Here is a 534,146-nt window from a genome sequence, read left to right as displayed (position 1 = left end):
GTGGTTTATGGTTAGCATTAGGTTTAGAGTTAGGGTTAGGATGAATGTTAGGGTTATGTTTAGGGTTAGGGTTAAGGTGAGGGTGAGGGTTAGGGTTAGGTTTAGGGTTAGGGTTAGTTTTAGGGTGAGGGCAAGGGTGAGGGTGAGGTTAAGGGTGAGGGTGAGGGTTAGGGTGAGGTTTTCATTTAAGTAAGTGTTAGGGTTAGAGTTAGGGTGAGGTGTACGGTGAGGGTGTGGGTTGGGGTTAGGGTTAGGGTTAGGGTGAGGCTGAGGGTCAAGGTTAGTTTTAGGATGAGGATTAGGGTTAGGGTTAGGGTGAGGGTGAGGGTAAGGTTTAGGGTTAGGGTTAGTGTGAGATTTAGGGTTACGGTGAGGGTTAGGGTTAGGGTGAGGAGTAGGGTTTGGGTTACGGTGAGGGTTAGGGTTGGGTGATGTTTAGTGTGAGGGTGACGGTTAGGGTGAGGGTGAGTGTTCTGTTGAGAATTAGGGTTAGTGTTAGGGATTGGGTTAGTGTGAGGGTAAGTGTTAGGGTGAGGGTTAGGGTGAGGGTAAGGTTTAGGGTTAGGGTGAGTGTTCGGTTTAGGGTTATGATGAGGGTGAGGGTTAGGGTGAGCCGTAGGTTTAGGGTTAGGGTTAGTTTTCGGGTTAGGATGAGGGTAAGGGTTAGGGTGAGGTTAAGGGTGAGGGTGAGTTTTAGGGTTAGGGAGAGATTAAGGTTTAGGGTGAGGGTTAGGGTGAGGGTTAGGGTTAGGGTTAGTGATAGGGTTAGGATTAGTGTTAGTGTGAGAGTTAGGGTGAGGGTTAGGATTAGTGTTAGTGTGAGGATAAGTGTTAGGGTGAGGGTTAGGGTGAGGGTGAGGGTTAAGGTTAGGGTGATTGTTAGGGTTAGGGTTATGCTTAAGGCGAGGGTTAGGGTGAGCTGTAGGTTTACCGTTAGGCTTATTTTGCGAGTTAGGGCGAGGGTAAGGATGAGGGTGAATTTTAGGTTTAGGGTGAGGGTTATGGTTAGGGTGAGGGTAAGGGTTAGGGTGAGGGTTAGGGTGAGGTTTCGGGTCTGCGTTAGGGATACGGTGAGGATTAGGGTTAGTGTGAGGGTTAGGATTAAGTTTATTGTGAGGATAAGGGTTAGGGTGAGGGTTAGAGTGAGGGTGTGGTGTTGGGTTAGTGTTAGGGATAGGGTGAGCTTAAGGGTGAGGGTTAGGTTTAGGGTGAGGGTTATGGTTAGGTTTAGGGTGAGGGTCAGGGTGAGGTTCAGCATTAGGGTTAGGGTTAGGGTTAGGGTGAGGGTCGGTTTAGGGTTAGGGTTAGGATTAGTGTTAGAGTTAGGGTGAGGGCTAGGGTGAGTGTGAGGTTTGCGTGAGGGTGAGGGTGAGTGTTTCAGTTATGTAAGTGTTAGGGTTAGTGTGAGGATTAGGGTGAGGGTGAGGGTTAACCTGAGGTTAGGTTTAGCCTGATGGTTAGGGTTAGGGTGAGGGTGAGGGTTAGGGTTAGGGTGATGGTTAGGGTGAGGGTGAGGCTGAGAGTCAGGATTAGGAATAGGGTTAGTGTTAGGGTCAGGCTGAGGTGAGGGTCAGGGTGAGGGTGAAGGTTCGAGTTAGGGTTATAGTTAGAGTGAGGGTTAAGCTTAGTGTGTGGGTTAGGGTTAGGTTTATGTTTCGGGTGAGGGTTAGGATTTTATTTAGGGTTAGCATAAGGGTTAGGCTGAGGGTTAAGGTTAGGGTTAGTCTGAGGGTTAGGTGTAGGGTAAGTCTAATGTTTAGGGTGAGAGTTAGGGTGAGTGTGAGGGTTAGGGTTAGGGTGAGGGTTAGGGTGAAGGTTAGGTTTACGGTTAGGGTTAGGGTGAAGGTTAGAGTGTGGGTTAGTGTAAGGGTGAGGGTTAGGGTGAGGGTTAGGATTAGGGTTAGCATTAAGTTTAGGGTGAGGGTGAGGGTTAGGGTGAGGGTTTGGGTTAAGTTTAAAGATAGGGTGAGGATTAGCTTTAGAGTTAGGTTTAAGTTGAGGGTTAGGAGGAGGGGTAGGATTAGGGTTAGGGTGAAGGTTAGGTTTAGTGTGAGAGTTAGGGTTAGGGTTAGGGTGATGGTAAGGTTTATTGTGAGGGTTAGGGTGAGTGTGAGGTTTAGGGTTAGCATTAGCTTTAGCCTTAGGTTTAGGATGAGTGTTAGGGTTAGGTTTAGGGTTAGGATGAGGGTGAAGGGGAAGGTTAGATTTAGGATGAGGGTAGGGGTTAGGGGTAGGGTGAGGGTTAGGGTTAGGGTTACTGTGAGGGTTAGGATTATGGTGAGGTTTAGGGTGAGGGTGAGGGTTAAGTTTAGCATTAGGGTGAGGGTTAGCTTTAGGGTGATGTTTAGTGTTCGGGTGAGCGTTAGGATGAGGGTGAGTGTTCTGCTGAGAGTTAGGATTAGGGTTAGGGTCAGGGATAAGTTTAGTGTGAGGGTAAGGTTTAGGGTGTGTGTTAGGGTGAGGGTCAAGTTTAGGGTTAGGGTGATCGTTAGGGTTAGGGTTAGGGTTATGTTTAGGGTGAGGTTTAGGGTGAGCGGTAGGTTTAGGGTTAGGTTTACTTTACGGGTTATGGTTTGGATAAGGGTTAGGGTGAGGTTTAGGTTGAGGATGAGGGTTAGGGTTAGGGTAAGTGTAAGGGTTAGGTTGAGAGTGAGTGTGAAGGTGAGGGTTAAGGTTAGCATTGGAGTTAGGGTGAGGGTGAGGGTTAAGGTGAGGTTTAGTTTGAGGATGAGGATTAGGGTTAGTGTGAGGGTTAGGGTGAGTGTTAGGGTGAGGGTTAGGGTTAGGGTTTGGGTTAGGGTGAGGGTGAGGTATAGGGTGAGGGTTAGTGTTAGGGTGAGGGTTTGGGATAGGGTTAGAGTTAGGGTGAGGATGAGGGTGAGTGTTAGGGTTTGGTTTAGGGTGAGTTTGAGGGTGAGAGTTAGGATTAGGAATAGGGTTAGGGTTAGGGTTAGGCTGAGAGTGAGGGTCAGGGTTAGGGTGAGGGTTAGGGTTTGGGTGATGTTTAGAGTGAGGATGAGGGTTAGGGTGAGGATGAGGATTTGGGTGAGGGTGAGGGATCGGGTTAGGGTGTGGGTGGGATTAGGGTTATGGTGAGGGTTAGCATTAGGTTTAGGTTTAGTGTGACAGTGAGGGTGAGGTGTAGGGGTAGGGTTAGATTGAGTGTTAGGGTTAGGTTTAGGGTGATGGTTAGGGAGAGGGGTAATGTTAGGTTTAGGGTGAGGTTTAGGATGAGTGTGAGGGTTAGAGTTAGGTTGAGTGTTAGGTTTAGGGTTAGGGTTATGGTGAGGTTTAGGGTTAGATTTAGGGGTAAGGTGAGTTTGAGGGTGAGGGTTAGGTTTAGGTTTAGGCTTAGGGTTAAGGTTATGGTGAGGGTAAGTGTTAGGGTGAGGTTTAGTGTGTGGATGAGGGTTAGGGTTATTATTAGGGCTAGGGTGAGGGTTAGGGTGAGGGTTAGCGTTAGGGTGAGGGTGAGGTATAGGGTGAGGTTTAGGGTTAGGGTGAGGGTTAGGAATAGTGTTAGGTTAGGGTGAGGGTTTGGGTGAGTGTTAGGTTTAGGTTTAGGTTTAGAGTTAGGGTGAGGGTGAGGGTGAGGGATAGGATTAGTGTTAGGGTTAGGGTTAGGATGACGGTTAGGCAGAGGGGTATGGTTAGGGTTAGGGTTAGCATAATGTTTAGGCTGAGGGTTAGGGTTAGGCTTAGGGATAGGGTTAGGGTGAGGGTTAGGCTGACGGTAAGTGTTAGGGTGAGGTTTAGGGTGAGGTTGAGTATTAGGCTTAGCATCATTCTTAGGGTGAGGTTTAGGTTTAGGTATAGCATTAGGGTTAGGGTTAGGATTAGGGTGAGGGTAAGGATTAGGGCTAAGTTGAGGGTTAGGTTTAGGGTTAGCATTAGGTTTAGGGTTAGGGTGAAGGTTAGGTTTAGTGTGAGAGTTAGGGTTAGGGTTAGGGTGATGGTAAGGGTTAGTGTGAGTTTTAGGGTGAGTGTGAGGTTTAGGGTTAGCATTAGTTTTAGCGTTAGGTTTAGGATGGGTGTTAGGGTTAGGTTTAGGGTTAGGGTGAGGGTGAGGGTGAAGGTTAGAGTTAGGATGAGGGTAGGGGTTAGGGGTAGGGTGAGCGTTAGGGTTAGGGTTACTGTGAGGGTTAGGATTATGGTGAGGTTTAGGGTGAGGTTGAGGTTTAGCATTAGGGTGAGGGTTAGCTTTAGGGTGATATTTAGTGTCCGGGTGAGGGTTAGGATGAGGGAGAGTGTTCTGCTGAGAGTTAGGATTAGGGTTAGGGTCAGGGATAAGTTTAGTGTGAGGGTAAGTGTTAGGATGAGTGTTAGGGTGAGGGTCAAATTTAGGGTTAGGGTGATCGTTAGGGTTAGGGTTAGGGTTATGTTTAGGGTGAGGGTTAGGGTGAGAGGTAGGTTTAGCGTTAGGGTTAGTTTGCGGGTTATGGTGAGAGTAAAGGTTAGGGTGAGGTTTAGGTTGAAGATGAGGGTTAGTATTAGAGTAAGGGTAAGGGTTAGGTTGAGAGTGAGTGTGAAGGTGAGGGTTAGGGTTAGCATTAGAGTTAGGGTGAGGGTGAGGATTAAGGTGAGGTTTAGTTTGAGGATGAGGATTAGGGTTAGTGTGAGGGTTAGGGTGAGTGTTAGGGTGAGGGTTAGGGTTAGGGTTTGGGTTAGGGTGAGGGTGAGGTATAGGGTGAGGGTTAGTGTTAGGGTGAGGGTTAGGGATAGGGTTAGAGTTAGGGTGAGGATGAGGGTGAGTGTTACGGTTAGGTTTAGGGTGAGTGTGAGGGTGAGAGTTAGGATTAGGAATAGGGTTAGGGTTAGGATTAGGCTGAGAGTGAGGGTCAGGGTTAGGGTGAGGGTTAGGGTTTGGGTGATGTTTAGGGTGAGGATGAGGGTTAGGGTGAGGATGAGGATTTGGGTGAGGGTGAGGGATCAGGTTAGGGTGTGGGTGGGATTAGGTTATGGTGAGGGTTAGCATTAGGTTTAGGGTTATTGTGACAGTGAGGGTGAGGGGTAGGGGTAGCGTTAGGTTGAATGTTAGGGTTAGGTTTAGGGTGATGGTTAGGGAGAGGGGTAATGTTAGGGATAGGTTGAGGTTTAGGATGAGTGTGAGGGTTAGGGTTAGGTTGAGTGTTAGGTTTAGGGTTAGGGTTAGGGTGAGGTTTAGGGTTAGAGTTAGGGGTAAGGTGAGTTTGACGGTGAGGGTTAGGTTTAGGTTTAGGCTTAGGGTTAAGGTTATGGTGAGGGTAAGTGTTAGGGTGAGGTTTAGTGTGTGGATGAGGGTTAGGGTTATTATTAGGGCTAGGGTGAGGGTTAGGGTGAGGGTTAGCATTAGGGTGAGGGTGAGGTTTAGGGTTAGGGTGAGGGTTAGGGATAGTGTTAGGTGAGGGTGAGTGTTAGGTTTAGGTTTAGGTTTAGAGTTAGGGTGAGGGTGAGTGTGAGGGTTAGGATTAGTGTTAGGGTTAGGGTTAGGCTGAGGGTTAGGGTTAGGGTTAGGGTTAGCATAATGTTTAGGCTGAGGGTTAGGTTTAGGCTTAGGGATAGTGTTAGGGTGAGGGTTAGGCTGACGGTAAGTGTTAGGGTGAGGTTTAGGGTGAGGTTGAGTATTAGGCTTAGCATCATTCTTAGGGTGAGGTTTAGGTTTAGTTATAGCATTAGGGTTAGGGTGAGGGTTAGGATTATGGCTAAGGTGAGGGTTAGGTTTATGGTGAGCATTAGGTTTAGGGTTAGGGTGATGGTTTGGGTTACGGTGAGGGTTACCTTTCATGTGAGGGTTAGGTTTAGGTTGAGGGTTAGGGTTGGTGAGAGCGTTAGGGTGAGGGTACAGGTTAGGGTTAGCGTCAGCGTTAGGGTGAGGGTGAGGGTTAGGGTTAGGTTAGGATGAGGGTCAGGGTGAGGGTGAGGGTTAGGGCTGGTGTTAGTGTTAGTGTTAAGGTTAGGGTTAGGGTTAGGTTTAGGGTTAGCATTAGGGTTAGGGTTAGGGTTAGGGTGAGCGATCGGGATAGGGTTAGGGTTAGGGTTAGGGTGAGGGTGAGTGTTATGTTGAGGCTGAGGGTGAGGTTGAGGGTTAGGGATAGGGTTGGGGTGAGGGTGATGGTGTGGGTGAGGGTTAGGGTTAGGATTAATGTTAGGGTTGGGGTTCCCTTATGGTGAGCTTGAGGGTGAGGGATAGGGTTAGGTTTAGATTTAGGGTGAGGGTTAGGGTTAGTGTGAGTGTTAGGATTAGGGTGAGGGTTAGGTTTATGGTTAGGGTGCTTGTTAGTGTGAGGTTTAGGGTTAGGGTTAGGTTTAGGTGAGGGATAGGGTGAGGGTTAGGTTTAATGTTAGGGTTAGGTTGAGGGAGAGGGTTAGGGTGATGGTCAGAGTTAAGGTTAGGTTTTAGGGTTAGGGTTAGTTATAGGGTGAGGCTTAGGGTGAGGGGTAGGGTTAGGAAGAGGGTTAGGGTTAGTGTGAGGGTTAGAGTTAGGGTTAGGGTTAGGGTGAGGGTATGGATTAGGGTGAGGTTTAGTGTGAGGGTGAGGGTTAGTGTGAAGGTTTTTGTTAGGTTTAGTGTAAGGTTTATGGTGAGGTCTAATATGAGGTTGCGGGTTAGGGAGAGCGAGAGGGTGAGGGAGAGCGTGCCAGTTAGGTAAGTGTTAGGATTCGGGTCAGGGTGAGGATTAGGGTGAGAGTTAGGGATAGGATGAAATTTAGGGTTAGGCTGATGGTTAGGGTTAGTGTGAGGTTTAGGGTTAGGGTTAGGGTTAGAGTGAGGTTTAGGGTTCGGGTTTGCATTAGGGTTAGGGTGAGGTTTAGGGTGTTTTTGAGGGTTAGGGATAGGGTTAGGGTTAGTGTTAGGGTGAGGGTTAGGGTTAGGATTAGGTTTAGGATGAGGGTTAGGGTAAGGGGTAGGTTTAGGGGTAGGGTGAATGTTAGGATTAGGGAGAGGGTTAGGGAAAGGGTAAGGGTTAGGGTTAGGGTGAGGTTAAGGATTAGGGTGAGGGTGAGGGTTAGTGTTAGTTTTAGGGTGATGGTGAGCATGAGGGTTAGGGTTAGGTTTAGGCTTAGTTTGAGGGATAGGATGAGGGTTTTGTTTAGTGTTAGTGTTAGGGTTAGGGTGAGGTTTAATATTAGTTGTGAGGGTTAGGGTGAGTGTGAGGGTGAGAGTAAGGGTTTAGGTGAGGGTTAGGGTGAGTTTTAACGTTCTGGTTAGGGCTAGGGTGAGGCTAACGGTGAGGGTCAGGGTTAATGTTATGTTTAAGGTGAGGTTTAGGGTTAGAGTTAGGGTTAGGGTGAGGATTAGGGTGAGGGTGAGGGTTAGGATGAAGGTTAGGGTTAGAGTGAGTATTAGGGTTTGGGTTAGGGTTAGATTAAGGTTTAGGGTGAGGGTTAGGGTAAGGGTTAGGGTTAGGGTAAGGGTGAGTATGAGGGTTAAAGTTAGGGTTAGGGTGAGGGTTAGGGTTGGGGTGAGGGTTAGCGTTAGGTTTAGGGTGAGGCTTAGGGTGAGGTTTCCAGTGAGTGTGAGTGTTAGGTTGTGGGTGACGGTTAGGGTTAGGGTGAGGGTTAAGGTGACGTTGAGTGTTAGGTTGAGGGTGAGGTTTAGGGTTAGGGTGAGCGATAGCATGAGGGTTAGGGTTAGGGTGAGTGTGAGGATTAGGATTAGGGTTACCCTTAGGGTTAAGGTTAGGTTATGCGTTAGGGTGAGGTTTAGGGTGAGGGTGAGGTTTAGGGTTAGTGTTACCCTTAGGTTTATGGTGAGGGTATAGGTTAGTTTGAGGTTTAGGGTGAGGGTGAGGGTTAGGATTAGCGTTAGGGTTAATGTGAGGGTTAGGGTTAGGGTTAGGCTGAGGGTTAGGTTTAGGTTGATGATTAGGGTGAGGGTAAGTGTGAGGGTGAGGGTGAGGGTTAGGGTAGAGGTGAGGGTTAGGTTTAGGGTGAGGGTTAGCGTGACGGTGAGGGTTAGGGTGAGGGTGTGGAAAAAGGTTGGGTTCGGTTCAGGGTGAGGGTTAGGTTTAGGTTTAGGGTGAGGGTTTGAGTTAGTGTACAGGTTAGGTTTAGGGTTAGTGTGAGGAAAAGGGTTAGGGTGAGGATTAGGATGAGAGTAAGATTTAGGGTTAGGTTTAGCTTTAGGGTTAGGGTGAGGTTTAGGTTTAGGGTTCAGGTTAGGGTTAAGTTGAGGGTGAGGGTTAGAGTTAGGGTTTGGATGAGGGTTAGGTTTGGGGTGAGTGTTAGGGCTACGGTTAGGGTGAGGGTGATGGTGAGGGTTGGGATTCGGGTGAGGGTTAGGGTGTGGGTGACGGTTAGTGTTAGGGTGAGGTTCAAGGTGACAGTGAGGGTTAGGATGAGGGTGATGGTTAGAGTTAGTGTGAGTATTAGCTTTAGGGTTAGGGTTAAGGTTATGGAGAGGGTAAGTATCAGGGTGAGGTTTAGGGTGAGGGTGAGAGTTAGAGTTAGCGTTAGGGTTACGGTGAGGGATAGGGTTAGGGTTAGGGTTAGGGTGAAGTTGAGGTTTAGGATTAGGGTTAGGATGAGGTTTAGGGTTAGGGTGAGGGTTAGGGATAGGGTTAGGGTTATGGTGAGGGTTAGGGTTAGGGTTACGTTTTGAGTTGGGTGAGTATGAGGGTGAGCTTTAGGGTTAGGATTAGGGTTAGGGTTAGTGTTAGGCAGAGGGTGAGGGTGAGGGTGAGGGTGAGGTTTAGGGATAGGGTCAGGTTTAGGGTTAGGGTGAGGGTGAGGGGTAGGGTTAGGGTTAGGGAGAGGAATAGGGTTAAGGTGAGGGATAGGGTGAGGGTTAGGGTCACGGGTAGGTTTAGGATTAGGTTGAGGATTAGGGTTAGTGTAAGGGTTAGGGTTAGTGTTAGGGTGAGGGTAAGGGTTACTGTGAGGTTTAGGGTGAGGTTGACAGGGTTAGCTTTAGGTTGAGGGTGAGGTGAGGTTTCGAGTTTGCATTAGGGTTAGGGTGAGGGTTATGGTGAGGGTTAGGGTTAGGGTTAGGGTGAAGGTGAGGGTGAGGGTTAGGATTAGGGTGAGGGTGAGGGTGAGGGTGAGGTTTAGCGTGAGGGTGAGTTTGAGGTTTAGGTTTAGGTTTAGGTTTAGGGTTAGGGTTAGATTTAGGGTGAGGGTGAGGGTGAGAGTTAAGATTAGGGTGAGGGTGAGAGTGAGGTTTAGTGTTAGGGTTAGTATCAGATTGAGGGTTAAGGTTAATGTGAGGTTTAGGGTGAGGGTGAGGGTAAGGGTTAGTGTGAGGGTTAGGGTTAGGGTTAAGTTTAGGGTGAGGGGTAGAGATAGTGTTAGGGTTAGGTTTAGCGTTAGGATTAGGCTGAAGATGAGAGTGAGGTTTAGGGTGAGGTTAAGGTTGAGGGTGAGAGTGAGGGTTAGGGCTAGGTTTAGGGTGAGGGTGAGGGTGAAAGTAAGGGTTAGGGTGAGGGTGAGGGTTAGGGTTGGGGTTAGTGTTAGTTTGAGGGTTAGGGTTAATGTGAGTTTAGGGTGAGGGTGTGGGTAGGGTTAGTGTGAGGGTTAGGGTGAGGGTGAGGGTTAGGGTTAGCGTCATGGTTAGCGTTAGGATTAGTTTGAGGATTAGGGTGACGTTTTGGATTAGGGTGGCCGTTAGGTATAGGCTGAGTGTTAGGTTTAGGGTTAGGGTGAGGGTTAGGGTTAGTGTGATATTTAGGCTGAGGGTGAGAGTTCGGGTTCTCATGAGGGTTAGCTTTTGTGTGACGGTTAGGGTTAGGGTTAGGGTTAGGGTGAGGTTGAAAGGGTGAGGGTGAGGGGTAGGGTTAGGGTAAGGGTGATTTTTAGGTTTAGGGTTAGTGTTAGGTGAGGGTTATGGGGAGGGTTAGGGTGAGGGTTAGGGTTAGGTTTAGGGTTAAGTTTAGGGTGAGGGTTACGGTGAGGTTTAGGGATAGGGTTATGGTGAGGGTAAGGTTTAGAATGAGGGTTAGATTGAGGGTGAGGCTTAGGTTAGGGTTTGGGTGAGGGAAAGGGTGAGGGTTAGGGTTAGGTTGATGGTGAGGTTAGGGTGAGAATTTTGGTTAGTGTTAGGGTTTAGGGTTAGTGTTAGTGTGAGGGTGATGGTTATGGTTAGGGTTAGTATTAGGGTGAGGTCTAGGGTGAAGGTGAGGTTTAGTGTTAGTGTTAGGGTTAGGTATAGGGTGAGTATTAGTGTTATGCTTTGTGTGAGGGTTAGGCTGAGCGGTAGGGTTAGGGTTAGGTTTAGTGTGAGGATTCGGATTAGGGTTAGGATTAGGGTTAAGGTGAGGGTTAGGGTTAGGTTGAGGGTTAGGGTGCGGGTGAAGTTTAGGGTTAGCATTAGGGATAGGGTGAGGGGTAGGGTGTGGGTAAGGGTCTGGGTAAGGGTTAGAGTGAGGGTGAGGTGTAGGGTTAGGGTTAGGTAGAAGGATAGTGTTAGGGTGAGGGTTTGGGTTAGTTTGAGGGTTAGGGTGAAGGTGAGTTTGAGGTTGAGAGTTAGGGTGAGGGTGAGGGTGACGATAAGGTTTAGGGATAGCATACGGATTAGGGTTAGGGTTAGGTTTAGGGTTAGGGTGAGGTTGAGGGTGAGGGTGAGGGTTAGGGTTAGGGTTAGGTTTAGGATTAAGGTGAGGTTTAGGGTAAGGGATAGAGTTAGGGTGAGGGTTAGGTTTAGGGTTACGGTGAGTGTTAGGGTTAGTTTTAGGTTTAGGTGAGGGTTAGTGTTAGGATAAGGGTGAGGATGAGGGTTAGGTTGAGGGGCAGGGTTAGGGATAGGGTAAGGGTTAGTGTTAGGGTGAGGGTTAGGGTAAAGATTAGGGTTAGGGTGAGGGTGAGGGTGAGGGTTAGGGAGAGGGGTAATGTTAGGGTTCGGGTGAGGTTTAGGGTGAGTGTGATGGTTAGGGTTATGTTGAGGTTTAGGGTTAGGGTTAGAGTTAGGGGTGGGTTGAGTTTGAGGGTGAGGGTTAGGTTTAGGTTTAGGCTTAGGGTTAAGATTATGTTGAGGGTAAGTGTTAGGGTGAGGTTTAGTGTGTGGATGAGTGTTAGGGTTATTGTTAGGGTTAGGGTGAGGGTTAGGTTGAGGGTTAGAGTTAGGGTTAGCGTTAGGGTGAGTGTGAGGTATAGGGTGAGTTTTAAGGTTAGGGTATGGGTTAGGGATAATTTTAGGATAGGGTGAGGTTGAGGGTGAGTGTTAGGTTTAGGTTTAGGTTTAGAGTTAGGGTGAGGGTGAGGGTGAGGGTTAGGGTTAGAATTAGGATTAGGGTTAGGGTTAGGATGAGGGTTAGGATTAGGGTTAGGATGAGGTTTAGGGTTAGAATGAGGTTTAGGGATAGGGTTAGGGTTATTGTGAGGTTTAGGGTTAGGGTTACGGTTTGAGTTAGGGTGAGTATTAGGGTGAGTTTTAGGGTTAGGATTAGGGTTATGGTTAGTGGTAGGCAGATGGTGAGTGTGAGGGTTAGGTTTAGGGTGAGGTTTAGGGTTAGGTTTAGGGTGAGGGTTAGGGTTAGGTTTAGGGAGAGGGATAGGGTAAGGGTGAGGGATAGGGTGAGGGTTAGGGTCACAGATAGGTTTAGGGTTAGGTTGAACGTTAGGGTTAGTGTGAGGGTTAGGGTTAGAGTTAGGGTGAGGGTAAGGGTTACTGTTAGGTTTAGGGTGAGGGTGACAGTTTGGGTTAGCTTTTGTTTTAGGGTGAGGTGAGGTTTCGGGTTTGCATTAGGGTTAGGGTGAGGGTTATGGTGAGGGTTATGGTTAGGGCTAGGGTGAGGGTGAGGGTGAGGGTTAGGTTTAGGGTTATGTTGAGTGTTAGGTTTAGAGTGAGGGTTAGGGTTAGGGTTAGGATTAGGGTGAGGGTGAGGGTGAGGGTGAGGGTGAGGTTTAGGGTGAGGGTGAGGGTGAGGGTGAGGGTTAGGGTTAGGTTTAGGGTGAGGGTGAGAGTGAGGTTTAGGTTTAGGTTTAGGTTTAGGGTTAGGGTAAGGGTTAGGGTTAGGGTTAGGGTGAGGGTGTGGGTGATGGTTAGGGTTAGGGTGAGGGTGAGGGTTAGGGTTAGGGTTAGGGTTAGGGTTAGTTTTTGTGTTAGGATTAATGTGAGGTTTAGGGTGAGTGTGAGGTTAAGGGTTAGTTTGAGGGTTAGGTTGAGAGTTAGGGTTAGGGTGAGGGATAGAGGTAGGGTTAGGGTTAAGTTTAGGGTTAGGTTTAGGCTGAGGGTGAGGGTGAGGGTGAGGGTGAAGATGAGGTTTAGAGTTAGGGTTAGGGTGAGGGTGAGGGTGAGGGTTAGGTTTAGGGTTATGGTGAGTGTTAGGTTTAGGTTGAGGTTTAGGTTTAGGGGTAGGTTTAGGTTGAGGGTGAGGGTGAGGGTGAGGGTCAGGGTTAGGGTTAGGGTGAGGGTGAGGTTGAAGTTTAGGGTTAGGGTGAGGGTGAAGGTTATGGTTAGGGTTAGGGTTAGTTTGAGTATTAGGGTGAAGTTTTGGGTTAGGGTGACCGTTAGGTATAGGCTGAGTGTTAGGTTTAGGGTTAGGGTGAAGGTTAGGGTTAGTGTGATGTTTAGGTTGAGGGTGAGGCTAAGGGTCAGGGTTCGGTTTCTCATGAGAGTTAACGATTGTGTGACGGTTAGGGTTAGGGTGCGGGTTAGGGTGAGGTTGAAGGTTAGGGTGAGGGTGAGGGGTAGGGTTAGGTTGAGGTTTAGGTTTAGGGTTAGTGTTAGGTGAGGGTTATGGGGAGGGTTAGGGTTAGGGTTAGGGTTAAGTTTAGGGTGAGGGTTATGGTGAGGGTTAGGGTTAGGGTTAGGGTGAGGGTAAGGTTTAGAGTGAGGGTTAGAGTGAGGGTGAGGGTTAGGATTAGGGTTTGGGTGAGGGAAAGGGTGACGGTTAGGGTTAGGGTGAGGGTAAGGGTTAGGGTGAGAGTTTAGGTTAGTGTTAGGTTTAGGGTTAGTGTGAGTGTTAGTGTGAGGGTGATGGTTAGGGTTAGGGTTAGTATTAGGGTGAGGTCTAGGGTGAGGGTGAGTGTTAGGGTTAGGGTTAGGGATAGGGTGAGGTTTAGTGTTATGATTTGGGTGAGAGTTAGGCTGAGCGGTAGTGTTAGGGTTAGGTTTAGTGTGAGGATTAGGGTTAGGCTTAGGGTTAGGGTTAAGGTGAGGTTAAGGGTTGGGTGAGGGTTAAGGTTAGATTTAGCATTAGGGATAGGGTGAGGGTTAGGGTGTGGGTAAGGGTCTGGGTAAGGTTTAGGGTGAGGGTGAGGGGTTGAGTTAGGGTTAGGACGAAGGTTAGTGTTAGGGTGAGGGTTTGGGTTAGTTTGAGGGTTAGGGTGAAGGTGAGTTTGAGGTTGAGAGTTAGGGTGAGGGTGATGGTGACGGTAAGGTTTAGGGATAACATACGGGTTAGGGTTAGGGTGAGGGTTAGGGTTAGGTTTAGGGTTAGGGTGAGGGTGAGGGTGAGGGTTAGGGTTAGGGTTAGGTTTAGGATTAGAGTTAGGTTTAGGGTAAGGGTTAGGGTTAGGTTGAGGTTTAGGTTTAGGGTTAGGATGAGGGTTAGGGTTAGGGTTAGGTTTAAGGTGAGGGTTAGTGTTAGGATTAGGGTGAGGATGAGGGTTAGTTTGAGGGGCAGGGTTAGAGTTAGGGTAAGGGTTAGGGTTAGGGTTAGGGTTAGGGTGAGTGTGAGGGATAATTTTAGGGTGAGGGTTAGTGTGAGGGTTAGTGTGATGTTTAGATTTAGGGTTAGGGTAAGGGTTAGGTTTATGTTGAGCGATAGTTTTACGTTTAGGAATAGGTTGAAGTTAATGCTGAAGGTTATGGTTAGGTTTTGTGTGAGGATAAGGGTTAGGGTGAGGATTAGGGTGAGGATGATGGTTAGGGTTAGCATAAGTTTTAGTGTGAGACTTAGGGTTAGGGTTAAGTTTAGGGTAAGGGTTAGGGTTAAGGTAAGGATTAGGGTTCGGCTTAGGGAAAGGGTTAGGGTTAGGGTTAGTGTGATGTTTAGGCTTAGGGTTAGAGTTAGGTTGAGGTTTAGGGTTAATTTTAGGGTTAGGGTAAGGGTTAGGGTTAGTGTGAGGTTTAGGGTTAGGGTGATGTTTAGGGTGACGGTGAGGTTTAGGGTGAGTGTGAATTTGAGAGTGAGGGTTAGGGTAAGGTTGAGGGTGAGTGGGATGGTGACAGTGAGGGTTAGGGTTAGGTTTAGGTTTAGGGTAAGGGTAAGCGTTAGGGTTAGGATTAGGGTTAGGGTAAGGGTTAGGCTGAGGGTGAGGGAGAGGGTGCGGTTGAGGGTGAGGTTTTTGGATAGGTAAGCGTTAGGATTAGGTTTAGGGTGAGGATTAGGGTGACGTTAGGGTTAGGGTTAGGTTGAGTGTTAGGGTTAGGGTTAGGGTTAGGGTGAGGGTTAGGGTGTGAGGTAGGGTTAGGGTTACGATGAGGATTATGTTGAGGGTGAGGAATAGGGTTTTGGTGAGGGTAAGAATTAGGGTTATGGTGAGAGTGAGGGTGAGGGTAAGAGTAAGGGTTAGGGTCAGGGTTAGGGTGAGGGTGAGGGTTAGGGTTAGCATTAGAGTTAGGGTTAGGGTAAGGTTAAGTGTTAGGATTATGGTTAGGGTTAAGGTTAGGGTCCAGGTTAGGGTTAGGGTTACGCTGAGAGTGAGGTTCAGAGTTAGGGATAGGATTAGGTTTAGGGTTAGTTGGAGGCTGAGGGTGAGGGTGAGAATGAGGATTAAGTTTTGGGTTAGGTTTAGGGTGAGGGCTAGGATGAGGGTGATATTTTTGGTTAGGAAAGGTTTAGGGTTAGGTTTAGGGTGAGGATTAGGGTGAGGGTGAGGTTTAAGGTGAAGTTTAGGGTTAGGGTTAGGGATAGGGTGAGGGTTACGGTGAGGGTTGGGATGTGGGTAAGTGTTAGCGTGAGGGTTAGAATGAGGGTGAGGGTTAGGGTTAGGGTGAGTTTAAGGGTTATTGTGAGGGTTAGGATGAGGGTGATGGTTAGGGTTAGCTTTCGGGTTAATGTGAGGGTGAGGTTTAGGGTTTGCATTAGGGTTCGGTTGAGGGTTAAGGTGAGGTTTAGGTTTAGGGTGACGGTGAGGGTGAGGGTTATGGTTAGGGTTATGGTGAGTGTTAGGGTTAGGGTTAGAGTGAAGGTTAGGGTTAGGGTGAGTGTGAGGGTGAGGGTGATGGTGAGGTTGTGGGTTAGGTTTAGGTGTAGGGTGAGGGTGAGTGTTTGGTTTAGCGTGAGGGTGAGGATTGGAGTTAATGTGAGGTTTAGGGTGAGGGTGAGGTAAGGGTGAGGGTGAGGGTGAGGGTTAGGGTTAGGGGTAGGGGTAGATGTAGGTTTAATGTTAGGTTTAGGGTTAGTATTAGGGTTAGGGTTAGAATTAGGCTTAGGGTGAGGGTGAGGGTGAGGGTGAAGGTGAGGTTTAGAGTTAGGGTTAGGTTAGAGTTATGGTTAGGTTGAGTGCTAGGATGAGGGTTATGGTTAGGGTGAGGGTGAGGTTGAGGGTATGATTGAGACTCACCCTAGCTTTCATGGCTATGGTTAGGGTGAGGGTTAGGGGGACAGTTAGATTTAGTGTTAGATTTAGGGTGAGGGTTAGGTTTAGTGTGAGAGTTAGGGTTAGGGATAGGGTTAGGGTGATGTTAAGTGTTAGAGTGAGGGTTAGGGTGAGAGTGAGGGTTAGGGTGATGTTTAAGGTGAAGGTGAAATTTCGAGAGAGTGAGAGGTTTCCGGTGACGGTGAGGGTTAGGGTGTGGGTGAGGGTGAGGGTTAGGGTGAGGGTAAGGGTTAGGGTGATGTTTAGAGTGAGGGTGAGGTTTAGGGTGAGAGTTAGGGTTCAGGGTAGAGGAATTGTTAGGGTGTAGGTGAGGGTTAGGGTAAGGGTGAGGCTTAGGGTGACGTGAGTGTTAGGGTTCAGGTGAGGATTAGGGTTAGGGTTAGGGCTTGGGTTGGGGTTAGGGTTAGGGTTAGGGTGAGTGTTAGGGTGAGAGGTAGGGTTAGGTTTAGTATGAGGGTTAGGCTTAGTGTGAGGGTTTCGGGTTAGGGTTAGTATTAGTGGGAGGATAAGTCTTAGGGTGAGGGTTAGGGTGAGACTGAGGGTTAGGGTTACCCTTAGGGTTAGGGTGAAGTTTAGGGTGGGGGTTAGTGTGAGGGTTAGGGTTAGGGTTACGGTTGGGTGAGGGTTAGGGTGAGCGAAAGGGTTAGGGTGAGGGTTAGGTTGAGGTTGAGCGATAGGGTTATGGTGAGGGTAAGGGTTAAGGAAACGGTTAGGGTGAGGTTGAGGATTAGGGTTAGCATTAGTGTTAGGGTGAGGGTGAAGTTTAGGGTGAAGGTGAGGGGTAGGCTGAGGGGTAGGGTTATTGTTAGGGTCAGGGTTAGGGTGAGGGTGAGGGTTAGGGTTAGCATTAGGGTTAGGGTTAGGTTTAGGTTGAGTGTTAGGGTTAGGGTTAGGGTAAGGTTGAGGGTAAGGTTTAGCATTAGGGTTAGGTTTAGGGTTAGGTTGCAGGTTAGGGTAGGATTAGAGTGAGGGTAAGGGTCCGGGTTAGGGTTAGGTTTAGGTTTAGGGTTATGGTGAGGCTGAGGGTGAGGGTGAGCGTGAAGGTGAGGGTTAAGTTTAGCATTAGGTTAAGGGTGAGGTCTAGGGTTAGGGGGAGGGCTAGGGTGAAAGTTAGGGTGAAGGTGAGGTTTTCGGTTAGGAAAGGGTTAGGGTTAGTTTTAGGGTGAGGAATAGGGTGAGGGTGAGGTTTAAGGTTATAGTTAGGGTTAGGGTGAGGGTTAGGGTTAGGGTGAGGGTGATGTTTAGGGTGAGGGTGAGGGTGAGGGTGAGGGTTCGTGTGAGTGTTTGGGTTAGGTTGTTGGTGAGGGTTAGGGTGAGGGTGAGGGTGAGAGTGAGGGTTAGGATGTTGGTGAGGTTTCAGGTTAGTGTGAGGTTTAACGTGAGTGTTATGGTTAGAGTTAGGGTGAGGGATAGGGTTAGTGTGAGGGTTACAGTTAGGCTTAGTGTAAGGATAAGTGTTAGGTTGAGGATTAGGGTGAGAGTGAGGGTTAGGGTTAGATTAAGGGTTAGAGTTAGGGTAAGGGTTAAGGATAGGGTTAGGGTTAGGGTGAGTGTGAGGCTTAAAGGTAAGGTTAGGGTGAGGGTTAGGGTTGGGGTGAGTGATAGGGTTAGGGTTAGGGTGAGGGTGAGGGTGAGGTTTCGGGTGAGTGTGAGTGTTAGGGTGTGGGTGAAGGTTAGGGTTAGGGTGAGGGTTAGGGTGACGGTGAGGGTTAGGGTGAGGGTGAGGGTTAGGGTTAAGGTGAGTGATAGGGTGATGGTTAGGGTTAGGGTGAGTGTGAATATTAGGTTTAGGGTTACCCTTAGGGTTATGGTGAGGTTATGGGTTAGGGTGAGTTTTAGCGTGAGGGTGAGGGTTAGGGTTATCGTTAGGGTTAAGGTAAGAGTTAGGGTGAGGGTTATGGTTAGGGTGAGAGTGAGGGTTAGGGTTAGGGTTAGGGTGATGTTTAGGGTTAGGGTGTGGGTTAGGGTTAGTTTTATGGTTAGGGTGTGGGTTAGGTTTACGATTAGAGTTCGAGTTAGGGTGAGTGTGAGGGTGAGTGTTAGGGTTAGGATTAGGGTTAGGGTTATTGTTAGGCTGAGGGTGAAGGTGAGGGTTAGGGTTAGTGTTAATGTAATGTTTATGGTTAGGGTTAGGTTGAGGGTTAGGGTTAGGCTTAGGATGAGGGTTAAGGTGAGGACTATGGTTAGGTTTAGGGTGACGGTTAGGTATAGTGTCACGGTTAGGTTTATTGTGAGAGTAAGTGTTAGGGTGAGGGTTAGGGTGAGGGTGAGGGTCAGGGTTAGGGTTAGGATTAGGTTTAGTGTTATTGTGAGGCTGAGGGTGAGGCTGAGGGTGAGGGTGAGTGTGAGGGTTAAGGTTAGGGTTAGGTTTAGGGTGAAGGCTAGGGTGAGGGTAATATTTTTGGTTAGGGTTAGGTTTAGGGTGAGGATTAGGGTGAGCATGAGGTTTGAGGTGAGGGAAAGTTTTAGGGTGAGGGTTAGGGTTAGGTTTAGGGTGAGGGTTAGGGTTAGGGTGATGTTTAGGGTGAGGGTGCAGGTGAGAGTGAGGGTTCTGGTGAATGTTAGGGTTAGGGTGAGGGTTAGGGTTTGGGTTAGGGTTAGGGTGAGAGTAAGGATTAGGATGACAGTTGGGGTGAGGGTGAGGGTTAGGGTTAGGTTTAGGCTGAGTATGAGGTTTAGGGTGAGGGTTAGGTTTAGGGTCAGGGTGAGGGTTAGGGTGAGGGTTAGGGTTAGGGTTAAGGTTCGGGTTAGGGTAAAAGTTAGGGTTAGGGTGAGTGTTACGGTGAGTGTTAAGCTTAGGGTTAGGATGAGGGTTAGGCCTATTGTGAAGTTTATGGTTACGGTTAGGGTTAGTGTGAGCATAAGGGTTAGGGTGATGGTTAGGATGAGACTGAGGGTTAGGGTTAGCCATAGGGTTATGGTGAAGGTTAGGGTGGGGGTTAGGGTGAAGGTTAGGGTTAGGGTTAGGGTTGGATGAGGGTTAGAGTGAGTGTAAGGTTTACGGTGAGGGTTAGGTTGAGGCGGGATAGGGTTATGGTGAGGGTAAGGGTTAGAGCGACGGTTAGGGTGAGTTTGATGGTTAGGGTTAGCATTAATGTTAGTGATAGGGTGAGAATTAGTGTGAGTGTTAGGGTTAGGGATAGAGTGAGGGTGAGGGTTAGGGTAAGGGTTATGGTTAGGGTTATGGTGAGGGTGAGGGTTAGGGTTAGCATTAGGGTTAGGATTAGGTTTAGGTTGAGTGTTATGGTTAGGGTTAGGGTGAGGTTGAGGGTTGAGGTAAGCATTAGGGTTAGGTTTAGGCTTAGGGTGCAGGTTAAGGTTAGGTTTAGAGTGAGAGTGAGGGTCAGGGTTAGGGATAGGATTAGGTTTAGGGTTAGGGTGAGACTGAGAGTGAGGGTGAGTGTGAGGGTGAGCATGAGGGTGAGGGTTAAGTTTAGCGTTAGGTTTAGGGTGAGGGCTAGGGTGAGGGTGAGGGATAGGGTGAGGGTTAGGGTGAAGGTGAGGTTTTCGGTTAGGAATGGTTTAGGATTAGGTTTAGGGTGTGGGTGAGGTTTAAGTTGAGGGTTAGGTTTAGGGTGCGGTTTAGGATTAGGGTTAAGTTGAAGGTTTGGGTTAGGGTGATGTTTAGGGTGAGAGTGAGAGTGAGCATTCGGTTGAGTGTGTGGCTTAGGTTGTTGGTGAGGGTCAGGGTGAGAGTGAAGGTTAGGGTGAGGATTAGAGTTAGGGTGCTGGTGAGGATTAGGTTTAGGGTGAGAGTTAGGTTGAAGGTGAGGGTTAGGGTGAGGGTGAGGGTTAGGTTTAGGGATAGGATTAGGGTGAGGGTTAGGGTTAGGGTAAGGGTGAGGGTTATGGTTATGGTTAGGGTGAGGATTTGGTTTAGTGTGAGTGTTAGGGTTAGGGTTAGTGTAAGGATAAGGGTTAGGTTGAGGATTAGGGTGAGAGTGAGGGTTAAGGTTAGATTAAGGGTTAGGGTGAGGGTTAGGGTAAGGGTTAGGCTTAGGGTAGGGTGAGGCTGAGGGTTCGGGTTCGGGTGAGTGTGAGTGTTAGGGTGTGGGTCACGATTAGGTTTAGGGTGAGGGATAAGGTGACGGTGAGGTTAAGAGTGAGGGTGAGTGTTATGGTTAGGGTGAGGGTGAGGGTTAGGGATAGGTTTAGGGTGATGTTTAGGGTTAGGGTGTGGGTTAGGGATAGGTTTATCATTAAGTTGAGGGTTAGGTTTACGGTTAGGGTTGTAGTTAGGGTGAGTGTGAGGGTGAGTGTTAGGGTTAGGATTAGTTTTAGGGGTAGTGTTAGGCTTAGGGTGAGGGTAAAGGGTGAGGGTTAGGGTGAGGGTGAGGGATACGGTTAGTGTTGGGGTTAGGGTGAGCGTTTGGATGAGGGTTAGGTTTAGGGTTAGGGTGAGGGTTAGGGTTAGGGTTTAGTTTAGGGTAAGAATTAGGATGATGTGTCGGGTAAGGGTTAGGGTTAGTGTGAGGAAAAGGGATATGGTGAGTGTTAGGGTGAGGGTGAGGAATAGGGTTAGTGTAAGGGTTAGGGTGAGTGTTTGGGTGAGCGTTAAGTTTATGTTTAGGGTTAAGGTGAGGGTTAGGATGAGGGTAAGTGTTAGGGTGAGATTTAGGTTGTGGTTGCGTATTAAGGTCAGCATTAGTCTTAGGGTGAGGGTTAGGTTTAGGTATAGCATTAGGGATAGGATTAGGGTTCGGGTGTGGGTTAGGATTAGTGTTAAGGTGAGGGTGAGTTTTAGGGTTAGCATTAGGTTTAGGCTTAGGATTAGTGTGAGGGTGAGGGTGAGGGTTAGGGTTAGGATTAGGTTTAGTGTTAGGGTGAGGCTGCGGTTGAGGATAAGGTTGAAGGTGAGGGTTAGGGTTTGGCTTAGGCTTAGGGTTAGGGTGAGGGCTAGGGTGAGGGCAAGGGTGCGGTTTTCTGTTAGGAAGGGTTAGGGTTAGGTTTAGGGTGAAGATTAGGCTGAGGGTGAGGTTGAAGGTGAGGTTTAGGGTTAAGGTGAGGGTTAGGGTTAGCGTTAGGCTGAGCGTTAGGGTTTGGGTGATGTTTAGGGTGATGTTTAGGGTGAGGGTGAGGGTGAAGGTGAAGGTTAGGGTGTAGGTGAGGGTTAGGGTGAGGGTGAGGGGTTAGGGTGATGGTGAGGTTTAGGTTTAGGTTTAGTGTGAGGAAAAGGCTTAGGGTGAGGATTAGGATGAGATTAAGTGTTAGGGTTACGTTTAGAGTTAGGTTTAGGGTGAGGTATAGGGTTAGAGTTCGGGTTAGGGTTCAGTTGAGGGTGAGGGTTAGAGTTAGGGTTAGGGTGAGGGTTAGGGTTGGGGTGAGGGTTAGCGTAAGGTTTAGGGTGAGGGTGAGGGTGAGGGTTCAGGTGAGGGTTAGGGTGTGGGTTAGGATTAAGGTTATGGTGAGAGTAAAGGCTAGGGTTAGGTTTAGGGTGAGGCTTAGGGTTAGGGTTAGGGTTAGGGTTAGGATGAGCAATAGGCTGAGGGTTCGGTTTAGGTTTAGTGTGAGGGTTAGTGTTAAGGTTAATGTTAGGGTTAGGATTTGGTTAGGGTAAAGGTTAGTTTTAGGTTTAGGATAAGGTTTCGGCTGATGGTTAGGTTTAGAGTTAGTGTGAGGGTTACGTTTAGCGTTAAGGTTGGGTGTGGGCTAGGGTGAGGGTGAGGGTTAGGTTGAGGGTTTAGTTTAGGTAAGAGTTAAGGTTAGGTTAGGGTGCGGATTAGGGTGAGATTGAGGGTTAAGTTGATTGTTAGGGTTAGGGTGAGACTTAGGGTTACGATTAGGGTGAGGGTTAATGTTAGGGTGATGTTTAGGGTGAGGGTGAGGGTGAAGGTTCGGGTGAGGGGGAGGGTTAGGTTTAGGGTTATTGTGAGGGTTAGGGTTAGGTTTAGGGTTATACTTAGGGTGAGCATGAGGGTTAGGGTGAGGGGTAGGGTTAGGGTTACGGTGAGGGTGAGGGTTAGGTTTAGTGTGAGGGTTACGGTTAGGGTGAGGGTGAGGGTTAGGGTTAGGTTAAGGGTGAGGATGAGGATGAAGGTGATGGTTAGGGCTAAGTTTAGAGTTAGGGTTAGGCTTAGGTTTAGGATGAGGGTTAGGATAAGGGTGAGTGTGAGGGTTACGGTTAGGATTAATTTTAGGGTGAGGGTGAGGGTTAGGTTTAGGATTAGGGTTAGGGTCAAGGTGAGGGTGAGGGTTAGGTATAGGGTGAGGGTTAGGGTTATGGTTAGGGTTAGGGTGAGGGTTAGGGTTAGGGTTAGGTTTAGGAGGAACGTTAGGCTTAGGATTAGGGTTAGGGTTAGTATGAGGTTAGTTTTGGGGTTGGGTTAGGGTGAGGGTGAGGGTTTACCTTAGGTAAGGGTTAGGGTAAGTTTAGGGTGAGGATTAGGATGAGGTTGAGGGCTGAGGTGAGGGTTAGGGTTAGGGTGAGTGTTAGGGTTAGGATTAAGGTGATGGTTATTGTTAGGGTGAGGGTGAGGCTGAAGTTTCAGGTTAGGAGAGGGGTTAGGTTTAGGGTTAGCGTAAGGTTTATACTTAGGCTTAGGGTTAGGGTGATGGTGAGGGTTAGGGTGAGTGTGAGGTTGATGGTGAGTGTGAGGTTTAAGGTTAGTGTGAGGGTTAGGGATAGGGTTAGGGTTAGGGTGAGGGTGAGCATTAGGGTGAGAGTGAGAGTTCTGGTGAGGGGGAAGGGGAGGGGGAGGGTTATGGTTAGTGTTCGGGATAGAGTTAGGGTGAGTGTGTGGGTGAGGTTTAGGTTTAGGATTAGGGTTAGGGTTAAGTTTAGGCTGAGGGTGTGTGTGAGGGTGAGGGTGAGGGTTAGGGTTAGTGTGAGAGTTAGGCTTAATGTTAGGGTTAGGGTTAGGGTGAGGGATAGGTTTAGGATTAGTTTTAGGATGAGGGTTAGGCTGTGGTGTAGGGTTAGTGTTAGGGTGAGGGTTAGGGTTAGTGTGAGATTTAGGGTTAAGATTTGGGTCAGGGTTAGTATTAGGGTGAGGGTAAGGGTTAGTGTGAGGGTTAGGATGAGGGTGAGGTTTATGGTTAGGGATATGGTTAGGCTGAGGTTAGGGTGAGGGCTAGGGTTAGTGTGAGGGTTAGGATTAGGGTTAGGGATAGGGTGAGGGTAAGTGTTTGGGTTACTATTAGAGTTATGGTAAGGGTTAGGTTGATTGTGAGGTTGAGGGTGAGGGTGAGGGTGAGGGTCTCGGTTACGTAAGTGTTAGGGTTACGTTTAGGTTGATACTGAGGGTTAGGGTTAGCGTTAGGGTTAGGGTGAAGGTTAGGATGGGGGTTAAGGTTCGGGTTAGGGTTCGGGTTAGGTTTGGGTGAGGGTAAGGGTGAGCATAAGGTTTAGGGTAAGGGTTAGGTTGAAGGTGAGGGATAGGTTTATCGTGAGGGTAAGGGTTAGGGTTAGGTTGAGAGTGAGAGTGAAGGTAAGGGTAAGTGTTAGGGTCAGAATTAGGGTGAGGGTGAGGGTTAGGGTTAACATTAGGGTTAGGTTTAGGATTAGGTTGAGTGTTAGGTTTAGGGTTAGGGTTAGGGTTAGGACTAAGGTGCAGGTTAGGGTTACGGTTAGAGTGAGGGTGAGGTTCATGGTTAGGGTTAGGATTAGGTTTAGGGTTAGGGTGAGGGTGAGGCTGAGGCTGAGGGTGAAGGTGAGGGTGAGGGTGAGGATTAAAGTTAGGGTTAGGTTTAGGGTGAGGAATAATGTGAGGGTGATGTTTTTGTTTAGGAAAAGTTTAGGGTTAGGTTTAGGGTGAGGATTAGGGTGAGGGTGAGGTTTAAGGTGAGGGTTAGGGATAGGGTCAGTGTTAGGATTAGGGTTCGGGTGAGGGTTAGGGTTAAGTTGATGTTTAGCGTGACGGTGAAGGTGAGACTGAGGGTTCGGGTGAGGGTTAGGGTTAGGGTGAGGGTTAGGGTTAGGGTTAGGTTTAGGTTTAGGGTGAGGGTAAGTGTTATGATGATGACAGGTAGGGTGAGGGTGAGGGTTAGGGTTAGGGTTAGGGTTAGGGTGAGGGTTGGGGTGAGGTTTGGGGTGAGGTTTAGGTTTAGGTTTAGGGTGAGGGTTAGGGTGAGGGTTAGGGTGAAGGTTAGGGTTAGGGTTAGGGTTTGGGGTAGGGTAAGGGTTAGGGGGAGGGGAAGGGGTAGGGTGAGGGTTAAGGAGAGGGTGAGGGATAGGGTTATGCTGAGGGTAAGGGTTAATCTAAAGGTTAGATTGAGAGTGAGCATTTGTGTTAGCATCAGAGTTGGGTTGAGGGGTAGGGTTAGTGTTAGGCTGAGGGGTAGTTTTAGGGTTATGTTGAGGGTTAGGTTTAGGGTTAGGGTGAGGGTAAAAGTTAGGATGACAGCTAGGGTGAGGGTCAGGGTTAGGGTTAGGTTTAGGGTTAGGGTGAGGGTTAGGGTGAGGGTTAGGTTTAGGGTTAGGGTGAGGGTTAGGGTGAAGTTTAGGGTTAGGGTTAGGGTTTGGGGTAGGGTGAGGTTTAGGGGGAGGGGCGGGGTAGAGTGAGGGTTAAGGAGAGGGTGAGGGACAGGGTTATGTTGAGGGTAAAGGTTAATCTAAGGGTTAGGTTGAGAGTGAGCATTTGTGTTAGCATTATGGTTGGGTTGAGGGTTAGTTTTAGTGTTAGTTTGAGGGGTAGTTTTAGGGTTAGGGTGAGGGTTAGGGTTAGGGTTAAGGTGAGGTTAAGGGTTTTGATGAGGTTGAGGTTGAGGGTTAGTGTTGGCCTTAGGGTGAGGGTGAATGTTAGGGTTAGGGATAGGGTGAGTGTGAGTGTGAGGATTAGGTTTAGGATTAGGGTTAGGGTTAGTGTTAGGCTGAGGTTTAGGCTGATGGGTAGGGTTACAGTTAGGGTTAGGGTTAGTTTTAGTGGGAGTGTTAGGGTTAGGTTTAGGGTTAGGGTTAGGGTGAGGGTTCGGTTGAGGGTTCGGGTTATGGTGTGGATGAGGGTTAGGGTTAGTGTGAGGACTAGCTTTAGGGTTAGGGTTACTGTTAGGGTTAGGATTAGGGTGAGGGTAAGGGATAGGGTTAGTTTTATGTTTAGGATGAGGGATCGGGTTAGTGTGCGGATTAGGGTTAGGGTTAGGTGAAGGATCGGGTAAGGGTTAGGGTGAGAGTTAGGGTGAGGGTGAGTATTATGATTAGGTTAAGGACTAGGGTTAGGCTGAGGGTTAGGGTGAGGTTGAGGTTTATGATTAGGGTTAGAGTGAGGGTTAGGTTTAGGGTGATGTTTAGGGTGAGGGTTAGGGTGAGGATGAGGGTTCGGGTGAGGGTGAGGATTAGGGTGCGGATGAGGGTTAGCATGAGTGTGAGGGTTACAGTTAGGTTTAGGGTGTGGGTTAGGGTTAGGGTTTGGATTAGGGTGAGGTTTAGGGTAAGTGTAAGGTTTAGGGTTAGGTTTAGGGTAAGTGTGAGGATAAGGGTTAGTGTGAGGGATAGGGTTCTTGTTAGGGTTAGGGTGAGGGTGAGGGTGAGGGTTATGGTTAGGGTTACGGTGAGGGTTAGGGTTAGGCTAAGGCTTAGGGTTGGGGATAGCTTAAGGGTGAGTGTGAGGGTGATGTTTAGAGGTAGGTTTAGGGTGAAGGTGAGGGTTCGGTTTAGGATTAGGGTTAGGGTTAGGGTTAGGGTGAGGGTGAGGGTTAGTTTTAGGATTAGGGTTAGGGTTAGGCTTAAGGTGAGGGTGAGGTTGAGGGTTAGGGAGAGGATTAGGGTTAGGTTTACGGTTAGGGTGAGAGTGAGGGTTAGGTTGAGGTGAGGGTTCATGTTTGGGTGAGGGTTAGGTTGATGGTGGGGGTTAGGGTGAGGGTGAGGTTTAGGTTTAGTGTTAGCTTTAGGGTGAGTGTTAGGATCAGGGTTAGGATTAGGGTAGGGGTGAGGGCTAGGTTGAGGGTGAGGGGTAGGGTGAGGGGTAGGGTTAAGGTTAGGGTGAGGGTGAGGGTTACGTTTAGTGTGAGGGTTAGGGTTAGTGTGAGTTTGAGGGTGAGGGTGAGTGTTAGGGTTAGGGTGAGGGTTATGGTTAGGGGTAGGGGTAGGTTGAGGGTTAGCATTACGTTTAGATTGAGGGTTAGGGTGAGGGTAAGGTTACGGTAAGGGTGAGGGTGAGGCTTAGGTTTAGTGTGAGGGTTAGGGTTAGTGTAAGGTTAAGGGTTAGGGTGAGGTTTATGGTAACAGTGAGGCTTAGTGTTAGCGTGAGTTTGAGTTCGAGGGTGAGGTTTAGGGTTATGTTGAGGGTTAGGGTTGGGGTTAAGGTGAGGGTGAGCCGTAGGGTGACAGTGAGGGTTCAGGTGAGGGTTTAGGTGAAGGGGGAGGTTTATGGTTAGGGTTGGGTTTAGAGTTAGGGTGAGGCTGTGGGTGAGGGTTAGGTTTAGGATTAGGGTTAGTGTTAGGATTAGGCTGAGGGTGAGTGTGAGGGTGAGGGTAAGGGTTAGGTTTTGGGGAGGGTTCGGGTTAATGTTAGGGTTAGGGTTAGGTTGAGGGATAGGATTAGGGTTAGTATTAGGATGAGTGATAGGCTGTGGGGTAGGGTTAGGGTTAGGGTGAGGGTTAGGGTTAGTGTGAGTTTTAGGGTTAAGGTTAGGGTCAGGGATAGGATTAGGTTAGGGGTAAGGGTTAGGGTGAGGGTTAGGATGAGGGTGAGGTTTAAGTTTAGGGATAGGGTTAGGATGAGGTTAGGGTGAGGGCTAGGGTGAGTGTGTGGGTTAGGTTTAGGGTTAGGGATAGGGTGAGGATTAGGTTTAGGGTTAGGGTTAGGGTTAGGGTCAGTCTTAGGCTGAGGTGAAGGGTTAGGGATAGGGTGAGGGTTAGGTTTAGTGTGAGGATTAGGGTTTGGGGTAGTGTTAGGGTGAGGGCTAGGGTGAGTGTGAGGGTTAGGGTTTTATTTAGGGATAGGGTAAGGATTAGCGTTAGGGTTAGTGTTAGGGTGAGGTTTAGGCTGATGTGTAGGGTTACAGTTAGGGAGAGGGTTAGGTTTAGTGAGAGTGTTAGGATTAGGTTTAGGGTTAGGGTTAGGGTGAGGGTTCGGGTGAGCGTTTGGGTTAATGTGTGGGTGAGGGTTAGGTTTAGTGTGAGGACTAGGTTTAGGTTTAGGGTTACTGTTAGGATTATGGTTAGGGTGAGGGTAAGGGTTAGGGTTAGTGGTATGGTTAGGGTGAGGGTGAGGGTTATTGTGAGGGTTAGGGTTTGGGTTAGGTAAAAGTGAGGTTAAGGGTTAGGGTGAGGGTTAGGGTGAGGGTGAGGGTTAGGATTAGAGTTAGGGTTAGGATTAGGGATAGGGTGAGGGTGAGGTTGAGGTTCAGTGTTAGGGTGAGGGTTAGGGTTATTGTTAGTGTTAGGTTGCGGGTGAGGGTGAGGGTGAGGGTGAGGGTTAGGGTTAGGGTAGGGTTAGGTTTGGCTGAGTGTGAGGGTGAGAGTGAGGGTGAGGGTTAAGTTTAGGGTTAGGTTTAGGGTGAGGGCTAGGGTGAGGGTTATATTTTTGGTTAGGAAAGGTTTATTGTTAGGTTTAGGGTGAGGATTTGGGTGAGGGTGAGGTTTAAGATGAGGGTTAGAGTTAGGGTGAGGGTTAGGGTTAGGGTTAGCGTGAGGTTTAGGGTTAGGGTTAGCGTGAGGTTTAGGGTTAGGGTGATGCTTAGGGTGAGGGTGAAGGTGAGAGTGAGGGTTCAGGTGAGGGTTAGGGTTAGGGTGAGGGTTAGGGTTAGGGTTAGGGTTAGGGTGAGGATAAGGGTTAGGATGACAGTTAGGGTGAGGGTGAGGGGTAGGGTTAGGTTTGGGGTAGGGTGATGTTTATGGTGAGGGTGAGGGTGAGAGTGAGGATTCGGTTGAGAGTGTGGCTTAGGGTGTTGGTGAGGGTTAGGTTGAGATTGAGGGTTCGGGTGAGGGTGAGAGTTAGTGTGTTGGTGAGGGTTAGGGTGATGGTGAATGTTAGGGTTAAGGGTAGGATTAGGATGAGGGTTAGGGTTAGGGTTAGGGTGAGGGTTAAGGTGAGGGTTATGGTTAGGGATAGTGTGAGGATTAGGGTTAGTGTGAGTGTTAGGTTAGGGTTGGTGTAAGGATAAGGGTTAGGTTGAGGTTTAGGGTGAGAGTGAGGGTAAGGGTTAGATTAAGGGTTAGGATGAGGGTTAGGGTAAGGGGTTAGGGTTAGGGTTAGGGTGAGTGTGAGGGTTAAAGTTAGGGTTAGGGTGAGGGTTAGGGTTGGGGTGAGGGTTACGGTTAGGGGTTGGGTGAGGGTTTGGGTGAGTGTGAGTGTTAGGGTGTGGGTGTCGGTTAGGGTTAGGTTGAGGGATAAGGTGACTGTGAGGGTTAGGGTGAGGGTTAGGTTTAGGGTGAGGGTAGGGTTAGGGTTAGGCTGAGGGTTAGGGTTAGTTTGATATTTATGGTGAAGGTGAGTGTTAGGGTGAGGGTTAGGGTGAAGGTTAGGTTAAGGGTTAGGGTTAAGGTGAGGGTGAGCGTGAGGATGAGGGTTAGGTTTATGATTAGGGTTAGGATTTTGCTTAGTGTGAATGTTAGGGTCAGGATGTGGGTTCAGGTGATGATGAGGGTTAAGGTGTGTGTGAGGGTTAGGGTTAGGCTGAGGATTAGTGTTAGGGTTAGGATTAAGGTGAAGGTTAGGGTGAGAGGTAGGCTTAGGGTTAGGATGAGGGTTAGGCTTACTGTGAGGGTTACGGTGAAGATGATGGTTAGGGTTAGCATTAGAGGTAGGATGATGGTTAGGGTGAGGGTTAGGTTTAGGGTTAGGGTTAGGGTGAATTTGAAGGTGAGGGTGAGATTTAGTGTTAGGATTAGTGTTAGGGTTATTGTTAGAGTGAGGTTGAGGGTTTTGGTTAGGGTGAGGGTTAGGGTTAGGGTGAGGGTTATGGTTAGGGTGAAGTTTAGCGTTAGGGTGATGTTTATTGTGAGGGTGAGTGTTAGGGTGAGGGTGAGTTTCAGGGTGAGGGTGAGGGTTTGGTTGATCGTGAGGGTTAAGCTGTGGTTGAGAGTTAGGGTTAGAGTGAGTTAGGGTGACGGTGAGTGTTAGGTTGCGGGTTAGATTTAGTGTTAGGGTTAGTGTGATGCTGAGGGTGAGCGTGAGGGTGACGGTTAAGGTGAGTGTGATTGTGAGGGTTAGGTTTAGGATTAGGGTTAGGGTGAGTTTTATGGTTATGGTTAGGGTTAGGGTGTGGGTGAGGCATTACGGTTAGGGTTAGGGTTATTTTTAGGGTTAGAGTTAGGGTTAGGGTGAGGGTGATGGTGAGGTTCAGCATTAGCGTTAGTGTTAGGGTTACGGTGAGGATGGGGGTGAGGGTTAGGGTTAGGATTAGGGTTAGGTTTAGGGTTAGGCTGAGTGGGAGGGGGAGATTTAGGGTGAGGGTTAGGGTTATGGTTAGGTTAAGGCCTAGGGTGAGGGTGAGGGTTAGGCTGAGGGTGAGGGTAAGAGTTTCGGTTAGGTAAGGTTTAGGGTTAATTTTAGGGTGAGGATTAGGTTGAGTTTGAGGGTTAGTGTGAGTGTTAGTGTTAGGTTGAGGGTTAGGGTTAGGATTTGGGTGAGTGTTGGTGTTAGGGTTATGTTTAGAGTGATGTTTAGAGTTAGGGTGGGGTTAGGGGTCCGGTGAGGGTGAGGGTTAGGGTGTGGGTGAGGGTTAGGTTTAAGTTGAGTGTTAAGGTGACGGTGAGGGTTAGGTTGAATGTGAGGTTTAGGGTTAGGTTGAGGGTGAGGTTTAGGGTTAGGGTGAGGGTTAGGGTGAGGGTTAGTGTGAGGGGATAGGGTTAGGGTTAGGGTGAGCGTTAGGATTAGTGTGAGGGTTAGGGTTTTGGTGAGGGTAAGTGTTAAGGTTGAGGGGTACGGTTAGGGATAGGGTGAGGGCTAGGGTGAGGGTGAGGTTTAGGTTGAGTGTGAGGGTGAGTGTTTCGGTAGGCAAGGGATAGGGTTAGGGTTAGGGTGAGGATTAGGGGAGGGGGAGGGTTAGGTAGAGGGTTAGTGTCAGGGTGAGTGTCAGGGTTAGGGTTAGGGTGAGGGGTAGGGTTAGGGTTAGGGTGAGGTTTAGGTTTAGTGTGAGGGTTAGGGTTAGCGTTAGGGTTAGGGTTAGTGTGAGGATAAGGGTTAGGATGAGGGTTAGGTTGTGGGTGAGGTTTAGGCTTTTCGTTTGTTTTAGGTTGGGTTAGGGTGAGGTTTAGGGTCAGGGTTAGGGTAAGGGTTAGGGTTAGGGTTAGGGTTAGTGTGAGTGTTAGTTTTAGGGTTAGGGTTTGTGTGAGGATAAGGGTTAGGGTGACGGTTAGGGTGAGAATGAGGGGTAGGGCTAGCGTTAGGTTTATGGTAATGGTCAGGGTAAGGGTTAGGGTTAGGGTTAGGGTTAGGGTGAGGGTGTGGGTTAGAGTTAGGGTTAGGGTTGGGTGAGGGTACGGGTTAGGCTTAGGGTGAGAGTGAGGGTTCGGGTGAAGGTTCGGGTGAGGGTGAGGGTGAGTGTGTGGGTGATGGTTAGGTTTAGGGTTTAAGTGATGGTAAGGTTTAGGATGAGGGTGAAGATTACTGTTACGGTGACGGTGAGGGTGCCGGTTAGTGTTAGGGTTAGTGTTAGATTTAAAGTTAGGGTTAGGGTTATTGTTATGGTGAGGGTAAGTGCTAGGGTAAGGTTTAGGGTGAGTGTGAGTGTTAGTGTTCGAGTTAGGGTGAGGGTTAGGGTTAGGGTGAGGGTTAGTGTTAGGGTGAGGGTGAGGGTAAGGTTTAGGTTTAGGTTTAGGGTTAGTGTGAGTGTTAGGATTAGGGTGAGGGTTAGGGATAGGGTGAGGGTTAGGGTGAGATTTAGGGCTGGACTTAGGTTTAGAGTCAGGGTATGGATAAGGCTTAGGGTGAGGGTTAGGTTCAGGTTGAGGGTTAAGGTTAGGTTGAGGGTGAGGGTAAGTTTTAGGGTTTGGGCTAGGGTTAGGTTTAGGGTTAGAGAGAGAGTTAGGGTTATGGTGAGGGTGAGGGTGATGGTTAGGTTTAGGATTAGGGTTAGGGTTAGGGTGAGGTTTAGGGAAAGGCTTAGGGTTAGGGTTAGGGTTAGATTTAGAGTTAGGGTGAGGTTCAGTGTGAAGGTTAGTGTTTGGATTAGAGTTAGAGATAGGGTTAAGGTGAAGCTTGGATTGAGGGGTAGGATTAGTGTTAGAGTGAGGGAAAGGGGGATGGTAAAGGTTACGGTGAGGGTTAGGGTGAGGGTGAGGTTTAGGGATAGCATTAGGTTTAGTGTTAGGGTTAAGGTGAGGGTTAGTGTTAGAGTGAGGTTGAGGGTGACATTTAGAGTTAGCATTAGGGTTACGGTTAGGTTTAGTTAGAGGGTTAGGATTAGGGTAGGGTTAGGATTATGGTTAAGGTTAGGGTTAGGCTGATTATGGGGATGAGGGTGAGGGTTAGGGTTAGGGTTAGGTTTTAGGTTAGGAAAGGCTTAGGGTTCGGTTTACGGTGAGGGTGAGGTTTAAGGCGAGGATTAGGGTTAGGGTGAGGATTAGGGTTAGGTTTAGGGTGAGGTTCAGGTTTAGGGTGATGTTTAGGGTGAGGGTGAGGGTAAGGGTGAGGGTGAGGGTGAGGGTGAGGTTGTTGCTGAGGATTAGGGTTAGGGTTAGGGGACAGTGAGGTTTAAAGTGAAGGTGAGGATTACGGTTAGGTTTAGGGTGAGGGTTAGGGAAAGAATTAGGGTGAGAGGGAGGGTTAGGGTTAGGGTGAGGGTTAGGTTTAATGTGACGTTAGGGTTAGGGTTAGGGTTAGTGTGAGGATAAGGGTTCGGGTGAGGGTTAGGGTGGGACTGAAGGTTAGGGTTAGCGTTACGGTTAAGGTGAGATTTAGGGTTAGGGTTAGGGTGAGGGTTAGGGTGAGGGTGAGGGTGAGTGTGTGTTTTACAATGTGGGTGAAGTTTAGGGTTAGGGTGATCGTTAAGGTGATGTTGAGTGTTAGGTTGAGAGTGAGTGTTAGGTTTAGGGTTAGGGTTAGGCGAAATGTGAGGATTAGGGTTAGAGTTATGGTTATGGTGAGTGTACGGGTTAGGGTGAGGTTTATGGTGAGGGTGAAGGTTAGGGTTAGCGTTAGGGTTAGGGTGAGGTTTAGGGTGGGGGTTAGGGTTAGGGTGAGGGTGCCTGTTAGGGTTAGGGTTAGGGTGAGGTTTAGGGTTAGGGTGAGGTCTAGGGATAAGGTTAGGGTTTGGGTGAGGGTCAGAGTTAGGGATAGGGTTAGAGTTAGGGAGAGGGTGAGGGTTTGAGTTAGGTTTAGGATTAGGTATATGGTTAGGCTGAGGGTGAGGGTTAGGTTTAGCGTGAGGGTTAGGGTTAGGTTTAGGGTTAGGGTTATGTTGATTGTTAGGGTTAGGTTTAGGATGAGGGTTTGGCTGAGGGTTAGGTTTAGGGTTAGGGTGAGGCTTAGTGTTAGTGTGATGGTTAGGGTTAGGGTTTTGTTTACGGTGAGAGTGAGGGTTAGGGTTAGGTTTAGGGTGAGGTGAGCGATTGGTTGAGGGTTTGGGTTAGGTTTAGTATTAGGATGATGTTTACGGTGAGGGTTAGTGTTAGGGTTAGGGTTTGAGTGAGGGTTAGGGTTAGGGTTAGAGTTAGGATGAGGGTGAGGTTGAGGGTTAGCGTTTGAATTAGGGTTAGGTTTATGGATATGCTGAGGGTGAGGTTGAGGGTGAGGGTGAGTTTTAGGGTTTGGGTGAGGGTTAGGGTTATGGTTAGGGTTAAGGTGAGGGTGAGGTTTAGGGTTAGGGTTAGGGTTAGGATGAGGGGTAGGCTGAGTGTTAGTTTTAGGCTTAGGGTGAGGGTAAGGGTTAGCGTGATGGTGAGGGATAGGTTTAGGCTTCAGTTTAGGGTTAGTGTGATGGTTAGTGTTAGGTTTATGCTGAGGGTGAAGGTTAAGGTGAGGGGTAGGGTTAGGGTTAATGTTAGGGTGAGGATTAGGGTTAGAGTGAGGGTAAGGGTGAGGGGTAGGTTTAGGTTTAGGGTTAGTGGGAGGGTAAGGGTTAGGGAGAAGGTTAAGGTGAGGGTGAGGATGAGGGTGAGGGTTAGTGTGAGGGTGATGGTTAGGGTTAGGTATAGAGTTAAGATGAGAGTGAGGGTGAGTATTAGGTTTTGGATTAGGGTTATGTTTAGGTTTACTCTGAGGTTGAGGATAAGGGTGAGGGTGAGTTTGAGAGTTAGGGGTAGGGTTAGGGTTAATGTTAGGGTGAGGGATAGGGTTAGGGTTAGGGTTTGGTTCAGGATTAGGCTGAGGGTTAGGATTAGTGTTAGGGTGAGGATAAGGGTTAGGGTGAGGGTTATGGTGAGGGTGAGGGTTAGGGTTAGCTTAGGGATAGGGTGAGGGTTAGGGTTAGGGATAAGGTTGGGTGAGGGAAAGTGTTAGGGTGAGGGTTAGTGTGGGGATGAAGGATATGGTTATGGTAAGGGTAAGGGATAGGGCTAGGGTTAGGGTGAGGGTTTTGGTTAGGGTTAGGTTTAGAGTGAGGGTGAGGGTGAGGGTAAGGGATAGGTTTTGTATTAGGGTTAGGTTTAGGGTTAGGCTGAGGGTGAGGTTGAGGGTGAGGGTGACGGTTAGGGTGATGGTTAGGTTTAGGGTTAGGATGAGGGTTAGGCTGAGGTTTAGGTTTAGGGTTCGGTAAGGGTAAGGGTTAGGGTGAGAGTGAGGGTTAGGCTTAGGCTTAGAGTTAGGGTGCCGGTTAGGGTGAGGTTTAGTGTTAGTGTTAGGGTTAGGGTTAGAGTGAGGGTTAGGGTTACGGTAAGGGTTAGGGTTAGGGTTAGGTTGATGGTGATGGATAATATTAAAGTGAGGGTAAGGGTTAGGGCGAGGTTTAGGGTGAGGCTGAGGGTTAATGTTAGCATTAGGGGTATGGTGAGGGTGAGGGTTAGGGTGAGGGTTAGAGTTAGGGTTAGGGATAGGGTGAAGATTAAGGTTAGGGATAGGTTTAGAGTGAGAGTTAGGCTGAGGGGTAGGGTTAGGGTTAGTGTTAGGGTGAGTGTTAGGGAGTGGGTTAATGTTAGGGTTAGGGTTAGGGTGAGGTTCAGGGTGAGGGTTAGGGTTAATGTGAGGGTTATTGAGAGGTTGAGGTTTAGGGTTAGCATTAGGGTTAGGCTTAGGATTAGGGTTAGGGTGAGGGTGAGGTCTAGTGTTAGTATTAGGGTTAGGGTTTGGGTTAGGGTGAGGATGAGGTTTAGAGTGAGGGTAAGGTTTAGGGCGAGGATTAGGGTGAGGTTGTGGAATAATGTTAGCATTAGGGTTACTGGGAGGGTGAGGGTTAGGGTGAGTGTTATGGTTATGCTTAGGGATACAGTTTGGATTAGGGTTAGGGTTAGGTTTAGGGTGAGGGTAAGGCTGAGGTCTAGGGTTAGGTTTAGCGTTACGGTGAGGGTTAGGGTTAGTGTGAGGGTTAGGATTAGAGTTAGGTTCAGGTTGAGGTTGATAGTGAGGGTAACGTTTATGTTGAGGGTTAGAGTGAGGTTGAGGTTTAGGGTTAGCATCAGGGTTAGGGTGAGGGTTAGGGTTAGGCTTACGGTTAGGGTAAGGGTTAGGGTTAGGGTGAGGGTTAGGGTTAGGGTGATTTTTAGGGTGACGGTGAGGGTTAGGGTGAGGGTGAGGTTGAGCGTGAGGGTTAGGTTGAGGGTGAGGGTGAGTGTGAGGGTGACGGTGAGGGTTACCGCTAGGGTTAGGTTTAGGGTGAGGGTAAGGGTTAGGGTTAGCTTAGGGTTAGTGTAAGTGTTAGGCTGAGGGTGAGGGTGAGGGTGAGGGTTAGGGTTAGGTTTAGGGTGAGGGTTAGGGGTAGTGTGAGGGTTAGGGTGAGGTTGAGGGTCAGCGTGAGGTTGAGAATGACGTTGAGGGGGAGGGTTAGGGTTACGGTTATATTTAGGGTGAGGTGAGGGTGAGGGTTAGGGTTAGGGTGAGGGTTAGGGTGAGGTTTAGGGTTAATGTTTCAGTTAGGGTAAGGGTGAGGGTAAGGATTACAGTGAGAGTTATTTTGAGGGTGAGTGTTAGGGTTAGGGTGAGGGTAAGGGTTAGGGTGAGGGTTATTGTGAGAGTTTGGGTTCGGGTTAGCATTAGGGTTAGTTTGAGGGTGAGGGTTTTGGTGAGGGTTAGGGTTACGGTTAGGGATAGGTTGAGGATTAGGATTAGTGTGAGGGTTAGGGTCTGGGTAAGGGTTAGGGTTAGATTTAGGGCGAGGGTGAGGGTGAGCATTAGAATTAAGATTAGAGTTAGGGTTAGAGTAAGGTGAGATTGAGGGTGAGGGTTAGGGTTTGGGATAGAATTAGGGTGAGGGTGAGCGTGAGGTTTAGGTTTAAGATTAGGGTTAGGGTTATGGTGAGGGTTACGGTGAGGGTGAGAGTGAGGCTTAGGCTTAGAGTTAGGATGAAGGTTAGGTTTACGGTGAGGGCTACGGTGCAGGTGAGTTTTAGGGTGAGTGTGCGGGTGAGGTTGAGGGTTTTGGTTAGGTAAGGGTTATGTTTAGGTTTAGGGTGAGGATTAGGGTGAGGGTGAGGGTTAGGGTGAGGCTCAGGGTTGGGGTGAGAGTTAGGGTTACGGTGAGGGTTACGGTTAGGGTTAGGTTGAGGCTGAGGGTTAGGTATAGGGTAAGGGTTAGGGTTAGTTTGAGGCTAAGGGTTAGGTATAGTGTAAGGGTTATGGTTAGTTGAGGCTGAGGGTTAGGTATAGGGTAAGGGTTAGGGTTATGGTGAGGGTTAGGTTTAGGGTAAGTGTTAGGGTGAGGGTGAGGTTTAGGGTTAGGGTTAGGGTTAGTGTAAGGGTTAGTGTTACGGTGAAGTTTAGGGTTAGAGTTAGGATTAGGGTTAGGGTGAAGTTGAGGGTTAGGGTTAGGGTAAGGGTGAGGTTCAGGGTGAGGGTTAGGGTGAGTGTGAGTGTGAGGGTTTCGGTTATGTAAGGGTTAGGGTTAGGGTTAGGGTGAGGATTAGGGTGAGGGTGAGGGTTATGGTTAGGGTCAGGTTTAGGGTGAGGTTAAGTGTTAGGGGGAGGGTGAGTGTTAGTGTGAGTGTGAGGATGAAGGTGAGGGTTTCGGTTAGGTAAGGTTTAGGGTTATGGATAGGGTGAGGATTAGGGTGAGAGTGAGGTTTAGGGTGAGGTTAGTTGAGACTGAGGGTTAGGGTGTGGGTGAGGATTCAGGTGAGGGTGAGGGTTCGGGTGAGGGTGAGAGTTAAAGATAGGTTTAGGGTGAGGGTTAGGGTTGAGGTGAGGGTTAGGGTTAGGGTTAGGGTGAGGATGAGGATTCGGGTTCGGGTGAGTGTGAATGTTAGGGTGTTGGTGACGTTTAGGGATAGGGTGAGGGTGATGCTGAGGGTTAGGGTTAGGGTTAGTTTGAGGATAAGGGTTAGGGTGAGGATTAGGATGAGTGTGAGGGTTAGGGTTAGCATAAGGTTTAGGGTGAGGGTTAGGGTTAGGGTTAGGGTAAGGATTAGGGTTAGGTAAGGGTTAGGGTTAGGGTTAGGGTTAGTGTTAGGTTGAGTGTTAGTCTTAGGGTTAGGGTTAGTGTGAGGGTTAGGGTTAAGTTTAGGGTTAGGGTAAGGTTAGGGTTAGCATCAGGTTTAGGGTTAGGGTGATGTTTAGGGTGATGTTGAGGGTTAGGGTGATGTTGAGGTTGAGCTTGAGGGTTAGGGTGAGGGTGAGGGTTAGGTGTAGGTTGAGGGTAAGATTTAGGGTTAGGATTAGGGTTAGAGAAAGGGTTAGGCTGAGGGTGAGGGTGAGGTTAGGTAAGTGTTAGGGTTAGCTTTAGGGTGAGGATTAGGGTGAGGGTGAGGGTTAGTGTTAGGTTGAGGTTTAGGGTTAGGGTGAGGGTGAGGGTTAGGGTGAGAGTTAGGGTTAAGGTTAGGATGAGGGTTAGGCTTAGTGTGAGTGTTCTGGTTAGGTTTAGGGTTAGTGTGATGATAAGGGTTAGGGTGAGTGTTAGGTTGAGACTGATTGTTAGGGTTAGCGTTAGGGTTAGTTTGAAGGTTAGAATGGGTGTTAGGGTGAGGGTTAGGGTTTCGGGTTAGGGTTGGGTGAGGTTTAGGATGAGGGTAAGGGTTAGGGATAGGGTGAGAGTGAGGGTGAGGGTAAGGGTTAGGGTTAGGGTCAGGGTTAGGGTGAGGGTGAGGTTTAGGGTTTGCATTAGGGTTAGGGTTAGGGTTAGGTTGAGTGTTAAGTTTAGGGTTAGGGTGCAGGTTAAGGTTAGGGTTAGAGTGAGGGTGAGGGTCAGGGTTAGGGTTTGGATTAGGTTTAGTGTTAGGGTGAGGCTGAAGGTGAGGCTGAGGGTGAGGGTAATGGTGAGGGTTAAGTTTAGGGTTAGATTTAGGGTGAGGGCTAGGGTGAGGGTGATGTTTTTGTTTAGGATAGGTCTAGGGTTAGGTTTAGCATGAGGATTAGTGTGGGGGTGAGGTTTAAGGTGAGGGTTAGGTTTAGGGTTAGGGTGAGGGTTAGGGTTTGGGTGAGGGTTAGGGTTAGGGTGATGTTTAGGTTGAGGGTGAAGGTGAGAGTGAGGGTTCGGGTGAGGGTTAGGGTTAGGGTGATGGTTAGTGTTAGGGTAACGGTTAGGTTTAGGGGGAGCGTAAGTGTTAGGATGACAGTTAGGGTGAGGGTGAGGGTTAAGTTTAGGTTTAGGATTAGGGTGAGTGTTAGGGTGAGGGTTAGTTTTAAGGTTAGGGTGAGGGTTAGGGTGAAGGTTAGGGTGAAGTTTAGGTTTAGGGTTTGGGTTAGGGTGAGGGTTAGGTGAGAAGGAGTAGGGTGACGGTTAGGGAGAAGGTGAGGGATAGGGTTATGGTGAGGGTAAGATTTAAGCTGAGGCTTAGGTTGAGAATGAGCATTTGTGTTAGCATCAGGGTTGGGTTGAGGGTGAGGGTTAGTTTTAGGCTGAGGGGTAGTTTTAGGGTTAGGGTGAGGGTTAGGGTTAGGGTTAGGGTTAGGGTGAGGTTAAGGGTTAGGGTGTGGGTGAGGGTGAGGGTTAAGGCTAGACTTAGGGTGAGGATGAGGGTTAGGTTTAGGGTTAGGGTGAGTGTGAGTGTGAGGGTTAGGTTTAGGATTAGGGTTAGGGTTAGGGTTAGGCTGAGGTTGAGGTTATGAGTGAGGGTGAGGTCTAGGGTTAGGGGTAGAGGTAAAGTTAGGGTTAGATTTAGGGTTAGGGTTCGGATTAGGCTGAGGTTGAGGGTGAGAGTGAGGGTGAAGGTGATGTTTAGGGTTAGGGTTAGGGGTAGAGTTAGGGTTAGGTTGAGCGGTAGGATGAGGGTGAGGGTTAGGGTTAGTGTTATTTTTAGGGTGAGGTTTAGGGTGAGAGTTGAGTGTTAGGGTTAGGGTTAGGGTGAGCGTGTGGGTTAGGGTTAGTGTGAGGTTGAGGATCTGTGTTAGGGTAAGGGTTAGGCTTAGATTTAGGATGAGGGTGATGGTGAGGGTTAGAATTAGGATTAGGGTTAGGGTTAGTGTTAGGTGAGAGTGAGGATGAGGGTTAGGGTTTGGGTTAGAATTAGGGTGAGGGTGAGCATAAGGGTTAGGGTTAGGATTAGGGTTAGAATTATGGTTAGGGTTAGGGTGAGAGTGAGGGTGAGGCTTAGGGTTAGGATTAGGGTTAGGGTTAGTGTGAGGATCAGGTTTAGGGTGAGAATTAGGGTGAGGATGAGAAGGAGGTTGAGGGTTAGGGTGAGCTTTAAGGTTAGGGTTAGGGTGAGGGTTAGGGTGAGTTTTAGGGTTACGGTGAGGGTTAGGGTTAGGGTTAGGTTGAGGCTAAGGTTTAGGCTGAGGGTTAGGGTAGGTTTAGGGTGAGGTTTAAGTTTAGGGTGAGGGCTTTGGTGAGGGTGAGTGCTAAGGTGAGTGTGAGCGTGAGGTTGAGGGTTTTGGTTAGGTAAGGGTTAAGGTTAGGTTTAGGGTGAGGATTAGGGTGAGGATGAGGTTTAGGTTGAGTGTTAGGTTGACGGTGAGGGTTAGGGTGAGGGTGAGGGTGAGGGAGAGCATGAGGGTTCGGGTGAGCGTGAGAGTGTGGGTGAGGTTGAGGGTTGGGGTGTGGGTCAGGTTTAGGTTTAGGGTGAGGGATAGGGTGACGGTGAGGGTTAGGGTGAGGGTGAGGTTTAGGATTGGGGTTAGGATGAGGGATAGATTTAGGGTGAGTGTTAGGGTGAGGGGTAGGGTTAGGGTTAGGAAGAGGGTTACGGTGAGGGTGAAGGTTAGGGTTAGTTTGAGGGTTAGGGTGAAGGTGAGTTTGAGGTTGAGGGTTAGGGTGAGTGTGATGGTGACGGTGAGGGTTAGGGTTAGGATTCGGGTTAGGGTTAGGTTGAGAGTTAGGGTTAGGTTAGGTTTAGGATGAGGGTAAGGGTGAGGGTGAGGGTTAAGGTTAGGGTTAGGTTTAGGATTAGGTTTACGTTTAGGGTAAGGGTTAGGGTTAGGGTTAGGGTGAGGGTTAGGTTTAGGGTTAGGGTGAGGGTTAGGGTTAGGGTTAGGGTTATGTTTAGAGCGAGGGTTAGGCTTTGGATTAGGACGAGGGTGAGGGTTAGGTTGAGGGGTAGGGTTAGGGATAGGGTAAGGTTTAGGGTTAGGGTGAGTGTTAGGTTTAGGGTTAGGGTTAGTGTGAGGGTGAGGGTGAGGGTTAGGGTGAGGGTTAGGGTAAGGTTTAGGTTTAGGGTGAGGATTAGTTTTAGGTTTAGGTTTAGGGTGAGGGTGATGCTGAGGGTTAGGGTTAGGGTTAGTGTGAGGATAAGGGTTAGGGTGATGATTAGGGTGAGGGTGAGGGTTAGATTAGCATAAGGTTTAGGGTGAGGGTTAGGGTTAGTGTTAGGGTTAGGGTTAGGGTAAGGGTTAGTGTTAGGCTTAGGGTTAGGGTTATGGTTAGGGTTAGGGTCAGGGTTAGGCTTAGGGTTAGAGTTAGGGTGAGGGTTAGGGTTAAGTTTAGGGTTAGGGTACGTTTAGGCTTAGCGTTAGGGTTAGTGTTAGGGTGATGTTTAGGATGATGTTGAGGGTTAGGGTGAGGGTGAGGTTGAGCGTGAGAGTTAGTGTGAGGGTGAGTTGGAGGGTGACAGTGAGGGTTAGGGTTAGGTTTAGGGTGAGAATAAGAGTTATTGTTAGGATTAGGTTTAGGGTAAGGGTTAGGCTGAGTGTAGGGTGAGGGTGAGGTTTTCGGTTAGGGACGGGTTAGGGTTAGGTTTAGGGTGTGGATTAGGGTGAGGGTTAGGGTTAGAGTTAGGGTTAGAGTGAGGGTTAAGCTTAGGGTTAGGATGAGGGTTAGGCTTACTGTGAGAGTTACGGTTAGGGTTAGGGTTAGTGTGAGGGTAAGTGTTAGGATGAGTGTTAGGTTGAGACTGAGGGTTAGGGTTAGAGTTAGGGTTAGGGTGAAGGTTAAGTTGGGGGTTAGGGTTCTGGTTAGGTTTGGGTGAGGGTTAGAGTGAGCGTAAGGGTTAGTGTGAGGGTTAGGTTGAGGGAGAGGGATAGGGTTATGGTGAGGGTAAGGGTTAGGGTTAGGGTGAGGGTGAGGGTGGGGGTAAGGTAAGGGTTAGGGTCAGGGTTAGGGTTAGGCTGAGGCTTATGTTGCGAATGAGGATTTGTGTTAGCATCAGTGTTGGGGTGAGGGTGAGGGTTAGGGTTAGGCTGAGGGGTAGTTTTAGGGTTGGGTGAGGGTTAGGTTTAGGGTTAGGGTTAGGGTGAGATTAATGGTTAGGGTGTGGGTGAGTGTGAGGGTTAGGGTTAGCCTTAGGGTGAGTGTGAGGTTTAGGGTTAGTATTAGAGTGAGTGTGAGTGTGAGGGTTAGGTTTAGCATTAGGGTTAGGTTTAGGATTAGGCTGAGGTTGAGGGTGAGGGTGAGGGTGAAGTTGAGGTTTAGGGTTAGGGTTAGGGTTAGAGTTAGATTTAGGTTGTGCGCTAGGATGAGGATGAGGGTTAGGGCTAGTGTTAGGGTGAGGATTTTGGTGAGGGTTGAGTGTTAGGGTTAGGGTTAGGGTGAGGGTGAGGGTTAGGGTTAGGGTGAGGGTGAGGATTAGGAATAGGGTGGGGGTTAGAGTTACAGTGAGGGTGAGGGTGAGGGTGAAGGTTAGGATTATGTTTAGGGTTAGGGATAGGGTGAGGGTGAGGGTTAGAGTGTTTTTGAGGGTTAGGGATAGGGTTAGGATTAGTTTTAGGGTGAGGGTTAGGGTTAGGATTAGGGTTAGGATGAGGGTTAGGGTAAGGGATAGGGTTAGTGTTAGGCTGAATGTTAGGATTAGGGTGAGGGTTAGGGTAAGGGTAAAGGATAGGGTTAGGGTGAGGTTAAGAATTAGGGAGACGGTGAGGGTTAGCGTTAGGGTTAGGTTGAGGGTTAGGGTGTGGCTTAGGGTTATGGTTAGGGTTAGGGTGAGGGTTAGGGTTAGGGTTAGTGTGAGGTTTAGGTTAAGGGTGAGGGTGAGGATGAGGGTAAAATTTAGGTTGTGGGTTAGGGTTTGGTTTAGGGTGAGGGTTAGTGTTAAGGTGAGGGTTAGTGTGAGGGTGAGATTTAGGTTATGGTTTAGGCTGAGGGTTAGGGTTAGGGTGAGGGTTATGTTGAGGGGTAGGTTTAGGGTTAGGGAGAGGTTTAGGGTTTGTGTGAGGGTTAGGGTTACGGTTAGAGTTAGGTTTAGTATGAGGATAAAATTTAGGGTGAGGTTTAGTGTTAGGGTTAGGGTTAGGGTTAAGGTTAGGGTTAGGGTTAGGGTTAGGGTTAGGGTAAGTGTTAGGGTTAGGGTGAATGTGAGGTTTAGGGTGAGGGATAGGGTTAGGGTTAGGGTAAGGGTTAAGTTTAGGGTGAGTATTAGGTTTAGGGTTAGGGTTAGGGTGAGGGTGAGGATTAGGGTTAGGGTGAGGGTGAGGGTGAGTTTTAGGGTTAGGGTTACAGTTAGGGTGAGGATTAGGTTTAGGTTTATAGTTGGGGTAAGAGTTAGGATTAGGTTGAGGTTTAGGTTTAGGGTTACGGTTAGGGTGAGGGTGAGTCTGGGGGTTAGGGTTAGTGTGAGGATAAGGGTTCGGGTGAGGATTAGTGTGAGGTTGAGGGTTAGGGTTAGCATTAGGGTTAGGGTGAAGGTTAGGGTTAGTTTTAGTTTAAGGGTTAGGGTTAGGGTTAGGGTAAGTGTTAGGTTTAGGCTTAGGGTTAGGGTTAGCATTAGGGTGAGGGTGAGGCTTAGGGATAGTGTTAGGTGAGGGTTAGGTTTAGGCTTAGGGTTAGGGTAAGGGTTAGGGTTAGGGTGAGGCTGATTTTTAGGGTGACGGTGAGGGTTAGGGTGAGGGTGAGCTTGAGCATGAGGGTTAGTTTGAGTGTGAGTGTGAGTGTGAGGGTGACGATGAGGGTTATGTTTAAGGTTAGGTTTAGGGTGAGGGTAAGGTTTAGGGTTAGGATTAAGGTTAGTGTAAGGGTTAGGCTGAGGGTGAGGGTTAGGGTTAGGGTGATTTTTCGGTTGACGGTGAGGGTTAGGGTGAGGGAGAGCTTGAGCATGAGGGTTAGGTTGACTGTGAGTGTGAGGGTGAGGGTGACGATGAGGGTTAGGTTTAAGGTTAAGTTTAGGGTGAGGGTAAGGGTTAGGGTTAGTATTAGGGTTAGTTTAAGGGTTAGGCTGAGGGTGAGGCTGAGGGTTAGGGTTAGGGTTAGGGTGAGGGTTAGGGGTAGTGTGAGGGTTAGGTTGAGGGTGAGGTTGAGGGTCAGGGTGAGGTTGAGGGTGACGTTGAGGGTGAGGGATAGGGTTAGGGTTATGGTTAGGGTGAGGGTGAGGGTGAGGTTAAGGGTTAGGGTTAGTGTTATTGTTATGGTTAGGGTTTTAGGGTTAGGATTAGTGTGAGAGCGAGGGTGATGGTTAAGTTTAGAGTTACGGTTAGGGTGAGGGTTAGGGTTAGGGTTATGGTGAGGGGTAGGGTGAGGGGTAGGATTAGGGTTAGGGTGAGGGTTAGCATTAATGTGAGGATTAGGGTTAGGGTTATGGTTAGTGTGAGGATAAGTGTTAGGGTGAGGTTTAGGGTGGGAGTGAGAGTTAGGGTTAGCTTTAGGGTTAGGGTGAGGGTTAGGGTGAGGTTTAAGGTGAGGGTTTGGGTTAGTATGAGGGTGAGGTTTATAGTTCAGATTAGGGTGAAGGTTAGGGTTAGGGTGAGGTTTAGGGTATGGTTAAGGTGAGGGTTCGGGTTGAGGAGAGGTTGAGTTTTAGGGTGAGAGTGATGGTTCGGGTTCGGGTAAGGGTTAAGGTGACAGTGATGGTTAGGGTGATGTTCAGGCTTAGGGTTACTGTGAGGATTAGGGTGAGTGTTATTGTAGGGTTAGGGTGAGTGTAAGTTTTAGGGTGAGGCTTAGGGTGAGGTTGTGGTTTATGTTTAGGTTGAGGGTTAGGTTGAGCTTTAGCGTGAGGGTTAGGTTTAGGTTTAGGGATAGGGTGAGGGTTAGGTTGAGGTTTAGTGTTAGTGTTAGGGTTAGGGTTAGGGTGAGGGTTAGGGTTATGGTAAGGGTTACAGTGCGGTTTAGGGTGAGAGTGAGGGTTACATATAGTATTAGGGTTAAGGTTAGGTTTAGGGTGAGGCTTAAGGTTAGGGTTATGTTGAGGGTGAGTGTTAGGGTTAGCATTAGAGATAGGGTTAATGTGAGGGTGAGGGTTAGGGTTAGGGTTAGGGTTAGGATTAGGTGAGGGCTAGGATTATGGTTAAGGTAAGCTTTAGGTTTAGGGTGAGGGTAAGGGTGAGGGTTAGGTGTAGGATTAGGCTTAGGTATAGGGTTAGGCTTAAGGTGATGGTGAGGGTGAATGTCAGCGGTAGGTTTAGGGTGAGGGTTAAGGTAATGGTTAGGGTTAGGGTGAGGGTGAGGGTGAAGGTTAGGGTGAGGTTGAGGGTGAGGTTGAGGGTGAGGGTTCGGGTTAGGGTTTGGGTGACAGTTAGGGTTAGGTTTAATGTTAGGGTGAGGTTTAGGGTTAGGGTTAGGTTTAGGAAGAGGGTTATCCTGAGGGTTAGGGTTAGGGTTAGAGTGAGCATAAGGTTTATGATGATGGTGAGGGTTAGGTTTAGGATTAGGTTTAGGGTTAGCATGAGGGTTAGGGATAGGGTTAGGATTAGGGTGAGGGTTTTGGTTAGGGTTAGGTTTAGAGCTAAGATGAGGTTGAGGGTGAGGGTTAGGGTTTAAATTAGGGTTAGGGATAAGGTTAGGATGAGGGTGAGTTTGAGGGTGAGGGTGAGGGTTAGGGTTAATATGAGGGTTAGGTTTATACTTAGTGTTAAGGTTAGGGTGAGGGGTAGGGTTAGGGTTAGAGTCAGGATGAGGGTTAGGCTGAGAGTTAGGGTTCATGTGAGGGTAAGAGTTAGGGTGAGGGTTAGGATTATTGTTATTGTTAGGTTTAGTGTTATGTTGAGTGTGAGGGTGCGGGTGAGGGTTAGGGTTAGGGTTAGGGTGAGGTTTAGGGTTAGGGTAAGAATTAGGGTAAGGGTGAGGGTGAGGTTTAGGGTTAGAGTTAGGGTTAGTGTTAGGTTTAGGCTTAGCGTTAGGCTAAGGATGAAGGTGGGGGTGAGGATTAGGGTTAGGTTTAGGGTTAGGATTAGAGTTAGGGTTAGGGTTAGGGTTAGGGTTATTGTTAGTGTTATGGTTAGGGTTAAGTTTGCGGTGAGGGTGACGCTGAGGATGGTTTATGGTTAAGGTTAGGTTTAGGGTTAGGGTTAGGGTTAGTGTTATGTTTAGGGTTAGGTTTAGAGTTACAGTGAGGGTGAGGGTGAGTGTTAGGTTTAGGGTGGGGTTTACGGTGCGGTTTAGGTTTAGGGTTAGGTTGAGTTTGAGGTTGAGGTTTAGGGTTAGAGTAAGGGTTAGTGGGAGGGTTAGGGTGAGGGTTAGGTTTAGGGTTAGTGTTAGACTTAGGGTGAGTTTGAGGTTAAGTTGGGGTTTAGGGATAGGTTTAGGGTTAGGCATAGGCTTAGGGTTAGGCTGAGGGTGAGTGTGGGGGTGAGGGTTAGTGTTACAGTGAGGGTGAGGATTAGGATTAGGGTTAGGGTTAGGATGAGGCTTAGGTATAGGGTTACGGTTAGGGTTTGGTTTAGGGTGAGTGTTAGTGTTAGGGTGAGGTTTAGGGTGAGGGTTAGGGTTAGGGTTAGGGTGAGGGTGAGTGTTAGATTGAGGGATAGGGTTATGTTGAGGGTTATGGTTAGGGTGAGGGTTAGTGTTAGGGTTATTTTTAGAATAAGGGTTAGGGATACGGTTACGGTGAAGGTGAGGTGTAGGGTTAGGGGTAGGGTGAGGTTTAGGTTTAGGGTTAGAGTTAGGGTGAGGGTGTGGTTTAGGGTTAGAGTTAAGGTTAGTGTTAGGTTTAGGTTTAGGCTTAGGCTTCGGGTTAGGCTGATGGTGAGGGTGGGGATGAGGTTTATGTTTAGAGTGATGGTTAGGGTTAAGGTTACGTTGAGGGTTAGGATGAGGGTTTGGGTTAGGATTAGGGTTAGGATGTGGGCGAAGGTGAGGGTGAGGGTTAGGGTTAGGTTTAGGCTTAGGATTAGGGTTAGGTTGAGTCTGAGGGTGAGGGTGAGGATTAGGGTTAGGTTGATGGTTAGGGTTATGGTTAGGGTGAGGGTTAGGATGAGGGTTAGGGTTAGGGTGAGTGTTTGGTGAGGGTGAAGGTAAGTGTAAAGGTGAGGGTTAGGGATAGGGTGAGGGTTAGCATTAGATTGAGGGTCAGGGTTATGTTGAGGTTTATATTTAGGGTGAGGGTTAGGTTTAGGGTTAGAGTTATTGTTAGGGTTATGTTTACGGTGAGGGTGAGGGTTAGGGTTAGGGTTACGGTGAGGTTTAGGATTAGGGTTAGTGTTAGAGTTAGGCTTAGGGTGAGGGTTAGTTGTAGGGTTAGTTAGGTTTAGTGTTAGGGATAGGGTTAGGGTGAGGGTTATGGTGGGTGTTAGAGTTCGATTTAGGCTTAGGATTAGGGTTAAGCTGAGTGTGAGGGTGAGGGATCGGGTTAGGGTTAGGGTGAGGGTTAGGGTTAGGTTTAGGGTGAGGGTTAGGATGAGGTTTAGGGTTAGGGTTAGGGTTAGGGTTAGGTTTATGTTTAGCGTTAGGGTTAGGTTTAGGATTAGGTTAGAGTTAGGGTGAGGATTAAGTTTAGGGTTTGGGTTGGGGTGAGGGTGAGGGTGAGGATTATGGTTGGGGTTAATTTTAGGGTTAGGTTTAGGTTTAGGTTTAGGGTTAGGGTTACATTGAGGGCTAGGGTGAGGGTTATTGTTACTGTTTTGGTTAGGGTTAAGTTTGCGGTGAGGGTGAGGCTGAGGGTGAGGGTAATGGTTAATGTTAGGGTTAGGGTTAGGGTTAGTGTTATTGTTAGGTTTAGGGTTAGAGTTACGGATAGGGTGAGAGTGAGGGTGAGGGTGAGGGTTAGGGTGAGGTTTAGGGTTAGGGTTAGGGTAAGGGTTAGGGTGCTGTTTAGGTTTCAGATTAGATTTAAGGTTAGGGGGAGGGTTAGGGGGAGGGCTAGGGTTAGGTTTAGTGTTAGCATTAGGGTGAGGGTGAGTGTTAGGTTGAGGTTTAGGGATAGGGTTAGGATTAGGGTTAGGGTGAGGGTGAGTGTGAGGGTTAGGGTTAGGGTTAGGCTTAGGCTTAGGGTTAGGCTGAGGGTGAAGGTGGGGGTGAGTATTAGGGTTAGGGTGATGGTTAGGGTTAAGGTTAGTGTTATTGTTAGGGTTAGGGTTAGATTTACAGTGAGGGTGAGGGTGCGGGTGCGGGTTAGGTTTAGGGTTAGGTTGAGGTTTAGGATTAGGGTTAGACAAAGGTTTAGGGTGAGGGTGAGGTTTAGGATTAGAGTTAGTGTTAGTGTTAGGGTTAGGCTGAGTGTGTGTGAGGGGATGAGGATTAGAGTTTGGGTTTGGTTTTGGGTTAGAGATAGGGTTAGGTTTAGGGTTATTATTAGTGTTATGGTTAGGGTTAAGTTTGCAATGAGGGTGAGGCTGAGGGTGAGGTTTATGATTAGGGTTAGGTTTAGGGTCCGTGTTATTGTTAGGGTTAGGGTTAGAGTTACGGTGAGGGTGAGGGTGAGGGTGAGGGTGCAGGTTAGGGTTAGGGTGAGGAATAGGGTTAGGTTAAGTGTTAGGGTTAGGTTGAGGGTGAAGTTTAGGGGTAGAGTGACGGTTAGTGGGAGGGTTAGCTTGAGGGTTAGTTTTAGGGTTTGTGTTTGTCTTAGGGTGAGGCTGAGTATTAGGTTAAGGTTTAGGGATAGGGTTAGGGTTAGGATTAGGGTTAGGGTGAGGGTGAGTGTGAGGGTTAGTCTTAGGTTTAGGCTTAGGCTTAGGTTTAGGCTGAGGGTGAGGGTGAGGATTAATATTAGGGTGATGTTTAGGATTATGGTTAGGGTGAGGGTTAAGATGATGGTTAGTGTTAGGGTTATTAGGGTGAGGGTGACGGTAAGTATAAAGGTGAGTGGTAGGGTTAGGTTGAGGGTTACGCCAAGGGTGAGTGTTAGGGTTAGGGTGAGTGTTAGGGTAAGGGTGAGGGTGAGGGTTAGATTTAGGGTTAGGATTATGTTGAGGGTTATGGTTAGGGTGAGGGTTAGGTTTAGGGTTAGGCTCATTGTTAGGGTTAGGATTAGGGTTAGAGTTAGGGTGAGGGTTAGAGTTCGGCTTAGGTTTAGGCTTAGGCTTAGGCCAAGCGTGAGGGTGAGTGTGAGGGTTAGGGTTAGGGTGAGGGTTAGGGTTAGGTTTAGGGTGAGAGTTAGGATAAGTTTTAGGGTTAGGGTTAGGCTTAGGTTTAGGGTCACCGTGAGGGTTAGGGTTAGGATTAGGGAAAGGGTTAGGGTTATTGTTATTGTTATTGTTATGGTTAGAGTTAAGTTTGGGGTGAGGTTGAGGATGAGGGTGAGGGTTATGGTTAGTGTTAGGGTTGTGGTTAGGGTTAGGGTTAGTGTTATTGTTAGGGTTAGGGTTAGAGTTATGTTGAGTGTGAGGGTGAGGGTTAGAGTGAGTTTTAGGGTGAGGTTTAGGGTTAGGGTTAGGTTTAGAGTGATGGTGAGGTTTAGGGTTAGATTTAGTGTTAGGAGAACGGTTAGGGTGAGGGTTAGGTTTAGGGTTAGTGTTAGTCTTAGGGTGAGGGTTAGGTTGCGGTTTAGGGATATGGTTAGGGTGGGATTAGGGTTAGGGTGAGGGTGAGTGTGAGGGTTAGGGTGAGGGTTAGGGTTAGGGTTAGCGTAAGGTTTAGGGTGAGGCTGAGGGTGAGTGTCAGCATTAGGTTTAGGGTGAGGTTTACGGTAATGGTTAGGGTTAGGTTGAGGGTGAGGGTGAAGGTTAGGGTGAGAGTGAGGGTGAGGTTTTGTGTGAGGGTGAGGGTTAGGTTTTGGGTTAGGTTTAGGGATAAGTTTAGGGTGAGGGTTATTGTAAGTGTTAGGGTTAGGATGAGGGTTAGGGTGAGGGTTAGGGTAAGGTTAAGGGTTAGGGTGAGGGTGAGGGTTAGTTTTAGGATTAGGGTACGGTTTAGGGTGAGGGTTAGGGATAGGGTTAGGATTATTGTGAGGGTTTTGGTTAGGGATAGGTTTAGAGTTAGGGTGAGGATGAGGGTGAGGGTTAGTGTTTAGATTAGGTTTAGGGTTAGGGTTAGGCTGAGGGTGAGGTTGAGGCTGAGAGTGAGGGTTAGGATTAATGTGAGTGTTAGCGTGATGGTTAGGGTGAGGGTTAGGGTTAGGGTTAGGATGAGGGTTAGGTTGAGGGTTAGCGTTAGGGTTCGGGTGAGGGTAAGGTTTAGGGTGAGGTTTAAGGTGAAGGTTAGGCTTATTGTTAGGCTTAGGTTTAGGGTGAGGGTTAGGGTGAGGGTTAGTGTTAGGGTTAGTGTTAGCGTTAGGGTGAGGGTTATGGTGTTGGTAAGGGTTAGAGTGATGGTTAGGGTTAGGGTGAGGGTTAGGAATAGCATTAGGGTTAGCGTTAGGGTGAGGGTTAGGGAGTTGGTAAGGGTTAGAGTGATGGTTAGGGTGAGGGTGTAGGTTAGGGATAGCATTAGGGTTAGGGTTAGGGTTAGGGTGAGGTTTAGGGTTAGGGTTAGGGATAGCATGAGGGTTAGGATTAGGGATAGGGTGAGGGTTAGGCTTAGGGTGAGGGTGAGGGTTAGGGTTAATGTGAGAATTAGGGTTAGACTTAGGGTTAGTGTGAGGATAAGGGTAAGGGTGAGGGTTAGGGTGAGAGTGAGGTTTAGGGTTAGCATTAGTGTTAGGGTTATGGTTAGGGTGAGGTTTAGGATCAGGGTTATGGTTAGGTTGAGGGTTAGAGTCAGGTTTAGGGTGAGAGTTAGGGTTAGGATGAGGGTTAGGGTAGGGTTAGGGTGAGGGGTAGGTTTCGGGTGAGGGTGAGTTTTAGGGTGTGGTTGACGGTTAGGGTTAGGGTGAGGTTTTAGGTGAGGGTGAGGGTTAGGGTGAGGTTGAGGGTTAGGGTTACGGTGAGGATTAGTGTTAGGGTTAGGGTTAGGGTTATGGTGAGGGTAAGGGTTAGGATGAGGTTTAGGGTGAAGGTGAAGTTTAGGGATAGCGTGATATTTAGGGTTCGGGTTACTGTGAGGGTTAGGATCCAGGTTAGGTTAGGTGAGGGTGAAGGTTAGTGTTAGGATTAGGGTTACGTTTAGGATGAGGGTATGTTTTAGGGTGAGCGTTAGGGTGATGGTGAGGGTTAGGGTTAGGTTATGGGTTAGGGTGAGCATTAGGGTGAGGGTTAGGTTTAGGTTTAATGTTAGGGTGAGGGTTAGGGTGAGGTTTAGGGTTAGTGTTAAGATTAGGGTTAGCGTGAGGTTTAGGGTAAGGGTTAGAGTGAGGTTTAGGCTGAGGGTGAGAATTAGGGATAGCATTATGGTTAATGGTATGTTTAGAGTGAGGGTTAGGGTTAGGCTTAGTGTTACGGTTATGGTGAGGTTTAGGGTTATGGTTATGGTGAGGGTTAGGTTTAGAGTTAGGGTAAGGTTTAAGTTTAGAGTGAGGGTGAGAGTGAGAGTTAGGTTTAGGATTACGCTTTAGTGTAGGGTTAGGCATAGGGTGAGGGTGAGTGTCAGAGTTAGGTTTAGTGTGAGGGTTAGGTTTATGATTATGGTTAGGGTGAGGGTGAGGGTGAGGGTTAGGGTGAGGGTGAGGGTGAGGTTGAGGATGAGGTTGAGGGTTAGGGTATGGTTGAGGGTTAGGTTTAGGGTTAAAAATAGGGTGTGGGTTAAGGTTAGGATTAGTGTTAGGATGAAGATTAGGCTGAGGGTTAGGTTTAGGGTTAGGATGAGGGTTAGGGTTAGGGTTAGGGTTAGGGTTAGGGTGAGTCTGAGGGTTAGGGTTAGCATTAGGGTGAGGTTGAGGGTGAGGGTTAAGTTTAGGTTTAGGGTTAGGGTTAGGATTAGGGTGAGGGTGAGGTTTAGGTTTAGAGTTAGGTTTACGGTTAGGTTTACTGGGAGTGTTAGGGTTAGGTTTAGTGTTACAGTTAGGGTTATGGTGAGGGCAATTGTGAGGGTGAGGTTTAGGGTTAGGGTTAGGCTTAGGTTTCAGCTGAGGTTAGGGTGAGTGTTAGGGTTAGGTTAAGGATTAGTGTTAAGATTAGAGTTAGGGTGAGGGTTATGTTTAGGGTTAGTTTAGTGTTAGGTTGAGGATTAGGGTTAGGATTAGGGTTAGGGTGAGGACAAGTGTTAGGGTGAGGGTGAGGGTGAAGATGAGGGTTAGGGTTATGGTGAGGGTGAGGGTTAGGGTTAGGGTGAGTATTAGGGGTAGGATGAGTGTTAGGGTGAGCGTGAGGATTAGGATGAGGGTTACGGTTACAATTATTTTTACTGTTATGGTTATGTTTACGTTTGCAGTGAGGGTGAGACTGAGCGTGAGGTTAGGGCTAGGATTAGTGTTAGGGTTAGGTTTAGGGTTAGGATTAGTGTTATTGTTAGGGTTAGGGTTAGAGTAACAGTGAGGGTGTGGGTGAGGGTACAGTTGAGGTTAGGCTTACGGTTAGGGTGAGGTGAGGTTTAGGGTTAGGATGAGTGTGAGGTTTAGGGTTAGAGTTAGTGTTAGTGGGAGCGTTAGGGTTAGGGTTAGTGTTAGGGTTAGGGATAGGGTGAGGGTTAGATTGAGGTTAAGGGTTATGGTTAGGGTTAGGGTTAGGATTAGGGTTAGGGTGACGGTGAGTGTGAGGTTTAGTTTTAGGGTTAAGGCTTAGGCTTATGTTAGGCTGAGGGTGAGGTTGGGTGTGAGGATTAGGGTTTGGGTGATGGTTAGGGTTAGGGTTAGGTTGAGGGTTAGGATGAGGGTTAGGGTTAGGATTAGGATTAGGGTGAGGTCTAGGGTGATGTTGAGGGTTAGGCTTAGGCTTATTGTTAGTCTGAGGGTGAGGTTGAGGGTGAGGGTTAGGGTTAGTGTGATGGGTGGGGTTAAGTTTAGGGTGAGGTTTAGGATGAGGGTTAGGGTTAGGCTTAGTGTTACGGTGAAGGTGATGTTAAGCGTAAAGGTGAAGTTTAGGCTGTGGGTGAGGGTTAAGATAAGGGTAAGGGTTAGGGTTAAGTGTTTGGGTTAGGGTTAATGTTAGAATTAGGATTAGGGTGAGGGCTAGAGTGAGGGTGAGGGTTAGGGTTAGGGTGAGGTTTAGGGTTTGGTTGAGGGTTAAGATTAATGTGAGGGTTAATGTTAGGGTTAGGGTTAGTGTAAGGGTGAGGGTAACTTTTAGGGAGAGCGTTAGGGTTAGGGTGAGTATTTTGATTAGGGTGAGTGTTAGAGTTAGGGTTAGGGTTATTGTTAGGGTTTGGGTTAGGGTTACTCTTACAGTGAATGTGAGGGTTAGTGTTAGAGTTAGGGTTAGTATTAGGGTTAGGGTGATGGTGAGTGTGTGGTTTAGGGTTATGTATATGGTTAGGGTTATGTATAGGGTTAGGCTTAGGGTTAGGCTAAGGGTGAGGTTGAGGGTGAAGGTTAGGGTTAGGGTGAGGGTTAGGTTTAGGGTTAGGTTGAGGGTGAGTGTATGGGTTAGTTTTAGGTTTAGGTTTAGGCTTAGGGTTAGGCTAAGGGTGAGGTTAAGGTTGAGAGTTAGGGTTAGGGTGAGGGTTAGGTTTAGGTTTAGATTGAGGGTTAGGATGTGGGTTAAGGATAGGATTAGGGTTAGAGTGAGTGCTAGTGTGAGGGTGAGTGTTAGGGTTAGGGTTAGGGCGAGGTTTAGCGTTAGGGTTAGGTTTAGGGATAGGTTGAGGGATAGGGTTAGAGTTATGGTGAGGGTGAGGTTTAGGGTTAGGTTGAGGGTTTGGATTAGGGTTAGGTTGAGGGTGAGGGTTAGTGTTAGGGTTAGGTTGAGGGTTATCATGAGGGTTACAGTTAGGATTAGGGTTAGGATGAGGGCTAGGGTGAGGGTGAGGGTTAGGGTTAGGGTTACGCTGAGGTTTAGGGTTCGGGTTAGGTTTAGGGTTAGGGTTAGGGTGAGGGTTAGGGTTCACGTTAGGTTTAGGGTTATGATTAGGTTTAGGTTGAGGGTGAGTGTGTGGGTTAGGGTTATGTATAGGGTTAGGCTTAGGGTTAGGCTAAGGGTGAGTTTGATGGTGAGGGTTAGGGTTAGGGTAAGGGTTAGATTTAGGGTTAGGTTGAGGGAGAGTGTGTGGCTTAGGATTAGTTTTAGGGTTAGGCGAAGGGTGAGGTTAAGGGTGAATGATAGGGTTAGGGTGGGGGTTAGGTTTAAGGTTATGGTGAGGGTTAGGATGAGGGTTAAGTTTAGGATTAGGTTAAGTGTGAGGGCTAAGGTGAGGGTGATGTTTAGGGTTAGGGTTAGGGGGAGGGGGAGGAGGTTTAGCGTTACAGTTATGGTTAGGGTGAGGGATAGGGTGAGGTTTAAGGTTAGGGTTAGTGTTAGGGTTAGGGTTAGGGTGAGGGTTAAGTTTAGGGTGAGGGTTAGGTTTAGGGTTAGGATTAGGATTAGGGTTAGGGTGAGGGTGAGTGTGAGTGTTAGGGTTAGGGTTAGGATTAGGCTTAGGGATAGGCTGAGGGTGAGGGTGAGGGTGAGTGTTAGGGTGAGGGTGAGGGTGAGGTTTAGGGTTAGAGTTAATGTTAAGGTGAGGGTTAGGGTTAGGGTGAGCTTGAGGGTGAGTGTTAGAATGAGGATTAGTGTTAGGGTTAGTGTGAGGTTTATGGTGAGGATGAGGGTTATGGTTAGGTTGAGGGCTAGGTTGAAGTTGAGGATTAGTGTTAAGGTTAGGGTGAGGTTTAGGTTTATGGGGATGGTTAGTGTTAGTGTTAGTGTTAGGGTTAGTATGTGGGTTAGGGTGAGGGTTAGTGTTAGGTATAGGGTTAGGTTTAAGATTAGGGTTTGTGTGAGGGTGAGTGTGAGGGTTATGGTTAGGGTTAGGCTTAGGGTTAGGCTGAGGGTGAAGGTGAGGGTTAGGGTTAGAATGAGGGTTAGGGTGAGGGTTAGGATGAGGGTTAGGTTTAGGATTAGGTTTAGCGTGAGGACTAGCATGCTGGTGAGGGTTAGGGTTAGGGTTAGGGTGAGGTTTAGGTTTAGTGTTAGGTTGAGATTTAAGATTAGGGTTGGTATAGAGTAAGGGTTAGGGTTAGGTTGAGGGTTAGGTTGAGGGTTAGCATGAGGGTTAGGGTTAGGATTAGGGTTAGGATGAGGGTGAGTGTTAGGGTTGGGGTTATGGTGAGATTTAGGTTTCGGGTTAGGTTTAGGGTTAGGGTGAGGGTTAGGTTTAGGGTTATGGTGAGGGTCAGGGATAAGGTTTGGTTGAGGGTTAGAATTAGTTTTAGGGTTAGTGTGAGGGTTAGCGTTAGGATTATGATGAAGTTTAGGATGAGGGTTAGGGTTACAATTTGGATTAGGGTGAGAGCTAGGGTGAGGGGGAGTGTTAGTGTTAGGGTTAGGGTGAGGTTTAGGGTTAGGGGTAGGGGTAGGGTTAGGGTGAGATTTAGGGTTCGGGTTACAGAGAGGGTGAGGGTTAAGTTGGGGGTGAGGTTTTGGGTGAGGACTAAGGTGAGGTTGAGGGTTAGTGTTAGGGTTAGGGTTAGGGTGAGGGTTAGGTTGAGGTTTAGGTTTAGGTTTAGGGTTAGGGTTAGGATTAGGATTAGGGTGAGGGTTAGTGTGAGGATTAGGGTTAGGGTTAGGCTTAGGCTTAGGTTAGGCTGAGGGTGAGGGTGGGGATGAGGATTAGGTTTAGAGTGATGATTCCGGTTATGGTTAGGTTGAGATTTAGCATGAAGCTTTGGGTTAGGATTAGGTTTAGGCTTGAGGGCTAGGATGAGTGTGAAGTTTAGGGTTAGGTTTAGGCTTAGGATTAGGCTGAGGCTGAAGTTGAGGGTGAGCATTAGGGTTAGGGTGATGGTTAGGATTATGGTTAGGGTGAGGGTTAGGATGTGGGTTAGGATTAGGGTGAGGTTTAGAATGAGTGTGACAATAAGAGTAAAGGTGAGGGTTAGGCTGAGGGTGAGGGTTATGTTAAGGGTGAGGGTTCGGATTAGGGTTAGGGTGAGGGTGAGGGTTAGATTGAGGGTTAGTGTTTGGTTTAGTGTGAGGTTTAGGATGAGGATGAGGGTTAGGGTTTGGGTGAGGGCTAGGGTGAAGTTGAGGGTTAGGGTTAGGGTTACTGTTAGGGTTAGGGTTAGTGTGAGGTTTAGTGTGGGGGTGAGGCTTAGTGTTAGGGTTAGGATTAGGCTTAGGGTTAAGGTGAGGGTTAGTGTGAGGTTCACAGTTAGGGTGAGTCTTGATGTTAGGGTTAGAGTGAAGGTTAGGGTGAGGGTTAGGCTTAGGCTTAGGGTTTGGGTATTGGCTTGGGTGAAGGTGAGGTTTAGGGTTAGGGTTATGGTGAGATTTTGGGTTAGTGTTAGGGTTAGGGTTGGTGTTAGGGTTAGGCTTAATGTTAGTCGGAGGGGGAGGGGGAGGGGGAGGGTTAGGGTTAGGGTGAGGATGAAGTTTAGGCTTAGAGTTAGCATTAGGGTGAGGGTTAGTGTGAGAGTTAGGGTTAGGGTTAGTATTATGGTTAGGGTTAGGGTGAGGGTGAGTGTGAGGGTCAGGATCAGTCTTAGGCTTAGGCTTAGGCTTAGGCCGAGCAAGAGGGTGAGGGTGAGGGTGAGGGTTAGGGTTATGCTTAGGATGAGGCAGATGTTTAGGGTTAGAGTTACGGTTATTGGGAGGGTTAGGGCGAGGGTTAGGGTTAGGGTTAGTGTTAGGGTTAGTGCTAGTCTTATGGTGAGGGTGAGGGTTAAGTTGAGGTTTAGGGAAAGCTTAGGGTTAGGATTAGGGTTAGGATGAGGGTAAGTGTGAGGGTTAGGGTTAGGATTAGGTTTAGGGTTAGGGTGAGTATTAGGGTTAGTGTGAGGGTGAGGTTTAGGGTTAGAGTTAGGGTTAGAGGGAGGGTTAGGGGGAGGATTAGGGTTAGGGTGAGTGTTAGGTTGAGGTTTAGGGTTAGGGTTAATGTTAGGTTTAGGATTAGGGTTAGGGTGAGGGTGAGTGTGAAGTTTAGGTTTAGGCTTAGGCTTAGGTTCAGGGTTAGGCTGAGGGTGATGGTGGGGGTGAGGATAAGGGTTCGGGTGATGGTTAGGGTTATTATTAGGGTGAGGATTAGGATGAGGATTAGGTTGAGGGTGAGGGTTAGGGTTTGGGTGATGTTTAGGTTGACGGTTAGGTTGAAGGTTAGCCTGAGGTTTAGGGATAGGGTGAGGGTTAGGGTGAGGATGATGGTAAGGGTAAAGTTGAGGGTTAGGCTAAGTGTGAGGGTTAAGTTAAGGTTGAGGGTTAGGGTTAGGGTGAGGGTTAGGGTAAGGGGGAGGGTTAGGTGTTAGGGTGAGGGTGAGGGTTAGATTGTTTATGAGGGTTAGGGTTAGGGTGAGGGAAAGGGTTAGAATTAAGGTTTAGGGTGAGGGCCAGGATGAGAGTGAGGGTTAGGTTTAGGGTTAGGGTGAGCTTAAGTGTTCGGGTGAGGGTTAGGGTTAGTGTTAGGGTTATTGTTATTGTTAGCTTTAGGTTTACGTTTAGGATGAAGGTGAGGGTGAGGTTTAGGGTTACAGTTAGGCTTAGGTTGAGGGTTAGTGTGAGGGTTAGGTTTAGGGATAGGGTTAGGTTTAGGATTAGGTTTAGCTTGAGAGTGAGTGTGAGGGTTAAAATTAGGGCGAGGCTTATGTTTAGGGTGAGGGTGAGGTTTAGGTTTAGGGTTAGTGTTAGTGTTAGGGTTAGGGTTAAAGTGATGGTTAGGGTTAGGGTTAGGTTTAGGCTTAGGCTTAGGTTTAGGCTGATGATGAGGGTGGAGATGAAGATTAGGTTTAAAGAGATGGTTAGTGTTATAGTTACCTTGAGGGTTAGGATGTGGTTTAGGGTTAGGATTAGGGTTAGGCTGAGGTGGAGGTTGAGGGTGAGGTTTAGGGTTAGGGTGATGGTTAGGGTTACGTTTAGGGTGAGGGTTAGCATGAAGGTTAGGGTTAGGGTGAGGGTGACGGTAAGGGTAAAGGTGAGGGTTAATGTTAGGGTGATGTTTATGGTAAGGGTGAGGATTAGGGTTAGGGTGAGGGTTAGGGTGAGGGTTAGGGTTAGGGTTAGGGTGAGTGTGAGGGTTAGATTGAGGGTTAGGTTTATGTTGAGCGTTATGGTTAGGGTGAGGTTTAGGTTTAGGGTTAGGGTTATTGTCACGGTTATGTTTAGGGTTACGGTTACGGTGAGGATGAGGGTGAGGGTTAGGCTTAGGGTTAAGGTGAGGTTTAGGTTTAAAGTTAGGGTTAGAGTTAGGCTTAGTGTGAGGGTGAGGTTTAGGGTTAGAGTTAGAGTTAGTGTTATGGTTAGGGTTAGGGTGAGGGTTAGGGTGAGTGTTAGAGTTCGGTAAGGCTTAGGCTTAGGCTTCTGCCGAGATTGAGGGTGAGGGAAAGGGTTAGGTTGAGGTTTATGGATAGGGTTAGAGTTAGGATTAGGGTTAGGGTGAGGGTTCGGGTTCGGGTAAGGGTTACGCTTAGGCTCTGGGTAAACTTTGGGTGAAGGTGAGTGTGAGGATTAGGGTTAGGGTGATGGTTAGGGTTAGGGTTAGTGTTATTGTTAGGGTTAGGGTTAGAGTTAAGGTGAGGGTGAGGGTGAGGGTGAGGGTTAGGGTTAGGGTGAGGTTTAGGGTTAGGGTTAGAGATAGGGTTAGGGTGAGGGTGAGATTTAGGGTTAGAGTTAGGGTTAGTGTTAGGGTTAGGCTTAGGTTGAGGCTGAGGGTTAGGCTGAGGGTGAGTGTGGGGATGAGGATTAGGGTTACGATTAGGGTTAGGGTGAGGTTTAGGTTTAGGGTGAGCGTTAGGTTTAGGGTTAGTTTTAGCCTTAGGGTGAGGGTGAGGGTTAGGTTGAGGTTTAGGGATAGAGTTAGGGTTAGGATTAGGGTTAGTGTGACTGTGAATGTGAGGTTTAGGGTTACGGTTTGGCTTAGGCTTAGGGTTAGGTTTAGGGTGAGGGTTAGGGTGAGGGTGAGGGTGAGAGTTAGAGTTAGGGTTAAGATGAAGTTTAGGGTTAGAATAAGTGTGAGTGTTGGTGTTAGGGTTAGGGTTAGGGTTAGTGTTAGGGATAGGGGGAGGGTTAGGGTTAGGGTTAAGGTTAGGGTTAGTCTTGGGGTTAGGATTAGGGTGAGGGTTAGTTTGAGGTTCAGGTTTAGGGTTAGTATTAGGTTTATGAATAGTTTTAGTCTGATGGTGAGGTTGAGGGTGAGGGTTAGTTTTAGGGTGATGGTTAGGGTTAGGGTTAGAATGAGGTTTAGGATGATGGTTAGGGTTAGGATTAGGATTAGGGTGAGGGCTAGGGTGAGGGTGAGGGTGAGGGTTAGGTTTAGGGTGATGGTTAGGGTTACGGTTAGCTTGAAAGTTAGGATGAGGTTTAGGGATAGAGTGAGGATTAGGGTGAGGTGATGGTAAGTTTAAAGTTGAGGGTTAGGCTGAGGGTGAGGGTTAAGATAAGGGAGAGTGTTACAGTTTGGGTGAGGGTTAGGGCAAGGGTGTGGGTTAGGGATTAGGGTGAGGCTGAGGGTTAGATATTGGATTAGGATTAGGGTTAGTGTGAGCTTTAGGTTGAGGATGAGTGTTAGGGTTATGTGAAGGTAAGGGTTAGAATTAGAGTTAGAGTGAGAGCTAGGGTGAGGGTGAGGGTTAGGGTTAGTGTTAGGGTTAGGGTGAGGTTAAGGCTTAGGGTGAGGTTTAGGGTTAGTGTGAGGGTTAGTGTTAGGGTTAGGGTTAGTGTTAGGGTGAGGATTAGGGTTAGGGTGAGATTTATAGTTACAGTGCGGGTTAGGGTTAGGTTTAGGGTGAGGTTCAGGGTTAAGATTAGGGTTAGAGTTAGGTTTAGGGTGAGGGTGAGGTTTATGGTTAGATTTAGGCTTAGGGTGAGGGTTACAGTTAGGGTTCGGTTTAGAGTTAGTGTTAGGGTGAGGGTTAGTGTGAGTGTTAGGGTTAGAGTTAGGGTTAGGGTTAGGATTAGGGTAAGGTTGAGGGTGAGCGTGTGGGTTAGGGTTAGGTTTAGGGTTAGGCTTAGTGTTAGGATGAGAGTGAGGTTGAGGGTTAGGTTTAAGGTTAGGGGGAGAGTTAGGATTAGGTTTAGGTTGAGGGTTAGGATGAGGGTTAGGGTTAGTATTAGTGTTAGGGTGGGCCCTAACGTGAGGGTGAAATATAGGGTTAGGGTTAGGGTGAGCTTTAGGGTTAGGATTAGGGTGAAGGTGAGGTTTAGTGTTAGAGTTAGTGTTAGGGTGAGGGTTAGGGTTAGGTTTAGGGTTAGGGTGAGTGTTAGGGTAAGGGTTAGGGTTATGGTTATGTTTAGGATTAGGATTAGGGTTAGGGTTAGGCTGAGGGTGATGTTTACGGTTAGAGTTAGTGTTACTGTGAGGGTTAGTGTTATGGTGAAGGTGTGTGTGAGGGTTAGAGTTAGGGTGATGCTTAAGGTTATGGTCAGGGTGAGGGTTAGGATGAGGGTTAGGGTTAGTGTGAGGGTTAGCGTGAGGGCGATAGTAAGTGTAAAGTTGAGGGTTAGGCTGAGAATGAGGATTACGGTAAATGTGAGGGTTAGGGTTAGAGTGAGGGTTAGAGTTAGGGTTATGGTGAGGGTGTGGTTTAGATTGAGGATTAGTTTTAGGGTTAGTGTGAGGTTTAGGGTGAGGATGATAGTTAAGGTTGGGTGAGGGCTAGGCTGAGGGTGAGGTTTAGGTTTAGGGTTAGGGTGAGTGCTAGGGTTAGGGTGAGTGTTAGGGTTAGTGTGAGGGTTAGTGTTAGGGTTAGCGTTAGTGTTAGGGTTTGGGTAAGTTTTAGGGTGAGGGTTAGGGTTACAGTTAGGGTTATGGTTAGAATGAGGGTTAGGTTTAGGTTTAGGGTTATTGTTAGGATTGGGTTTAGGGATAGGATGAGGGTTAGGGTTAGGATTAGGGTTAGGGTGAGGGCTAGGGTGAGGGTGAGTGTTATAGTTAGGCTTAGGCTTAGGTTTAGGATGAGGTTGAGGGTGATGTTGAGGGTTAGGGTTAGCGTGATGGTTAGGGTTACGGTTAGGCTGAGGGTTAGGATGAGGTTTTGGGTTAGGGTGAGGGTTAGGGTGAGGGTGACAGTAAGGGTAAATGTGAGGGTTAGGGTTAGGGTGAGGATTAGGGTTAGGGTTAAGGTGAGGGTGAGGGTTAGACTGAGTATTAGTATTAGGGTTAGTGTGAGGTTTAGGGTGAGGATGAGTGGTAGGGTTAGGATGAGGCCTAGGGTGAGGTTGAGGGTTAGGGATAGGGTTAGGTTGAGGTTTAGGGTTAAGGTGATGGTTAGGGTTAGTGTGAGGGTTAGCGTTAGGATTAGGGTAAGTTTTAGGGTGAGGGTAAGTGTTAGGGTGACGGTTAGGGTTAGGGTGAGAGTTATAGTTAGGATTAGGATTAGTATTTGGGTTAGTGTTATTTTTAGGTTTAGGGAGAGGGGGAGGGTTAGTGTTAGGGTTAGCGTGAAGTTTAGTTTTAGGGTTATGGTTAGAGTTAGGGTTAGGTTGAGGGTGAGGTTTAGGTTTAGATTTAGGGTTAGGGGAGGGTTAGGGTGAGGGTTAGTGTTAGAGTTAGGGTTAGTGTTAGGATTAGGGTTAGGGTGAGGGCGAGTGTGAGGGTTAGGGTTAGGGTTAGGCTTAGGCATAGGGTTAGGCAGAGGGTGAGGGTGAGGGTGAGGGTTAGAGTTAGGGTGAGGGTTAGGGTTAGGTTTTGGGTGAGGGTTAGGATGAGGTTTAGAGTTAGGATTAGGGTAAGGATGAGGGCAAGGGTGAGGGTGAGGTTTAGAGTTAGCATAATGGCGAAGTTAAGGATTAGGATTAGGTTTAGGGTTAGGGTGAGGATCAGGGTTCTGGTTACTGTGAGGATTAGGGTTAGGGTTAGTGTGAGGGTAAGGGTTAGAATTAGGCTTAGGGTTATTTTTAGTGTTAAGGTTAAGGTTAAGTTCACAGTGAGGGTGAGGCTGAGGGTGAGGTATAGGTTTAGGGTTAGGGTGTGGTTTAGTGTTAGGTTTAGGTTTAGGGTAAGGGTGAGGGCTTGGGTTTAGGTCAGGGTTACGGTGAGGGTGAGCGTTAGGGTTAGGGTTAGGGTTAGTGTTATTGTTAGGGTTAGGGTTAGAGTTACGGTGAGTGTGAGGGTGAGGGTGAGGTTTAGGTTTAGGGTGAGGGTGAGGTTTAGGGTTAGAGTTAGGTTCAGGGGGAGGGTTAGGGTGAGGGTTAGGGTTAGAGTTAGTGTTAGGCTTATGGTTAGGGTGAGGGTTAGGTTGTGGTTTAGGGTTGGGGTTAGGTTTAGGATTAGGGTTTTGGTGAGTGTGAGTGTGAGGGTTAGGGTTAGGCTTAGGATTAGGCTTAGGGTTAGGCTGAGGGTGAGTGTGGGGATGAGGATTAGGTTTAGGTTGATGGTTAGGGTTATGGTTAGGTTTAGGGTTAAGATTAAGGTTAGAGTTAGGATTAGGTTTAGGGTGAGGGCTAGGGTGAGGGTGAGGATTAGGGTTAGGGTTAGGCTTAGGGTCAGGGTAAGCGTTAGTTTTAGGGTGAGGGTAAGTGTTAGGGTGAGGGTTAGGTTTAGGCTTAGGGTTAGGGCTAGGGTTAGGGTGAGTGTTAGGGTTAGGGTGATGGTTAGGGTTAGTGTGAGGGTTAGTGTTAGGGTTAGCGTTAGTGTTATGGTGAGGGTAAATGTTAGGGTGAGGGTTAAGGGTAGGGTGAGGCTTATGGTTAGAATGAGGGTTAGGGTTAGGATTAGGGTTATTGTTTGTGTTAGGGTTAGGGTTAGGATGAGGGTTAGGGTTAGGATTAGGATGAGGGTGAGGGCTAGGGTGAGGGTGAGGGTTAGGGTTAGGCCTAGGCTTAGGCTTAGGTTAGGGCTGATGCTGAGGGTGAGGTTGAGGTTTAGGGTTAGCGTGATGGTTCGGTTATGGTTAGGCTGAGGGTTAGGATGAGGGTTAGGGTTAGGGTTAGGGATAGTTTGAGGGTGACAGTAAGGTTAAAATTGAGGGTTAGGTTTAGCACTAGGGTTAGGGTGAGGGCTAGGGTTAGGGTGAGGGTTTGGGTTACGGTTAGAGTTACGGTGAGGGTTAAAGTTTAGGTTTAGGATTATTGTTCTTCTTAGGGTTAGGGTTAAGGTTAAGGTAAGGGTGAGGGTGAGGGTGAGGTTGAGGGTTAGGGTTAGGGTTAGGATGAGGTTTAGAGTTAGGGTTAGTGTTAGGGTGAGGGTGAGGTTTAGGGTTATTGTTAGGGTTAGGGTTAGGGTTAGTGTGAGTGTTAGGGTTAGGTTTAATATTATGGTTTGGTTTATGGTGAGGGCTAGTGTGAGGGTGAGGGTTAGGGTTAGGCTTAGGCTTAGGCTTAGTGTTAAGCTGAGGGTGGGGGTGAGGGTTAGGTTTAGGCTTAGGCTTAGGGTTAGGCTGAGGGTGAGGGTGAAGGATAGGTTTAGGGTGAGGGTGAGGTTTAGGGGTAGGGTTAGCGTTAGGGTGCGGGTTAGTGTGAGGGTTAGCGTTAGGGTTAGTGTTACAGTTACAGTGAGGGTGAGGGTGACTGTGATGGTTAAGCGTAGCCTTAGGCTTAGGCTTATGCTTAGGCCGAGCGTGAGAGTGAAGGTGAGGGTAAGGGTTAGGGTGATTGTTAGAGTTTTAGGGTTAGGGTGAGGTTTAGGTTTAAGATTAGGGGTAGGGTCAGTGCTAGGGTGAGGGTGAGGGTTAGGGTTAGAGTTAGGGTGAGGTTTAGGGTTAGGGTTAGGGTGAGTGTTAGGGTGAGGATTACGGTGAGGGTGAGGGTTAGGCTTAGGGTGAGGGTTAGGGTTAGGGTGAGGGTGATGGTGAGGGTTAGATTAGGGTTAGGGTTAGTGTTATTGTTAGTGTTATGGTTAGTTTTAAGTTCACAGTGAGGGTGAGGCTGAGGTGAGTGTTAGGTTTAGGGTTAGGGTGAGGTTTAGATTAAGGTTAGGGTAAAGGTTAGGGTGAGGGTTTGGGTAGGGTTAGGATTAAGGTGAGGGTGAGTGTTAGGGTTAAGGTGATGGTTAGTGTTATTGTTAATGTTAGGGTTAGAGTTATGGCGAGGGTGAGGGTGAGTGTGAGGGTTAGGGTTAGGGTGAGGTTTAGGGTTAGGGTTAGCTTTAGGTTGAGGGTGAGGGTGAGGTTTACGGTTAGATTTAGGGTGAGGGTGAGGTTTAGGGTGAGGTTTAGGGTTAGGGTTAGTGTTAGGGTTAGGGTTAGGGTGAGGGTTAGGATGAGGGTGAGGGTTAGGGTGAAGGTTAGAGTTGGGGTTAGGATTAGGATTAGGGTTAGTGTTAGGGTGAGTGTTTGGGTTAGGCTTAGGGTTAGGGTTAGGCTTAGCGTTAAGCTGAGGGTGAGGGTGAGGGTGAGGTTTAGGGTTAGGGTTTGGGTTAGGGTTAGCGTTTGAGTGAGAGTTAGGGTTAGGGTGAGAGGATGAGGATTAGGGTTAGGATTAGTGTTAGGGTTAGGGATAGGGTGAGGGTTAGGATGAGGTGATGTTTCAGATTAGGGTTAGGTTGAGGGTGAGGGTGAGTTTGAGGGTTAGGGTAAGGGATAGGGAGAGGTTTAGGGTTAGGGTTAGTGTTAGGTTTAGGGTTAGGGTGAGGGTAAGTGGTAGGGTGAGGGTTAGGGTTATGGTGACGCTTATGGTTACAATGAGGGTTAGGGTTAGGTTTAGGGTTATTGTTAGGGTTAGGGTTATGGTTAATGTGAGGGTTAGTGTTAGGTTTAGGGTGAGGTTTATATTAAGGGTTAGGGTTAGAGTTAGTGTTAGGGTGAGGGTGAGGTTTAGAATTAAAGTTAACGTTAGTTTTAATGTTAGGGTTAGGGTGAGGGTTAGTGTGTGGGTTAGGGTTAGGGTTAGGGTGAGTGTTAGGATGAGGTGTAGGGTTAGGATTAGGGTTAGGGTGAGCGCTAGAGTGATGGTTAATGTGAGGGTTAGTGTTAGGGATAGGGTTAGGTTTAAGATTAGGTTTAGATTGAGGGTGAGTGTGAGGTTTAGGGTTAGGTTTAGGGTTAGAGTGAGTGTTAGGGTTAAGATTTGGTTTAGGGTTAGGGAGAGGGTTAGGGTTAGGGTTAGGGTGAGGGTGAGGTTTAGGGTTAGGGTTAGGGTTAGTGTGAAAGTTAGGGTTATGGTGAGGGTTATGTTTAGGGTGAGGGTTAGGGTTAGGGTTAGGGTTAGGGTGAGGGCTAGGGTGAGGGCTAGGGTTAGAGTGAGGTTTAGGGTTAGGGTTAGGGTGAGTTTTATGGTGAGGGTGAGATTTTGGGTTAGGGTTAGGATGAGTTTTAGGGTTATGGTTAGGGTTCCGGTTAAGGCGAAGGTGAGGGTAAGGTTTAGATTTAGGGTTAATGTTAGGTTTAGGGTGAGGTTTATCGTTAGCCTTAGGGTCAGGGTTAGGGTTAGGGTGAGGGTTTGGTTTAGGGTTAGAGTTACGGTGAGGGTGAATTTTAAGTTTAGGTTTTAGGTCATGGTTATTCTTAGGGTTAGAGTTAAGGTTAAGTTTAAGCTAAGTGTGAGGGTGAGGGTGATGTTGAGGGTTAGGTTTAGGGTTAGGATGAGGTTTAGAGTTAGGGTTAGTGTTAGGGTGAGGGTGAGGTTTAGGGTTATTGTTAGGGTTAGGGTTAGGGATAGTGTGAGTGTTAGGGTTAGGTTTAGTGTTATGGTTTGGGTTATGGTGAGGGCTAGTTTGAGGGTGAGGGTTAGGGTTAGGTTTAGTTTTAGGCTTAGTGTTAAGCTGAGGGTGAGGGTGAGGGTTAGGGTTAACCTTAGGCCTAGGCTTATGCTTAGGCTGAGCTTGAGGGTGAAGGTGAGGGTTAGGGTTAGGGTGATTGTTAGAGTTTTAGGGTTAGGGTGAGGGTTAGGGTTAGGGTTAGGGTGAGGCTTAGGGTGAGGTTTAGGTTTAAGATTAGGGCATGTCAAAACCAGCTTTACAATTTCGGTGTGGGGGGGTAGGAGGTATAATTGGGTGGGGGGAGGAGGGAGGCTGGGAAGGGAGGTGAAGGGTAAACAAAAGAAGAGGCTGCAATGCTTGGTAAGAAATATATGCATTATCCTGCCCATGTAATTGTAGCCCCTCTGTACAGTATGTTCTCAAATAAAATAAAATTAAATTAAAAAAAAAAGAAAAACCAAAAAAAAAAAAGATTAGGGCTAGGGTGAGTGCTAGGGTGAGGGTGAGGGTTAGGGTTGGAGTTAGGGTGTGGTTTAGGGATAGGTTTAGGTTTAGTGTTAGGGTGAGTGTTAGGGTAGTGTTACATTGAGGGTGAGGGTTAGGGTTAGGGTGAGGGTTAGGGTTAGTGTGAGGGTGAGGGTAAGATTAGGGTAGGGTTATTGTTATTGTTAGTGTTATGGTTAGGTTTAATTTTACAGTGAGGGTGAGGCTGAGGGTGAGGGTTAGATTTAGGGTTAGGGTTAGGTTTAGGTTAGGATTAGGGTAAGGTTAGGGTGAGGGTTTGGGTCAGGTTTACGATTATGGTGAGGGTGAGTGTTAGGATTGGGGTGAGGGTAGTGTTATTGTTAGGGTTAGGGTTAGAGTTACGGTGAAGGTGAGGGTGAGAGTGAGGGTTAGGGTTAGGGTGAGGTTTAGGGTTAGGGTTAGGTTTAGGGTGAGGGTGAGGGTGAGGTTTAGGGTTATATTTAGGGTTAGATTTATGGTTAGGGTGAGGTTTAGGTTTATGGTTAGTGTTAGGGTTAGTGTTAGGGTGAGGGTTAGGATGAGGGTGAGAGTTAGGGTGAGCTTTAGAGTTAGGGTTAGGATTAGGATTAGGGTTAGTGTTAGGGTGAGTGTTTGGTTTAGGCTCAGGGTTAGGGTTAGGCTTAGCGTTAAGCTGAGGGTGAGGGTGAGGGTGAGGATTAGGGTTAGGGTTTGGGTTAGGGTTAGTGTTTGGGTGAGAGTTAGTGTTAGGTTTAGGATGAGGATTAGGGTTAGGATTAGTGTTAGGGTTAGGGTTAGGGTGAGGTTTAGGATTAGGGTTAGGGTGAGGGTGAGGGTGAGTTTTAGGGTTAGAGTTAGGGTTAGTATAAGGGATAGGGTGAGGTTTAGGGTTAGGGTTAGTGTTAGGGTTAGGGTTAGGGTGAGGGTTAGTGTTAGGGTGAGGGTTAGGTTTAGGGTTAGGATTAGGATTAGAGTTAGTGTGAGGGTGAGTATGAGGGTTAGGGTTAGGGTTAGGTTTAGGCTTAGGGATAGGTTGAGGGTGAAGGTGAGGGTGAGGGTTAGCATTAGGGTGAGGATGAGGTTTAGGGTTAGAGTTAGTGTTATGTTGAGGTTTATTGTGAGGGTTAGTGTTAGGGTTAGTGTTAGGGTTAGGGTTAGGGTGAGGTTTAGGGTTAGGGTGAGGGTTAGGGTTAGGGATAGCGTTAGGTTTAGGATTAGGTTTTAGGTGAGGTTGAGTGTAAGGGTTATGATTAGGGTTATGAATATGCTTAGGGTTAGGCTGAGGGTGAGGTTGAGGGTTAGGGTTAGGGTGAGGGTTATTATGAGTGTTAGATTTAGGATTAGGATTAGGGTGAGGGCTAGAATGAGGGTGAGGTTTAGGGTTAGGGTTAGCGAGAGGTTTAGGGTTAGGATTAAGATTAAGAATAGGGTGAGGGTTAGGGTTAAGGTTATGATGAAGGTGAGGGTTAGGGTAAGGTTGAGGGTTAGGATTAGGTCTAGGTTTAGGGTGAGTGTTAGGGTTAGGGTGAGGGCTAGGGTGAGGGTGAGGTTTAGGGTTAGGGTGAGGTTTAGGGTTAGAGTGATGGATAGGGTTAGTGTGACGATTAGTGTTAGGGTTGGGGTTAGTGTTAGGGTGAGGTAAGTGTTATGGTGAGATTTAGGGTTATGTTGACATTTATGGTTACAATGAGGGTTAGGGCTAGATTTAGGGTTATTGTTCGGGTTAGGGTTAGGGTTTCGGTTATTGTTAGGGTGAGGGTTAGGTTGAGGTTTATATTAAGGGTTAGGGTTAGAGTTAGGGTTAGGGTGAGGGTGTGGTTTAAGGTTAGAGTTAGCGTTAGTGTTAGTGTTAGAGTTAAGGTGAGGGTTAGAGTGAGGTTTAGGGTTAGGCTTAATCTTAGGGTTAGGCTTAGGCTTAGGCCAAGACTGAGGGTGAGGGTTAGGGTTAGGGTTAGGTTGAGGGTTAGGGTTAGGGTTAGGGTGAGTGTTAGGATGTGGTGTAGTGTTAGGATTAGGGTTAGGGTGAGCGCTAGGGTGATGGTTAATGTGAGGGTTAGGGTTAGGGATAGGGTTAGGTGTAGGATTAGGTTTAGATTGAGGGTGAGTGTGAGGGTTAGGGTGAGGGTTAGGCTCAGGCTTAGGGTTAGAGTGAGTGTTAGCGTTAGGATTTGGTTTAGGGTGAGGGTGAGGGTTAGGGTTAGGTTTAGTGTGAAAGTTAGGGTTATGGTGAGGGTTAGGGTTAGGGTTAGGGTGAGGGTGAGGGTGAGGGTTAGGGTTAGGTTTAGTGTGAAATTTAGGGTTATGGTGAGGGTTAGGGTTAGGTTTAGGTTTAGGGTGTGGGCTAGGGTGAGAGTGAGGTTTAGGGTTAGGGTTAGGGTGAGGTTTAGGGTGAGGGTGAGGTTTAGGGTTAGGTTTAGGGTGAGGTTTAGGGTTATGGTTAGGGTTACGGTTAAGGCGAGGTTGAGGGTTAGGATTAGAATTAGGGTTAGCGTGAGAGTTAGGGTGAGGGTTAGTGTTAGTGTTAGTGTTAGGGGTAGGGTTAGGAAGAGGGTTAGGGTGAGGGTGAGGGTTAGGGTAAGGCTTAGGTTTAGGATTAGGGTTAAGGTGAGGGTGAGGGTGAGGGTTAGTGTTAGTGTTAGGGTTAGGGTTAGCATTAGGGTTAGGGTGAGGGTGAGGTTTAGCTTTAGGGTTAGGTTTAGAGTGAGGGTTAGGGTGAAGGTTATGGTGAGGGTTAGGTATAGGATTAGCGTTAGGGTATGTGCTAGAACCAGCAACACTGTTAGGGTTAGGGTTAGAGTGAGGGTTAGGGTGAGTGTTAGATTTAGGGTTAGTGTTAGTGTTAGGATTAGGATTAGGGTTATGGTGACTGTGAGTGTGACAGTTAAGTTTAGGGTTAGTGTTAGGCTTAGGGTTAGGCTGAGGCTGAGGGTGAGGGTGAGGGTTAGATTTAGGGTGAGGGTTTGGTTTAGGGTTAGAGTGAGGGTTAGGGTGAGGGTTAGGGTTGGATTAGGGTTAGGGTATGTCCTAGGGTGAGGATTAGGATTAGTTTTAGGTTTAGGGTGAGGTTAAGCATTAGGGTTAGGGTCAGGGTTAGGGTTAGGGTGACGGTTTGGATTAGGGTTAGAGTTACGGTGAGGGTGAGTTTTAAGTTTAGGTTTCGGGTTATGGTTATTCTTAGGGTTAGGGTTAAGGTTAAGGTTAAGGTAAGCGTGAGGGTGAGGGTGATGTTGAGGGTCAGGGTTAGGGTTAGGATGAGGTTTAGTGTTAGTTTTAGTTTAAGGTGAGGGTGAGGTTTAGGTTTGTTTTTAGGGTTAGGGTTAGGGATAGTGTGAGTGTTAGGGTTAGGTTTAGTGTTATGGTTAGGGTTATGGTGTCGGCTAGTGTGAGTGTGAGGGTTAGGGTTAGGGTTAGGCTTAGGCTTAGTGTTAAGCTGAGGGTGAGGATGAGGGTTAGGTTAAGGCTGAGGGTGAGGTTTAGGGTTAGGGTTAGCGTTAGGGTGCGTGTTAGTGTGAGGGTTAGGCGTAGGGTTAGTGTTACGGTTACGGTGAGGGTGAGGGTGAGTGTCAGGGTTAGGCTTAGCCTTAGGCTTAGGCTTATGCTTAGGCCGAGCTTGAGGGTGAAGGTGAGGGTTAGGTTTAGGGTGATTTTTAGGGTTTTAGGGTTAGGGTGAGGGTTAGCTTTAGGGTTAGGGTGCGGTTTAGGGTGAGGTTTAGATTTAAGACTAGGGCTAGGTTGAGTGCTAGGTTGAGGGTGAGGGTTAGGGTTAGAGTTAGGGTGAGGTTCAGGGATAGGGTTAGGTTTAGGGTTAGGGTGAGTGTTATGGTGAGGGTTACAGTGAGGGTGAGTGATAGGTTTAGGGTGAGGGTTAGGGTTAGTGTGAGGTTGAGGGTAAGTTTAGGGTTACGGTTATTGTTATTGTTAGTGTTATGGTTAGGTTTAAGTTTACAGTGAGGGTGAGGCTGAGGGTGAGGGTTAGGTTTAGGTTTAGGGTTAGGGTTAGCTTAGGGTTAGGGTAAGGGTTAGGGTGAGGTTTTGGTTTAGTTTTATGATTACGGTGAGGGTGAGTGTTAGGTTTAGGGTGAGGGTTAGTGTTATTGTTAGGGTTAGGGTGAGTTACGGTGAAGGTGAGGGTGAGTGTGAGGGTTAGGGTTAGGGTGAGGTTTAGGGTTAGGGTTAGGTTTAGGGTGAGGGTGAGGGTGAGGTTTAGGGTTAGATTTAGGCTTAGGGTGAGTTTTAGATTGAGATTTAGGGTTAGGGTTAGTTTTAGGGTTAGTGTTAGGGTGAGGGTTAGGATGAGGGTGAGGGTTAGGTTGAGGTTTAGAGTTAGGGCTAGGATTAGGGTTAGCATTAGGGTGAGTGTTTGGGTTAGACTTAGGGTTAGGGTTTGGCTTAGCATTAAGCTGAGGGTGAGGGTGAGGGTGAGGATTAGGGTTTGGGTTTTGGTTAGGGTTAGCGTTTGGGTGAGAGTTAGGGTTAGGGTTAGGGTGAGAGTTAGGATGAGGATTAGTGTTAGGATTAGTGTTAGGGTTAGGGGTAGGGTGAGGGTTGGGATGATGGTGATGTTTAGGATTAGGATTAGGGTGAGGTTGAGGGTGAGTTCTAGGGTTAGAGTTAGGGTTAGAGTAAGGGATAGGGTGAGGTTTAGGGTTAGGGTTAGTGTTAGGGTTAGGGTTAGGGTGAGGATTAGTGTTATGGTGAGGGTTAGTTTTAGGGTTAGGATTAGGATTAGGGTTAGTGTGAGGGTGAGTATGAGGGTTAGGGTTAGGGTTAGGTTTAGGCTTAGCTATAGGCTGAGGTTGAGGGTGAGGGCGAGGTTTAGGGTTAGGGTGACGGTGAGATTTAGGGTTAGAGTTAGTGTTAAGTTGAGGTTTAGTTTGAGGGTTAGTGTTAGGGTTAGTGTTAGGGATAGGGTTAGGTTTAGGATTAGATTTTGGGTGAGGTTGAGTGTGAGGGTTATGGTTAGGATTATGATTAGGCTTAGGGTTAGGCTGAGGGTGAGGGTGAGGTTTAGGGTTTGGGTGAGTGTTAGGTTTATGGTTAGGGTGAGGGTTAGGATGAGGATTAGGTTTTGGATTAGGATTAGGGTGAGGGCTAGCATGAGGTTGAGGGTTAGGGTTAGGGTTAGGGTGAGGTTTAGGGTTAGGATTAAGTTTAAGCATAGGGTGGGGGTTATGGTTACGGTTATGATGAGGGTGAGGTTTAGGGTAAGTTTGATGGTTAGGATTAGGTCTAGGTTTAGGGTGAGGGTTAGGGTTAGGTTGAGGGCAAGGGTGAGGGTCAGGTTTAGGGTTAGGGTGAGGTTTAGGGTTAGGATGATGGTTAGTGTTACAGTGAGGATTAGTGTTAGGGTTAGGATTAGTGTTAATGTGAGGGTAAGTGTTAGGGTGAGGGTTAGGCTTATGGTGACGGTTATGGTTACAATGAAGGTTAGATTTAGTTTTAGTGTTATTGTTAGGGTTAGGGTTAGGGTTGCGGTTACTGTGAGTGTGAGGGTTAGGGTTCTGTTTAGGTTGAGGTTTATATTAAGGGTTAGGGTTAGAGTTTGGGTTAGGGTGAGGGTAAGGTTTAGGGTTAGAGTTAGCGTTAGTGTTAGTGTTAGGGTTAGGATGAGGCTTAGTGTGAGGGTTAGGGTTAGGCTTAAGCTTAGGGTTAGGTTTAGGCTTAGGCCGAGTTTGAGGGTTTCGTTTAGGGGTAGGGTGAGGGCTAGGGTGAGAGTGAGATTTAGGGTTAGGGTTAGGGTGAGGTTTAGGGTGAGGGTGAGGTTTAGGGTTAGGGTTAGGGTGAGTTTTAGGGTTATGGTTAGGGTTACGGTTAAGGCGAGGGTGAGGGTTAGGGTTAGAGTTAGGGTTAGGGTGAGGGTTAGGGGGAGGGTTAGTGTTAGTGTTAGTGTTGGGTGTAGGGTTAGGATGAGAGTTAGGGTGAGCGTGAGGGTTAGGGTAAGGGTTAGGATTAGGATTAGGGATAAGGTGAGGGTGAGTGTGAGGGTTAGTGTTAGTGTTAGGGTTAGTGTTAGCATTAGTTTTAGGGTGAGGTTGAGGGTTAACTTTAGGGTTAGGTTTAGAGTGAGGGTACGGGTGAGGGTTATGGTGAGGGTTAGGGATAGGATTAGCGTTAGGGTATGTGCTAGGATGAGCAATAGTGTTCAGGTTAGGGTTAGAGTGAGGGTTAGGTGCAGGTTTAGGTTTAGGTTTAGTGTTAGGGTTAGGGTTGGTGTTAGGTTTAGGAGTAGGGTTACGGTTACTGTGAGTGTGACAGTTAGGGTTAGGGTTAGGGTTAGGCTTAGGGTTAAGCTGAGGCTGAGGGTGAGGTTGAGGGTTAGATTTAGGGTGAGGGTTTTTTTTAGGGTTAGATTAAGGGTTAGTGTGAGGGTTAGGGTTAGATTAGGGTTAGGGTATGTCCTAGGTTGAGGATTAGGGTTAGTGTTAGGTTTATCGTGAGGGTGAGGGTGAGGTTTAGGGTTAGATGTAGGGTTAAGGTGAGGTTGAGGGTGAGGTTTAGGGTTAGGGTTAGTGTTAGGTTTAGGGTTAGGGTGAGGGTTAGGATGAGGGTGAGGATTAGGGTGAGGTTTAGTGTTAGGGCTAGGATTAGGATTAGGGTTAGCATTAGGGTGAGTGTTTGGATTAGGCTTAGGGTTAGGGTTAGGCTTAGCATTAATCTGAGGGTGAGGGTGAGGGTGAGGGTGAGGATTAGGTTAGGGTTAGTGTTTGGGTGAGAGTTACTGTTAGGGTTAGGGTGAGAGTTAGGATGAGGATTAGGGTTAGGATTAGTGTTAGGGTTAGGTTTAGTGTGAGGGTTAGGATGAGGGTGATGTTTAGGGTTAGGGTTAGGGTGAGAGTGAGGGTGAGGTTTAGGATTAGAGTTAGGGTTAGGGTGAGGGATAGGGTGAGGTTTAGGGTTAGGGTTAGTGATAGGGTTAGGGTTATGGTGAGGGTTAGTGTTAGGGTGAGGGTTATGTTTAGGGTTAGGATTAGGATTAGGGTTAGTGTGAGGGTGAGTATGAGGTTTAGGGTTAGGGTTAGGTTTAGGCTTAGGGATAGGCTGAGGGTGAGGGTGAGGGTGAGGGTTAGAGTTAGGGTGAGGGTGAGTTTTAGGGTTAGAGTTAGTGTTAAGTTGAGATTTACTGTGAGGGTTAGTGTTAGGTTTAGTGTTAGGGTTAGGGTTAGGGTGAGGTTTAGGGTGAGGGTTAGGGTTAGGGATAGGGTTAGGTTTAGGATGAGGTTTTGGGTGAGTTTGAGTGTGAGGGTTATGTTTAGGGTTATGATTATGCTTAAGGTTAGGCTGAGGGTGAGGGTGAGGTTTAGGTTTAGGGTGAGGTTTAGGTTTAGGGTTACGGTGAGGGTTAGGATGAGGGTTAGGTTTAGCATTCGGATTAGGGTGAGGGCTAGCATGAGGGTGAGGTTTAGGGTTAGGGTTAGGGTGAAGTTAAGGGTTAGGATTATTTTTAGGCATAGGGTGGGTGTTAGGGTTAAAGTTATGATGAGGGTGAGGGTGAGGGTAAGTTTGAGGGTTAGGATTAGGTCTAGGTTTAGGGTGAGGGTTAGGTTGAGGGCTAGGGTGAGGGTGAGGTTTAGGGTTAGGTTGAGGTTTAGGGTTAGGGTGATGGTTAGGGTTAGTTTGAGGATTAGTGTTAGGGTTAGGGTTAGTGTTAGGGTGAGGGTAAGTGTTAGGGTGAGGGTTATGTTTATGGTGACGGTTATGATTACAATGAGGGTTAGGTTTAGGTTTAGTGTTATTGTTAGGGTTAGGGTTAGGGTTACGGTTACTGTGAGAGTGAGGGTTAGGTTTCGGTTTAGGGAGAGGTTTATATTAAGGGTTAGGGTTAGAGTTAGGGTTACGGTGAGGTTTAGGGCTAGAGTTAGCTTTAGTGTTAATGTTAGGATTAGAGTGAGGGTTAGTGTGAGGGTTAGGGTTAGGCTTAAGCTTAGGGTTAGGCTTAGGCTTAGGCCAAGAGTGAGGGTGAGGGTTAGGGTTAGAGTTAGGGCAAGGGTTAGGGTTAGTGTTAGGCTGAGTGTTAGGATGAGGTGTAGGGTTAGAATTAGGGTTAGGGTGAGCGCTAGGGTGATGGTTAATGTGAGGGTTAGGCTTAGGGATAGGGTTACATTTAGGATTAGGTTTAGATTGAGGGTAAGTGTGAGGGTTAGGTTTAGGGTTAGACTTAGGGTTAGAGTCAGTGTTAGGGTTAGGGTTTGGTTTAGGGTGAGGGTGAGGGTTAGGGTTAGGGTTAGGTTGAGGTTGAGGGTTAGGGTTAAGGTTAGTGTGAAATTTAGGGTTATGGTGAGGGTTAGGGTTAGGGTTAGGGTGATGGCTTGGGTGAGAGTGAGGTTTTGGGTTAGGTTTAGGGTGAGGTTTAGGGTGAGGGTGAGGTTTAGGGTTAGGGTTAGCGTTACGGTGAGGGTGAGTGTTAGGGTTAGGGTGAGGGTTAGTGTTATTGTTAGGTTTAGGGTTAGAGTTACTGCGAATGTGAGGGTGACTGTGAGGGTTATGGTTAGGGTGAGGTTTAGGGTTAGTGTTAGATTTAGGGTGAGGGTGAGGGTGAGGTTTAGTGTTCGTTTTAGGGTTAAGGTGAGGGTTAGGGTAAGGTTTAGGATTAGGGTTAGAGTTAGGGTTTGGGTTAGTGTGAGGGTTAGGATGAGGGTGAGGGTTTTAGGTGAGGGTTTGGGTTAGGGTTAGGATTAGGATAAAGGTTAGTGTTAGGGTGAGTGTTTCGGTTAGGCTTAGGTTAAGTTTAGGCTTAGGGTTAAGATGAGGGTGAGGGTGAGGTTGAGGGTTAGGGTTAGGGTTTGTGTTAGGGTTATCGTTTGAGTGAGAGTTAGGGTTAGGGTTAGGGTGAGCGTTAGGATGAGGATTAAGTGTAGGATTAGTGTTAGGGTTAGTGTTAGGGTGAGGGTTAGGATGAGGGTGATGTTTAGGATTAGGGTTAGGATGAGGTTGACGGTGAGGTTTAGGGTTAGAGTTAGGGTTAGATTGAGGGATAGGGTGAGGTTTAGGGTTAGAGTTAGTGTTAAGTTGAGATTTACTGTGAGGGTTAGTGTTAGGTTTAGTGTCAGGGTTAGGTTTAGGGTGAGGGTTAGGGTGAGGGTTAGGGTTAGGGATAGGGTTAGGTTTAGGATTAGGTTTTGGGTGAGGTTGAGTGTGAGGGTTATGGTTAGGGTTATGTTTAGGCTTAGGGTTAGGCTGAGGGTGAGGGTGAGGTTTAGGTTTAGGGTGAGGTTTAGGTTTTGGATTAGGGTGAGTGTTAGGATGAGGGTTAGGTTTAGGTTTATGGTTAGGGTGTGGGCTATCATGAGGGTGAGGGTTAGGGTTACAGTTCGGGTGAGGTTTAGGGTTATGATTAGGTTTAGGCATAGGGTGGGGATTAGGGTTAAGGTTATGATGAGAGTGAGGTTTAGGGTAAGGTTGAGGGTTATGATTAGGTCTAGGTTTAGGGTGAGGTTTATGGTTAGGGTGATGTTTAGGGTTAGTGTGAGAATTAGTGTTAGGGTTAGGGTTAGTGTTAACGTGAGGGGAAGTGTTAGGGTGAGGGTTAGGTTTATGGTGATGCTAAGGGTTACAATGAAGGTTAGGGTTAGGTTTAGAGTTATTGTTAGAGTTATGGTTAGGGTTACGGTTACTGTGAGGGTGAGTGTTAGGGTTCGGTTTAGGGTGAGGTTTATATTAAGGGTTACGGTTAGAATTAGGGTTTGGGTGAGAGTGAAGTTTAGGGTTAGAGTTAGCGTTAGTGTTACTGTTAGTGTTAGGGTGAGGGTTATTGTGAGGGTTAGTTTGAGGGTTAGGGTTAGGATTAAGCTTAGGGTTAGGTTTAGGCTTAGGCTGAGATTGAGGGTTAGGGTTAGGGTTAGGGTGAGGGCTAGGGTGAGAGTGAGGTTTAGGGTTAGGGTTAGGGTGAGGTTTAGGGTGAGAGTGAGGTTTATGGTTAGGGTTAGGGTGAGGTTTAGGGTTAGGGTTAGGGTTACAGTTAAGGCGAGGGTGAGGGATAGGATTAGAGCTACGGTTAGGGTGAGGATTAGTGTTAGTGTTAGGGGTAGGGGTAGGGTTAGGCTGAGAGTTAGGGTGAGGGTGAGGGTTAGGGTAAGGTTTAGGATTAGGATTAGGGATAAGGTGAGGGTGAGTGTGAGGTTAGTGTTTGTGCTAGGGTTAGGGTTAGCATTAGGGTTAGGGTGAAGGTGAGGGTTAGCTTTAGGTTTAGGTTTAGAGTGAGTGTAAGGTTGAGGCTTATGGTGAGGGTTAGGGATAGGATTAGCGTTAGGTTATGTGCTAGGATGAGCAATAGGGTTAGGGTTAGCTTTAGAGTGAGGGTTAGGGTGAGGGTTAGGTTTAGTTTTAGTGTTAGGGTTAGGGTTAGTGTTAGGGTTAGGATTAGGGTTACGGTAACTGTGAGTGTGACAGTTGTTGTTAGGGGTAGTGTTTTGCTTAGGGTTAGGCTGAGGCTAAGGGTGAGGGTGAGGGTTTGGTTTAGGGTTAGAGTGAGGGTTAGGATGAGGGTTAGGGTTGGATTAGAGATAGGGTATGTCCTAGGGTGAAGATTAGGGTTAGTGTTAGGTTTATGGTGAGGTTTGTCGTTAAGGCTAGCGTCAGGGTTAGGGTTAGGGTGAGGGTTTGGGTTAGGGTTAGAGTTACGGTGAGGGTGAAATTTAAGTTTAGGTTTAGGGTTATGGTTATTCTTAGGGTTAGGGTTAAGGTTATGATGAACGTGAGGGTTAGGTTAAGGTAGAGGGTTAGGATTAGGTCTAGGTTTAGGGTGAGGTTTAGGGTTAGGGTGAGGGCTAGGGTGACGGTGAGGTTTAGGGTTAGGGTGCGGTTTAGGTTAGGGTGATGGTTAGGGTTAGTGTGAGGATTAGTGTTAGGGTTGGGGTTAGTGTTAGGGTGAGGGTAAGTGTTAGGGTGAGGGTTAGGGTTATGGTGACGGTTATGGTTACAATGAGGGTTAGGTTTACTTTTAGTGTTATTGTTAGGGTTAGGGTTAGGCTTACGGTTACTATGAGGGTGAGGGTTAGGTTTCGGTTTAGGGTGAGGTTTATATTAAGGGTTAGGGTTAGAATTAGGGTGAGGGTGAGGGTGAGGTTTAGGGTTAGAGTTAGCGTTAGTGTTACTGTTAGGGTTAGGGTAAGGGTTAGTGTGAGGGTTAGGTTAGGGTTAGGTTGAGTGTTAGGATGAGGTGAAGTTTTAGGATTAGGGTTAGGGTGAGCACTAGGGTGATGGTTCATGTGAGGCTTAGGTATAGGGATAGGTTTAGGATTAGGTTTAGATTGAGGGTGAGTGTGAGGGTTAGGGTTAGGGTTAGGCTTAGGGTTAGAGTCAGTGTTAGGGTTAGCGTTTGGTTTAGGGTGAGGGTGAGGTTTAGGTAAGGGTTAGGGTGATGGTGAGGGTGAGGGTTAGGGTTAGGTTTAGTGTGAAAGTCAGAGTTATGGTGAGGGTTATGGTTAGGGTGAGGGTTAGGGTTAAGGTTAGGGTTAGGGTGAGGGCTATGGTGAGAGTGAGGTTTAGGGTTAGGGTTAGGGTAAGGTTTAGGGTTATGGTTAGGGTTACGGTTAAGGCGAGGGTGAGGGTTAGGATTAGAATTAGGGTTAGGTTGAGGGTGAGGGTGAGGGTTTGTGTTAGTGTTAGTGTTAGGGGTTGGATTAGGATGAGGGATAGGGTGAGGGTTAGGGTTAGGGATAGGGTTAGTTTTAGGATTAGGTTTAGGGTGAGGGTGAGTGTGAGCGTTAGGGTTATGGTTAGGCTTAGGCTTAGGGTTAGGGTGTGGGTTAGGGTGAGGGTGCGTCTGATGATTAGTGTTAGGTTTAGGGTTAGGTTTAGGGTTAGGGTTAATGTTGTGTTTAGGGTCACAATCAGGATTAGTGTTACGCCTAGGGTTAGGCTTAGGGTTAGGCTGAGGGTGTGGGTGGGGGTTAGGATTAGGGTTAGGTTTCGGGTTAAAATTAGTGTTATTTTCAGCGTTATGGTTTTGGTTATGTTTGCGGTGAGGGTGAGGCTGAGGGTGAGGGTTATGGTTAAGTTTAGGCTTAGGCTTAGGGTTAGGCTGAGGGTGAGATTGGGGGTGAGGAATAGGTTTTGGGTGATGGTTAGTGTGCGGGTTAGGGTGAGGTTTAGGATGAGGGATAGGGTTAGGATTAGGTTTAGGGTGAGGGCTAGGGTGAGGTTGAGTGTTAGTGTTAGGGTTAAGCTTAAACATAGGTTTAGGCTGAGGGTGAGGCTGAGGGTGAGTGTTAGGGTTAGGGTGATGGATAGGGTTAGGGTTAGGATGAGTATTAGAATGAGGGTTAGGGTTAGGGTGACTGTTAGGGTGAGCGTGAAGGTCAGAGTAAAGATGAGGGTTAGGCTGAGGTTGAATGTTGCCCTAAGGGTAAGGGTTAGGATTAGGGTGATTGTTAGGGTAAGGATTAGGGTTAGGATGAAGGATAGATTGAAGATTAGGGTTAGGGTTAGTGTGAGGTTTAGGGTGAGGGTTAGGGTTAGAATTAAGATTAGGGTGGGGGCTAGGGTGACACTGAGGGTTAGGGTTAGGGTTAGGGTGAGGTTTAGGGTTAGGGTGAGATTTAGGGTTACTGTGAGGGTTAGTGTGAGAGTTAGGGTTAGTGTTAGGGTGAGGGTAAGTGTTAGGGTGAGGGATAAGGTTAGGTTAAGGCTTAGGTTTAGGGTTAGGGGTAGGGTTAGGGTTTGGGTTAGGGTGTGGTTGAGGCTGAGGATTAGGGTTAAGTTTAGGGTTAGGGTTAGGGTTATGTTTAGGGTTAAGGTTAGTATTATGGTGAGGGTTAGGCTTAGGCTAAGGGTTAGACTGAAGGTGAGGGTGAGGGTGGGGTTGCGGATTAGGTTTAGGGTTATGGTTAGGTTTAGGTTTATTGTTAGTGTTATGGTTCGGGTTAAGTTTGCGGTGAGGGTGAGGTTGAGGGTGAGGGTTATGGTTATGGTTAGGGTCAGGGTTAGGGTTAGGGTTAGGGTTAGTTTTATTGTTAGGGTTAGGGTTAGAGTTACGGTGAGGTTGAGGGTGAGAGTGAGGGTTTTGTTTAGGGTCAGGGTGATGTTTAGGGTTAGAGTTAGGGTGAGGGTGAGGGTTAGGGTGAGGGTTAGGTTTAGGTTTAGTTTTAGGGTTAGGGGAGGGAGGAGGGTTAGGTTGAGGTTTAGGGATAGGGTTAGGTTTAGCTTTAGGGTTAGGGTGAGGGTGAGTATGAGGGTTAGTGTGAGGGTTAGGCTTAGGCTTAGGGTTAGGCTGGGGGTGAGGTTGGGGGTGAGGATTAGGGTTATGGTGATGGTTCAGGTTAGGGTTAGTGTTATTGTTAGGGTTAGGTTTAGAGTTATGGTGAGGGTGTGGGTGCGGGTGAGGATTAGGGTTAGGGTTAGGGTGAGGGTTAGGATGGTGATTAGGGTTAGGATTAGAGTTAGGGTGAGTGCTAGGGTTTGGGTGAGGGTTAGGGTTAGTGTTAGGGTGAAGTTTAGGGTTAGGATTAGGGTTAGGGTGTGGGTGAGTGTTAGGATTAGAGTTGGGCTTAGGGTTAGGGTTAGGTTTAGGGTTAGTATTAGTGTTATTGTTAGGGTTAGGGTTAGAATTATGGTGATAGTGAGGGTACGGGTGAGGAATTTGGTTAGGGTTATGGTGGGGTATAGGGTTAGGGTTAGGGTTAGGGTTAAGGTGAGAGTGAAGTTTAGGGTTAGATCCAGTTTTAGTGGGAGGGTTAGGGTGAGGGTTAAGTTTAGGGTTAGTGTTAGGTTTAGTGTGAGGGTGAGAGTTAGGTTGAGGTTTAGGGTTGGGATTAGGGTTAGTGTGAGGCTTAGTGTTAGGGCTAGGGTTAGTGTTAAGTTGAGGGTATTTGTTAGGGTGAGGGTTTGGTTTAGGGTGAGGGTTATGGTTCAGGTGAGGGTTAGGGTTAGGGTTAGGGTTATTGTTAGGGTTAGGGTTAGAGTTACAATTACGGTGAGGGTGAGAGTGAGGGTTATATTTTGGGTTAGGATGAGGTTTAGGTTTAGGGTTAGGGTTAGAGTTAAGGTTAGGGTGAGAATGAGGTTTAGGGTTAGAGTTAGCCTTAGTGTTAGAGTTAGGGTTATGGTGAGGGTTAGGGTTAGGATTAGGCTTAGGCTAAGGCTTAGGCCGAGCATGAAGTTGAGGGTTAAGGTTAGGGTTAGGGTTAGGATTAGGGTTAGGGTGAGGGTTAGGGTGAGGGTTAGGATTAGAGATAGGGTTAGGGTTAAGAATAGGTTTAAGGTGAGGGTGAGGGTGAGGGTTAGTGTTAGGTTAAGGATTAGGCTTAGGTTTAGGGTGAGGGTTAAGTTTAGGGTTTGGGTTAGGGTGAGGGTGAGGATGAGGATTAGGATAAGTTTTAGGTTTAGGGTTAGGGTGAGGTTTAGGTTTAGGTTTAGGGTTAGGGTTAGGTTAGGCTTTCATTGAGAGGGTCAGGTTTAAGATTAGGCTTAGGCTTAGGTTAAGGGTGAGGGTGGGGGTGAAGATTAGTTTTAGGGTTAGATTTCGGGTTATTGTTAATGTTGTGGTTAGGGTTAAATTTGTGATGAGGGTGAGGCTGAGGGTGAGGGTTATGGTTATGGTTAGGGTTAGGGTTAGTGTTATTGTTAGGGTTATGGTTAGAGTTACGGTGAGTTTGAGGGTGAGGTTGAGGATTTTCGTTAGGGTGAGGTTTAGGGTGAAGTTTAGGGTTAGGGTTAGGGTTAAGGTTAGGGTGAGTGTTAGGTTTAGGGTTAGAGTTAGGGTTAGGGGGCAGTTTATGTTGAGGGTTAGGGTTAGACTTAGGGTTAGGGTAAGGGCTAGGATGAGGGTGAGTTTTAGGGTTAGGGTTAGGTTGAGGTTTAGGGTTAGGGTTAGGGTTAGGGTGAGGGTGAGGTTTAGGGTTATAGTTAGGGTTAGCATGAGGCAGAGGGTGAGGATTAGGGTTAGGGTGAGTGTTAGGGTTAGGGTTAGGGTGAGGGTTTAGCTGAGGGTGAGGGTTAGGGTTAGGGTTAAGGTGAAGGTGAGGGTTAGATTGAGGATTAGTGTTAAGGTTAGTGTGAGGTTTAGGGTGAGGATGAGAGTTAGAGTTAGTGTGAGGGCTAGGGTGAGGGTGAGGTTTAGGGTTAGTGTTAGGGTGAGGTTTAGGGTTAGGGTGATGGTTAGGGTTAGTGTGAGGGTTAGGTTTAGGGTTAGGCTTAGTGTTAGGTTGAGGGTTAGGTTTAGGGTGAGGGTTATGGTTATGGTTATGGTTAGGGTGAGGGTTAGGGTTAGAGTTAGGGTTATTGTTAGTGTTAGTGTTAGGGTTATGTTTACCGTGAGGGTAAGGGTGGGGGTTAGGGTTGGGTTTAGGATGAGGTTTAGGTTTAGGATTAGGTTTAGAGTTTGAGTTAGGGTGAGCGTGAGGATTAGGGTTAGAGTTAGGGTTAGTGTTAGGGTCAGGGTTAGGGTGAGAGTTAGGGTTAGGATTAGGTTGACGGTTAGGGTTACGGTTAGGTTTACGCTTAGGCTTAACTTAGGCTTAGGCTTAGCATGAGTGTGAGGGTTAGGGTTAGGGTTAGGATGAGGTTTAGGTTTAGGATTAGGGTTAGGGTGAGGACTTCTGGTTAGGGTGAGGCTTAGTGTTAGGGATAGGGTTAGTTTTCGGATTAGGGTTAGGGTGAGGTTGAGTGTGAGCATTAGGCTTAGGGTTAGGGTTAGGCTGAGGGTGATCTTGGGAGTGAGGAATAGGTTTTCGGTGATGGTTATGATTAGGGTTAGTGTGAGGGTTAGGGTCAGGATTAGGTTTAGGGTGAGGGCTAGGGTGAGGGTGAGTGTTAGGGTTAGGGTTAGGCTTAGGCTTAGGTTTAGGCTGAGGGTGAGGGTGAGGGTGAGGTTAGGGTTAGAGTGATTGATAGGTTTAGGATTAGGGTGAGTGTTTAGATGAGGGTTAGGGTTAGGGTGAGTGTTAGGGTGAGGGTGAGGGATAGATTGTGGATTACGTTTAGGGTTAGTGTGAGGATTAGGGTGAGGATGAGGGTTAGTGTTTGGGTGAGTGTTAGGGTGAGAATTAAGTTTAGGGTGGGGGCTAGGGTGTAGTCGATGGTTAAGGTTAGGGTGAGGGTGAGGTTTAGGGTTATTGTGAGAGTTTGGGTTACTGTGAGCGTTAGTGTTAGAGTTAGGGTTAGTGTTAGGGTGAGGGTAAGTGTTAGCTTGAGGGTTAGTGTTAGGTTGAGCGTTATGGTTAGGGTGAGGTTTAGGGTTAGTTTTAGGGTTATTGTGAGGTTTAGGGTTAGGGGAAGGGTGAGGGTGAGGATGAGGGTTAGAGTTAGGGGAGGTTTAGGGTTAGGGTTAGGGTTATAGTTAGGGTTAGGGTGAGTGTGAGGTTTAGGGTTAGAGTTAGGGTTCAGGTGAGGGTTAGGATGAGGATTAGGGTTAGGGTTAGTTTTAGGTTTAGGTTTAGGGTGAGGTTAAGTGTTACGGTTATGGTTAGGATTAGGGTTAGGGTGAGTGTGAGTGTGTGGGTTAGGGTTAGGTTTAGGTTTAGCCTTAGGGTTAGGCTGAGGGTTAGGTTGAGGGGGAGGGTTAGGTGTCGGGTGAGGGTTACGGTTAGGGTTAGTGTGAGGGCTAGGATGAAGTTTAAGTTTAGGATTAGGTTTAGGGTGAGGGCTAGGGTGAAGTTGAGGTTTAGGGTTAGGGTTAGGGTGAGGTTTAGGGTTAGGGTTAGGGTCAGTGTTAGTTTGAGGTTTAGGGTTAGAGATTGGTTTAGGGTGAGTGTTAGGGTGAGGGTTTGGCTTAGTGTTAGTGTTATAGTTAGGGTTAGGGTGAGGTTTAGGATGAGGGGGTGTGTTAGGGTTACGGTTAGGTTTAGGATTAGTGTTAGGGAGAGGGGGAGTGTGAGGGTTAGAGTTAGCCTTAGGTTTAGGCTGAGGGTGAGGTTGAGGGTGAGTGTTAGGGTTAGTTTGAGGGTTAGTGTTAGGGTTAGGGTGTGGTTTCGTGTTAGGGTTAGTGTTAGAGTTAGGATTAGGTTGAGGGTGAGGTTTAGGGGTAGAGTTAGGGTTAGGATGAGTGTTTTGTTGAGTGTTAGGGTTAGGGTGATTTTTAGGGTGGGGGTGACGATAAGGGTAAACGTGAGGGTTAGGCTAAGGGTGAGGGTTAGGGTTAGGGTTAGGGTTATGGTTAGGGTGAGATTTAGGGTTCGGGTTAAGTTTACGGTTAGGTTGAGGGTTACGGTAAGGGTTAGGATGAGGGCTAGGGTGAGGGTGAGGTTTTGGTTTAGAGTTAGGGTGAGGTTTAGGGTTAGGGTTAGGGTTAGGGTTAGGATGAGTGTGACTTTTAAGGTTAGATTTAGGTTTAGGTTGAGACTGAGGTTGATTGTTAGTGTTTGGGTTAGTATTAGAGTTAGGGTTAGGGTGAGGGTTAGGTAGAGTGTGAGGGTTAGGCTTAGTGTTAGGATTAGGATTATGGTAAAGGTTATTGTGAGTGTGAGTGTTAGGGTTAGGGTTAGGGTTAGGCTTAGATTTAAGCTGATGGTAAGGGTGAGGGTGAGGTTTAGGGTAAGTGTGAGGGTTAATGTTAGGATTAGGGTGAGAGTTAGGGTTCGGTTACGTTTAGGGTTAGGGTGAGGGTAAGGGTTACGGTTAGTATGAGGTTTAGGTTTAGATTTAGGGTTGGGGTGAGGGCTAGGGTGAGGCTGAGGGTGAGGGTTAGGGTTAGGGATAGGGTTAGGTTTAGGATTAGGTTTAGGGTGAGGGTGAGTTTGAGCGTTAGGTTTTGGGTTAGGGTTAGGCTTAGGGCTAGGGTGAGGGTTAGGGTTAGTATTTGGGTTAGGGTGAGGGTGCGGCTGAGGATTAGGGTTAGGTTTAGGGTTAGGGTTACAGTTACAGTGAGGATTAGGGTTAGGTTAAAAATGAGGGTTATGCTTAGGGTTTGGGTGAGGGTTAGGGTTAGGATTAGGGTTACAGTTACATTGAGGGTGAGGGTTAGGGTTAGGGTTAGAATGAGGTTTAGTTTTTGGGTTAGGTTTAGAGTTAGGTTTTGGATGAGGGTGAGATTTAGGGTTAGAGTTAGGGTTAGTGTTAGGGTTAGGTTTAGGTTGAGGGTTAATGTTAGGGTTAGGCTTAGGATTAGGCTTAAGCCGAGCATGAGGGTGAGGGTTAGGCTTCGGGGTATGGTGAGGGTTGGAGTTAGGATTAGGGTGAGGTTTAGGATGAGATTTAGGGTTTGGATTAGGGTAAGGGTGAGGGCTAGGGTGAGGGTTATGGTGAGACTAGGGATAGGGGTAGGGTTAGGTTTAGGAATAGGGTTAGGGTGAGTGTGAGTGTGACAGTTAGGGTTAGGTTTAGGATTAGGCTTAGAGTTAGGGTGAGGGTTAGGGTTAGGTTTAGGGTTAGGGTGAGGGTGAGGCTGAGGATTAAGGTTAGGTTTAGGGTTACGTTTAGGGTTATGTTTCGGTTTTGGGTTAGTGTTAGGGTTAGGGTTAGGGTTAGGGTTACGGTGAGGGTTAGGGTTATGGGTAGGGTAAGGGTTAGAATTAGGCTTAGGTTTAGGCTGAGGGTGAGGGTGAGGGTAAGGGTTAGGGTTAGGTTTATTGTGAGGGTTAGGTTTAGTTTTAGGGTTAGGGTAAGGGTTAGGATTAGGGTTAGGGTTAGGGTGAGGTTTAGGGTTTGGGTTAGGGTTAGAGTTAGGTTTAGGGTGAGCGTGAGGTTTAGGGTTAGGGTTAGGGTTAGGGTTAGAGTCACGGTTAGGTTGAGGGTTAGGTTTAGTGCTAGGGTTAGGGTTACAGTGAGAGTTAGGTGGAGGGTTAGTGTTTGGGTTAGGTTTAGGTTTAGGATTAGTTTTAGGGTGAGGGTTCCTGTGTGTGTTAGGGTTAGGTTTACATTTAGGCTTATGGTTAGGCTGAGCGTGAGGTTGAGGTTGAGGGTTAGGTTTAGGGTGAGGGGTAGGGTTTGGATTCAGTTTAGGGATAGGGTGATGGTTAGGGTAAGGGTTATGGTGAAGTTGAGGGTTAGGGTTAATTTGAGGGTTAGGGTTAAAATTAGGGTGATGGTGAGGGTGAGGTTTAGCGTTAGGTTAAGAGTGAGGGTTAGAATGATTGTTAGGGTTAGGATTAGGTTATGGTGAGGGCTATAGTGAGGGTGAGGTTTAGGGTTAAGGTTAGTGTGAGGTTTAGGTTTAGGGTTAGGGTTAGGGTGAGGGTGAGGTTTAGGGTTAGAATTAGGGTTAGGGTGAGGCTGAGGGTGAGGGTTAGGGTTAGGGTTAGGATTAGGGTAAGGGTTAGGGTGAGTGTGAAGGTTAGGTTTAGGATTATGGTTAGGCTAGTTTTAGACTGAGGGTGAGGGTGAGGGTGAGGGTTAGGGTTAGCGAGAGGGTTAGGTTTAGTGTTAGGGTGAGACTTAGGGTTCGGGTTAAGTTGAGGGTTAGGGTGAGGGTTAAGGTTTGGCTTAGTGTGAGGGTTAGGATGAGGATTAGGGTTAGGATTAGGGTTAGGGTGAGGGCTAGGGTGAGGGTGAGGGTGAGGGTTAGTGTTAGGATGGGGTTTAGGTTTAGGGTTAGGGTTAGGGTGAGGGTTAGGATGAGAGTTAGGCTTACGGTGATGTGAGTGTTAGGGTTAGGGTGAGGTTTAGGGTTAGTGTTAGGGTTAGGTTGATGGTGAGTGTTAGGATTAAGGTTAGGGTTAGGGTTAGGGTTAGGGTTAGGTTTAGGGTTAGGATTAGTGTTATTTTTAGGTTTATGGTTATAGTAACAGTGAGGGTGAGGGTGAGGGTGAGGGTGTGGGTTAGGGTGAGGGTTAGGGTGAGGTTTATGGTTATGTTTAGGATTAGGGTTAGGGTGAGGGTGAGGTTTAGGGTTAGATTTAGGGTTAGGGGCAGTGTTAGGTCGAGGGTTAGGGTTAGGGTTAGGGTTAGGGTTAAGGTTAGGGTGAGGGTTAGGTTGAGGTTTAGGGTTAGGGTTATGGTTAGTGTTAGTATTAGGGTGAGGGTTAGGGTTAGGTTACAACTTAGGCTTAGGGTTAGGCTGAGGGTGAGGGTAGGGGTGAGGATTAGGGTTAGGGTGATTGTTAGGATTAGGGTAAGGGTGAGGGCTCAGGTGAGGGTGAGGGTTGGGGTAAGGCTTAGGCTAAGGCTTAGGTTTAGGCTGAGGGTGAGGGTGAGGGTGAGGGTTAGGGTTAGGATGATGGTTAGGTTTACCCTTAGGGTGAGGGTTGGGATGAGGTTTAGGGTTAGGGTGAGGTTAGGGTGACATTGATGGTAAGGGTAAAGGTGAGGTTTACGCTGAGGGTGAGTATTAAGATAAGGGTGAGTGTTAGGGTTAGGTTTAGGGTTAGTGTAAGGGTTAGGGTTAGCGATAGGATGAGGGTTAGATTGAGGATTAGTGTTAGGGTTAGTGTGAGGTTTAGTGCGAGGATGAGGGTCAGGTTTAGGGTGAGGGTGAAGGTTAGAATTAGGGTTAGGGTGAGGGCTAGGGTGAGGGTGAGGATTAGGGTTAGTGTGAGGGTTCGTGTTAGGGTTAGGGTTAGTGTTATGGTGATGTAAGTGGTAGGGTGAGGGTTAGGGTTAGGGTGAGGGTTATGGTTAGGGTGAGGGTGAGGGTTTGGTTGAGGGTGAGGGTGAGTGTGAGAGTGAGGGTTAAGGTTAGGCTTAGGGTTAGGGTGAGGGTTAGGGTTAGGATTTGGTTTAGGGTAGGGTTCCGCTTAGGGTTCGCGGAAGGGTGAAGGTTAGATTGAGTTTTATGGTTAGGGTTAGGGTGAGGGCTAGGGTTAGGGATAGGTTTAGGTTTAGGATTAGGGTTAGGGTGAGGGTGTCGGTAAGGTTAAAGGTGAGGGTTAGCCTGAACGTGAGGGTTAAGGTAAGGGTGAGGGTTAGGCTTAGGGTGAGGGTTAGGTTTAGGGTTGGGGTGAGAGTTAGGTTTCAGGTTCAATTTAGGGTTAGGTTGAGGGTTAGGGTAAGGGTTACGGTGACGGTGAGGGTTAAGGTTAGGTTCAGGGTTAGTGTTAGGATTAGGGTTAGTGTGAGGTGAAGTTTAAGGTTAGTGTTAGGGTGAGGGTTAGGATGAGGGTTAGGGATAGGATTAGGGTTAGGGTGAGGGCTAGTTTGAGTTTGAGGTTTAGGGTTAGCGTTAGGGTGAGCTTTAGGGTTAGGGTTAGGGTTCGGGTTAGGATGAGGTTGAGGTTTACGGTTAGAGTTATGGTTAGGGTGAGGCTGAAATTGAGGGTTAGAGTTAGGGTTAGTGTTAGAGTTAGGGTTAAGTTGAGGGTTAGGTTGAGGCTAAGGGTTAGGCTAAAGGTTAGGATTAGGATTAGCATAAGGGTTAGGGTGAGTATGAGGGTTAGGGTTAGGGTTAGGCTTAGGGTTAGGCTGAGGGTGAGGTTGAGAGTGAGGGTTAGGGTTAGGTTTACGGTGAGAGTTAGGGTTCGGGTAAATTTAGGGTTAGGGTGAGGGTTAGGGTTAGGTTTATGGTGAGCTTGAATTTTAGGGTAAGGTTGAGGCTTAGGGTTAGGATTATGGTTAGGGTAAGGGTTAAGGTTAGGGTTAGGGTAAAGTTAAGATTGAAGATTAGGGATAGGGTGAGGGCTAGGTTGAGGGTGAGGTTTAGTGTTAGTGTTAGATTAAGGTTTAGGGTTAGAGTTAGGGTTAGGGTGAGGGTTAGGTTGAGGGTTAGGTTTATGGTGAGGGTGAGGGTTAGGGTTAGGGTGAGGGTTAGGGTGAGGATGATGGTAAGGGTAAAGGTGAGGTTTAGGCTGAGTTTGAGTGTTAGGGTGAGGGTTAGGGTTAGGTTCAGGGTGAGTGTTAGATTGAGGATTAGGGTTAGGGTTAGTGTGAGGTTTAGGGTGAGGATGAGGGTTAGGGTGAAGGTGAGGGTTAAAATTAGGGTTATGATGAGGGCTAGGGTGAGGGTGAGTGTTAGGGTTCGGGATAGGGTTATGGTGAGGTTTAGGATTAGGTTGAGGGTTAGGGTTAGTGTGAGGGTTAGTGTTCGGCTTAGGGTCAGTGTTAGGGTGAGGGTAAGTGTTAGGGTGAGTGTTAGGTTTTGAGTGAGGGTTATGGTTGGGTGAGGTTAGGGTTAGGGTTATTGTTAGGGTTAGGTTTAGAGATACGTTTATGGTGAGTGTGAGGGTGAGAGTTAGGGTTAGGTTTAGGGTGAAGTTTAGTGTTAGTGTTAGTGTTAGGGTTAGGGTTAAAGTGAGGGTGAGGTTTAGGAGTAGAGTTAGGTTTAGGGTGAAGGTTAGGGTAAAGGTTAGGGTTAGGGTGCGGGTTAGGGTGGGGTTGAGGGTAAGGGTAAATTTGAGGGTTTGGCTGAGGGTGAGGGTTACAGTAATGGTGAGGGTTAGGGTTAGGGTGAGGGTTAGTGTTAGGGTTAGGATGAGGATGAGGGTTAGATTGAGGATTAGTGCTAGGGTTAGTGTGAGTTTTAGGGTGAGATTGAGGGTTAGGGTTAGTGTTAGGATGAGGTTTACTGTTAGGGTGATGCTTAGGGTTAGTGTGAGCGTTAGTGTTAGCGTTAGGGTTTATGTTAAGGTGAAGGTAAGTGTTTGGGTGAGGGTTAGTTTTAGGGTTAGAGTTATGGTTAGGGTGAGTGTGAAGGTTAGGGTTAGGGTTATTGTTAGGGTTAGGTTTAGGGTTATGGTTAGTGTTAGTGTTAGGGTTAGGGTTAGGGTTAGGGTTAGGATGAGGTTTAGTTTTAGTCTTAGGATTAGAGTTAAGCTTAGGGTGAAGGTGAGATTTAGGGATAGAGTTAGCTTTAGTGTTAGCGTTAGTGTTAGGGTGAGGGTTAAGGTTAGGTTTAGGCTTAGGCTTAGGCTTAGCCATGGGCTTAGGCCAAGCATGAGGGTGAGGGTTAGGGTTCGGGTTAGGGTTCGGGTTAGTGTGAAGTTTAGATTGAGGTATAGGGTTAGGATTAGGGTAAGGGTGAGGGCTAGGGTTAGGGTTAGGGTTTGGGCTAGGGTTAGGGATAGGGTTAGGTTTAGGATTAGGGTTAGGGTGAGGGTGAGTTTGAAGTTTATGGTTAGGGTTAGGCTTAGAATTAGGGTGAGGGTTACGGTTAGGGTTTGGGTTAGTGTGAGGGTGAGGTGAGGATTAGGGTTAGTTTTAGGGTTAGGTTTAGGGTTAGAGTTATGGTAAGGCTTAGGCTTAGGATGAGGGTGAGGGTGGGGTTGAGGATTAGAGTTAGGGTTTGGGTTAGGCTTAGCGTTAGGTTTATTGTTATTGTTATGATTAGGGTTAAGTTTGCGGTGAGCATGAGGCTGAAGGTGAGGCTTATGGGTAGGGTTAGGGTTAGGGGGAGGGATAGGGGGAGGTTTAGGGTTAGGGTTAGTGTTAGGGTAAGTGTGAGGGTGAGGGTTAGGTCGAGGTTTAGGGATAGGGTTAGGTTTAGGAATAGGGTTAGGGTGAGACTGAGTGTGAGGTTTAGGGTGAGGATTAGGCTTAGGCTTATGGTTAGGCTAAGAGTGAGGGTGGGCTTGAGGATTAGGGTTAGGGCTAGGCTTGGGCTTATGGTTAGGCTGAGTGTGAGGATGGAGGTGAGTATTAGAGTTAGTGTGATCGTTTGGATTAGGGTAAGGGTGAGGGCTCGGGTAAGGGTAAGGGTTAGGGTAAGGCTTAGGCTTAGGCTTCCAGTTAGGCTGAGGGTGAGTTTGAGGGTGAGGGTTAGGGTTAGCGTGATGGCTAGGTTTATTGTTAGGGTGAGGGTTAGGATGAGGTTTAGGGTTCGGGTGAGGTTAGGGTGAGGATGATGGTAAGGGTAAAGAGGTTTACACTGAGGGTAAGGGTTAAGATGAGGGTGAGGGTTAAGGTGAGGGTGAGGGTTAAGTTAAGGGTGAGGGTTAGGTTTAGGGTGAGGCTGAGTGTGAGGTTTAGGCTGAGGATTAGGCTTAGGCTTACAGTTAGGCTAAGGGTGAGGGTGGGGTGAGGGTGGGGGTGAGGATTAGGGTTAGGGTGATGGTTAGGGTTAGTGTTATTGTTAGGGTTTGGGTTAGAGTTACGATGAGTGTGAGGGTGCGGGTGAGGGTTAGCATTAGGGTTAGGGTGGGGTTTAGGGTTGGGTTAGGATTATGGTTAGGGTGAGGGTGAGGTTTAGGGTTAGATACAGTGTTAAGGGGATAGTTAGTGTGAGGGTCATGGATAGGGTTATTGTTAGGGTTAGGGTGAGGGTGAGGGTTAGGTTGAGGTTTAGGGTTAGGGTTAGGATTATAGGGTTAGTGTGAGGGTTAATGTTATGGTTAGGGTTAGTTTTATGGTGAGGGTTGTTAGGGTTTTGGTTATTGTGAGGGTTATCGTTGGGATGAGGGTTAGGATAAGGGTTAGGGTTATTGTTAGGGTTAGGTTTAGCGTTTCGGTTACGGTGAGAGTGAGGGTTAGGGTTAGGGTTAGGGCGAGGTTTAGGGTTTGGTTTAGGGTTAGAGTGAGGGTTAGGGTGAGTGTGAGGATTAGGGTTAGAGTTAGGGTTAGGGTGAAGATTACTTTGACGTTTAGGGTTAGGGTTAGTGTTATGGTTAGGGTTAGGCTGAGAGTTAGGGAGAGGGTTAGGATTACAGTTAGGGTTAGTTTTATGGTTAGGGTTAGCCTAAGTGTTAGGGTGAGGGTGAGGTTTAGAGTTAGAATTAGGGTTAGGGTGAGGCTGAGGGTGAGAGTGAGGGTTAGGATTATTGTTAGCATTAGGATTAGGGTTTGGGTTAGGGTGAGATTGAGGGTTAGGGTTAGGGTTAGGGTTAGCCTTAGGTTTAGGCTGAGGGTGACGGTGAGGGTGAGGGTGAGGGTTAGGGTTAGTTTAAGGGTTAGGGTTAGGGTTAGGGTGAGGTTTAGTGCTAGGGTTAATGTTAGAGTTAGGGTTAGAGTGAGGGTGAGGTTTAGGGGTAGAGTTAGGGTTAGGGTGAGGGTTAGGTTGAGAGTTAGGGTTAGGGTTAGGGTTAGGGTTGTTGTGAAGGTAAGGGTAAACGTGAGAGTTAGGCTGAGTGTGAGGGTTATGGCAAGGGTGAGGATTAGGGTTAGGGTGAGAGTTAGGGTTAGGGTTAGTGTGAGAGTTAGGATTCGGGTTAAGTTTAGGGTTAGGGTTAGGGTTAGGCTAAGAGTTTCGGTGAGGGTGAGGGTTAGTGTGAGTTTGAGAGTTAGGGTTAGAATTAGGGATAGGGTGAGGGTTAGTGTTAAGGTTAGTGTTAGGGTGAAGGTTAGGATGAGGGTTAGGGTTAGGATTAGGGTTAGGGTGTGGGCTAGTGGCAGGTGAGGTTTACGGTGAGGGTTAGGGTGAGTTTTACGGTTAGGTTAGGGTTAAGGTTAGGGGGAAGTTGAGTTTAGGGTTAGAGTTAGGGTTAGGGTGAGGCTGAGGTTGAGGGTTAGGGTTAGGGTGAGGTTTAGTGTTAGGATTAGTGTTAGAGTTAGGGTTAGAGCAAGGGTTAGTTTGTGGGTGAGGGTTAGGCTTAGCATTAGGATTAGGTTTAGGCTGAGGGTGAAGGTTAGTTTGAGGGTTAGGGTTAGGTTGAGGGTTAGGGTTAGGTTGAGGGTTAGGTTTAGGATTAGGGTTAGGGTGAGGGTTAAGTTTAGGGTTAGGGTGAGGGTAAGGATGAGGATTAGGGTTAGGATTAGGGTTATGGGGAGGGCTAGTATGAGTGTGAGGGTTAGGGTTAGTGTTAGATTGAGGTTTAGGGTTAGGGATAGCTTTAGGTTGAGGGTTAAGTTGAGGTTAGGGTTACAGTGAGTGTGAGGGTTAATGTTAGGGTGAGGGTTAGGGTTAGGATTTTGGTTAGGGTGAGAGTGAGTGTTAGGATTAGGGTTAGGTTTAGGGTTAGGTTTAGGTTTAGGGTTAGGGTGAGGGTTAGGGTGAGGATGATGGTAAGGGTAAAGGTGAGGTTTAGGGTGAGGGTGAGGGTTAAGATAAGCGTGAGGGTTAGGTTTAGGCTTAGGTTTAGAGTAAGGGGTAGTATTAGGGTCAGGGGGATTGTTAGATTGAGGATTAGGGTTAGCGTTAGTGTGAGGTTTAGAGTGAGGATGAGGGTTAGGGTTAGGGTGAGGGTGAAGGTTAGAATTAGGGTTAGGGTGAGGGCTAGGGTGAAGGTGAGGGTGAGGGTAAGGGTTAGGCTTAGGCTTAGGATTAGGCTGAGCATGAGATTGAGGGTGAGTGTTAAGGTTAGTGTGATGGTTAGGTTTACAGTTAGGGTGAGGGTTAGGATGAGGTTTAGGGTTAGGGTGAGGGTTAGGTTGAGGTTTAGAGTTAGGGTTAGGTGACGATGATGTTCAGGGGTACAGTTAGGGTTAGGATGAGGGTTAGGGTTAGGGTGCAGGTTAGCCTAGGGGTGACGGTAAGGGTAAAGGTGAGGGTTAGGCTGAGGGTGAGGGTTCCGGTAAGGGTGAAGGTTAAGGTTAGGGTGCGGGTTAGTGTTAACATTAGGGTGAGGGTGAGGGTTAGATTGAGGATTAGTGTTAGGTTTAGAGTGAGATTTAGGGTGAGGCTGAGGGTGAGGGTTAGGGTTAGGGTTAGTGTTAGGTTTACGGTTAGGGTTAGGGTGAGGGTTAGGGTCAGGGTTAGGCTTAGGTTTAGGGTTAGGTTTAGGCTGAGGGTGAGGGTGAGGGTTAGGGTGAGGATGAGGGTTAGGGTTAGGGTGAGGGCTAGGGTTGGGTGAGGGTTAAGGATAGGGTTATCGTAAGGTTTAGGGTTAGGGTGATGTTTAGGGTTAGTGTGAGGGTTAGTGTTAGGTTTAGGGTTATTGTTAGGGTTGGGGTAAGTGTTAGGGTGAGGTTTAGGGTTAGGGTGAGGGTTATAGTTAGGGTGAGGGTTAGAGTTATGGTTAAGGTTATTGTTAGGGTTAGGCTTAGGGTTATGGTGAGGGTGAGGGTGAGGGTTACGGTTAGGGTTAGGATGAGGTTTAGTTTTATGGTTAAGGATAGGATTAGGGTTCGGGTGACAGTGAGGTTTAGGGTTAGAGTTAGTGTTTGTGATAGGGTTAGGGTTAGGGTGAGGGTTAGGGTTACTCTTATGCTTAGGCTTAGGCTGAGCATGAGGGTGAGGGTTAGGGTTAGGGTGATGGTTCTGGTTAGGATTAGTGTTATTGTTAGGGTTAGGGTTAGAGTTACAGTGAGGGTGAGGGTGCCGGTGAGGGTTAGGGTTAGGGTTAGGGTGGGGTTTACCGTTAGAGTTAGGGTTAGTGTTAGGTTGAGGGTGAGGTTTAGGGTTAGATTTAGGGTTAGTTTTAGGGTGAAGTTTAGAGTTAGAGTTAGGGTTAGCGTGCGTCTGAGGGTGAGGGTTATGGTTCGGATTAGGGGTTGGGTGAGGGTGACGGTGAGGGTTAAGTTTAGTGTTAGGGTGAGGATTAGGTTGAGGGTTAGGGTTAGGATTAGTGTTAGGGTGAGGGCTAGGGTGAGGTTGAGGTTTAGGGTTAGAGTTATGGTGAGGTTTAGGGTTAGGGTTAGTGTTAGGGTTAGGGTGAGTGTAAGGTTTAGGGTTAGTGTTAGGGTTAGGGGGAGGCTGAGTTTGAGGTTTAGGGTTAGTGTTAGTGTTAGATTTAGGGTTAGGGTGAGGGTTAAGTTAAGTGTGAGGGTTAGGCTTAGGGTTAGGATTAGGTTTAGGGTAAGGGTTAGGGTGAGTGTGAGCGATATGGTTAGGGTTAGGGTTAGGCTTAGGGTTAGACTGAGAGTGAGGGCTGGGGTGAGGGTTAGGTTAAGGGTGAGTGTGAGGGTTAGGGTTAGGGTGAGGGTTAGGGTTAGGGTTACAGTGAGCGTGAGGGTTAAGGTTAGGTTGAGAGTTAGTGTTAGTCTTAGGGTTAGGGTGAGGGTTAAGGTTAGCATTAGGGTGAGGGTAAGGATGAGGATTAGGGTTAGGATGAGGGTTAGGGTGAGGGCTAGGGTGAGGTTGAGGGTTAGGGTTCGTGTAAGATTAAGTTTTAGGGTTAGGGTTAGGGTTAGGGTGAGGATTAGTTTGAGGATTAGGGTTACAGTGAGGGTGAGGATTAGGGTTAGGGTTAGGGTTATGATTAAGGTTAGCTTGAGGGTGATTATTAGCATTAGTTTTAGGGTGAGGGTTAGGTTTAGGTTTAGGGTTAGGATTAGTGTTGTTAGGGTTAGGGTTAGAGTTATTGTGAGTGTGAGGGTGAGGGTGAGGGTTAGGGTTAGGGTTAGGTTTATTGTTAGGTTTAGGGGTAGGGTTACGGTTACTGTGAGGGTGAGGGTGAGGATTAGGGTTAGGGTTAGGATGAGGTTTAGGTTTAGGGTTAGGGTTAGAGTTAGGGTTAGATTCAGGGTTAGGGTTAGGCTTAGGCTTAGGCTTAGGCTTCGGCCGAGCATGAGGGTGAGGGTTCGTGTTCGTGTTCGGGTGAGGTTAGGGTTAGGTTTAGGGGTAGGTTGGGAGTTAGGTTGAGGTTTACTGTTAGGATAAGTTTAAGGGTTAGGGCTAGGCTGAGGGTTAGGGTGAGGGTTTGGGTTAGGGATAGGGTTAGGTTTAGGATTAGGGTTAGGGTGAGGGTGACTGTGAGGGTTAGGATTAGGGTTAGGGTTAGGCTTAGAGTTAGGATGAGGGTTAGGGTTAGGGTGATGTTGAGGCTGAGGATTAGTGTTAGGTTTAGGGTTAGGTTTAGGGTTAGTGTTATTGTTAGGGTTAAGGTTAGGGTTAGGTTTAGGGTAAGGGAGAGGTTTAGATATAGGGTTAGGGTGAGGGTTAGTGTGAGGGTTAGTGTTAGGGTTAGTGTTAGGTTTAGGTTGAGTGTGAGGGTTAGGGTGAGGGTTATGTTTAGATTTAGGATTAGGTTTAGGCTGAAGGTTAGGGTGAGGCTGAGGGTTAGGGTGAGGATGAGGGTTAGGTTTAGGGTTAGGGCTAGTGTTTGGTGAGGGTTAGGGATAGGGTTAGCGTGAGGTTTAGGGTTAGGGTAATGGTTAGGGCTAGTGTGAGGGTTACTGTTAGGGTTAGGATTATTGTTACGTTTAGGCTAAGTGTTAGGGTGAGGGTTAGGGTTAGGGTGAGGTTTATGGTTAGGGTGAGGGTTAGGGTTATGGTTAAGTTTATTGTTAGGGTTAGCGTTAGGGTTATGGTTACGGTGAGGGTGAGGGTGGGGTTGACGTTTAGGGTTAGGGTTAGGGTTAGGTTGAAGGTGAGGTTTAGGGTTAGATTTAGGGTTAATGTTAGGGTGAGGTTTAGTGTTAGAGTTAGGGTTAGGGTGAGGCTGAGGGTGAGGTTTAGCGTTAGGATAAATGTTAGGGTTATGCTTAAGGTGAGGGTTAGGTTGAGGGTGAGGGTTAGGGTTAGTTTTAGGAGTAGGATTAGTGTTAGGTTTATGGTGAGTGTGAGGGTTAGGGTTAGGGATAGGCTTAGGGTTAGGCTGAGGTTGAGGATTAGGGTTGGGGTTAGGGTGAGTTATAGGGTTAGGGTTAGGGTGAGTGTGAGGGTTTGGTTTAGGGTTAGGATTAGGATTAGGCTGAGCATGAGGGTGTGGGTTAGGGTTAGGATGAGGGTTAGGGTTATGTTGAGGGTTAGGATGAGGGTTAGGGTTAGGATTAGGGTTAGGGTGAGGGTGAGTGTGTGTGTTAGTGTTAGGTTTAGGATTAGGCTTAGGGTTAGGCTGAGAGTGAGTTTGAGGGTTAGGGTTAGGGTTAGGGTGAACGTTAGGGTAAGAGTTAGGGGGAGGGTTAGGAAGAGGGTTATGGTTAGGTTTAGGGTTGGGTGAGGGCTAGGGTGAGGGTGAGGTTTAGGTTTAGGTTTGGGGGGAGGGTAGGGTAAGAGTGAGAGTTAGGGTTCAGCTTAAGTTTTGGGTTAGGTTGAGGGTTAGGGTAAGGGTTACGGTGAGGGTGAGGGTTAGCTTTAGGTTGAGGGTTAGGGTTCGGAATAGGTTTAGGGTGAGAGTGACGGTGAGGGTTAGGTTTAGTGTTAGGTTGAGGGTTAGGATGAGGGTTAGGGTTAGGATTAGGGTTAGGTTGAAGGCTAGGGTGAGGGTGAGGTTTAGGGTTAGGGTTAGGTTGAAGTTTAGGGTTAGGGTTAGTGTTAGGGTTAGGGAGAGGGAGAGGTTTAGGGTTAGAGTTAGGGCTAGGGTGAGCCTGAGTTTGAGGGTTAGGTTTAGTGTTAGTGTTAGATTTAGGGATAGGTTGAGGGTAAGTTTGAGTGTGAGGGTTAGGCTTAGGGTTAGGATTAAGTTTAGGGTAAGGATTAGGGTGAGTGTGAGCGATATGGTTAGGGTTAGGTTTAGGGTTAGGGTTAGACTGAGGGTGAGGGTGGGGGTGAGGGTTAGGTATAGGGTGAGTGTGAGGGTTAGGGTTAGGGTCAGGGTTAGGGTTAGGGTTATGGTGAGCGTGAGGGTTAAGGTTAGGTTGAGAGTTAGGGTTAGTGTTAAGGTTAAGGTGAGGGTTAAGGTTAGGGCTAGGGTGAGGGTAAGTATGAGGATTAGGGTTAGGATTATGGTTAGGATGAGGGCTAGGGTGAGAGTGAGGGTTAGGGTTAGTATTAGATTAAGGTTTAGGGTTAGGGTTAGGATAAGGGTGAGAATTAGGTTGAGGGTTAGGGTTATAGTGAGGGTGAGGATTAGGGTTAGGATGAGGGTTTGGGTTAGGATTAGGGTTAGTTTGAGGGTGAGTGTTAGCATTAGGGTTAGGGATAGGGTTAGGTTTAGGGTTAGGATTAGTGTTATTGTTAGCGTTAGGGTTAGAGTTATGGTGAGGGTGAGGGTTAGGGTTAGGGTTATGGTGAGGTTTATAGTTAGGTTTAGGAGTAGGGTTAGGAGGAGGGTGCGGTTTAGGGTTAGATTTAGGGTTAGTTGGAGGGTTAGGCCTAGGTTGAGGTTTAGGGTTACTTTTAGGTTTAAGGTTAGGGTGAGGGTTAGGTTGAGGTTTAGGCTTTTGGTTAGGGTTAGTGTTAGGATTAGGGTGAGGGTGAGGTTGAGTGTGAGGGATAGGATTAGGGTTAGGCTTAGGCTTAGGGTTAGGCTGAGAGTGAGGGTGGGGTTGAGGATTAGGTTTAGGGTGATGGTTAAGGTTAGGGTTAGGGTGAGGTTTAGGATGATGGTTAGGATTAGGATTAATGTTAGGGTGAGGGCTAGGGTGAGGGTGAGGGTTAGGTAAGGGTTAGGATTAGGCTTAGGATTAGGCTGAGCATGAGGTTGAGAGTGAGGGTTAGGGTTGGGGTGATGGTTAGGTTTACAGTTAGGGTGAGGGTTAGGATGAGCTTTAGGTTTAGGGTGAGGGGTAGGGTGAGGTTTAGTTTTAGGGTTAGGGTTAGACTTAGGCTTATGGTGAGGGTGAGGTTCAGGGGTACATTTAGGGTTAGGATGAGAGTTAAGGTTATGGTGCAGGTTAGCCTGGGGGTGACGGTAAGGGTAAAGGTGAGGGTTAGACTGAGGGTGAAGTTTCCTGTAAGGGTGAAGGTTAGGGTTAGGGTTAGGGTTAGTGTTAGCGTTAAGGTGAGGTTGAGGGTTAGATTGAGGATTCATGTTAGGGTTAGTATGAGGTTTAGGGTGAGGATGAGGGTTAGGGTTAGGATGAAAGCTAGGGTGAGTGTGAGGGTTCCTAGGGTTAGGGTTAGGGTGAGGGTAAGTGTTAGGGTGAGAGTTAAGGTTAGGGTGAGGGTTATGGTTAGGGTGAGGGTTAGTGTTAGGGTTAGGTTTATTATTAGGTTTAGGGGTAGGGTTACGGTTACTGTGAGGGTGAGCGCGAGGATTAGGGTTAGGGTTAGGATGAGGTTTAGGTTTAGGGTTAGGGTTAGAGTTAGGGTTAGTTTGAGGGTTAGGGTTAGGGTTAGGCTTAGCCTTAGGCCGAGCATGAGGGTGAGGGTGAGGGTGAGGGTTCCGGTGAGGGTTAGGGTTAGGTTTAGGGTGAGGTTGAGAGTTAGGTTGAGGTTTAGGGTTAGGATAAGTCTAAGGGTGAGGGATAGGCTGAGGGTTAGGGTGAGGGTTAGGATTAGAGATAGGGTTAGGTTTAGGATTAGGGTTAGAGTGAGGGTGAGTGTGAGGTTTAGGATTAGGGTTAGCATTAGGGTTAGGGTGAGGTTTAGGTTTAGGGTTTCGGTTAGGGTGAGGATTAATGTTAAGTGAAGGTTATTTTTAGGGTTAGGCAAAGTGTTAGGGTGAGAGTTAGGGTTAGGTTGAGGGTTATGGTTAGGGTGAGGGTTAGGGTTATGGTTAAGGTTATTGTTAGGGTTAGGGTTAGGCTTAGGGTTAAGGTGAGGGTGAGGGTGAGGGTTACGGTTATGGTTAGGTTGAGGTTAAGGTTTAGGGTTAGGCTTAGAATTAGGGTTAGGGGGACAGTGAGTTTTAGGACTAGAGTTAGGGTTTGTGATAGGGTTAGGGTTAGGGTGAGGTTTAGGGTTAGGGTTAGGCTTAGGCTTAGGCTTAGGCAGAGCATGAGGGTGAGGTTTAGGCTTAGGGTGATGGTTCTGGTTAGGATTAGTGTTATTGTTAGGGTTAGGTTTAGAGTTACAGTGAGGTTGAGGGTGCAGGTGAGGGTTAGGGTTAGGGTTAGAGTGGGGTTTACGGTTAGGGTTAGGGTTAGTGTTAGGTTGAGGGTGAAGTTTAGGGTTAGATTTAGGGTTAGTGTTAGGTTGAGGGTTAGTGTTAGCGTTAGGTTTAGTTTTAGGGTGAGGCTAAGGGTTATGGTGAGGGTTTGGGTTTGGGTGAGGGTTATGGTTAAGCTGAGGTTTAGGAATTGGTTTAGAGTTATTGTTAGGGTTCGGTTTAATTTTACGGTTACAGTGAGGGTGAGGATGAGGGTTAGGTTTAGGCTTAGGGTGAGGTTTAGTGTGAGGGTGAGGTTTAGGGTTAGAATCAGTGTGAGGGTTAGGTTGAGGGTTTGGGTTAGGGTTAGTGTTAGTGTTAGGGTTAGGGTGAGAGTTAGGGGGAGGTTTAGGGTTAGGGTTAAGTTTAAGATTAGGTTTAGGATGAGGGTGAGTGTGTGTGTTAGGGTTTGGTTTAGGGTTAGGCTTAGGGTTAGGCTGAGGGTGAGGTTGAGGGTGAGGGTTAGGGTTAGGGTTAGGGTTAGGATTAGGTTTAGAGAGAGGGTTAGGATGAGGGTTAAGGTTAGGATTAGGATTAGGGTGAGGGCTAGGGTGAGGGTAAGGTTTAGGGTTAGGGTAAGGGTGAGGGTTAGGGTTTTGTTTAGGGTGAGCCTTAAGGTTTGGGTTAAGTATAGGGTTAGGGTGAGCGTTACGGTAAGGGTTACACTGAGGGTGAGGTTTAGGATTAGGTTGAGCGTTAGGGTTAGGATTAGGGTTAGTGTGAGGGTGTGGATGAGGGTTAGGGTTAGGTTTAGGGTGATGGTTAGGATGAGGTTTAGGGTTAAGATTAGGGTTAGGGTTAGGGCTAGGTTGAGGGTGAGGGTTAGGGTAAGTGTAAGGCTTAGTCTTAGTGTTAGGCTGAGTGTGAGGTTGAGAGTGAGGGTTAGGGTTAGGGTGATGGTTAGGTTTACAGTTAGTGTTAGAGTTAGTATGAGGTTTAGTGTTTGGAGGATTTTTAGGTTGAGGATGATGGTAAGGCTAATGGTGAGGTTTAGGCTGAGGGTGAGGGTTAAGATAAGGGTGAGCGTTAGTGTTAGGTTTAGGGTTAGATTAAGGGCTAGAGTTAGGGTTAGGGTGAGGGTTAGATTGAGGATTAGGGTTAGGGTTAGTGTGAGGTTTAGAGTGAGGATGAGGGTTAGGGTGAGGGTGAGGGTTAGGGTGAGAGTTATTGTTAGGTTGAGGGTTAGGGTTAAGGTTAGGGTGAGGTTCAGTATTAGGGTTAGGGTTAGAGTTAGGGTTAAGGTGAGGTTGAGGTTTAGGGTGGAGTTAGGGTTAGGGTGAGGGTTAGGATGAGGGTTAGTGTTAGTGTTAGGGTTAGGGTGAAAGTTAGGGGGAGGGTTAGGGTTAGGGTTAAGTTTAAGATTAGGGTTAGGATGAGGGTGAGTGTGTGTGTTAGGGTTTGGTTTAGGGTTAGGCTTAGGGTTAGGCTGAGGGTCAGGTTGAGGGTGAGGGTTAATGTTAGGATTAGGGTTAGGGGGAGGGTTAGGATGAGGGTTAATTTTAGGATTAGGTTTATGGTGAGGGTTATGGTGAGGGTAAGGTTTAGGGTTAGGGTTAGGGTGAGGGTTAGGGTTTTGTTTAGGGTGAGCGTTAGGGTTCGTGTTAAGTTTAGGGTTAGGGTGAGCGTTAGGGTAAGGGTTACAGTGAGGGTGAGGTTTAGGGTTAAGTTGAGGGTTAGGGTTAGGATTAGGGTTAGTGTGCGGTTGTGGGTGAGGGTTAGTGTTAGGGTTAGGGTGAGGGTTTGGATGAGGGTTAGGGTTAAGATTAGGGTTTGGGGGAGGGCTAGGGTGAGGGTTAGGGTAAGTGTAAGGCTTAGTCTTAGTGTTAGGCTGAGTGTGAGGTTGAGGGTGAGTGTTAGGGTTAGGGTGATGGTTAGGTTTACAAGTAATGGTAGAGTTAGTATGAGGTTTAGGGTTAGGGGGATTTTTAGGGTGAGGATGATGTATGGGTAATGGTGAAGTTTAGGCTGAGGGTGAGGGTTAAGATAAGGGTGAGCGTTAGTGTTAGGTTTAGGGTTATATTAAGGGCTAGAGTTAGGGTTAGGGTGAGGGTTAGATTGAGGATTAGGGTTAGGGTTAGTGTGAGGTTTAGAGTGAGGATGAGGGTTAGGGTGAGGGTTAGGGTTAGGGTGAGAGTTATTGTTAGGTTGAGGGTTAGGGTTAGGGTTAGGGTGAGGTTCAGTATTAGGGTTAGGGTTAGAGTTAGGGTTAGGGTGAGGGTGAGGTTTAGGGTGGAGTTAGGGTTAGGGTGAGGGTTAGGATGAGGGTTAGTGTTAGAGTTAGGGTTACCGTGAGGTTTAGGGTTAGAGTTAGTGTTAGTGTTAGGTTGAGAGTTAGGGGGAGGTTAGAGTTAGGGTTAGGGTTAGGGTTAGGTTTAGGTTTTCGGTGAGGGTGAGGGTGAGGGTTAGGATTAGGGTTAGGGTGAAGATGAGGTTTAGGGTTAGAATTAGGGTTAGAGTGAGGCTGAGGGTGAGGGTGAGGGTTAGGGTTAGGGTTAGGATTAGGATTAGGGTTAGGGTTAGGGTGAGTGTGAGGGTTAAGTTTAGGGTTAGGGTTAGCATTAGGTTTAGGCTGAGGGTTTGGTTGAGGGTGAAGGTTAGGGTTACTTTGAGGGTTAGAGTTAGGGTTAAGGTGAGGTTTAGTGTTAGGGTTAGGGTTAGAGTTATGGTTTGGGTGAGGGTGAGGTTTAGGCGTAGAGTTAGTTTTAGGGTGAGGGTTAGGGTGAGTGTTTGGGTTAGGGTGAGGGTTAGGGTAGGGGTGACGGTAAGGCTAAAAGTGAGGGTTTGGCTGAAGGTGATGGTTACGGTAATGTTGAAGGTTAGGGTTAGGGTGTGGTTTAATGTTAGGGTTAGGGTTAGAGTTAAGGTTCGGGTTAAGTTTAGGGTTAGGGTGAGGGTTAGAGTAAGGGTTACGGTGAGGGTGATGGTTAGGTTTAGGTTGATGGTTAGGGTTAGGATTATGGTTAGGGTGATGGTGGGGTTTAGGATTAGTGTTAGGGTGAGGGCTAGGAAGAGGTTTAGGGTTAGGATTAGGGTTAAGGTGAGGGCTAGGGTGAGGGTGAGGTTTAGGGTTAGGATTAGCGTGAGGTTTAGGGTTAGGGTTAGGGTTAGGGTGAGGGTGAGATTTAGGGTTAGATTTAGGGTTAGGGTTAGGCTGACGTTGAGGGTTAGAGTTAGGGTTAGTGTTAGAATTAGGGTTAGGGTGAGGGTTAGGATGAGTTTTAGGGTTAGGATTAGGGTAAGGGTGAGGGCTAGGGTGAGGGTTAGGGAGAGGGCTAGGGTTATGGATAGGGTTAGTTTTAGGATTAGGGTTATGGTGAGGGTGAGTGTGAGGGTTAGGGTTAGGCTTAGGTTTAGGCTTAGAGTTAGGGTGAGGGTTAGGGTTAGGGTTTGGTATATGGTGAGGCTGAGGCTCCGGATTATGGTTAGGTTTAGGGTTAGGGTTAGTGTTAGGGTTAGGGTTAGGGTTAGGGTGAGGGTTACGATTAGGGTGAGGGTTAGGGTTAGGACTAGGATTAGGGTTAGGGTTAGGCTGAGGGTGAGAGTGAGGGTGAGGGTTAGGGTGAGGATGAGGGTTAGGGTTAGAGTGAGGGCTAGGGTGAAGTTGAGGGTTAGGGATAGGGTTAGCTTGAGGTTTGGCATTAGGGTGATGATTAGGGTTAGTGTGAGTGTTAGTGTTAGGGTTAGGGTTAGTGTTAGGGTTAGGGTAAGTTTTAGGGTGAGGGTTAGGTTTAGGGTGAGTGTTAGGGTTAGGATGAGGGTTAGGGTTAGGGTGAGGGTGAGGTTTAGATATAAGGTTAGGTGGAGGGTTAGAGTGACGGTTAGGTTTAGGGGTAGTGTTAGGGTTAGGTTGAGGGTGAGGGTTATGTTGAGGTATAGGGTTAGTGTTAGGGTTAGTGTGAGGGTTAGTGTTAGGGTTAGGGTTAGTGTTAGGGTGAGAGTAAGTGTTAGGGTGCGGGTATGGGTTAGGGTGCGAGTTATGTTTAGGGTGAGGGTTAGGGTTAGGAATAGGGTTATTGTTAGGTTTAGGTTTAGGGTTACGGTTACGGTAAAGGTGAGGTTGAGGGTTAGGCTTAGGGTTAGGGTTAGAGTTACGGTTAGGCTGAGAGTGAGGTTTAGGTTTAGAGTTAGGGTTAGGGTAAGGGATAGGGTTAGTGTTAGTTTGAGAGTTAGGGGGAGGGTTATGGTTATGATTAGGTTTAGGGATAGGATTAGGGTTAGTGTGAAGATGAGTATGTGTGTTAGGGTTAGGTCTAGGGTTAGGCTTAGGGTTAGGCAGAGGGTGAAGTTGAGGGTGAGGTTTAGGGTTAGGGTAAGGGTTAGGGTTAGGATGAGGGATAGGGTTAGCATTAGGGTTAGGGCAAGGGCTAGGTTGAGGGTGAGTTTTAGGGTGACGTTTAGGGTGAGGTTTATGGTTACGGTTAGGGTGAGAGTGAAGTTTAGGGTTAGATTTAGGGTTAGGGTGAGGCTGAGCTTGAGGGTTATTGTTCGGGTTAGTGTTAGGTTTAGGGTTAGGGTTAGGGTGAGGGTTAGGTTTAGGGTTAGTGTTACGTTAAGGATTACGGTTAGGGTGAGGTTTAAGGTTAGGGTGAGGATTATGCTTAGGATTAGGATTAGGGTTAAGGTTAGGCTGAGGGTGAGGGTGAGGGTGAGAGTGAGGGTTAGGGTGAGGATGAGGGTTAGGGTGAGGGTGATAGCTAGGTTGAGGGTGAGGTTTAGGGATACGGTTAGCGTGAGGTTTGGGTTTAGGCTGATGGTTAGGGTTAGTTTGAGGTTTAGTGTTAGGGTTAGGGTAAGTTTTAGGGTGAGGGTTAGGGTTTGGTTTATGGTTAGGATTAGGGTTAGGGTTTAGGTTTTAGTGAGGATGAGGGTGAAGTTTAGGGTTAGGTTTAGGATGAGGTTTAGGTTTAGGTTTATGGTTAGAATTAGGGTTAGGTTGATAGTGATGTTTAGGGTTAGAGTTAGGGTTTGTGATAGGGTTAGGGTTAGGGTGGGGTTTACAGTTAGGCTTAGGATTAGGGTTAGGTTGAGGGAGAGGTTTAGGGTTATATTTAAGGTATGTGTTAGGTGAGGGTTAGTGTTAGGGTTAGGGTTAGTGTTAGGGTTAGGTTAAGAGTTAGGGTGAGGGTTTGGGTTAGGGTGAGGGTTATGGTTAGGGTGAGGGTTAGGATGAAGTTTAGGGTTATTGTTAGGGTTCGGGTTAAGGTTAAGTTTACTGTGAGGGTGAGGCTGAGGGTGAGGGTTAGGGTTAGGATTAATGTTAGGGTTAGGCTTAAGGTGAGGGTTAGGTTGAGGGTGAGGGTTAGGGTTAGGCTTAGGAGTAGGATTAGGGTTAATGTTAGGGTAAGCCTGAGTGTTAGGTTTAGGGACAGGCTTAGGGATAAGCTGAGGTTGAGGGTCAGGGTTAGGGTTAGGGTGAGGTTTAGGCTTAGGGTTAGGGTGAGTGTGAGGGTTAGCGTTAGGGTTGGGCTTAGGATTAGGCTGAGAGTTAGGGTGTGGATTAGGGTTAGGGTTAGTGTTAGGGTGAGGTTTAGGGTTTGGGTTAGGGTTAGAGTTAGGGTTAGGGTGAGGGTGAGTTTTAGGGTTAGAGTTAGGGTTAGGGTGAGGTTTAGGTTGAGGGTTATGGTAAGGGTTAGTTTTAGGGTTAGGGTTAGGGTGAGAGTTAAGGGAAGAGTTAGGGTTAGGGTTAGGGTTAGGGATAGGATTAGGGTTAGAGTGAGGGGGAGTTGTGTGTTAGGTTTTGGTTTAGGGATAGGCTTAGTGTTAGGCTGAGGGTGAGGTTGAGTGTGAGGGTTAGGGTTAGGGGGAGGGTTAGGATGAGGGTTAGGGTTAGGATTAGGGTTAGGGTAAGGTCTAGGGTGAGTGTGAGGGTGAAGTTTAAGGTTATGGTTAGGGTTAGGGTGAGGGTGAGGGTGAGGTTTAGGGTTAATTTTATGGTTAGGGTGAGGCTGAGGGTGAGAGTTAGAGTTAGGGTTAGGATTAGGTTTAGGGTAAGGGTTAGGGTGAGTGTGAGGGTTACGGTTATGCTTTGGGTCAGGCTGAGGGTGAGGGTGATGGTGAGGTTTAGGGTTAGAGTTAGAATGAGAGTTAGGGTTCGTTTATGTTTAGGGTTAGGGTGAGGGTTAGAGTTACGGGGAGCATGAGGTTTAGGGTTTGGTTGAGGGATATTGTTAGGGGTAGGGTGAGGGTTAGGGTTAGAATTAGGGTTAGCAAGAGGGTGAGTGTTAGGATTACAGTTGGAGTTAGTGTTAGGGTTAGGTTTAGGTTTAGGATTAGTGTTATTGTTAGGGTTAGGGTTAGAGTTATGGTGAGGGTGAGGTTGAGGGTGAGGGTGAGGGTTAGGGTTAGGGTTAGGGTGAGGTTTAGGGTTAGGGTTAGGATTAGGGTTAGGGTGAGATTGAGGTTTAGGGTTAGATTTAGTGTTAGTTGGAGGGTTAAGTCGAGGGTTATGGTTAGGGTTAGTTTTAGGCTTAAGGTTAGAATGAGGGTTAGGTTGAGGTTTAGGGTTAGGGTTAGGATTAGGGTTAGGATCAGGGTGAGATTGAGGGTTAGGGTTAGGCTTAGGCTTAGGCTTAGGGTTAGGCTGAGCATGAGGTTGAGGGTGAGTGTTAGTGTTAGGGTGATGGTTAGGTTTACAGTTAGGGTGAGGGTTAGGATGAGGTTTAGCGTTAGGGTGAGGGTTAGGGTGATGATAATGGTAAGGGTAAAGATGAGGTTTAGGCTGAGGTTGAGGGTTAAGATAAGGGTGAGGGTTAGGGTTAGGTTTAGGGTTAGGGAAAGGAATAGGGTTAGGTTAGGGTTAGGATGAGGGTTAGATTGAGGATTAGGGTTAGGGTTAGTGTGAGGTTTAGGATGAGGATGAGGGTTAGGGTTAGGGTTAGGGTGAGGTTTAGGATTAGGGTGAGGGTTAGGGTTAGTGCGAGGGTTAGTGTTAGGGTTAGGGTTAGTGTTAGCGTGAGGGTAAGTGTTAGGGTGATGGTTAGGGTTAGGGTGAGGGTTATGGTTAGGGTGAGGGTAAGGGTTAGGATTAGGGTTAGAGTGAGGTTTAGTGTTAGAGTTAGGGTTAGATTTAGGGTTAGGGAGAGGGTGAGGTTTAGGGGTACATTTAGGGTTAGGGTGAGGGTTAGGGTTATGGTGCGGGTTAACGTGGGCGTGACGGTAAGGGTAAAGATGTGGGTTAGGCTGAGGGTGAGGGTTAGGATTAGGGTTAGGAGTAGGATTAGGGTTAGGGTGAACGTGAGTGTGAGGATGAGGATTAGGGTTAGATTTAGGGTGAGTGTGAGGGTTCGGGTTAGGGTGTGGTTTAGGCTTAGGGTTAGGATGAGGGTGAGGGTGAGGGTTAGGGTTTAGGTGAGGGTTAGGGTTAGGATTACCATGAGGGTTAGATTTAGGGTTAGGGTGAGGGTTAGGTTGAGGATTAGGGTTAGAATTAGGGTTAGGGTGAGGGCTAGGGTGAGGGTGATGGTTAGGGTTAGTGTTTGGGTGAGCTTTAGGGTTAGGGTTAGGGTGAGGGTGAGGGTTAGGATGAAGGTTAGGTTTAAGTTGAGGGTAGGATTAGGGTTAGGGTGAGGATTAGGGTTAGGATTAGAGTTAGGGTGAGGTTGAGGGTTAGCATTAGTGTTAGGGTTATGGTTAGGGTTAGGTTGAGGGTTAGGATTAATGTTATTGTTAGGTTTAGGATTAGAGTTATGGTGAGGGTGAAGGTGAGGGTGAGTGTTACGGTTAGGGTGAGGGTTATGTTTAGGTTGAAGTTTAGGCTTAGTGTTAGGGTTATTGTTAGTGTTAGGGTTAGGGTTAAGGTTATGGTGAGGGTGAGGATGAGGGTTAGGTTTAGGTCTAGGATGAGGTTTAAGGATAGGGTTTTGGTTAAGCTTAGGGTTAGGGTGAGGTTTAGTGTTAGTGTTAGGGTTAGGGTGAGGCTGCGGGTGAGGGTTAGGGTTAGGATTAATGTTAGGGTTAGGCTTAAGGTGAGGGTTAGGTTGAGAATGAGGGTTAAGGTTAGGATTAGGAGTAGAATTAGGTTTAGTGTTAAGGTGACGGTTAGGGTTAGGGTTAGGGTTAGGCTTAGGGACAGGCTTAGGGTCAAGCTGAGTTTGAGGGTGAGGGTTAGGGTTAGGGTGAGGTTTAGGGTTAGGGTTAGGTTGAGTGTGAGGATTAGGGTTAGGGTTAGGCTTAGGATTAAGTTTAGTGTTAGGGTGTGGATTAGGGTTAGGCTTAGTGTTATGGTAAGGTTTACGGTTTGGATTAGGGTTAGAGTTAGGGTTAGGGTGAGGGTGAGTTTTAGGGTTAGAGTTAGGGTTAGGGTGAGGTTTAGGTTGAGGGTTATGGTAAGGGTTAGTTTTAGGGTTAGGGTTAGGGTGAGAGTTAGGGGAAGGGTTAGGACTATTATTAGGGTTAGGTATAGGATTAAGATTAGAGTGAGGGGGAGTGTGTGTGTTAGGTTTAGGTTTAGGGATAGGCTTAGTGTTAGGCTGAGGGTGAGGTTGAGGTTGAGGGTTAGGGTTAGGGGGAGGGTTAGGATGAGGGTTAGCGTTAGGAATAGGGTTAGGGTAAAGTCTAGGGTGAGGGTGAGGGTGAGGTTTAAGGTTATGGTTAGGGTTAGGGTTAGGGTGAGGGTGAGGTTTAGGTTAGAGTTAGGGTTACAGTGAGGCTGAGGGTGAGGGTTAGAGTTAGGGTTAGGATTAGGTTTAGGGTAAGGGTTAGGGTGAGTGTGAGGGTTACGGTTACACTTAGGGTCAGGCTGAGGGTGAGGGTGAGGGTGAGACTTAGGGTTAGGGGGAGGGTTAGGGTTAGGGTTATGGAGAGAGTTTGGGTTCGTTTATGTTTAGGGTTAGGGTGAGGGTTAGAGTTACGGTGTGGGTGAGGTTTAGGGTTTGGTTGAGGGTCAGGGTTAGGGTTAGGGTTAGGGTGAGGCTTAAGGTTAGGGTTAGGGTGAGCGTAAGGATGAGGAGAAGGTTTAGCATTATGGTTAGGGTGAGGGCTAGGTTGAGGGTGAGGGTTAGGGTTAGTGTTAGGTTAAGGTTTAGGGGTAGGGTTAGGGTTAGGGTGAGGGTTACGTTGAGGGTTAGGGTTACAGTGAGGGTGAGGATTAGGGTTAGGGTGAGGGTTTGGGTTAGGATTAGGGTAAACATGAGGGTGAGTGTTAGGATTACAGTTATGGTTAGGTTTAGGGTTAGGTTGAGGGTTAGGAGTAGTGTTATTGTTAGGGTTATGGTTAAAGATATGGTGAGGGTGAGGGTGAGGGTGAGGGTTAGGTTTACAGTTAGGGTGAGGTTTATGGTTAGGGTTAGGTTTAGGGTGAGGGTGAGGGTGAGGTTTAGGGTTAGATTTAGGGTTAGTTGGAGGGTTAGATCGAGGGATAGGTTTAGGATTAGTTTTAGGGTTTAGGTTAGAGTGAGGTTGAGGTTGAGGTTTAGGGTTATGGTTAGGGTTAGTGTTAGGATTAGGGTGAGGGTGAGGGTGAGGTTGAGGGTTAGGCTTAGGCTTAGGCTTAGGCTTAGGGTTAGGCTGAGCGTGAGGTTGAGGGTGAGGGTTAGGCTTAGGGTGATGTTTAAGTTTACGGTTAGGGTGAGTGTTAGGATGAGGTTTAGCGTTACGGTGAGGGTTAGGGTGATGATGATGGTAAGGGTAAAGATGAGGTTTAGGCTGAGGTTGAGGTTAAGATAAGGGTGAGGGTTAGGGTTAGGTTTAGGGTTAGGGTAAGGGTTAGGGTTACGGTTAGAGTTAGGGTGAGGTTTAGATTGAGGATTAGGGTTAGTGTGAGGTTTAGGGTGAGGATGAGGGTTAGGGTTAGGGTTAGGGTGAGGTTTAGGATTAGGGTTAGGATGAGGGCTAGGGTGAGGGTTAGTGTTAGGGTTATGGTTAGTGTTAGAGTGAGGTTAAATGTTAGGTTGAGTGTTAGGGTTAGGGTGAGGGTTATTGTTAAGGTGAGGGTGAGGGTTAGGATTAGGATTAGAGTGAGGTTTAGTGTTAGGATTAGGGTAAATGTTAGGGTTACGGAGAGGGTGAGGTATAGGGGTCCATTTAGGGTTAGGGTGAGGGTTAGGGTTTGGGTGCCGGTTAACGTGGGGGTGACGGTAAAGGTAAAGGTGAGGGTTAGGCTGATGCTGAGGGTTACGGTAACGGTGAGTGTTAGGGTTAGGGTGAGGGTCAGTGCTAGCGTTAATGTGAGGTTGGGAGTTTGATTGAGGATTAGTGTTAGGGTTAGTGTGAGATTTATGGAGAGGATGAGGGTTGGGGTTACCCTGAAGTCTAGTGTGAGTGTGAGGGTTAGGTTTAGTGTTAGGGTGGGGTTTAGGTTTAGGGTGATATTTAGGGTTAGCTTGAGAGTTAGTGTTAGGATTAGGGTTAGTGTAAGGGTGAGGGTAAGTGTTAGGGTGAGGTTTAGGGTTAGTATAAGGTTAAGGGTGAGGACTAGGCTAAGGGTTAGGCTGATGGTTAGGGTTAGGGATAGGGATAGGTTTAGGATTAGGGTTAGGGTGAGGGTTAGGACTAGGGTTATGGTTAGGCTTAGAGTTAGGATGAGGTTTAGGCTTAGAGTTTGGGTTAGGGTGAGGGTGAGGCTGAGGATTAGGGTTAGGTTTAGTGTTAGGTTTGGGTTAGGTTTAGCGTCAGTGTTAGTGTTAGGGTTAGTGTTAGGGATCCAGTGAGGGTTGGGATTAGGGTTAAGATTAGGTTTAGGCTTAGAGTTAGGGTGAAGGTTAGAATGAAGATTAGGCTTACAATTAGGGTTAGGGTCAGGGCTAGGGTGAAGGTGAGGATTAGGGTTAGTGTTAGGGTAAGATTTAGGGTTAGTGTTAGAGTTAGGGTGAGGGTTAGGATGAGCGTTAGGGTTACAGTGAGGATGAGGGTTAGGGTGAGGGTGAGGATTAGGGTTAGGTTTAGGGTTAGGGTGAGGTTGAGTGTTAGCATTAGGGTTAGGGTTTTGGTTAGGGTTAGGTTTAGGGTTAGGATTACTGTTATTGTTAGGGTTAGGGTTAGAGTTATGGTGAGGGTGAGGGTGAGTGTTAAGGTTAGGGTGAGGTTTAGGGTTAGGGTTAGGATTAGGGTTAGGGTGAGGGTGAGGTTTATGATTAGATTTAGCTTTTGTTGGAGGCTTAGTTGGAGAGTTAGTGTTATGGTAAGTGTTAGGGTTAAGTTTAGGTTGAGGGTTAGGTTGAGGTTTAGGGTTAGGTTTAGAATTAGGTTTAGAATAAGGGTAAGGGTGAGGGTGAGGTTTAGCGTTAGGCTTAGGCTTAGGCTTAGGTTTAGGCTGAGGGTGAGGGTGGGGGTGAGGATTAGGGTTAGGGTGATGGTTAGTGTTAGGGTTAGGTTTAGAGTTAGGGTTAGGGTGAGGGTTAGGGTTAGGATTAGGGTTAGTGTGAGGTTGAGTGTTAGCATTAGGGTTACGGTTAGGGATACGGTCAAGTTTAGGGTTAGGATTATTGTTATTGTTAGGGTTAGGGTTAGAGTTATGGTGAGGGTGAGGGTTGGGATGAGGGTTAGGGTTAGGGTTAGGGTGAGGTTTAGGGTTAGGGTTAAGATTAGGGTGAGGGTGAGGGTGAGGTTTAGGTTAGATTTAGGTTTAGTTGGAGGGTTAGGTCGAGGGTTAGGGTTAGGGTTAGTGTTAGGTTTAAGTTAGGGTCACGGTAGGTTGAGGATTAGGGTTAGGGTTAGGTTTAGGGTTAGGATTAGGGTTAGGGTGAGGTTGAGTGTGAGGTTTAGGGTTAGGGTTAGGCTTAGGCTTATGGTTAGGCTGAGGGTGAGGGTTGGTGTGAGGATTATGGTTAGGGTGATGGTTAGGGTTAGGGTTATATTGAGGGTTAGTGTTAGGGTTAGGATTAGAGTTAGTTTTAGGGTGTGGGTGAGGTTTAGGGGTAGAGTTAGGGTTAGGGTGAGGGTTAGCGTTAGAGTGAGGGTTAGGGTGGGGGTGACGGTAAGGGTAAAGGTGAGTGTTAGGCTGAGGGTGAGGGGTACAGTAAGGGTGAGGATGAGGGTTAGGGTGAGCGTTAGGGTGAGGGTTAGGGTTAGCGTTAGGGTGAGGGTTAGGGTGAGGGTGAGGGTTAGATTGAGGATTACTGTTAGGGTTAGTGTGAAGTTTAGGGTGAGTATGAGGGTGAGGGCTAGGGAGAGGGTGACGTTTAGGGTTCAGGTTAGAGTGAGGTTTAAGGTTAGGTTGATGGTTAGGGTTAGTGTTAGGGTTAGGGTTAGTGTAAGGATGAGGGTAAGTCTTAGGGTGAGGGTTAGCGTTAGGGTGAAAGTAAATGTTAGGTGGAGGGTTAGGGTTAGGGTGAGGGTTATGCTTAGGGTGAGGGTTAGGGTTAGGGTTAGGATTATTGATAGCATTAGGGTTAGGGTTAAGATTATGGTGAGGGTGAGGGTGAAGGTTAGGTTTAGGGCTAGGAAGAAGTTTAGGGATAGGGTTCTGGTTAGGGTTAGGGTCAGGGTGAGGATTAGTGTTAGATTTAGGGGTAGGGTGAGGCTGAGGGTGAGGGTTAGGGTTAGGATTAATGTTAGGGTTAGGCTTAAGGTGAGGGTTAGGTTGAGGGTGAGGGTTAGAGTTAGGGTGAGGAGTAGGATTAGGGTTAGGGTTAGGGTGAGTGTGACGGTTAAGGTTAGGGTTAGGTATAGGCTTAGGGTTAGGCTAAGGTTGAGGGTTAGGTTTAGGGTTAGGGTGACTTTTAGGGTTAGGTTTAGGGTGAGTGAGAGGGTTAGGGTTAGGCTTAGGTTTAGGATTAGCCTGAGGGTGAGGGTGTGGGTTAGTGTTAGGGTGAGGGTGAGGGTTAGTTTGACAGTTAGGGTTAGGGTTAGGGTGAGGTTTAGGGTTAGGTTTAGGATTAAGTTTAGGGTGAGGGTGAGGTTTATGATTAGATTTAGGTTTAGATGGAGGCTTAGGTCGAGGGTTAGGGTTAGGGTTAATATTAGGGTGAGGTTTATGGTTTGGATTAGGGTTAGAGTTAGGGTTAGGGTGAGGGTGATGTTTAGGGTTAGAGTTAGTGTTAGGGTGAGGTTTAGGTAGAAGGTTATGATAAGGGTTAGTTTTAGGGTTAGTGTTACAGTAAGAGTTAGGGGGACCGTTAGGATTAGGGTTAGGTTTAGGGATAGGATTAGGGCTAGAGTGCTGGGGAGGGTGTGTGTTAGGTTTAGGTTTAGGGTTAGGCTTAGGATTAGTCAGAGGTTGAGGTTGAAGCTGAGCCTTAGGGTTATGGGGAGGGTTAGGATGAGGGTTAGGGTTAGGATTAGGGTTAGGATAAGGGCTAGGGTGAATGTGAGGGTGAGGTTTAAGGTTATGGTTTTAGTTAGGGTTAGGGAGATTGTGAGGTTTAGGGTTAGAGTTAGGGTTAGGGTGAAGCTGAGGGTGAGGGTTAGGGTTAGGGTTAGGATTAGGATTAGCGTAAGGTTTAGGGTGAGTGTGAGGGTTACAGTTAGGCTTAGGGTTAGGCTGAGTGTGAGGGTGAGGGTGAGGGTTAGGGTTACGGTGAGCGTGAGGATTAGGGTTAGGTTGAGGGTTAGGTTTAGGGTTAGGGTTAGGGTGAGGGTTAAGGTTAGGGATAGGGTGTGGGTAAGCATAAGGATTAGGGTAAGGATTAGGGTTAAGTTGAGGGCAAGGTTGAGGGTGAGGGTTAGGGTTAGTGTTAGATTAAGGTTTAGGGTTGGGGTTAGGGTTAGGGTGAGGGTTAGGTTGAGGGTTAGGGTTACGGTGAGGGTGAGGATTAGGGGTAGGGTGAGGGTTAGCGTTAGGATTAGGGTTAGCATGAGCGTGAGTGTTAGCATTACAGTTAGGGTTATGGTTAGGGTTAGGTTTAGGGTTATTATTAGTGTTATTGTTAGGGTTAGCGTTAGAGTTATGATGAGGGTGAGGGTGAGGGTGAGGGTTAGGCTTAGTGTTAGGGTGAGGTTTAGGTTAGGATTAGGATTAGGGTTAGGGTGAGGGTGAAGTTTAGGTTAGATTTAGGGTTAGTTGCAGGGTGAGGTTGAGGGTTAGGGTTAGGGTTAGTTTTAGGGTCAAGGTTAGAGTGAGAGTTAGGTTGAGGTTTAGGGTTATGGTTAGGGTTAGGGTTAAGAGTAGGGTGAGGTTGAAGGTGAAGTTGAGTGTGCGGGTTAGGCTTAAGCTTAGGCTTAGGGTTAGGCTGAGGGTGACAGTGGGGTTGAAGATTAGGTTTAGGGTGATGGTTAGGGTTGGAGCTAGGGTGAGGGTTAGGATGAGGGTTAGGTTTAGGATTAGTGTTAGGGTGAGGGCTAGGTTGAGGGTCAGGGTTAGGGTAAGGATTAGGCTTAGTTTTAGGGTTAGGCTGAGCATGAGGTTGAGATGAGTGTTAGGGTTAGGGTGATGGTTAGGTTTACAGTTAGGGTGAGGATTAGGATGAGGTTTAGGGTTAGGGTGAGTGTTAGGGTGAGGATGTTGGTAAGGGTAAAGGTTAGGTTTAGGCTGAGGGTGAGGGTTAAGATAAGGGTGAGGGTTAGGGTTAGGGTTAGGGTTAGGGTACGTGTTAGGGTTAGGGTTAGGGTGAGCGTGAGGGTTAGATTGAGTATTAGGGTTAGGGTTAGTTTGAGGCTTAGGGTGAGGATGAGTGTTAGGGTTAGCGTGAGGGTTAGGGTTAGAATTAGGGTTAGGGTGAGGGCTAGTGTGAGTATGAGGATTAGGGTTAGGCTTAGAGTTAGGGTGAGGGTTAGGATGAGGGTTAGGGTTAGGATTAGGGTTAGGGTGAGGGATAGGGTGAGGGTGAGGTTTAGGGTTAGGGTTAGGATTAGGGTTAGGGTGAGGGTCAGGTTTATAGTTACATTTAGGTTTAGTTGGAAAGTTAAGTCGAGGGTTAGGGTTAGGATAAGTGTTAGGGTTAAGGTTAGGTTGAGGGTGAGGTTGAGGTTTAGGGTTAGGTTTAGGGTTAGGATTAGGGTTAGGGTGAGGGTGAGTGTGAGGTTTAGTGTTAGGGTTAGGCTTAGGCTTAGGCTTAGGCTGAGGGTGAGGGTGGGGGTGAGGATAAGGGTTAAGGTGATGGTTTGGGTTAGGGTTAGGGTGAGGGATAGTGTTAGGGTTAGGTTTAGAGTTAGGGTTAGTGTGAGGGTTAAGTTGAGGATTAGGGTTAGAGTGAGGGTTAGGGTGGGGGTGACCGTAAGGTTAAATGTGAGGGTTAGGCTGAGTGTGAGGGTTACGGTGAGAGTGAGGGTTAGGGTTAGGGTGAGGGTTAGGGTGAGGGTTATGTTTAGGGTGAGGGTTAGGGTTAGGGTTAGCGTTATTGTTAGCGTTAGTGTTAGGGTTAAGGTTATGGTGAGGGTGAGGGTGAGGGTTAGGTTTAGGGCTAGGATGAGGTTTAGGGATAGGGTTAGGGTTAGGGTTAGGGTCAGGGTGAGGTTTAGTGTTAGAGTTAGTGTTAGGGTGAGGCTGAAGGTGAGGGTTAGGGTTATGATTAATGTTAGGGTTAGGCTTAAGGTGAGGGTTAGTTTGAGGGTGAGGGTTAGGGTAAGGGTTAGGAGTTGGATTAGGGTTAGTGTTAGGGTGAGTGTACGAGTTATTTTTAGGTTTAGGGATAGGCTTAGTGTTAGGCTAAGGTTGATGGTGAGGGTTAGGGTTAGGGTGAGATTGAGGGTTAGGGTTAGGGTGAGTGTGAGGTTTAGGGTTAGGGTTATGCTTAGGATTAGGCTGAGGGTGAGGGTGTGGTTTAAGTTTAGGGTGACGGTTAGGGTTATGGGGAGGGTTAGGATGAATGTTCGCGTTAGGATTAGGGTTAGGGTGAGGGTGAGTGTGTGTGTTATGGTTATGTTTAGGGTTAGGCTTAGGTTTAGGCTGAGGGAGAGGTTGAGGATGAAGGCTAGGGTGAGGGTGAGGTTTAGGGTTAGGGTTAGGGTGAGGGTTAGGGTTAGGTTAAGGGTGAGAGTTAGGGTTTGGTTTATGTTTAGGGTTAGGTTGAGGGTTTGGGTTCAGATTAGGGTTAGGGTGCGGGTGAGGGTGTGGGTTAGGTTTAGTGTTAGGGTGAGCTTTAGGGTTAGGATTAGTGTTCGGGTTAGGGCTATTGTGAGGGTGAGGTTGAGTTAGGGTTAGGGTGAGGTTTAGGGTTAGGGTTAGGGTTAGTGTTAGATTTAGGGTTAAGTTGAAGGTGATGGTTAGGCTTAGTGTAAGGATTAGTTTTAGGGTAAGGTTTAGGGTGGGTGTGAGCGTTAGGATTAGGGTTAGGCTTAGTGTTAGGCTGAGCTTGAGGTTTAGGGTTAGCTTGAGAATTAGAGTTAGGGTTAGGGTTTGGGTGAGGTTTAAGGTTAGGGTTAGGGTGAGGGTAAGGATGATGATTAGGGTTAGGATTACGGTTAGGGTGAGGGCTAGGGTGAGGCTGAGGGTTAGGGTTAGTGTTAGATTAAGGTTTAGGGTTAGGGTTAGTGTTAGGGTGAGGGTTAGGTTGAGGGTTAGGTTTACAGTGAGGGTGAGGATTAGGGTTAGTGTGAGGGTTAGGGTTAGGATTAGGGTTAGCATGAGGTTGTGTGCTAGGATTAGGGTTAGGGTTAGGGTTAGGTTTCCGGTTAGGGTTAGTGTTATTGTTAGGGGTATGGTTAGAGTTATGGTGAGGGTGAGGGTGAGGGTTAGGGTTAGGATTAGGGTGAGGTGTAGAGTTAGGGTTAAGATTAGGGTTAGGGTGTGGGTGAGGATTAGGGTTAGATTCAGGTTAGTTGGATGGTTAGGTCGAGGGTTAGGGTTAGGGTTAGTTTTAGGGTTAAGGATAGGGTGAGGGTTAGGGTGAGGTTTAGGGTTATGGTTAGGATTAGTGTTAGGATTGGGGTGAGGGTGAGTTTGAGGGTTATGGTTAGGATTAGGGTTAGCATGAGGGTGTGTGCTAGGATTAGGGGTAGGGTTAGGGTTAGGTTTCGGGTTAGAGTTAGTGTTATTGTTAGTGGTATGGTTAGAGTTATGGTGAGGGTGAGGGTTAGGGTTAGGGTTAGGATTAGGGTTAGGGTGTGGGTGAGGATTAGGGTTAGATTTAAGTTAGTTGGATGGTTAGGTCGAGGGTTAGGGTTAGGGTTAGTTTTAGGGTTAAGGATAGGGTGAGGGTTAGGGTGAGGTTTAGGGTTATGGTTAGGATTAGGGTTAGGATTGGGGTGAGGGTGAGTTTGAGGGTTATGGTTATGGTTAGGTTTAGGTTTAGGGTAAGGCTGAGGGTGAGGGTGGGAGTGAGGTTTACGTTTAAGGTGATGGTTAGGGTTAGGGTTAGTTTGAGTTTAGGATGAGGTTTAGGATTTGGATTAGGGTTAGGGTGAGGGCTAGGGTGAGGGTGAGGTTTAGGGTTAGGGTGATGGTTAGGTTTACGGTTGGGGTGAGGGTTAGGATGAGGTTTAGTGTTAGGGTGAGGGTTAGGGTGAGGATGATGGTAAGGGTAATGGTGAGGTTTCGGCTGAGGGTGAGGGTTAAGATAAGGGTGAGTGTTAGAGTTAGGTATAGGGTTAGGGTAAAGGTTAGGGTTAGGATTAGTGTAAGGGTTAGATTGAGGTTTAGGGTTAGGGTTAGTCTGAGGTATATGGTGAGGATGAGGGTTAGGATTAGGGTAAGGGTGAGGGTTAGGATGAGGGTGAGGATTAGGGTTAGGGTTAGGTTTAGGGTGACTTTTAGGATTAGTGTGAGGATTAGGGTTAGTTTGAGGGTTAGTGTTAGGGTTAGGGTTAGTGTTAGGGTGAGGGTAAGTGTTAGGGTGAGGGTTAGGTTTAGGGTGAGTGTTATGTTTAGGGTGAGGGTTTGGGTTAGGTTTAGGGTTAGGGTTACGGTTACGGTGAGGGTGAGCGTTAGGTTTAGGGTTACAGTGAGGTTTAGTGTTAGTGTTAGGGTAAGAGTAAGGATTAGGTTGAGGGTGAGGTTTAGGTGTACAGTTTTAGTTAAGGTGAGGGTTAGGGTTAGGGTGCAGGTTATCGTCGGGGTGACTGTAAGGGTAAAGTTGACGGTTAGGCTGATTTTGAGGGTTACGGTAAGGGTGAGGGTTAGGGTTAGGGTGAGGGTTAGTGTTAGCGTTAGGCTGAGTTTGAGGGTTAGATTGAGGATTAGTGTTAGGGTTAGTGGGAGGTTTATGGTGGGGATGAGGGTTAGGGTTAGGCTGAAGGCTAGGGTGAGGTTGAGGTTTAGGGTTAGTGTTAGGGTGAGGTTTAGGGTTAGGGTGATGTTTAGGGTTAGTGTTAGGGTTAATGTTAGGATTAGGGTTAGTGTTAGGTTGAGGGTGTTAGGGTGAGTTTTAGGGTTAGGGTGAGGGTTATGGTTAGGGTGAGGATTAGGGTTAGGATAAGTGTAAGGGTGAGGGCTAGGCTAAGGGTTAGGGTGAGGGTTAGGGTTAGGGATAGGGTGAGGTTTAGGATTAGGTTTAGGGTGAGGGTGAGTGTGAGGGTTAGGATTCGGGTTAGCATTAGGCATAGAGTTAGGATGAGGGTTAGGGTGAGGGTTTGGGTGAGGGTGAGGCTGAGGCTGAGGATTAGGGTTAGGTTAAGGTTTAGTGTTAGTGTTAGGGTTAGTGTTAGCGTTACAGTGAGGGTTGGGGTTAGGGTTAGGTTTAGGGTTAGGCTTAGAGTTAGGGACAGGGTTAGAATGAGGATTAGGTTTATGATTAGGGTTAAGGTGAGGGCTAGGGTGAAGTTGAGGATTAGGGTTAGTGTTAGGGTAAGGTTTAGGGTTAGGGTTAGGGTTAGGGTAAGGGTTAGGATGAGGGATAGGGTTATGGTGAGGGTGATGGTTAGGGTTAGGGTGAGGGTTAGGGTTAGGATTAGGGTTAGGGTGAGGTTGAGTGTTAGCTTTATGGTTAGGGTTAGGGTTAGGTTTAGGGTTAGGATTACTGTTATTGTTAGGGTTAGGGTTATAGTTATGGTGAGGGTGAGGGTGAGGGTGAGTGTTAGGGTTAGGGTGAGGTTTAGGGTTAGGATGAGGTTTAGGGTTAGGGTTAGGGTGAGGGTGAGGTTTATGGCTAGATTTAGGTTATTTGGAGGTTTAAGTCGAGAGTTAGGGTTAGGGTAAGTGTTAGGGTTAAGGTTAGATTGAGGGTTAGGTTGTGGTTTAGGGTTAGGTTAGGCTTAGGGTGAGGGTAAGGTTTATGGTTTAGGGTTAGGATTAGGGTTAGGGTGAGGGTGAGTGTGAGGTTTAGGGTTAGGGTTAGGCTAAGGCTTAGGGTTAGGCTGAGGGTGAGTGTGGGGGTGAGGATTAGGGTTAGGGTGATTGTTAGGTTTAGGGTTAGGTTGAGGGTTAGTGTTAGAGTTATGGTTAGAGTTAGGGTTAGGCTGAGGGTGAGGTTTCGGGGTAGAGTTAGGGTTAGGGTGAGGGTTAGGGTTAGAGTGAGGGTTATCGTGGAGGTGACGGTAAGGGTAAAGTTGAGGTTTAGGCTGAGGGTGAGGGTTACAGTAAGGGTGAGGGTAAGGGTTAGGGTGAGGGTTAGTGTTAGTGTTAGGGTGAGGTTGACGGTTAGATTGAGGATTAGTGTTAGGGTTAGTGTGAGGTTTATGGTGAGGATGAGAATTAGGGTTAGTGTGAAGGCTATGGTGAGGGTGAGGGTTAGGTTTAGTGTTAGGGTGAGGGTTAGGTTTAGGGTGATGTTTAGGGTTAGTGTGAGTGTTAGTGTTAAGGTTAGTGTTAGTGTTAGGTTGAGGGTAAGCGTTAATGTGAGGGTTAGAGTTAAGGTGAGGTTTATGGTTAGTGTGAGGGTTAGGGTTAGGATAAGTGTAAGGGTGAGGGCTTGGCTGAGGGTTAGGGTGAGTGTTAGGGTTAGGGATAGGCTTAAGTTTAGGATTAGGTTTAGGTTGAGGGTGAGTGTGAGGGTTAGGATTAGGGTTAAAGTTAGGCTTAGAGTTAAGAGGAGGGTTAGGGTTAGGGTTTGAGTTAGGGTGAGGGTGAGGCTGAGGATTAGGGTTAGGTTTAGTTTTAGGTTTAGGGTTAGTGTTAGTGTTAGGGTTAGTGTTAGTGTTACAGTGAGGGTTGGGCTTAGGGTTAGGGTTAGGGTTAGGCTTAGAGTTAGGGTGATTGTGAGGATGAGAATTAGGTTACAATTAGGGTTAGGGTGAGGGCTAGGGTGAAGGTGAGGTTTAGGGTAAGTGTTAGGCTAAGGTTTAGGGTTAGGGTTAGGGTGAGGGTGATGGTTAGGGTTAGGATTAGGGTTAGGGTTAGGATTAGGGTTAGGGTGAGGTTGAGTGTTAGCATTAGGTTTAGGGTTAGGGTTAAGGTTTGGTTTAGGGTTAGGATTACTGTTATTGTTAGGGTTAGGGTAAGAGTTATGGTGAGGGTGAGGGTGAGGGTGAGTGTTTGGGTTAGGATGAGGTTGAGGTTTAGGGTTAAGTTTAGGAGTAGGATTAGGATTAGTGTAAGTGTGAGTGTGAGGGTTAGGGTTAGGTTTAGGAATAGGCATAGGTTTTTGCTGAGGTTGAGGGTGAGGGTTAGGGTTAGGGTGAGGTTTAGGGTTAGGGATTGGGTGAGTGTGAGGGTTAGGTTTAGGGTTAGGCTGAGGAAGAAGGTGTGTGTTAGGTTTAGGGTTAGTGTTAGGGTGAGGTTTAGGTTTTGGGTTAGGGTTAGAGTTAGGGTTAGGGTGAGGTTGAGGTTTAGGGTTAGAGTTAGGGTTAGGGTGAGGTTTAGGTTGAGGGTTAGGGTAAGGGTTAGTTTTAGGGTTGGGGTTGGGGTCAGAGTTAGGGGGAGTGTTAGGGTTAGACTTAGGTTTAGGGACAGGATTATGGTTAGAGTGAGCGCGAGTGTGTGTGTGGGAGGTTTAAGTTTAGGGTTAGGATGAGGGTTAGGCTAAGGGTGAGGTTGAGGGTGAGGGTTAGGGTTAGGGGGAGTGTTAGTGTGAGGGTTAGGTTTAGGGTAAGGGCTAGGTTGAGTGTGAGGGTGAAGTTTAATGTTAGGCTTAGGGTTAGAGTTAGGGTGAGGGTGAGGTTTAGGGTTAGTGTTAGGGTTAGGGGGAGGGTTAGCGTTAGGGTTATTGTTAGGTTTAGGGTTTGGTTTAGGGTGAGGGTTAGGGTGAGGGTGAGGGTTAGGATTAGGATTAGGGTTAGGGTTAGGCTGAGGTTGAGGATGAGGGTGAGGGTTAGGGTTAGGGTGAAGGCTAGGGTGAGGTTGAGGGTTAGGGTTAGTGTTAGGGTGAGTGTTAGGGTTAGGGTGACGTTTAGGGTTAGTGTGAGAGTTAGTGTTAGGGTTAGGCTTAGTAATAGTGTGAGGGTAAGTGTTAGGGTGAGGGTTAGGGTTAGGGTGAGGTTTATGGTTATGGTGAGGGTAAGGGTTAGGATAAGTGTAAGTTTGAGGGCTAGCCTGAGGGTTAGGGTGAGGTTTAGGGTTACTTATAGGGTTAGGTTTAGGATTATCGTTAGGGTTAGAGTGAGTGTGAGGGTTAGGATTAGGGTTAGGGTTAATCTTACTGTTAGGATGTGGGTTAGGGTTACCGTTTCTATTAGGGTGAGGGTGAGGCTGAGGATTAGGATTAGGGCGACCCTGAAGTCACCTCCTCTAGATCCCTGACACCTTTAGCACTAAATTCCCTACAAAAGGTTGAGGCAGCTTTGTCTAGGGCTCAACTTTCACGGGTTGATTTAAAATTACCTATTGATTTATGTATATTAAAAACAAAAAATTATCCCACGGGGGTTCTTTGGCAAAATGGCCCCTTATTGTGGCTCCACGGCAATTCTGTGGGAGCAAAAACTGTTCAATATTTTCCTGAATTAGTGGCTAAACAGGCAATTTTGGGTATAAAGTATTGTTTAATGCATTTTGCAAAAATTCCAGATAAATTAATTATTCCATACACCCGTGAGCAAGTTGAAATTTTAGCAGCCACAATGGATATGTGGGCAATTCTTGTTTGCTCATTTCCAAATGTAATTGATAATCATTATCCTAAGCATCCTCTGCTTGCCATAGTTAACAAAAATTTAGTGTATTTTCCTGTTGTCACTTCAAAGGAGCCCTTGGTTGATGCTCTGACCATCTTTACGGATGGATCAAAATCTGGACAAGGTGCCTTTTTTGTTCAAGGACACAAACAGCCGGTAGTTTTTAATTTTCGGCCGAATGTCCCACAGGCTGTTGAATGTTTAATTGTGCTTGAAGTTTTTAAAAGATTTGACCAACCTTTTAATTTATTTTCTGATTCATTATATGTTGTAAATGCCGTTGCTTCTCTTGAAGTTGCTGCTTCAATTAAGCAGGCCAGTACAATTTCTAATGTTTTGTTACAGATTCAATCCCTTATCTTAAACAGAAAACATCCTTTTTATATTGGACATATTCGTGCCCACTCTATGTTGCCGGGCCCGATGGCAAAGTGTAATGATTTGGTGGACCAGGCAACTCGGGCTATGGCTCTGGTTGCTGCTGATCCTGTAGAATTGGCAAAAGACTTTCATAGATTGTATCATGTACCTGCTAATACCCTTAGGAAAAGATATAATTTGTCCAGGCATGTGGCAAGAGATATTGTTAAAGCCTGTAAATCTTGTGTTACCTTTCTTCATCCTCCCCATGTGGGGGTAAACCCCAGGGGGTTGAGACCAAATGCCCTATGGCAAATGGATGTTACTCATCTGACGGAATTGGGTAAGTTGAAATATTTACATGTGTCTGTGGACACCTTTTCCGGTGTCATTCATGCCACACCTTTGGCAGGAGAAAAGGTGTCTCACGTCAGAATACACTGCTTAGAAGCTTGGGCAGCTTGGGGAAAGCCCCTTAGACTCAAGACGGATAATGGCCCTGCTTATACTTCCCATGGTTTTCGCGCCTTTTGCGCACAAATGCAGGTTGCCCACACCACCGGATTGCCCTACAATCCTCAAGGACAAGGTATAGTGGAAAGAGCTAATAGAAGCATAAAAGAAATGCTTCAAAAACAAAAAGGGGGAGTTGCTGAGTCCGCATCCCCCAGGGAAAGACTTTCTCTTGCGCTCTTTACCCTTAATTTTTTAATTCTAAATGACAACGATCAGTCTGCCGCAGATCGGCATATGACAAGAGACTCCATGGATACTAAAGACATGGTTATGTGGAAGGATGTTATTAATAATAAATGGTATGGACCGGATCCGGTAATAACGAGATCCAGGGGAGCTGTTTGTGTTTTTCCACAGAGTCAAGAAGTACCTCACTGGGTGCCAACGAGACTGACCAGGCCAGTGGAGACTGCAGAAGAACCCCATCTTGAAGATGCCATCCACTCGTCTCCTGATACAGCTGATCTTCCTGCTGTTAGCAACAGTGCTAATAGCAATCCCTGTGTTAGCTAAACCGATGATGCTGTGGGCTGTCACAATTTACTGACTGGATTGCCTCTGCGGTGTCCTTTGTCAAAGAGCGGGTGGGAGTCGGAATGTTTTTAGCCTGCTGCTTGGGAGGATGCGTGGTCTGCCTATGGTTGGTCTGTCGCCTTCGAGCCCAAACCAGAAGGGACAAGGTTGTTATCTCACAAGCATTAGCCGCTTTGGAGAGTGGATCCTCACCCCAGATCTGGCTGTCGGCCCTAAGAGGCAGTTAAGCCTTACCATCCTGCATAGCCTTAGCACCCCGAGGGATCAGGGGATCCCATTGCACCGGGACAGGTATGCAATTTGCAATTTGGGACAGGGTGCCAGGCAAGTGCACTGCACTTGAGGGTACCATCTCCTCAAGAAGAGCATGCTGGGTTGCAAGTGGGTTGATGCCCAAGATCCCACCTCTGCAAAAAAGGCATCGGACGGGCCTGGTCATCACTGGGGAAGGCGCGCCCCTCAGGCGAAGGCCAGTGCAAGGTCCTCTCATTAATGTCTTAGACAGAGGCCCAACCTCTACTCTTACCTGTTGCCATAAAACAAAGAAGGGGGAACTGTAGGGAGCCGAGGCGAGACTCCGCCCACTCCCTTGCAGTTTTGAGGATTACCACTCCAGACGGTGCTTGGCGGGACGCCTGGGCTGTGCGCGTGCGCGAGCCCGGTAGTGTCCCCAGCCAATCCCATGACACCTGGTGACGGTAAAAGGCAGGCGACCAACAATAGAAAAGACCCGTGTTCGAATTCCCTATATAAGCGGCTGTATTACGGGTGCACGCTCTCTCGCGCCCAAGCTCTCCTACAACTAAAAGGCTCTCCAATAAAGCGTGATCTGAGAAGACTCCTGGAGTGGTGGTCGTTTTTCCTCGCTGGTCGAGTAGACGGTCGTTACAAGGTTGAGGGTTTGGTTTAGGATTAGGGTTAGCTTGAGGGTGAGTGTTAGGATTAGGGTTAGGGTTAGGATTAGGTTAGGCTAGAGTGAGGGTGAGGTTTAGGTTTAGGGTCAGGGTTAGTGTCAGGGTATGGATTGGGGTTAGGGTGAGGGTGAGGGTTAGGGTTAGGGTGAGTGTTAGTGTTAGGGTTAGGGTGAGAGTTAGGGTTCGGTTATGTTTAGGGTTAGGGTGAGGGTTAGGGTTAGGGTTACAGTGAGCATGAGGTTTAGGGTTATGTTGAGGATTAGACTTAGGGTTAGGGCTAGGGTGAGGGTTAAGGTTACTGTTAGGGTGAGGGTAAGGATGAGGATTAGGTTTAGGATTAGGGTTAGGGTGAGGGCTAGGCTGAGGGTGAGGGTTAGGGTTAGTGTTAGATTAAGGTTTAGGGTTATGGTTTGGGTTAGGGTGAGGATTAGGTTGAGGGTTAGGGTTATAGTGAGGGTGAGGATTAGGGTTAGGATTAGGGTTAGGGTTAGGATTAGGGTTAGTTTGAGTGTGAGTGTTAGCATTAGGGTTAGGGATAGGGTTAGGTTTAGGGTTAGGATTAGGGTTAGCATGAGAGGGAGTGTTAGGATTACAGTTAAGGTTAGGATTAGGATTAGGATTAGTGTTATTGTTAGGTTTAGATTTTGAGTTATGGTGAGGGGGAGAGTGAGGGTGAGGTTTAGGGTTAGGTTTAGGGTGAGGTTTAGGGTTAGGGTTAGGATTAGAGTTAGGGTGAGGGTGAGGATGAGGGTTATTGTTAGGGTGAGGGTTAGGGTTAGGGTTAGGGGCAGGGTTAGGATGAGGGTTAGGGTAAGGATTAGGGTTAGGGTGATGGCTAGTGTGAGGGTGAGGTTTAGGGTTAGGGTTAGGGTTAGGGTGAGGGTGAGGTTTAGGGTTAGAATTAGGGTTAAGCTGAGGCTGAGGGTGAGGGTTAGGTTTAGGTTTAGGATTAGGATTAGGGTAAGGGTTAGGGTGAGTGTGAGGTTAGGTTTAGGATTAGGGTTAGGCTTAGGGTTACACTGAGGATGAGGGTGAGGGTGAGGTTTAGGGTTAGGATTAGGGTTATGGTGAGGTGTGTGTGTTAGAGTTAGGTTTAGGGTTAGGCTTAGGGTTAGGCTGATGTTGATGTTGAGGGTAAGGGTTAGGGTTAGGGTGAGGGTTATGGTAAGGGTTGGGGGAGGGTTAGGATGAGGTTTAGTGTTAGGATTAAGGTTATGGTGAGGGCTAGAGTGAGGGTGAGGTTTAGGTTTAGGGTCAGGGTGAGGTTTAGTGTTAGAGTTAGTGTTAGGGTGAGGCTGACGGTGAAGGTTATGGTTAGGATTAATGGTAGGGTTATGCTTAAGCTGAGGTTTAGGTTGAGGGTTAGGATTAGGGTTAGGAGTAGGGAAAGGCTTAGGGTTAGGCTGAGGTTGAGGGTGAGGGTTAGGGTTAGAGTGAGGTTTAGGGTTAGGGTTAGGGTAAGTGTGAGGGTTAGGGTTAGGCTTAAGCTTAGGATTATGCTGAGGGTGAGAGTGAGGTTTAGTGTTAGGATTAGTGTTAGTTTTATGGGGAGGGTTAGGATGAGGGTTAGGTTTAGGTTGAGGGTGAATGTGTGTGTTAGGCTTACATTTAAGATTATGCTTAGGGTTAGGCTGAAGGTGAGCTTGAGGCTGAGGTTTAGTTTTAGGGTGAGGGTTAGGATAAGGTTTAGGGGGAGGGTTAGGAAAAGGGATAGGGTTAGGATTAGGGTTGGGTGAGGCTAGGGTGAGAATGAGGTTTAGGGTTAGGGTTAGCTTGAGGGTTCGGATTATGGTATGTGTGAGAGTTAGTGTTCGGGTTAAGTTTAGGGTTAGGTTGAGGGTTAAGGTAAGGGTTACGGTGAGTGTGGGGGCTAAGGTTAGGTTGAGGGTGAGGGTTCGGATTAGGGTTAGGGTTAGGGTTATGGTTAGTGTTAGGGTGAGGGTTAGGATGAGGGTTAGGGTTAGGATTAGTGTTAGGGTGAGGGCTAGGGTGAGGGTGCGTTTTAGGGTTAGGTTTAGGGTTAGGGTGAGTTTTAGGGTTAGTGTTAGATTTAGGGTTAGGCTGAGGGTTAAGTTGAGGGTAAGGGTTAGGGTAAGTTTAGGATTAAGGTTAGGGTAAGGGTTAGGGTGAGTGTGAGCATTAGCGCTAGGGTTAGGGTTTCGCTTAGGATTAGGCTGAGGGTGATGGTGAGGATGAGAGTTAGGGTTAGTGTTAGATTAAGGTTTAGGGTTAGGGTTAGGGTTAGGGTGAGAGTCAGTGTACTGTTATGTTTTGGGTTAGGGTGAGTGTTAGGGTTAGGGTTAAGGTGAGCATGAGGTTTAGGGTTACGTTGAGGATTAGGCTTAGGGTTAGGGCTAGGGTGAGGGTTAAGTTTAGGTTAGGGTGAGGGTAAGGATGAGGACTAGGGTTAGGATTAGGTTTAGGGTGTGGCCTAGGGTGAGGGTGAGGGTTAGGGTTAGTGTTAGATTAAGGTTTAGGGTTAGAGGTATTGGGTGAGTGTTAGGGTATGGCTAGGTTTAGGGTTAGGGTGAGGGTTACGGTGAGCATGAGGTTTAGGGTTACGTTGAGGATTCGGCTTAGGTTTAGGGCTAGGGTGAGGGTTAAGGTTAGGGTTAGGGTGAGGGTAAGGATGAGGATTAGGGTTAGGATTAGGGTTAGGGTGAGGGCTAAGGAGAGGGTGAGGGTTAGGGTTACTGTTAGATTAAGGTTTAGGGTTAGGGTTAGGGTAAGTGTTAGGTTGAGGGTAGGTTTACAGTAAGGGTGAGGATTCGGGTTAGGTGAGGGTTAGGGTTAGGATTAGGGTTAGCATGAGGGTGAGTGTTAGGATTACAGTTAGGGTTAGGGTTCGGGTTAGGTTTATGGTTAGGATTAGTGTTATTGTTAGGGTTAGGGTTAGAGTAATTGGAAGGGTGAGGGTGAGCTTGAGGGTTAGGTGAAGTTTACGGTTTGGGTTAGGATTAGGGTTAGTGTGATGGGTGAGGTTTAGGGTTAGATTTAGGGTTAGTTGGAGAGTTAGGTCGAGGTTTAGGGTTAGGATTAGTTTTAGGGTTAAGGTTAGGGTGAGGGTTAGGTTGAGGTTTAGGGTTATGGTTAGGGTTAGGGTTAGGATCAGGATGAGGGTGAGGGTGAGTGTGAGGGTTAAGATTAGGGTTAGCCTTAGGCTTAGGGTTAGGCTGAGGGTGAGGGTGGGGGTGAAGATTAAGTTTAGGGTGATGGTTAGGTTTGGGGATAGGGTGAGTGTTAGGATGAGGGTTAGGATTAGGATTAGGGTTAGGGTGAGGGCTAGGGGGAGGGCTAGGGTAAGGATTAAGCTTAGGCTTAGGGTTATGCTGAGCAAGTGGTTGAGGGTGAGAGTTAGGGTGAGGTTGATGGTTAGGTTTACGGTTATGGTGAAGGTTAGGATGAGGTTTAGGGTTAGGGTGAAGGTTAGGGTGAGGATGATGGTAAGGATAAGGTGAGGTTTAGTCTGAGGGTGAGGGTTAAGATAAGGGTGAGGGTTAGGTTTTAGTTTAGGGTTATGGTAGGGGTTAGGGTTAGGGTTAGGTTGAGGGTTAGATTGAGTATTAGGGTTAGGGTTAGTGTAGGCTAGGGTGAGGGTGAGGTTTACAGTTTGGTTTAGGGTGAGGTTTAGGGTTAGGATTAGGTTTAGGGTTGGGGTGAGGGTGAGGTTTAGGGTTAGAGTAAGGTTTAGGGGGATGGTTAGGGTGAGGTTTATGGTTATTGTTATTTTTAGGTTTATGGGATGGTGAGGGTTAGGTTGAGGTTTAGGGAGAGGGTTAGGTTTAGTATTAGGGTTAGGGTGAGGGTGAGGGTGACCATTAGGGTGAGGGCTAGGCTTAGGCTTAGGCTTAGGCTGAGGGTGAGGGTGGGGGTGAGAATTAGGGTTAGGGTGATGGTTTGGGTTAGGGTTAGTGTTATTTTAGGGTTAGGGTTAGAGTTTCGGTGAGGGTGAGGGTGCCGGTGAGGCTTAGGGTTCGGATTAGGGTGTGGTTTATGGTTAGGGTTAGTGTTAGTGTTAGGGTGAGGTTTAGGGTTAGATACAGGGTTAGGGTAAGGGTTAGGGTTAGGGTTAGGGATAGGGTTAGTGTTAGAATTATGGTGAGAGTGAGGGTTAGGTTGAGGTTTAGGGTTAGGGTTATGGTGAGGGTTAGTGTGAGGGTTAGTGTTAGGGTTAGGGCTATTGTTAGGGTGAGGGTAAGTTTTAGGGTGAGTGTTTGGGTTAGGGTGAGGGTTACGGTTATGGTGAGTGTTAGGATTAGCGTTAGGGTTATTTTTAGGGTTAGGTGTAGGGTTTTGGTTACAGTGAGGGTGAGTTATAGGGTTAGTGTTACGGTGAGGTTTAGGGTTTGGGTTAGGGTTAGAATGAGGGTTAGGATGAAGGTGAGGTTTGCTGTTAGAGTTAGGGTGATGGTGAGGGTTAAGGTTAGGATTTGGGTTAGGGTGAGGGTGAGTGTGTGTGTTAGGGTTAGGTTTAGTTTTCGGCTAAGAGTTAAGCAAAGGGTGAGGTTGAGGGTGAAGTTTAGGGTTAGGATTAGGGTTAGTGTGAGAGTGAGGGCGACGGTTTGGTTTAGTGTTAGGGTGAGGGTTAGGGTGTGTGTTAGGATTAGAGTTAGGGTTATGGTGAACGATAGGGTTAGGGTTAGGTTGAGGGTTTGGGTTAGGGTAAGATTTAGGGTTCGGTTAAGTTCAGGGTTAGGGTGAGGGTTTGGGTTAGGGTTATGGTGAGCATTAGGGTTAGGGTTAGGTTGAGGGTTTGAGTTAGGTTAAGGATGAGGGTTAGTTTTAGGGTTAGGGTGAGGGTTAGGATGAGGACTAGGGTTACGGTTAGTGTTAGGGTGAGGGATAGGGATAGGGTGAGAACTAGGGTTTGTGTTAGGTTAAGGTTGAGGTTAAGGGATAGGCTTAAGGTGAGGGTTATTATGAGGGTTAGGGTTACGGTGAGGGTGAGGGTTAGGGTTAAGGTGAGGGTTAGGGTTAGGATTAGGGTTAGGGTTAGGGTGAGGGTGAGGTTTACGGTTAGATTTAGGGTTAGGGTGGAGCTGAGGGTGAGTGTTAGGGTTCCAGTTAGTGTTAGGTTTAGGATTAGTGAAAGGGTCAGGGTTAGAGTGAAGGTAAGTGTAAGGGTTAGGGTTAGGGTGAGGATTAGGGTTAAGGTTAGGGGGAGGGTTAGGATGAGGGTTAGTATTAGGATTAGGGTTAGGGTGAGGCTAGGGTGAGGGTGAGGTTTAGGGTTAAGGTTAGGGCGAGCTTTAGGGTTAGGATTAGTGTTAGGGTTAGGGTAAGGGTTAGGGTGAGTGTGAGAGTTAGGGTTAGGGTTAGGGTTAGGATCAAGCTGAGCTTGAGCTTTAGGGTTACGTTAAGGATTAGGGTTAGGGTTAGGGCTAGGGTGAAGTTTAAGTTTAGGGTTAGGGTGAGGGTAAGGATGAGGATTAGGGTTAGGATTAGGGTTATGGTGAGGGCTAGCATGAGGTTGAGGGTTGGGTTACTGTTAGATTAAGGTTTAGGTTTAGGGTTAGGGTTAGGGTGAGGGTTAGGTTGAGGGTTAGGGTTACGGTGAGGGTGATGATTAGGGTTAGGGTGAGGGTTTGGTTTAGGATTAGGGTTAGCATGAGGGTGAGTGTTAGCATTAGCATTAGGGTTAGGGTTAGGGTTAGGTTTCGGGTTAGGATTAGTGTTATTGTTAGGGTTAGGGTTAGAGTTATGGTGAGGGTAAGTGTGAGGGTGAGGTTTACGGTTAGGGTGAGGTTTAGGTTGAGGGTTAAGATTAGGGTTAGTTTCAGGGTGAGGGTTAGGTTTATGGTGAGGGTTAGGGTAAGGGTTAGGGTGAGAGTTAGTGTTCGATTATGTTTAGGGATAGGGTGAGGGTTAGGGTTAAGGTTACGTTGAACATGAGGTTTAGGGTTATGTTGAGGATTAGGGTTAGAGTTAGGGCTAGGGTGAGGGTTTAGGTTAGGGTTAGGGTGAGGGTAAGGATGAGGATTAGGGTTAGGGTTAGAGTTAGATTAAAGTTTAGGGTTAGGGTTGCGGTTAGGGTGAGGGTTAGGTTGAGTGTTAGGGTTTCGGTGAGAGTGAGGATTATGGATAGTGTGAGGGTTAGGGTTAGGATTAGGGTTAGCATGAGAGTGAGTGTTTGGATTAGGGTTAGGGTTTGGGTTAGGTTTAGGGTTAGGATTATTGTTATTGTTAGGGTTAGGGTTAGAGTTGTGGTGAGGGTGACGGTGAGGGTTAGGCTTACGGATAGGGTTAGGGGGAGGTTTAGGATTAGGTTTAGGATTAGGGTTAGGGTGAGGGTGTGGTTTAGGGTTAGATTTAGGGTTATAGGAGGGTTAGGTCGAGGGTTAAGTTTAGGGTTAGTTTTAGGGTTAAGGTTAGGGAGAAGGTTAGGTTGAGGTTTAGGGTTATGGTTAAGGTTAGGGTTAGGATTAGGATGAGGGTGAAGGTGAGTGTGAGGGTTAGGGTTAGGGTTAGTCTTAGGCTTAAGGTTAGGCTGAGTGTGAGGGTGGAGGTGAAGATTAGGTTTAGGGTGATGTTTAGTATTAGGGCTAGGATGAGTTTTAAGATGAGGGTTTGGATTACTATTATGATTAGGGCGAGGTCTAGGGTTAGGGTGAGGGTTAGGGTAAGGTTTAGGCTTAGGCTTAGGGTTAGGCTGAGCATGAGGTTGAGGATGAGGTTTAGGGTTAGGGTGATGGTTAGGTTTACGGTTAGGGTGAGGGTTGGGATGAAGTTTAGGGTTAGGGTGAGAGTTAGGGTGAGGATGATGGTTAGGGTAAGGGTGATGTTTACGTTGAGGTTGAGTGTTAATGTAAGGGTGAGGGTTAGGGTAAAGTTTAGGGTTAGGGGTAGGGTTAAGGTTAGGGTTAGGGTGAGGGTTAGGGTTAGGATTAGGGTTAGGGTGAGGTTGAGTGTTAGCATTAGGGTAAGGGTTAGGGTTAGGGTTAGGATTAGTGTTCTTGTTAGGGTTAGGGTTAGAGTTATGGTGACGGTGAGGGTTAGGGTTAGTGTTAGGGTTAAGGTTAGGGTGAGGATTAGGTTGAGGTTTAGGGTTAGGGTTAGGTTTAGGGTTAGGATTAGGGTTAGGGTGAGCGTGAGTGTGAGTTTTAGGGTTAGGGTTAGGCTGAGGGTGAGGGTGGGGGTGAGGATTAGGGTTAGGTTGATGTTTAGGGTTAGGGTTATAGTGAAGGATAGTGTTAGGGTTAGGGTTACAGTTAGGATTAGGGTGACGATGAGGTTTAGGGGTAGAGTTAGGGTTAGGGTGAGGGTTAGCATTAGAGTGAGGGTTAGGGTGGCGTTGACGGTAAGGATAAAGATGAGGGTTAGGCTGAAGTTGAGGGTTAGAGTAAGGGTGAGGGTTAGGGTTAGGGTGAGGGTTAGGGTGAGGGTTCAGGTGATGGTGAGGGTTAGATTGAGGATTAGTGTTAAGGTTAGTGTGAAGTTTAGGGTGAGGATGAGGGTTAGGATTAGGGTGAGGGCTTGGAGAGCGTCAGGTTTAGGGTTAGTGTTAGGGTGAGGTTTAGGGTTAGGATGATGGTTAGTGTTAGTGTGAGGGTTAGTGTTAGGGTTAGGGTTAGTGTTAGGGTGAGGGTAAGTGTTAGGGTGAGGGTTAGGGTTAGGGTGAGTTTTATGTTTAGGGTGAGGGTTACAGTTAGGGTTAGGATTATTGTTATCTTTAGGGTTAGGGTTTCGGTTATGGTGAGCATGAAGATTACATTTAGGGCAAGGATGAGTTTTAGAGATAGGGTTATGGTTAGGGTTAGGGTCAGGTTGAGGTTTAGTGTTAGAGTTACAGTTTGGGTGAGGCTGAGGGTGAGGGTTAGGGTTAGGATTAATGTTAGGGATAGGCTTAAGGTGAGGGTTAAGTTGAGGGTGAGGGTTAGAGTTAGGGTTAGGAGTAGGATTTGGGTTACTGTTAGGGTGAGTGTGAAGGTTAGGGTTAGGGTTAGGGATAGGCTTAGGGTTAGGCTGAGGTTGAGTGTAAGGTTTAGGGTTAGGGTTAGGGTTAGGATGAGTGTGAGGGTTATTGTTAGGATTAGGGTTAGGGTGAGGGTGAATGTGTGTGTTAGTTTTAGGGTTAGGGTTAGGGTTAGGTTTAGGCTGAGTGTGAGGTTTAGTGTTAAGGTGAGGTTTAGGGTTAGGTTTAGGTTGAGGTTTGAGGTTTGGTTTAGGGTTACAGTTAGGTTTATGGTGAGGGTGAGGTTTAGGGTTAGGCTGAGGGTGAGGGTGGGTTTGAAGATTAGAGTTAGGTTTAGGATTAGGCTTAGGGTTAGGGATATTGTTAGTGTTATGTTTAGGGTTAAGTTTGTGGTGAGGGTGAGGCTGAGGTTGCAGGTGAGGGTGAGGGTTAGGGTTAGAGTTAGGGTGAGGTTTAGGGTGAGGGAGATGTTTAGGGTTAGAGTTAGGGTTAGGGTGATGGTTAGGTTGAGGTTTATGGTTAGTGTTAGTGTTAGAGGTAGGGTTAGCGTGAGAGTTAGGGGGAGGTTTAGGGTTAGGGTTAGGGTGAAGGATAGGATTAGGGTTAGGGTGCAGGTGAGTGTGTGTTTTAGGGTCAGGTTTAGGGTTAGGCTTAGGGTTAGGTTGATGGTGAGGTTGAGGGTGAGGGTTAGGGTTCGGTTTGGGGTGAGGGTTAGGGTTAGGGTTAGGGGTAGGTTGAGGGTTAGGATGAGGTTTATGGTTAGGATTTGGATAAGGCTGAGGCCTAGGCTGAGGGTTAGGTTGAGGGTTAGGGTTAGAGATAGGGTTAGGTTTAGGATTAAGGTTAAGGTGAGGTTGAGTGTGAGGGTTAGTGTTAAGGTTAGGGTTAGGCTTATAGTTAGTGTGAGGGTTAGGGTTAGGTTTTGGTTTAGCGTGAGGGTGAGGCTGAGGAATAGGTTTAGGGTTAGGATTAGGGTTAGGGTTAGTGTTAGGGTTAGGGTTAGTGTTAGGGTTAGGAATAGGATTAGGGTTAGGGTTAGACTTAGGGTTAGGCTGAGGGTGAGGGTGGGTGTGATGATTAGAGTTAGGGTTAGGGTTAGGCTTAGGGTTACGGTTATTGTTAGTGTTATGGTTAGGGTTAAGTTTGTGGTGAGGGTGAGGCTGAGGGTGAGGGTTATGTTTATGGATAGGGTTAGGGTTACGGTTACTGTTAGGGTTATTATTATTGTTAGGGTTAGAGTTAGATTTACGGTGAGGGTGAGGATGCGGGTGAGGGTTAGGTTTAGGGTTAGGGTGGGGTTTATGGTTAGGGTTAGGATTAGGGTTCAGGTGAGGTTGATGTTTAGGGTTAGATTTAGGGTTAGTGTTAGTGTGAGGGTTAGTGTTAGCGTTAGGGTTAGTGTTACAGTGAGGGTAAGGCTTAGGGTGAGGGTTTGGGTTAAGGTGACGTTTATGTTTAGGGTGAGTTTTAGCATTAGGGTTAGGGTTGTTGTTAGGTTTCGGTTTAAGGTTACTGTTATGGTGCAGGTGAGGGTGAGGTTTAGGGTTAGGGTTAGGGTGAGGTTTAGGGTGAGGGTGAGGTTTAGGGTTAGAGTTAGGGTTAGGGTAAGGGTTAGGTTGAGGGTTAGGGTTAGGGTTAGGGTTAGGGTGAGATTAGGGCTAGGTTTAGGGTTAGGGTTAGGGTGAGGGTTAGGATTAGGTTTAGCATGCGGGTGAGTGTGTGTGTTAGGGTTAGGTTTAGGGTTAAGCTTAGGATTAGTCTGAAGGTGAGGTTGAGGGTGAGGGTTAGGATTAGGGTTAGGGTGAGGGTGAGGTTGAGGTTAAGGGTTAAGTTTAGGGTGATGGTGAGTGTTAGGGTTAGGGTTATAGTTAGGGTGAGGGGTAGGGTGAGGGGTAGGGTTAGAGTTAAGTTTAGAGTTAGTGTGAGGGTTAGGGTGAGGATAAGGTAAGGGTGAGGGTAGGGTGAGGGTGAGGGTTAGGGTTACTCTTAGTGTGAGGGTTAGGTTTACGGTTATGGTGAGGGTTAGGGTTAGGCTTATGTTTAGGGTGAGGGTGGGCGTTAGAGTGAGGATGAGTGTTCTGGAGAGTGTGACGGTTAGGGTTTCGTTGAGGGTTAGGGTTAGGGTGAGGTTTAGTGTTAGGGTTAGGGTTAGGTTTAGGGTGAGGGTGAGGTTTGGGGTTAGAGGTAGGGTTAGGGGGACTCTTAGGGTGACGTTTAGGGTTAGGGTTAGTGTTAGGGTTATGGTTAGGGTGAGGATGAGGTTGAGGTTTAGGGTTAGGGTTAGTGTCAGAGTTAGGGTTAGGGTGAGGGTTAGGGTGAGTGTGAGGGTTAGGCCAAGGTTTAGGTTTATGATTAGGGTAAGGGTTAGGGTGAGTGTGAGGGTTAGGGTTAGGGTTAGGCTTAGTCTTAGGGTTAGGCTGAGGGTGAAGCTGAGGGTGAGGGTTAGTGTCAGGGATAGGGTTAGGATTAGGGTTAGGATTAGGGTTAGCTTGAGGGCTTGGGTGAGGGTGAGGGTTAGGGTTAGTGTTATGGTAAGGTTTAGGATTAGGGTTAGGGTTAGGGTGAGGGTTAGGATGAGGGTTAGGTTTACAGTGAGGATGAGGTTAGGTTTAGGTTTAGGATTAGTGTTATTGTTACGGTTAGCGTTAGAGTTATGGTGAGGGTGAGTGTGAGGGTGAGGTATAGGGTTAGGTTTAGGGTGAGGATTAGGGTTAGGGCTAGGATTAGGGTTAGGACGACGATGAGGTTTAGGGTTAGATTTAGGGTTAGGTGGAGGGTTAATGTTAGGGTTAGTGTTCATTTTAAGGTTAGGGTGAGGGTTAGGTTGAGGTTTAGGGTCAGGGTTAGGGTTAGGATTAAGTTTAAGGTGAGGGTGAGGGTCAGGGTCAGGGTTAGGCTTAGGCTTAAGGATAGGCTCAGGGTGAGGGTGGGGGTGAGGATTAGGGTTAGTGTTATGGTTATGGTTAGGTTTAGGGGGAGAGTTAGGATGAGGGTTAGGGTTAGGATTAGGGTTAGGTTAAGGGCTAGGGTGAGGTTTAGGGTTAGGGTTAGGGTTAGGATTAATTTTAGGTTTGGGCTTAAGGTGAGTGTTATGGTGAGGGTGAGGGTTAAGTTAGGGTTAGGGTTAGGATTAGGGTTAGTGTTAGGGTGAGTGTGAGGGTTAGGGTTAGGGTTAGGCTTAGGGTTAGGTTGAGGGCTAGGGTGAGGGGGAGGTTTAGGGTTAGTGTTTGGATGAGGTTTAGGGTTAGGGTTAGGGTTTGGGTGAGGGTTAGGATTATGGTTATTGTTAGGGTTAGTGTGAGGGTTAGGGTTAGGCTTAGGCTTAGGTTTAGGCTGAGCGTGAGGGTGATGGTGAGGGTTAGGTTTAGGTTGAGGGTTAGGGTTAGGGTTAGCGTTAGAGCTAGGGTTCGGTTTAAGTTTAGGGTTAGCGTGAGGGTTAGGGTAAGGGTTACAGTGAGGTTGTGGTTTAGGTTTAGGTTGAGGGTTAGGGTTAGGTTTAGAGTTAGGGTGAAGGTGATGGTGAGTGTTAGGGTTAGTGTTAGGGTGAGGGTTAGGATGAGGGTTAGGGTTAGGATTAGGATTAGTGTGAGGGCTAGGGTGAGGTTGAGGTTTAGGGTTAGGGTTAGGGTGAGGTTTAGGGTTAGGGTTAGGGTTAGTGTTAGGGTTTGTGTTATGTTTCGGGTTAGCTTGAGGTTTAGGGTTAGGGTTACGGTCAGCCTGAGGGTTAAGGTTAGGGTTAGAGTGAGGTTTTGGATGATTATTAGGGTTAGGATTAGGGTTAGGTTGAGGGCTAGGGTGAGGGTGAGGGTTAGGGTTAGTGTTTGGATGAGGTTTAGGTTTAGGGTTAGGGTTTGGGTGAGGGTTAGGATGTGGGTTAGAGTTACGGTGAGGGTGAGGGTTTGGGTTAGGTTGAGGGTTAGGGTTAGGATTTGGGTTAGGGTGAGGCGTTAGTTTTAGGGTTAGATTTACGGTTAGGGGGAGGGTTAGGTTGAGGTTTAGGCTTAGGGTTATGGTTAGTGTTAGGGTTAAGGTTAGGGTGAGGGTGAGTGTGAGGGTTAGGGTTAGGGTTAGGATTAGGCTTACGGTTAGGCTCAGGGTGAGGTTGGGGGTGAGTATTAGGGTTAGGGTTATGGTTAGGGTTATGGTTAGGATGAGGGTTAGGTTTAGGGTTAGGTTGAGGGTGAGGTTTAGGGGTAGAGTTAGGGTTAGAATCAGGGTTTGGGTCAGGCTGAGGGTTAGGGTGGGGGTGATGGTAATGGTAAAGTTGAGGTTAAGGATGAAGGTGAGGATTAAGGTAAGGGTTAGTGTTAGGGTGATGGTTAGGGTTAGGGTTAGGGTGAGGGTGAGGTTTAGACTGAGGATTAGTGTTAGGGTTATCGTGAGGTTTAGGGTGAGTATGAGTTTTAGGGTTAGGGATAGGGATAGGGTGAGGTTGAGGTTTAGGGTTAGTTTTAGGGTGAGGTTTAGGGTTAGGGTGATGGTTAGGGTTAGTGTTAGGGTGAGGTTTAGGTTTAGGGTTAAGGTTAGGGTGAGGGCTAGGGTGAGGGTGAGGGTTAGGATTAGGGTGATGGTTAGGTTTATGGTTAGGGTGAGTGTTAAGATGAGGCTTAGGTTTAGGGTGAGGGTTAGGTTGAGGATGATGGTAAGAGTAAATGTGAGGTTTAGGCTGAGGGTGAGGGTTAAGATAAGGGTGAGAGTTAGGATTAGGTTTAGTGTGAGGGCTAGATTGAGGGTTAGGCTGAGTTTTAAGCTTAGGGATAGGGTTAGGTTTAGGATTTGGGTTAGGGTGAGTGAGTGTGAGCATTAGGGTTAGTGTTAGGGTTAGGCTTAGGGATAAGGGAGGGTTAGGGTTAGGGTTTGTGTTAGAGTGAGGGTGAGGGTGAGGATTAGGGTTAGGTTTAGGGTTTGGTTTAGGGTTAGGGTTAGTGTTAGGGTTTGGGTTAGGGTTAGGGTTACGGTGAGGGTTAGGGTTAGTGTTAGGGTTAAGCTGAGGGTGATGGTGGGGGTGAGGATTAGGGTTAAGATTAGTGTTATTGTTTGGGTTAGGGTTAGAGTTACCTTGAGGTTGAGGGTGAGGGTTAGGGTTAGGGTTAGGGTGGGGTTTGGGTTAGGGTTAGGGTTAGGGTGAGGTTGAGGTTTAGGGGTAGATATAGGTTTAGGGGGAGGTTTAAGATGAGGGTTAGGGTTAGGGTGAGAGTTACGGTTAGGGTGAGGTTTAGGGTTAGGGTTATGTTTAAGTTTAGACTTATGATGAGGGTGAGTGTGCGGATGAGTGTGAGGGTTAGGGATAGGTTAGGGTTAGGCTTAGGGTTAGGCTTAGGTTTAGGTTGAGGGTGAGGTTTAGGGTTAGGGTGAGTGTTAGTGTTAGGATTATGGTGAGGGTTAGATTGAGGGTAGGGATAGGATTAGGGTTAGGGTGAGGTCTACGGTGAGGGTGATGTTTAGGATTAGGGTTAGGGTAATGGCTATGGTGAGGGTGTGTTTTAGGGTTAGGGTTTGGCTGAGGTTTAGTGTTAGGATTAGGGTTAGGGTTGGGGTGTGGGTGAGGTTTCGGTTAAGGTTAGGGTTAAGTTGAGGCTGAGGGTGAGGGTTAGTGTTAGGGTTAGGCATATTATTAGTTTAAGGTTTAGGGTGAGTGTGAGTGTTAGGGTTAGGTTTAGTGTTAATCTTAGGGTTACACTGAGGGTGAGGGTGAGAGTTAGGGTGAGAGTTAGTGTTCATGTTAAGTTAAGGGTGAGGGTGAGTGTTAGGGTTACATTGAGCGTGAGGTTTAGGGTTAGTTTGAGGGTTAGGGTTTGGGTTAGGGTTAGTTAGGGTGAGGTTTAGCATGAGGATTAGCGTTAGGATTAGGGTTAGGGTGAGGGATAGGGTGAGGGTGAGGGTTAGGGTGAGTGTTAGGGTGAGGTTTAGGTTTAGGGTGAGGATTAGGATGAGGGTTAGGGTTACGGTAAGGGTGAGGGTTAGGGTTAGGGTGAGGATTAGGGTTAGGATTTGCCTTAGGGTGAGGGTTAGTTTTAGGGTTAAATTTAGGGTTAGGGTGAGGGTTAAGTTGAGGTTAAGGGTTAGGGTTAGGGTTAGTGTTAGGGCTAAGGTTAGGGTGAGAGTTAGTGTTCTGGTTAAGTTTAGGGTGAGGGTGAGGGTTAGGTTGAGGGTTAGGGTTAGGGTGAGGGTTAGGGTGAGGTTTAGGGTGAGGATTAGGGTGATGATTAGTGTTAGGGTGAGGGCTAGGTTGAGGGATAGTGTGAGGTTGTGTTTTAGGGTTAGTGTTAGGGTGAGTTTTAGGGTTAGGGTGAGGGTTAGGATGAGGGTTAGGGTTACGGTAAGGGTGAGGGTTAGGGTTAGGGTGAGGGTTAGGGTTAAGATTAGTTTAAGGGTCAGGGTGAGGGTTGGGATTAGGGTTAGGGTTAGGGTTATTGTTAGGGTTAGGGTTAGGGTTACGGTTACTGAGAGGGTGAGGGTGAAGTTTAGGGTTAGGGGTAAGGTGAGGTTTTTAATTTTAGGGTTAGGGTTAGACTTAGGGTTAGGTTGAGGTTAGGGTTAGGGTTAGTGTGAGGTTTAGTGTTAGGGTTAGGGTTAGGGTGTGGCTGAGGAGGAGTGTTAGGGTTAGGGTTAGTGTTAGAGTTAGGGTTACATTGAGGGTTAGAGTGAGGTTGAGGGTTAGGCTTAGTGTTAGGATTAATATTAGTGTAAGGGTTAGGGTGAGTTTGAGGGTCAGGGTTAGGTTTAGGCTTAGGGTTAGGCTGATGGTGAGGATGAGGGTGAGGGTGAGGGTTAGGGTTAGGGTTTGGGTGATAGTTAGTGTTCGGGTTAAATTTATGGTTAGGGTGAATGTTAGGGTTAGGGTTATGGTGAGCGTGAGGGTTAGGGTTAGGTTGAGGATTAGGGTTAGGCTTAGGATTAGGGTGAGGGTTATGGTTAGGGTTAGGGTGAGGTTTAGGATGAGGATTAGGGTTAGGATTAGGGTTAGGGTGAGGACTAGGGTGAGGGTGAGGTTTAGGGTTAGAGTTTGGGTGAGGTTTAGGGTTAGGGTTAGAGTTTGGGTGAGGGTTATGATGAGGGTTAGAGTTATGGTGAGGTTGATGATTAGGGTTAGGTTGAGGGTTAGGGTTAGGATTTGGGTTAGAGTGAGGGTTAGTTTCAGGGTTATATTTAGGGTTAGTGGGAGGGTTAGGTCCAGGGTTAGGGTTAGGGTTAGGGTTAGTGTTAGGGTATAGTTTAGGGTGAGGGTTAGGTTGAGGTTTAGAGTTAGGGTTAAGGTTAGAGTTAGGATTAGGGTTAGGGTGAGGGTTAGTTTGAGGGTTAGGGTTAGCGTTAGGGTTAGGGTGAGGGTTAGGGTTAGGGTTAGGGTTATTGTTAGTGTTATGGTTATGGTTAAATTTGCAGTGAGGGTGAGGCGGAGGGTGAGGGTTATGGTTCGGGTTTGGGTTAGGGTTAGTGTTAGGGTTAGTGTTATTGTTAGGGTTAGGGTTAGCGTTAGGGTGAGGTTGAGGGTGAAGGAGAGGATTAGGGTTAAGGTGAGGTTTAAGTTTAGGGTTAGGGTTAGGGTTAGGGTGAGGGTGAGGGTTAGATTGTGGATTAGTGTTAGGGTTAGTGTGAGGTTTAGAGTGAGGATGAGGGTTAGGGTTAGGGTGAGGGCTAGGGTGAGGTTGAGGATTAGGGTTAGTGTTAGGGTAATGTTAGGGTTAGGGTGAGGGTTATGGTTAGGGTTAGGGTTAGGGTTAGGTTTAGTGTTAGTGTTAGGGGTAGGGTTGGGGTATGTTTAAGGTTAGGGTTAGGGTTATTATTAGGGTTAGGGATAGGATGAGGTCTAGGTTTAGGGTTAGGGTTAGGCTTAGGGTTTCGCTGAGGGAGAGGATGAGCATGAGGGTTAGGGTTAGGGTTATTTTTAGGGTTAGGGTTTGGTCGAGGGTTAGTGTTATTGTTAAGTTTAGTGTTAGAGTTGCGGTGAGGTTGTGGGTGAGGGTGAGGGTTAGGGTTCGGGTGAGGTTTAGCGTTAGGGTTAGGGTGAGGGTGAGGTTTAGTGTTAGAGTTAGGGTTAGGGCGACGGTTAGCGTGAGGTTTTGGGTGAGGGTTAGTGTTAGAGTTAGGGATAGGGTGAGTGTTATGGTGAGGGTGAGGCTTAGGCTTAGGGTTTGGATTAGGAGTAGGGTAAGGTTTAGAGTTAGTGTGAGGGTTAGGGTTAGGGTTCTGGTTAGGCTTAGGGTTTCGCTGAGGGAGAGGGTGAGAATGAGGGTTAGGGTTAGGGTCAGGTTTAGGTTTAGGGTTAGGGTTAGGCTTAGGGTTTCGCTGAGGGAGAGGGTGAGCATGAGGGTTAGGGTTAGGGTGAGGTTTAGGAGTAGAGTTAAGGTAGTGCGAGGATTAGGGTGAGGGTTAGGTTTAAGGTGAGTGTGAGGCTTTGGGTTAGAGTTAGGGTTGGGGTGAGTTTTAGGGTGAGGGTTAGGTTTAGAGTGAGGGTTAGGGTTAGGTTTAGGATGAGAGTGATGTTTAGATTGAGGATTAGTGTTCGGTTAGTGTGAGGTTTATGGTGAGGATGAGGGTTAGGGTTAGGATGAAGGTTAGGGTTAGGATTAGGGTGAGGTTAAGGGTTAGCGTGTTGGTTAGGGTTAGTGTGAGTGTTTGTGTTATGTGTAGGTTTAGTGTTAGGGTGAAGGTAAGTGTTAGGGTGAGGGTTAGTGTTATGGTGAGGGTTATGTTAAGGGTGAGGATTAGGGTTAGGCTTATTCTTAGGGTTAGGTTTAGGGTTACGGTTACGGTGAGGGTGAGTGTTAGGGTTAGGAAGAGGTTTTGGTTTAGGGTTAGGGTTAAAGTTAGGGTTAGGGTGAGAGTGAGGTTTACGGATAATGTTAGGGTTAGTGTTAGGGTTAGGGTTAAGGTGCGGGTTAGGGTTCGGGTAAGGCTTAGGCTTAGGCTTAGGCTTAGGATGAGCATGAGGGTGAGGGTTAGGGTTAGGGTTAAGGTGACGGTTAGGGTTAGGGTTAGGGTGAGAGTTACCATGAGGTTTAGGGTTACGGTTAGTGTTAGGCTAAAGGCTAGGGTGAGGCTTAGGGTGAGGGTTAGGGTTAGGGATAGTGTTAGGTTTAGGATTAGGGTTAGGGTGAGGGTGAGTGTGAGGGTTAGGGTTAGGGTTAGGTTAGGCTTAAGGTTAGGGTGAGCGTTAGAGTTAGGGTTAGTTTTCGGGTGAGGGTATGGCTGAGGATTAGGGTTAGGTTTAGGGTTAGGGTTAGGGTTATTGTTATTGTTAGGGTTAGGGTTAGAGTTAAGGTGAGGGTGAGGGTGAGGTTGAGTGTTAGGATTAGGGTTATATTGGGGTTTAGGGTTAGGGTTAAGGTTAATGTTAGTGTGAGGGTGAGTTTTAGGATTAGATATAGGTTTAGGGGGAGGGCTAGGGTGAGGGTTAGGGTGAGGGTCAGTGTTAGGATTAGAGTGAGGGTGAGGGTTAGGTTGAGGTTTAGGGTTAGGTTAGGGTTAGGATTAGTGTGATGGTTAGTGTTAGGGTTAGGGTTAGTTTTAGGGTGAGTGTAAGTGTTAGGGTGATGGTTTGGGTTAGGGTGAGGTTTATGGTTAGGGTGAGGGTTAGGATTACTGTTAGGGTTAGTGTTAGGTTTAGGTTTAGGGTTTGGGTTGCGGTGAGGGTGAGGGTGAAGGTCAGGGTTACGGTTAGTGTGTAGTTTAGGGTTTGGGTGTGGGTCAGAGTTAGGTTTTGGGTGAGGGTGTGGTTTAGTGTTAGACATAGGGTTAGCGGGAGGTTTAGATTGAGGATTAGGGTTAGGGTTAGTTTTAGGGTTAGGTTTAGGTTGAGAGTTAGGGAAAGTGTTAGGGTTATGGATAGGGTTAGGAATAGGTTTAGGGTGAGGTTTAGGTTTAGATTTAGGTTTAGGGGTAGGGTTATTTCAAGGGTTAGGATTAGGGTTAGTGTTAGGGTTAAGGTTAGGGTGAGGGTTAGGTTGAGGCTTAGGTTTAGGGTTAGTGTTAGGGTTGGGATAAGGCTTAGGGTGAGGGTGAGTGTGTGGGTTAGGGTTAGGGTTAGGCTTAGGCTTAGGGTTAGGCTGAGGGTGAGTTTGGGTGATGATTAGGGTGAGGGTGATGGTTAGGGTTTGGGTTACGGTGAGGAATAGAATATGGTTTATGGTTCGGATTAGGGTTAGGGTGAGGGCTAGGGTGAGGGTGAGGGTTAGGCTACGGCTTAGGCTTAGGTTTCGGCTGAGCGTGAGTTTGAGGGTGAGGGTTAGGGTTATGGTCCTGGGTAGGTTTACGGTTAGGGTGAGGGTTAGCATGAGATTTAGTGTTAGGGTGAGGGTTAGGGTGATTATGATGGTAAGGGTAAAGGTGAGATTTAGGCTGAGGGTGAGGGTTAAGATAAGTGTGAGGGTTTGGTTAAGTTTAGGGTTAGGTTAAGGTTTAGGGTTAGGGTTAGGGTTAGTGTGAAGATTAGGGTGAGGATGAGGGTTAGTGTTAGGGTGAGGGTGAGGGTTAGAATTAGGGTTAGGGTGAGGGCTAGGGTGAGGGTGAGGTTTAGGGTTAGGGTTTGGATGAGGGCTAGGGTGAGGGTTAGGTTGAGGTTTAGGGTTAGTGATAGGGATAGGTTAAGGATTAGGGTTAGGGTGAGGGTGAGGGTGAGGGTTAGGTTTAGGTTTAGGCTTACGGTAAGGGTGAGAATTAGGTTTATAGTTTGGGTTACGGTGAGGGTGAGGCTGAGGAATAGGGTTAGGTTTAGCGTTAGGGTTAGGGTTAGGGTTAGGGTTAGGATTACCGTGAGGGTTAGGGTTAGGGTTAGGCTTAGGGTAAGGCTGAGGGTGAGGGTGGGGGTGAGGATTAGGGTTAGGTTTAGTTTTAGGTTTGTCGTTAGTGCTATGGTTAGGGTTAAGTTTGCCGAGAAGGTGAGGCTGAGGATGAGGGTTATGGTTAGGTTTAGGGTTAGGGTTTGTGTTATTGTTAGGGTTAGGGTTAGAATTATGGTTAGGTTGAGGGTGAGGGTGAGGGTTAGGGTAGGGTGAGGTTTAGGGTTAGGTTTAGGGTTAGGGTTAGGATTAGGGTTAGGGTATGGGTGAGGTTTAGGGTTAGAGTTAGGGTTAGGGGGAGGGTTAAGGTGAGGTTTAGGGTTAGGGTTAGTGTTAATGTCAGGGTGAGGGTGAGGGTTAGGTTGAGGTTTAGGGATAGAGTTAGGTTTAGGTTTAGGGTTTGGGTGAGGGTGAGTGTGAGGGATAGGGTCAGGGTTAGGTTTAGACTTAGGGTTACGCTGAGACTTAGGGTTAGGCTGAGGGTGAGGGTTAGGTTTAGGATTGGGGTTAGGTTGATGGTTAGGGTTATGGTTAGTGTTATTGTTAGGGTAAGGGTTAGAGTGAGGGTTAGGTTGAGGTTTAGGGTTAGGGTTAGGGTTAGGGTTAGTGTGAGGGTTAGTGTTAGGTTTAGGGTTAGTGTTAGTGTGAGGGTAAGCGTTATGGTGAGGCTTTGGGTTACGGTGAGGGTTATGGTTAGGCTGAGGTTTAGGGATATGTTTATTGTTAGGGTTATGGTTACAGTTTCGGTGAGGGTGAGGGTTAGGGTTAGGTTTAGGATGAGGTTTAGGGTTAGGGTTATGGTTAGAGTTAGGGATAGTGTTAGGGTTAGGGTTAGGGTAAGGTTTAGGGTAAAGATTCGGTTTATGGTTAGGGTGAGGCTTATATTGAAGATTAATGTTAGGCTCAGTGTGAGGTTTAGGGTGAGGATTAGTATTAGGGTTAGGCTGAGGGTGAGTGTTAAGATAAGGGTGAGGGTTCGGGTTAGGGTGAGGGTTAGGGTAAGGTTTTGAGTTATGGTTAGGGTGAGGGTTAGATTGAGGATTAGGGTTATGGTTAGTGTGAGGTTTAGGGTGAGGATGAGGATTAGGGTTAGGGTTAGGGTGAGGGTTAGAATTAGCGTTAGGGTGAGGGTCAGGGTTAGGGTTAGGGTTAGGGTTAGAGTGAGGTTTAGGATTAGGGTGAGGGCTAGGGTTAGTGTGAGGGTTAGTGTTAGGGTTAGGGTTAGTGTTAGGGTGAGGGTAAGTTTTAGGTTGAGGGTTAGGTTTAGGGTGAGGGTTATTGTTAGGGTTAGGGTTAGGGTTTCGGTTACTGTGAGGGTGAGGGGGATGGTTAGGGTTAGGGTGAGCTTAAGTGTTAGGGTTATGGTTAGAATTAGGGTTAGTGTGAGAGTGAGGTTTAGCGGTAGAATTATGTTTAGCGTGAGGTTTAGGGTGAGGTTTAGGGTCAGGGTGAAGTTTAGGGTGGGGGTGATGGTAAGGGTAAAGGTGAGTGTTAGGCCAAGGGTGAGGGTTACGGTAAGGGTGAGGGTTAGTGTTAGGGTGAGGGTTAGGGTAAGTGTTAGGGTGAGGGTCAGGGTTAGATTGAGGATTAGTGTTAGGGTTAGTGTGAGGTTTAGGGTGAGGATGAGGGTTAGGCTTAGGGTGAGGGCTAGGAAGAGGGTGAGGGTTAAGGTTAGTGTTAGGGTGAGGTTTAGGGTTAGGGTGATGGTTAGGGTTAGTGTGAGGGTTAGTGTTAGGGTTAGGGTGAGTGTTAGGGTTAGGGTTATTGTTAGGGTTAGGGTTAGGGTTACAGTTCGGTGAAGGTAAGTGTGAGCTTTAGGGTTGGGGTTAGGATGAGGTTTAGGTTTAGGTTTTGGGTTAGAGTTAGGGTTAGGGCTAGGGTGAGGGTGAGGTTTAGGGTTGGGGTTAGGATGAGGTTTAGGTTTAGGGTTTGGTTTAGAGTTACGGTTAGGGTTAGGGTGAGGGTGAGCGTTAGGGTTAGAGTTAGGATTAGTGTTAGGGTTAGGTTTAGGGTGAGGGTTAGGTTTAGGCTTAGGGTGAGGGTTAGGATGATGTTTAGGGTTAGGATTAGTGTTAGGGTGAGGGCTATGGTGAGTGTTAGGGTGAGGGTTAGGGTTAAGGATAGGGTTATGTTTAGGATTTGGGTTAGGTTGAGTGTGAGTGTGAGCATTAGGTTTAGACTTTTGGTTAGGGTGACGGTTAGGGCTAGGGTTTGGGTTAGGGTGAGGGTGTGGCTGAATATTAGGGTTAGGTTTAGGATTAGGGTTAGGGTTAGGGTTAGGTTTACGGTGAGGGTTAGGGTTAAGCCTAGGTTAGGCTTAGTGTTAGGCTGAGGGTGAGGGTGGGGGTGAGGATTACTTTTAGGGATAGTGTTAAAATTCGGGTTATTGTTAGTGTTTTGGTTTGGATTAAGTTTGTGGTGAGGGTGAGGCTGAGGTTGAGGGTCAAGTTTAGGGTTAGGTTTAGTGTGAGGTTTAGGGTTTGGGTTAGTTTTAGGGTTAGGGTGAGGGTTAGGGTTAGGGTTACTGTATGGGTGAGGGTTAGGGTTAGGTTGAGGGTTAGGGGTAGGGTTAGGCTGAGGGTTAGTTTGGGGGTGAGGAATAGGTTTTGGGTTATGGTTAGTGTTTGGGTTAGGATGAGGGTTAGGATGAGGATTAGGGTTAGGATTAGGTTTAGGGTGAGGGCTAGGGTGAGGGTGAGGTTTAGGGTTAGGCTCAGGCTTAGGCTTAGGGTTAGGCTGAGGGTGAGGGTGAGGGTGAGGGTTAGTGTTTGGTTGATGGATAGGATTAGGGTTAGGGTGAGTGTTAGGATGAGGGTTAGGGTTAGGGTGAGGGTTAGGGTGAGCGAGATGGTAAGAGTTAAGGTGAGGGTTAGGCTGAGTGTGAGTGTTCCCCTCAGGGTCAGGGTTACTATTAGTGTGAGGGTTAGGATAAGGGTTATGGTGAGGCTTAGGGTGAGGGTGAGGGTTATATTGAGGATTATGGTTATGTTTAGTGTGAGGTTTAGGGTGAGGATGAGGGTTAGGGTTAGGGTGAGGGTTAGGGTTTGAATTAGGGTTAGGGTGAGGGCTAGGGTGAGGGTGAGGGTTAGGGGTAGGGTGACGTTTAGGGTTAGGGTGAGAGTTAGGGTTACTGTTAGGGTTAGTGTTAGAGTTAGGTTTAGGGTAAGCTTGAGGGTAAGTGTTAGGGTGAGTGTTAGGTTTAGGGTGAGGGTCATGGTTAGGGTGAGAGTTAGGTTTAGTTTTAGGGTTATTGTTAGGTTTCAGGTTAGGGTTACAGTGAGGGTGAGGGTGAGGGTTATGGTTAGGGTGAGGTTTAGGGTTAGGTTTAGGGTTTGAATTAGGGTTAGGTTGAGTGTGAGGTTTAGGTTTAGAGTTAGGGTTAGGGTGAGGCTGAGGGTGAGGGTGTGGGTTAGGGTAAGGATTATGTTTAGGATTAGGATTAGTTTTATTGTAAGGGTTAGGGTTATGGTTACAGTTAAGGTAAGGGTTAGGGTTAAGGTGAAGGTTAGGGTGAGGGTTAGGTTTAGGTTTAGGGTGAGGGTTAGGTGAGGGTGAGGGTTAAGGTTAGGTTGAGGGTTAGGTTTCGGGTTAGGGTTAGGGTTAGGATTAGTGTTAGGCTGAGGGCTAGGGTGAGGTTTAGGTTTAGTGTGAGGTTTAGTGTTAGGGTTAGGCTTAGTGTTAGGTTGAGGGTAAAGATTAGGTTGAGGGTTAGGGATAGGTTTAGGTTTAGGGTGATGTTAAGGGTTAAAGTGAGGGTTATGGTCAGGGTGAGTGTTAGGGTTAGCATTATCATTAGTGTGAGGGTTATTGTGAGGGTTAGGGTAAGGTTAGGGTGAGAATTAGGGTTAGGGTGAGGGTTAGGTAGAGTGTGAGGGTAAGGGTATGTGTGAGGGTTAGGGTGAGTGTAAGGATTATGGTAAGGGTGTGGGTTAGGGTGAGGGTTAGGTTTAGGTTTACATTAAGGGTGAGGGTTAGGGTGAGTGTTAAGTTTGGGGTTAGGGTTAGGGTGACGGTGAGATTGAGGTTTGGAATCAGGGTGAGGGTTAGGTTTAGGGTGAGGTTAAGGATTAGGATTAGGGTTAGGGTGAGGGCTAGGGTGAGGGTGAGGGTTAGGGTTAGGGATAGGGTTAGGGTGAGGGTTAGGGTTAGGCTGAGGATTAAGGTTAGTGTAACGCTTAGTTTTAGTGTTAGGGTTAGTGTTAAGGTGAGCATAAATTTTAGGGTTAGGATTAGGGTTAAGTTGAGGGTGAGGGTTAGTTAAGGGTGAGGGCTAGTTTTAGGGTGTGGGTGAAGGTGAGGGTTAGGATAAGGGTTAGGATTAGGGTTATTTTTTGGTGTAGGGTTAGGTTTATGGTTACGTTGATGGTGAGGGTGAGGGTGAGGGTTAGGGTTAGGGTGATGTTTAGGGTTTGGGTTAGGTTTAGGTTTAGGGTTAGGATGAGATTTATGGTGAGGGGTAGGGTTAAGGTTAGGTTTAGGGTAAGGATTTGTGTGAAAGTTAGGGTTAGGGTGAGGGTTAGGTTGAGGATTAAGGTTTGGATTAGGGTTAGGGTGAGAGTGAGTGTTAGGGTGAGTTTAAGGGTTAGCTTAGGGTTAGGGTTCTGGTGAGGGTTAGTGTGAGGGTAAGGGTTAGGTTGAGGTTTAGGCTTAGTGTGAGGTTTAGGGTGAGGTTGAGGGTTAGGGTTAGGATTAGGGTGAGGTTAAGGTTTAGGGTGAGGTTTAGGGTGAGGGTGAGTGTTAGGGTTAGCATTAGGGTTAGGGTGAGTTTTAGTGTGAGTGTTTTGGTTAGTTAGGGTGAGGTTTTGGGTTAGTGTGAGGGTTAAGGTCAGGGTAAGGTCAGGGTAAGGGTGAGGTTTTTGGTGAGGGTGAGGGTTACGGAAAGGGAGATGTTTAGGGTTAGGTTGAGGATTAGAGTTAGGGTTAGGAAAAGGGTTAGTGTGAGGGGTATGGTGAGGGTGAGGATTAGGATTAGGGTCAGGTTTATTTTAAGGGTGACATTTAGACTGAGGGATAGGGTTAGTGTGAGGGTTGGTATTAGGGTTAGGCTTAGTGTTAGGGTGAGGTTAAGGATTACGGTGAAGGTTAGGTTTAGGGTGTGCGTTAGGTTTAGGGTGAGGGTTAGGGTTAGGGTTAGGGTAAGGGTAAGGGTTAGGTTTAGGGCTAGTTTTAGGGTTATTCAGGGTTTTGGTGAGGTTTAGGGTTAGGGATAGTGTAAGGGTTAGGGTTAGGGTTAGTTTGAGGATTAGGTTGAGGGTTAGCGTGAGGGTTAGGGTTAGTGTGAGGGTTAGGGTTAGGCTGAGGGTGAGGGTGAGGGTGAGAGATAGGGTTAGGGTTAGTGTTAGCGTTAGAGTTATGATGAGGGTGAGGGTTAGGGTTAGGATTAGGGTTAGAGAGAGGCTTTGGGTTAGGTTTACGGTTAGGATGAGTTTTAGGGTGAGGGGTAAGTTTAGGTTTAGGGTTAAGTTTAGGTTAAGATGAGGGTGAGGATAAGGTTTAGGCTGAGGGTTAGGGTGAGGGTTAGGGTTAGGAATAGGGTTAGGGATAGGGTGACTGTTAGCTTGAGGGTTAGGTTTAGGGTTAGGGTTAAGGTTTCGTTTGAGGGTTAGGGTTCAGTTTAGGGGTAGGTTAAAGGTTTCGTGTTTAGGTGAGGGTTAGGGTTAGGGTGAGGATCAAGGTGAGGGTGAGGGTTAGGGTTAGGTTTAGGTTTATGGTGTGTTTAAGTGATATCATGAGGTTTAGGGTGAGTGTTAGAGTTATTACTAGGTTTTGTGTGAGGGTGAGGGCGAGGGTTAGGGTTAGGGTTAGGGTGAGTTTTAGGGTTAGGGTGAGGGTTAGGGTTAGGTTTAGCATGAGGGTGAGGGTGACGGTGAGGGTTAGGGTTATTGTTAGGTTGAGGGTTAGGTTTAGTGTGAGGTTTAGGGTGAGGATGAGATTAAGGGTTAGGGTGAGGGTTAAAGTAAAGGTGAGGGTTAGGTTTAGGGTTAGTATTAGGATGAGGGTTAGGCTGAGGGTTAGGTTTAGGTTTAGGGTTAGGGTGAGGGTGAGGGTTAGGGTTAGGGTGAGGGTGAGGGGGAGGGTTAGGGTAAGGGTTAGGGTGAGGGCTAGGGTGCGTATTAGGGTTAGGGTGAGGTTTAGGGTTAGGGTGAGGCTTAGGGTTAGGGTTACTTTGAGGTTGGTATGAAGGTGAAGTTTAGGATGAGGGATAGGATTAGGTTGAGGGTTAGGGTTAGCCTTAGGGTGAGGGTTAGGGTTAGGTTTAGGTTGAGGTTTGGGGTGAGGGGTAGGTTTAGGTTTGGGTTAGGGTTAGGTTTAGTGAGAGGGTTACAGTTAGGGTTAGGGTGAGTGTGAGGTTAAGGGTTATAGTGAGGGTTATGATGAGGTTGATCGTTAGGGTTAGGATTAGGGGTAGGGTTAGGGTAAGTCTGAGCATGAGGGTGTGGGTGCGGTCAGGTTTACAGTTAGGGTTACGTTTAGGGTGAGGGCTAGGGTGAGGGTGAGGGTTAATGTGAAGGTGAGGGTGAGGGTGAGGGTCTTTGTTAGATAATCATTAGGGTTAGGGTGAGGATTAGGTGAGGGTGAGGGTGAGGGTGAGAGTGAGCTTTCTGGTTAGGGTGTGGGTGAGTGAGGGTTAGGGTGAGGTTTCAGGTGATGGTGAGAGTTAGGGTAAGGTTGAGAGTTAGGGTTAGGTTTAGGGTTAGAGTTAGGTTTAGGGTTAGAGTTAAGGTGAGGGTTCGGGTGAGGGGTACTGTTAAGGTTAGGGTGATCATTAGGGTTAATGTGATGGTTAGGGTTAGGGTGAGGATAAAGTAATGGTGACGGTTAGGGTGAGGGTGAGTGTTAGGGTTACTGTTAGGATGAGGGTTAGGCTTAGCTTTAGTGTTAATGTGAGGGTGAGGGTGAGGGTTAGTGTTAGGCTTAGGGTTAAGGGGAGGGTGAGGGTGAGGATGAGGTTTAGCTTGAGGGTTAGGTTTAGGGTGAGGGTTAGTTTTAGGGTTCGGGTTATTGTTAGGGTTAGGTTCAGGGTCAGGGTGAGGATGAGGGTGAGGGTGAGGGTGTGGGTTAGTGTTAGGGTTAGGTTTAGGGTGAGGGTGAGGGTTAGAGTTAGGGTGAGGGGTAGGGATAAAGTTAGGGTGAGGGTTAGGGTTAGTGTGAAGGTTAGGGTTAGGGTTAGGGTTAGGGTGATGGATAGGTTGAGGGTTAGGGTTTGGATTAGGGTTAGGGTGATAGTGTGGGTTAGGGTGAGGTTAAGGGTTAGCTTAGGGTTAGGGTTAGGGTGAGGGTTAGGGTGTGGGTAAGGGTTAGGTTGAGAGTTAGGCTTAGGGTGGGGTTTAGGGTGAGATTGAGGGTTAGGGTTAGGGTGAGGTTAAGGTTTAGGGTGAGTTTTAGTGTGAGGGTGAATGTTAGGGTTAGCTTTAGGGTTAGGGTGAGGTTTAGTGTGAGTGTTTTGGTTAGGTTAGGGTGAGGTTTTGGGTTAGTGTGAGGGTAAGGGTGAGGGAAAGGTAAGGGTAAGGGTGAGGTTTTTGGTCAAGGTGAGGGTTACAGAAAGTGAGAGGGTTAGGGTTAGGGTGAGGGTTTGGTTTAGGGTTAGGAAAAGAGTTAGTGTGAGGGTTAAGTGAGGGTGAGGATTAGGGTTAGGGTTAGGTTTAGGTTGAGGGTTAGGTTTAGGCTGAGCGTTAGGGTTAGTGTGAGGGTTGGTGTTAGGGTTAGGCTTAGTAATAGGGTCAGGGTAAGGTTTAGGGTGAGGGTTAGATTTAGGGTGAGGTTTAGGGTTAGGGTGAGGGTTAGGGTTAGCATTAGGGTAAGGGTAAGGGTTAGGGTGAGGTCTAGGTTTAGGGTTATTGAGAGTTTTGGTGAGGTTTAGCGTTAGTTTTAGTTTAAGGGTTAGGGTTATGGTTAGTGTGAGGATTAGGTTGAGGGTTATCGTGAGGGTTAGTTTTAGTGTGAGGGTTAGTGTTAGGCTGAGGGTGAGGGTGAGGTTGAGAGTTAGGGTTAGGGTTAGGGTTAGAGTTATGATGAGGGTGAGGGTTAGGTTTAGGATTAGGGTTAGTGAGAGGTTTTGGGTTAGGTTAAGGATTAGGATGAGGGTTAGGGTGAGGGCTAAGGTTAGGTTTAGGGTGAGGTTAGATTTATTGTGAGGTTTAGCATTAGGTTTAGGGTTAGGGTGACGGTGAGGATAAGGTTTAGTTTGAGGGTTAGGGTGAGGATTAGGGTTAGTGATAGGGTTAGGGTTAGGGTGACTGTTAGCTTGAGGGTTAGGTTTAGGGTTAGGGTTAAGGTTTCTGGTGAGGGTTAGGGTTCAGTTTAGGTTTAGGTTAAGGGTTTCGTGTTTGGGTTAGGGTTAGGGTTAGGGTGAGGTTTAGGGTGAGGGTGAGGGTTAGGTTTAGGTTTATGGTGTGGGTAAGTGATAGTGTGAAGTTTAGGGTGAGTGTTAGAGTTAGCAGTAGGGTTGGGGTGAGGATGAGGGTTAGGGTTAGGGTTAGCGTGTTTTAGGTTTAGGGTGAGGGTTAGGGTTAGGGTGAGCGTTAAGGTTAATGTGAGGGTTATGTTTAGGGTGAGGATAAAGTAAGGGTGAGGGTTAGGGTGAGGGTGAGGGTTAGTGTTACTGTTAGTCTGAGGTTTAGTTTTAGGTTTAGTGTTAAGGTGAGGGTAAGTGTGAGGGTTAGGGTTAGGCTTAGGGTTAAGTTGAGGTTGAGGGTGAGGGGCAGGGCTAGCCGTGAGGGTTAGGGTTAGGGTGAGGGTTAGGTTTAAGTTTAAGGTTAGGGTTATTGTTAGGGTAAGGGTTAGGGAGAAGATGAGGATAAGGGTGAGTGTGAAGTTTAGGGTTAGGATTAGGGTTAGAGTGAGCCTCTGGGTGAGGGTGAGGGTGAGGGTTAGGGTCAGGGTTAGGCTAATGGTTGGGGTGAGGCTTAGGTTTAGGGTGATGTTTAAGGTGAGGGTGAGGGTAAGGGTGAGGGTGAGGGTTTGGTTGAACGTTTGGATTAGGGTTAGGGTGAGGTTGAGTGTTAGGTTGAGTGTTAGGGTTAGGTTTAGGGTGAGGGTGAGTGTGAGGGTTAGGGTTAGGGTTAATGTTAGGCTTAGGTTAAACTGAGGGTGAGGGAGAGTGTGAGGGTTAGGGTTAAGGTGAGTGTGAGGTTTAGGTTTAGGGTTAGTGTGAGGTGTAAGGTGAGGGTTAGGGTTAGAATTAGGGTTAGGGTTAGAATTAGAGTTCGGGTTAGGCTGAGTGTGAGTGTGAGGGTTAGGGTTAGGGTTAGGCTTATGCTTAGGTTTAGGCTGAAGTTGAGGGTGAGGGTAAGACTGAGAGTTAAGGTGTGTGCTAGGGTTAGGTTTAATGTAAGGGTTAGGGTGAAAGTGAGTGGTAGGGTGCGGTTGAGGGTTAATGTTATGGTTAGAGTTAGGGTCAGGTTTAGATTAAGGGTTAGGTTGAGACTTAGGATGATGGGTAGGGTTAGGGTTAGGGTGAGGTTTAGGGTTAGTTTGAGGGTTAGGGTTAGGGATAGGGTGAGGGTTAGGATGAGGGTTAGGGTGAGGGTAAGGTTTAGGGTGAGGGTTAGTGTGAGTGTCAGAGTTAGGGTTAAGGTTAGTGTTAGGGTGAGGGTGAGGTTTAGGTTTACTGTTAGGGTTTGGTATAGGGTTAGGTTTAGGGTTCGGGAGACGGTTAGGAAGAGGGTTAGGATGAGGGTTAGGGTTAGGGTAAGGGTTAGGTTTAGGGTGAAGATAAGTGTGAGGTTGAGGTTTAGGGTTAGGGTTAGGGCTAGTGGTAGGATGAGGGTTATTGTTAGTGTTAGGATTAGGTTTAGAGAGAGGGTTAGGATGAGGGTTAGGGTAAAGGTTAGGGTTAGGGTTAAAGTTTAGGGTGAGGGTTAGGGTCAGGGTGAGCGTTAGGGAGAGTGTGAGGGTTAGAGTTAGCATTAGGTTTAGGGTTAGGTTTAGGGTGAGGTATAGGGTTAGGATTAGGTTTAGGGTGAATGCTAGGGTGTCGGTGAGGGTTAGGGTTAGGCTGAAGGTGAGGGTTAGGTTTAGGGTTAAGCTGAGGGTTTGGGTGAGGTATAGGGTTAGGAGTAGTGTTAGGTTTAGAGTTAGGTGACTGATAGGGTTAGGTTTAGGGTGAGGGATATTGTGAGGATGAGGGTGAGTGTTAGGGTGAGGGTGAGGATTTGGGAAAGTATGAGGTTTAGGGTTTGGGTGAGGGTTAGGGTTGGGTGAGTGTTAGGGTGACATTGAGGGTTAGGGTTAGGGTTGGGTTTAGGGTTAGGTGAGGGGTAGGGTGAGGGGTAGGGTTAGGGTTAGGGTGAGGGATAGGGTTAGTGTGAGGGTTAGGGTTAGGGTGAGGTTTAGGGTTACATTGAGGGTTCATGTTAGGTTTAGGCTCAGTGTTAGGGTGAGGGTAAGTTTTAGGTTGAGGATTAGGTTTAGGGTGAGGTTTAGGGTTAGTATGAGGGTTAGGGCTAGATTGAGGTTAAGGGTGGTGGTTAGGGTTAGGGTGATGTTTAGGGTGAGGATGAGTGTTAGGGTGAGGGTGCGGGTTCACTTGAGGGTTTTGGTTAGGGTTAGGGTGAGGTTGAGGGTGAGGGTGAGACTTTGGGTTAGGTTTAGGGTGACAGTGAGTGTGAGGATTAGGGATAGTGTTAGGCTTAGGTTTAGGGTTAGGCTGAGGGTGACTGTGAGCATGATGGTTAGGGTTAGGGTAAGGCTTAGGGTTAGGGTGAGGGTTAGCGTTAGGGTTAGGGTTAGGTTTAGGTTGGAGGTTAGGTTTAGGGTGATAGTTAGCATTAGGGGTAGGGTTAGTTTGAGGGGGAGGGTGAGGTTTAGGTTTAGGATGAGCCTGTGGGTGAGGGTGAGGTTTAGGGTTAGGGTGAGGGTTAGGCTAAGGTTTAGGGTGAGGGTTAGTTTTAGGTTGATGTTTAGGTTGAGGGTTTGGGTTAGGGTTAGGGTGAGTGAGAGGGTTAGGATTAGTGTTTGGGTTAGGTTTAAGGTGAGGGTGAGTGTGAGCGTTAGGTTTAGGGTTATTGGTAGGCTTAGGTTTAAGCTGAGGGTGAGGGTGAGTGTGAGGGTTAGGGTTATGTTGAGTGTGAGCATTAGGGTTAGGTTTTGTGTGAGGTTGAGAATGAGAGTTAGGGTGAGGGTTAGGGTTTGGGTTAGCGTGAGGGTTAGATGAGGTTGAGGGTTAGGGTTAGGGTGTGGGTTAGGGTTAGGGTGTGGGTGAGTGTTAGCGTTAGGGTGAGCGTCAGGGTTTGAGTGCGGATTAGGGTGAGGGTTAGGGTTAGGGTGATGTTTAGGGTGAGGTTGAGGGTTGGATTTAGGATTTGCGTTAGGTTTAGGGTGAGGTTGAGGGTGAGGATGAGGCTTAGGGTTAGAGTTAGGGTGAGCGTGACTGTGAGGGTTAGGGTTAGGGTTAGGCTTTAGGCTAAGTGTTAGGCTGAGGTTGAGGGTGAGGGTGATGGTTAGGGTTATGGTGAGAGTTAGGGTTAGAGTTAGGGTGAGGGATCGGGATAGTGTGAGGGTTAAGGTTAGGGTGACCCTTAGGGTTACTGTGAGGGTTCATGTTAGTTTTAGGCTTAGTGTTAGGGTGAGAGTAAGTGTTAGGTTGAGTGTTAGGTTTAGGGTGAGGTTTAGGGTTAGTATGAGGGTTAGGGATAGTGTGAGGGTAAGCTTCAGGGTTAGGGTTAGGGTGATGTTTAGGGTGAGGGTGAGGGTTAGGGTGAGGGTGAGGGTGAGGATTCAGTTGAGGGTTTAGGTTAGGGTTAGGGTTTGGTTGAGACTTAGGGTTAGGTTTAGGGTCAGGGTGAGTGTGAGGTTTAGGGTTAGGGTTAGGCTTAGGTTTAGGGTTAGGCTGAGTCTGACTGTGAGCTTCAGGGTAAGGGTTACGTTGAGCATTAGTGTTAGGCTTAGGGTGAGGGTAAGGGTTGGGGTGAGTGTTAGGGTTTGGGTGAGTTTTAGCGTTAGGTTTAGGGTTTGGGTTAGGTTGGAGGTTAGTGTTAGAGTGAGGGTTAGCATTAGGGGTAGGGTTAGGTTGAGGGTAAGGGTGAGGGTTTGGGTTAGGATTAGGTTTAAAGTGAGCCTGAGTGTGAGGGTCAGGGTGAGGGTTAGGGTTAGGGTGAGGGTTAGGCTAAGGGTTCGGGTGAGTGTTAGGTTTAGGGTGATGTTTAGGTTGAGGGTGAGGGTTAGAGTTAGGGTGAGGGTGAGGCTTCGGTTGAGGGTTTGGGTTAGGGTTAGGTTGAGGTTGAGGGTGAGTGAGAGGGTTAAGTTAAGGGTTAGGATTAGGTTTAGGGTGAGGGTGAGTGTGGGAGTTAGGGTTAGTTTTATTGTTAGGCTTAGGTTTAAGCTGAGGGTGAGGGTGATTGTCAGGGTTAGGGTTATGTTGAGTGAGAGCATTAGGGTTAGTTTTAGGGTGAGGTTGTGGTTGAGGGTTAGGGCGAGGCTTAGGGTTTGAGTCAGGGTGAGGGTTAGATGAGGGTGAGGGTTAGAGTTAGGGTGAGGGTTAGGGTTAGGGTGAGGGTGAGGTTTAGCTTTAGGGTGAGGGTAGGGTTATCGTGTGGAATAGGGTTAGTGTTAGGGTTATGGTGATGTTTATGGTGAGGGCAAGGGTTGATTTGAGGGTTTGCGTTAGGTTTAGAGTGAGGTTGAGGGTGAGGGTCAGGCTTAGGGTTAGGGTTAGGGTGAGGGTGACTCTGAGGGTTAGGGTTAGGGTTAGGCTTTAGGCTGAGGGTTAGGCTGAGGGTGAGGGTGAGGGTTAGGGTTAGGGTGAGGGTTAGGGTTAGGGTTAATGATAGGGTGATATTTAGGGTGAGGGTTAGTGTGAGAGTTAGTGTTGGGTTTAGGCTTAGTGTTAGAGTGAGTGTAAGGGTTAGGTTGAGGGTTAGGGTTAGCGATAGGTTGAGGGTTGGGATGAGGGGTAGGGTGAGGGTAAGGTTTACTGTGAGGGTTATGGTGAGTGTGAGGGTTAGGGTTAGGGATAGGGTTAGAGTGAGGGTGAGGTTTAGGGTTACGGTAAGGGTTACGGTTAGGGTTAGCTTGAGGGTTAGGGAAAGGGTGAGGATGAGTGTTAGGGTGAGGGTTCGGGTTAGGGTTCGTGTTAGGGTTATGGTGAGGGTGGGGGTGAGGGTGAGAATGAAGGTTAGGGTTAGATTTAGGATGAGGGTGAGGATTAGGGTTAGGAGTAGGGTTAGGGTTATGTTTAGGCTGAGGATGAGTTTGAGGGTGTGGGTGAGGATTAGGGTTAGGTTGAGTGTTAGAGTTAGGGTTAGGGTGAGGGTTTGGGTAAGTGTTCAGTTTAGGATAAGAATTAGTTTGAGGGGTACAGTTAAGGTTAGGATGAGCGTTAGGTTTAGCGTTAGGGTTAGGAATAGGGTTGGTTTACGGTGAGGTTTAGGATGAAGGTTAGGGTTAGGTTTAGGTTTTTAGTGAGGGTTAGGGCGCAGGTTATGGTTAGAGTTAGGGTTAGGGTGAGGGTTAGGGTCAGGGTGAGGGTTATTGTTAGGGTTAGATTTCCGGTGAGAGTAAGAGTTAGCGTGAGGTTAAGGGTGAGTGTGAGGGTTGGAGTTAGCATTAGGGTTAGGGTGAGGTTTAGGGTGAGGGTTAGGGTTAGGTTTAGGGTTAGGGTGAGGTGAGGGTGAGGGTGATTGTGAGGTTTATGGTTAGGGTGAGAGATAGGTTTAGCGTGAGGATTAGGGTTAGGGTTTGGGTGAGGGTTAGCATGAGGGTGACAGTGAAGCTTAGGTTTTGGGTGAGGGTGAGTGTGAGGGTTAGGCTAAGGGTTAGGGTTAGGGTTAGTGTGAGGGTGAAGTTGAGGGTTAGTGTTAGGAATCGCGTTAGGTTTAAAGTTAGGCTGAGGGTGAGCGTGACGGTGAGAGTGACGGTTAGGGTTAGGGTTAGCGTGAGGGTTAGGGTTAGTGTGAGGGTTAGGGTGAGGGTAAGGCTAAAGGTTAGGGAGAGGGTCAGGGTTAGGTTTAGGGTTTGGGTAAGGGTTAGGGTGAGGTTTAGGGTTAGGGTTATGGTTAGGGTTAAGGTGAGGGTGAGGGTGAGGGTTAGTGTGAGGGTTAGTGTTAGGGTGAGGGTTATTGTGAGTGTTATGGTTAAGGTGAGGTTGCGGGTTATGTGAGGTTTAGCATTAGGGTCAGGGTTAGGATATGAGTTAGGCTGAGGGTAAGTGTTTGGGGGAGGGTTAGGGTTAGGGTGAGGTTTACGATGAGGTTTAGGGGTAGTGTTAGGGTTAGAGTTAGGGAGAGTTTAAGGGTTAGGTTGAGGGTTAGTGTGAGGGTGAGTGTTAGTGTTAGCATTAGGGTTAGTGTGAGGGTTAGGGTGAGTGTTAGGGTTAGGTTAGGGTCAGGGTTAGGTTTAGGGTGAGGGTTAGGGTTGGGTTAGGGTGAGGGTTAGATGCGGGTTAGGGTTAGGGTTAAGTTGAGGGTTAGGTTTAGGGTGAGGGTTATGGTTAGGATTAGGGTTAGGGTGAGGGCTAGGGTGAGGGTGAGGGTTAGGGTTAGGGTGAGGCTTAGGGTTAGGTTGAGGGTTAGGTTTAGTGTGAGGGTTAGGGTGAGGGTAAGGTTAGAGGATAGGGTGAGGTTGAGTGTTAGAGTTACGCTTAGGGTGAGGGTTAGGGTGAGGTTTAGGTTTATGTTTATGGTTAGGGTTAGCATGAGGGTGAGCGTGAGGGTGACAGTGAGGCTGAGGGTGAGTGTGAGGGTGAGTGTGAGGGTTAGGCTTAGGGTTAATGTGAGGGTGAAGGTGAAGGTTAGTGTTAGGAGTAGGGTTAGGTTTACATTTAGGCTGAGGGTGGTCGTCAGGGTGAGGGTGAGTGTTAGGGTTAGGGTTAGGTTGAGGTTTAGGGTTACTGTGAGGGTTAGGGTGAGGGTAAGGTTAAAGGTTAGGGTGAGGGTTAGGCTTAGGGTTAGGGTGAGGGTTAGGTTGAGGATGAGGGTGAGTGTTAGAGTGAGTGGTAGGGTGAGGTGTAGGGTTAGGGTTAGGGTTAGGATGAGGGTTAGGGTTAGTGTGAGGCTTAGGGTTAAGGTGAGGTTTAGGGTTACTGTGAGGGTTCATATTAGGTTTAGGCTTAGTGTTAGGGTGAGGGTACGGGGTAGGTTGAGGGTTAGGTTTAGGGTGAGGTTTAGGGTTAGAATGAGGGTTAGGGCTAGGGTGAGGGTTAGGGTGAGCGTTCGGGTTGGGTGATGTTTAGGGTGTGGGTGAGGGTTAGGGTGAGTGTGAGAGTGAGGGTGAGTGTTCAGTTGAGGGTTTGAGTTAGCGTTAGGGCGAGGTTGATGATGAGGGTGAGACTTAGGGTTAGGTTTAGTGTGAGGGTGAGTGTGAGGGTTAGCGATAGGGTTAGGCTTAGGTTTAGAGTTATGCTGAGGGTGACTGTGAGCGTGAGGGTTATGGTTAGGATGAGGGTTAGTGTTAGGGTGAAGGTAAGGGTTGGGGTGAGTGTTAGGGGTAGGGTGAGGGTTATCGTTAGGTTTAGGGTGAGGGTTAGGGTTAGGTTGGAGGTTAGGGTTAGGGTGAGGGTTAGCGTTAGGGTTAGGGTTAGGGTTAGGTTGGAGGTTAGGGATAGGATGTGGGTTAGCATTAGGGGTAGGGGTAGGGGTAGGTTGAGGGTGAGGTTGAGGGTTAGGGTTAGGGTTTGGGTTAGGGTTAGGATGAGGGTTAGCGTGAGGAGTATGGTTAGGGTTAGAGTGAGGGTGAGGGTTAGGTTTAGCTTTAGGGTTAGGGTTAGGGTTAGGCTGAGGGTGAGGGTGAGGGTTAGGTTTAGGGTTAGGATGAGGGATAGGGTTAGGGTTAGGGTGAGGGTGAGGGTGAGGTTTAGGGTTATGGTTTTTTTTAGGCTGAGGGTGATGGTGAGGATAAGGGTTAAGGTGAGGGTTAGGTTGAGGTTGAGGGTTAGGGTAAGGGTGAGCTTTAGGTTGAGTGTTAGGGTTAGGGTTAGGGTTAGGATTAGGTTGTGGGATAGGGTGAGGGTTAGGGTTAATATTAGGGTTAGGGTTAGGTTTAGTGTTAGGTTTAGGTTTAGGGTTAGGGTTAGGGTTAGGTTGTGGGTAAGTGTTAGAGTGAGGGTTAGGATGAGGGTTAAGGTTAGTTTGAGGGTTAGAGTTAGGGTTAGGTTAGGGTGAGGGTAAGGATTAGGGTGAGCTTTAGGGTGAGGGTGAGGGTTAGGGTTAGGATGAGGGTTACGGATAGTGTGAGGGTTAGAGTTAGGGTTAGGGTTAGGGTGAGGCTAAAGCTTAGGGTTAGGTTTAGGTTGACGGTGAGGGTTAGTGTGAGGTTATTGTTAGGTTTAAGGTTTAAGGTGTAAGGTTTATGGTGAGGTCTAATGTGAGGTTGAGGGTTAGGGTGAGGGTGAGGGTGAGGGTGAGTGTTCCGGTTAGGTAAGGGTTAAGATTAGAGTTAGGGTGAGGATTAGGGTGAGAGTCAGGGATAGGATGAAGTTTAGGGTTAGAGTGATGGTTAGGGTTAGTGTGAGGTTTAGGGATAGGGTTAGGGTTAGGGTGAGGTTTAGGGTTCAGGTTTCCATTAGGGTTAGGGTCAGGGTTAGGGTGTTTTTGAGGGTTAGCGGTAGGGTTAGGGTTAGTGTTAGGGTGAGGGTTAGGGTTAGGGTTAGGATGAGGGTTAGGGTAAGCGGTAGAGTTAGGGTTAATGTTAGGATTAGGGTGAGGGTTAGGGTGAGGTTAAGGATTAGGGTGAGGGTGATGGTTAGTGTTATGTATAGGGTGATGGTGAGGGTGAGGGTTAGGGTTAGGGTAATGGTTAGTGTTAGGGTTAGTTTGAGGTTTTGGGTTAAGGTGACCATTAGGTTTAGACTGAGTGTTAAGTTTAGGGTTAGGGTGAGGGTTAGGGTTAGTGGGATGTTTAGGGTGAGGGTGAGGCTGAGGGTGAGAGTTCGGGTTTTCGTGAGGGTTAGGGTTTGGGTGAGGGTTAGGGTTAGGCTGAGGGTTAGTGTGAGGTTGAAGGTTAGGGTGAGCATGAGGGGTAGTGATAGGGTTAGGGTGAGGTTTAGGTTTAGGGTTAGTGTTAGGTGAGGGTTACAGGGAAGGATAGGGTTAGGGTTAGGGTGAGAGTTAGGATTACTGTGTGGGTTAGGGTTATGGTTAGAGTGAGGGTAAGGTTTAGGGTTAGGTTTAGGGTGAGGGTGAGGATTAGGGTTAGGTTTAGGGTTATGGGGAGAGTTAGGGTGAATGTTAGGGTTAGGTTTAGGGTTAAGTTTAAGGTGAGGGTTTCGGTGAGGGTTAGGGTTAGGGCTAGGGTGAGGGTAAGGTTTAGAGTGAGGGTGAGGGTTAGGGTTAAGGTTAGGGTGTGGGATAGGGTGAAGGTTACGGTTAGGTTTAGGGTGAGGGTAAGTGTTAAGGTGAGGGTTAGGGTGAGGTTGAGTGTTAGGGTTAGGGTTAGGGGTAGGGTGAGGGTTAGAGTTATGGTGAGGGTTAGTGTGAGGGTTTTGGTTAGTGTTAGAGTTAGGTCTAGGGTAAGTTTTAGGGTAAGGTTGAGGGTTAGTGTTAGGGTAAGTGTTACGGTAAGGGTAAGGGTTAGGGTTAGGGTAAGGTTTAGGCTGAGGGTTAGGGTGAGTGATAGGGTGAGGGTTAGTTTGAGGGTAAGAGTTGTGGTGAGGTTTAGGGTGAGGGTGCGGGTTAGTGTTAGGGTTAAGATGAGGTTTAGTGTGAGGGTGAGGATTAGTATTAGGGTTAGGGTTAGGGTGAGGTTAGGGTGAGGGTTTTGGTTAGTGTTAGGGTTAGGGTGTGGGTTAGGGTGAGGGTGAGGGTTAGTATTAGGGTAGGGTTTAGGGTTACGGTGAGGCTTAGGGTTTGATTTAGGGTTAGAGCGAGCGCTAGGGTGAAGGTGAGGGTTAGCGTTAGGGTTAGGGTGAGAATTGGGGTTAGGGATAGGATTAGGGTTAGGGTAAAATTTACAGTGAGGGCTAGGGTGAGGGTTAGGCTTAAGGTTAGGGTGAATGTTAGGGTTAGGGGGTAGGTGAGGGATAGGTTTAGTGTGGGGTTTAGGGTTAGGTTTAGTTTTAGGGTTAACCTGAGGGTAAGGGTCAGGGTGAGGGTTAGGGTGAGGGTTATGGTTAGGGTTAGGGTGAATGTTAGGGTTAGGGGTAGGCTGAGTGATAGGTTTTTTTGTGAGGTTTAGGGTCAGGATTAGGGTTAGGGTTAAGGTGAGTATAAGGGTTAGGGTGAGGCTTAGGGTGAGGGTGATGGGTAGGGTTAGCATTAGTGTTAGGGTGAGGGTTAGGGTTAGGTTTAGTGTTAGGGATTGGGTTAGGGTGATGGTGAGGGTTAGGGTTAATATTAGGGTTAGTTTGAGGCTTAGCATGAAGTTTAGGTTTAATATTAGGGTTAGGGAAAGGGTGAGGGTTAGGGTTAGGGTTAGTGTGAGGGTTAAAGTTAGAGTTAGGGTTAGGTTTAGGGTGAGGGTAAGTGTTAAGGTGAGGGTTAGGGTGAGGGTGATAGATAGGGTTAGAATAAGGGTTAGGGTGAGGTTGAGGTTTATGATTAGCATTAGAGTTAGGGTGAGGGTTCGGGTGACTATTAGGGTTAGGGTTACGGTGAGTGTGAGTGTGAGGGTTAGGGTGAGAGTGAGGGATAGGGTTGGGTTAGGGATAGAGTGAGGGTTAGGGTGAGGGCTAGGCTGAGGGTGAGGGTTAGGGTGTGGGTTAGGTTGAGGGTGAGGTTTTCTCTTACATAATTTTTAGGGTTAGGTTTAGGGTTAGGGTTAGGTTTAGGGTTAGGGTGAGGGTTAATATTAGGGTTAGGGATAGGATGAGTATTAGCATGAGGGTTCGGTTAGGGGTTGGGTGAGTGTTAGGATTAGTGTGAGGGTTAGGGTAAGGGTTAGGCTTAGGGTTGGGGTGAGGGTAAGTGTTAGGGTGATGTTTAGAGTGAGGGTGAGGATTAGGGTTAGGGTTAGGGTTAAAGTGTGAGTTAGGGTGAGGGTTAGGGTTAGGGTTAGTGTTAGGGTGTGGGTGAGTGTGAGGTTGAGGGTTAGGGTTAGGGTTAGGGTTAGGGTGAGGGTTAGGGTTAGGATTATGGTTAGGGTTAGGGTTAGGTTGAGGATGAGGGTGAGGGTGAGGGTTAGTATTTGGGTGAGTGTGAGGTTTAGATTTAGGGATAGGATGAGGTTTAGGGTAAGGGGTGGAGTTAGGTTTACGGTGAGGGTTAGGTTTAGTGTGAGGTTTAGGTTAATGGTTAGGTTTAGAGTTAGAATTGGGTTAAGGGTTAGGGTGAGAGTTAGGGTGAGGGTGAGGGTTAGGTTTAGGGTTAGAGTTGGGGTGAGGGTTAAGGTGAGGCTTATAGGGTTTGGGTTTGGGTTAGGGTGAGGGTGAGTGTTAGGGTCAGGTATAGGGTGAGGTTTAGGTTGAGGGTTAGTGTAAGGGGTAGGGTTAGGGTTAGGGTGAATGTTAGGATTAGGGTGACGGTTAGGGCAAGGGTAAGGGTTAGGGTTATGGTGAGGGTTAGGTTTAGGGTTAGGGTTAGGGTGAGAGTGAGGGTTAGGGTTTGGGTTAGGGTTAGGGTGAGGTTTAGGGTTAGGGTTAGGGTTAGTGTAAGGGATAGATTTAGGGTGAAGGTTAGGGTTAGGGTTAGGATTAGGGTTAGGGTGAGGCTTAGGGTTAGGTTTAGGATGAAGGTTAGGGTTAGTTTTAGGGTGAGGTTTAGGTTTAGGGTGAGGTCTACGATGAGGATGGGGTTAGGATGAGTGTGAGGGTGAGGTTGAGGGTTTTGGTTAGGTAAGGGTTAGGGTTAGGGTTAGGGTGAGGATTAGGGTGAGGGTGAGGTTTAGCTTGAGGGTTATGGTTAGGGTGAGGGTTAGCATGAGGCTGAGGTTTAGGTTGAGGTTTAGGGTGAGGGTGAGCGTGAGGGTTCAGCTGAGGTTCAGGGTTCGGGTGTCGGCTAGGGTTAAGTTTAGGGTGAGGATTAGGGTGACGGTGAGAGTTAGGATTAAGGTTAGGGTGAGGGTTAGGTTTAGGGTGAGGCTTAGGATGAGGTGTAGGTTTAGGGTTAGGGTTAGGGTTAGGGTTAGGGTTAGGGTTAGGTTTAGGGTGAAGGTTAGTGTTAGTTTGAGGGTTAGGGTGAAGGTGAGTTTGAGGTTGATGGTTAGGGTGAGGGTGATGGTGATGGTGAGGGTTAGGGTTAGGATTCATGTTAGGTTTAGGGTGAGAGTTAGGGTTAGGGTTTGGGTTAGGGTGAGGGTGAGGGTGAGGGTGAGGGTTAGTGTTAGGGTTAGGGTGAGGGTTAATGTGAGTGTTAGTTTTAGGGTTAGGGTAAGGGTTAGGTTTAGGTTGAGCGTTAGTTTTAGGTTTAGGGTTAGGGTGAGGGTGATGCTCAGGATTAAGGTTAGGGTTAGTGTGAGGATAAGGGTTAGGGTGAGGATTAGGATGAGGGTTTAGGTTAGAATAAGGTTTAGGGTGAGGGTTAGGATTAGGGTTAGAGTTATGGTAAGGGTTAGGGTTAGGGTAAGGGTTAGGGTGAGGCTTAGGGTTAGCGTTAGGGTTAGGGTGAGGGTTAGGCTTAGGGTTAGGGTTAGGGTAAGGGTTAGGGTTAAGTTTAAGGTTAGGTTATGTTTAGGGTTAGTGTGAGGTTTAGGGTTAGGGTGGTGTTTAGGGAGACAGTGAGGGTTAGGGTGAGGGTGAGATTGAGCGTGAGGTTTAGTGTGAGGGTGAGGGTGAGTGGCAGGATGACGGTGAGGGTTAGGGTTAGGGTTAGGTTTAGGGTGAAGGTTAGGGTGAGAGTTAGGTTTAGGGTTAGGATGAGGGTTAGGGTTAGGTTTAGGGTTAGGGTGAAGGTTAGGGTGAGAGTTAGGTTTAGGGTTAGGATGAGGGTTAGGCTTACTGTGAGGGTTACGATTAGGGTTTGGGTTAGTGTGTGGATAACGTTTAGGGTGAGTGTTAGGTTGAGACTGAGGGTTAGGGTTAGTGTTAGGGTTAGGGTGAGGGTTAGGGTGGGGGTTAGGGTTCTTGTTAGGGTTGGGTGAGGGTTAGGTTGAGTGTAAGGATTAGGGTGAGGGTTAGTTTGATGGGGAGGGATAGGGTAATGATGAGGGTAAGGGTTAGGGTTAGGGTGAGAGTGAGGCTTAGGTTAAGTGTAAGGGTTAGGGTCAGGGTTAGGTTAAGGGTGAGCGTTAGGGTTAGCATTGGGGTTAGCGTTAGGATGATTGTTAGGTTTGGGGTTAGGGTGCAGGTTAGTGTTAGGGTTAGAGTGAGGGTAAGGGTCAGGTTTAGGGTTAGGATTAGGTTTAGTGTTAGGGTGAGGCTGAGGGTGAGGGTGAGTGTGAGTGTGAAGTTTAAGGTTAGGGTTAGGTTTAGGGTGAGGGTGATGTTTTTGTTTAGGAAAGGTTAAGGTTAGGTTTAGGGTGAGGATTAGGGTGGGGGTGAGGTTTAATTTGAGGGTTATGGTTAGGGTGAGGGTTAGGGTTATGTTTAGGCTGAGGGTTAGGGTTACGGTGATGTTTAGTGTGACGGTGAAGGTGAGAGTGAGGGTTCGGGTGAGGGTTAGGGTTACGGTAAGGGTTAGGGTTAGGGTTACGGTTAGGATTAGGGTGAGGGTAAGGGTTTTATTGACATTTAGGTTGAGGGTGAGTGTTAGGGTTAGGTTTAGGCTTAGGGTGAGGGTTAGGTTGAGGGTTAGGGTTAGGGTTAGGGTGAGGGTTAGGGTGAGGATTAGGGTGAAGTTTAGGGTTAGGATTAGGGTTTGGCTTAGGGTGAGAAGGGGTTGGGTGAGGGTTAGGGAGAGGGTGAGGGATAGGTTATTGTGAGGGTAAGGTTTAGGCTGAGGCTTAGGATGAGAATGAGCATTTGTGTTAGCACAGGGTTGGGTTGAGCATGAGGGTTAGGGTTAGCCTGAGGTGTAGTTTTAGGGTTAGGGTTAGGGTTAGGGTGAGGTTAAGGTTTAGGGTGTGGGTGAGGTGAGGGTTAGGGTTAGCCTTAGGGCGAGGGTGAGTGTTTGGGTTAGGGTTAGGGTGAATGTGAGTTTGAGGGTTAGGTTTAGGATTAGGGTTAGGGTAACAGTTAGCTGAGGTTGAGGGTATGAGTGAGAGTGAGGGCTAGGTTTAGGGTTAGAGAAAGGGTTAGGGTTAGGTTTAGGGTTAGTATTAGAGTTAGGGTTAGGATTAGGCTGAGGTTGAGTGTGAGGGTGAGGGTGAAGGTGAAGTTTTAGTTTTAGGGTTAGAGTTACGGTTAGGTTGAGCACTAGGATGAGGGTGAATGTTAGGATTAGCATTAGGGTTAGGGTGAGGCTTAGGGTGAGGGTTGAGTGTTAGGTTTAGTGTTAGGTTGAGGGTGAGGGTTAGGGTTAGTGTGAGGATGAGGGTCTGGGTTAGGTTTAGGGTTAGGGTTACATTTAGGGTTAGGGTGATGGTGAGGATTAGAATTAAGATTAGGGTTAGGGTTAGAGTTAGGTGAGAGTGAGGGTGAGGGTTAGGGTTTGGGTTAGAATTATAGTGAGGGTGAGCAGGAGGGTTAGAGTTAGGATTAGGAATATAATTATGGTTAAGGATAGGGTGAGTGTGAGTGTGAGGCTTAGGGTTAGGATTAGGGTTAGTTTTAGTGTGAGGATCAGGGTGAGGGTGAGGGTTAGGGTGAGGGTGAGAATGACGGTGAGGGTTAGGGTGAGCTTTAGAGTTAGGGTTAGGGTGAGGATTAGGGTTAGGGTTAGGTTATGGCTGAGGTTTAGGTATAGGGCAAGTGTTAGCGTTACGGTGAGGGTGAGGGTTAGGGTTAGGGTTAGGTTTAGGGTTAGAGTTAGGGTTAGTGTAAGGTTTAGAATTAGGGTGAAGGGTAGGATTAGGGTTAGGATTAGGGTTAGGATGAGGGTGAGGGTGAGGGTTATGGTAAGGGTTAGGTTTAGGGTGAGGGTTAGGGTTAGGGTAAGGCTTAGGGTTGGGGTTAGCATAAGGGTGAGTGTGAGGGTGATGATTAGGGTTAGGTTTAGGGTGAAGGTGAGGGTTAGGGTTAGGGTTAGGGTTAGGGTGAGGGTGAGGGTTAGGGTTAGGATTAGGTTTAGGGTTAGGTTTAGGATGAGGGATAGGATGAGGGTTAGAGGTAGGGTTAGTGTGAGGGTTACGGTTACGGTTAGGGTGAGGGTAAGGTTTAGGGTGAGGGTTAGATTGAGTTTGAGGGTTAGGGTTAAGGTGAGGTTTAGGGTGAGTTTTAGGATTAATGTAAGGTTTAGGGTTAGGGTGAGGGTAAGGGTTATAGTGAGAGTTATTGTGAGGGTGAGCGTTAGGGTTAGGGTTAGGGTAAGGGTTAGGGTGAGCGTTAGGGTGAGGGTTTGGGTTCGGGTTAACATTAGGGTTAGGTTGAGGGTGAGGGTAAGGGTGTAGGTTAGGGTTAGGGTTAGGGATAGGGTGAGGATTAGGTTTAGTGTGAGGGTGAGGTTCTGGGTTAGGGTTAGGTTTATGGTTAGATTTAGGATGAGGGTGATGTTGAGGGTTAGATTTAGGATTAGCGTTAGGGTTATGGTTAGGGTTAGGGTGAGGGTGAGGGTGAGGCTTAGGGTTATGGTTAGGGTGAGGTTTAGGTTTAGGGTGAAGGCTATGGTGAGTGTGAGGGTTAAAGTGAGTGTGACGGTGAGGGTGAGGGTTTTGGTTAGGTAAGGGTTAGGGTTAGGTTTAGGGTGAGGATTAGGGTGAGAGTGAGGTTTAGGTTGATTGTTAGGATTAGGGTGAGGGTTAGGGTGAGGCTAAGGGTAAAGGTGATTATTCGGGTTCGGGTGAGGGTGAGGGTTTGGGTGAGGTTGAGGGTTCTTGTGTGGGTTAGGTTTAGGTTTAGGGTGAGGGATAGGGTGACATTGAGGGTTAGGGAGAGGGTGAGGTTTAGGATTAGGGTTAGGGTGAGGGTTAGGATTAGGGTTCGGGTTAGGGTGAGGGGTAGGGTTATGTTTTGGGAGAAGTTTAGGGTTACGGTGAGGGTTTGGGTTAGTTTGAGTGTTAGGGTGAAGGTGAGTTTGAGGTTGAGGGTTAGGTTGAAGGTGATGGTGACAGTGAGGGTTAGATTTAGGATTCGGGTTAAGGTTAGGGTGAGGGTTAGGGTTATGGTTAGGGTTAGGGTGAGGGTGAGGGTCAGGCTTAGTGTTTGGGTTAAGGTTAGGTTTATGTTTAGGGTGAGGGCTACGGTGAGGGTGAGGGTTAGGGTGAGTGTGAAGGTGATGTTGAGGGTTATGGTTAGGGTGAGTATTAGGGTTAGGTTTAGGGTGAGGCTTATTGTTAGGGTGATGTTTAGGGTGAGGGTGAATGTGAGAGTGAGGCGGGTGAGGGTTTGGGTTAGGGTGAAGGTTAAGGTTAGGGTTAGCATTAGGGTTAGGGTGAGACTTAGGGTGAGGGTTTAGTGTTAGGGTTAGGGTGAGGGTGAGGGTGAGGTTTTCGGTTAGGGTGGGGGTTAGAGTTACAGTGAGGGTGAGGGTGAGGGTGAAGGTTAGGATTAGGGTTAGCGTTAGCAATAGGATGAGGATGAGGTTCAGGGTTAGTGTGTTTTTGAGGGTTAGGGATACCGTTAGGGTTAGTGTTAGGGTGAGGGTTAGGGTTAGGGTTAGGGTTAGGATGAGGGTTAGGGTAAGGGGTAGGGTTAGGGTTAGGCTGAATGTTAGGATTAGGGTGAGAGTTATGGTAAGGGAAAGGGTTAGGGTTAGGGTGAGGTTAAGGATTAGAATGAGTGTGAGGGTTAGGTTTAGTGTTAGTAGGTTAGGGTGGGGTTTAGGGTTATGGTTAGGTTTAGGGTGAGGGTTAGGGTGACGGTGAGCGTTAGGGTGAGGGTGATGGTTAGGATAAGGGTTTGGGTGAGGTTTAGGGTTAGAGTGAGAATTAGGGTGAGGGGTAGGGTTAAGGTTAGGGAGAGGGTTAGGGTTTGTGTGAGGTTTAGGGGTAGGGTTAGAGTTAGGTTTAGTATGAGGATAAAAGTTAGGGTTAGCGTTAGGGTAAGGGTTAGGTTTAGGGTGAGGGTCAGGGTTAGGGTTTGGGTGAGGGTGAGTTTTAGGGTGAGCGGTAGGTTTAGAGTTAGGGTAAGGTTTAGGGTTAGGATGAGGGTTACGTTTAGGGTTAGGGTGAGGGTTTGGCTGAGGGTTAGGTTTAGTGTGAGGATAAGGGTTAGGGTGAGGATTAGGGTTAGGGTTAGAGTTAGGGTAAGGGTTAGGTTTAGGCTTAGGGTTAGGGTTAAGGTTAGGGTGAGTGTGAGGCTTAGGGATAGGGTTAGGGTGAAGGTTAGGGTTAGGTTGATTTTTAGGGTGTCAGTGAGTGTTAGGGTGAGAGTGAGGTTCAGCGTGAGGGTTAGGGTTAGGGTGAGGGTGAGTGTGAGGGTGACGGTTAGGGTTAGGTTTAGGGTGAGGGTAAGGTTTAGGGTTAGGATTACGGTTAGTTTAAGGGTTAGGCTGAGCGAGAGGGTGAGGTTGAGGGTGAGGGTGAGGGTTAGGGTGAGTGTTAGGGTTAGACTGAGGGTTAGGGTGAGGGTGAGTTTGAGGGTCAGGGTGAGGTTGAGGGTGAGGTTGAGGGTGAGAGTTAGGTTTAGGGTTCCGGTTAGGGTGAGGGTGAGGGTGAGGGTGAGGTTTAGGGTTAGGTTTAGGGTTAGTGTTATTGTCAGGGTTATGGTTATGATTTGGATTAGGGTGAGAATGAGGGTGAGTGTTAGCATGAGGATTAGAGTTAGGGTTATAGTTAGGGTGAGGGTGAGGGTGAGGGTTAGGTTTAGGGTTAGGGTTAGGGTTAGGATGAGGGTTAGGCTGAGGGTTAGAGTTAGGGTTAGTGTGAGGCTTAGGGTTAGGGTTACGGTTAGGGTGAGGGCAAGGATTAGGCTGAGGTTTAGGTTGAGTTTGAGGGTTGATGTTAGGGTGAGGTTTAGGGTGAGTTTTAGTGTTAATGTTAGGCTTAGGGTTAGGGTGAGGGTAAGGGTTATAGTGAGAGTTATTTTGAGGGTGAGGGTTAGGTTTAGGGTGAGGGTTAGGGTAAGGGTTTGGGTTCGGGTTAGCATTAGGGTTAGGTTGAGGGTGAGTGTTAGGGTGAGGCTTAGGGTTAGGGTGAGGGATAGGGTTAGTTTAAGGGTTAGTGTGAGTGTTTGGGTGAGGGTTTGGTTTAGGTTTAGGGTTAGGGTGAGGGTTAGGATGAGGGTAAGATTTAGGGTGAGGATTAGGGTGAAGTTGAGTATTAGGGTTAGCATTAGCCTTAGTGTGATGGTTAGGGTTAGGTGTGGCATTAGGGTTAGTGTTAGGATTAGGTTGAGGTTTAAGATTAGGGTTAAGGTGAGGGTGATGTTTAGGGTTAGCATTAGGTTTATGGTTAGGGTTAGAGTGAGGGTGAGGGTGATGGTTAAGTTTAGGATTAGGTTTAGTGTTAAGGTGAGGCTGAGGTTGAGGATGAGGTTGATGATGAGGGTTGGGTTAGGGTTAGGCTTAGGGTGAGGGCTAGGCTGAGGGAGAGGGTTAGGGTGAGGGTTAGGGTGAGGGTGGGGTTTTAAGTTAGGAAAGGGTTACGGTTAGGTTTAGGGTGAGGATTAGGCTGAGGGTGAGGTTGAAGGTGAGGTTTAGGGTTAAGGTGAGGGTTAGGGTTAGAGTTAGGCTGAGGGTTAGGGTTAGGATTAGGGTTAGGGTTAGGCTGAGGGTGAGAGTGAGGGTGAGGGTGAGGGTTAGGTTGTAGGTGAGGGTTAGGCTTAGGGTGAGGGTTAGGGTGACGGTGTGGGTTAGGTTGAGGGTTAGGATTAGTGTGAGGGTTAGGATTAGGGTTAGTGTGAGGAAAAGGGTTAGGGTGAGGATTAGGATGAGTGTAAGAGTTAGTGTAAGGTTTAGCCTTAGGGTTAGGGTGAGGTATAGGGTTAGAGTTCCGGTTAGGGTTAGGATGAGGTTTATGGTTTGGGTGAGTGTTAGGGTTACAGTTAGGATGAGTGTGAGGGTGAGGTTTCGGGTTCGGGTTCGGGTTAGGGTATGGATTAGGGTTAATTTTATGGTGAGGGTAAGGGTTAGGGTGAGGTTTAGGGTGAGGTTTAGGATTACGGTGAGGGTTAGGGTGACGTTGAGGGTTAGGGTGACAGTGAGGGTTAGAGAGGGTTAGGTTTAGGTTTAGTGTTAGCGTTAGGGCGATGGTTAGGGTCAAGTTTGGATTTGGGTGACGGTTAAAGTGAGGATTAGTGTTAGGTTTAGGTTTAGGGTTAGTGTCAGGATTTGGGTTACTGTTAGGTTTATACTGAGATTAAGGTTTAAGGTGAGTGTTTGGCTGATGGGTAGGTTTAAGGTAAGGGTGAGGGAGAGGGTGAGGGTAAGGATTAGGGTGAGGGTTAGGGTGAGGGTGAGGCTCAGGGTTAGCATTAGTGTTAGGGTTTGTGTTAGAGTGAGGGGTAGGGTTAGGGTTCAGGTGAGGATGAGGGTTAGGGTTAGCATTAGGTTTAGGGTTAGGGTGAGGATGAGGGATAGGGCTAGTTTTAGGGTGAGTGTGAGGGTGAGGGTTAGGGTTAGGGGTAGGGTGAGGGTTAAGGTTAAGGTGTGGGTTCCAGTCAGGATGAGGGTGAGGCAACGGATTAGGGTGAGGTTTAGGGTGTGAGTGAGGGTTAGGGTTTGAATTAGAGTTAGTGTTAGGGTTAGGGTGAGGGTGAGGGTGAGGTTTAGGGTTAGGGTTAGGGTTAGGGTTTGGATGAGGGTCAGGATGAGGGTGAGGGTGAGGGTTAGTTTTAAGGATAGGGTTAGGGTTAGGGATAGGATTAGTGTAAGGGTGAGTGCTAGGGAGAGGGTGAGGGTTAGGGTTTGGTTAGGGTGAGGGTAATTGTTAGGGTGAGGGGGAGTGTGAGGGTTAGGTTTAGGGTGAGGGTGAGGGTTAGGTTTAGTGTGAGGGAGGGGGTTAGGGTTACGGTTAGTGTTAGGGTAAGGTTAAGGGTTACAGTGAGGGTTAGATTGAGAGTGAGGTTTAGGTTTAGCGTGAGTGTGAGGGTGAGGGTCAGAGTGAGGGTTCGTATTAGAGTTAGGATTACAGTTGGGGTGAGGGTGAGGGTTATGTTTAGCGTTAGGGTGAGGGTTAGGTTTAGGGTGATGTTTAGGGTGAGGGTGAGTGTAAGGCTGAGGGTGATGGTTCGGGTGAGGTTGAGGATTAGGGTGTGGATGAGGGTTAGGGTGAGGGTGAGGGTTAGGGTTAGGTTTAGGCTGTGGGTTAGGGTTAGGATTAGGGTGAGATATAGGGTCAGGGTTAGGGTGAGGTTTAGGGTTAGTGTGAGGTTTAGGGTTAGGTTTAGGGTAAGTGTGAGGATAAGTGTTATGGTGAGGGATAGGGTTATTGTTAGGGTTAGGGTTAGGGTGAGGGTTATTGTTAGGGTTAGGGTTAGGGTTAGGATGAGGGTTAGGGTTAGGGTAAGGGTTAGGGTTGGTGTTAGGGTAATGGTGAGTGTGAGGGTGATGGTTAGGGTTAGGTTTAGGGTGAAGTTGAGGGTTCGGTTTAGGATTAGATTTAGGGTTAGGCTTAAGGTGAGGGTGAGCGTGAGGGTGAGGGTTAGGGAGAGGTTTAGCGTTAGGTTTAGGGTTAGGGTGAGAGTGAAGATTAGGTTGAGGTGAGGGTTCGGGTTTGGGTGAGGGTTAGGGTGATGGTGAGGGTCAGGGTGAGGGTGAGGTTTAGGTTTAGTGTTAGCTTTAGAGTGAGGGTTAGGATCAGGGATAGGATTAGAGTGAGTGTTAAGGTGAGGGTTAGGGTTAGGGTTAGGGTGAGGCTGAGGGTTAGGGTTTATGGTTCGGGTTAGGGTAAGGGTTAGGATTATGGTAAGTGTGAGGGCTATGGTGAGGATGAGGGTTAGGGTTAAGTTTAGGGTGATGGTTAGGGTTACGGTGAGGGATAGGGTTAGGGTTAGTGTGAGGGTGAGGGTTAGTTTTCGTGTGAGGGTTAGGGTTTGTGTTAGGTTTAGGGTAAGATTAAGTTTTAGGATGAGGTTTAGGGTAAGAGTGAGGGTTAGGGTTAGCGTGAGTTTAAGGGTGAGGGTTAGGGTTATTGTTAGGGTTAGGGTGAAGGTGAGGGTTATGTTTAGGGTTAGGGTGAGGGTTAGGGTTAGGGTGATGTTTAGAGTGAGGGTGAGGGTTAGGGTGAGATTGAGGTTTCATGTGAGGGTGAAGGTTAGGGTGAGTGTGAGGTTTAGGGTTAGGGTTAGATTTAGGGTGTAGGTTAGGGTTAGGGTTCGGGTTAGGATGATGGTTAAGTTTGCATTTAGGGTAAGGGTGAGGGTGACGGTGAGGATGAGGGTTAGGTTTAGGGTGAGTGTGAGAGTTAGGTTTAGGATTAGTGTTAGTATGATGGTGAGGGTGAAGTTTACAGTTAGTGTTAGCTTTCTGGCGAGGGTGAGGTTTAGGTTTAGGATTAGGGTTAGGGTTAGGTTTCGGCTTAGGTTGAGAGTAAGGGTGGGGGTGAGATTTAGGGTGTGGTTGAGGGTTAGGTTTAGGGTGAGGTTTAGGGTGACGGTGAGCATTAGGTGAGAGTGAGATTTAGGTTTAGTGTTAGAGATAGGCTGAGGGTTAAGATCAGGGTCAGGATTAAGGTGAGGGTTAGGGTTAGGGTTATGTTTAGGTTTAGAGTTAGTGTGAGGATTAGGTTTAGGGTGAGAGTAAGCGTTAGGGTGAGGGTTAGACTGAGGGTGAGGGATAGTTTTAGTGTTAGTGTTAGGGTGAGCATGTGGGTGAGGGTTAGGTTTAGGGTTAAGGTTAGGGTGAGGATTAGGGTGAGGGCAAGTGTTAGGGTTAGGTTTAGGTTGAGGGTGAGGGATAGGGTTGTGGTGAGGTGAGGGTGAGGGTGAGTGTGAGGGTTAGGGTTAGGGTTAGCTTTAGGGTGAGGGTGAGGTTTAGGTTTAGGGTGAGGGTGAGGGTTTAGTTTAGGTAAGGGTTAGGGTAAGATTACGGTGAGAATTTGGATGAGGTTGAGGGTTAAGGTGAGCGTTAGGGTTAGGGTGAGCGTTAGGGTTAGGATTAGGGTGAGGGTTATTGTTAGGGTGATGTTTAGGGTGAGGGTGAGGGTGAAGGTTCGGGTGAGGGGGAGGGTTAGGTTTAGGGTTAGTGTGAGTGTTATAGTTAGGGTTAGGGTTAGGGTGATGGTGAGGGTTAGGGTTAGGGTGAGTGTGAGGTTGAGGGTGAGGGTGAGGCTTAGGGTTAGGGTGAGGGTTAGTGTTAGGGTTAGGGTTAGGGTGAGGGTGAGCGTTAGGGTGAGAGTGAGGGTTCGGGTGAGGTGGAGAGGGAGTGGGAGCCTTATGGTTAGGGTTCTGGTTGGAGTTATGGTGAGAGTGTGGATGAGGGTTAGGTTTAGGATAAGGGTTAGGGTTAGTCTGAGGGTGAGTGTGAGGGTGAGGGTGAGGGTTAGCGTTAGGGTGAGGGTTAGGTTTAATGTTAGGGTAGGGTTAGCATGAGCGATAGGGTTAGTGTTAGGTTTAGGATGAGGGTTAGGCTGTGGGTTAGGGTTAGCGTTAGGGTGAGGGTTAGGGTTAGTGTGACTTTTAGGGTTAAGTTTAGGGTCAGGGTTAGGATTAGGATTAGGGTGAAGGTTAGGGTTTGGCTTAGGGTGAGGGTGAGGTTTAGGGTTAGGAATAGGGTTAGGGTGAGGTTCGGGTGAGGGCTAGGGTGAGTGTGAGGGTTAGGATTAGGGTTAGGGATAGGATGAGAATTAGGTTTAGAATTAGGGTTAGGGTTTGGGGTAGGGTTAGGGTGAGGGCTAGTGTGAGTGTGAGGGTTAAGGATAGGTTTAGGGATAGGGTGAGGATTAGGGTTAGGGTTTACGTTAGGGTGAGGTTTAGGCTGATGTGTAGGGTTATAGTTAGGGTGAGGGTTAGGTTTAGTGGGAGTGTTCGGGTTAGTTTTAGGGTTAGGGTTCGTGTGAGGTTTCGGGTGAGGGTTCGGGGTAAGGTGTGGGTGACAGTTAGGGTTAGTGTGAGGACTAGGTTTAGGTTTAGGGGTACTGTTAGGGTTAGGGTTAGGGTGAGGGTAAGGGTTAGATTTAGGGTGATTGTGAGGGTAAGGGTTAGGGTTAGTGTTAAAGTTAGGGTGAGGGTTCGGGTTAGTGTGAGGGTTAGGGTTAGGGTTAGGGTGAGGGTGAGGGTTAGGATTAGAGTTAGGGTTAGGATTAGGTTTAGGGTGAGGTTGAGGTTTAGTGTTAGGGTGAGGGTTAGATTTATTGTTAGGGTTAGGGTTCGGTTGAGGATGAGGGTGAGGTTGAGGGGTAGGGTTAGGTTAGGGTGAGGATGAGGTTGATGTTTAGTGTTAGGGTTAGGGTGAGTGTGAGGGCTAGGGTGAGGGTGAGGGCTAGGGTGAGGGTGAGGTTGAGGGTGTCGTTTACTTCAGGGTTAGGGTTAAGCTGAGATTATCGTTAGGGTGAGGGTTATGGTTAGGGTTAGGGTGTGGGTTAAGGTTAAGGTGATGTTTAGGGTGAGGGTTAGGGTGAGAGTTAGGGTGAGGTTTACGGTTTGTGTTAGGATTTGGGTTAATGTGAGGGTGAGGTTTAGGGTTAGAGTTAGGGTTATGGGGAGGGTGAAATTGAAGGTCAGGTTTAGGGTTAGTGTTAGTGTTAGGGTTAGCATGAGGGTTAGGTTGAGATTTAGGGTTAGGGTTAGGGTTAGGGTTAGGATGAGCATTAGGCTGAGGGTTAGGGTTAAGGTTAGTGTGTGGGTTAGGGTTAGGTTATGGTTAGGGTTAGGGGTCGGTTAGGGTGAAGGTTAGTTTTAGGTTTAGGGTTAGGATAAGGTTTAGGGTGAGGGTTAGGGTTAGGGTTAGTGTGAGGGTTAGGTTTAGGGTTAGGGTTAGGTTGTGGACTATAGTGAGGGTGAGGGTTAGGGTGAGGGTTAGGATTAGGGTCAGGTGTAGGTTGAGTGTTAGGATTAGGGTAAGGACTAGGGTTAGGCTGAGGGTGAGAGTGAGGTTGAGGGTGAGGGTTAGGGTTAGAGTGAGAATTAGAGTGAGGGGGAGGGGGAGGGGGAGAGTTTGGTTTAGGGTTAGATTTAGTTTTAGAGTGAGGGTTAGGATTAGGGTAGCACTAGCTTTAGGCTGAGGGTGAGGGTGAGCTTGAGGTTGAGGTTGAGCTTTAGGGTTAGAGTGAGGGTTAGGTTTAGGGGTAGGTTTAGGGTGACAGTTAGGGTTAGGGTTAGGGTTAGGATGAGCATTAGGCTTAGGGTAAGGTTTAGGGGTAGTGTGAGGTTTAGTGTGAGGGTTAGGTTTAGGGTTAGGGTTAGGGTGTGGGCTAGGGTGAGGGTGAGGTTTAGGGTGAGAGTGAGGTTGAGGGTTTAGTTTAGGTAAGGCTTAAGGTAAGGTTAGGTTGAGGATTAGGGTGAGGTTGAGGGTTAAGTTGCGGTTTAGGGTTAGGGTGGATGTTAGGGTTACTGTGAGGTTTAGGGTTACGCTAAGGGTGAGGTTGAGGGTAAGTTTTTCGGTGAGGGTTATGGTGAGCTTGAGGGTTAGTATTAGAGTTAAGGTTAGGATTAGGGTGAGGGTGAGAGTTAGTGATAGGGTGAGGGTTAGGGATGGGGTGAGGGTTAGGGTTAGGTTTAGGGTTGGGGTGAGGATGAGGGTGAGGGTGAGGGTTAGGGTTATGGTTAGGGGTAGGGTGAGGTTTAGGCTGAGGTTTAGGGTGAGGGTGAGGGTGAGGTTGTGGGTTAGAGTTAGGGTTAGGGTGAGGTTGAGGGTGAGAGTTAGGGTGAGGGTGAGAGTGAGGTTAGTTTAGGATTACTGTTAGAGTTAGGGTGAGGCTGACGCTGAGAGGGAAAGTGAGGGTGAAAGTTAGGGTTAGGGCTAGGGTGAGGGTTAAGTTTAGTGTGAGGGTTAGTGTGATGGTGAGGGTCAGCGTGAGGGTGAGTGTTAGAATGAGGGTGAGGGTGTGCTTGAGGGTTAGGGTGAGGATTAGGCTTAGGGTGAGTTTAAGGGTTAGGGTTAGGGTTAGAGTTATTGTTAGGGTTAGTGTTAGGGTTAGGATGAGGGTAAGGGTTATTGTTAGGGTTAGGGTTAGGTGTAGGGTGAGGGTGGGGTTAAGGGTTAGGGTTAGGATTAGGGTTAATGTTAGGGTAAGCCTGAGGGGGAAGAGGAGGTTGAGGTTGAGGGTTATGGTTAAGGTTAGGGTTAGGTTGAGGGCTTGGGTGAGGGTGAGGGTTAGGCTGAGGTTGACGGTGAGGGTTTTGATTAGGTAAAGTTTAGGGTTAGGGTGAGGATTAGGGTGAGGGTGAGGATTAAGCTGAGGTTAGGTTCAGGGTGAGGGTTATTGTTAGGGTTAGGGTGAGGGTTAAGGTTTGGATGAGGTTTAGGGTTAGGGTGATGTTTAGGGTGAGGGTTAGGTTTAGGTTGAGGGTGAGGTTTAGGATTAGGAATAGGATTAGTGTTATGGTTAAACTGAGGGTGAGGGTCAGGGTGACGGTGAAGGCATTGGTCAGGTTAAGCTTTAGGGTTAGAGTGAGGGTTTTGGTTAGTGTGCGGGTTATGGTTATGGTTAGGGTGAGGTTAAGGTTTAGGGTGAGGGTAAGGGTAGGGTGAGGGTTAGGGTCAGTGTGAGGGTTTGGATTAGGTTTGTGTTAGGGTTAGGGTGAGGGTTAGGTTTTGGGTGATGTTTAGAGTGAGGGTGAGGGTTAGGGTGAGGATTAGGGTTAGGGTGAGGTTTAGTGTTAGGGTTAGGGTTAGGGATAGGTTGAGGGTTAGGGTTAGCATTAGGGTTAGGGTGAGGAGTAGGGAGAGGGGTAGGGTTAGGTTTAGGGTGAGGTTTAGGGTGAGTGTGAAGGTTAGGTTGAGGGTGAGGGTGAGGGTTAGGGTTAGGGTGTGGGTTAGATTTAGGGTAAGTTTGAGGGTGAGGGTTAGGTTTAGGATTAGGGTGAGGGTTAGGGTTAAGTTGAGGATTAGGGATAGTGTTAGGGTTAGGGTGAGGGTGAGTGTTAGGGTTAGGTTTAGGGTTAGAGTTAGGGTGAGGGTGAGCAGTAGGATTAGGTTAGGATTATGGTTAGGCTGAGGGTGATGGGGAGGGTGAGGGTCAGGGTTAGGTTTAGGCTGAGGTTTAGGTTAGTGTTAGGGTTAGGGTTAGGGTGAGGGTTAAGATTAGGGTAAGGGTTAGGATGAGGGTTATGCTGAGGGTTAGGGTTAGGGTTAGGGTGAGATTTAGGGCTAGGTTTAGGGTTAGGATAAGGGTTAGCCTGAGGGTTAGTGTTAGGGTTAGTGTGAGGGTTAGGAGTAGGGTTAGGGTGAGGGTAAAGTTTAGGGTGACGGTTAGGGTGAGTGTGAGGGTTAGGGTTAGGGTGACTGTTAGGGTGAAGGTTAGGTTTAGGGTTAGGCTTAGGGTGAAGGTTAGGTTGTGGGTAGGTTTTAGGGTGATGGTTAGGGTGAGGGTGAGGGTTAGGGTTATCATTAAGGTTATGGTGAGGGTGAGGGTTAGGGTGAGGGTTTGGGTTAAGTTTTAAGACAGGGTGCGGACTAGGTTTAGGGTTAGGTTTAGTGTGAGTGTTAGGAGGAAGGGTAGCCTTAGGGTTAGGGTGAGGGTTAGGTTTAGTGTGAGGGTTAGGGTTAGGGTTAGGGTGATGGTAAGGGTTAGGGTGAGGGATAGGGTGAGGGTGAGATTTACGGTTAGCATTAGGTTTAGCTTTAGGGTTAGGAAGAGTGTTAGGGTTAGGTTTAGGGTTAGGGTGAAAGGGAGGGTGAAGGTTAGTGTTAGGGTGAGGCTTAGGGTTAGGGTTAGGGTGAGGGTGAGTGTTAGGGTGAGGGTAAGTGTCAGGGTGAGGGTTAGGTTGAGTCTGAGGTTTAGGGTTAGCATTAGGGTGAGGGTGAGGGTGAGGGTTAGGGTGAAGTTTTGGGTTAAGTTTAAGGATAGGGTGAGGATAAGTGTTAGGGTTAGGTTGAGGGTTAGGGTTAGGGTGAGGGGTAACATTAGAATTTGGGTGAGGGTTAGGTTTAGTCCGAGGGTTAGGGTTAGGGTTAGGGTGATGGTAAGAGTTAGTGTTATGGTTAGGGTGAGTGTGAGGTAGGGTGAGGGTTAGGGTTAGGGTGAGGGTTAGGGATAGGTTTAGGGTTAGGGTGAGGGTTAGGGTTATGTTTAGAATTAGAGTTAGGGTGTGGGTAAGGCTTAGGGTGAGGGTTAGGGTGAGGTTGAGGGTTAGGGTTAGGTTCAGTATTAGGGTTAGGGTTAGTGTGAGGGTTCGTGATAGGGTTAGGGTTATTGTGAGGTTTAGAGTTAGGGCTAAGGTGAGGGTTAGTCTGAGAGGTAGGGTTACGGTTAGGGTGAGGGTTAAGCTTAGTGTGAGGATTAGGGTTAGGGTGAGCGTTAGGGTTAGGTTTAGGGTTAGGGTGAGTGTGATTGTGAGGGGGAGGGTTAGGTTGAGGATTAGGGTTAGGGTGAGGGTGAGGGTGAGGGTTAGTGTTAGGATGAGGGTTAGGGTTAGGGTTAGGGTGAGGATGAGGGTGAAGGTTAGGCTTAAGGTTATTGTGAGGGTTAGGTTTACGGTGACGGTTATGGTTAGGGTGAGGGATAGTGTTAGGTTTAGGGTAATGTTTAGTGTGAGGGTGAGGGTTAGGGGAGGGTTCGGGTGAGAATTTGGGTTAGGGTAAGCTTTAGGAATTGGGTTAGGGTGAGGGTAAGGTTTAGGGTGAGTGTGAGAGTGAGGGTGAGATTTAGGGTTAGCGAGAGGTTTAGGGTTAGGGTTAGGTTTAGGTTTAGTTTGAGGGTTTAGGTTAGGATGAGGGTTAGGGTTAGGTTAAGGTTAGTATAAAGTATAGGGTGAGGGTTAGGGTTACAGTTAGTGTGATTGTTAGGTTTAGGGTTAGGGTTTGGGTTAGGTTGAGGGTAAAGTTTAGGGTGAGGGTTAGGGTGAGGCTGAGAGCTAGGGTTAGGGTGAGGTTTAGGTTGAGGGTTAGGATTAGGGTTATGGTTAGGGTAAGGCTGAGGGGGAAGGTTGAGGGTGAGGGTTAGGGTTAAAGTTAGGGATAGGGTAAGGATTTCGGTTACAGTTAGATTTAGGGTTAGGGTTAGGCTGAGGGGGAGGGTTAGGGTTAGGGTTGAGTGTTAGGTTTAGTGTGAGGTTTAGGTTTAGGGTTAGTGTGAGGATTAGGTTTAGTGTGTTGGTTAGGGTTAGGGTTAGGCTGAGGGTAAGGGTTACTGTGAGGGTGAGGTTTAGGGTTAGCATTAGGTTTAAGATTAGGGTTAAGATGAGTATTAGGGTTAGGGAGAGGGTGAGGGTGAGAGTTAGGGTTAGGATGAGGGTTAGGGTTAGTGTGAGGGTTAGGGTTAGGTTTAGGGTGAGGGTTAGGGTTAGGGTAAGGGTTAGGGTGAGGTTTAGAGTGAGGTTTAGGGTTCGGGTTAGGGTATTATTTATTGTGAGGGTGAGTGTTAGGGTGAGGGTGGGTGTTCGGGTGAGGGTGAGGGTTCTTGTGAGGGTGAGGATTAGGGTATGGTTGAGGGATAGGGTTAGGTGAGAGTCAGGGTGAGGTGTAGGGATAGAGTTAGGGTGAGGGTTAGGGTTAGTGTGAAGGTTAGGGTTACGGTTAAGGTTAGTGTGAGGATAAGATTTAGGTTGTGGGTTAGTGTGAGGGTGAGCGTTAGGGTTAGCGTTAGGGTTAGGGTGAGGGTTAGGATGATGTTTAGGGTTAGGGTGAGGGTTAGGATTAGGTTTAGTGTGAGGGTGAGGGATAGGGTGATGTTTAGGGTGAGATTGAGGATTAATGTGAGGCAGAGGGTGAGGGTGAGGGTTAGGGTGCGGGTTCAGGTGAGGGTGAGGGTGAGGGTGAGGGTTAGGTTTAGGTTTAGGGTGAGGGTGAGGGTTAGGGTTAGGATTAGGGTTATGGTTGCTGAGGGTGATAATGAAATTGAGGGTGAGGGTTAGGTTTAGGATTAGGGTGAGGTTTCAGGTTAGTGTGAGGGTTAGTGTGATGGTGAGCATCAGGGTGAGGGTGAATGTTAGAATGAGGGTGAGGGTGAGGGTGAGGGTTAGGGTTAGGATTAGGTTAGGGTGAGTTTTACGGTTAGGGTTAGGGTTATTGTTAGGTTTATGGTTAGGGTAAGGTGAGAGTGAGTGTGAGTGTTAGCATTTGGTTTAGGGTTAGGGTTAGGGTGAAGGTGTGGTTGAGGGTTAGGATTAGGATTACGGTTAGGGTTAGGTGAAGGCGGAAGGGGCGGTTGAGTGTGAGGTTTAGGGTTAGGGTTTGGGTGAGGGTTACTGTTAGGTTTAGTGTTAGTATAAGGGTTAGCCTGAGGGTAAGGGTTAGGGTTAGTGTGAGTGTTAGGTTTAGGGTTAGGGTTTGGGTTAGGTTGAGAGTAAAGGTTAAGGTGAAGGTTAGGGAGAGGGTGAGGATTATTGTTATGGTGAGCGTTCAGGTGAGGGTTAGGGTTATGGTTAGGTTTAGCGTGAGGTTTAGAGTGAAGGTTAGGTTTAGGTTTAGGGTGAGGGTGAGGTTTAGGGAGAGGGTGAGGTTTAGGGTGAGGGTGAGGCTTAGGTTTAGGATGAGGGTTAGGGTTAGGGTGAGGGTTCGGGTTAGGTTTAGGGTGAGGGTTAGGGTCAGGGTAATTGTTAGGGTGAGGGTTAGGGTTATGGTTAGGTTTAGTGTGAGGGTCAGGGTGAGGGTTAAAGGGAGGTTGAAGGTTATTGTTAGCATTAGGCTTAGGATGAGGGTTAGGGTTAAGGTTACGGATAGGGTGAGGATTAGGGTTAGGTATACAGAGAGGGTTAGGCTGAGGATTAGGGTTAGGTTTAGGGTGAGGGTTAGGTTTAGTGTGAGGATTAGTTTTAGATTTAGGGTGAGGGTAAGTGTTTGGGTGAGGGTTAGGGAGAGGGTTAGGGTGAGTTTTAGGTTTAGGGTTTGGGTTAGGTTAATTCTTAGGTTTAGGGTTAGGGTTAGGGTGAGGTTGATGGTGAGGGTTAGCGTTAGGGTTAGGGTTAGGGTGAGGGTGGGATTGAAGGTTAGGGTTAGGATTAGGGTTAGGGTTAGTGTAATGCTGAGGGGGAAGGGGAGGTTGAGGGTGAGGGTAAGGGTCTGGTTTAGGGTTAAGGTGAGAGCTAGGTTGAGGGTCAGGTTTAGGGTGAGGGTGAGGGTGAGCGTTTCGTTTAGGTAAGTGTTAGGGTTAGGGTGAGGATTAGGGGGAGGGTGAAGGTCAAGCTGAGGTTAGGTTTAGGGTGAGGGTTTGGGTTAGGGTTAGGGTGAGGGTTAGGGTTAGGGTGATGGTTTGTGTCAGGGTGAAGTTTAGGGTAAAGGTGAGAGATAGGGAGAGGGTGAGGGTGAGGGTGAGCTTTAGGGTTAGGGTTAGGTTTAGGGTGAGTGTGAGGGTGAGATTTAGGATTAGGAATAGGGTTAGGGTTAGGGTTAGGCTGAGGGGGAGCGTCAGGGTGAGGGTGAAGGTTAAGTTTAGTGTTAGGGTTAGGGTTAGGGTGAGGGTAAGTTTTAGGGTGAGTTTAAGGGTGAGAGTTAGGGTTAGTGTCAGGGTTAGCGTGAGGGTTAGGGTTTGGGTGATGTTTAGGGTGAGGTGGAGGGTTAGGGTGAGGATGAGGGTTCGGTTGAGAGTGAGGGTTCGCGTGAGGTGTCGGGTTAGGTTGTGGGTGAGGATTAGGGTTAGGCTGAAGGTTAGCATTGGGTTTAGGGTTAGTGTGACTGTGAGGGTGAGGGGTAGGGTAAGAGTTAGGTTGAGGGTTAGGGTTAGGGTTAGGGTGATGGTTAGGAGGAGGGGTAATGTTAGGTTTAGGTTGAAGTTTAGGGTGAGTGTGAGGGTTAGTGTTAGGGGTAGGTTTAGGTTGAGGGTTAGGGTTAGGGTTAGCATTAGGGTGAAGTTGAGGGTTAGGGTGAGAGTTTTGGTTAGGGTGAGTTTGAGGGTGAGGGTTAGGTTTAGGATTAGGATTAGGGTTAGGGTTAGGGTGAGTGTTAGGATGAGGGTGAGGGTTAGTATGTGGGTGAGGGTTAGGTTTAGGGTGAGTATTAGTTTTAGGCTTAGGGTTAAGGTTATGATGAGGGTAAGGGTTAGGGTGATGTTTAATGTGAGGATGAGGGTTAGGGTTATTGTTAGGGTTAGGGTGAGGTTTAGGGATAGGGTTAGTGTTAGGGTAAGGGTGAGGTTTAGGGTCAGGTTTAGGGTTAGGGTGAGGGTTAGGGATAGTTTTAGGTTAGGGTGAGGCTGAGGCTGAGTGTTAGGTTTGGTTTAGGTTTACAGTTAGTGTGAGTGTTAGTTTGAGGGTTAGGATTAGGGTTAGGGTTAGGGTTAGATTGAGGGTTAGGCTGAGGGTTAGGGTTAGGGTAAAGGTTAGGTTTAGGTTTAGGGTTAGGGTGAGGGTTAGGGTGTGGGTAAGTGTTAGAGTGAGGGTTAGGGTGAGGGAGAGGAATAGGGGGAGGGGGAGGGTTAGTGTTAGCATTAGGGTTAGGGTGAGGGTAAGGGTTAGGGTTAATGTTAGGGATAGGGTGAGGATTAGGGTTAGGGTTAGGCAGAGGGTGAGGGTTAGGGTGAGGAGCAGGGTTAGGTTTAGGGTGAGGGTTAGGTTTAGTGTGAGGATTAGGCTTAGGGTTAGGGTGAGGTTTAGGTTTAGTGTGAGGGTAAGGGTTAGGGTTAGGGTGAGGGTTAGGGTTAGGGTGAGGTTTAGGGTGAGGGTGAGGTTTAGGGTTAGCATTAGTTTTAGATTTAAGGTTAGGATGAGGGTTACGGTTAGGGTGAGGGTGAGGATTAGGTTTACGGTCAGGTTTAGGGTTAGGGTGAGGGTTAGGGTCAGGTTAAGTGTTAGGGTGATGGTTAGGGTTATGGTAAGTTTTAGTGTGAAGGTCAGTGTGAGGGTTAGGGTTAGGTTGAGGGTTAAGCTTAGGATGAGGTTTAGGGTTAGGGTTAGGGTTAGATTTACGGTGAGGGTGATGGTGAGGGTTAAGTTTAGGGTTAGGGTTAGGGTGAGGGTTAGGGTTAGTGTGAGTGTTAGTGTGATGGTGAGGGTCAGGGTGAAAGTGAGGGTTAGAATGAAGCTGAAGGTGAGGGTGAATGTTATGGTTAGGATTAGGGTTAGGGTGAGTTTTAGGGTAAGGTTTAGGGTTAGGGTTATTGTTAGGTTCAGGGTTAGGGTTAGGGTGAGAGTGAAGGTGAGGTTTTGCATTAGGATTAGGTTTAGGGTTAGAGTGAGGGTGGGGTTGAGGGTTAGGGTTAGGATTAGGGTTAGGGTTTGGGTAAGGCTGAGGGGGAAGATGAGGTTGAGGGTGAGGGTTAGGATTAGGTTTAGGGTTAGGGTGAGGGCTAGCGTCAGTGTGAGGGTTTGGGTGAGGGTGAGGGTTTGGTTTAGGTTTAGGATTAAGGTTAGGTTTAGGGTGAGGGTGATGGTGAGGGATAGGTTTAGGGTTAGGGTTAGGGTGAGTGTTAGGGTTCGTGTCAGGGTTAGTGTGATGGTGAGGGTCAGTGTGAGGGTGAGGATTTGAATGAGGCCTAAGGTGAGGGTGAGGGTTAGGGTTAGGATTAGGGTTAGGGTGAGTTTTAGGTTTAGGGTTAGGGTTAGGGTTATTGTTAGGGTTAGGGTTAGGGTTAGGGTTAGGGTGAGATTGAGGGTTAGGTTTAGCATTAGGGTTAGGTTTAGTGTTAGGGTGATGGTGAGGTTGAGGGTTAGGGTTAGGAATAGGGTTAGGGTTAGGGTAAGGCTGAGGGGGAAGGGGAAGTTGAGGGTGAGTGTTAGGGTTAGTGTGAGGACTAGGGTGAGTGTGAGGGTTTGGGTGAGGGTGAGGGTGAGGGTTTCGGTTATGTAAGTGTTAGGGTGAGGGTGACGATTAAGCTGAGGTTAGGTTTAGCATGATGGTTAGGGTTAGGGTTAGGGTGAGGGTTAGTTTTAGGGTGATGCTTAGGGTGAGGGTGAGGGTGAGACTTAGGATTAGGAATAGGGTTAGTGTTAGGGTTAGGCTGAGGTGAGGGTCAGGGTGAGGGTGAAGGATAGGGTTAGGATTATGGTTAGGGTGAGGGTTAAGGTTAGTGTGAGGATTATGGTTATGGTTATGGTTAGGGTTATGGTGAGGGTAAGGGTTATGGTGAGGGTGAGGGTTGGGGTGAAAGTTAGGGTTAGGGTTAGGTTAGGGGAGGGTTCGGGTTAGGGTGATGTTTAGGGTGAGGGTGAGGTTTAGTGTGAGGATGAGAATTTGGGTGTGGCTGTGGGTCCAGGTGAGGTTTCGGGTTAGGGTGTGGGTGAGGATTAGGGTTAGGGTGAGGGTTATCATTAGAATTAGGTTTAGTGTGAGGGTGAGGGTGAGGGGTAGGTTTAGGGTTCAGTTGAGGGTTAGTGTTAGGGTAACGGTTAAGGTGAGGGTCAGGGAGGGGTAGGTTTAGGGTTAGTGTGAGGTTTAGGGTGAGTGTGAGGGTTAGGGGTAGGGTTAGGGTTAGGGTTAGGATAAGCGTTAGGCTGCGGGTTAGGGTTAGGGTGAGGTTTAGGGTTAGCATTAAGGTTAGGGTGAGGGTGAGGGTTAGGGTGACGGTTTGGGTTAAGTTTAAGCATAGGGTGAGGATTAGGTTTAGGGTTAAGTTTAGGGTGAGTGTTAGGCGGAAGGGTAGGCTTAGGGTTAGTGTCAGGGTTAGGTTTAGTGTGAGGGATAGGGTTGAGTTTAGGGTGATGGCAAGGGTTAGGGTGAGGGATAGGTTGAGGGTGAGTTTTAGGGTTAGCATTTGGTTTAGCTTTAGGGTTAGGATGAGAGTTAGGGTTAGGCTTAGTGTTAGGGTGAGGGTGAGGGTGAAGGTTAGTGTTAGGATGAGGGTTATGGTTAAGGTTAGGGTGAGGGTGAGGGTGAGGTTTAGGGTTAGGGTTAGTGTGAGGGTGAGAGTTAGGATTAGGAATAGTGTTAGGGTTTGGGTTAGGCTGAGGCTGAGGGTCAGGGTGAGGGAAAAGGTTAGCGTTAAGTGAGGGTGAGGGTAAGGGTGAGGATGAGGGTTATGGTTAAGGTTAGGGTGAGGGTGAGGGTGAGGTTTAGGGTTAGGGTTAGTGTGAGGGTGAGAGTTAGGATTAGGAATAGTGTTAGGGTTTGGGTTAGGCTGAGGCTGAGGGTCAGGGTGAGGGAAAAGGTTAGCGTTAAGTGAGGGTGAGGGTAAGGGTGAGGGTTAGGGTTAGAGTCAGGTTTAAGGTGAGGGTTAGGGTTTAGGAGATGTTTAGGGTGAGGGTGAGGGTGAGGATGAGGTTTCGGGTGAAGGTTCGGGATCAGGTACAGGTTCGGGTTTGGGTGTGGCTGAGGATTAGGGTTAGGGTGAGGGTTAGCATTAGGTTTAGGGTTAGTGTGACAGTGAGGGTGAGGGGTAGGGTTAGGGTTTGGTTGAGGGTTAGGGTTAGGGTTAGGGTTTGGATAATTTTTGGGAAGAGGGATAATGTTAGGGTTAGTGTGAGGTTTAGGGTGTGTGAGGGTTAGGGTTAGGTTGAGGGTTAGGGTTAGGGTGAGGGTGAGGGTTAGGGTTAGAGTTAGGTTTAGGGTGAGTTTGAGGGTGAGAGTTAGGTTTAGGTTTAGAATTAGGGTTAGTTTCAGCGTGAGTTTTAGGGTGAGAGTGAGGTTTCGGTTGAGACTGAGGGTTAGTGTATGGGTGATGGTTAGGTTTCGGGTCAGGATTACGTTTAGTCTTAGGATCAAGGTTATGGTGAGGCTAAGGGTTAGGGTGAGGTTTAGTGTGAGGATGAGGGTTAAGGTTAGTGTTAGGGTTAGGGTGACGTTTAGGGTGAGGGTTATAGTTAGGGTTAGGGTTAGGGTGAGCGTGAGGGTGAGGTATAGGGTGAGGTTTAGGGTTAGGGTGAGGGTTAGGGATAGTGTTAGTTTAGGGTGAGGGTGAGCGGGAGTGTTAGATTTAGGTTTAGAGTTAGGGTGAGGGTGAGGTTGAGGGTTAGGATTAGGGTTAGGCTGAGGGTTAGGCTGAGGGTTAGGTTTAGGGTTAGGCTGAGGGTGAGGGTGAGGGTGTGGGTAAGTGTTAGGGTGAAGGTTAGGGTGAGGGTTAGGCTGAGGGTGAGGGTTAGGGTTAGAGTGAGCGTTAGGGTGAAGGTTAAGTTTAGGGTTAGGGTTAGGGTGAGTGTGAGGGTGTGGGTCAGTGTTAGGGTGAGAGTTAGGATGAGGGTGAGGTTTAGGTTTAGGGTGAGTGTTAGGGTGAGGATGAGGGTTAGGCTGCGGGTTAGAGTTAGGGTTAGTGTGAGTGTTAGGGTTAGGGTTAGTGTGAGCGTTAGGGTTAGGGTTAGGTTTATGGTTAGGGTGAGGGTTATTGTTAGATTTAGGGTTAGCATAAGGGTTAGGCTGAGGGTTAGGTTTAGTGTTAGTTTGAGGGTTAGGTGTAGGGTTATGGTTAGGGTTAAGGTGAGGGTAATGTTTAGGGTGAGGTTTAGGGTGAGGGTGAGGGTTAGGGTTAACATTAATGTTAGGGTGAGGTTGAGGGTTTTTGTAAAGGTTAAGGATAGGGTGAGGAGTAGGTTTAGGGTTAGTTTTAGGGTGAGCGTTAGGCGGAGGGGTATTCTTAAGGTCAGGGTGAGGGTTAGGTTTTGTGAGAGGGTTAGGGTTAGGGTTAGGGTTATGGTAAGGGTTAGGGTGAGGTTGAGGGTGAGGGTGAGGTTTAGGGTTAGCATTAGGTTTAGCATTAGGGTTAGGATGAGTGTTAGGGTTATGGTGAGGGTGAGGGTAAAGGTTAGTGTTAGGATAAGGTTTAGGGTTAGGGTTAGGGTGAGGGTGAGTGTGAGGGTGAGGGTTAGGGTTAGGGTTAGTGTGAAGTTTAGGATTACAGTGAGGTTTAGTGTTAGGGTGAGGGTTAGGGTTAGCCTTAGGGTGATGGTTAGGGTTAGGGTTATGTTTAGTGTCCGGGTGAGGGTTAGGATGAGGGTGAGTGTTCTGATGAGAGTTAGGCTTAGGGTTAGGGTAAGGGATATGTTTAGTGTGAGGGTAAGGGTTAGGGTGAGTGTTATGGTGAGGGTGAGGTTTAGGGTAAGGTTGAGCGTTAGGGTTATGGTTAGGGTTATGGTTAGGGTGAGGTTTAGGTTGAGGGTGAGGGTTAGGGTTAGGGTGAGGGTGGGTGTTAGGTGGAGGGTTAAGGTGAAGGTGAGGGTTAGAGTTAGCATTAGAGTTATGGTGAGGGTGAGGGTTAGGGTTCGGGTTCGGGTTAGGGTGAGGTTTAGGGTTAGGTTTAGGGTTAGTATAATGTTTAGGGTGCACGTTAGTGTTAGCGTTAGTGTGAGTGTTAGGTTTAGGGTTAGGGTTTGGGTTAGGTGGAGTGTAAAGGTTAGGGTGAGGGTTAGGGTGAGGGTGAGTGTTAGGGTTAGGGTGAGGGTGAGCATGAGGGTTGGGGTTAGGGTTAGAGTGAGGGTGAGGGTGAGGTTTAGGTTTAAATTTAGGTTTAGGGTTAAGGTGAGTGTTAGGGTGTGGGTAAGTGTTAGGGTGAGGGTTAAGGTGATGGTAAGGGTTAGGGTGAGTGTTAGGGTGAGGGTGAGGGTTAGGGTGAGTGTGATGGTAAGGGTTAGGCTGAGTGTTAGGGTGAGGGTGAGGGTTAGGGTGAGGGTTAGGGTGAGTGTTAGGGTTAGGGTTAGGGTTAGTGTGTGGGTGAGGTATAGGGTGAGGGTTATTAGGGTTAGGATTAGGGTTAGGCTGAGGGTGATGGGGAAGGTGAGGGTTAGAGTTACGTTTAGGGTTAGGATGAGGGTTAGGTTTAGGGTTAGGGTCAGCGTAAGGGTTACGGTGAGGGTTAGTGTGAAGGACAGGGTTAGGGTTAGGGTGACGGTAAGGGTTAAGGAGAGTGTTAGGGTGAGGGTGAGGGAGAATTTTAGTGTTAGGATTACGGTGAGGGTTAGGGTTAGGGCGAAGTTTAGGGTTAGGTTTAGGTTTAGGGTGATGTTTAGTGTCAGGGTGAGGGTTAGGATGAGTTTGAGTGTTCTGGTGAGAGTTAGGGTTAGGGTTAGGGTTAGGGATACGGTTAGTGTGAGGCTAATGGTTAGGGTGAGTGAAAGGGTGAGGGTTAGGCTCAGGGTAAGGATGAGCATTAAGGTTAGGGTTAGGTTTATGGTTAGGATGAGGGTTAGGGTGAGCGGTAGGTTTAGGGTTAGGGTTAGTTTGCAGGTTAGGGTGAGGTTAGGAGTTAGGGTGATGTTAGGGTGAGGGTGAAGGTTAGGGTTAGCATTAGAGTTAGGGTGAGGTTGAGGGTTAGGGTTTGGGTTAGGGATAGCGTAAGGATTAGCGTTATTGTGAGGGTTAGGTTTAGGGTTAGTTGAGGATAAAGTAAGGGTGAGGGTTAGGGTGAGGGTGAGGTGTTACATTAGCATTAGGGATAGGTTTAGCTTTAGGGTGAGGGTTAGATTTAGGGTGAGGGTTAGTTTTAGTTTGAGGTTGAGGGTTAGGGTTGGGGTGATGTTTAGTGTGAGGGTGAGGGTTAGGGTGAGGTTGAGTGTTCAGGTGAGAGTTAGAGTTAGGTTTAGAGTTAGGGATAAGGTTAGGGTGAGGGTATTGGTTAGGGTGAGTGTTAGGGTAAGGGTGAGTGTTAGGCATAGGGTGAGGGTTAGGGTTAGGGTTAATTTTAGGGTTAGGTTGAGGGTGAGCATTAGGATTAGGGTTAGGATGAGGGTGAGGCTGAGGATTAGGGTTAGGGTTAGTGTGAGGGTTAGGGTTAGGATTAGGTTTAGGGTAAGGGTTAGGGTTATATTTAGGTTTAGTTTAAGGGTTAGGGTGAGGCTTAGGGTTAGAGTTAGTGTGATTGTTAGGTTTAGGGTTAGGGTTTGGGTTAGGTTGAGTTTAAAGGTTAGGGTGAGGTTTAGGGTGAGGGTGAGGGTAGGGGTTAGGGTGAGGGTTAGTGTGAGGGTTAGGGTTAGGTTTATGGTTAGTGTGAGGGTGAGGGTTAGGGTGAGGGTTATGTTTAGGTTTAGGTTTAGGGTGAAAGTTAGGGTGTGGATAATTGTTAGGGTGAGGGTTAGGGTGAGGTGAGCATTAGGGTTAGGTTGACAGTAAGGGTTATGGTGAGGGTTATGGTGAGTGTGAGGGTTAGGGTTAGCATTAGGGTTAGGGTGAGTGTGAGGGTTAGGGTGAGGGTGAGGGTTAGTTTTAGGGTCAGGATTAGGGTTAGGATGAGGGTTAGGGTTAGGGTGAGGTTGAGGGTTAGGGTTAGGTTGATGATTAGGGTTAGGTTGAGGTTTAGGGTTAGGGTTAGTTTGAGAGTTTGGGTTAGGGTGATGTTTATTGTGAAGGTGAGGGTTAGGGTGAGGGTGAGTGTTAGTGTGAGGATGAGGGTTCGGGTAAGGGTGAGGCTTAGGGTGTGGTTGAGGGTTAGGGTTACGGTGAGAGTCAGAGTGAGGTGTAGGGATAGGGTTAGGGGTAGGGTTTGTGTGAGGGTAAGGGTTAGGGTGAGGGTTAGGGTGAGGCTGAGGTTTAGTGTTAGCCTTAGGGTTAGGGTGAGTGTTAGAGTTAGGGTGATGTTTAGGGTGAGGTTGAGGGTTGTTGTGAGGGTGAGGGTGAGTCTAAGGGTTAGTGTTAGGATTAGGGTTAGGCTGAGGATGAGGGTGAAATTGAGGGTGACGGTTAGGGTTAGGATTAGGATGAGGCTTCTGGTTATTGTGAGGGTTAGTGTGATGCTGAGGGTCAGGGTGAGAGTGAGTGTTAGAATGAGGGTGATGGTGAGGGTTAGGCTTGGGATTTGGGTTAGGGTGAATTTTAGGGTTAGGATTATGTTAGGGTTAGGGTTATTGCTAGGCTTAGGGTGAGGGTGAGGGTTAGGGTGAGGGTTAGCCTTAGGGTTAGGGTTAGGGTGAGAGTGGGGTTGAGGGTTAGGGTTAGGATTAGGGTGAGGGTTAGGGTAAGGCTGAGGGGGAAGGGGAGATTGAGGTTGAGGGTTAGGTTTAGGTTTAGGGTTAGTGTGAGTGTTAGGTTTAGGGTTAGGGTTTGGGTTAGGTTGAGGGTAAATTTAGGGTGAGGTTTAGGCTTAGGGTGAGGTTTAGGATTAGGGTGAGGGTTAGGGTGAAGTTTATGTTTAGTTTTAGGGTTAGGGTGAGGGTTAGGTTTATTGTGAGGTTTAGGCTTAAGGTTAGGGTGACGGTAAGGGTTAAGTTGAGGGTTAGGGTGAGGGTGAGGTTTAGTGTTAGCATTAGGTTTAGCTTTAGTGTTAGGATGAGGGTTAGGGTTAGGGTTAGGGTAAGGGTGAGGGTGAGGTTTAGGGTTAGGATTAGTGTGAGGGTGAGAGTTAGGATTAGGAATAGTGTTAGGGTTAGGGTTAGGCTGAGGGTGAGGGTCAGGGTGAGGGAAAAGGTTAGGGTTAGGTTGAGGGTAAGGGTAAGTGTTAGGGTGAGGGTAAGTGTGAGGGTTAGGGTTAGAGTCTGGGTTAAGGTGAAGTTTAGGGTTTGGGTGATGTTTATGTTGAGGGTGAGGGTTAGGCTGAGGATGAGGTTTCGTGTGAGGCTTCGGGTTCGGGTTCGAGTTCGGGTTAGGGTGTGGCTGAGGATTAGGGTTAGGGTGAGGTTTAGCATTAGGTTTAGGCTTAGTGTGACGGTGAGGGTGAGGGGAAGTGTTAGGGTTTGGTTCATGGTTAGGGTTAGAGTTAGGGTTTGGATGATTGTTAGGGAGAGGGTTAATGTTATGTTTAGGGTGAGGTTTATGGTGAGTGTGAAGGTTAGGGTTAGGTTGAGGGTTAGGGTTAGGTTTAGCTTGAGAGTTAGGGTTAGAGTTATGGTTAGGGTGAGTTTGAGGGTGATGTTTAGGTTTAGGATTAGGATTAGGTTTAGGGTCAGGGTGAGTGTGAGGGTGAGAGTGAGGGTTCGGGTGAGAGTGAGGGTTAGTGTGTGGGTTTAGGTTAGGGTTAGGGTCAGGATTAAGTTTAGGCTTAGGGTCAAGGTTATGGTGAGGGTCAGGTTGAGGGTGAGGTTTAGTTTGAGGATGAGGGTTAGGGTTAGTGTTAGGGTTAGGGTGACGTTTAGGGTGAGGGTTATCGTTAGGGTTAGGGTGTGGTTGAGGGTGAGGTATAGGGTGAGGTTTAGGGTTAGGGTGAGGGTTAGGGATAGTGTTCGGTTTGCATGAGGGTGGGGGTGATTGTTAGGTTTAGGTTTCGAGTTAAGTTGAGGGTGAGTGTGAGGGTTAGGATTAGGGTTAGGATGAGGGTTAGGCTGAGGGTTAGGTTTAGGGTTAGTGTGAGGGTTAGGGTTAGGTTTAGATTTAGGATGAGGGTTAAGTTTAGATTTAGGGTTAGCATAAGGTTTAGGCTGAGGGTTAGGGTTAGGGTTAGAGTGAGGGTTAGGTTTAGGTTTAGGGTAAGGTTTAGGGTGAGGGTAATGGTGAGGGTGAGGGTTAGGCTGAGGGTGAGGGTTAGGGTTAGAGTGAGTGTTAGGGTGAAGGTTAGGTTTAGGGTTAGGGTTAGGGTGAGGGTGAGGGTGTGGGTAAGTGTTATGGTCAGGGTTAGGGTGAGGGTGAGGTTAAGGTTTAGGGTGAGGTTTAGTGTTAGGGTGAGTGTTAGGGTGAGGGTGAGGTTTACGGTTAGCATTAGGGTTAGGGTTAGGGTGAGGGTTAGAGTGAGGTTTTGCGTTAAGGTTAAGGATAGTGTGAGTATTAGAGTTAGGTTTACTGTGTGGGTTAGGCTGAGGGGAAGGGTTAGGGTTAGGGTGAGGGTTGGGTTTAGTGTGAGGGTTAGGGTTAGGGTTAGGGTAAGGTAAGGGTGAGGGTGAAGTTTAGGGTGAGTGTGAGGTTTAGGGTTAGCATTAGGTTTAGAGTTAGGGTTAGAATGAGTGTTAGGGTTTGGTTTAGGGTGAGGGTTAGGATGAGGGTGAGTGTTAAGTTTAGGCTTAGGGTGAGGGTTAGTTTTAGGGCGAGGGCTAGGGTGAGGGTGAGGATTAGGTTGAGGGTGAGGTTTTCATTTAGGTAAGGGTTATGGTTAGGGTTATGGTGAGGTTTAGTAATGAGGGTGTGTGTTGGGGTTAAGTTTAGGATTAGGGTGAGGGTGAGGGTGAAGTTTAGTGTTAGGATGAGGGTTAGGGTTAGGGTTAGGGTGAGAGTGAGGGTGAAGGTGAGGGTTCGGGATAGGGTTAGGGTGTGGTTTAGGTTTACGGGGAGGGTTAGAGTTAGGGTGAGGTTTAGGGTTAGGCTTACGGTGAGGGTTAGGGTTAGGCTGATGTTAGTGTGAGGGTGAGGGTTAGGGTGAGGGTGAGTGTTCTGTTGAGAATTAGGGTTAGGGTTAGGGTTAGGGAATGGGTTAGTGTGAGGGAAAGGGTTAGGGTGAGGGTTTGGGTGAGGGTGAGGTTTAGGGTGAGGGTGAGGGTTAGGTTTAGGGTTAGGGTTATGATGAGGGTGAGGGTTAGGGTGAGCCCTAGTTATAGGGTTAGGTTTAGATTGCGGGTAAGGGTGAGGGTAAGGGTTAGGGTGAGGTTTAGGGTGAGGGTGAGTTTTAGGTTTAGGGTGAGGGTAAGGGTTAGGTTGAGGGTTAGGGTTAGGGTTAGGGATCGGCTGAGGATTAGGGTTAGGGTGAGGGTTAGGGTGAGGGTTAGGATTAGGGTTAGTGTGAGGATAAGGGTTAGGGTGAGGGTTAGGGTGAGGGTGAGGTTTAGGGTTAGGGTTAGGGTGAAGGTTAGGGTGTGGGTAAGTGTTAGGTTTAGGGTTAGGGTGACGGTAGAGGTTAAGTTTAAGTATAGGGTGAGGATTAGGTTTAGGGTTAGGTTTAGGGTGAGTGTTAGGCGGAAGGGTAGGCTTAGGGTAAGGGTGAGTGTTAGGTTTATTGTGAGGGTTAGGGTTAAGGTTAGGGTGATGGTAAGGGTTAGGGTGAGGGATAGGGTGAGGGTGAGTTTTAGGGTTAGCATCAGGTTTAGCTTTAGGGTTAGGATGAGAGTTAGGGTTAGGCTTAGGGTTAGGGTGAGGGTGAGGGTGAAGGTTAGTGTTAGGATGAGGGTTAGGGTTAGGGTTAGGGTGAGGGTGAGGGTGAGGTTTAGGGTTAGGGTTAGTGTGAGTTTGAGTGTTAGGATTAGGAATAATGTTAGGGTTAGGGTTAGGCTGAGGGTGAGTGTCAGGGTGAGGGAAAAGGTTAGTGTTAGGGTTAGGGTGAGGGTAAATGTTGGGGTGAGGGTAAGGGTGAGGGTTAGGGTTAGAGTCAGGGTTAAGGTGAGGGTTAAGGTTTGGGTGATGTTTAGGGTGAGGGTGAGGGTTAGGTTTTGGATTAGGGTTAGAGATTGGGTTAGGTTGAGGGTGAGGTTGACGGTGAGGGTTAGGATTAATGTGAGTGTTAGGGTTAGGGTTAGTGTTATTGTTAGGGAGGGTTAGGGTTAGGGTTAGGATGAGGTTTAGGCTGAGGGTTAGCGTTAGGGTTCGGGTGAGGGTAAGCGTTAGGGTGAGGGTTAGGCTTAGGGTTAGTATGAAGGTTAGAATGAGAGTTAGTGTTTCTGTGAGGGTTAGGCTGTGGGTAAGGGTTAGAGTCAAGGTTTGGGTGATGGTGAGGGTTAGGGATAGCATTAGGTTTAAGGTTAGGTTTAGTGTGAGGGTTAGAGTTAGGTTTAGGGTTACGGTGAGGGTGAGGGTTATGGTAAGCATTAGGATCAGGGTTAGGTTTAGGGTGAGATTTAGGGTTAGGGTTAGAATTATAGTGAAGTTGACTGTGAGGGTTAATGTGAACGTGAGTGTTAGGTTGAGGGTGAGGGTGAGGGTTAGGGTTTAGGTGAGGGTCAGGTTTAGGGTTAGGGTTAAGGTTAGGGTGAGGGTTAGAGTTAGGGTTAGGGTTACGATGAGGATGAGGGTGAGGGTTAAGTTTAAGGTTAGGGTGAGGGTAAGGTTTAGGGTGAGGGTCAGGGTTAGGTTTTGTATTAGGGTTAGGGTTAGGGTGAGGGTTAGGGATAGGGTTAGGATTAGGGTGAGGGTTTTGTTAGGGTTAGGTTTTGACTTAGGGTGAGTTTTAGGGTTCGTGTTTGCATTAGGGTTAGGGTTAGGGTTAGGCTGAGGGTGAGGTTGAGGGTGAGGGTGAGGGTTAGGGTTAATATGAGTGTTAGAGTTAGCTTTAGCGTTAGGATGAGGGTTAGGCTGAGGGTTAGGGTTAGGGTTCGGGTAAGAGTAAGGGTTAGGTGAAATGAACCTACAGACCTATAGCCATCTAATATTCGATAAGGAAGCTAAAACAATAGAATGGACGAAAGACAGCCTCTTCAGTAAATGGTGCTGGCAAAATTGGTTAACTACATGTAGAAAACTAAAGCTAGATCCTTATATATCACCCTGCACCAGAATCAACTCCAAATGGATCAAAGACCTTGAACTCAAAGCAGACACTCTGAAAATATTACAGGATGGAATAGGAGAAACCCTAGGTCTCCTTGGCTCAGGCCGAAATTTTCTGAATAGAGACCCGGAAGCACAACAAATCAAAGAAAGGTTGGACAAATGGGATTGCATAAGGTTGCAGAGCTTCTGCAGGACAAATGACATAGCTAGCAAGATCAATAGAAAGCCCACCGATTGGGAGAAGATCTTTACTAGCCATACAACGGACAAGGGTCTCATATCTAAAATATACTTGGAACTCAAAAAATTAAACCACCCAACAACAAATCCTCAAAGAAACAACTGCCCAATAAATAAGTGGGCGAAAGACTTAAAGAGAAGCTTCTCTGAAGAAGAAAGAAGGATGGCCAATAGACACATGAAGAAATGTTCAACATCCCTAGCCATAAAAGAAATGCAAATCAAAACAACATTGAGATATCACCTCACTCCAGTTAGAACAGCAAAAATCAAGAACTCTAACAACAACAGATGCTGGAGGGGATGTGGACAGAAAGGAACCTTACTTCATTGTTGGTGGGAATGTAAACTTGTTCAACCACTTTGGAAAGCAGTATGGAGGTTCCTCAAAAGACTTCACATAGATCTCCCCTATGATCCAGCAATCCCACTTTTGGGCATTTACCCAAATGTTTACAAACAAGACCACAATAAAGCTACCAGCACAACTATGTTTATTGCAGCATTATTTACCATAGCTAAGATATGGAACCAACCCAGATGCCCCTCAGTAGATGAATGGATCAAGAAAATGTGGTATATATACACAATGGAATTCTATGCCTCCATCAGAAAGAATGACATTTCTCCATTTGTTAGGAAATGGAAAGGTTTGGAAAAAATTATATTAAGTGAAGTAAGCCAGGCCCAAAGAAGCATAGGTCCCATGGTTTCCCTTATTTGCAATATCTAGTATAGGTATGAGTCAAGCGGAAAAGGTCAGATAATGTGATGTTAGGAAAATGAACCCTTAAATATGTATTTTAATGTTTTCGTTTCTTTCATGCATGTGTTTCTAACGCATTTATAAGATTATTTCTTTGTTGCTTTGTATGTCCCTCCCCCACAGTGTAACCCCCGCTTTCACTATATTTGATGTCAGTATAACATGTGGAGGAGATGGGGACAAACAAGTCGTTTAAGGATTCAGGTGGACCTGTTGCAACAATGAGAAGTACAAAATGTCATGTCAAAACCAACTTTACAATGTCGGTGTGGGGGGGAAGGGGGGTATAATTGGTTGGGGGGAGGGGGGAGGATGGGAAGGGAGGTGAAGGGTAAACAAAGGAGGAGGCTGCAATGCTTGGTAAGAAATGTATGCATTATCCTGCCCATGTAATTGTAGCCCCTCTGTACAGTATGTTCTCAAATAAAATAAAATAAAATAAAATAAAAAAGAAAACAAAAAAAAGAGTAAGGGTTAGGGTGAGGTTTAGGTTGAGGGTGAGGGTTAAGTTTATGCTTAGGGTTAGGGTGAGGTTTATGGTTAGGGTGAGGGTGAGGGTTAGGGTTAGGGTTTGGGTGAGGGTTAGGGTTAGGGTTAGGGTGAGGGGTAGGGTGAGGGTAGGGTTAGGGTTAGGGTTAGGGTAAGGGCTAGGGGAGGGTGAGTTTTAGGGTTAGGTTTAGGTTGCGGTTTATGGTTAGGTTTAGTGTTAGGGTGAGGGTGAGGTTTAGGGATAGAGTTAGGGTTAGCATGAGGCTGAGGGTGAGGGTTAGGGTTAGAGTGCGTGTTAGGGTTAAAGTTATTGTGAGGGTTAAGCTCAGGGTGAGGTTGAGGGTTAGGGTTAGGATTAGGATTAGGGTTAGGGTTTCGGTGATTGTGTGGGTTAGGAATAGTATTAGGTTGAGGGTTAGGATTAGGGTGAGGTTTATGTTTAGTGCTAGGATTACGGTTTCGGTGAGGGTGAGTGTGAGGGTTAGTGTTAGGGTGAAGTTTAGTGTTAGGGTTAGGGTTAGAGTTAGGCTTAGGTTGAGGGTGAGGTTTAGGGGTAGAGTTAGGGTTAGGGAGGAGGGTTAGGGCAAGGGTTATGGTTAGGGTGAGGATTAGGATGGGGGTGACGGTAAGGCTAAAAATGAGGGTTATGCTGAGGGTGAGGGTTACGGTAAGGGTTAGGGTTAGGGTTAAGGTGAGTGTTAGGTTTAGTGTTAGGGTGCAGCTGAGGGTTAGATTGAGGATTAGTGTTAGGGTTAGTGTGAGCTTTAGGGTGAGGATGGGCGTTAGGGTTAGGTGAGGGCTAGGGTGAGGGTGAGGGTTAGGGTTAGTGTTAGGTTGAGCGTTAGGATTAGGCTTAGCCATAAGCTTAGGCTTAGGCTGAGCATGAGTGTGAGGGTTAGGGTTAAGGGTAGGGTGAGTGTTAGGGTTAGGGTTAGGATGAGGTTTAGGTTTAGGTTTAGGCTTAGGGTGAGGGTTAGGGTTAGGTTTAGGGTTAGGGTGAGGTTTAGGGTTTGGGTTAGGGTTAGAGTTCGTTTTAGGCCGAGCAGGAGGTTTAGGGTTAGAGTTAGGGTTAGGGTGACGGTTAGGTTGAGGGTTAGGGTTAGTGTTAGGTTTAGGATTACGTTGAGAGTTAGGGGGAGGGTTAGGGTTAGGGTTAGGCTTAGGCTTAGGCTTAGGTCGAGCATGAGTGTGAGGGTTAGGGTTCGGGTTAGCTTGAGGGTTAGGGTAACCGTTAGGGTGAAGGTTAAGATGAGGTTTATTATTAGGATTAGGGGAAGGGTGAGGGCTAGGGTGAGGGTTAGGGTGAGGGCTAGTTTTAGGGATAGGGTTAGGTTTAGGATTACGGTTAGAGTGAGGGTGAGTGTGAGGGTTAGGTTTAGGCTTAGGGTTAGGCTTAGAGTTAGGGTGAGGGTTAGGGTTAGGGCTTGGGTTATGGTGAGGTTGAGGCTGGGGATTAGGGTTAGGTTTAGGGTTAGGGTTAGTGTTAGTGTTAGAGTTAGGGTTATGGTGAGGATTAGGGTTAGGATTAGGTTTAGGTTTAGGCTTAGGTTTAGGCTGAGGGTGAGTTTGGGTGTGAGGATTAGAGTTAAGGTTAGGGTTAGGCTCAAGGTTAGGCTTATTGTTAGTGTTATGGTTAGGATTAAGTTTGCAATGAGGGTGAGGCTGAGGGTAAAGTTTATGGTTAATGTTATGTTTAGGGTTAGGATTAGTGTTATATTTAGGGTTAGGGTTAGAGATACTGTGAGGTTGAGGGTGAGGGTGAGGGTTAGGGTTTGGGTGAGGTTTAGGGTTAGGTTTAGTGTTAGGGTTAGGGTGATTGTGAGGGTTAGGGTTAGGGTTAGGTTTAGGCTTATATTTGGGCTGAGCATGAGGGTGAGGATAAGGGTGAGGGTTAGGGTGAAGTTGAGGGTTCGTGTTAGGGTGAGAGTTAGGGTTAGGTTAAGTTTAGGTTTAGGGTGAGGGTTAGAGTTAGGTTTAGGGTGAGCATTATGGTTAGGGTTAGGTTGAGGCTTAGGGTTAGGGTAAGGATGAGGTTAAGGGTTAGGGTTAGGGTGAGGGTTTGGATGAGGATTAGGGTTAAGATTAGGGTTAGGGTTAGGGCTCAGGTGAGGGTGAGGATTAGGCTTAGTGTTAGGTTAAGGTTTAGGTTTAGGGTTAGGGTTAGGGTGAGGGTTACGCTGAAGGTTAGGGTTTCGGTGAGGGTGAGGGTTAGGGTTAGGGTGAGGGTTAGGGTTAGGATTATTGTTAGGGTGAGGTTGAATGTTAGCATTAGTGTTAGGGTTAGGTTTAGGGTTAGGATTAGTGTTATTGTTAGGGTTAGGGTTAGAGTTATGGTGAGGTTGAGGTTTAGCGTGGGCGTAAGGGTCAGGTTTAGGGTGAGGTTTAGTGTTAGAGTTAGGATTAGGGTTAGGGTGAGGGTGAGGTATATGGTTAGATTTAGGTTTAGTTGGAGGCTTAGGTCGAGGGTTAGGGTCACGGTTAGTGTTAGGGTTAAGGTTAGGGTGAGGGTTAGGTTGAGGTTTAGGGTTAGGGTTAGGTTTATTGTTAGGATTAGTGTTAGGGTGAGGGTGAGTGTGAGGTTTAGGGTTAGAGTTAGGCTTTGGCTTAGGATTAGGCTGAGGGTGAGGGTGGGAGTGAGGATTAGGGTTAGGGTGAGGGTGGGAGTGAGGATTAGGGTTAGGGTGAGGGTTAGGATTATGGTTATATTGAGGGTTAGTGTTAAAGTTAGGTTTAGAGTTACAGTTAGGGTGAGGGTGAGGTTTAGGGGTAGAGTTAGGGTTAGGGTGAGGGTTAGCGTTAGAGTGAGGGTTAGTGTTAGAGTTAGTGTGAAGTTTAGGGTGAGGACGAGGGTTTGGGTTAGGGTGAGGGCTAGTGACAGGGTGAGGTTTAGGGTTAGTGTTAGGGTGTGTGTAAGTGTTAGGGTGAGGGTTAGGATTATGGGTAGGGTTAGGATGAGGGATAGAGTTCGGATTAGGGTTAGGGTGAGGGTGAGTGTGGGTGTTAGGTTTAGGTTTAGGGTTAGGCTTAGGTTTTGGCTGAGGGTGAGTTTGAGGTTGAGGGTTAGGGTTAGGTTGAGGGTTAGGGTAAAGTTTAGGGGAGGGTTAGGAAGAGGGTTAGGGTTAGGATTAGGGTTGGGTGAGGGCTAGGTTGAGGGTGAGGTTTAGGTTAGGGTTATGGTGAGGTTTATGGTTAGGGTAAGGTTGAGAGTTAGGGTTCATGTTAACTTTAGGGTTAGGTTGAGGGTTAGGGTAAGGGTTACAGTGAGGGTGAGGGTTACGTTTAGGTTGAGGGTTAGGGTTAGGATTATGGTTAGGGTGAGGGTGAGGTATAGGGTTAGTGTTTGGGTGAGGTTTAGCAAGAGGTTTAGGGTTAGGATTAGGGTTACGGTGAGGTCTAGTGTGAGGGTGAGTTTTAGGATTAGGGTTAGGATGAGGGATAGGGTTAGGGTTAGGGTTAGGGTTAAGGTGAGGGTGAGGTTTAGGGTTAGATTTAGGGTTAGGGTGAGGCTGAGTTTGATGGTTAGGATTAGGGTTAGTGTTAGAATTAGGGTGAGGGTTAGGATGAGGTTTAGGGTTAGGATTTGGGTAAGGTTGAGCGCTAGGGTGAGGGCTAGGGTTATGGATAGGGTTAGGTTTAGGATTAGGGTTAGGGTGAGGGTGAGTGTGAGGGTTAGGGTTAGGCTTAGGCTTAGGCTTAGAGTTCGGGTGAGGGTGAGGTTTAGGGTTTGGGTTTTGGTGAGGCTGTGGCTGAGTATTAGGGTTAGTTTTAGGGTTAGGCTTAGTGTTAGTGTTAGGGTTAGGGTTATGGTGAGGGTTAGGTTAGGCTTAGGATTAGGCTTAGGGTGAGGGTGTGGGTGACGATTAGAGTTAGGGTTAGGCTTAGGCTTAGGGTTAGGGTTATTGTTATTGTTATTGTTAGGGTTAAGATTGCAGTGAGGGTGAGGCTGAGGGTGAGGGTTATGGTTAGGGTTAGGGTTAGTGTTATTCTTAGGGTTAGAGTTTGAGATATGGTGAGGGTGAGGGTGAGGGTGAGGGTGAGGGTGAGGGTTTGGGTGAGGTTTAGGGTTAGGTTTAGGGTTAGGGTTTGGGTGAGGGTGAGGTTTCGGGCTAGAGTTAGGTTTAGGGGATGGTTAGGGTGAGGTTTAGGGTTAGGGTTAGTGTTATGGTTAGTGTGAGGTTGAGGGTTAGGTTGAGGTTTAGGGATAGGGTTAGGTTTAGGATTAGGGTTAGGGTAAGGATGAGTGTGAGGGTTAGGTTGATGGTTAGGATTAGGCTTAGGGTTAGGCTGAGGGTGAGTGTGGGGGTGAGGATTAGGGATAGGGTGATGGTTCGTGTTTGGGTTAGTGTTATTGTTAGGGTTAGGGTTAGAATCACAGTGAGGGTGAGGGTGCGGGTGAGTGTTTGGGTTGGGGTTAGGGTGGGGTTTAGGGTTAAGGTTAGGATTAGGGTGAGGGTGAGATTTCGGGTTAGAGTTAGGGTTAGGGTGAGGGTGAGGTTTAGATATAGGGTTAAGGGGAGGGTTAGGGTGAGGGTTAGGTTTAGGGTTAGTGTTAGGGTTAGGTTGAGTGTGAGGGTTAGGTTGAGGTTTTGGGTTAGGCTTAGTGTGATGTTTAGTGTTAGTGTTAGGATTAGTGTTAGGGTGAGGGTAAGTGTTAGGGGGAGGGTATGGGTTAGGGTGAGTGTTATGGTTAGGTTGAAGGTTAGGGTTAGGGTTAGAGTTATTGTTAGGTTTAAGTTTAGGGTTACGGTTACATTGAGGGTGAGGGTGAGGGTTAGGGTTAAGGTTAGGTTGAGGTTTAGGGTTTGGGTTAGGGTTCGATTTAGGGTTAGGGTGAGGTTGAGGTTTAGGATTAGAGTTAGGGTTAGGGTGAGTGTTATGGTTAGTATTAGTTTGAGAGGTAGGGGGAAGGTTAGGGTTAGGGTTAGGTTTATGGATAGGATTAGGGTTAGGGTGAGGGTGAGTGTGTTAGGGTTAGGTCTAGGGTTAGGCTTAGGTTTAGGCTGAGGGTGAGGATTAGGGTGAGGGTTACGGTTACTGTGAGGGTTAGGGTGAGGGTGATGTTTAGGGTTAGGATTAGGATTAGGGTTAGGGTTAGTCTGAGGGTGAGGGTGAGGGAGAGTGTTAAGGTGAGGATGAGGGTGAGGGTGTGGGTGAGGGCCAGGGTGAATGTGAGGGTTAGGGGTAGGTTTAGCGTGAGGTTTGGGGTTAGGGTGATGGTTAGGGTTAGTGTGAGTGTTAATGTTAGGGATAGGGTTAGTGTTAGGTTTAGGGTAAGTGTTAGGGTGAGGTTTATGGTTAGGATGAGGTTTATGGTTAGGGTAAGGTTTAGGGTTAGGGTTAGGGTTATTGATAGGGTTAGGTTTAGGTTTACGGTTATGGTGAGGGTGAGGGTGAGGGTTAGGTTTAGGGTTAGGATGAGGTTTAGGTTTAGGGTTAGGTTTAGCATAAGGGTTAGGGTGATAGTGAGGTTTCGGGTTAGAATTAGGGTTTGTGACAGGGTTAGGGTTAGGGTGGGTTTTTGGTTAGGGTTAGGGTTAGGGTTAGGGTGAGGGAGAGGTTTAGGGTTAGATTTAGGGTTAGTGTTATGGTGAGGTTTAGTGTTAAGGTTAGGGTTAGTTTTAGGGTGAGTGTATGTGTTAGGGTGAGCGTTTGGGTTAGGTTGAGGGTTATCATTAGGGTGAGGGTTAGGATTAGGTTTAGGGTTATTGTTAGGGTTCGGTTTAAGGTTAAGGTTACGGTGAGGGTGATGGTGAGGGTTAGGCTTAGGTTTAGGGTGAGGTTTAGGGTGAGGTTTAGGGTTAGATTTAGGGTTAGCATGAGGGTTACATTGAGGGTTCGGGGTAGGGTTAGTGTTAGGGTTAGGGTCAGGGTGAGAGTTAGGGGGTGGGTTAGGGTTAAAGTTAGGTTTAGTATTAGGGTTAGGTTGAGGGTATGTGTGTTAGGGATCGGTTTAGGGTTAGTCTTAGGGTTAGTCTGAGGGTGAGGTTGAGGGTGAGTGTTAGGGTTAGGGTAAGGGTTAGGGTTAGGGTTAGGTGAGGACTAGGGTGAGGGTTAGGTTTAGGGAAAGGGTTAGGTTTAGGGTTAGGCTTAGGGTGAGGGTTAGGGTTAGATTTCGAGTGAGAGTTAGGGTTCGGGTTAAGTTTAGGGTTAGGCTTAGGGTTAGGGTGAGGTTTAGGGTTAGGTTTTGGGTTAGGGTGAGGGTGAGACAGGATTAGTGTTAGCTTTAGGGTTAGGGTTAGGGTTAGGTTTAGTGTCAGGGTTAGGGTTAGGGTTACAGTGAGGGTTAGGTTTAGGGTTAGGGTAGTTTAGGCTTAGGGTTAGGCTGAGGGTGAGGGTGGGGGTGAGGATTAGGGTTAAGGGTTAGGGTTAGGGTTAAGTTTGCGGTGGGGGTGAGGCTGAGGGTGAGGGTTATGGTTAGGGTTAGTATTAGGTTTAGGGATAGGGTTAGTCTTATTGTTATGGTTAGGTTTAGAGTTATGGTGAGGTTGCGTGTAAGGGTGAGGTTTAGGGTTACGGTGAGGTTTACTGTGAGGTTTAGGTTTAGGGTTAGGATTAGAGTTAGAGTTAGTGTTAGGGTTAGGATTAGAGTAATTGTGAGGTTGAAGGTGAGGGTCAGGTTTAGGGTGGTTTTAGGGTGCGGTTTAGTGTTAAGGTTAGGGTTAGGGTGAGGGTCAGGTTTAGGGTTAGGGTTAGGGTCAGGCGGAGGTTTAGGGTGAGGTTTAGTGTTAGCGTTAGGGTGAGGGTGAGGGTTAGGTTGAAGTTTAGGGATAGCGTTAGGTTTTGGAATAGGGTTAGGGTGAGAGTGAGTATGAGGGTTAGTGTGAGGATTAGGTTTAGGCTTAGGTTTAGGCTGAGGGTGAGGGTGGGGGTGAGGATTAGTATGAGGGTGATGGTTTGGGTTTGGTTTAGTGTTCTTGTTAGGGTTAGCGTTAGAGTTACAGTGAGGGTGAGGGTGCAGGTAAGGGTAAGGCATAGGATTAGAGTGGGGTTTAGGGTTAGGCTTAGAGTAAGGGTGAGGGTGAGGGTGAGGATTATGGTTAGATAAGGTTTAGGGGGAGGGTTAGGGGGAGGGTTAGGATTAAGGTTAGTGTTAGGGTTAGGTTGAGTGTGAGGGTTAGGTTGAGGGTGAGGGTTAGGTTGAGGTTTAGGTTTAGGGTTAGTGTGAGGGTTAGTGTTAGGGTTAGGGTTAGTGTTAGGGTGAGGGTAAGTGTTAGGGTGAGGGTATGGGTTAAGGTGAGGTTTATGTTTAGGGTGAGGTTTAGGATTAGTTTAGGATGAGGGCTAGGGTGAGGGTGAGGTTTAGTGTTAGGGGTAGGGTGAGGTTTGGGGCTAGGGTTAGGGTTAGGGTTAGGTTTAGTGTGAGTGTGAGGTATAGGGTTAGAGTTAGGGTTAATGTGAGGCTAAGGGTAAGTTTTAGGGTTAGGGTTAGGATTAATATTAGGGTAAGGGTTAGGTTTAGGGTGAGGGTTAGGGTGAGGGTGAGGGTTAGGGTTAGGATTAGTATTAGGGTTAGGGTTAGGTTGAGTGTGGGGGTTAGGGTTAGGGTTAGCCTTAGGTTTAGGCTGAGGGTGAGGGTGAGGGTTATGGTTAGGGTGAGGTTTAGGGTTAGGGTTACGGTTAGGATTAGTGTTAGGGTTAGTTTGAGGGTTTGGGTTAGGGTAAGGATGAGGGTTAAGTTTAGGGTTAGGGTGAGGGTTAGGATGAGGATTAGGGTTATGATTAGGGTTAGGGTGAGGTCTAGGGTGAGGGTGAGGACTAGGGTTAGTGTTAGGGTAAGGTTTAGGGTTCGGGTTAGGGTTAGGGTTCGGGTTAAGCTGAGGGTTAGTGTTACAGTGATGTTGAGGTTAAGGGTTATTGTGAGGGTTAGGTTTAAGATTAGGGTTAGGGTGAGGGTGAGGTTTAGGGTTAGATTTAGGGTTTGGGTGAAGCTGAGGGTGAGTGATAGGTTTACAGTTAGTGTTAGGTTTAGGGTTAGGGTAAGGTTGAGTGTTAGGGTGTAGGTTAGGGTGAGGGTTAGGTTTAGGGTGAGGGTTAGGTTTAGGGTTAGGGGGAGGGTTCAGATGAGGGTTAGGGTTAGGATTAGGGTTAGGGTTAAGCTGAGGGTTAGTGTTACAGTGATGTTGAGGTTAAGGGTTATTGTGAGGGTTAGGTTTAGGATTAGGGTTAAGGTGATGGTGAGGTTTAGGGTTAGATTTAGGGTTCGGGTGAACCTGAGGGTGAGTGATAGGTTTACAGTTAGTGTTAGGTTTAGGGTTAGGGTAAGGTTGAGTGTTAGGGTGAATGTTAGGGTGAGGGTTAGGTTTAGGGTGAGGGTTAGGGTTAGGGTTAGGGGGAGGGTTAGGGTTAGAATTAAGGTTAGGTTGAGGGCTAGGGTGAAGGTGAGGTTTAGGGTTAGAAATAGGGTAAGGTTTAGGGTTAGGGTTACTGTTAGGGTTAGGGTGAGGGTGAGGTTTATGGTTAGAGTTATGGTAAAGGTGAGGCTGAGGTTGAGGGTTAGGATTAGGGTTAGGATTAGGATTAGGGTAAGGGTTAGGACTAGTGTGAAAGTTAGGGTAGGGTTAGGGTTAGGCTTAGGGTTACACTGAGGGTTAGGGTGAGGGTGTGGGTTAGGGTTAGTCTTAGGGTTACAGTGAGGGTGAATGTGTGTGTTAGAGTTAAGTTTAGGGTTAGGCTTAGGTTTAGGCTGAGGGTGAGTTTGAGGGTGAGGGTTAGGGTTAGGGGGAGGGTTAGGGTAAGGGTTAGGGGGAGGGATGGGATTAGGGTTACGGTTAGGTTTAGGGTTAGGGTGAGGACTAGGGTGAGGGTTAGGTTTAGGGTTAGGGTCAGGGGGAGGTTTAGTGTTAGGGTTAGGGTGAGAGTGAGGCTGAGGATGAGGGTTAGGGTTAGGATTAATGTTAGGCTTTGGCTTAAGCTAAGCGTTAGGTTGAGGGTGAGGTTTAGTATTAGGGTTAGGTTTAGTATTAGGGTTAGGGTGAGGGTGAGGGTGAGGTTTAGGGTTAGGCTTAGTGTAAGGGATAGGCTTAGGGTTAGGCTGAGGTTGAGGGTGAGGGTTAGGGTTAGGGTGAGGTTTACCGTTAGGGTTAGGATGAGTGTGAGGGTTAGGTTTAGGGTTAGGCTTAGGATTAGGCTGAGGGTGACTGTGTGGGTTAGGGTTAGGGTGAGGTTTAGGGTTCTGGGAAGGGTTAGGATGAGGCTTAGGGTTAGGGTGAGGTTTAGGGTGAGCATGAGTGTGTGTGTTAGGGTTGGCTTTAGGGTTAGACTTAGGATTAGTCTGAGGGTGAGGGTGAGGTTGAGGTTTAGGGTTAGCGTGAGGGTTAGGGGGAGATTTAGGAAGAAGGTTAGGGTTAGGTTTAGGGTTGGGTGAGGGCTAGTGTGAGGGTGAGGGTTACGTTTAGGTTAAGGGATACGCTTATGGTTAGGCTGAGGTTGAGGGTAAGTGTTAGGGTTAGGGTGAGGTTTAGGGTTAGGTTTAAGATGAGGATTAGGGTTAGGGTTAGGCTTAGGATTAGGCTTAGGATTAGCCTGAGGGTGAGGGTTTGGGTTAGGTTTAGGGTGGGGATTAGGGTTATGTGGAGGGTTAGGATGAGGGTTAGGGTTATGGTGAGGTTTAGGTTGAGGGTGAGTATGTGTGTTAGGGTTAGCTTTAGGGTTAGGCTTAGGGTTAGGCTGAGGTTGAGATTGAGACTGAGGGTTATGGTTAGGGTAAGTGTTAGGAGGAGGGTTATGAAGAGGGTTAGGGTTAGGATTAGGGTTGGGTGAGGGCTAGGGTGAGGGTGAGGTTTAGGTTTAGCGTTAGGGTGAGGGTTAGGTTGAGGATGAGGGTTAGGATTCGGTTTAGGGTAAGGGTTAGGGTGAATGTGAGAGTTAGGGTTATGGCTAGGGTTTATGTTAGGGTGAGGCTGAGGATTAGGGTTAGGTTTAGGGTTAGGTTTAGGGTTAGTGTTAGGGTTAGGGTTCCTGTTAGAGTGAGGGTTGGGGTTAGGGTTAGGGTTAGGTTAAGGCTTAGAGTTAGGGTGAGGGTTAGGATGAGGATTAGGTTTAAGATTAGGGTTAGGGTGAGGGCTAGAGTGAAGGTGAGGGTTAGGGTGAGGGTTAGGATGAGGGTTAGGGTTAGGGTGAGGGTTAGGGTAGGTTTAGGGTTTGGGTTAGGATTAGGGTTAGGGTGAGGTTGAGTGTTAGCACTAGGGTTAGGGTTAGGGTTAGGGTTAGGTTTAGGGTTAGGATTACTGCTATTGTTAGGATTAGGGTAAGATTTATGGTGAGGGTTAGGGTGAGTGTTAGGGTTAGGGCGAGGTTGAGGTTTAGGGTTAGGATTAGGGTTAGGGTGACGGTGAGGTTTATGGTTAGATTTAGGTTTAGTTGGAGGGTTAGGTCAAGGATTAGGGTTAGGTTAAGTTTTAGGGTTAAGGTTAGGTTAGGGGTTAGGTTGAGGTTTATGGTTAGGGTTAGGATTAGGGTTAGGGTGAGGGTGAGTGTGAGGTTTAGGGTTAGGGTTAGGCTTAGGCTTAGGCTTTGGGTTAGGCTGAGGGTGAGGGTAGGGGCGAGGATTAGGGTTAGGGTGATGGTTAGGGTTAGGGTGAGGGTGAGAGTTAGTGTTAGGTTTAGGTTTAGAGTTAGGATTAGGGTGAGAGTGAGGTTTAGTGGTAGAGATAGGGTGAGGGTCAGTGTTAGGGTTAGCGTGAGGTTTAGGGTGGGGGTAATGGTAAGGGTTAAGGTGTGAGTTAGGCTGAGGGTGAGGGTTACAGTAAGGGTGAGTGTTAGGGTTAGGGTGAGGGTTAGGGTTAGGGTTAGGGTGAGAGTGAGGGTTAGATTGAGGATTAGTGTTAGGGTAGTGTGAAGTTTAGGGTGAAGATGAGGGCTAGGGTTAGGGCGAGGTCTAGGGAGAGTGTGAGGTTTAGGGTTAGTGTTGGGGTGAGGTTTAGGGTTAGGGTGATGTTTACGGTTAGTGTGAGGTTTAGTGTTAGGTTTAGGGTTAGTGTTAGGGTGAGGGTAAGTTTTAGGTTGAGGGTTAGGGTTAGGGAGAGGGTTATCTTTAGGGTGAGGAATAGGGTTAGGGTTAGGGTTATTGTTAGCATTAGGGTTAGGGTTAAAGTTATGGTGAGGTTGAGGGTGAGGGTTAGGATTAGGGCTAGAATGGGGTTTAGGGATAGGGTTAGGGTTAGGGTCAGGTTGAGGTTTAGTGTTAGATTTAGGGTTAGGGTGAGGCTGAGGGTGAGGGTTAGGGTTAGGATTAATGTTAGGGTTAGGCTTAAGGTGAGGGTTAGGTTGAGGATGAGGGTTAGGGTTAGGATTAGGAGTAGGATTAGGGTTAGTGTTAGGGTGAGCGTGAGGGTTAGGGTTAGGGATTTGCTTAGGGTCAGGCTGAGGTTGAAGGTGAGGGTTAGTGTTAGGGTGAGATTTAGGGTTAGGGTTAGGGTGAGTGTGAGGGTTAGGGTTAGGCTTAGGGTTAGGATTCGGCTGAGGGTGAGGGTGTGGGTTAGGTTTAGGGTTAGTGTTAGGGTGAGTTTTAGTTTTTGGGTTAGGGTTAGATTTAGGGTTAGGGTGAGGGTGAGATTTAGGGTGAGAGTTAGGTTTAGGGTGAGGTTTAGGTTGAGGATTACGGTAAGGGTTAGTTTTAGGGTTAGGGTTAGGATGAGAGTTAGTGGGAGGGTTAGGGTTAGGGTTAGGGTTAGGCTGAGGGTGAGGGTGAGGGTGAGGGTTAGGGTTAGGTGGAGGGTTAGGGTTTGGCTTAGGGTGAGAGTTATGGTTCGGTTATGTTTAGGGTTAGTGTGAGGGTTAGGTTTAAGGTGAGCATGAGGTTTAGGGTTTGGGTGAAGGTTAGGGTTAGGGTTAGGGTTAGGGTAAGAGTTAAGGTTAGGGTTAGGGTGAGGGTAAGGATGAGGATTAGGGTTAGGGTTACAGTTAGGGTGAGGGCTAGGTTGAGGGTGAGGGTTAGGGTTAGTGTTAGATTAAGGTTTAGGATTAGGGTTAGGGTTACGGTGAGGGTTAGATTGAGGGTTAGGGTTACGGTGAGGGCGAGTTGTAGCATTGGGGTTAGGGTTAGGGTTAGGTTAGGGTTAGGTTTTGGGTTAGGATTAGTGTTATTGTTAGGGTTAGGGTTAGAGTTGTGGTGAGGGTGAGGGTGAGGGTGAGGGTTAGGGTTTGGGTGAGGATTAGGGTTAGTGTTAGGTTTAGGGTTCGGGTGTGAGTGAGGTTTAGGGTTAGATTTAGGGTAAGTTTGAGGGTTAGATCGAGTGTTAGGGTTAGGGTTAATTTTATGGTTAAGGTTAGAGTGAGGGATAGGTTGAGGTTTAGGGTTATTGTTAGGGTTTGGGTTAGGATTAGGTTGAGGGTGAGGGTTAGGGTGAGGGTTAGGCTTATGCTTAGGCTTAGGTTTAGAGTAAGGGTGAGGGTGGGGGTGAAGATTCGGTTTAGGGTGATGGTTAGGGTTAGGGCTAGGGTGAGGGTTTGGATAAGGGTTAGGATTAGGAGTAGAGTTAGGGTGAGGGCTAGGTTGAGGGTGAGGGTTAGGGTTAGTTTAGATTAAGGTTTAGGATTAGGGTTAGTGTTAGCATGAGGGTTAGGTTGAGGGTTAGTGTTACGGTGAGGGTGAGGATTAGGGTTAGGTTGAGGGTTAGGGATAGGATGAGGGTGAGCCTGAGGGTGTTAGGATTACTTTTAGGGTTAGGGTTAGGTTTAGGGTTAGGGTTAGGATTAGTGTTATTGTAAGAGTTAGGTTTAGACTTGTGGTGATTGTGACAGAGAAGGTGAGGGTTAGGGTTAGGGTTAGGGTGAGGTTTAGTGTTAGGGTTAGGATTAGCGTTAGGGTGAGGTTGAAGTTAAGGGTTAGAGTTAGGGTTAGGGTGAGGGTGAACGTGAGGGTGAAGCTTATGTTTAGTGTGGTGGTTAAGGTTAGAGCTAGGGTGAGGGTTTGGATGAGGGTTAGGATTAGGAGTAGAGTTAGGGTGAGGTCTAGGGTGAGGGTGATGGTTAGGGTAACGTTTAGGCTTAGGTTTAGGGTTAGGCTGAGTATGATGTTGAGGGTGAGCATGAGGGTTAGGGTGGTGGTTAGGTTTACGGTTAGGGTGAGGGTTAGGATGAGGTTTAGGGTTAGGGTGAGGATTAGGGTGAGGATGATGGTAATGGTAAAGGTGAGGTCTAGGCTGAGGGTGAGGGTTAAGGTAAGGGTGAGGGTTAGGGTTAGGTTTAGGGTTAGGGTAAGGTTTAGGGTTAGGATGAGGGTTAGATTGAGGATTAGGGTTAGGGTTAGTGTGCGGTTTAGGGTGAGGATGAGGGTTAGAATTAGGGTTAGGGTGAGGGGTAGGGTTAGAGTGAGGATTAGGGTTAGGGTTAGGGTTAGGGTGAGGTTTAGGAATAGTGTGAGGGTTAGGGTTTGTGTGAGGGTTAGTTTTAGGGTTAGTGTTACGGTGAGGGTAAGTGTTAGGGTGAGGGTTATGGTTAGGGTGAGGTTTAGGGTTAGGGTTAGGAGTCCATTAGGGTTAATGTTAGGGTGAGTGTGGGGGTTAGGCTTAGGGTTAGGGATAGGCTTAGGGTTAGGCTGAGGTTGAGGGTGAGGGTTAGGGTTAGGGTGAGGTTTAGGTTAGGGTTAGTGTGAGTGTGAGGGTTAGGGTTAGGGTTAGGCTTAGTAATAGGCAGAGGGTGAGGGTGTGGTTTAGGGTTAGGGTTAGTGTTAGGGTGAGGTTTATGGTTTGGTTTAGGGTTAGATTTATGTTTACGATGAGGGTAAGGCTTAGCGTTAGATTTAGTGTTAGGGTGAGGTTTAGGTTGAGGGTTAGGGTAATGGTTAGTGTTTGGGTTAGGGTTAGGGTGAGAGTTAGAGGGAGTGTTAGGGTTAGGGTTAGGGTTAGGGACAGGATTAAGGTTAGAGTGAGGGTGAGTGTGTGTGTTAGGTTGAGGTTTAGGGTTAGGCTTAGGGTTAGGCTGAGGGTGAGGTTGAGGGTAAGGGTTAAAGTTACGGGGACGGTTAGGATGAGGGTTAGTGTTAGGATTAGGGTTAGGGTAAGTGCTACAGTGAGTTTGCGGGTGAGGTTTAAGGTTAGGGTTAGGGTTAGGTTTAGGGTGATGTTTAGGGTTAGAGTTAATGTAGGGTGAGGCTTAGGGTGAGGGTTAGGGTTAGGGTTAGTTTTAGGTTGAGGGTTAGGTTTAGGGTGAGGGTTAGGGTGAGGGTGAGGTTTAGGGTTATGTTTAGGATTAGGATTAAGGTTAGGGTTAGTGTGAGTGTGAGGGTTAGGTTTAGGGTTAGGGTTGGGTTAGGGTTAGGCTGAGGGTGAAGGTGAGTGTGAGGGTTAGGGTTAGGTTTAGGGTTAGGGTTAGGGATATGGGGAGGGTTATGATGAGGGTTAGGGTTAGAATTAGGGTTAGTGTGAGGGATAGGGAGAGGTTAAAATTTAGGGTTAGTGTTAGGGTGAGTTTTAGGGTTAGGGTTAGGGTGAGTGTGAGGTATAGGGTTAGAGTTAGGGTTAAGGTGAGGCTGAGGGTGACGCTTAGGGTCAGGGATAGGATTAGGAATAGGTTAAGTGTGAGGGTGAGTGTATGGGTTAGGGTTAGTGTTCGCTTAGGGTTACACTGAGGGTGAGGGTGAGGGTGAGGTTTAGGGTTAGGATTTGGGTTTGGGTGAGGGTGACTGAGTGTGTTAGGGTGAGGTTTAGGTTTAGGCTAAGGGTTAGGCTAAGGGTGAGGGATAAGGTGAGTTAGAGATTTAGTGTAAGGGTTAGGGGGAGGGTTAGGATTAGGGTTAGGCTTAGAGTTAGGATGAGGGTTAGGGTTAGGGTTTGGGATAGGGTGAGGGTGAGGCTGAGGATTAGGGTTAGGTTTAGGGTTAGGTTTATGGTTAGTGTTAGTGTTAGTGTTAGGGTTACAGTGAGGGTTGGGGTTAGGGTTAGGGTTAGGTTTAGGCTTAGAGTTAGGGTGAGGGTTAGGATGAGGATTAGGTTTACGATTAGGGTTAGGGTGAGGGCTAGGGTGAAGGTGAGGATTAGGGTTAGTGTTCGGGTATGGTTTAGGGTTAGGGTTATGGTTAGGGTGAGGGTTAGGATGAGGGTGAGGGTTAGGATGAGGGTTAGGGTTAGGGTGAGGTTTAGGGTTAGGATTAGGTTTAGGCTGAGGTTGAGTATTAGCATTAGGGTTAGGGTTAGTGTTAGGCTTAGGTTTAGGGTTAGGATTACTGTTATTGTTAGGGTTAGGTTTAGAGTTATGGTGAGGGTGAGGGTGAGGGTGAATGTTAGGGTTATAGTTAGGGTAAGGATGAGGCTGTGGTTGAGGTTTATATTTAGTTTTAGTGTTAGAGTTACGGTTAGCATGAGGTTTAGGGTGAGGGTGAGGATTAGGGTTAGGTTTAGGATTAGGATTAGAGTCATGGTTAGGGTGAGTGTAAGGGTTAGGGTTAGGGTGAGGTTCAGGATTAGGGTTAGGCTGAGGATGAGGGTGAGTGTGAGGGTTAGGGTTAGGGTGAGGGTTAGGGTTAGGGTTAGGGTGAGAGTTAGGATTCGGTTAATTTTAGGGTCAGGGTGAGGGTTAGGGTTAGGGTTAGGGTGAGCTTTAGGGTTATGGTTAGGTTGAGGGTTAGGGTTAGGGTAAGGAAGAGGTTTAGGGTTAGGGTAAGCGTGACGGTTAGGATGAGGTTTAGGGTTATGATTAGGTTTAGGGTGAGGGCTAGGTTGAGGGTGAGGATTAGGGTTTGTGTTAGGGTAAGGTTTAGGTTTAGGGTTAGAATTAGGGTGAGGATTTGGATGAGGGTTAGGGTTACGGTGAGGGTGAGGTTTAGGGTTGAGGTGACGGTTAGGGTTAGGATTAGTGTTAGGGTGAGGTTGAGTTTTAGCATTAGGGTTAGGCTTAGGGTTACCTTTAGGGTTAGGAGTAGTGTTATTGTTAGGTTTATGGTTAGAGTTATGGTGAGGGTGAGGTTTAGGGTGACAGTTAGGGTTAGGGTTAGGGTGAGGTTTAGGGTTAGGGTTAGGATTAGGGTTAAGGTGGGGTTGAGGTTTAGGGTTAGAGTTAGGGTTAGGGTGAGGCTGAGGTTGAGAGTTAGGGTTAGGGTTATTGTTAGGTTTAGGGTGAGGTATAGGGTCAGTGTGAGGGTTAGTGTTAGGGTTAGGATTAGGATTAGTGTTAGGGTTAGGGTGAGTGTGAGGCTTAGGATTGGGTCTAGGGTTAGGCTTAGGTTTAGGCTGAGGGTGAGGGTGAGTGTGAGGGTTAGGGTTAGTGTGAGAGTTAGGGTTAGGTTTATGGGGAGGGTTAGGATGAGAGTTAGGGTTAGGATTAGGGTTAGGGTGAGGGCTAGGGTGAGGTTGAGGTTTAGGGTTAGTGTTAGGGTGAGGTTTAGGGTTAGGATTAGGTTTAGGGTTAGGGTGAGTGTGAGGTATAGGGTTAGAGTTAGGGTTAAGGTGAGCTTGAGGATGAGGCTTAGGATTAGGGTTAGGATTAGGATTAGGGTAAAGGTTAGGGTGAGTGTGAGTGTTAGGGTTAGGGTTAGGCTTAGGTTTAGGCTGAGGGTGAGCGTGAGGGTGAGTTTTAGGGTTAGGATGTGGGTTAGGGTGAGGGTGAGTGAGTGTGTTAGGGTTAGGTTTCGGTTTAGGCTAAGGGTTAGTCTAAGGGTGAGGTTGAGTTTGAGGTTTAGGTTTAGGGTGAGGTTTGGGGAAAGGATTAGGGGGAGGGTTAGAATGAGGGTTAGGGTTAGGATTAGGGTTAGGGTGAGAGTGAGGGTGAGGGTTAGGGTTAGTGTTAGGTTGAGGGTTAGGATGACGGTTAGGATTAGGGTTAGGGTTAGGGTGAGGTTTAGGGTTAGAGTTAGCGTAAGGGTGAGGCTGAGGTTGAGGGTTATATTTAGGGTTAGTGTTAGATTTAGTGTTAGGGTGAGGATTAGTTTGAGGGTGAGGATTAGGTTTAGGGTTAGGATTAGGATTAGAGTAAGGGTTAGGGTGAGTGTGAGGGCTAGGATTAGGGTTAGGTTTAGGCTTAGGGTTAGGCGGAGGATGACGGTGAGGTTGAGAGTTAGGGATAGGGTGAGGGTTAGGGTTAGGGTTAGGGTAAGAGTTAGGGTTCTGTTAAGTTTAGGGTTAGAGTGAGGGTTAGGGTTAGGGTTAGAGTGAGGGTTAGTGTTATTTTTAGGTTGAGGATTAGGGTTAGGGTAAGGATGAGGGTTAAGGTTAGGGTTAGTGTGAGGGTTAGCATGAGGATTAGGGTTATGATTAGGATTAGGGTGAGGGCTAGGGTGAGGGTGAGGAGTAGGGTTAGTGTTAGGGTAAGGTTTAGGGTTAGGGTTAGAGTTAGGGTTAGGGTTAGGGTTAGGTTTAGGGTTAGTGTTAGGGTTATGGTGAGGGTGAGGGTTAGGGTGAGGGTTTGGATGAGGGTTAGTGTTACAGTGAGGGTGAGGGTTAGGGTTAGGGTGAGGGTTAGGTTTAGGATAAGGGTTAGGGTGAGGTTGAGTGTTAGCATTAGGGTTAGGGTTAGGGATAGGTTTAGTGTTATGATTAGTGTTATTGATAGGTTTAGGTTTAGAGTTATGGTGAGGGTGAGGTTTAGGTTTAGGTTTAGGGTGAGGTTAAGGTTGAGGGTTAGGATTAGGGTTAGGGTGAGGGGGAGGTTTACGGTTAGGTTTAGGTTTAGTTGGAAGGTTAGGTCGAGGGTTAGGGTTAGGGTTAGTGTTAGGTTTAACGTTCGGGTCAGGGATAGGTTGAGGTTTAGGGTTGAGGTTAGGTTTAGGTTTAGGGTTTGGGTGAATGTGAGGTTTAGGGGTAGGGTTAGGCATAGGCTTAGGGTTATGCTGAGGGTGAGGTGGGGGTCAGGATTAGGGTTAGGGTGATGGTTAGGGTTAGGGTTATGGTGAGGGTTAGTGTTAATGTTAGGGTTAGAGTTAGGATTAAGGTGAGGGTGAGGTTTTGGGGGTAGAGTTAGGGTTAGGGTGAGGGTTCGCCTTAGAGTGAGGGTTAGGGTGGAGTTGATGTTAAGGGTAAAGGTGAGGGTTAGGCTGAGGGTGAGGGTTACATTAAGGGTGAGAGTTAGGGCTAGGGTGAGGGTTAGGGTGAGGGTTAGGGTGAGGGTGAGGGTTAGGGTGAGGGTGAGGGTTAGGTTGAGGATTAGTGTTAGGTTTAGTGTGAAGTTTAGGGTGAGGATGAGGGTTAGGGTTAGGGTGAGGGCTAGAGAGAGGGTGAGGTTTAGGGTTAGGGTTAGGGTGAGGTTTAGGGTTAGGGTGATGGTTAGGGTTAAATGTTATGGTTAGTGTAAGTGTTAGGGTGAGGGTAAGTGTTAGGGTGAGGGTTAGGTTTAGGGTGCGGGTAAGTTTTAAGGTGAGGTTTAGGGTTAGGGTGAGGGTTATCTTTAGGGTGAGGGTGAGGGTTAGGGTTAGGGCTAGGTTGAGGTTTAGGGATAGGGTTAGGTTTAGGGTTAGGGTCAGGGTGAGATTTAGTGTTAGAGTTAGGGTTAGGTTGAAGCTGAGGATGAGGATTAGCGTTAAGATTAATGTTAGGGTTAGGCTTAAGGTGAGGGTTAGATTGAGGGTGAGGGTTAGGGTTAGGTTTAGAAGTAGGATTAGGGTTAGTGTTATTGTGAGTGTGAGGGTTAGGGTTAGGGTTAGGGTAAGGGCTAGGGTGAGTGTGAGGGTGAGTTTTAAGGTTAGGGTTAGGGTTAGGGTTAGGATGAGGGTAAGGTTGAGGGTTAGAGTTAGTTTTAGGGTGAAGCTGAGGGTGAGGGTTAGGGTTAATGTTAGTGTTAGGTTTAGGGTGAGGTTTAGGGTGAGGATTAGGGTGAGGTTGAGGCTTAGGTTTAGGGTTAGGATTAGGATTAGGTTTAGGGTTTGAGTGTGTATGAGGGTTAGGGTTAGGTTTTGGGCTAGGCTTAGGTTTAGGCTGAGGGAGATGGTGGGTGTGAGGATTAAGGTTAGGGTGATGGTTTGGGTTAGGGTTAGTGTTATTATTAGGGTTCGGTTTGAATTAGGGTGAGGGTGAGTGTGCGGGTGAGGGTTAGGATTAGGGTTAGGGTGGGTTTTAGGGTTAGGGTTAGGGCTAGTGTGAGGGTGAGGTTTAGGGTTAGATATTGGGTTAGAGGGAGGGTTAGGGTGAGAGTTAGGCATAGGGTTAGTGTTAGGGTGTGGGTGAGGGTTAGGGTTAGGGTGAGGTTTATGGTTAGGGTGAGGGTTAGGGTTAGAATTAGGGTTATTGTTATGTTTAGGGTTAGGGTTACAGTTAAGGTGAGGGTGAGTGTTAGGGTTAGGGTGAGGGTGAGGTTTATTGTTAGGTTTAGGGTTAGAGTTAGGGTTAGGTTGAGGGTGAGGTTTAGGGGTACATTTAGGTTTAGGGTGATCATTAGGATTAAGGTGCGGGTTAGCGTGGGTGTGATGGTAAGGTTAAAGTTGCGGGTAAGGCTGAGGGTGAGGGTTACGGTAAGGGTGAGGGTTAGGGTTAGAGTGAGGGTTAGGGTTAGCATTAGGGTGAGGAGGAGGGTTAGATTGAGGATTAGTGTTAGGGTTAGTGTGAGGTTTATGGTGAGGATAAGGGTTAGGGTTAGGGTGAAGGCTAGGGTGAGGGTGAGGTTTAGGATTAGTGTTAGGGTGAAGTTTAGGTTTAGGGTGATGTTTAGGGTTAGTGTGAGGGTTAGTGTTAGTGTTAGGGTTTGTGTTAGGTTGAGGGTATGTGTTAGGGTGAGGGTTAGGGTTAGGCTGAGGGTTATGGTTATGGTGAGGGTTAGTGTTAGGATAAGTGTAAGGGTGAGGGCTAGTCTGAGGGTTAGGGTGAGGGTTAGGGTTAGGGATAGGGTTAGGTTTAGGATTAGGGTTAGGGTGAGGGTGAATGTGAGAGTTAGGATCAGGGTTAGGGTTAGGCTTAGAGTTAGGATGAGGTTTAGGGTTAGGGTTTGGGATAGGGTGAGGGTGAGGCTGAGGATTAGGGTTAGGTTTAGCTTTAGTTTTATGGTTAGTTTTAGTGTTAGGGTTAGTGTTAGGGTTACAGTGAGTGCTGGGGTTAGGGTTAAAGTTAGGGTTAGGCTTAGAGTTAGGGTGAGGGTTAGGATGAGGATTAGGTTTACTATTAGGGTTAGGGTGAGGGCTAGGGTGAAGGTTAGGATTAGGGTTAATGTTTGGGTAAGGTTTAGGGTTAAGGTTAGGGTGAGGGTGAGGGTTAGGATGAGGGTTAGGTTTATGGTGAGGGTGAGGGTTAGGTTTAGGGTGAGGGTGAGGGTTAGGGTTAGGATTGGGGTGTGGGTGAGTGTGTGTGTTAGGGTTAGGGTGAGGTTTAGGGTTAGGGCTAGGATTAGGGTTAGGGTGAGGGTTTATGTTTAGATTTAGTTTTAGATTTATGTTTAGATTTATATTTAGATTTATGTGAGGTTTATGTTTAGATTTAGTTTTAGTTGGAGGGTTAGGTCGAGGGTTAGGGTTAGGCTAAGTATTCGGGTTAAGTTTAGGTTGAGGGTTAGGTTGAGGTTTAGGGTTAGGGTTATGGTTAGAGTTAGGATTAGGGTTAGGGTGAGGGTCAGGATGAGGGTTAGTGTTATGGTGAGGGTGAGGGTTAGGGTTAGCATGAGTGTTAGGGTTAGGATTAGGGTTAGGGTAAGGTTGACTGTTAGCACTATGGTTAGGGTTAGGGTTAGGTTTACGCTTAGGATTACTGTTATTGTTAGGGTTAGGGTTAGAGTTATGGTGAGGGTGAGGGTGAGGGTGAGTGTTAGGTTTGGGGTTAGGGTTAGTATTAGGGTTAGGGTGAGGGTGAAGTTTATGGTTAGATTTAGTTTTAGTTGGAGGGTTAGGTCGAGGGTTAGGGTTAGGCTAAGTGTTAGGGTTAAGGTTAGGTTGAGGGTTAGGTTGAGGTTTAGGGTTAGGGTTAGGGATATGTTTAGGATTAGGGTTAGGGTGAGTGTGAGGTTTAGGGTTAGGGTTAGGCTTAGGCTTAGGGTTAGGCTGAGGGTGAGGGTGGGGGTGAGGATTAGGGTTACAGTGATGGTTAAGGTTAGGTTTAGGGTAAGGGTTAGTGTTAGGGTTAGTGTTAGAGTTAGGGTTAGGGTGAGGGTGAGGTTTAGGGCTAGAGTTAGGGTTAGGGTGAGGGTTAGCATTAGAGTAAGGGTTAGGGTGGGGGTGACTGTAAGGGTAAATGTGAGGGTTAGGCTGAGCGTGAGGGTTAAGGTAAGGGTGAGAGTTAGGGTTAGGGTGAGATTTAGGGTTAGGTTTAGTGTGAGGGTGAGGTTAGATTGAGGATTAGTGTAAGGGTTAGGGTGAAGTTTAGAGTGAGGATGAGGGTTAGGGTTAGGGCGAGGTCTAGGGACAGGGTGAGGTTTAGGGTTAGTGTTAAGGTGAGGTTTAGGGTTACGTTGATGGTTAGGGTTAGTGTGAGGTTTAGTGATAGTGTTAGGGTTAGTGTTAAATTGAGGGTAAGTGTTAGGGTGAGGGTTAGGGTTAGGGTGAGGGTTATGTTTAGGGTGAGGTTTAGGGTTAGAGTTAGGGTTATTCTTAGCGTTAGGGTTAGGGTTAAGTTCATGGTGAGGGTGAGGATGAGGTTTAGGGTTAGGTCTAGGATGAGGTTTAAGGATAGGTTGAGGGTTAGGGTTAGGGTCAGGGTGAGGTTTAGTGTTAGAGTTAGGGTTATGGTGAGGCTGAGGGTGAGGATTAGGGTTAGTATTAATGTTAGGGTTAGGCTTAAGGTGAGGGTTAGGTTGAGGGTGTGGGTTAGGGTTTGATTAGTTGTACATTAGGCTTAGTGTTAGGGTGAGTGTGAGGGTTAGGGTTAAGGTTAGGGATAGGCTTAGGATTGGGCTGAGGTTGAGGGTGAGGTTTAGGTTGAGGGTGAGGTTTAGGGTTAGGGTTAGGTTGAGCGTGAGTGTTAGGGTTAGGGTTAGGCTTAGGATTAGGCTGAGGGTGAGGGTGTGGTTTAGGGTTAAGGTTAGTGTTAGGGTGTGGTTTAGGGTTTGGGTTAGGGTTAGAGTTAGGTTTAGGATGAGGGTGAGGTTTAGGGATAGATTTAGGGTTAGGGTCAGGTTTAGGTTGAGGGTTAATGTTTGGGTTAGTGTTATGGTGAGAGTTAGAGGGAGGGTTAGGCTTAGGGTTAGGGTAGGGACAGCATCAGGGTTAGAGTGAGGGTGAGTGCGTGTGTTAGGTTTAGGTTTAGGGTTAGGCTTAGGGTTAGGCTGAGGGTGAGGTTGAGGGTGAGGTTTAGGTTTATGGGAAGGGTTAGGATGAGAGTTAGGTTTAGGATTAGGCTTAGGGTAAGGGGTAGGGTGAGTTTGAGGGTGAGGTTTAAGGTTAGGGTTAGCTTCAGGTTTAGGGTGAGGTTTAGGGTTAGAGTTAGGGTTAGGGTGAGGCTGAGGGTGAGGGTTAGGTTTAGGGTTAGTGTTAGGTTTAGGGTTAAATTTAGGGGGAGGGTTAGGGTGAGGGTTAGGTTTAGGATTAGGATTAGGGTTTTGGTTAGTGTGAGTGTGAGGGTTAGGTTTAGGTTTAGGGTTAGGCTTAGGGTTAGGCTGAGAGTGAGGGTGAGTTTTAGATTGAGGATTAGGGTTAGGGTTAGTGTGAGGTTTATGGTGAGGATGAGGGTTAAGGTTAGGCTGAAGGCTAGGGTGAGGTGAGGGTTAGGGATAGTTTAGGGTGAGGTTTAAGGTTAGGGTGAGGTTTAGGGTTAGTGTGAGGGTTATTATTAGGTTTAGGATTAGTGTTAGGGTGAGGGTAAATTTTAGGGTGAGGTTTAGGTTTAGGGTGAGGGTTATGGTTAGGGTGAGAGTTAGGGTTAGGATAAGTGTAAGGGTGATGGCTAGGCAGAGGGTTAGGGTGAGGGTTAGGGTTAGGTATGGGGTCAGGTTTAGGATTAAGGTTAGGGTGAGGGTGAATATGAGGGTTACGATTAAGGTTAGGGTTAGGCTTAGAGTTAGGATGAGGCTTAGGGTTAGGGTTTGTGTTAGGGTGAGGGTGAGGCTGAAGATTAGGTTTAGGTTTAGGTTTAGGTTTATGGTGAGAGTTAGTGTTAGGGTCAGTGCTAGGGTTACAGTGAGGGTTGGGGTTAGGGTTAGGGTTAGGTTTAGGCTTAGAGTTAGGGTGAGGGTTAGGATGAGGATTAGGTTTACGATTAGGGTTAGGGTGAGGGCTAGGGTGAAGGTGATGGTTAGGGTTAGTGTTAGGGTAAGGTTTAGGGTTGGGGTGAGGGTTAGGGTGAGGGTAAGGATGAGGGTGAGGGTTACGTTGAGGGTGAGGGTTAGGGTTAGGGTGAGGGTTAGGGTTAGGATTAGGGTTAGGGTGAGGTTGAGTGTGAGCATTAGGGTTAGGGTTAGGGTTAGGGTTAGTTTTAGGGTGTGGATTACTCTTTTTGTTGGGGTTAGGGTTAGAGTTATGTTGAGGGTGAGGGTGAGTGTTAGGGTTAGGGTGAGGTTTAGGGTTACGGTTAGGATTAGGGGGAGGGTGAGGGTGAGGTTTATGGATAGATTTAGGTTTAGTTGGAGGGTTAGGTCAAGGGTTAGTTTAGGTTAAGTGTTAGGGTTCAGGTTAGGTTGAGGGTTAGATTGAGGTTTAGGGTTACGGTTAGGGTTAGTTTTAAGATTAGGGTTAGGGTGAGGGTCAGTGTGAGGTTTCGGGTTAGGGTTAGGTTTAGGCTTAGTGTTATGCTAATGGTGAGCATAGGCGTGAGGATTAGGTTTAGAGTGATCGTTAGGGTTAGGGTTAGGGTGAGGGTTAGTGTTAGGGTTAGGGTTAGAGTTAGTGTGAGGGTTATGGCTAGGTTTTGGGTTAGGGTGCGGTTGAGGCTGAGGATTAGGGTTAGGTTTAGGGTTAGGTTTAGGTTTTGGGTTAGTGTTAGGTACAGTGTTAGGGTTAGGGTAATGGTGAGGTTTAGGGTTAGGGTTAGGGTTAGGCTGAGGTTGAGCTTGGGGGTGAAGAATAGATTTAGAGTTAGGGTAAGGCTTAGGGTTATGGTTATTGTTAGTGTTATGGTTAGGGTTAAGTTGGGGGTGAGGGTGAGGCTTAGGGTTATTTTTAGGGTTAGTGTTAGCGTGAGGTTTAGATTTAGGGTTATAGGGACGGTTAGGATGAGGTTTACGGTTAGCAATAGGGTTAGGGTGATTGCTAGGGTGAGGGTGAGGTTTAGGGTTAGGTTTAGGGTTATGGTTAGTGTTAGGGTTAAGATTAGGGTTAGGGTTTTGGTGAGGATTAGGGTTACGGTAGGCTTAGGACTAGGCTGAAGTTGAGGTTGGGGGTGAGGATTAGAGTTAGGTTTAGGGTTAGGGTTAGGGTTAGCGTTATTGTTAGTGTTATGGTTAGGATTAAGTTTGCTGTGAGGGTGAGGCTGAGGATGAGGGTTATCGTTAGGGTTAGGGTTAGGGTTAGTGTTATTGTTAGTGTTACGGTTACAGTAATGGTGAGGTTGAATGTGAGGGTCAGGATTAGGGTGAGGTTTAGGTTGAGGTTTAAGGTTAGGGTTAGGGTTAGTGTGAGGGTGAGGTTTAGGGTTAGGGTTAGGGTTAGGCGGAGGATTAGGCTGAGCTTTAGGGATAGGTTTAGTGTTAGGGTTAGGGTGAGGGTTAGGGTTAGGTTGAGGTTTAGGGATAAGGTTAGGTTGAGGATTAGGGTTAGGGTGAGGGTGAGTATGAGGGTTAGTGTGAGGGTTAGGCTTAGGCTTAGGGTAAGGCTAAGGGTGAGGGTGGTGTTGAGGATTAGGCTTAGGGGAATGGTTTGAGTTAGGTTTAGTGTTCTTGTTAGGGTTAGGGTTATAGTTACGGTGAGGGTGAGGGTGCGGGTGAGGGTTATTGTTATGGTTAGGGTGGGGTTTAGGGTTACGGTTAGGGTTAGGGTGAGGGTGAGGGTGAGTTTTAGGGTTAGATATAGGGTTAGGGGGAGGGTTAGGGGGAGGGTTAGGGTTAGGGTTAGTGTTAGGCTTAGGTTGAGGATGAGGGTGAGGCTGAGCGTGAGGCTTAGTGTTAGGGTTAGGGTTAGTGTTATTGTTAGGGTTACGGTTAGAGTAATGGTGAGGTTGAATGTGAGGGTCAGGTTTAGGGTGAGGTTTAGGTTGAGGTTTAGTGTTAGAGTTAGGGTGTGGGTGAGGTTTAGGGTTAGGTTTACGGTTAGGCGGAGTATTAGGCTGAGGTTTAGGGATAGGTTTAGTGTTAGTGTTAGTGTGAGGGTGAGGGTTAGGTTGAGGATTAGGGATAGGTTTAGGTTTAGGATTACGGTTAGGGTGAGGGTGAGTATGAGGGTTAGTGTGAGGGTTAGGCTTAGGCTTAGGTTTAGGCTGAGGGTGTGTGTGGGGGTGAGGATTAGGCTTGGGGTAATGGTTCGAGTTAGGTTTAGTGTTCTTGTTAGGCTTAGGGTTAGAGTTACAGTGAGGGTGAGGGTGCGGGTGAGGGTTATGGTTATGGTTAGGGTGGGGTTTAGGGTTAGGGTTAGGGTTAGGGTGAGGGTGAGGGTGAGGTTTAGGGTTACATATAGAGTTAGGGGGAGGGTTATGGTTGGGGTTAGGTTCAGTGTGAGGGTCAGTGCTAGGGTTAGTGTTAGGGTGAGGGTTATGGTTACTGTGAGGCTGAGGGTGAGTGTTAGGGTTAGGGTTAGGTATAGGGTGAGGTTTAGGTTTTGGGTTAGGGTCAGAGTTAGGGTTAGGGTGAGGGTTAGGTTGAGGGTTAGGGTAAGGGTTACTTTTAGGGATAGGGGTAGGGTGAGAGTTAGGGGGAGGGTTAGGTTTAGGATTAGGATTAGGGATAGAATGAGGGTGAGTGTGTGTGTTAGGTTTAGGTTTAGGGTTAGGCTGAGGGTGAGGTTAGGGTGAGAGTTAGGGTTAGGGGGAGGGTTAGAATGAAGATTAGGTTTAGGTTTAGGGTGAGGATTAAGGTTAGGGTTAGGATTAGGGTGAGGGTGAGGTTTAGGGTTAGTATTAGGGTTAGGGTGAGGCTGATGGTGAGGGTCAGGGTTAAGGTTAGTGTTAGGTTTAGGGTTAGGTGTAGGGTGAGGGTTATTGTGAGGCTGAAGGTTAGGGTTAGTGGTAGGATTAGGATTAGGTTTAGTGTTACAGTGAATTTGAGAGTAAGGGTTAGGCTTAGGGTTAGGCTGAGGGTGAAGGTGAGAATGAGGGTTAGGGCCAGGGTGAGGGTTAGGGTTAGGGTTATGGGGAGGGTTAGGATGAGGGTTAGGGTTAGGGTTAGGGTTAGGATGAGGGCAGGGGTGAGGGTGAGGTTTAGGGTTCGGGTCCGGGTGAGGTTTAGGGTTAGGTTTAGTGTTAGGGTTATAGTGATTGTGAGGTTTAGGGTTAGAGTTAGGCTTAAGGTGAGGCTGAGGGTTAGACTAAGGGTTAGTGTTAAGATTAAGATTAGGGTGAGTGTGAGGGTTAGGGTTAGGGTTAGGGTTACACTGAGGGTGAGGGTGAGATTGAGGGTTAGGGTTAGGATTAGGGTTAGGGTGAGGGTGACTGTGTTTGTTAAGGTTAGGTTTAGGTTTAGGGTAAGGGTTAGGCTAAAGGTCAGGTTGAGGTGAAGATTTGGTTTAGGGTGAGGGTTAGGGTAAGGGTTAGGGTGAGGGTTAGGATGAGGGTTAGAGTTAGGATTAGGGTTAGGGTAAGAGTGAGGTTGAGGGTTAGGGGTAGTGTTAGGGTGAGGGTTAGGATGAGGGTTAGGATTAGGGTTAGGGTGAGGGCTAGGGTGAGGGTGAGGTTTAGGGTTAGGGTTAGGGTGAGCTTTAGGGTTGGGGTGATGGTTAGGGTTAGTGTGAGGGTTAGTGTTAGGGTTAGGGTTAGGTTAGGGTGAGGGTAAATGTTAGGGTGAGGGTTAGAGTTAGGGTGAGGGTTATGGTTACGTTGAGGTTTAGGGTTAGGTTTAGTGTTATTGTTAGGGTTAGGGTTACGGTTACGGTGAGGGTGAGGGTGAGGTTTAGAGATAGGGTTAGGATGAGGTTTAGGGTTAGGGTTAGAGTTTGGGTTAGGGTGAGAGTGAGGTTTCCGTTTAGAGTTAGGGTTAGTGTTAGTGTTAGGGTTAGAGTCATGGTTAGGGTAAGGGTTAGGCTTAGGCTAAGGCTCAGGCTTAGGCTGAGCATGAGGGTGAGGTTTAGGGTTAGGGTTAGGATTAGGATTCGGGTAAGGGTTAGGGTGAGTGTGAGGGTTCGGGTTAGGGTTAGGGTTAGGCTTAGGGTTACACTGAGTTTGAGGGTGAAGGTGAGGGTTAGGGTTAGGATTAAGGTTAGGGTAAGGGTGAGTGTGTGTGTTAGGGATAGGTTTAGGGATAGGTTTAGGGTTATGCTGAGGTTGAGGTTGAGGGTGAGGGTTAGGGTTAGGGTTAGGGTTAGGGTAAGGGTTAGGGGGAGGTTTAGGAAGAGGGTTAGGTTTAGGATTAGTGTTAGGACAAGGGCTTGGTTGAGGGTGAGGTTTAGGGGTAGGATTAGGGTGAGGTTTAGGGTTAGGTTTAGGGTGAGAGTTAGGGTTTGGTTTAAGTTTAGGGTTAGGGTGTGTGTTAGGGTAAGGGTTACGGTGAGGGTGAGGGTTAGGGTTAGGTTGAGGGTTAGGTTTCGTATTGGGTTAGGGTTAGGGTGTGGGTTAGGGTTAGTGTTATATTGAGGGTTAGGATGAGGGTTATGATTAGGGTTAGGGTGAGGGTTAGGGTGAGGTGATGTTTACGGTTAGGTTTAGGGTGAGGTTTAGCTTTTGGGTTAGGGTTAGTTTTAGGGTGAGATTTAGGGTTAGAGTTAGGGTTAGTGTTAGCGTTAGGGTTAGGGTGAGGGTTAGGGTTAGGGTTAGGCTTAGGCTTAGGCTTAGGCTTAGGCCGAGCATGCCTGAGAGTGTTAGGGATAGGGTTAGGGTGAGGTTAGGCTTAGATTTAGGCTTAGGCTTATGCTTAGGCCGAACAAGCATGTGAGTGTTAGGGTTAGGCTTAGGGTGAGGGTTAGGATGAGCTTTAGGGTTAGGATTAGTGTTAGTGTGAGGGCTAGGATGAGGGTTATGGTGAGGGGTAGGGTTAGGGATAGGGTGAGGTTTAGGATTAGGTTTAGGGTGAGGGTGAGTGTGAATTTTAGGGTTAGTGTTAGGCTTAGAGTTAGGGTGAGGGTTAGGGTTAGGGTTCGGGTTAAGGTGAGGGTGAGGCTGAGAGGTTTAGGGTTAGTTTTAGGGTTAGGTTTAGGGTTAGTTTTAGTGTTAGGGTTAGGGTTAGGTTTAGGGTGAGGGTGAGGGTGAGTGTGAGGTTTAGGGTTAGGCTTAGGCTTAGGCTTAGGGTTAGGCTAAAGGTGAGGGTGGGGGTGAGGATTAGGGATCGGGTGGTGTTTTGGGTTAGGGTTAGGGTGAGGGTTAGTGTTAGGGTTAAGGTTAGGGTTAGGGTGAGGGTGAGGTTGAGGGTTAGCGTTATGGTTAGGAGGAGGATTAGGCTGAGATTTAGGGATAGGTTTAGTGTTAGGGTTAAGGTGAGGGTGAGGGTTAGGTTGAGGTTTAGGATAGGGTTAGGTTTAGGATTAGGGTTAGGGTGAGGGTGAGTATGAGGTTTAGTGTGAGGGTTAGGCTTAGGCTTAGGGTAAGGCTGAGGGTGAGCGTGGGTGTGAGGATTAGGCTTAGGGTAATGGTTCGAGTTAGGTTTAGTGTTCTTGTTAGGGTTAGGGTTAGAGTTACGGTGAGGGTGAGGGTGTGGGTGAGGGTTATGGTTATTGTTAGGGTGGGTTTTAGGGTTAGTGTTAGGATTAGGGTGAGGGTGAGGGTGAGGTTTAGGGTTAGATATAGGGTTAGGGTTAGGGTTAGGGTTAGGGTTAGTGTTATTGTTAGGGTTACGGTTAGAGTAATGGTGAGGTTGAATATGAGGGTCAGGTTTAGGGTGAGGTTTAGGTTGAGGTTTAGGGTAAGCGTTAGGGTTAGGGTGAGGGTGAGGTTTAGTGTTAGGTTTAGGGTTAGGTGGAGTATTAGGCTGAGGTTTAGATATAGGTTTAGTGTTAGGGTTAGGGTGAGGGTGAGAGTTAGGTTGAGGTTTAGGGATAGGGTTAGGTTTAGGATTAGGGTTAGGGTGAGGGTGAGGATGAGGGTTAGTGTGAGGGTTAGGCTTAGGCTTAAGTTTAGGCTGAGGGTGAGGGTGGGGGTGAGGATTAGGCTTAGGTTAATTGTTCGAGTTAGGTTTAGTGTTCTTGTTAGGCTTAGGGTTAGAGTTACAGTGAGGGTGAGGGTGCGGGTGAGGGTTATGGTTATGGTTAGGGTGGGGTTTAGGGTTAGGGTTAGGGTTAGGGTGAGGGTGAGGGTGAGGTTTAGGGTTAGATATAGAGTTAGGGGGAGGGTTATGGTTGGGATTAGGGTCAGTGTGAAGGTCAGTGTTAGGGTTAGTGTTAGTGTTAGGGTGAGGGTTATGGTTACTGTGAGGGTGAGGGTGAGGGTTAGTGTTAGGTTTAGGGATAGGGTGAGGTTTAGGGTTTGGGTTAGTGTCAGAGTTAGGTTTAGGGTGAGGGTGAGTTTTAGGTTTAGAGTTAGGGTTAGGGTGAGAATTAGGTTGAGGGTTAGGGTAAGGGTTATTTTAGGGGTAGGGATAGGGTGAGAGTTAGGGGGAGGGTTCGGTTTAGGGATAGGATTAGGGTTAGAATGAGGGTGAGTGTGTGTGTTAGGTTTAGGGTTAGGCTGAGTTTGAGGTTAGGGTGAGTGTTAGGATTAGGGGGAGGGTTAGCATGAGGATTATTTTTAGGTTTAGGGTGAGATTTAATGTTGGGGTTAGGGTTAGAATTAGGGTGAGGGTGAGGTTTAGGGATAGATTTAGGGTTAGGGTGAGGCTGAGGATGAGGATTAGGGTTAGGGTTATTGTTAGCCTTAGGTTTAAACTGAGGGTGAGGGTGAGATTGAGGGTTAGGGTTAGGATTAGGGTTAGGGTGAGGGTGAGTTTGTGTGTTAGGGTTAAGTTTAGGTTTAGCTTAAGTGTTAGGCTAAGGGTGAGGGTTAAGGTAAGGGTTATGGTGAGGGCTAGGATGAGGGTTAGGGTTAGGATTAGGGTTCGGGTAAGAGTGAGGGTGAGGGTTAGGGGTAGTGTTAGGGTGAGGGTTAGGATGAGGGTTAGGATTAGGGTTTGGGTGAGGGCTACGGTGAGGGTGAGGTTTAGGGTTAGGGTGATGGTTAGGGTTAGTGGTAGGGTTAGGGTTAGGTTAGGGTGAGGGTAAATGTTAGGGTGAGGGTTAGAGGTAGGCTGAGGGTTATGGTTAGGTTGAGGGTTAGGGTTAGGTTTAGGAATATTGTTAGGCTTAAGGTTAGGGTTACAGTTACGGTGAGGGTGAGGGTGAGGGTTAGGATTAGGGTTAGGATGAGATTTAGGGTTAGGGTTAGATTTAATGTTAGGGTGAGAATGAGGTTTTCGTTTAGAGTTAGGATTAGTGTTAATGTTAGGGTTATGGTGATGGTTAGGGTTAGGCTTAGGCTTATGCTTAGGCTTAGGCTGAGCATGAGGGTGAGGGTTAGGGTTAGGGTTAGGGTGAGGGTATGGGTTAGCGTTAGGGTGAGGGTTAGAATGAGGTTTTGGGTTAGTATTAGGGTTAGGGTGAGGACTACGGTGTGGGATAGGGTGAGGGTTAGATTTAGGGAAAGCGTTAGGTTTAGTATTAGGGTTAGGGAGAGGGTGAGTGTGAGGGTTAGATTTGGGGTTAGGCTTAGGGTTAGGGTGAGGGTTAGAGTTAGGGTTTGGTTTAGGGTGAGGGTGAGGCTGAGGATTAGTGTTAGCTTTAGGTTTAATGTTGGGGTTAGATTTAAGGTTATGATTAGGGTTACAGTGAGGGTTAGGGTTAGGGTTCGGGTTAGGTATAGGCTTCGGGTTAGGCTGAGGGTGAGGGTGGGGATGAGGATTGGGGTTAGGTTTAGGGTCATATTTGCGTTGAGTGTGAGGCTGAGGGTGACATTTATTGTTAGGGTTAGGATTAGGGTTAGGGTTAGGGTTAGTGTTATTGTTAGTGTTAGGGTTAGAGTTACGCTGAGGTTGAGGGTAATGGTGAGGTTTATGGTTAGGGTGAGGTTTACTGTGAGATTTAGGGTTAGATTTAGGTTTAGTGTGAGAGAGAGTTTTAGGGTTGGAGTTAGGGTTAGGGAGAGGTTGAGGGTTAGGGTTAGTGGTAAGGTTAGGGTGAGGGTGAGGGTTAGGTTGAGGTTTAAGGATAGGGTTATGTTTAGGATTAGGGTTAGGGTGAGGGTGAGTATGAAATTTAGTGTGAGGGTTAGGCTTAGGGTTAGGCTGAGGGTGACTGTGGGGGTGAGGATTAGGGTGAGGGTGATGGTTCAGTTTAGGGTTAGTGTTATTTTTAGGGTTAGGGTTAGATTTACGGTGAGGATGAGGGTGTGGGTGAAGGTTACGGTTACAGTTAGGGTGGGCTTTAGGGTTAGGGTTAGGGTTAGGTTGAGGGTGAGTTTTAGGGTTAGAAATAGGCTTAGGGTGAGGGTTAGGGATAGGGTTAGTGTTAGGGTTAGGGTGAGGGTAAGGGTTAAGTTGAGGTTTAGGTTTAGGCTTAGGGTAAGTGTTAGTGTGAGGGTTTGTGTTAGGGTTAGGGTTAGGGTTTGGGTGAGGGTAAGTGTTAGGGTGAGGGTTTGGGTTAGGGTGAGGGTTACGGTTAGGGTAAGGGTTAGGATTAGGGTTAGGTTTATTGATAGGGTTAGGTTTACGGTTACAGTTTTGGTGAGGGTGAGGGTGAGTGTTAGTGTTAGGTTTAGGTTTTGGGTTAGGTTGAGGGTTAGGTTTATGGTTAGTGTAAGGGTTAGGGTTAGGTTGAGAGTTAAGCGGAGGGTTAGGGTTAGGGTTAGGTTTAAGGATAGGATTAGGGTTAGGTTGAGGGTGAGTGTGTGTGTTAGGGTTAGGTTTAGGGTTAGGCTTAGGGTTAGGCTGAGGGTTCGGTTTAGGGGGAGGGTTAGAATGAGGGTTAGGATTAGGGTTCGGGTAAGGGCTAGGGTGAGGGTGAGGTTTAGGGTTAGGGTTAGGCTGAGGTTAAGGGTTAGGGTTAGGGTTAGGGTGAGGGTGAGGTTTAGGGTTAGAGGAAAGGTTAGTGTGAAACTGAGGGTGAGTGTTAGGGTAACAGTTAGTGTTGGGTTTAAGGTTGGGGTAAAGGTGAGGGTTAGGGTGAGGGTGAGGGTTTCGTTTAGGATTAGGATTAGAATTAGTTTTAGGGTTAGGGTGAGTGTGAGGGTTAGGGTTAGGTTTACGCTTAGGGTTAGGCTGAGGTTGAGGGTGAAGTTGAGGGTTAGGGTTAGGGTGAGGATTAGGCTTAGGGTTATGGGGAGTGTTAAGCTGACGGTTAGGGTTACAATTAGTGTTAGGGTGAGGGCTAGGATGAGAGTGATGTTTAGCCTTAGGGTTAGGGTGAGGTTTAGGGTTTGGGTTAGGGTGAGGTTGAGTTTTAGAGTTAGAGTTAGGGTTAAGGTGAGTCTGAGGGTGAGGGTTAGGGTTAGGGTTAGGATTAGGAATCGGGTAAGTGTTAGGGTGAGTGTGAGGGTTAGGTTTAGGGTTAGGGTTGGGCTTAGGGTTACACTGAGTTTGAGGGTGAAGTTGAGGGTTAGGGTTAGGATTAAGGTTAGGGTAAGGGTGAGTGTGTGTGTTAGGGATAGGTTTAGGGTTAGGTTTAGGTTTATGCTGAGGGTGAGTTTGAAGGTGAGGGTTAGGGTTAGGGTGAGGGTTAGGGTAAGGGTTAGGGGGTGGTTTAGGAACAGGGTTAGGTTTAGGATTAGGGTTAGGGAAAGGGCTCGTATGAGGGTGAGGTTTAGAGTTAGGATTAGGGTGAGGGCTAGGGTTAGGGTTAGGGTGAGAGTCAGGGTTTGGGTTAAGTTTAGGCTTAGGGTCAGTTTTTATGTAAGGGTTATGGTGAGGGTGAGGGTTAGGGTTAGGTTGAGGGTTAGGTTTCGTATTAGTTTTAGGGTGAGGGTGAGGATGAGGGTTATGGTTAGTGTTATGTTGAGGGTTAGGGTGAGGGTTATGATTAGTGTTAGGGTGAGGGCTAGGGTGAGGTGAGGTTTAGGGTTAGGTTTAGGGTGAGGTTAAGCCTTAGGGTTAGGGTTAGGGTTAGGGTGAGATTTATGGTTAGAGTTAGGGTTAGTATTAACGTTAGGGTTAGGGTGAGGGTTAGGTTTAGGCTTAGGCTTAGGCTTAGGCCGAGCATGCGTGTGAGGGGTAGGGTTAGGGTTAGGATGAGGTTTAGGGTTAGGATTAGTGTTAGGGTGAGGTCTAGGATGAGGGTTATGGTGAGGGGTAGGGTTAGGGATAGGGTAAGGTTTAGGATTAGGGTTAGGGTGAGGGTGAGTGTGAAGGTTAGGGATAGGGTTAGGCTTAGTGTTAGGGTGAGGGTTAGTGGCAGGGTTTGGGTTAAGGTGAGGTTGAGGCTGAGGATTAGGGTTAGGTTTAGGGTTAGATTTAGGGTTAGTTTTAGTGTTAGTGTTAGGGTTAGGGTTAGAGTGAGGGTGATGGTGAATGAGAGATTTAGGGTTAGGCTTAGGCTTAAGCTTAGGGTTAGGCTAAGGGCGAGGTTGGGGGTGAGGATTAGGGTTCGGGTGGTGGTTAGGGTTAGGGTTAGGGTGACGGTTAGTGTTAGGGTTAGGGTTAGAGTTAGGGTGAGTTTTAGGGTTAGGTTTTCGGTTAGTGTGAAGTTGAGGCTGAGGATTAGGGTTAGGTTTAGGGTTAGGTTTAGGTTTAGGGATAGTGTTAGGATTAGGGTTAGCGTTATGGTTATGGTGAGGTTTAGGGTTACAGTTAGGGTTAGGCTGAGTGTGAGCTCGGGGGTGAGGGTTAGAGTTAGGGTTAGGGTTAGGCTTAGGGTTATGGTTATTGTTCGTGTTATGGTTAGTGTTAAGTTTGCGGTGAGGGTGAGGCTGAGACTTAGGGTTATGTTTAGTGTTGGGGTTAGGGTGAGGTTTAGGTTTAGGATTCTGGGGAGGGTTAGGATGAGGTTTAGGGTTAGGAATAGGGTTAGAGTGATTTGTAGGGTAAGGGTGAGGTTTAGGATTAGGTTTAGGGTTATCGTTAGTGTTAGTGTTAGGGTTAAGGTTATGCTGAGGGTTAGGGTTAGGGTTAGGCTTAGGGTTAGGCTGAGGGTGAGGGTGGGGGTGAGGATTAGAGTTAGGGTTAGGGTTAGGCTTAGGGTTAGGGTTGTTGTTAGTGTTATGGTTAGGATTAAGTTTGCTGTGAGGTTGAGTCTGAGGGTGAGGGTTATGGTTAGGGTTAAGGATAGGGTTAGTGTTATTGTTAGGGTAAGGTTTAGAGTAATAGTGAGGTTGAAGGTGAGGTTCAGGTTTACGTTGAGGTTTAGGGTGAGGTTTAGGGTTAGGGTTAGAGTTAGGTTGAGGGTGAGGTTTAGGGTTAGGGTTAGGGTTAGGTGGAGGATTAGGCTGAGGTTTAGGGACAGGTTTTGTGTTAGGGTTAGTGTGAGGATGATTGTTAGGTTGAGGTTTAGGGATAGGGTTTGGTTTAGGATTAGGGTTAGGGTGAGGGTGAGTATGAGGGTTAGTGTGAGGGTTAGGCTTAAGCTTAGGGTTAGGCTGAGGGTGAGGGTGGTGGTGAGGATTAGGCTTAGGGTAATGGTTCGAGTTAGGTTTAGTGTTCTTGTTAGGGTTAGGGTTATAGTTACGGTGAGGGTGAGGGTGCGGGTGAGGGTTATGGTTATGGTTAGGGTGGGGTTTAGGGTTATTGTTTGGGTGAGGGTGAGGGTGAGGTTTAGGGTTAGATATAGAGTTAGGGGGAGGGTTAGGGTTAGGGATAGGATTATGGTTAGAATGAGGGTGAGTGTGTGTGTTAGTTTTAGGTTTAGGGTTAGGCTTAGGGTTAGGCTGAGGGTGAGGTTGGGGGTGAGGATTAGGGTTAGGGTGATGGTTACGGTTAGGGTAAGTGTAAGGGTTAGTGTTAGGATTAGGGTTAGAGTTAGTGTTAGGGTGGGGTTGACGTTAAGAGTAAATGTGAGGGTTAGGCTGAGCATGAGGGTTAAGGTAAGGGTGAGGGTTAGGGTTAGGGTGAGGGTTAGGGTTATGTTTAAGGTGAGGGTGAGGGTTAAATTGAGGATTAGTTTTATTGTTCATGTGAAGTTTAGGGTGAGGATGAGGGTTAGCTTTAGGGCGAGGTCTAGGGATAGGGTCAGGTTTAGGGTTAGTGTTAGGGTGAGATTTAGGATTACATTGATGCTTAGGGTTAGTGTGAGGTTTAGTGTTAGGGTTAGGGTTAGTGTTAAGGTGAGCGTAAGTGTTAGGGTTAGGGTTTTTGTTAGCATTGGGGTTAGGGTTGTTTATTTTGACGGTGAGGGTGAGGTTTAGGGTTAGGTCTAGGATGAGGTTTAGGATAGGGTTGGGGTTAGGGTTAGGTTCAGGGTGAGGTTTAATGTTAGAGTTAGGGTTAGGGTGAGGCTGAGGGTGAGGGTTAGTGTTAGTATTAATGTTAGGGTTATAATTAAGTTGAGGGTTAGGTTGAGGGTGAGGGTTAGGGTTTGAGTTAGGAGTACATTAGGGTTAGTGTTAGGGTAAGTGTGAGGTTTAGAGTTAAGGTTAGGGATACAATTAGGGTTAGGCTGAGGTTGAGGGTGAGGGTTAGGTTTAGGGTTAGGGTTAGGGTGAGTGTGAGAGGTAGGGTTAGGGTTAGGCTTAGCATTAGGCTGAGGGTGAGTGTGAGGTTTAGGTTTAGGGTTAGGCTTAGGATTAGGCTGAGGGTGAGTGTGTGGGTTAGGTTTAGGGCTAGTGTTATGGTGAGGTTTAGGGTTTGGGTTAGGGTTAGATTTAGGTTTAGGGTGAGGGTGAGGTTTAGGGTTAGATTTAGGGTTATGGTGAGCTTTAGGTTGAGGGTTATGGTAAAGGTTAGGGTTTGGGTTATTGTTAGGGTGAGTGTTAGAGGGAAGGTTAGGGTTAGGGTTAGGGTTAGGGACAGGAGTAGGGTTGGACTGAGGGTGAGTGTGTTTGTTAGGTTTAGGTTTAGGGTTAGGCTTAGGGTTAGGCTTAGGGTGAGTTTGAGGGTTAGGGTTAGGGTTAGGGGGAGGGTTAGGATGAGGGTTAGGGTTAGGGTTAGGGTTAGGGTAAGGGCTAGGCTAAGTTTGAGGGTGAGGTTTAAGGTTAGGGTTAGGGTTAGGGTTAGGGTGAGGTTTAGGGTTAGAGTTAGGTTTAGGGTGAGGCTGAGCGTGAATGTTAGGGTTAGGGTTAGTGTTAGGTTTAGGGTTAGGTTTAAGGTGAGGTTTATTGTTAGGGTGAGGGTTAGGGTTAGGTTTAGGATTAGGATTAGGGTTAGGGTTAGGGTGAGGTGAGTGTGAGGGTTAGGTTTAGGTTTAGGGTTAGGCTTAGGTTTAGGCTGAGGGTGAGTGTGAGGGTTAGGGTGAGTGTTAGGTTTAGGGATATGGGGAGGGTTAGGATGAGGGTTAGGGTTAGGGTGAGGGCAAGGGAGAGGTTGAGGTTTAGGTTTAGTGTTAGGGTGAGGTTTAGGGTTAGGGTTATGGTTAGGGTTAGGTTGAGTGTGAGGTATAGGGTTACAGTTAGGGTTAAGGTGAGGGTGAGGATGAGGGTTAGGGTTAGGTTTTGGGTTATGGTGAGGGTGAGTGAGTGTGTTAGGGTGAGGTTTAGGTTTAGGCAAAGGGTTAGGCTAATGGTGAGGTTGAAGTTGAGGGTTAGGGTTAGTGTGAGGTTTAGGGTAAAGGTTAGGGGGAGGGTTAGGATGAGGATTAGGGTTAGGACTAGGTTAGTGTGAGAGTGAGGGTGAGGGTTAGGGTTAGTGTTAGGGTGAGGGTTAGGATTTGGGTTAGGATTAGTGTTTGGGTGAGGGCTAGGGTGAGGGTGAGGTTTAGGGTTAGGATTAGGGTTAGGTTTAGGGTTAGGTTTAGGGTGAGGGTGAGTTTTAGGTTTAGAGTTAGGGTAAGGGTGAGGCTGAGTTTGAGGGTTAGGTTTAGGGTTAGTGTTAGATTTAGTGTTAGGGTGAGGGTTAGGGTGAGGTTGAGGATTAGGGTTAGGGTTAGGATTAGTATTAGAGTCAGGGTTAGGGTGAGTGTGAGGGTTAGGGTTAGGGTTAGGTTTAGCATTAGGGTTAGGCTGAGGATGAGGGTGAGATTGGGGGTTAGGGTTAGGGTGAGGGGTAGGGTTAATGTTAGGGTGAGAGTTAGGGTTCTGTTAAGTTTAGGGTTAGGGTGAGGGTTAAGGTTAGGTTTAGGGTGAGCTTTAGGGTTAGGGTTAGGTTGAGGGTTAGGGTTAAGGTAAGGATGAGGGTTAGGGTTATTTTTAGTGTGAGGGTTAGGATGAGGATTAGGGTTATGATTAGGGTTAGGGTGAGGGCTAGGGTGAGGGTGAGGATTAGGGTTAGTGTTAGTGTAAGGTTTAGTTTTACAGTTAGGGTTAGGGTGAGGGTTAAGATGAGGAATAGGTTTATGGTGAGCGTGAGTGTTAGGGTTGGGATTAGGGTTAGGGTGAGGTTGAGTTTTAGAATTAGGGTTAGGGTTCAGGTTAGGTTTAGGGTTAGGATTAGTGTTATTGTTAGGGTTAGGGTTAGAGTTATGGTGAAGGTGAGGTTTGGGGTGATGGTTAGGTTTAGGGTAGGGTGAGGTTTAGGGTTAGGTTTAGGATTAGGGTTTGGGTGAGTTTGTGGTTAAGTGTTAGATTTAAGGTTAGGGTGAGGCTGAGTTTGAGGGTGAGGGTTAGGGTTAGGTTTAGGTTTAGGGTTATTGTTAGTATTAGGGTTAGGGTTACAGTTATTGTGAGGGCGAGGGTGAGTTTTAGGGTTAGGGCTAGGATGAGGTTTAGGGATATGGTTAGGGTTAGGGTTAGGGTCAGGGTGAGGTTTAGTGTTAGAGTTAGGGTTAGGGTGAAGCTGAGGGTTAGGGTTAGGGTTCGGATTAATGTTAGGGTTAGGCTTAAGGAGAGGGTCAGGTTGAGGTTAGGGTTAGTAGTAGGATTAGTGTTAGTATTAGTTTGAGTGTGAGGGTTAGGGTTAGGGATAGGCTTAGGGTTAGGCTGACTTTCAGGGTGATGGATAGGGATAGGGTGAGTTTTAGGCCTAAGGTTAGGGTGAGTGTGAGGGTTAGGTTTATTGTTAGGGTCCGGATAAGGTTGAGGGTGAGGGTGTGGGTTAGGGTTAGGGTAAGGGTTAGGGTTAGGGTGAAGGTGAGGGTTAGGGTGACAGGGTTAGTGTTAGGGTTAGGTTTAGGGTTAGGCTTATGATTAGTGTTAGGGTGAGTTTTAGGGTTTGGGTTAGGTCTAGAGTCAAGGTTAGGGTGACGGTGAGTTTTAGGGTTAGAGTTAGGTTTAGGGTGAGGTTTAGGTTGAGGGTTATGGTAAGTGTTAGTTTTATGGTTAGGGTGAGAGTCAGGAGGAGGTTTAGGTTTAGGGTCAGGGTTAGGGATAGTATTAGGTTTAGAGTGAGGGTGTGTGTGTTAGGTTTAGGTTTAGGTTTAGGCTAATGGTTAGGCTGAGAATGAGGTTGAGGGTGAGGATTATTGTTAGTGGGAGGGTTAGGGTTAGGGTTAGGTTGAGAGTTAGGGTTCGGTTAAGTTTAGGGTTAGGGTGAGGTTTAGGGTTAGGGTTAGGGTGAGGGTTAGGTTTCTTGTTAGGTTGAGGATTAGGTTTCGGGTAAGGATGAGGGTTAGGGTTAGGGTTAGTGTGAGGGTTAGGATGAGGCTTAGGGTTATAAATAGGGTTAGGATGAGGGCTAGGGTAAGGGTAAGGATTAGGGTTAGTGTTAGGGTAAAGCTTAGGTTTGGGTTAGGGTTAGGGTGAGTTTTAGGTTGAGGGTTATGGTAAGGGTTAGTTTTAGGGTTAGGGTGAGAGTTAGGGGAAGGTTTAGTGTTAGGGTTAGGGTTAGGGATAGCATTAGGGTTAGAGTGAGGGTGAGTGTGTGTGTTAGGTTTACGTTTAGGTTTAGGCTAATGGCTCGGCTGAGGGTGAGGTTGAGGGTGAGGGTTAGGGTTAGGGGGAGGGTTAGGATGAGGGTTAGGGTTAGGATTAGAGTTAGTTAAGGGCTAGGGTGATTGTGAGGGTTAGGGTGAGGATGATGGTAAGGGTAAAGGTAAGGTTTAGGCTGAGGGTTAGGGTTAAGATAAGGGTGAGGGTTAGGGTTAGGTTTAGGGTTAGGCTAAGGGATAGGGTTAGGGTTAGGGTGAGGGTTAGATTGAGGATTAGAGTTAGGGTTAGTGTGAGGTTTAGGGTGAGGATGAGGGTTAGGGATAGGTTGAGGGTAAGGGTTAGAATTAGGGTTAGAGTGAGGGCTAGGGTGAGGGTGAGGATTAGGGTTAGGGTTAGGGTTAGGGTTAGGGTGAGGTTTAGAATTAGGGTGAGGGTTTGGGTTAATGTGAGTGTTAGTGTTAAGGTTAGGGTTAGTGTTGGGGTGAGGGTAAGCGTTACGTTGTGGGTTACGGTTAGTGTGAGGTTTATGGTTAGGGTGAGGGTGAGGGTTAGGGTTAGGGTTAGGGTGAGGTTTACTGTTAGGGTTGGGGTTAGAGTTAGGGTTAGGGAGAGGGTGAGGTTTCGGTGTACATTTAGGGTTATCGTGAGGGTTAGGGTTAGTGTGCGGGTTAGCGTGGGGCTGATTGTAAGGGTAAAGGTGAGGGTGAGGCTGAGGGTGAGGGTTATGGTAAGGGTGAGTGTTATGGTTATGGTGAGGGTTAGTTTTAGCGCTAGGGTGAGGTTGAGGGTTAGATTGAGGATTACTGTTAGGGTTAGTGTGAGGTTTATGGTGAGGATGAGGGTTAGGGTTAGGGTGAAGGCTAGGGTGAGGGTGAGGGTTAGGGTTAGTGTTAGGGTGAGGTTTAGGGTTAGGGTGATGTTTGGGGTTAGTGGGAGGGTTAGTATTACGGTTATTGTTAGGGTGAGGGTATGTTTTAGTGTGAGGGTTAGGTTTAGGGCGAGGGTTATGGTTAGGGTGAGGGTGAGGGTTAGGATAAGTGCAAGGGTGAGGGCTAGGCTGAGGGTTAGGGTGAGGGTTAGGGTTAGGTATGGGGTTAGGTTTAGGATTAGGGTTAGGGTGAGGGTGAATATGAGGGTTAGGATTAGGGTTCGGGTTAGGCTTAGAGTTAGGATGAGGGTTAGGGTTAGGGTTTGGCTTAGGGTGAGGGTGAGGCTGAGGTTTAGGGTTAGGTTTAAAGTTAGGTTTATGGTTAGTGTTAGTGTTAGTGTCAGTGTTATGGTTAGAGTGAGGGTTGGGGTTAGGGTTAAGTTTAGACTTAGAGTTAGGGTGAGGGTTATGATAAGGATTAGGTTTTCGATTAGGGTTAGGGTGAGGGCTAGGGTGAAGGTGAGGTTTAGTGTTAGTGTTAGGGTAAGGTTTAGGGTTAGGGTTAGGGTTAGGGTGAGGGTTAGGATGAGGGTGAGGGTTACGGTGAGGGTGAGGGTTAGGGTTAGGGTGAGGGTTAGGGTTAGGGTTAGGGTTAGGGTTAGGTTGAGTTTTAGCATTAGGGTTAGGGTAAATTTTAGGGTTAGGATTATTCTTATTGTTGGTCTTAGAGTTAGAGTTATGGTGAGGGTGAGGGTGAGGATGAGTGTTAGGGTTAGGGTGAGGTTTAGGGTTAGGGTTATCATTAGGGTTAGGGTGAGGGTGAGGTTTACGGTTAGATTTAGGTTCAGTTGAAGTGTTAGGTCGAGGGTTAGGCTTAGGTTAAGTGTTAGGGTTAAGGTTAGGTTGAGGGTTTGGTTGAGTTTTAGGGTTAGGTTTAGGGTTAGGGTTAGGATTAGGGTTAGGGTGAGGGTAAGTGTGAGGTTTAGCGTTAGGGTTAGGCTTAGGCTTAGGGTTAGGCTAAGGGTGAGGTTGGGGGCGAGGATTAGGGTTAGGGTGAGGGTTAGTGTTAGGGTTAGGGTGAGTTGAGGGTTAGATTGAGGATTAGTGTTAGGTTTAGTGTGAAGTTTCGGGTGAGGATGAGGGTTAGGGTTACGGCGAGGTCTAGGGATAGGGTGAGGTTTAGGGTTAGTGTTAGGGTGAGGTTTAGGCTAAAGGTGATGGTAAGGGTTAGTGTGAGGTTTAGTGTCAGGGTTAGGCTTAGTGTTAGGGTAAGGGTAAGTGTTAGGGTGAGGGTTAGGGTTAGGGTGAGGGTTATGTTTAGGGTGAGGTTCGGGTTGGGGTTAGGGTTATTATTAGCGTTAGGGTTAGGGTTAATTTTATGGTGAGGGTGAGGGTGAGGGTTAGGGTTAGGGCTAGGATGAGGTTTAGGCATAGGGTTAGGGTTAGGGTTAGGTTCAGGGTGAGGTTTAGTGTTAGAGTTAGTGTTAGGGTGAGGCTGAGGGTGATGGTTAGGGTTAGGATTAATGTTAGGGTTAAGCTTAAGATGAGGGTTAGGTTGAGGGTGAGGGTTAGGGTTAGGGTTATGAGTAGGATTAGGTTGGTGTTAGGGTGAGTGTGAGGGTTAGGTTTAGGGTTAGGGATAGGCTTAGGGTTAGGCTGTGTTTGAGGGTTAGGGTTACGGTTAGGGTGAGGTTTAGGTTTAGGGTTAGGGTGAGTGTGAGCGTTAGGGTTAGGGTTAGGCTTAGGATTCAGCTGAGGGTGAGGGTATGGGTTAGGGTTAGGGTTAGGGTTAGGGTTAGGGTTTGGGTTAGGGTTAGATTTAGGGTTAGGGTGAGGTTGAGGTTTAGGGTTAGATTTAGGGTTAGGGTGTGGTTTAGGTTGAGGGTTAGTTTAAGGGTTAGTGTTAGGGTTAGGGTTAGGGTGAGAGTTAGGGGGAGGGTTAGGATTAGGGTTAGGGTTAAGGATAGGATTAGGGTTAGAGTCTGGGTGAGTTTGTGTGTTAGGTTTAGGTTTAGGGTTAGGCTTAGTGTTAGGCTGAGTGTGAGGTTGAGGTTAACGGTTTGGCTTAGGGTTAGGGTTAGGATGAGTGTTAGGTATAGGATTAGGGTAAGAGTAAGGTCTAGGGTGAGTGTGAAGGTGAGCTTTAACGTTAGGGTTAGGGTTAAGTGTATTGTGAGGGTGAGGTTTAGTGTTAGAGTTAGGGTTAGGGTGAGGCTGAGGGTGAGTTTTAGGGTTAGGGTTAGTGTTAGGTTTAGGGTGAGGGTTAGGGTGAGGGTGAGGGTTAGGGTTAGGTTTAGGGTTAGGCTTAGGGTTAGGCTGAGGTTGAGAGTGGGGGTGAGGATTAGGGTTAGGGTGATGGCTTGGGTTAGTGTTAGTGTTATTGTTAGGGTTAGGGTTTGAATTACTGTGAGGGTGATGGTTCGGGTGAGGGTTAGGGTTAGGGTTAGGGTTAGGGTTTAGGTTAGGTTGAGGGTTCGGTTTAGGTTTAGTGTAAGGGTTAGGGTTAGGGTGAGAGTTAGGGGGAGGGTTAGTGTTAGGGTCAGGTTTAGGGATAGGATTAGGGTTAGGTTGAGGGTGAGTGTGTGTGTTAGGGTTAGGTTTATTGTTAGGCTTAGGTTTAGGCTGAGGATTCAGTTTAGGGGGAGGGTTTGAATGAAGTATAGGTTTAGGATTAGGGTTAGGGTGAGGGCTAGGATGAGGGTTATGGTGAGTGGTAGGGTTAAGGATAGGGTTAGGTTTAGGATTAGGGTTAGGGTGATGATCAGTGTGAAGGTTAGGTTTAGGTTTAGGCTTAGAGTTAGGGTGAGGTTTTGGGTTAGGGTTTGGGTTAAGGTGAGGGTGAGTCTGAAGATTAGGGTTAGGTTTAGGGTCAAGTTTAGCATTAGGGTTAGGGTTAGGGTTAGGTTTATTACAGTGTGGGATAGGTTTAGGGTTAGGCTTAGGGTTAAGCTGAGGGTGAGGGTGAGTGTGAGGATTAGAGTTAGGTTTAGGGTTAGGCTTAGGGTTTCAGTTTTTGTTAATGTTATGGTTAGGGTTAAGTTTGCGTTGAGGGTGAGGGTGAGGGTTAGGGTTAGGATTAGGGTGGGGTTTAGGGTTAGGGTTAGGGTGAGGCTGAGGGTGAGGGTGATGTTTAGGGTTAGATACAGGGTTGGGGGGAGTGTTAGGGGGAGGATCAGAATTCGGGTTAGTGTTAGGGTTAAGTTGAGGGTGAGGGTTAGGTTGAGATATAGGGTTAGGGTTAGGTTTAGGGTTTGTGTGAGGGTTAATGTTAGGGTTAGGGTTAGTGTTAGGGTGAAGGTAAGTGTTACAGTGAGGGTATGGGTTAGGGTGTGGGTTATGGTTAGGGTGAGGGTTAGGATTAGGGTTAGGGTTATTGTTAGGGTTAGGGCGAGTGTGAGGTTTAGGGTTAGGGTAAGGGTTAGTGTTAGTGTTAGGGTTAGCATGAGAGTTAGGGGGAGGGTTAGGGTTAGGATTAGGGATAGGATTAGGGTTAGAGTGAGGGTGAGTTTGTGTGTTAGGGTTAGCTTTAGGGTTAGGCTGAGGGTTAGGCTGACGGTGAGGTTGAGGGTGCGGGTTAGGGTTAAGGGGAGGTTTAGGATGAGGTTTAGGGTTAGGATTAGGGTCAGGGTAAGGGCTAGGTTGTGGGTGAGGTTTAGGTTTAGGGTTAGGGTGAGGTTTAAGGTTAGGGATAGGGTTAGGATTAGTGTGATTGTGAAGTTTAGGTTTAGAGTTATTGTTAGGGTTTGGCTGAGGGTGAGGGTTAGGGTTAGGGTTAGTGTTAGGTTTAGGGTGAGGGTTATGGTGAGGGTGAGGGTTAGGGTTAGGTTTAGGTTTAGTGTTAGTGTGAGTGTGAGGGTTAGGTTTAGGGTTAGGGTTAGGCTTAGGGTTAGGCTGAGGGTGAGGTTGAGGGTGAGGGTTAGGGTTAGGGTTATAGGGAGGTTTAGGACGTGGGTTTGTGTTAGGATTAGGGTTAGGATGAGGGCTAGGGTGAGATTTAGGTTTAGGATTAGGGTTAGGGTGAGGTTTAGGGTTAGGTTTAGGGTTAGGGTGAGTGTGAGGTATAGGGTTAGATTTAGGTTTAATAAGAGGCTGCGGGTGAGGCTTACGGTTAGGGTTAGGATTAATATTAGGGTAAGGGTTAGTTTTAGGGTGAGGGTTAGGGTTAGGCTTAGGGTTAGATTTAGTGTTAGGGTGAAGCTGAGGATGAGGGTTAGGTTAGTGTTACAGCTAGTATTAGCTTTAAGGTTAGGGTAAGGGTGAGGTTTAGGGTGAGGGTGAGGGTGAGGGTGCGGGTTAGGGTTAGGGTTAGGGGGAGGGTTAAGATGAGGGATAGGGTTAGGATTAGAGTTAGGGTGAGACCTAGGGTGAGGGTAAGTTTTCGGGTTAGGGTTAGGGAGAGGTTTAGGGTTATGGTTACTGTTAGGGTTAGGGTGAGGTTTAGGTTTAGGTTTAGAGTTAGGGTTAAGGTGAGGCTGAGGTTGAGGGGTAGGGTTAGGGTTAGGATTAGGATTAGTGTAAGGATTAGTTTGAGTGTGAGGGTTAAGGTTAGGTTAGGCTTAAGGTTACACAGAGGGTGAGGGTGAGCGTGAGGGTTAGGGTTAGTCTTTGGGTTATGGTGAAAGTGAATGTGTGTGTTAGAGATAGTTTTAGGGTTAGGCTTAGGGTTAGGCTTAGGGTGAGGTTGATGGTTAGGTTTAGCGTTAGGATGAGGCTTAGGGTAAGGGTCAGGGGGAGGGTTTGGATGAGGGATAGGGTTAGTATTAGGGTTAGGGTGAGGGCTAGGGTGAGGGTGAGGTTTAGGTTTAGGGTCAGGGTGAGGTTTAGTGTTTGAGTTAGGTTTAGGGTGAGGCTGAGGGTGAGGATTATGTTTAGGATTAATGTTAGGCTTAGGCTTAAGGTGAGGGTTAGGATTAGGGTTAGGAGTAGGATTAGGGTTAGGGTGAGGATGAGGGTTAGTGTTAGGGTTAGGAAAAGGGATAGGCTTAGGGTTAGGCTGAGGTTGAGGGTGAGGGTTAGGGTTAGGGTGATGTTTTGGGTTAGGGTTAAGGTGAGTTTGGTGGTTAGGGTTAGGGTTAGGCTTAGGATTAGGCTGAGGGTGAGGGTGTGGGTTAGGGTTAGGGTGAGGTTTAGGGATATGGGGAGGGTTAGGATGAGGGTTAGGGTTAGGGTGAGGTTTAGGGTGAGGGTGAGTGTGTGTGTTATTGTTAGTTTTATGGTTAGGCTTAGGGTTAGGCTGAGGGTGAGGTTGAGGTTGAGGGTTAGGGTTAGGGTGAGGGTTAGGGTAAGGGTTAGGGGGAGAGTTAGGAAGAGGGTAAGGATTAGGGTTAGGGTTGGGTATGCTAGGGTGAGGATGAGGTTTAGTGTTAGGGTTAGGTTGAAGGTAACGTTTAGGGTAAGGGTAAGAGTTAGGGTTCTGGGTTTGTTTAGGGGTAGGTTGTGGATTAGTGTAAGGGTTAGTGTGAGGGTGAGGGTTATGGTTAGGTTGAATGTGAGGGTTCAGATTAGGGTTAGGGTGAGGTTGTGGGTTATGGTTAGTGTTAGGGTGAGGTTTAGGGTTAGGGTTAGGGTTAGGGTAAAGATTAGGTTTAGGGTAAGGTTATGGTGAGTGTGAGAGTTAGGGTTAGGATTAGGGTTAGGCTTAGGGTTAGGCTGAGGGTGAGGGTGAGGGTTAGGGTTAGGGTTAGGGTGAGGGTTAGGTTTAGGGTTAGGGGGACAGATAGGGTTCGGTTATGTTTAGGGTTAGGGTGAGGGTTAGTGTTAGGTTATGGTGAGCGTGAGGTTTAGGGTTAGGGTGAGGGTTAGGGTTAGGTTTAGGGTTAGGGTGGGGGTAAGGATGAGGATTAGGGTTAGGATTAGGGTTAGGGTGAGGGTTAGTGTGAGGGTGAGAGTTAGTGTTAGTGTCAGATTAAGGTTTAGGGTTAGGGTTAGGGTGAGGGTGAGGGTAAGGTTACGGGTTAGGGTTACAGTGAGGGTGAGGATTAGGGTTAGGGCTAAGGATAGACTTAGGATTAGGGTTAGATTGAGGGTGAGTGTCAGGATTAGTGTTAGGGTTCAGGTTAGGTTTATTGTTAGAATTAATGTTATTGTTAGGGTTAGGGTTAGAGTTATGGTAAGGGTTAGGGTTAGGGTTAGTGTGAGGTTTAGGGTTAGGATTAGGATTAGGGTTAGTGTGAGGGTGAGGATTAGGGTAAGATTTATGGTTGGTTGGAGGGTTAGGTCGAGAATTAGGTTTAGGGTAAGTTTTAGGTTTAAGGTTAGGGTGGGGGTTAGGTTGAGGTTTAGGGTTTGGGTTAGGGTTAGGGTTAGGATTATGGTGAGGGTTAGGGTTAGTGTTGGGGTGAGGGTTAGGATGAGAGGTTTATGGTTGTGGTGAGGGTTAAGGTTAGGGTGAGGGTTAGGGATTGTGTTAGATTAAGGTTTAGGTTTAGGGTTAGGGTTGGGTGAGGGTAAGGTTGAGGGTTAGGGTTACAGTGAGGGTGAGGATTAGGGTTAGGGTGAAGTTTAGGGTTAGGATTAGGGTTAGCGTGAGGGTGAATGTTAGGATTAGGGTTAGGGTTAGGGTTAGGTTTATTGTTAGAATTAATTTTATTGTTAGAGTTAGGGTTAGAGTTATGGTGAGGGTGAGGGTGAGGGTAAGGGTTAGGGTTAGGGTTAGGGTGAGGTTTAGGGTTAGGGTTAGGATTAGGGTTAGTGTGAGGGTGAGGATTAGGGTAAGAATTAGGGTTATTTGGAGGGTTAGGTCGAGAGTTAGGGTTAGGGTATGTTTTTGGGTTAAGGTTAGGGTGAGGGTTAGGTTGAGGTTTAGGGTTATGGTTAGGGTTAGGGTTAGGATTATGGTGAGGGTGAGGGTTAGGGTGAGGGTTAGGGTGAGGGTTAGGATGAGGGTTAGGGTTACGGTTGCGGTGAAGGTTAGGGTTAGGTTGAGTGTTAGGATTAGGATTAGGGTTAAGGTGAGGTTTAGTTAGCATTAGGGTTAGGGTTTTTGTTAGGTTTAGGATTAGGTTTTGGATTACTGTTATTGTTAGGGTGAGGGTTAGATTTATGGTGAGGGTGAGGGTGAGGGTGAGTGTTAGGGTTAGGAAGAGGTTTAGGGTTAGATTTAGGTTTGGTTGGAGGATTAGGTCGAGGGTTAGGGTTAGGGTAAGTGTTAGGGTTAAGGTTCTGTTGAGGGTTAGGTTGAGGTTTAGGGTTATGGTTATGGTTAGGATTAGGGTTAAGTTGAGGATGAGTGTGAGCATTAGGTTTAGGGTTAGGCTTAGGCTTAGGGTTCAGCTGAGGGTGAGGCTGGGGGTGAGGATTAGTGTTAAGGTGATGGTTAGGGTTAGGGTTAGTGTGAGTGTTAGTGTTAGGGTTAGGGTTAGAATTAGGGTTAGGGTTAGAATTAGGGTTAGGGTGAGGGTTAGGTTGGGGGTGACGGTAATGGTAAAGGTGAGAGTTAGGCTGAGGGTGATGGTTACGTTAAGGCTGAGGGTTAGGGTTAGGGTGAGGGTGAGGATGAGGGTTAGATTGAGGATTAGTGTTAGTGTTAGTGTGAAGTTTAGGGTGAGAATGAGGGTTAGGTTTAGGGCGAGGTCTAGGGTGAGGGTGAGGTTTAGGGTTATTGTTAGGGTGATGTTTAGGGTTAGGGTGATGGTTAGGGTTAATGTGAGGTTTAGTGTTAGGGTTAGGGTTATTGTTGGGGTGAGAGTAAGTGTTAGGGTGAGGGTTAAGGTTAGGGTGAGGGTTATGGTTAGGGTGAGGGTTAGGGTTAGGTTTAGGATTATTGTTAGCATTATGGTTAGTGTTACAGTTATCGTGAGGGTGAGGGTGAGGATTATGGTTAGGGATAGGATGAGGTTTAGGGATAGGGTTAGGGTTAGGGTTTGGGTCAGGGTGAGGTTTAGTGTTAGATTTAGGGTTAGGGTGGTGCTGAGGGTGAAGGTTAGGTTTAGGATTAAAATTAGGTTTAGGCTTAAGGTGAGTGTTAGTTTGAGGGTGAGGGTTAGAGTTAGGGTTAGGAGTAGGGTTAGGGTTTTTGTTAGGATGAGTGTGAGGGTTAGGGTTAGGGTTAGGTATAGGCTTAGTGTTAGGCTGAGGTTGATAGTGAGGGTTAAGGTTAGGGTGAGGTTTAGGTTTCGGTTTAGGGTTAGTGTTAGGCTTACGATTAGGCTGATGGTGAATGTTGTGGGTAATGGTTAGTGTGAGGGTTAGGGTTATGGAGAGGGTTAGGATGAGGACTAGGGTTAGGATTAAGGTTAGGTTGAGGGTGAGTGTGTGTGTTAGTTTTAGGTTTAGGGTTAGGCTTAAGGTTAGGCTGAGAGTGAGGTTGAGGGTGAGGGCTAGGGTGAGGTTGAGGTTTATTATTAGGGTTAGGGTGAGGTTTATGGTTAGGGTAAGGGTGAGAGTTAGGGTTCGGTTTAAGTTTAGGGTTAGGTTGAGTGTTAGTGTAAGGGTTATGGTGAGGGTGAGGGTTAGGTTTAGGTTGAGGGTTAGGGTTCGGATTAGGGTTAGGGTGAGGGTGAGGTTTAGGGTTAGGTTTAGTGTTAGGGTGAGGGTTAGGTGGAGGGTTAGGGTTAGGGTTAGTGTTAGTGTGAGGTTTAGGGTTAGGATTAGGGTTATGATGAGGGTGAGGGTGAAGTTTAGGGTTAGAGTTAGGGTTAGGGTGAGGCTGAGGTTGTTGGTTAGGGTTAGGGTTAGTGTTAGATTTAGGTTTAGGTTGAGGGTGAAGTGTAGGCTTAGGGTTAGGATTAGTTTTAGGGTAAGGTTTAGGGTGATTGTGAGCATTAGGGTTAGTGTTAGGCTTAGGGTTAGGCTGAGAGTGAGAGTGAGGGTGAAGGTTAGGGTTAGGGTGAGGGCTAGGGTTAGGTTTAGGATGAGAGTTAGTGTTAGGGTTTGGGTGAGGGTTAAGTTTAGGTTTAGGGTGAGAGTAAAGATGTGGATTAGGGTTATGATTAGGGTTAGGATGAGGTCTAGGGTGAGGGTGAGGGTTAGGGTTAGTGTGAGGGTGAGGTTTAGGTTTTGGGTTAGGGTTAGGGTGAGGGTTAGGTTGAGGCTTAGGGTTACAGTGAGGGTGAGGATTAGGTTTAGGGTGAGGGTTACTGTTAGGATTAGGGTTAGCATGAGGGTGAGTGTTAGGATTAAGGTTAGGGTTAGGGTTATGGTTATGGTTAGGGTTAGGATTAATGTTATTGTTAGGGTTGGGGTTAGAGTTATGATGAGTGTGAGGGTGAGGTGAGAGTTCGGGTTAGAGTTAGAGTTAGGGTGAGGTTTAGGGTTAGGGTTAGGGTGAGCGTGAGGTTTAGGGTTATATTTAGGGTTAGTTGGAGGGTTAGGTCAAGAGTTAGGGTTCGGGTTACTTTTAGGGTTAAGGATACGGTTAGGTTTAGGTTGAGGTTTAGGGTTATGGTTAGGGTTAGGGTTAGGATTAGAGTGAGGGTGAGTGTGAGCGTTAGGGTTAGGGTTAGTCAGGCATAGGGTTAGGCTGAGGGTGGGGGTGGGAGTGAGGATTAGGTTTAGGGTGATGGTTAGGGATTGGGTTAGGGTGAGGGTTAGGATGAGGGTTAGGATTAGGATTAGTTTTAGGGTGAGGTTTAGGGTGAGGGTGAGTGTTAGGGTTAGGGTGATGGTTAGTTTTACGAATAGGGTAAGGGTTAGGATGAGGTTTAGGGTTACGGTGAGGGTTAGGGAGGGGATTGTGGTAAGGGTAAAGTTGAGGTTTAGGCTGAGGGTGAGGGTTAAGATAAGGGTGAGTGTTAGGGTTAGGTTTAGGTTTAGGGTAAGGGTTAGGGTTAGGTTTAGAGTGAGGGTTAGATTGAGGATTAGTGTTAGGGTTAGTGTGAGGTTTAGGGTGAGGATGAGGGTTAGGGTTAGTGTTAAGGTGAGAGTAAGTGTTAGGGTGAGGGATAGGGTTCGAGTGAGGTTTTTGGTTAGGGTGAGGCTGAGGGTTAGTGTTAGGGTTATTGTTAGGGTTAAGGTTAGGTTTACCGTTACGGGGAGGGTTAGGGTTGGGGTTAGAGTGAGGTTTAGGCTTAGAGTTAGTGTGAGGGTTAGGATGAGGATTAGGGTTAGGGTTAGCGTGAGGTTTAGGGTTAGGGTTAGGATTAGGGTTAGGGTGAGTTTGAGGTTTATGGTTAGATTTAGGTTTAGTTGGAGGGTTAGGTTGAGGTTTAGGGTTAGTTTTAGTGTTAGGGTGAGTTTAGGTTTTGGGTTAGGGTTAGAGTTAGGGTTAGGGTTAGGGTGAGGTTTAGGGTTAGAGTTAGTGTTAGGGTGATGTTTAGGTTAAGGTTTATGGTAAGGGTTAGGTTTAGGGTTATGATTAGGGTGAGATTTAGGGGGAGGTTTAGGGTTAGGGTTAGGGATAGCATTAAGGTGAGAGTGAGGGTGAGTGTGTGTGTTAGGTTTATTTTTCTGGTTAGGCTTAGGGTTATGCTGAGGGTGAGGTTGAGGGTGAGATTTAGGGTTAGGATGAGGGTTAGGGTTAGGATTTGGGTTAGGGTAAGGGCTAGGGTGAGTGTGAGGGTGAGGTTTAAGGTTATGGTTATGGTTAGAGTTAGGGAGAGGGTGAGGTTTAGGGTTCGATTTAGGGTTTGGGTGAGGCTGAAGGTGAGGGTTAGGGTTAGGGGTAGGATTAGGATTAGGGTAAGTGTTAGGGTGAGTGTGAGGATTATAGTTAGGCTTAGGGTTAGGCTGAGGGTGAGGGTGAGGGTGAGGGTTAGGGTTAGGGGGAGGGTTAGGATGAGGGTTAGGGTGAGAGTTAAGTTTCGGTTATGTTTAGGGTTAGGGTGAGGTTTAGGGTTATGGCGAGCGTGAGGTTTAGGGTTAGGTTGAGGTTTAGGTTTAGCGTTAGTGTTAGGGTGAGGGTTACGGTTAGGGTTACGGTGAGGGCTAGGTTGAGGGTGATTGGTAAGGTTAGTGTTAGATTAAGGTTTCGGGTTAGGGTTAGGGTTAAGGTGAATGTTAGGTTGAGGGTTAGGGTTACAGTGAGGGTGAGGATTAGGGTTAGGATGAGGGTTAGGATTAGGATTAGGATTAGGGTGAGGGTGAGTGTTAGGATTACAGTTAGGGTTAAGGTTAGGTTTAGAGTTAGGATTAGTGTTATTGTTAGGGTTAGGGTTAGAGTTATGGTGAGGGTGAGGTTGAGGGTGAGGGTTAGGTTTTGGGTTAGGGTGAGGTTGAGGGTTAGGGTTAGGAATAGTGTTAGGGTGAGGTTGAGGTTGAGGTTTAGGGTTAGATTTAGGGTTAGTTGGAGGATTAGGTCGAGGGTTAGAGTTAGGGTTATTTTTAGGGTTAAGGTTAGGGTGAGGTTTATGTTGAGGTTTAGGGTTATGGTTATGGTTAGTGTTAGGAGAAGGGTGAAGTTGAGGGTGAGTGTGAGGGTTCAGCTTAGGCTTAGGCTTAGGGTTAGGCTGAAGGCGAGACTGGGGGTGAAGATAAGGTTTAGGGTGATGGTTAGGGATAGGGCTAGGGTGAGTGCTAGGATGAGGGTTAGCATTAGGATTAGGGTTAGGGTGAGGGCTAGGGTGAGGGTGAGGGTTAGATTAAGGGTTAGGCTTAGGTTTATGTTTAGGCTGAATGTGAAGCTGAGGGTGAGGGTTAGAATTAGTGTGATGGTTAGGTTTACGGTTATGGTGAGGGTTAGGATGAGGTTTAGGATTACAGTGAGGTTAGGGTGAGGATGATGTTAAGAGCAAAGGTGAGGTTTAGGCTGAGGGTGAGGGTTAAGGTAAGGGTGAGTGTTAGGTTTAGGTTTACGTTTAGGGTAAGGGTTAGTGTTAGGTTTAGGGTTAGGGTGAGGGTTAGATTTAGGATTAGGTTTAGGGTTAGTGTGAGGTTTAGGGTGAGGATGAGGGTTAGGGTTAGGGTGAAGGTGAGGGTTAGAATTAGGGTTAGGGTGAGGGCTAGGCTGAGGGTTAGGATTAGGGATAGGGATAGGGTTAGGGAGAGGTTTAGGATTAGGGTGAGGGTTAGGGTTAGTGTGAGGGTTAGTGTTAGGTTTAGGGTTAGTGTTAGGGTGAGGGTAAGTGGTAGCGTGAGGGTTAGGGTTAGGCTGAGGGTTATGGTTAGGATGAGGGTGAGGTTTAGGGTTAGGGTTAGGGTGAGGTTTAGTGTTAGGGTTAGGGTTAGAGTTAGGGTTAGGGAGAGGGTGAGGTTTAGGGTTACATTAAGGGTCAGTGTGAGGCTTAGGGTTAGGGTCCGCGTTAGCGTGGGGGTGAAGGTAAGGGTAAAGGTGAGGGTTAGGGTTAGGGTGAGGTTTAGTGTCAGTGTTAGGGTGAGGTGGAATGTTAGATTGAGTATTATTGTTAGGGTTAGTGTGAGGTTTATGGTGAGGATGAGTTTTAGGGTTAGGATGAAGTCTAGGGTGAGGGTGAGGGTTAGGGTTAGTGTTAGGGTGAGGTATGGGGTTAGGGTGATGTTTAGGGTTAGTGTGAGGGTTACTGTTATGGTTAGGGTTAGTGTTAGGGTGAGGGTAAATGTTAAGGTGAGGGTTAGGGTTATGATGAGGGTTATGGTTAGTGTGAGGGTTAGAGTTAGGATAAGTGTAAGGGTGAGGGCTAGGCTGAGGGTTAGGGTGAGGGTTAGGGTTAGGGATAGGGTTAGGTTTAGGATTAGGGTTAGGGTGAGGGTGAATGTGAGGGATAGGATTAGGTTAGGTTTAAGCTTGGTGTTAGGATGAGGGTTAGGGTTAGGGTTTGGGTTAGGGTGAGGGTGAGGCTGAAGGTTAGGGTTAGGTTTATGTTTAGGTTTAGTGTTAGGTTTAGGGTTAGTGTTACGGTTAGTGTTAGGGTTACATTGAGGGTTGGGGTTAGGTTTAGGGTTAGGTTTAGGCTTAGAGTTTGGGTGAGTGTTAGGATAAGGATTAGGTTTATGATTAGGGTTAGGGTGAGGGCTAGGGTGAAGGTGAGGATGACGGTTAGTGAGATGGTAATGTTTAGGTTTAGGGTTAGGGTTAGGGTGAGCGTTAGGATGAGGGTAAATGTTATGATGAGGGTGCGGATTAGGCTTAGGGTGAGGCTTAGGGTTAGGATTAGGGTTAGGGTGAGGTTGAGAGTTAGCATTAGGGTTAGGGTTAGAATTAGGGTTAGGTTTAGAGTTTGGATTACTGTTATTGTTACGGTTTGGATTAGAGTTATGGTGAGGGTGAGGGTGAGAGTGAGTGTTAGGTTTAGGGTGAGGTTTAGGGTTAGAGTTAGGATAAAGGTTAGGGTGAGGGTGAGGTTTATGGTTAGATTTAGGTTTAGTTGGAGGGTTAGGTCGAAGGTTAGGGTTAGCTTAAGTGTTACGGTTAAGGTTAGGTTGAGGGTTAGGTTGACGTTTAGGGTTAGGGTAAGGTTTAGGGTTAGGATTATGGTTAGGGTGAGGGTGAGTTTGAGGTTTAGGGTTAGGGTTAGGCTTAGGCTTAGGTTTAGGCTGAGGGTAAGTGTGGGGGTGAGAATTAGGGTTAGGGTGATGGTCAGGGTTAGGGTTAGTGTGAGGTTTAGTGTTAGGGGTAGTGTTAGTGTTAGGGTGAGGGTAAGTGTTAGGGTGAGGGTTAGGGTTAGGGTGAGGGTTATGTTTAGGTTGAGGTTTAGGGTTAGGGTTAGGTTTATTGTTATTGTTAGGGTTAGGGTTAAGGTTATGGTGAGGGTGAGGGTGAGGTTTAGGTTTAGGGCTAGGATGAGGTTTAGGGATAGGGTTAGGGTTAGTAACCCTAGTGTTAGATTTAGGGTTCAGGTGAGGCAGAGGGTGAGGGTTAGGCTTAGGATTAATGTTAGGGTTAGGCTTAAGGTGAGGGGTAAGTTGACGATGAGGGTTACGGTTAGGGTTAGGAGTAGAATTAGGGTTAGTGTTAGGGTGAGAGTGAGGGTTAGGGTTAGGATTAGGGATAGGCTTAGGCTTAGGCTGAGGTTGAGGGTGAGGGTTAGGGTTAGGGTGAGGTTTAGGGTTAGGGTTAGGTTGAGTGTGAGTGTTGGGGTTTGGGATAGGCTTAGGATTAGTCTGAGGGTGAGGATGTGGGTTAGGGTTAGTGTTAGTGTTAGGGTGAGATTTAGGGTTTGGGTTAGGGTTAGAGTTAGGTTTAGGGTGAGGGTGAGGTTTAGTGTTAGTTTGGGTTAGGGTGAGGTTTAGGTTTAGGGTTAGGGTAAGGGTTAGTGTTAGGGTTAGGGTTAGGTTGAGAGTTAGGGGGAGATTTAAGTTTAGGGTTAGGGTTAGTGATAGGATTAGGGTTAGAGTGAGGGTGAGTGTGTGTCTTAGGTTTAGGTTTAGGGTTTGGCTTACGGTTAGGCTGAGGGTGAGTTTGACAGTGAGGGTTAGGGTTAGGGGGAGTGTTAGGATGAGGGTTAGGGTTAGGATATGGGTTAGGGTAAGGGCTAAGGTGAGTGTGAGGGTGAGGTTTAAGGTTAGGGTTAGATTTAGGGTTAGGGTTAGGGTGAGGGAGAGGTTTACGTTTAGAGTTAGGTTTAGGGTGAGGCTGAGTGTGAGGGTTAGTGTTAGCATTAGTGTTAGGTTTAGGGTTAGGTTTAGGGGGAGGGTTAGTGTGAGGGTGAGGGTTAAGATTAGGATTAGGGTTAGGGTTAGGGTGAGTGTGAGGGTTAGGGTTAGGTTTAGGGTTAGGCTTAGGGTTAAGCTGAGGCTGAGGGCGAGGGTGAGGTTTAGGGTTAGGGTGAGGGTTAGGGTTAGGGTTATGGGGAGGGTTAGGATGAGGGTTAGGGTTAGGTTTAGGGTTAGGGTGAGGGCTGGGGTGAGGTTGAGTTTTAGGGTTAGGGTTAGGGTGAGGTTTAGGGTTAGGGATAGGGTTAGGATCAGGGTGAGTGTGAAGTATAGGGTTAGAGTTAAGGTTAAGGTGCTTTTGAGGATGAGGCTTAGGATTAGGGTTAGGATTAGGGTTAGGTGGAGGGTGAGTGTGAGGTTTAGGTTTAGGGTTAGGCTTAGGCTTAGGTTTAGGCTGAGGATGAGGGTGGGGTGAGGATTAGGGTTAGGGTGAGGGTAAGGGTTAGGTTTAGAGTGAGGGTTAGTGTTAGGGATAGAGTTAGGGTTAGGGTGAGGGTGAGGTTTAGGGGTAGAGTTAGGGTTAGTGTGAGAGTTAATGTTAGAGTGAGGGTTATGGTGCGGGTCACAGTAAGGGTAAAGGTGAGGTTTAGGCTGAGGTTGAGGTTTACAGTAAGGGTGAGGGTTATGGTTAGGGTGAGGTTAGGGTTAGGGTTAGGAGTAGGATTAGGATTAGTGTTAGGGTCAATGTGAGGGTTAAGGTTAGGGTGAGGTTTAGGGTTAGGATTAGGGTGAGTGTGAGGGTTAGGGTTAGGGTTAGGCTTAGAATTAGGCTGAGGGTGAAAGTGTGGGTTAGGGTTAAGGTTAGTGTTAGGGTGAAGTTTAGGGTTTGGTTTAGGGTTAGAGTTTGGGTTAGGGTGAGGGTGAGGTTTAGGGTTAGTGTTAGGGTTAGGGTGAGGCTGAGAATGAGGGTTACGGTTAGGGTTAGTGTTATGTTTAGGGTTAAGTTTAGGGGGAGGATAAGGGTGAGGGTGAGGGTTAAGATTAGGATTAGGGTTAAGGTTAGAGTGAGTGTGACGGTTAGGGTTAGGTTTAGGGTTAGGCTTAGGTTTAGGCTGAGGGTGAGGGTGAGGGTGAGGTTTAGGGTTAGGGTGAGGGTTAGGGTTAGGGTTATGGGGAGGGTTGGGATGAGTTTTAGGGTTAGGATTTGCATTACGGTGAGGGCTAGGGTGAGGTTGAGGTTTAGGGTTAGTGTTAGGGTGAGGTTCCGGGTTAGGGTTAGGGTTAGTGTGAGTGTGAGGTACAGGGTTAGAGTGAAAGTTAAGCTGAGGCTGAGGGTGAGGCTTAGGTTTAGGGTTAGGATTAGGATTAGGTTAAGGGTTAGGGTGAGTGTGAGTGTTTGGGTTAGGTTTAGGCTTAGGGTTACACTGAGGGTGAGGGTTAGGATGAGGGTTAGGGTTAGGATGAGGATTAGAGTGAGGGTTAGGATTAGTGTGAGGGTTTGTTTTAGGGTTAGGGTTAGTGTTTGGATTAGTGTTAGGGTGAGGGTGTTGTTTATGGTTAGATTTAGGTTTAGCTGGAGGGTTACGTCGAGGGTTAGGGTTAGGGTTAATGTTAGGTTTAAGGTTAGGGTTAGGTTTAGGTTGAGGTTTTGGGTTTAGGTTAGGTTTAGGGTTAGGATTAGGATTAGACTGAGGGTGAGTGTGAGGTTTAGGGTTTTGGTTAGGCTTAAGCTTAGGATTAGGCTGAGGGTGAGGGTGGGGGTGAGGATTAGGGTTAGGGTGATGGTTATGGTTAGGGTTATGGTGAGGGTAGTGTTAGGATTAGGGTTAGAGTTAGGGTTAGGCTGAGGGTGAGGTTTAGGGGTAGAGTTATGGTTAGGGTGAGGGTTAGCGTTAGAGTGAGGGTTAGGGTGAGGGTGACGGTAAGGGTAAAGTTGAGGGTTAGGCTGAGGGTGAGGGTTACAGTAAGGGTAAGGGTTAGGGTTAGGGTGAGGGTTAGGGTGAGGGTGAGAGTTAGATTGAGTATTAGTGTTAGGGTTAGTGTGAAGTTAGGGTGAGGATGAGGGTTAGCGTTAGGGTCAGTTCTAGGGCGAGGTTGAGGTTTAGGGTTAGGGTTAGGGTGAGGTTTAGGTATCGTTTGATGTTTAGGGTTAGTGTTAGGGTTAGGGTTAATGTTAAGGTGAGGGTCAGTGTTAGTGTGAGGGTTAGGGTTAGGGTTAGGGTAAATGTTAGGGTCAGGGTTAGGGTTAGGGTGAGGGTTATGGTTAGGGTGAGGGTTGGGGTTAGGTTTAGGATTATTGTTAGCATTAGGGTTAGGGTTCCGTTTATTGTGAGGGTGAGGGTGAGGGTTAGGCTTAGGGCTAGGATGAGGTTTAGGGATAGGGTTAGGTTGAGTGTGCGGTTTAGGGTTAGGGTTAGGTTTACGATTAGGCTGAGGGTGAGGGTGAGGTTTAGGTTGAGGGTTAGGGTAATTAGGAGGGTTAGGATGAGAGTTAGGGTTAGGATTAGGTTTAGGGTGAGGGTGAGTGTGTGTGTTAGCGTAAGGTTTAGGTTTAGGGTTAGGATTAGGCTGAGGGTGAGGTTGAGAGTAAGGGCTAGGGTGAGGGTGAAGTTTAGGCTTAGGGTTAGGGTGAGGGTTATCGTTAGGGTAAGGGTGAGAGTTAGGGTTTGGTTTAAGTTTAGGGTTAGGTTGAGTATTAGGGTAAGGGTTATGGTGAAGGTGATGGTTAGGGTGAGATTGAGGGTTAGGGTTCGGATTAAGGTTAGGGTGAGGGTGAGGTTGAGGGTTAGGTTTAGTGTTTGGGTGAGGGATAGGTTGAGGGTTAGGGTAAGGATTAGGGTGAGGGTGAGGGCTAGGGTGAGGGTGAGGTTTAGGGTTAGGTTTAGGGTTAGGCTTAGGCTTAGGGTTAGGCTGAGGGTCAGGGTGGGGGTGAGGATTATGTTTAGGTTTGATCGTTATGGTTAGGGTTAAGGTGAGGTTTAGGATGAGGGTTAGGATTAGGATTAGGGTTAGGTTGAGGGCTAGGGTGAGGGTGATGGTTAGGTTTAGGATGATGGTTAGGTTTATGCTTAGGGCGAGGGTTAGGATGAGGTATAGGGTTAGGGTGAGGATGAAAGTAAGGGTAAAGGTGAGGTTTAGGCTGACGGTGAGGGTTAAGATAAGGGTGAGGGTTAGGGTTAGTTTTAGGGTGAGGGTTAAGGTTAGGGTACGTGTTTTGTTTAGGGTGAGGGTTAGGGTTAGGGTTAGGGTTATTGTTAGGTTTAGGGTTAGGGTTACGTTTAAAGTGTGGGTAAGGGTTTGGTTTAGGGTTCCAACAAGGTTTAGTGTTAGGGTTAGGGTTACAGTTAGGGTTAGGGTGAGGGTGAGGTTTAGGGGTACATTTAGGGTTAGGGTGAGGGTTAGGGTTAGGGAGAGGTTGAGTGGTAGCATTAGGGTTAGGGTTCGGGTTAGGTTTAGGGTTAGGATTAGTGTTATTGTTAGGGGTAGAGTTAGGGTTAGTGTGAGGGTTAGGTTTAGAGTGAGGTTTATGGTGAGGATGAGCGTTAGGTTTAGGGTGAAGGATAGGGTGAGGGTGAGGGTTAGGGTTAGACTTAGGGTGAGTGTTAGTGTTAGGGTGATGTTTAGGGTTAGTGTGAGGGTTAGTATTAGGGTTAGGGTTAGGGTTAGGGTGAGGGTAAGTCTTAGGGAGAGGGTTAGGGTTAGGGTGAGGGTTATGGTTAGGGTGAGGATTAGGTTTAGGATAAGTGTAAGAGTGAGGGCTAGGCTGAGGGTTAGGGTGAGGGTTAGGGTTAGGGATAGGGTTAGGTTTAGGATTAGGGTTAGGGTGAGGGTGAGTGTGAGGGTTAGGATTAGGGTTATGGTTAGGCTTAGTGTTAGGATGACTGTTAGGGTTAGGGTTTGGGTTAGGGTGTCGGTGAGGCTGAGGATTAGGGTTAGGTTTAGGGTTAGGTTTACGGTTAGGTTTAGGGTTAGTGTTAGTGGTAGGGTTAGTGTTAGGGTTAGAGTGAGTTTTGGGGTTAGGGTTAGGGTTAGAGTTAGGCTTAGAGTTAGGGTGAGGGTTAGGATGAGGATTAGGTTTACGAGTAGGGTTAGGGTGAGGGCTAGGGTGAAGGTGAAGATTAGGGTTAGTTTTATGGTAATGTTTAGGGTTAGGGTTAGGGTGAGGGTTAAGGTTACGGTGAGGGTGAGGGTAAGGTTTAGGGTGAGGGTTAGGGTTAGGATTAGGGTGAGGTGAGGGTGAGTGTTAGGGTTAGGGTGAGGTTTAGGTTTAGGCCTAGGATTACTGTTATGGTGAGGGTTAGGTTTATGGTTAGACTTAGGTTTAGTTGGAGGGTTTGGTGGAGGGTTAGGTTTAGGGTAAGTGTTAGGGTTAAGGTTAGGTTGAGGGTTAGGTTGAGGTTTAGGATTAGGGTTAGGGTTAGGGTTAGGGTGAGGGTGAGTGTGAGGTTTAGGGTTAGGGTTAAGCTTAGGCTTAGGGTTAGGCTGAGGGTGAGGGTGGTGGTGAGGATTAGGGTTAGGGTGATGGTTAGTGTTAGGGTTAGGGTGAGGGTTAGTGTTAGAGTTAGGGTTAGAGTTAGGGTTAGGGTGAGTGTGAGGTTTCGGGGTAGAGTTAGGGTTAGGGTGAGTGTTAGAGTTAGAGTGAGGGTTAGGGTGGGATTGACGATAAGTGTAAAGTTCAGGGTTAGGCTGAGGTTGAGGGTAATGGTAATGGTGAGGGTTAGGGTGAGGGTGAGGTTTAGGCTTAGTTTTAGATTTACGGTTAGGTTGAAGGTGAGGGTTAGGCTTAGGGTTAGGCTTAGGTTGAGGGTAAGGGTTAGGGTTAGTGTGAGCGTTAGGGTTAGGGTTAGGCTTAGGGTAAGGCTGAGGGTGAGGGTGAGGTTGAGGTTTAGGGTTAGGGTTAGATTTAGGGTTAGGTTGAAGGTGAGGGTTAGGCTTAGGGTTAGGCTTAGGTTTAGGGTAAGGGTTAGGGTTAGTGTGAGTGTTAGGGTTAGGGTTAGTCTTAGGGTAAGGCTGAGGGTGAGGTTGAGGTTGAGGGTTAGGGTTAGGGTGAGGGTTAGTTTTAGGGTTAGGGTTATTTTAGCTTTATGGTTAGGGTTAAGGTTATGGTGAGGGTGAGGGTTAGGGTTAGGCCTGGATGAGGTTTAGGGATAGGGTTAGGGTTAGGGTTAAGGTTAGGGTCAGGGTGAGGTTTAGTGTTAGAGTTAGATTTAGGGTGAGGCTGAGGGTGAGGGTTAGGGTTAGGATTAATTTTAGGGTTAGGCTTCAGGTGAGGGTTAGGTTGAGGGTGAGGCTTGTCGTTAGGGATAGGAGTAGGATTAGTGTTAGGCTGAGGTTGAGGGTGAGGGTGAGGGTTAGGTTGAGGTTTAGGGTTAGGTTTAGGGTGAGTGTGAGGGATAGGGTTAGGGTTAGGCTTGAATTAGAATGAGGGAGAGGGTGTGTGTTAGTGTTAGGGTTAGGGTTAGGGTGAGGTTTAGGGTTTGGGTTATGGTTAGAGTTAGGGTTAGAATGAGGGTGAGGTTTAGGGTTAGAGTTAGGGTTAGGGTGAGGTTTAGGTTGAGGGTTAGGGTAAGGGTTAGTTTTAGTGTTAGGTTTAGGGTGATAGTTAGGGGGAGGGTTAGGGTTAGGGTTAGGGTTAGGGACAGGATCAGGGTTAGAGTGAGGGTGAGTGTGTGTGTTAGGTTTAGGTTTAGGGTTAGGCTTAGGGTTAGGCTGAGGGTGACGTTGAGGGTGAGGGTTAGATTTTGGAGGAGGGTTAGGATGAGGTTTAGGGTTAGGATTAGGGTTACGGTAAGGGCAAGGGTGAGTGTGAGTGTGAGGTTTAAGGTTAGGGTTAGGGCTAGGGTTACTGTGAGTTTGAGGTTTAGGGTTAGAGTTAGGTTTAGGGTGAGACTGAGGGTGCGGTTTAGGGTTAGGGTTATTGTTAGGTTTAGGTTTAGGTTTAGGGTGAGGGTTAGGGTGAGTGTGAGGGATACGGTTAGGATTAGGATTATGGTTAGGGTTAGTGTGAGGGTTAGTGTTAGGTATAGTGTTAGGCTTAGGTTTAGGCTGAGGTTCAGGGTGAGTTTTAGGGTTAGGGTTAGGGTTAGGGTTATGGGAGGGTTAGGATGAGGGTTAGGGTTATGATTAGGGTTAGGATGAGGGCTAGGCTCAGGTTGAGTTTTAGGGTTAGTGTTAGAGTGAGGTTTAGGGTTAGGGTTAGCGTTATGGTTATGGTGAGTGTTAGGTATACAGTTAGAGTTAGGGTAAAGGTGAGGCTGAGGGTGAGGCTTAGGGTTAGGGTTAGGATTAGGATTAAGGTACTGGTTAGGTTGAGTGTGATGGTTAGGGTTAGGGTTAGACTTAGGTTTATACTGATGGTGAGGGTGAATGTTAGGGTTAGGATTAGGGTTAGATTGAAGGTGAGTGAGTGTGTTAGGTTTAGTTTTAGGTTTAGACTTAGGTTTAGGCTGAGGTTGAGGGTGAGTTTGAGGGTTAGGCTTAGGTTGAGGGTTAGGGTTAGGATTATGGGGAGGGTTAGGATGAGGTTTAGGGTTAGGGTTAGGGTTAAGGTGAGTGTGAAATATAGGGTTAGAGTTAGGGTAAAGGTGAGGGTGAGGGTGAGGCTTAGGGTTAGGGTTAGGATTAGGATTTGGGTAAGGGTTAGGTTTGTGTTATGTTTAGGGTTAGGGTTAGGCTTAGGTTTACACTGACGGTGAGGGTGAGGGGGAAGGTTAGGGTTAGGATTAGGGTTAGGGTGAGGTTGAGTGTGTGTGTTAGGTTTAGTTTTAGGTTTAGGCTAATGTTTAGGCTAAGGGTGAGGTTGAGTTTGAGGGTTAGGGTTAGGGTGAGGTTTAGTGTAAGGGTTAGGGGGAGGGTTAGGATGAGGGTTAGGGATAGGATTAGGGTTAGGGTGAGAGTGAGGCTGAGGGTTAAGGTTAGTGTTAGGGTTAGGGTTAGGGTGAGAGTTACGGGGAGTGTAAGGGTTAGGGTTAGGGTTACGATTAGGTTCAGGGTGAGGGTGCGTTTGTGTGTTAGGGTTAGGTTTAGGGTTAGGCTTAGTGTTAGGCTGAGGGTGAGGTTGAGGTTGAGGGTTATGGTTATGGTGAGGGTTATTTTTACTGTTAGGGTGAGGGTTAGGATGAGGTTTAGGGTTAGGGTGAGGGTTAAGGTGAGGATGATGGTAAGGGTAAAGCTGAGGTTTAGGCTGAGGTTGAGGGTTAAGATAAGGGTGAGGGTTAGGGTTAGTTTTAGGTTTGGGGTGAGGGTAGATTGAGGATTAGGGTTAGCGTTAGTGTGAGGTTTAGGGTGAGGGTGAGGGTTAGAGTTAGGGTTAGGTTGAGGTTTAGGTTTTGGGTTAGGGTTAGAGTTAGGTTTAGGATTAGGATGAGGTTGAGGGTTAGGGTTAGGTTTAGTGTTAGGGTGAGAGTTACCAGGAGGGTTAGGGTTAGAGTTAGGGTTAGGATTAGTGTCAAGGTGATTGTGCGTGTATGTGTTAGGGTTAGGTTTATGTTTAGGCTTAGGTTTATGCTGAGGGTGTGGTTGAGTGTGAGTGTTAGGGTTACAGTGAGGGTTAGAGTAAGGGTTAAGGGGAGGGTTAGGATGAGTGTTAGGGTTAGGATTAGGGTTAGGGTGAGAGCTAGGGTGAGGGTGAGGTTTAGGTTTAGGGTTAGGGTGAGGGTTATGGTTAGGGTGAGGGTTAAGATTAGGGTTAGGGTTATTGTTAGGGTTCGGTTTAAGGTTACGGTTATGGTGCGGGTGAGGGTGAGGGTTAGGGTTAGGGTTAGGGTGAGGTTTAGGGTGAGGGTGAGGTTTAGAGTTAGAGTTAGGGTTAGGGTGAGGGTTAGGTGGAGGGTTAGGGTTAGGGTTAGTGTTAGTGTTAGGGTGAGAGTTAGGGGGAGGTTTAGGGTTAGGGTTAGGGTGAGGATTAGGATTAGTGTTAGGGTGAGGGTGAAGTTTTGGGTAAGGGATAAGCTTAGGCTTAGGTTTAGATTTAGGTTTGGGATAAGTGTCTGTGTTAGGGTTAGGTTTAGGGTTAGGCTTAGGGTTAGGCTGAGGGTGAGGTTGAGGGTGAGTGTTAGGGTTAGGGTGAGGGTTAGGTTTAGGGTTAGGAGGATGGTTAGGATGAGGGTTAGGTTTAGGATTATGGTTAGGGTGAGTGGTAGGGTGAGGATGAAGTTTAGGGTTAGGGTTAGGGTGAGGGTTAGTGTTTGGTTTAGGGTGAGAATTCGGTTTCGGGTTAAGTTTAGGGTTACGGTGAGTGTCAGGAAAAGAGTTACTGTGAGGGTGAGGGTTAGGATTAGGTTGAGGCTTAGGGTTAGGATGAGGGTAAGGGTGAGGGTGATGATGAGGGTTAGGATTAGGTTTAGGGTGAGGGCTAGGATGAGGGTTAGGGTTTGGATTAGGGTTAGAGTGAGGGCTAGGGTGAGGGTGGCGATTATGGTAAGGTTTAGGCTTAGGCTTAGGGTTAGGCTGAGGGTGAGGTTGACGTTGAGGGTTAGCGTTAGGGTGATGGTTAGTTTTATGGTTAGGGTGAGGGTTACGATGAGGTTTAGGGTAGGGGGAGGTTTAGGGTGAGGATGATAGTAAGGGTAAAGGTGAGGTTTAGGCTGAGGGTGAGGATTAAGATAATGGTGAGTGTTAGGGTTAGGTTTAGGGTTAGGGTTAGGGTTAGGATTAGGGTCAGTGTGAGAGTTAAATTGAGGTTTAGGGTTAGGGTTAGTGTGAGGTTTAGGGTTAGGATGAGGGTTAGGGTTAAGGTTAGGTTTAGGGTTAGAGTTAGGGTGAGCATGAGGTTTGGGGGTGGAATTAGGGTTATGGTGAGGATTAGGGTGAGGGTTAGGTTTAGGGTAAGTTTTAGCATGGGGGTGATGGTAAGGGTAAACTTGAGGTTTAGGCTGAGGGTGAGGGTTACAGTGGGGTGAGGGTTAGGGTTAGAGTGACGGTTAGGGTTAGGGGAAGGGTGTGGGTGAGGGTTAGCTTGAGGATTAGTGTTAGAGTTAGTGTGAGGTTTAGGGTGAGGATGAGGATTAGGGATATTGTGAGGGCTAGGATGAAGGTGAGGGTTAGGTTTAGGTTTAGGGTGAGGTTTAGAGTCAGGGTGATGGTTAGGGTTAGTGTGAGGGTTAGTGTTAGAGTTAGTGTTAGTGTTAGGGTGAGGGTAAGTGTTAGGGTGAGGGTTAGGGTTAGGGTTAGAGTTAGGTTGAGGGTTAGGGTTAGGATTAGGGTTATTGGTAGGGTTAGGGTTTGGGTTACGGTTACGGTGAGGGTGAGGGTGAGGTTTAGGATTAGTGTTAGGATGACGTTTAGATTTAGGGTAAGGGTTAGAGTTAGGGTTAGTGTGAGAGTGAGGTTTAGGCTTAGAGTTAGGGTTAGCGTTATGTTGAATATTTGGGTTAGATTTAGGCTTAGGCTTAGGCTTAGGCCAAGCATGAGGTTGAGGGTTAGGTTTAGGATAAGGGTGAGGGTTAGGGTTAGGGTTAGGGTGAGGGTTAGGATGAGGTTTAGGGTTAGGATTAGTGTTAGGGTGAGGGTTAAGTTTAGGGATATGGTTAGGTTTAGGGTTAGGGTTAAGTTGAGGGTGAGTGTGAGGGTCAGGGTTATGGTTAGGCTTAGGGTTAGGGTGAGGGTTTGGGTTAGGGTTTTGGTTAGGTTTAGGGTTAGGTTGAGGGTGAGTGTGAGGGTCAGGGTTATGGTTAGGCTTAGGGTTAGGGTGAGGGATAGGGTTAGGGTTTTGGTTAGGGTGAGGGTGAGGCTGAGGATTAGGGTTAGGTTTAGGGTTAGGTTTAGGGTTACAGTTAGGGTTAGGGTTAGGTTTAGGCTTAGGGTTAGGCTTAGGATTCGGCTGAGGGTGAGGGTGGGGTTGAGGATTAGTGTTAGGTTTAGGATTAAGGTTATTGTTAGTGTTATGGTTAGGGTTAAGTTGGAGCTGAGGGTGATTCTGAAGGTGAGGGTTATGGTTATGTTTATGGTTAGGGTTAGGGTTAGTGTTAGATTTAGGGTTAGGTTTAGAGTTATGGTGAGATTGAGGGTGAGGGTGAGGGTTAGGGTTAGGGTGAGATTTAGGTTGAGGTTTAGTGTTAGGGTTACGGGGAGGGTGAGGGTTAGGTTGAGGTTTAGGGATAAGGTTAGATTTAGTATTAGGGGTAGGGTGAGGGTGAGTGTGACAGTTACGGTGAGCGTGAGGCTTAGACTTAGGGTTAGGCTGAGGGTGAGGGTGGAGGTGAGGATTAGGGTTAGGGTGATGGTTTGGGTTAGGGTTAGTGTTACTGTTAAGGTTAGGGTTAGAGTTACGGTGAGGGTGAGGGTGCGGGTGAGGGGTAGTGTTGGGGTTAGGGTATGGTTTAGGGTTAGGGTTAGGGTTAGTGTGAGGGTGAGGTTTAGGGTTAGATATAGGGTTAGGAGGAGGGTTAGGGATAGGGTTAGTGTTAGAGTTAGGCTGAGGGTGAGGGTTACTTTGAGTTTTATGGTTAGGGTTATGGTTGGGGTTAGTGTGAGGGTTAGTTTTAGGGTTAGGGTTAGTGTTAGGGTGAGGGTAAGTTTTAGGGTGAGTGTTTGGGTTAGGATGAGGGTTATGGTTAGGGGGAGGGTTAGGATTAGGGTTAGGGTTATTGTTAGGGTTAGGTTTAGGGTTTTGGTTACAGTGAGGTGAGGGTGACTTTTAGGGTTAGGGTTAGGGTAAGGTTTAGTGTTTGGGTTAGGGTTAGAGTGATGGTTAGGATGATGGTGAGGTTTACGGTTAGTGTTAGAGTTAGGGTGAGGTTTAGGGTTAGGGTTAGTGTTAGTGTTAGGGTTAGGGTGAGATTTAGGGGTAGGGTTAGGGCTAGGGTTAGGGATAAGTTTAGGGTTAGGTTTAGGGTTTCGGTTACAGTGAGGGTCAGTTTTAGGATTAGGGTTAGGGTCAGTGTGAGGTTTAGGGTTAGAATTAGGGTTAGGGTGAGGTTGAGCGTGAGGGTTCGGGTTAGGTTTAGGGTTATGATTAGAATTATGGTTCTGGTTAGGGTTAGTGTGAGGCTTAATGTTATGGTTAGGGTTAGCCTTAGGTTTAGGCTGAGGGTTTGCGTGAGGTTGAGGGTTAGGGTTATTCTGAGGGGTAGGGTTACGGTTAGGGTGAGGTTTAGTGTTAGGGTTAGGGTTGGAGTTATGGTTAGGGTGAGCGTGAGGCTTAGGGGTAGAGTTAGTTTTAGGGTGAGGGTTAGGGTGAGTGTGAGGGTTATGGTGAGGGTTAAGATAGGGGTGACGGTAAGGGCAAACATGAGGGTTAGGCAGAGGGTGAGGGTTACGGTAAGTTTGATGGTTAGGGTTAGGGTTAGTGTTAGGGTTAGGGTTAGGGTGAGAGTTAGGGTTTGAGTTAAGTTTAGGGTTAGAGTGAGGGTTAGGGTAAGGGTTAAGGTGAGTGTGAGGTTTAGGGTTAGGTTGAGGGCTAGGTTGAGGGTGAGTGTTAGGGTTAGGGTTAGGGTGAGCGCTAGGGTGAGGGTTAGGGTGAGGGTTAGGATTAGGGATTGGGTTAGGTTTAGGATTAGGGTTAGTTTGAGGGTGAGTGTGAGGGTTAGGGTTAGGTTTAGGCATTGAGTTAGGGTGAGTGTTAGGTTTAGGGTTTGGGTTAGGTTGAGGCTGAGGCTGAAGATTAGGGTTAGGTTTAGGGTTAGGTTTAGGCTTAGTGTTAGGCTGAGGCTGAGGGTGGGGGTTAGGATTAGATTTAGAGTTAGGTTAGGCTTAGGGTTAGGGTAATTTTTAGTGTTATAGTTAGGGTTAAGTTTGCAGTGAGGGTGAGGCTGAATGTGAGGGTTATGGTTAGAGTTAGCCTTAGGGTTAGGGTTAGTGTTATTGTTAGGGTTAGGGTAAGAGTTACGGTGAGTTTGAGGGTGAGGGTGAGGTTAGGATTAGGGTGAGGTTTAGGCTGAGGGTTTTGGTTAGGGTTAGGGTGAGGATGATATTTAGGGTTAGAGGTAGGGTTAGGGGGAGGGTTAGGGTGAGGTTTAGTGTTAGGGTTAGTGTTAGGGTTAGGGTGAGGTTGAGGGTTAGTTTGAGGTTTAGGGACAGGGTTAGGTTTAGGATTAGGGTTAGGGTGAGGGGGAGTGTGAGGGATTGGGTGAGGGTTTGGCTTAGGCTTATGGTTAGGCTTAGGGTGAGGGTGGGGGTGAGGATTAGAGTTAGGGTGACTGTTTGGGTTATTGTTAGGTGGAGGGTTCGGGTGAGGGTTAGGGTTAGGTTTAGTGTTAGGGTTAGGGTAAGGATGAGGGTTAGGGTTTGGGATAGGGTTAGGGTTAGGGTAGGGGTGAGGTTTAGGGTTTAGGTTAGGGTTAGGGTTAGAGTTACGGTGAGGTTGAGGGTGCAGATGAGTGTGAGGTTTCGGGTTAGGTTTAGGGTTAGGCTTACGTTTAGGCATAGGGTTAGGCTAAGGGTGAGGTTGAGGTTTATGGTTAGGGTGACTGTTAGAGTTAGGTTTATGTGGAGGGATAGGATGTGTGTTAATATTTGGATTAGGGTTAGGGTGATGGCTAGTGTGAGGGTGAGGTTTAGGGTTAGGTTAGGGTGAGGTTTAGGGTTAGGGTTAGTGTTAGGATTAAGGTGAGGTTAAGGTTTAGGGTTAGAGTTAGGGTTAAGGTGAGGCTGAGGGTGAGGGTTAGGGTTAGGGTTAGGATTAGGATTAGGGTAAGTGTTAGGGTTAGTGTGAGTGTTAGGGTTAGGGTTAGGATTATGGTTAGGGATACACTGAGGGTGAGGGTGAGGGTGAGGTTTAGATTTAGGATGAGAGTTAGGGTTCAGGTTAAGTTTAGGGTTAGGTTGAGGGTTAGGATTAGGTTTACATTGAGTGTGAGGGTTAGAGTTAGGTTGAGGGTTAGGGTTAGGGTGAGGTTTAGGGCTAGGGTTAGGGTGAGGGTTAGGATGAGGATTAGGGTTAGAGTTAGGGTGAGGGTTAGGATGAGGGTAAGGGTTAAAGTAAGGGTGAGGGTTAGGGTTAGGGTCAGGGTTAGGGTTATGTTTAGGGTTAGGATGATGGTTATGGTCAAGGTTAGGGTGAGGGTTAGGATTAGGATTAGGGTTACGATTAGGGTCAGGGTGAGGGCCAGTGTGAGGGTGAGGGTTTGGGTTAGTGTTAGGGTGAGGTTTAGGGTTAGGGTTACATTTAGATTGAGGGTTAGGATGAGGGTTAGGTTTACTGTAAGGGTGAGGGTTAGGGTTAGGGTGAGGGTTAGGGTTAGGTTTAGGGTTAGGGTGAGGGTGAGGGTTAGGATTAGGGTTAGGGTTAGGGTTATTTTTAGGGTTACAGTTACGGTGAGGTGAGGGTGAGGGTTAGGGTTAGGGTTAGGTTGAGGTTTTTTGTGTTAGGGTTAGGGTTAGAGTTAGGTTTAGGGTGAGGTTAGGGTTAGTGTTACTGTGAGGGTTAGTGTTTGGGTTAGGGTATGGGTTACGGTGAGTGCTGTGGTTAGGGTGAGGGTTAGGATTAGGGTTAGGGTTATTGTTAGGGTTAGGTTTTGGGTTAAGGTAACGAGAGTAAGGGTGAGCATTAGGGTTTAGGGTTAGGGTCAAGTTTAGGTTTTGTGTTAGGTTTAGAATTAGGGTTAGGGTTAGGGTGAGGTTTAGAGTTAGAGTTAGGGTTAGGGTGAGAGTTAGGTTGAGGGTGAGGTTTAGGGTTAGGGTTATGGGAAGGTTTAGTGTGAGGGTTAGGGTTAGGGTTTGGGTAAGTTTGAGGTTTAGGTTTAGAGTTAGGTTAAGGGTGAGGCTGAGGTTTAGGGTTAGGGTTAGTGTTAGAGTTAGGTTTAGGGTGAGGGTTAGGATTAGGGTGAGGGTGAGGGTGAGGGTTAGGCTTAGGTTTAGGATTCGGATTAGGGTAAGGGTTAGGGTCAGTGTGATCGTTAGGGTTAGGGTTAGGCTTAGGCTTAGGGTTAAGCTGAGAGTGAGGGTGAGGGTAAGGTTTAGGGTTAGGGTGAATGTTAGGGTTAGGGTTAGGGTGAGAGTTAGGGTTCGATTATGTTTAGGGTTAGGGTGAGGGTTAGGGTTAGGATTAATGTTAGAGTGAGGGCTAGGGTGAGGGTGATGGTTAGGGTTAGTGTTAAGGTAAGGTTTAGGTTTAGGGTTAGGATTTGTGTTAGGGTTAGGATGAGGGTTAGGGTTACTGTGAGGGTGAGGGTTAGGGTTAGGTTGAGGGTTAGGGTTAAGATTATGTTTAGGGTGAGGGTGAGTGTTAGGTTTAGGGTTAGGGTTAGGGTTAGCTTTAGGGTTAGGATTAGTGTTATTGTTAGGGTTAGGGTTAGAGTTATGGTGAGGGTGAGGGTTTGTTTGAGGGTGAGGTTTAGAGTTAGAGTGATTTTTAGGGCTGGGGTTAGGATTAGGGTTAGGATGAGGGGGCGGTTTAGGGTTAGATTTCGGGTTGGTTGTAGGGTTAGGTCGAGTGTTAATGTTAGGGTTAGTGTTAGGGTTAAGTTTAGGGTGAGGGTTCAGTTGAGGATTAGTGTGAGGGTTAGTGTGAGGTTTAGGGTTTAGGATGACGTTTAGGGTTAGGGTTAGGGTTAGGATTAATGTTAGTGTTAGGCTTAAGTTGAGGGTTAGGGTGAGGGTGAGGTTTAGGGTTAGGGTTAGGATTAGGATTAGGGTTAGTGTTAGGGTGAGGGATAGGATGAGGGTTAGGGTTAAGGATAGGTTTAGGCTTAGGTTTAGGCTGAGGGTGATGGTGAGGTTGAGGGTTAGGGTTAGGGTGACGTTAGGGTCAGGGTTAGGGTGAGAGTTAGAGCTCGGGTTATGTTTAGGGTTAGCATGAGGGTTAGGGTAATGGTTACAGTGAGAGTGAGGGTTAGGGTTAGGTTGAGGGTTAGGGTTATGGTTAGTGTGAGGGTGAGGGTGAGAGTTAGGGTTACGGTTAGTCTGAGGGTTTGGATGAGTATTAGGTTTAGGATTAGGGTTAGGGTAGGGCTAGGTTGAAGGTGAGGTTTAGGGTTAAGGATATGGGGAGGGTTAGGATGAGGGTTAGTGTTAGGATTAGGGTTAGGGTAATGGCTAGGGTATGGGTGAGGTTTAGGGTTAGGTTAGGGTGAGGTTTAGGGTTAGGTTTAGGGTTAGGGTTAGGGTGAGGTTGAGGTTTAGGGTTAGAGTTAGGGTTAAGGTGAGGCTGAGGGTGAGGTTGAGGGTTAGGGTTAGGATTGGCATTAGGGTAAGGGTTAGGGTGAGTGTGAGTGTTAGGTTTAGGGTTAGGGTTATTGTTAGGGTTACGGTTATGGTGAGGTTGAGGGTGAGGATTAGGGTTAGGGTTAGGTTGAGTTTTTAGTGTTAGGGTTAAGGTTAGAACTATGGTTAGGGTGAGGTTAGGGTTAGGGTTAGTGTGAGGGTTAGTGTTTGGGTTAGGTAATAGGTTACGGTGAGGGTTGTGGTTAGGGTGAGGGTTAGGATTAGGGTTATGGTTATTGTTAGGGTTAGGTTTAGTGTTACGGTTATAGTGAAGCTAAGGGTGAGGGTTAGGGTTTAGGGTTAAAGTGAGGTTTAGGGTTTGGGTAAGGGTTAGAGTTAGGGTTAGGGTGAGGGTGAGGTTTAGGGTTAGAGTTAGGGTTAGGGTGATGGTTAGGTTGAGGGTTAGGATTATGGTTAGTGTTAGGGTTAGGGTGAGGGTTAGGTTGAGGGTGAGGGTTAGGTTTAGGTTATGGGGAGGGTTAGGATGAGGGTTAGGGTTAGGATTAGTGTTAGGGTGAGGGCTAGGTTGAGGGTGAGGTTTATGGTTACGGTTAGGGTGAGGTTTAGGTTTAGGGTTAGTGTTAGTGTTAGTGTTAGGGTTAGGGTTAGGCTTATGGTGAGGGGTAGGGTTAGGGTTAGGTTTAGGCTGAGGGTGCGTGTGGGGTTGAGGATTAGGGCTAGGGTTAGGTTTAGCGTTAGGGTTAGTTTTTTGTTAGGGTTAGGGTTAGAGTTACGGTGAGGTTGAGGTTGTGGGTTTGGGTTAGGGTTAGGGTGAGGTTTAGAGTAAGGGTTAGGGTTAGGTTTATGGTGAGGTTGAGCTTTAGGGTTAGAGTTATGGTTAGCGGGAGGGTTAGGGTGAGGTTTAGTTTTAGGGTTAGTGTTAGTTTTAGGGTGAGGGTGAGGGTTAGGTTGAGGTTTAGGGATAGGATAGGTTTAGGATTAGGGTTAGGGTGAGCATGAGTGTGAGGGTTAGGGTAAAGGTTAGGCTTAGGCTTAGGGATAGGCTGAGGGTGAGGGTGGGGTGAGGATTAGGGTTAGGGTGATGGTTAGGGTTAGGGGTAGTGTTATTTATAGGGTTAGCATTAGAGTTACGGTGAGGGTGAGGGTGCGGGTGAGGTTTAGGGTTATGGTTAGGGTGGGGTTTAGGGTTAGGGTTGGGGTTAGGATGAGGGTGAGGGTGAGGTTTAGGGTTAGATATAAGGTTAGGGTGACGGTTAGGGTGAGGGTTAGGGTTAGGTTTAGTTTTAGTGTTAGGGTGAGGATGAGGGTTAGGATTAGGGTTAGGTATAGGGTAAGGGTGTGTTTTAGGGTTAGGGTTAGGGTTCGGGTTAGAGTAAAGGTGAGGGTTAGGGTGCAGAATGAGTGTGAGTGTTGTGGTTAGGTTTAGGGTTATGCTTAGGCTTAGGCTTAGGTTTGGGCTAAGGGTGAGCTTGAGCTTTAGGGTTATTGTTTGGGTTAAGGTGAGGGTTATGGAGTGGGTTAGGATGAGGGTTAATGTTAGGATTAGGGATAGGGTAATGGCTAGTGTGCGGGTGATGTTTAGGGTTAGGTTAAGGTGAGGTTTATGGTTAGGGTTAAGGTTAGGGTTAGGGTGAGTGTGAGGGTTATGGTTAGTGTTAGCGTTAGGCTTAAGGTTACATTGAGTGTGAGCGTGACGGTGAGGATTAGGGTGGGAGTTAGGGTTCAGGATAAGTTTCGAGTTAGGGTGAGGGTTAGGGTTAGGTTTACGTTGAGTGTGAGGATTAGGGTTAGGTTGAGGGTTAGGGGTAGGTTTAGGGTTAGGGTTAGATTTAGGGTTAGGGTTAGGGTGAGTGTTAAAATGTGGGTTAGGGTTACGGTAAGGGTGAGGGCTAGGGTTAGGGTGAGTGTTAGGTTTAGGTTTAGGCTTAGGGTGAGGGTGAGGGTTAGGATTAGGGTTAGGGTTAGGTTTATTTTTAGGGTTACGATTATATTGAAGGTGAGGGTGAGGGTTAGGGTTAAGGTTAGGTTGAGGTTTTTAGTGTTAGGGTTAGGGTTAGAGTTAGGGATAGGGTGAGGTTAGGGTTAGGGTTACTGTGAGGGTTAGTGTTTGGGTTAGGGTATGGGTTACGGTGAGGTTTTTGGTTAGGGTGAGGGTTAGGATTAGGGTTAGGGTTATTGTTAGGGTTAGGTTTTGGGTTAAGGTAACGTTGAGAGTAAGGGTGAGCATTAGGGTTTAGGGTTAGGGTCAGGTTTAGGTTTTGGGTTAGGGTTAGAGTTAGGGTTAGGGTGAGCGTGAGGTTTAGAGTTAGGGTTAGGGTGAGGGTTATGTGGAGGGTTAGGGTTAGGGTTAGGGTTAGTGTTAGGGTTAGGGTGAAGTTTAGGGTGAGGGTTAGGATTAGGGTTATGGGGAGGGTTAGGATGAGGGTTAGTGTTAGGATTAGGGTTAGGGTGAGTGCTAGGTTGAGGGTGAGGTTTAGTGTTAGGGTTAGGGTCAAGTTTAGGGTTAGGGTTAGAGTTAGGGTGAGGGTGAGGTTTAGGTTTAGAGTTAGGGTAAGGGTGGGGCTGAGTTTGAGGTTTAGGGTTAGGGTTAGTGTTTGAGTTAAAGTTAGGGTGAGGGTTAGGATTAGGGTGAGTTTGAGCATGAAGGTTAGGCTTAGGCTTAGTGTTAGGATTCGGATTAGGGTAAGGGTTAGGTAGAGTGTGATGTTTATGGTTAGGGTTAGGCTTAGGATTAGGGTTAGACTGAGAGTGAGGGTGAGGGTGAGGGTTAGGGTTACGGTGAAGGTTAGGGTTAGTGTTAGGGTGAGAGTTAAGGTTTTATTATGTTTAGGGTTAGGGTGAGGTTTAGGTTTTGGATTAGTGTTAGAGTGAGGGCTAGGGTGAGGGTGAGGGTTAGGGTTAGTGTTAGGGTAAGGTTTATCGTTAGGGTTAGGGTTTGGGTTAGGGTTAGGATGAGGGTTAGGGTTATGGTGAGAGTGAGGTTTAGGGTTAGGTTGAGGGTTAGGGTTAAGATTATCATTAGGGTGAGGGTGAGTGTTAGGATTAGGGTTAGGGTAAGGGTTAGGTTTAGGGTTAGGATTTGTGTTATTGTTAGGGTTAGGGTTAGAGTTATGGTGAGGGTGAGGTTGAGGGTGAGGTTTAGGGTTAGGGTGAGGTTTAGTGTTAAGTTTAGGATTAGGGTTAGTGTGAGGGGGAGGTTTAGGGTTACATTTAGGGTTAGTTGTAGGGTTAGGTCGAGCGATAATGTTAGGGTTAGTGTTAGGGTTAATGTTAGGTTGAGGGTTAGGTTGAGGATTAGTGTGAGGGTTAGTGTGATTTTTAGGGTTTAGGCTGAGGTTTAGGGTTAGGGTTAGGGTTAGGATTAATGTTAGTATTAGGCTTAAGTTGAGGGTTAGGTGAGTGTGAGGTTTAGGGTTAGGGTTAACATTAGGATTAGGGTTAGGTTTAGGGTGAGCGATATGATGAGGCTTAGGGTTAGGGATTGAGTTAGGCTTAGTGTTAGGCTGAGGGTGAGGGTTAGGGTGAGGATTAGGTTCAGGCTTAGGGTGAGAGTTAGGTTTCGGGTTAAGTTTTGGGTTAGGGTTAGGTTTAGGGTAACTGTTATAGTGAGGGTGAGGGTTAGGGATAGGTTGAGGTTTAGTGTTAGGTTTAAGGTTAGTGTGAGGGTGAGGGTGAGGGTTAGGGTTAGAGTTAATGTTAGGGTGAGGGTTTGGATAAGGGTTAGGATTAGGATTAGGATTAGGGTGAGGGCTAGGGTGAGGATGAGGTTTAGGATTAGGGTTTGGGTGAGGTTTAGGGTTAGGTTTTGGGTTAGGGTAAGGCTTAGGGTGAGGGTTAGATTGATGATTAGGTTTAGGGTTAGGGTTTATGTGAGGTATAGGGTGAGGATGAGGGTTGGGGTTAGGGTGAGACTGAGGGTTAGAATTAGGTTTAGGGTGAAGGCTAGGGTCAGGGTGAGGGTTAGAGTTAGGTTTAGCATTAGGGTGAGGTTTAGGATTAGGGTGAGGGTTAGGGTTAGTGGGAGATTTAGTGTTAGAGTTAGGGTTAGTGTTAGGTTGAGGGTAAGTGTTAGGGTGAGGGTTAATGTTAGGGTGAGGGCTATGGTTAGGGTGAGGGTTAGTATTAGGGTTAGGGTTAGGGTTACTGCTAGTGTGAGGGTGATGGTTAGGGTTAGGGTTAGGGTGAGGTTTAGTGTTAGGGTTAGGGTTAGAGTTAGGGTTAGGGTGAGGGTGAGGTTTAGGGTTAGAGTTAGGGTAAGGGTGAGGCTGAAGTTGAGGGTTAAGTTTAGGGTTAGTGTTAGAGTTAGGGTTTGGGTGAGGGTTGGGGTGAGGGTGAGAGTGAGGTTGAGGGTTAGGCTTAGGGTTAGGATTAGGATTAGTGTAATTTTTCGGGTGAGTGTGAGGGTTAGGTTTAGGGTTCCCCTTAGGCTTAGGGTTATTCTGAGAGTGAGGGTGAGTGTGAGGGTTAGGGTTAAGGTGAGGGTTAGGTTTAGGTTTAGGTTGAGATTTAGGGTTCGGTTATGTTTATGGTTAGGGTGAGGTTTAGGGTTAGGATTAGGGTTAGGGTGAGGGCTAGGGTGATGGTGAGGATTAGAGTTAGTGTTAGGGTAAGGTTTAGGGTTAGGGTTAGGGTTTCGGTTTGGGTTAGGTTGAGGGTTATGGTAACAGTGAGGCTGAGGGTTAGGGTTAGGTTTAGGATTTGGGTTACGGTGAGGGTGAGTTTTAGGGTTAGGTTTAGGGTTAGGGGGAGGGTTAGGTCGAGGGTTAGTGTTAGGTTCAGTGTTAGGTTTAAGGTTAGGGTGAGGGTTAGGTTGAGTTTTAGGGTTAGGCTTAGGCTTAGGGTTAGGCTTAGGCTTAGGGTTAGGCTGAGGGTGAGGTTGGGGGTGAGGATTAGGGTTAGGGTGATGGTTAGGGTTAGGGTTAGGGTAAGGGTTAGGATGAGGAAAAGGTTTAGGATTAGGTTTACGGTGAGGTCTATGGTGGGGGTGAGGGTTAGAGTAAGGGTTAGGCTTAGGTTTAGGTTGAGCGTGAGTGTGAGGGTTGGGGTTAGGATTAGGGTGAGGTTTAGTGTTAGGGTCACGGTTAGAGTTAGGGATAGGGTAAAAGTGAGGTTTAGGGTTAGAATTAAGGTAAGGTTGAGGCTGAGGTTGAGGGGTAGGTTTAGGGTTAGTCTTAGAGTTAGGGTTAGGGTGAATGTTAGAGTGAGGGTGAGGGTGTGGGTGAGGTTTAGGCTTAGGTTGGGGATTAGGATTAGTGTAAGGTTTTGGGTGAGTGTGAGGGTTGCGTTATGGTTAGGCTTAGGCTTAGGGTTAGGCTGAGAGTGAGGGTAAGGGTGAGGGTTAGGGTTAGGGTTAGGGTTAGGGTGAGAGTTAGGGTTCGGGTTAAGTTTAGGGTTACTGTGAGGGTTAGGGTAACGGTTACAGTGAGGGTGAGGGTTAGGGTTAGGTGGAGTGTTAGGGTTAGGTTTAGGGTTAGGGTGAGGGTGAGGATGAGTGTTATGGTTAGTGTAAGGGTGAGGGTTAGGATGAGGGTTAGGTTTAGCATTAGGTTTAGTGTGAGGGCTAGGGTGAGGGTGAGGTTTAGGGTTTGGGTTAGGTTGAGGTTTAGGGTTAGGTTTAGGGTTGGGGTTAGGATGAGGGTGAGGTTTAGGGTTAGAGTTAGGGTTAGGTTGAGGCTGAGGGTGAGGGTTAGGGTTAGGGTTAGTGTTAGAGTTAGGGTTACAGTGAGGGTTAGTGTGAGGGTGAGGGTTACGTTTAGTGTTAGGATTAGGATTCGAGTAAGGGTTAGGGTGAGTGTGAGGGTTAGGGTTAGGGCCAGGCTTAGGCTTAGGGTTAGGCTGAGCAAGAGGTTGAGGGTGAGTTTTAGGGTTAGGTTGATGGTTAGGATTACGTTTAGGGTGAGGGTTAGGATGAGGTTTAGGATTAGGGTGAGGGTTAGGGGGAGGGTGTTGGTAAGGGTAAAGTTGAGGTTTAGGATGAGGGTGAGGGTTAAGATAAAGGTGAGGGTTAGGGTTAGGTTTAGGGTTAGGTTTAGCCTTAGGGTGAGGGTTAGATTGAGGATTAGGGTTAGGGTTAGGGTTAGTGTGAGGTTAAGGGTGAGGATGAGGGTTAGGGTTAGGGTGAGGGTGAGGGTTAGTGTTAGGTCAGTATTACCGTAAGGTTTAAGGTGTGGGTAAGGGTTAGCCTTAGTGTTAGGATTACGTTTAGGGTAAGGGTTAGGGTGAGTGTGAGGTTAGGTTTTGGTTTAGGCTTAGGATTATGGTTAGGCTGAGGGTGAGGGTGAGTGTGAGTGTTAGTGTTAGGGTGAGAGTTTGGGGTAGGGTTAGGGTGAGGGTTAGGGTTCAGGTTATGTTTAAGGTTATGATGAGGGTTACGGTTAGGGTTACGGTGAGCGTGAGGTTAGGGTTAGGTTGAGGGTTAGGGTTAGGCTTAAGATTATGGTGAAGGTTAGGGTTAGGGTTAGGGTGAGGGTTAGGATGAGGATTAGGGTCAGAATTAGGGTTAGGGTGAGGGCTAGGGTGAGGGTGAGGGTTAGGGTTGGTGTTTGGGTGAGATTTAGGTCTAAGGTTAGGTTTAGGGTGAGGGTTAGGATAAGGGTTAGGTTTAGAGTGAGGGTGAGGGTTAGGGTGAGCGTTAGGGTTAGGATTAGGGTTAAGGTGATGGTGAGTTTAGGATGAGATTTAGGGTTGGGGGAGGGTTAGGTCGAGAGTTAGGGTTAGGATTAGTGTTAGGGTTAGGGTTAGGTTGATGTTTAGCGTTAGGGTTAAGGTTAGGATTAGGATTAAGGTTATGGTGATGGTATGTGAGAATTAGGGTTTCGGGTTAGGCTTAGGGTTAGGGTTATGCTGAGGGTGAGATTGGGGGTGAGGATTAGTGTTAAGTGATTGTTAGGGTTAGGGTTAGGGGAGGGTTAGCATGAGGGATCGGGTTAGGATTAGGGTTAGGGTGAGGGCTAGGGTGAGGATGAGTGTTAGAATGAGCGTTAGGCTTAGGCTTAGGGTTAGGCTGAGCATGAGGTTGACGGTGAGGGTTAGGGTTAGGGTGATGGTTAGGTTTAAGTTTAAGTTGAGGGTTAGGATGAGGTTTAGGGTTAGGGTGACGTTTAGGGTGAGGATGATGGTACGGGTAAAGGTGAGTTTTGGGCTGAGGTTGAGGTTTAAGATAAGGGTGAGAGTGAGGGTTAGAATTACGGTTAGGGTGAGGGCTAGGGTGAGGGTGAGGGTTAGAGTTAAGGTTAGGGTTATTGTTAGGGTTAGGTTACAGTTACTGTGATGGTGAGGGATAGGGTTAGGGTTAGGGTGAGTTTTAGTGTTAGGGTTAGTGTTAGAGTTAGGGTAAGGTTGAGGGTTACGTTTAGGGTTAGTGCTAGAGTTAGGGTTACGGTGAGGGTTATGGTGAGGGTGAGGTTTAGAATAAGGGTTAGGATTAGTATTAGTGTAAGGGTTCGGATGAGTGTGAAGGTTAGGGTTAGGCTTAGGCTTAGGCTTAGGGTTAGGCTGAGGGTGAGGATGAGGGTGAGGTTTAGGGTTAGGGTGACGGTTAGGGTTAGGGTTAGGGTGAGATTTAAGGTTCGGTTAAGTATGGTGTTAGGGTGAGGGTGAGGGTTAGGATTAGGGTGAGGGTGAGGGCTAGGGTGAGTGTGAGGTTTAGTGTTAGGGTGAGGGTGAGGTTTAGGGTTAGGGATAGGGTTAGGTTTAGGATGAGGCTGAGGTTTAGTGTTAGAGTTAGGGTTAGGGTGAGGCTGAGGATGAAGGTTAGGGTTAGGGATAATCTTAGAGTTAGGGTTATGGTGAGGGTTAGGGTGAGGGTGAGGGTAAGGCTTAGTGTTAGGATTAGATATAGGGAACGGGTTAGGGTGAGTGTGAGGGTTAGGGTTAGGTTTAGGGTTAGGCTTAGGTTTAGGCTTACTGTGAGGGTGAGGGTGATCGTTAGGGTTAGGGTGAGAGTTAGGGGTAGGGTTAGGGTGAGATTTAGGGTTCGGGTAAGTTTAGGGTTAGGGAGAGGGTTAGGGTTAGGGTTACAGTGTGGGTTAGGGTTAGGTTTAGGTTGAGGGTTAGGATGAGGATTAGGGTTAGTATTAGGGTTACGGTGAGGGCTAGGGTGAGGGTGAGAGTTAGGGTTAGGGTTAGGGTGAGGTTTAGGGTTAGGGTTAGGGTGAGATTTAGGTTTAGAGTTAGGGTAAGGGTGAGGCTGAGGTTAAGGGTTGGGTTTAGGTTTAGTGTTAGAATTAGGGTTAGGGTGAGGATTAGGGTGAGGGTGAGGGTGAGGGTGAGGGTTAGGCTTAGGGTTAGGATTAGGATTAGGGTAAGGGTTAGGGTGAGTCTTAGGCTTAGGGTTAGGTTTAGGCTTAGGCTTAGGGTTAGGCTGAGAATGAGGGTGAGTTTGAGGTTAAGGGTTAAGTTGAGGGTTATGGTTAGGGTTAGGGTGAGAGTTAGGGTTCGGATAAGTTTAGGGTTACGGTGAGGGTTTGGGTTAGAATTAGAGTTAGAGTGAGGGCTATGGTGAGGGTGAGTGTTAGGGTTAGTTTTACGTAAGGTTTAGGGTTTGGGTTAGGGTTAGGATGAGGGTTATGTTTAAGATTATGTTTAGGGTGAGGGTGAGTGTTAGAATTAGGGTTAGGGTTAGGGTTACCTTTAGGGTTAGGATTAGTGTTATTAGGGTTAGGGTTAGAGTTATGGTGAGGGTGAGGGTGAGTGTGAGGGTGTAGGTTAGGGTTAGGGTTAGGATTAGGTTTAGGGTTAGGGTTAGGATTAGAGTTAGGGTGAGCGTGAGGTTTAGGGTTAGATTTAGGGTTAGTTGGAGGGTTAGGTCGAGCGTTAATGTTAGGTTTAGTGTTAGGGTTAAGGTTAAGGTGAGGTTTAGGTTGATGTTCAGGATTAGGGTTAGGATTAGGGTGAGGGTGAGGGTGAGTGTGAGGGTTAGGTTTAGGGTTAGGCTTAGGCTTAGGTTTAGGCTGAGGGTGAGGGTGGAGGTGAGGATTAGGGTTAGGTTATTGGTTAGGTTTAGGGTTAGGGTGAGGTTAAGGATGGGGGTTAGGGTTAGGATTAGGGTTAGGGTGAGGGCTAGGGTGAGTGTGAGGGTTAGAGTAAGGGTTAGGCTAGGCTTAGGGTTAGGCTGAGCATGATGTTGAGGGTGAGTGTTAGGGTTATGGATAGGGTGAGTTTTAGTGTTAGGGTTATGGTTAGGGTTAGGATTAGGGTGAGGGTGAGGTTTAGGAGTAGGTTTAGTGTCAGGGTGAGGGGTAGGTTTAGGGTGAGTATTAGGGTAGGGTTGAGTGTAAGGGTAAAGGTGATGGTTAGGCTGAGGGTGAGGGTTATGGTAAGGGTGAGAGTTAGGTTTAGGGTGAGGGTTAGAGTTAGGGTTATGGTGAGAGTGAGGGTTAGATTGAGGATTAGTGTTAGGGTTAGTGTGAGGTTTAGGGTGAGGATGAGGGTTAGGGTTAGGGTGATTGCTAGGGTGAGGGTGAGGTTGAGGATTAGACTGAGGATTTGTTTTAGGGTTAGTGTGAGTTTTAGGGTGAGGATGAGGTTTAGGGTTAGGGTTTGTGTTAGGTTTAGGGTTAGGGTTAGGTTTAGGGTTAGGGTTACGGTGAGGGTTAGGGTTACTGTTAGGTTTAGGGTTTGGCTTTGGTTTAGGCTGAGGGTGAGGGTGGGGGTGAGGATTAGGGTTAGTGTTAGGTTTAGGGTTATTGTTAGTGTTATGGTTAGGGTTAAGTTTGCGGTGTGGGTGAGGCTGAGCGTGAGGTTTATGGTTAGGATTAGGGTTAGAGTTAGTGTTATTGTTAGGTTTAGCGTTAGAGTTACTTTGAGGTTTTGGGTGAGGGTGAGGGTTAGGGTTAGGGTGAGGTTTAGGGATAGGGTTAGGATTAGGGTGAGGGTGAGGTTTAGGGTTAGAGTTAGGGTTAGGGGGACAGTTAGGATGAGGTTCATGGTTAGGGTTAGTGTTAGGTTTAGCGTGAGGGGGAGGTTTAGGTTGAGGTTTAGGGATAGGGTTAGCTTTAGGATTAGGGTTAGGGAGAGGTTGACTGTGAGGGTTATGGTGAGGGTTAGGTTTAGGCTTAGGGTTAGGCTGAGGGTGAGGGAGATTTTGAGGTTTAGGGTTAGGGCTAGGGTTAGGGTTATGGGGAGGGTTTGGATGAGTGTTAGGGTTAGGATTAGGGTTAGGGTGAGGGCTAGGGTGAGGGTGAGTTTTAGGGTTAGGGTTAGGGTGAGGTTTAGCGTTAGGTTTAGGGTTAGGAATAGGATAAGGTTGAGGTTTACGGTTAGAGTTAGGGTTAGGGTGAAGCTGAGGGTGAGGGTTAGGGTTAGGGTTAGTGTTAGAGTTAGGGTTAGTGTGAGGTTTAGGGTGTGGGTGAGGGTTAGGCTTAGTGAAAGTATTAGGATTAGGGTAAGGGTTAGGGTGAGTGTGAGGGTTAGGTTTAGGATGAGGTTTAGTTTCAGGGTTAGGGTTAGAGTTAGGTTTAGGGTGAGGGTGAGGTTAAGGGTTAGAGTTAGGTTTAAGGTTAGGGTTATGGTGAAGGTGAGGGTTCGGGTTAGGGTTAGGCTTAGCTTTAGGATTAGGAGTAGGCTTTGGCTGAGCATGAAGATGAGGGTTATGGTTAGGGTTAGGGTGAGGGTTAGGGTTAGGGTTATTGTGAAGGTTATGATGAGGTTTAGGGTTAGGATTAGGGTTAGGGTGAGGGGTAGGTTGAGGCTGAATGTGAGGGTTGGGGTTAGGGATAGGTTTAGGTTTATGATTAGGGTTAGGGTGAGGGTGAGTGTGAGGTTTAGGGTTAGGGTTAGGCTTAGGGTTAGGGTTAGGGTTAGGGTTAGGGTATGGGTTAGGGTGAGGGTGAGGCTGAGGATTAGGGTTAGGTTTAGGCTTAAGGTTAGAGTTAGGGTTAGAATTACAGTGAGGGCTATGGTTAGGGTTAGGGTTAGGATTAGGGTTAGGTTTAGGGTTAGGGTTACGGTTAGGGTTAGAGTTACAATGAGGGTTATGATTACGGTTATGCTTAGGTTTAGGTTTAGGGTTAGGTTGGGGGTTAGGGTTAGGGTTTGGTTTAAGTTGAGGGTGAGGCTGAGGATTAGGGTTAGGTTTAGGGTTAAGGTTTGGGTTAGGTTTAGGGTTAGGTTTATGTTTAGTGTTAGGGTTAGGGTGAGGGTTAGGTTTAGGATAATGGGTAGGGAGAGGGTGAGTGTGACGGTTAAGTTTAGGGTTAGGTTTAGGATTAGGTTTAGGGTGACGGTTAGGTTTAGGTTTTGGGGTAGGGTGAGGGTGAGCCTGAGGATTAGGGTTAGGTTTAGTGTTAGTGTTAGTGTTAGCGTTAGAGTTACAGTGAGAGCTATGGTTAGGGTTAGGGTTAGGGTTAGGGTTAGGTTTAGGGTTAGGGTTAGAGTTAGGGTTAGAGTTACAATGAGGTTTATGATTATGGTTATGGTTAGGTTTAGGTTTAGGCTTAGGGTGGGGGTTAGGGTTAGGGTTTGGTTTAAGTTGAGGGTGAGGCTGAGGATTAGGGTTAGGTTTAGGGTTAGGGTTTGGGTTAGGGTTAGAGTTACAGTGAGGGTTATGGTTAGGTTTAGGGTTAGGTTTAGGGTTAGGCTGAGGGTGAGTTTGGGTGTGTGTATTAGGGTTAGGGTTAGGGTTAGGGTTATTGTTTGTGGTATGGTTAGCGTTAAGTTAGTGGTGAGGGTGAGGCTGAGGGTGAGGGTTATGGTTATGGTTAGGGTTAGGATTAGTGTTATTGTTAGGGTTAGGGTTAGAGTTACGGTGAGGTTGAGGATGGGTGTGAGGGTTACGGTTAGGGTGAGGTTTGGGGAGAGGTTTAGCGTTAGGGTTAGGGTCAGGATGAGGGTCAGTGTGACGTTTATGGTTAGAGTTAGCTTTAAAGGGAGAGTTAGGGTGAGGTTTAGGGTTAAGGTTAGTGTTAGGGTTAGGGTGAGGGTGAAGTTTAGGTTGAGGTTTCTGGATAGGGCTAGGTTTAGGATTAGAGTTAGGGTGAGTGTGAATGTGGGGGTGAGCATTAGGGTTAGGGTGATGGTTGGGGTTAGGGTTAGTGTTATTGTTAGTGTTAGGGTTAGAGTTACGGTGAGGGTGAGGGTGCGGGTGAGGTTTAAATTTAGGGTTAGGATGGGGTTTAGTGTTAGGTTTAGGGTTAGGATGAGGGTGAGGTTTAGGGTTAGATATATGGTTAGGGGGAGTGTAGGGGGAGGGTGAATGTGAGGGTTAGGGTTAGGGTTACGGTTAGGCTTAGGGTTAGGCTGAGGGTTAGGGTTAGTGTGAGGGTTAGGGTTAGGGTTAGTGTTAGGGTGAGAGTTAGGATTCGGGTTAAGTTTATGGTTAGTGTGAGGGATAGGGTTAGGGTTAGGGGGAGGGTGAGAGTTAGGCTTAGGGTTAGGGTTAGGGTTAGGGTTATTGTTAGTGTTATGGTTATGGTTAAGTTTGTGGTGAGGGTGAGGATGATGGTGAGGTTTATGGTTTTAGAGTTAGAGTTACTTTGAGGTTGAGGGTGAGGGTGAGGTTTAGGGTTAGAGTTAGGTTTAGGAGGACTGTTAGGGTGAGGTTAAGGGTTAGGGTTAGTGTTAGGTTTAGGGTGAGGGTGTGGTTTAGGTTGAGATTTAGGGATAGGGTTAGGTTTAGGATTAGGTTTACTGTTAGGGTGAATGTGAGGGTTAGGGAGAAGGTTAGTGTTAGGCTGAGGGTGAGATTGATGGTGAGGGTTAGGTTTAGGGTGAGGGTTAGTGTTAGGGTTATGGGGACGTTTTGGATGAGCTTTAAGTTTAGGATTAGTTTTAGGGTGAGGGCTAGGATGAGGGTGAGGTTTAGGGTTATGTTTAGGGTGAGGGTTAGGATGAGGGTTATGGTTAGGATTAGGGTTAGGATTAGGGCTAGTGTGAGGGTTAGGGTGAGGGTTAGGGTTAGAGTTAGGGTGAGGGTGAGTGTGAGGCTTAGGGTGAGGATTAGGCTTAGGGTTAGGGTGAGGTTTAAGTTTAGGGATTGTGCTAGGGTGAGTGTGAGGATGAGGATTAGAGTTAGGTTTAGGGTTAGGGTTATGTTTAGGTTTAAGTTTAGGTTTAGGGTTAGGGTTAGGGTGAGAGTGAGTGTAAGGGTTAGGTTGAGGGTTAAGCTTAGGCTTATAGTTAGGCTGAGGGTGAGGGTGGGGGTGAGGATTAGGGGTAGGGTGATTGTTCTGGTTAGGGTTAGTGTTATTGTTATGGTTAGGTTTAGAGTTACAGTGAGGGTGCAGGTGCGGGTGAGGGTTAGTGTTAGGGTGAGGTTTAGGTTTGGGTTAGGGTTAGAGTTAGGTTTAGGGTGAGGGTGAGGTTTAGGGTTAGAATTACGGTTCAGGTGAGGGTTAGGTTGAGGTTTAGGGTTAGTGTTAGTGTTAAGGTTAGGTTTAAGGTGAGAGTTAGGGGGAGGGTTAGGGTTAGGATTAGAGTTAGGGTGAGGGTGAGGGTGTGTGTTAGGGTTAGGTTTAGGGTTAGGCTTAGGGTTAGGCTGAGGGTGAGGTTGAGGGTGAGGGTTAGGATTAGGTTGAGGGTTAGGGTTCGGGTTACTTTTAGGGTTAGGGTGTGGGTTAGGGTAAGGGTTATGTTGAGGGTGAGGTTTAGGATTAGGTTGACGGTTAGGTTTAGGTTTAGGGTGAGGGTGAGGATGAGTGTTAGGCTTATGGTGAGGGTTAGGATGAGGGTTAGTTTTAGGATTAGGGTTAGGGTGAGGGCGATAGTGAGGGTGAGTTTTAGGGTTAGGGTTAGGATGAGTGTGAGGTTTAGGCTTAGAGTTAGGGTTAGGGTGAGGTTGAGGATGAGGGTTAGGTTTAGGGTTAGTGTTAGATTAAGGGTTAGGGTGAGGGTGAGGGTTAGGCTAAGGGTTAGGATTAGGATTAGGGTAAGTGTTAGGGTGAGTCTGAGGGTTAGGGTTAGGCTTAGGTTTAGGCTTAGGTTTAGGCCGAGGGTGAGGGTGAGTGTGAAGGTTAGGGTTAGGTTGAGGTTTAGGGTTAGGGTTAGGGTGAGATTTAGGGTTCAGCTTAAGTTTAGGGTTAGGGTGAGGGTTACGGTTAGTCTTACAGTGAGCATGAGAGTTAGGGTTAGTTTGAGGGTTAGGATTAGGGTTAGGTTTATTGTGAAGGTTAGGGTTAGAGTTAGGGTGAGGTTTAGGATGAGGATTAGGGTTAGGATTAGTGTTAGGGTGAGGATTAGGGTTATGGTTAGGTTTAGGGTGAGGGTTAGGATGAGGGTTAGGGTTATGGTGACATGAGGGTTAGGGTTAGGGTTTAGGTTAGGGTTAGAATTAGTGTTAGGGTGAGGGTGAGTGTTAGGATTAAGGTTAGGGTTAGGGTTAGGTTTAGGTTTAGGGTTAGGATTAGTGTTAATTTTAGTGTTAGAGTTACAGTTAGGGTGAGGCTGAGGGTGAGATTGAGGGATAGGTTTGGGGTGACGTTTATGGTTATGGTTAGGATTATGGTTATGTTGAGGGTGAGGTTTAGGGTTAGATTTAGGGTTAGGGTGCGGGTTATGTGGAGGGTTAGGATTAGGGTTAGTGTGAGTGTTAAGGTTAGGGTGAGGGTTAGGTTGAGTTTTAGGGTTAGGGTTATTTTTAGGGTTTGGATTTGGGTTAGGGTGAGGGTGAGTGTGAGGGTTATGGTTAGGTTTAGGCTTAGGCTGAGGGTGAGGGTGGGGTGAAGGATTAGGTTTAGGGTGATGGTTAGGATTAGGGTTAGTGTTGGATAGGGTGAGGGTGAGGATTAGGGTAAGGCTTAAGATTAAGCTTATGGTTAGACTGAGTGTAAGGTTGAGTGTGAGGGTTAGAGTTAGGGTGATGTTTAGGTTTACGGTTACGGTGAGGGTTAGGATGAGTTTTAGGGTTACAGTAAGGGTTAGGGTGAGGATGACAGTAAGGGTTAAGGTGAGGTTGAGACTGAGGGTGAGGGTTAAGATAAGGGTGAGGGTTAGTGTTAGGATTAGGGTGGGGTTTAGGGTTAGGTTTAAGGATAGGGTTAGGTGGAGGGGGAAGTTTAGGGTTAGATACAGGGTTAGGGGGAGGGTTAGGGGGAGGGTTAGGGTTATTGTTTGTTTTAGGGTTAGGGTGAGGGTGAGGGTTAGTGTTAGGGTTAGGGTTAGGGTGAGGTTTAGGGTTAGGGTTAGGGTTTGGTTTAGAGTTATGGTGAGGGTGAGGGTGCGGGTGAGTGTGAGGGTTAAGGTTAGGTTTCAGGTAAGGCTTGTGGTTAGGCTTAGGGTTAGGCTGAGTGTGAGGGTGGGTTTGAGGGTTAGGGTTAGGTTGAGGTTTTCATATAGGGTTATAGGGAGGGTTAGGATGAGGGCTAGGGTTAGGATTAGGGTTAGGGTTAGGGCTAGGGTGAAGGTGAGGTTTAGGGTTATGGTTAGGTTGAGGTTTAGGTTTAGGGTTAGGGTTAGGGTTAGGGTGAGCATGGGGTTTAGGGTTAGAGTTAGGGTTAAGGTGAGGCGGAGGTTGAGGGTTAGGGTTAGGGTTAGGATTAGGATTAGGGTAAGGGTAGGGTGAGTGTGAGGGTTAGGGTTAGGGTGAGGGTTAGGGTTAGGGTTAAGTTGAAAGTTAGGGTTCAGGTAAAGTTTAGGGTTAGGGTGAGGGTTAGGGTTAGCTTTAAGTTGAGCGTGAGGATTAGGGTTAGGTTGAGGGTTAGGTTTAGGGTTAGGGTTAGGGTGAGTGTTAGGATGAGAAGTACGGTTAGAATTAGGGTTAGGATGAGGGCTAGGTTGAGGGTGAGGGTTAGGTTTAGTGTTAGGGTGACTTTTAGTGTTAGGGTTAGGGTTAGGGTGAGGGTGAGCGTTAGGATGAGGGATAGGGTTAGAGTAAGTGTGAGGGTTAGGGTTAGGTTGAGGGTTATGTTTAGGATTAGGGTTAGTGTGAGGTTGAGGATTAGGGTTAGGGTTAGGGTTATTGTTAGGGATAGGGGTTGGGTTACGATTATGGTGAGGTTGAGGTTTAGAATTAGGGTTAGGGTGAGGTTTTTAGTGTTACGGTTAGGGTTAGAGTTAGGGTTAGCGTGAGGTTCGGGTTATTGTGAGGGTTAGTGTCAGGGTTAAGTTTTGGGTTGCGGTGAGGGTTATGGTTAGGGTAAGGGTTAGAATTAGGGTTTGGGTTATTGTTATGGTTAGGTTTAGGGTTACGGTTAGGTTGAGGGTAAGTGTGAGGTTTAGGCTTAGTGTTAGGTTTAGGCCTAAGGTTAGGGTTCGGGTTAGGATTACGGTTGGGGTTAGGGTGAGGTTTAGGTTTTGGTTTACTTTATAGTTAGGTTTAGGGTGAAGGTGGGATTTAGGGTTAGAGTTAGGGTTAGGGTGAGGGTTAGAGTCGGGGTTAGGGTTAGGGTTCGGATTAGGCTGAGGGTTAAGGTGGGGGTCACGGTAAGGTTAAAGGTGAGGGTTAGGCCTAGGGTGAGGGTTATGGTAAGGGTCAGGGTTAGGGTTAGGGTGAGGGTTAGGCTGAGGGTTAGGCTGAGGCTGAGGGTTAGACTGAGGATTAGTGTAAGTGTTAGTGTGAAATTTATGGTGAGGGTGAGGGTTAGGGTTAGGATGTGGGCTAGGGTGAGGGTGAGGATTAGGGTTAGTGTTAGGATTAGGCTGAGGGTGAGGTTGAGGGTAAGGGTTAGGGTTAGGGTGAGCATTAGGGTTAGGGTTAGGGGGACGGTTCGGATGAGGATTAGGGTTAGGATTAGGGTTAGGGTAATTGCTAGGGTAAGGGTAGGTTTAGAGTTAGGGTTATGGTCAGGTTTAGGGTTAGGGTTAGGCTAAGGGTTATGGTGAGGGTGAGGTTTAGGGTTTGAGTTAAGTTTAAGGTGAGGCTGAGGGTGAGGTTTAGGGTTAGGCTTAGTGTTAGGGTTAGGGTTAGGGTAAGGGTGAGGGTTAAGGTGAGATTGAGGGTTAAGGTTAGTGTTAGGGTTAGGCTTAGGATTAGGCTGAGTGTGAGGTTGAAGCTGAGTGTTAGGGTTAGGGTGAGGGTTAGGGTTAGGGTTATGAGGATGGTTAGGATCAGGGTTAGGGTTAGGATTAGGGCTAGGGTGAGGGCTAAGGTGAGGGTGTGGTTTAGTGTTAGGTTTAGGTTGAGGTTTAGTGTTAGGGATAGAGGGAGGGTTAGGATGAGTGTTAGGTTTAGGATTAGGGTTAGCCTGAGGGCTAGGGTGAGGTTCATGGTTAGGGTAAGCATTAGGCTTAGGCTTAGGTTTAGGCTGAGCATGTGGTTGAGGGTGAGGATTAGCTTTAGGGTTGGGTTGAGGTTTAGTGTTAGGGTTAGGGATAGAGTTCAGGTTAGGGTGAGGGTGAGGTTTAGGGGTAGAGTTAGGGTTAGGATGAGGGTTAGGTTTAGGGTGAGGGTTAGTGTGGGGGTCACGATAAGGGTAAATGTGAAGTTTAGGCTGAGGATGAGGGTTACGGTAAGGGTGAGGGTTAGGTTTAGGGTGAGGGTTAGGGTTAGGTTTAGGGTGAGGTTTAGGGTTAAGGTGATGGTTAGGGTTAGTGTTAGTGTGAGGTTTAGGGTTAGGGTTAGGGTTAGGATTAATGTTAGGTTTAGGCTTAAGGTGAGGCTTAGGGTGAGGGTGAGAGTCAGGGTTAGGGTTTGATTGGGATTTGGGTTAGGATGAATGTGAGGGTTAGGGTTAGGGATAGGGATAGGCTTAGGTTTAGGCTGAGGGTGAGGGTGAGTGTGAGGATTAGAGTTAGGGTGAGGGATAGGGTTAGGGTGAGAGTTAGGGTTTGGGTTAAGTTTAGGGTTAGGGTGAGTGTTAGGGTAGGGGTTACAGTGAGGGTGAGGGTTAGGTATAAGCTTAGGTTTAGGCTGAGGGTGAGGGTGATTTTGAGGATTAGTGTTAGGGTGAGGGATAAGGTTAGGGTGAGAGTTAGGGTTTGGGTTAAGTTTAGGGTTAGGGTGAGTGTTAGGGTAGGGGTTACAGTGAGGGTGAGGGTTAGGTTTAGGTTGAGGTTTAGGGTTAGGTTTATGGTTACGGTGAAGGTGAGGGTTAGGATTAGGGTTATTTTTAGGATGAGGTTTAGGATGAGTGATAGGGTTAGGATTAGGGTTAGGGTGAGGGCTAGCTTGAGGGTGAGTTTTAGGGTTAAGTTTAGGGTGAGGTTTAGGGTTAGGATTAGGGTTAGGGTTAGGGTGAGGGTGAGGTTTAGGTTTAGAGGTAGGGTTAAGGTGAGGCTGAGGGTGAGGGTTGGGTTAGGGTTAGGGTTAGGTTGACGGTGAGTGTTAGGATTAGGGTTAGGATTAGGGTTAGGTTTAGGGTTAGGATTACTGTTATTGTTAGGGTTAGAGTTAAGGTGAGGTTGAGGGTGAGGGTGAGGGTGAGGGTAGGTTTATTGTTAGGGTGAGTTTTAGGGTTAGGGTTAGTGTTAGGGTGAGGGTTAGGATGAGGGTTAGGGTTATGGTAAGTGTGAGGGTTAGGGTTAGAGTGAGGATTAGGGTAAGGATTAGGGTTAATGTGAGGTTGAGGGTTAGGATTAGGGTTAGGGTTAGGGTTATTGTTAGGGTTAGGGTTACGGTTTCAATGAGGTTGAGGGTTAGAGTTAGAGTTGGGGTGAGGTTTTTAGTGTTAGGGTTAGGGTTAGAGACAGGGTTAGGGTGAGTGTGAGGTTTAGGGGTAGAGTTAGGGTTAGGGAGAAGGTTAAGGTGAGGGTTAGGTTTAGGGTGATTGTTAAGGTGGGTGTGACGGTAAGGGTAAAGTTGAGGGTTAGGCCTAGGGTGAGGGTTACAGTAGGGTGAGGGTTAGGTTTACGGTGAGGGTTAGGGTTAGGGTGAGGGTGATGGTGACGGTTAGATTGAGGATTTGTGTTAAGGTTTGTGTGAGTTTGAGGGTGAGGATGAGGGTTAGGCTTAGGGTGAGGGCTAGGGTGAGGGTGAGGATTAGGTTTAGTGTTAGGGTGAATTTAGGGTTAGGGTGAGGGTTATGGTTAGCGTTAGGGTTAGGTTTAAGTGTAGGTTTAGTGTTAGGGTTAGGGTTTGGGTTAGGGTAGGGTTAGGGTAAGTGTTTTTGTTAGGGTTATTATTAGGGTTAGGGTTAGGATGAGGTTTAAGTTTAGGTTTCGGTTTAGAGTTAGGGTTAGTGTGAGGGTGAGGTTTAGGGTTAGAGTTAGGGTGAGTGTTAGGGTTAGAGTTAGGGTGAGCGTTAGGGTTAGGGTTAGGCTTAGGCTTTGGCTTAGACTTAGGCCCAGCATGTGCGTGAGTGTTAGGGTTAGGATTAGGGTGAGGGTTTAGGTTAGGGTTAGGGTGAGGATTAGGATGAGGTTTAGGGTTAGGATTAGGGTTAGGCTGAGGGCTAGGGTGAGGGTTATGGTGAGGGTTAGGCTTAGGGATAGGTTTAGGATTAGGATTAGGTTTAGGGTGAGGGTGAATGTGAGGGTTAGAATTAGGGTTAGGTTTAGGCTTACGGTTAGGGTGAAGGTTAGGGTTTGGGTTTTGTTAGGGTGAGGGTGAGGCTGCGAATTAGGGTTAGGTTGAGGGTTAGGTTTAGGTTTAGGGTTAGTGTTAGTGTTAGGGTTAGGGTTCCAGTGATGATTAGAGTTAGGGTTAGGGTTATTGTTAAGGTTAGGGTTAGGTTTACAGTTACAATGAGGGCGAGGGTGAGGATTAGCGTTAGCATTATGGTTAGATTTAGTGTTAGGGTTAGGGTTAGAGTTAGGGTTAGGGTGAGGGTGAGGTTTAGGGGTAGAGTCAGTGTTAGGGTGAGTTTTAGGTTGAGGGTTAGGGTTAGGGTGAGGGTTAGGGAGGGAGTGATGGTACGGGTAAACGTGAGGGTTAGGCTGAGGGTGTGGGTTATTTTAAGTGTGAGGGTTAGTGTTAGCGTGAGAGTTAGGGTTAGGGGTAGTGTGAGGGTGAGGGTTAGATTGAGGATTATTGTTATGGTTAGTGTGAGGTTTAGGGTGAGGATGGGTGTTAGGGTTAGGGTGAGGGCTAGGGTGAGGGTGAGGGCTAGAGTTAGGTTTAGGGTGAGGTTTAGAGTTAGGGTGATTGTTAGATTTAGTGTGAGGGTTAGTGTTAGGGTTAGGGTGAGTGTTCGGTTGAGGGTAAATGTTAGGGTGAGGCTTAAGGTAAGGGTGAGGGTTAGGGTTAGGGTTATTGTTAGGGTTAGGTTTAGGGTTATGATTAAGTTGAGGGTGAGAGTGAAGTGTAGGTTTAGGGTTGAGGATGAGGTTTAGGTTTAGGGTTAGGTTTAGAGTTAGGGTTAGGGTGAGAGTGAGGTTTAGGGTTAGAGTTAGTGTTAGGGTTAGGTTTAGGGTCAGGGTGAGGGTTAGGGTTAGGGCTAGGCTTAGGCTTAGGCTTAGGCTTAGGCCGAGCATGAGGGTGAGGGTTAGGGTTAGGGTTAGAGTGAGGGTTAGGGTGAGGGTTAGGATGAGGTTTAGGGTTAGGACTAGGGTTAGGCTGAGGGCTAGGGTGAGGGTTAGGGTAAGGTATAGGGTTACATTTAGGATTAGGGTTAGGTTGAGGGTGAGGGTGAATGTCAGGTTTAGGGTTAGGGTTAGTGTTATTGTTAGGGTTAGGGTTAGCGCTATGGAGAGGGTGAGGGTGCAGGTGAGGGTTAGGTTTAGTTTTAGGGTGGGGTTTAGGGTTAGGGTTAGGGTTAGGGTTAGTGTGAGGGTGAGGTTTAGGGTTAGATATAGGGTTAGGGGGAGGGTTAAGGTGAGGGTTAGGGTGAGGCTTAGTGTTAGGGTTAGGGTGAGGGTGAGGGTTATGTTAAGTTTTAGGGTTAGGCTTAGGGTTAGTGTGAGGGTTAGTGTTAAGTTTAGGGTTAGTGTTTGAGTGAGGTTAAATTTTAGGGTGAGGGTTTGGGTTAGGGTGAGGTTTATGCTTTTGGTGAGGTTTAGTGTTAGTTTTAGGGTTAGGGTTAGGGTGAGGCTGAGGGTGAGGGTGAGGGTTAGGGTTAGGGTTATTGTTAGGGTTAAGGTTAATGTGATCTTTAGGTTGACGGTTAGGTTTAGTGTTAGGGTTAGGATTAGGATTAGGCTTAGGGTTAGAATGAGTTAGGTTTAGGGTTAGGGTTAGAGTTAGGCTTAGGGTTAGGCTGAGGGTGAGGGTGAGGGTTAGGGTTAGGGTGAGGTTTAGGATTAGGGTTAGGGTGAGAGTTAGGGTTCGGGTTAAGTTTAGGTTTAGGGTTAGGGATAGGGTACGGGTGAAGGTTAGGGTGAGCGTTAGGTTTAGGTTGAGCTTTAGGGTTAGGTTAGGATTAGGGTGAGGGTGAGGGAGAGGGTTAGGGTTAGTGTTAGGGTGAGGGTTAGGATGAGGGTTAGGGTTAAGATTAGGGTGATGGTGAGGTTTAGGTTTAGGTTGAGTTTTAGGGTTAGGGTTAGGGATAGGGTGAGGGTGAGGTTTAGGATTAGAGTTAGGGTTAGGGTGAGGCTGAGGGTGAGGGTTGGGGTTTTGGTTAGTGTTAGAGTTAGGGTTAGGGTGAGGGTTAGGGTGAGATTGAAGTTTGGGCTTAGAGTTAGGTTTAGGATTAGGGTAAGGGTTAGGGTGAGTGTGAGGGTTATGGTTAGGGTTAGGCTTCAGCTTAGGGTTACGCTGAGGGTGAGGGTTAGGTTTAGCGTGAGTGTTAGGGTTAGGGTTAGGCTGAGGGTTAGTCTGAGGGTGAGGGTTAGGCTTAGGTTTAGGATTAGGATTAGGTTAAGCGTTAGGGTAAGTGTGAGGGTTAGGTTTAGGGTTAGGCTTTGGCTTAGGGTTAGGCTGAGGTTGAGGGTGAGGGTGAGGGTTAGGGTTAGGGTGATGATTAGTTTTAGGTTTAGGGTGAGAGTATGGGTTAAGCTAAAGTTTAGGGTTAGGGTGAGGGTTAGGGTTAGGTTTAGGGTTAGGTTTATGGATAGTGTGATGGTTAGGGTTAGGGTTAGGTTTAGGGTTAGGATGAGGATTAGGGTTAAACTTAATTTTAGGGTGAGGACTAGGGTGAGTTTGAGGGTTAGTGTTAGTGTTAGGGTTTGGTTTAGGGTTAGGGTTAGGGTTAGGGTGAGGGTTTGGATGAGGGTTATGTTTACAGTGAGGTTGAGGATTAGGGTTAGGTGTAGGGTTAGGGTTAGGATTAGCGTTAGGGTGAGGGTGAGTGTTAGGATTAGGGTTAGGCTTAGGTTTAGGGTTAGGTTTAGGGTTAGGATTAGTTTTATTGTTAGGGTTAGGGTTAGATTTATGGTAACGGTGAGGGTGAGGGTGAGGGTGAAGTTTAGGGTTAGGGTTAGGGTGAGGTTTATGATTAGTGTTAGGATTATGGTTAGGGTGAGTGTGAGGTTTAGGGTTAGATTTAGGTTTAGGGTGAGGATTAGGGTTAGGATTAGGGTGAGAGTTTGGGTTCTGCTTAAGTTTAGGGTTTGTGTGAAGGTTAGGGTTAGGTTGAGGGTTACGTTTAAGGATAGTGTGATGTTTAGAGTTAGGGTTAGGGTTAGGGTTAAGATGAAGATTAGGGTTAGGATTAAGGTTAGGGTGATGACTAGGGTGAAGTTGAGGGTTAGGGTTAGAGTTAGGGTGAGGGTTTGGATGAGGGTTAGGGTTACAGTGAGGGTGAGGATTAGAGTTAGGTTGAGGATGAGTGTTAGGTTTAGGGTTAGGCTTAGGGTTAGGTTTAGGTTTAGGGTTAGGAATAGTGTTATTGTTAGGGTTAGGGTTAGATTTATGGTAAGGTGAGGGTGAGGGTGAGGGTGAAGGTTAGGGTTAGGGTTAGGGTGAGGTTTTTGTTTAGGGTTAGGATTAGGGTTAGGGTGAGGGTGAGGTTTAGGGTTAGATTTTGGGTTAGGGGGAGTGTTAGTTCGAGGGTTTGGGTTAGGGTTAAGTTTAGGTTGATGGTTATGTTGAGGTTTTTTTGTTAGGATTAGAGTTAGGGTTAGGATTAGGGTTAGGGTGAGGGTGAGTGTGAGGGTTAGGGTTAGGGTTAGGCTTAGGCTTATGTTTAGGCTGAGGGTGAGGGTGGGGGTGAGGATTAAAGTTACGGTGATGGTTAAGGTTAGGGTTCGGTTGAGGGTTAGAATGAGGGTTAGTGTTAGGATTAAGATTAGGGTGAGGGCTCCGGTGAGGGTGAGGATTAGGGTAAGGCTTAGGCTTAGGGTTAGGCTGAGCTTGAGTTTGAAGGTGAGGATTTCGGTTAGGGTGATGGTTAGGTTTACGGTTATGGTGAGGGTTAGTATGAGGTTTAGGGTTAGGGTGTGGGTTAGGGTGATTATGATGGTAAGGGTAAAGGAGAGGTTTTGGTTGAGGGTGAGTGTTAAGATAAGGGTGAGGGTTAGGGTTATTTTTAGGGTTAGGGTAAGGGTTAGTGTTAGGGTTAGGGTGAGGGTAAGATTGAGGATTCGGTTTAGTGTTAGTGTGAGGTTTAGGGTGAGGATGAGGGTTAGGGTTAAGGTGAGGGTGAGGGATAGAATTAGGGTTAGTGTGAGGGCTAGGGTTTGGATGAGGTTTAGGTTTCGGGTTAGGGTGAGGGCTAGGGTGAAGGTTAGGTTGAGGTTTAGTGTTAGGGATAGGGTTAGGTTTAGGATTAGGGTTAGGGTGAGGTTGAGTGTGATGGTTTGGGATAGGGTTAGGATTAGGCTTAGGGTTAGGGTGAGCATTAGTGTTAGGGTTTGGGTTAGGGGGAGGGGGAGGCTGAGGATTAGGGTTAGGTTTAGGGTTAGGGTTATGTTTAGGGTTAGGGTTATGTTTAGGGTTAGGGTTAGGGTTAAGATGAGGGTTATGTTTAGGATAGGGTTAGGCTTAGTGTTAGGCTGAGGGTGAGGGTGGGGGTGAGGATTAGGGTTAAGGTTAGGGTTTGGGTTAGGTTATTGTTAGTGTTAGGGTTAGGGTTAAGTTTGCGGTGAGGATGAGGCTGTGGGTGAGGGTTATGGTTTGGGTTAGGGTTAATGTTATTGTTAGGGTTAGGGTTAAAGTTACGGTGAGGTTGAGGGTAAGGGTGAGGGTTAGGGTTAAGGTGAGGTTTACGGTGAGGTTTAGGTTTAGGTTTAGGGTTAGGGTTAGGGTGAGGGTGAGATTTAGGGTTAGATATAGAGTTAGGGGTAAGGTTAGGGTGAGGGTTATGGTTAGGGTTAGTGTTAGGCTTAGGGTAAGGGTGAGGTTTAGGTTGAGTTTAAGGGTAAGGGTTAGGGTTAGTGTTAGTGTGAGGGTTAGTGTTAGGGTTTGCGTTAGTGTTATGGTTAGTGTAAGTGTTAGGGTGAAGGTTTGGGTTAGGGTGAGGGTTATGGTTAGGGTGAGGTTTAGGGTTAGGTTTAGGGTTATTGTTAGGGTTATGGTTAGGGTTACTGTTACAGTGAGGGAGAGAGTGAGGGTTAGGGTTAGGTTTAGGATGAGGTTTAGGGTTATGTTAGGGTTAGAATTAGGGTTAGGGTGAGAGTGAGGTTTAGGTTGAGAGTTAGGCTTAGTGTTAGTTTTACGGTTAGGGTGAGGGTTAGGCTTAGGCTTAGGTTTAGGCCGAGCATGAGTTTGCGGATGAGGGTTAGGGTGAGGTTTAGGGTTAGGATTAGTTTTAGGGTTAGGGCTAGGGTGAGGGTTAGGTTGAGGGTTAGGTTTAGGTTTAGAGTTAGGTTTAGGATTAAGGTTAGCGTGAGGTTGAGTGTGAGGGTTAGGGTTAGGGTTAAGTTTAGGCTTAGGGTTAGGGTGAGGGTTAAGATTAGGGTTTGGGTTATGGTGAGGGTGAGGCTGAGGATTAGGGTTTGGTTTAGGGTTAGATTTAGGGTTAGGATTAGGGTTAGGGTTAGGGATATGGTGAGGGTTAGTGTTAGGGTTAGAGTTAGGCTGAGGGTGAGGGTGAGGGTGAGGGTAGGATTGAGGATTAGGGTTAGGGTTAGGGTTAGGTTTAGGGTTATTGTTAGTGTTATGGTTAGGGTTAAGTTTGCGGTGAGGGTGAGGCTGAGGTTGAGGGTTATGGTTAGGGTTAGGGTTAGTGTTACTGTGAGGTTGAGAGTGAGGGTGAGGGTTTAGGCTTTGGGTGAGGTTTAGGGTGAGGTTAAGGTTTAGGTTTAGGGTTAGGCTTAGGGTGAGGGTAAGGTTTAGGGTTAGAGTTAGGGTTAGGGGGAGGCTTAGGGTGAGGTTTAGGGTTAGGTTTAGGGTTAGGTTTAGGGTGCGGGTGAGGTTTAGGGTTAGAGTTAGGGTTAGGGGGAGGCTTAGGTTGAGGTTTAGGGTTAGGGTTAGTGTTAGCGTTAGGGTGAGGGTTAGGCTTAGGCTTAGAGTTAGGATGAGGCTGAAGGTGGGGGTGAGGATTAGGGTTAGGGTGATGGTTAGGGTTAGGATTAGTGTTATTGTTAGAGTTAGTGTTAGAGTTCCGGTAAGGGTGAGGGTACGGGTGAGGGTTAGGTTTAGGGTTAGTGTGAGGGTTAGTGTTTGGGTTAGGATTAGTGTTAGGGTAATGGTAAGTGTTAGGTTGAGGGTTTGGGTTAGTGTGAGGGTTATGGTTAGGGTTAGGGTGAGGTTTAGGGTTTGGTTTAGAGTTAGGTTTAGGGTGAGTGGTAGGGGTAGGTTTAGGGTTAGGGTTAGGGTTAGGATTAGGATTAGGGTGAGGGTGAGTGTGTGTGTTAGGGTTAGGTTTAGGATTAGGCTTAAGTTTAGGCTCAGGGTGAGGTTGAGGTTGAGGGTTAGGGTTAGGGTGAGCGTTAAGTTTCGGGTTACGTTTAGGTTAGGGTGAGGGTTAGGGTAAAGGTTATGTTGAGGGTGAGGGTTAGGGTTAGTTTGAAGGTTAGGGTTTGGGTGAGGGTGAGGATTAGCGTTAGGGTTAGGATCAGAGTTAGGATGAGGGTTAGTTTTAGGATTAGGGTTAGAGTGAGGGCTTTTTTGAGTGTGAGGTTTAGGCTTAGGGTTAGGGTTAGTTTTAGGGTTAGGGTAAGGGTTAGGGTTAGGGTGAGGATGAGGTTTAGTGTTAGAGTTAGTGTTAGGGTGAGGCTGAGGGTGAGCATTAGGGTTAGGGTTAGAGTTAGATTTAGGGTTATGGTGAGGTTGAGGTTTAGATTTAGGGTTAGGCTTAGGGTTAGGATTAGGATTAAGGTAAGCTTTCGGGTAAGTCTCAGGGTTAGGGTTAGGGTTAGGGTTAGGTTTAGGGTTAGACTGAGGGTTAGGGTTAGGCTTAGGGTGAGGGTTAGAATGAGGATTAGGGTTAGGGTTAGTGTGAGGTTTAGGGTGAGGATGAGGGTCTGGGTTAGGGTAAGGGTGAGGGTTAGAATTTGGGTTAGGTTGAGGTCTAGGGTGAGGGTGAGGGTTAGGGTGAGGGTGAGGTTTAGGGTTAGATATTGGGTTAGGGGGAGGGTTAGGGGGAGGGTTAGGGTTAGGGTCAGTGTTAGGGTTAGAGTGAGGGTGAGGGTTAGGTTGAGGTTAAGGTTTAGGGTTACAGTTAGGGTTAGTGTGAGAGTTAGTGTTAGGGTTAGAGTTAGTGTTAGGGTTAGAGTTAGTGTTAGGGTTAGAGTTAGTGTTAGGGTGAGGGTAAGTGTTTGGGTGTGGGTTTGGTTTAGGGTGAGGCTTATTCTTAGTGTGAGGGTTAGGGTTAGGGTTAGGGTTATTGTTAGGGTTAGGGTTAGGTTAAGGTTACATTGAGGGTGAGAGTGAGGTTTAGGGTTACGGTTAGGATAAGGTTTAGGGTTTGGGTTAGGGTTATAATTAGTTTTAATGTGAGAGTGAGGTTTAGGTTTAGAGTTAGGGTTAGTGCTAGTTTTAGGGTTAGGGTGAGGGTTAGGGTTAGGCTTAGGCTTAGGTTTAGGCTTAGGCCGAGCATGAGGTTGAGGGTGAGGGTTAGGATGAGGTTTAGGATTAGGATTAGGGTTAGGGTTAGGGCTAGGGTGAGGGTTAGGTTAAGGGTTAGGTTTAGGGATAGTTTTAGGTTTAGGCTTAAGATTAGGTTGAGGTTGAATGTGAGGATTAGGGTTAGATTTAGGATTAGGCTTAGGGTTAGGGTGAGGGTAAAGGTTAGGATTTGTGTTATGGTGAGGGTGAGGCTGAGGATTACGGTTTGGTTTAGAGTTAGGTTTAGGGTTAGGTTTAGGTTTAGGGTTAGGGTTGGGGTTACGGTGACGGTTAGGTTTAGGGTTAGGCTTAGGGTTAGGGTTAGAGTTATGGTTAGGGGGACTGATATGTTGTGGTTTAGGGTTAGGTTTAGTGTTAGGGTTAGGGTGATTGTGAGGGTTAGGTTGAGGTTTAGGGATAGGATTAGGTTTAGGATTAGGGTTAGGGTGAGGGTGAGTGTGAGGGTTAGGTTGAGGCTTAGGCTTAGGCTGAGGGTTAGGCTGAGGGTGAGGGTGGGGGTGAGGATTAGGGTTAGGGTGATGGTTTTGTTTAGGGTTAGTGGTATTGTTAGGGTCAGGGTTAGGGTTAGAGTTACTGTGAAGTTGAGGGTGAGGGTGAGGGTTTAGGCTTTGTGTGAGGTTTAGGGTGAGGTTAAGGGTTAGGTTTAGGGTTAGGTTTAGGGTGAGGGTTAGGTTTAGGCTTAGGGTTAGGGATAGAGTTATGGTTAGGGGGACTGTTAGGTTGCGGTTTAGGGTTAGGTTTAGTGTTAGGGTTAGGGTGATTGTGAGGGTTAGGTTGAGGTTTAGGGATAGGATTAGGTTTAGAATTAGTGTTAGGTTGAGGGTGAGTGTGACGGTTAGTTTGAGGGCTAGTCTTAGGCTTCAGGTTAGGCTGAGGGTGAGGGTGGGGGTGAGGATTAGGGTTAGGGTGATGGTTTTGTTTAGGGTTCATGGTATTGTTAGTGTTAGGGTTAGATTTCCGGTGAGGGTGAGGGTGCGGGTCAGGGTTAAGGTTAGGGTTAGGGTGGGGATTAGGGTTAGGTTTAGGGTAAGGATTTGGGTGAGGGTGAGGTTTAGGGTGAGACATAGGTTTAGGGGGAGTGTTAGGGTGAGGGTTAGGGTTAGGGTTAGTGTTAGGGTTAGGGTGAGGGTGCGGGTTAGTTTGAGGTTTAGGGTTAGGGTTAGGGTTAGTTTGAGGTTTAGTGTTAGGGTCAGGGTTAGTGTTAGTGGGAGGGTAAGTGTTAGGGTGAGGGTTTGGGTTGGGGTGAGGGTTATGGTTAGGGTGAGGGTTAGGATTAAGGTTAGGGTTATTGTTAGGGTTAGGATTAGGGTTAGGCTTAGGGTTAGCCTGAGTGTGATGTTGAGGGTGAGGTTTATGGTTAGGGTGAGGGTTAGGCTTAGGGTTAGGGTGATGGTTAGGGCCAGTGTGAGGGTTAGTGTTAGGGTTAGCGTGAGTGATAGGTTGAGGATAAATGTTAGGGTGAGGCTTATGGTAAGTGTGATGGTTAGGGTTATGGTTAGAGTTATTGTTAGTGTTAAGTTTATGGTTATGGTTAATGTGAGGGTGAGGGTGAGTGTTAGGTTTAGTGTTAGGATGAGGTTTAGTTTTAGGGTTAGGGTTAGAGTTAGGGTTAGGGTGAGAGTGAGGTTTAAGGTTAGAGTTAAGGTTAGTGTTAGGGTTAGTGTTTAGGTGAGGGTTAGTGTTAGGACTAGGCTTAGGCTTAGGCTTAGGCTTAGGCCCAGCTTGAGGGTGAGGAGGAGGTTTAGGTTAGGCTTAGTGTTAGGATTAGGGTGAGGTTAAGGGTTAGGGTGAGGGTTAAGGTTAGGTTAGGGTGAGGGTTAAGATGAGGTTTAGGGTTTCAGTGAGAGTGAGGGTTAAGGTTAGGGCGAGGGTTAGGGTTAGGATTATGGTTAGGGTGAGGGTGATGGTTAGGATTAGAGTTAGGGTTATTGTAAATATTATGGTTAGGGTTACATTTCCAGTGAGGGTGAGGCTGAGAGTGAAGATTAGGGTTAGGTTAAGGGTTAGTTTTTGGGTTAGGATTAGTGGTAATGTTAAGGTTAGGGTTAGACTTACGATTTGGGTGAGAGTGAGGGTGAGGGTGAGGGTTAGGGTTAGGGTGAGGGTTTGTGTAAGGGTTAGGGTTAGGGTTAGATTGGGGATTAGGTTTAGGGTTAGTGTGAGGTTTAGGGTGAGGATGAGGATTAGGGTGAGGGTTAGGGTTAGAATTAGGATTAGGTTGAGGGCTAGCGTGAGGGTGAGGGTTAGGATTAGGGTTAAGTTTATGGTGAGGTTTAGGGTGAGGGATAGGTTTAGGTTTAGGGTGAGGGTTAGGATTAGTGTGAGGGTTACGGTTAGGGTGAGGCTAAGGGTTATGGTGAGGGTTAGGGTGAGGTTGAGGGTTAGGGTTTGGATTAGGGATAGGGTTAGGGATAGGCTGAGGGAGATGGTGAGGGTGAGGGTGAGGTTTAGGGTTAGGGATATGGTTAGGGTGAGGGTGAGGACTAGGGTGAAAGTGAGGGTGAGGGTGAGGTTCTTGGTTAGGTAATGGTTAGGGTTAGTGTGAGGATTAGTTGAGGTTTAGGGTAAGGGTGAGCTTGAGATTTAGGGTGTGGGTGAGCATTAGGGTTAGGGTTCGGGTTCGGGTGAGGTAGAAGTTTAGGGTTAGGGTTAGGTGAGTGTTAGTGTTAGTGTTAGGGTTAGGGAGAGGGTTAGGGTTAGGCTTAGCGTGAGGGTGACGGTGAGGGTGACGGTTAGGGTTAGAGTTACGGTGACGATTCGGTTAAGTGTGAGGTTTAGGGTGAGGATGAGGGAAAGTGTTACGATGAGGGTTAGGGTGAGGTTTAGGGTGAGGGTTAGGGTTAGGGTTATGCTTAGGGTTAGGGTGAGGGTTAGGCTGAGGGTTAGGTTTATGATTAGAGTGAGGGTTAGGGTGAGGTTTAGGGTGAGGGTTAAGGTGAGGGTGAGGGTGAGGGTTAGGGTTGTTATAAGGGTTAAGGTCAGATTTAGGGTGACCGTGAGGTTTTGGGTGAGGGTTAGGTTGAGGGTTAGAGTTAGGGTTAAGGTGAGGGTTAGGGTAAGGGGTAGGGTTACGGTTAGGGTGAGGGTTAGGTTTATTGTGAGAGTTAGGTTTAGGGTTAAGGTTAGGATTAGTGTGAGGGTAAGAATTAGTTGACTGTTAGGGTGAGGGTGAGGTTTAGGGTTAGGAATAGTGACAGGATTAGTGTAAAGCTGAGGGTGATGGTGAGGTTTAGGGTTAGTGTTAGGGTGAGGGCTTGGATGAGCGTTAGGTTAAGGTTGAGGGTTAGGGTGAGAGTGATGGTAAGGGTAAAGGTGAGGGTTAGGCTCAGGGTGAGGGTTAAGGTTAAGGTGAGCATTAGGTTAAGTGTTCGGGATACGGTTAGGGTGAGGGTTAGATTGAGGATTAGGGTTAGGGTTAGTGTGAGGTTTAGGGTGAGGTTGAGGGTTAGGTTTAGGTTGAGGGTTAGGGTTAGAATTAGGTTTAGGGTGAGGGCTAGGGTGAGGGTGAGGTTTAGGTTAGGGTTAGGGTTAATGTTAGGGTGAGGTTTAGGTTTACTGTGAGAGTTGGGGTTAGTGTGAGGTTTAGTGTTAGGGTGAGGGGAAGTGTTAGGGTGGGGGTTTGGGTTAGGGTTAGGGTTATGTTTAGTTTGAGGGTTAGGTTTAGGGTTTGGGTGAGGGCTAGGGTGAAGGTGAGGTTCAGGGTTATGTTTAGGGTGAGGTATAGGTTTAGGGTTAAGTTTAGGGTTAGGGTTAAGGTGAGGGTGAGGTTTAGGTTTAGAGTTAGGGTTAGGGTGAGGGTTACGGTTAGGGTTAGTGTTAGGTTTAGGGTTAGGGTGAGGGTTAGGGTTAGGGTGAGGGTTAGGGTTAGGGCTGGGATTAGGATAAGAGTTTTTGTGAGGGTGAGTGTCAGTTTGAGGGTTAGTGTTAGGGTCAGGTTTAGGGTTAGGCTTAGCTTTACGCTGAGGTTGAGGGTGAGGTTTAAGGTGAGGGTGAGGGAAAGGTTTAGGGTTAGAGTTAGGGTTAGTGTGAGGGTTAGCGTTAGGGTTGGTGTTAATGTTAGAGTTAGGGTGAGGGTTAGGGTGAGCGTTATGGTTAGGGATAGGATTAGATTTAGGATTAGGCTTAGCTTGAGTGTGAGTGTGAGGGTTAGTGTTAGGGTTAGGTTTAGGGTTAGGCTTAGGGTTAGGCTGAGGGTTAGGGTGAGGGTGTAGGTTAGGGTGAGGGTTTGGTTTAGGGTTAAGGTGAGGGTTAGAATGAGGGTTAGGTTTAGGATTGGGGTTAGGGTGAGGGCTAGAGTGAGGTTGAGGTTTAGTGTTAGGGTGTGGTTTAGGGTTAGGTTTAGGGTTAGGGTCAGGGTGAGTTTGAGGTTTAGGGTTAGAGATAGGTTTAGGAGGAGGGTTAGGGTGAGGGTTAGGTTTAGGGTTAGTGTTAGGGTTAGGGTTAGGGTTAACGTTAGGGTGAGGGTTAGGGTTAGGGATAGTATTAGGTTTAGGATTATGGTTAGGTTGAGTGTGAGTGTGAGGGTTAGAATTAGGGTTTGGTTTAGGCTTAGGGTTAGGCTGAGGTAGAGTGTAAGTGTGAGAGTTAGGGTGCGGTTTAGGGTTAGGGTTAGGTTTAGAGTTAGCCTTAAGGTGAGGTTTAGTGTTAGGGTTAGGTTTAGGGTGAGGGTTAAGTTTAGGGTTATGGTGAGGCTTAGAGTTAGGTTTAGGATTAGGCTTATGATTAGGCTGAGGGTGGGAGTGGGGGTGAGGATTAGGGTTAAGGTTAGGGTTAGGGTTAGGGTTATTGGTATTTTTATGTTTAGGGTAAAGTTTGCAGTGAGGTTGAGGTTGAGGGTGAGTGTTAGGTTTAGGGTGAGGTTTAGGGTTAGGTTTATTCTTAGGTTGAGGTTGAGTTTGAGAGTTAGGGTTAGGCTTAGGGTTAGGGTGACGATTAATGTTAGTGTTTGGGTTAGGGTGAGGCTGAGGATTAGGGTGAGGTTTAGGGTTAGGTTTAGATTTAGGGTTAGGGTTAGGGTTAGGCTGAGGGTGAGGGTGGGGGTGAGGATTAAGGTTAGGGTTTTGGTTTAAATTAGGGTTATTGTTAGTGTTATGGTTTGGGTTTAGTTTGCCGTGAGGGTGAGCCTGAGGTTGAGGGTTATGGTTATGTTTAGGCTTAGTCTTAGGGTTAGGCTGATGGTGAGTATGGGGGTGAGGAATAGGTTTTGGGTGATGGTTAGGGTTAGGGTTAGGTTGAGGGTGAGGATGAGGCTTAGCGTTAGGATTAGGTTTAGGGTGAGGGCTAGGGTGAGGGTGAGGGTTAGGATTAGGGATAGGCTTAGGATTAGGCTTAAGGTTAGGATTAGGGTGAGGGTGAGTTTGAGGGTTTGGGTTAGGATGATGGATAGGGTTAGGGTTAGGGTGAGTGTTAGGATGAGGGTTAGTGTTAGGGTGAGAGTTAGCCTGAATGTGACGGTAAGAATAAAGGTGAGGGTTAGGCTGATGGTGAGTGTTCCCCTAAGGGTGAGGGTTAGGATTAGGTTGAGGTTTTGGGTAAGGATTAGGATGAGGTTAGGGTGAGGGTGAGGGTTAGATTGAGGATCAGGATTGGGGTTTGTGTGAGGTTTAGGTTGTGGATTAGGGTTAGGGTTAGGGTGAGGTTTAGGATTAGAATTAGGGTTAGGGTGAGGGCTAGGGTGAGGCTGAGGGTTAGTGTTAGGGTTTAGGTGAGGTTTAGGGTTCGGGTGAGAGTTAGGGTTACTGTGAGGGTTAGTGTTTGAGTTAGGGTTAGTGTTAGGGTGAGGGTAAGTGTTAGGGTGAGGGTTAGGGTTAGGGTGAGGGTTATGGTTAGGGTGAGGTTTAGTGTTAGGTTTAGGGTGATTTTAAAGTTTAGAGTTAGGGTTACATTGAGGGTGAGGGTGAGTGTTAGGGTTTGGGTGAGGTTTAGGTTTAGGGTTAGGGTTAGAGTTACGGTGAGGGTGAGGGTAAGGTTTAGGGTTACAGTTAGTGTTCAAGTGAGGGTTAGGATGAGGGTTAGGGTTAGGGTTAGTTTTAGGTTTAGGGTTAGGGTGAGGTTTAGGGTTAGGGTTATGGTTAGGATTAGGGTTAGGGTGAGGGTTAGGGTTAGGGTTAGGTTTAGGATGAGGGTTAAGATGAGGGTTAGTTTTAGGATTATGGTTATGGCTAGGGTGAGGGTAAGGTTTAGGGTTAGGTTTAGGGTGAGATTTAGGGTTAGGGTTAAATTTAGGGTCAGTGTGAGTTTGAAGTTTAGTGTTAGAGATAGGGTTAGGGTGACGGTTAGGGTGAGGGTTAGGGTTAGGGTTAGTGTTACTGGTAGGGTGAGGGTTAGGGTGAGGGATAGGGTGATGGTGTGTGTTAGGGTTAGGGTTAGGATTCGGATTAGGGTTAGGGAGAGGGTGAGTGTGAGGGTTAGAATTAGGGTTAGGGTTAGGCTTAGGGTTAGGCTGAGGGTGAGGGTGAGTGTTAGGGTTAGGGTGAATATTAGGGTTAGGATGAGGCTTAGGGTTAGAGTTAGGGTGAGAATTAAGGTTCGGCTTTAGGGTTATGGTGAGGGTTAGGCTGAGGGTGTCTGTAAGGTTAAAGGTGAGGGTTAGGCTGATGGTGAGGTTTTCGTTAAGGGGGAGGGTTAGGGTTAGGGTGAGGTATAGAGTAAGGGTAAGGGTTAGGGTTAGGGTGAGGGTGAGGGTAAGGGTAAGGGTTAGGATTAGGGTGAGGGTGTGGATTAGATTGAGGATTAGAGTTAGGGTTAGTGTGAGGTTTAGGGTATCGTTGAGGGGTAGGCTTAGTGTGAGGGTTAGTGTTAGGGTGAAGGTATGTGTTAGGTTGAGGTTAAGGGTTAGGGTGAGGGTTATGTTTATGGTGAGGCTTAGGATTAAGGTTAGTGTTATTGTTAGGGTTAGGGTTATGGTTACGGTGAGGGTGAGGGTGAGGGTGAGGTTTAATGCTAGGGTTAGGGTGAGATTTAGGGTTAGGGTTAGGGTTAGAGTTAGGGTTAGGGTGAAGGTCAGTTTTAGGGTTAGTGTTAGGGTTAGGGTGAGGTTTAGGTTGAGGGTTAGGGTTAGGGTTAGTGTTAGGGTTAGGGTTAGGGTGAGGGTTAGGTTGAGGGTAAGTGTTAGGGCTTGGGTTAGGTTTAGGTTTATGGTTAGGGTGAGGGTGAGTGTGAGGGTTAGGTTTACTGTTAGGCTTAGGGTTAGGCTGAGGGTGAGGGTTTAGGTTAGGATTAGGGTAAGGGTGCCGGTTAGGGTTAGGGTTGGGGTTAGAATTAGCCTTAAGGTGAGGTTTAGGGTTAGGGTTAGGTTTAGGGTTCTGGTGAGGGTGAGGGTTAGAGTTAGCTTGAGGGTCAGGATGAGGGGTAGGGTTTGGGTTAGGGTTAATGTGATGTTTAGGGTTAGGGTTAGGGTTAGGGTTAGGTTGAGTTTTAGGTTGAGGGTTGGGGTTTTTGTTAGGGTTAGGGTTAGGACTAGGCTTAGGCTTAGGCTTAGGCTTAGGCCCAGCTTGAGGGTGAGGAAGAGGTTTAGGTCAGGCTTAGTGTTAGGATTAGGGTGAGGTAAATTGTTAGGGTGAGTGTTAAGGTTAGGTTAGGTTGAGGGTTAAGATGAGGGTTAGGGTTTCAGTGAGAGTGATGGTTAAGGTTAGGGCGAGGGTTAGGGTTAGGATTATGGTTATGGTGAGGGTGATGGTTAGGATTAGGGTTAGGGTTATTGTAAATGTTATGGTTAGGGTTACATTTCCCATGAGGGTGAGGCTGAGAGTGAAGCTTTGGGTTAGAGTAAGGGTTAGTTTTAGGGTTAGGATTAGGGATAGGGTGAGGGTGAGGTTTAGGGTTAGACGTAGTCTGAGGGGGAGGTTTAGAGTGAGGGTTAGGGTTAGGGTTAGTGTTATGGTTAGCTTTAGGTTTAGAGTGAGGTTAAGGTTGAGGTTTAGGGTTTGGGCAAGGTTTAGGGTTAGGATTAGGGTTAGGGTGAGGCAGAGTGTGAGGGTTAGGGTTAGGATTAGGCTTAGTCTTAGGGTTTGGTTGAGGGTGAGGGTGGGTGTGAGGATTAGGCTTAGGGTGATGGATTACCTTAGGGTTAGGTGAAGGTTAGGATGAGGGTTAGGGTTAGGATTAGGGTTAGGGTGAGGGCTATGGTGAGGGGAGGGTTAAGGTTAGGTTTAGGCTTAGGCATAGGTTTAAGCTGAGGGTGATGGTGAGTGTGAGGTTTAGGGTTATGGTGATGGATAGGGTTAGGGTTAGGGTGAGGGTTAGGATGAGGGTTCTGGTTAGGGTGAGGGTTACGATGAGCGTGATGGTAAGAGTGAAGTTGAGGGTAAGGCTAAGGGTGAGAGTTATGGTAAGGGTGAGGGTTAGGGTTAGGGTGAAGGTTAGGGGTAGGATTATGGTTAGGGTTAGATTGGGGATTAGCTTTAGGGTTAGTGTGAGGTTTACGGTGAGGATGAGGGTTAGGGTGAGGGTTAGGGTTAGAATTAGGGTTAGGGTGAGGGCTAGCGTGAGGGTGAGTGTTAGGTTAGCATGAAGTTTATGGTGAGGTTTAGGGTGAGGGGTAGGTTTAGGTTTAGGGTGAAGTTTAGGTTTAGTGTGAGGGTTATGGTTAGGGTGAGAGTGAGGGTGAGGTTAAGTGTTATGGTGAGGGTTAGGATGAGGGTGAGGGTTAGGGTTAGAATTAGGGATATGATTAGGGATAGGCTGAGGTTGAGTGTGAGGGTGAGGGTGAGGTTTAGGGTTATGGTTATGGTTAGGGTGAGGTCTAGGGTGAGGGTGAGGGTTAGGGTGAAGATGAGGGTGAGGGTGAGAGTCTTGGTTAGGTAATGGTTAGGGTTAGGGTGAGGATTAGTTGAGGGTTAGGGTAAGGGTGAGCTTGAGGTTTAGGGTGTGGGAGAGCGTTAGGATTAGGGTGAGGGTTCGGGTGATGGTGAGGGTTAGGGTGAGGTAGAGGAATAGGTTTAGGGTTAGGTGAGGGTTAATGTTAGGGTTTGGATTAGGGTGAGGATTAGGATTAGGTTTAGGTTTTGGTTGAGGTTTAGGGTGAGGGTGAGGGTTAAGGTTTGGGTTAGGTTTGTGGTGTGGATAAGTGATAGCATGAGGGTTAGGGTGAATGTTAGACTTAGCATTAGGGTTAGGGTGAGGGTTAGGGTGAGGATTAGGGTGAGTTTTAGGGTTAGGGTGAGGGTTAGAGTTAGCTTAGCGTGAGGGTGACGGTGAGGTTGACAGTTAGGTTTAGAGTTACGTTGAGGATTCGGTTAAGTGTGAGGTTTAGGGTGAGGATGAGGTTAAGTGTTAGGATGAGGGTTAGGGTGAGGGTGAGGGTTAGGGTTAAGGTTCGGGTTAGGGTGAGGTTTAGGGTGAGGGTTAGGGTTATGATTAGGGTGAGGGTTAGGGTGAGGGTTAGTGTGAGGGTTGTTATAAGGGTTAGGGTCAGCATTAGCGTGACGTTGAGGTTTTGGGTGAGGGTTAGGTTGAGGGTTAGAGTTAGGGTTAAGGTGAGGGTTATGGTAAGGGTTAGGGTTACGGTTAGGGTGAGGGTTCGGTTTATTGTGAGCCTTAGGGTTAGGGTTAGGGTTAGGATTAGTTTGAGAGTAAGAATTAGCTGACTGTTAGGGTGAGGGTGAGGTTTAGGGTTAGGAATAGTGATAGGATTAGTGTAAATCTGAGGGTGAGGGTGAGGTTTAGGGTTACGGTTAGGGTGAGGGCTTGGGTGAGGGTTAGGGTAAGGTTGAGGGTTAGGGTGAGAGTGATGGTAAGGGTAAAGGTGAGGGTTAGGCTGAGGGTGAGGGTTAAGATAAGGGTGAGGGTTAGGGTTAGGGTGAGGGTTAGGTTAAGGGTTTGGGTTACGGTTAGGGTGAGTGTTAGATTGAGGATTAGGGTTAGGGTTAGTGTGAGGTTTAGGGTGAGGTTGAGGGTTAGGGTTAGGGTTAGGTTTAGGGATAGAATTAGGGTTAGGCTGAGGACTAGGATGAGGGTTAGGTTTAGGTTAGGGTTAGGGTTGAGGTTAGGGTAAAGTTTATGGTTACTGTGAGGGTTAGGATTAGTGTGAGGGTTAGGGTTAGAGTTAAGGTTAGTGTTAGCGTGAGGGTAAGTGTTAGGGTGAGGGTTATGTTTCGTTTGAGGGTTAGGTTTAGGGTTAGGATTATTGTTAGGGCTAGGATTAGGATTAGGGTTAGGGTGAGGGTGAGTGTGTGGGTTAGGGTTAGGTTTAGGTTTAGGCTTAAGGTTAGGCTGAGGGTGAGGTTGAGGCTGAGGATTAGGGTTAGGGTGATGGTTAGGGTTTGGGTTAGGGCGATGGTTAGGATGAGGGTTAGAGTTAGGATTAGGTTTTGGGTGAGGGCTAGGGTGAAGGTGAGGTTTAGGGTTAGGGTTAGGGTTAAGGTGAGGCTGAGGTTTAGGTTTAGAGTTAGGGTTAGTGTGAGTGTTAGGTTTAGGGTTAATGTTCGGTTTAGGTTTAGGGTGAGGGTTAGGGTTAGGGTGAGGGATAGGGTTAGGGCTGGGAGTAGGATTAGTGTTAGTGTGAGGGTGAGGGTGAGTGTAAGTGTTAGGGTTAGGGTTAGGGTGAGCCTGAGGTTCAGGCTGAGGTTGAGGGTGAGGCTTAAGGTGAGGGTGAGGGTGAGGTTTAGGGTTAGAGTTAGGGTTAGTGTGAGGTTTAGTGTAAGGATTGCTGTTAGGATTAGGGTTAGGATGAGGGTTAGGTTGAGGGTTATGTTTTGGGATCGGGTTAGATTTAGGATTAAGTTTAGCGTGAGTGTGAGTGTGAGGATTAGGGTTAGGGTTGGGCTGTGGGTGAGGGTGAGGGTTAGGGTTAGGGTGAGGGTTAGGGTTAGGTTTAGGGTGAGGGTTAGGATGAGGTTTAGGGTTAGGATTATGGTTACAGTGAGGGCTAGGGTGAGGGTTAAGGATAGGTTTAGGTTTAGGATTAGGGTTCGGGTTAGGTTAAGGTTAGGGTTAGGGTGCGGGCTAGGGTGAGGGTGAGGGTTAAGGTTAGGGTTAGTCTTAGACTTAGGGTTAGGCTGAGGGTGGGGTGAGGAATAGGGTTTGGGTGATGGTTAGGGTTAGGGTTATGGTGAGGTTTAGGATGAAGGTTCGGGTTAGGATTAGGTTTAGGCTGAGCGCTAGGGTGAATGTGAGGGTTATGGTTAGGCTTAGGCTTAGGGTTGGGCTGAGGATAAGGGTGGGGGTGAGGAATAGGTTTTGGGTGATGGTTAAGGTTAGGGTTAGGGTGAGGATTAGGATGAGGGTTGGGGTTAGGATAAGTTTTAGGGTGAGGGCTTGGGTGAGGGTGAGGTTTAGGGTTAGGGTTCGGCTTAGGCATAGGTTTAGGCTGAGGGTGAGGGTGAGTGTGATTGATAGGGTTAGGGTGATGGATAGGGTTAGGGTTAGGGTGAGTGTTAGGATGAGTGTAAGTTTTAGGGTGAGGGTTAGGGTGAGCATGACGGTAAGAGTAAAGGTGAGGTTTAGGCTGAGGGTGAGTGTTCCATTAAGGGTGAGGGTAAGGATTAATGTGAGGGTTAGCATAAGGGATAGGGTGAGGGTTAGGGTGAGGGTGAGGGTTAGATTGAGGATTAGGTTTAGGGTTAGTGTGAGGTTTACGGTGAGGATGATGGTTAGGGTTAGGGTTAGCGTTATGGTTAGAAGTAGGGTGAGAGTGAGGGCTAGGGTTTGGGTGAGGGTTAGGGTTAGGGTTAGGGTTAGGGTGAGGTTTAGGATTAGGGTGAGAGTTAGGGTTACTGTGAGGGTTAGTGTTAGAGTTAGGGTTAGGGTAAGGGTTAGGGTAAGTGTTAGGGTGAGGGTTAGGGTTAGGACGAGTGTTATGTTTAGGGTGAGGTTTAGGGTTAGGTTTAGGGTTATTGTTAAGTTTAGGGTTAAGGTTACAGTGAGGATGAGGGTGAGGGTTAGGGTTAGGGTGAGGTTTAGTGTTAGGGTTAGGGTTTTAGTTAGGGTTAGGGTTAGGGTGAGTTTTAGGGTTAGAGTTAGGGTTAGGGTGAGGGTTTGGATGAGGATTAGGGTTATTATTAGGGTTAATGTGATTGCTTGGGTGACGGTGAGTGTTAGGGTTAGTGTTAGGGTGAGTTTTAGGTTAGGGTTAGGGTTAGGGTGAGCTTTTGGATGAGGTTTAGGGTTACAGTGAGGGTGAGGGTTAGGGTTAGGTTGAGGGTTAGGGTTAGGATTAGGATTAGGGTGAGGGTGAGTGTTAGCATTAGGGTTAGGCTTAGGTTTAGGGTCAGTTTTAGGGTTAGGAATAGTGTTAATGTTAGGGTTAGGGTTAGACTTACGGTTTGGGTGAGGGTGAGTGTGAGGGTGAGCGTTAGGGTTATGGTGAGGTTTAGAGTTAGGGTTAGTATTAGGGATAAGGTGAGGGAGAGGTTTAGGGTTAGAGTTAGGTTGAGGAGGAGGGTAAGGGTGAGTGTTAGGGCTAGGGTTAGTGTTACGGTTAGCATTAGGTTTAAGGTGAGGGTAAGGTTTATGTTTAGGGTTAGGGTTAGGTTTTGGGTTAGGATTAGTGTTAGAGTGAGGGTGAGTGTGAGGGTTAGGGTTAGGATTAGGCTTAGGCTTAGGGTTAGGCTGAGGGTGAGGGTCTGTGTGAGGATTAGGCTTAGGGTTATGGTTAACCTTAGGGTTAGGGTGAGGGTTAGGATGAGGGTTAGGGTTAGGATTAGGTTTAGGGTGAGTTTGAGGGTTAAGGTTAGGGTTAGGTTTGTGCTGTGGATAAGTGATAGCGTGAGGGTTAGGGTGAGTGTTAAACTTAGCATTAGAGTTAGGGTGAGGTTTAGGGTGAGGATTAGGGTGGGTTTTAGGATTAGGGTGAGGGTTAGGGTTAGGCTTAGTATGGGGGTGACGGTCAGGGTGACTGTTAGGGTTAGAGTTACGGTGAGGATTCGGTTAAGTGTGAGGTTTAGGGCGAGTATGAGGTTAAGTGTTAGGATGAGGGTTAGGGTGAGGGTGAGGGTTAGGGTTAAGGTTTGGGTTAGCGTGAGGGTTAGGGTCAGGGTTAGGGTTAGGTTTATGCTTAGGTTTAGGATGAGGGTTAGGCTGATTTTTAGGGTTATGATTAGGGTGACGGTTAGGGTGAGGGTTATGTTCAGGGTTCGGGTTAGGGTTCGGGTGAGGTTTAGGGTTGTTATTAGTGTTAGGGTCAGATTTAGGGTGATGTTGAGGATTTGGGTTAGGGTTAGGGTGAGGGTTAGAGTTAGGGTTAAGATGAGGTTTAGGGTAAGGTGTAGGGTTACGGTTAGGTTAAGGTTTAGGTTTAGTGTGAGAGTTAGGGTTAGGGTTAGGGTTAGGATTAGTGTGAGGTTAAGAATTAATTGACTGTTAGTGTGAAGGTGAGGTTTAGGGTTAGGAATAGTGATAGGATTAGTGTAAAGCTGAGGGTGAGGGTAGGTTTAGGGTTAGGGTTAGGGTTAGGAATTGGGTGAGCGTTAGGGTAAGGTTGAGGGTTAGGGTGAGAGTGATCGTAAGGGTAAAGGTGAGGGTTAGGCTGAGGGTGAGTGTTAAAATAAGGGTGAGGGTTAGGGTTAGGGTGAGGTTTAGGGTTATGGTTAGGGTGAGGGTTAGATTGAGGATTAGGGTTAGGGTTAGTGTGAGGTTTATGGTGAGGTTGAGGGTTAGGGTTAGGGTTAGAATTAGGGTTAGGGTGAGGGCTATGATGAGGTTGAGGTTTAGGTTAGGGTTAGGGTTAAGGTTAGGATGAGGTTTAGGGTTACTGTGAGGATTAGGGTTAGTGTGAACGTTGGGGTGATGCTTACGGCTAGTGTTAGGGTCAGGGTAAGTGTTAGGGTGAGGGTTTGGGTTAGGATGAGGGTTATATTTAAGGTGAGGGATAGCTTTAGGGTTAGGGTTATTGTTAGGTTTAGGATTAGGATTAGGGTTAGGGTGAGGGTGAGTGTGTGGGTTAGGGTTAGGTTTAAGTTTAGGCTTAATGTTAGGCTGCGGGTGAGGGTAAGGTTGAGGCTGAGTGTTAGGGTTAGGGTGATGGTTAGGGTTAGGGTTAGGGTTAGGGTTCGGATGAGTGTTAGAGTTTGGATTAGGGTTTGAGTGAGGGCTAGGGTGAAGGTGAGGTTTACGGTTATGTTTAGGGTGAGGTTTAGGGTTAGGGTTAGTGTTAGGGTTAGGGTTAAGTTGAGGGTGAGGTTTAGGTTTAGATTTAGGGTTAGGGTGAGCGTTAGCGTTAGGGTTAGTTTTAGGTTTAGGGTTATTGTGAGGGTTAGGGTTAGGTTGTCGGTTAGGGTTAGGGCTGGGATTAGGATTAGTGTTAGGGTGAGGGTGAGTGTGAGTGTGAGGATTCAGGTTAGGGTCGGGCTTAGGTTTAGGCTGAGGTTGAAGCTCAGGATTAAAGTGAGGGTGAGGGTGAGGTTTATCGTTAGAGTTAGGGTTAGTGTGAAGGTTAGTGTTAGGATTGGTGATAGGGTTAGGGTTAGGGTGAGGGTTAGTTGAGGGTTATGGTTAGGGTTCGGGTTAGATTTAGGATTAGGGTTAGCTTGAGTGTGAGTGTGAGGGTTAGTGTTAGGGTTAGGTTTAGGGTTAGGCTGAGTGTGAGGGTGAGGGTTAGGGTTAGGTTGAGGTTTAGGTTTAGGGTTAGGGTGAGGGTTAGGATGAGGTATAGGGTTAGGATTAGGGTTGGGGTTAGGGTTAAGGTGAGGGTTAATGTTAGGGTTAGGGTGATGGTTAGGGTTATTGTTAGTGTTATGGTTAGGGTTAAGTTTGTTGTGAGGGTGAGGCTGAGGGTGGGTATTAGGGTTAGGATTAGGATAAGGGTTAGTGTTAGGGTTAGGATTAGTGTTATTGTTAAGTTTAGGGTTAGAGATATGGTGAGGGTGAGGGTGAGGGGAGAGTGAGGGTGAGGGTTAGGGTTAGGTTTAGGGAGAGGTTTAGGGTTAGGGTTAGGGTAGGGTGAGGGTTAGGGTTAGTGTGAGGTTTAGTGTTTGGGTTAGGGTTAGTGTTAGGGTAAGGTAAGTGTTAGGGTGAGGGTAAGGGTTAGGGTGAGGGTTAGGGTTAGAATGAGGGTTAGGCTTAGGGTTAGGGTTATTGTTAGCGTAAGGTGTTTGGGTGAGGATCAGGGTTAGGGTGAGGTTTAGGGTTAGAATGAGGGTTAGGGTTAGGGTTAGTGTTATTTTTAGCGTTAGGGTTAGGATTATGGTTAGGGTGAGGACTAGGGTGAAGGTGAGGTTTAGGGTTAGGTTTAGGCTTATGCTTAGGTTTAGACTGAGGCTGAGTGTGAGGTTGAGGGTTACGGTTAGCGTGATGGTTAGGGTTATGTTTAGGGTGAGGGTTAGAATGAGGGTTATGGTTAGCGTGAGGGTTAGGGTGAGTGTGACAGTAAGGGTAAAAGTGAGGGTTAAGATTAGGGTGAGAGTTAGGGTGAGGATTAGGGTTAGGGTTAGGGTGAGGGTGAGGTTAAATTGAGTATCAGTGTTAGGGTTAGTGTGAGGTTTAGGGTGAGGATGAGGGTTAGGGTTAGTGTGAGGGCTATGGTGAGGGTGAGGGTTAGGTTTAGGGTTATTTTGAAGTTTAGGGTTAAGGTGATTGTTAGGGTTAGTGTGACGGTTAGTGTTAGTATTAGGGTTAGTTTTAGGGTGAGGGTTAGCATTAGGGTGAGGTTTATGTTTAGGGTTAGTGTTAGCGTTAGGGTTATTGTTAAGGTTAGGGTTACTGTTACGGTGAGGGTGAGGGTTAGGGTTAGGGTTAGGGTGAGGTTTAGGTTTAGGTTCAGTGTTAGAGTTAGTGTTAGGGTGAGGGTGAGGTTTACGTTTAGGGTTAGGATTAGTGGGAGGGTTAGGTTGAGGGTTAGGGTGAGGGTTAGTGTTTGGATTAGGGTTAAGGTGAGGGTGAGTGTGAGGGTTAGGGTTAGGCTTAGGTTTAGGGTTAGGCTGATGCTGAGTGTGAGGGTGAGGGTGAGTGTTAGGGTTAGCTTCAAGTTTAGGGTTAGGGTTAGGTTGAGGGTTAGGGTTATGGTTAGAGTCAGGGTTAGGATGAGGTTTAGGGTTAGGATTAGGGTCAGTATGAGGGCAAGGGTGAGGGTGAGGGTTGGGTTACCATTATGGCGAGGTTTAGGATTAGGGTTAGGTTTAGGGTTAGGTTGAGGGTTAGGTTAGGGTTACGGTGAGAGTGAGGGTTAGTGTTAGGGTGAGGCTGAGGGTTAGGATTAGTGTTATGGTTAGGGTTATTGTTAGTGTTATCATGAAGGTTAAGTTTACAGTGAGGTTGAGGATGAGGGTGAGGTTTAGGGTTAGGTTAGGGTAAGTTTTAGGGTTAGGATTAGTGTTAGTGTTAGGGTGAGGGCTTGGTTTAGGTTGAGGTTTACTGTCAAGGTGAGGGTTAGGGTTAGGGTTAAGGTTCGGGTTAGGGGTAAGTTTAGAGTTACTGTGAGGATGAGGGTGATGGTGAGTGTGAAAGTTAGGGTTAGGGTTAGCCTTAGTCTTAGGTTTAGTCCTAGCGTGAGGGTGAGGTTAAGGGTTAGGATTAGGGTGATTGTTAGGGTTTTAGGGTTAGGGTGAAGGTTAGGGTGAGGTTTAGGTTTAGGATTAGGGCTAAGGTGAGGGCTAGGGTGAGGGTTAGGTTTAGGGTTAGCATTAGGGTGACGTTTAGGGTTAGGATTAAGTTTAGGGTTAGGGTGAGTGTTAGTGTGACGGTTACGGTGAGGGTGAGGGTTAGGGTTAGGGTGAGGGTTAGGGTTAGGGTTAGGGTGAGGGTGAGGGTTAAATTAGGGTTAGGGTTAGGGTTATTGTTAGTGTTATGGTTAGGTTTAAGTTTATGGTGAGGTTGAGGCTCAGGGTGAGGGTTAGGGTTAGGGTTAGGGTGAGGTTTAGGTTAGGGTTAAGGTTAGGGTTAGGGTGAGGGTTAGGGTTAAGGTTACGGTGAGGGTGAGGGTGAGGGTTAGGATTAGGTTTAGTGTCATTGTTAGGGTTATGGTTAGAGTTACAGTGAGGGTGAGGGTAAGGGTTAGGGTTAGGGTGAGGTTTAGGGTTAGGGTGAAGTTGAGGGTGAGGTTTAGGGTTAGAATTAGGGTTAGGTTGAGTGTTAGGGTTAGTGTTAGGGTTAGGGTTAGGGTGAGGGTTAGGATGAGTGTTAGGGTTAGGGTTAGGATTAGGATTAGGGTTAATGTTAGGGTGAGTGATTGTGTTAGGCTTAGGGATAGGGTTAGGCTTAGCCTTAACCTGAGGGTGAGGGTTAGGGTGAGGGTTAGAGTTAGGCTTACGGTGAGTGTGAGGGTTAGGGTTAGGGTGAGGATCAGTGTGAGGATTAGGGTTAGGGTTATTGTTAGTGTTATGGTTAAGGTTAAGTTTACGTTTAGGGTGAGGCTGACGTTGAGGTTTGGGTTAGGCTTAGAGTGAGGTTTAGGGTTAGGGTTAGGGTTAGGGTGATGGTTAGGGTTAGTGTTATTGTTAGAGTTAGGGTTAGAGTTACGGTGAGGGTGAGGGTGAGGGTTAGATTTAGGTTTAGGGTCTTGGTTAGGGTGAGGGTGAAGTTTAGGGTTAGATTTAGAGTTAGGGGGAGGGTTAGGGGGAGGGATAGGTTGAGGTTTAGGGTTAGTGTTAGGGTTGGGTTTAGGATTAGGGTTATGGTGAGGCTGAGTGTGAGGGTTAGGGTTAGGATTAGGCTTAGGCTTAGGGTTAGGCTGAGGGTGAGGGTGGGGTTGAGGATTAGGTTAAGGGTGATGGTTAGGGTTAGGGTTAGTTTTAGGGTTAGGATTAGGGTTAGGATGATATCTAGGGTGAGGGTGAGGGTTAGGGTTAGGGTTAGGCTTAGGGTGAGGGTTAGGGTGAGGGTGCAGGTAAGGGTAAAGGTGAGAGTTAGGCTGAGAGTGAGCATTAAGTTAAGGGTGAGGGTTAGGTTTAGGGTGAGGGTTAGGGTTAGGGTTAAGGTGAGGGTGAGGTTTATATTGAGGATTAGTTTTAGGGTTAGTGTGAGGTTTAGGATGAGGATGAGGGTTAGGGTTAGGATGAGGGCTAGGGTGAGGGTGAGGGTGAGGGTTAGTGTGAGTGCTACTCTTAGGGTTAGGTTTAGTGTTAGGGTGAATTTAAGTGTTAGGGTGAGGGTTAGGGTGAGGGTTTAGAGTGAGTGTTATGTTTAGAATGAGGGTTAGGGTTAGGGTTACTATTAGGGTTAGGATTAGGTTTACTGTTAAGTTGAGTGTGAGGTTTAGGGTTAGGTTGAGGGTTAGGTTTATGTTTAGTGTTAGGGTTAGAGTTAGGGTTAGGGTGAGGGTGAGGTTTAGGGTTAGAGTTAGCTTTTGTGTTAGGGTTAGGGTTAGGTTGAGTGTTAGTGTGAGGGTTAGGTTTAGGCTTAAGGTTAGGCTTAGGGTTAGGCTTAGGCCGAGCATGAGGGTGAGGGTTAGGGTTAGGGTGAGGGTTAGGGTTAGGGTTAGGATGAGGTTTAGTGTAAGGATTTGGGTTAGGGTGATGGCTAGGTTGAGGGTTAGTCTGAGGGTTAGGGTTAGGTTTAGGATTAGGTGTAGGTTGAGGGTGAGTGTCAGGGTTAGGGTTAGGGTTAGGGTTAGGCTTAGGGTTAGGGTGAGGTTTAGGGTTAGGATTTGGTTTAGGGTGAGGGGAAGAGTTTGGGTTAGTGTGAGTGCTAGTGTTAGGGTTAGGTTTAGTGTTAGGGTGAATTTATGTGTTAGGGTGAGGGTTAGGTTTTGGGTGAGTGTTATGGTTAGAATGAGGGTTAGGGTTAGGGTTACTGTTAGGGTTAGGATTAGGTTTACTGTTAAGGTGAGTGTGAGGTTTAGGGTTAGGTTGAAGGTTAGGTTTATGTTTAGGGTTAGGGTTAGATTTAGGGTTAGGGTGAGGGTGAGGTTTAGGGTTAGAGTTAGCTTTTGTGTTAGGGTTAGGGTTAGGTTGAGGGTTAGTGTGAAGGTTAGGTTTAGTCTTAAGCTTATGCTTAGGGTTAGGCTTAGGCCGAGCATGAGGGTGAGGGTTAGGGTTAGGGTTATGGTGACGGTTAAGATGAGATTTAGGGTTAAGATTAGGGTTAGGGTGAGCGCTAGTTTGAGGGTTACTGTGAGGGTTAGGGTTAGGTTTAGGATTAGGTGTAGGTTGAGGTTGAGTGTGAGGGTTAGGGTTAGGGTTAGGGTTAGGGTTAGTGTTAGGGTGAGTGTTAGGGTTAGTGTTTGGTTTAGGGTGAGGGGGAGGGTTAGGGTTAGGGTTAGGGTGAGGGTGAGGGAGAGGTTTAGATTTAGGGTTAGTCTGAGTGTTAGGGTTATGGTGAGGGTTATGGTTAGGGTGAGTGTTAGGGTTAGGGTTAGGTTTAGGGTGAGCACTAGGGTGAGGGTGAGGTTTAGGTTAGGGTGAGGGTGAGGTTTAGGGTGAGGGTGAGGTTTAGGGTTAGTGTGAGGGTTATGGGTAGGGATAGGGTGAGGGTTAGCATTAGGGTGAGGGTTAGTGTTAAGGTGAGGGTTAGGTTTAGAGTTAGGTTTAGAGTGACGGTTAGGGTGAGCGTTAGGGTTAGGATTAGTGTTAGGGTATGTGCCAGGGTGAGTGTTAGGGTTAGGGTTAGGTTGATGTTGAGGGTTAGTGTTAGGGTGGTTTAGGGTTGGGGTTAGCGTTAGGATTAGGGTTAAGGTGATGGTGAGTGTTAGGGTTAGAGTTAGTGTTAGCCTTAGGGTTAGGCTGAGTCTGAGGCTGAGGGTGAGGGTTAGATTAAGGGTGAGGGTTAGGTTTAGGTTTAGAGTGTGGGTTAGTGTGAGTGATAGGTTTAGGATTTGGGTTAGGATATATGCTAGGGTGAGGGTTCGGATTAGGGTTAGGGTGAGGTTTAGGGTTAGGGTTAGGGTCAGTGTTAGGGTTAGGGTGAAGGTTTGGGTTAGGGTTAGAGTTATGCTGAGGGTGAGGTTTAGGGTTAGGTTTATGGTTAGTGTTATTCTTAGGTTTAGGGTTAGGGTTAAGGTTAAGGTAAGGGTGAGGGTGAGGGTGATGTTGACGGTCAGGTTTAGGGTTAGGATGAAGTTTAGAGGTAGTGTTAGGGTTAGGGTTAGGGTGATTGTGAGGGTTAGTGTTAGGGTTAGGGTGAGGTTTAGGATTAGGGTTAGGGGTAGCGTTAGGATGAGGGTGAGGGTTAGGGTTCGGGTTTGGGTGAGGTTGAGGGTTAGGTTTGGGGTGAGGGTTAAGGTGAGGACTAAGGTGAGGGTGAGGGTTAGGGTTAAGGTTAGGCTTAGGGTGAGGGTTAGGTTGAGGTTTAGGTTAAGGGTTAGGGTTAGGATTGGGGTTAAGGTGAGGGTGAGTGTGAGGGTTAGGGTTAGGGTTAGTCTTTGGCTGAGGGTTAGGCTGAGGGTGAGGGTGGGGTTGAGTTTTAGGTTTAGAGTGATGGTTCAGGTTATCGTTCGGTTGAGGGTTAGGATGTGGGTTAGGGTTAGGATTTGTGTTAGGGTGAGGGCTAGGGTGAGGGTGAGGTTTAGGGTTAGGGATAGGGTGAAGTTTAGGGTTAGGGTTAGGGTGAGGTTGAGGTTTTTGGTTAAGGTGAGGCTGAGGCTGAGGGTTAGATTTAGGGTTAGGATTAGGATTAGGGCAAGGGTTAGGGTGAGTGTGAGGGTTAGCGTTAGGGTTAGGGTTCGGCTTAGGGTTACACTGAGGGTGAGGGTGAGGGTGAGTTTTAGGGTTTGAGTGAGGGTTAGGGTTATGTTTAGGGTGAGAGTCAGGGTTCAGGTTAAGTTTAGGATTAGGGTGAGGGTTAGGATTATGGTTACCTTGAGCTTGAGGTTTAGGGTTAGGTTGAGCGTTAGGGTTAGCTTTACCTTTAGGCTGGGGGCTAGGGTGAGGGTGAGGGTTAGGGTTAGTGTTAGGGTAAGGTTTCGGGTTACGGTTAGGTTTAGGATGAGGATTAGGATGAGGGTTAGGGTTACGGTAAGGGTGATGGTTAGGGTTAAGGGGAGGGTTATTGTTAGTGTTAGTGTTAGTTTGAGGGTAAGTGTTAGGGTAAGGTTTAGGTTTAGGGTGACGTTTAGCATCAGGCTTAGGGTTAGGGTTAGGGGGAGGGGGAGGTTTAGGGTTAGAGTTAAGGTTAGGGTGAATATTAGGTTTAGGTTTAGGGTTAGGGATAGGGTGAGGTTTAGGGTTTGGTTGAGGTTAGAGTTAGGGTTAGGGTGAGGGTTAGATTTAGGGTTAGAGTTAGGGTTAGGGTGAGGGTTAGCTTGAGGGTTAGGGTTAGGCTTAGTGTTAGGGTTAGTGTGAGGGTGAGAGTTAGGGGGAGGGTTAGGATTAGTGTTACGGTTAGGGTGAGGATTAGTGTTAGGTTAAGGGTGAGTGTGTGTGTTAGGTTAGGTTTAGGGTTAGGCTTAAGTTTAGGCTGAGGGTGAGGTTGAAGGTGAGGGTTAGGGTTAGGGTTAGTGTTAGGGTTAGGGTTAGGGTTAGGGTTAGGTTTAGCGTTAGGGTTAGGGTGAGGGTGAGGTTTAGGGTTATAATTAGGGTTAGGGTGAGGCTGAGGGTGAGGCTTAGGGGTTAGGGTTAGTGTTAGGGTTAGGGTTAGGGTGAGTGTTAGGATGAGTGTGAGGGTTAATGTTAGGGTTAGGGTTAGCCTTAGGTTCAGGCTGAGGGTGAGGGTGAGGGTGAGGTTTAATTTAGAGTTAGGGTTAGTGTTAGGGTTAGGGTTAGCATGAGAGTGAGGTTAATGGTTAGGGTGAGGTTTAGTGTGGGGTTGACGGTAAGGGTAAACGTGAGGGTTAGGCTGAGGGTGAGGGTTACTGAAAGCGTGAGGGTTAGGGTTAGGATGAGGTTTATGGTTAGTGGTAGAGTGAGGCTGAGGGTTAGATTGAGGATTAGTGTTAGAGTTAGGGTGAGGTTTTGGGGCAGGATGAGTGTTAGGGTTAGGGTGAGGACTAGGCTGAGGGTGAGGGTTAGGGTTAGGCTTAGTTTTAGGGTTAGGGTGATGGTTAGGGTTAGTGTGAGGATCAGTGTTAGTGTTAGGGTTTGTTTTAGGGTGAGGGTAAGTGTTAGGGTGAGGGATAGGGTTAGGTTGAGGGTTATGGTGAGGGTGAGGTTTAGGTTTAGAGTTAGGGTTAGTGTTAGGGTTAGTGTTAGGGTGAGGGTCAGGTGTACCGTTAGGCTTAGGCTTAGGCTAAGGCTTAGTCCGAGCATGAGGGTGAGGGTTAGCTCGAGGGTGAAGCTGAGGATTAGGGTTAGGTTTAGTGTTAGTGTTAAGTTTATGTTTAGGTTTAGGTATAGGTTTAGGGTTAGGGTTCGGGTTACGGTGAGGGTTAGGGTTAGGGTTAGGGTTAGGCTTAGGGTTAGGCTGAGGATGAGGGTGGGGGTGAGAATTAGGGTTAGGGTTAGGGTTATTGTTAGTGTTATGGTTAGGGTTAAGATTGCGGTTAGGGGGGCTGGGAAGGTGGTTCAGTGGTAGAGCGCTTGCCTTGCATGCTCGAGTCCCTGGGTTCGATTCCTCAGCCCCACATAAGCAAAAAGAAAAAAGCCAGAAGTGGCGCTGTGGCTCAAGTGGTAGAGTGCTAGCCTTGAGCTGAAGAGCTGAAGGAAAGCGCCCAGGCCCAGAGTTCAGGCCCCACGACCGGACCCAAAAAAAAAAAATTGCTGTTAGGTTGAGGCTGAAGATGAGGGTTATGGTTAGGGTTAGGGTTAGTGTTAGGGTTATGGTTAGTGTTAGGGTTAGTTTTATTGTTAGGGTTAGGGTTAGAGTTACGGTGAGGTGGAGGGTGAGGGTGAGGGTGAGGTTTAGGGTGAGGTTTAGTGTTAGGGTTAGGTTTAGGGTGAGGGTGAGGTTTAGGGTTAGAGTTATGGTTAGGGGGAGAGTTAGGGTAAGGTTTAGGGTTAGGGTTAGTGTTCGGGTTAGGGTGAGGGTGAGGGTTAGGTTGAGGTTTAGGGATAGGGTTAGGGTTAGGTTTAGGCTTAGGGTGAGGTTGAGTGTGAGGCTTAGTGTGAAGGTTAGGCTTAGGACTAGGGTTAGGCTGAGTGTGAGGGTGGAGGTGAGGATTAGGTTTAGGGTGATGGTTAGGGTTAGGGTTAGGGTTATTGTTAGGGTTAGGGTTATAGTTATGGTGAAGTTGAGGGTGCGGGTGAGGATAAGGGTTAGGTTAGGCTGGTGTTTAGGGTTAAGGTTAGGGTTAGAGTGAGGGTGAAGTTTACGTTTAGATATATGGTTACGGGAAGAGGGAGGGTGAGGTTTAGGGGTACGGTTAGTGATAGGGTTAGGGTGATGGTGAGGGTTAGGTTGAGGTTTAGGGTTAGGGTTAGGGTTAGGGTTAGTGTGAGGGTTAGCTTTAGGGTTAGGGTTAGTGTTAGGTTGAGGGTAAGATTTAGGGTGAGGGTTTGGGATAGGGTGAGTTTGATGGTTAGGGTGAGGGTTAGGATTAGGGTTAGGGTTATTGTTAGGGTTAGGTTTAGGGTTACAGTTACGGTGAGGGTGAGGGTGAGTGTTAGAGTTAGGGTTAGGGTGAGGTTGAGGGTTAGGGTTAGGGTTAGGGTTAGAGTTAGGTTTAGGGTGAGGGTGAGGTTTAGGGTTAGATTTAAGGTTAGGGTGAGGGTTGGGGTGAGGGTTAGGGTTAGGGTTCGGGTTAGTGTTAGGCTTAGGGTGAGGGCTAGTGTGAGGGTTAGGGTTAGGGTGAGGGTTACGGTTATGGTTAGGGTGAGAGTTAGTGTTCAGGTTAATTTAGGGTTAGGTTGAGGATTAGGGTAAGGATCATGGTGAGTGTGAAGGTTAGGGCAAGGTTGAGGGATAGGGGTTAGCTTTAGGGTTAGGGTGAGTGTGAGTGTAAGGGTTAGGCTTAGTGTTAGGGTGAGGGTTAGTGTGAGGCTTAGGGTTAGTGTTAGGGTTATTGTTAGGTTTAGGGTTAGGGTGAGGGTGAGGTTAATTTTAGAGTTAGGGTTAGGGTGGGGCTGAGGTGAGGGTTAGGTTTAGGGTTAGTGTTGGAGTTAGGGTTAGGGTGAGTGTTAGGGTGAGGGTGAGGGTTAGGTTTAGGGTTAGGATTAGGTTTAGGGTAAAGGTTAGGGTGAGTGTGAGGGTTAGGGTTAGGGTTGGGGTGAGGGTAAGTGTTAGGGTGAGGGTTAGGATTAGGGTGAAGGATATGGTTAGGATGAGGGTTAGGTTTTGATTTATTGTTAGGGTTAGGGTTAGGGTTATTGTTAGTGTAGGGTTTATATTTACGGTTACTGTGAGGGTGAGGGTTAGGGGTAGGGTTAGGCTGAGGTTTAGGGTTTGGATTAGGGTTAGAGTTAGGGTTAGGGTGATTGTAAGGTTTAGGCTTAGAGTCAGGGTTAGAGTGAGGGTTAGGTTGAGGGTTAGGGTTAGGTTTAGGATTAGGGTTAGGGTGAGGGTGAGTGTGTGGGTTAGGGTTAGCTTGAGGGTTAGATTTAGGGTTAGGCTTAGGGTGAGTTTGTGTGTTAACGTTAGGTTTAGGGTTAGGCTTCGGGTTAGGCTGAGGGTGAAGTTGAGGGTGAGAACGTTAGGGTTAAGGTGAGGGTTATGCTTAGGTTTATGGGGAGGGTTAGGATGTGGATTAGGGATAGGATTAGGGTTAGGGTGAGGGCTAGGGTGGGGGTGAGGTTTAGGTTTAGGGTTAGGGTGAAGTTTATTATTAGGTTTAGGGTTAGGGTCAGGGTGACGTTTAGGGTTAGAGTAAGGGTTAGGGTGAGGCTGTGGGTGTGGGTTAGGTTTAGGGTTAATATTAGGGTTAGGGTTATGGTGAGGGTTAGGTTGAGGGTGAGGGTTAGGGTTAGTGTCAGCATTAGGATTAGTTTTAAGGTTAGTGTGAGTGTGAGGGTTAGGGTTAAGGTTAGGCTTAGGCTTAGGCTGAGTGTGAGGGTGAGGGTGAGGGTTAGGGTTAGGGTGAGGGTTAAGATTAGGGTTAGGGCGAGTGTTAGGATGAGGGTTAGGCTTAGTATTAGGGTTAGGGGGAGGGTTAGGCTGAGGGTGAGGTTTATGTTTAGGGTTAGGGTGAGGTATAGGGTTAGGTTTAGGTTGAGGGTGAGATTATGGTTAGTGTTAGGGTTAGGTTGAGGCTGAGGGTGAGGTTTAGGGTTAGGGTTAGTGTTAGGGTTAGGGTTAAGGTGAGAGATAGTGTGAGGGTGAGGGTTAGGGTTATGGTTAGGATTAGGATTAGGGTAAGTGTTAGGGTGAGTGTGAGGGTTATTGTTACGGTTAGGCTTAGGCTTAGGCTGAGGCTGAGGGTGAGGGTGAGGTTTAGGCATAGGGTGAGAGTTAGGGTTAGGGTTAGGGTTAGGGTGAGTGTTAGGATGAGGGTTAGGATTAGGATTAGGGTGAGGGTGAGGGCTAGGGTGAGGATGAGGTTTAGGGTTAAGGTTAGGGTTAGGGTGAGGTTTAGGTTTAGAGTTAGGGTGAGAGGGAGGTTTAGGTTTAGAGTTAGGGTTAGGGTGAGGCTGAGGGTTTGGGTGAGGGTTAGTGTTAGATTTAGGGTTAAGGTAAGGGTTAGGGTGATGGTGAGGGTTAGGCTTAGTGTTAGGATTAGGGTTAGGGTAAGGTTTAGGTTGAGTGTGAGAATTAGGATTAGGTTTAGGGTTAGGCTGAGGATGATGGTGAGGGTGAGGGTTAGGGTTATGATGAGGGTTAGGTTTAGGGCTAGGGTGAGAGTTAGGGTTCCAGTTAAGTTTAGGGTTAGGGTGAGGGTTAGGGTTAGGTTTATGGTGAGAGTGAGGGTTAGGATTAGTTTGAGGGTTAGGGTTAGGGTTAGGGCTAGGGTTAGGGTGAGGGTTAGGGTTAGGGTGAGGGTGAGGGTTAGGATGAGATTTAATGTTAAGATTAGGGTTAGGGTGAGGGCTAGGGTGAGGGTGAGGGTTAGGGTTAGGATGAGTTTTAGAGTTAGGCTTAAGGTTAGGGTTAGGTTGTGGGTGAGGTTTAGGGTTAGAGTTAGGGCTAGTGTTCGGGTTAGGGTTAGTTGAGCGTTTGGGTTAGGCTTAGGCTTAGGCTTAGGCTTAGGCAGAGCATGAGGTTGAGGCTTAGAGTTAGGGTCAGGGTGAGGGTTAGGGTTAGGGTGAGTTTGTGGGTGACGGTGAGGGTTAGTGTTAGGCTTAGTGTGAGTGTTAGGGTTAGGGTGAGGGTTATGGTTAGGGTGAGGGTTAGTGTTAGGGTTGGGCTTAAGCTTAGTCTTAGTGTAAGGCTGAGTGTTAGGGTGAGGGTGAGTGTGAGGGTTAGGGTTAGTGTTAGGGTTAGGCTTAATGATAGTCTGAGGGAGAGGGTGAGGGTGAGGTTTAGGGTTAGGGTGAGGGTGAGGTTTAGGGTTAGAGTTTGTGTTAAGGTGAGGGTTAGTGTGAGGGTTAGTGTTAGGGTTAATTTTCGGGTTAGGTTTAGCGTGAGTTTTAGGGTGAGGTTTAGGGTTAGGGATAGGGTTAGTTGTAGGATTAGGGTTTGGGTGAGGGTGAGTGTGAGGGTTAGGTTTCGGTTAATGTTAGGGTTAGGCTTAGGTTTAGGCTAATTGTGAGGGTGAGGGTTAGGGTTAGGGTTAGGGTGAGGGTTAGGATGAGGGTTAGGTTTAGGATTAGGGTAAATATGAGGGCTATTGTGAGGGTGAGGATTAGGGTTACGGTTAAGTTTAGGGCTAGGGTGAGGGATAGGATTAGGGCTTGGTTTAAGGTGAGGGTTCGGGTTAGGGTTAGGGTGAGGGTTAGCATGAGGGTTCCGGTTAGGATTAGGATTAGGATGAGGGCTAGGGTGAGCGTGAGGATTAGGGTTAGGGTTAGGTTGAGGTTTATTGATCGGGTTAGGTTTAGAGTTAGGGTGAGGATTAGGGTTAGGGTTATGGTGAGGCTCAGGGTTAGGTCTAGTTTGAGGGTTAGAATCAGGTTTATGGTTAGGGTGAGTGTTAGGGTTAGGGTTAGGGTGAGGGTTAGGATGAGGTTTAGGGTTACGATTAGGGTTAGGGTGAGGGCTAGGGAGATTGTGAGTGTTAGTGTTAGGGTTAGGGTGAGGTTTAGGGTTAATATTAAGGGTAGGGTTAGGGTGAGGGTTAAGGTTCAGGTTTGGGTGAGGGTGAGGCTTAGGTTTGGGGTGAGGGTTAGGGTGAGGACTAAAGTAAGTGTGAGGTTTAGGGTTAGGGTTAGTTTTAGGGTGAGGGTTGTGGTTGAGGTTTAGGTTTAGGGTTAGGGTTAGGGTTAGGATTAGGGTTAAGGTGAGGGTGAGTGTGAGGGTGGGGATGAGGATTAGGTTTAGAGTGCTGGTTTAGTTTATGGTTAGATTTAGTGTTAGGATGAGGAATAGGGTTAGGATTAGAGTTAGGGTGAGGGCTAGGGTGAGTGTGAGGTTTAGGAATAGTTTTAGGCTTAGGCTTAGGGTTAGGCTGAGGTTGAAGGTTAGGGTGAGGGTTACGGTTAGGGTGATGGTTAGGGTTAAGGTTAGGGTGAGGGTTAGGATGAGGGTTAGGATTAGGGTGAGGGTTAGGATGAGGGTGACAATTAGAATAACGGTGAGGGTTAGGCTGAGGGTGAAGTTCAAGGTAAGGGTGAGGTTTCGGGTTATGGTTAATCTGAGGGACAGGGTTAGATTGAGGATTAGTGTTAGGGTTAGTGTGAGGTTTAGTGTGAGGATGAGGGTTATTGTTAGGGTGAGGGCTAAGTTGAAGTTGAGGGTTAGAGTTAGGGTTAGGGTGAGGTTTATGTTTAGGGTGATGGTTAGCATTAGTGTGAGGGTTAGTGTTAGGGTTAGTGTATGTGTTAGGGTGAGGGTAAGTGTTAGGTTAAGGTTTAGGTTTAGGGTGAGGTTTAGGATTATGGTTAGGGTTAGGGTTACGGTGAGGGTGAGGTTAAAAGTTAGAGTTAGGGTTAGGGTGACGGTTAGGATTAGGGTTAGGGTTAGTGTTAGGGTAAGGGTTAGGGTGAGGTTTAGTGTGGGGGTGAGGGTTAGTGATAGGGTTAGGATTAGGATTAGGGTTAAAGTAAGGGTGCGAGTGAAGGTAAGGGTTAGGGTTAGGGTTAGGTTTAGAGTTAGGGTGAGAGTGAGGATGAGGGTTAGTGTTAGGGTGAGGATTAGGGTTAGAGTTAGGGTTAGGCTGAGGGTGAGGTTGAGGGTGAGGGTTAGGATTAGGGTTAGGCTTAGGGTTAGGCTGAGGGTGAGGTTGAGGGTGAGAAAGTTAGGGTTAGGGTGAGGGTTAGGCTTAGGATTATGGGGAGGTTTAGGATGAAGTTTAGGGTTAGGATTAAGGTTAAGGTGGGGGCTAGGCTCAGGGTGAGTTTGAGATTTAGGGTTAGGGTGAGGTTTAGGTTTAGGGTTAGGGTTAGGGTGAGGGTCAGGGTGACGTTTATTGTTAGAGTTAGGATTAGGTTGAGTCTGAGGGTGTGGGTTAGGTTTAGGGTTAATGTTAGGGTTAGTGTTAAGGTGAGGGTTCGGGTGAGGGTTCGGGTTAGGGTTAGGATTAGGGTTAGTTTTAGGTTGAGTGTGAGGGTTAGGGTTAGGGTTAGGCTTAGGCTTAGGCTGAGGGTGAGGGTGAGGGTGAGGGTTAGGGTTAGGTTGAAGGTTAGAGCTATGTTTAGGGTGAGAGTTAGGGTTCAGGTTAAGTTTAAGGTTAGGGTGTAAGTTGGGGTAAGGGCTACGGTGAGGGTGAGGGTTGGGGTTATGTTGAGTGTTAGGGTTATGGTGAGGGTGAGTGTGAGGGTTAGGGTGAGGGTGAGTTTTTGGATTAGGATTAGGTTTAAGGTTAGGGTTAGGTTTAGGGTTAGGATTAGTGTTATTTTTAGGGTTAGGGTTAGAGTTACCGTGAGGGTGAGGGTGAGGGTGAGGGTTAGAGTTAACGTTACGGTGAGGTTTAGGGTAAGGGTGAGGGTGAGGTTTATAGTTAGATTTAGGGTTAGGGGGAGGGTTAGGTCGAAGGCTAGGGTTAGGGTTAGTGTTAGGTTTAAGGTTAGGGTGAGGGTCCTGTTGAGGTTTAGGGATAGGCTTAGGGTTATGTTTAGGATTAGTGTTAGGTTTAGAGTTACGGTGAGGTTGAAGTTGAGGGTGAGTGTGAAGTTTAGGGTGAGGTTTAGGGTTAGGGTTAGGATTAGGGTTAGGGTGAGGGTGAGGTTGATGTTTAGGGTTAGGGTTAGGGTTAGGGTTAGGATTAGGGTTAAGGTGAGGGTGAGTGTGAGGGTTAGTGATAGGGTTAGGCTTAGGCTTAGGGTTAGGCTGAGGGTGAGGTTGGGGGTGAGGATTAGGGCTAGGGTGATGATTACGGTTAGCGTTAAGGTGAGGGTTAGTTTGTGGGTTAGGGTTAGGGTTAGGGTTACGGTGAGGGCTAGGGTGAGGATTAGGGTAAGTCTTAGGATTTGGCTTAGGCTTATTCTGAGTGTGTGTTTGAGGTTGAGAGTTAGGTTTAGGGTGATGCTTAGGTTGACGGTTAGAATGAGGTTTAGGTTTAGGGTGAGGGTTAGGGTGAGGTTTATGTTAAGGGTAATGGTTAGGTTAAGGCTTAGGGTGAGGGTTAAGATAAAGGTGAGGGTTAGGGTTAGGTTTAGGGTTCTGGTAAGGGTTAGGGTTAGGGTGAGGGTCTGGGTTAAAATTAGGGTGAGGTCTAGGGTGAGGGTGAGGGTTAAGGTTAGGGTTAGGGTTAGGGTGAGGTTTAGGGTTAGGGTGAGGCTTTTGGTTAGTGTGAGGGTTAGAGTTTGGGTTAGGTTTATTGTTAGGGTTAGGGTTACGATTACGGTTACAGTGAAGGTGAGGGTGAGGTTTAGGGTTAGGGTTAGAGTTATGGTTAGGGTGAGGGTTAGGTTGAAGGTTAGGGTTAGGGTTAGTGTTAGGGTTAGGGTTAGTGTGAGAGTTAGGGGGACATTCAGGGTTATAGGGTTAGGGTTTGGATTAGAGTTAGGGTGAGGGTGAGTGTGTGTGTTAGGGTTTGGTTTTGGGTTAGGTTTAGGGTTAGGGTGAGGTTTTGGATGAAGGTTAGGGTTACAAGGAGGGTGAGGGTGAGGTTTAGTGTGAGGGTTAGGGTTAGGATTAGGGTTAGGGTGAGGGTGAGTGTTAGGATTAGGGTTAGGGTTAGGGTTAAGTTTAGGTTTAGGGTTAGGATTAGTGTTAATGTTAGTGTTAGGGTTAGAGTTACGGAGAGCATGAGGATGAGGGTTACGTTTAGGGTTAGGGTGAGGTTTAGGGTTGGGGTTATGGTGAACGTGAGGGTTAGGGTAAGATTGAGGGCTATTGTTAAGGTTAGGGTGAGGGTTAGGGTTAGGTTTAGGGTGATGGTTAGGATGAGGATTAGGGTTAGGATTAAGATTAGGGTGAAGGCTACGGTGAGGGTGAGGGTTAGGGTTAGTGTTAGGGTGAGGTTTAGGGTTAGGGTTATGGTTAGGGTGAGGGTTAGGATGAGGGTTAGGGTTACGGTAAGTGTGAGGGTTAGGGTTAGGGTAGTTTTGAGGTTAGGGTTAGGTTTAGGTTTAGGATTAGTGTTATTGTTAGGGTTAGGGTTAGATTTAAGTTGAGGGTGACGGTGAGGTTCAGGCTTAGGCTTACGCTTAGGGATAGGCTGAGTGTGAGGTTGAGGGTGAGGTTTAGGGTTAGGGTGATGGTTAGGTTTACGTTTAGGGTTAGCATTAGGATGAGGTTTATGGTAAGGGTAAATGTGAGGTTTAGTCTGTGGGTGAGGATTCAGATTAGGAAGAGGGTAAGGGTTAGGTTTAGGTTTAGGGTAAGGATGAGGGTTAGGGTTAGGGTGAGGGTTAGATTGAGGATTAGGGTTAGGGTTAGTGTGAGGTTTAGGGTGAGTATGAGGGTTAGGGTTAGAGTGAGGGTGAGGGTTAGATTTAGTGTTAGGGTGAGGGCTAGGGTCAGGGTGAGGGTTAGGGTTAGTGTTAGGGTGAGGTTTAGGATTAGGGTGAGAGTTAGGGTTAGTGTGAGTGTTAGAGTTAGGTTTAGGGTTAGTGTTAGGGTGAGGGTAATTGTTAGGGTGAGGGTAATTGTTATGGTGAGGGTGAGGGTTTGTGTTAGGGTTATTGTTAGGTTTAGGGTTAGGGTTACGGTTACAGTGAAGGTGAGGGTGAGGGTTAGGGTTAGGGTGAGAGTTAGGGTTAGGGTGAAGATTAGGTTAAGGTTAAGGGTTAGGATTAGTGTTAGGGTTAGGGTTATTGTTAGAGTTAGGGGGACGTTCAGGGGTAGGGTTAGGGTCAGGATTAGAGTTAGGGTGAGGGTGAGTGTGTGTGTTAGGGTTCGGTTTTGGGTTAGGGTTAGGTTTAGGATTAGGGTTACGATTAGGGTTATGGTCAGGGTGAGGTTCATGGTTAGACTTAGGTTTAGGGGGAGGGTTAGGTCGAGGGTTATGGTTAGGGTTATTTTTAGGGTTATGGTTAGTTTGAGGGTTAGGTTCAGGTTTACCGTTAGGGTTAGGGTTAGGGTGAGGGTGGGTTTTAGGGTTAGAGTTAGGGTTAGGGTGAGGCTGAGGGTGAGGGTTAGGGTTATGGTTAGTGTTAGAGTTAGGGATAGGGTGAGGGTTAGGGTGAGGGTGATGGTTAGGGTTAGGATTAGGATTAGGATAAGGGTGAGTGTGAGGGTTAGGTTTAGGGATAGGGTTAGGCTTAGTGTTTTGCTGAGGGCGAGGGTGAGGGTGAGGATTTGGTTTAGGTTGAGTGATAGGATTAGGGATAGGGTGAGAGTTAGGGTTCGGGTTAAGTTTAGGGTTAGGCTGAGGGTTAGGGTTGGGGTTATGGTGAACGTATTGGTTAGGGTAAGGTTGAGGGCTATTGTTAAGGTTAGGGTGAGGGTTAGGGTTAGGTTTAGGGTGATGGTTAGGATGAGGATTAGTGTTAGGATTAAGATTAGGGTGAAGGCTACGGTGAGGGTGAGGGTTAGGGTTAGTGTTAGGGTGAGGTTTAGGGTTAGGGTTAGGGATAGGGTGAGGGTTAGGATGAGTGTTAGGGTTACGGTAAGGGTGAGGGTTAGGGTTAGGGTGAGGGTTAGGGTTAGGTTTAGGATTAGGTTTAGGGTGAGGGTGAGGTTTAGGATTAAGGTAGGTTTGGGGTTAGGGTTAGGTTTAGGTTTAGGATTAGTGTTATTGTTAGGGTTAGGGTTAGATTTAAGGTGAGGGTGACGGTGAGGTTCAGGTTTAGGCTTACGCTTAGGGATAGGCTGAGTGTGAGGTTGAGGGTGAGGGTTAGGGTTAGGGCGATGGTTAGGTTTATGTTTAGGGTTAGCATTAGGATGAGGTTTATGGTAAGGGTAAATGTGAGGTTTAGGCTGTGGGTGAGGATTACGATTAGGATGAGTGTAAGGGTTAGGTTTAGGTTTAGGGTAAGGATGAGAGTTAGGGTTAGGGTGAGGGTTAGATTGAGGATTAGGGTTAGGGTTAGTGTGAGGTTTAGGGTGAGTATGAGGGTTAGGGTTAGGGTAAGGGTGAGGGTTAGAATTAGTGTTAGGGTGAGGGCTAGGGTCAGGGTGAGGGTTAGGGTGAGGTTTAGGATTAGGGTGAGGGTTAGGGTTAGTGTGAGGGTTAAAGGTAGGGTTGCGGTTAGTGTTAGCGTGAGGGTAATTGTTAGGGTGAGGGTTAGGGTTAGGGTGAGGGTTAGGGTGGGGGTGACAGTTAGGGTAAACGTGAGGGTTAGACTGAGGGTGAGGGTTACGGTTAGGGTAAGGGTTAGGGTTAGGGTGAGGGTTAGGGTTAGTGGTGGGGTGAGGGTGAGGGTGAGGTTTAGATTGAGGATTTGTGTTAGGGTTAGTGTGAGGTTTAGGGTGAGGATGAGGGTAAGGTTTAGGGTGAGGGCTAGGGTGAGGGTGAGGGTTAGGGTTAGGGTTAGGATGAGGTTTAGGTTTAGGTTTAGGGTTAGAGTTAGGGTTAGGGTTAGAGTGAGGTTTAGGGTTAGTGTTAGAGTTAGTGTTAGGGTTAGTTTTAGGGTGAGGGATAGGTTTAGGCTTAGGCTTAGGCTGAGCATGAGGGTGAGGGTTAGGGTTAGGATTAGGGTGAGGGTTAGGTTTAGAATTAGGGTGAGGTTTAGGATGAGGTTTAGGGATAGGGTTAGGTTTAGGTTGAGGGGAGGTTTAGGGTTAGACTTAGGGTTAGGGTGAGGTTTAGCGTGAGGGTTAGGGTTAGGGTTATGGTGAGGGTTAGGTTGAGGGTTAGGGTAAGGCTTAGGCTTAGGCTTAGGCTTAGGCTGAGCGTGAGGTTGAGGGTGAGGGTTAGGTTTAGGGTGATGTTTAGGTTTACAGTTAGGGTGAGGTTTAGGATGAGTTTTAGGTTTAGGTGATGGTTAGGGTGTGGATGATGTTAAGGGTAAAGGTGAGGATTAGGCTGAGGATGAGGGTTAAGATAAGGGTGAGTGTTAGGGTTAGGTTCAGGAGTAGTGTAAGGGTTAGGGTTAGGTTAGGGTTAGGGTTAATGTTTAGTGAGGGTTAGATTGAGGATTATGTTTAGGGTTAATGTGATGCTTAGAGTAAGGATGAGAGTTAGGGTTAGGATGAGGGTGAGGGTTAGAATTAGGGTTAGGGTGAGGGCTAGAGTGAGTGTGAGAGTTAGGGTTAGTGTTAGGGTTTAGGTGAGGTTTAGGATTAGGGTGAGGGTTAGGGTTAGTGTGAGGGTGAGTGTTAGGGTTAGGGTTAGTGTTAGGGTGAGTGTGTTATGGTGAGGGTTAGGGTTAGGGTGAGGGTTATGGTTAGGGTGAGGGTTAGGGTTAGTGTGAGTGTGAGGGTGAGGTTTATGGTTAGATATAGGGTTAGGGGGAGGGTTAGGGTGAGGGTTAGTTTTAGGGTCAATGTTATGTTTAGGGAGAGGGTGAGGTTTAGGTTTAGGTTTAGTGTTAGGATTAGGGTTATCGTTAGTGTGAGGGTTAGTGTTAGGTTTAGGTTTAGTGTTAGGGTGAGGGTAAGTGTGAAAGTGAGGGTTTGGGTTAGGGTGAGGGTTATGTTTAGGGTGAGGGTTGGGATTAGGTTTAAGTTTATTGTTAGGGTGAGATTTAGGTTTACGGTGAGGGTGAGGGTGAGGGTGAGGGTTAGGGATAGGGTGAGGTTTAGGGTTTGGGTTAGGGTTAGAGTTAGGTTTAGGGTGAGGGTTAACTTTAGGGTTAGATTTAGTGTTAGGGTGAGGGTGAGGTTGAGGTTTAGGGTTAGTGTTAGTGTTAGGATTAGTGTTAGGGTGAGAGTTAGGAGGAGTGTTAGGGTTGGGGATAGGGTTAGGATTAGGGTTAGGGTGAGGGTGAGTGTGTGTGTTAGCGTTAGCTTTAGGGTTAGGCTTAGGGTTAGGCTGCGGGTGAGGTTGAGGGTGAGGCTCAGGATTAGGGTGAGGGTTAAGGTTAGGGTTAGGGGAGGGTTAGTGTGAGGGTTAGGATTAAGGTTAGGGGGAGGGGCTAGGGTGATGGTTATGTTTAGGGTTAGGGTTAGGGTTAGGTTTCGGTTTAGGGTTAGGGTTAGGGTAAGGGTGAGGGTGAGATTTAGGGTTAGAGTTCGGCTTAGGTTTAGGCTGAGGGTGTGTGTTAGGGTTAGGGTTAGTGATGGGGTTAGGGTGAAGGTGAGGGTTAGGGTGAGGGTGAATATTAGGGTTAGGTTTAGGATTAGGATTAGGGTTAGTGTTAGGGTGAGTGTGAGGGTTAGGATTAGGGTTAGGCTTAGGCTTAGGCTGAGGCTGAGGTTGAGGGTGGAGGTGAGGCTTAGGGTGAGGGTTAGGTTTAGTGTTAGGGTGAGAGTTGGGGTTCAGGTTAAGATTAGGTTTAGGGTGAGCATTAGGGTAAGGCGTACAGTGAGGATGAGGTTTAGATTTAGGGTTAGATTTAGGGTTAGGGGAGGGTTAGTTCATGAGTTAATGTTAGGGTTAGGGTTAGGGTTAAGGTTAGGCTGAGGGTTAGGTTGAGGTTAAGGGTTAGGGTCAGGGTTAGGGTTAGGATTAGGCTTAGGGTGAGGGTGATTGTGAGGGTAAGGGCTAGGGTTACGCTTAGGCTTAGGGTTAGGCTGAGTGTGAGGGTGGGTGTGAGGATTAGGGTTAGGGTTATGGTTAGGGTTTGGTTTAGGGTTTGGGTTAGGGTTAGAGTTAGGTTTAGGGTTAGGGTGAGGTTTAGGGTTAGAGTTAGGGTTAGGGTGAGTGTTAGGTTGAGGATTAGGGTTAGGGTTAGGGTGCGACTTTGGGGGAGGTTTAGGGTTAGGGATAGGTTTAGGATTCGGGTTATGGTGAGTGTTAGTGTGTGGGTTTGGGTTAGGTTTAGGGTTAGGCTTAGGGTTAGGCTGAGGGTGAGTGTTAGGGTTAGGGTTAGGGTGAGGTTTAGGGTTAAGGTTAGGGTTAGGATGAGGGTTAGGGTGCGGATGAGGGTTAGGGTTAGCATGAGTGTAAGGGTTAGAATTAAGGTTAGGGTGTGGGTTCTGTTAAGTTTAGGGTTAGGGTGAAGTTTAGGGTTATGGTGAGGTTTGGGTTTAGTGTGAGGTTTAGTGTTAAGGTGAGGGTAATTGTTAGGGTGAGGTTTAGGGTTAGGGTGAGGGTTATCATTAGGCTGAGGTTTAGGGTTAGGGTTAGGTTTATTGTTAGGGTTAGGGTTAGGGTTACGGTTACGGTGAGGGTTAGGGTGATGATAAGGTTTAGGATTAGGGTTAGTGTGAGATTTAAGGTTACGGTTAGGGTTAGATTTAGGGTTAGGTTGAAGTTGAGGTTTAGGGTTACTGTTAGGGTTAGGATGAGGGTTATGGTGAGGGTTAAGGTTAGTGTTAGTGTTAGGGTTAGGGTGAGGGTTAGGGTTAGTGATAGGGTTAGGATTAGGTTTAGGGTTTAGATGAGGGTGAGTGTGAGGGCTAGGGTTAGTGTTAGGTTTAGGCTTAGGTTTAGGCTGAGGGTGAGCCTGAAGGTGAGGGATAGGTTTAGGGTGCGGGTTACAGTTAGGGTTAGGGTTAGAGTTAGGCTTAAGGTGAGGTTTAGGGTTAGGGTTAGGGTTAAGTTTCTGGTAATGGTGAGGGTTAGAGTTAGCATTAGGGTAAGGGTGAGGGGTAGGTTTAGGTTTAGGGTGAGTGTTAGCGTTAATGTTAGGTTTAGGGTTAGGGTTAGGGTTAGTTTGAGGGTTAGGTTGAGGGTTAGGGTTTGGGTTAGGGTTAGGGTGAGTATGAAGTTTAGGGTGAAGTTTAGGTTAGGCTTAGTGTTAGGATTAGGGTGAGGTTAAGGGTTAGGGTGAGGGTTAGTCTGAGGGTTAGGGTGAGGGTTAAGATGAGCTTTAGGGTTTCAGTGAGGGTGAGGGTTAATGTTAGGGTGAGGGTTAGGTTTAGGATTATGGTTAGGGTGATGGTGATGTTTAAGATTAGGGTTAGGGTTATTGTAAGTGTTATTTTTAGGGTTACATTTGCAATGAGGTTGAAGGTTAGGGTTAGGTTTAGGGTTAGTTTTAGGGTTAGGATTAGTGTTAATGTTAGGATTAGGTTTAGACTTATGGTTTGTGTGAGGGTGGGGGTGAGGATGAGGGTTAGCGTTAGGGATAGGGTGAGGTTTAGAGTTAGGGTTAGGATTAGGGATAGGGTCAGGGTGAGGTTTAGGGTTAGACTTAGGTTGAGGGGGAGGGTTAGGGTGAGGGTTAGGGTTAGATTCGGGATAGGATTAGGGTTAGGGTGAGGGTGAGTGTGAGGGTTAGGGTTAGGATTAGGCTTAGGCTTAGGGTTAGGCTGAGGGTGAGGGTGGGTTTGAGTTTTAGGCTTAGGGTGATGGTGAGCCTTAGGGTTAGGGTGAGGGTTAGGATGAGGTTTATGGTTAGGATTAGTGTTAGGGTAAGGGCTAGGGTGAGGGTGAGGGTTAGGGTTATGGTTAGGTTTAGGCTGAGGGTAATGGTGAGGGTGAACTTTAGGGTTATGGTGATGGATAAGGTTAGTGTAAGGGTGAGGGTTAGGATGTGGGTTCGGGTTAGGGTGAGGGTTAGTAGGAGTGTGACGGTAAGTGTAAAAGTGAGGGTTACAGTAAGGGTGAGGGTTAGGGTAAGGGTTAGGGTTAGGGTTAGATTGAGGATTAGGGTTAGGGATAATGTGAGGTTTAGGGTGAGGATGAGGGTTGGGGTGAGGTTTATGGTTAGAATTAGGGTTAGGGTGAGTTCTAGCGTTAGGGTGATGGTTAGGGTTAAGGTTAAGTTTAGGGTGAGGTTTAGGGTGAGCGGTACGGTTAGGTTTAGGGTGAGGGTTAGGTTTAGTTTGAGGGTTATGGTTAGGGTGAGTGTGAGGGTGAGGTTAAGGTTTATGGAGAGGGGTATGGTGAGGGTGAGGGTTAGGGTTAGTGTTAGGGTGAGGGTGAGGGTTAGGATTAGTTTTAGGTTTAGGGTGAGGTTTAGGGTGAGGGTGAGGGTTAAAGTTAGGGTTAGGTTTGTGGTGTGGGTAAGTGATAGCATGAGGGTTAGGGTTAGTGTTAGAGTTAGCATTAGGTTTAGGGTGAGGGTTAGGTTTAGGGTTAGGGTGAGGGTGCGGGTGAGAGTGAGGGTTAAGGTGAGGATTAGGATGAGTTTTAGGATTAGGGTGAGAGTTAAGGTTATGTTAGCTTGAGGGTGAGGGTGAGGGTTAGGGTTAGGGTGAGGGTTAGGTTTACGATCAGAATTAGTTTTATGGTTAGGGTGAAGGTTAGGGTTAGGGGTGGGATTAGGATTAGGGTTAGGTGTAGGGTGAGTGTGAGGCTTAGTTTTAGAGTTAGGGTTTGGCTTAGGTTTAGGCTTAGGGTGAGGTTGAGGGTTAGGGTTAGGGTGAGGTTAAGGTTTATTGTTTGGATTAGGGTTAGGGTGCAGGCTAGGGTGAGGGTGAGAGTTAGGGTTAGGGTTAGGCTTAGGCTTAGGGTTAGGCTGAGGGAGAGTGTGGGTGTGAGAAATAGGTTTTGGGTGATGGTTAGCGTTAGGGTTAGGTTGAGGGTTAGGATGGGGGTTAGGGTTAGGATTTGGTTTAGGTTTAGGGCTAGGGTGAGGGTGAGGGTTAGGGTTAAAGATAGGGTTAGATTTAGGATTAAGGGTAGGATGAGGGTGAGTGTGAGGGTTAGGGTTAGAGTTAGGCCTAGGCTTAGCTTTAGGCTGAGGGTGAAGGTGAGGGTTAGGGTTAAGGTGAGGGTTAGGGTTAGGGTTAGGGGGAGGGTTAGGATGTGGTATAGGGTTAGGATTCGGGTTAGGGTGAGGTCTAGGGTGAGGGTTATGTTTAGGGTTAGGTTTAGGGTGAGGTTTAGGGTTCGGGTTAGGTTTTGTTTTAGAGTGAGTCTTAGGATTAGGGTTACGGTGAGGGTGACGGTTAGGTTAGGTTGAGGGTTAGGGTTAGCGTTAGGTTGAGGTTTAGGGTTAGGTTTAGGATGAGGGTTAGGATGAGGCTTATGGTTTGGATTAGGGTTAGGGTGCGGGCTAGGGTGAGTATGAGGGTTAGGGTTAGGGTTAGGCTTATGCTTAGGGTTCGGCTGAGGGTGAGGGTGGAGGTGAAAATAGGTTTTGGGTGGTGGTTAGGGTTAGCTTTAGGGTGAGGGTTAAGATGAGGGTTAGAGTTAGGATGAGTTTTAGGGTTAGGGCTAGAGTGAGGTTGAGGGTTAGGGTTAGGCTTAGACTTAGGCTTAGGGTTAGGCTGATGGTTAGGGTAAGGGTGAGGGTTAATGTTTGGGTGATGGATAGGGTTAGGGTTAGGGTGAGTGTTAGGATGAGGTTTAGGGTTAGGGTGAGGGTTAGGATGAGCATGACAGTAAGAGTAAATGTGAGGGTTAGGCTGAGGGTGAGTGTTCCCCTAAGGGTGATGGTTAGGATTAGGGTGAAGGTTAGGATAAGGGTTAGGTTGAGGGGTAAGGTGAGGGTGAGGGTTAGGATGAGGTTTAGGGTTAGGATTAGGGTGAGTTTTAGGGTTATGGTGAGGGTTAGTGTTAGGGTGAGTGTTAGGGTGAGGGTTAGCGTTAGTGTTATCCTTAGGGTTAGGGTGAGGGTTAGGCTTAGGATTAGGGTGAGGGTTAGGGTTAGGGTTAGGGTGAGGGTGAAGGTTAGGGTTCTGGTGAGGGTTGGTGTTATTATTAGGGTTAGGGTCAGGTTTAAGGGGGCGGTGAGGTTTAGGGTGAGGGTTGGGATGAGGGTTAGGGTTAGGGTTAAGGTAAGGGTTAGGATAAGGGGTAGGGTTAGGGTTAGGGTGAGGGTTAGTTTGAGGATTAGGTTTAGGGTTAATATGAGGTTTAGGGTGAGGATGAGGTTTAGGGTTAGGTTGAGGATTAGGGTTAGAATTAGGGTTAGGGTGAGGGCTAGGGTGAGGTTTAGGGTTAGGGTAGGGTTTAAGGTTAGGGTGAGGGTGAGGTTAAGGTTTAGGGTGAGGGTTAGTGTGGGGGTGAGGGTTAGGGTTAGGGTTAGGGTTAGAGTGAGGGTAAGGTTGAGGGTTAAGATGAGTGTTAGGGTGACGGTGAAGGTGAGGGTTAGGGTTGGGGTTAGGGTTAGAGTGAAGGTTAGGTTGAGGGGTAGTGTTAGGTTTAGTGTGAGAATTAGGGATAGTGTGAGGGTTAGGGTTTGAGTGAGGGTAAGGGTCAGGTGAGGTTTAGGGTTAAGGTGAGGGTTAGCATTAGGGTTAGGGTCAGGTTTAATGTTAGGTTGGAAGTCAGGGTTAGGGTGAGTGTTAGGGTGAGTGTTATGGTTAAGGTAAGTGATTGGGTTAGGGTTAGGGTGAGGGTTATGTTTAGGGTGATGTGTAGAATGAGGTTGAGGGTTAGGGTAAGGGTGACAATGAAGGTTAAGTTATGGATGCGGGTTAGTGTTAGGGCAAGGGTTAATGTTACGGTGAGGGTTAGGGTGACGGTGAGGGTAAGGGTTAGGTTTATGGTGAGGGTTAGGGTTAGAGTTAAGGTGAGGGGTAGGGTGAGGGGTAGAGTTAGAGTTAAGGTTACGGTTAGTGTGAGGGTTAGGGTTAGGGTGAGGATAAGATAAGCGTGAGGGTTGGAGTGAGGGTGAGGTTTACGGTTACTGTTAGGCAGAGGGATAGGCTTAGGGTTATGTTTATTTTGAGAGTGAGTGTTTGAGTTAGGATGAGTGTTCTTGAGAGTGTGAGAGCTAGGGTTTGGGTGAGGGTTAGGGTTAGGGTGAGTGTTAGGGTGATGGTGAGGGTGAGGGTTAGGGTTGGGGTTAGGGTTAGAGTGAGAAGTAGGGTGAGGTGTAGGGTTAGGGTTAGGGTGAGAGTTAGGTTTAATGTGAGGGTTAGGGTTAGGGTGAGGTTTAGGGTTACTGTGAGTGTTCAAGTTAGGATTAGGCTTAGTGTTAGGGTGAGGATAAGTGTTAGGTTGAGGGTTAGGGTTAGGGTTAATGTGAGGGTTAGGGTTAGGGTTAGGCTTAGGCATAGGTTTAGGCTGAGGGTGATGGTGAGGGTGAGTGTTAGTGTTATGGTGATAGATATGGTTAGGTTTAGGCTGAGGGTTAGAATGAGGGTTCGTGTTAGGGTGAGGGTTAGTATGAGCCTGAGGGTTACAGTAAGGGTGAGGGTTAGGTTTAGGTTGAGGGTTAGTGTAAGGGTTAGGGTTAGGGTTAGATTGAGGATTAGGTTTAGGGTTAGTGTGAGGTTTAGGGTGACGATGAGGGTTAGGGTGAGGTTTAGTTTTAGAATTAGGGTTAGGGTGAGAGCTAGCATGAGGCTGAGGGTTAGGGTTAGGGTTAAGTTTAGTTTGAGGGTTAGGGTGAGGGTTAGGGTTAGGTTTAGGGTGAGGGTTAGGTTTCGGGTGAGGGTTACGGTTAGGGTGAGGGTGAGGGTGAGGGTAAGGGTTATTGTGAGGGTTAGGGTGAAGGTGAGGTTTAGGGTGAGATTGAGCGTTAGGATTAGGTTTAGGGTCAGGGTGAAGTTTAGGGTGAGGTTGAGGGTTAAGGTTAGGGTTAGGTTTATGGTGTCATTAAGTGATAGCCTGAGGGTTAGGGTGAGTGTTACAGTTAGCATTAGGGTTAGGGTGAGGATTAGGTTTAGGTTTAGGGTGAGGTTGCAGGTGAGAGTGAGGTTTAAGGTCAGGATTAGGGTGTGGTTTAGGGTTAGGGTGAGGGTTAGTGTTAGGGTTAGTGTGAGGGTGGCGGTGAGGGTGACGATTAGGGTTAGAGTTACGGTGAGGGTTTGGTTAAGTTTGAGGTTTAGGTTGAGGATGAGGTTAAGGGTTAGGGTGAGGTGTTATTGCTAGGGTTAGGGTTAGGGTTACGTTTACTGTGAGGGTGAGTGTGGGGGTTAGGGCTAGGGTGACGTTTAGTGTTAGGGTTATGGTTAGAGTTAGGGTTAGTGTGAGGATGAGGTTTAGGGGAAGAGTTATGTTTAGGGTGGGGATTAGTGTGAGGGTTAGGTTTAGGGTAAGGTTTAGGGTGGGGGTGATGGTAAGGATAAAGGTGAGAGTTAGGCCGAGGGTGAGGGTTATGGTAAGGGTGAGGGTTAGGGTTATGGTGAGGGTTAGGGAAAGTGTTATGGTGAGGGTGAGGGTTAGATTGAGTATTAGTGTTAGGGTTAGTGTGAGGTTTAGGGTGAGGATGAGGGTTAGGGTTAGGGTGAGGGCGAGGTTGAGGGTGAGGGTTAGGGTTAGTGTTAAGGTGTGGTTTAGGGTTAGGGTGATGGTTAGGGTTAGTGTGAGGTTTAGTGTTAGGGTTAGGGTTAGTGTTAGGTTGGAAGTTAGGGTTAGAGTAAGGGTTAGGGTGAGTGTTAGGGTTAAGGTAAGTGATAGGTTTAGGGTTAGGGTGAGGGTTATGTTTAGGGTGATGTGTAGAATGAGGGTGAGGCTTAGGGTTAGGGTGACAGTGAAGGTTAAGGTATTGATGAGGGTTAGTGTTAGGGTGAGGGTTAATGCTACGGTGAGTGTTAGGGTGAGGGTGAGGGTAAGGGTTAGGTTTATGGTGAGGGTGAGGGTTAGAGGTATGGTGAGGGGTAGGGAAAGAGTTAAGGTTAGGGTTAGTGTGAGGGTTAGGGTTAGGGTTAGGGATCTGCTTACGGTTAGGCTGAGGGTGAGGGTTAGGGTTAGGGTGAGGGTAAGTGATAGGGTTAGTGTGAGAGTTAGGGTTCTGTTAAGTTTAGGATTTGGGTGAAAGTTACGGTTAGGGTCACGGTGAGCGTGAGGGTTAGGGTTAGGTTGAAGTTTAGCATTAGGGTTAGGGTGAGAGTTAGGATGAGGATTAGGTTTAAGATTAGGGTTAGGGTGAGTGCTAGGGTGAGGATTTGGTTTAGGGTTAGGGTAAAGTTTAGGGTTAGGTTTAGGGTTAGGGTGAGGGTTAGGATGAGGGTTAGGGTTATGGTGAGGTTGAGGGTTACATTAAGGTGAGGGTTAGGGTTAGGATTAGGGTTAGGGTGAGGGTGAGTGTTAGCATTAGGGTTAGGGTTAGGTTTAGGGTTAGGTTTAGGGTTAGGATTAGTGGTATTTTTAGGGTTAGCTTTTGAGTTATGGTGAGGGTGACGGTGAGGGTGAGGGTTAGGGTTAGGGTTAGGGTGAGGTTTAGGGTTAGGGTTAGGGTTAGGGTGAGGGTGAGGTTTAGGGTTATATTTAGGATTTGTTGGAGGGTTAGGTCGAGGGTTGGGGTTAGGATTAATGTTGGTGTTAGGCTTAAGGTGAGGGTTAGGTTGAGGGTGAGGGTTAGGGTTAGGGTTAAGATTAGAGTTAGGGTGACGGTGAGGTTTAGGATGTGGGTTAGGATTAATGTTATTGTTAGGGTTAGGGTAACGGTTAAGGTGAGGGTGAGTGTGAGTGTTAGGATTAGGTTTAGGGTTAATGTTATTGTTAGAGTTAGGGTTACAGTTATGGTGAGGATGAGGATGAGGGTTAAGGTTAGGGTTAGAGTGAGGTTTTTAGTGTTAGGTTTAGTGTTAGAATTAGGGTTAGAGTGTGGGTTAGCGTTAGGGTTAGGGGGAGGTTAAGGATGAGGATTAGGGATAGGATTAGTGTTAGGGTAAGGGCTAGGGTGAGGGTGAGGTTTAGGGATAGGGTTAGGGTGAGGTTTAGGGTTATGTTTAGGGTTTGGGTTAGGGTGAGGTTAAGGTTTAGTGTTAGAGTTAGGGTTAGGGTGAGGCTGAGGGTGAGGGTTAGGGTTAGTGTTAGTGTTAGGGTTAGGGTGAGAGTGAGGGTGAGGGAGAGGGTTAGGGTGAGGGTGAGGGTTAGGTTTAGGATTAGGATTAGGATTACGGTAAAGGTTAGGGTGAGTGTGAGGGTTAGTGTTAGGGTTAGGCTTAGGCTTAGGATTAGACTGATGGTGAAGGTGAGGGTGAAGTTTAGGGTTAGGGTGAATGTTATGCTTAGGCTTAAGGTTAGGATTAGGATTAGGGTAAGGCTTATGGTTAGCGTGAGGTTTAGTTTTAGAATTAGGGTAAGGGTGAGGTTGAGGTTTAAGGTGAGGGTTAGGGTTAGTGTTAGGGTAAGGTTTAGGGTTAGGGTTAGGGTTATGGTTAGGGTTAGGCTTAGGGTGAGTGTGAGGGTTAGGGTTTGAGTAAGGATTAGGCTTAGAGTTCGGCTGAGGGTGAAGGTGAGTGTGAGGTTTAGGGTTAGAGTGAGGTTTAGGTTTATTGTTAGTGTGAGTGTTATGGTTAGGGATAGGATTAGAGTTAGTCTGAGGGTAATGGTGTGGGTGAGGATTAGGTTTAGGGTGAGGGTTAGGGTTAGGGTTATGGGGAGGGTTAAGATGAGGGTTAGTGTTAGGATTAGGGTTAGGGTGAGGGCTAGGGTGAGAGTGAGGTTTAGGCTTAGGGTTAGGGTGAGGTTTAGGGTTAGGGTTAGGGTGAGGTTGAGGTATAGGTTTAGAGTTAGGGTTAAGCTGAGGCTGAGGGTGAGGGTTAGAGTTAGGGTTAGGATTAGGATTAGGGTAAGGGTTAGGGTGAGTGTGAGGGTTAGGGTTAAGATTAGGGCTTGGCTTAGGGTTACACTGAAGGTGAGGGTGAGGGTGTGAGTTAAGGTTTGGGTGAGGGTTAGGGTTAGTTTTAGGGTGAGAGTTAGGGTTCAGTTTAAGTTTAGTGTTAGGGTGAGGTATAGGGTTAGGTTTAGGGTGAGGTTTAGGGTTAGGGTTAGGTTGAGGGTTAGGGTTAGGTTTAGGGTTAGGGTGAGGTTTAGGATTAGGGTTAGGGTAAGGGTTAGGGTTAGGGTGAGGGTTAGGATTGGAGTTAGGGTGAGGGCTAGGGTGAGGGTGAGGGTTAGGGTTAGTGATAGGGTGAGGTTTCAGGTTAGGGTTAGGTTTAGCATGAGGGTTCGGATGAGGGTTAGGCTTACTTTAAGGGTTATGGTTAGGGTTAAGTTGAGGGTTAGGGTTATGATTAGGTTTAGGGTGAGAGTGAGGTTTAGGATTAGGGTTCGGGTTAATGTTATTGTTAGGGTTAGGGTTATGGTTACGGTGAGGGTGAGGGAGTGTGATAGGATTAGGGTTAGTGTTAATGTTATTGTTAGGGTTAGGGTTAGGGTTACAGTGAGGGTGAGGATGATGGTTAGGGTTAGGGTGAGGTTTTTAGTGTTATGGTTAGGGTTAGAATTAGGGTTAGGGTGAGTGTTAGGGTTAGGGTTAGGGGGAGGGTTAGGATGAGTATTAGGAATAGGATTAGGGTTAGGGTAAGGGCTAGTTTGAGGGTGAGGTTTAGGGTTAGTGTTAGGGTGAGGTTTAGGTTTACGTTTAGGGTTTGGGTTAGGGTGAGGGTAAGGTTTAGTGTTAGAGTTAGTTTTAGCGTGAGGCTGAGGGTGAGGGTTAAGGTTAAGGTTAGTGTTAGGGTTAGGGTGAGGGTGAGGTTTAGGGTGAGGTTGAGTTTTAGGCTGAGGGTTAGGATTAGGATTACCGTAAAGGTTACAGTGAGTGTGAGGGTTAGGGTTAGGGTTAGGTTTAGGATTAGGATTACACTGAGCATGAAGGTGAGGGTGAAGTTTAGGGTTAGGGTGAATGTTAGGGTTAGGCTTAGGGTTAGGATTAGGATTAGGGTAAGGTTTAGGGTGAGGGTGAGGTTTAGTTTTAGAGTTAGGGTAAGGGTGAGGCTGAGGTTGAAGTTGAGGGTTAGGGTTAGTGTTAGGGTAAGGTTTAGGGTTAGGGTTAGGGTGAGGGTTAGGATGAGGGTTAGGGTTATGGTCACGGTGAGGGTTAGTGGTAGAGTAAGGGTGAGGTTTAGGGTTAGTGTTAGGGTGAGGGTGAGTGCTAGCATTAGTTTTAGGGTTAGGGTTAGGGTTAAGTTTAGGGTTAGGATTAGCGTTATTTTTAGGGTTAGGTTTAGAGTTATGGTGAGGGTGAGTGTGAGGCTTAGGATTAGGGTTATGGTGAAATTTAAGGTTCAGGTTAGGATTAGGGTTAGGGTGAGGGTGAGGTTTAGGGTTCGATTTAGGGTTATTTAGAGGGTTAGGTAGAGGGTTAGGTTTAGAGTTAGTGTTAGGGTTAAGGTTAGGATGACGTTTAGGTTGAGGTTTAAGGTTAGGGTTAGGCTTAGGATTAGGATTAGGGTTAGGAGAGGGTGAGTGTGAGGGTTATACTTAGGCTGATGGTTAGGGTTAGGGTTACAGAGAGGTATAGGATGAGGTTTAGGGTTAGGATTAGTGTTAGGGTGAGGGCTAGGGTGAGGGTGAGGGGTGGGGTAAGTTTTAGGCTTAGGCTTAGGCTTAGGCTGAGCATGAGGTTCAGGGTGAGGGTTAGGGTTAGGTTTAGGGTGAGGTTCAGTGTTAGGGTTAGGGTTAGAGTTAGGGGTAGACTGAGGGTGAGGTTTAGGAGTAGAGTTAAGGTTAGGGTGAGGGTTAGGTTTAGGGTGAGGCTTAGGGTTAGTGTTAGTGTTAGGTTGAGAGTGAGGTTTAGGTTGAGGTTTAGGGTTAGGGTTAGGGTTAGTGTGAGGGTTAGGGTTAGGGTTAGTGTTAGTGTGAGGGTAAGTGTTAGGGTGAGGGAATGGTTTAGGTTGAATGTTATGGTTAGGGTGAGGGTTTGGATTAGTGTTAGGCTTATTTTTACGGTTAGGTTCAGGGTTAAGGTTACTGTTAGTGTGAGGGTGAGGGTTAGGGTTAGGGTTAGGGTGAGGTTTAGGGTTTGTGTTAGTGTTAGTGTTATGGTTAAGGTGAGGGTGAGTGTGAGGGTTAGGGTTAGGGTTAGGCTTAGGCTTAGGCTTAGGCTTAGGCTGAGGGTGAGGGTGGGGTGAGGATTAGGTTTAGGGTGATGGTTAGGGTTAGGGTCAGGGTTAGGTTAGGGTGGGGTTTAGGGTTACGGTTAGGGTTTGGTTTAGGGTGAGGGTGAGGTTTAGGGTTAGATATAGGGTTAGGGGGAGCTTTAGGGTGAGGGTTAGGGTTAGGGTTAAGTTTAGATTTAGGGTGAGTGTGCGGGTGAGTGTGAGGGTTAGGTTTAGATTTAGGGTTAGGCTTAGGGTTAGGCTGAGGGTGAGGGTTAGGGTTAGGGTGAGGTTTAGTGTTAGGGTTATGGTGAGGGTTAGATTGAGTTTAGGGTTAGGATTAGGGTTAGGGTGAGGGCTAGGTTGAGGGTTATGTTTAGGGTGAGGTTTAGGGTGTGGTTTACGGTTAGGGTTAGGTTTAGTGTTAGGGTGTGGGTGAGGTTTAGGGTAAGAGTTAGGGTTAATTTGAGGCTGAGGGTGAGGGTTAGGGTTATCTTTAGGAATAGTATTAGGGTAAGGTTTAGGGTGAGTGTGATGATTAGCGTAAGGTTTAGGGTTAGGCTTAGGGTTACACTGAGGTGAGTTTTAGGGTTAGGGTGAGGGTTAGGGTTAGGATTAGAGTGAGAGTTAGTGTTCAGGTTAAATTTAGGGTTAGGGTTAGGGTTAAGTTGAGTTGAGGGTTAGGGTTAGGTTGAGGGTTAGGGTTAGGCTTAGGATTAGGTTGAGGTTTAGGGTTAGGGTTAGGGTGAGGTTTAGGATGAGGATTAGGGTTAGGATTAGGGTTAGGGTGAGGGCTAGGCTTAGGTTGAAGGTCAGGGTTAGTGTTAGGGTGAGGTTTAGGTTTAGGGTGAGGGTTAGGATAAGGGTTAGTGTTATGGTAAGGGTGAGGATTAGGGTTAGGGTGAGGGTTAGTGTTAGGATTAGGTTTAGGGTGAGGGTGAGAGTTAGGAATAGGGTTAGGGTTAAGGTTATTGTTAGGGTTAGGGTTACGGTTACTGAGAGGGTGAGGGTGAGGGTTAGTGTTAGATTTAGGGTGAGGTTTTTAGTGTTAGGGTTATGGTGAGACTTAGGGTTAGGGTTAGTGTAAGAGTTAGTGTTAGGGTTAGTTTTATGGTGAGGCTGAAGATGAGGGTTAAGGTTAGGGTTAGTGTTAGGGTTAGGGTTAGGGTTAGGATTAGGGTTAGGTTTAGGGTTAGGTTTAGGGTTAGGGTTAGGGTATGGGTGGGAATTAGGGTTCGGGTTAGGTTTAGGGTTAAGGTGAGTTTTAGGGTTAGGGTTATGGTGAGCATGAGTGTTAGGTTTTGGTTGAGGGTTAGGGTTAGGCTTAGGATTAGGGTGAGGGTTAGGTTTAGGATTAGGGTCAGGTTTACCATGAGGATTAATGTTAGGATTAGTGTTATTGTGAGAGCTAGGGTGAGGGTGAGGGATATTGTTAGTGTTTGGGTGAGGTTTAGGGTTACAGTTAGGGTTTGGGTGAGGGTTAGGATGAGTGTTATATTTACAGTGAGGGTGAGGGTTAGGGTTAGGTTGAGGGTTAGGGTTAGGATTTGGGTTAGGGTGACGGTTAGTTTTAGGGTTAGATTTAGGGTTTGGGGGAGATTTATGTCCAGGGTTAGGGTTAGGGTTAGGGTTAGTGTTAGGCTTAAGATTAGGGTGCAGATTAGTTTGAGGTTTATGATTAGGGTTAGGGTAAGAGTTAGGATTTGGTTTAGGGTGAGGGTGAGTGTGAGGGTTAGGGTTAGGGTTAAGCGTAGGCTTAGGTTTAGGTTGAAAGTGAGGGTGGGGGTGAGGATTAGGGTTAGGGTTATGGTTAGGTTATGGTTAGGGTGAGGGTTAGGATGAAGGTTAGGGTTAGGATTAGGGTTAGGGTGAGGGCTAGGGTGAGGGTGAGATTTAGGGTGAGGTTTCAGCTTAGGCTTAGGGTTTTGGCTGACTGTGAGGTTGAGGGTGAGGGTTAGGGTTAGTGTGATCGTTAGGTTTTCGGTTAGGGTGAGTGTTAGGATGAGGTTTATGTTTAGGGAGAGGGTTTGGGTGAGGATGATGGTAAGTGTATAGGTGAGGTTTAGGCTGAGGATGAGGGTTAAGATAAGGGTGAGTGTTATGTTTAGGTTTAGGGTTAGGGTAAGTGTTAGTGTTAGATTTAGGTTTAGGGTTAGATTGAGGATTAGGGTTTGGGTTAGAGTTAGTGTGAGGTTTATTGTGAGGATGAGGTTTATGGTTATGGTGAGGGTGAGGGTTAGAATTAGGGTTAGGGTGAGGGCTAGTGTGAGGTTGAGGGTTAGAGTAATGGTTAGGGTGAGGTTTAGGATTAGGGTGAGGGTTTGGATTAGTGTGAGGGTTAGGGTTAGGGTGAGGGTAAGTGTTAGGGTGAGGGTTAAGTTTAGGGTGAGGGTTCTGGTTAGGGGGAAGGTGAGGGTTAGGTTTAGCGTTAGGGTTAGGGTTGGAATTAGGATTAAGGTGAGGGTGAGGTATAGGGGTTGAGTTAGGGTTAGGATGAGGGTTAAGTTTAGGGTGAGGGTTAGGTTGAGGGTTATGTTGGGTGTGATGCTAAGGGTAAAGGTGAGGATTAGGCTGAGGGTGAGGGTTACGGTAAGGGTGAGGTTTAGGATTAGGATTAGGTTGAGGGTGAGAGTTAGATTGAGTATTAGAGTTAGGGTTAGTGTGAGGTTTAAGGTGAGAATTAGGGTTAGGGTCCAGGTGAGGGCTAGGGTGAGGTTGAGGGTTAGGGTTAGTATTAGGGTGAGGTTTAGGATTAGGGTGATGTTTGAGTTAGTGTGAGCGTTAGTGTTAGCGTTTCCGTTAGTGTTAGGGTGAGGTTAAGTGTTAGGGTGAGAGTTAGGGTTAGGGTGAGTTTTATGGTTAGTGTGCGGTTGAGTGTTAGGGTTAGGGTTAGGATGAGGTTCAGTTTAGGGTTAGGGTTTGAGTTAGGGTTATGTTGTGGGTGAGATTAGGGGTAATGTTAGGGTTTGGGTTAGGGTGAGGGTTAGGTTTAGGGGTAGGATTAGGCTTAGGCTTGGGCTTAGGCCGAGCATGAGGGTCAGTGTTAGGGTTCAGGTTAGGGTTCGGATTAGGGTTAGGGTTAGTGTGAGTGTTAGGATGAGGTTTAAGGTTAGGATTAGGTTTAGGGTGAGGGTTAGGCTGAGGGTTAGGTTGAGGTTTAGTGTTAGGGATAGGGTTATGTTTCGGATTTGGTTTACGGTGAGGGTGAGTTGAGGGTTAGGGTTAGGGTTAGGGTTAGGGTCAGGGTGATTGTTAGTGTTATGGTTACAGTTAAGTTATGGTTAGGGTTAGGATTAGGGTTAGTGTTGGGGTTAGTGTTATTGTTAGGGTTAGGGTTAGGGGGGATGGTTAGTGTGAGGTTTAGGGTTAGGGTTAGTGTTAGCGTTAGGGTGAAGGTGAGGTTTAGGTTGAGGTTTAGGGTTAGGTTTAGGGAGAGGGTTAGGTTTAGAGTTATGGTGAGGGTGAGGGTGCGGGTGATTATGAGGGTTAGGGTTAGGGTTAGCATTAGGCTGAGGGTTAGGCAGAGGGTGATGGTGAGGGTGAGTGTTAGGATTAGGGTTAGGATGAGGTTTAGATTTAGGGTTAGGTTTAGAGTTAGTGTTAGGGTTAGGGTTAGGGTTAGGGTGAGATTTAGGGTAAGGTTTCGGGTTATGGTTAGGGTGAGGGTTAGATTGAGGATTAGCGTTAGGGTTAGTGTGAGGTTTAGGGTGAGGATGAGGATTAGGGTTAGGCTGAGGGTGAGGGTTAAGATAAGGGTCAGGGTTAGGGTTAGGGTGAGGGTTAGAATAATGGTTAGTGATATGGTTAGGGTGAGGGTTAAATTGAGAATTAGCGTTAGGTTTAATGTGAGTTTTAGGGTGAGAATAAGGATTAAGGTTATGGTGAGGGTGAGTTTTAGAATTAGGGTTAGGGTGAGGGCTAGGGTGAGGGAGAGGGTTAGGGTTAGGGTTAGGGTTAGGATGAGGTTTAGGATTAGGGTGAGGGTTAAGGTGAGTGTGAGGGTTAGTTTTAGGGTTAGGGTTAGTGTTAGGGTGAGGGTAAGTGTTAGGTTGAGGGTTAGGGTTAGGGTTATTGTTAGGGTTAGAGTTAGGGTTATGGTTACTGTGAGGGTGAGTGTGAGGGTAAGGGTTAGGTTGAGGTTTAGTGTTAGGGTTGTGGTTAGAGTTAGGGTTAGTGTGAGGGTGAGGTTTAGCGGTAGAGTTATGTTTAGTGTGTGGGTTAGGGTGAGGGTTAGTGTTAGTGTTAGGGTGAGGGTTAGGGTGAGGTTTAGGGTTAGGGTTAGTGTTAGGGTTCGGGTTAGGGTGAGGGTTTGGGTTAGGGTGAGGGTTATGGTTAGGGTGAGTGTTAGGGTTAGGGATAGGGTGAGTGTTAGGGTTAGGGTTAGGGTTATTGTTAGGGTTAGGGTTAGGTTTACGGTAGAGGTGAGGGTAAGGGTGAGGGTTAGGTTTGGGGTTAGGATGAGGTTTAGGTTTAGGGTTAGGGTTAGATTTAGGGTTAGGGTTAGGGTGAGGGTGAGGTTTAGGGTTAGATTTAGGGTAAGTGTTATGTTTAGAGTTAGGGTGAGGTTTAGGGTTAGGCTTAGGCTTAGGCTTTGGCCTAGCAAGAGGGTGAGTTTTAGGGTTATGGTTATGGTGAGGGTTAGGGTTAGGGTTAGGTTGAGGGTCAGGATGAGGTTTAGGGTTAGGATAAAGGTTAGGGTGAGGGCTAGGGTGAGTGTTAGGGTGAGGGTTAGGGTTAGGGATAGGGTTAGGTTTGGGATTAGGTTTAGGGTGAGGGTGAGTGTGAGCTTTAGGGTTAGGGTTAGCGTTAGGCTTACGGTTAGGATGAGGGTTAGCGTTAGGGTTTGGGTTAGAGTGAGTGTGTGGCTGAGGATTCGGTTTAAGTTTAGGATTAGAGGTAGGTTTAGGGTTAGGCCTAGGTTAGGCTTAGCGTTAGGCTGAGGGTGAGGGTGCGGGTTAGGATTAGGGTTAGGGTTAGGGTTAAAATTAGGGTTATTGTTAGTGTTTTGGTTTGGGTTAAGTTTGAGTTGAGGGTGAGGCTGAGGGTGAGAGTTATGGTTAGGGTTAAGATTAGCCTTAGGTTTAGGCTGAGGTTGAGGTTGGGGGTGAGGAATAGATTTTGTGTGATGGTTAGGGTTAGGGTTAGTGTGAGGATTACTATGAGGGTTAGGGTTCGTATTAGGTTTAGGGTGAGGGCTAGGGTGAGGGTTAGGGTTAGGATTAGGGTTAGTCTTAGGCTTAGATTTGGGCTGAGGTTGAGGGTGAGGGTGAGAGTTATGGTTAGGGTGATGGACTGGTTTAGGGTTAAGGTGAGTGTTAGGATGAGGGTTAGGGTTAGAATGAGGATTAGGGTGAGTATGTCTGTAAGAGTAAAGGTGAGGCTCAGGCTGAAGGTCAGTTTTCCCCTAAGGGTGAGGGTTTGGTTTAGGGTGAGGGTTAGGGTAAGGGTTAGGGTGAGGGTTAGGATGAGGGTGAGGGTTAGATTGAGGATTATTGTTAAGGTTAGTTTGAGGTTTAGTGCGAGGATGAGGGTTAGGGTTAGGTTGAGGGTTAGGATTAGAATTAGGTTTAGGGTGAGGGCTAGGGCGAGGCTCAGGTTTAGGGTTAGGTTTAGGGTTAGGTTTAGGGTTAGGGTGAGAGTTAGGGTTACTGTGAGGGTTAGTGTTAGATTTAGCGTTATTTTTAGTGTGAGGGTAAATGTTAGGGTAAGGGCTAGTCTTAGGTTGAGGGTTGTGGTTAGGGCGAGGGTTAGGGTTAGAATGAAGTTTTTGGTTAGGGTGAGGGTTAGGGTTATGGTGAGGGTGAGGTTGAGGGTTAGGGTTAGAATGAGGTTTAGGGTAAGGGTTAGGGTTAGAGTTAGGGTTAGGGTGAGGGTGAGGTTTAGGGTAAGAGTTAGGGATCAGATGAGGGTTAGGATGAGGGTTAGGGTTAGGGTGAGTCTTAGGTTTAGGGTTAGGGTGTGGTTTATTGTTAGGGTTATGGTTAAGATTAGGGTTAGGGTGAGGGTGAGTGTGTGGGTTAGGGTTAGGTTTAGGGTTAGGCTTATGGTTAGGCTGAGGGTTAGGTTGAGGGTGAGGGTTAAGATGAGGGTTAGGTTTAGGATTAGGGTTAGGGTGAGGGCTAGGGTGAGCGTGAGGTTTAGGGTTAGTGTTAGGGTGAGGTTTAGGGTTAGGGTTAGGGTTAGAATCAGTGTGAGTTTGAGGTTTAGGGTTAGAGATTAGTGTTAGGTTTAGGGTTACTGTGAGAGTTAGGTTTAGGGTTAGTGTCAGGGTTAGGGTACGGGTGATGGTTAGGGTGAGGGTGTGTGTTAGAGTTAGGGTTAGGGTGAGGGTTAGGTTTAGGATTAGGGTTAGGGTGTGGGATAGGGTGAGTGTGAGGTTTAGGATTAGTGTTAGGGTGAGGGTTAGGGTAAGGTTTTGTGTTAGGATTAGGGTTAGGGTGAGGTTTAGGGTTAGAATTAGGGTTAGGGTGAGGGTTAGGATTAGGGATAGGGTTAGGTTTAGGGTTATGTTGAGGTTTAGGGATAGTGTGAGGGTTAGTGTTAGGGTGAGGGTAAGTTTAGGGTGAGGTTTAGGGTTAGGGTGAGGGTTATGGTTAGGGTGAGGTTTAGGGGTAATGTTAGGGTTATTGTTAGGCTTAGGTTTAAGCTGAGTGTAAGGGTCAGGTTTAGGGTTAGGGTGAGAGTGAGGTTCAGGGTTACAGTTAGGGTTAGGGTGAGGGTTAGGGTTAGGGCTGGGATTAAGTTTAGGGTTAGGGTGAGGGTGAGTGTGAGGATTAGTGTTAGGGTTGGAGTGACGCTTAGGTTTAAGCTGAGGGTGAGGGTGAGGTTTAGGGTTAGGGTGAGGGTGAGGTTTAGTGTTAGAGTTAGTGTTAGGGTGAGGGTTTCTGTGAGGGTTAGTGTTAGGATTAGTGTTAGGGTTTGGGTTAGGGTTAGTGTGAGGGTTAGGGTTAGGGATAGGGTTACATTTAGGATTATGGTTAGGGTGAGGGTGAGGGTGAAGATTAGGGTGAGGGTTAGGGTTAGGATTAGGTTTAGGGTTAGGGCTAAGATGAGGTTCAGGGTTAGGGTTAGGTTTATGCTTAGGGTTAGGTTGAGGGTGAGGGTGAGGGTTAGGGTTAGGATGAGTTTTAGGGTTAGGTTTAGGGTGCGGTTTAGGATGAGGTATAGGGTTAGGATTCGGGTTAGGTTGAGAGCTAGGTTGAGGGTTAAGTTTAGGGTTAGGTTTAGTGTGAGGTTTAGGGTTCGGGTTAGGGTTAGGGTTAGGGTGAGGGTTAGGGTTAGAGTTACTGTATGGATGAGTGTTATGTTTAGGTTGAGGGTGAGGGTTAGGTTTAGTGTGAGGTTTAGTGTTAGGTTTAGGGTGATGGTTAGGTTGAGGGTTATCTTTTGGATTAGGGTTAGGGTGGGGGCTAGGTTGAGGGTGAGGTTTAGGGTTAGGGTTAGGCTTAGGCTTAGGGTTAGGCTGAGGGGTAGGGTGGGGTGAGGAATAGGTTTTTTGTGATGGTTAGCGTTAGGGTTAGTGTGAAGATTAGGATGAGGGTTAGGGTTAGGATTAGGTTTATGGTTAGGGCTAAGGTGAGGGTCAGGGTTAGGGTTAGGGTTAGGGTTAGGCTGAGGGAGAGGGTTTAGGTAAGGTTTAAGGTTAGGGAAAGTGTTAGACTTAGGGTTAGGGTACGGGTTAGGCTTAGGGATAGGTTTGGAGTTAGTCTTAATGTGAGGTTTATGGTTAGGGATAGGGTTAGGGTCCTGGTAAGGGTGAGGTTTAGAATTAGCATGAGGGTTAGGATGAGGGGTAGGTTTAGGGTTAGGGTGAGAGTTAGGGTTAATGTGAGGTTTAGGGTTAGGTTTAGGGTTAGGGTTAGGGTGAGGGTCAGGTTGATCGTTAGGTATTGGTTTACAGTTAGGTTGAGGGTGAGGGTTAGGGTGAGTTTTTGTTTAGGCTTAGTGTTAGGGTGAGGTAAAGGGTTAGGGTGAGGGTTAGGGTTAGGGTGAGGGTGAGGCTTAAGATGATGGTGAGGGATACAGTGAGGGTCAGGGTTAGGGTTAGGGTCTGGGTTAGTGTGAGGATTAGGGTTAGGGTGAGGGTGATGGTTAGGATTAGGGTTAGGATCATTGTAAGTGTTATGGTTAGGTGACATTTGCAATTAGGGTGAGGCTGAGGGTGAAGTTTAGCGTTAGGGTTAGGGTTAGTTTTAGGGTTAGGATTAGTGTTAATGTTAGGGTTAGGGTTAGAGTTACGGTTTGGGTGAGGGTGAGGGTGAGATTTAGGGTTAGGGTTAGTGTGAGGTTTAAGGATAAGGTTAGGATTAGGGATAGGGTGAGGGTGAGCTTTAGAGTTAGAATTAGGTTGAGGCTGAGGGATATGGTGACTGTTAGGGTTAGTGCCAGTGTTAGGGTTAGCGTTAGGTTTAGGGTGAGGGTTAGGTTGAGGTTTAGGGTTAGGGTTAGGGTTAGGATTAGGTTTAGGTTGAGGGTGAGTGTGAGGGTTAGGATTAGTATTAGGCTTAGGCTTAGGGTAAGGTTGAGGGTGATGTTTGGGGAGAGGATTAGGCTTAGGGTGATGTTTAGCCTTAGGGTTAGGGTGAGAGTTAGGGTTAGGGTTAGGGTTAGGATTAGGTTTAGGTTGAGGGCTAGGGTGAGGGTGAGGGAAAGGGTTAGGGTTAGGCTTAGGCATAGGGTTACAATGAGGGTGATGGTGAGGGTGGGGGTTAGGGTTATAGTGATGGATTAGGTTAGGTTTAGGGTGAGGGTTAGGATGAGCATGATGGTAAGAGTAACGGTGACGGTTAGCCTGAAGTTGAGGGTTAGGGTAAGGGTTAGGGTTAGGGTTAGACTGAGGATTTGGGTTAGGGCTAGTGTGAGGTTTAGGGTGAGGATAAGGGTTAGGGTTAGAATTAGGGTTAGGGTGAGGGCTAGCGTGAGGGTGAGCTTTAGGGTTAGGGTTATGTTTAGGGGGAGGGGGAGGGTTAAGTTTAGGATGAGGGTTAGGTTTAGTTTGAGGGTTACGTTTAGGGTGAGGGTGAGGGTGGGGTAAAGGTTATGGTGAGGCTTAGATTGAGGGTGAGGGTAGGGTTAGGATTAGGGATAGGGTTAGGTTTAAGGTGAGCGTGAGCCTGAGGGTGAGGGTAAGGTTTAGGGTTAGGGTTATGTTTATGGTTAGGGTGAGGTCTAGGGTGAGGGTGAGGGTTAGGGTGAAGTTGAGGGTTAGGCTGAGGGTCTTGGTTGAGGTAATGGTTAGGGTTAGGGTGTCGATTAGTTGAGGTTTAGGGTGAGGGTGAGCTTGAGCGTTAGGGTGTGGGTGAGAGTTAGGGTTAGGGTGAGGGTTCGGGTAATGGTGAGGGTTAGGGTGACGTTGAAGATTAGGGTTAGGGTTATGTGAGGGTTAGGGTTAGCGTTAGGGATAGGGTGAGGGTGACGGTTAGGATTAGGTTAAGGGTTAGGGTGAGGTTTAGTGTGAGGGTGAGGTTTAAGGTTAGGCTTAGGTTTGGGGTGTGGGTAAGTGATAGCATGAGGGTTAGGGTGAGTGTTAGAGTTAGCATTAGTGTTAGGGTGAGGGTTAGGGTGAGGGTTAGGGTGAAGGTGAGTGTGAGAGTGAGGGTTAGGGTGAGGATTAGGGTGAGTTTTAGGGTTAGGGAGAGGTTTAGGTTTATGGTGTGTGTTAGGGTGAGGGTTAGGTTTATGGTTATGCTTAGGGTTATGGTGAGGTTTAGGGTTAGGATTAGGGTGAGGGTTAGTGTGACGATTAGTTGAGGTTTAGGGTGAGGGTGAGCTTGAGCGTTAGGGTGTGGGTGAGAGTTAGGGTTAGGGTGAGGGTTCGGGTAATGGTGAGGGTTAGGATGACGTTGAAGGTTAGGGTTAGGGTTATGTGAGGGTTAGGGTTAGGGTTAGGGTTAGGGATAGGGTGAGGGTGAGGGTTAGGAATAGGTTTAGGTTGAGGTTGAGGGTGAGGGTTAGGGTTAGGGTAAGGATTAGGGTTAGGGTGAGCCTGAGGGTGAGGGTGAGTGTGAGGGTTAAGGTTAGATTGAGGGTTAAGCTAAAGGTTAGTTTGAGGGTTAGGTTTAGGTTGATGTTTAGGTTGAGGGTGAGGGTTCGGTTGAGGGTTTGGGTTAGGGTTAGGGTGAGGGTGAGTTTGAGTGTTACGTTTAGGGTTAGGCTTAGACTTAGGATGAGGGTGATTGTGAGGGTTATGGTTAGGATTATTGTTAGGCTTAGGTTTAAGCTGAGGGTGAGGGTGAGTTTGAGGGTTAGGGTTAGGGTGAGTGTGAGCGTTAGGGTTAGGGTTAGGGATAGGCTGAGGATTAGATGCGGGTGAGGGTTAGGGTTAGGATGAGTGTTAGGCTTAGGGTTAGGGTGAGGGTTAGGTATAGGTTGATGTTTAGGGTGAGATTGAGGGTTAGGGTGAGGGTGACGGTGAGCGTGACTCTTAGGGTGCAGGTGAGGTTTAGGATTAGGTTTAGGGTCAGGGTGAGGGTTTAGAGTTAGGGTTAGGATGATGGTTAGGATGAGGGGCAGGGTTAGGGTTAGGGTGAAATTCAGGGTTAGTTTAAGGGTTACGGTTAGTGTTTGGGTTAGGGTGAGGTTTAGGGTTAGGTTTAGAGTTAGGGTGAGGGTTAGGGTGAAGATAGGTTTTAGGGTGGGGGTTAGGATGAGTGTGAGGTTAGGGTTAGGGTGAGGGTTAGTGTTATTGTTAGGGTTAGGGTTAGGGTTACGGTTACGGTGAGGTTGCGGGTGAGGTGAGGTTTAGCATCAGGGTTACTGTTAGGGTGAGGGTAAGTGTTTGGGTGAGGGTTAGGCTTAGGGTGAGGTTTAGGGTGAGAGTGAGGGTTAGTTTTAGGGTTAGGTTTAGGGTGAGGTTAAGGGTTAGGGTTAGGGTGAGTGTTAGGGTTAGCATTAGCTTTAGGTTGAGGGCTAAGGTGAGAGTTCAGGTTAGGTTAGGGTGAGGGTTAGGGTTAGGGTGAGGGTTAGGGTGAGAGGAAGAATAAGGGTAAGGGCGAGTGTTAGGGTGAGATTGAGGGTTACGGTAAGAGTGAAGGTTATGGTGATGGTGAGGGTTAGGGTGAGGGTTAGGGTTAGATTGAGGGTGATGTTGAGTTTTTGGGTGAGTGTTAGGGTTAGGTTTAGGGTGAGGGTTAGGATTAGGGTAAAGGTGAGGTTTAGGGTGAGGGTTAGGTTTAGGGTTAGTGTTAGGGTTTGGTATAGGCTGAGGGATAGTGTTAGGATTAGGATGAGGTTTAGGGTGAGGGTTAGGGTCAGAGAGAGGGTTAGGGTTAGGGTGAGGGTTAGCGTTAGGATTAGGGTTAGGGTCAGGTTTAGGGTGACTGTGAGGTTTAGGGTGAGGATTAGCTTTAGGGTTAAGGTGAGGGTTAGGGTAAGGGGTAGGGTTACAGTTAGGGTGAGGGTTAGGTTTAGTGTGGGAGTTATGGTTAGGGTTAGGGTTAGGATTAGTGTGAGGGTAAGAATTAGGGTGATATTTAGGGTGAGGGTGAGGTTTAGATTTAGGAATATGGATAGGATTAGAGTTACGCTGAGGGTGAGGATGAGGGTGAGGGTGAGAGTTAGGTTTAGGGTTAGGGTTAGAGTGAGGGTCAGGTTTAGGTTTAGTTTGAGGGTGGTGTGAGGGTGAGGTTTGGGGTGAGGCTTGTGGTTAGGGTGAGGGCTAGGTTGAGGGTGAACTTTAGGGTTATGATGAGGGTTAGGGTTATGTTTAGGGTGAGGGTTAGGGTGAGGGTTAGCTTTAGTGTAAGGTTTACGGTTAAGGTTAGGGTGAGTGTTAGGGTAATTGTTATGGTGAGGGTTACGGTGAGGGTTAGGGTTAAGGTTATGATTAGAGATAGGGTTAGGTTTAGGCTGAGGGTGAGGGTGAGGGTGCAGGTGAGGTTTAGTGTTAGGGTTAGGGTTAGGATGAGCGCTAGTGTGAGGGTGAGGTTTAGGTTGAAGGTGAGGTTGAGGGTGAGGCTGAGGGTTAGGGTGAGGGTGAGGGTTTGGGTTAGGGTTACTGTTAGGGTGAGGGTGAGGGTTAAGATTAGGGATAGGGTTAGGGTTATTGTTAGGGTTACAGTTCAGTTTAGGGTGAGGGTGAAGGTGAGGGATATGGTTACGGTTAAGGTGAAGTTTAAGGTTAGGGTTAGGGTTACTGTTAGGAGGAAGTTTATGGTGAGGGGTAGGGTTAGGGTTAGGGTGAGGGATAGGGTTAGTGTGAGGGTTAGGGTGAGTGTTAGGGTTTTGGTTAGGATTAAGGTGAGGGTGAGGGTTAGGGTGAGGTTTAGGGTTAGGGTTAAGGTTAGAGTGAGGGTTAGGGTTAGGGTGGAGTTTAGGATTAGTGTTAGGGTTATGGTTAGGATGAGGCTTAGTGTTAGGGTTAGGGATAGTGTTAGGAGGAAGTATAAAGTGAGGGTTAGTGTTAGGGTGAGGGTTAGTGTTAGCAATAGGGTTAGTGTGAGGGCTAAGGTGAAGGTGAGGTTTAGGGGTAGGGTTAGGTTTAGGGTGAGGCTTAGGCTTAGGCTGAGGGTAGGGTTATTGGGAGGGTTGGTGTTAGGGTTAGGCTTAGTGTTAGGGTGAGGGTAAGGCTTAGGGTGAGGGTTAGGGTTAGGGTGAAGATTAGGGTTAGGGTGAGGGTCAGGGTTAGATTTAGGGGTAGGTTGAGGGTTAGGTGAGGTTTAGGGTTAGGGTTAAGGTAAGGGTTTGCGTTAGGGATAGGGTTAGGGTTAGGATTAGTGTGAGAGTTAGGGTGAGGGTTAGGGTGAGGGTTTCGGGTTAGGGTTAGGGTTCGGTTGAGGGTTACGGTGAGGGTGAGGGTTAGGATTAGGTTTAGGTTTATCGTGTTGGTAAGTGATAGTGTGAGTGTTAGGGTGAGTGTTAGATTTAGCATTAGGGTTAGAGTGAAGTTTAGGGTGAAGTTTAGGGTTACGTTTAAGGTGATCTTGAGGGTGAGGTTTAGGGTTAGGGTTAGGGTTGGTTTTAGGGTTAGGGTGAGGGTTAGGGTTAGTGTTCGTGTGAGGGTAAGTCTGAGGGTAACTGTTAGGGTTAGAGTAAGGGTGAGGGTTTGGTTTTGTGTGAGGTTTAGGGTGAGGATGAGGTTAAGGCTTAGGGTGAGCTTTAGGGTAAGGTTGATTGTTAGGGTTAGGGTTAGCGTGAGGGTGAGGGTTAGGGTGAAGGTTAGGGTTAGGGATAGGGTTAGGTTTAGGGTGAGGGTTAGGGTAAGGGATAGGGTTATGATTACGGTGAGGGTTAGGTTTAGTGTGAGTGTTAGGGTTAGGGTTAGGGTTAGGATTAGTGTGAAGGTAAGAATTAGGGTGACTTTTAGGGTGAGGGTGAGGTTTAGGGTTAGGATTAGGGTTATGGTTAGTGTTATGCTGAGGGTGATGGTGAGGGTGAGGGTGAGTGAGAGTTTTAGTGTTAGGGTTAGGGTGAGGGTTAGGGTGAGGATTAGGTTAAGGGTGAGGGAGAGGGTTAGGCTGAGGGGTAAGTGTAGGGTTAGGTGAGGGTTAGGGTTAGTGTGAGGGTTAGGTTTAGGGTTAGGGTGAGGGTAAGGATTAGTGTGAGGGTTAGGTTGAGGGTGAGTGTTAGGGTTAGGCGGACAGTAAGGGTCAGGGTGAGGGTTAGATTGATGGTGAGGTTTATGGTTAGCATTAGTGTTAGGGTTATGGTGAGGGTTAGGATTGGGGTTAGGGTCAGGTCTAGGGTGAAGGTGAGGGTTACGGTTAGGGTTAGGGAAAGGGTGAGTATTAGAGTTAGGATTAGGGTTAGGGTGAGCATTAGGCTGAGGGGTAGGGTTAGGGTTAGTCTTAGTCTTAGGGTTAGGCTTAGGGTGAGGGTGGGGTTGAGGATTATGGTTAGGGTGATGGTTAGGGTTAGGGTTAGGGTGAGGGTTAAGATGAGGGTTAGGGAGAGGGAAAGTGTTAAGGTGAGTGTTAGGGTGAGGGTGAGGGTTATGGTTACCATTAGGGTTAGGGTTAGATTTAGCGTGAGGATTAGGTTTAGGTTTAGGGTTAGGGTGAGTGTGAGGGTGAGGGTTAGGTTTAGGGTTCGGGTGAGGGTTAGGTTTAGTGTTAGGGTTAGGGTGTGGGTTAGGGTTAGGGTTCGTGTGAGGGTGAGGGTGAGGTTTAGGGTGTGGGTGAGGGTGAGGTTTAGGGTTAGGAATAGGGTGGGGGTGAGTGTGAGTGTGAGGGTTAGGGTGAGGAATAGGGATAGGGTGAAGGTGAGTGTTAGGGTGAGTTGTAGGGGTAGGTTAAGGTGAGGGTTAGAGTTAGGGTGATGGTTTGTATGAGGGTTAGTTTAAGGTTAAGGGTGAGGGCTAGGGTGAGGGTTAGGGTTAGGATTAGTTTAGGGTGAGGGTTATGGTGAGCATTAGGTTTAGCGTTAGGGTTAGGGATAGGTTTAGGTTTAGGGTGAGGTTTAGGATGTGGGTTAGGATTAGGGTTAGGGTTAGGGTTAGGGTGAGGGGTAGGGTCAGGGTTAGATTTACGGTGAGCGTAAGGGTTAGCATGAGGTTTAGGGTAAGTGTGAGGGTTAGAGTTAGCATTAGGGTTTGGGTGAGGTTTAGGGTGAGTGTTAGGGTTAGGTTTATGGTTAGGGTGAGATGAGGGTGAGGGTCATTGTGAGGTTTATGGTTAGGGTGAGAGATAGGTTTAGGGTGAGGGTTAGGCTTTGGTTTAGGGTGTGGGTCAGCGTGAGGGTGACATTGAGGCTTAGGGTGAGGGTGAGGGTGATTGTGAGGGTTAGGCTTAGAGTTAGCTTTAGGGTTAGGGTTAGTGTGAGGGTGAAGGTGAGGGTTAGGGTTAAGAGTAGGGTTAGGTTTAAATTTAGGCTGAGGGTGAGCCTGTGGGAGAGGGTAACGATTAGTCTTAGGGTTAGGGTTGTTGTTAGGATTAGGGTGAGGGTAAGGTTAAAGGTTAGGGTGAGGGTGAGGGTTAGGGTTAGTGTTAGGGTGAGGGTTAGGGTTAGGGTGAGGTTAGAGTTAGGGTGAGGTTTATTGTTAGTGTGAGGCTTAGTGTTAGTGTTAGGTTGAGTGTAAAGGTTAGGTTGAGGGTTAGGGATAGGGATAGGTTTAGGGTGAGTTTTCGGGTTATGGTGAGTTTTAGGGTCAGGGTGAGAGTTAGGGTTAGCATTATGGTTAGTGTGAGGGTTAGCGTAAGGTTAGTGTGAGGGTTAGGGTTAGGGTGAGGGTTAGGTTGAGGGTGAGAGTAATGTTAAGTGTGAGGGTTAGGATTATGGTAAGCTTGTGGGTTAGGGTGAGGGTTAGGTTTAGGTTTACAGTAAGGGTGAGGGTTAGGGTGAGTGTTTGGTTTGGGGTTAGGGTTAGGGTGAGGGTGAGATTGAGGGTTGGGAATAGAGTTAGGTTGAGGGTTAGGGTTAGGCTGAGGATTAGGGTTAGTGTAATGGCTAGTTTTCGGTTTAGGGTTAGTGTTAGGGTGAGACTAAGTTTTAGGGTTAGGTTTAGGGTTACGGTGAGGATGATGGTTAGGTTAAGTGTGAGGGTTAGGGTTATGGTGAGGGTGAAGGTGAGGGTTAGGATAAGGGTGTAGGTGAGGGTTAGGATAAGGGTTAGGATTAGGGTTATTTTTAGGTTTAGGGTTAGGTTTATGGTTACGTTGAGGGTGAGGGTTAGGGTTAGTGTGAGGTTTAGGGTTAGGGTTAGGGTTAGGGTTAGGGTTAGGGTTAGGATGAGGTTTAGGGTGAGGGGTAGGGTTAAGGTTAGGGTGAGGGTTAGGATTAGTGTGAAGGTTAGGGATAGGGTTAGGATGAGGGTTAGGTTGAGGGTTAGGGTTTAGATTAGGGTTAGGGTGAGAGTGGGGGTTAGGGTGAAGTTAAGGGTTAGCTTAGGTTTACGATTAGGGTGAGGGTAAGGGTTAGGTTTAGGGTTAGGCTTAGGGTGAGGTTTAGGGTGAGTTTGAGGGTTAGGGTTAGTGTTTGGTTGAGGTGAAGGTTTAGGTTGAGGTTTAGGGTGAGGGTGAGTGTTAGGGTTAGCATTAGGGTTAGGGTGAGGTTTAGTGTGAGTGTTTTGGTTAGTTCAGGGTGAGGTTTTAGGTTAGTGTGAGGGTTAGGGTGAGGGTAAGGTAAGGGTAAGGGTGAGGTTTTTGGTGAGGGTGAGGGTTACGGAACGGGAGAAGGTTAGGGTTAGTGTGAGGGTTAGAGTTAGGGTTAGGAAAAGGGTTAGTGTGAGGGATAAGGTGAGGGTGAGGATTAGGGTTAGGGTTAGGGTTAGGTTGAGGGTTAGGTTTAGGCTGAGGGTTAGGATTAGTGTGAGTGTTGGTGTTAGGTTTAGGTTTAGTATTAGGGTGAGGGTAAGGTTTAGGTTGAGGGTTAGGTTTAGGGTGATGGTTAGGGTTAGGTTTAGGGTGAGGGTAAGGGTTAAGGTTAGGTCTAGGTTTAGGGTAATTGTGGGTTTTGTTGAGGTTTAGGTTTAGGGTTAGTGTACGGGTTAGGGTTAGGGTTAGTGTGAGGATTAGGTTGACGGTTGGCTTGACGGTTAGGGTTAGTGTGAGGGTTAGGGTTAGGCTGAGGGTGAGGATGAAGTTGAGAGTTAGGGTTAGGATTAGGGTTAGGGAGAGGTTTTGGGTTTGGTTTAGGGTTAGGATGAGGGTTAGGGTGAGGGGAAAGTTTAGGTTTAGAGTGAGGTTAGATTTATTGTGAGGGTTAGCGTTACGGTTAGGGTCAGGGTGAGGGTGAGGATATGGTTTAGGGTGCGGGTTAGAGTGAGGGTTAGGGTTAGGGATAGGGTTAGGTTTAGGGTGACTGTTAGCTTGAGGGTTTGGTTTAGGTTTAGGGTTAAGGTTTCTGGTGAGGGTTCGGGTTCAGTTTAGGGTTAGGTTAAGGGTTTCATGTTTGGGTTACTGTTAGGGTTAAGGTGAGGTTTATGGTGAGGGTGAGGGTTAGGGTTAGGTTTATGTTTATGGTGTGTTTAAGTGATAGCATGAGGGTTAGGGTGAGTGTTAGAGTTATTAGTAGGGTTTGGGTGATGGTGAGGGCGAGGGTTAGGGTTAGGTTTAGCGTGAGGGTGAGGGTGAGGGTGACGGTTTGGGTTAGAATTAGGGTGAGGGTTAGGTTTAGTGTGAAGTTTAGGGTGAGGATGAGGTTAAGGATTAGGGTGAGGGTTAAGGTAAAGGTGAGGGTTAGGGTTAGGGTTAGGGTTAGGGTGAGGGTTAGGGTGAGGGTTAGGGTTAGGTTTAGGGTTAGGGTGACGGGGAGGGTTAGGGTTAGGGTTAGGGTGAGTGCTAGGGTGCGGGTTAGGGTTAGGGTGAGGGTTAGGCTTAGGGTGAGGGTTAGGGTTAGGGTTAGTTTGTGGGTGGTGTGAGCGTGAGGTTTAGGATGATGGTTAGGATTAGGGTGAGGGCTAAGGTGAGGGTTAGGGTTAGCATTAGGGTGAGGGTCAGGGTTAGGTTTAGGTTGAGGTTTGGGGTGAGGGGTAGGGTTAGGTTTAGAGTGAGGTTTAGATTTAGTGAGAGCGTTACAGTTAGGAATAGTGTGAGGGTGGGGGTAATGGTTATGGTGAGGGTTATGATGGGTTGATGGTTAGGGTTAGGATTAGGGGTAGGGTTAAGGGTAAGGCTGAGCAAGAAGGTGAGAATGCGGGTGAGGTTTACGGGTAGGGTTACGTTTAGGGTGAGTGCTATGGTGAGGGTGAGGGTTAGGGTGAAGGTGAGGGTGAGGGTCTTTTTAGATAATGGTTAGGATTAGGGTGAGGATTAGGTGAGGGTGAGGGTGAGGGTGAGCTTTAGGGTTAGGGTGTGAGTGAGTGTTAGGTTTAGGGTGAGGGTTCAGGTGATGGTGAGTGTTAGGGTAAGGTTGAGATTTAGCATTAGGTGAGGGTTAGGTTTAGGTTTAGGGTTAGATTTAGGATGAGGGTTTGAGTGAGGGGTACTATTAAGGTTAGGGTGAGAATTAGGGTTAATGTGAGGGTTATGCATAGGGTGAGGATAATGTTAGGGTGACGGTTAGGGTGAGAGTGAGGGTTAGGGTTACTGTTAGGGTGAGGGTTAGGGTTAGCTTTAGTGTTAAGTTGAGGGTGAGGGTGAGGGTTAGGGTTACGCTTAAGGTTAAGGTGAGGGTGATGTTGAGGGTGAGGATGAGGGTTAGCTTGAGGTTTAGGGTTAAGGTGAGGGTTAGGTTTACGATTAGGGTTATTGTTAGGATTAGGTTTAGGGTGAGGGTGAGGATGAGGGTGAGGTTGAGGGTGTGGGATAGGTTTAGGGTTAGGTTTAGGGTGAGCATGAGGGTTAGGGTTAGGGTGAGGGGTAAGGTTAAGTTTAGGGTGAGGGTTAGGGTTAGTTTGAAGGTTAAGGTTAGGGTTAGGGTGAGGTTTAGGCTGAGGGTTAGGGTGTGGATTAGGGATAGGTTGAGGGTGAGGGTTAGGGTGAGGTTTATGGTTAGCTTAGGGTTAGGTTTAGGGTGAGGGTTAGGGTGAGGGTAAGCATTAGGGTGAGGGTTAGGGTTAGGTTGAGGTTTAGGGTGAAGTTGTGGGTTTGGCGTTAGTGTTAGAGTGAGTTTCAGGTTTAGGGTGAGGGTTAGGGTGAGGGTGAGTGTTAGGGTTAGCATTAGGGTTAGGGGGAGGTTTAGTGTGAGTGTTTTTATTAGGTTAGGTTGAGGTTTTGTGTAAGTGTGTGGGTTAGGGTGAGGTTAAGGTAAGGGTAAGGGTCAGGTTTTTGGTGATGGTGAGATTTACGGAAAGGGTGAGGGTTAGGGTTAGGGTTAGGGATAGAAAAAGGGTTAGTGTGAGGGCTAAGTTGAGGGTGAGGATTTGGGTTAGGGTTAGGTTTAGGTTGAGGGTTAGGTTTAGGCTGAGGGTTAGGGTTAGTGTGAGGGTTTGTGTTAGGGTTAGGCTTAGTGTTAGGGTGAAGGTTAGGGTTGGGTGAGTGTTAGGGTTAGGGTGAGGGTAAGGGTTAGGGTTAGGACTAATTTTAGGGTTATTGAGGATTTTGGTGATGTTTAGGGTTAGGGTTAGTGTAAGGGTTAGGGTGAGGGTAAGGGTTAGGGTTAGGACTAGGTTTAGGGTTATTGAGGATTTTGGTGATGTTTACGGTTAGGGTTAATGTAAGGGTTACGGTTAGGGTTAGTGTTGAGGATTAGGTTGAGGGTTAGCGTGATGGTTAGGGTTAGTGTGAGGGTCAGGGTTAGGCTGAGGGTGAGAGTTAATGTTAGGGTTAGGGTTAGTTATGATGAGGGTGAGGGTTAGGGTTAGGATTAGGGTTAGGGATAGGTTTTGGGTAGGTTTAGGGTTAGGATGAGGGTTAGGGTGAGGGGTAAGAGGTTTAGGGTGAGGGTTAGAGTTATTGTAAGCGTCATCGTTAGGGTTAGGGTTAGGGTTAGGGTGAGGGTGAGTATAAGGTTTAGGGTGAGGGTTAGGGTGAGGGTTAGGGTTTGGGATAGGGTTAGGGATAGGGTGACACTTAGCTTGAGGGTTAGGTTTAGGGTTAGGGTTAAGGTTTCGGGTGAGGGTTAGGGTTCAGGTTAGGGTTAGGGTTTCGTATTTCGGTTAGGGTTAAGTTTAGGGTGAGATTTAGGGTGAGGGTGAGGGTGAGGGTTATGTTTAGGTTTATGGTGTGGGTAAGTGATAGCGTGAGGGTTAGGGTGAGTGTTAGAGGTAGCAGTAGGTTTGGATGAGGGTGAGGGTTAGGCTTAGGGTTAGGGTGAGTTTTAGGGTTAGGGTGAGGGTTAGGGTTAGGGTTAGCATGAGGGTGAGGGTGAGGGTGACGGTTAGGGTTAGAGTTTGGGTGAGGTTTAGGTTTAGTGTGAGGTTTAGTGTAAGGATGAGGTTAAGGGTTAGGGTGAGGGTTAAGGTAAGGGTGAGGGTTAGGGTTAGGGTTAGTGTAGGGTGAGGGTTAGGGTTAGGATTAAGGTTAGGGTTAGGGTGAGGGGTAGGGTTAGGGTTAGGTTTAAGGTGAGGGCTAGTGTGCAGGTTAGGGTTAGGGTTAGGGAGAGGGTTAGGGTTACGGTTAGTTTGAGGGTGGTGTGAGGGTGAAGTTTAAGATGAGGGTTAGGATTAAGGTGAGGGCTAGGGTGAGGGTGAGGGTTAGCATAAGGGTAAGGGTTAGGGTTATTTTTAGGTTGAGGATTGGGGTGAGGGGTAGGGTTAGGTTTAGGGTGAGGGTTAGGTTTAGTGTGAGGGTTAAGGTTAGGGATATTGTGAGGGTGAGGGTAAGGGTTATGGTGAGTGTTATGATCAGGTTGAGGGTTTGGGTTAGGATTACGGGTAGGGTTAGTGTAAGGCTGAGCATGAGGGTGAGGTTTAGAGTTAGGGTTACATTTATGGTGAGGGATAGGGTGAGGGTGAGGCTTAGGGTGAAGGTTAGGGTGAGGGTGAGGGTCTTTGTTAGATAATGGTTAAGGTTAGGGTGAGGATTAGGTGAGGGTTAGGGTTAGGGTGAGCTTGACGGTTAGGGTGTGGGTGAGTGTTAGGGTTAGGGTGAGAGTTCGGGTGATGGTGAGGGTTAGGGTAACGTTGACAATTAGGGTTAAGTTTAGATGAGGGTTAGGTTTAGGGTTAGGATTAGAGTTAGGGTGAGGGTTCGCGTGAGGTGTACTGTTAAGGTTAGGGTGAGCATTAAGATTAATTTGAAGGTTAGGGATAGGGTGAGGATAAAGTTCGGGTGATGGTTAGGGTTTGGGTGAGGGTTAGGGTTACTGTTAGGGTGAGGGTTAGAGTTAGCTTTAGTGTTAAGGTGAGGGTGAGGGTGAGGGTTAGTGTTAGGCTTATGGTTAAGGTTAGGGTGATGGTGAGGATGAGGGTTAGGGTGAGGGTTAGGTTTAGGGTTAGGGTTAGGGTTATTGTTAGGGTCAGATATAGGGTGAGGGTGAGGATGATGGTGAGGGTGAGGGTGTGGGTTAGGGTTAGGGTTAGGTTTCAGGTGAGGTTGAGGGTTAGGGTCAGGGTTAATGTTAGGCTTAGGGTAATTGTTAGGGTTACTGTGAGGCTTAGTGTTAGGGTTAGGGTTACTGTTAGAGTGATTGTAACTTTTAGGGTGAGGGTTAGGGTTAGGGTGAGGGTTAGGTTTAGGTTGAGGGTTAGGATTAGGGTTCTGGTTAAGGTGAGAGTGAGGGTGATGCTTAGGGTTAGGGTTAGGTTGAGGGATAGGGTGAGGGTTAATTTTAGGGTAAGGGTTAGGGTTAGGGTGAGAGTTAGCCTTAGTGTTAATTTGAGGGTGGGGTGAGGGTCAGGTTTAGGGTGTGGGTGAGGGTTAGGGTGATGGCTAGATTAGGATGATGATTAGGGTTAGGGTGAGGGTTAGGGTTAGGTTTAGGGTGGGGGATACGGTGAGGGTTAGGGTTAGGTTTAGGGTGAGGGTTAGGTTTAGTGTGAGGGTTACAGTTAGGGTTAGGGTGAGGGTGAGGGTAAGGGTTTAGGGTGAGGGTTAGGGTTATGCTGAGGGTTATGTTTAGGATTAGCTTTAGAGTTAGGGTTAGGCTGAGGGTGAGGGTGAGGGTGAGTTTGAGGTTTAGGATTAGGGGTAGGGTTAGGGTGAGGGGTAGTGTGAGGGTGAGTGTTAGGTTAAAGTTGAGGGCGAGGTTGAGGGTGAGGGTTTCGGTTAGGTAGAGGTTAGGGTTAGGGTGAGGATTAGGTGAGAGTTAGGGTGAGGGTGAGGGTTAGGGTTAGGGTTTGAGAGAGGGTTAGGTTAGTGGTTAAGGTTAGAATTAGGGTGAGGGTTAGGGTGAAGGGTAGGGTTAGGGTTAGGGTGAGCATAAAGGTTAATGTGAGGGTTAGGTTTAGGTTGAGGATAAAGAAAGGGTGAGTGTTAGGGTTACTGTTAGGGTGAGGTTTAGGGTTAGGACTTGTGTTAAGGTGAGTGTAAGGGTAAGGGTTAGGGTTAGGCTTAGGTTTAAGATGAGGGTGAGGGTGATGGCGAGGGTTAGCGAGAGGTTTAGGGTTAGGTTGAGGGTTAGGTTCCGGGTTAGGGTTAGGTTTATTGTTAGGGTTAAAGTTAGGGTGAGGGTGAGGATAAGGTTGAGTGTGAGGGTTAGGATTAGGATTGGGGTTAGGGTGAGCCTGAGGGTGAGTGTGAGGGTTAGGGTGAGGGTTAGGCTAAGGCTTACGGTGAGGCTTAGTTTTATTGTGATGTTTAGGGTGAGGGTGATGTTTAGGGTGAGAGTGAGGGTGAGGTTTTGGTTGAGGGTTTGGGTTAGGTTCAGGGTGAGGGTGAGTGTGAGGGTTAGTGTTAGTGTTAATATTAGGCTTAGGTTTAGGATGAGGGTAAGGATAAGTGTGAGAGTTAGGGTTAGGGTGAGTGTGAGTTTTAGGATTAGAGTTAGGGTGAGGGTTAAGGTGAGGGTTAGGGTTAAGATTAGGGTTCGGGTTAGGCTGAGCGTGAGGGTGAGGGTGAGGGTTAGGGTTACTGTGAGGCTTAGACTTAGGGTGAGGGTGACCGTTAGGGATAGGTTGATGGTTAGGGTGAGGGTGAGTGTTAGGTTGAGGGTTAAGGTGAGTGTTATGGTGGGGGTGAGGTTAACGGTTAGGTTTAGGGTTAGGATTAGGTTTAGGGTGAGGGTGAGTGTAAGGGTTAGGGTTAGCTTTATTGTTAGGCTTAGGTTTAAGCTGAGGGTGAGGGTGAGTATGAGGCTTAGCGTTATGTTGAGTGTGAGCATAAGGGTTAGGGTTAGGGTGATTGTTAGGGTAAGTGTTAGGGTGAGAGTTAGAGTTAGAGTTAGGATTAGGGTTAGGTTTAGGCTGAGGGTGAGGGTGAGGGTGAGGGTTATGATTAGGGTGAGTGTTAATCTTAGGGCTAGGGTGAGGGTTAGGGATAGGGTGATGGTTAGGGTGGGTGTGAGGGTGAGGCTTAGGGTGAGTGTGAGGGTGAGTGTTAGGGTGCGGGTAAGTTTTAGGGTTAGATTTAGGGTTAGGGTGAGGGTTAGGATGATGGTTACGATGAGGGACAGGGTTAGGGTTATGGTGAGGTTCAGGGTTAGTTTGAGGGTTAACGTTACGTTTGGGTTTAGGGTGAAGGTTAAGGTGAGGGTTAGAGTTAGGTTTAGGGTTAGGCTGAGGGTAAGGGTGAGGGTAAGTTTTAGGGTGAGGGTTAGGGTGAGTGTGAGGGTTAGGTTTAGGGAGAGGTTTAGGGTTATGGAGAGGATTAGGGTTCGGTTTAGGGTGAAGGTGAGGGTGATGGTGTGGGTTAGGGTAAGGATTAGTTTTAGGGTTAGAGTTAGGGTTATTGTTAGGGTTAGGGTTAGGTTTATGGTTAAGGTGAGGTTGCGGGTGAGGTGAGGTTTAGCATTACGGTTAGCATTAGAGTGAGGGTTTTGGTGACAGTAAGTGTTGGGGTGAGGGTTAGGGTTAGGGTGAGGTTGAGGGTGAGGTTGAGAGTTAGTGTTAGGGTTAGGGTTAAGATGAGGTTTAGGGTGAGGTTGAGGGTTAGTGTTAGGGTTAGGTTTAGGGTGCGATTAAGGGATAGGTTGAGGGTTAGGGTGAGTGTTAGGGTTAAGTTAGGGTGAGGGTTAGGGTTAGGGTGAGGTTTAGGGTTAGTGAGGGTTAGTGTTAGGGTTAGGCTTAGTGTTAGGTTGAGGGTAATGTTTACATTGAGGTTTAGGTTTAGGGTGAGTGTTAGGGTTAGGATTAGGATGAGGGTTAGGGAGAAGGTTAGGATGAGGGTTAGGGTGAGGGTTCGGTTTAGGGTTCGGGTTAGGGTTATTTTGAGGGTGGGGGTGAGGGTGAGAGTGAAGGTTAGGTTTAGAGTTAGGATGCGGGTGAGGATTAAGGTTAGGGTTAGGGTTAGGGTTAGGTTTAGGCTGAGGATGTGGCTGAGGGTGTGGGTGAGGATTAGGGTTAGGTTGAGTGTTAGGGTTAGTGTTAATGTAAGGGTTTGGGTTAGGGTTAAGTTTAAGATGAGAGTTAGGCCGGGCGCTGGTGGCTCATGCCTGTAATCCAAGCTAATCAGGAGGCTGAGATCTGAGGATCGCGGTTCAAAGCCAGCCCGGGCAGGAGAGACCGTGAGACTCCTATCTCCAATAAACCACCAGAAAACCGGAAGTGGCGCTGTAGCTCAAGGGGTAGAGCGCTCGCCTTAAGCTGAAGAGCAGAGGGACAGCGCCCAGGCCCAGAGTTCAAGCCCCACGACAGACAAAAAAAAAAAAAAAAGATGAGAGTTAGTTTGAGTGGTACGGTTACAGTTAGATTGAGCATTAGGGTTAGCTTTAGGGTTAGGGATAGATTTAGGGTTAGGGTGAGGTTTAGGATGAGGTTTAGGGTTAGGGTGAGGGTTAGGGTGAGGGTTAGGGTGAAGGTTATGGTTAGGGTTAGGGTTAGGTTAAGGGATAGGGTCAGTGCGAGGGTTAGGGGTAGGGTTAGAATTATGCTGAGAGTAAGTGTTAGCGTGAGGTTTAGCGTGAGAGGGTGAGAGTTACATAAGGTTTAGGGTAGGTTTAGGGTGAGGGTTAGGGTTAGGTTTAGAGTTAGGGTGAGGTGAGAGTGAGGGTGATTGTGAGGTTTATTGTTAGGGTGAGGGATAGGTTTTAGGTGAGGGTTAGGTTTAGGGTGAAGGTGAGCGTGAGGGTGACAGTGAGGCTTAGGGTGAGGGAGAGTGTGAGTGTGAGGGTTAGGATTAGGTTTAGGTTTAGGGTTAGGGTTAGTGTGAGGGTAAAGGTGAAGGTTAGTGTTAGGAGTAGGGTTATGTTTAAAGTTAGACTGAGGGTGAGCATGAGGGTGATGGTTAGGGTTAGGGTTAGGTTGAGGGTTAGAGTTAATGTGAGGGTTAGGGTGGGGGTAAGGTTAAAGTTTAGGGTGAGGGTTAGGGTTAGGGTTAGGGTGAGGATTAGGGGTAGGGTTACGGTTAGGGTTAGGGTGAGGGTGAGGGTTAGGGTGAGGGTAAGGGTGAGTGTTAGGGTGAGGGTTAGGGTTTGGACTAGGTTTAGGGTGAATGCTAGGTTGTCAGTGAGGGTTAAGGTTAGGGTGAAGGTGAGGGTTAGGTTTAGGGTTAAGTTGAGGGTTTGGGTGAGGTATAGGTTTAGAGTTAGGCTTAGTGTGAGGGTGAGGGTGAGTGTGACTGATAGGGTTAGGGTTAGGGTGAGGGTTAGGGTGAGGATGAGGGTAACTGTTAGAGTGAGGCTGAGGGTTCGGTAGAGTATGAGGGTTAGGGCTTGGGTGAGGGTTAGGGTTGTGTGAGTGTTAGGATGATGGTGAGGTTGAGGGTTAGGGTTGGGTTTAGGGTCAGAGTGAGGGTTAGAGTGAGGGGTAGTGTTAGGTTTAGGGTGAGGGTTAGGGTAAGGGTGATGTTTACTGTTACTGTGAGGTTTCATGTTAGGTTTAGGCTTAGTGTTAGGGTAAGATTAAGGGTTAGGTTGAGGGTTAGGTTTATGGTGAGGTTTAGAGGTAGTATGTGGTTTAGGGCTAGGGTGAGGGCAATGGTGAGGGTTAGGGTTAGGGTGATGTTTAGGGTGAGAGTGAGTATTAGGGTGAGGGTGAAGGTGAGGGTTCAGTTGAGGGTTTGTGTTAGTGTTAGGGTGAGGTTGAGTGTGAGGTTTAGGGATAGGGTTAGGCTTAGTTTTCGGGTTAGGCTGAGGGTGACTGTGAGCTTGAGGGTTAGTATTATGGTGAGCATTAGGGTTGGGGTTAGGGTGAGTTAAGTGTTGGGGTGATTCTTAGGGTTTAGGTGAGGGTTAGCGTTAGGTTTAGGGTGAGGGTGTGTTTGAGGGTTAGGGTTTGGGTTAGGGTGAAGGTTAGATGAGGGTCAGAGTTAGGGTTAGGGTGACTGTTTGGGTTAGGGTGACGGTGAGGGTTAGCGTTAGGGTGAGGGTTAGGGTTATGGTGCAGATTAGGGTGAGTGTTAGGGTTACCCTGATGTTTATGGTGAGGGTGAGGGTTGGTTTGAGGGTTTGCATTAGTTTTAGGTTGAGGTTGGGGGTGAGGGTGAGGCTTAGGGTTAGGGTTAGGGTGAGGGTGACGCTGAGGGTTAAGGTTAGGGTTAGGCTTAAGCTGTTGGTTAGGTTGAGGGTGAGGGTGAGGGTTAGTTTTAGGATTATGGTTAATGATAGTGTGATATTTAGGGTGAGGATTAGTGTGAGAGTTAGTGTTAGGGTTAGGCTTAGTGTTAGAGTGAGTGTAAGGGTTAGGTTGAGGGTTAGGGTTAGGGATTGGGTGAGGGTTGTGATGACGGTTAGGGTGAGGGTAAGGTTTAGGGTGAGGGTTATGGTGAGTGTGAGGGTTAGGGTTAGGGTTAGGGTGAGGGTGAGGGTGAGGGTGAGGATTCAGTTGAGGTTTTGTGTTAGTGTTAGGGTGAGGTTGAGGGTGAGGGTGAGACTCAGGGTTAGGTTTAGGGTGATGGTGAGTGTGAGGATTAGGGATAGGGTTAGGCTTAGGTTTAGATTTAGGCTGAAGGTGACTGTGAGCGTGAGGGTTAGGGTTAGGGTTAGGTTGAGGGTTAGCGTTAGGGTTAGGGTTAGGGTTAGGTTGGAGGTTAGGTTTAGGGTGAGGGTTAGCGTTAGGGGTAGGGTTATGTTGAGGGGGAGAGGGAGGGCTAGGGTTAGGATTAGGTTTAGGGTGAGCCTGTGGGTGAGGGTGAGGGTGAGGGTTAGGGTTAAGTTGAGGGTTAGGCTAAGGGTTAGGGTGAAGGTTAGGTTTAGGGTGATGTTTAGGTTGAGAGTTTGGGTTAGGGTTAGGGTGAGTGTGAGGGTGAGTGAGAGGGTTAGGATTAGGGTTAGGGTTAGCTTTAGGGTGAGGGTGAGTGTGAGGGTTAGGGTTTGGGTTATTGTTAGGCTTAGGTTTAAGCTGATGGTGAGGGTGAGGGTGAGGGTTAGGGTTATGTTGAGTGTGAGCATTAGGGTTAGTTTTAGGGTGAGGGTGAGGTTGAGGGTTAGTTTGAGGGTTAGTGTTAGGGTGAAGGTGACGGTTAGGGTTAGGGTGAGGGTGAGGTTTATGGTGCGGATTAGGGTGAGTGTTAGGGTTACGGTGATGTTTATGGTGAGGGTGAGGGTTGGTTTGAGGGTTTGCGTTAGGTTTAGGGTGAGGTTGAGGGTGAGGGTGAGGCTTAGGGTTAGGGTTAGGGTGAGGGTGACTCTGAGGGTCAGGGTTAGGGATAGGCTTTCGGCTGAGGGTTAGGCTGAGGGTGAGGGTGAGGGTTAGGGATAAGGTTAGGGTTAATGATAGGGTGATATTTAGGGTGAGGGTTAGTGTGAGAGTTAGTGTTATGGTTAGGCTTAGTGTTAGAGTGAGTGTAAGTGTTAGGTTGAGCGTTAGGATTAGGGATAGGGTGAGGGTTGGGATCAGGGTTAGGGTGAGGGTAAGGTTTAATTTGAGGGTTATGGTGAGTGTGAGAGTTAGGGTTAGGGTGAGTGTTAGGGTGAGGGTGAGGGTTCAGTTGAGGGATTGGGTTAGGTTTAGGGTGATGGTGAGTGTGAGGATTAGGGATAGGGTTAGGCTTAGCTTTAGGGTTAGGCTGACGGTGACTGTGAGGTTGAGGGTTAGGGTTAGGATGAGGGTTAGGTTTAGGGTGAGGCTTAGTGTTAGGGTTACGGTTAGGGTTAGGGTTATGTTGGAGTTTAGGTTTAGGGTGAGGGTTAGCGTTAGGGGTAGGGTTAGGTTGAGGGTGAGGGTGAGGGCTAGGGTTAGGATTAGGTTTAGGGTGAGGGTTACGGTCAGAGTGAGGGTTAGGGTTAGGTTTAGATTTACGGTGAGAGTAAGGGTTAGCGTGAGGTTTAGGGTGAGTGTGAGGGTTAGAGTTAGCATTAGGGTTAGGGTGACGTTTAGGGTAAGGGTTAGGTTTAGGTTTAGGGTTAGGGTGAGGTGAGGGTGAGGGTAATTGTGAGGTTTATGGTTATGGTGAGAGATAGGCTTAGCGTGAGGGTTAGGGTTAGGGTTAGGGTGAGGGTGAGCGTGAGGGTGACAGTGAGGCTTAGGTTGTGTGTGAGGGTGAGTGTGAGGGTTAGGCTTAGGGTTAGGGTTAGGGTTAGTGTGAGGGTGAAGTTGAGGGTTAGTGTTAGGAGTAGCGTTAGGTTTAAAGTTAGGCTGAGGTTGAGCGTGAGGATGAGGGTGACGGTTAGGGTTAGGGTTAGAGTGAGGGTTAGGTTTAGTGTGAGGGTTAGGGTGAGGATAAGGCTAAAGGTTAGGGAGAGGGTGAGGGTTAGGTTTAGGGTTAGGGTGAGGGTTAGGGTGAGGTTCAGGGTTAGGGTTATGGTTAGCGTTAAGATGAGGGTGAGGGTTAGGGTGAGGTTGAGGGTGAAGGTTAGTGTCAGGGTTATGGTTAGTGTGAGGGTTATTGTTAGGGTTAGTGTTAGGGTTACGTTTAAGGTGAGGTTGCGGGTGCAGTGAGGTTTAGCCTTAGGGTTAGCGTTAGGATGAGAGTTAGGGTGAGGGTAAGTGTTGAGGTGAGGGTTAGGGTTTGGCTGAGGTTTAGGGTGAGGTTGAGGGTTAGTGTTAGGGTTAGGGTTAGTGTGAGTTTGAGGGTTAGTTTGATGGGTTAGTGTGAGGGTGAGGGTTAGGGTTAGCATTAGGGCTAGTGTGAGGGTTAGGGTGAGTGTTAGGGTTAGGTTAGGGTGAGGGTTAGGGTTAGGGTGAGTGTTAGGGTGAGGGTTAGGGTTGGGTTAGGGTGAGGGTTAGATGAGTGTGAGGGTTAGGGTTAGGTTGAGGTTTCGGTTTAGGGTGAGGGTTATGGTTAGGATTAGGGTTAGCATTAGGGTTAGTGTGAGGGTTAGGGTGAGTGTTAGGGTTTGTTTAGTGTTAGTGTTAGGGTTAAGGTGAGGGTTAGAGTGAGGGTTAGTGTTGGGTTAGGGTGAGGTTTAGATGAGGGTGAGGGTTAGGGTTAGGTTGAGGGTTAGGTTTAGGGTGAGGGTTAGGGTTAGGATTAGGGTTAGGGTGAGGCGTATGGTGAGCGTGAGGGTTAGGGTGAGGGTTAGGGTTAGGGTGAGGGTTAGGGTTAGTGTGAGAGTTAGGGTGAGGGTAAGGTTAAAGGTTAGATTTAGGGTGAGTGTTAGGTTTAGGGTTAGGGTGAGGTTTAGGGTTAGAGTTATGGTTAGTGTTAGGGTGAGGGTGAGTGTGAGTGTGACAGTGAGGCTTAGGGTCAGGGTGACGGTGAGGGTGAGTGTGAGGCTTAGACTTAGGGTTAGGTTTAGGATTAGGGTTAGTGTGAGGGTGAAGGTGAATGTTAGTGTCAGGAGTAGGGTTAGGTTTACAGTTAGGCTGAGGGTGAGGGTGACGGTTAGAGTTAGGGTTAGGTTGAGGGTTAGGGTTTGTGTGAGGGTTAGGCTGAGGGTAATGTTAAAGGTTAGCGTGATGGTGAGGGTTAGGCATAGGGTTAGGGTGAGGATTAGAGTGAGGTTTAGGGTTAGGGTTATGGTTTGTGTTAGGTTGAGGGTGAGGGTTAGGTTGAGGGTAAGGGTGAGGTTAGGGAGAGGGTTAGGGTTAGGGTGTGGTTTAGGTTGAGGATGAGTGTGAGTGATAGTGTGAGGCTTAGGGTTCGGGAGAGTATGAGGGTTAGGGTTTGGTTGAGTGTTAGGGTTGGGTGAGTGTTAGGGTGACGGTGAGTGTGAGGGTTAGGTTTGGGTTTAGGGTTAGAGTGAGGGGTAGGGTGAAGGGTAGGTTTCGTGTTAGGGTTAGGGTTAGGTTTAGGGTTAGTGTGAGGGTTAGGGTTAGGGTGAGTTTTAGGGTTACTTTGAGGGTTTATGTTAGGTTTAGTCTTAGTGTTAGGGTTAGGGATCGGATTAGGTTGGAGATTAGGGTTAGGATGTGTGTTAGCGTTAAGGGTAGGGTTAGTTTGAGGTTTAGGGTGAGGGTTAGGGTTAGGTTGAGGGTGAGGGTGAGGGTTCGGTTGAGGGTTTCGGTTAGGGTTAGAGAGAGGTTGAGGGTGAGTGTGAGGGTTAAGTTTATGGTTAGGTTTAGGTTTAGGGTGAGGGTGAGTGTGAGGTTTAGGGTTAGGGTTATTTTTAGGCTTATGTTTAAGCTGAGGGTGAGTGTGAGTGTGACCGTTATGGTTATGTTGAGTGTGAGAATTAGGGTTAGGTTTAGGGTGAGGTTGAGGTTGAGGGTTAGGGTGAGGTTTAGTTTGAGGGTTAGTGTGAGAGTTAGGTTTAGGGTTAGTGTTAGTGTTAGGGCTGGGGTTAGGGATAGGCTTAGTGTTAGGCAGAAGGTGAAGGTGAGGGTGAGGGTTAGGTTTTGGGTGATGATGAGGTTTAGGTTTAGAGTTAGCATTAGGGTGAGGGTTAGTGTTAGGGTTAGGGTTAGTGTTACAATTAGGTTTAGGAAGAGGGTGAGTGTGAGGGTTAGGGTTAGGATTAGACTTAGGGTGAGGGTGAGAGTGAGGGTAAGGGTGAGGGTTAGGTTTAGGCTTAGGGTTCGAGTATGGGCTAAGGTGAGGGTGAGGGTTAGTGTTAGGGTTGGGGTGAGGGTTAGGGTGAGTGTGAGGGTTAAGGTTAGTCTTAGTCTTAGGCTTAGGCTTAGGCCGAACATGAGTGTGAGGGGGAGAGTGTTAGGGTTAGGATGAGGGTTAGGGTTTTAGGGTTAGGGTGAGGGTTAGGATGAGGTTTAGGGTTAGGATTAGGGTTAAGTGAGGGCTACAGTGAGGGTTAGGGTTAGCGTTAGGATGAGGTTTAGGGTTAGGGTTACTTTGAGGGTGAGGGTTAGGGTTAGGGTGAGCGTTAGGGTTAGGGTTAGGGTGAGGGTGAGGTTTAGGATTAAGTTTAGGGTTAGGGTTAGGTTTAGGATTAGGGTTACAGTGAGGGTGAGTGTGTGGATTAGGGTTAGGGTTAGGCTTAGGCTTAGGATTAGGCTGAGGGTGATAATGGGGATGAGAATTCGCTTTTGAATGATGGTTAAGGTTATGGTTAGGTTGAGGGTTATGATAAGGGTTAGGGTTAGGATTAGGGTTAGGGTGAGGGCTAGGATGAGGGTGATGTTTAGGTTAGGGTTAGGCTTAGGCTTAGGGATAGGCTGAGGCTGAAGTTGAGGGTGAGGGTTACGGTTAGGGTGAAGGTTAGGGTTACAGTTAGGGTGAGTGTTAGAATGATGATTATGGTTAGGGTGAGGGTTAGGGTGAGGGTGACAGTAAGGGTAAAGGTGAGGGTTAGACTGAGGGTGAGTGTTATGGTAATGGTGAAGGTTAAGGGTTAGGTGAGGGCTAGGGATAGGGTTAGTGTTAGCGTTAGGGTGAGGGTTAGTGTGAGGGTTACGGTTAGGGTTACGGTTACGATTAGGGTTAGGGTGAGGGTGAGTGTGAGGGTTAGGGTTAGTCTTAGGCTTATGCTTAGGCTTAGGCCCAGCTTGAGGTTGAGGGTGGGGGTTACGGTTAAGGTGAGTGATAGGGTTAGGGTAATGGTTAGGGTTAGGGCAAGGTTGAAGTTTAGGGTTAGGGTTAGGGTGAGTTTTAAGTTTAGGGTGATGGTTAGGTTTAGTGTGAGGGTTAGTGTTTGGGTTAAGGTGAGTTTTAGTGTGAAGGTAAGTGTTATGGTGAGGTTTAGGGTTAAGGTGAGGTTTAGGGTTAGAGTTAGTGTAGGGTGAGGGTTAGGGTTATGGTTACTGTTAGGGTTAGGGTTAGCGTGAGGTTTAGGGTGGGGGTGAGTGTTAGGGTTAGGGTTAGGATTAGGATTAGGGTTAAGGTGAGGGTGAGTGTGAGGGTTAGGGTTAGGGTTAAGGTTAGGATTAGAGTTATGGTGAGGGTGAGGTGAGGGTTAGGGTTAGGGTGAGGGTTGGGGTTAGGGTTAGGGTTAGGGTATGGGCTAAGGTGAGGGTGAGGGTTACGGTCAGGGTTAGAGTGAGAGTTAGGTGTAGGGTTAGTTTTAGGGTTAGGGTTGGGGTTAGGGATAGTCTTAGTGTTAGGCGGAGGGTGAGGGTGAGGGTGAGGGTTAGGTTTGGGTTTTGGGTGAGGTTTATGGTTAGTGTTAGTGTTTCGGTGAGGGTTAGTGTGAGGGTTAGGGTTAGGGTGACTGTTACTTTTAGGGATAGGGTGAGGGTCAGTGTGAGTGTAAGGGTTAGTTTTAGTCTTAGGCTTAGGCTTAGTCCGAGCCTAAGGGAGAGGGTGAGGGTTAGGGTTAGGGTCAGGGTTAGGGTTAGGATGAGGGTTATGGACAGGGTGAGGGTTAGGGTCAGGGTTAGGGTTAGAGTGAGGGTTAGGGTGAGGGATAGGGTTAGGGTTAGGGTGAGGGTTAGGGTTAATATGAGGTTTAGGGTTAGGGTGAGTTTTAGGGATAGTGTGAGGGTTCATGTTAAGTTTAGGCTTAGTGTTAGGGTGAGGGTAAGTGTTAGGTTGAGTGTTAGGTTTAGGGTGAGGTTTAGGGTTAGTATCAGGGTTAGGGCTAGGGTGAGGGTATGGGTGAGGGTTAGGGTTAGGGTGATGTTAGGGTGAGGGTGAGGGTTAGGGTGAGTGTGAGGGTGAGGGTTAAGTTGAGGGTTTGCGTTAGGGTTAGGGTGAGGTTGAGGGTGAGGGTGAGACTTAGGGTTGGGTTCAGGGTGAGGGTGAGTGTGAGGATTAGGGATAGGGTTAGGCTTGGGTTTAGTGTTAGGCGGAGGGTGACTGTGAGCATGAGGTTTAGGGTTAGGGTGAGGTTTAGGGTTAGGTTGAGGGTTAGGTTAAGGGTGAGGTTAAGGGTTAGGTTGGAGGTTAGGTTTAGAGAGAGGGTTAGCATTAGGGGTAGGGTTAGGTTGAGGATGAGAGTGAGTTTTAGAGTTAGGAATAGGTTTAGTGTGAGCCTGTTGGTGAGGGTGAGGGTGAGGGTTAGGGTTAGGGTGAGGGTTAGGCTAAGGGTTAGGGTGAGGGTTAGGTTTAGGGTGATGTTTAGGTTGAGGGTTTGGGTTTGGGTTAGGGTGAGTCTGATGGTGAGTGAGAGGGTTAGGATTAGGGTTAGGGTTAGGTTGAGGGTGTGGGTGAGTGTGAGGGTTAGGGTTAGGGTTATTGTTTGGCTTAGGTTTAAGCTTAGCGTTAGGGTGAGTGTGAGGGTTAGGGTTATGTTGAGTGTGAGCATTACGGTTAGTTTTATGGTGAGGTTGAGGTTGAGGGTTAGGGAGAGGTTTAGGGTTTGGGTTAGGGTGAGGATTAGATGACGGTGAGGGTTAGGATTAGGGTGAGGGTTAGGGTTAGGGTGAGGGTGAGGGTTATCGTTAGGGTAAGGGTTAGGGTTTTGGTGCCGATTAGGGTGAGTGTTAGGTTTACGGTGATGTTTATGGTGAGGGTGAGGGTTGGTTTGAGCGTTTGCGTTAGGTTTAGGGTGAGGTTGAGAGTGAGGGTGACGCTTAGGGTTAGGGTTAGGGTGAGGGTGATTGTGAGGGTTAGGGTTAGGCTTTAGGCAGAGGGTTAGGATGAGAGTGAGGTTGAGGGTGATGATTAGGGTTAGGGTGAGGGTTAGGTTAGGGTTAGGGTGAGGGTTAGGCATAGTGTGATGGTTAAGGTTAGGGTGAGGTTTAGGGTTACTGTAAGGGCTCATGTTAGGTTTAGGCTTAGTGTTAGGGTGAGGGTAAGGTTTAGGTTGAGGGTTACGTTAGGGTGAGGTTTAGGGTTAGTATGAGGGTTAGGGCTAGGGTGAGGGTAAGGTTGAGGTTTAGGGTTAGGGTGATGTTTACGGTGAGGGTGAGGGTCAGGGTGAGGGAGGTGAGGGTGAGGGTTTAGTTGAATATTTGGGTTAGGGTTAGGGTGAGGTTGAGGCTTAGGGTTAGGTTGAGGATGAGGGTGAGGGTTAGGCTTATGGTTAGCGTTAGTGTTATCGTTAGGGTTAGGGTTAGAATAACGTTGAGGGTGAGGATTAGGGTTAGGGTTAGGGTGAGGTTTAGGCTTAATGTTAGTGATTGTGTTAGGGTTAGGTTTAGGGTGAGAGTTAGGAGGAGGGTTAGGTTTAGGGTTAGGATTAGGTTTAGGATGAGGGTGAGTGTGAGGTTTAGGGATAGGGTTAGGCTTAGGTTTAGGGTTATGCTGAGGGTGACTGTGAGCTTGAGTGTTAGGGTTATGGTGAGCATTAGGTTTGGGATTAGGGTGAGGGTAAGGGTTGGTGTGAGTGTTAGGGTTTGGGTGAGGGTTAGCGTTAGGTTTAGGGTTAGGGTTAGTTTGGTGGTTAGTGTTAGGGTGAGGGTTAGCGTTAGGGGTAAGTTTAAGTTGAGGGTGAGGGTGAAGGTTAGGGTTAGGATTAGGTTTAAGGTGAGCCTGAGGGTGAGGGTGAGGGTGAGGGTTAGGGTTAGGGTGAGGGTTAGGCTAAGGTTTAGGGTGAGGGTTAGGTTTAGGGTGATGTTTAGGTTGAGGGTGAGGGTTAGGGTTAGGGTTAGGGTGAAGTTTCAGTTGATGGTTTGGGTTAGGGTTAGGTTGAGGGTGAGGGTTAGTGAGTGGGATAGGTTTAGGGTTAGGATTCGGTTTAGGGTGAGGTTGAGTGTGAGTGTTAGGGTTAGGTTTATTGTTAGGCTTAGGTTTAAGCTGAGGGTGAGGGTGAGTGTGAGGTTTAGGGTTATGTTGAGTGTGAGAATTAGGGTTAGGATTATGGTGAGGGTGTAGTTGAGGGTAAGGGTGAGGGTAGGGTTTGGGTTAGGGTGAGGGTTAGATGAGGGTGAGGGTTAGGGTTAGGGTAAGGGTTAGGATTAGGGTCAGGGTGAGGGTTAGCGTTAGGGTGAGGGTTCGGGTTATGGTGCGGATTAGGGTGAGTGTTAGGGTTACGGTGATGTTTATGGTGAGGGTGAGGGTTGGTTTGAGGGTTTGTGTTAGGTTTAGGGTGAGGTTGAGGGTGAGGGTCAGGCTTAGGGTTAGGGTTAGGGTGAGGGTGACTCTGAGGGTTAGGGTTAGGGTTAGGCTTTAGGCTGAGGGTTAGGCTGAGGGTGAGGGTGAGGGTTAGGGTTAGGGTGAGTTTTAGGGTTAGGGTTAATGATAGGGTGATATTTAGGGTGAGGGTTGGTGTGAGAGTTATTGTTAGGGTTAGGCTTAGTGTTAGAGTGAGTGTACGGGTTAGCTTGAGGGTTAGGGTTAGGGATAGTGTGAGGGTTGGGATGAGGGTTAGGGTGAGGGTAAGTTTTAGGGTGAGGATTATGGTGAGTGTGAGGGTTAGGGTTAGGGTTAGGGTTAGGGTGAGGTTTAGGGTCATGTAAGGGCTAAGGTTAGGGTTAGGATGAGGGTTAGGGAGAGGGTTAGGATGAGAGTTAGCGTGAGGGTGAGGATTAGGGTTAGGTTGAAAGTTAGGGTTAGGGTTAGGGTGAGGGTTTGGGTTAGGGTTAAGTTTAGGATGAGAGTTAGTTTGAGGGGTATGGTTATGGTTAAGGTGAACGTTAGGGTTAGCGTTAGGGTTATGGTTAGGGTTAGGGTTAGGGTGAGGGTTAGGGTCAGTGTGAGGGTTGGCGTTAGTGTTAGCTTTATTGTGAGAGTAAGGGTTAGCGTGAGGTTCAGGGTGAGTGTGAGGGTTAGAGTTAGCATTAGGCTTAGGGTGAGGTTTAGGGTGAGGGTTAGGGTGAGGTTTAGGGTTAGGGTGAGGTGAAGTTGAGGGTGATTGTTAGGTTTATGGTTAGCGTGAGAGATAGGTTTAGCGTGAGGGTTAGGGTTAGGGTTACAGTGAGAGTGAGCGTGAGGGTGACAGTGAGGCTTAGGGTGTGGGTGAGGGTGAGTGTGAGGTTTAGGGTTAGGGTTAGGGTTAGTGTGAGGGTGAACTTGAGTGTTAGTTTTAGGAGTAGCGTTAGGTTTAAATTTAGGCTGAGGTTGGGCGTGAGGTTGAGGGTGACGGTTAGGGTTAGGGTTCGGGCTAGGTTGAGGGTTAGGGTTAGTGTGAGGGTTATGGTGAGGGTAAGGCTAAAGGTTAAGTTTAGGGTTACAGTGAGGGTTAGGGTTAGGGTTAGGGTTATTTTTAGTGTTACATTTTCGGTGAGGGTGAGGCTGAGGGTGAAGTTTATGGTTAGGTTTAGGGTTAGGGTTATTGTTAGGGTTAAGGTTATGGTGAGGTTTAAGGTGAGGGTTAGGGTTAGGGTTAAGATTAGTGTTATGGTGCGGGTGAGAGTGAGGGTTAATTTTAGGGTGAGTGTTGGGGTTAGGGTTAGAGTTAGCGTTAGGGTGAGGGTTAGGATTAGGCTTAGGGTTAGGGTATGGGCTAGGGTGAGGGTGAGGGTTAGGGTGAGGGTTAGGTTTAGGGTTAGTGTTAGGTTTAGGGTTGGTGTGAGGGATAGGCTTAGTGTTAAGCGGTGGGTGAGGTTGAAGGTGAGGGTTAGGGTTAGGGTGCGGGTGAGGTTTAGGTTTAGTGTTAGCATTAGGGTGAGGGTTAGTGTAAGGGTTAGGGTTAGGGTGAGTGTTACTGTTAGGGTTAGGGTGAGGGTGAGTGTAAGGGTAAGGGTTAGTTTTAGGCTTAAGCTTAGGTTTAAGCTGAGCCTAAGAGTGAGGGTGAGGGTTAGGGTTAGGGTGAGGGTTATAGACAAGGTGAGGGTTAGCGTTAGGTTAGTGTTATTGGTAGGATTAGGTTTAGGTTTAAAGTTACTGTGACAGTGAGGGTTAGGGATAGGGATAGTGTGAGGTTTAGGTTTAGGGATAGGGTTAGAGTTAGGGTAGGGTAAGGGTGAGGTTTGGGGTTAGATTTAGGGTTAGTGTTAGGGTTAGGTTTAGGGTGAGGGTTAGTGTGAGTTTTAGGGTTAGGCTTAGGCTTAGGCTTAGGCTTAGGCTTAGGGCTAGCATGAGCGAGAATTTTAGGGTTAGGGTTAGTGTGAGGGTTATGGTTAGGGTGAAATTGAGTGTGAGGGTTAGGGTCAGTCTTAGGCTTAGGCTTAGGCCGAGCATATGGGTGAGGGTGAGGGTTAGGATTAGGGTCAGGGTTAGGGTGAGGTTTAGTGTGAGGGTTAGGTTTAAGGTTAGTGTTAGGGTTAAGGTTGGGGTTAGGGATAGTCTTAGTGTTAAGCGGAGGTTGAGGGTGAGGGTGAGAGTTAGGGTTAGGGTTAGGGTTTGGGTGTTAGGATTTGGGTGAGGGTTAGGATGAGGTTAAGGTTTAGGATTAGGGTTCGGGTGAGGGCTAGTGTGAGGATGAGGATTAGGGTTAGCATTAGGGTGAAGTTAGGGTTAGGGTTAGGGTTACATTGAGGATGAGTTTTAGGGTTAGGGTGAGGGTTAGGTTTAGGGTTAGGGTGATGGTGAGGGTTAGAATTAGGGATATGGTTAGGGTTATTGTTAGTGTTATGGTTAGGGCTAAGCTTATGCTGAGGGTGAGGCTGAGGGTGAGCGTTAGGGTTAGGGTTAGGGTGACGTTTAGGGTTAGGGTTAGGGTTAGTGTTAGGAGGAGAGTTTGGTTTAAGGTGAGGGTTAGGGTTAGGGTTAGGGTTAGGGTTAGGGTTAGTGTTATCGTTAGGATTAGGGTTAGAATAACACTGAGGGTGAGGATTAGGGTTAGGGTTAGGATGAGGTTAAGGGTTAGTGTTAGTGTTAGGGTTAGGGTTAGGGTTAGGGTGAGAGTTAGGAGGAGGGTTAGGGTTAGGATTAGGGTTAGGGTGAGGGTGAGGGTGTGGTTTAGGATTAGGATTGGGGTTAGGCTTAGGGTTAGGGTGAGGGTGAGGTTGAGGGTGACGGTTAGGGTTAGGTTGAGGCTGAGGGGGAGGGATAGGGTTAGGCTTAGTGTTAGAGTTAGAGTTAGGGTGAGGGTGAGGGTTAAGATTAGGGTTAGGATAAGAGTTAGGGTGAGTTGAGGTTTAGGGTTAGTGTTAGGGTTAGGCTTAAGTTTAGGCTGAGGGTGAGGGTTAGGGTGAGGGTTAGGATTAGGTTTAGGTTTAAGGTATGGGCTAGGGTGAGGGTGAGGGTTAGGGTCAGGTTTAGGGTGAGGGTTAGTGTGAGGCTTAGGTTTAGGGTTAGTGTTAAGGTTAGGGTTGGGATTAGAGATAGTCTTAGTGTTAGGCGGAGGGTGAGGTTGAGGGTGAGGGTTAGGGTTAGGGTGAGGTTTAGGGTTAATGTGAGGGTTCATGTTAGGTTTAGGCTTAAAGTTAGGGTGAGGGTAGGGGTTACATTGAGGGTTAGGTTAGGGTGAGGTTTAGGGTTAGTATGAGGGTTAGGGTTAGGTTGAGGGTAAGGGTGAGGGTTATGGTTATGGTGATGTTTAGGGTGAGGGTGAGGGTTAGGGTGACGGTGAGGGTGAGGGTTCAGTTGTGGGTTTGGGTTAGGGTTAGCGTTAGCTTGAGACTTAGGGTTAGGTTTAGGGTGAGGTTGAGGTTTAGGGTTAGGGTTAGGGTGAGGGTTCAGTTGTGGGTTTGGGTTAGGGTTAGGGTGAGGTTGAGACTTAGCATTAGGGTTAGGGTGAGGGTGAGGGTTAGGGTAAAGGTTAGGGTTAGTGTTATCGTTAGGGTTAGGGTTAGAATAATGGTGAGGTTGAGGATTAGGGTTAGGGTTAGGGTGAGGTTTAGGCTTAATGTTAGTGATTGTGTTAGGGTTAGGGTTAGGGTGAGAGTTAGGAGGAGGGTTAGGGTTAGGGTTAGGGTTACGATTAGGGTTAGGGTGAGGGTGACTGTGAGTTTTAGGGATAGGGTTAGGATTAGGTTTAGGGTTAGGCTGAGGGTGACTGTGAGCTTGAGTGTTAGGGTTATGGTGAGCATTAAGTTTGGGGTTAGGGTGAGGGTAAGGGTTGGGGTGAGTGTTAGGGTTTGGGTGAGGGTTAGCGTTAGGTTTAGGGTTAGGTTTAGGTAGGAGGTTAGTGTTAGGGTGAGGGTTAGCATAGGGGTATGGTTAGGTTGAGGGTGAGGTTGAGGTTAGGGTTAGGATTAGGTTTAAGGTGAGCCTGAGGGTGAGGGTGAGGGTGATGGTTAGGTTTAGGGGGTGGGTTAGGCTAAGGGTTAGGGTGAGTGTTAGGTATAGGGTGATGTTTAGGTTGAAGGTGAGGGTTAGGGTTTGGGTGAGGGTGAAGGTTCGGTTGAGGGTTTGGGTTAGGTTTAGGTTGAGGGTGAGGGTGAGTGAGAGGGTTAGGTTTAGGGTCAGGATTAAGTTTAGGGTGAGGGTGAGTGTGAGAGTTAGGGTTAGGTTTATTGTTAGGCTTAGGTTTAAGCTGAGCGTGAGGGTGAGTGTGAGGTTTAGGGTTATGTTGAGTGTGAGCATTAGGTTTAGGGTGAGGGTGTGGTTGAGGGTTAGGGTGAGGGTTAGGGTGAGGGTTAGATGAGGGTGAGAGTTAGGGTTAGGGTGAGTGTTAGGGTTAGGGTTAGGGTGAGGGTTAGGGAGAGTGTGAGGGTTAGGGTTAGGCTGAGGTTTAGGTTTACTCTGAGCGTTCATGTTATGTTTAGCCTTAGTGTTAGGGTGAGGTTAAGCGTTAGGTTGAGGATTAGGTTAGGGTGAGGTTTAGGGTTAGTATGAGGGTTAGGGCTAGGGTGAGTGTAAGGGTGAGGGTTAGGGTTAGGGTGATGTTTAGTGTGAGGGTGAGCGTTAGGGTGACGGTGAGTGTGAGGGTTCAGTTGAGGGCTTGGGTTAGGGTTAGGGTGAGCTTGAAACTTAGGGATAGATTTAGGGTGAGGGTGAGGTTTAGGGTTAGGGTGAGGGTTAGTGTTATTGTTAGGGTTAGAGTTAGAATCAGGGTGAGGGTGAGGATTAGGTTAGGGTTAGGGTGAGTTTTAGGATAATGTTAGTGATAGTATTAGGGTTAGAGTTAGGGTGAGAGTTAGGAGGAGGGTTAGGTTTAGGGATAGGTTTACGATTAGGGTTAGGCTGAGGGTGACTGTGAGGTTTAGGGATAGGGTTAGGCTTAGGTTTAGGGTAAGGCTGAGGGTGACTGTGAGCTTGAGGTTTAGGGTTATGGTGAGAATTAGGTTTGGGGTAAGGGTGAGCGTAAGGGTTGGGGTGAGTGTTAGGGTTTGGGTTAGGGTTAGGTTTCGGTTTAGGGTTAGGGTTAGTTTGGAGGTTAGTGTTAGGGTGAGGGTTAGCGTTAGGGGTAGGGTTAGGTTGAGGGTGAGGGTGAGGGTTAGGGTTAGGATTAGGATTAAGGTGAGCCTGAGAGTGAGGGTGAGGGTGAGGGTTAGGTTTAGGGTGAGGGTTAAGCTAAGGATTAGGGTGAGTGTTAGGTTTAGGGTGATGTTTAGGTTGAGAGTGAGGGTTAGGGTTAGGGTGAGGGTGAAGTTTCGGTTGAGGGTTTGGGTTAGGGTTAGGTTGAGGGTGAGGGTGAGTGAGAGTGTTAGGTTTAGGGTTAGTATTAGGTTTAGGGTGAGCGTGAGTGTGAGGGTTAGGATTAGGTTTATTGTTAGGCTTAGATTTAAGCTGAGGGTGAGGGTGAGTGTGAGGTTTAGGGTTATGTTGAGTGTGAGCATTAGGGTTAGGTTTAGGGTGAGGGTGTGGTTGACGGTTAGGGTGAGTGTTAGGGTTTGGTTTAGGGTGAGGGTTAGATGAGGGTTAGGGTTAGGTTTAGAGTGAGGGTTAGGGTTAGGGTGAGGGTGAGGGTTAGCGTTAGGGTGAGGGTTCGGGTTATGGTGCAGATTAGGGTGAGTGTTAGGTTTACGGTGATGTTTATGGTGAGGGTGAGGGATAGTTTGAGTGTTTGTGTTAGGTTTAGGGTGAGGTTGAGGGTGAGGGTGAGGCTTAGGGTTAGGGTTAGGGTTAGGGTGACTCTGAGGGTTAGGGTTAGGGTTATGCTTTAGGCTGAGTTTTAGGCTGAGGGTGAGGGTGAGGGTTAGGGTTAGGGTGAGTGTTAGAATTAGGCTTAATGATAAGGTGATATTTAAGGTGAGGGTTAGTGTGAGAGTTAGTGGTAGGGTTAGGCTTATTGTTAGAGTGAGTGTAAGGGTTAGGTTGAGGGTTGGGGTTAGGGATATGTTGAGAGTTGGGATGAGGGTTAGGGTGAGAGTAAGTTTTAGGATGAGGGTTATGGTGAGTGTGAGAGTTAGGGTTAGGTTTAGGTTTAGGGTGAGGGTGAAGTTTAGGGTTATGGTAAGTGTTAGGTTTAGGGTAAGGATTTGTGTTTGGGAGAGGGTTAGGATGAGGGTTAGGGTGAGGGTTCGGGTTAGGGTGAGGGTTATGGTTCGGGTGAGGGTGAGGGTGAGGTTGAGAGTGAAGGTTAGGGTTAGAGTTAGGATGAGGGTGAGGATTAGTTTAAGATTAGGGTTAGGGTTAGGTTTAGGCTGAGGATGAGTCTGAGGATTTGGGTGAGGATTAGGGTTAGGTTGAGTTTTATGGTTAGGGTTAGGGTGAGGGTTTTTGTTAGGGTTAACTTTAGGATGAGTGTTAGTTTGAGGGGTACGGTATGGTTAAGATGAGCGTTAAGGTTAACGTTAGGGATAGGGATAGGGTTAGGGTTAGGGTGAGGTTTAGGATGAGGGTTAGGGTTAGGGTTAGGGTTAGGTTCAGGGTTCGGGTGAAGGTTATTGTTAGAGTTAGGGTTAGGGTGAGGTTTAGGGTCAGGGTGAGGGTTAGGGTTAGTGTTAGATTTATGGTGAGAGTAAGGATTAACATGAGATTTAAGATGAGTGTGAGGTTTACAGTTAGCATTAGGGTTAGGGTGAGGTTTAGGGTGAGGGTTAGGGTTAGGTTTATGGTTAGGGTGAGGTGAGGGTGAGGGTGATTGTGAGGTTTATGGTTAGGGTGAGAGATAGGTTTAAGGTGAGGGTGAGGGTTACGGTTAGGGTGAGGGTGAGCATGAGGGTGACAGTGAGGCTTAGGGAGTGGGTGAGGGTGAGTGTGAGGGTTAGGGTTAGGGTTAGGTTTAGGGTTAGTGTGAGGGTGAAGTTGAGGGTTAGTGTTTGGAGTAGCGTTAGGTTTAAATTTAGACTAAGGGTGAGCATGAGGGTGAGGGTGACAGTTAGGGTTAGGGTTAGGTTGAGGGTTAGGGTTATTGTGAGGGTTATGGTGAGGGTAAGTCTAAAGGTTAAGGTTAGGGTTACAGAGAGGGTTAGGTTTAGGGTTAGGGTTATTGTTAGTGTTAGGTTAGTGTTAATTTTGCGGTGAGGGTGAGGCTGACGGTGAGGTTTATGGTTAGGTTTAGGGTTAGGGTTAGGGTTAGGGTTAGGATTAGGCTTAGGGTTAAGTTATGGGCTAGGGTGAAGGTGAGGGTTAGGGTGAGGGTTAGGTTTCGGGTTAGTGTTAAGTTTAGGGTTGGGGTTAGGGATAGGCTTAGTGTTAGACGGAGGGTGAAGGTGATGGTGAGGGTTAGGGTTAGGGAGAGTGTTACTGTTAGGGTTAGGGTGAGGGTGAGTGTGAGGGTAAGTTTTAGTCTTAGGCTTAGGCTTAGGTTTAGGCTGAGCCTAAGGGTGAGGGTGAGGGTTAGGGTGAGGGTTATGGACAGGGTGAGGGTTAGCGTTAGGGTTAGGGTTATTGGTAGGATTAGGGTTAGGTTGAAAGTTAATGTGAGGGTGAGGGTTAGGGTTAGGGTTAGGGTGAAGTTTAGGTTTAGGGATAGGGTTAGAGTTAGGGTTAGGGTAAGGGTGAGGTTTAGGGTTAGAGTTAGGTTTAGTGTTAGGGTTAGGGTTAGGGTGAGGATGAGTGTGAGGGTGACAGTGAGGCTTAGGGTGTGGGTGAGGGTGAGTGTGAGGGTTAAGCTTAGGTTTAGGGTTAGGGTTAGTGTGAGGGTGAAGTTGAGGGTTAGTGTTAGGAGTAGCGTTAGGTTTAAAGTTAGGCTGAGGGTGAGCTTGAGGGTGAGAGTTACGGTTAGGGTTAGGGTTTAGTTGAGGGTTAGGGTTATTGTGAGGGTAAGACTAAAGGTTAAGGTTAGGGTTACAGTGAGGGTTAGGGTTAGGGTTAAGGTTATTGTTAGTGTTAGGTTAGTGTTAAGTTTACAGTGAGGGTGAGGCTGAGGGTGAGGTTTATGGTTAGGTTTAGGGTTAGGTTTAGTGTTAGGGTTAGGGTTAGGGTTAGGATTAGGCTTTGGGTTAGGGTATGGGCTAGGGTGAGGTTGAGCGTTAGGATGAGGGTTAGGTTTCGGGTTAGTGTTAAGTTTAGGGTTGGGGTTAGGGATAGGATTAGTGTTAGGCGGACGGTGAGGGTGAGGGTTACGGTTAGGGTTAGGGATGCGGGTGAGGGTTATTGTTAGGGTGTGGGTGAGGTTTAGGGTTAGTGTTAGCATTAGGGTGAGGGTTAGTGTGAGGGTTAGGTTTAGGGTGAGTGTTACTCTTAGGGTTAGGGTGAGGGTGAGTGTGAGGGTAAGGGTTAGTCTTAGGCTTAGGCTTAGGTTTAGGCTGAGACTAAGTGTGAGGTTTAGGATTAGGGTTAGGTTTAGGGTTATGGACAGGTTGTAGGTTAGCGTTAGGGTTAGGGTTAAGGATTAGGGTTAGGTTGAAAGTTACTGTGAGGGTGAGGGTTAGGGTTAGGGATAGGGTGAGGCTTAGCGTTAGGAATAGGGTTAGAGTTAGTGTTAGGGTAAGGGTGAGGTTTAGGGTTAGTGTTAGGGTTAGGGTGAGGGTTAGTGTGAGGGTTAGGGTTAGACTTAGTCTTAGGCTTAGGCTTAGGCCGAGCATGAGGGTGAGTTTTATGGTTAGGGTTAGTGTGAGTGTTAGAGTTAGGGTTAGTGTCATGGTTAGGGTTAGGGTGAAGGTGAGTGTGAGGGTTAGGGTTAGTCTTAGGTTTAGGCTTAGGCTTAGGCCGAGCTTAAGGGTGAGGGTGAGGGTTAGGGTAAGTGTGAGGGTTAGGGTGTTAGGGTTTGGGTGAAGGTTAGGATGAGGTTTATGGTTAGGATTAGGGTTACTGTGAGGGCTAGAGTGAGGGTGAGTGTTAGGGTTAGCATTAGGGTGAAGTTAGGGTTAGGGTTAGGGTTACATTGAGAGTGAGGTTTAGGGTTAGGTTGAGGGTTAGGGTTAGGGTTAGGGTGATGGTGAGGGTTAGGATTAAGGATATGGTTAGGGTTATTGTTAGTGTTATGTTTAGCGTTAATCTTATGTTGAGGGTGAGGCTGCGGGTGAGGGTTAGGCTTATTCTTAGGGTGACGTTTAGGGTTAGGGTTAGGGTTAGGAAGAGGGTTTGGGTTACGGTGAAGGTGAGGGTTAGGGTTAGGGTTAGGGTTAGTGTTATGGTTAGAGTTAGGGTTAGAATAACCGTGAGGGTGAGGATTAGGGTTAGGGTTAGGGTTAGGGTTAGGGTTAGGGTTAGGGTTAGGGTGAGAGTTAGGAGGAGGGTTAGGGTTAGGGTTAGGGTTAGGATTAGGGTTAGGGTGAGTGTGAGGGTGTGGTTAAGTGTTAGGGTTGAGGTTAGGCTTAGGGTTAGGCTGAGGGTGAGGTTGAGGGTGAGGGTTAGGGTTAGGGTGAAGCTGAGGGTGAGGGTTAGGGTTAGTGTTATCATTAGGGTTAGGGTTAGAATAACGGTGAGCGTGAGGATTACGGTTAGGTTTAGGATGAGGTTAAGGGTTAGTGTTCCTATTAGTGTTAGGGTTAGGGTTATGCTGAGAGTTAGGAGGAGGGTTAGGGTTAGGTTTAGGGTTAGGTTTAGGGTTAGGGTGAGGGTGAGGGTGTGGTTTAGGGTTAGGTTTGGAGTTAGGCTTAGAGTTAGGCTGAGGGTGAGGTTGAGGGTGAGGGTTAGGGTTAGGGTGAGGCTGAGGGTGAGGGTTATGGTTAGGCTTAGTGTTAGAGATAGGGTTAGGGTGAGGGTGAGTGTTAAGTTTAGGGTTAGGATTAGGGTTAGGGTGAGTGTGATGTTTAGGATTAGGGTTAGGGTTGGGCTTAGGTTAAGGTTGAGGGTGAGGGTCAGGGTGAGGGTTAGGGTTAGGGTGAGAGTTGGGGTTAGGGTTAGAGAGGGTCAGGGTGAGGGTTAGGATTAGGCTTATGGTTAAGTTATGGGCTAGGGTGAGGGTGAGGTTTAGGGTCATGGTTAGAGTGAGGGTTAGTGTGAGGGTTAGGTTTAGGGTTAGTGTTAGGGTTAGGTTTGGGTTTAGGGATAGTCTTAGTGTTAGGTGGAGAGTGAGGGTGAGTGTGAGGGTTACGGTTAGGGTGAGGATGAGGTTTAGGGTTAGAGTTCGAATTAGGGTGAGGGTTAGTTTTAGGGTTAGGGTTAGTGTTACAGTTAGGGTTAGGGTGAGGGTGAGTGTGAGGGTTAGGGTTATGTTTAGACTTAGGGTGAGGGTTAGGCTTAGACTTAGGGTTAGATTATATGCTAGGGTGAGGGTGAGGGTTAGTGTTAGGGTTAGGGTGAGGGTTAAGGTGAGTGTGAAGTTTAAGGTTAGACTTAGTCTTAGGCTTACGCTTAGGCCGAGCATGAGTGTGAGGGAGAGGGTTAGGTTTAGGATGAGGATTAGGGTTTTAGGGTTAGGGTGTGGGTTAGGATGAGGGTGAGTGTTAGGGTTAGCGTTAGGTTGAGGTTTACAGTTAGGGTTAGGGTTACTTTGAGGGTGAGGGTTACAATTAGTGTGAGGGTTAGTTTTAGGGTTAGGGTGAGGGTGAGGGTTAGGATTAGTTTTAGGGTTAGGGTTATTGTTAGTTTTATGGTTAGGGTTAAGTTTACAGTGAGGGTGAGGCTGAGGGTGAGGGTTAGGATTAGGGTTAGGTTTAGGGTGTGGGTTAGGCTGAGGGTTAGAGTTAGGCTGAGGGTGAGTTTGGGGATGAGGATTAGATTTTGAGTGATGGTTAGGGTTATGGTTAGGTTGAGGGTTAGGATGAGGGTTAGGGTTGGGATTAGGTTTAGGGTGAGGGCTAGGATGAATGTTAGGGTTAGGGTGAGGTTTAGGGTTAGGGTTAGGGTGAGGGTTAGGGATAGTGTGAGGGTTAGGGTTAGGGTGAGGTTTAGGGTTACTCTGAGGTTTCATGTTAGGTTTAGGCTTAGTGTTATGGTGAGGGTAAGGGTTAGGTTGAGGGTTAGGTTAGGGTGAGGTTTAGGGTTAGTTTGAGGGTTAGGGCTAGTGTGAGGGTAAGTGTGAGTGTTAAGGTTAGGGTGATGTTTAGGGTGAGGGTGAGTGTTATGGTGAGTGTGAGGGTGAGGGTTCAGTTGAGAGTTTGGGTTAGAGTTAGGGTGAGGTTGAGACAGTGTTAAGTTGAGGGTTAGGATGAGGGTTAAGGTTAGGATTAGGGTTAGGGTGAGGGCTAGGATGAGGTTGATGTTTAGGGTTAAGGTTAGGCTTAGGCTTAGGGTTAGGCTGAGGCTGAAGGTGAGGGTGAGGGTTAGGGTTAGGGTGATGGTTAGGGTTACAGTTAGGGTGAGGGTTAGGGTGAGGGGGACAGTAAGGGTTAAGGTGAGGGTTACGCTGAGGGTGAGTGTTATGGTAATGTTGAACGTTAGGGTTAGGGTGACGGTAAGGGTGAGGGTTAGGTTTAGGTTTAGGGTTAGGTTTAGGGTTAGCGTTAGGGTGCGGGTTAGTGTGAGGGTTAGGGTTAGGGTTAGGGTTACGGTTAGGGTTAGGGTGAGGGTGATTGTGAGGGTAGGGTTAGTCTTAAGCTTATGCTTAGACTAAGGCCCAGCTTGATGATGAGGGTGGGGGTTACGGTTAGGGTGAAGGTTAGGGTTAGGGTAATAGTTAGAGTTAGAGCAAGGTTTAGGGTTAGGGTTAGGCTTAGGGTGAGTTTTAAGTTTAGGGTGTTGGTTAGGGTTAGTGTGAGGGTTAGTGTTCGGGTTAACTTTAGTTTTAGTGTGAAGGTAAGTGTTAGGGTGAAGTTTAGGGTTAGGGTGACATTTAGGTTTAGAGTTAATGTTAGGGTGCGTGTTAGGGTTAGGGTTAGGGTTAGGTTTAGGGTGAGGTTTAGGCTGGGGGTGAGTGTTAGGGTTAAGGTTAGGATTAGGATTAGGGTTAAGGTGAGGGTGAGTGTGAGGGTTAGGTTTAGGGTTAGGTTTAGGATTAGAGTTATGGTGAGGGTGAACTGAGGGTTAGGGTTAGGGTGAGGGTTGGGGTTAGGGTTAGAGTGAGGGTTAAGTTGAGGGTTAGAATTAGGCTTAGGGTTAGGGTATGGGCTAGGGTGAGGATGATGGTTAGGGTCATGGTTAGAGTGAGGGTTAGTGTGGGGTTTAGGTTTAGGGTTAGTTTTAGGGTTAGGGTTGGGGTTAGGTATATTCTTTGTGTTAGGCGAAGGGTGAGGGTTAGGGTGAGGTTTAGGGTTAGGGTTTGGGAGAGGTTTATGGTTAGTGTTAGTGTAAGGGTGAAGGTTAGTGTGAGGGTTAGGGTTAGGGTGAGTGTTACTTTTAGGTTTAGGGTGAGGGTGAGTGGTAGGGTAAGGTTTAGTCTTAGTCTTTGTCTTAGGCTTAGACCGAGCCTAAGGGTGAGGGTGAGGGTTAGGTTTAGGGTGAGGGTTATGCAGAGGGTGAGGGTTAGGGTTAGCGTTAGGGTTATTGTTAGGATTAGGTTTAGGTGTAAAGTTACTATGAGGGTGAGGGTTTGGGTTACGGTTAGGGTTAGAGTGAGAGTTAGGGTTAGGGTGAGGATTAATGTTAGGGTGAGGTTTAGGGTTACTGTGAGGGTTCATGTTAGGTTTAGGCTTAGTGTTAGGGTGAGGGTAAGGGTTAGGTTGAGGGTTAGGTTTAGGGTAGGTTTAGGGTTAGTATGAGGTTTAGGGATATGGTGAGGTTAAGGGTGAGGGTTAGGGTTAGGGTGATGTTTAGGGTGAGGGTGAGGATTAGGGTGAGATCGAGGGTGAGGGTTCAGTTGAAGGTTTGGGTTAGGGTTAGGGTGAGGTTGAGGGTGAGGATGAGACTTAGGGTTAGGTTTAGGGTGATGGTTAGTGTGAGGATTAGGAATAGGGTTAGGCTTAGGTTTAGGTTTAGGCTGAGGGTGACTGTGAGCATGAGGGTTAGGGTTAGGGTGAGGGTTATTGTTAGGTTGAGGATTAGGTTTATGGTGAGGTTTAGTGTTAGGTTGGAGTTTAGGTTTAGGGTGAGGGTTAGTGTTAGGGGTAGGGTTATGTTGAGGGTGAAGGTGAGGGTTATTGTTAGGATTAGGTTTAGGGTGAGCCTGTTGGTGGGGGTGAGGATGAGTGTTAGGTTTAGGGTGAGGGTTAGGCTAAGGGTTAGGGTGAGGGTTAGGTTTAGGGTGATGTTTAGGTTGAGGGTTTGGGTTAGGGTTAGGGGGAGTGTGAGGGTGAGTGAGAGGGTTAGGATTAGGTTAGGGTTAGTTTTAGGATGAGGGTGAGTGTGAGGTTTAGGGTTAGGGTTATTGTTAGGCTTAGGTTTAAGCTGAGGGAGAGGGTGAGTGTGAGGGTTAGGGTTAGGTTGTGTGTGAGCATTAGGATTAGGTTTAGGTTGAGGGTGAGGTTGAGGGTTAGGGTGAGGTTTAGGATGTGGGTTAGGCTGAGGGTTAGATGAGGGTGAGGGTTAGGATTAGGGTGAGGGTTAGGGTTAGGGTGAGGGTGAGGGTTAGCGTTAGGGTGAGGGTTAGGGTTTTGGTACGGATTAGGGTGAGGGTTAGGGTAAGGGTGATGTTTAGGGTGAGGCTGAGGGTTGGTTTGAGGGTTTGCTTTAGGTTTAGGGTGAGGTTGAGTGTGAGGGTGAGGCTTAGGTTTAGGGTTAGGGTGAGGGTGACTGTGAGGGTTAGGGTTAGGGTTAGGCTTTAGGCTGAGGGTTAGGCTGAGGGTGAGGGTGAGGGTGATGATTAGGGTTAGTGTGAGGTTTAGGGTTAGGTTTAGGTTGAGGGTTAGGGATAGTGTGAGGGTTAGGGTTAAGGTGAGGTTTAGGGTTACTGTGAGGGTTCATGTTAGGTTTAGGCTTAGTGTTAGGGTGAGGGTAAGGGTTAGTGTTAGGGTGAGGGTAAGGGTTAGGTTGAGGGTTAGGTTAGCTGAGGTTTAGGGTTAGTATGAGGGTTAGGGATAAGATGACGGTAAGGGTGAGGGTTAGGTTTAGGGTGATGTTTAGGGTGAGGGTGAGGATTAGGGTGAGGGTGAGTGTCAAGGTTCAGTAGAGGGTTTGGGTTAGGGTTAGGGTAAGGTTGAGACGGGGTTAGGTTTAGGGTGAGGGTGAGGGTTAGGTTTAGGTTGATGTTTAGGTTGAGGGTGAGGGTTAGGGTTAGGGTGAGGGTGAAGTTTCGGTTGATGGTTTGGGTTAGTGTTAGGTTGAGGGTGAGGGTGAGTGAGAGGGTTAGGTTTAGGGTTAGGATTAGATTTAGGTTGAGGGTGAGTGTGAGGTTTAGGATTTGCTTTATTGTTAGGCTTAGGTTTAAGCTGAGGTTAAGGGTGAGTGTGAGGTTTAGGGTTATGTTGAGTGTGAGCATTAGGATTAGCTTTAGGGTGAGGCTGTGGTTGAGGGTTAGTGTGAGGGTTAGGGTTTGGGTTAGAGTGAGGGTTAGATGAGGGTGAGGGTTAGGTTTACGTTTAGGGTTAGGGTTAGGGTGAGGGTGAGGGTTAGCTTTAGTGTGAGGCTTAGGGTTGGGGTTATGGTGCGGATTAGGGTGAGTGTTAGGGTTATGGTGATATTTATGATATTTATTTATTTATGATATTTATGACATTTATGAGGGTGAGGGTTGGTTTAAGGGTTTGTGTTAGGTTTAGGGTGAGGTTTAGGGTGAGGGTGAGGCTTTGGGTTAGGGTTAGGGTGAGGGTGACTCTGAGGGTTATGGTTAGGGTTAGGCTTTTGGCTGAGGGTTAGGCTGAGGGTGAGGGTGAGGGTTAGGGTTAGGGTGAGGATTAGGGTTTGGGTTAATGGTAGGGTGATATTTAGGGTGAGGTTTAGTGTGAGAGTTAGTGTTAGGGTTAGGCTTAGTGGTAGATTGAGTGTAAGGGTTCGGTTGAGGGTTAGGTTTAGGGGTAGGGTGAGGGTTGGGATGAGGTTTAGGGTGAGTGTAAGGTTGAGGGTGAGGGTTATGGTGAGTGGGAGGGTGAGGGTTAGGGTTAGGGTTAGGGTGAGGTTGAGGTTTAGGGTTATGATAAGGTTTAGGTTTAGGTTTAGGATTAGGGTTAGGGAGAGGTTTAGGATGAGGGTTAGGGTGAGGATTCGGGTTATGGTTCGGGTTAGGGTTAGGGTGAGGGTGGGGTTGAGGGTGAGATTGAAGTTTAGGGTTAGAGGTAGGATGACGGTGAGGATTAGTTTTAGGATTAGGGTTAGGTTTAGGCTGAGGATGAGGCTGAGGGTGTGGGTGAGGATTAGGGTTAGGTTGAGTGTTAGGGTTAGGGTTAGGGTGAGGGTTTGGGTTAGGGTTAAGTTTAGGATGAGAGTTACTTTAAGGGGTACGGTTACGGTTAGGATGAGCGTTATGGTTAGTGTTAGGGTTAGGGATAGGGTTAAGGTTGGGTGAGGTATAGGATGAGGGTTAGGGTTAGGGTTAGGGTTAGGGTCAGGGTTCGGGTGAAGGTTATTTTTAGAGTTAGGGTTAGGGTGAGGGCTAGGGTCAGGGTGAGGGTTAGGGTTAGTGGTAGCTTTATGTTGAGAGTAAGGTTTAGCGTGAGGTTTAAGGTAAGTGTGAGGGTTAGAGTTAGCATTAGGGTTAGGGTGAGATTTAGGGTGAGGGTTAGGGTTAGATTTAGGGTTAGGGTTATGGTGAGGGTGAGCGTGACGGTGACAGTGAGGCTTAGGTTGTGGGTGAGAGTGAGTGTGAGGCTTAGTTTGAGGGTTAGGGTTAGGGTTAGTGTTACTTTTTGGGTTAGGGTGAGGTTGATTGTGAGGGTAAGGGTTAATCTTAGTCTTAGGTTAGGCTTAGTCCGAGCATAAGTGTGAGGGTGATAGTTAGGGTTAGGGTGAGGTTTAGGGTTAGAGTGAGGGTTATGGACAGGGTGAGGGTTAGTGTTAGGCTTAGGGTGATTGTTAGGATTAGGGTTAAATTTAAAGTTAATGTGAGGGTGATGGTTAGGGTTAGGGTTAGGTGAGGTTTAGGTTTAGGTTTAGGGTTAGAGTTAGGGTTAAGGCAATGGTGAGGTTTAGGGTTAGAGATAGGGTCATTGTTAGGGTTAGGGTTAGGGTGAGGGTTAGGGTGAGGGTGAGCATGAGGGTGAGGGTTAGGGTTAGGTTTAGTGTGAGTGTTAGGGTTAGGGTTAGGGTGAGGGTTAGGCTGAGGTTTAGGTTTAGGGTAGGCATAGGGTTAGGGTTAGGGTTAGGGTTAAGATAAGGTTTAGATTTAGGTTTATGGTGAGGATTAGTGTTAGGGTTTGGGTTAAGGTGAGAGTAAGGGTGAGAATTAGGGTTAGGGTTAGGGTTAAGGTTAGTGTAAGTTTTAGGTTTACAGTTAGGGTTAGGGTTAAGGTTAGGGTTACAGTGTAGGTTAGGTTTAGGTTTAGGGTTAGGGTTATTGTCAGTGTTATTTTCAGGGTTAAGTTTGCGGTGAGGGTGAGGCTGAGGGTTAGGTTTATGGTTAGGTTTACTGTTAGGTTTAGTGTTAGGGTTAGGGTTAGGGTGAGGTTTAAGGTGATTTTTAGAGTTAGGGTTAGGATTAGAGTTATGGTGTTGGTGAGGGTGAGGGTTAGGGTTAGGATGAGGGTTGGGGTTAGGGTTAGAATGAGGGTTAGGGTGAGTGTTAGGATTAGGTTTATAGTTAGTGTATGGGCTAGGGTGAGGGTGAGGGTTAGGGTGAGGGTTAGGGTGAGGGTTAGGTTTAGGGTTAGGGTTAGGGTTGGGGTTAGGGATAGTCTTAGTGTTAGGCAGAGGGTGAGGGTGAGGGTTAGGGTTAGAGTTAGAATATGGGCTAGGGTGAGGGTGAGGGTTAGTGTTAGGTGTAAGGTGGGGGTTAGGGTGAGTGTGAGGGTTATGGTTAGTCTTAGGCTTAGGCTTAGGCTTAGGCCGAGCATGAGTGTGAGGGAGAGGGTTAGGGTTAGGATGACGTTTAGGGTTTTAGGGTGAGGGTGAGGGTTAGGATGAGGTTTAGGTTTAGGATTAGGGTTAGGGTGAGGCCTAGAGTGAGGGTGAGGGTTAGGGTTAGCGTTAGGATTAGGTTTAGGGTTAGGGTTAGGGTTACATTGAGGGTGAGGGTTAGTGTTAGGGTTACGGTTAGGGTGGGGTTGAGGGTTAGGATTAGGTTTTGGGTTAGGTTTATTGTTAGTTTTATGGTTAGGGTTAAGTTTACAGTGAAGGTGAGGCTGAGGGTGAACGTTATGGTTAGGGTTAGGTTGAGGTTTAGGGTTAGGCTTAGGGTTAGGGTGAGGGTGAGGGTTTGGATTAAGGTTAGGGTCACGGTGAGGGTGAGGGTTAGGGTTAGGGTTAGGCTGAGGTTTAGGGTTAGGGTTAGGGTGAGGGTGAGGGTGAGTTTTAGGGTTAGAATTAGGGTTAGAGTAAGGGTTAGGGTTTGGTTTAGGATTAGGTTTAGAGTGAGGGTGAGTGTGTGGATTAGGTTTAGGATTAGGCTTAAGCTTAGGATTAGGCTGAGAGTGATAGTGGGGATGAGGATTAGCTTTTGATTGATGGTTAGGTTTATGGTTAGGTTGAGGGTTAGGAGGAGGGTTAGGGTTAGGATTAGGGTTAGGGTGAGGGCTAGGATGAGGGTGATGTTTAGGGTTAGGGTTAGGCTTAGGCTTAGGGTTAGGCTGAGGCTGAAGGTGAGGGTGAGGGTTAGGGTTAGGGTGATAGTTAGAGTTACAGTTAGGGTGAGCTTTAGGATGTGGATTAGGGTAAGGGTGAGGGTTAGGGTGAGGGGGACAGTAAGAGTAAGGGTGAGAGTTAGGCTGAGGGTGAGTGTTATGGTAATGGTGAAGGTTAGGGTTAGAGTGAGGGTTAGGGTGAGGTTTAGGGTTAGGTTTAGGGTGAGGGTGAGGCTTACATTGAGGATTAGTGTTAGGGTTAGTTTGAGGTTTAGGGTGAGGATGAGAGTTAGGATTAGGTTGAGGCCTAGGGTGAGGGTGAGGTTTAGGGTTAGGGTTAGGGTGAGGTTTAGGGTTAGTGTGAGGGTTAGGATGAAGGTTAGGCTGAGTGTTAGTGTTAGGGTTAGGGTGAGGATTAGGGTGAGGGTGAGGTTTAAGGTGAGGGTTAGGGTTAGGATGATGACTAGGGTTATTGTTAGGGTGAGGTTTATGATTAGGGTGATACTTAGGGTGAGGGTGAGGTTTAGTGTGAGGGTGATGGTGGAGGTGTAGTTGAGGGTTAGGGTTAGGGTGAGGGTTAGGGTGATGGTGACTGTGAGGGTTAGGGTGAAGTTGAGGGTTTGGGATAGGGTTAGTTTGCGGGTTAGGATTAGGGTTAGGGTTAGGGTGAGGAGTAGGGTGAGGTGTAGGGTTAGGGTTAGGGTGAGGGATATGGTTAATGTGAGAATTAGGGTTACGGTTAGGGTTAGTGTGAGGATAAGGATAAGCATGAGGGTTAGGGTGAGAGTGAGTTTTAAGGGTTAGCGTTAGGGTTAGGGAGAGGGTTAGTGTGAAAGGTAAGGTGAGGGTTAGGGTTAGTATGAGGGTGAGGGTTAGAGTTAGGTTTAGATTGCGGGGTAGGGTTAGGGTGAGGTTTAGGTTCTGGTTAGGGTTCAGGTTCGGGTTCGGGTTCAGGTGAGTTTTAGGGTTTGGTTGACGGTTAGGGTTAGGGTTATAGTGAGGGTAAGGGTTAGGATGAGGTTTAGGGTGAGGGTGAGTTTTAGGAATAGCGTTAGTGTTAGGGTGAGGGTTAGGGTGAGGGTGAGTATCCAGGTTAGGTTAGGTGAGGGTGAGGGTTATCGTTAGGTTTAGGGTTAGGTTTAGGGTGAGCGTTAGGGTGAGGGTGAGGGTTAGGGTTAAATTGAGGGTTAGGGTGAGCGTTAGGGTGAGATTTCAGTTGAGGGTTTGGGTTAGGGTTAGGGTGAGGTTGAGGGTGAGGGTAAGACTTAGGGTTAGATTTAGGGTGAGGATGAGGTTTAGGTTGAGGTTTAGTGTTTCTGTTAGGGTTAGGGTGAGGGTGAGGGTTAGGGTGATGGTAAGGGTTAGAGTGAGGTATTCAGGGAAGGTGAGGGTTAGGGATAGCATTAGGGTTAAGGATAGGTTTAGGGTGAGGGTTAGGGTTAGTGTTAGGGTTACGGTGAGGGTGAGGGTTAGGGTTAGTGTTAGGGTGAGGGTTAGGGTTAGGGTTAGGGTGACGGTGAGGGTAAGGGATAGGGTGAGGACTAGGGTTAGTGTTAGGGTTATGGTAAGGTTTAGGGTGAGGGTGAGAATGAGAGTTAGGTTTAGGATTAGGCTTAGATGTAGGGTTCAGCTTAGGGTGAGGGTGAGGGTGAGTGTCAGAGTTAGGTTTAGGGTGAGGGTTAGGGTTAGTGTTAGGATTACGGTGAGGGTGAGAGTTAGGGTTAGGGTGACGGTGAGGGTAAAGGTCAGGGTGAGGGCTAGGTTAAGGTTTAGGGTTAGGTTCATGTTTAGGTTTAAGGTGAGTGTGAGTTTGAGGGTTTGGTTTAGGATGAGGCTTATGTGTAGGGTTCGGCTTAGGGTGAGGGTGAGGGTGAGTGTGAGAGTTAGGTTTAGGGTGAGGGTTAGGTTATGGTTATTTTTAGGGTGAAGGTGAAGGTGAGGGTTAGTGTTTGGGTGAGGGTTAGGGTTAGGATTAAGTTTAGGGTGAGGGTTTGGGTTAGTGTTAGTGTTAGGATGAGGATTAGGCTGTGGGTTAGGTTTAGGTTTAGGGTGAGGGTAAGTGTTAGGGTGAGGGTGAGGGTTAGGTTTAGGATTAGGGTTAGGTTTAGGGTAAGTGTTAGGGATAGGGTTAGGATTAGGGTGAAGGTTTTGTTTAGGGTTAGGTTTAGAGTTAGGGTGAATTTGAGGGTGACTGTAAGCGTTTGGATTAGGGTTAGGGTTAGGCTGAGGTTGATGTTGAGCGTGAGGGTTAGGGTTAATGTGAGGCTTAGAGTTAGGGTTATCTTTAAGGTTAGGGTGAGGGTTAGGGTTAGGGTTAGGATGAGGGTAAGGGTTAGGGTAAGGGTGAGGGTGAGGGTTAGGGTTAGGCTTAGGGTTAGGGTGAGGTTTAGGGTGAGGGTTAGTGTTAGGGTTAGGGTTAGGGTGAGGGATAGGGTGAGGGTAAGGGTTAGGGTGAAGTTTTGGGTGAGGGTGAGGGATAGGCTTAAGGTCAGGGGAAGGGTTAGGGTCGAGGTTTCGGGTGAGGTTGAGGGTTAATGTTAGAATTAGGGTTATGGTGAGTGTGAGGGTTAGGGTGAGAGTTAGGGTTATGGTTAGGGATATGGTGAGGATTAGGGTTAGGGTTAGGTTTCCGGTGAGGGGTAGGGTTAGGGTTACAGTTAGGGTGAGGTTTAGGGTGAGGGTGACAGTAAGGGTAAAGGAGAGGGTTAGGATGAGGATTAGGGTTAGGGTTAAGGTGAGGGTGAGGATTAGATTGAGGATTAGTTTTAAGTTTAGAGTGAGGTTTAGGGTGAGGATGAGGTTTAGGGTTAGGGTGAGGGCTAGGGTGAGGGTGAGGGATAGGTATAGGGTTAGGTTGAGGTTGAGGGTTAAGATGAAGGTTAGGGTTAGTGTGAGGGTTAGTGTTAGGACTAGGTTTATTTTTAGGGTGAGTGTAAATGTTAGGGTGAGGGTTAGCGTTAGGGTGAGGGTTATAGATAGGGTTAGTGTTAGTGTTAGGTTCAGGGTTATTGTTAGGGTTAGGGTTAGGGTTACAGTTACGGTGAGAGTGAGGGTGAGGGTTAGGGTTTATGTGAGGGTTAGTGTTAGGGTGAGGGCTAAGGTTATGTTTAGGGTTAGGGTGAGGTTTAGATTTAGTGTGAGGGTGAGGCTGAGGGTCAGAGTGAGTTTAGGGTGAGGGTTAGGTTTTTGGATAGGGTTAGGGTGAGAATGAGGGTTAGGGTGAGGGTAAGGGTGAGGGTGAGGGTGAGGGTTAGGTTTAGGGTGAGGGATAGGGTTATGGTTACGGTTAGGGTGAGTGTGAGTGTGTGGGTTATGGTGAGCGTGATGGTGAAGTTGAAGGTGAGGGTGAGGGATAGGATTTGGGTGAAGGTTAAGTTTAGGGTTTGGGTTAATGTTAGGTTGAGGGTTAGGGTTAGGGTTAGGATGAGGGTTATCCTGAGGGTTAGGTTTAGGGTTAGGGTGTGGGTAAGGGTTAGGGTGAGGGTGAGGGTTAGGATTAGGATTAGGGTTAGTTTTAGGGTGAGGGTTAGGGAGAGGGTTTTGGTTAGGGTGAGGTTTAGAGTTAGGGTGAGGTTGAAAATTAGGGTTTGGTTTTGGATTAGGTTTAGGGTTAGGCTGAGTGTGAGGTTGAGGGTGAGGGTGACGGTTAGGGTGAATGTTAGGGTAAGGGTTAATGTTAGGATGAGGGTTAGGCTGAGGGTTAGGTTAGGTTTCGGGTAAGGCTAAAGGTTCGGGTGAGAGTGAGGGTTAGGGCTAGGTTTAGGGTTAGGGTGACGTTTAGGGTGAGGTTTAGTTTTAGGGTTAGCGTTAGGGTTAGATTGAGCGTGAGGGTGTGGGTAAGGGTAAGGGTGAGTTTTAGGATGATGGTGAGGGATAGGGTTAAGGTGAGGTTAAGGGTTACGGCGAGGCATAAAGTGAGGCTGAGTGTTAATGTAGCATTAGGGGTACGGGGAGGGTGAGGGTTAGGGTGAAGGTAAGGGTTAGGGTTAGGGATAGGGTGAGGATTAGGGTTAGGGTTAGGTTTAGGATTACGGTGAGGCTTAGGGGTTAGGGTTAGGGTGAGGTTGAGGGTGAGGGTAAGGGTTAGGGTGAGGGTTATGGTGAGGTTGAGGTTGAGGGTTAGCATTAGGGTTAGGGTCAGGGTTTGGGTTAGGGTTAGGATTAGGGTTAGGGTGAGGGTGAGGGTTAGGATGAGGGTGAGTTTTAGGGTGGATGTGACGGTTAGGGTTAGGGTGAGGCTTAAGGTAATGGTGAGGGTTAGAGTGAGGGTGAGGGTTAGGGTTAGGGTGAGGGTTAAGTTTAGGGTGATGTTTAGGGTGAGGGTGAGGTTTAGGGTGAGGATTAGTGTAAGGGGGAGGATTAGGGTTAGGGTTAGGGTTAGCTTTAGGTTTATGTTTAGGGTGAGGGTGAGGGTTAGGATGAGGATGAGGGTGAGGGTGAGGGTGGAGGTTTAGGTGAGGATTAGGGTTAGGGTTAATGTTAGGGTGAGGGTGAGGGTTAGAGTTAGGGTTAGGGACAGGGTTAGGGTTAGGGTGAGGGTTAGGGTTAGGGTTAGGGTGAGGGTGAGGGTGAGGGTTACGGTTACGGTGAGCTTTAGTGTTATGGTTAGGGTGAGTTTATGTGTGAGGATTAGTGTTAGGGTTAGGGTTATGTTGAGGGTAAGTGTTAGGGTGAGGTTAGGGTGAGAGTGAGTGTTAGGGTTAGCGTTAGGGTTAGGGTGAGGGTTAGAGTTAGGTTTAGGCTGAGGGTTAGAGTTAGGGTGATGTTTAGGCTGACGGTGAGGTTTCGGCTGAGGATTAGGGTTAGGGTGAGTATTACGGTTAGGGTGAGTGTGAGGGTTAGGATTAGGATTATGTTTAGTGTGAGGGTAAGGGTTATGGTGAGGGTTATGCTGAGGTTGAGGTTTAAGGTTAGCATTAGGGTTAGGTTTAGGATTAGGGTTAGGGTTATTATTAGGGTTAGGGTGAGGGTGAGGGCTAGTGTTAGCATTAGGGTTAGGGTTACGGTTAGGGTGACGGTGAGGGATTTGGTTAGGAAAGGATTAGGGTTAGGGTTAGGGTGAGGATTAGGGTGAGGGTGAGGTTTAATTTGAGGATTAGGGTTAGGGTGAGGATTAGGGTTAACGTTTGTGTTTGGGTTAGGGTTAGGGTGATGTTTAGGGTGAGGGTGATGGTTAGGGTGGGGGTGAGGCTGAGAGTGAGGGTGAGGGTGTAGGTGAGTGTTAGGGTGGTGCTGATGGTTGGGGTGACGGTGAGGGTTAGGGAAAAGTTGAGGGTGAGGGTTCAGTTAGGGTTAGGGTGAGGGTTAGGGTTAGGGTTAGGGTTACTGTGAGGATAAGGGTTAGGGTGAGAGTGAGGATTAGGGTTAGCATTAGGGTTAGGGTTTAGGGTTAGGGTTAGGCTGAGGGTGAGGGTGAGGGTGAGTTTTAGGTTTAGGATGATTGTTAGAGTTAGCGTTAGGGTTAGGGTTGGGTTGATGGTTAGTGTTAGGGTTAGGAAGTTGTTTTGGCTGAGAGTTAAGGTTATGGTTAGGGTGAGGTTTAGGTTTAGTGTGAGGGTTAGGATGATGGTTAGGCTGATTGTTAGGGTTAGTGTAAGGGTGAGGGTAAGGGTTTGGGTGAGGGTAAGGGTTAGGTTTAGGGTTAGGTTTAGGGTTAGTGTGAGGGTTAGGGATAGGGTTAGGATTAGGGTGAGGGTTAGGGTTAGGGTGAGGGTTAGGGTTATGGTTAGCATTAGGGTGAGGTGTAGTTGAGGGTTAGGGTTAGAGTGAGGTTTAGGGTGACGGTGACGGTAAGGGTTAGGGTGAAGTTTAGGGTTTGGGATAGGGTTACTGTCAGAGTTAGGCTTAGGGTTAGGGTAGGTGTGAAGTTCAAGTTGAGGGGTAGGGTTAGAGTTAGGTTGAGGTATAATGTTAATGTGAGGATTAGGGTTAGAGTTAAGGTTAGTGTGAGGGTAAGGATAAGAGTGAGGGTTAGGGTGAGAGTGAGGTTTAGGGTTAGCGTTAGGGTTAGGGTGAGGGTTAGTGTGAAGGTTAAGGTGAGGGTTTGGGTTAGTATGAGGGTGAGGGTTAGAGTTAGGTTTAGATTGAAGGTTAGGGTTAGGGTGAGGTTTAGGGTCGGGTTAGTGTAAGGGTTCGGGTTCGGGTTCGGGTGAGTTTTAGAGTGTGGGTGACGGTTTAGGTTACGGTGAGGGTTAGGGTTACGGTGATGATTAGGGTTAGGGTTAGGGTTATAGTGATGGTAAGGGTTAGGATGAGTTTTAGGGTGAGGGTGAGGTTTAGGGATAGCATTAGAGTTAGGGTGATGTTTAGGGTTAGGGTTAGGGTTAGGGTGAGGGGTAGGGTGAGGTGTAGGGTTAGGGTTAGTGTGAGGGTTAGGGTTAATGTGAGGATTAGGGTTAGGGTTAGGGTTAGTGTCAGGATAAGGATAAGTGTGAGGCTTAGGATGAGATTGAGGTTTAGTGTTAGGGTTAGGGTTACGGGGAGATTTAGGGTGAGGGTTAAGGTGAGGTTTAGTGTTAGTATAAGGGTGAGGGTTATAGTTATGTTTACGGTGAGGGTTAGGTTTAGGGTGAGGTTTAGGTTCGGGTTAGGTTTCTGGTTCGGGTTCGGGAGAGTTTTAGGGTGAGGGTGAGTGTTAGGGTTCCTGTGAGGGTTAGGGTTATGGTGAGGATTAGGGTTAGGGTTAGGGTTATAGTCAGGGTAAGGGTTAGGATGAGGTTTAGGGTGAGGGTGAGGTTTAGGGATAGCGTTAGAGTTAGGTTGAGGTTTAAGGTAAGGGTTAGGATCCAGGTTAGGTTAGGTGAGGGTGAGGGTTATAGTTAGGTTTAGGGTTAGGTTTAGGGTGAGGGTAAGGTTTAAGGTGAGCGTTAGGGTGAGGGTGAGGGTTAGGGTTAAGTTGCGTGTTAGGGTGAGTGTTAGGGTGAGGGTTCAGTTGAGGGTTTGGGTTAGGGTTAGGGTGAGGTTGAGGGAGAGGGTGAGACTTAGGGTTAGGTTTAGGGTGAGGATAGGGTTTAGGTTTAGTGTTAGGGTGAGGGTTAGGGTGAAGGATAGGGTGAGGGTAAGGGTTAGAGGGAGGTTTAGGGGAAGGGTGAGGGTTAGGGATAGCATTAAGGTTAAGGATAGGTTTAGGGTGAGGGTTAGGGTTAGTGTTAGGGTTACTGTGAGGGTGAGGGTTAGGGTTAGGGTTAGGGTTAGGGTGAGGGTTAGGTTTAGAGTTAGGGTGACGGTGAGGGTAAAGGTTAGGGTGAGTACTAGGGTTAGGGTTAGGGTTAGGGTAAGGTTTAGGTTTAGGGTGAGGGTGAGAGTGAGAGTTAGGTTTAGGATTAGGCTTAGGTGTAGGGTTAGGCTTAGGGTGAAGTTGAGGTTGAGTGTCAGAATTAGGTTTAGTGTGAGGGTTATGGTTATGGTTATTTTTAGGGTGAGTGTGAGGGTGAGGGTTAGGGTGAGGGTGAGGTTGAGGTTGAGAGTGAGGTGCAGGGTTAAGGTTTGTGTGAGGGATAGGGTTAGTTAAGGTTAGGGTGAGGGTTAGGGTTATGGTTAGTGTTAGGATGAGGGTTAGGTTTAGGGTTAGTGTGAGGGTAAGGTTTACGGTGAGCGTAGGTTAGGGTTAGGGTTAGGTTTAGGGTTTGGGTTAGGGTGAAGGTCAGGGATAGGGTTTGGATTAGAGTGAGGGTTTTGTTTAGGGTTAGGTTTAGAGTTAGGGTGAGGGTGACGGTGAGGGTTAGCGTTTGGATTAGGGTTAGGGTTAGGGTTAAGCTGATGTTGATGTTGAGGATGAGGGTTAAGGTTAATTTGAGGTTTAGCGTTAAGGTTAGGGTGAGGGTTAGGTTTAGGTTTAGGATGACGATAAGGGTTAGGGTGAGGGCTAGGGTGAGGGTGAGAGTTAGGGATAGGGTTAGGTTGAGGTTTAGTGTTAAGGTGATGGTTAGGGTTAGTGTGAGGGTTTGTGTTAGGACTAGGGTTAGTTTTAGGGTGAGGGTTAGTGTTAGGGTGAGTTATAGCGTTAGGGTGAGGGTTATGGTTAGGGTTAGGGTTAGTGTTAGCTTTAGGGTTATTGTTTGGGTTAGGGTTAAGCTTACGTTGATGGTGAGGGTGAGGGTAAATGTTAGGGTGAGGGTTACCATTAGGGTGAGGGTTATGGTTAGGGTTAGGTTTAGTGTTAGGTTTAGGGTTATTGTTAGGGTTAGGGTTAGGGTTAAGGTTACGGTGATGGTGAGGTTGAGGGTAAGGTTTAGGGTTAGGTTGAGGTTTAGGTTTAGGGTTAGGGTTAGAGTTAGGGTTAGGGTGAGGGTGAGGTTTAGGTTTAGAGTTAGTGTTAGGGGGAGGGTTATGGTGAGGGTGAGGGTTAGGGTAAGGGTTAGGGTTAGTGTTAGGATTAGGGTTAGGGTGAGGTTGAGTGTGAGGGTTAAGGTTAGGGTTAGTCTGAAGGTGAGGGTGAGGGTTAGGTTTAGGATTAGGGTGAGGTTTAGGATGAGGTTAAGGTTAGGATTAGGGTTAGGATGAGGGCAAGTATGAGGGTGAGGGTTAGGGTTAGCATTATGGTGAGGTTTAGGATTACTGTGAGGTTTATGGTTAGGGTGAGGTTTAGGTTTAAGGTTACAGTGAGGGTAGGTTTAGAGTTAGGGTGAGGGTTAGTGTTAGGGTTAGGGTGAGGGTGAGGTTTAGGGTTAGAGTGAGGTTTATTGTTAGGGTTAGGGTTAGGGTGAGGGTTAGAGTTCGGGTTAGGCTTAGGCTTAGGCCGATTGTGGTGGTGAGGGTTAGGGTTAGGGTTAGGGTGATGGTTAGGGTTAGGTTTAGGGTGAGGTTTAGGATGAGGTTTGTGGTTATGGTTATGGTTAGGGTTAGTTTTAGGGTTAAAATTAGGGTTAGGTTTAGGTTTAGGTTTAGGTTGAGGGTTTCGGTTAGGGTTAGGGTTAAGTTTAGGATTAGGGTTACGGTTAGGGTTATTGTTAGTGTTATGGTTAGTGTTAAGTTTGTGGTGAGGGTGAGGCTCAGGGTGAGGGTTATGGTTAGTGTTAGTGTTTGGGTTAGGGTTAGTATTATTGTTAGGGTTAGAGTTAGAGTTACGGTCATGGTGAGAGTGAGGGTGAGGGTTAGGTTGAGGTTTAGGGTGAGGTTTAGGGTTAGGGTTAGCGTTAGGTTTAGGGTGCTGTTGAGGTTTAGGGTTAGAGTTAGGGTGAGTGGGAGGGTTAGGGTGAGGGTTAGGGTTAGGTTTAGTGTTACCATTAGGATGAGGGTGAGGGTTAGGTTGAGGTTTAGGGATAAGGTTAGGGTTAGGATTAGTGTTAGGGTGAGGGTTAGGGTTAGGCTTAGGATTAGGGCTAGGCTAAGGGTGAGGCTGGGGGTGAGAATTAGGGTTAGGGTGATGGTTAGGGTTAGGTTTAGTGTTATTGTTAGGGTTAGCGTTAGAGTTAAACTGAGGGTGAGGTTGCGGGTAGTGTTTGGGTTAGGGTTAAGCTGAGGTTTAGGGTTAGGTTTAGAGATAGGGTTAGGGTGAGGGTGAGGTTTAGGTTTAAAATTAGGGTTAATGTTAAGGTTAGGCTTAGGGTTAGAATGAGGCTGAGTTGGGCATGAGGATTAGGGTTAGGGTTAGGGTTAGAGTTAGGGTTAGGGTTATGGTTAGGGTTAGGCTAAGGGTTAATGTTAGTGTTATGGTTAGTGTTAGGTTTAAGTTTGCAGTGAGGGTGAGGCTGAGGGTGAGGTTTATGGTTAGGGTTAGGGTTATGGTTAGTGTTATTGTTAGGTTTAGGGTTAGAGTTACGGTTATGGTGAGGGTGAGGGTTAGGGTTAGGTGAGATTTAGGGTGAGGTTTGGGGTTGGCGTTAGGTTGAGGGTGAGGATTATGTTTAGAGTTAGGGTTAGTGGGAGGGTTAGGGTGAAGGTTAGGGTTAGTTTGATTTTTAGGGATAGGTTTAAGGTTAGGATTAGGGTTAGGGTGAGGGTGAGTGTGAGTGTTAGGGATAGGGTTAGGCTTAGGTTTAGGGTTAGGCTGAGGGTGAGTGTGAGAGTGAGCATTTGAGTTACAGTGAGGGTGAGGATTAGAGTTAGGGTGAGGGTTAGGATGAGGGTTAGGGTTACAGTGAGGGTGAAGCTTAGGGTTAGGGTGAGGGTTAGGGTTAGGATTAGGTTTAGGGTGAGGGTGAGGGTTAGGATTAGGGTTAGAGTTAAGTTTATTGTTAGTGTTATGGTTAAGGTTACTTCTGGAGAGAGGGTGAGGCTTAGTGTGAGGGTTAGGGTTAGGATTAGGGTTAGGGTTAGTATTAGGGTTAGGGTGAGGGTGAGTTTGAGGGTGAAGGTTAGGGTTAGGGTGATGGTTAGTGTTACGTTTAGCTTGAAGTTTAGGATGAAGGTTAGGGATAGATTGAGTGTTAGGGTGAGGGTGAAGGTAAGGGTAAATTGAGGGTTAGGCTGTGGGTGAGGGTTAAGATAAGGGTGAGTGTTAAGGTTAGGGTGAGGGTTAGGGTAAGTGTGAGGGTTAAGGGTTAGGGTGAGGGTGAGGGTTAGATTGAGGATTAGGGTTAAGGTTAGTGTGAGGTTTAGGGTGAGGATAAGGGTTTAGGTTTAGGTGAGGATAAGAGTTAGAATTAGGGTTAGGATGAGGGCTAGGGTGAGGCTGGGCTTAGGGTTAGGGTTAGGGTTAGGGTGCGGTTTAGGGTTAGGATGAATATTAGGGTTAGTGTGAGGGTTAGTGTTAGGGTTATGGTTAGTGTTAGGGTGGGGGTAATTGTTAGGGTGATGGTTAAGTTTAGGGTGAGGTTTACAGTTAGGTTGAGGGTTAGTGTTCGTGTTAGGGTTATTTTTAATTTTAGGTTTAGGGTTATGTTGAAGGTGAGGGTGAGGGTGAGGGTTAGGGTTATTGTGAGGTTTAGGGTTAGGATTTATGTTAGAGTTAGGGTTAGGGTTAGGGTGAGGTTTAGGGTTAGAGTTAGGCTTAGGGTGAGGGTTAGGTTGACGGTTCGGGTTAGGGTTAGTGTTAGTTTAGGGTTAGGGTGAGGGTTAGTTTGAGGGTTAGGGTTAGAGTTAGGGTTAGGTTTAGGATTTGGGCTAGGGTGAGGGTGAGTGTGTGGGTTAGGGTTAGGTTTAGGGTAAGGCTTAGGGTTAGGGTGAGGGTGAGTTTGAAGGTGAGGGTTAGGTTTAGGGTGAGTGTTAGGATTACGGTTTGGGTGAGGGTAAGTGTGAGGGTTAGGGTTAGGATTAGGGTTAGTCTGAGGGCTAGGGTGAGGGTGAGGTTTAGGTTTATGGTTAGGGGGAGGTTTAAGGTTAGGGTTAGGTTGAGGATGAGGTTTAATTTTAGAGTTAGTGTTAGGGTGAGTGTGAGTGTTAGGGTTAGTGTTAGGGTTAATGTTAGGGTTATTGTTAGGGTTAGGTTGAGGGTTAGTTTTATGGTTAGGATTAGGATTAGGGTTACTGTGAGGGTGAGTGTGAGGGTTAGGGTGAGGGTTAGGTTGGGCTTAGGGTTAGGCTGAGGGTGATGGTGAGGGTTAGGGTTAGGGTTAGGGTGAGGGTGAGGTTTACGGTTAGAGTTAGTGTTAGTGTGAGGGTTAGTGTGAGAGTGACTGTTAGGGTTAGTTTGTGGGTGAGGGTTAGGATTAGGTTGATGTTAAGGGTTATGGTCAGGGTGACGGTTAGGATGAGGGTTAGGGTTAGTGTGAGGGTTAGGGTGAGGGTGACAGTAAGGGTAAAGTTGAGGGTTAGGCTGAGAGTGAGGATTACTGTAAGGGTGAGGGTTAGGGCTAGGGTGAGGGTTAGGTTTAGGGTTAGGGTTAGGGTGTGGTTTAGATTGAGGATTCATTTTTGGGGTTAGTGTGAGATTTAGGGTGAGGATGAGGGTTAGGGTTGGGTTGAGCGCTAGGGTGAGGATGAGGGTTAGGGTTAGGGTTAGGGTGAGTGTTAGGTTTTGTGTGATCGTTAGGGTTAATGTGATGGTTAGTGTTAGGGTTAGGGTTAGTGTTGGGGTGAGGGTAAGTGTTAGGGTGAGGTTTAGGGTTAGGGTGAGAATTATGGTTAGAATGAGTGTTAGGGTTAAGTTTAGGTTTATTTTTAGGGTTATTGTTAGGGTTAGGATGAGGGTCAGGTTTAGGATTAGGGTTAGGGTGAGGGCTAGGGTGAGGGTGAGAATTAGGGTTAGGGTTAGGCTTAGGCTTAGGGTTAGGCTGAGGCTGAGTGTGAGGTTGAGGGTGAGGGTTAGAATGATGTTTAGGGTCATGGTTAGAGTGAGGGTTAAAATGAGGGTTAGGTTTAGGGTGAGGTTTAGGGTGAGGGTGACAGTAAGGGTCAAGATGAGGGTTAGCGTGAGGACTAGGGTTAGGATGAGGCTGAGGATAAGATTGCAGATAGTGTTAAGGTTACAGTGACTTTTACGGTGATAATGAGGGTTATGGTTAGGGTGAGGGCTAGGGAGAGGTTGAGGATTAGGGATAGGGTTAGGTTGAGGTTTAGGGTTAAGGTGATGGTTAGAGGATGAGTGTGAGGGTTAGTGTTAGGACTAGGGTTAGTTTTAGGGTGAGGGTTAGTGTTAGGGTGAGTTATAGCATTAGGGTAAGGGTTATGGTTAGGGTTACGGTTAGTGTTAGCTTTAGGGTTATTGTTTGGGTTAGGGTTAAGCTTACGTTGAGGGTGAGGGTGAGGGTAAGTATTAGAGTGAGGGTTAAAGTTAGGGTGAGGGTTATGGTTAGGGTTAGGGTTAAGTGTTAGGTTTAGGGTTATTTTTAGGGTTAGGGATAGGGTTAAGGTTACGGTGAGGGTGAGGGTGAAGGTAAGGTTTCGGTTTAGGTTGAGGTTTAGGGTTAGGGTTAGGGTTAGAGTTTGGGTTAGGGTGAGGGTGAGGTTTAGGTTTAGAGTTAGTGTTAGGGGGAGGGTTATGGTGAGGGTTAGGGTTAGGGTTAGGGTTAGGGTTAGTGTTAGGATTAGGGTTAGGGTGAGGTTGAGTGTGAGGGTTAGGGTTAGGGTTAGTCTGAGGGTGAGGGTAAGGGTTCGGTTTAGGATTAGGGTGAGGTTTAGGATGAGGTGAAGGTTAGGATTAGGGTTAGGATGAGGGCAAGTGTGAGGGTGAGGGTTAGGGTTAGCATTATGGTGAGGTTTAGGATTAGGGTTAGGTTTATGGTTAGGGTGAGGGTTAGGGTTAGGGTTACAGTGAGGGTGAGATTTAGGGTTAGAGTTAGGGTTAGTGTTAGGGTTAGGGTTAGGGTGAGTGTTAGGGTGAGGGTTAGGGTGAGGTTTAGAGTTAGGGTTAGGCTTAGGCTTAGGCTTAGGCCGAGCGTGGTAGTGATGGTTAGGGTTAGGGTTAGAGTGAGGATTAGGGTTAGGTTTAGGGTGACTGTTAGGATGAGGTTTTTTGTTATGGTTAGGGTTATGGTTAGTTTTAGGGTTATGATTAGGGTTAGGTTTAGGGTAAGGGTTAGGGTTAGGGTTTGGTTTAGGGTTAGGGTTAAGTTTAGGATTAGGGTTAGGGTAAGGGTTATTGTTAGTGTTATGGTTAGTGTTAAGTTTGCGGTGAGGGTGAGGCTCAGGGTGAGGGTTATGGTTAGTGTTAGGGTTTGGGTTAGGGTTAGTTTTATTGTTAGGGTTAGGGTTAGAGTTACGGTCATGGTGAGAGTGAGGGTGAGGGTTAGGGTGAGGTTTAGGGTGAGGTTTAGGGTTAGGGTTAGTGTTAGGATGCTGGTGAGGTTTAGGTTTAGAGTTAGGGTGAGTGGGAGGGTTAGGGTGAGGGTTAAGGTTAGGTTTAGTGTTACCATTAGGGTGAGGGTGATGGTTAGGTTGAGGTTTAGGGATAGGGTTAGGGTTTTGATTAGGGTGAGGGTGAAGGTGAGGGTTAGGGGTTAGGGTTAGGCTTAGGCTTAGGGTTAGGCTGAGGGTGAGGCTGGGGGTGAGTATTAGTGTTAAGGTGATGGTTAGGGTTAGGGTTAGTGTTATTGTTAGGGTTAGGGTTAAAGTTAAGGTGAGGGTGAGGGTGTACGTAGGGTTAGGGTTAAGGTTAAGCTGAGGTTTAGGGTTAGTTTTAGAGATAGGTTTAGTGTGAGTGTGAGGTTTAGAGTTAAAGTTAGGGTTAATGTTAGGGTTAGGCTTAGGGTTAGAATGAGGCTGAGCTTGGGCGTGAGGATTAGGTTTAGGGTTAGGGTTATGGTTAGAGTTAGGGTTAGGTTTAGGGTTAGGGTTAGGCTAAGGGTTAATGTTAGTGTTATGGTTAGTGTTAGGTTTAAGTTTGCAGTGAGGGTGAGGCTGAGGGTGAGGTTTATGTTTAGGGTTAGGTTTATGGTTAGTGTTATTGTTAGGGTTAGGGTTAGAGTTACGGTGAGGGTGAGGGTGAGGGTAAGGCTTAGGTGAGATGGGTGAGGTTTAGGGTTAGGGTTTGGTTGAGGGTGAGGATTATGTTTAGAGTTAGCGTTAGTGGGATGGTTAGGGTGAGTGTTAGGTTTAGGTTGATTTTTAGGGATAGGGTTAGGGTTAGGATTAGGGTTAGGGTGAGGGTGAGGGTGAGGGTTAGTGTTAGGTTTAGGCTTAGGCTTAGGGTTAGGCTGAGGGTGAGGGTGGGAGTGAGCGTTTGTGTTACAGTGAGGGTGTGGATTAGAGTTAGGGTGAGGGTTAGGATTAGGGTTAGAGTTAGGTTTATTGTTAGTGTTATGGTTAAGGTTACTTTTGGAGTGAGGGTGAGGCTTAGTGTGAGGGTTAGGGTTAGGATTAGGGTTAGGGTTAGGATAAGGGTTAGGGTGAGGGTTAGATTGAGGATGAGGTTGAGGGTTAGGGTTAGGTTTAGGGTGAGATTTAGGTTTAGGATTAGGGTTAGAGTTAGGGTTAGGGTTAGGTTGAGGGTAAGTGTTAGGGTGAGGGTTAGGTTTAGGGTTAAGTTTACAGATAGGTTGAGGGTTAGGTTTCCTGCTAGTGTTAATTTTAATTTTAAGTTTATTGTTACTTTGAGGGTGAGGGTGAGGGTGAAGATTAGGGTTAGGGTTAGGGTGAGGTTTAAGGTTAGGATTAGGGTTAGAGTTAGGGTTAGGGTTAGGTTGAGGTTTAGGTTTAGAGTTAGGCTTAGGGTGAGGGTTAGTGTGAGGGTTAGGGTTAGGGTTAGTGTTAGGTTAGGGTTAGGGTGAGGGTTAGTTTGAGGGTTAAGGTTAGGTTTAGGTTGAGGTTTAGGTATAGGGTTAGGGTTAGAGTTAGGGTTAAGTTGATTGTGAGGTTTAGAGTTAGAGTTAGAGTTAGTGTTAAGGTTAGGTTTAGGGTGAGGGTTAGGGTGAGTGTTAGATATCGGGTTAGGCTTAGGCGGATTGTGAGTGTGAGGGTTAGGGTTAGGGTGAGGGTTAGCGTTAGGTTTATGGTTAGTGTTATTGTTAGGGTTAGGGTTAGAGTTACGGTGAGGGTGAGGGTGAGGGTAAGGCTTAGGTGAGATGGGTGAGGTTTAGGGTTAGGGTTTGGTTGAGGGTGAGGATTATGTTTAGAGTTAGCGTTAGTGGGATGGTTAGGGTGAGTGTTAGGTTTAGGTTGATTTTTAGGGATAGGGTTAGGGTTAGGATTAGGGTTAGGGTGAGGGTGAGGGTGAGGGTTAGTGTTAGGTTTAGGCTTAGGCTTAGGGTTAGGCTGAGGGTGAGGGTGGGAGTGAGCGTTTGTGTTACAGTGAGGGTGTGGATTAGAGTTAGGGTGAGGGTTAGGATTAGGGTTAGAGTTAGGTTTATTGTTAGTGTTATGGTTAAGGTTACTTTTGGAGTGAGGGTGAGGCTTAGTGTGAGGGTTAGGGTTAGGATTAGGGTTAGGGTTAGGATAAGGGTTAGGGTGAGGGTTAGATTGAGGATGAGGTTGAGGGTTAGGGTTAGGTTTAGGGTGAGATTTAGGTTTAGGATTAGGGTTAGAGTTAGGGTTAGGGTTAGGTTGAGGGTAAGTGTTAGGGTGAGGGTTAGGTTTAGGGTTAAGTTTACAGATAGGTTGAGGGTTAGGTTTCCTGCTAGTGTTAATTTTAATTTTAAGTTTATTGTTACTTTGAGGGTGAGGGTGAGGGTGAAGATTAGGGTTAGGGTTAGGGTGAGGTTTAAGGTTAGGATTAGGGTTAGAGTTAGGGTTAGGGTTAGGTTGAGGTTTAGGTTTAGAGTTAGGCTTAGGGTGAGGGTTAGTGTGAGGGTTAGGGTTAGGGTTAGTGTTAGGTTAGGGTTAGGGTGAGGGTTAGTTTGAGGGTTAAGGTTAGGTTTAGGTTGAGGTTTAGGTATAGGGTTAGGGTTAGAGTTAGGGTTAAGTTGATTGTGAGGTTTAGAGTTAGAGTTAGAGTTAGAGTTAGTGTTAAGGTTAGGTTTAGGGTGAGGGTTAGGGTGAGTGTTAGATATCGGGTTAGGCTTAGGCGGATTGTGAGTGTGAGGGTTAGGGTTAGGGTGAGGGTTAGCGTTAGGTTTAGGGTGAGGGTTTGGATGAGGTTTTTGGTTATGGTTAGGGTTAGTGTAACTTTTAGGGTTAGGGTTATGGTTAAGTTTAGGTTTATGGTTAGGGTTAAGGTGAGGGTTAGGTTTAGGGTTAGGCTTAGGGTTAAGGTTATGGTTATTGTTAGTGTTATGGTCAGTGTTAAGTTTGCAGTGAGGGTGAAGCTCAGGTTGAGGGTTATGGTTAGTGTTAGTGTTAGGGTTAGGGTTAAGGGTAGTGTTATTGTTAGGGTTAGGGTTAGAGTTATGGTCACGGTGAGAGTGAGGGTGAGGGTGAGGGTTAGGGTGAGTTTTAGGGTGAGGTTTAGGTTTAAGGTTAGGGTTAGGGTGCTGGTGAGCTTTAGGTTTATATTTAGGGTTAAGGGGAAGGATAGGGTGAGGGTTAGATTTAGGGTTAGTTTTATAGATAGGTTGAGGGTTAGGGTTCCTGCTAGGGTTATTTTCAATTTTAAGTTTAGGGTTACGTTGAGGGTGAGGGTGAGGGTGAGGGTTAGGGTTAGGGTTAGGGTGAGGGTTAAGGTTAGGATTAGGGTTAGAGTTAGGGTTAGGGTTAGGGTGAGGTTTAGTGTTAGAGTTAGGCTTAGGGTGAGGGTTAGTGTGAGGGTTAGGGTTAGGATTAGTGTTATGTTATGGTTAGGGTGAGGGTTAGTGTGAGGGTTAGGGTTAGGTTTTGGTTGAGGTATAGGTATAGGGTTAGGGTTAGAGTTAGGGTTAGGTTGATCGTGAGGTTTAGGGTTAGAGTTAGGGTTAGTGTTAGGGTTAGGTTTAAGGTGAGGGTTAGGGTGAGAGTTAGAGTTCGGGTTAGGCTTAGGCGGATTTTGAGGTTGAGGTTTAGGGTTAGGGTGAGGGTTAGCGTTAGGTTTAGGGTGAGGGTTTGGATGAGGTTTTGGGTTATGGTTAGGGTTAGTGTTACTTTTATGGTTCAGGTTAGGGTTAGGTTTATGGTTAGGGTTAAGGTGAGGGTTAGGTTTAGGGTTAGGCTTAGGGTTAATGTTAGGGTTATTGTTAGTGTTATGGTTAGTGTTAAGTTTGCAGTGAGGGTGAGGCTCAGGTTGGCGGTGATGGTTAGTGTTAGGGTAAGGGTTAGTGTTAAGGTTAGTGTTATTGGTAGGGTTAGGGTTAGAGTTACGGTCACGGTGAGAGTGAGGGTGAGGGTAAGGATTAGGGTGAGGTTTAGGGTGAGGTTTAGGTTTAAGGTTAGGGTTAGGGTGCTGGTGAGGTTTAGGTTTAGAGTTAGGGTTAAGGGGAGGGTTAGGGTGAGGGTTAGGTTTAGGTTTAGTGTTAGCATTAGGGTGTGGGTGAGGGTTAGGTTGAGGTTCAAGGATAGGGTTAGGGTTAGGGTTAGGTTAGAGTCAGTGTGAGGGTGAGGGTTAGGGTTAGGGTTAGGGTTAGGCTTAAGCTTAGGCTAAGGGTGAGGATGGGAGTGATTATTAGGCTTAGGGTGATGGTTAGGCTTAGGTTAGTGTTATTGTTATGGTTAGGGTTAGAGTTACGGTGAGGGTGAGGGTGCGTGTGAGGTTTAGGGTTAGGGTTAAGGTAAGGTTTAGGGTTAGGTTAAAAGATAGAGTTAGGGTGAGGGTGAGGTTTAGGGTTAGAGTTAGTGTTAGTGTTAGGGTTAGGCTTAGGGTTAGGCTGATCCTGAGGGTGGGGGTGAGGATTAGGGTTAGGGTTAGGGTTAGATTTAGGGTTAGGGTTAGGGTTAGGTTTAGGGTTTGGGTTATTTTTAGAGTTATGGTTAGGGTTAAGTTTGCAGTGAGAGTGATGCTGAGTGTGAGGTTTATGGTTCGGGGTAGGGTTAGGATTAGGGTTAGGGTAAGGGTGAGTGTGAGGGTTAGGGTTAGGGTTAGGCTTAGGTTTAGGGTTAGGCTGATGGTGAGGGTGGGGGTGAGGGTTAGTGTTATCTTGAGGGTGAGGATTAGGGTTTGGGTGTTGATTAGGATGAGGGTTAGTGTTATGGTGAGGGTAAGGTTTAGATTTAGGGTGAGGGTTTGGGTTAGGATTAGGGTGAGGGTGAGGGTGATAGTTAGGGTTAGGGTTAGGATTAGGGTTATTTTTAGTGTTATGGTTAAGTTTACCTTTGCAGTGATGGTGAGGCTGAGGGTGAGGTTTAGGGTGAGGATTAGGGTTAGGGTGAGGTTGAGGGTTAGGGTTAGGGTTAGGGTGAGGTTTAGGGTTAGGGTGAGGGTTAGGGTTAGTGTGAGGGTTAGTGTTAGGGTTATGGTTAGGGTTAGGGTCAGGGTTAGTGTTAGGTTCAGGGTTAGGGTTAGGGTTAGTGTTAGGGTTAGGGTTAGGGTGAGGGTTAGTTTGAGGTTTAGGGTTAGGCTTAGGTTTAGGATTAGGTTTGGGTGAGGGTCAGTGTGAGGGTTAGGGTTACGCTTTGGCTTAGGCTGAGGGTGAGGGTGGGGGTGAGGATTAGTGTTTGATGATAGTTAGGTTTAGAATTAGAGTGACGGTTAGGATGAGGTTTAGGGTTACGATTAGGGTGAGGGCTAGGGTGAGGGTGAGGGTTAGTGTTGGGGTTAGCGTTAGGCTGAGGGTGAGATTGAGGGTGAGGGTTAGGGTTAGGTTGATGGTTAGGGTTACGGTTAGCTTGAAGGTTAGAATGAGGTTTAGGGATAGGGTGAGTGTTAGGGTGAGGGTGATGGTAAGGGGAAAGTTGAGGGTTAGGCTGTGGGTGAGGGTTAAGATAAGGGTGAGGGTTAGGGTTAGGGTGAGTGTTGGGATTAGGTTTAGAGTGAGGGTTAGGGTGAGTGTTAGGCCTAGGCTTAGGGTTTGGGTATGGGCTAGGGTGAGGGTGAGGGTTAGGGTTAGGTTTAGGGTGAGCGGTAGGGTGAGGGTTAGGGTTAGTGTTAGGGTTAGGGTTGCAGTTAGGGTTAGGCTTAATGTTAGGCGGAGGGTGAGGGTGAGGGTGAGGTTTAGGGTTAGGGTGAGGGTGAGGATTAGGGTAAGAATTAGGGTTAGGGGGAGGGTTAGTGTGAAGGTTAGGGATAGGTTTAGTGTTACGGTTAGGGTTAGGGTGATGTTGAGTGTATGGTTCAGGATTAGTCTTAGGCTGAGGCGGAGGCTTAGGCGGAGCGTGAGGGTGAGGGTGAGTGTTATGGTTAGGGTGAGTGTTAGGATGAGGTTTTGGGTTAGCATTAGGGTTAGGGGGAGGGCTAGATTTAGGGTGAGGGTTAGGGTTAGCGTTAGGGTAAGGTTTAGGGTTAGGGTTAGGGTTATGGTGAGGGTGAAGGTTAGGGTTAGGGTTAGGGTTAGGGTGAGGCTGAGGGTTAGGATTAGGATTATGGTGAGGGTTTGTTTTAGGGTTAGAGTTACCATGAGGGTCAGGGTTTGGGTTAGGTTTAAGGTTAGTGTTATAAGTTAAGTTTAGGCTTAGAATTACTTTAAGTGAGAGGGTGAGGGTGAGGGTTAGGATCAGGGTTAGGGTGAGGTTTAGTGTTAGGATTATGGTTAGAGTGAGGGTGAGGTTTAGGGTTAGAGTTAGGGTTAGGGGGAGGGTTAGGTTGAGTGTTAGGGTTAGGGTTAGTGTTAGGGTTAGGGTGAGGGTTAGGTTGAGGTTTAATGTTAGGGTTAGTGTTAGGTTTAGGATTAGGGTGAAAGTCAGGGTGAGTTTGTGGGTTAGGGTTAGGGTTTGGCTTAGGCTTAGTGTTAGGCTAATGTATGGGTGGGGATGAGGATAAGGTTTAGAATGATGGTTAGGGTTATGGTTAGGTTAAGGGTTAGGATAAGTGTTAGTGTTAGGATTAGGGTTAGCGTGAGGGCTAGGGTGATGGTGAGGGTTAGGGTTACGGTTAGGCTTAGGCTTAAGTTTAGGCTGAGGCTGAGGGTGAGGGTGAGGGTTAGGGTTAGGTTGATGGTTGAGGTTGCCGTTAGGGTGAGGGTTAGGATGAGGATTTATGTTACGGTGAGGGTTAGGGTGAGGGTGAGCGTTACGGTAAGGTGAGGGTTAGGATTAGGGTGAGGTTGAGGTTTAGATTCAGGATTAGTGTTAATGTTAGTGTGAGGTTAAGGGTGAGGATGAGGTTTAGGGTTAGGTTGAGGGCTAGGTTGAGGGTGAGGGTTAGGGTTAGGGTGAAGTTTAGGGTTAGGGTGATGGTTAGGGTTAGTGTGACGGTTAGTCTTATGGTTAGGGTTAGGGTTAGGGTGAGGGAAAGTGTTAGGGTGATGGTTAGGGTTAGGGTGAAGGTTATGGTTAGGATGAGGGTTAGGGTTAGGGTTAGGTTTATTGTTAGGGTTAGAGTTAGGGTTAGGGTTATGTTGAGAGTGAGTGTGAGAGTGAGGGTTAGGGTTAGGATGAGGTTTAGGTTTCAGATTAGGGTTAGAGTTAGGGTTAGGGTGAGGGTGAAATTTAGGGTTAGAGTAAGTGTTAGTGTTAGTGTTATGATTAGGGTGAGGCTAAGTTTGAGGGTTAAGGTTAGGGTTAGGTTTAGGCTTAGGGTTAGGCTCAGGGTGAGGGTGGGGATGAGGAATAGGTGTAACGTGATGGTTAGGGTTAGGGTTAGGTTTAGGGTTACGGTTAGGGTTAGGGTTAGGTTGAGGTTGAGGGTTAGATTGAGGGTTAGGGTTATGTTGAGCGTTATGGTTAGGGTGAGGGTTAGGTTTAGTGTTAGGGTTGTTGTTAGGTTTAGGGTTAGGGTTACAGTGAAGTTGAGGGTGAGGGTTAGGTTTAGAGTTAGGGTGAGGTTTAGTTTTAGGGTTAGGGTTAGAGTTAGGTTTAGGGTGATGGTGAGGTTTAGGTTTAGTGTTAGAGTTATTGTTAGGGTTAGGGTTAAGGTGTGGGTTAGGGTGAGGGTTAGGGTGAGGGTAAGGGTTAGGTTTAGCGTGAGTGTTAGGATGAGGTTTAGGTTTAGGTTTAGGGTTAGTGAGGTTTAGTGTTAGGGTTAGGATTAGGTTTAGGGTTAGGGTTAGGGTTTAGGTGAGTGTTAGGGTTAGGGTTAGGGTTAGGCTTAGGCTTAGGGTTAGGTTTAGGATTATTGTTAATGTTATGTTAAGTGTTAATTTTGCGGTGAGGGTGAGGCACAGGGTGAGGTTTATGGTTATTGTTGGGGTTAGGGTTAGAGTTACTGTTATTGTTAGGGTTAGGGTTAGAGTTACGGTCACTGTGAGAGTGAGGTTGAGGGTGAGGGTTAGGGTGAGGTTTACGGTCAGGTTTAGGGTTAGGGTTAGTTTTAGGGTGCTGGTGAAGTTTAGGGTTAGAGTTCAGGTTAGGGTGATGGTTTAGGGTGAGGGTTAGGTTTAGGTTTAGTGTTAGCATTACAGTGAGGGTGAGGGTTAGGTTGAGGTTTAGGGATAGGTTTAGGGTTAGGATTAGGGTTAGGGTGAGAGTGAGGGTGAGGGTTAGTGTTAGGGTTAGGTTTAGGCTAAGGGTTAGGCTGAGGATGAGGGTGGAGGTGAGGATTAGTGTTAGGGTGATCGTTAGGTTTAGGGTTAGTGTCATTGTTAGGGTTAGGGTTAGACTTATGGTGAGGCTGAGAGTGCAGTTGAGGGTAAGTGTTAGGGTTAATGTGAGTGTTAGGGTGAGGATTAGGGTTAGGATTATTGTTAGGGTGAGGGCTAGGATGACTGTGAGTGTTAGGGTTAGGGTTAGGCTGAGGTTTAGGGTTAGGGTTAGGGTGAGGGTGACATTTCATTTTAGAGTTAGGGTTAGGGTGAGGGTTAGGGTTAGGGTTAGTGTTTGGGTTAGGGTTAGGGTTAGTGTTAGGGTTAGGTTGAGGGTTAGGGTTAGGGTTAGGATTAGGTTTAGGGTGAGGGTGAGGGTGAGTGTGAGGGTTAGGTTTAGGGTTAGATTTAGTGTTAGGCTGAGGGTGAGGGTGATGGTGAGGCTTAAGGTGAGGGTGAGGTTTAGGGTTAGAGTAGGTGTTAGTGTGAGGGTTAATGTTAGGATTAGGTTGAGGGTGAGGGTTAGGATTAGGGTGAAGCTTAGGGTTACAGTCAGGATCAGGTTAGGATGAGGGTTAGGGTTAGTATGAGGGTTAGGGTGAGGTTGACAGGACAGTAAGGGTAAAGTTGAGGGTTATCTGAGAATGAGGATTACGGTAAAGGTGAGGGTTAGTGTTAGGGTGAGTGTTAGGTTTAGGTTTAGGGTGAGGGTGTGGTTTAGATTGAGGATTAGTCTTAGGGTTAGTGTGAGGTTTAGGGTGAGGATGAGGGTTAGGGTTAGGTTGAGGGCTAGGTTGAGGGTGACGGTTAGGGTTAGGGTTAGGGTGAGTGTTAGGTTTTGTGTGATCGTTAGGGTTAATGTGAGGGTTAGTGTTAGGTTTAGGGTTAGTGTTGGGGTGAGGGTAAGTGTTAGGGTGAGGTTTAGGGTTAGGGTTAGGATGAGGGTCATGGTTAGGATTAGGGTTAGGGTGAGGGCTAGGTTGAGGGTGAGGATTAGGGTTAGGGTTAGGCTTAGGTTTAGGCTGAGGCTTAGGGTGAGGTTGAGGGTTAGGGTTAGCATGATGGTTAGAGTCATGGTTACGGTGAGGGTTAGGATAAGGGTTAGGGTTAGGGTGAAGTTTATGGTGAGGGTGACAGTAAGTGTCATGGTGAGGGTTAGGGTGAGGATTAGGGTTAGGGTTAGGGTGAGGGTGAGGTTAAGATTGAGGATTAGTGTTAAGGTTAGAGTGAGTTTTAGGGTGATAATGAGGGTTAGATTTGTGTGAGAGCTAGGGTGAGGGTGAGGGTTAGGGATAGGGATAGGTTTAGTTTCAGGGTTAAGCTGATTGTTAGGGTTAGTGTGAGGGTTAGTGTTAAGACTAGGGTTAGTTTTAGGGTGAGGGTTAGTGTTAGGGTGAGTTATAGCATTAGGGTGAGGGTTATGGTTAGTGTTAGGGTTAGTGTTAGGTTTAGGTAATTGTTAGGGTTAGGGTTAGCGTTAAGGTTACGGTGAAGGTGAGGGTGAGGCTAAGGGTTAGGTTTAGGGTGAGGCTTAGGTTTAGGGTTAGGGTTAGAGTTAGGGTTAGGTTGAGGGTGAGGTTTAGGTTTAGAGTTAGAGTTAGGGTGAGTGTTAGGGTGATTGTAAGGGTTAGGGTTAGGGTTAGGTTTAGTGTTTGGATTAGGGTTAGGGTGAGTTTAAGTGTGAGGGTTAGTGTTAGGGTTAGGCTGAGTTTGAGGTTGAGTGTTAGGGTTAGGGTGAGGGATTGGGTTAGGGTTAGGATTAAGGTGAGGGTTAGGATGAGGTTTAGTGTAAGGATTAGGGTTAGGATGAGGGTAAGGGTTAGGGGGAGGGTTAGGGTTAGAATTATGGCGAGATTTAGGATTAGAGTTAGGTTTAGGGTTAGGGTGAGTGTTAGGGTTTGGGTTAGTGTTAGGGTGAGGGTGAGTGTTAGGATTAGGTTTAGGGTTAGGGTTATTGTTAGTGTTATGATTAATGTTAAATTTAAGGTGAGGGTGAGGCTGAGGGTGAGTTTTAGGTTTAGGGTTATGGTGAGGTTTAGGGTTAGGGTTAAGGTTAGGTTTAGGGTGAGAGCTTGGGTTAGGGTTAGGGTTAGGGTGAGGGTGAGGGTTAGGGTTAGGGTTTGGGTTAGGGTTATTCTAGGGTTTGGGTAACGGTTAAGCTGAGGGTGAGGGTGAGGGTTAGGTTAGGGTTAGGGTGAGGTTTAGATTTAGGGTTAGGTTTAGAGTTAGGTTTAGGGTGATGGTGAGGTTTAGGGTTAGAGTTAGGGTTAGTGTTAGGTTTAAGGTTATTGTGAGAGTTAGGGTGAGGGTTAGAGTTAGGTTTAGGGTTAGGTTTAGGATGAGGGTTAGGGCTATGTTTAGGGTGAGGTTTAGGATGAGGTTTAGGGTTAGGTTGAGGGTTAGGGTTAGTTTTACGGTTAGGACTAGGGTTAGGGTTAGGGTTAGGGTAAGGGTTAGGGTTTGGCTTAGGTTTAGGGTTAGGGTTATTGTTAGTGTTATGGTTAGTGTTAAGTTTGCGGTGAGGGTGAGGCTCAGGGTGAGGGTTATGGTTAGTGTTAGTGTTTGGGTTAGGTTTAGTATTATTATTAGGGTTAGGGTTAGAGTTTCGGTCATGGTGAGTGTGAGGGTGAAGGTTAGGGTGAGGTTTAGGGTGAGGTTTAGGGTTAGGGTTAGGGTTAGGTTTAGGGTACTGGTGAGGTTTAGGTTTAGAGTTAGGGTGAGGGGAGTGTTAGGGTGAGGGTTAAGGTTAGGTTTAGTGTTAGTATTAGTGTGAGGGTGAGGGTTAGGTTGTGGTTTAGGGATAGGGTTAGGGTTAGGGTTATGGTTAGGCTTAGGCTTAGGGTGAAGCTGAGGGTTAGGCTGGGGGTGAGGATTAGAGTTAGGGTTAGGGTTATTTTTAGGGTTAGGGTTAGAGTTACTGTGACGGTGAGGGTGCGGGTAGGGTTAGGGTTAGGGTTAGGCTGAGGTTTAGGGTTAGGTTTAGAGATAGTGTTAGGGTGAGGGGGAGGTTTAGGGTTAAAGTTAGGGTTAATGTTAGGGTTAGGTTTAGGATTAGGATGAGGGTGAGGGTGGGGGTGAGGACTAGGGTTAGTGTTAGGGTTAGACTTAGGGTTAGGGTTAGGGTAAGGGTTAATGTTAGTGTTACGTTTAGGTTTAAGTTTGCAGTCAGAGTGAGGCTTAGGGTAAGGTTTATGGTTAGGGTTAGGGTTAGGGTTAGTGTTATTGTTAAGGTTATGTTTAGAGTTTCGTTGAGGGTGAGGGTGAGGGTTAGGGTTACGGTGAGATTTAGGGTAAGGTTTAGTTTTAATGTTAGGTTGAGGGTGAGGATTAGGTTTAGAGTTAGGGTTATTTGGAGGGTTAGGGTTAGGGTTAGGGTTAGGTTGATTTTTAGGGATAGGGTTAGGTTTAGGATTAGGGTTAGGGTGAGGGTGAGTGTGAGGGTTATGGTTAGGGTTAGGCTTAGGCTTAGGGTTAGGCTGAGGGTGATGTTGGGGGTGAGGGTTAGTTTTACAGTGAGGGTGAGGATTAGGGTTAGGGTGAGGGTTAGGATGAGGGTTAGGGTTACAGTGAGGGTGAGGGTTAGGGTTAGGGTGAGGGTTAGGGTTAGGATTAGGGTTATGGTGTGGTTGAGGGTTAGGATTGGGGTTAGGGTTAGGTTTATTGTTAGTGTTATGGTTAAGGTTACTTTTGGAGTGAGGGTGAGGCTGAGGGTGAGGGTTAGGGTTAGGATTAGGGTTTGGGTGAAGTGGAGGGTTAAGATTGGGGTTAGGGTTAGGTTTATTGTTAGTGTTATGGTTAAGGTTACTTTTGGAGTGAGGGTGAGGCTGAGGGTGAGGGTTAGGGTTAGGATTAGGGTTAGGGTGAGGTAGCGGGTTAGGATTGAGGTTAGGGTTAGGTTTATTGTTAGTGTTATGGTTAAGGTTATTTTGGAGGGAGCATGAGGCTGAGGGTGAGGGTTAGTGTTAGGATTAGGGTTAGGGTTAGGATTAGGGTTAGGGTGAGGGTGAGATTGAGGGTGAGGGTTAGGGTTAGGGTGATGGTTAGTGTTTTGGTTAGCTTGAAGTTTAGGATGAGGTTTAGGGATAGACTGAGTGTTAAGGTGAGGGTGAAGGTAAGGGTAAATTAGAGGGTTAGGCTGTAGGTGAGGGTTAAGATAAGGGTGAGTGTTAGGGTTACAGTGAGGGTTAGGGTAAGTGTGACGGTTAGGGGTTAGGGGGAGGGGGAGGGTTAGATTGAGGATTAGGGTTAGGGTTAGTGTGAGGTTTAGGGTGAGGATAAGGGTTGAGGGTTAGGTAATGGTAAGAGTTAGAATTAGGGTTAGGGTGAGGGCTAGGGTGAGGTTGATGGTTAGGGTTAGGGTTAGGGTTAGGGTGAGGTTTAGGGTTAGTGTGAGGGTTAGTGTTAGGGTTACGGTTAGTGTTAGGGTGATGTTTAGGGTTAGGGTGAGGGTTATATTTAGGTTGAGGGTTAGGGTTCGTGTAAGGGTTATTTTTAATTTTAGGTTTAGGGTTACGTTGAGGATGAGGGTGAGGGTGAGGGTTAGGGTTAGGGTTAGGGTGAGGTTTAGGGTTAGGATTAGAGTTAGAGTTAGGGTTAGGGGTAGGGTGAGGTTTAGGGTTCGATAGGCTTAGTGTGAGGGTTAGGTTGACGGTTAGGGTTAAGGTTAGTGTTAGGGTAGGATTAGGATGAGGGTTAGTGTGAGGGTTAGGGTTAGGGTTAGGTTTAGTATTAGGGTTAGGGTGAGGGTGAGTGTGTGTGTTAGGGTTAGGTTAAGGGTTAGGCTTAGGGTTAGGCTGAGGGTGTGGTTGAGGGTGAGGGTTAGGTTTAGGGTGAGTGTTAGGATTAGGGTTAGGGTGAAGGTTAGATTGAGGGTTAGTGTTAGGATTAAGGTTAGTCTGAAGGCTAGGGTGAGGGTGAGTTTTAGGGTTAGGTTTAGGGTGAGGTTTATGGTTAAGGTTAGTTTGAGGGTGAGGTTTAATTTTAGAATTAGGGTTTTGGTGAGTGTTAGGGTTAGGGTTAGTGTTAGGGTTAATGTTAGGGTTAGTGTTAGGGTTAGGGTGAGGGTTAGGGTTATGGTTAGGATTAGGATTAGGGTTACTGTGAGGTTGAGTGTGAGGGTTAGGGTGAGGGTTAGGGTTAGGCTTAGGGTTAGGCTGAGGTTTTTGGTGAGGTTGAGGGTTAGGGTTAGGGTGAGGGTGAGGTTTAGGGATAGAGTTAGTGTTAGTGTTATGGTTAGTGTGAGAGTGAGTGTTAGGGTTAGGTTGTGGGTGAGGGTTAGGATTAGGGTTATGCTTGCTTAGGTTTATGGTCACGGTTAGGGTTAGGATGAGGGTTAGGGTTAGTGTGAGGGTTAGGTTGAGGGTTACAGTAAAGGTAATGTTGAGGGTTAGGCTGAGAATTAGGATTACAGTAAGTGTGAGGGTTAGGGTTAGGGTGAGGTTTAGGGTTAGGGTTAGGGTGTGGTTTAGATTGAGGATTAGTTTTTGGGGTTAGTGTGAGGTTTAGAGTGAGGATGAGGATTAGGATTAGGTTGAGGTGTAGGGTGAGGATAAGGGTTAGATTTAGGGTTAGGGTGAGTGTTAGGGTTAGGGTGATCGTTAGGGTTAGTGTGAGGGTTAGTTTTAGGCTTAGGGTTAGTGTTAGCATGAGGGTAATTGTTAAGGTTAGGTTTAAGGTTAGGGTTAGTGTTATGGTGAGAATGAGGGTTAGGGTTAGGTTTAGGGTTATTTTTAGGGTTAGGGTTAGGGTTAGGATGAAGGTCAGGGTTAGGATTAGGGTTAGGGTGAGGTCTAGGGTGAGGGTGAGGGTTAGGGTAGAGTTAGGCATAGGCTTAGGGTTAGGCTGAGGCTGAGGGTGAGGTTGAGGGTTAGGGTTATCATGATGGTTAGGGTCATGGTTAGGGTGAGGGTTAGGATGAGGATTAGTTTTAGGGTGAGGGTTAGGGTAAGGGTGACAGTAAGGGTCAAGTTGAGGTTTAAGGTGAGTATTAGGTTTAGGGTTAAGGTGAGGGTGAGAATTAGATTGAGGATTAGTGTTAAGGTTAGTGTGAGGGTTAGTGTTAGGACTAGGGTTAGTTTTAGGGTGAGGGTTAGCTTTAGGGTGAGGGTTATGGTTATGGTTAAGGTTAGTGTTAGGTTTAGGGTTTTTGTTAGGGTTAGGGTTAGGGTTAATGTTGCGGTGAGGGTGAGGGTAAGTGTAAGTTTTAGGGTTAGGGTGAGGTTTAGGTTTAGGGTTAGGGTTAGGGTTGTTGTTAGTGTTATGGTTAGTGTTAAGTTTGCGGTGAGGGTGAGGCTCTGGGTGAGGTTTATGGTTAGTATTACGGTTAGGGTTAGGGTTAGGGTTAGTATTATTGTTAGGGTTAGGGTTTGAGTTATGGTCATGTTGAGAGTGAGGGTGAGGGTTAGGGTGAGTTTTAGGGTGAGGTTTAGGGTTAGGGTTAGGTTTAGGGTTAGGGTGCTGGTGAGGTTTAGGGTTAGAATTTGGGTTTGGGTGAGGGTGAGGGGGAGGGTTAGGGATAGATTTAGGGTTACGATTAGGGTTAGGGTGAGGGTGAGGGTGAGGGTTATGGTTAGGCTTAGGCTTACAGTTAGTCTGAGGTTGAGGCTGGGGGTGAGGATTAGGTTTAGGGTGATGGTTAGGGTTAGGGTTAGTGTTATTGTTAGGGTTAGGGTTAGAGTTACCATGAGGGTGAGTGTGCGGGTAGGGTTAGGGTTAGGGTTAGGCTGAGGTTTACGGTTAGGTTTAGAGATAGGGTTAGGGTGAGGGTGAGGTTTAGGGTTAAAGTTAGGGTTAGGGTTAGGGTTAGGCTTAGGGTTAGGCTGAGGGTGAGGGTGGGGTGAGGATTAGGGATAGGGTTAGGGTAAGAGTTAGGGTTAGGGTTAGGGTAAGGGTTAATATTAGTGTTATGGATAGGTTTAAGTTTGCAGTGAGGGTGAGGATGAGGGTGAGACTTATGTTTAGGGTTAGGGTTATGGTTAGTGTTATTGTGAGAGTTAGGATTAGAGTTACGGTGAGGGTGAGGTTGAGGGTGCGGGTTAGGCTTACGGTGAGATTTAGGGTGAGGTTTAGGTTTAGGGTTAGGTTGAGGGTGTGGATTAGGTTTAGAGTTAAGGTTAGTGGGTGGGTTAGGGTGAGGGCTAGGGTGAGGGTTAGGGTTAGGCTTAGGGTTAGGCTGAGGGTGAGGGTGATGGTGAGGGTTAGGGTTAGGGTGAGGGTGAGGTTTAGGTTTAGAGTTAGGGTTGGGGGAGGGTTAGGTTGAGGGTTAGTGTTAGGGTTAGTGTTAGTGTTAGGATTAGGATTAGGGTTAGGATGGGGTTGAGTGTGAGGGTTAGGGTTCGGGTTAGGCTTAGGCTTAGGGTTAGGCTGAGGATGAGGGTGAGGGTTAGGGTTAGGGTCAGGTTTAGGGTTAGGATTAGGGTGAGGGATTCGATAAGGTTTAGGGTTAGGATGAGGGCAAGGTTGAGTGTGAGGTTTAGGGTTAACATTATGGCAAGGTTTAGGATTAGGGTTAGTTTTAGGGTTAGGGTGAGTGTTAGGGTTAGGGTTACGATGAGGTTGAGGTTTAGGATTAGGGTGAAGTTTAGGGTTAGATTTAGGGTGAGGGTGATGGTTAGGATTAGGGTTAGGATTAGGGTTATTGTTAGTGTTATGGTTAAGTTTTCGGTGAGGGTGAGGCTGAGGGTGAGGGTTAGGGTTAGGGTTAGGGTTAGGGTGAGGGCTTGGGTTAGGTTTAGGGTTACGGTGAGGATGAGCGTTAAGGTTAATGTTAGGGTTAGGGTTATTGTTAGGGTTAGGGTTAGAGTTATGGTGAGGGTGAGGGTGAGGCTGAGGTTTAGGGTTAGGGTTAGCGTGAGGTTTAGGGTTAGAGTAAGGGTTAGGGAGATAGTTAGGGTGAGGGTTAGGGTTAGGTTTAGTGTTAGGGTTAGGGTTAGGGTGAGGGTTACGTTGAGGTTTAGGGTTAGGGTTAGGGTTAGGTTTAGGATTAGGGTTATGGTGAGGGTGAGTGTGAGGGTTAGGGTTAGGTTTAGGCTTAGACTTAGGGTTAGGCTGTGGGTGAGAGTGGGGATGAGGATTAGGTTTTGGTTGATGGTTAGGGTTAGTGTTAGGTTTAGGGTTATGATTAAGGTTAGGGTTAGCATTAGGGTTAGGGTGAGGGCTAGGGTGAGGGTCAGGGTTAGTGTTAGGATTACGCTTAGGCTTTAGGGTTAGGCTGATGGTGAGGTTGAGGGTCAGTGTTAGGGTTAGGGTGATGCTTAGGATTATGGTCAGGGTGAAGGTTTGGAAGAGGGTTATGGTTAGGGTGAGGGATTTGGGTGAGGGTGACGGTAAGGGAAAATCTGAGGGTTAGGCTGAGAGTGAGGATTAAGGTAAGGTCTAGGGTTAGGGTTAGGGTTAGGGTGAGGGTGAGGTTAAGATTGATGATTAGGTTTAGGGTTAGTGTGAGGTTTAGAGTGAGGATGAGGGTTAGGGTTAGGGTGAGGGCTAGGTTGAGGGTGAGCGTTAGGGTTAGGCTTAGGGTGAGGTTTAATGTTAGGGTGATGGTTAGGGTTAGTGTGAGTGTTAGTGTTAGGGTTAGGGTTAGTGTTAGGGTGAGGGTAAGTGTTAGTTTGAGGGTTAGGTTTAGGGTGAGGGTTATGGTTAGAATGAGGGTTAGGGTTAGGGGTAGGGTTATTGTTAGGTTAGGGTTAGTGTTACATTTACGGTGAGTGTGAGAGTTAGGGTTAGGTTTAGGGTGTGGTTTATGTTTAGGGTTAGGGTTAGAGTTAGGGTTAGGGTGAGGGTGAAGTTTAGGGTTAGAGTTAGCGTTAGTGATAGTGTTAGGGTTAGGGTGAGTGTCAGTGTGAGGGTTAGGGTTAGGCTTAAGCTTAGGGTTAGGCTTAGGGTTAGACCGAGTGTGAGTATGAGGGTTAGGATTAGGGTTAGAGTGAGGTTTAGGTTTAGGGTTACGGTGAGGGTTAGGGTTAGGGTTAGTGATAGTGTTAGAGGTAGGGTTAGGGTGAGGGTGACAGTAAGGGTAAAGGTGAGGCTTAGGTTTAGGGTCAGGATTAGATTGAAGTTGAGTGTGAGGGTTACAGTTAGGGGTAGGGTTAGGCTTAGGGTTAGGGTTAGGGTTAGGGTTAGTGTTGCTGTTAGGGGTAGGGTTAGGGTGAGGGTTAGGGTGAAGGTGAGGATTAGGGTTAGGATTAGGATTAGGATTAAATTGAGGGTGAGTGTGAGGGTTAGTGTTAGGTTTAGGGTTAGGGTGAGCTTGAGGGTTAGGGTTAGGGTTAGGGTGAGGTTTAGGGTTAGGGTTAATGTTAGTGTTAGGGTTAGGGTGAGGGTTAGGGTTAGGGTTAGGGTTAGTGTTAGGGTTGGGGTTAGGGTAAGGGTTAGGGTTAGGGTTAGTGTTAAGGTTGGGGTTAGGATGAGGGTTAGGATGAGGGTGAGGGTTAGGGTTAGGTTTAGGATTACGATTAGGGGTAGTGTTAGGGTGAGTGCTTGGGTTAGGCTTAGGGTTAGGATTAGTCTTAGCATTAAGCTGAGAGTGAGGTTGAGGGTTAGGGTTAGGGTTCAGGTTAGGGTTAGCATTTGGGTGACAGTAATGGTTCGGGTTATGTTTAGGGTTAGGGTGAAGTTTTTGAGTTAGGTTTTCAGTTAAGGATTAGGGGGAGAGTTAGGATGAGGATTAGGTTTGGGATTAGGGTTAGGGCGAGGGCTAGGTTGAGGGTGAGGGTTAGGGTTATTTTTAGGGTGAGGATAAGGGTTAGTGTTAGGGTAAGGGTGAGGGTTAGAATGAGGGTTAGGGTTATGGTGAGGGAGAGGGTTAGGGTTAGGGTTAGAGTTAGGTTGAGGATGAGGGTTAGGGTAAGTGTGAGGGTTAGGATTAGGGTTAGGGTTAGGATTATTGTTAGTGGTATGGTTCTGGTTACCTTGGCAGTGATGGTGAGGCTGAGGGTGAGGGTTAGGGATAGGATTAGGGTTAGGTTAAGTTTCAAGTTAGGATTGGTGTTATTGTTAGGGTTAGGGTTAGAGTTAAGGTGAAGGTGAGGGTGAGGGTAAGCGTTAGGGTTAGGGTTAGGGTTAGGGTGAGGTTTAGTGTCAGGGTTAGGATTAGGGTTAGGGTGAGGCTGAGTATGAGGGTTAGGGTTAGGGTTAGGTTTAGGCTTTGGTTTAGGCTGAGGGCGATTGTGAGTGTGAGGGTTGGTGTTCGTTTGAGGTTTAGGGTTAGTATTACATTGAGTGTCAGGGTTAGCATTAGTTTGAGGGTTACAATTAGGTTTAGGATTAGGGTGAGGTTTAGGGATAGGGTTAGGGTTTGGGTTACAATGAGGTTTAGGGTTACAATTAGGGTTAGGGTGAGGGCTAGGGTGAGGGTGAATTTTAGTGTTAGGGTTAGTGTGAGGTTTAGATTTAGGCGTAGGGTTAGGGGGAGGGTTAAGTTTCGGGTTACATTAAGAGTGAGGGTTAGGTTTGAGGTGAGGGTTATGTTGAGGACTAAAGTGAGGGTGAGGGTTAGGGTTAGGGTGAGGGTGAGGGTTAGATTGAGGTTTAGGTTTAGGGTTAGGGTTAGGGTTAGGATTAGGGTTATGCTGAGGGTGATTGTGAGGGTTACTGTTTGGGTTAAGCTTAGGCTTAGGGTTAGGCTGAGGGTGATGGTTGGGATGAGGATTAGGTTTAGATTGATGGTTCCGGTAATGGTTAGGTTGAGAGTTAGGATGAGGGTTAGGGTTAGGCTTAGGCTTAGGTTTAGGCTGAGGCTGAAGTCGAGGGTGAGGGTTAGGGTTAGGGTGATGGTTAGGGTTACGGTTAGTGTGAGGGTTAGGATGAGGGTTAGCTTTGGGGTGAGGGTTAGGATGAGGGTGACAGAGTAAAGGTGAGGGTTAGGCTGAGGGTGAGGGTTATTGTAAGGGTGAGGGTTCTGGTTAGGGTTAGGGTGAGGGTGAGGGTTAGATTGCGGATTAGTGTTAGGGTTAGTGTGAGGTTTAGGGTGAGGATGCATGTTAGGTTTAGGGTGAGGGCTAGGGTGAAGTTGAGGGTCAGCGTTTGGGTTAGGGTGAGGTTTAGGTTTAGGGTGATTTTTAGCGTTAGTGTGAGTGTTAGTGTTAAGGTTAGTGTAAGTGTTAGGGTGAGGGTAAGTGTTAGGGTAAAGTTTAGGTTTAGGGTGAGGTTTAGGATTAGGGTTAGGGTTAGGGTTAGGGTGAGGGTTAGGTTTAGGGTTAGAGTTAGGGTTGGGGTGAGGCTGAGGTTTAAGGTTAGGGTTAGGGTTAGTGTTAGGGGGAAGTTTAGTGTGGGTGTGAGGGTTAGTGTTAGGGTTAGGGTTAAAGTGTGGGTGAGTGTGAGGGTTAGGGTTAAGGTTAGGGTTAGGTTTAGAATTTGGGTGAGTGTGAGGGTGAGGGTTACGGTTAGGGTGAGTGTTGGGGTTAGGGTTAGAATGAGGGTTAGGCTTAGGCTTAGGGTTTGGGTATGGGCTAGGTTGAGGGTGAGGGTTAGGGTTTGGGTTAGTGTGAGGGGTATGGTGAGGGTTAGGGTTAGTGTTAGGGTTAAATTTGGGGATAGGGTGAGTTTTAGTGTGGGTTTGAGGGTTGGTGTTAGTTTGGATTAGGGTTAGGGTTAAGGTGAGGGTGAGTGTGAGGGTTAGGGTTAGGGTTAAGTTTAGGTTTAGAGTTAGGGTGAGGGTGAGGTTGAGGGTTACAGTTAGGGTGAGTGTTGGGGTTAGGGTTAAAGTGAGGGTTAGGATGAGGGTTAGGCTTAGGCTTAGGGTTTGGGTATGGCCTAGGGTGAGGGTGAGGGTTAGGGTTGGGGTGAGGGGTAGGTTGAGGGGTAGGGTTAGTGATAGGGTTAGGGTTAGAGTTACAGTGAGGCGGAGTTTGGGGGTGAGGGTTAGGATTAGGGTCAGGGTGAGGTTTAGGGTTAGGTTTAGAGATAGGGTTAGGGTGAGGGTGAGGTTTAGGGTTAGAATTAGGGTTAATGTTAGGGATAGGCTTAGAGTTAGGCTGAGGGTGAGGGTGGGGTTGAGGATTAGGGTTAGGTTTAGGGTTCGGGTTAGGGTTAGATTTAGGGTTAGGGTAAGGGTTAGGGTTAGGATTAGGATTAAGGTTAAGTTGAGGGTGAGTGTGAGGGTAAGAGTTAGGGTTAGGGTTAGGATTAGGATTAGGGTATGTGCTAGCATGAGTGTTAGGGTTAGGTTTAGGGTTAGGGTGATGTTTAGCGTTAGTTTTAGTGTCAGAGTTAGGGTTAGGGTTATGGTTAGAGTTACGGTGAGGGTGAGGTTTAGGTTTAGGTTTAGGGTTAGGGTTATTCTTAGGGTTAGGGTTAGGGTTAAGGTTAAGGTAAGAGTGAGGTTGAGGGTAATGTTGAGGGTTAGGGTTAGGGTTAGGATGAGATTTTCAGTTAGGGTTAGGGTTAGGGTTAGGGTCAGGGTGAGGTTTAGGGTTAGAGTTAGGGTTAGGGTTAGGTTAGTGTTACAGTTAGGGTTATGGTGAAGGCTAGTGTGTGGGTGAGGGTTAAGGTTATCGTTAGGCTTTGGCTTTGGGTTAAGATCAGGGTGAGGGTGAGGGTGAGGGATAGGGTGAGGGTGAGGGTGAGATTTAGGGTTAGAGTTAGTGTAGGGTGAGGGTTAGGGTTAGGGTTAGGGTGAGGGTCATGGTTATGGTAAGGGTGAGGCTTAGGTTTAGGGTGAGGGTTAGGGTTAGGATGAAGGTTAGGGTGAGGGTGAGGGTTAGGATTAGGGTTAGAGTTAGGATTATTGTAAGTTTTATTGTTCTGGCTACCTTGGCAGAGACGGTGAGACTGAGGGTGAGGGTTAGGTATAGGATTAGGGTTAGGGTTTGGTTTAGGGTTAGGATTAGTGTTATTGTGAGGTTTAAGGTTAGAGTTACGGTGAGGGTGAAGGTGAGGGTAAGGGTTAGGGTTAGGATTAGGGTTAGGGTGAGGTTTAGGGTCAGGGTTAGGATTTGGGTTAGGGTGAGTGTGAGGTTTAGGGTTAGAGTTAGTGTTAGGTGGAGGGTTCGCGTGAGGGTTAGGGTTAGGGTTAGTTTTAGGGTTAGGGTTAGGGTGAGGGTTAGGGTTAGGATTAGTGTTAGGGTGAGGGTGAGTGTGAGGGTTAGGGTTAGGGTTTGGGTTAGGCTTAGTTTTAGGCTGAGGGTGAGATTGAGGTGAGGGTTATGGTTAGGGTGATGATCGGGGTTAGGTTTAGGGTAAGGGTGAGGTTTAGGTTGAGGATTAGTGTTTGGGTTAGTGTGAGGTTTAGGTGAGGATGAGTGTTAGGGTTAGGTTGAGGGCTAGGGTGAAGGTGAGGGTTAGCTTTAGGGATAGGGTGAGGTTTAGGTTTAGGGTGATTGTTAGCATTAGTGTGAGGGTTAGTGTTAGGGTTAGTGTTAATGTTACGGTGAGGATAAATGTTAGGGTAAGGTTTAGGTTTTAGGGTGAGGTTTAGGATTAGGGTTAGGTTTAGGGTTAGGGTGAGTGTGAGGTTTAGTATAAGGGTTAGGTTTAGGGTTAGAGTTAGGGTGAGGTTGAGGGTGAGGGTTACAGTTAGGGTGAGTGTTGGGGTTAGGGTTAGAATGAGGGTTAGTGTGATGGTTAGGCTTATGCTTAGGGTTTGTGTATGGGCTATGGTGAGTGTGAGGTTTAGGGTTAGGTTTAGGGTGAGGATTAGGTTTAGTGTTAGGGTTAGAGTTGGGGTTAGGGTTAGGCTTAATGTTAGGCAGAGGGTGAGGGTCAGGGTGAGATTTAGGGTTAGGGTGAGGGTGAGGTTTAGGGTTATAGTTAGGGTGAGGGTTAGTGTGAGGGTTAGGGTTAGGGTTAGTGTTAGGTTTAGGGTTAGGGTGAGGGTGAGTGTGAGGGTCAGGGTTAGTCTTAAGCTGAGGTGGAGGCTTAGGCAGAGCATGAGGGTGAGGGTGAGTGTTAGTGTTAGTGTTTTAGGGTTAGGGTGAGTGTTAGGATGAGTTTTAGGGTTAGCATTAGGGTTAGGGGGAGGACTAAAGTTAGGGTGAGTTTTAGGGTTAGGTTTAGGGTGAGGTTTAGGGTTAAGGTTAAGGTGAGGCTGAGGGTTAGGATTAGGATTAAGGTGAGGGTTTATGTTAGGTTTAGAGTTAGGGTGAGGTTCAGGGTTTGGGTTAGGTTTAGGGTTAGAGTTATAGTTAAGGTTAGGGTTAGAATTACAGTAAGAGTGAGGGTGAGGGTGAGGGTTAGGATCAGGGTTAGGGTGAGGTTTAAGAATAGGATTATGGTTAGGGTGAGGGTGAGGTTTAGGGTTAAATTTAAGGTGAGGGGGAGGGTTAGGTTGAGTGTTATGGTTAGGGTTAGTGATAGGGTTAGGGTGAGGGTTAGGTTGAGGTTTAATGTTAGGGTTAGGGTTAGGTTTAGGATTACGTTGAAGGTGAGGGTGAATGTGAGGGTTAGGGTTAGGGTTTGGCTTAGGCTTACGGTTAGGCTGAGGGTATGGGTGGGGATGAGGATTAGGTTTAGTATGATGGTTAGGGCTATGGTTAGGTTAAGGGTTAGGATGAGGGTTAGGGTTAGGATTAGGGTTAGGGTGAGGGCAAGGTTGAGGGTGAGGGCTAGGTTTAGGTTTAGGCTTAGGCTTAGCGTTAGGCTTAGGCTGAGGGTGAGGGTAAGGGTTAGGGTTAGGGTGGTGGTTGGAGTTGCCGTTAGGGTGAGGGTTAGGATGAGGATTTATGCTATGGTGAGGGTTAGGGTGAGGGTGACCGTAAGGGTAAAGGTGAGGTTTAGGCTGAGGGTGAGGGTTATGGTACAAGTGAGGGTTAGGATTAAGGTGAGGGTGAGGGTTAGATTCAGGATTAGTGTTAGGGTTAGTGTGAGGTTAAGGGTGAGGATTAGGGTTAGGGTTAGGTTGAGGGCTAGGGTGAGGGTGAGAGTTAGGGTTAAGGTTTGGTTTAGGGTTAGGGTGATTGTTAGGGTGAGTGTGAGGGTTAGTGTTATGGTTAGGGTTAGTGTTAGGGTGAGGGTTAGGGTTAGGGTGAAGTTTATGGATAGGATGAGGGTTAGGGTTAGGGTTAGGGTTAGGGTTATTTTTAGGGTTAGGGTTAGGGTTAGGGTTATGTTGAGGGTGAGGGTGAGGGTGAGGGTTAGGGTTAGGTTCAGGCTTAGGTTTCAGTTTAGGGTTAGAGTTAGGGTTAGGGTGAGGGTGAGGTTTAGGGTTAGAGTTAGGGTTAGGTTTAGGATGAGATTTAGGTTTAGGGTGAAGGTTAGGGTTAGTGTGAGGGTTAGTGTTAGGGTTAGGGTTAGTGTTAGGGTGAGGGTAAGTGTTAGGTTTAGGGTTAGGATTAGCGTGAGGGTTATGGTTATGCTGAGGGTTAGGGTTAGGGTTATGGTTATTGTTAGGTTTAGGGTTAGGTTTACGGTTACGGTGAGGTTGAGGGTGAGGGTTAGGGTTAGTTTAGGGTGTGGTTTAGTGTTAGGGTTAGAGTTAGAGTTAGGGTTAGAGTGAGGGTGAGGTTTAGGGGTAGAATTAGGGTTAGGGTGAGGTTTAGGGTGATTTTTAGGGTTAGAGTGAGCGGTAGTGTTAGCGTTAGGGTTAGTGTTAGGGTGAGGGTAAATATTGGGCTGAGGGATAGGGTTAGGGTGAGGGTTAGGGTTAGGGTTTGGGTTATTGTTAGGGTTAGGTTTATACGGGTCCGTTGAGGGTGAGGGTGTGGGTTAGGTTTAGGGTTAGGATGAGGTTTAGGTTTCGGTTCATGTTAGAGTTAGGCTTAGATTGAGGGTGAGGTTTAGGGTTAGAGTTAAGGTTAGTGTTAGGGTTAGGGATAGGGTGAGGTTTAGGGTTAGGCTTTGGCTTAGGCTTAGGCTTAGGCCGAGCATGAGGGGGAGGGTTAGGGTTCGGGTTAGGGTGAGGTTTTGGGTTAGGATTAGCGTGAGTGTTAGGATGAGGTTTAGGGTTAAGATTAGGTTTAGGGTGAGGGCTAGGATGAGGGTTAGGGCTGGGTTAGGGTTAGGATAGGGTTATGTATAGAATTTGGGTTAGGGTGAGGGTGAGTGTGAGGGTTAGGTTTGGGTTAGGCTTAGGGGTAGGGTGAGGGTTAGGGTTATGTTTTGGGTTAGGGTGAGGGTGAGGCTGAGGATTAGGTTTAGATTTAGGGTTTGGTTTAGGGTTAGGGTTTGTGTTAGGGTTAGGGTTACGGTTATGGTTACACTGAGATTAGGTTTTGTGTTAGGGTTAGGGTTAGGGTTAGGGTGAACGTTAGGTTTTGGGTTAGGGTTAGGGTTAAGTTAGGATTAGGCTGAGGGTGATGGTGGGGCTGAGGATTAGGGTATGGTTAGGGTTATTGTTAGGGTTATGGTTAGGGTGAAGTTTGCAGTGAGGGTGAGGCTGAGGGTGAGGGTGAGGGTTATGGTTAGGGTGTGGGTTAGGGTTAGGGTTACTGTTATTGTTAGGGTTAGAGTTAGAGTTACAGTGAGGTTGAGGGTTAGTGTTAGGGTTAGTTTTACGATTAAGGTTAGGGTTAGGGTTAGGGTGAGGGTGAGGTTTAGGGTTAGAGTTAGGTTTGCGGGAGGGTTACGGTGAGGTTTAGGGTTAGGGTTAGTGTTAGGGTTAGTTTGAGGGTGAGAGTTAGGTTGAGGTTTAGAGATAGGGTTAACTTTAGGACTAGGGTTAGGGTGAGTGTGAGTGTGAGGGTTAGGTTGAGGGTTAGGCTGAGACTTAGGTTTAGGCTGAGGGTGAGGATGGGGGTGAGTATTAGGGTTAGAGTGATGGTTCGGTTTAGGGTTAGGGTTATTGTTAGGGTTAGGGTTAGAGTTATGGTGAGGGTGAGGGTGTGGGTGAGGGTTAGGGTTAGGGTTAGGGTGGGGTTTAGGGTTAGGGTTAGGGTGAGGGTGAGGTTTAGGGTTAGATATAGGTTTAGGGGGAGGGTTACGGTGAGGGTTAGGTTTAGGTTTTAATGTTAGGGATAGGGTGAGGGTTAGGGTTCGGTCGAGGTTTAGGGTTAAGGTTTGGGTTTGGGTTGGGGTTAGTGTTAGGATGAGGGTAAGTGTTAGGGTGAGGGTTTGGGTTTGGGTGAGGGTTAAGTTTTGGGTGAGGGTGAGGGTTAGTATTCGGGTTGAGGTTAGGGTAATTGTTAGTGTTATGGTTAAGGTTAAGTTTACGGTTAGGGTGAGGTTGAGGTTGAGGGTTAGGTTTAGGTTTAGGGTAAGGTTTAGGGTTCGGGTTCGGGTTAGGGTTAGGGTTAGGGGTAGGGTGAGGGTTTGGGTTAGGTTTAGGGTTACGGTGAAGGTGAGGGTTAGGGTGAGGTTTAGGGTTAGTGTGAGGGTTAGGGTGAGGGTGAGGTTTAGAGTTCGACTTAGGGTAAGGGGGAGGGTTAGGTTGAAGGTTAGGGCTAGGGTTATTGTTAGGGTAGGATTAGGGTGAGGGTTAGGTTGAGGATTATGGTTAGGGTTATGCTTAGGATTAGGATTACTGTTATGATGAGGATGAGTGTGAGGGTTAGGGTTAGGTTTAGGCTTAGAGTTAGGCTGAGGGTTAAGGTGAGGGTAAGTTTTACGTTTAGGTTTAGGGTTAGGGTGAGGGTTAGGGTTAGGGTTAGGGTGAGGGTGAGGGTTCGATTGAGGATTAGGGTTATGTTGAGGGTTATGGTTAGGGTGAGGGTTAGGTTTAGTGTTAGGGTTATTGTTAGGGTTAGGGTTAGGTTTAAGGTGAGTTTGAGGGTGAGGGTTAGGTTTAGGTTTAGGGTGAGGTTTAGTTTTAGGTTTAGGGTTAGAGTTAGGGTTAGGGTGATGGTGAGGTTTAGGGTTAGAGTTAGGGTTAGTGTTAGGGTTAGGTATAAGGTGAGGGTTAGGGTGAGGTTTAGAGTTCGGGTTAGGCTTAGGCTTAGGCTTTGGCCGAGAGTGAGGGTGAGGGTTAGGGTTAGGGTTAGGGTGAGGATTAGGGTTAGGTTTAGGGTGAGGGTTAGGATGAGGTTTAGGGTTAGGGTTAGGGCTAGGGTTAGGTTTTGTGTTAGGGTTAGGGTTAGTTTTAGGTTTAGGGTTAGGGTTAGGGTGAGGGTTAGGGTTAGGGTTAGGCTTAGGCTTAGGCTTAGGGTTAGGTTTACTGTTATTTTTAGTGTTATGGTTAGTGTTAAGTTTGCGGTGAGGATGAGGCACAGGGTGAGGGTTATGGTTATTGTTAGGGTTAGGGTTACTGTTATTGTTAGTTTTAGGGTTAGAGTTACGTTCACATTGAGAGTGAGTGTGAGGGTGACATTAGGGTGAGGTTTACGGTGAGGTTTAGGGTTAGGGTTAGGTTTAGTGTAAGGGTGCTGGTGAGTTTTAGGGTTTGAGTTCAGGTTAGGGGTAGTGTTAGGGTGAGGGTTAGGGTTAGGTTTAGTGCTAGCATTAGGCTGAGGGTGAGGGTTAGGTTGAGGTTTAGGGATAGGGTTAGGGTTAGGATTAGGTTTAGGGTGAGAGTTAGGGTGAGGGTTAGTGTTAGGGTTAGGCTTAGGCTTAGGGTTAGGCTGAGGGTGAGGGTGGGAGTGAGGATTTGGTTTAGGGTGATCATTAGGTTTAGGGTTAGTGTTATTGTTACGGTTAGGGTTAGAGTTACGGTGAGGCTGAGGGTGCAAGTGAGGTTTAGGGTTAGGGTCAGGGTGAGGTTTTGGGTTAGGTTTAGAGATAGGGTTAGGGTGAGGGTGAGGTTTAGGGTTAGAGTTAGGGTTAGTGATAGGGACAGGCTTAGGGTTAGGCTGAGGGTGAGGGTGGGGTTGAGGATTAGGGTTAGTGTTAGTGTTAGGGTTAGGGTTATAGTTAGGGTTACAGTTAGGTCTAGGGTTAGGATTAGTATTAAGTTTAAGGTGAGGGTGAGTGTGAGGGTTAGTGTTATTGTTAGGGTTAGGATTAGGGTTAGAGTGAGGGTGAGTTTTAGGGTTAGGGTTAGGTTTAGAGTGAGGTTTAGGGTGAGGGTTAGGGTTAGGGTTAGTTTTAGGGTTAGGTTTGGGGTTCGTGTTAGGATTAGGGTTACTGTGACTGTGAGTGTGAGGCTTAGGGTTAGGGTTAGTGTTAGGCTGAGGCTGAGGGTGAAGTTCAGCGTTAGATTTAGGGTTAGGGTATGGTTTATGTTTAGAGTGAGGGTTAGAGTGAGGGTTAGGGTTAAGATTAGGGTTAGGGTATGTGCTAGGGTTAGGGATAGGGTTAGGGTTCGGGTTAGGGTGACGTTTAGTGTTAGGTTTAGTGTCAGATTTTGGATTGGTGTGAGGGTTTGGGCTAGGGTTAGAGTTACCGTTTGGGTTAGGTTTAGGCTTACGTTTAGGGTTAGGGTTATTCTTAGGGTTAGGGTTAGGGTTAAGGTTAAGGTAAGGGTAAGAGTGAGGGTGATGTTGGGGGTTATGGTTAGGGTTAGGATGAGGTTTAGAGTTAGGGTTAGGGTTAGGGTCAGGGTGAGGTTTAGGGTTAGAGTTAGGGTTAGGGTTAGGGTTAGTGTGAGTGTTAGGGTTAGGGTTAGTGTTACAGTTAGGGTTATGGTGAGGGCTAGTGTGAGGGTGAGGGTTAGGGTTAGTGTTAGGCTTTGGCTTTGGGTTCAGCTGAGTGTGAGGGTGAGGGTTAGGGTGAGGGTGAGGGTGAGATTTAGGGCTAGAGTTACGTTAAGGGTGAGGGTTAGGGTGAGGGTTAGTGTTAGTGTTAGTGTTAGGGTTCGGGTTAGTGTTAGTGTTAGGGTTAGGGTGAGGGTTAGGATGAGGGTAAGGGTTAGGGTTAGGGTTAGGATTAGGATTAGGGTTATTGTTAGGGTGAGTGCTTGTGTTAGGCTTAGGGTTAGGGTTAGGCTTAGCATTAAGCTGAGGGTGAGGGTGAGGGTTAGGGTAAGCGTTGCGCTTAGGGTTATCATTTGGGTGAGAATTATGGTTCGGGTTAAGTTTAGGGTTAGGGTGAGGGTGAGGGTTAGGGTTACAGCGAAGGTGAGGGGTAGGGGTAGGTTGAAGGTTTGGGTTAGTATTAGGGTTAGGGTGAGGGTTAGGATTAGGGTTATGGTGAGAGTTAGGATGAGGATTAGGTTTAGGATGGTGGTTAGGGTGAGGGCTAGGGTGAGGGTGAGGATTTGGGTTAGTGTTAGGGTGAGGTTTAGGGTTAGGGTGAGGGTTAGGATGAGGGTTAGGGTTACGGTGAGGGTTATGGTTAGGGTTAGAGTGAGGGTTATGTTTAGCATTAGGGTTAGGGTGAGGGTTAGGGTTAGGGTTAGGGTGAGTGTTAGGATGAGGATTAGGGTTAGGATTATTTTTAGAGTGAGGGCTAGGGTGAGGGTGAGGGTTAGAATTAGTGTTAAGGTGAGGTTTAGTGTTAGGGTTATGGTGAGGGTTAGGGTTATGGTGAGGGTGAGGGTGAGGATAAGGGTGAGGGTTAGGGTTAGGGTTAGGGTGAGATTTAGGGTCAAGTTTAGGATTTGAATTAGGGTGAGTGTGAGGTTTAGGGTTAGAGTTATGTTTAGCCGGAGGGTTAGTGTGTGGGTTAGGGTAAGGATTACTGTTAGGGTTAGGGTTAGAGTGAGGGTTAGGTTGAGGTTTAGGGTTAGGGTTAGGGTTAGTGTTAGGATTACTGTTAGGGTGAGGGTGAGTGTGAGAGTTAGGTTTAGAGTTAGGGTTGGGGGAGGGTTAGGGTGAGGGTTAGGGTTAGGGTTAGTGTTAGTGTTAGGGTTAGGGTTAGGGTGAGGTTGAGTGTGAAGTTTAGGGTTAGGGTTAGGCTTAAGCTTAGGGTTAGGCTGAGGGTGAGGGTGACGGTTAGGGTTAGGGTGAGGTTTAGGGTTAGGATTAGGGTCAGGGATAGGATGAGGTTTAGGGTTAAGATTAGGGTTAGGATGAGGGCAAGGGTGTGTGTGAGGGTTAGGGTTAGCATTATGGCACGGTTTAGGATTAGGGTTAGGTTTAGGGTTAGGGTGAGTGTTAGGGTTAGGGTTACGGTGAGGTTGAGGTTTTGGGTTAGGGTGAGGGTTAGGTTAGGGTTAGGGTGAGGGTTAGGATGAGGGTGGGGGTTAGGATTAGGGTTAGGGTTAGGGTTATTGTTAATGTTATGGTTAAGTTAAGTTTTCGGTGAGGGCGAGGCTGAGGGTGAGGGTTAGGGTAAGGGTTAGGGTTAGGGTGAGGGCTTGGGTTAAGTTTAGGGTTACGGTGAGGGTGAGGGTTAGGGTTAGTGTTAGGGATAGGCTTATTGTTAGGGTTAGGGTTAGAGTTATGGTGATTGTGAGGGTGAGGGTGAGGTTTAGGTTTAGGGTGAGGGTGAGGTTTAGGGTTAGAAAAAGGGTTAGGGGGAGAGTTAGGGTTAGGTTTAGTGTTAGGGTTAGGGTTATTGTTAGGGTTAGTGTTAGAGTTATTGTGAGGGTGAGGGTGAGGGTGAGGTTTCGGTTTAGGGTAATGGTGAGATTTAGGTTAGAGTTAGTGTTAGGGAGACAGTTAGGGTGAGGGTTATCTTAGGTTTAGTGTTAGGGTTTGGGTTAGGCTTAGGGTTAGTTTGAGGTTTAGGGTTAGGTTTAGGTTTAGGTTTAGGATTAGGGTTATGGTGAGGGTGAGTGTGAGGGTTAGGCATAAGTTTAGGCTTAGGCTTAGGGTTAGGCTCTGGGTGAGAGTGGGGTAAGGATTAGATTTTGGCTGATGGTTAGGGTTAGTGTTAGGTTTAGGGTTATGATTAAGGTTAGGGTTAGGATTAGGGTTAGGGTGAGGGTGAGGGTTAGTGTGAGGGTTTGGCTTAGGCTTTAGGGTCAGGCTGATGTTGAGATTGTGGGTGAGGGTTAGGGTTAGGGTGATGCTCAGGATTATGGTCAGGGTTAAGGATAGGATGAGGGTTAGGGTTAGGGTGAGGGTTAGCGTCAGGGTGACGGTAAGGGTAAAGTTGAGATTTAGGCTGAGAGTGAGGATTAATGTAAGGTCTAGGGTTAGGGTTAGGGTTAGGGTTAGGGTGAGTGTGAGGTTAAGATTGATGCTTAGGTTTAGGGTTAGTGTGAGGTTTAGAGTGAGGATGAGGGTTAGGGTTAGGGTGAGGGCTAGGTTCAGGGTGAGGGTTAGGGTTAGGCTTAGGGTGAGGTTTAATGTTAGGGTGATGTTTAGGGTTAGTGTGAGTGTTAGTGTTAGGATTAGGGTGAGTGTTAGGGTGAGGGTAAGTGTTAGTTTGAGGGTTAGGTTTAGTGTGAGGTTTATGGTTAGAATGAATGTTAGGGTAAGGGTTAGGGTTATTGTTAGGGTAGGGTTAGGGTTACATTTATGGTGAGGGTGAGGGTTAGGGTTAGGGTGTGGTTTATGTTTAGGGTTAGGGTTAGAGTTAGAGTTAGGGTGAGGCTGAGGTTTAGGGTTAGAGTTAGGGTTAGTGTTAGGGTTAGGGTGAGGTTTCGGGTCAGGGTTAGGGTTGGGGTTATGGTGAGGGTGAGGTTTAGAGTTAGAGTTAGGGTTAGGGTGAGGCTGAGGGTGAGGGTTAGGGTTAGGGTTAGTGTTAGGTTTAGGTTTAGGATTAGGGTGAGGCTTAGGATGAGGGTGAGGGTTCGGGTGAAGTTTAGGATTAGGATTAGGGTTAGGGTTAGGGTTAGGGTGAGAGTTAGGTGGTGTGTTAGGTTTAGGGTTAAGTATAGGATTAGGGTTAGAGTGAGGGGGAGTGTGTGTGTTAGGGTTAGGTTTAGGGTTAGGCTTAGGTTCAGGCTGAGGGTGAGGTTGAGCGTGCGGTTTAGGGTTAGGGGAAGGGTTAGGATGAGGTGTAGGGTTAGGATAAGGGTTAGCGTAAGGGCTAGAGTGAGGGTGAGGTTTAGGTTTATTGTTAGGGTGAAGTTTAGGGTTAGGGTTAGAGTTAGGGTTAGGGTGAGGGTGAGGTTTAGGTTTGTAGTTAGGGATAGGGTGAGGCTGAGGTTGAGGGTCAGGGTTAGGGTTAGTGTTAGGTGTAGGGTTAGGGTTAGGGTGAGGGTTAGTCTGAGTGTGAGGATGAGGGTTAGGGTTAGGATTAGGATTAGCATTAGTGATAGAGTGAGTGTGAGTTTTGGGGTTAGGGCTAGGGTTAGGGTTAGGCTTAGGGTTAGGCTGAGGGTTAGGGTAAGGGTGAGGGTTAGGGTTAGGGTGAGCATTAGGGTTAGGGTTATGGGGAGGGTTAGGATGAGTGTTAGGGTTAGTATTCGGGTTATGGTGAGGGCTAGGGTTAAGGTGAGTGTGAGGGTTAGGGTTAGGGATAGGCTTATGCTTAGGGTTAGGTTGAGGGTGAGGGGGGTCAGGATTAGGGTTAGGATGATGGTTAGATTTAGGGTTAGGGGGAGGGTTAGGATGAGGGTTAGGGTTAGGATTAGTGTTAGGGTGAGGGATAGGTTGAGGTTGAGGTTTAGGGTTAGTGTTAGGGTGAGAGTTAGTGTTAGGGTTAGGGTGAGAGTAGGATTCGTGTTAAGTTTAGAGTTAGGGTGAGGCTTTGGGTAAGAGTTACGGTGAGGTCGAGGGTTAGGGTTAGGTTGAGGTTTAGGGTTAAAAGTAGGGTTAGGGTGAGGGTGACGGTTAGGGTTAGGGTAAGGGTTACGGTGAGGGTGAGGGTTAGGGTTAGGTTGAGGGTTAGGGTTACGATTTGTGTTAGGGTGAAGGCTAGGGTGAGGGTGAGGGTTAGGGTTAGGGTTAGTGTGAGGTTTAGTGTTAGGGTTAGGGTTAGAGTTAGGATTAGGTTGAGGGTGAGGTTTAGGGGTAAAGTTAGTGTTAGGGTCAGTGTTAGGCTTACGGTGAGGTTTAGTGTGGGGGTGACAGTAAGGGAAATTGAGGGTTAGGCTGAGGGTGAGGGTTACGGTAAGGGTGAGGGTTAGGGTTAGGGTGAGAGTTAGGGTTAGGGTTAGGGTGAGGGTGAGGGTTAGATTGAGGATTAGTGTTAGGGTTAGGGTTAGGGCTAGGGTTAGGTTGAGGTTTAGGGTTAGTGTTAGGGTGAGGTTTAGGTTTAGGGTGATGGTTATGGTTAGTGTGAGTATTAGTGTTCAGATTACGGTTAGAGTTAAGTTGAGGGTAAGTGTTAGGGTGAGGGTTAGGTTTAGGGTGAGGGTAATGGTTAGGGTAGGGTTAGGGTTAGGGTGTTTTTTAGGGTTAGGGTTAGGGTTACGGTGAGGTTGAGGGTTAGGTTTAGGGTTAGGATTAGGATTAGGGTTAGGGCTAGGGTGCGGGTAAGTGTTAGTGTGAGGGTTAGGGTGAGGGTGAGGGTTATGGTTAGGGTGAGGGTGAGGGTTAGGTTTAGAGTTACCTTGAGCGTGAGTGTTAGGTTTAGGTTGAGGGTTAGGGTTAGGCTTAGGGTTAGGGTTAGTGTGAGGGTTAGTGTTACGGTTAGGGTTAGTGGTAGGGTGAGGATAAGTGTTAGGGTGAGGTTTAGGGTTAGGGTGAGGATTATGTTTAGGGTGAGGGTTAGGGTTATTGTTAGGGTTAGTGTTAGGTTTAGAGTTAGTGTTAGGTTGAGGGTGAGATTTAGTGTTAGAATTAGGTTTAGTGTTAGGGTTAGGGTTAGGGTGCGGGTTATGCTTAGGCTTAGGCTTAGGCTTAGGCTTAGGAAGAGCTTGAGGGTGAGGGTTAGGATTTACGTTAGGGTGAGGGTTCTTGTTATGTTTAGTGTCAGGTTTAGGATGAGGTTTAGGGTTAGGGTTAGGGTTATGGTGAGGTCTAGGGTGAGGGTTAAGGTGAGGGTTAGGGTTAGGGATAGGGTTAGGTTTAGGATTAGGGTTAGGATGAGGGTGAGTGTGAGGCTTAGGGTTAAGGTTAGGGTTAGGCTTAGATTTAGGGTGAGGGTTAGGTTTCAGGTTTGAGTTTGGGTGCAGGTGAGGCTGAGGATTAGGGTTAGGTTTAGGGTTAGATTTAGGGTTAGGTTTAGGCTTAGGGTTATTTTTAGTGTTAGGGTTGTGGTGAGGGTTAGGTTTAGGTTTAGTGTTAGTGTGAGGGTGACTGTGGGGGTGAGGATTAGAGTTTTGGTTAGGGTTAGGCTTAGTTTTAGGGTTATGTTTAGTGTTATGTTTAGGGTTAAGTTTGCGGTGAGGGTGAGGCTGAGTTTGAGGGTTAGGGTTAGGGTTAGAGTTAGTGTTATTGTTAGGGTTAGGGCTAGAATTACGGCGAGGTTGAGGGTGAGGATGAAGGTTAGGGTTAGGTTGAGTTTTAGGGTCAGGTTTAGGGTCAGGGTGCGGGTGAGGTTTAGGGTTAGAGTTAGGGTTAGGGTTAGGGTTAGGGTGAGGTTGCGCGTTAGGGTTAGGGATGGTGTTATGTGAGGGTGAGGTTTAGTGTTAGAGTTAGGGTTAGGGTGAGGCTAAGGGTAAGGCTTAGGGTTAGGGTTAGTGTTAGGTTTCGGGTTAGGGTTAGGGTGAGGGTTAGGGTTAGAGTTAGGTTTAAGGTTAGGCTTAGGGTTAGGCTGATTGTGAGGGTGAGTGTGAGGGTTAGGGTTAGGATGATGGTTAGGGTTAGGGTTATGGGGAGTGTTAGGATGAATGTTAGGGTTAGGATTAGGGTTAGGGTGAGGTTAGGTTTAGGGTTATGGGGAATGTTAGGCTTAGGATTAGGGTTAGGGTGAGGGCTAGGGTGAGGGTGAGTTTTAGGGTTAGGCTTAGGGTTAGGATTAGGGTGAATGTGAGGTTTAGGGTTAGAGTTAGGCTTAAGGTGAGGCTGAGGGTCAGGGTGAGGGTTGGGGTTAGGATTAGGATTAGGGTAAGCGTTAAGATGAGTGTGAGGGGATAAGGCTTAGGGTTACACTGAGGGTGAGGTTGAGGTTGAGGGTAAGGGTTAGGATTAGTGTTAGGGTGAGGGTGAATGTGTGGTAGGATTAGGCTTAGGGTTAGGGTGAGGGTGAGGTTGAGGGTGAGGGTTAGCGTTAGGGTGATTGTTTGGGTAAGGGTTAGGGGGAGGGTTAGGATGAGGGTTAGGGTCAGGCTTAGGCTTAGGGTTCGATTGAGGGAGAGGGTCAGGGTGAGGATTAGCTTTAGGTTGAGGGTTAGGTTTAGGGTTAGCTTGAGAGTTAGTATTCAGGTTAAGTTTCGGGTTAGGGTGAGGGTTAGGGCTAGGTTTAGGGTGAGGGTTAGATTTAGGGTTAGTGTAAGGGTTAGGATGAGGATTAGGGTTATGATTAGGGTTAGGTTGAGGGCTAGGGTGAGGGTGAGGATTAGGGTTAGTGTTAGGGTAAGGTTTAAGTTTAGGGTTAGGTTTAGGGTGAGGGTTAGGTTGACGGTTAGGGTTACGGTGAGGGTGAGTGTTAGGGTTAGGGTGAGGGTGAGTGTTAGCATTAGGGTTAGGGTTAGGATTAGGTTTAGGGTTAGGATTAGTATTATTGTTAGGGTTAGGGTTCGAGTTATGGTGAGTTTGAGGGTGAGGGTGAGGGTTAGGTTTAGGGTTAGGGTGAGGTTTAGGTTTAGGGGTAGGATTAGGGTTAGCGTGATGGAAAGGTTAAGGGTTAGGTTTATGGTTAGTTGGAGGGTTAGGTCGAGGGTTAGATTTATGGTTAGTTTTAGGGTTAAGGTTACGGTGAGGGTTAGGTTGAGGATTAGGGTGAGTGTTAGGGTTAGGGTAAAGGTGAGGTTTAGGGTGAGGTTTTCGATTAGGGTTAGGGTTAGGGTTAGATTGAGGTTTAGGGTTAGGGTTTGGGTTAGGCTTAGAGTTACTGTGAGGGTGACGGTGCAGGTGAGTGTGAGGGTTAGGGTTAGGTTTAGGGTTAGGCTTAGGGTTAGGCTTTGGATTAGGCTTAGGGTGAGGGTGCGGATGAGGGTTAGGGTTAGGGTGAGGGTTAGTTTTAGGGTTATGGTGAGGGTTAGGATGAGGGTTAGGGTTAGGATTAGGGTTAGGGTGAGGGCTAGGTTGAGGGTGAGTTTTAGGGTTAGGGTTAGGGTGAGGTTTAGGGTTAGGTTTTGGGATAGGGTTAGAGTTACTGTGAGGGTGAGGGTGCGGGTGAGTGTGAGGGTGAGGATGAGGTTTAGGGTTAGTGTTAGGGTGAGAGTTAGGGTTCAGGTTAAGTTTAGAGTTAGGTTGAGGGTTAGGGTTAGGCTTAAGTTGAGCATGAGGGTTAGGGTTAGGTTGAGGGTTAGGGTTAGGTTTAGGGTTAGGGTGAGTTTCAGAGTTAGGGTTAGGGTGAGGGTTAGGATGAGGTTTAGAGTTAGGATTAGGGTTAGGTTGAGGGCTAGCGTGAGGGTGAGAGTTAGGGTTAGTGTTAGGGTGAGGTTTAGGATTAGGGTTAGGGTTAGGGTTAGGTTGAGGGTTAGGGTTTAGATTAGGGTTAGTGTGAGTGTGAGGTTTAGAGTTAGGGTGAGGGTGAGGGTTAGTGTTAGGGTAAGGGTTACTGTGAGGGTGAGGGTTAGGGTTAGGTTGAGGGTTAGGGTTAGGATTTGTGTTAGGCTGCGGGCTAAGATTAGGGTGAGGGTTAGGGTAAGGGTTTGGCTTAGGCTTAGGGTTAAGCTGAGGGTGAGGTTGAGGGTGAGCGTTAGGGTTAGGGTTAGTGTAAATTTTAGTGTTAGGGTTAGGGTTAGAGTTCGGATTAGGGTGGGGGTGAGATTTAGGTGTATTGTTAGTGTTAGGGTGAGGGTTAGGGTGGGGGTGACAGTAAGGATAAGGAGAGGCTTAGGCTGAGTGTGAGGGTTAGGGTTAGGTTGAGGGTTAGGGTTATGGGTAGGGTGAAGGTGAGGGTTAGATTGAGGATTAGTGTTAAGGTTAGTGCTAGGTTTACCGTCAGGATGAGTGTTAGGGTTAGGGTTAGGTCTAGGGTTAGGTTGAGGTTTAGGGTTAGTGTTAGGTTGAGGTTTAGGTTTAGGGTGATGGTTAGGGTTAGTGTGAGGCTTAGTGTTCAGGTTACAGTTAGTGTTAAGGTGAGGGTAAGTGTTAGGGTGAGGGTTAGGTTTAGGGTGAGGCTCATGGTTAGGGTGAGGGTTAGGGTTAGGGTCAGGGTTTTTGTTAGGTTTAGGGTTAGGGTTACCATTACGGTGAGGGTGAGGGTTAGGGTTAGAGTCAGGATTTGGATTAGGGTTAGTGTTAGGGTGAGGGTAAGTGTTAGGGTGAGGGTTAGGGTGAGGGTTATGGTTAGGGTGAGGGTCAGGGTTAGACTTAGGGTTACGTTGACCGTGAGGGTTAGGGTTAGGTTGAGGGTTAGGGTTAGGTTTAGGGTGAGGTTAGGGTTAGGGTTAGTGTGAGGATTAGTGTTAGTGTTAGGGTTAGTGGTAGGGTGAGGGTAAGTGTTAGGGTGAGGTTTAGGGTTAGGGTGAGGATTATGGTTAGGGTGAGGGTTAGGGTTATTGTTAGGGTTAGGGGTAGGGTTAGAGTTAGGTTTAGGGTAAGGGTGAGATTTAGGGTTAGAGTTAGGTTTAGTGTTAGGATTAGGGTTAGGGTGAGGGTTAGGGTTAGGCTTAGGCTTAGGCTTAGGCTTAGGCCGAGCATGAGGGTGAGGGTTATGGTTCCGCATAGGGTGAGGTTTAGGTTTATGTTTACTGTCAGGTTTAGGATGAGGTTTAGCGTTAGGGTTATGGTTAGGTTGAGGGCTAGGTTGAGGGTTAGGGTTAGCGTTAGGGATAGGGTTAGGTTTAGGATTAGGGTTAGGGTGAAGGTGAGTGTGAGGCTTAGGGTTAGGGTTAGGGTTAGGCTTAGAGTTAGGGTAAGGTTTAGCGTTAGGGTTTGGGTTAGGGTGCAGGTGAGGTTGAGGATTAGGGTTAGGTTTAGGGTTAGATTTAGGGTTAGGTTTAGGTTTAGGGTTAGTGTTATGGTTAGGGTTAGGGTTAGGGTTATGGTGAGGGTTAGGTTTAGGTTTAGGGTTAAGCTGAGGGTGACTGTGTGGGTGAGGATTAGAATTAGGTTTAGGGTTAGGCTTACGGTTAGGGTTATTGTTAGTGTTATGGTTACGGTTAAGTTTGCTGTGAGGGTGAGGCTGAGGGTGAGGGTTAGGTTTAGGGTTAGGGTTAGGGTTATTGTTAGGTTTAGAGCTAGAATTACGGTGAGGTTGTGGGTGAGGGTGAAGGTTAGGTTTAGGGTGAGTTTTAGGGTTAGGGTTAGGGTTAGGATGAGGGTTAGGGTTAGGGTTAAGGTTAGGGTGAGGTTAGGGTTTGGGTTAGTTTGAGGGTTCGTGTTGGGGTTAGGTTAGTGTTAGGGTGAGGGTAAGTGTTAGCGTCAGGTTTGGGGTTAGGGTGAGGTTTATGGTTAGGTTGAAGGTTAGGATTAGGGTTAGGATTCTTGTTAGGGTTAGGTTTAGGGTTAAGGTTATGGTGAGGGTGAGGGTGAGTGATAGGGTAAGGGTTAGGGTGAGGTTTATCGTTTGCGTTAGGGTTAGAGTTAGGTTTTTGGTGAGGGTGACGTTTAGGGTTAGAGTTAGTGTTAGGGTGAGGGTTACGTTAGGGTTATGGTTAGGGTTAGTGTTAGGGTTAGGGTTAGGGTGAGAGTAGTAGGGTTAGGGTTGGGGTGAGAGTAGTAGGGTTAGGGTTAGTGTTAGGTTTAGGATTAGGGTTAGGGTGAGGGTGAGGGTGTGTGTTAGGTTTAGGTTTAGGGTTAGGCTTAGAGTTAGGCTGAGGGTGAGGTTGAAGGTGAGGGTTAGGGTTAGTGTGAGGGCTAGGGTAAGGGTTAGGGGGAGCGTTAGGATGAGTCTTAGGATTAGGATTAGTTTTAGGGTGAGGGCTAGGCTAAGGGTGAGCTTTAGCTTTTGGTTTAGGGTGAGGGTTAGGGTTAGGGTTAGGGTGAGAGTTAGGGTTCGGGTTAAGTTCAGTGTTAGGTTGAGGTTTAGGGTAAGGGTTATGTTGAGGGTGAGGGTCAGGTTTAGGTTGAGGGTTAGGTTTAGGATTAGGTTTAGGGTGATGGTGAGGGTGAGATTTATGTTTAGAGTTAGGGTGAGGATTAGGATGAGAGTTATGATTAGGATTAGGGTTAGGGTGAGGGCTAGGGTGGGGTTGAGGTTTAGGGTTAGAGTTAGGGTTAGGATTAGGGTTATGGTTAGGGTTAGGTTGAGTGTGAGGGTTAGGGTTAGGGTTAGGATTAGGCTTAGGGTTAGGGTTAGGGTAATGGCCAGTGTTAGGATTAGGGTAAGGGATAGTGTGTGGGTTAGGATGAGGGTTAGGTTTAGGATTAGGGTAAGGGAGAGGGCTCTGGTGAGGGTTAGGGTAAGGGTTAGGCTCAGCATGAGGTTGAGGGTGAGGGTTAGGTTTAGGGTGATTGTTAGGTTTGTGGTTAGGGTGAGGGTTAGGATGAGGTTTAGGGTTAGGGTGAGGATGATGGTAAGGGTAAAGTTGAGATTTAGGTTGAGGGTGAGGATTAAGATAAAGGTGAGGGTTAGGATGAGGGTTAGGTTTAGGATTAGGGTAAGGGGGAGGTCTCTGGTGAGGGTTAGGGTATGGGTCAGGGTTAGCATGAGGTTTAGGGTAAAGGTTAGGGTTAGAGTGAGGGCTAGATTGAGGATTAGGGTTAGGAATAGGGTTAGTGTGAGGTTTAGGGTGAGGATGAGGGTTAGGGTTAGGGTGAGGTTGAGGGTAGTACTTAGGTTTAGGGTGAGGGCTAGTGTGAGGTTTAGGGTTAGGGTTAGGGTTAGTGTTAGGGTTAGGTTTAGGATTAGGGTGAGGTTTAGGGTTAGTGTGAGGGTTAGTGTTAGGGTTAGCGTTAGTGTTTGGGGGAGGGTAAGTGTTAGGGTGAGGGTTAGAGTTAGGGTAAGGGTTATGGTTAGGCTGAGGGTTAGAGTTAGATTTATGGTTATTGTTAGGTATAGGGTTAGGTTTACGGTTATGGTGAGGTTGAGGTTGAGGGTTAGGTTTAGGGTTAGGGTGAGGTTTAGTGTTAGGGTTAGAGTTAGAGTTAGGGTTAGGGTGAGGGTAAGGTTTAGGTGTAGAATTAGGGTTAGGTGAGGGTTAGGGTTCGGGTTAGGGTTAGGGTGAGGGTTAGGGTCGGGGTGACAGTAAGAGTAAAGATGAGGGTTATGATGAGGGTGAGCGTTACGATAAAGATGAGGGTAAGCGTTAGGTTTAGTGTTAGGGTGAGGATGAGAATTAGATTGAGGATTAGTGTTAGGGTTAGTGTGAGGTTTAGGGTGAGGATGATAGTTAAGGTTAGTGTGAGCGGTAGTGTTAGCGTTAGGGTTAGTGTTAGGGTGAGGGTAAATATTAGGCTTAGGGTTAGGGTTAGGCTGAGGGTTAGGATTAGGGTTAGGGTTATTGTTAGGGTTAGGTTTATACGGGTACGGTAAGGGTGAGGGTGTGAGTTAGGTTTACAGTTAGGATGAGGTTTAGTTTTCGGGTTCGTGTTAGAGTTAGGCTTAGGGTGAGGGTGAGGTTTAGGGTTAGAGTTAGGGTTAGTGTTAGGGTTAGTGATAGGGTGAGGATTAGGGTTAGGCTTTGGCTTAGGCTTAGTCTTAGGCCGACCATGAGGGGGAGGGTTAGGGTTTGGGTAAGGGTGAGGTTTAGGGTTAGGATTAGCGTGAGTGTTAGGATGAGGTTTAGGGTTAGGTTTAAGTTTAGGGTGAGGGCTAGGGTGAGGGTTAGGGTGAGGGTTAGGTTTAGGACATGGTTAGGTATAGGATTTGGGTTAGGGTGAGGGTGAGTGTGAGGGTTAGGGTTGGGTTAGGCTTATTGTTAGGGTGAGGGTTAGGGTTATGTTTTGGGTTAGGGTGAGGGTGAAGGTGAGGATTAGGTTTAGGTTTAGGTTTTGGTTTAGGGTTAGGGTTTGTGTTAGGGTAAGGGTTAGGGTTAGGGTTAAGTTACGGTTAGGCTGAGGGTGAGGGTGGGGGTGAGGATTAGGGTTATGGTTATGGTTAGGGTTAGGGTTATTGTTAGTGATATGGTTAGGATTAAGTTTGCAGTGAGGGTGAGGCTGAGGGTGAGGGTTATGGTTAGGGTGAGGGTTAGGGTTAGGTTTACTGTTATTGTTAGGGTTAGGGTTAGAGTTACAATGAGGTTGAGCGTGAGGGTGTGGGTTAGTGTTAAGGTTAGTATTAGGATTAAGGTTAGGGTTAGGGTTAGGGTGAGGGTGAGGTTTAGGGTTAGAGTTAGTCTTTGGGGGAAGGTTAGGGTGAGGTTTAGGGTTAGGGTTAGTGTTAGGGTTAGGGTGATGGTGAGGGTTAGGTTGAGGTTTAGGGATAGGGTTACCTTTAGGACTTGGGCTAGGGTGAGTGTGAGTGTGAGGGTTAGGTTGAGGGTTAGGCTGAGGCTTAGGGTTAGGTTGAGGGTGAGGGTTAGGGTGAGTATTAGGGTTAGGGTGATGGTTAGGGTCAGGGTTAGGGTTATTGTTAGGGTTTGGGTTACAGTTATGGTGAGGGTGAGGGAGTGGGTGAGGGTTAGGTTTAGGGTTAGGGTGGGGTTTAGGGTTAGGGTTAGGGTGAGTGTGAGGGTGAGGTTTAGGGTTAGATATAGGTTTAGGGGGAGGGTTATGGTGAGGGTTAGGTTTAGGGTTATTGTTAGGGTTAGGGTGAGGTTGAGGATTAGGTTTAGGCTTAGGGTTAGGGTTAGAGTGAGGTTCATGGTTAGGGTTTGGGTGAGGGTTAGAGTTACTGTGAGGGTGGGGTTGCAGGTGAGTGTGAGGGTTAGATTGAGGATTAGTTTTAGGGTTAGAGTGAGGTTTATTATGAGAACGAGGGTTAGGGTAAGGGTGAGGGCTAGGGTGAGGGTGAGGGTTAGGGATAGGGTTAGGTTGAGGTTTAGGGTTAAGGTGGTGTTTAGGGTTAGTGTGAGGGTGAGGTTAAGGGTTAGAGTTAGGGTTAGGGTGAGAGTGAGTTTTAGGTTTAGAGTTAGGGTTGGGGGAGGGTTAGGGTGAGGGTTAGGGTTAGGGTTAGTGTTAGTGTTAGGGTTAGGGTTAGGGTGAGGTTGAGTGTGAAGTTTAGGGTTAGGGTTAGGCTTAAGCTTAGGGTTAGGCTGAGGGTGAGGGTGACGGTTAGGGTTAGGGTGAGGTTTAGGGTTAGGATTAGGGTCAGGGATAGGATGAGGTTTAGGGTTAAGATTAGGGTTAGGATGAGGGCAAGGGTGTGTGTGAGGGTTAGGGTTAGCATTATGGCACGGTTTAGGATTAGGGTTAGGTTTAGGGTTAGGGTGAGTGTTAGGGTTAGGGTTACGGTGAGGTTGAGGTTTTGGGTTAGGGTGAGGGTTAGGTTAGGGTTAGGGTGAGGGTTAGGATGAGGGTGGGGGTTAGGATTAGGGTTAGGGTTAGGGTTATTGTTAATGTTATGGTTAAGTTAAGTTTTCGGTGAGGGCGAGGCTGAGGGTGAGGGTTAGGGTAAGGGTTAGGGTTAGGGTGAGGGCTTGGGTTAAGTTTAGGGTTACGGTGAGGGTGAGGGTTAGGGTTAGTGTTAGGGATAGGCTTATTGTTAGGGTTAGGGTTAGAGTTATGGTGATTGTGAGGGTGAGGGTGAGGTTTAGGTTTAGGGTGAGGGTGAGGTTTAGGGTTAGAAAAAGGGTTAGGGGGAGAGTTAGGGTTAGGTTTAGTGTTAGGGTTAGGGTTATTGTTAGGGTTAGTGTTAGAGTTATTGTGAGGGTGAGGGTGAGGGTGAGGTTTCGGTTTAGGGTAATGGTGAGATTTAGGTTAGAGTTAGTGTTAGGGAGACAGTTAGGGTGAGGGTTATCTTAGGTTTAGTGTTAGGGTTTGGGTTAGGCTTAGGGTTAGTTTGAGGTTTAGGGTTAGGTTTAGGTTTAGGTTTAGGATTAGGGTTATGGTGAGGGTGAGTGTGAGGGTTAGGCATAAGTTTAGGCTTAGGCTTAGGGTTAGGCTCTGGGTGAGAGTGGGGTAAGGATTAGATTTTGGCTGATGGTTAGGGTTAGTGTTAGGTTTAGGGTTATGATTAAGGTTAGGGTTAGGATTAGGGTTAGGGTGAGGGTGAGGGTTAGTGTGAGGGTTTGGCTTAGGCTTTAGGGTCAGGCTGATGTTGAGATTGTGGGTGAGGGTTAGGGTTAGGGTGATGCTCAGGATTATGGTCAGGGTTAAGGATAGGATGAGGGTTAGGGTTAGGGTGAGGGTTAGCGTCAGGGTGACGGTAAGGGTAAAGTTGAGATTTAGGCTGAGAGTGAGGATTAATGTAAGGTCTAGGGTTAGGGTTAGGGTTAGGGTTAGGGTGAGTGTGAGGTTAAGATTGATGCTTAGGTTTAGGGTTAGTGTGAGGTTTAGAGTGAGGATGAGGGTTAGGGTTAGGGTGAGGGCTAGGTTCAGGGTGAGGGTTAGGGTTAGGCTTAGGGTGAGGTTTAATGTTAGGGTGATGTTTAGGGTTAGTGTGAGTGTTAGTGTTAGGATTAGGGTGAGTGTTAGGGTGAGGGTAAGTGTTAGTTTGAGGGTTAGGTTTAGTGTGAGGTTTATGGTTAGAATGAATGTTAGGGTAAGGGTTAGGGTTATTGTTAGGGTAGGGTTAGGGTTACATTTATGGTGAGGGTGAGGGTTAGGGTTAGGGTGTGGTTTATGTTTAGGGTTAGGGTTAGAGTTAGAGTTAGGGTGAGGCTGAGGTTTAGGGTTAGAGTTAGGGTTAGTGTTAGGGTTAGGGTGAGGTTTCGGGTCAGGGTTAGGGTTGGGGTTATGGTGAGGGTGAGGTTTAGAGTTAGAGTTAGGGTTAGGGTGAGGCTGAGGGTGAGGGTTAGGGTTAGGGTTAGTGTTAGGTTTAGGTTTAGGATTAGGGTGAGGCTTAGGATGAGGGTGAGGGTTCGGGTGAAGTTTAGGATTAGGATTAGGGTTAGGGTTAGGGTTAGGGTGAGAGTTAGGTGGTGTGTTAGGTTTAGGGTTAAGTATAGGATTAGGGTTAGAGTGAGGGGGAGTGTGTGTGTTAGGGTTAGGTTTAGGGTTAGGCTTAGGTTCAGGCTGAGGGTGAGGTTGAGCGTGCGGTTTAGGGTTAGGGGAAGGGTTAGGATGAGGTGTAGGGTTAGGATAAGGGTTAGCGTAAGGGCTAGAGTGAGGGTGAGGTTTAGGTTTATTGTTAGGGTGAAGTTTAGGGTTAGGGTTAGAGTTAGGGTTAGGGTGAGGGTGAGGTTTAGGTTTGTAGTTAGGGATAGGGTGAGGCTGAGGTTGAGGGTCAGGGTTAGGGTTAGTGTTAGGTGTAGGGTTAGGGTTAGGGTGAGGGTTAGTCTGAGTGTGAGGATGAGGGTTAGGGTTAGGATTAGGATTAGCATTAGTGATAGAGTGAGTGTGAGTTTTGGGGTTAGGGCTAGGGTTAGGGTTAGGCTTAGGGTTAGGCTGAGGGTTAGGGTAAGGGTGAGGGTTAGGGTTAGGGTGAGCATTAGGGTTAGGGTTATGGGGAGGGTTAGGATGAGTGTTAGGGTTAGTATTCGGGTTATGGTGAGGGCTAGGGTTAAGGTGAGTGTGAGGGTTAGGGTTAGGGATAGGCTTATGCTTAGGGTTAGGTTGAGGGTGAGGGGGGTCAGGATTAGGGTTAGGATGATGGTTAGATTTAGGGTTAGGGGGAGGGTTAGGATGAGGGTTAGGGTTAGGATTAGTGTTAGGGTGAGGGATAGGTTGAGGTTGAGGTTTAGGGTTAGTGTTAGGGTGAGAGTTAGTGTTAGGGTTAGGGTGAGAGTAGGATTCGTGTTAAGTTTAGAGTTAGGGTGAGGCTTTGGGTAAGAGTTACGGTGAGGTCGAGGGTTAGGGTTAGGTTGAGGTTTAGGGTTAAAAGTAGGGTTAGGGTGAGGGTGACGGTTAGGGTTAGGGTAAGGGTTACGGTGAGGGTGAGGGTTAGGGTTAGGTTGAGGGTTAGGGTTACGATTTGTGTTAGGGTGAAGGCTAGGGTGAGGGTGAGGGTTAGGGTTAGGGTTAGTGTGAGGTTTAGTGTTAGGGTTAGGGTTAGAGTTAGGATTAGGTTGAGGGTGAGGTTTAGGGGTAAAGTTAGTGTTAGGGTCAGTGTTAGGCTTACGGTGAGGTTTAGTGTGGGGGTGACAGTAAGGGAAATTGAGGGTTAGGCTGAGGGTGAGGGTTACGGTAAGGGTGAGGGTTAGGGTTAGGGTGAGAGTTAGGGTTAGGGTTAGGGTGAGGGTGAGGGTTAGATTGAGGATTAGTGTTAGGGTTAGGGTTAGGGCTAGGGTTAGGTTGAGGTTTAGGGTTAGTGTTAGGGTGAGGTTTAGGTTTAGGGTGATGGTTATGGTTAGTGTGAGTATTAGTGTTCAGATTACGGTTAGAGTTAAGTTGAGGGTAAGTGTTAGGGTGAGGGTTAGGTTTAGGGTGAGGGTAATGGTTAGGGTAGGGTTAGGGTTAGGGTGTTTTTTAGGGTTAGGGTTAGGGTTACGGTGAGGTTGAGGGTTAGGTTTAGGGTTAGGATTAGGATTAGGGTTAGGGCTAGGGTGCGGGTAAGTGTTAGTGTGAGGGTTAGGGTGAGGGTGAGGGTTATGGTTAGGGTGAGGGTGAGGGTTAGGTTTAGAGTTACCTTGAGCGTGAGTGTTAGGTTTAGGTTGAGGGTTAGGGTTAGGCTTAGGGTTAGGGTTAGTGTGAGGGTTAGTGTTACGGTTAGGGTTAGTGGTAGGGTGAGGATAAGTGTTAGGGTGAGGTTTAGGGTTAGGGTGAGGATTATGTTTAGGGTGAGGGTTAGGGTTATTGTTAGGGTTAGTGTTAGGTTTAGAGTTAGTGTTAGGTTGAGGGTGAGATTTAGTGTTAGAATTAGGTTTAGTGTTAGGGTTAGGGTTAGGGTGCGGGTTATGCTTAGGCTTAGGCTTAGGCTTAGGCTTAGGAAGAGCTTGAGGGTGAGGGTTAGGATTTACGTTAGGGTGAGGGTTCTTGTTATGTTTAGTGTCAGGTTTAGGATGAGGTTTAGGGTTAGGGTTAGGGTTATGGTGAGGTCTAGGGTGAGGGTTAAGGTGAGGGTTAGGGTTAGGGATAGGGTTAGGTTTAGGATTAGGGTTAGGATGAGGGTGAGTGTGAGGCTTAGGGTTAAGGTTAGGGTTAGGCTTAGATTTAGGGTGAGGGTTAGGTTTCAGGTTTGAGTTTGGGTGCAGGTGAGGCTGAGGATTAGGGTTAGGTTTAGGGTTAGATTTAGGGTTAGGTTTAGGCTTAGGGTTATTTTTAGTGTTAGGGTTGTGGTGAGGGTTAGGTTTAGGTTTAGTGTTAGTGTGAGGGTGACTGTGGGGGTGAGGATTAGAGTTTTGGTTAGGGTTAGGCTTAGTTTTAGGGTTATGTTTAGTGTTATGTTTAGGGTTAAGTTTGCGGTGAGGGTGAGGCTGAGTTTGAGGGTTAGGGTTAGGGTTAGAGTTAGTGTTATTGTTAGGGTTAGGGCTAGAATTACGGCGAGGTTGAGGGTGAGGATGAAGGTTAGGGTTAGGTTGAGTTTTAGGGTCAGGTTTAGGGTCAGGGTGCGGGTGAGGTTTAGGGTTAGAGTTAGGGTTAGGGTTAGGGTTAGGGTGAGGTTGCGCGTTAGGGTTAGGGATGGTGTTATGTGAGGGTGAGGTTTAGTGTTAGAGTTAGGGTTAGGGTGAGGCTAAGGGTAAGGCTTAGGGTTAGGGTTAGTGTTAGGTTTCGGGTTAGGGTTAGGGTGAGGGTTAGGGTTAGAGTTAGGTTTAAGGTTAGGCTTAGGGTTAGGCTGATTGTGAGGGTGAGTGTGAGGGTTAGGGTTAGGATGATGGTTAGGGTTAGGGTTATGGGGAGTGTTAGGATGAATGTTAGGGTTAGGATTAGGGTTAGGGTGAGGTTAGGTTTAGGGTTATGGGGAATGTTAGGCTTAGGATTAGGGTTAGGGTGAGGGCTAGGGTGAGGGTGAGTTTTAGGGTTAGGCTTAGGGTTAGGATTAGGGTGAATGTGAGGTTTAGGGTTAGAGTTAGGCTTAAGGTGAGGCTGAGGGTCAGGGTGAGGGTTGGGGTTAGGATTAGGATTAGGGTAAGCGTTAAGATGAGTGTGAGGGGATAAGGCTTAGGGTTACACTGAGGGTGAGGTTGAGGTTGAGGGTAAGGGTTAGGATTAGTGTTAGGGTGAGGGTGAATGTGTGGTAGGATTAGGCTTAGGGTTAGGGTGAGGGTGAGGTTGAGGGTGAGGGTTAGCGTTAGGGTGATTGTTTGGGTAAGGGTTAGGGGGAGGGTTAGGATGAGGGTTAGGGTCAGGCTTAGGCTTAGGGTTCGATTGAGGGAGAGGGTCAGGGTGAGGATTAGCTTTAGGTTGAGGGTTAGGTTTAGGGTTAGCTTGAGAGTTAGTATTCAGGTTAAGTTTCGGGTTAGGGTGAGGGTTAGGGCTAGGTTTAGGGTGAGGGTTAGATTTAGGGTTAGTGTAAGGGTTAGGATGAGGATTAGGGTTATGATTAGGGTTAGGTTGAGGGCTAGGGTGAGGGTGAGGATTAGGGTTAGTGTTAGGGTAAGGTTTAAGTTTAGGGTTAGGTTTAGGGTGAGGGTTAGGTTGACGGTTAGGGTTACGGTGAGGGTGAGTGTTAGGGTTAGGGTGAGGGTGAGTGTTAGCATTAGGGTTAGGGTTAGGATTAGGTTTAGGGTTAGGATTAGTATTATTGTTAGGGTTAGGGTTCGAGTTATGGTGAGTTTGAGGGTGAGGGTGAGGGTTAGGTTTAGGGTTAGGGTGAGGTTTAGGTTTAGGGGTAGGATTAGGGTTAGCGTGATGGAAAGGTTAAGGGTTAGGTTTATGGTTAGTTGGAGGGTTAGGTCGAGGGTTAGATTTATGGTTAGTTTTAGGGTTAAGGTTACGGTGAGGGTTAGGTTGAGGATTAGGGTGAGTGTTAGGGTTAGGGTAAAGGTGAGGTTTAGGGTGAGGTTTTCGATTAGGGTTAGGGTTAGGGTTAGATTGAGGTTTAGGGTTAGGGTTTGGGTTAGGCTTAGAGTTACTGTGAGGGTGACGGTGCAGGTGAGTGTGAGGGTTAGGGTTAGGTTTAGGGTTAGGCTTAGGGTTAGGCTTTGGATTAGGCTTAGGGTGAGGGTGCGGATGAGGGTTAGGGTTAGGGTGAGGGTTAGTTTTAGGGTTATGGTGAGGGTTAGGATGAGGGTTAGGGTTAGGATTAGGGTTAGGGTGAGGGCTAGGTTGAGGGTGAGTTTTAGGGTTAGGGTTAGGGTGAGGTTTAGGGTTAGGTTTTGGGATAGGGTTAGAGTTACTGTGAGGGTGAGGGTGCGGGTGAGTGTGAGGGTGAGGATGAGGTTTAGGGTTAGTGTTAGGGTGAGAGTTAGGGTTCAGGTTAAGTTTAGAGTTAGGTTGAGGGTTAGGGTTAGGCTTAAGTTGAGCATGAGGGTTAGGGTTAGGTTGAGGGTTAGGGTTAGGTTTAGGGTTAGGGTGAGTTTCAGAGTTAGGGTTAGGGTGAGGGTTAGGATGAGGTTTAGAGTTAGGATTAGGGTTAGGTTGAGGGCTAGCGTGAGGGTGAGAGTTAGGGTTAGTGTTAGGGTGAGGTTTAGGATTAGGGTTAGGGTTAGGGTTAGGTTGAGGGTTAGGGTTTAGATTAGGGTTAGTGTGAGTGTGAGGTTTAGAGTTAGGGTGAGGGTGAGGGTTAGTGTTAGGGTAAGGGTTACTGTGAGGGTGAGGGTTAGGGTTAGGTTGAGGGTTAGGGTTAGGATTTGTGTTAGGCTGCGGGCTAAGATTAGGGTGAGGGTTAGGGTAAGGGTTTGGCTTAGGCTTAGGGTTAAGCTGAGGGTGAGGTTGAGGGTGAGCGTTAGGGTTAGGGTTAGTGTAAATTTTAGTGTTAGGGTTAGGGTTAGAGTTCGGATTAGGGTGGGGGTGAGATTTAGGTGTATTGTTAGTGTTAGGGTGAGGGTTAGGGTGGGGGTGACAGTAAGGATAAGGAGAGGCTTAGGCTGAGTGTGAGGGTTAGGGTTAGGTTGAGGGTTAGGGTTATGGGTAGGGTGAAGGTGAGGGTTAGATTGAGGATTAGTGTTAAGGTTAGTGCTAGGTTTACCGTCAGGATGAGTGTTAGGGTTAGGGTTAGGTCTAGGGTTAGGTTGAGGTTTAGGGTTAGTGTTAGGTTGAGGTTTAGGTTTAGGGTGATGGTTAGGGTTAGTGTGAGGCTTAGTGTTCAGGTTACAGTTAGTGTTAAGGTGAGGGTAAGTGTTAGGGTGAGGGTTAGGTTTAGGGTGAGGCTCATGGTTAGGGTGAGGGTTAGGGTTAGGGTCAGGGTTTTTGTTAGGTTTAGGGTTAGGGTTACCATTACGGTGAGGGTGAGGGTTAGGGTTAGAGTCAGGATTTGGATTAGGGTTAGTGTTAGGGTGAGGGTAAGTGTTAGGGTGAGGGTTAGGGTGAGGGTTATGGTTAGGGTGAGGGTCAGGGTTAGACTTAGGGTTACGTTGACCGTGAGGGTTAGGGTTAGGTTGAGGGTTAGGGTTAGGTTTAGGGTGAGGTTAGGGTTAGGGTTAGTGTGAGGATTAGTGTTAGTGTTAGGGTTAGTGGTAGGGTGAGGGTAAGTGTTAGGGTGAGGTTTAGGGTTAGGGTGAGGATTATGGTTAGGGTGAGGGTTAGGGTTATTGTTAGGGTTAGGGGTAGGGTTAGAGTTAGGTTTAGGGTAAGGGTGAGATTTAGGGTTAGAGTTAGGTTTAGTGTTAGGATTAGGGTTAGGGTGAGGGTTAGGGTTAGGCTTAGGCTTAGGCTTAGGCTTAGGCCGAGCATGAGGGTGAGGGTTATGGTTCCGCATAGGGTGAGGTTTAGGTTTATGTTTACTGTCAGGTTTAGGATGAGGTTTAGCGTTAGGGTTATGGTTAGGTTGAGGGCTAGGTTGAGGGTTAGGGTTAGCGTTAGGGATAGGGTTAGGTTTAGGATTAGGGTTAGGGTGAAGGTGAGTGTGAGGCTTAGGGTTAGGGTTAGGGTTAGGCTTAGAGTTAGGGTAAGGTTTAGCGTTAGGGTTTGGGTTAGGGTGCAGGTGAGGTTGAGGATTAGGGTTAGGTTTAGGGTTAGATTTAGGGTTAGGTTTAGGTTTAGGGTTAGTGTTATGGTTAGGGTTAGGGTTAGGGTTATGGTGAGGGTTAGGTTTAGGTTTAGGGTTAAGCTGAGGGTGACTGTGTGGGTGAGGATTAGAATTAGGTTTAGGGTTAGGCTTACGGTTAGGGTTATTGTTAGTGTTATGGTTACGGTTAAGTTTGCTGTGAGGGTGAGGCTGAGGGTGAGGGTTAGGTTTAGGGTTAGGGTTAGGGTTATTGTTAGGTTTAGAGCTAGAATTACGGTGAGGTTGTGGGTGAGGGTGAAGGTTAGGTTTAGGGTGAGTTTTAGGGTTAGGGTTAGGGTTAGGATGAGGGTTAGGGTTAGGGTTAAGGTTAGGGTGAGGTTAGGGTTTGGGTTAGTTTGAGGGTTCGTGTTGGGGTTAGGTTAGTGTTAGGGTGAGGGTAAGTGTTAGCGTCAGGTTTGGGGTTAGGGTGAGGTTTATGGTTAGGTTGAAGGTTAGGATTAGGGTTAGGATTCTTGTTAGGGTTAGGTTTAGGGTTAAGGTTATGGTGAGGGTGAGGGTGAGTGATAGGGTAAGGGTTAGGGTGAGGTTTATCGTTTGCGTTAGGGTTAGAGTTAGGTTTTTGGTGAGGGTGACGTTTAGGGTTAGAGTTAGTGTTAGGGTGAGGGTTACGTTAGGGTTATGGTTAGGGTTAGTGTTAGGGTTAGGGTTAGGGTGAGAGTAGTAGGGTTAGGGTTGGGGTGAGAGTAGTAGGGTTAGGGTTAGTGTTAGGTTTAGGATTAGGGTTAGGGTGAGGGTGAGGGTGTGTGTTAGGTTTAGGTTTAGGGTTAGGCTTAGAGTTAGGCTGAGGGTGAGGTTGAAGGTGAGGGTTAGGGTTAGTGTGAGGGCTAGGGTAAGGGTTAGGGGGAGCGTTAGGATGAGTCTTAGGATTAGGATTAGTTTTAGGGTGAGGGCTAGGCTAAGGGTGAGCTTTAGCTTTTGGTTTAGGGTGAGGGTTAGGGTTAGGGTTAGGGTGAGAGTTAGGGTTCGGGTTAAGTTCAGTGTTAGGTTGAGGTTTAGGGTAAGGGTTATGTTGAGGGTGAGGGTCAGGTTTAGGTTGAGGGTTAGGTTTAGGATTAGGTTTAGGGTGATGGTGAGGGTGAGATTTATGTTTAGAGTTAGGGTGAGGATTAGGATGAGAGTTATGATTAGGATTAGGGTTAGGGTGAGGGCTAGGGTGGGGTTGAGGTTTAGGGTTAGAGTTAGGGTTAGGATTAGGGTTATGGTTAGGGTTAGGTTGAGTGTGAGGGTTAGGGTTAGGGTTAGGATTAGGCTTAGGGTTAGGGTTAGGGTAATGGCCAGTGTTAGGATTAGGGTAAGGGATAGTGTGTGGGTTAGGATGAGGGTTAGGTTTAGGATTAGGGTAAGGGAGAGGGCTCTGGTGAGGGTTAGGGTAAGGGTTAGGCTCAGCATGAGGTTGAGGGTGAGGGTTAGGTTTAGGGTGATTGTTAGGTTTGTGGTTAGGGTGAGGGTTAGGATGAGGTTTAGGGTTAGGGTGAGGATGATGGTAAGGGTAAAGTTGAGATTTAGGTTGAGGGTGAGGATTAAGATAAAGGTGAGGGTTAGGATGAGGGTTAGGTTTAGGATTAGGGTAAGGGGGAGGTCTCTGGTGAGGGTTAGGGTATGGGTCAGGGTTAGCATGAGGTTTAGGGTAAAGGTTAGGGTTAGAGTGAGGGCTAGATTGAGGATTAGGGTTAGGAATAGGGTTAGTGTGAGGTTTAGGGTGAGGATGAGGGTTAGGGTTAGGGTGAGGTTGAGGGTAGTACTTAGGTTTAGGGTGAGGGCTAGTGTGAGGTTTAGGGTTAGGGTTAGGGTTAGTGTTAGGGTTAGGTTTAGGATTAGGGTGAGGTTTAGGGTTAGTGTGAGGGTTAGTGTTAGGGTTAGCGTTAGTGTTTGGGGGAGGGTAAGTGTTAGGGTGAGGGTTAGAGTTAGGGTAAGGGTTATGGTTAGGCTGAGGGTTAGAGTTAGATTTATGGTTATTGTTAGGTATAGGGTTAGGTTTACGGTTATGGTGAGGTTGAGGTTGAGGGTTAGGTTTAGGGTTAGGGTGAGGTTTAGTGTTAGGGTTAGAGTTAGAGTTAGGGTTAGGGTGAGGGTAAGGTTTAGGTGTAGAATTAGGGTTAGGTGAGGGTTAGGGTTCGGGTTAGGGTTAGGGTGAGGGTTAGGGTCGGGGTGACAGTAAGAGTAAAGATGAGGGTTATGATGAGGGTGAGCGTTACGATAAAGATGAGGGTAAGCGTTAGGTTTAGTGTTAGGGTGAGGATGAGAATTAGATTGAGGATTAGTGTTAGGGTTAGTGTGAGGTTTAGGGTGAGGATGATAGTTAAGGTTAGTGTGAGCGGTAGTGTTAGCGTTAGGGTTAGTGTTAGGGTGAGGGTAAATATTAGGCTTAGGGTTAGGGTTAGGCTGAGGGTTAGGATTAGGGTTAGGGTTATTGTTAGGGTTAGGTTTATACGGGTACGGTAAGGGTGAGGGTGTGAGTTAGGTTTACAGTTAGGATGAGGTTTAGTTTTCGGGTTCGTGTTAGAGTTAGGCTTAGGGTGAGGGTGAGGTTTAGGGTTAGAGTTAGGGTTAGTGTTAGGGTTAGTGATAGGGTGAGGATTAGGGTTAGGCTTTGGCTTAGGCTTAGTCTTAGGCCGACCATGAGGGGGAGGGTTAGGGTTTGGGTAAGGGTGAGGTTTAGGGTTAGGATTAGCGTGAGTGTTAGGATGAGGTTTAGGGTTAGGTTTAAGTTTAGGGTGAGGGCTAGGGTGAGGGTTAGGGTGAGGGTTAGGTTTAGGACATGGTTAGGTATAGGATTTGGGTTAGGGTGAGGGTGAGTGTGAGGGTTAGGGTTGGGTTAGGCTTATTGTTAGGGTGAGGGTTAGGGTTATGTTTTGGGTTAGGGTGAGGGTGAAGGTGAGGATTAGGTTTAGGTTTAGGTTTTGGTTTAGGGTTAGGGTTTGTGTTAGGGTAAGGGTTAGGGTTAGGGTTAAGTTACGGTTAGGCTGAGGGTGAGGGTGGGGGTGAGGATTAGGGTTATGGTTATGGTTAGGGTTAGGGTTATTGTTAGTGATATGGTTAGGATTAAGTTTGCAGTGAGGGTGAGGCTGAGGGTGAGGGTTATGGTTAGGGTGAGGGTTAGGGTTAGGTTTACTGTTATTGTTAGGGTTAGGGTTAGAGTTACAATGAGGTTGAGCGTGAGGGTGTGGGTTAGTGTTAAGGTTAGTATTAGGATTAAGGTTAGGGTTAGGGTTAGGGTGAGGGTGAGGTTTAGGGTTAGAGTTAGTCTTTGGGGGAAGGTTAGGGTGAGGTTTAGGGTTAGGGTTAGTGTTAGGGTTAGGGTGATGGTGAGGGTTAGGTTGAGGTTTAGGGATAGGGTTACCTTTAGGACTTGGGCTAGGGTGAGTGTGAGTGTGAGGGTTAGGTTGAGGGTTAGGCTGAGGCTTAGGGTTAGGTTGAGGGTGAGGGTTAGGGTGAGTATTAGGGTTAGGGTGATGGTTAGGGTCAGGGTTAGGGTTATTGTTAGGGTTTGGGTTACAGTTATGGTGAGGGTGAGGGAGTGGGTGAGGGTTAGGTTTAGGGTTAGGGTGGGGTTTAGGGTTAGGGTTAGGGTGAGTGTGAGGGTGAGGTTTAGGGTTAGATATAGGTTTAGGGGGAGGGTTATGGTGAGGGTTAGGTTTAGGGTTATTGTTAGGGTTAGGGTGAGGTTGAGGATTAGGTTTAGGCTTAGGGTTAGGGTTAGAGTGAGGTTCATGGTTAGGGTTTGGGTGAGGGTTAGAGTTACTGTGAGGGTGGGGTTGCAGGTGAGTGTGAGGGTTAGATTGAGGATTAGTTTTAGGGTTAGAGTGAGGTTTATTATGAGAACGAGGGTTAGGGTAAGGGTGAGGGCTAGGGTGAGGGTGAGGGTTAGGGATAGGGTTAGGTTGAGGTTTAGGGTTAAGGTGGTGTTTAGGGTTAGTGTGAGGGTGAGGTTAAGGGTTAGAGTTAGGGTTAGGGTGAGAGTGAGTTTTAGGTTTAGAGTTAGGGTTGGGGGAGGGTTAGGGTGAGGGTTAGGGTTAGGGTTAGTGTTAGTGTTAGGGTTAGGGTTAGGGTGAGGTTGAGTGTGAAGTTTAGGGTTAGGGTTAGGCTTAAGCTTAGGGTTAGGCTGAGGGTGAGGGTGACGGTTAGGGTTAGGGTGAGGTTTAGGGTTAGGATTAGGGTCAGGGATAGGATGAGGTTTAGGGTTAAGATTAGGGTTAGGATGAGGGCAAGGGTGTGTGTGAGGGTTAGGGTTAGCATTATGGCACGGTTTAGGATTAGGGTTAGGTTTAGGGTTAGGGTGAGTGTTAGGGTTAGGGTTACGGTGAGGTTGAGGTTTTGGGTTAGGGTGAGGGTTAGGTTAGGGTTAGGGTGAGGGTTAGGATGAGGGTGGGGGTTAGGATTAGGGTTAGGGTTAGGGTTATTGTTAATGTTATGGTTAAGTTAAGTTTTCGGTGAGGGCGAGGCTGAGGGTGAGGGTTAGGGTAAGGGTTAGGGTTAGGGTGAGGGCTTGGGTTAAGTTTAGGGTTACGGTGAGGGTGAGGGTTAGGGTTAGTGTTAGGGATAGGCTTATTGTTAGGGTTAGGGTTAGAGTTATGGTGATTGTGAGGGTGAGGGTGAGGTTTAGGTTTAGGGTGAGGGTGAGGTTTAGGGTTAGAAAAAGGGTTAGGGGGAGAGTTAGGGTTAGGTTTAGTGTTAGGGTTAGGGTTATTGTTAGGGTTAGTGTTAGAGTTATTGTGAGGGTGAGGGTGAGGGTGAGGTTTCGGTTTAGGGTAATGGTGAGATTTAGGTTAGAGTTAGTGTTAGGGAGACAGTTAGGGTGAGGGTTATCTTAGGTTTAGTGTTAGGGTTTGGGTTAGGCTTAGGGTTAGTTTGAGGTTTAGGGTTAGGTTTAGGTTTAGGTTTAGGATTAGGGTTATGGTGAGGGTGAGTGTGAGGGTTAGGCATAAGTTTAGGCTTAGGCTTAGGGTTAGGCTCTGGGTGAGAGTGGGGTAAGGATTAGATTTTGGCTGATGGTTAGGGTTAGTGTTAGGTTTAGGGTTATGATTAAGGTTAGGGTTAGGATTAGGGTTAGGGTGAGGGTGAGGGTTAGTGTGAGGGTTTGGCTTAGGCTTTAGGGTCAGGCTGATGTTGAGATTGTGGGTGAGGGTTAGGGTTAGGGTGATGCTCAGGATTATGGTCAGGGTTAAGGATAGGATGAGGGTTAGGGTTAGGGTGAGGGTTAGCGTCAGGGTGACGGTAAGGGTAAAGTTGAGATTTAGGCTGAGAGTGAGGATTAATGTAAGGTCTAGGGTTAGGGTTAGGGTTAGGGTTAGGGTGAGTGTGAGGTTAAGATTGATGCTTAGGTTTAGGGTTAGTGTGAGGTTTAGAGTGAGGATGAGGGTTAGGGTTAGGGTGAGGGCTAGGTTCAGGGTGAGGGTTAGGGTTAGGCTTAGGGTGAGGTTTAATGTTAGGGTGATGTTTAGGGTTAGTGTGAGTGTTAGTGTTAGGATTAGGGTGAGTGTTAGGGTGAGGGTAAGTGTTAGTTTGAGGGTTAGGTTTAGTGTGAGGTTTATGGTTAGAATGAATGTTAGGGTAAGGGTTAGGGTTATTGTTAGGGTAGGGTTAGGGTTACATTTATGGTGAGGGTGAGGGTTAGGGTTAGGGTGTGGTTTATGTTTAGGGTTAGGGTTAGAGTTAGAGTTAGGGTGAGGCTGAGGTTTAGGGTTAGAGTTAGGGTTAGTGTTAGGGTTAGGGTGAGGTTTCGGGTCAGGGTTAGGGTTGGGGTTATGGTGAGGGTGAGGTTTAGAGTTAGAGTTAGGGTTAGGGTGAGGCTGAGGGTGAGGGTTAGGGTTAGGGTTAGTGTTAGGTTTAGGTTTAGGATTAGGGTGAGGCTTAGGATGAGGGTGAGGGTTCGGGTGAAGTTTAGGATTAGGATTAGGGTTAGGGTTAGGGTTAGGGTGAGAGTTAGGTGGTGTGTTAGGTTTAGGGTTAAGTATAGGATTAGGGTTAGAGTGAGGGGGAGTGTGTGTGTTAGGGTTAGGTTTAGGGTTAGGCTTAGGTTCAGGCTGAGGGTGAGGTTGAGCGTGCGGTTTAGGGTTAGGGGAAGGGTTAGGATGAGGTGTAGGGTTAGGATAAGGGTTAGCGTAAGGGCTAGAGTGAGGGTGAGGTTTAGGTTTATTGTTAGGGTGAAGTTTAGGGTTAGGGTTAGAGTTAGGGTTAGGGTGAGGGTGAGGTTTAGGTTTGTAGTTAGGGATAGGGTGAGGCTGAGGTTGAGGGTCAGGGTTAGGGTTAGTGTTAGGTGTAGGGTTAGGGTTAGGGTGAGGGTTAGTCTGAGTGTGAGGATGAGGGTTAGGGTTAGGATTAGGATTAGCATTAGTGATAGAGTGAGTGTGAGTTTTGGGGTTAGGGCTAGGGTTAGGGTTAGGCTTAGGGTTAGGCTGAGGGTTAGGGTAAGGGTGAGGGTTAGGGTTAGGGTGAGCATTAGGGTTAGGGTTATGGGGAGGGTTAGGATGAGTGTTAGGGTTAGTATTCGGGTTATGGTGAGGGCTAGGGTTAAGGTGAGTGTGAGGGTTAGGGTTAGGGATAGGCTTATGCTTAGGGTTAGGTTGAGGGTGAGGGGGGTCAGGATTAGGGTTAGGATGATGGTTAGATTTAGGGTTAGGGGGAGGGTTAGGATGAGGGTTAGGGTTAGGATTAGTGTTAGGGTGAGGGATAGGTTGAGGTTGAGGTTTAGGGTTAGTGTTAGGGTGAGAGTTAGTGTTAGGGTTAGGGTGAGAGTAGGATTCGTGTTAAGTTTAGAGTTAGGGTGAGGCTTTGGGTAAGAGTTACGGTGAGGTCGAGGGTTAGGGTTAGGTTGAGGTTTAGGGTTAAAAGTAGGGTTAGGGTGAGGGTGACGGTTAGGGTTAGGGTAAGGGTTACGGTGAGGGTGAGGGTTAGGGTTAGGTTGAGGGTTAGGGTTACGATTTGTGTTAGGGTGAAGGCTAGGGTGAGGGTGAGGGTTAGGGTTAGGGTTAGTGTGAGGTTTAGTGTTAGGGTTAGGGTTAGAGTTAGGATTAGGTTGAGGGTGAGGTTTAGGGGTAAAGTTAGTGTTAGGGTCAGTGTTAGGCTTACGGTGAGGTTTAGTGTGGGGGTGACAGTAAGGGAAATTGAGGGTTAGGCTGAGGGTGAGGGTTACGGTAAGGGTGAGGGTTAGGGTTAGGGTGAGAGTTAGGGTTAGGGTTAGGGTGAGGGTGAGGGTTAGATTGAGGATTAGTGTTAGGGTTAGGGTTAGGGCTAGGGTTAGGTTGAGGTTTAGGGTTAGTGTTAGGGTGAGGTTTAGGTTTAGGGTGATGGTTATGGTTAGTGTGAGTATTAGTGTTCAGATTACGGTTAGAGTTAAGTTGAGGGTAAGTGTTAGGGTGAGGGTTAGGTTTAGGGTGAGGGTAATGGTTAGGGTAGGGTTAAGGTTAGGGTGTTTTTTAGGGTTAGGGTTAGGGTTACGGTGAGGTTGAGGGTTAGGTTTAGGGTTAGGATTAGGATTAGGGTTAGGGCTAGGGTGCGGGTAAGTGTTAGTGTGAGGGTTAGGGTGAGGGTGAGGGTTATGGTTAGGGTGAGGGTGAGGGTTAGGTTTAGAGTTACCTTGAGCGTGAGTGTTAGGTTTAGGTTGAGGGTTAGGGTTAGGCTTAGGGTTAGGGTTAGTGTGAGGGTTAGTGTTACGGTTAGGGTTAGTGGTAGGGTGAGGATAAGTGTTAGGGTGAGGTTTAGGGTTAGGGTGAGGATTATGTTTAGGGTGAGGGTTAGGGTTATTGTTAGGGTTAGTGTTAGGTTTAGAGTTAGTGTTAGGTTGAGGGTGAGATTTAGTGTTAGAATTAGGTTTAGTGTTAGGGTTAGGGTTAGGGTGCGGGTTATGCTTAGGCTTAGGCTTAGGCTTAGGCTTAGGAAGAGCTTGAGGGTGAGGGTTAGGATTTACGTTAGGGTGAGGGTTCTTGTTATGTTTAGTGTCAGGTTTAGGATGAGGTTTAGGGTTAGGGTTAGGGTTATGGTGAGGTCTAGGGTGAGGGTTAAGGTGAGGGTTAGGGTTAGGGATAGGGTTAGGTTTAGGATTAGGGTTAGGATGAGGGTGAGTGTGAGGCTTAGGGTTAAGGTTAGGGTTAGGCTTAGATTTAGGGTGAGGGTTAGGTTTCAGGTTTGAGTTTGGGTGCAGGTGAGGCTGAGGATTAGGGTTAGGTTTAGGGTTAGATTTAGGGTTAGGTTTAGGCTTAGGGTTATTTTTAGTGTTAGGGTTGTGGTGAGGGTTAGGTTTAGGTTTAGTGTTAGTGTGAGGGTGACTGTGGGGGTGAGGATTAGAGTTTTGGTTAGGGTTAGGCTTAGTTTTAGGGTTATGTTTAGTGTTATGTTTAGGGTTAAGTTTGCGGTGAGGGTGAGGCTGAGTTTGAGGGTTAGGGTTAGGGTTAGAGTTAGTGTTATTGTTAGGGTTAGGGCTAGAATTACGGCGAGGTTGAGGGTGAGGATGAAGGTTAGGGTTAGGTTGAGTTTTAGGGTCAGGTTTAGGGTCAGGGTGCGGGTGAGGTTTAGGGTTAGAGTTAGGGTTAGGGTTAGGGTTAGGGTGAGGTTGCGCGTTAGGGTTAGGGATGGTGTTATGTGAGGGTGAGGTTTAGTGTTAGAGTTAGGGTTAGGGTGAGGCTAAGGGTAAGGCTTAGGGTTAGGGTTAGTGTTAGGTTTCGGGTTAGGGTTAGGGTGAGGGTTAGGGTTAGAGTTAGGTTTAAGGTTAGGCTTAGGGTTAGGCTGATTGTGAGGGTGAGTGTGAGGGTTAGGGTTAGGATGATGGTTAGGGTTAGGGTTATGGGGAGTGTTAGGATGAATGTTAGGGTTAGGATTAGGGTTAGGGTGAGGTTAGGTTTAGGGTTATGGGGAATGTTAGGCTTAGGATTAGGGTTAGGGTGAGGGCTAGGGTGAGGGTGAGTTTTAGGGTTAGGCTTAGGGTTAGGATTAGGGTGAATGTGAGGTTTAGGGTTAGAGTTAGGCTTAAGGTGAGGCTGAGGGTCAGGGTGAGGGTTGGGGTTAGGATTAGGATTAGGGTAAGCGTTAAGATGAGTGTGAGGGGATAAGGCTTAGGGTTACACTGAGGGTGAGGTTGAGGTTGAGGGTAAGGGTTAGGATTAGTGTTAGGGTGAGGGTGAATGTGTGGTAGGATTAGGCTTAGGGTTAGGGTGAGGGTGAGGTTGAGGGTGAGGGTTAGCGTTAGGGTGATTGTTTGGGTAAGGGTTAGGGGGAGGGTTAGGATGAGGGTTAGGGTCAGGCTTAGGCTTAGGGTTCGATTGAGGGAGAGGGTCAGGGTGAGGATTAGCTTTAGGTTGAGGGTTAGGTTTAGGGTTAGCTTGAGAGTTAGTATTCAGGTTAAGTTTCGGGTTAGGGTGAGGGTTAGGGCTAGGTTTAGGGTGAGGGTTAGATTTAGGGTTAGTGTAAGGGTTAGGATGAGGATTAGGGTTATGATTAGGGTTAGGTTGAGGGCTAGGGTGAGGGTGAGGATTAGGGTTAGTGTTAGGGTAAGGTTTAAGTTTAGGGTTAGGTTTAGGGTGAGGGTTAGGTTGACGGTTAGGGTTACGGTGAGGGTGAGTGTTAGGGTTAGGGTGAGGGTGAGTGTTAGCATTAGGGTTAGGGTTAGGATTAGGTTTAGGGTTAGGATTAGTATTATTGTTAGGGTTAGGGTTCGAGTTATGGTGAGTTTGAGGGTGAGGGTGAGGGTTAGGTTTAGGGTTAGGGTGAGGTTTAGGTTTAGGGGTAGGATTAGGGTTAGCGTGATGGAAAGGTTAAGGGTTAGGTTTATGGTTAGTTGGAGGGTTAGGTCGAGGGTTAGATTTATGGTTAGTTTTAGGGTTAAGGTTACGGTGAGGGTTAGGTTGAGGATTAGGGTGAGTGTTAGGGTTAGGGTAAAGGTGAGGTTTAGGGTGAGGTTTTCGATTAGGGTTAGGGTTAGGGTTAGATTGAGGTTTAGGGTTAGGGTTTGGGTTAGGCTTAGAGTTACTGTGAGGGTGACGGTGCAGGTGAGTGTGAGGGTTAGGGTTAGGTTTAGGGTTAGGCTTAGGGTTAGGCTTTGGATTAGGCTTAGGGTGAGGGTGCGGATGAGGGTTAGGGTTAGGGTGAGGGTTAGTTTTAGGGTTATGGTGAGGGTTAGGATGAGGGTTAGGGTTAGGATTAGGGTTAGGGTGAGGGCTAGGTTGAGGGTGAGTTTTAGGGTTAGGGTTAGGGTGAGGTTTAGGGTTAGGTTTTGGGATAGGGTTAGAGTTACTGTGAGGGTGAGGGTGCGGGTGAGTGTGAGGGTGAGGATGAGGTTTAGGGTTAGTGTTAGGGTGAGAGTTAGGGTTCAGGTTAAGTTTAGAGTTAGGTTGAGGGTTAGGGTTAGGCTTAAGTTGAGCATGAGGGTTAGGGTTAGGTTGAGGGTTAGGGTTAGGTTTAGGGTTAGGGTGAGTTTCAGAGTTAGGGTTAGGGTGAGGGTTAGGATGAGGTTTAGAGTTAGGATTAGGGTTAGGTTGAGGGCTAGCGTGAGGGTGAGAGTTAGGGTTAGTGTTAGGGTGAGGTTTAGGATTAGGGTTAGGGTTAGGGTTAGGTTGAGGGTTAGGGTTTAGATTAGGGTTAGTGTGAGTGTGAGGTTTAGAGTTAGAGTTAGTGATAGGGGGAGGTTTAGGTTGAGGGTTAGGGTTAGGGTTATTGTTAGGTTAGGGTTAGGGTAAGGATTAGGGTTAGGATTAGGGTCAGGGTGAGGGTGGGGGTTAGGTTTAGGGTTAGAGTTAGGGTTAGGGTTAGGGATAGGATTAGGGTTAGGGTGAGGGTCAGTGTGCGTGTTAGGGTTAGGTTTAGGCTTAAGCTTAGGGTTAGGCTGAGGGTGAGTTTGAGAGTGAGGGTTAGGGTTACGGTGAGGGTTAGGGTTAGGTTTAGGGGGAGTATGAGGATGAGGGTCAGGGTTAGGTTTAGGGTTAGGGTAAGCCTAGGGTGAGGGTGAGGTTTAGGGTTGGATTTAGGGTGAGATTTAGGTTTAGGGTTTGTGTTAGGGTTAGGTTTAGTTTGAGGTTTAGGGTTATAGTTATGGTTAGGGTATGGCTGAGGGTGCGGTTTAGTGTTAGGGTTAGTGTTAGGGTTAGGTTGAGGGTTAGGGTGAGGGTGAGGTTTACGGTTAGTATTAGGATTAGTATTAGGTTTAGGGTTAGGATGAGTGTGAGGGTTAGGGTTAGGGGTAGGGGTAGGGTTAGGCTTAGGGTGAGGGTGAAGGTGAGAGTGAGGGTTAGGGTTAGGTTGAGTGTTAGGTTTGGGTTTAGTGTGAGAGTTAGCATTCGGTTAAGTTTAGTGTTAGGGTGAGGATTAGGGTTAGGGTGAGTGCTAGGGTGAGGGTGAGGGTTAGGGTTTGTGTAAGGGTAAGGTTTATGGTTAGGGTTAGGATTTGGTTTAGGGTTAGGGTTAGGATTATGGTTAAGGTGAGGGTGAGTGTTAGGATTAGGTTTAGGATTAGGGTTAGGGTTAGGGTTAGGTTTAGGTTTAGGATTAGTGTTATTGTTAGGGTTAGGGTTAGGTTTATAAGGTTACTCTGAGGGTGAGGGTGTAGGTTAGGGTTAGGTTTAGGATGAGGTTTAGGTTTCGCGTCAGGGTTAGATATAGGGGTAGGGTGAGGGTGAGGTTTAGCGTTAGAGTTAGCGTTAGTGTTAAGGTTAGTAATAGGGTGAGGGTTAGGGTTAGAATAGGGTTAGGTTTAGGATTTGGGTTAGGGTGTGGGTGAGTGTGAGGGTTAGGTTTGGGTTAGGCTTAAGGTTAGGGTGAGGGTTTGGGTTAGGGTGAGGGTGAGGCTGAGGATTAAGTTTAGGTTTAGGGTTTGGTTTAGGGTTAGGGTATGTGTTAGTGTTAGGGTTAGGGTTAGGGTTAGGGTTACTGTGAGAGTTCGGGTTAGGGTTAGGGTTAGAGTTAAGTTAGGGTTAGGCGGAGGGTGATGGTGAGGGTGAGGATTAGTGTTATGGTTATGGTTAGGGTTTGGGTTAGGGTTATTGTTAATGTTATGGTTAGGGTTAAGTTTGCAGTGAGGATGAGGCTGAGGTTGAGGGTTATGTTTTTGGTTAGGGTTAGGGTTAGGGTTACTGATATGGTTAGGGTTAGGGTTAGAGTTACAGTGAGGTTGAGGGTGAGGGTGAGGCTTAGTGACAGTGTTAGGTTTAGGATTAGGGTTAGGTTTAGGGTTAGGGTTAGTGTGAGGTTTAGGGTTAGACTTAGGTTTTGGGGGATGGTTAGCGTGAGGTTTAGGTTAGGGTTAGACTTAGGGTTAGTTTGAGGATGAGGGTTAGGTTGAGGTTTAGGGATAGGGTTAAGTTTATGACTAGGGTTAGGGTGAGGGTGAATGTGAGGGTTAGGGTTAGGGTAAGGCTTAGGGTTAGGCTGAGAGTGAGGGTGAGGTTGAGGTTTAGGGTTAGGGTGAGGGTTAAGGTTTTGTTGCGGATTACAATGAGGGTTAGGTTTAGGCTGAGGGTTAGTCTGGGGGTGAGGATTAGGGTTAGGGTTATGTTTAGGGTTGGAGTTAGGGTTATTGTTAGGGTTAGGTTGAGGCTGAGGTTCAGTGTTAGGTTTAGGGTTATGGTTAGAGTGAGGTTTAGTGTTAGGGTTTGGGTTAGGGTTAGAGTGAGGGTGAAGTTATGGTTAGGGTGAGTGTTAGGCTTAGGGTGAGGGTTAGGGTGGGGTTGATGATAAGGGTAAAGGTGAGAGTTAGGCTGAGGGTGATGGTTACCGTAAGGGTTATGGTTAGGGTTAGTGGGAGGGATAAAGTTAGGGTTAGGTTGAGAGTGAGGGGTAGATTGAGGATTAGTGTTAGGGTTAGTGTGAGATTTAAGGTGAGAATGAGGTTTAGGGTTAGGGAGAGGCCTAGGGTGAGGGTGAGGGTTAAGGATAGTGTTCGGGTGAGGTTTATGGTTAGGGTGATGGTTAGGGTTAGTGTTAGGTTGAGGTAGAGTGTTAGGTTTAGGGTTAGGATTAATGTTAAGATTAGGCTTAAGGTGAGGGTTAGGGTGTGTGTGAGGATTAGGGTTAGGGTTAGGGATAGGCTTAGGGTTAGGCTGAGGGTGAGAGTTATTGTTAGGATGAAGGTTAGGGTTAGGGATAGGGTGAAAGTTAGGGTTCAGGTTAAGTTTAGGGTTAGAGTGAGGATTAGGGTAAGGGTTACAGGGACCATGAGGGTTAGGGTTAGGTTGAGGGTTATGGTAAGGTTTAGGGTTAGGGTGAGTGTGAGGTTTAGGGTTAGGGTTAGGGTTAGGCTAAGCTTTAGGCTGAGGGTGATGGTGAGGGTGCGGATTATTGTTAGGGTGAGGATTAGGGTTATTGTTAGGGTGAGGGTTAGGATGTGGTTTAGAATTAGTATTAGGGTTAGGTTGAGGGGTAGGTTGAGGGTGAGAACTAGGGTTAGTGTTAGGGTGAGGTTTAGGGTTAGGGTTAGGTTGAGGGTTAGTGTTTGGATTAGGGTTAGGGTGAGTGTGAGGTTTAGGGTTAGATTTAGGTTTAGGGGGAGGGTTAGGTTGAGGGTTAGAATTAGGGTTAGTGTTAGTGTTAGGGTTAGGGTTAGGGTTATTGTTAGTGTTATGGTTAGGGTTAAGTTTGCAGTGAGGTTGAGACTGAGGTTGAGGGTTATGATTAGGGTTAGGGTGAGTGTTAGGGTTACTCTTATTTTTCGGTTTAGGGTTAGAATTACAGTGAAGTTGAGGGTGAGGGTGAGGATTAGGGTTAGAATGAGGTTTAGGATTAGGGTTAGGGTTAGGGTGAGGGTGAGGTTTAGGGTTAGAGTTAGGGTTGGGGAGATGGATAAGGTGAGGTTTAGGGTTAGGGTTACTGTTAGGGTTAGGGTGAGTGTGAGGGTTAGTTTGAGGTTTTGGGATAGGGTTACGTTTAGGTTTAGGTTTAGGGTGAGCGTGAGTGTGTGGGTTATGTTGAGGGTTAGACTTAGGCTTAGGTTTAGGCTAAGGGTCAGGGTGGTGGTGAGGATTAGGGTTAGGGAGATGGTTAGGGTTAGGGTTAGTGTTATTGTTAGGGTAAGGGTTAGAGTTACGGTGAGGGTGAGGGTGCTGGTGAGAGTTAGGGTTAGGGTTAGTGTGGGGTTTAGGGTTAGGGTGTGAGTTAGGGTTAGAGTTACTGTGAGGGTGAGGGTGCAGTTGAGTGTGAGGGTTAGGGTTAGTATTAGGGTTAGGATTAGGGTGAGGGCTAGGGAGGCGTTTAGGGTTAGGTTTGTAGTGAGATTTAGGGGTAGGGTTAGATTTAGGGTTAGGGTGATGTGAGGTTTAGGGTTAGATTTAGGGTTAGGGTGAGGCTGAGGGTGAGGGTTAGGGTTAGGGTTAGTGTTAGGGTTAGGTTAGGGTTAGGGTGAGGTTAGGGGGAGGGTGAGGTTTAGGGTTAGGGTTAAGATTAGTGTGAGGGTTTGGGTGAGTGTGAGGGATAGGGTTAGGGATAGGGTTAGGGTTAGGGTTAGGGTGAGGGTTAGGGTTAGGGTTAGGGTGAGAATTAGGGTTCTGATAAGTTTAGCGTTATGGTGAGGATTAGGGTTAGGATTACGTTTAGGTTTGGGGCTAGGGTGATGGTGATGGTGAGCGTTAGTTTTAGGGTAAGGTTTAGGGTTAGGGTTAGGGTTTGGGTGAGGGTTAGGATGAGGGTTAGTGTTACGGTGAGGGTGAGGGTTAGGGGTAGGTTGAGGGTTAGGTTTAGGATTAGGGTTAGGGTGAGGGTGAGTGTTAGGATTATTGTTAGGATTAGGATTTGGTTAAGGGTTAGGGTGAGTGTGAGGTTTAGGGTTAGGTTTAGGGTTAGGCTTAGGTTTAGTCTGCGGGTGATGTGGAGGGTGAGGTTTATTGTTAGGGTGAGGGTTAGGGTTAGGGTTAGGGGGAGAGATAGGGTTCGGGTTAAGTTTAGGGTTAGAGTGAGGTTTAGGGTAAGTGTTAGAGTGTGGCTTAGGGTTAATGTTAGTGTGAGGAGTAGGATGAGGGTTAGGGTTAGGATTAGTCTTAGAATGAGGACTAGGATGAGGGTGAGGTTTAGGGTTAGGGTTAGGGTGACGTTTAGGTTTAGGGTTAGGGTTAGGGTAAGGGTGAGGGTGAGGTTTAAGGTTAGAGATAGGGTTAGGGTGAGGCTGAGGGTGAAGGTTAGGGTTAGTGTTAGTGTTAGATTTAGGGTTTCGGTGAGGGTTAGGGTGAGGGTGAGTGTTAGCCTTGGTGTTAGGAATAAGATTAGGGTAAGTGTTAGGGTGAGTGTAAGGGTTAGTTTCACGGTGAGCGTGAGTGTTAGGGTTAGGTTGTGGGTTAGGGTTAGGCTTACGATTAGGGTGAGGGTGAGAGTGAGGATTAGGGTTAGGGTAAGGGTTAGGGGTAGGGTTAGAGTGAGAGTTAGGGTTCGAGTTTAGGGTTAGGGTGTGATTCAGGGTTAGGATTACGTTGAGTTTGAAGGTTAGGCTTAGTTTGAGGGTTAGGGTTAGGCTTAGGATTAGGGTGAGGGTTAGGGTTAGGCTTAGGCTGAGGTTTAGGGTGAGGTTTTGGATTACGGTTAGGATTAGTGTTAGGGTGAGGGTGAGGTTTTGGGTTAGAGTTAGGTTTAGGGGCAGGGTTAGGGAGAGTTTTTGGGTTAGAGTTAGTGTTATGGTTAGGGTGAGGGTTAGGGTTTGGGGTAGGGTTATTGTTAGTGTTATGGTTAGGGTTAAGTTTGTGGTGAGGGCGAGGCTGAGGGTGGGAGTTATGTTTAGTGTTAGGTTTAGGGTGAGGTTTAGGGTTAGGGTTAGGGTAAGGGTTAGGGTGAGTGTGAGGTTTAGGGTTAGATTTAGGGTTAGGGTGAGGGTTAGGGTGAAGGCTAGGGTGTCGTTGAGGGTTATGGTAAGTGTTAGGATTAAGTTTAGGGTGAGGGTTAGCTTGAGGTTTAGGGTTAGGGTTAGGATTAGGGTTAGGGTGAGGATTAGGGTGAGTGTGAGGGTTAGGTTTAGGGTTAAGCTTAGGTGTAGGCTGAGGGTTAGGTTGAGCGTGAGGTTAGGGTTAGGGGTTAGCGTTAGGGTGAGAGTTAGGGGTAGTGTTAGGGTGAAAGATAGGGTACAAGTTAAGTTTTGGGTTAGCGTTAGGTTTACGGTGATGGTTAGGATGAGGATTAGGGTTAGGATTAGGTTTAGGGTGAGGGCTAGGGTGAAGGTGAGGGTTAGGGTTAGTGTTTGGGTGAGGTTTAGGGTTAGGGTTAGTGTTAGGATGAGGGTTAGGGTTACGGTGAGGGTTAGGGTTAGGGTTAGGGTAAGGGGTAGGGTAAGGATTTGGGTTAGGGTTAGGGTGAGTTTTAGGGTTACATTTAGGGTTAGGGGGAGGGTTAGGTCGAGGGGTAGGGTTAAGTTTAGTGTTAGGGTTAAGGTTTGGGTGAGTGTTAGCTTGAGGTTTAGGGTTATTTTTAGGGTTAGGGTTAGGATTAGAGTTAGGGTGAGTGTGAGTGTGAGGGTTAAGTTTAGGGTTAGTGTTAGCTTGAGGTTTTGGGTTAGGCTGAGGGTGAGGGTAGGGTGAAGATTAGGGGTAGGGTGAGGGTGAGTGTGAGGGTTAGGGTTAGGCTTAGGCTTAGGCTTAGGCTGAGGGTGAGGGTGGGGGTGAGGATTAGGGTTAGGGTGATGGTTATGGTTAGGGTTAGGGTGATGGTTGGGATGAGGGTTAGGTTTAGGATTAGGGTTAGGGAGAGGACTAGGGTGAGGGTTAGGGTAAGGGTTAGGCTTAGGCTTACGGTTAAGCTGAGCGTGAGGTTGAGGGTAAGTTTTAGGTTTAGGGTGATGGTTAGGTTTACGGTTAGGGTGAGGGTTAGGATGAGGTTTAGGGTTAGGGTGAGGATGATGGTAAGTGTAAAGGTGAGGTTTAGGCTGAGGGTGAGGGTTAAGATAAAGGTGAGTGTTAGGGTTAGGGTTAGGGTTAGGGTGAGTGTTAGACTGAGGTTTAGGTTTAGGGTTAGTGTTAGTGTGAGGTTTAGGTTGAGGATGAGGGTTAGGGTTAGGGTGAGGGTGAGGATTAGACATCGGGTTAGGGTGAGGGCTTGGATGAGGGTTAGGGTTGGAGTTTGGGTTATGGTTAGGGTGAGGTTTAGGATTAGTGTTAGGATTAGGGTTAGTGTGAGGGTTAGTGTTAGGGTTAGGGTTAGTGTTGGGGTGAGGGTAACTGTTAGGGTGAGGGTTAGGGTTAGGGTGAGGCTTATGGTTAGGGTGAGGGTTACGGTTAGGGTTAGAGTAATTTTTAGGGTTAGGATTACGGTTACAGTGAGGCTGAGAGTTAAGGTTAGTGTTAGGGTGAAGTTTAGTGTTAGGGTTAGTGTTAGAGTCAGGGTTAGGGTGAAGTTGCGGTTTAGTGGTAGGATTAGGGTTAAGGTGAGGGTTAGGGTGAGGGTTAGGGTTGGGGTGAGGGTTAGGGTGGGGGTGACGGTAGGGGTAAAGATGAGGGTTAGGCTGAGGGTGAGCATTACGGTAAAGGTGAGGGTTAGGTTTAGGGTGAGGGTTAGTTTTAGATTTAGGGTGAGGCTGAGGGTTAGATTGAGATTTAGTGTTAGGGTTAGTGTGAGGTTTATGGTGAGGATGAGTGTTAGGGTTAGGGTGAGTGCTATGGTGAGGTTGAGGGTTAAGTTTAGTGTTAGGATGGGGTTTAGGGTTAGGGTGATTTTTAGGGTTAGTGTGAGCATTAGTGTTAGCATTAGGTTTAGTGTTAGTGTGAGGGTAAGTATTAGGATGAGGGTTAGGTTTAGGGTGAGGGATATGGTTAGGGTGAGGGTTAGGGTAAGGGTTAGGGTTATTGTTAGGGTTAGGGTTAGGGTTATATGGTTACGGTGAGGGTGAGGTTGTGTGTTATTTTTAGGGTTAGGATGAGGTTTAGGTTTCAGGTAAGGGTTAGAGTTAGGGTTATGGTGAGGGTGAGGTTTAGGGTTAGAGTTAGCGTTAGTGTTAGGGTTAGGGATAGGGTGAGGGTTACGGTTAGGCTTAGGCTTAGGCTTGGGCCAAGTGTGAGGAGGAGGGTTAGTGTTTGGGTTAGGGTGAGGTTTAGGGTTAGGGTTAGGCTGAGGGTTAGGTTTAGGTTTAGGGTTAGGATTAGGTTTGGGGTGAGGGCTAGGGTGAGGGTTAGGGTGAGGGTTAGGTTTAGGATAGGGTTAGGTTTAGGATTTGGGTTAGGGTGAGTGTGAGTGTGAGGGTTAGGTTTGGATTAGGCTTAGGGTTAGTGTGAAGGTTAGGGTTAGGGTTTGGCTTAGGGTGAGGGTGAGGCTGAGGATTAGTGTTAGGTTTAAGGTTTGGTTTAGGGTTAGGGTTTCTTTTAGGTTTAGGGTTAGGGTTAGGGTTACAGTGAGGGTTAGGTTTAGGGTTAGGGTTAGTGTTTGGGGGAGGGTTAGCGTGAGGTTTAGGGTTAGGGTTAGTGTTAGGGTTAGGCTGAGGGTGAGGTTTAGGTTGAGGATTAGGGATAGGGTTAAGTTTAGTTTTAGCATTAGGTTGAGCGTGAATGTCAGCGTTAGGTTGAGGGTTAGGCTTAAGCTTAGGGTTAGGCTGAGGGTGAGGGTGGGGGTGAATATTAGGGTTAGGGTGATTGTTAGGTTTACATTTAGTGTTATTGTTAGGGTAAGGGTTAGAGTTAAGGTGAGGGTAAGGGTGCGGGTGAGACTTAGCTTTAGGGTTAGGGTGTGTTTTAGGGTTAGGATTAGGGTTAGGGTGAGGGTGAGGGTTAGGGTTAGGGTTAGGGTTAGGGTTAGGGTTTGGGTTAGGGTTAGAGTTACTGTGAGGGTTAGGGTACGGGTGAATGTGAGGGTTAGGGTTAGGTTTAGGGTTAGGGTCAGGGTTAGGGTGAGGGCTGGGGTGAGGGTGAGTTTTAGGGTTAGGGTTAGGGTTTGGTTTAGGGTTAGGATTAGGGTTAGGTTTAGAGTGAGTGTGAGGTTTAGTGTTAAAGTTCGGGTTAGGGTGAGGCTGAGGGTGAGGGTTAGGGTGATGGTTAGCATAGGGTTAGGGTGAGAGTTAGGTTTCAGTTTAGTTTAGGGTTAGGGTGAGGATTAGGGTTAGGATTAGGGTTAGGCTGAGGGCTAGGGTGAGGATGAGGGTTAGGCTTAGTGTTAGGGTAAGGTTTAGGGTTAGGGTTAGGGTTCGGGTTTGGGATAGGATGAGGGTTAGGGTTTCGGTGAGCATGAGCATTAGGATTAGGTTGAGGGTTAGGGTTAGGATTAGTGTTAGGCTGAGGGTGACTGTTACGATTAGGGTTAGGATTAGGAGTAGGGTTACCTTTAGGGTTAGGATTAGTGTTATTTTTAGGGTTTGGTTTATAGTTATGGTGAGGGTGAGGGGAGGGTGAGGATTAGGGTTAGGGTTATTGTCAGGTTCAGGATTAGGCTTAGGATTAGTGTTAGGGTGAGGGTGAGGTTTAGTTTAGATTTATGGTTAGTTGGAGGTTTAGGTGGGGCTTAATGTTAGGGTTAGTTTTATGGTTAAGGTTAGGATGAGGGTTAGGTTGAGGTTAAGGGTTAGGGTTAGGGTTACTGTTAGGATTAGGGTTAGGGTGAGGGTTAGTGTGAGGGTTAGGCTTAGGATTAGACTTAGGCTTAGGGTAAGGCTGAGAGTGAGTGTGGGGGTGTGTATTAGGGTTAGGGTGATTGTTAGGTTTAGGCTTAGGGTGAGGGTTAGGATGAGAGTTAGGGTTAGGATTAGGGTTAAGGTGAGGGCTTGGGTGAGGGTGAGGGTTAGGGTAAGTGTTAGGCTTAGGCTTAGGGTTAGGCTGAGAATGAGGTTGAGGGTGAGTGTTAGGGTTAAGGTGAGATTTAGTGTTAGGGTTACGGTTAGAGTTAGGATTCGGGTGAGTGTGAGGTTTAGGGGTAGAGTTAGGGTTAGGGTGAGTGTTAGGCTTAGGGTGACGATTAAGGTGGGAGTGATGGTAAGGTAAAGGTGAGGGTTAGGCTGAGTGTGAGGGTTATTGAATGGGTTAGCGTTAGTGTTAGGGGGAGGGATAGGATTAGGCTGAGTGTGAGTGTGAGGATTAGATTGAGGATTAGTGTTAGGGTTCGTGTGAGGTTTAGGGTGAGGATGAGGGTTAGGGTTAGGGTAAGGCCTAAGGTGAGGATGAGGGTTAGGGTTAGTGTTAGGGTGAAGTTTAGGGTTAGGGTTAGGGTTAGGATTAATGTTAGAGTTAGGCTTAAGGTGAGGGTTAGGGTGAGGGTTAGGCTGAGGGTGAGGGTGGGGGTGACGATTAGGGTTAGGGGGATAGTAAGGGTTAGGGTTAGTGTTATTGTTAGGGTTAGAATTAGAGTTACTGTGAGGGTGAGGTTGGCGGTGAGGGTTAGGGTTAGGGTTAGGGTGGGGTTTAGGTTTAGGGTTAGTGTTAGGGTTAGTGTGAGGTTGAGGGTTAGGTTGAGGTTTAGGGTTAGGGTTAGGGTTATTGTGAGGGTTAGGGTTAGTGTTAGAGTTAGTGTTAGGGTATGGTAAGTGTTAGTGTGAGGGTTTTGGTTAGGGTGAGGGTTCTGTTTAGGGTGAGGGTTAGAGTTAGGTTTATTGTTAGGGTTAGGGTTAGGGTTAAGGTTACGTTGAGGGTGAGGGTTATGGTTGGGGTTAGGATGAGGTTTAGGTTTAGGGTTAGTGTTACAATTAGTGTTAGGGTGAGAGTGAGGTTTAAGGTTAGAGTTAGGGTTAGTGTTAGGGTTAGAGTGAGGGCTAGGGTGAGGCTTAGGTTTAGGGTTAGGGTGAGGGTTAGGATGAGGTTTAGGGTTAGGATTAGGGTTAGGGTTAGGGCTAGGGTAAGGGTTAGGGTTAGGGTTATGGATAGGGTTAGGTTTAGGATTAGGATTAGGGTGAGGGTGAGTGTGAGGGTTAGGGTTAGGTTTATTGTTAGGATTAGGCTTAGGGTTAGGGTGAGGGTTAGGGTTAGGGTTTGGGTTAGGGTGAGGTTGATGCTGAGGATTAGGGTTTGGTTTAGGGTTAGGGTTAGTGTTAGTTTTAGGGTTAGGGTTAGGTTTAGCGTTAGGTTTTGGCTGAGGTTGAGGGTGGTGGTGAGGATTAGGGTTAGGTTTACGGTTCTGGTTATTGTTAGTGTTATGGTTAGGGTTAATTTTGCAGTGAGGTTGAGTTTGAGGTTGAGTGTTATGGTTAGACATTGGGTTATGGTTAGGGTTAGTGTTATTGTTAGCGTTAGGTTTAGAGTTACGGTGAGCTTGAGGGTGAGGGTGAGAGTTAGGGTTAGGATGAGGTTTAGGGTGAGATTTGGGGTTAGGTTTAGGGTTAGGGTTAGGGTGAGTGTGAGGTTTAGGGTTAGAGTTAGTTTTAGGGGGAGGGTTAGGGTGAAGTTTAAGGTTAGTGTTAGTGTTAGGGTTAGGGAGAGCGGCAGGGTTAGGATGTGGATTAGGGATAGGTTTAGGGTTAGGATTAGGGTTAGGGTGTGGGTGAGTGTAAGGGTTAGGGTGTAAGGGTTAGGCTTAGGCTTAGGGTTAGGCTGAGAGTGAGGATGAGGGTGAGATTTAGGGTTAAAATTAGGGTGGGGTTTAGGGTTAGGTTTAGGGTAAGGGTTTGGGTGAGGGTGAGGTTTAAGTTTAGATATAGGGTTAGGGGGGTGGTTAGGGTGAGGGTTATGGTTAGGGTTAGTTTTAGCGTTAGGGTGAGGGTGAGGGTTAGGTTTAGGGTTAGGATTAGGTTTAGGGTGAGGGCGAACGTGTGTGTTAGGGTTAGGTTTAGGGTTAGGCTTAGGATTAGGCTGAGGGTGAGTTTGAGGTTGAGGGTGAGGTTTAGAGTTAGGGTGAGGGTTAGGGTTAGGGTGAGGGTTAGGATGAGTGTTAGGGTTAGAGTTAGATTTAGGGTGAGTCTGAGGGTGAGGGTTAGGGTGAGGGTTAGTGTTAGATTTAGGGTTACGGTGAGGTTGAAGCTGAGGGTGAGGGTTAGGGTTAGGGTTAGGGCGAGGTTTAGGGTTGGTGTTATGATTAGGGTTAGGATGAGGGTGAGGTTTAGGGGTAGAGTTAGGTTTAGGGTGTGGGTTAGGGTGAGGGTTAGGTTTAGGGTGAGGGTTAGGGAGGGGGTGATGTTGAGGGTAAATATGAGGTTTAGGCTGAGGGTGAGTTTTACCATAAGGGTGATGGTTAGGGTGAGGTTGAGGGTTAAGATTAGCGTGAGTGTTAGGGTGAGGGTGAAGGTTAGGGTTAGTTGGAGGGTTAGGTCGAGTGTTAGGGTTAGGGTCATTTTAGGGTTAAGGTTAGAGTGAGGGTTAGGTTGAGGTTTAGGGTTCGTGTTACAGTTAGGATTAGGATTAGGGTAAGGGTTAGGCTGAGCGTGAGGTTTAGGGTTAGGGTTAGGTTTAGACTTAGGTTTAGGCTGAGGGTGAGGGTGAGGGTGAAGGTTAGGGTTAGGGTGAGGGTTAGGGTTAGGTTTAGGGAGAAAGATAGGGTTTGGGTTATGTTTAGGGTTAGGTTAATTTTGAGATTTAGGGTTAGGGTTAGGGTTCGGGTGAGGGTTAGGGTTAGGATGAGGGTTAGGATGAGGATTAAGGTTATGATTAGTGTTAGGGTGTGGGCTAGGGTGATGGTGATTTTTAGGGTTAGTGTTTGGGTGAGGTTTAGTGTTAGTTTTAGGTTTAGGGTTAGGGTGAGTGTTAAGATGAGAGTTAGTGTTACCATGACGTTAGGGTTAGGGTTATGGTGAGGGTGAGGGTTAGAATTAGGTGTAGGGTGAGGGTGAGTGTTAGGATTAGGGTTAGTGTTAATTTAGGTTTAGGATTAGTGTTATTTTTAGGGTTAGGGTTAGACTTACAGTAAGTTTGAGGGTGAGGGTGAGGGTTAGGGTTAGGGTGAGGGTTAGGATTGGGGTTATGGGGAGGGTTATGATGAGGGTTAGGTTTAGGATTAGGTTTAGGGTGAGGGTTACGCTTACGGAAGGGTGAGGGTTAGGGTTAGGGTTAGGATTAGGGTTAGGGTTAGGGTTATTGTTAGGGTTAGGGTTAGGGTTATGGTTACGGTGAGGGTGAGGGTTAGGGTTAAGTTTAGGGTGAGGTTTTTAGTGTTAGGTTTAGGGTTAGAGTTAGGGTTAGGGTGAGGGTGATGTTTAGGGGTAGAGTTAGGGTTACGGTGAGGGTCAACATGAGGGTTAGGGTTACGGTGAGGGTTAAGGTGGGGGTGATGGTAAGGGTAAAGATGAGGATTAGGCCTAGGATGAGGGTTATGGTAAGGGTGAGGGTGACGGTTAGGGTGAGGATGAGAGTTAGGGTTAGGGTGAGTGCTAGGGTGAGGGTGAGGACTAGGTTTAGTGTTAGGGTGAGGTTAGGGTTAGTGAGGGGTATGGTTAGGGTTAAGGATAGGGTTAGGTTTATGTTTATTGTTAGGGTTAGGTTTAGGGTTAGGGTAGGGTTAAGGTTAGGGTTAGGGTTATTGTTAGGGTTAGGGTTAAGATGAGGTTTAGGTTTAGGGTTCGGGTTAGAGTTAGGCTTAGTGTAAGAGTGAGGTTTAGGGTTAGAGTTAGGGTTAGTGTTAGGGTTAGGGTTAGCATGAGAGTTCAGTTTAGGGTTAGGCTTAGGCTTTGTTTTAGGCTTAGGCCCAGCATGTGGGTGAGGGTTAGGGTTAGGGTTAGGGTGAGGGTAATCGATACGGAAGGGTGAGGGTTTGGGTTAGGGTGAGGGTTAGGGTTAGAATTAGGTTTAGGGTGAGGGGGAGGGTTAGGATTAAGGTTAGGGTTAGGGTTATTGTTAGGGTTAGGGTTAGGTTTACGGTGAGGGTGACGGTTAGGGTTAAGTTTATGGTGAGGTTTTTAGTGTTAGTGTTAGGGTTAGGATTAGGGTTAGGGTGAGGTTTAGGGGTAGAGTTAGGGTTAGGGTTATGGTTAGGGTGAGGGTTAGGGTTAGGGTGAAGGTTAAGGTGGGGTGATGGTAAGGGTAAAGATGAGGTTTAGGCCTAGGGTGAGGGTTATGGTAAGGGTGAGGGTTAGGGTTAGGGTTAGGATTAGGGTGACAGTCAGTGTTCAGGTTAAGTTTAGGGTTAGGGTGAGGTTTAGGGTGAGGATGCGGGTTAGGGTTAGGGTGAGGACTAGGGTGAGAGGGAGGATTAGGATTAGTGTTAAGGTGATGTTAGGGTTAGGGTGAGAGTTATGGTTAGGGTTAGGGTTAGGGTTAGGGTTAGGGTTAGGTTTAGTTTTAGGGTTAGGGGTAGGATTAGGGTAGGGTTAAGGTTAAGGTTAGGGTTATTGTTAGGGTTAGGGTTAGGATGAGGTTTAAGTTTAGAGTTAGGGTTAGTGTTAGGGTTAGGGTAAGGGTGAGGTTTAGGTTTAGAGTTAGGTTTAGTGTTAGGGTTAGGGTTAGGGTGAGGTTTAGGGTCAGGGTTAGGCTTCGGCTTTGGTTTAGGCTTAGGCCCAGCATGTGTGTGAGGGTTAGGTTGAGGTTTAGGGTGAGGGTTAAGGTTAGGGTTCGGGTGTGGTTTAGGATGATTCTTAGGGTTAGGATTAGAGTTAGGGTGAGGGCAAGGGATAGGGTTAGGATGATTATTCGGGTTAGGTATAGGGTTAGATTTAGGATTAGGGTTAGTGTGAGGGTTAGTGTGAGGGTTAGGTTTAGCATTAGGGTTAGGCTTAGGGTTAAGGTGAGGGTTAGGGTTAGGGTTTGGTTAGGGTGAGGTTGAGGCTGAGGAGTAGGGTTAGGTTGAGGTTTAGGTTTAGGGTTAAGTTTAGGGTTAGTTTTAGTGTTATGTTTAGTGTTAAGGTTAAGTTTAGGGTTAGGATTAGTGTTATTGTTAGGGTTAGGGTTACAGTTAAGGTGAGGTTGAGGGTGAGGGTGAGTTTTAGGTTTAGGGTGAAGTTTAGGTTTAGGGTTATGGTTAGGGTTAGGGTGAGGTTTAGGGTTATAGTTAGATTGAGGGGGGAGGGTTAGGGTGAAATTGAGGGTTAGGTTTAGTGTTAGGGTTAGGGTGAGGGTGAGGTATAGGTTGAGGTTTAAGGATAGGGGTAGGTTTAGGATTAGTGTTAGGGGGATGGTGAGTGTGAGGTTTAGGGTGAGGGTTAGGCTTAGGCTTAGGTTTAGGCTGAGGGTGAGGGTGGGGGTAAGGATTAAAGTTAGGGTGATGATTAGGGTTAGGGTTAGTGCTGTTGTTAGGTTTAGGGTTAGAGTTACAGTGAGGTTGAGGTTGCGGGTGAGGGTTAGCGTTAGGGTTAGGGTGGGGTTTAGGGTTAGGCTTAGTGTTAGGGTTAGGTTGAGGTTTAGGGTTAGATATAGGGTTAGGGGGAGGGTTACGGTGATGGTTAGGGTGAGGGTTAGTGTTAGGGTTAGGGTGAGGTGAGTGTTAGGTTTAGGTTTAGGGTTAGGCTTAGGGTTAGGCTGAGGGTGATGGTGAGGGTGAGGGTTAGGGTTAGGGTGAGGGTTAGGGTAAGGGTTATGGGGAGGGTTATGATGAGGGTTAGGGTTAGGATTAGGGTTAGGGTGAGGGTTAGGATTACAGAAGGGGGAGGGTTAGGGTTAGGGTGAGGGTTAGGGTTAGGGTTAGGGTTAGGGTGAGGGTGAGGTTTAGGATTAGGATTAGGGTGAGGTTTAGGGTGAGGGTGAGGTTTAGGGTTAGGGTTAGGCTTAGGGTTAGGGTTAAGGTGAGTGGAGGGTTAGGTTTAGGGTTAGGGTTAGGGTTAGTGTTAGGGTTAGGGTTAGGATTATGGTTAGGGTTAGGGTGAGTGTGAGGGTTAGGGTTAGGGTTAGGGTTAGGATTATGGTTAGGGTTAGGGTGAGTGTGAGGGTTAGGGTTAGGGTTAGGGTGAGGGTTAGGGTTAGGGTTAGGGTGAGAGTTATGGTTCAGTTAACTTTAGGTTTAGGGTGAGGATTAGGGTTAGGATTAGGTTTAGAGTGGGGGCTAGGGGGATGGTGAGGGTTAGGGTTAGTTTTAGGGTAAGGTTTACGGTTAGGATTAGGGTTCGGGTGAGGGTTAGGATGAGGGTTAGGGTTACGGTGAGCGTGAGGGTTAGGCATAGGTTGAGGTTTATGGTAAGGCTTAGGCTTAGGGTTAGGCTGAGCATGAGGTTGAGAGTGAGGGTTAGTGTTAGGGTGCTGTGTAGGTTTTAGGTTAGGGTGATTGTAAGGATGAGATTTAGGGTTAGGGTGAGGTTTAGGGTAATTATGATGGTAAGAGTAATGGTGAGGTTTGGGCTGAGTTTGAGGTTTAACAGAAGGGTGAGGGTTAGGGTAAAGTTTAGGGTTAGGTTAAGGTTTAGGGTTAGGGTAAGGGTGAGGGTTAGATTGAGGATTCGGTTTAGGGTTAGTTTGAGGTTTAGGGTGAGGATGAGGGTTAGGGTTAGGGTGACGGTGAGCATTAGAATTAAGTTTAGGGTGAGGGCTAGGGTGAGGGTGAGGGTTAGGGTTAGGGTTAAGCTGAGGGCTAGGGTGATTGTTAGGGTGAGTTTTAGGGTTAGTGGTAGGGTTAGGTTTAGGGTTAGGGTTAGGGATAGGGTCAGGGTTACGGTGAGGCTTAGTGTTAGGGATATGGTTAGGCTTAGGGTTAGGCTGAAGGTGAGGGTGGGGGTGAGGATTAGGGTTAGGGTTAGTTTTAGGGTTATCGTTAGTGCTATGGTTAGGGTTAAGTTTGCCGTGAGGTTGAGGCTGAGGGTGAGAGTTATGGTTAGGGTTAGGGTTAGGTTTTAATATTATTGTTAGGGTTAGGGTTAGAGTTATGTTTAGTTTGAGGGTGAGGGTGAGGGTTAGGGTTAAGGTGAGGTTTAGGGTTAGGGTTAGGTTTAGGGTGAGGGTAAGGGTAAGGGTTAGGGTATGGATGAGGTTTAGGTTTGAGTTAGGGTTAGGGGGAGTGTTAGGGTGAGGTTTAAGTTTTGCGGTAGTGTTAAGGTTAGGGTGAGGGTGAGGGTGAGGGTTAGGTTCAGGTTTAGGGTTAGGGTTAGGTTTAGTGTTAGGGTTAGGGTGAGGGTTAGTGTGAGGGTTAGGGTGAGGGTTAGGCTTAGACTTAGGGTTAGGCTGAGGGTGAGGGTTGGGGTGAGGATAGGGGTTAGGTTGATGGTTAGGGTTAGTGTTAGTGTTATTTTTAGGGTCAGGGTTAGGGTTATGGTGAAGGTGAGGGTGCAGGTGAGGTTTCGTGTTAGGGTTAATGTGGGCTTTAATGTTAGTGTTAGGGTGAGGGTGAGGGTTAGATTGAGGATTAGTGTTAGGGTTAGTTTGAGTTTTACCGTGAGGATTAGTGTTGGGGTTAGGGTTAGTGCTAGGGTTAGGTTGAGGTTTAGGGTTAGTGTTAGGGTGAGATTTAGGGTTAGGGTGATGGTTAGTGTTAGTGTGAGGCTTAGTGTTCGGGTTACGGTTAGAGTTAAGGTGAGGGTAAGTGTTAGGGTGAGGGTTAGGTTTAGGGTGAGGTTAATGGTTTGGGTGAGGGTTAGGGTTAGGGTTTTTGTTAGGATTATGGTTAGGGTTATGGTTACTGTGAGGGTGAGTGTTAGGGATAGGGTTAGGATTAGTATTAGGGTTAGTGTTAGGGTAAGGGTAAGTGTTAGGGTGAGGTTTAGGGTTAGGGTGAGGTTTATGATTAGGGTGAGGGTCAGGGTTAGGGTTAGGGTTACATTGAGGGTTAGGGTTAGGGTTAGTGTGAGGGTTATTGTTAGGGTGAGGGTAAGTGTTAGTGTGAAGTTTAGGGTTATGCTGAGGATTATGGTTAGGGTGAGAGTTACGGTTATTGTTAGGGGTAGGTTTAGGGTTAGAGTTAGTTAGGGTGAGGGTGATATTAAGGGTTAGAGTTAGGGTGAGTGTTAGGGTTAGAGTGAGGTTTAGGGTTAGGGTTAGGCTTAGGCTTAGGCTTAGGCCGAGCATGAGGGTGAGGGTTAGGGTGCGGGTTAGGGTTAGGGTTAGGCTTATGGTTAGTGTCAGGTTTGGATGAGGTTTAGGGTTAGGGTTAGGGTTAGGGTGAGGGCTAGGTTGAGGGTTAGGGTGAGGGTTAAGGTTAGGGATAGGGTTAGGTTTAGGATTAGGGTTAGGGTGAGGGTGATTGTGAGGCATAGGGTTAGGGTTACGATTAGGCTTAGAGTTAGGGTGAGGGTTAGGGTTAGCGTTTGAGTTAGGGTGCAGGCGAGGCCGAGGATTAGGTTTAGGTTTAGGGTTAGATTTAGGGTTAGGTTTAGGGTTAGGGTTAGTGTTAGGTTTAGGGTTACGGTGAGGGTTAGGGTAAGGGTTAAGTTTAGGCTTAGGGTTACGCTGAGGGTGTCTGTGGGGGAGAGAATTAGAGCTAGGGTTAGGGTTAGGCTTAGGGTTAGGTTTATTGTTAGTGCTATGGTTATGTTTAAGTTTGCAGTGAGGGTGAGGCTGAGGGAAAGGGTGAGGGTTAGGGTTAGGGTTAGGGTTCGTGTTATTGTTAGGGTTAGGGTTAGAGTTACGTTGAGGTTGAGGGTGAGGGTGAATGTTAGGGTTAGGGTGAGTTTTAGGGTTACGGTTAGGGTTAGGGCAAGGGTGAGTTTTAGGGTGAGGGTGAGGTTTAATGTTAGGGATAGGGTAAGAGTTAGGGTAGGGTTAGGGTGAGAGAAGGATTCAAGTTAAGTTTAGGGTTAGAGTGTGGGTTAGGGTAAGGGTTACGGTGAGGTTGAGGGTTAGGGTTAGGTTGAGATTTAGGGTTAAGATTAGATTTAGTGTTAGGGTGAGGGTTAGGGTAAGGTTTACCGTGAGGTTGAGGGTTAGGGTTAGGGTTAGAGTTAGGATTTGTGTTAGGGTGAGGGCTAGGGTGAGGCTGAGGGTTAGGGTAAAGGTTTGGCTTAGGCTTAGGTTTAAGCTGAGCATGAGGTTGAGGGTGAGTGTTAGTGTTAGTGTAAGTGTGACGTTTAGTGTTAGGGTTAGGGTTAGAGTTAACATTAGGGTGAGGTTTAGGGGTAGAGTTAGTGTTAGGGTGAGGTTAGGCTTAGGGTGAGGGTTGGGTTGTGGGTGACTGTAAGGGTAAGTTGAGGGTTAGGCTGAGGGCGAGGGTCACGGTAAGGGTGAGAGTTAGGGTTAGAGCGAGGGTTAGGGTTAGGGTTAGGGTGAGGGTGAGGGTTAGATTGATGATTAGTGTTAGCTTTAGTGTGAGGTTTACCGTGAGGATGAATATTAGGTTTAGGGCTAGGGTTAGGTTGAGGTTTAGGGTTAGTGTTAGCGTGAGGTTTAGGGTTAGGGTGATTGTTAGATTTAGTGTGAGGCTTAGTGTTCGGGTTAAGGTTAGTGTTAAGGTGAGAGTAAGTGTTAGGATGAGGGTTAGGTTTAGGGTGAGGGTAATGATTAGGGTGAGGTTTAGGGTTAGGGTTAGGGTTTTTGTTAGGTTTAGGGTTAGGGTGGTTGTTAGTGTTAGGGTTAGGGTTCAGGTTAAGTTGAGGGTGAGGTTTAGGGTTAGGGTTAGGATTAGGGTTAGTGTTAGGGTGAGGGTAAGTTTTAGGGTGAGTGATAGGGTTAGGGTGAGGGTTATGGTTAGGGTGACGGTCAAGGTTAGGTTTAGGGTTACTTTGAGCGTGAGGGTTAGGGTTATGTTGAGGGTTAGGGTTAGGGTTAGGGTTAGGGTGAGTTTAGGGTTAGGGTTATTGTGAGTGTTAGTCTTAGGGTTAAGGTTTGGGGTAGGGTGAGGGTAAGTGTTAGGGTGAGGTTTAGGGTTAGGGTGAGGATTATGTTTAGGGTGAGGGTTAGGGTTATTGTTAGGGTTAGGTTTAGATTTAGGGTTAGGGTGAGGGTGAGATTTAGGGTTAGAGTGAGGATTAGTTTTAGGGTTATTGTTAGGGTTATTGTTAGGGTGAGGGTTAGGGTTAGGTTTAGGCTTAGGCTGAGCATGAGGGTGAGGGTTAGGGTTCGCGTTAGGGTTATGGTTAGTGTCAGGTTTAGGATGAGGTTTAGGGTTAAGGTTAGGGTTAGGGTGAGGGCTAGACTGAGTGTTAGGGTTAGGGATTGGGTTAGGTTTAGGATTACGGTTAGGGTGAGGGTGAGGGTGAGGCTTAGGGTTAGGGTTAGGGTTAGGCTTAGAGTTAGGGTGAGGGTATTGGTTAGGGTTTGGGTTAGGGTTAGGGTTAGGGTTACCATGAGGGTCAGGGTTAGGTTAGGGTTTGTCTTAGGATTAGGCTTATTGTTAGTGTTATGGTTAGAGTTAAGTTTGCAGTGAGGGTGAGGCTGAGGGTGAGGGTGAGGTTTAGGGTTAGAGTTAGGGTTAGGGTTATTGTTAGGGTTAGGGCTAGAGTTACGGTGAGGTTGAGGGTGAGGTTGAAGGTTAGGGTTAGGGTGAGTTTTAGGGTTAGGGTTAGTGTTAGGGTGAGGGTGAGGTTTAGGGTTAGAGTTATTCTTAGTGTAAGGGTTAGGGTGAGGTTTCGGGTTAAGGTTAGGTTTGGGGTTATGGTAAAGGCGAGGTTTAGGGTTAGAATTAGGGTTAGGGTGAGGCTGAGGGTGAGGGTTAGGGTTAGGGTTAGTGTTAGCTTTAGGGTTAGGGTTAGGGTGAGGGTTATGGTGAGGGTGAGGTTTAGAGTTAAGGTTAGGATTAGGATTAGTGTCAGGGTTAGGGTGAGTGTGAGGTCTAGGGTTATTGTTAGGATTAGGGTTAGGCTTAGGGTTAGCCTGAGGGTGAGTGTGAGGGTTAAGGTTAGGGTGAGGGTTAGGGTTAGGATTATGGGGAGGGTTAGGATGACTGTTAGGGTTAGTATTAGGGTTAGGATGAGGGGTAGGGTGAGCGTGAGGTTTAGGGATAGGGTTAGGGTTAAGGTAAGGGTGAGGGTGAGGTTTAGGGTTAGAGTTAGGCTTGAGTTAAGCCTGAGTGTGAGGGTGAGGGTTAGGGTGAGGATTAGGATTAGGGTAAGGGTTAGGGTGAGTGTGAGTGTTAGGGTTAGGGTAGGATTAGGTTTATGGTTACACTGAGGTTTAGGGTGAGGGTGAGGGTAAGGGTTAGGATTAGGGTTAGGGTGAGCGTGACTGTGTGTGTTTGGGTTAGTTTTAGGGTTAGGCTTAGGGTTAGGGTGACGGTGAGGTTCAGGGTGAGGGTTAGGGTTAGGGTGAGGTTTAGGCTAAGGGTTAGGGGTAGGGTTAGAATGAGGGTTAGGGTTAGGATTAGGGTTAGAGTGAGAGCTAGGGTGAGGTTGAGGGTTAGGGTGAGGGTTAGGGTTAGGTTTAGGGTGAGAGTTAGGATTTGGGTTAGGTTAATGTTTAGGGTGAGGGTTAGGATAAGGGTTATGGTGAGGTTGAGGGTTAGGGTTAGGTTGAGAGTTAGGGTTAGGATTAGGGTTAGGGTGAGTGTGAGGGTTAGGGTTAGTGTTAGGGTGAGGGTTAAGATGAGGTTTAGGATTAGGGTTAGTGTGAGGGTAGGCTGAGGTTGAGGTTTAGGATTAGGGATTTTTGAGGTTTAGGGTTAGGGTTATGGTTAGGGGTAGGGTGAGGGTGAGGTTTAGGGTGAGAATTAGGTTAAATGTGAGGCTGAGGTTGAGGGTTAGGTTTGGGGTTAGTGTTAGAGTAAGGGTTAGGTTGAGGATTAAGGTGAGGGTGAGGGTTAGGCTTAGGGTTATAATTAGGATTATGGTAATGGTTAGGGTGAGTGTGAGGGTGAGGGATAGGCTTAGGCTTAGGGTTAGGCTGAGGGAGAGGGTGAGTGTGAGGGTTGGCTTTAGGTTGAGGGTTAGGGTTAGGGTTAGCTTGAGAGTTAGGGTTCAAGTTATGTTTAGGGTTAGGGTTAGGGTTACAGTGAGGGTTATGTTTAGGGTTAGGTTGAGGGTTAGGTTTAGGGTTAGTGTGAGGGTTAGGATTAGGATTAGGGTTACAATTAGGGTTAGGATGAGGGCTAGGGTGAGGGTGAGGATTAGGGTTAGTGTTAGGGTAAGGTTTAAGGTTAAGTTGAGGTTTACAGTGAGGGTTAGTATAAGGGTTAAGGTTACGGTGAGGGTGAAGGTTAGGGTTAGGGTGAGGGTTAGGGTTAGGTTTAGGGTTATGGTGAGGGTGAGTTTTAGCATTAGGGTTAGGGTTAGGGTTAGTTTTAGGGTTAGGATTAGTGTTATTGTTAGGGTTAGGGTGAGAGTTAAGGTGAGGGTGAGGGTGGGGTGAGGGTGAGGGTTAGGTTTAGGGTTAGGGTAAGGTTTCAGTTTAGGGTTTGGATTAGGGTTAGGGTGAGTGTGAGGTTTAGGGTTAGGTTTCAGGTTAGTTGGAGCGTTAGGTAGAACGTTAGGGTTAGTTTTAGGGTTAAGGTTAGGGTGAGGCTTAGGTTGAGTTTTAGGGTAAATTTTAGATTTAGGGTTAAGATTAGGGTTAGGCTGAGGGTGAGTGTTAGGGTTAGGGTTAGGCTTAGGCTTAGGCTTAGTGTTAGGGTGAGGGTGAGGGTGGGGGTGAGGATTAGAGTTAGGGTGAGGGTTAGGGCTAGGGTTAGGGTGAGGGTTAGGGTGAGGGTTAGGGTTAGGGTTAGGGTTAGGCTTAGGGTTAGGCTGAGGGAGAGGGTGAGTGTGAGGGTTGGCTTTAGGTTGAGGGTTAGGGTTAGGGTTAGCTTGAGAGTTAGGGTTCAAGTTATGTTTAGGGTTAGGGTTAGGGTTACAGTGAGGGTTATTTTTAGGGTTAAGTTGAGGGTTAGGTTTAGGGTTAGTGTGAGGGTTAGGATTAGGATTAGGGTTACAATTAGGGTTAGGATGAGGGCTAGGGTGAGGGTGAGGATTAGGGTTAGTGTTAGGGTAAGGTTTAAGGTTAAGTTGAGGTTTACAGTGAGGGTTAGTATAAGGGTTAAGGTTACGGTGAGGGTGAAGGTTAGGGTTAGGGTGAGGGTTAGGGTTAGGTTTAGGGTTATGGTGAGGGTGAGTTTTAGCATTAGGGTTAGGGTTAGGGTTAGTTTTAGGGTTAGGATTAGTGTTATTGTTAGGGTTAGGGTGAGAGTTAAGGTGAGGGTGAGGGTGGGGTGAGGGTGAGGGTTAGGTTTAGGGTTAGGGTAAGGTTTCAGTTTAGGGTTTGGATTAGGGTTAGGGTGAGTGTGAGGTTTAGGGTTAGGTTTCAGGTTAGTTGGAGCGTTAGGTAGAACGTTAGGGTTAGTTTTAGGGTTAAGGTTAGGGTGAGGCTTAGGTTGAGTTTTAGGGTAAATTTTAGATTTAGGGTTAAGATTAGGGTTAGGCTGAGGGTGAGTGTTAGGGTTAGGGTTAGGCTTAGGCTTAGGCTTAGGGTTAGGGTGAGGGTGAGGGTGGGGGTGAGGATTAGAGTTAGGGTGAGGGTTAGGGGTAGGGTTAGGGTGAGGGTTAGGGTGAGGGTTAGGGTTAGGGTTAGGGTTAGGCTTAGGGTTAGGCTGAGGGTGAGGGTGAGGGTGAGGGTTAGGGTTATGGTGAGAGTTAGGGTTAGTGTTAGGGTGAGGTTTAGTTTTAGGGTTAGGGTTAGAATTAGGGTTAGTGTTAGTGTTAGTGTTAGGGTGAGAGTTAGGGGGAGGGTTAGGGTTTGGGTTAGGTTTAGGGTTAGGTTTAGCATTAGGGTTAGGGTGAGGGTGAGGTTTAGGGTTAGAATTAGGGTTAGTGTGAGACTGAGGGTGAGGGTTAGGGTTAGGGTTAGTTTTAGGTTTAGGGTTAGGCTGAGGTTTAGGGTGAGGGTGAGGGTTAGGGTTAGGGTTAGGATTAGGATTAGGGTTAGGGTTATGGTGAGTGTGAGGGTTAGTTTTAGGGTTAGGGTTAGCCTTAGGTTTATGGTGAGGGTGAGGGTTAGGGTGCGGTTTAGGTTTGAATTAGGGTTAGTGTTAGGGTTAGGGTAATGTTTAGCTTAGTGTGAGGGTCAGTGTTAGTTTTAGGTTTTTGTTTAGGGTGAGGGTAAGTGTTAGGTTGAGGGTTAGGTTTAGGGTGAGGGTTACGGTGAGGGTGAGGGTGAATGTTACGGTTAGGGTAGGATGAGTTTTAGGTTTAGGTTTAGGGTAGGGTCAGGCTTAGGGTGAGTGTGAGGTTTAGGTTTAGAGTTCGGGTTAGTGTTAGGGTTAGGGTTAGGGTGAGGGTCAGGTGTACGGTTAGGCTTAGGCTTGGGCTTAGGCTTAGGCCGAGCATGAGGGTGAGGGTTAGGTTTAGGGTTAGGGTGAGTGTTAGGATGAGGTTTAGGGTAAGGATTAAGGTTAGGGTGAGGGCTATGGTGAGGGTTACGGTTAGGGTGATGTTTAGAGATATGGTTAGGTTTAAGATTAGGGTTAGGGTAGAGTCAGTGTGAAGGTTAGGGTTAGGCTTAGGGTTAGGCTTAGGGTTAGGTTGAGGGTTTGGGTTCGGGTTTGGATTAGGGTGAGGGTAAAGCTTATGATTAGTGTTAGGTTTAGGTTTAGGTTTAGATTTAGGTATAGGGTTGGGGTTAGGGTTAGGCTTACTGTGAGCTTTAGGGTTAGGGTTATAGTTAGGCTTAGGGTTAGGCTGAAGATGAGGGTGGTGGTGACGATTAGGGTGAGGCTTAGGGTTATGGTTATTGTTAGTGTTATGGTTAGGGTTAAGATTGCGGTGATGGTGAGGCTGAAAGTGAGGGTTATGGTTAGGTTTAGGGTTAGTGTAAGGGTTATGGTTAGTGTTATTATTAGGGTTATGGTTAGAGTTACTTTGAGGTGGTGGGTAAGGGTGAGGGTTAGGGTTAGGGTGAGGTTTAAAGTTAGGGTTAGTGTTAGGGTGAGGGTGAGATTTATGGTTAGAGTTAGGGTTAGGGGGATGTTAGGGTGAGGTTTAGCGTTAGGGTTAGTGTTAGGGTTAGGGTGAGGGTTAGGGTTAGGGTGAGGTTGAGGTTTAGGGTTAGAGATAGGGTTAGGGTGAGGGTTAGGTTGAGATTTAGGGTTAGGGTTAGGGTTAGGGTTAGGGTGAGGGTTAGGTTGAGCTTTAGGGATATGGTAAAGGTTAGTTTTAGGTTTAGGGTGAGGTTGAGTGTGATGGTTAGGGTGAGGGTTAGGCTTAGGCTTAGGGTTAGGCTGAGGGTGAGGGTGGAGGTGAGGATTATGTTTAAGGTGATGGTTAGGGTTAGGGTTAGGGTTACTGTTAGGGTTAGAGTTATAGATATGGTGAAGTTGAGAGTACGGGTGAGGATTAGGGTTAGGGTTAGGGTGGTGTTTAGGATTAAGGTTAGGGTTAGGGTGAGGGTGAGGTTTACGGTTAGATATAGGGTTATGCGAAGAGGGAGGGTGAGGTTTAGGCTTAGGGTTAGTGTTAGGCTTAGGGTGAGGGTGAGGGCTAGGTTGAGGTTTAGGTTTAGCGTTAGGGTTAGGGTTAGTGTGAGGGTTAGCTTTAAAGTTAGGGTTTGTGTTTGGGTGAGGGTAAGTGTTAGGGTGAGCGTTTGGGTTAGGGTGAGGGTTATGGTTAGCGTGAGGGTTAGGATTAGGGTTAGGGTTATTGTTAGGTTTAGGTTTAGGGTTACAGTAACTGTGAGGTTGAGGGTGAGGATTAAGTTTATCGTTAGGGTGAGGTTTAGGGTTTGGGTTAGGGGTAGCGTTAGGTTTAGGGTGAAGGTGAGGTTTAAGGTTAGAGTTAGGGTTAGGGTAAGAGTTAGGTTGAGGGTTAGGGTTAGGGTTAGTGTTAGGGTTAGGTTGAGGGTGTGGTGAGGGTTAGGGTTAGGGTGAGTGTTAGGGTTAGGGTTAGGTTGAGAGTTAGGATTCAGGTTTAGTTTAGAATTAGGTTGAGGGTTAGGATAAGGGTTATGGTGAGGGTGAAGTTTAGGGTTAGGTTGAGGGTTATGGTTAGGGTTAGGGTTAGGGTGAATGTGAGTGTGAGTGTTAGGCTTAGGATTAGCATTAGGATTAGGGTAAAGTTTAGGGTGAGTGTGAGTGTTAGGGTTAGGGTTAGGTTGAGGGTAAGTGTTAGGGTGAGGGTTAGGTTTAAGATGATGGTTAAGGTTACGGTTAGGTTGAAGTTTAGTATGAGGTTTAGGGATAGGGTGAGGGTTAGGGTGAGGGTGATGGTAAGGGTAAAGTTGAGGGTTATGCTGAGGGTCAGGGTACAGATAAGGGTGAGGGTTAGGGTTAGGGTGAGGGTTAGGGTAAGTGTGCGGGTTAGGGGTAAGGCTGAGGGTGAGGGTTAGATTGAGGATTAGGGTTAGGGTTAGTGTGAGGTTTAGGGTGAGGATGAGGGTTAGCGTTAGGGTGAGGGTTAGGGTTAGAATTAGGGTTAAGATGAGGGCTACGGTGAGGGTGAAGGTCAGGGTTAGGTTAGGGTTAGGGTGAGTTTTAGGGTTAGGGTGAGGGTTAGGGTTAGTGTGAGGGTTAGTGTTAGGGTTAGGTTTAGTGTTAGGGTGAGGGTAAGTGTTAGGGTGAAGGTTAGGGTTAGGGTGAGGGTTATAGTTAGGTTGAGGATTAGTGTTAGGGTTATTGTAATTGTTAGGATTAGGATTACATTGCGGGTGAGTGTGAGGGTTAGGGTTAGAGTTAGGATGAAATTTAGGTTTAGGATTAGGGGTAGAGTTAGGGTTAGGGTGAGGGTGAGGTTTAGGGTTAGGGTTAGGCTTAGGGTGAGGGTTATTGTTAGGATTAGGGTTAGGGTTAGTGTTAAGTTAGAATTACGGTGTGGGTTAGTGTAAGGCTTAGGGTTAGAGGGAGGGTTAGGGTTAGGCTGAGGCTGAGGTTGAAGGTGAGGGTTAGGGTTAGGTGAGGGTTAGGTTTAGGGTTAGGATGAGGGTTAGGTTGAGGTTTAGGTTTAGGATTAGGGTTAGGGTGAGGGTGAGTGTGTGGGTTAGGGTTAGGTTTAGAGTTAGGCTTAGGGTTAGGCTGAGGCTGAGGTTGAGTGTGAGGGTTAGGGTTAGGCTGAGGTTTAGAGTTAGGTTTGGAGATAGGGTTAGGGTGAGGGTGATGTTTATAATTAGAGTTAGGTTTAGTGTGGGCTTTGGGTTAGGCTGAGTGTGAGAGTGGGGGTGAGGATTAGGGTTAGGGTTAAGGGTATAGTTAGGGTTTGGGTTAGGGTTAGGGTTATTGTTAGTGTTATGTTTAGGGTTAAGTTTGCAGTGAGAGTGAGGCTGAGGGTGAGGTATATGGTTAGGGTTAGGGTTAGTGTTAGGGTTAGTGTTAGTGTTATTGTTAGTGTTAGAGTTATGGTGAGGTGAGCGTGAGGGTGAGGGTTAGGGTTAGGGTGAGGTTTGGGGTGACGTTTAGGGTTAGGGCTAGGTTGATGGTGAGGTTTAGGTTTAGAGTGAGTGTTAGTGGGAGGGTTAGGGTGATGGTTAGGTTTAGGTTTAATGTTAGTCTTAGGGTGAGGGTGAGGGTTAGGTTGAGGTTTAGGGATAGGGTTAGGGTTTGGATTAGGCTTACAATGTTGGTGAATGTGAGGGTTAGGGTTAGGTTTAGGCTTAGGCTTAGGGTTAGGATTAGGATGAGGGTGAGATTTAGGGTTAAGGTTAGATTGAGGTTTATGGTTAGGGTGAGTATTAGGGTTAGTGTGAATGTTAGTGTTAGGGTTAGGTTTAGTGTTAGGGTTAGGGGGAGGGTTAGGTTCAGGTTTAGAGTAAGGGTTAGTGTTAGGGTTAGGGGGAGGGTTAGGGTTAGTTTTAGATTTCGGGTTAGGGTTATGTTAAGGATTAGGGTTATGGTGAGGATGAGGGTTAGTGTTAGGGTGAGGGTAAATGTTAGGGTGAGGGTGAGGGTTATGGGTAGGGTGAAGTTTAGGGTTAAGGTTAGGTTTATTGTTAGTGTTAGGGTTAAAGTTACACTGAGGGTGAGGGTTAGGGTTAGGGTTAGGGTTAGGATGAGGTTTAGGTTTAGGGTTAGGGTCAGAGTTAGGGTTAGGTTGAGGATGAGGTTTAGGGTTAGAATTAGGGATAGTGTTAGGGGTAGGCTTAGTCTTAGGCTTAGGCTTAGGCTGAGGCGGAGCATGAGGGTGAGGATTAGGGTTAGGGTGAGGGTTAGGGTTAGGGTTAGTGTGAGATTTAGGATGAGGTTTAGGGTTAGGATTAGGTTTAGGGTGAGGACTAGGGTGAGGTTTAGAGTGAGGTTTAGGGATAGGTATAGGTTTAGGATTTGGTTTATGGTGAGGGTGAGTGTGAGGTTTAGGGTTAGGGTTAGGGTTACCTTGAGGGTTAGGGTTAGGGTTAGGGTTAGGCTGAAGGTGAGGGTGGGTGTGAGGATTAGGTTTAGGTTTAGGGTTAGGGTTATTTTTAGTGTTATGGTTAGGGTTAAGATTGCAGTGAGGGTGAGGCTCAGGGTGAGGGTTATGGTTAGGGTTAGGATTAGGGTTAGGGTTAGTGTTATTGTTAGGGTTAGGTTTAGAGTTACAGTGAGGTTGAGGTTGAGGGTGAGGGTTAGGTTTAGGGTGAGGTTTAGGGTTAGGGTTAGGATTTGGGTTAGGGTTCGGGTGAGGTTTATGGTTAGAGTTAGGGGGAGGGTTAGGTTGAGGTTTAGGGTAAAGGTTAGTGTTAGGGTTAGGGTGTGGGTGAGGGTTAGGCTGAGGTTTAGGGATAGGGTTAGGGTTAGAATTAGGGTTAGGGTGAGCATAAGTATGATGATAAGAGTGAGGCTTAGGCTTAGGCTTATGGTTAGCCTGAGGGTGAGGGTGGGGGTGAGGATTAGTGATAGGGTGATGGTTAAGGTTAGGTTTAGTGGTATTGTTAGGGTTAGGGTTCGAGTTACAGTGAAGGTGAGGGTGCGGGTGAGGGTTAGGTTTAGGGTTAGGGTTAGGTTTAGGGTCAGTGTGAGGTTTAGGGTTAGATATAGGGTTAGGGGGAGGGTTACGGTTAGGTTTAGAGTTAGGGTCACGGTGAGGGTGAGGTTTAGGTTCAGATATAGGATTTGGGGGAGGGTTAGGGTTAGCTTAGGGTTAGGTTTATAGTTAGGGTGAGGTTTAAAGTTAGGGTTAGGGTTAGGGTTAGAGTTACTGTGATGGTGAGGCTTAGGGTTATGGTTATGGTTAGGTTGAGGTTTAGGGTTAGGGTGAGGGTTAGAGTTAGAATTACGGTGAGGGTGATGGTGCGGGTGAGTGTGAGGTTTAGGGCTAGAGTTAGGGTTAGGGTGTGGATGAGGGTGAGGGTTAGGGTTAGTGTTAGATTTAGGGTTATGGTGAGGGTTAGGTTGAGGGTGAGGGTAAAGCTTAGTGTTAGAATTAGGATTAGGGTAAGGGTTAGGGTGAGTGTGAAGGTTAGGTTTAGGGTTAGGCTTAGGGTTAGGCTGAGTATGAAGTTGAGGGTGAGGGTTAGGGCTAGGGTTAGAGTTGGGGTTTGGTTGAGGGTGAGGTTTAGGCGATAGGGTTAGGGTCCGGGTGAGGGGTAGGGTAAGGGTGAGGGTTAGGGTGGGGGTGACGGCAAGGGTAAAGGTGAGGGTTAGGCTGAGGGTGAGGGTTATGGTAAGGGTGAGGGTTAGGTTTAGGTTTAGGGTTAGGGTTAGTATGAGGTTTAGGATGAGAATGAGTGTTAGGGTTAGGGTGAGGGCTAGGGTGAGGGTGAGGGTGAGGGTTAGATTGAGGATTAGTGTTAGGGTTAGTGTGAGGTTTAGGGTGAGGATGAGGTTTACGGTTAGGTTTAGGGTTACGATTAATGTTAGGGTTAGGCTTAAGGTGAGGGTTAGGGTGAGGGTGAGGTTTAGGATTAGTGTTAGGATTAGGATTAGGGTTAGTGTTAGGGTGAGTGTGAGGGTTAGGGTTAGGGTTAGGTTTAGGCTTAGTTTTAGGCTGAAAGTGAGGGTGAGTGTGAGGGTTAGGTTTAGGGTGAGTGTTAGGTTTAGGGTTAGGGTGAGAGTTAGGGTTCAGGTTAAGTTTAGGGTTAGGTTGAGGGTTAGGGTAAGGGTTACAGTGAGGGTGAGGTTTAGGGTTAGGTTGATAGTTAGGGTTAGGGTTAGTGTTAGGCTGAGGGTTAGGATGAGGATTAGGGTTAGGATTAGGGTTAGGGTGAGGGCTAGGGTGAGTGGGAGTTTTAGGGTTAGGGGTCGGGTGAGGGTGAGGTTTAGGGTTAGAGTTAGGCTTAGGGTGAGGCTTAGGGTGAGTGTTAGGGTTAGGGTTAGGGTTAGAGTTAGGGTTACAGTGAGGGTTAAGGTGAAGGTGAGGGTAAGGCTTAGTGTTAGGGTTAGGATTAGGGTGTTAGGGTGAGTGTGAAGTTTAGGGTTAGGCTTAGGGCTAGGCTGTGGGTGAGGGTGGGGGTGAGGATTAAGGTTAGGGTGATGGTTAGGGTTAGGGTTAGGGTGAGGGTTAGGATGAGGGTTAGGGTTAGGATTAGGCTTAGGGTGAGGGCTAGGGTAAGGTTGAGGTTTAGGGTAAGGGTTACGCTTAGGCTTAGGATTAGGCTGAGCATGAGGTTGAGGGTGAGTATTAGGCTTAGTGTTAGGCTGAAGGTGAGGGTGAGGGTGAGGGTTAGGGTTATGGTGAGTTTTAGGGTTAGGGATAGGGTGAGGTTTAGTGCTAGGCTTAGGGTTAGAGTTAGGGTTAGGTCGAGGGTGAGGTTTAGGGGTAGGGTTAGGGTCAGAGTGAGGGGTAGGGTTAGGTTGAGGTTTAGGGTGGGGGTGACGGTAAGGGTAAAGGTGAGGGTTAGGCTGAGTTTGAGGGTTGTGGTAAGGGTGAGGGTTATGTTTAGGCTGAGGATTAGGGTTAGGGTTAAGGTGAGTGTGAGGATTAGTTTGAGGATTAGTTTTAGGGTTAGTGTGAGATTTAGGGTGAGGATGAGTGTTAGGGTAGGGTGAGGGCTAAGGTGAAGGTGAGGGTAAGGGGTAGATTGAGGATTAGTGTTAGGGTTAGTGTGAGGTTTAGGGTGAGGTTGATGTTTAGGGTTAGGGTTAGGGTTAGGATTAATGTTAGGGTTAGGCTTAAGGTGAGGGTTAGGGTGAGGCTGAGGTTTAGGGTTAGTGCTAGGATTAGGATTAGGGTTAGGGTTAGGGTGAATGTGAGGATTACGGTTAGGGTTAGTGTTAGGCTTAATGTTAGGCTGAAGGTGAGGGTGAAGGTGAGGGTTAGATTGAGGATTAGTGCTAGGGTTAGTGTGAGGTTTAGTGTGAGGATGAGTTTTAGGCTTAGGGTTAGTGTTAAGATTAATGTTAGGGTTAGGTTTCAAGTGAGGGTTAGGGTGAGGGTGAGATTTAGGGTTAGTGTTAGGATTAGGATTAGGGGTAGGGTTAGGGTAAGTGTGAGGGTTAGGGTTAGGCTTACTGTTAGGCTGAAGTTGAGGGTGAGGGTGAGGGTTAGGGTTATGGTGAGTTTTAGGCTTAGGGTTAGGGTGAGAGTTAGGGTTCGGGTTAAGTGTAGGGGTAGGTTGAGGGTTAGGATAAGGGTTACAGTGAGGGTGAGGGTTAGGGTTAGGTCGAGGGTTAGGGTTAGGGTTAGTGTTAGGGTGAGGGTTAGGATGAAGGTTAGCGTTAGGATTAGGGTTAGGGTGAGGGCTAGGGTGAGGGTGAGGTTAGGGTTAGGGGTAGTTTGAGGTTTAGGGTTAGGTTTAGGGTTAGGATTAGGGTGAGGCTGAGGTTTGGGGTTAGATTTAGGGTTAGGGTGAGACTGAGGGTGAGGGTTAGGGTTAGGGTTAATCTTAGAGTTAGCATTACGGTGAGGGTTAGGGTGAGGGTGAGGGTAAGGCTTAGTGTTAGATTAGGATTACGGAAAGGGTTAGGGTTAGTGTGAGTGTTAGGATACAGGTTAGGGTTAGGCTTAGGGTTAGGCTTAGGGTGAGGGTGAGGGTGATGATTAGGGTTAGAGTGAGAGTTAGGTGTAGGGTTAGGGTATGAGTTAGGGTTCATGTTAAGTTTATGGTTAGGGTGAAGGTTATGTTAGGGTTACAGTGAGGGTGAGGGTTAGGGTTAGTTTGAGGGTTTCGGTTGGGTTTAGGATTAGGGTTAGTGTTAGTGTTAGGGTTAGGGTGAGGGTTAGATGAGGATTAGGGTTAGGATTAGGGTTAAGGTGAGGGCTAGGGTGAGAGTGAGAGTTAGGGTTAGGGTTAGGGTGAGGTTTAGGGTTAGAGTTAGCGTGAGGTTTAGGGTGAGGGTTAGGGTTAGGATTAGGGTTACGGTTAGGGTGAAGGTTATTGTTAGGGTTAGGGTTAGGATTATGATTACAGTGTGGGTGAGGGTTAGGGTTAGGGTTAGGGTGAGGTTTAGTGTTAGAGTTAGGGTTAGGGTGAGGGTGAGGTTTAAGTTTAGATTTAGGGTAAGTTTGAGGCTGAGGTTGAGGGTTGGGTTTAGGGTTAGTGTTAGAGTTAGGTTTAGAGTGAGGGTTAGGGTGGGAGTGAGGGTGAGGGTTAGGCTTAAGTTTAGGATTAGGATTAGGGTAAGTGTTAGGGTGAGTGTGAGGGTTAGGGTTAGGCTTAGGCTTAGGCTTAGGGTTAGGCTGAGAGTGATGGTGAGGGTGAGGGTTAGGGTTAAGTTGAGGGTTAGGGTTAGGGTTATGGTGAGTGTTAGGTTTCGCTTAAGTTTAGGGTTAGGGTTAGGGTTAGGGTAAGGGTGAGGGCTAGGGTGAGGGTGAGGTTCAGTGTTAGTTTTAGGGTAAAGTTTAGGGTTAGGGTTAGGGTTTGGGTTAGGGATTAGGATGAGGGTTAGGGTTAAGATTATGGTTACGGTGAGGGTGAATGTTAGGATTAGGGTTAGGGTTAGGGTTATGTTCAGGGTTAGGATTAGTGTTATTGTTAGGGTTAGAGTTAGAGTTATGGTGAGGATGAGGGTGAGGGTGAGGGTGAGCGTTAGGGTTAGCTTTAGGGTGAGGTTTAGGGTTAGGGTTAGCATTAGAGTTAGGGTGAGGGTTAAGTTTAAGGTTAGATTTAGGGTTAGTTGAAGGGTTAGGTCGAGCGTTAATGTTAGGGTTAGTGTTAGGGTTAAGGTTAAGGTGAGGTTTAGGTTGATGTTTAGGGTTAGGTGTAGGGTTAGGATTAGAGTTAGGGTGAGGGTGAGTGTGAGGTTTAGGGTTAAGGTTAGGCTTAGGCTTAGGTTTAGGCTGAGGGTGAGGGTGGGTGTGAGGATTAGGGTTAGGGTGATGGTTAGGGTTAGGGTTAGGGTGAGGGTTAGGATGAGGGTTAGGGTGGGGGTGAGGATTAGGGTTAGGTTGATGGTTAGGTTTAGGGTTAGGGTGAGGGTTAGGATGAGGTTTAGGGTTAGGATTAGGGTTAGGGTGAGGGCTAGGGTGAGGGTGAGTGTTAGGGAAAGGTTTAGGCTTAGGCTTAGGGTTAGGTTGAGCATGAGGTTGAGGGTGAGGGTTAGGGTTATGGATAGGGTGAGGTTTAGTGTTAGGGCTAGGGTTAGAGTTAGGGTTAGGGTGACGGTGAGGTTTAGGGGTTGGGTTAGGGTCAGGGTGAGGTGTAGGGTTAGGGTGAGGGTAAGTGTGGGGGTGACGGTAAGGGTAAAGGTGAGGTTTAGGCTGAGGGTGAGGGTTATGATAAGGGTGAGGGTTTGTTTAAAGGTGAGGTTTTGTGTTAGGTTTAGGATGAGGGTGAAGGTTAGATTGAGGATTAGTGTTAGGGTTAGTGTGAGGTTTAGGGTGAGGATGAGGGTTAGGGTTAGGGTGAGGGTTAGGTTGAGATTGAGGGTGAGTGTTAGATGGAGGATTAGTGTTAGGGTTAGTGTGAGGTTTAGGGTGAGGTTAAGATTTAGGTTTAGGTTTAGGGTTAGGTTTAATGTTAGGGTTAGGTGAGGTTAGGTTAGGTTAGGTTAGGTGAGGGTTAAGGTAAGGGTGAGGTTTAGGTTTAGTGTTAGTACTAGGATTAGAGTTAGGGTTAGGGTGAGTGTGAGGGTTAGGTTTAGGGTTAGGCTTAGTGTTAGGCTGAAGGTGAGGGTGAGGTTGAGGTTTATGGTTTGGGTGAGTGTTAGGGTTAGGGTTAGGGTGATAGTTAGGGTTCAGGTTAAGTTTAGGGTTAGGGTGATGGTTAGGGTAAGGGTTACAGTGAGGGTGAGGGTTAGGGTTAGTTTGAGGGTTAGGGTTAGCGTTAGTGTTAGTCTTAAGGTGAGGGTGAGGGTGATGGTTAGTGTTATTGTTAGGGTGAGGTTTAGGATGAGATTTAGGGTTAGGATTAGGGTTAGGGTGAGGGCTAGGTTGAGGGTGAGGTTTAGGGTTAGGGTTAGGGTGAGGTTTTTGGTTAGGTTTATGGTTAGGGTTAGGGTGAGGTTGAGGTTTAGGGTTAGAGTTAGTGTTTGGGTGAGGCTGAGGGTTAGGGTGATGGTTAGGGTTAGTGTTAGAGAGGGTTACAGTGAGGATTAGTGTGAGGGTGAGGGGAAGGTTTTGTGTTAGGATTAGGATTAGGGTAAGTGTTGGGGTGAGTGTGAGGTTTAGGGTTAGGATTAGGTTTAGGCTTAGGTTTACGCTTAGGGTAAGGGTGAGGGTGAGGGTTAGGGTTAGGGTGAGAGTTAGGAGTAGGTTTAGGGTGAGAGTTTGGGTTCAGGTTAAGTTTAGGGTTAGGGTGAGGGTTAGGTTTAGGGTTACAGTGAGGGTTAGGGTTAGGCTTAGGATTAGGATGAGGGTTAGGGTTAGTGTTAGGGTCAGGGTTAGGGTTAGGATTAGGTTTCGGGTGAGGGCTAGGTTGAGGGTGAGGGTTGGGATTAGTGTTTTGGTGAGGTTTAGGGTTAGGGTTAGGATGAGGGTTAGGACATGGGTTAGGCTTACAGTGAGCATGAGTGTTAGGGTTAGGGTGAGGTTTAGGGTTAGTATTTGGGTTAGGGTGAGGGTGAGTTTTAGGATTATATTTAGGGTTAGGGGGAGGATTAGGTCAAGTGTTAGGGTTAGGGTTAGTATTAGGGTTAAGGTTAGGGTGAGGGTTAGGTTGAGGTTTAGGTTTAGGGTTAGGGTTAGGATTAGTATTAGCGATAGGGTATGTGAGGGTTAGGGTTAGGCTTAGGCCTAGGGTTAGGGTTATGCTGAGGGTGAGGGTGGGTGTGAGTGTTAGAGTTAGGGTGATGGTTAGCGTTAGCGTTAGGGTGAGGATTATAATGAGGGTTAGGATTATTGTTAGGGGGAGGGTTAAGATGAGGGTGAGGGTAAGGATAAGGGTTAGGCTTAGGCTTAGGTTTTGGCTGAGCATGAGGTTGAGGGTGAGGGTTAGGGTTAGGGTGATGCTTAGGTTTACGGTTAGGGTGAGGGTTAGGATGACGTTTAGGGTTAGGGTGAGGATGATGGTAAGGGTAAAGCTGAGGTTTATGCTGAGGGTGTGGATTAAGATAAAGGTGAGGGTTAGCATTAGATTTAGGATTAGGGTTAGGGTTAGGGTGAGATTTGATTGAACATTAGGGTTAGGTTTAGGGTTAGTGTGAGGTTTAGGGTGAGGATGAGGGTTAGGGTTAGGATGAGGGTGAGGGTTAGAATTAGGGGTAGGGTGAGGGCTAGGGTGAGGGTGAGGGTTAGAGATAGGGTTAGGGTTAGGGTGAGGTTTAGGATTAGGGTGAGGGTTAGGGTATGTGTGAGGGTTAGGGTTGGGTTAGGGTTAGTGTTAGGTGAGGGTAAGTGTTAGGGTGAGGGTTAATGTTAGGGTGAGGGTTATGGTTAGGGTGAGGTTTAGAGATAGGTTTAGGTTTATTGTTAGGGTTAGTGTTAGGGTTACGTTTATGGTGAGGGTGAGGGTGAGGGTTAGGCTTAGGGTTAAGGTGAGGTTTAGTGTTTGGTTTAAGGTTAGAGTTAGGATTAGGGTGAGGGTGAGGTTTAGGGGTAGAGTTAGGGCTAGGGTGAATGTTAGGGTTAGGGTGAGTTTTAGCGTGGGGGTGATGGTAAGGGTAAAGTTGAGGGTTAGGCTGAGGGTGAGTGTTACGTGAAGCGTGAGGGTTAGGGTTAGGGTGAGGGTTAGGTTTAGGGTCAAGGTGAGGGTGAGGGTTAGATTTAGGATTAGTGTTAGGGTTAGTGTGAGGTTTAGGGTGAGGATGAGGATTAGGTTTAGGATGAGGGCTAGGGTGAGGGTGAGGGATAGGGTTAGTGTTAGGGTAAGGTTTAGGGTTAGGGTGATGGTTAGGGTTAGTGTGAGCATTAGTGTTACGTTAGGGTTAGAGTTAGGGTGAGTGTAAATGTTAGGGTGAGGGTGAGGGTTAGGGTGTGGGTAATGGTTGAGGTGAGGTTTAGGGTTAGGGTTATTGTTAGGGTAAGGGTTAGGGTTACTGTTACAGTGAGGGTGAGGGTTAGGGTTAGGTTTAGGATGAGGTTTAGTTTTAGGGTTAGGGTTAGAGTTAGGGTTAGGGTGAGGGTTAGATTTAGGGTTAGAGTTAGGGATAGTGTTAGGGTTAGGAATAGGATGAGGGTTAGGGTTATGCTTAGGCTTAGGCTTAGGCTGAGGCCGAGCATGAGGGTGAGGGTTAGGGTTAGGTTTAGGGTTAGGGTTAGGGTTAGGGTTAGGGTGAGGTTTAGGATGAGGTTTAGGGTTAGGATTAGGTTTAGGGTGAGGACTAGGGTGATGGTTAGGGTGAGGTTTAGGGATAGGTTTAGGTTTAGGATTTGGGTTAGGGTGAGGGTGAGTGTGAGTTTTAGGGTTAGGGTTAGGGTGAGGCTTAGGGTTAGGGTGAGGGTTATTGTTAGGGTTTGGATTAGGGTTAGGGTGAGGCTGAGGATTAGGGTTAGGTTTAGGTTTAGGTTTAGTGTTTAAATTAGGTTTAGGATTAGTGTTAGTGTTAATGTTATGGTTAGGGTTACTTTGAGGGTTAGGTTTAGGGTTAGGGTTAGGGTTACACTAAGGATGAGGTGGGAGTGAGGATTAGGGTTAGGGTTAGGGTTAGGGTTATTGTTAGTGTTATGGTTAGTGTTAAGTTTGGGGTGAGGGTGAGGCTGAGGTTGAGGGTTAGGGTTAGGTTTAGGATTAGGGTTAGGGTTAGTGTTATTGTTAGTGTTAGTTTTAGAGTTACAGTGAGGTTGAGGTTGAGGGTCAGGGTTAGGTTTAGGGTGAAGTTTAAGATTATAGTTAGGGTTAGGGTTAGGGTGAGAGTGAGGGTGTGGTTTAGGGTTGGAGTTAGTTTAGGGGGAGTTTTAGGGTGACGTTTAGGGTTAGGGTTAGTGTTAAGTTTAGGGTGAGGGTGAGGGTTAGGTTGAGGTTTAGGGATAGTTTTAGGGTTAGGATTAGAGTTAGGGTAAGCATGAGTATGAGGGTTAGGGTGAGGCTTAGGCTTAGGATTAGGCTGAGGGTGAGGGTGGGGGTGAGGATTAGGGTGAGGGTGATGGTTAGAGTTAGGGTTAGTGTTATTGTTAGGGTTAGGGTTCGAATTTCCGTGAAGGTGTGAGTGCTGGTGTGGGTTAGTTTTAGGGTTAGTGTTAGCCTTAGTGTTAGGCTGAGCATAAAGTTGAGTGTGAGGATTATTGTTAGGGATAGGGTGAGGTTTAGTGTTATGGTTAGGGTTAGAGTTAGGGTTAGGTTGAGGGTGAGGTTTAAGCGTAGGCTTAGGTTCAGGGTGAGGGTTAGGGTTAGGGTTAGGGTGAGGGTTAGATTGAGGATTAGTGTTAGGGTTAGTGTGAGGTTTAGGGTGAGGATGAGGTTTAGGGTTAGGGTTAGGTTTAGGATTAATGTTAGGGTTAGGTTTAAGGTGAGGGTTAGGGTGAGGGGGAGGTTTAGGGTTAGAGTTATGGTTAGGATTAGGGTTAGGGTTAGTGTGAGTGTGAGGGTTAGATTTAGGGTTAGGGTGAGGGATAGTGTTAGGCTGAAGGTGAGGGTGAGGGTTAGGGTAAGGGTGAGTGTTAGGGTTAGGTTTAGGGTGAGGGTTAGTGTTCGGGTTAAGTTCAGTGTGAGGATGAGGGTTAGGGTTAGGTTGAGGGTTAGGGTGAGGTTTAGGGTTAGGATTAGGGTGAGGTTTAGGGTTAGGTTTAGGGTTAGGGTTAACGATAGGGTGAGGGTTCGATTGAGGTTTAGGTTTCTGGTTAGGGTTTGTGTTACGTTTAGTGTGAAGATGAAGGTTAGGGTTAGGGTGAGGATGAGGGTTAGAATTAGGGTTAGGGTGAGGGCTAGGGAGAGGGTTAGGATTAGGGTGAGGCTGGGGGTGAGGATTAGGGTTAGGGTTAGGGTTATTGTTAGGGTGAGGGTGAGTTTTAGGGTTAGAGTTAGGTTTTGGTTGAGGGTTAGGGTGAGGTTTAAGGTTAGGGTTAGTGTCAGTGTTAGGGTCAGGGTGAGGGTTAGTTTGAGGTTTAGGGATAGGTTTAGGGTTAGGATTAGAGTTAGGGTGAGCATGAGTATGAGGGTTAGGGTGAGGCTTAGGCTTAGTTTTAGGCTGAGGGTGATGGTGGTTGTGAGGATTAAGGTTAAGGTGATGGTTAGGTTTAGGGTTAGTGTTATTGTTAGGGTTAGGGTGTGAGTTTCGGTGAGGGTGAGGGTTCGGGTGAGAGTTAGTTTTAGGGTTAGGGTGGGGTTTAGGGTTAGGGTTAGGTTTAGGGTGAGGGTGAGGTTTAGTGTTAAATATAGGGTTAGGGGTAGGGTTAGGGTGAGGGTAAGGGTTAGGGTTAGTGTTAGGGTGAGGGTGAGGTTTAGGGTTAGACTTAGGGTTAAGGTGAGGCTTAGAGTGAGGTTTAGGATTAGGGTTAGGATTAGGATTACTGTAAGGATTAGGTTGAGTGTGTTAAGGTTAGGCTTAGGGATACACTGAGGGTGATGGTGAGTGTTAGGGTTAGGGTGAGGGTTAGGTTTAGGGTTAGGGTGAGAGTTAGGGTTCAGTTTAAGTTTTGGTTTAGGGTGAAGGTTAGGGTTACATTGAGAGTGAGGTTTAGGGTTAGGTTGTTGGTTAGGGTTAAGGTTAGGATGAGGTTTAGGTTTAGGGTTAGTGTGAGGGTTATGATGAGTATTAGGATTAGGATTAGGGTTAGGGTTAGGGCTAGGGTGAGTGTTTGGGTTACATTAAGGGTGAGAGTTAGGGTTAGGGTGAGGGTTAGTGTTAGGATTAGGGTTAGGGTGAGGGTGAGGGTTCGGATTAGGGTTAGGGTTAGGTTTAGTGTTAGAGTTAGGGTTAGGGTTACGGTGAGGGTGAAGGTGAGGATTAGGGTTACGGTTATGTTGAGGTTTAGGGTTAGAGTTAGTGTTAGGGTGAGGGTGAGGTTTAGGGTTAGAGCTAGGTTTAGGGTGAGGGTTAGGTTTAGGTTTAGTGTTAGGGTTAGTGTTATGGTTAGGTTTAGAGTGAGTGTTAGGGGAAGGGTGTGGTTTAGGGTTAGGGTTACGGATAGAATTATTGTTAGGGTGAGGGTGAGTGTGTGTTTTAGGGTTAGGTTTAGGGTTAGGCTTAGGGTGAGGCTGAGGGTGAGGTTGAGGGTGAGGGTTAGGGTTAGGGTGAGGGTTAGGTTTAGGTTTAGTGGCAGGGTTAGGATGAGTGTCAGGTTTAGGATTAGGGTTAAGGTAAGGGCTAGGGTGAGGATGAGGTTTAGGGTTAGGTTTAGGGTTTCAGTTAGTGTTAGAGTCAGGGTTATCGTGAGGGTTAGGGTCAGGGTTAGGGTGAGGGTGAGGGTTAGGGTTATGGTTAGGATTACGTTTAGTGTTAGGGTGAGTGTGAGGGTTAGGTTTAAGTTTAGGTTTAGGCATAAGGTTAAGCTGAGGGTGAGGGTGAGGGTTAGGGTTAGGGTGAGGGTTAGGGTTAAGGTTATGGGGATGTTTAGGATGAGGTTTAGGGTTAGGATTAGGGTTAGGCTGAGGGTGAGGTTTAGGGTTAGGGTTAGGGTGAGGTTTAGGGTTAGGGTTAGGGTGAGGGTGAGGGTGAGGTTTAGGGTTAGATTCATGGTAAGGTTGAGGCTGAAGTTCAGGGTTAGTGTTAGGGTTAGTGTTACAGTTAGAATTGGGGTGAGGGTTAGGGTGAGGGTGAGGGTTAGGCCTAGAGTTCGGATTAGGATTAGGGTAAGGTAAGGGTGAGTGTAAAGGTTAGGTTTAGGGTTAGGCTTAGGCTTAGGGTTAGGCTGAGAGTGAGGGTCAGGGTGAGGGTTAGGGTTAGGGTTAGGGTTACAGTAAGGGTGAGGGTTAGGGTGAGGGTGAGGGTTAGGATTAGGGGTAGGGTTAGGGTTATTGTTAGGGTTAGGGTTAGGGTTACGGTGAGGGCTAGGGTTAACGTTAGGGTTAGGGTTAGGCTTAGGCTGATGGTGAGGTTGGGGTGAGGGTGAGGATTAGGATTAGGGTTAGGGTTAGGGTTATTGTGAGTGTTATGGTTAGGGATAAGTTTGCGGTGAGGGTGAGGCTGAGGGTGAGGGTTATTTTGGTTAGTGTTATGGTTAGTGTTATTGTTAGTGTTAGGGTCATAGTTACGGTGAGATTGAGGGTGAGGGTGAGGGTTCGATTTAGGGTGAGGTTTAGGGTTTGGGTTAGGGTTAGAGTTAGTGTTAGTGTGAGGGTGAAGTTTAGGGTTAGAATTAAGCTTAGGGTGAGGGTTAGGGTTAGGGTTAGGGTTAGCTTTAGAGTGAGAGTTAGGGGGAGGGTTTGGGTTAGGGTTAGGTTTAGGGATAGGATTAGGGATAGGTCGAGGGTTAGGGTTAGGGTTAAGTTGAGTGTTAGTGTTAGTGTTACGGGGAGGGTTAGGATGAGGGTTAGGGTTAGGATTAGGGTTAAGGTAAGGGCTAGGGTGAGGGTGAGGTTTAGGGTTAGGTTTCGGTTGAGGTTTAGGGTTAGGGTTAGGGTTAGGGTTAGGGTGAGGGTGAATTTTAGGGTTAAAGTTAGTGTTAGGGTGAGGCTGAGGGTGAGGGTTAGGTTTAGGGTTAGTGTTAGGGTTAGGGTTAGGGTTAGTTGAGGGTTAGAGTGAGGGTGAGGGTTAGGGTTGGGGTTAGGTTTAAGATTAGGTTTAGGGTTAGGGTGAGTCTGAGGGTTAGGGTTAGGTTTAGGGTTAGGATTAAGTTTAGGCTGAGAGTGAGGGTTAGGTTGAGGGTTAGGGTTAGGGTGAGAGTTAGGTTTAGGGTTATGGGGAGGTTTAGGATGAATGTTAGGGTTAAGATTAGTGTTAGGGTGAGGGCTAGGGTGAGGGTGAGGTTTAGTGTTAGGGATACGGTGAGGTTGAAGGTTAGGGTTAGGGTTAGGTTTAGGGTGAGGGTGAGGTTTAGGGTTAGAATTAGGGTAAGGTTGAGGCTGAGGGTGAGGGTTAGGTTTAGGGTTAGTGTTAGAGTTAGGGTTAAGTTGAGCTTTAGGATGAGGGTGAGGGTTAGGCTTAGGGTTAGGATTAAGATTAGGTTAAGTGTTAGGGTGAGTGTGAGGGTTAGAGTTAGGGTTAGGCTTAGGCTTAGGGTTAGGCTGAGAGTGAGGGTGAGTGTGAGGGTAAGGGTTAGGGTGAGGGTTAGGGTTAGGTTTAGGGGGAGAGTTAGGGTTCGATTAATTTTAGGGTTAGGTTGAGGGTTAGGGTTAGGATTAGTATTAGGGTGAGTGCTAGGGTGAGGGTGAGGATTAGGGTTAGGGTTAGGATGAGGGTTAGGTTTACGGTGAGGGTGAGGGTTAGGGTTAGGTTGAGGGTTAGAGTTATGATTATGGTTAGGGTTATGGTGAGTGTTAGGAGTAGGGTTAGGGTGAGGTCTAGGGTGAGGGTGAGTGTTAGAGTTAGTGTTAGGTTTAGGGTGGGGTTTAGGATTAGATTGAGTGTTAGGGTTAGTGCGAGGGTAAGTGTTAGGTTTAGGGTTAGTGTTAGGATGAGTGTAAGTGTTAGGGTGAGGGTTAATGTTAGGGTGAGGGTTATTGTTAGGGTTAGGGTTAGGGTTACGATTACGGTGAGGGTGAGGGTGAGGGTTAGGTTTAAGTTTAGGGTTAGGTTTAGTGTTAGGGTTAGGGTTAGAGTTAGGGTTAGGGTGAGGGTAAGGTTTAGGGGTAGGGTTAGGGTTAGGGTGATGGTTAGGGTTAGGGTTAGTGTTATTGTTAGGGTTAAGGTTAGAGTTATGGTGAAGGTGATGGTGCGGTTGAGGGTTAGGGTTAGGGTTAGGGTGGGGTTAAGGGTTAGCGTAAGGTTTAGGGTGAGGGTGAGGTTTCGGTTTAGATATAGGGTTAGGGGGAGGCTTAGGGTGAGGGTTAGTGTTAGGGTTAGTGTTAGGGATAGGGTGAGGGTGAGGGTTAGGTTTAGGTTTAGGGTGAGCGTGAGGTTTAGGGTTAGGGTTAGGGTTAGGGTTAGAATTATGGAGAGGGTGAGGGTGCGGGTGAGTGTGAGGGAAAGTGTTAAGTTTAGCGTTAGTCTTAGGGTTAGGCTTAGGGTTAGGCTGACGGGAGAGTGATGGTGCGGGTTAGGGTTAGGGTTAGGGTTATGGGGAGGGTTAGGATGAGCGTTAGGTTTAGGATTAGGGTTAGGGTGATGGCTAGTGTGAGGGTGATTGTTAGGGTTAGGGTTAGGGTTAAGTTGAGGCTTAGAGGGAGGTTTAGGATTAGGGTGAGGATTAGGATTAGAGATTTAGGGTTACTCTTAGGGTTAAGGTTAGGGTGAGGGTTAGGTTGAGGTTTAGGGTTAGGATTAGTTTTAGGGTTAGGATTAGGGTTAAGGTTAGGTTTAGTGTTAGGTTTAGGGTTAAGGTTAGCCTTAGGCTTAGGGTTAGGCTGAGGGTGAGGGTGGAGGTGAGGATTAGGGTTAGGGTGATGGTTAGGGTTAGGGTTAGGTTGAGGGTTAGCATTAGGATTAGGGTTAGGGTGAGGGCTAGGGTGAGGATGAGGGTTATTGTAAGGGTTAGGCTTAGTCTTAGGGTTATGCTTAGCATGAGGTTGAGGGTGAGGGTTAGGGTTAGGGTGAGGGTTATGGTTAGGGTGAGTGTTAGGGTTATGGTTACGGTTATTGTTAGGGTTAGGGTTAGGGTTACGATTACAGTGAGGGTGAGTGTGAGGGTTAGGGTTAGGTTTAGGTTGAGGTTTAGTGTTAGGGTTAGGGTTAGAGTTAGGGTTAGGGTGAGGGTGAGGTTTACGGGTAGGATTAGGGTCAGGGTGAGGGGTAGGGTTAGGGTGAGTTTTAGGGTGGGGGTGACGGTAAGGATAAAGCTGAGGGTTAGGCTGAATGTGAGGGTTATGGTAAGGGTGAGGGTTAGGTTTGGGGTGATGTTTCGGGTTAGGGTTAGGGTGAAGGTGAGGGTTAGATTGAGGATTAGTGTTAGGGTTAGTGTGAGGTTTAGGGTGATGATGAGGTTTAGGGTTAGGGTTAGTGTTAGGCTTAATGTTAGGGTTAGGCTTAAGGTGAGGGTTAGGTGAGGGTGGGGTTTAGGGTTAGTGTTAGGATTAGGATTACGGTTATGGTGAGGGTTAGTGTGAGGTTTTGGGTTAGGGTTAGGGTTAGGCCTAGTTTTTGGCTGAAAGAGAGTGAGGGAGGAGAGTTAGGGTTTGGGTGAGGGTTAGGGTTACAGTTAGGGTGAGAGTTAAGGTTCGGGTTAAGTTTAGGGTTAGGTGAGGGTTAGAGTAAGGTTTACAGTGAGGCTGAGGGTTAGGGTTAGCTTGAGGGTTAGGATTAGGGTTAGGGTGAGGGCTGTGGTGAGGGTGAGGTTTACTGTTAGGTTTAAGTTGAGTTTTAAGTTTAGGTTTAAGGGTAAGGTTAGGGTAAGGGTGAGGGTGATATTTAGGGATAGAGTTAGGGTTAGGGTGAGGTTTAGGTTGAGGGTTAGGTTTAGGGTTAGTGTTAGATTAAGGTTTAGGTTTAGGGTTATGGTTAGGGTGAGGGTTAGCTTGAGGGTTAGGGTTACAGTGAGGGTGAGGGTTAGGGTTAGGGTGAGGGTTAGGTTTAGATTTAGGGTTAGGGTGAGGGGGAGTGTTAGGAATAGGGTTAGGGTGAGAGTTAGGCTTAGGTTTCGGTTGAGGGTGAGGGTGAGGGTTAGGGTTAAGTTTAGGGTGAGGGTTAGGATGAGGATTAGGGTTAGGATTAGGGTTAGGGTGAGGGTGAGGGTTAGGGTTAGTGTTTGGGTGAGGTTTAGGGTTAGGGTTAGGGTGAGGGTTAGGATGAGGGTTAGAGTTATGGTGAGTGTGAGTTTTAGGGTTAGGGTTAGGGTTAGGGTTATGATTAGTGTTACGGTGAGGGTGAGGGTTATTGTTAGGGTTAGGCTTAGGGTTAAGGTTAAGGTGAGGGTGAGGGTTAGGTTTAGGGTCAATTTGAGGTTTAGTGTTAGGGTTAGGGTTAGAATTATGGTTAGGGTTCGGGTGAGGTTTAGGATTAAAGTTAGGGTAAGTGTGAGGCTTAGGTTGAGGTTTAGGTTTAGGGTTAGTGTTAGAATTAGTTTTAGGGTGAGGGTGAGGGTGAGGGTGAGGCTTAGGATTAGGGTTAGGTTTAATATTAGGGTAAGGGTTAGGGTGAGTGTGAGAGTTAAGTTTAGGATTAGGCTTAGGGTTAGGCTGAGAGTGAGGGTGAGGGTGAATGTTAGGGTTTGGGTGAGGGTTAGGGTTAGTGTTAGCGTGAGAGTTAGCGTTTGGTTAAGTTTAGGGTTAGGGTGAGGGTTACGGTTAAAATTAGGATTAGGGTGAGGGTTAGGGTTAGGGTTTGGGTGAGGGTGAGTGTTAGGGTTAGGCTTAGGGTGTGGTTTAGTATTAGGGTGAGTGTTAGGGTTAGTGTGAGTGTTAGGGTTAGGGTTAGGGTTAGGGTTTGGGTTAAGGTTAGGGTTAGGGTTAGGGTTAGTTTTAGGGTTAGATTTAGGGTAGGGTTAGGGTTAGGGTTAGGATTACGGTTATTTTTAGTTTTAGGGTTAGGATGAGGTTTAGGTTTAGGGTTAGGGTTAGAGTTAGGGTTTGGATGAGGGTGAGGTTTAGGTTTAGAGTTAGAGTTAATGTTATGTTTAGGGTTAGGCCGAGGCTTAGGGTTAGGGTTAGGATTAGGCTTTGGCTTAGGCTTAGGCCCAGCATGTGTGTGAGCGATAGGTTTAGGTTTAGGGTGAGGGTTAAGGTTAGGGTTAGGCTGAGGGTTAGGATGAGATTTACGGTTAGGAATAGGGTTAGGGTAGGGGCTAGGTTGAGGGTTAGGTTAAGGGTTAAGCTTAGGGATAGGGTTAGGTTTAGGATAAGATTTAGGATGAGGGTGAGTGTGAGGATTAGGGTTAGGGTTAGGGTGAGGTTTAGGGTTAGGGTTTGGTTAGGGTGAGGGTGAGGCTGAGGATTAGTTTTAGGTTTCGGTTTAGGTTTAGGGTTAGGGTTAGGGTTAGTGTTAGGGTTAGGCTTACAATGAGGTTTAGGGTTATGGATAGGGTTATGGTTGGGATTAGGGTTAGTGTTATTGTTAGGGTTAGAGTTAAGGTGAATTTGAGGGTGAGGGTGAGGGTTAGGGTTAGGGTGAGGTTTAGGGATAGGGTTAACGTTAGGATGAGGGTAAGGGTGAGGTTTAGGTTTAGAGTTAGGGTTAGGTTTTGGGTTAGGGTGAGGATTAGATTGAGGATTAGGGTTATGGTTAGTGTGAGGTTTAGGTTGAGGATGAGGGTTAGGGTTAGGGTGAGGGTTAGGGTTAGAATTAGTGTTAGGGTGAGGGCTTGGGCGAGGGTGAGTGTTAGGGTTAGGCTTAGGGTGTGGTTTAGTATTAGGGTGAGGGTCAGGGTGAGTGTTAGGATGAGGGTTAGGTTTATTGTAAGGGTGAGGTTTAGCATTAGGGTGAGGGTTGGGTTAGGATTAGGGTTAGGGTGAGGGTGAGGGTGAGTGTGAGGATTAGGGTAGGGTTAGGGTTAGGGTTAGGTTTATGCTTAGGATTAGTTTTATTGTTTGGGTTAGGGTTAGAGTTACAGTGAGGGTGAGGGTTAGGCTTAGGCTTAGGCTTATGCTTAGGGATAGGCTGAGCTTGAGGTTGAGGGTAAGGGCTAGGTTTAGGGGGATGGTTAGGTTTATGGTTAGGGTGAGGTTTAGGATGAGGTTTAGGGTTAGGGTGAGGTTTAGGGTGAGGAAGATGCTAAGGGTAAAGTTATGGTTTAGGCTGAGGGTGAAGGTTAAGATAAGGGTGAGGGTTAAAGTTCAGTTTAGGGTTATGGTAAGGGTTAGGGTTAGAGATAGGGTGAGTGTTAGATTGAGGATTACGGTTAGGGTCAGTGTGAGGTTTAGTGTGAGGATGCGGTTAGGTTTAGGGTGAGGGTGACGGTTAGGATAAGGTTTAGGGTTAGGGTGAGGTTTAGGGTGAGGAAGATGCTAAGGGTAAAGGTATGGTTTAGGCTGAGGGTGAAGGTTAAGATAAGGGTGAGGGTTAAAGTTCAGTTTAGGGTTAGGGTAAGGGTTAGGCTTAGAGGTAGGGTGAGGGTTAGATTGAGGATTACGGTTAGGGTCAGTGTGAGGTTTAGTGTGAGGATGAGGGTTAGGTTTAGGGTGAGGATGAGGGTTAGAATCAGGGTTAGGGTGAGGGCTACGGTGAGGGTGAGGGTTTGGGTTAGGGTTTGGGTGAGGTTTAGGATTAGGTTGAGGGTTAGGTTTAGTGTGAGGGTTAGTGTTAGGGTTAGGGTTAGTGTTAGAGTGAGGGTAAGTGTTATGGTGAGGGTTAGCCTTACGGTGAGGGTTATGGTTAGGGTGAGGGATAGGGATAGGGTTAGGGTTATTTTTACGTTTAGGGTTAGGGTTACGGTTACGGTGAGGGTGAGGGTGAGGGTTAGGGTTAGGCTTAGGCTTAGGGTGAGGTTTAGTGTTAGGGTTAGGAATAGAGTTAGGGTTAGGGTGAGGCTGAGGCTGAGGGTTAGGTTTAGGGTTAATGTTAGAGTTAGGGATAGGGTGAGGTTTAGTTTTAGGGTTAAGTTAGGCTTAGGGTTAGGGTTAGGGTGAGGGTTAGTTTGAGGGTTATGGTTATGTTAGGCTTAGGCTTAGGGTTAGGGTGAGGGTTAGGTTTAGGGTTTTGGTTAGGCTGAGGGTGATGCTGAGGATTAGGGTTAGGTTTAGGTTTAGGTTTAGGTTTAGGGTTAGTGTTAGGGATAGGGTTAGGTTTACGGTGAGGGTTAGGGTTAGCGTTAGGGATAGGGTTAGGCTTAGGGTTAGGCTGAGTGTGAGGGTGTGGTTGAGGATTAGGGTGGGGATTAGGGTTAGGGTTAGGGGAGGGTTAGGATGAGCATTACGGTAAGGATTAAGGTTAGGTTGAGGGCTAGGATGAGCGTGAGATTTAGGGTTAGGCTTAGGGTTAGAGTTAGGGTGAGGGTGAGGTTTAGGGTTAGAGTTAGGGTTAGGGTGAGGCTGAGGATGAGGGTTAGGTTTAATGTTAGAGTTAGGGTTAGGGTGAGTGTTAGGGTGAGGGTGATGGTTAGGGTTAGGGTTGGGCTTAAGCTTAGGGTTAAGCTGAGGGTGCGTGTGATGGTGAAGGTTAGGGTTAGGGTGAGGGTAAGTGCTGGGTTACAGTGAGCGTGAGGGCTAGGGTTAGGTTGAGGGTTAGGGTGAGGGTAAGGGTTAGAATTAGTGTGAGGGTTAGGGTTAGGGTTAGGTTTAGGCTTAGGGTTACACTGAGGGAGAGGGTGAGCGTGAGGGAGAGGGTTAGGGTGAGGTTTAGGTGTAGAGTTAGGGTTAGGGTGAGGGTTAGGGTGAGGTTTAGGGTTAGGGTGAGGGTTCGGTTTAGGGGTAGGTTGAGGGTGTGGGTTAGATTGAGGATTAGTGTTAGAGTTATTGTGAAGTTTAGGGTGAGGATGAGGGTTATGTTTATAGGTTTATTGTGAGTGTTAGGTTGAGGGTGAGGGTTAGGTTTAGGGTTAGGGTGAGGATGAGGTTTAGGGGTAGAGTCAGGGTTAGGGTGAGGTTTAAGTTGAGGGTTTGGGTTAGGGTGAGGGTTAGGGTGGGAGTGACGGTACGGGTAAACGTGAGGGTTAGGCTGAGGTTGTGGGTTATCGTAAGGGTGAGGGTTAGGGTTAGGGTGAGAATTAGGGTTAGGGGTAGGGTGAGGGTGAGGGTTAGATTGAGTATTAGTGTTAGGGTTAGTGTGAGGTTTAGGGTGAGGATGAGTGTTAGGGTTAGGGTGAGGGCTAGGGTGAGGGTGAGGGTGAGGGTTAGGGTTAGGGTTAAGGTGAGGTTTAGGGTTAGGGTGATGGTTAGGGTTAGTGTGAGGGTTAGTGTTAGGATTAGTGTGAGTGTTCGGTTGAGGGTAAATGTTAGGGTAAGGCTTAAGATAAGGGTTAGTTTTAGAGTTAAGGTTAGGGTTATTGTTAGGGTTAGGTTTAGGGTTATGGTTAAGGTAAGGGTGAGGTTTAGATTTAGTGTTAGGATGAGGTTTAGGTTTAGGGTTAGGGTTAGAGTTAGGGTTAGGGTGAGAGTGAGGTTTAGGGTTAGAGTTAGGGTTAGTGTAAGGGTTAGGGTTAGGGTGAGGGTTAGGGTTAGGGCTAGGCTTAGGGTTAGGCTTAGGCTTAGGCCGAGCATGAGGGTGAGGGTTAGGGTTAGGTTTAGGGTGAGGGTTAGGGTTAGGGTTAGGGTGAGGGTTAGGATGAGGTTTAGGGTTAGGATTAAGGTTAGGTTGAGGGCTAGGGTGAGGCTTATAGTGAGGGTTTGGGTAAGGTTAGGGTTATGTTTAGGATTAGGTTTAGGGTGAGGGTGAGTGTGAGGGTTAGGGCTAGGGTTAGGGTTAGGGTTACAGTGAGGGTTAGGATTAGGGGTAGGTTTAGGCTTAGGGTTAGGCTGAGTGTGAGGGTGGGGGTGAGGATTAGTGTTAGGGTTAGGGTTTGGGTTAGGGTTAAGTTTAGGGTTAGGGTTAGTGTTAGAGCTAGGGTTAGGGTTAGAGTTACCGGGAGGGTTAGGTTAGGGTTAGGGATAGGCTTAGGTTTAGACTGAGGGTGAGGGTGGGAGTGAGGATTAGGGTAGAGTTAGTGTTAGGGTTAGGGTTATTTTTAGTGTTATGGTTAGGGTTAAGTTTTAGGTGAGGGTGAGGCTGAGGGTGAGGTTTATGTTTAGGGTTAGGTTTAGTGGTATTGTTATATTTAGTGTTAGAGTTATGGTGAAGTTGAGGGTGCGGTTGAGAGTTAGGGTAAGGGTGAGGTTTAGGGTGAGGTTTAGGGTGAGGGTTAGGGTTAGGGTAAGGGTGAGGTTTAGGGTTAGAGTTACGGTTATGCGGATGGTCAGATTGAGGTTTAGGGTTAGGGTTAGTGTTAGGGTTAGGGTGATTGTGAGGGTTAGTTTGAGGTTTAGGGTTAGGATTAAGTTTAGGATTAGGGTTAGGGTAAGGGTAAGTGTGAGGGTTAGGGTGAGGGTTAGGCTTAGACTTAGGGTTAGGATGAGGGTGAGGGTGGGGGTGAGGATTAGGGTTAGGGTTAGGGTTTGTGTTATTGTTAGTATTAGTGTTAGAGCTACAGAGAGGGTGAGGGTGCGGGTGAGGGTTAGGTTTTGGGTTAGGGTGGGGTTTAGGGTTTGGGTTAGGGTTAGGTTGATGGTGAGGGTGAGGGTTAGGGTTAGATATAGGGTTGGGGGAGGGTTAGGGTGAGCGTTAGGGTGAGGCTTAGTGTTAGGGTTAGGGTGAGGGTGAGGCTTAGGTTGAGGTTTAGGGTTAGGGTTAGGGTTAGTGTGAGGTTTTGTGTAAAGGTTAGGGTTAGTGTTTGAGTGAGGGTAAGTGTTAGGGTGAGAGTTTGGGTTAGGGTCAGTGTTATGGTTTTGGTGAGGTTTCGTGTTAGGTTTAGGGGTTGGGTTAGGGTTAGGGTGAGGCTTAGGGTCAGAGTGAGGCTGAAGGTGAGGGTTAGGGCTAGGGTTATTTTTAGGGTTAGGGTTAATGTGATGATTAGGGTGAGGGTTTGGATTAGGATTAGGAATAGGCTTAGGGTTAGGGTGAGTGTGAGGTGTAGGGTTAGGGTTAGGGTGAGAGTTAGAATTCCGGTTAAGTTTAGGGTTAGGGTGAGTGTTAGGGTACGGGTTAAGGTGAGGTTTAAGGTTAGGGATAGTTTGAGCATTAGGGTTAGGTTAGGGTTAGGGTGAAGTTGAGTGTGAGGGTTAGGGTTATTGTTAGGGTGAGATTGAGGGTGAGGGTTAGGGTTATTGTTAGGATGAGGGTTAGGATGAGTGTTAGGGTTAGGATTAGGGTTAGAGTGATGGCTAGCATGAGGGTGAGGTTTAGGGTTAATGTTACGGTGAAGTTTAGCGTTAGGGTAAGGTTTAGGGTTAGGGTGAGGGTGAGCTTTAGGGTTAGAGTTAGGGTTAGGGTGAGGCTGAGGGTGAGTGTTGGGTTAGGTTTAAGGTTAGGTTTAGGCTTAGGGTTAGGCTTAGGCCGAGCATAAGGGGGAGGGTAAGTGTTAGGGTTAGAGTGAGGTTTAGGATGAGGTTTATGGTTAGGATTAGGTTTAGAGTGAGTTCTAGGGTGAGGGTTAGGGTGAGGGTTGGGGTTAGGGATAGGATTAGGTTTAGGATTTGGGGTACGGTGAGTGTGAGTGTGAGGGTTAGGCTAAGGGTTAGGGTTAGGCTTAGGGTTAGGGTGAGGGTTAAGGTTAAGGTTTGTGTTAGGGTGAGTGTGAGGCTGAGGATTAGATTTAGGTTTAAGGTTAGGTTTAAGGTTTGTTTTAGCGTTAGGGTTAGGGTTAGGTTTAGGGTTACAGTTAGGGTTAAAGGGAGGGTTAGGGTTAGGTTTAGGCTGAGGGTGAGGTTGGGCGTGAGGATTAGGGTTAGAGTTAAGTTTAGGGTTAGTCCTATTGTTAGTGCTATGGTTAGGGTTAAGTTCTCAGTGAGGGTGAGGCTGAGGGTGAGGGTTATGTTTAGGGTTAGGGTTAGGGTTAATGTTGTTAGGGACAGGATTAGAGTTAGGGTGAGTTAGAGGGTGAGGGTGAGGGTTAGGGTTAGGGTGAGTTTTAGGGTTAGGGTGGGGGTGAGGTTTAGCGTTAGAGTTAGGGTTTGGGGGAGGTTTTGGGGTAGGTTTATGGTTAGGGTTAGTGTTAGGGCTAGGGTGAGGGTGAGAGTTAAGTTGAGGTTTAGGGATAGGGTTAGGTTTAAGATTAGGGTTAGGGTGAGCATGAGGGTGAGGGTTAGGGTGAGGGTTAGGCTTAGGCTTAGTGTTAGGCTGATGGTGAGGGTGGGGGTGAGGATTAGGGTTAGGGTGATGGTTAGGGTTAGGCTTAGTGTTATTTTTAGAGTTAGCATTAGAGTTTTGGTGAGGGTGAGGATGCGGTTGAGGGTTAGTGTTAAGGTTAGGGTGGGTTTTAGAAGTTAGGGTTAGGGTTATGGTTAGGTGGAGGGTGAAGTTTACGGTTAGATACAGGGTTAGGGGGAGGGGTAGGTTGAGGGTTAGGGTTAGGGTTTGTGTTAGGGTTAGGGTGAGGGTGAGGATTAGGGTTAGGGTTAGGGTTAGGGTGAGGTTTAGGGTTAGGGTTTGGTTTAGAGTTATGGTGAGGGTGAGGGTGCGTGTGAGTTTGAGGGTTAAGGTTAGGTTTCAGGTAAGGCTTGTGGTTAGGCTTAGGGTTAGGCTGAGGGTGAGGGTGAGTGTGAGGGTTAGGGAAAGTGTGAGGGTTTCGGATAGGGTTATAGGGAGGGTTAGGATGAGGGTTAGTGTTAGGAGTAGGGTTAGGGTGAGGGCTAGGGTGAGGATGAGGTTTAGGGTTATGGTTAGGGTGAGGTTTAGGTTTAGGGTTAGGGTTAGGGTTAGGGTGAGAGTGGGGTTTAGGGTTAGAGTTAGGGATAAGGTGAGGCGGAGGTTGAGGGTTAGGGTTAGGGTTAGGATTAGGATTAAGGTAAGCGTAAGGTGAGTGTGAGGGTTAGGGATAGGGTGAGGGTTAGGGTTAGGGTTAAGGTGAACGTTAAGGTTCAGGTAAAGTTTAGGGTTAGGGTGAGGGTTAGAGTTAGTGTTAAGTTGAGCGTGAGGATTAGGGTTAGGTTGAGTGTTAGGTTTAGGGTTAGGTTTAGGGTGAGGTTTAGGGTTTGGGTTAGGGTGAGTTTTAGGATGAGAAGTAGGGTTAGGATTAGGGTTAGGATGAGGTATAGGTTGAGGGTGAGGGTTAGGTTTAGTGTTAGGGTGACTTTTAGTGTTAGGTTTAGGCCTTAGGGTGAGGGTTAGGATGAGGTTTAGGGTTAGAGTAAGTGTGAGGGTTAGGGTTAGGTTGAGGGTTAGGATTAGGATTAGCATTAGTGTGAGTTTGAGGATTAGGATTAGGGTTAGGTTTAGGGTTATTGTTAGGGATAGGGTTAGGGTTACGATTATGGTGAGGTTGAGGTTTAGGGTTAGGGTTAGGGTGAGGTTTTTAGTGTTATGGTTAGGGTTAGAGTTAGATTTAGCGTGAGGTTCGGGTTACTGTGAGGGTTATTGTTATGATTAAGTTTTGGGTTACGGTGAGGATTATGGTTATGGTTATGGTTAGGGTTAGGATTATGATTAGGGTTGGGGTTAGGGTGAGATTTAGTAGTTTAGGGTGAGGGTGGGATTTATGGTTAGAGTTAGGGTTAGGGTGAGGGTTAGGGTGGGGTTTAGGATTAGGGTTCAGATTAGGCTGAGGGTTAAGGTGAGGGTCATGATAAGGTTAAATGTGAGGGTTAGGCCTAGGGTGAGGGTTAGGGTGAGGGTGAGGGCTAGGGTGAGGTTGAGGATTAGGGTTAGTGTTAGGATTAGGCTGAGGGTGAGGTTGAGGGTAAGGGTTAGGGTTAGGGTGAGTGTTAGGGTTAGGATTAGTGGGAGGGTTAGGATGAGGGTTAGGGTTAGGATTAGGGTTAGTGTAAGGGCTAGGATAAGGGTAGGTTTAGAGTTAGGGTTAGGGTCAGGTTTAGGGTTAGGGTTAGGCTAAGGGTTATGGTGAGGGTGAGGTTTAGGGTTAGAGTTAGGGTTAGGATGAGGCTGAGGGTGAGGGTTAGGATTAGGCTTAGTGTTAGGGTTAGGGTTAGGGTGAGGGTTAAGGTGAGATTGAGGGTTATGGTTAGGGTTAGTTTTAGGCTTAGGATTAGGCTGAGTGTGAGAGTGAAGCTGAGTGTTAGGGTTAGGGTGAGGTTTAGGGTTAGGGTTATGGGGAGGGTTAGTATGAGGGTTAGGGTTAGGATTAGGGCTAGGATGTGGGCTAGGGTGAGGGTGAGGTTTAGGGTTAGGTTTAGGTTGAGGTTTAGTGTTAGGGATAGATTGAGTGTTATTATGAGGGTTTGGTTTAGGATTAGGGTTAGCATTAGGGCTAGTGTGAGGTTGATGGTTAGGGTAAGCGTTAGGCTAAGGCTTAGGTTTAGGCTGAGCATGTGGTTGAGGGCGAGGATTAGCTTTAGGGTTCTGTTGAGGTTTAGTGTTAGGGTTAGGGATAGAGTTCGGGTTAGGGTGAGGGTGAGGTTTAGGGGTAGAGTTAGGGTTAGGATGAGGGTTAGGTTTAGAGTGAGGGTTAGGGTGGGGGTGATGGTAAGGGTAAATGTGAAGTTTAGGCTGAGGGTGAGGGTTACGGTAAGGGTGAGGGTTAGGGTTAGGTTGAGGGTTAGGGTTAGGGTTAGGGTGAGGGTGAGGCTTAGATTGAGAATTAGTGTTAGGCTTAGTGTCGGGTTTAGGGTGAGGATGAGGCTTAGGGTTAGGGTGAGGGTAGGGTGAGTGTGAGGGTTAGGGTTAGTGTTAGGGTGAGGGTTAGTGTTAGGGTGATGGTTAGGGTTAGTGTTAGTGTGAGGTTTAGGGATGGGGTTAGGGTTAGGATTAATGTTAGGTTTAGGCTTAAGGTGAGGCTTAGGGTGAGGGTGAGCGTCAGGGTTAGGGTTTGATTGGGATTTGGGTTAGGGTGAGTGTGAGGGTTAGGGTTAGGGATAAGGATAGGCTTAGGTTTAGGCTGAGGGTGAGGGTGAGTGTGAGGCGTAGAGTTAGGGTGAGGGATAGGGTTAGGGTGAGAGTTATGGTTTGGGTTAAGTTTAGGGTTAGGGTGAGGGTTAGGGTAGGGGTTACAGTGAGGCTGAGGGTTAGGGATAGGTTGAGGGTTAGGATTAGGTTTAGGGTTAGGGTGAGGGTGAGGATTAGGCTTAAGGTTATTTTTAGGATGAGGTTTAGGATGAGTGTCATGGTTAGGATTAGGGTTAGGGTGAGGGCTAGCATTAGGGTGAGGTTTAGGGTTAAGGTTAGGGTGAGGTTTAGGTTTAGAGGTTAGGTTAGGGTGAGGCTGAGTGTGAGGGTTGGGTTAGGGTTAGGTTTAGGTTGATGGTGAGTGTTAGGATTAGGGTTAGGGTTAGGGTTAGGGTTAGGTTCAAGGTAAGGATTAGAGTTATTGTTAGGGTTAGGGTTAGAGTTAAGGTGAGGTTGAGGGTGAGGGTGAGGGTGAGGGGTATGTTTATTGTTAGGGTGAGTTTTAGGTTTAGGGTTAGTGTTAGGGTGAGTGTTAGGATGAGGGTTAGGGTTACGGTAAGGGTGAGGGTTAGGGTTAGGCTGAGGGTTAGGGTCAGGATTAGGGTTAATGTGAGGTTGAGGGTTAGGGTAAGGGTTAGGGTTAGGGTTATTGTTAGGGTTAGGGTTACGGTTACAGTGAGGTTGAGGGTTAGGGTTAGAGTTAGGGTGAGGTTTTTAGTGTTAGGGTTAGGGTTAGAGATAGGATTAGGGTGAGGGTGAGGTTTAGGGGTAGAGTTAGGGTTAGGGTGAAGGTTAGTGTGAGGGTTAGGGTTAGGGTGAGTGTGAGGGTGATGGTTAGATAGAGGATTAATGTTAGGGTTAGTGTGAGTTTGAGGTTGAGGATGAGGTTTAGGCTTAGGGTGAGGGCTAGGGTGAGGGTGAGGATTAGGTTTAGTGTTAGGGTTAGGGTGAGGGTTATGGTTAGGGTTTGGGCTAGGTTTAGGTTTAGGTTTACTGTTACGGTTAGGGTTTGGTTTAGGGTAAGTTTAGGGTAAGTGTTTTTTTTAGGGTTATTATTAGGGCTAGGGTTAGGATGAGGTTTAAGTTTACATTTCGGTTTAGAGTTAGGATTAGTTTTAGGGTGAGGTTTAGAATTAGAGTTAGCGTGAGTGTTAGGGTTAGAGTTAGGGTTAGCGTTAGGTTTAGGGTTAGGCTTAGGCTTTGGCTTAGACTTAGGCCCAGCATGTGGGTGAGGGTTAGGGTAAGGGTTAGGGTGAGTGTTAAGGTTAGGGTTAGGGTGAGGATTAGGATGAGGTTTAGGGTTAGGATTAGGGTTAGGCTGAGGAGTAGGGTGAAGGTTAGTGTGAGGGTTAGGCTTAGGGTGAGGGTGAGGTTTAGGGTTTGATTTAGGGTTAGGGGGAGTGTTAGTTCGAGGTTAGGGTTAGGGTTAGTGTTAAGGTAAAGGTTAGGTTGATGGATACGTTGACGTTTTGGGTTAGGGTTATGGTTAGGGTTAGGATTAGGGTTAGGCTGAGCGTTTGTGTGAGGTTTAGGGTTAGGCTTAGGGTTAGGTTTAGGTTTAGGGTTAGGATTAGTGTTATTGTTAGGGTTAGGGTTAGATTTATGGTAAGGTGAGGGTGAGGGTGAGGGTGAAGTTTAGGGTTAGGGTTAGGGTGAGGTTTATGGTTAGGGTTAGGATTAGGGTTAGGGTGAGGGTGAGGTTTAGGGTTAGATTTTGGGTTAGGGGCAGTATTAGTTCGAGGGTTAGGGTTAGGGTTAGGGTTAAGGGTAGGTTGATGGTTATGTTGAGGTTTTGGGTTAGGATTAAGGTTAGGGTTAGGGTTAGGTTTAGGGTGAGGGTGAATGTGAGGGTTAGGGTTAGGCTTAGGCTTAGGCGTAGGGTTAGGCTGAGGGTGAGGGCGGGGGTGAGGATTAGGGTTATGGTGATGGTTAGGGTTAGGGTTAGGTTGAGGATTAGAATGAGGGTTAGGTTTAGGATTAAGGTTAGGGTGAGGGCTTGGGTGAGGGTGAGGATTAGGGTAAGGCTTAGGCTTAGGGTTAGGCTGAGCTTGAGGTTGACGGTGAGGGTTTCCGTTAGGGTGATAGTTAGGTTTACGGTTAGGGTGAGGGTTTGTATGAGGTTTAGGGTTAGGGTGTGGGTTAGGGTGATTATGATGGTAAGGGTAAAGGAGAGATTTTGGCTGAGCGTGAGTGTTAAGATAAGGGTTAGGGTTAGGGTTATTTTTCGGGTTAGGGTAAGGGTTAGTGTTAGGGTTATGGTGAGGGTTAGATTTAGGATTCAGTTTAGGGTTAGTGTGAGGTTTAGGGTGAGGATTAGTGTTAGGGTTAGCGTAGGGTGAGGGATAGAATTAGGGTTAGGGTGGGGGCTAGGGTGAGGGTGAGGTTTAGGTTTAGGGTTAGGGTGAGGGCTAGGGTGAGTGTTAGATTGAGGTTTAGTGTTAGGGATATGGTTAGGTTTAGTATTAGGTTTAGGGTGAGGGTGAGTGTGAGGGTTAGGGTGAGGGTTAGGATTAGGCTTAGGGTTAGTGTGCGAACTAGGTGTAGGGTTTGGGTTAGGGTTACAGTGAGGGTTAGGGTTAGGGATAGTGTTAGGCTTTGGGTTAAGCTGAGGGTGAGGGTGGGGTTTGGTTTAGGTTATTGTTAGTGTTATGGTTAGGGTTAAGTTTGCAGTGAGGGTGAGGCTGAGGGTGAGGGTTATGGTTAGGGTTAGTGTTTGGGTTAATGTTATTATTAGGTTTAGGTTTAGAGTTACGGTGAGGTTTACAGTTAGGGTGAGGGTTAGTGTTAGGGTGATGTTTAGGGTGAAGTTTAGGTTTAGGGTTAGGTTTAGCGTTAGGGTGAGGGTGAGTTTTAGGGTTTGATATAGGGTTAGGAGGAGGGTTAGGGGGAGGGTTAGGTTTAGGGTTAATGTTAGGCTTAGGGTGAGGGTGAGGGTTAGGTTGAGGTTAAGGGTTAGGGTTAGGGTTAGTGTTAGTGTGAAGGTGAGGTTTAGGGTTAGATATAGGGTTAGGGGGAGGGTTAGGTGGAGGGTTAAGGTGAGGCTTAGTGTTAGTTTTAGGGTGAGGGTGAGGGTTAGGTTAAGGTTTAGTATTAGGGTTAGGGTTGGTGTTAGGGTTAGGGTGAGCATTTGGGTTAGGGTGAGGTTATGTTTAGGGTGAGGGTTAGGGGTAGTGTTAGGGTTATTGTTAGGGTTAGGCTTAGGGTTATGGTTACAGTAAGGGTGAGAGTGAGGGTTAGGGTTAGGGTTAGGATGAAGTTTAGTGTTATGTTAGGGTTAGAATTAGGGTTAGAGTGAGACTGAAGTTTATGTGTATAGTTAGGCTTAATGTTAGTTTTAGGTTTAGGTTGAGGTTTAGTGTTAGGGATATGGTTAGGTTTAGGATTAGGTTTAGGGTGAGGGTGAGTGTGAGGGTTAGGGTTAGGCTTAGGCTTCGGCTTAGGCTTAGGCTTAGGCCGAGCATGAGGGTGAGGGTTAGGGTTAGGGTTAGAATGAGGGTTAGGGTTAGGGTTAGGGTGAGCGTTAGGATGAGGTTTAGGGTTAGGATTAGGGTTAGGATGAGGGCTAGTGTGAGGGTTAGGGTAAGGTATAGGGTTACGTTTAGGATTAGGGTTAGGTTGAGATTCAGGGTGAGTGTGAGGATTAGGGTTAGGGTTAGGGATAGTGTTAGGCTTTGGGTTAAGCTGAGGGTGAGGGTGGGGTTTGGTTTAGGTTATTGTTAGTGTTATGGTTAGGGTTAAGTTTGCAGTGAGGGTTAGGCTGAGGGTGAGGGTTATGGTTATGGTTAGGGTTTGGGTTAATGTTTTTATTAGGGTTAGGGTTAAAGTTACGGTGAGATTGAGGGTGAGGGTGAGGGTTAGGGTTAGGGTCAGAGCTACGGAGAGGGTGAGGGTGCGGGTGAGGGTTAGGGTGGGGTTTAGGCTTAGGGTTAGGGTTAGTGTTAGTGTGAAGGTGAGGTTTAGGGTTAGATATAGGGTTAGGGGGAGGGTTACGTGGAGGGTTAAGGTGAGGCTTAGTGTTAGTTTTAGGGTGAGGGTGAGGGTTAGGTTAAGGTTTAGGGTTAGGGTTAGGGTTAGGGTTAGTGTGAGGGTTAGTGTTAAGGTTAGGGTTAATGTTTGGGTGAGGTTAAGTGTTAGGGTGAGGGTTTGGGTTAGGGTGAGGTTATGGTTTTGGTTAGGTTTAATGTTAGTGTTAGGGTTAGGGTTAGGATGAGGGTGAGGCTTAGGGTTAAAGTTAAGGTTAGAGTGAGGCTGAGGGTGAAGGTGAGGGTTAGGGTTAGGGTTATTGTTAGGGTTAGGGTTAATGTGATGGTTAGGTTGAGGGTTAGGTTTAGTGTTAGGGTTAGGATTAGGATTAGGCTTAGGGTTAGAATGAGTGTGAGGTTTTGGGTTAGGGCAAGTGTTAGGCTTAGGGTTAGTCTGAGGGTGAGGCTGAAAGTTAGGGTTAGGGTGATTTTTAGGGTTAGGGTTAGGGTGAGAGATAGGGTTCCGGTTAAGTTTAGGTTTAGGGTGAGGGTTAAGGTACGGGTTAATTTGAGGGTGAGCGTTAGGTTTAGGTTGAGCTTTAAGATTAGATTAGGGTTAGGGTTAGGATTAGGGTGAGGGTGAGGTTTAGGTTTAGGGTGAGATTTAGGGTTAGGGTTAGGGTGAGGGTGAGGTTTAGGATTAGAGTTAGGTTTAGGGTGAGGCTGAGGGTGAGGGTTAGGGTTAGGGTTAGTGTTAGAGTTAGGGCTAGGGTGAGGGTTAGTGTTAGGATTAGGATTAAGATTAGGTTTAGGGTTAGGATGAGGTCTAGGGTGAGGTTGAGGAGTAGGGTTAGTGTTAGGATGAGGTTTATGGGTAGCATTAGGGTTAGGGTGAGGGTTTGGATGAGAGTTAGGATTACAGTGAGGGTGAGGGTTAGGGTTAGTTTGAGGGTTAGGGTTAGGATTAGGGTTAGGGTGAGGGTGAGTGTTAGGATTATGGTTAGGCTTAGGTTTTGGCTTAGGGTTAGAGTTATTGTTAGCTTTAGGTTTAGATTTATGGTAAGGGTGAGGGTGAGGGTGAGGGTGAACGTTAGGGTTAGGGTTAGGGTGAGGTTTATGGTTAGGGTTAGTATTAGGTTTAGGGTGAGGGTGAGGTTTAGGGTTAGATTTAGGGTTAGGGGGAGTGTTAGTTCGAAGTTAGGGTTAGGATTCGGGTTAGCGTGAGGGTGAGGGTGAGGGTTAGGGTTAGGGTTAGGCTTAGGCTTAGGGTTAGACCGAGGATGAGGGCGGGGGTAAGGATTAGGGTTAGTGTGATGGTTAGGGTTAGGGTTAGGTTGAGGGTTATAATGAGGGTTAGGGTTAGGATTAAGGTTAGGGTGAGGGCTTGGGTGAGGGTGAGGATAAGGGTAAGGCTTAGGCTTAGGGTTAGGCTGATCTTGAGGTTGAGGGTGAGATTTTGGTTAGGGTGATGGTTAGGTTTACGGTTAGGGTGTGGGTTTGTATGACTTTTAGGGTTACGGTGATTATGATGGTAAGGGTAAAGGAGAGGTTTTGGCTGAGCATGAGTGTTAAGATAAGAATGACGGTGAGGGTTAGGTTTAGGGTTAACGTAAGGGTTAGTGTTAGGGTTAGGGTGAGGGTGAGATTGAGGATTCAGTTTAGGGTTAGTGTGAGGTTTAGGGTGAGGATGAGGGTTAGGGTTAGAGTGAGGGTGATGGATAGAATTAGGGTTTGGCTTAGGTTTAGGGTTAGGATTAGTGTTATTGTTAGGGTTAGGTTTAGATTTATGGTAAGTGTGAAGGTGAGGGTGAGGGTGAAGTTTAGGGTTAGGGTTAGGGTGAGGTTTATGGTTAGGGTTAGGATTAGGTTTAGGGTGAGGGTGAGGTTTAGGGTTAGATTTAGGGTTAGGGGGAGTGGTAGTTCGAGGTTAGGGTTACAGTTAGTTTTAAGGTTAAGGTTAGGTTGATGGTTACGTTGAGGTTTTGGGTTAGGTTTATGGTTAGGGTTAGGATTAGGGTTAGGGTGAGGGTGAGTGTGAGCGTTAGGTTTAGGCTTAGGCTTAGGCTTAGGGTTAGGCTGAGGGTGAGGGTGGGGGTGAGGATTAGGGTTAGGGTGATTGTTAGGGTTAGGGTTAGAGTGAGGGTTAGAATGAGAGTTAGGATTAGGATTAGGGTTAGGGTGAGGGCTAGGGTGAGGGTGAGGATTAGGGTAAGGCTTAGGCTTAGGTTTAGTTTGCGCTTGAGGTTGAGGGTGAGGGTTTCGGTTAGGGTGAGGGGTAATATGAGATTTAGGGTTAGGGTGTGTGTTAGGGTGATTGTTTGGATGAGGGTTAGGGTTACAGTGAGGTTGAGGATTAGGGTTAGGTTGAGGGTTAGCGTTAGGATTAGGGTTAGGGTGAGGGTGAGTGTTAGGATTAGGGTTAGGTTTAGGGTTAGGATTAGTGTTATTGTTAGGGTTAGTGTTAGGATTAGGGTTAGGGTGAGGGTGAAGTTTAGGGTTAGATTTAGGGTTAGGGTGAGGATTAGGGTTAGGATTAGGGTGAGAGTTTGGGTTCCGCTTATGTTTAGGGTTAGGGTGAGGGTTAGGGTTAGGTTGAGGGTTAGGTTTAGGGATAGCGTGATGGTTAGAGTTAGGATTAGGGTTAGGGTTAGCATGAGGATTAAAGTTAGGATTAAGGTTAGGTTGAGGACTAGGGTGAGTTTGAGGGTTAGTGTTAGGGTTAGGGTGAGGATTTGGATGAGGGTTAGGGTTACAGTAAGGGTGAGGTTTAGGGTTAGGTTGAGGGTTAGCGTTAGGATTAGGGTTAGGTTGAGGGTGAGTGTTAGGATTAGGGTTAGGCTTAGGGTTAGGTTTAGGTTTAGGGTTAGCATTAGTGTTATTGTTCGGGTTAGGGTTAGATTTATGGTAAGGTGAGTGTGAGCGTGAGGGTGAAGTTTAGGGTTAGGGTTAGGGTGAGGTTTATTGTTAGGGTTAGGATTAGGGTTAGGTTGAGGGTGAGGTTTAGGGTTAGATTTTGGGTTGGGGGAGTGTTTGTTCGAGGTTTAGGGTTAGGGTTAGGGTTAAGGTTAGGTTGATGGTTATGTTGAGGTTTATGATTAGGATTAGGGTTAGTGTTAGGATTAGGTTTATTTTGAGGGTTAGTGTGAAGGTTAGGGTTGGGTTAGGTTTAGGCTTAGGGTTAGGCTGAGGGTGAGGGCGGGGTTGAGGATTAGGGTTACGGTGATGGTTAGGGTTACGGTTAGGTTGAGGGTTATAATGAGGGTTAGGATTAGGATTAAGGTTAGGGTGAGGGCTTGGGTGAGGGTGAGGATTAGGGTAAGGCTTAGGCTTAGAGTTAGGCTGAGCTTGAGGTTGAAGGTGAGGGTTTAGGTTAGGGTGATGGTTAGGTTTACGGTTAGAGTGAGGGTTTGTATGAGGTTTAGGGTTAGGGTGTGGGTTAGGGTGATTATGATGGTAAGGGTAAAGGAGAGGTTTTGGCTGAGGGTGAGTATTAAGATAAGGGTGAGGGTTAGGGTTATTTTTCGGGTTAGGGTAAGGGTTAGTGTTAGGGTTATGGTGAGGGTTAGATTTAGGATTCAGTTTAGGGTTAATGTGAGGTTTAGGGTGAGGATAAGGGTTAGGTTTAGGGTGAGGTTGAGGGATAGAATTAGGTTTAGGGTGGGGGCTAGGGTGAGGGTGAGGTTTAGGTTTAGGGTTAGGGTGAGGGCTAGGGTGAGTGTTAGGGTGAGGTTTAGTGCTAGGGATAGGGTTAGTTTTAGGATTAGGTTTAGGGTGAGGGTGAGTGTGAGGGTTAGGGTTAGGGTTAGGGTTAGCCTTAGGGTTAGCGTGCAGACTAGTGGTAGGGTTTGGGTTAGGGTTACGGTGAGGGTTAGGGTTAGAGATAGGGTTAGGCTTTGAGTGAAGGTGAGGGTGAGGGTGGGGTTTGGTTTAGTTTATTGTTAGTGTTTTGGTTAGGGTTAAGTTTGCAGTGAGGGTTAGGCTGAGGGTGAGGGTTATGGTTAGGGTTAAGGTTTGGGTTAATGTTATTATTAGGGTTAGGGTTAGAGTTACGGTGAGGTTGAGGGTGAGGGTGAGGGTTAGGATTAGGGTGATGTTTAGGGTGAGGTTTAGGATTAGGGTTAGGTTTAGTGTTAGGGTGAGGGTGAGGTTTAGGGTTTGATATAGGGTTAGGGGGAGGGTTAGGGTGAGGGTTAGGGTTAGGGTTAATGTTAGGTTTGGGGTGAGGGTGAGGGTTAGGTTGAGGTTAAGGGTTAGGGTTAGTGTGAGGATTAGTATTAGGGTTAGGTTTAGTGTTAGGGTTAGGGTAAGTGTTAGAGTGAGCGTTTTGGTTAAGGTGAGGGTTATGTATAGAGTGATGGTTAGGGGTCGGGTTAGGATTATTGTTAGGGTTAGGGTTAGGGTTACGGTTACAGTGAGGGTGAGAGTGAGGGTTAGGGTTAGGGTTAGGATGAGTTTTAGTGTTATGTTAGGGTTAGAATTAGGGTTAGGTTGAGACTGAGGTTTATGTTTACAGTTAGGCTTAGTGTTAGTTTTAGGTTTAGGGTGAGGGTTAGGGTTAGGCTTACCCTTTGGCTTAGGCTTAGGCTGAGCATGAGGTTGAGGATGAGGGTTAGGATGATGTTTAGGGTTAATATTGGGGTTAGGGTTAGGTCTAGTGTGAGGGTTAGGTTGAGGGTTAGGTTTAGGGATAGAGTCAGGTTTAGGATTAAGGTTAAGGTGAGGTTGAGTGTGAGGGTTAGGGTTAGGGTTAGGATTAGGCTTAGGGTTAGGGTGAGGGTTAAGATTAGGGTTTGTGTTGTGGTGAGGGTGAGGCTGAGGATTAGGGTTTGATTTAGGATTAGATTTAAGGTAAGGTTTAGGGTTAGGGTTAGGGTTCCCTTGCGGGTTTTGGTTAGGCTTAGGTTTAGGCTTAGGGTTAGGCTGAGTGTGAGGGTGAGGGTGAGGGTGAGGGTTAGGGTTAGTGTAAGGGTGAGGGTTAGGATGAGGGTTAGGGTTAGGATTAGGGTGAGGGTGAGGTTTAGGGTTAGGGTGAGTTTTAGGGTTAGGGTTAGCGTTAGGGTTAGGGTGAGGTTTAGGATTAGAGTTAGGTCTCGGATGAGGCTGAGGTTGAGGGTTAGGGTTAGGGTTAGTGTTAGAGTTAGCATTAGGCTGAGGGTCAATGGGAGGGTGAGGGTTAGGCTTAGGGTTAAGAGTAGGATTAGGGTAAGGGTTAGTGTGAGTTTAAGGGTTAGGGTGAGTGTGAGGGTTAGCTTTAGGGTTAGGCTTCGGCTTAGATTTAGGCTGAGGGTGAGGGTTACGTTTAGGGTGAGTGTTAGGTTTAGGGTTAAGGTGAGGGTTAGGCTGAGGGTGATGGTTAAGCTCAGGTTTAGGATTAGAATTAGGTTAAGATTTATGGTGAGTGTGAGGGTTAGGATTAGGGGTAGGCTTCGGCTTAGGGTTAGGCTGAGGGTGAGGGTGAGGGTGAGGGTGAGGGTGAGGGTTTGGGTGAGTGTTTGGGTTAGGGTTAGGGTGAGATTTTGGGTTCGGATTAATTTTAGGGTTAAGGTGAGAGTTAGGGATAGGTTGAGGCTTAGGGTTAATGATAGTGTGATGGTTAGTGTGAGGGTTAGGGTTAGGATGAGGATTAGGGTTAGGTTTAGGGTTAGGATGAGGGCTAGGGTGAGGTTGAGGGTTATAGTGTTAGTGTTAGGGTGAGGTTTATGGTTAGCTTTAGGGTTAGGGTGAGGGTTTGGATGAGAGTTAGGATTACAGTGAGGGTGAGGTTTAGGTTTAGTTTGAGGGTTAGGGTTAGGATTAGGGTTAGGGTGAGGGTGAGTGTTAGGATTAGGGTTAGGCTTAGGTTTAGGGTTAGGATTAGTGTTATTGTTAGGGTTAGGTTTAGATTTATGGTAAGGGTGAGGTTGAGGGTGAGGGTGAAGGTTAGGGTTAGGGTTAGGGTGAGGTTTATGTTTAGGGTTAGGATTAGGTTTAGGGTGAGGGTGAGTTTGAGAGTTAGGGTTAGGCTTAGGTTTAGGGTTAGGCTGAGGGTGAGGGTGGGGGTGAGGATTAGGGTTAGGGTGATGGTTAGGTTTAGGGTTAGTGTGAGGGTTAGAGTGAGGGTTAGGATTAGGATTAGGGTTAGGGTGAGGGCTAGGGTGAGGGTGAGGATTAGGGTAAGGCTTAGGATTAGGGTTAGGCTGAGCTTGAGTTTGAGGGTGAGGGTTTCGGTTAGGGTGAGGGTTAGTTTGAGCTTTAGGGTTAGGGTGTGGGTTAGGGTGAGGGTTTCGATGAGGGTTAGAGTTACAGTGAGGTTGAGGATTAGGGTTAGGTATAGGGTTAGGGTTAGGATTAGGGTTAGGGTGAGTGTGAGTGTTAGGATTAGGTTTAGGCTTAGGTTTAGGGTTAGGTTTAGGGTTAGGATTAGTGTTATTGTTAGGGTTAGGGTTAGGTTTATGGTGAGGGTGAGGGTGAAGTTTAGGGTTAGAGTTAGGGTGAGGTTTATGTTTAGTGTTAGGATTAGGGTTAGAGTGAGGGTGAGGTTTAGGGTTAGATTTAGGCTTAGGGTGAGGATTAGGGTTAGGATTATGGTGAGAGTTTGGGTTCTGCTTATGTTTAGTGTCAGGGTGAGGGTTAGGGTTAGGTTGAGGGTTAGGTTTAGGGATAGTGTGATGGTTAGTATTAGGGTTAGGGTTAGGGTTAGGATGAGGATTAGAGTTAGGATTAAGGTTAGGGTGAGGACTAGGGTAAGTTTGAGGGTTAGTATTAGGGTTAGGGTGAGGGTTTGGATGAGGGTTAGGGTTACAGTGAGGGTGAGGATTAGGGTTAGGTAGAGGGTTAGCGTTAGGATTAGGGTTAGGTTGAGGGTGAGTGTTAGGATTAGGGTTAGGCTTAGGGTTAGGTTTAGGTTTAGGGTTAGCATTAGTGTTATTGTTCGGGTTAGGGTTAGATTTATGGTAAGGTGAGGGTGAGGTTGAGGGTGATGTTTAGGGTTAGGGTTAGGGTGAGGTTTATGGTTAGTGTTAGGGTGAGGGTGAGGTTTAGGGTTAGATTTAGGCTTAGGGTGAGGATTAGGGTTAAGATTAGGTGAGAGTATGGGTTCCGCTTATGTTTAGGGTTAGGGTGAGGGTTAGGGTTAGGTTGAGGGTTAGGTTTAGGGATAGTTTGATGGTTACATTTAGGGTTAGAGTTAGGGTTAGGATGAGGATTAGAGTTAGGATTAAGGTTAGGGTGAGGACTACGGTGAGGTTGAGGGTTAGTATTAGGGTTAGGGTGAGGGTTTGGATGAGGGTTAGGGTTACAGTAAGGGTGAGGATTAGGGTTAGGTTGAGGGTTAGCGTGGTTAGCGTTAGGATTAGGGTTAGGTTGAGGGTTAGTGTTAGAATTAGGGTTAGGTGTAGGGTTAGGTTTAGGATTAGGGTTAGGATTAGTGTTATTGTTCGGGTTAGAGTTAGATTTATGTTAAGGTGAGGGTTAGGGTGAGGGTGAAGGTTAGGGTTAGGGTTAGGGTGAGGTTTATGGTTAGGGTTAGGATTAGGGTTAGGGTGAGGGTGAGGTTTAGGGTTAGATTTTGGGTTAGGGGGAGTGTTAATTTGAGGGTTAGGGTTAGGGTTAGGGTTAGGGTTAAGGTTAGGTTGAAGGTTATGTGGAGGTTTTGGGTTAGGATTAGGGTTAGGGTTAAGATTAGGGTGTGGGTTAGGGTGATTATGATGGTAAGGTTAAAGGAGAGGTTTTGGCTGAGGGTGAGTGTTAAGATAAGGGTGAGGGTTTGTGTTATTTTTCGGGTTCGGGTAAGGATTAGTGTTAGGGTTAGGGTGAGGGTAAGATTGAGGATTCGGTTTAGGGTTAGTGTGAGGTTTAGGGTGAGGATGAGGGTTAGGGTTAGGGTGAGGTGAGGGATAGAATTAGGTTTAGGGTGAGGGCTAGGTTGAGGATGAGGTTTAGTTTTCAGGTTAGGGTGATGGCAAGGGTGAGTGTTAGGTTGAGGTTTAGTGTTAGGGATAGGGTTAGGTTTAGGATTAGGGTTAGGGTGAGGGTGAGTGTGAGGGTTTGGGTTAGGGTTAGGATTAGGCTTAGGGTTAGGGTGAGGATTAGTGTTAGGGTTTGGATCAGGGTGAGGTTTAGGTTAGGTTTAGGGTTAGGATTATGGTGACGGTGAGATTTAGGGTTAGATATAGAGTTAGGGGTAAGGTTAGGGTGAGGGTTATGGTTAGGGTTAGTGTTAGGCTTAGGGTAAGGGTGAGGGTTAGGTTGAGGTTAAGGGTAAAGGTTAGGGTTAGTGTTAGTGTGAGGGTTAGTATTAGGGTTAGGGTTAGTGTTATGGTTAGCGTAAGTGTTAGGGTGAGGGTTTGGGTTAGGGTGAGGGTAATGGTTAGGGTGAGGGTGAGGGTTAGGGTTAGGGTTATTGTTAGGGTTAGGGTTAGGGTTACGGTTACAGTGAGGAAGAGAGTGAGGGTTAGGTTTAGGGTTAGGATGAGGTTTAGGGTTAGAATTAGGGTTAGGGTGAGAGTTTGGTTTAGGTTTAGATTTAGGCTTAGTGTTCGTTTTACGGTTAGTGTGAGAGTTAGGGTTAGGCTTAGGCTTAGGCTTAGGCTTAGGCCGAGCATGAGCTTGAGGGTGAGGGTTAGTATTAGGTTTAGGGTTAGGGCTAGGGTGAGGGTTAGGGTGAGGGTTATGGTTAGGGTGAGAGTTAGGTTTAGTATTAAGGTTAGGGTGAGGTTGAGTGTGAGGGTTAGGGTTAGGGTTAGGATTAGGCTTAGGGTTAGGGTGACGGTTAAGATTAGGTTTTGGGTTATGATGAGGGTGAGGCTGAGGATTAGGGTTTGGTTTAGGGTTAGATTTAGCGTTAGGTTTAGGGTTAGGTTTAGGGTTATAGTGAGGGTTAGTGTTAGGGTTACGGTTAGGCTGAGGGTGAGGGTGCGGGTGAGGGTGGGAGTGAGGGTTAGGGTTAGGGTTAGGGTTAGGTTTAGGGTTATTGTTAGTGTAATGGTAAGGGTTATGTTTGCAGTGAGGGTGAGGCTGAGGTTGAGGGTTATGGTTAGGGTTAGGGTTAGTGTTAGTGTTAGTGTTATTGTTACTGTGAGATTGAGGGTGATGGTGATAGTTTAGAGTTAGGGTGAGGTTTAGGGTGAGGTTTAGGGTTAGGTTTAGGGTTAGGTTTATTCTGAGGGTGAGGTTTAGGGTTAGAGTTAGGGTTAGGGGGAAGCTTAGGGTGAGGTTTAGCGTTATGGTTAGTGTTAAGGTTAGGGTGAGGGTGAGGGTTATGATGAGGTTTAGGGATAGGATTAGGGTTAGGATTAGGGTTAGGGTGAGGGTGAGTGTAAAGGTTAGGGTGATAGTTAGGCTTAGGCTTAGGGTTAGGATGAGGCTAAAGGTGGGGGTGAGGATTAGGGTTAGGGTGATGGTTAGGGTTAGGATTAGTGTTATTGTTAGAGTTAGGGTTAGAGTTCCGGTGAGGGTGAGGGTGCGGGTGAGGGTTAGGTTTAGGGTTAGTGTGAGGGTTAGTGCTTGGATTAGGATTAGTTTTAGGGTCATGGTAAGTTTTAGGGTGAGGGTTTGGGTTAGTGTGAGGGTTATGGTTAGGGTTAGGGTGAGGTTTAGGGTTTGGGTTAGAGTTAGGATTAGGGTGAGAGGTAGGGGGAGGTTTAGGGTTAGGGTTAGGGTTAGGATTAGGGTTAGGTTGAGGGTGAGTGTGTGTTTTAGGGTTAGGTTTAGGATTAGGCTTAGGTTTAGGCTCAGGGTGAGGTTGACGATGAAGGTTAGGGTTGGGGTGAGCATTAAGGTTCAGGTTACGTTTAAGTTTAGGGTAAGGGTTAGGGTAAACGTTATGGTGAGGGAGAGGGTTAGGATTAGTTTGAAGGTTCGGGTTAGGGTGAGGGTGAAGATTAGCATTAGGGTTAGGGTGAGAGTTAGGATGAGGGTTAGTTTTTGGATTAGGGTTAGAGTGAGGTCTATTTTGAGTGTGAGGTTTAGGCTTAGGGTTAGGGTGACGTTTAGGGTTAGGGTAAGGCTTAGGGTTAGGGTGAGGGTGAGGTTTAGCGTTAGAGTTGGTGTTACGGTGAGACTGAGGTTGAGCATTAGGTTTAGGGTTAGAGTTAGATTTAGGGTTAGGGTGAGGGTGAGGTTTAGGCTTAGGGTTAGGCTTAGGGTTAGGATTAGGATTAGGGTAAGCTTTCGGGTAAGTCTGAGGGTTAGGGTTAGGGTTAGGTTTAGGGTTAGGCTGAGTGTGAGCATGAAGGTGAGAGTTAGGGTTAGGGTGAGGTTTAGGGTTACGGTTAGGGTGAGTGTTAGGGTTAGGTTGAAGGTTAGGTTTAGGGTTATGGTGAGGGTTAGGGTTAGGGTTAGCGTGAGGGTTAGGTTGAGGATTAGGGTTAGGATTAGAGTTAGGGTGAGGGTTAGGGTGAGGGTGAGTGTAAAGGTTAGGGTGATAGTTAGGCTTAGGCTTAGGGTTAGGATGAGGCTAAAGGTGGGGGTGAGGATTAGGGTTAGGGTGATGGTTAGGGTTAGGATTAGTGTTATTGTTAGAGTTAGGGTTAGAGTTCCGGTGAGGGTGAGGGTGCGGGTGAGGGTTAGGTTTAGGGTTAGTGTGAGGGTTAGTGCTTGGATTAGGATTAGTTTTAGGGTCATGGTAAGTTTTAGGGTGAGGGTTTGGGTTAGTGTGAGGGTTATGGTTAGGGTTAGGGTGAGGTTTAGGGTTTGGGTTAGAGTTAGGATTAGGGTGAGAGGTAGGGGGAGGTTTAGGGTTAGGGTTAGGGTTAGGATTAGGGTTAGGTTGAGGGTGAGTGTGTGTTTTAGGGTTAGGTTTAGGATTAGGCTTAGGTTTAGGCTCAGGGTGAGGTTGACGATGAAGGTTAGGGTTGGGGTGAGCATTAAGGTTCAGGTTACGTTTAAGTTTAGGGTAAGGGTTAGGGTAAACGTTATGGTGAGGGAGAGGGTTAGGATTAGTTTGAAGGTTCGGGTTAGGGTGAGGGTGAAGATTAGCATTAGGGTTAGGGTGAGAGTTAGGATGAGGGTTAGTTTTTGGATTAGGGTTAGAGTGAGGTCTATTTTGAGTGTGAGGTTTAGGCTTAGGGTTAGGGTGACGTTTAGGGTTAGGGTAAGGCTTAGGGTTAGGGTGAGGGTGAGGTTTAGCGTTAGAGTTGGTGTTACGGTGAGGCTGAGGTTGAGCATTAGGTTTAGGGTTAGAGTTAGATTTAGGGTTAGGGTGAGGGTGAGGTTTAGGCTTAGGGTTAGGCTTAGGGTTAGGATTAGGATTAGGGTAAGCTTTCGGGTAAGTCTGAGGGTTAGGGTTAGGGTTAGGTTTAGGGTTAGGCTGAGTGTGAGCATGAAGGTGAGAGTTAGGGTTAGGGTGAGGTTTAGGGTTACGGTTAGGGTGAGTGTTAGGGTTAGGTTGAAGGTTAGGTTTAGGGTTATGGTGAGGGTTAGGGTTAGGGTTAGCGTGAGGGTTAGGTTGAGGATTAGGGTTAGGATTAGAGTTAGGGTGAGGGCTAGGGTGAGGGTGAGTATTGGGGTTAGTGTTAGTGTGAGGTTTAGGGTTAGGGTTAGGGAAAGGGTGAGGGTTAGGATGAGGGTTAGGGTTATCGTGACATGAGGGTTAGTGTTAGGGTGGGGCTTAGGGTTAGAATTAGGGTTAGGGTGATCCTGAGGTTTAGGATTAGTGTTATGGTTAGGGTTAGGTTTAGGGTTAGGATTAGTGTTATTTTTGGGGTTAGGGTTAGATTTACTGTGAGAGTTAGGGTGAGGGTGAGGGTGAGAGTTAGGTTTAGTGTGAGGTTTAGGTTTAGGGTTAGGATTAGTTTTAAGGTGAGGGTGAGGTTTAAGGTTAGATGTAGGTTTAGGGGGAAGGTTAGATCGAGGGTTAGGGTTAGGGTTAGTGTTAGGGTTAAGGTTAGGGTGAGGTTTAGGTTGAGGTTTAGGGTTAGGTTTCGGGATAGGGTTAGGGTGAGTGTGAGTTTGAGGGTTAGGGTTAGGGTTAGGCTTAGGCTTAGGGTTAGGCTGAGGTTGAGGGTGGGGGTGAAGATTAGGGTTATGGTGATGGTTAGGATTAGGGTTAGGGTGAGGGCTAGGGTGAGGGTGAGGGTTAGTGTAAGGCTTAGGCTTAGGGTTAGGCTGAGCGTGAGCTTTTGGGTGAGGGTTAGGGTTAGGGTGATGGTTAAATTTACGGTTAGGGTGAGGGTTAGGGTGAGGTTTAGGGTAAGGTTGAGGGTAAGGGTGAGGATGATGGTAAGGGTAAAAGTGAAGTTTACACTGAGGGTTAGGGTTAAAATAAGTCTGAGAGTTAGGGTTAGGTTTAGGTTTAGGATAAGGGTGAGGTTTAGGCTTAGGGTGAGGGTTAGATTGAGGATTACGGTTAGGGTTAGTGTGAGGTTTAGGGTGAGGATGAGCGTATGGGTTAGGGTGAGGGTGAGGGTTAGAATTAGGGTTAGGGTGAAGGCTAGGGTGAGGGTGAGGGTTAGGGTGAGGGTGAGGTTTAGGGTTAGATATAGGGTTAGCGGGATGGTTAGGCTTAGGGTCAGTGTTAGGGTTAGGGTGAGGGTGAGGGTTAGGTTGAGGTTAAGTTTTAGGGTTACAGTTAGGGTTAGTGTGAGTGTTAGTGTTAGGGTTAGAGTTAGTGTTAAGGTGAGGGTAAGTGTTTGGGTGTGGGTTTGGTTTAGGGTGAGGGTTATTGTTAGGGTGAGGGTTAGGGTTAGGTTTAGGGTTATTGTTAGAGTTAGGTTTACGGTTACGGTTACAGTGAGGGTCAGAGTGAAATTTAGGGTTACGGTTAGGATAAGGTTTAGGGTTAGGGTCAGGGTTAGAATAAGGGTTAGGCTGAGAGTGAGGTTTAGGTTTAGTCTTAGGGTTAGTGTTAGTTTTAGGGTTAGGGTGAGGGTTAGGGTTAGGCTTAGGCTTAGGCTTAGACTTAGGCGGAGCATGAGGTTGAGGGTGAGGGTTAGGATGAGGTTTAGGGTTAGGATTAGGGTTACTGTTAGGGCTAGGATGAGGGTTAGGTTAAGGTTAGAGTTAGGGATAGGGTTCGTTTTAGGATTAAGGTTAGGTTGAGGTTGAATGTGAGGATTAGGGTTAGGTTTAGGATTAGGCTTAGGGTTAGGGTGAGGGTTAAGGTTAGGGTTTGGGTTAGGGTGAGGGTGAGACTGAGGATTAGGGTTTGGTTTAGGGTTAGGTTTAGGGTTAGGTTTAGGTTTAGTGTTAGGGTTGCGGTGACGGTTAGGTTTAGGCTTAGGCTTAGGGTTAGGTTTAGAGGTATGGTTAGGGGGACTGTTAGGTTGCGGTTTAGGGTTAGGGTTAGGGTTAGGGTTAGGGTGATTTGTGAGGGTTAGGTTGAGGTTTAGGGATAGGGTTAGGTTTAGGATTAGGGTTAGGGTGAGGGTGAGTTGAGGGTTAGGTTGAGGGTTAGGCTTAGGCTTCGGGTTAGGCTGAGGGTAAGGGTGGGGGTGAGGATTAGGTTTAGGGTGATGGTTTTGTTTAGGGTTAGTGGTATTGTTAGGGTTAGGGTTACATTTCCGGTGAGGGTGAGGGTGCGGTTTAGGGATAAGGTTAGGGTTAGGTTTAGGGTTAGCCTGAGGGTTAGCCTGAGGGTGATGTTGAGGGTGAGGTTTATGGTTAGGGTGAGAGTTAGGCTTAGGGTTAGGGTGATGTTTAGGGTTAGTGTGAGGGTTAGTGTTAGGGTTAGGGTGAGTGATAGGTTGAGGGTAAATGGTAGGCTGAGGCTTATGGTAAGGGTGACGGTTAGGGTTAGGTTTAGAGTTATTGTTAGGGTTAAGTTTAAGGTTATGTTTAAAGTGAGGGTGAGGATGAGGGTTAGGTTTAGTGTTAGGATGAGGTTTAGGGTTAGGGTTAGGGTTAGAGTTAGGGTTAGGGTGAGAGTGAGGTTTAGGGTTCGAGTTAGGGTTAGTGTTAGTGTTAGGGTTTGGGTGAGGGTTAGTGTTAGGACTAGGCTTAGGCTTAGGCTTAGGCTTAGGCCCAGCTTGAGGGTGAGGGTTAGTGTTAGGGTGAGGGGGAGGTTTAGTTTAGGCTTAGTGTTAGGATTAGGGTGAGGTTAAGGGTTAGGGTGAGGGTTAAGGTTAGGTTAGGGTGAGGGTTAAGATGAGGATTAGGGTTTCAGTGAGAGTGAGGGTTAAGGTTAGGGCAAGGCTTAGGGTTAGGGATATGGTTAGGGTGAGGGTGATGGTTAGGATTAGGGTTAGGGTTATTGTAAATGTTATGGTTAGGGTTACAATTCCAGTGAGGGTGAGGCTGAGAGTGAAGTTTAGGGTTAGGGTAAGGGTTACTTTTTGGGTTAGGATTAGTGGTAATGTTAGGGTTAGGGTTAGACTTACGATTTGGGTGAGGGTGAGGGTTAGGGTTAGGGTTAGGGTGAGGGATAGGGTAAGGGTTAGGTTTAGGGTTAGATTGGGGATTAGGGTTAGGGTTAGTGTGAGGTTTAGGGTGAGGATGAGGGTTAGGGTGAGGGTTAGGGTTAGAGTTAGGATCAGGTTGAGGGCTAGCGTGAGGGTGAGTTTTAGTGTTAGGGTTAAGTTTATGGTGAGGTTTAGGGTGAGGGTTAGGTTTAGGTTTAGGGGTAGGGTTAGGTTTAGTGTGAGGGTTTCGGTTAGGGCGAGAGTGAGGTTGAGGGTAAGGGTTATGGTGAGGGTAAGGGTAATGGTGAGGGTTAGGGTTAGGATTAGGGTTAGGTTTAGGGATAGGTTGAGTTTGAGGGTGAGGGTGAGGGTCAGGGTTAGGGTTAGGGTTATGGTTAGGGTGAGGTATAGGGTGAGGGTGAGGGTTAGGGTGAATGTGAGGGTGAGGGTGAGGGTCTTGGTTAGGTAATGGTTAGGGTTAGGGTGAGGATTAGTTGAGGGTTATGGTAAGGGTGAGCTTGAGGTTTAGGGTGTGGGTGAGCGTTAGGTTTAGCGTGAAGGTTCGGGTGATGGTGAGGGTTAGGGTGAGGTAGAAGGTTAGGGTTAGGGCTAGGTGAGGGTTATTGTTAGGGTTAGGATTAGGGTGAGGGTTAGGATTAGGTTTACGGTTAGGGTGAGGTTTAAGGTGAGGGTGAGGGTTAAGGTTAGGGTTAGGTTTGTGGTGTGGATAAATGATAGCATGAGGGTTAGGGTGAATGTTAGACTTAGCATTAGGGTTAGGGTGAGGGTGAGGGTGAGGATTAGGGTGAGTTTTAGGGTTAGGGTGAGGGTTAGGGTTAGGCTTAGCGTGAGGGTGACAGTTAGAGTTAGAGTTACGGTGAGGATTCGGTTAAGTGTGAGGTTTATTGTGAGTTGTTAAGTGTTAGGATGAGGGTTAGGGTAAGGGTGAGGGTTAGGGTTAAAGTTTGGGTTAGGGTGAGGGTTAAGGTCAAGGTTATGCTTAGGGTTAGGGTGAGGGTTAGGCTGAGGATTAGGGTTATGAATAGGGTGAGGGTTAGGGTGAGGGTGAGGGTTAGGTTTCGGGTGAGGGTTAGGGTTGTTATTAGGGTTAGGGTCAGATTTAGGGTGACAGTGAGGTTTTGGGTGAGGTTTAGGTTGAGGATTAGTGGTAGGGTTAAGTTGAGGGTTAGGGTAAGGGGTAGGGTTACGCTTAGGCTGAGGGTTAGGTTTATTGTGAGAGTTAGGGTTGGGGTTAGGGTTAGGATTAGTGTGAGGGTAAGAATTAGGGTCATGGCAAGGGTGAGGGTGAGGTTTAGGGTTAGGAATAGTGATAGAATTAGTGTAAAGCTGAGGGTGAGGGTGAGGTTTAGGGTTAGGGTTAGGGTGAGGGCTTGGGTGAGGGTTAAGGTAAGGTTAAGGGTTAGGGTGAGAGTGATGGTAAGGGTAAAGGTGAGGGTTAGCCTGAGGGTGAGGTTTAAGATAAGGGTGAGGGGTAGGGTTAGGGTGAGGGTTAGGTTAAGGGTTCGGGTTACGGTTAGGGTGAGGGTTAGGATGAGGTATAGGGTTAGGATTAGGGTTACAGTGAGGGCTAGGGTGAGGGTTAAGGTTAGGGTTAGCTTTAGGGTGAGGTTTAGGGTTAGAGTTAGGGTTAGGGTGAGGGTTAGGATGAGGTTTAGGGTTAGGGTTAATTTTAGGTTTAGGGTTAGGGTCAGGGTAAGGGTTAGGTTTATGGTTAGGATTAGGGTTAGAGTGAGGGTGAGTGTGTGGGTTAGGGTTAGGTTTAGGATTAGGCTTAGGGTTAGGCACAGGGTTAGGTTGAGGGTTTAGGTTAGGGTGAGGGTTTGGTTTAGGGTTATGGTGAGGGTTAGGGTGAGGGTTAGGTTTAGGATTGATGTTAGGATGAGGGCTAGGGTGAGGTTGAGGTTTAGGGTTAGGGTGTGGTTTAGGGTTAGTTTTAGCGTTAGGGTCAGGGTGAGTTTGAGGTTTAGGGTTAGAGATAGGTTTAGGGTGAGGGTTAGGGTGAGGGTTAGATTTAGGGTTAGTGTTAGGGTTAATGGTAGGGTGAGCGTTAGGGTGAGGGTTAGAGTTAGGGATAGTGTTAGGTTTAGTATTAGGTTTAGGGTTAGGGTGAGTGTGAGAGTTAGGGTTTGGATAAGATTTAGGCTTAGGGTTAGGCTGAGGTAGAGTGTAAGTGTGAGGGTTAGGGTTAGGGTGCGGGTTAGGGTTAGGTTTAGGTTTAGAGTTAGCCTTAAATTGAGGTTTCGTGTTAGGGTTAGGGTTAGGGCGAGGGTTAGTTTTAGGGTTATGGTGAGGCTTAGGGTTAGGCTTAGGATTAGGCTTATGAATAGGCTGAGGGTGAGGGTGGGGGTGAGGATTAGGTTTAGGGTTAGGGTTAGGGTTAGGTTTATTGGTAGTTTTATGGTTAGTGTAAATTTTGTGGTGAGGTTGAAGTTGAGGGTGAGGGTTAGGTTTAGGTTGAGGTTTAGGGTGAGGATTAGGGTTAGGTTTAATTTTAGGTTGAAGGTGAGTGTGAGAGTTAGGGTTAGGGTTAGGGTTAGTCTTAGGGTTAGGGTGAGGATTAATGTTAGGGTTTCGTTTAGGGTAAGGTTGAGGCTGAGGATTAGGGTGAGTTTTAGGGTTAGGTTTAGGTTTAGGGTTAGGGTTAGGCTGAGGGTGAGGGTGGGGGTGAGGATTAGGGTTATGGTTAGGGTTAAAATTAGGGTTATTGTTAGTGTTATGATTTGGGTTTAGTTTGCGGTGAGGGGGAGCCTGAGGTCGAGGGTTATGGTTAGGGTTAGGCTTAGTCTTGGGGTTAGGCTGAGGGTGAGTATGGTGGTGAGGATTAGGTTTTGGGTGATGGATAGTGTTAGGGTTAGGTTGAGGGTGAGGATGAGGCTTAGCATTAGGTTTAGGTTTAGGGTGAGAGCTAGGGTGAGGGTGAGGGTTAGGGTTAGGGTTAGGCTTAGGCTTAGGGTTAGGCTTAGGGTGAGGGTGAGGGTGAGGGTTTGGGTTAGTGTGATGGATAGGGTTAGGTTTAGGGTGAGTGTTAGGATCTGGGTTAGGGTTAGGGTGAGGGTTAGCATGAGTGTGACGGTAAGAATAAAGTTGAGGGTTAGGCTGAGGGTGAGTGTTCCCCTAAGGGTGAGGGTTAGGATTAGGTTGAGGTTAGGGTAAGGGTTAGGATGAGGGTTAGGGTGAGGGTGAGGGTTAGATTGAGGATCAGGGTTGGGGTTTGTGTGAGGTTTAGGGTGAATGATGAGGGTTTGGGTTAGGGTGAGGGTTAGGGTTAGAATTAGGGTTAGAGTGAGGGCTAGGGTGAGGCTGAGGGTTAGGGTTAGGGTTAAGGTGAGGTTTAGGTTTCGGGTGAGAGTTAGGGTTACTGTGAGTGTTTGTGTTAGAGTTAGGATTAGTGTTAGGGTGAGTGTAAGTGTTAGGGTGAGGGTTAGGGTTAGGGTGAGTTTTATGGTAAGGGTGAGGGTTAGGGTTAGGTTTAGGGTGATTGTTAAGTTTCGAGTTAGGGTTACGTTGAGGGTGAGGGTGAGGGTTAGGTTTAGGGTGAGGTTTAGGTTTAGGTTTAGTGTTAGAGTTAGGGTGAGGGTGTGGATGAGTTTTATGGTTACAGTTAGGATTCAAGTGAGGGTGAGGATGAGGGTTAGGGTTAAGGTTAGTTTTAGGTTTAGGGTTAGGCTGAGGTTTAGGGTTAGGGTTATGGTTAGGATTAGGGTTAGGGTGAGGGTTAGGGTTAGGGTTAGGATGAGGGTTAAGAAGAGGTTTAGTTTTAGGATTATGGTTATGTTGAGGGCAAGGGTGAGGGTGAGGTTTAGGGTTAGGTTTAGGGTGAGGTGTAGGGTTAAGGTTAAGTTTAGGGTCAGTGTGAGTTTGAGGTTTAGTGTTAGAGATAGGGTTAGGTTGAGGGTTAAGATGATTGTTAGTGTTAGGGTTAGCGTTAGGGTTAGGTTGAGGGTTAGGGTGAGTTTGTGTGTTTGGGTTTGGGTTAGGATTAGGATTAGGGTCAGGGAGAGGGTGAGTGTGAGGGTTAGGGTTAGGGTTAGGCTTAGGGTTAGGCTCAGGGTGAGGGTGAGGGTGAGTGTTAGGGTTAGGGTGAGTGTTAGGGTTAGGGTGAGGCTTATGGTTAGGGTTAGGGTGAGAGTTAGGGTTCGAGTTTGGGGTTAGGGTGCGGGTTAGGTTGAGGGTGTTAGTAATGTTAAAGTGAGGTTTAGGCTGAGGGTGAGGGCTACGGTAAGGGGGAGGGTTAGAGTTAGGGTGAGGGATACGGTAAGGGTTAGGGTTAGGTTTAGGGTGAGGGTGAGGGTTAGATTGAGGATTAGTGTTTGGTTTAGTGTGAGGTTTAGGGTTTCGCTGAGGGTTAGGATTAGTTTGAGCGTTAGTGTTAGGGTGAGGGTAAGTGTTAGGGCGAGGTTTAGGTTTAGGGTGAGGGTTATGGTTAGGGTGAGGCTTAGGATTAGGGTTCGGGTTGTTGTTAGGGTTAGGGTTACAGTTACGTTGAGGGTGATCGTGAGGGTGAGGGTGAGGTTTAATGCTATGGTTAGGGTGAGATTTTGGGTTAGGGTGTTAGAGTTAGGGTTAGGGTGAAGGTCAGGTTTAGGGTTAGTGTTAGTGTTAGGGTGATGGTTAGGGTCAGGGTTAGGGTCAGGGTTAGGGTTAGGGTGAGTGTTAGGTTGATGGTAAGGGTTAGGGCTCGGGTTTGTTTTAGGATAAAGGTTAGTGTGAAGGTGAGTGTGACCGTTAGGGATAGGGTTAGGGTTAGGCTTAGGGTTAGGCTGAGGGTGAGTGTGAAGGTGAGGACTAGGGTTAGGGTGCCGGTTAGGGTTAGGGTTAGGGTTAGAATTAGCCTTAAGGTGAGGCTTATGGTTAGGGTTAGGATTAGGATTCTGGTGAGTGTGAGGGTTACAGTTAGCTTGAGTGTTAGGGTGAGGGGTAGG

Source organism: Dipodomys merriami, unplaced genomic scaffold (genome assembly GCF_024711535.1).
Source record: "Dipodomys merriami isolate MVZ:Mamm:240054 unplaced genomic scaffold, mDipMer1.0.p SCAF_228, whole genome shotgun sequence".
NCBI classification, from domain to species: domain Eukaryota; kingdom Metazoa; phylum Chordata; class Mammalia; order Rodentia; family Heteromyidae; genus Dipodomys; species Dipodomys merriami.
This window is presented reverse-complemented; position numbering follows the sequence as displayed.